This window comes from Zootoca vivipara, chromosome 9 (assembly GCF_965207765.1).
Source record: "Zootoca vivipara chromosome 9, rZooViv2.hap1.1, whole genome shotgun sequence".
NCBI lineage: Eukaryota > Metazoa > Chordata > Lepidosauria > Squamata > Lacertidae > Zootoca > Zootoca vivipara.
The window spans coordinates 31,283,831-31,860,546 of NC_142592.1; the positions used below are offsets into that span (position 1 = coordinate 31,283,831).

At 41.5% G+C, this 576,716-nt stretch overlaps 3 protein-coding genes and 2 long non-coding RNA genes across 14 annotated transcripts; 2 read left to right on the forward strand and 3 right to left on the reverse strand.

Moving 5' to 3' along the window:
• Window positions 1-6,530: 6,530 nt before the first annotated feature.
• Window positions 6,531-346,332, forward strand: SYT1 (synaptotagmin 1). Of its 2 annotated transcripts, none has more exons than XM_035127518.3 (10): window positions 6,531-7,400; window positions 135,639-135,694; window positions 224,718-224,909; window positions 249,856-250,040; window positions 260,861-260,983; window positions 264,323-264,490; window positions 271,446-271,613; window positions 295,576-295,693; window positions 342,161-342,294; window positions 343,102-346,332. In XM_035127518.3, the coding sequence occupies exons 3-10, from the start codon at window positions 224,735-224,737 to the stop codon at window positions 343,306-343,308; spliced, it is 1,278 nt and encodes a 425-aa protein (XP_034983409.1). In that variant the 5' UTR covers window positions 6,531-7,400; window positions 135,639-135,694; window positions 224,718-224,734; the 3' UTR covers window positions 343,309-346,332. The 2 variants fall into 2 exon arrangements, with proteins under 2 accessions (XP_034983409.1, XP_034983413.1); XM_035127522.3 differs by having other exon boundaries at window positions 6,793-7,400; window positions 260,870-260,983.
• An 8,392-nt stretch (window positions 346,333-354,724) lies between these two features.
• On the reverse strand, window positions 354,725-372,683 carry LOC148684586 (uncharacterized). 2 transcript variants are annotated; one of them, XR_015951786.1, is made up of 4 exons: window positions 372,537-372,683; window positions 368,754-368,870; window positions 358,437-358,509; window positions 354,725-356,033 (listed from the first exon to the last, which is right to left on the reverse strand). It is a non-coding gene; the product is annotated as an uncharacterized LOC148684586 (long non-coding RNA). The 2 variants fall into 2 exon arrangements; XR_015951785.1 differs by having other exon boundaries at window positions 355,879-356,033; window positions 372,475-372,605.
• Window positions 372,684-386,003: 13,320 nt separating this feature from the next.
• Window positions 386,004-449,993, reverse strand: PAWR (pro-apoptotic WT1 regulator). The gene is given in 7 exon segments (XM_088677018.1): window positions 386,004-387,408; window positions 392,867-392,971; window positions 394,603-394,750; window positions 403,053-403,087; window positions 410,407-410,535; window positions 449,279-449,689; window positions 449,691-449,993. Coding segments are annotated over 7 exon segments (1,029 nt in total). The 5' UTR covers window positions 449,805-449,993; the 3' UTR covers window positions 386,004-387,321.
• A 259-nt stretch (window positions 449,994-450,252) lies between these two features.
• LOC148684587 (uncharacterized) lies at window positions 450,253-454,180 on the forward strand. The gene is made up of 2 exons (XR_015951784.1): window positions 450,253-451,069; window positions 453,604-454,180. It is a non-coding gene; the product is annotated as an uncharacterized LOC148684587 (long non-coding RNA).
• A 15,674-nt stretch (window positions 454,181-469,854) lies between these two features.
• On the reverse strand, window positions 469,855-570,648 carry PPP1R12A (protein phosphatase 1 regulatory subunit 12A). 8 transcript variants are annotated; one of them, XM_088677014.1, is made up of 25 exons: window positions 570,295-570,648; window positions 541,044-541,174; window positions 527,867-527,985; window positions 516,150-516,309; window positions 513,827-513,971; window positions 510,209-510,283; window positions 508,473-508,561; window positions 507,788-507,945; window positions 505,269-505,387; window positions 499,992-500,204; window positions 498,872-499,089; window positions 497,882-498,049; window positions 497,296-497,469; window positions 491,949-492,039; window positions 490,796-490,993; window positions 490,073-490,223; window positions 488,901-489,019; window positions 487,867-487,932; window positions 486,528-486,544; window positions 484,127-484,253; window positions 482,999-483,103; window positions 479,925-479,972; window positions 479,425-479,437; window positions 478,694-478,744; window positions 469,855-472,003 (listed from the first exon to the last, which is right to left on the reverse strand). In XM_088677014.1, exons 1-24 carry the CDS (start codon window positions 570,529-570,531, stop codon window positions 478,713-478,715), a joined length of 2,973 nt encoding a protein of 990 aa, XP_088533140.1. In that variant the 5' UTR covers window positions 570,532-570,648; the 3' UTR covers window positions 469,855-472,003; window positions 478,694-478,712. The 8 variants fall into 8 exon arrangements, with proteins under 8 accessions (XP_088533140.1, XP_034984435.1, XP_088533139.1 ...); XM_035128544.3 differs by having other exon boundaries at window positions 479,407-479,437; XM_088677013.1 differs by lacking the exon at window positions 479,425-479,437 and having other exon boundaries at window positions 497,882-498,046.
• Between the last annotated feature and the right edge of the window lie 6,068 nt (window positions 570,649-576,716).

A 576,716-nucleotide genomic window follows, 5' to 3' on the forward strand; every position in this document is an offset into this window, starting at 1 on the left:
AGAGTCTACTGTGTCAGCTCTGCAATGTTGTGTAGGAAATTATTTGTAAAAAGAACATGCCCGGAGGGCCTTTTTTTTTTCAAGAAGAGAAAATGCTTTTAAAGTAATCCTAGATCTGAAGAGTTCCCAGAATGCAACAGGATTCAGACAGACATGAAAGCATACTCTGTATTACGTGATGATGATGTGAATGCCTGTTGTGTGAAGTTGGTTCAGTTATGTAGCCTGCTCCTTAGACAGCTGATCGACCACTAGGTTAAGAAGGCTGGGTACATATCTTTAAAGCAGATCTCTGGGTTGATAGGCCAACTGAGCAGGTTCAAACAGGGTCAATGTGAAAGCACTTAGATAGGAATGGGATAACTTACCTTGCCCACATTGTCTGATCTCCGCCAGAAGATAAAAATCTGATTTGAAGAAGTTAAATCATACAAAAAGGACACACATAGTTAAGATCTGTGTAGTGGAAAATTTCAATAGAATAAAAGTCCCTAGCCCTGAAAGATCTTGCAGTAAATGGAGGAAGAACTAACGACAATTTCTTCAGAGAAGGGATAGTTCCCATACATATTTGTAGCAGGAGTGGGAAGCCTCACCCCTGGGGTTCAAGTTTTGCCCTCCAGGCCTCTCTAGTCAGTCCATGGATGTCTATCTGGCCCATCCATTCACCACGCTACTCACTGCCCCAGCTCTGCAATCTTCTTGAGTGGTTCTGCCTGGCTGTAATGTATCATTGAACTGCACCTCTTGCTTGCCTAGATGAAGAATAAAGGAATGAGCTTGAGAGAGAAACCTCTGGCCTTTACATGGCTGGATTGTACCCTATTGTACAGAGATCGTACCCACTGTCTATCCACTTTTTGCCTCTGATCCTGCCCACCACTGCATCATGGCCCCCAGATATTGTCCATGATGGAATGGGGCCCTTGGACTGGGGAAAAAAATGTTTCTCCACTCATTTTATAGCTACAGTGTAACTCATGGAGTTCTTCCTATTGACAGCACTTGTAAATGGTCCATGGGATTATCTATGATCTTATTCAGTGACAGGCCCATTGTGGGAAGCATACGGCTCTCCAGAATGTGAACTGCAGATCCTATCATTTGTTTTCCATTGATGGGCCTGGCTATCATTGTGGACGTTCTGGTTTTCTTGAGGTTTTTTGCCTTGCTCGGTGGCCACCCAATGGACCCATCATGTTCTAAGATAACTTGTTTCCTTTGTTTTCTTTTTCTTCTTTCCTGGAACCAGTCTGCATGTTAAACTAAACTAGAAAACCTGTCCTAAATGATGCCCAGTTACCGTACTGTGGATCTAGAGACTCTAAGGCCTTGATAAGACATTGCCCTTCTGAGTGTTCTCCTTTACAGAAAGGCAAACATAGAGTACTGTCCTTGTAATTGTGCTTCTGACTGCCTCTCAAAATGAAGGTTTTCTGGTAATTGTAATAGCAATAGCTGACATCTATGCATTAATATTTATGCAGGGTTATATTAATTTGCCTTTTAAAACAGACTCGGAGTACCAACGTGGAGATTCTAAAAGACAAGCAGAAGACACATTTTTATCCTTCACAAATAGGAATTTGTGACTGTGTCCCATTCTTAATTATGAATATTCATTGCCTGTTCTTTATCACAAACACCCTTACTGAAGTGGCCTATCTGATCAGTTACCTGTCAAGTAGAATTTATTCATTTTGTTGCTTGATGGATTGAAAATTCAGAGATTCCCAGAATGTGTTTCTGTAGGGCCGGGTTCAACCACCCCATTCTGCTAGCCGAAACCAATGTAAGGACTCCCACTAGCTCCATGGGGCTATCCTCCCACTCTCCCCACCCCTGCACTCCATGCCTGCCTTTAGATCTACTTTGTAGGTTTGGGAGACCTCCCAGAACAGTGCATGCCAAAGGAGAGGAGAGATCATTTTGCAGTGTAAGCAGAAATGCTGCACTGAATTCCACCTTATGTATTTTATCATCCTATGTATCCAAAGGAAGAAAGGATGAACTTGATACCCAAGCAAATCCTGGTCTCAGGACCAATACTTTGTGTTAAGGCAGGCATCCCCAAACTGCGGCCCTCCAGATGTTTTGGCCTACAACTCCCACGATCCCTAGCTAACAGGACCAGTGGTCAGGGATGATGGGAATTGTAGTCCAAAACATCTGGAGGGCCGAAGTTTGGGGATGCCTGTGTTAAGGCAAACACAGGCTCATACCTTCACCATTATTACAGTATTTACATGTAATTTGCATTCTGGAAAGGGGATAACAGATGTATTATCCCAGACTGTTATCTTTGTGATGGGGCTCCATTACAAAGCTGAATAGTGCTTTTCACCAGCCCTAGACATCTGCACATTGAGCATGGCTTCCTTTCTTTATCTATCTCATTTCAGGAGCAGTTAGTGGAGATGGTCACTTTACTATTGGCCAGCATGAATCTGAGCTGGTGGTAGAATGCAATGTGTGCAATGCCTATGTTGTCTGAATGACATATTCACTGAAATCATAATACCCTCAAGGGATCCTATTTGGCATAATACAAACCTCACTTTTTATATAAGGCTTGAATAAGAGCTGTATCTTTCATTTCCTGTTCTTTATACTTGTACAGTACTATTACAGTTTAGGAGAGTTTATTACCTATGAACTTTGTCCTATGGATAGCACAGTCTTTAAATAAAAAGAGCTAAACAGCCTGGGCTTTTTGCACCCCTGTTTGATAGCTTTTAAACTATGTCCTATCATGTCCTCAGAAAAATTAAAGCCTCATTTGCTAAGCCAAGAATCGTAACATAGGAGCCTGCAGCAATGTTTAAACATGCACTGGAAGGAGCACAGATCAGATCGGCGCTAGGAAGTAGACAAATAACTATCCTTCCTGAGGTTATCACTTTAACATGGTATTTGTTTTTGGTATTCATCCCCCAGAGTTTTATTGCATACTTATTTGGCAAAAAAAGATCTCTTTGAAGATAGTCCTGAGGAAAACAAAATAGCTTGCAAGTTTTCATTAACACAGGGTAGAGGTGGGGGTGATGCTGCATTTTAATTCCATCAGTAAATATCATTTTGTCTAAACTCCAGGAAAACACACACATATATTATCTTTCCTGCATTTTTTGCTTCCTGAGCTGAAAGCTGATTGCACTGCTGTTATGAAATAAGCAGGCCTCTCAGCTTTCAAACACACAAACCTTGAAATAAAGTTAAACACAGAAATGAGAAAGAGGCCTGGAATTGGGGTAGGAAGCAAAAGATCGGAATGTGTTCAGTGCCAGAGGCAGATTTCTTCCTGAGGCAAATAGCAGCTTCAGGGTGAATGGGAAGTAATTTTCATTGAGACCACAATACAGACTGAAAGAGTTAAACTTCTCCCTATGCATTGCTGCCCTGATCCTAATCAGCCTGCTCCCGGAGTTGGGGTGGGGTAGGGAAATGGGACTTAGAAACCTTTGCTCCTTCACCATCTGTAGAGATAGTGTAATGTTAGACAGTTGTTTCAGGGTGTTGGACTAGATGGTCCTTGTGGACCCTTTCAATTCTACAATTCCATGATTCTATATGATTCAAAAGAGGTGGTCCATTTTAATGGAGAGTCGGCAGTGACTGCCCAGCACCTCACCCCCTTCTTCATTTGCAGCCAATGAGAGCATATGAACAGCTGTATATAATTGCCAACTGGGGAACACACTGCTCAAGGCACTGGGCTGTATTTATGTGAACTTTTAATGTCCCACTGCTCAAACCCACCAGGATTTGCAGAGCAAGTCAGAGAAATAAATTAAAAATCAATAAAGCCAATAAAAGTATAAGAACAATGCAATCTGGCAATGAAGAAGAGGGGCAAAATGCCAACATAAGATAAACTAAAAAGGGGGAATTCCCGAGCTGAGGGACCAGAAGTGTGGACAAAACAGAAAAGCACACACCTCAACTTTGATGGCAGGAGAACCAAGATAATATCTGAATATATGAGCAAGTTTGTGTAAAGAAGGCAGTTCATAAGGTAATTTGGTCCCAAGCCATTTAGGGTTTTAAACATTAAAATTAGTAGCCAGTGTAGCTCTTTTAGGAAACTGACAAGATATGCTCCCCAATGCTTCAGCCAGTTAGCGACATAGATGCTATTTGCACCAGTTGTAGTTTTTGCATAGCCTTCAAGGTCAGCCATTCACAGAGCACTTTTCAGTAGTCCTGTCTAGATGAGATTTGGACATGGATAGCTGTGACCAGATCAGTTTTCCAGGCCTAGCTACAGCTAACATATCAACCTAAGCTGGTGAACAAAGTCAGATGCAGAATGTTCAGGACCCTGGACAGAGCCAGACAACTTGTTCCATCAAAGGCTCAGTCTGAACTGGTGCTTCTGTAGCAAGCAGGCTCAAGGGAATGTTAATTCCCTGGGGACAATAATGCCTGTGTTGTGATCTGGCTCAAGGACTACACTTGGGCTCTGGGGGTCTTGCCATGAACACAGTGCGATGGGTTGCTGGTGTTGTTTTCTGTTGTGCTTCTGTGAGCTCATAGCATCACAAGTACAGCACATTATGTCAGTGCAAAGCTGGCATTGGTAATAGACACTGTAGCAAAATCAAAAGTATGATTTTTATAACATAAAGTCAGAAAAATGAAGAACAATGAACACAGCTGATGCAAATGGACAGACTGTGTTTTACAAGTCTGCTGGCAGTTATCAAAGAAAGCTCCATGGGAATCAAGGTAAAGGCACTCTGAACCTTTCTAATCATCAATATACATCCATTGTGAAAAATAAACCGTACTTTCAATGCTTTCCTCTGAGAAATTAATCCATGTTCCACTTTTGCAACTATGCTGAAATATTGAATACTTGCTTCAATATAAGCACTTCTGAAAACTATGCCACAGGTCTTCTCGAAACTCCTGTTAAGAAACAGCACCAAGGATCCTGATTGCCATTATGATATTACTCAAGGCAGGGTATAATATACTGAGAAACACCACCAGGTTAAGAAAGTATATACTGGTATGTCTGTCTGCATTACTTCCTAAAAATAGGTGCATGCAATTAATTAATTTAGGTATACTGTATTGGTTTTTTGAGTTCTGTGATCCTAGAAAAAGTGTAATTCAAACTGATCCTAGAAAAGTGTAATTCAAAGTGAGTTTTCAGCACTTACTCAGTGGACAGCATCCTTTTTACATGCAGTGTGGTGCATAGACCACTATGGCACGGCTTGGAGAACTCTTCAGTCAGAAATAAAGCATGTTCAAAATTAGCTATTTTTATAGTGTTCTCTAGAAGGGGCAGGTGGGGTTAGATGAGCAAAGGGATGAGCATCCACTCAGAGGCTCCTGTCACACACAAGTTTGCCTCTAGGTCTAAAGTTTGGTATTTGCAGCTAGGAAGGGTTGGAAAAATTAACCCAGAAAGTCCCTGGAGGTTGCTGTTGATACAGTACATGGACCATGCATTTGATTTATAGGACAGCTCCTTATCACTGTTGGTAGATGGAAGGTTTTCCACAAAGGCTATCAAACAGTTCAAATTTCTACTGCCACTATACACCTCAGTCCACATGTTGCAAATTCTCATTGAAATGGGATGGACATAGTACACAGGAGGTTGGTGGCCTCCAAAATATAACTCATGTGTCTGGCATGTAACATTTGACTAGTCACAGCTTTTAGAAAGTAGAACACTAGAAATTCTAATTTTAGATTATAACTTTGTGGCAGAACTTAAGTAGGAGAGTGTGTGCATTCACACATGCAGCCCCAGATGATACTGTTCTGGATGCTGATAGATTAGTAGCAGCTACCCAAATGACAGTTTTGACTATGATGCCCCATGGCAAAAGCATAGCATAACATATTACAGTAAATGTTTTAGTTTATGTAGTCATTTTTACTAGTTACAGTTGCCTATTTCCTCAGAGATTCAGGGTAGCTCCGGTTCATAGCTTAATTGGATACTGTACTTGTAACCCACTAAAAAGAAAAAAGAACTGTGCTTAACAGAATGTGTTGTGCTACAGAGCTATTATCTGACCAATTCATAATGAACACAAGTTGTAAAGACCTCTGAAAACTATGCTTTCTACTTTACTTCAACCCTTAATGCTATAAAGTCCATACAATTGAGATCGAGATTAGTTTTACTATGGCTAGAGAAAGAATGTGGGAGAAAGATAATGCGAGAGCGAGAGAGGGTGTTTTCCCCCTTAGCTCAGGCAAATCCCTGTAGCATTGCAAAGGAAAAAGATGGCTTTTAATAAATGAATGAATGAATGATCAGCTTCAGTAGCCTCAGCGTACAGGAAAAGAGGTAGCCCCTTACTTGTTTGGGGGTGAGGAGGTTTTGCTTTCAATTTGATGACTGCTTGTGAGAGTCTCTCCCTCCAGCTTCCCCTCCCCTCCGCAGCTCCTGCATCTCCCTTTCGATGCCTCTCTTTTGTTGGTCTGAAAATGCCATACTGTAAATTGCCTGAGATTTAGGGGGGCGGGGAGTGGGAGATAGAGAGGAGGGCGGAGGGGGACGTAGGGAGAGATAGAGCGAGAGCGAGCGAGAATGAGAATCATGTCACCCGGGCGACTGCCTTTCCATTGCAGAGCTTCAGCTTAAGGTGGAAAGAGAGAGAGGTGCTGGGACACAAACACCCAGTCTCTCTCTCTCTCTCACACCCTTTGACAATTCCAAAGACCAGTTTGGTGTCCTTGGTTGTCATTCGCAGGGAACTCCCTCCCCATCCCCCACCCCCAATCTCCCCGCTGGAAGAGAGCGCTGGGCGGCTGGGCGGAGGCAGAGGGAGGCGAGAGCAGAGAGATGGAAAGGCGAACGTAGCCATGGGATGGGCGCAGCTGCCGCCTAAGCAAAGCCCCACCTATGAATCCGGCCGGCGGATTGGCCGCGCGGCGCGCAAGCCCCGCCTCCCGGCCAATGGGGCCGCAGCGGCTGGGCGATGATGCTCTTGCCTCGCTGTGGAGGGATTCCTGGAGAAGCTGCAGAGCCCGTGATGCTCCGGCCTCGGCTCGGCCCGGCCCCCCTCCCCGCCCGGCGCCTCTCCTCCCCCTCCTCCTAGCCAGCCTGCCTGCCTGCCCGCAGCAGCTGAAACTTAACCCCCAACGCAAAGCCCAGCTCGCTGAGAGCCGGAGAGGGGAGGGAGGGGGGGACACTACGCGGACCTGCTCCTGCTCCTGCCGCCGGTGTGCGTGCGTGCGCGCGCGGTGTGTGTGGGAGGTGGCTGGCGTCCCCGCACACTTTTGAGTGCCATTATTATTTTGGCGGGGCTTTGTTATTGAAGTCTGCCATCCCGGGAGAGGCGCAGCGCGCGAGGGAGAGAGAGAGAGAGAAAGAAAGAAAGAAAGAAAGGCTCTGAAGGACAGAGCGCGCCCGCTTCGCCGGTTGCCAGGTAAGGCAGCGAGCGTGAAGCGGCACTGCTTGCTGCTGCTGCTTGGAGGGGCTTCGCAGCGGCGGCGGCTCCCTCCCGTCTCATGGCTCGGCCGGGGTCTCTCGGAGTGTGAGTGTGTGTGTGAGTGTGTCGTGTCTGTGGAGAGAGAAGGAAGCTCGGAGCCAGGCTGAGGAGGAGCACCCGGGTGGCCTCTCTCTGGGGCGGGGGGGGCAGCACATGTTTCTCCCTCCGACCCTGGGAAAGCAGTTTGGCCAGTGGCTGCTGACTTGGGGGAAGCAAGGGTGGTGATAACGGTGGGGTGAAGCTGGGCTGGGTGGATGCCTGACAATCTCCACCCACTCTGCTCCGAAAAGCCCTCCACCCACCTACTGTTTCTCTTCTGGAGGAAAAGTCAGCTGGTGGGTGACATGGGGTGAAATGGGAAGAGGGGGAGGGGTGGGGCGGGGGCCGGGGGGGGGAATGAATCCTGCCTGCAACCCAGTGACGGAAACAGGCTGAAAGCTGTGTCCAAAGCAACGAAACTGCTTATAAGGCAGGAAGCAGATCTTCAAAGCTCCTGTGGACGGGTTGAAGGGGAATCAGCTTCTGAAAGGATCTGTTTGCTACTTGTTTTCCTTTTCCCCGAGGGAACAACCACAACAACAAAGGGGGTGTTTGAGGGGGGGAAAGTTAATTGCAGTTTATTTTTAAAGTGTCGACCCCTCTGATTTCACATCTCTTCTCCTAACCATTGATTATTTGATAAAGAAAGAGTTTCTGCATCAACAATTTCCAACACCAGGTACTAAACCAACCAACCCTCAACCCCCAATATGTTTGATTAGCAGCTTAAGATTTCAGTTGCATCCTTACTGATGCACAGCATTGTAAGCTTTGATAGAGAAATAGGTGTTATTCACCGGCAGTATTCCCTAAAGGACGGGCAAGGTTTTGGTTGTGATGGTTGTGGTAATGGCACATGACTAAAGTGATGCTTTTGAAAATACTGATGGTCATGGATCTCTGATCTACCATTCCTTGTAAGATTTTAAAAATTGTATTTACATTAAGCATGCCCCCTTTATTTCTCCTTCATAGTTTTCATAGTCTTTTTGCTTCATCTTGAGGCAATTTATAATGGCCTATTGATAATATATCCATATATGGTGTTAGTGGTGTGGTTAAAAACAAAATGCATGTATGCTTACTTGCATGTTAACAAAAAGTTAAAGAAGTAAAAACAAAAGTTATGGAATTCGTTGTTATTTTCTCCCTTAATAATACAGTGTCTCTTGATGTTTTCTTATAAAGACATCAAGCTGCTTACTGGAGTATAGTACGTAAATTAAGCAAACTCATTGGAATGAGGCTTCATAGCATTCTGTAATCTTCAACATTCTGTAATTCAATCATTGCTGATACAAGCTGCCTTTTACCATTATTCATCAGACCCAGCTGAGTGATTTCTGTCAGATGGGAAGTGGTAGGAAGAAGTCTCTAGGTAAATGTAACTGGAAAGCTTTCCAAGTAGAGTTCTAAATGAGCAGAGAACAAAAATACACAGCCACAATCTGTAGACGGTATCAGGATTCTAATAAATCTTTCCTTCCAATTGTCATGGGAGATGTCAAGTTTTGTTTTCTTAATGTTGATTTGTGACTGGAGGAGATAAACGGACCTCTGTGCTTCTGACCTTGTGAATTTCAGTAGAAAATGCCATATTTCAGCAGCTGTTTCCATGTTTTTTCAAACACTGGGTTTTCTTCAGAGGTCAGCCAGTACATAGTCATTTTTGATACTTAGGTGTTTTAACCCCATAGCATGACCCTTATTTGTGCAACCACATTTTGAGCCGATGAAAAGCTGTCCTAGTTTTGTCCAGATTCTCTGTGTCTTCTTGACTATTGTTAATGGCAAGAGTTATTTTTAATTCTAAATCGGATATAACAAACAGATTATAAGGACAGACGTTCGGTTGAGTCAACGGAAAGCCTCATAGGGTTAATCTTAAATCCTACGTTTTAAACCACAGCAGCTGAAACTTGATGTTTTAAAGAGATATCATCTAGCTGTGCTGGCAATGAATTATATCTGCTAAATATGTGTATGTTTGACATCCATTCATTATGCTGGAATGGAGACAGAAAGCAAAACCTTCAGGAGACTCCAGATTGCTAAGAAATACAGTGTCTCAAATGAATAAGTACACCTGATCTATTCCAGAGGGATAGCCATGCTCATCTATTGTGGCAAAAACAACGAAAAGTCTTGTGGCACCGTGAAGGCTGGAATATTTAAGGTGCTGCAAGACTTTTTCTTATTTACATCTGACCTAGTTTTATGTCTAGGGAGACATTTAGGAGTTGTTGATGTTTTAGTCTGGGGAAAGAAGTGTCTGCCTAGGGTGAGATCTAGATTAAGGTAGTATATTACTTTGTCTGGTACCTTGGAATGTATGAAACATACATGACTTGAGAATTGAGAAGTAGAGTGGGGAGTCACCCACAGTACTCATCCGCACTGGTGTATTTCCACTGAATTGTCAATGAGTCTACTCCATTGTAAGAAGTCTCTGAACCGAATTTGTTTCTAGTAAAAACCATAACAGGAGGCAGATACTGTGAATAGAGCAAATTTTGCTATAGAGCTACTGGACATAGGATAATGGCATGCTGTTGGAAATTGTGAGTCTGTTGCAGTTGCAATAGCATGAAATGCTTCTCTGTAGCCATTTCATTCCAACCTAATCTTCCTACACATTAAAAGAGCGCTTAAGTGAGCTTTGTTAATAAATGGTGACAACCTGCTAGCTCTGTTTTAAGGGATTTTATGCTAGAATTGGGAGTTTGATTCCACAGTTCAAAGCCTGACTCTTCTCTCCCCCTACTCACTAAATGAATACAAAATATGTCATGCTTAACTCATCTGACAGTTGTTCATATCAAATATATAACAAGAATTATGGGATAAAGCAGTATTGTATGTTGATGGTTCATACGACTGCTGAAATTCCAAATATAAGTACCTTGCTTGGAGTTTGTAGCAAAGGTTGTTGGAGAGATACAGAGGTAGAAGGGGACTACTTGATGGAGAGCTGAGAAAAATATATACATATTTGTCCAGTTACTAGAATAATACTAATAACCAAATCAAGGTTAATGGTAATTGATGGATTTATACAGTTAGTTTATTACAAATATTGTGCAGGATTTAAATACATGTTTTACAAGTTACCCTTCTCAAAGCCCCAATATGATTGATGTGGCTTTAGATGGAAATTGAAACATTTGTTCATGTTGTAGCCTTTTTTGTTGTTGTTTATACAATGATAAATGAGAATTAAAAATCAGCAAACTCAATTTTATTATTTGAGACATATAGTATTCTGAGACTTGAAGTGTTAAAATACTTGACAAGCAAGTGTACAATTACTCCCAACAGGTATTATAAAAGTTGAGTTCTATGTCTTGCTGAATATTGGTGGTGACTACGGTATATATTTTTTTCCAGCCAAGGCACTATGTCTAGTATTCTAATGGTGACTCCCCCCACTCTGATAATACTATATATATTTCTCAGAGTTGTAGACTCTGTGACCTTAGAGTACAATTCTAGAAGTAAAAATATATATGAATAAAGCTGCAATTCTCTACCTACTTACTGAAATGTAAGCCCCCATTAACTTAATAGGACTTACTTCTGAGTAGGCATGCATAGGAATGGCGGTAATTTGCATTTTGTTGATCCTCTAAAAGATTTGTTTGTTTATTATTCTGTATCCAGAACAGCTTAATTTCTTAGAAATATGTACACGAAAAGCTTTTGAAATAATGCGTGGACATGTATGTACCCATGGTATTTATAAAGAATGCTTCACCTTAAATTGTTTAAGTGACTAAATACAGTATTATGTAAGCAAATATTTTGAGGATTTTTATGTACAAACGTAATCTGAACTGCTGAAGATAAGTCTTATTTTCATGTTATGCGTCAGTCAGTTGGAGGGGATTTTTTAAAAAAATCAAATAATATTGTTTCTTGTACAGAAGCATAGCACTTGCCAAAAAATATGGAGTCTGCATGATTTTTTAAAGGGCACCTTCAACGATTATTTTGATGCAAAGCTACCAGATAGACACAGTACTAATATGCAGTCCATCTAAATTTTATCTTCCTATTGCCTTGTATTTGAAGAGCGGTCATTGTGTGAAAAAGTTATCACTCAAACAAAATGTAATCTTTTGCAGAGTTCATAGCAGAAGTGGGAGATTTACAAATGCACAGATTTTATGGGCATTTCAGTTTGAAACGGCTTTGCGTGTGTGTTTTCCCTTTGTAACATACCATACAATGATAAAAGCATTTCAGCTTTCCATCCCAGTTTTCATTGGAGGTAGTCCCATTGACCATGGTGAGCTTACTCTAGAAAAAACTGCTTTAAGGATTGCGACCCAAACCCCTCAGACAATATCAGTTTTAAGTAGATTGGTTTAAAATTGCCCTGGGATTTTAGCATTCCTTATCTGTCATTTTTTGTTTTTGTTTGGTTTTCACCAGTTCCTTTAAGTGACATCCATGGGGAATTACTTATTTTCTCTTCTAGAGGGAGCTCTACCTCTCACTTCTTGAATGTGTAGATACTTGAGAAACCTGTAGTCCACTTCTCCTTCAGCCACAGTTGCCAGTGAGAGAAAAATGCTTAAGTAATAAAGCAGCACACAGTACAATTATTTAACTGGCTAATTACTGAATAGCTGATACTTTAGGATCCCCAATGCTTCGCAAACACACATGCACTGATATCCTTTTGCCAATGTCAAACTAGGGAACATATTTAATATCAAGGCAAATGTAGTATTATGATTGCTATTATTAAAATCTTTATAAAGTTCAGTTAAAAGCTTTTTCATATCTGTAGTACAGAATGAGAGTATATATAGTGTTATTTGCAAATGTATACAGACCTTATGCCTTTTGGAAACATCTTAGTTTTTTATATTATATCACTCACCTTTACGTTTTGCCTTTCCTGGTACAGACACTGCAGTAGGTGTTAGTCACATGTCAAGCAGTCAGCAATATAACTGATAAAACATAATAATAAAGCCCCATTTTTGAACAGCTGCATCCTTTCTATTAAATGCTAACCCAGCTAACCATGCAATGCAACCCCATCTACTCTGAAGTAAGTCTCATTGAATCCAATGGGACTTGCTTCCAAGTAGGTGGGTCTAGGATTGCAGCCAACAAAAGTTCTTACTGTGCTTCCTGCTCTGTACTCAGGATTTGGAAGCATCCAAAGGATTATGGGGGCAGCACCCAGAATGCCTATTCACGTATTTTAGATTTCCTCACTAGGTACAATGAATACATTGTTAAGTGGGTATTCTCAGCTGGTCATAAAGAATTCAGTGGGACATGGGACAAGATGTACACAGTTTGTTTGTGTGCTTGTGAAACATATGTAATTGTCTTTTTCATCTGCTGTAAAACTCCAGTAAAAAAATCCTGATGTCATGAGGCCATACATTTGGACAAGCAGCAGTAAAGTATACACACATTAGACAGTGAGAAGTATAGTTAAATGGGGATACGCAACTGACTTGTGTGACTGAGTGACTCAGACAAATATGGTTGGAAAATAACTTTGGTGCAGGCTTGATGTTGTCTATCCAACAGCTTTCTTGTGTAATGAGAATAAATTACCACCTGAAAACCTCAAAATAGAGAAAGACAGTGGGGTTGAAATTTAATTCTTTCAGTGAAAAATTTTCTTAACTGCTTTCCATGGAATAATTATCCTACCTGCTTTTTAAAAAAAATAGGTTGGATGCTTCCTTTGTTATCCCACCTAATAAAAAAGCAGATAGGATAGGTCTCTGCAGCTACAGTAGGTGCTGTGATTCTCCAGCAGTTTGACTTCATGCCCAGAGGTGCACTCCATTATCTCTCGAGACAAAAGGATGCCCACAACGTCCTTTGTTGCCTATCTTTTCCTCATAGATGATAGCAACTTCATCTACATTGACAACAATTGTGTTTGCCCCTTATACAAAGATTAGTTATGTTATTTCTCTATAGGAGAGCAAGACTGGTGAACAGTTCCAAAGGACGAGACTATTTTTTGTTGTTGCTGCTGCTACTGAGGACCTCCTGAAATATAAATGTTCCCCAATCTCCCACTGCTGTCATGGAGGTATAAGATCTAGGAAGCTCTGTATTTTGTTTTATACTGTAAGCTATATAATTGCTGGTGTTTGCTGCCAGCTGATACAGTTGAGCAAGGTCTCTGGACCCATAGGATAGTCATGAAGCTGTAATGTCTGTCAACTTTGCCCTTTGATGTGAAGGCTCCTAGCCATGATTGCTGCGTTCTACCTTCACTATTAGAGGCAGTGTTCTTCTCAATACTAGTTGCTGGGAATCGCAGGTGGGCAGAGTGCTGTTGCACTCCTGTCCTGCTTGCCGGCTTCCTGCAAGAATCCTGTTGGCCTCTGTTAGAACAGAATGTTGCATTAGAAGGGCCATTGACCTGATCCAGCAGGCTCGTCTTATGTTAATATGTTTGCTACTTCACCTCTTCTGTAAGTAACTATAACAAACTCACAAACCTAGCACAAACATTGCCTGGCCAGATAGAAAGTTAGAACTCATCATTGTGATGTAGGGGTTCTTGGTTTTATACAGATTGCAGGTTTTGAGGTGTACCTCTTAGACTTAGGGGGTTGAAGCTAATGGTAGGCTTTGCATTAGCAAGGAGGTGCTTATGCTAATGTGACAAATAGCACCTAGTGTTTGCTGATTCCCCTCTGCTGCATGCAGTCGTTTACACCCTAATCCACACTCTTCCAGAGGATCTCCCAACTAGAGCCATTTTAAGGGGTTCCAGGGGGCTGCAGTGAGTAGGGTTTTTTTTTAAAAAAAGCAAAACTCAGGTGCCTTGAGTTGCACAAGTAGACATGCTGTTTGTTGGTGCAAAACCCTGGTGGATACAAACCAGGAACTTTAGCCACGCTCGCAATATATATTCCAAGTTTCTGAAATTGTTGGCTGATGTTAATGTTTAATGGGTTAAGTGCTCCAGAGTGCAGTCCTGCTTATGCTGAAGGGGAATGTGTGCATTTGTGTGAGTAGGTGAGCGGGGTCAGGTGGCACTCCAGGGAGCAGGGAGTGGATGATCATCCCCTGCACCTTTTTTTTTTTTAATTTTCAAAGCTGGTAAATAATAGTACTGGGCTGAAAATACCATTATTTCATTCAAACTTGTAAAGCATTTAGTGGAAAGAACAAAATCATAAGAGGGGGAAACGGAGGTCAAAGACCTCTTTGGAGGTCAAATAAATCTTCATGGTAAACTGCTTAGGGCTTTCAGCAGCCTTGTATTGCATCTTGGTTCACTTTTTTAAATGGTTTACAAAGTGAAATTAGAATGCTATTTTCTGTACTGATGTGTATATACAAGTCTTTCCTTTTTTATAGTTTCCTGATTAAGTGCTGAAATAAAAGTATTCCAAGAAAGCCACATAGATGAGGGGAAAAGGCTTTAAGGGACCTAATCCATCTGGCTTGATTGTGATTTTCCAGACTTCTAATTTGTTTTTACTAAATGTACTGAAAATAAGACCCCCCAAGTTGGCCTTGCTTGTTTAAAATAGCTGCAGAAATAAATGTATAGCATTTGATATTAATCATTGCTTATAAATATTGACAAACATATTATTCAGCTTAGAAGAAAAGGCATTGGCTTCTTTGTAAAAATGTTTCGTGACTATTGGAGTTAAGTGCCGAGCATGTTAGCTTAACGCAAAAGTGCTATTAAAAGCTGTAACCTTAAAAAAGGATGCTGCTCACCCAGATGACACCAGCTGGTTTGTAGAGGAACAAACTGTTCATTAAGAGGGATCTGTCCAATTCCTGAAGTCGTGGCTGCGGTGCTTGGAAGGGTTCAGCCCTGCCACCAAAATGTCTTTCTCCTTTTTTGTCCAGCTGTTTGGTCTTTCTCCTGCTAAATTTCTGAATAAAATATATTAATAACCCCATACAAAACTGAACACTAATTCTTGGCATAATGTTGCTCTGCAGTCAAGGACCTATTGTAATTCTCATTTTTAATGTGAACATCCGATTCTGAGGGATTGATAATAAATCCAGTTTAATTTGCATTAGGCTGAATCTTTGTTCTAAGCAGGGCTTTTTGTGGTTGTTTGCTAGCAAAGCAGCCATTCTAATTTTTGGAGGCATAAAATATTTTTTTTTCAGATTTCACAAACAAATGGACAGATTTACACTGATGGATCTCTATAACTCATCATTTCCTTTTTTCTTAGGGTGTTCCTCCCAACATACTTGGGTTGGCTGTTACTGATGTCTCATGTGTGTCCTTCTCTGAAGTTCAATTCAGCCTTTTAAAAGCATTCCAATATAAAGACAGGAAATCCATTACCATTACACATTTTCAAGGGTGAAGAGAAACAAGAAGCTAGGTATATTTGCCTGTTGTATGCTGCCTACATATTTAACAGCCTGCATCAAATTGCCGCCTTCCAGATATTTTGAGTTGGGCCTGATGGAAGTTGTAGTCTGAAACATCTGTAGGGCACCAGGTTGATGAAGGCTGATGTACAAAATAATTGCTTCAGCTTGGGGGTCTATTTTTAACATTCTTGCTAAGAGTGTTAAAGTGGCATTTCCTCCCTTTTGAAGATTTGATGCCTAAAAATGTTTTTAATGTCTAGGTTTGACGTTAGGAGGCTAATGTAGGTTTTAAAATGCTTCAGGTGCATGCTTATTTAGGAGAATAAAAGTGTGAGAATTTGCTCATTCTCACATAGTTTTTAAGATTCTCACTGAATTTAAGATTGGAAAAACAGAAAACCAAGACGGAGAGCTCCATTGATCCTTGCATAGCTGTGATGACGAACAAAATTCAGGTTAAATAGGCAATGATATTCCAGAGCCTTGCTACTTTACACGAAACAGGCCGAGTCCTGGAGCTTCACACATGGAAAACTCTAGTCTTTTCTAAACACCAATATCTCCTTTCACGTGAGATATCCCATTGATTTAACAAGCAGTGCTCATCAACTTAACTTTAAGCCTTTACTTTAAATGCTTTGCGGTACTTGGAATTTGCTCATTCTCACATGGTTCCTGGCAGAAGTGTACTGTCACATGAAACATCCAGAAAAAATGAATTCACGTTTTTCTCCATCTAATGGGCACACACTCAGTGATAGAGATGTGCCTAATGCAGAACAGATATTTTGGCTGTGTCATCGCTATTTAATATTAGAGATTTATTTGAAATCTCTGTTTTTACTATTTTACAACATGCCTACTGTCCACAACAAAATGGACAGTGAGGATACTCAGAAACAGATTGCCCTGTTTGAGAGAGTCGAAATGCCATCTTCCTGGCAGCAGGATTGCTGCCACTCAGCAGGAGAGAAGGGGAGAAGTGCAAGGTTGTGGAGAGGCTGGCACAGACCAGAGCTTATCTTGATCTTCCACAGGTATGCCTGCACCACACCAACCTCGCTGAAACCTCATCCATCTCCTTTTTCTTCCTGGCAAATGGCAAAAAACCTTGCTGCCAGGAAGCTAGCATTGCAGCTCCGCCCCATTGGATGAGTTGTTTTGGAGGGTATTCAACTATCTTTCTGGGTGTGCTTCCTGTCTCAGCTGCTGCTCTTAGTGGAAGTCAAAAGAGGCACTATTGAATGGTGTATATAGTAATCTTGCTCTCAGATGTCCCAAATGGAACTCTGTGCTTAATTTCTTAGCATGACTGGTCTCAGAGGAAACTATTTTAGCCTGGATGTGCAGTTTCAATCTCTGCCATCTCCAGTTAAAATGATCAGGTGATACAAAAGACCTCTCTGCCTAGTACCCCAAAGAGCCACTGCCAATCAGAGTAGGCAGGACTGGGCAAGACAGATGGACAGCTTGGTGTGGTATAAAGCAGCTTCCTATTTTCCCTGTATTCCTCAACCAGGCTGTTGCTTATGTTTCTCACAATTCTGCATTGTAAGAAATGGGTCCTTCCCCGGCACCTGCAGGGTTCTATCACACCCTCCCTCCCCCTGCTAAAATTAGTCTTGGGTTGCAATTTTGGTGAGTGGACTATTTCCTTTTCAGCTGTGCGCCCACTTCACAATTATGCTTCAGCAACCTTTTATGGGTCACAGTGGAAACCAGTTGTGGGTTATGTGCAGTTATGGCATGTGCATGGTGGCCATGACAGTTTCTCCAGTTTTCCAATAGGCCCATGGGTATCAAAAGGTTAGTGACCCCAGTATACTGATTAATATGTTACCTGCATTGACTCATATATACAAGTGGCATCTCAAGGGAATGGTCCACTTGTTTAACTCAGTGATTGCACTCACAGAAGATTGCATCAGTTTTCAGTGTACCTGGTTATGGAAGTATCCTCTTTGATCTTGATGTGCCATTTCCCTGAGATCCTATGGGATGGAGGGAGGTCTAAAAGTAGACCAAAAATACTGCTCCAATTATTAAACCACTTGTGTGTAAGCAGATATTTGCTTGTATCTGCTGGCTTAGGTGTTAGTGTCTCTCTGCAAGCCCTGCAACAATTGGAATGTGGTGTTAGATAAAGGTAAAGGTAAAGGGACCCTTGACCATTAGGTCCAGACGTGACTGACTCTGGGGTTGCGGTGCTCATCTCACGTTATTGGCTGAGGGAGCCGGCATACAGCTTCCAGGTCATGTGGCCAGCATGACAAAGCCGCTTCTGGCGAACCAGAGCAGCACACGGAAACACTGTTTACCTTCCTGCTGTAGTGGTACCTATTTATCTACTTGCACTTTGATGTGCTTTAGAACTGCTACATTGGCAGGAGCTGAGACCGAGCAGCGGGAGCTCACCCTGTTGAGGGGATTCAAACCGCCGACCTTCTGATCAGCAAGCCCTAGGGTCTGTGGTTTAACCCGCTAAGTCCAATACCAGAGCTGGAGAACCAGTGGCTGTCCAAATCTTGTTGGACCACAATTCCCATCATCCTCGATCATTGGCCATGCTGGCTGTTGATGTTGTGAGTTGGTGTTTGACACTGTTTGGTTCTCTAGCTCTGCCTAACTCTCTCTCTCTTTGTACTTTTAAAACACAGCTCTGAAAGTGATCCCTGGAGTCAATGCATTTAAATATATTTGACCTGTAACGATTGCTCTAAATCTTAGCATACCTTTAACTGAATTTCAATAAATAGTGAAGAAAGGTTTACAAATCAAGTTTTACATTGTCAATCATCTAGACAGGGCAGGCTTAAATGCCTTGACCAGGTATTATTTTTCTTTATGTTCCTTCTCTTGTCATGGTTTTAAGGACTTGGCAAGTGATTGAGAAGGTTAGCCTTAAAAACATATTTCAAAATGCTTGGCATATATTATAATACTCACAAGAGGACCAGTTTCAGCACCAAAACACACGGGGGTTGAAAACATGGTGCTTCAGCTGTCTCAGAGCTTCCCATTAAAATGGCCAATCTATTCAAGAATTTGATCCTTTCTGGAGGCCTGTTCATTAAGACAGTTTACAGTTATCACTAGGCTTTCTTGGCTTCAAAATTGTGCTAGTAACTTTTCCACATTTGTGGAAGCACGACTGGTTCTTAGGGGTGAGCAGCATGTGGTCTACAGCTTGTGAATGGCACCAGCTAGACAAAACACAAAGATGGCTTGCCTTTTCTGTTGCTCCTTGTCCAGCCAACACATTAGCCCCTGCTAAGACTGTTAAGGCCATCATGTGGTGGCAGCATTGGCAAAAGCTGAAGGGAAGACGCAAAAGATGAAGTGAGTCAGCAAGCAGGGAGGAAAGTAAAGATGCAGGGCAGGGTGGGGAAACTCAACTTCTGGAGATGCCACAGAACAATCAAGCACTTTCAAAATGTTTTGCAGATGAGTGGAGGAAGTGTGACCTGGACAGGCATGGTTCATGGTCATGCCCCATCTCCTCAGTCCACACCTCTCATGGACTCTACTTCACACCCTGTGTGTCCTGCCTCACTGTAATGTTACCTGGATTTTGATAATGCCACTAGCATACATCCCTTGGACAGTATCCCAGAAGAGTATGTGGCCTTCGAACTCAAAAATGTTTCCCACACCTTTCATAGACAAACTCCCAAATTGGTAGAAAATGCCAGAGATACCAAAAGGCATTTGAGTTTGATCGATAGTAGGCAATGTGACTTGGGGGGGGGAGGGTAGAAAACTGGAACTGTGGTCTGTTTTTGGAAGCAAGTTTGCGTCTCAGGTCACCTGGAGAAAGGGTCCAAATTAATGAGAGAACTTTTACCAAACAGTTATACCTGTATATTTGTGTCAGTCCTATGGATATGAGTTAGCATCAGATCCTGTCCTTTGGTTTCTTCCAGTCATATAGGAAATGATGTGATCCAGAACGGATCCTGCCACAAAACGAGGTATGACTGTACACTTGGATAGACCCTTTATTAATGAAATACTGTCATGATCATTTGAAATCCAATTATGTAAAGGACCCATTATATCTGTTTCCCACTAGAAGTACCTCCATTATCTGTTTCATAAGCCAGAACAATTCAGTTTTGTAAGTCAGTTTCCAATTCTTTTATCCATCACCAGGGTTCCAGGATTATCATCATACGAATGAGGGCAGTAGGTGATAGATGAAAGAAAACAACAACTCCTCAGTATAAGTCCAGCATACTAGTGTATACTTTGTACAGATGCTTCTTACTTGCTTCATAGCCATTGCAGAGAGGCCCTAATCAGACTGAATGTTATTAACCTGCCATCTCTGTTTGCCTGTGAGCAGCTCCTTCCATTTTGAGTCTCGACAATTTGCAAAATGATGCATGCTTAGGGACTGTTAGTCATGATTCCTACCCTAGGCAGCAATTCAGACTGACTTTAATGACGAGGGGCCTGTCAAATCGAAGGGATCAGCAACAAAGGTCACAGAAGAGCTCGACCCAGGGCACTTCCAGATGTGAATGATTTAGCAGTAGCCGGTCACTTCTCTTTGATACTTCTGCAATCCAAATAACATTCCAAGAGCATAGTCAAATTATCAATATCCCTTTTCCTAACCCCAGATGGTGTGTATGGAACAATTTTAATTGGGAACTTATTATGAGGGTTGATTACTCTCCTCACTGTCTTCCCAGACATGATTGTTCCCCTGCTGCATTTGGGGTGGGGGGGAGAGGAGGAAAATGGATAGAAGGGCAATGCGAATTAGAAACAGAAGGGTTAAAGTAGTGTAGAACTGATTCCCAGAGAAGAGCTATGAACCGCAGTGAAGGAAATTGCTACAGCACAATCTATACAGGCCATTATTAACCTGAAGAGGCCAGAACAGCTCCATGATGGGCTGTCCACAGCTGGAGAAAATGGTGAAGCTGTTCCACTGTGTAAAAAACAACAACAATAACTTGGGTTTTCTGGGCTCTGGAGAAGGGGGCAAGGAAGCTGAAAAGTAATGGGACATTTTGATCACTACATCATGCATCCATTACTGTTGCTTGAAACTCAAGTGGCTTTGGTGGCAAAAAGTGCCTTCCATCAACTTTGGCTAGTGGCCCAGCCATGATAGCTCAGTTGGTAGAGCATGAGACTGTTAATATCAGGGTCATGGGTTCAAGCCACACTTTGGGCAAAACATTGCAGGGATTTGGGTTGGAATTCTCATGCTAGAATTCTATGAAGATAGTGATAGCCTAACATATGTTCTCTGTGCTGTGGTTAGATTACTGCATTGTGTTTTACTTCAACCAGGTTGCTCACTGGGGCAAGATGGTCTGAGCACAAGACACCAATGACTGCATTGCCTACTAGCTAGCTTCCAGACCCAATTCAGAGTGCTGATTTTGACTGATAAAGCCTAAGGCTCAGGATCCCAATAGCCCAAGGCCTGCCTCTCCTAATGTGAAACAGACCCTGCACCAGGCAAAATATACTTACCCTCCCAGGTTATTGGATCTTTGTTTCCTCCTTATTTTTTAGTGGAGTGGGGTTGAATTGGATCTTCTTTTGAGATATATTACATGTGTGTTTTAAGATCTTTTTAAACGCTTGGTTTTATAGTTGTTTTAATGTTCATTTTTGTAAGTTGCTACGAGTTTCAATTTTCTGAAAAAGCAAATAATGATGATGATGATGATGTTATAAATGAAAACAGCTGTTCCACAATGTGGAAGCACCCCAGAAACTAGACCTGAGCCAATGCTTATCCACCAAGATACCTCTGAACATGTTTCCCCAATCCCTCATCCTGTGGTCCCCAGGAAACTCACATATCTTCTCACTTGGGGCCCCACTGCAAGAGCACAAGTGTTAGACAATCAACAAGGAGTTCTTCAACTCTAACATAAGTTTCCAGACTTTCTTGTGAATTCCTGCTCGAGATTAGAGGTAGGAAAGAATTGATCACTCTATTCCTAATGTGTGTGTGTGGTCAAGTCTTTCTAATCCTGTTTCTACATTAATCTTTAGAAATGAATCCATATGAAAATTAATATTAAAACATATGTGCTTAAATATGCTCTTTTCATGTATATTAATATGTTTCCTGAGCCAATAACTATATTGCAAAATTCATATAAGTGCTAAGTCTGAAGGATGATTACATTTCAATCTTCATTAATTTGTTCTGTAGTTGGTATGTACATAGCTGCCAAGTTTTCCCTTTTCTCGCGAGGAAGCCTATTCAGCATAATGGAAAATCCCTTAAAAAAAGGGATAACTTGGCAGCTATGGGTATGTAGTTGTTAGCCATGATGGCTAAGTGAAACCTCTGTGTTCAGAAGAAGAATGCTGCTGAATGCCAGTTGTTGAAAAGGACCTCAAGGTCACCTAGTGCATCCCTCTGTAGGAACCTAACTACTGCAACATCCCCAGGTATCCAGCTGCTGGGGCTTCTCACTAGGTCACTGCTAGAGACAAGATGATGAGTTATAAATGGCTTAATATTTTAAAAAGACCTATAAGCAATGTACAACAGAAAAGCAGTAAACAATATCATAAACAAAAATACTACACAAAAACCTCTAAAACAGCAATATAAAAACATTTAAAGACAAATAAAACAAGAAATACATGCAGACAAATACATGCAGACAAAAAAACAGGGTCTGATCTTATGCATCCTGGTATGTCTTCATAAGGCATCTTAAGCAAAGGATGTTTGCTGTTTCAATTGTGGCAGAGAGAACAGCATCCCATGGTAGAGGGGAAATAGTGGAAACGGCCCATTTTTGGAACTGAATTTGGATGGAACTCTAGGCACATCAAGGAGGGTTATTCTCACCCCAACGTTCCTTTCCCTCCATATATTCTTATTTCTAGTTTCATCTCACCCTTTCCTCCAAACCATCGGGGCAATTACAGTGGGGCTCATCACATTTTATTCTCACAACAATGTGTTGTGGCAGATTATGCTGTGAAATAGTAGTGCTCAAAGCCACTTAAGGGCAAAGTGGGGCTTTCAAAGCCAATGGCAAACCCAGCATTATTAATGCAACTCACTAACTCTCATGTCAGCAATCTGAGTGCCTGTCGGACACTGTGGTTTATTTACTCAGTCCACAGCTGACTGCTGGTATCTTTTCAGGGTCTTAGTGATGGAAGGTTCTAGCTAGTTTAAAATAAATCACATTATTCAGAGCTGAGCGTTTATGTGCAGATTTGCCTTATTATAGAGAAAATGACGTGTCTGTTCAAGAAATCCCTGCAGAGCTGTCAAAAATGAGCAAACCAGATCCCTGAATTGGGTTTTTGAATGGTAATTAAATTTTTTACTATGAGCTTGTTAGAAAGTCAAAAAGTTGGAGCTGATTCAACTTAAAATGTAGGCCCTTAAAAAACAACAACATCTTATCGTATCTTAAAAATATCCTGCAATTGAGCATAATGACTATGAGCATAAATTATCACAAATTTGTTCTAAATAGGCCTAGGGTAAAAACTCTGTAAACTGCTTCTGTCTTGTATGAAGCCAGATGCTCATTGACAAATACAGTGGTGTTTCGCAAGATGAATTTAATTCGTCCCACGAGTTGCTTTGTATAGCGAAAAATTCGTTTTGCCAAGCGGCTCCCATAGGAACGCATTGAAGTGCGGTTTCCCATTGGGTGCATCGCAAGACGAATAAAAAAAAAATTGTCTTGCGAGGCACCCTATGGGACGGAAATAATCGTCATGGGAAGCGCGCCATAGGAAACTTCATCTTGCAAGTCTCCATTGAAATCGCAAAACTCATTCGTCTTGCGAAAAATTCGTCTTGTGAGGCATTCATCTAGCGAGGTACCACTGTACGGGGTAACTAGATGGTTTGTTTTAAGTTGGCCCATAGACCTATGGGGGAAAACTGGGAATTTTCACTTACAGTGCAATATTATGCATGACTGCTCCCAGATAAGTGGGAATGAGCTCGCGGCTTTAACTGGATGACCACTTTTCTCGCAGGCACAATGTCGTTGAATACTATAGACCTCAAGTCAGAGGTCCTATAGGTCACAATTCTTTCTTCTCATAGCTCTCAGGATCTGAGGGCATTTCAAGCCAGGATAAAGACACAGCTCCCAGAGCTGATCCAGGCGAACCAATCCCTTTTATGGACAGAACTTAAACACTAATAGACAGTCATGGTTTTGGTAATGCATGACCCCATCACACTCGTGGCATCTCAGTTCTTTAAATGGCAACAGACTGTGATGTTAAAGCCCGAGGGTGTGAAAGTACATTTAAATGTAGCACTGGGGTGGGGTGGTAGATGCAAAGGAAAAAGAGTTTGACTATAAAAATATAAAGCAGGGAAGCTTGCTGTGGGGAAAATAAGGCACCAAGTGTATTGGAGGCTTATCTTCTTAAACTTGGTACTGATAGTTTTGTCATAGGATTTTATTTCGCACCAGGCCTATAGTGAAGTGTTAAATTAGAACAGTCTGTGAGGAACATTTCAATGTAGCTTGTGAAATACCATCATACGAAAATGGTCATCTGCCTCTAAATTTTCTCACTCATTTCCCGCATCCTTCAAATAAATGCAATGTCTTGGTAGTTAAGCATATGAAAAGAAGTTAAGGTATATATATAAAACTGGGGAGTCTGTCAGGCTGTCACCACAATTCTCATTATTCCAGTGTCTTTCATTGACTCAGTCTCTCATATTTGCTGTGGGTCTTCTGGTGTGATTATTTTACAAGAGATCTGTTGAGCTTTGATTCATGGACAAAAAAAGATGACTTCATAAATATTTATTTACTTAGCAGAATCCTGCCACCAGCAACCAGATTCAGGGGGAAATGTAGCTCAGATTATGTCTGTGAACAGCTTTGAACATTCACAAGTGATGTATAAATGTTGCAGTTGTGGTCTGCAGGCGTTTCCCAACTTATTCAGGAGTTACATTCCTGGATACTGTACATATATGTGAAATCATGTATAGTGGGGAACACCGACTAAAAAGCCTACAAACTCCCCCAAATCCCATACTGCATACTGCTTTAAGGATTATTCAGACAAGATGAAGTATTAGTCTTAAAAATACATTAATAGCAGGAAAGGTTTTCATGAGGGGTGGGGCATATTTCATTCGACCCCTCCTGAAACCTACCATAGTCCAGGCTGGCATGTCTCCTGAATAGGAGCCTTCTTGCCATGGGCTGGAGAAATATACAAATGTGGGTCACCATTTGTATATGACTATCACCTTTTAAATTGGCTTTGGGGAGGTACACTCCTAAATGCTTATCTGATAGTGCAATTCAATGCATATCTATGCAGAAGTAAACCTGGGTGGGTGTTCAATGAGACTTTCCCCCAGGTACATGTCTATAGACCTACAGTTCAAGTAAACACTACATGAGTAACTAACTAAAAACTTTTTGCAATCTGCCGAAAGCTGCTATATATCTGTTCAGCTAGCATGAATACAGTGTATTGTTTCTTAAGTTTTTCCTGAAATTCTAAAGTATAGAATTTGACCTGGTTAAAACTCCCTGGTGATTTCACTGCTGGTCCTGATCATTATTTTTGTGGCCAAGTGGGATTTCTGCATTTTTCTCCCAGGTTTTTGCATGACCCTAGAGAGCTTTGCCACCTTCCTCAGGTGCATAGCAAACTTTACATGCTTAAAATGAGCTGTTTTTGTTACAAACATCTCCTGTAAGTGGTTCAGTCCTTCTCTCTGTGATGATCTCCTCAGTTACCTACAAAGGCGGAGCTAGCTGCTCCGGCACCCAGAGCGGTGCACATGCCGTGCACCTGGGGGCGGGGCCATGAGGGGGGTGAGCGTCCCAGGGGGTGCCACCCACAGTGAGCTTCCCAGGGGGGCACTGCAGTGAGTGTTCCAGGGGGCGAGATGCCCATGGCGAGCTGCTTCCTGGGGGGAGGGGGGAGGGAGCCACACCGCTTTGCCAGCAGCCTTCCTCCCTTCCCTCTTCCTTTTGACAGCTTGGGGGAGGCTTTCCCCCTCCCAGGAAGCACCCCAGGAGTGGGGGGCAACGGCGTGCCTCCCCCAAGCTGTCAAAACAAAGGGGGAAGGGGGGAAGGCTGCCAGGAAGGTGGCACAGCTCCACCCTTTCCCCTGATGGCTCGGGGTAGGCTTGGGAGTTGCGGGTGGGCGCGGGAATGTCACCCCCCTCAGTGGTGATACCTGGGGCACACCACCTCCACCGCACCCCCTTCCTCCACCCCTTGTTACCTAGATTATATATGTGTGTGAAGGTGAGGTTTAGCATGTGATGGATTCTTCCAAGCACAGAAATAAGACTAGGTGACCTTCAGATTACTTTCAGTCCGCTTTCCTTCTATTGCCATAGGCCAGGCATCCCCAAACTGCGGCCCTCCAGATGTTTTGGCCTACAACTCCCATGATCCCTAGCTAACAGGACCAGTGGTCGGGGAAGATGGGAATTGTAGTCCAAAACATCTGGAGGGCCGAAGTTTGGGGATGCCTGCCATAGGCTGTAAATATGTGGGATCATTTTGTAATATTATCAACCCCTGAAAAATTAAAACTTCCCTAGATTTGGATAGACCATATGTTGCATTATTTTGTTCCTGCAGTTATTCATGCTGTATAGGATCATGCCTGTATAGGCATGAAGGCAAACCAACACTGTTTTGCAATGTGGCTCCCTTAAGGTAGTCAGTTAGAAGGAGGAGAAAGCTTTATGAGTGTGAAGGTGAGATAAACAGTATATTCTTAGCAATGCTTAAGACAAGGGCAATAATGAGATAAGCACCTATCATTTTACATTTAATCAGGGAGCCCACATTTCTAATTTTTCCTTTTCATCCTTTGCTCTTTCAAGAACAAGATGTTTCTTTCCAGATGGCTCCTGTGTATGCAAGGACGGAGATGCACAGCCCAATCTGTTCAGCTGCAGGCTCCCTCCTGAAAGGCATCTTTAGGTGCTGGAGATGCTAGCCTTTTCACTGTGGTTCAATAGCCCATCCCTTAGCAAATCTGTTCATTATGGTGCTTTTATTTCCAGCTAAAAAGGCTTTGGAGTAGCTTCCGTTCATAGTCGGCGATAATACTGTTCCAAGGGTCAGCCAATAAGAAGTGCACAAATGCAGAAAAGCCTGGCGCTTTCCTATAGAGGGTGACTTTATTACCATTTGCAAACATGCTCATGCCAGCGTATGATTGTGACTGCAAGCTTTCCTTGAAATTGTGGCCAATTTTTTTTCTTACTCTGTTGTGTCTGCAAATCCTTTTACATTCCCATCAATGTAGCATCCCAACTGAGACAGCATAGGGAATGATTTTAAATGAGATTGACTCCTGGTGTTTGAGCTCAACAAAAAAAGTGTCACACATGTTGTCGCAAAGATACTAATTTGTGGCTGGAAACAAAATACACATCTTTGTTTCAGGTGTTTCAGAAGGACTCTAGATACAGTGGAACCTCAGTTTATGAACACCTCAGATTAATCCATTTTCCATTACTTTCAATGGGAAAGTTCGCTTCAGTCTATGAACGCTTCAGTTTATGAACAGACTTCTGGAACCAATTGTGTTCATAAACCAAGGTACCACTGTATATGGACACTTCCTGATATAATTTTGAAACCACCCTGTGCTACCTAGTTTCCAAGCTCCATTCATAAACACCCTAAAGATCAGATCGCCCTGCCCTTTGAGATGCTCTCACCTGTATCTCCCACCAGTTGGGAAACTTAAGTTCTCTTGAAAGGCACCTGATGGCTCATTGGTCTCTCTTGTTCTTTCTTTCCTCCTTTCCCTCTCTCATGAGCAAAAGGTACGAGGTAGAACATTGGTTTATTTCTGCTTTATTCATTCTTGGCTTTGTGGTACCTGGCCAGTTTAATAGTTTTCCATTTGCTTGATGGCTCGGGGAAGGGAGTTTGAAACAAGTATGAATGCAATAAGATATGATTGCCAATAAATAGCTGTGTCATATTCAATAGGCTGAAAGGTTAAAAGATGTCATGTTTAATAATCAGAACATAGCTGCCATTAATATAGTAGACAATATGATTATATATGACACTGTTGACCCTTCATGTTTATTATGCTGTTTCAGGGGGTTAATTCAGAGGGTAGCTACTTGCTTCTTAAAGTATGTGGTTTTTCCTCTCATTGTTGATACTAAAGTCCCTTGATGGTCACAAATGATTCCCTATTCCCTATGATTTGAAGGTTCCTTTCCTGCATAGTAATCCATATGAGGGCACAGATTCCCTGCTTAAGTCAGTAGCTGGAAGACTGAATTTTGGAAATGTGAAACAGGCAGTATGCACTTAACATTTTATCTTTTAAAAATATCCTCTGTTGTACAGGTTGTGATGCTTAAAACCCTCAATTCAGAATATTTCTGAACAGTCCTTGGACATATGTCCTTGTTCCTACAATCACACACTCCAGTTCCCTCTACCCTTTAGATTGATCTGACATTCAAATCAGACAAACTGTGGTTTGCTCAAACCAGGAAGTGAGGGAGGGGAATTAAGGGTGCATGGGAGGAGAAGGGATGGAGAACACAAGGGGATAACCAAATGGTCATTCATGATAGTCAAGCCATAGCCTGGCCATTACATCTGAACCAGATTAAGCTACTATTTTCTGTGAAATGGCTGCCTCTCTAACAGATTAAAGCTTATTTTTTAGTTGGTTTCTTAATAGTGTTTTATAGATTGTAATCATTTAATGATGATTTGCTAATTATATGATTTATGCTGTACTTGTGATTTTACGTTATTGTTATTTATTGTTGGTAAGTGACTTTGGGATTCCTTGCATGGAAAGCAGAATAGAAACACAATAAATGACATCACATCAAGCTGGATTCATGTTGTTGGGAGGCCCTGCCTCTTTTAAAATAAAATCCTTTATAATGAAAACAAAAGTAAACTTTTTACCTATATAAGACTCCCTTAAATCTTGAGTGATCTATTTATTATTTTCTATACTCTTCCCTGAAGTTTGTCTACAGCATGACTTCGTTTTTGAATCAAGGATTTAGTATGTCAGCCATGTAGCAGGAGTTGTAAAAAATAATAGCTGTAAATGTATTGGTTCAGATGGTTATCACATCAGATAACTACAGCAGAAACAAGAGGTCCCATGTGGAAAATATTGCCATTACTCATGTAATCTTGGCCTCTCAAAGAGCAATGCTGGTCATGGTCCTAGTGTTTGGCATAAAAGGGCCCAGATCATTCAACATTTCACGATTGCATTGTCTGTTCCCCTTAATGGTTTGTGTTTATAAGAAAATAGAGAGGATTAAATAAATTGTTGTAAAAAGATACAAAAGGAACTAACCATCAAATTAGAGTCTTCCTTTCGCTTTAGCCAAAACTAACATCTGTATGGTTTTTTGTTTTGTTTTTTTGTATTTCTGATTCTACTTCGGCAAAAGAAAGAGCAGCATATAATTCCATTCACTTAGTATTGAAGTTGGTAGTCTTAGATCATTGTCCTAAATCAGGGTGCCTGCTATGTGCTGCAGGGACTAATTGTTTTTCAGGGATGGAATTACAATATCTTTGTAGTTTTGACAACTGGTTACCCCAAAAACAATATCCACATGAACTTTGCTAGTCATAATTTTATACAGTGATACCTTGGGTTACAAACGCTTCAGGTTACAAACTCTGCTAACCCAAAAATAGGACCTCAGGTTAAGAACTTTGCTTCAGGATGAGAACAGAAATCGTGCTCCAGCGGCGCGGCGGCAGCAGGAGGCCTCATTAGCTAAAGAGGTGCTTCAGGTTAAGAACAGTTTCAAGTTAAGAACGGACCTCCGGAACGAATTAAGTTCTTAACCAGAGGTACCACTGTACAGGTAACTTACAGATTTATGCTTTTTAAGCAAATTCTTGCAGCTTTATGCATTTTGTCAAATAAATAATAATAATAATAAAAAATAATATATCAAATATTGTTAAAATTGTTGGGGGGGGGAGAGCAGGAAAGCAGGCAAAAATGGCCAGCAATCCCAGCAGCCTTCATGAGAATGTTTGAGTGCAGAAGAGGTGCTTGGAGAGGGTGATCCGAGGAGGCCAGAGAGACTTGTGGAAGGGTTTGGAGAGAGAACAGAAGGGTTTGGAGTGTGGAGGAGGTGATTGGCAGAGCTTCAGACTACAGAATGGTCCCCAAACGCAAAGCATCATCACCATCAGTTGCTGAGAAACCAAAGGAGCAGTGGTAGTTTGAATATCCAAATGACAGGGAAGGCTGCAACTGCAGACAAAGAGTCTTCGAAAATGTACCCTGTGCAACTAAAGCAATTGCTGGATGACAAAGCTTATCTTTCAGAGGAAGTCTTCGATGCAGATGAGATGAAGCTTTTCTGGGAGAAAGTGCTTGAGTGGACTTACGTGGCCAAAGCTGAAAAGCATGCCCCTGGCTTTAAAGATGCAAAGGACTGAGTAACTCTGCTGCTCTGTGGCAATGCAGCTGGACATTTAATAAAGCCAGGGTCAGTGTCCAGGTCAGATAAACCATGTGCCCCAAAAGGCAAGAACAAGAATCTGCTTTCTGTGTTTTGTCCATCCAGCAAAAAAGACCAGAGTGACTTCTTCATCATTTCTGGACTGGTTCCACAACTGGACTGGTTCATTCTAGAGATGAGGAGAAACACCTGCAGTTTAAAGTGATACTGCATGTGGACAGTGCTTCTGAGCATCACAAGGGACTTCGCACATAGCAAAACAGAGGTTCCTCCCTGCCCCTCATGACTTACTTCAGCCTCTGGATCAAGTTGTGATGTGTTGCTTCAGGGCTGCTTACACAAAGGTCGTCTTCTGGATGATCAACACAATGCTGATTCAGAAGTCCTTCAACATTGCCTATGTCAATCAGGCAGTGGATGCAATCAAGCCTGAAACAGTGAATGCATGCTGGTGGCACTTGTGGAAGGAATGCATGCACAATTTCTAGGGATTTCCAAGCATTGCCACTGAGGTGGAGGACATTGTGCAGATAGCCAGGCGAATGGGTGGTGATAGCTTTATTGATCTCATCCAGGAAGAAGTGGAAGAGCTAATTGAAGGCCAACAAGTATTGACTGGAGGAACGGGTCAGATCAAGTACAGAATGTGAGGCTGAAGATGAGGATAAGGATGGTGAGCATGATCCAGAAGCTGGAACCTGCAGAAATTTTCTCAATTCATCCAAGTAATAAATCATGCAAATGATCTGATTGCAATTTGGAACACAGCCTCAAGATAATCTATGGTATTACGGACATTTTGACACTGTACAAGGAAATGTTTGACGAGCTCAGGAGGCAACATCAGCAGCTGTTACTATATTCCTCACAAAGGAACCAGCAGCACCAGATGTGCCCATGCAACCCACCTCTGGAACCTGGACCACAGCCAAACACCTCTGGCTACTGATCAACTCTCCTGGTCCTCATATCATCTGAAGCATCATCCAGAGAGGGCAAGAAGGAGGAAGACTTAAGAGTTGCATTTCTCCCTCACTTGTAAGTACAGCAATTTTAAAATCTGCTTTAAAATGGTTCATAGGGATCATTCTGGCTGTATACTTATATACTGTTTGCTTATATACATTATGACCAGGAGTGTACCTTGCATGTAAGATGCTCATTACCTGTATTCTGCAGTCCTATTGCCCACCTTGTTTTTGTGTTTGCTAAACTAATACAGCACCAAACAACATATTCATATTAAGGGAAGAAGACAGGTGAAATTTGCCAGCCCTACCAGCTTGCTTAACTATATTTTTGGCCTTCAGAAAGTGCAGTGTACTATCCCACTACAGGTGCTTCTGACCGGTAGGATTTGGCCCTGTCCTGCTCTGACCATTATGGTGCCATTGGGAACCCCTCTTGCTAATAATGTACTTACACTATTGGATAAAATTAGTAGGTTTTAAAGTATATGTCCAACCAGGTTTTGCTACTGTTCTTAATTGTATTGGATAAGGTGCTTCCTTTGCTGTTTAGAGTTTTAATTCTACATATGACCCAATTTGTCTATGTATATTGGATTTCTGACTCTCCCAAAGCAACAAATACAATCAAAAGTCCATGTAGTACAAAGTGCTCATTAATAAACTTTCCTGAGGATCTTTCAATACTGATCCAAATGTCTACCTGAGAAGTTATTTAGAAAGGCAAGGCAAGAGAATTAGCTCCGTTTTCTTTTACTCTTCAGCAAAATTCAGGCTGAAATCTGGACTAAAGCTACCGTATATGAAATATGCATAGTATTTGCATACTAATTGGCTATTTTGTCACTAAATACATCTGTACAAAGATTGCAGCCCCCCTCCCCACCCAGATGAGCAGTATATATCTTTAGATATATTTGGATGTCTAAGCAAGTTGTGTAGTCATTCCAATGACTTCCACAATCAATTGGTAACTACCGTAGCAGTAATTAGATTTTGAGTGGGGAGAAAAAGCCTATATAATGCCTCCTATGCATAGCTGCCAAGTTTTCGCTTTTCTCGCGAGGAAGCCTATTCAGCATAAGGGAAAATCCCTGTAAAAAAGGGATAACTTGGCAGCTATGCTCCTATGCATATAATATTCTTTGAGGGTAGGGGATGGCAAACTATATTTGGACAACTATAGTCCAAAGTCTATGGTGAGAAACCTCCAGCCCATGACCTGTAGGGTCACTTTGGTGAAGCCACACCCACCTTCCCTATACCCAACATGGGGCATGTAAAGCTGCAGCTGGGCTGAAAGGGCATTTGTAGAATTGCTGATCAGTTGATCAGTTGCTGTGTTACCTGCAAAGTTTTATGCAATGCCCCTTCCAGAGCACTTTGTAATCCCTGAACATCAGATCTATACTTATGGCAAAACGTGGGAAAGAACAGAGAAGGAAATAATGGCAATCTTAATAGATGATAAACTAGTAGGGCAATTAAGTGTTGCATGATTTCAAATGCTAGAAGGGGAAGAGGGGAATTTGCAGACAGTATAGCTCAGGCCAGATCTCCTTCCCTGACTTGTTGCATAGCTATCACTAATGTATCCAAAAAAAAGGTCAATACCTGCCTTTCTGTGTGTGCTAATGTTGCATCCATGATAGAAGACCAAGTGAAGACCATTGTGGGGCTGCCAGCAGAATCGCAGTTCTCTTTCCTGCTTGACAATGCCTCTAATTTTTAATATTTTCCTGCTGTCTGCTTCCACCCTCCCTTTAGAGGCTGTTGTCACTCTATCTGACATACCAATACATGTCTCCTACTCCTAGAAAGGAATTATCTCCTGGCCAAAGGACCACCCCCTTTCCCCTATCATACTACAGTTTTAGCAACAAGTATTTATTGCAAGGAATTCTTCGGCTCAGCACATTATTGAAACGTTTTTAAAGGTTAACTGTTGAGCAAGTGGTTCCAATTATTTCCTTAATACCAGAGAATAAACTGTGTTCTTGAAATTTGATGCTTTCTATATTTCTTGCCCAGTTACAGATTCAGTCATATTATATTGAAACGCACTACCTGCTTATATTCTAAGAGGAAGAATACTATGTAAAGATCATGGCCATAATTGATGAATGCCTGCTTCTTCATTAAGTTCCCATCCTGTTCTAAATTCCTGCACCTTCCATTACATGGAAACATTATATTATTTGGGGGAAAAATACAATAATGTATTGGCATTTTTAATTGGAGAGTGAGGGGTGCACACTTGACACTGTAGCCAGAGTAAATTAAAAGTGTTTTATCTGGACATATAACAGCAGCAAGGCCAAATAAGCATGAATACAGCAAGAGCAAAATGTAGGCATAAAAATATAGTTATCAATTATTTTAATAATGACTATTAAATAATCTAGCTACACTTGAATAAGTGCAAAAATGTCTTCACTGAGTGTCTTTGTACAACCTTAATTGAAATTTCAGATTAATTTGTTTATAAAGATGTGCAAATTTTGACCACACATGGCCCATTCTCATCACTAAACACAATGGCAAAGCATTTATTAGCACACCTGTTCTCCACATATATGCAGTGGAACCTTTACTCATGACCACAATCTGTTCCGGAGGCCCATCCTTATGGCGAAACGGGTCGCTGGTAGAACACTTTGTGTGCAGACACAATCGGCGGCAGCCCGCTTCTGCACAGGCGCATTTGGTGGCAGTCTGCTTCTGTGCATGTGCAGATGGCAGCAACCACTTTTGCATATGTGCAGATGGCGGCAGCCACTTCTGTGTGTGCGCGAATCACTGTGTTTACTTCTGGGTTTGCCACTGTTGCAACTTGGAACGGGCCTAAGTAGAGCGGGATGTAAACAGAAGTTCTACTGTACTCTGAATTGGCCTGTGCTCAATGAGACTTCCTTCAGTGATAACTGTGCAGTTATCTTCAACTCTCAGAAATAGTACTTTCTGAATCACCTGTCTTTTTTAAAAAAAATAGAATTAAGAATTTGGTGTTAGCCTGTTATCCTTGTGTTAGCCAATTGTCCCCAAAGTCAGGGTAGATATTCTTGGGTGTCTTTATTGGGATCCTCATGGCATTATATTGTGTAATTCTTTCCATTTTCTATAATACTACTTTGAATATACATTCTGTTAGGATCTGAAATCTGGAAATGCCAAAATGTATGGGCAATAAACACAAAAAGGACTCTTTAAATCTTTTAGCTTTACCAGAATTCAGAATGCTTTAATCAAGCTCTCTGCAATTCACTGAGTTTCATCCAGTGGATTCCAGACAATGTAGAAGGGATATAAACACTATTCACAATACAAATACTATAATATCCTTCATAGTAATCTACAGGCCACGAGGCACCAAAAATATAGAAACTAGAAGCATACTGAGGCAACATACTTCTTTCAAATGTCGGAGCAAATGCCAACCTGACACTGAAAAGATTGTAGCATTGATGGTGTCTCTTTTTTTGGGGGGGGGGGTAGCATTCTGCAATTAGGAAGCCACTGCAGAAAAGGTCCTATCTTCGTTGCATACAGAAAGGCCTCAGCACAACCTGGGGAAGTTTAGGGATGAGCTCTAGCACAACCTGGGGAAATACAGATCAATTTTAGGCTTTTATTTATGTAGTTTTTGTGGTTTTGTAACCAGGCTGAACACTCTTCCTGTTGGAAGAGTTACTGCAAGCTTGAAGTTAGTGGGAAATCCAGCTGTATCAAACTGCTGATACATCTGTCCATTGATTTCATTGCAGTGTGCTCTGAATATGGCTAGTGTTAGATTTCAACCTAAGTTCTTACAATGTAACAAAAGAAGTTGGCTGGCTCAGGACAGGAAATCAATTTTACCTCCTCGTTCAGTGAAAGTTTGCTGAGTACTGCTTTGAGGTCAGTCACTTACGGTAACCACTTCTTCAGTGTCTAAACGTTACAGCTGGAAACACTTCTATATAGTGTGTTGATTAAAACGTAAATCGCAGGCAAATATGTAGCTTAGCCCAAGAATATAGTGAGAGGAACAGCTTGATCAACAGTAAAGGTGGTGAGTCTGTTTTCTTTTACATGAAAGAACAGGTCCTTGGTGGTCACAGAACAACAGTCACAATAATAGTACAATCATTTGCCATTCAAGGCAACAGAAGAGCTCACCAGCGCACATTTGCAGCGCTTTTATTTAGACTGACTAAACAGCTGTTGCTTTAGTTTTTCTGACCTATCTGAAGTGCTGACAGCAAGCATTGCTTTATGCACTATTTGATAGGTAGGTTACAAACATTAATCATAAAGAATGGGTCACGCATTTCTTCCAGAATATTTGACATCCAATGCTTTGCTTGCAAGTATTATTCTTCTCCATTATAACCGCACAGTATTAGCTAACAGACATGTGAAGAGGAAATGCACCACTCTAGAACACTTTTCACCCACATCTTCAGTGTTGATTGCACAGGCTGCCAAATACACTTTTAGTAGGCTATCTATCTAGTAGGTTCTATCAAACTAGGATGCCTCTTCTCACCTTAGAAACCCCCCTCTTCACTGGCTGCTGCAGCATCATTGCAAGAAAGAGCTTTTACCTTCTTGCAATGGTGCTGTTTTTCCACCCTGTTGCAGTGCTGGGCTAGGACAGAGCTGTCTTTCCTCCTAGCCCAGCACTGCAATAGGAAGAAAAACGTAGTACAGTACAAAGAAACATTTCCCCAGTCATCTGTTTATTGGTGGTGGTGGTGGGATTGGCAACCAGTGTTAGTTACTGATATATGAAAGCTAGTAGCTAAATGACATAGAATCATAGAATCACAGAGTTGGAAGAGACCACAAGGGCCATCCAGTCCAACCCCCTACCAAGCAGGAAACACCATCTTAAACCGAAGTTAAGGCCGCTGCAATGGAGTGTCTAGGTGTGCTTTTTTATAAGAAGAATGCAAAGCTGAAAATGAATGAACTGCAGCTAAAATCTTATATTCCTTTTTCACATGGTCTAGTCCTCACCTGAAGACTGCAAAAAACAAAGCCATACTTCCCTTGCCTGCCCCCCTAATATTCTTATGAGAGTCCCTTCTCCAGTCTTCAGAGAGTGGCTGGAAGTGGAGAGGCAGAAAAAAAAATCTTCCTTTTCTTCCAGCAGTGGCAGTTTTAATCCGAAGTCTTAGGCGCAGTACTGCACCCAGAACTCAGAAACTGCTTGCATTAATGAAATTCCCTGTTGCAAAATGCACCTAGAACAATGAGTTTCAAATGCTGGAGGCATCTCTCTCTCTCTCTCTCTCTCTCTCTCTCTCTCTCTCTCTCTCTCTCTCTCTCTCTCTGTGTGTGTGTGTGTGTTTCTCCCCATCCTACCTCAATCTGGATTTAAGGATCTTGCTTGTATTTTGATTTGACTTCTTTGTACTCAGTAACCAAACATAAACAGACACATTTTAAGGCCATAAATATGTCAGAGCTGTTTTCCTGGTTTCTTGATATATAATTTAATTTGAGCACAGAATTATTACTTCAGATTTATTTTAAAATATCCTTTGGTGGTTTTTAACAGCACTTTTAAGTTTTTGCTCTCTTGTGACCTGATTTTTTTTTATAAAAAAAATAGCCCAATGTTCCACTAAGTAATTGATAAAAATTAATAAAAAGTGCTTGCTTATCTTAAACTCCATAGCAGGTAAGAGGCAAAGAGGAATGAAGTTAATTAATGGAACAATAGGACTCTCATACAACCAGAGAATTCTATTGAAACAAGCTTCTACCTTTGGTGGTTCCTGTCTTTGTGACTGAGTTTATGAAAACAGATTCCCAGTTTCTACAAAAGCATTTTTAAAAGAAAGCAAGAATAATTCTAAAATGCTGTTTTTGAAGTGTTAATCATTCCTTTTGATATAAGAATAACCACCACAGTTTTTACAAACAACACAGAGAAATAGAAATTAAGTCAACATAACTGAGCCAAATTCAAAGTTGACTGCACATGAAAGGGTGCGTCACAGTCACACTGCAGTAATTTGCATTCAAATCAAGGACCAAATTATCATTTGCCATTGACAGCAGAGGAGAATAATCTATGTTCCTGATCTATACTACAAATAACAACAACATACAAGATGGCTGGATCCGGCTATCTAATCCATGATACTGTTCACACAGATCATGCTGCCAGGTAGTTTTCAGTGAGCCGAACGTGGACATCACTTTGAAAAATTTCAGGCATTTTCCTGGGATTTATTTTTTAAAATCTCAACATAGTTCCTTGTTCTTTCAAAGGAATCCTATCTGAGCAGAGGGCCTTTAAAATAAGCCAATCACTTTAAAAGTTAGAATTAGTAGAACAAGCAAGTGACCTTTTGGAATATTAGAAGGTTAGTTGAAAAATGGTATTTAAATCCTGTTTTATCTCTGTGAAGCTTAAAGAAAGGCACACAATTACAACTTGTGGGGTTAACATTTTCATCAAGGAAAATCAGAGCAATGCAAAGGACAGTGTAGAGAGGGGTGAACTTTTGAGTGCTGATCTTGTAAAATTAACCCCGTGTCGAGTATAGAATTCTTGGAACTGAAACTGAGATGCCTTTATATATAAGACACACTTTACATTATCTCAGAATCGAGGTAATTTTTTTACTTTAGAAACACTTAAAAAAACAAAACCTTGTTCTGCTTGTAGACTCTAAACGATTTGCCTTAATGCTTACTTTATTGAAGCTATTTCCATTGTCCTTAATAGAGCTACTTTTGCGTTTTAAATCTGGATGTCTAGTTGTCCAGTTACTAATGTTCTGAAGTAATTACTTCAAGCAAAATACATAGCACTGTCAGGAGAGTAATTCTGACTTCGGAATTCCTGGTCACGACTGGAATTTATCTCGCAGCTGGATTTTGACTCAGTTGGCAAATTTATGAGCGTCTCACAGTGGGTAAAACAAAGTTACAATGCCACTTTGCTCTTCGGGCTCTCTGGGTTTCCATTAGTCTGACGTGCTATCTTGTTAATTCAGCCCTGCTAATCTAATGGAAGCATAATAAGCAGAAGTAATAGGAAGTACAGTAGAGAGTGCTGCAACTTCATTAGAAAGGAAATATGACAGAACACATTTGCAAATGGATTTTAATCCAAAAGCAGGAGAAGCATCTGTCTAAGGCTTCAATCTTATGCGCACAGACATTGGATTAAAACCACAGCAGGACATCCTTCTTAATAGAAACGTATAAGATTGTGTGCCTTGGCAGATAATCCTCCCGCTATGTGCCAGATCACAGCAACATGCCATGAAAGAGGGCTTGGAAACTTCAGGTCTGGGGTCCAAGTGCTGAACTTTCTTTAGGCTAGAGCAGGCATGTCAAACCTGCGACCCTCCAGATGTTTTGGCCTACAACTCCCAAGATCCCTAGCTAGCAGGACCAGTGGTTGGGGAAGATGGGAATTGTAGTCCAAAACATCTGGAGGGCCGCAGGTTTGACATGCCTGGGCTAGAGCCTCCTCGTCAGCTATACCTTCTCTCCTCAGGCCAAACACTGCACTGGCATGAATATAGTCCTGTGGGATTGTGAGCAGGGATTGGGTGGGGATAATCAACACCTTAGTTTTTGGGGAGGCAGGTTCCAGTTAGATCACTACGTCAGCATCCTATGAGCTATTCAGCATGAAATTAGAATGTGTTAGTCTTCTCACTTAACTTCTCATGTGTGGAGAGGTCTTCTCACTTATCTAAAATGTTTCCTTCTCCTTTTGTGCTGATTGGAGCCAATTAGAACCAAAGGAGATCAGTAAACATTGGGAGAAGGGTGTAAGGGAGGGACAGGAGGCTGCATGTACGCTAATTGAGTTCATTGCTCTTCGTTTCTCAAGGCAACTCCATACAAAGAGACTGAGAGCTATTTTTTTTTTAATTGTAGAATCCTGGAAGGTTGCATAACCTCGAAGATGGTGTGTCTGTGAGGTCTTGGTGCGATGAAGGGACTCTGCCTTTCTGAATTTGCTTACTGGTCTTTGCAACCTCCTTGAATGTTTTTTCCTAGCTGAAATGTGTTATTGATCTATGGTAATGCCTTTTATTTGCTTGCTTGCATGGAGGATAGAGAAAGGATGTCTCTGTAAACATTGCCTACTGTACACTTTTGCCACTGGTTTGTGGACCCCATAACATTTCCCATAAGGGTATGTGGCCCTCATTCTGAAAAAGCTCTCCAAACTCTGCAATAAAAGGAGAGCAAATGTTCCCCAAGTTAAAAACAACAACAACCACCACCTGTAAATCCAACTTCCTCCGCCGATTCAAAAGCTTCCTGTTTCATCTGCCTGGCGAATCTTCTGACCAGGCTTTCTGAAGACCTATTTCTGAAAGGTGTCTGCAGGGCAGTCCTCTGTTTGAAGGAGTCCTCTACTTGAAAGGCTTGCAGTTTCCACCTAAAGAATAACAGGAAGGGAAAGTTGGTTGCTGTTGAATTTTGTGCAAAAGTTGGTTGCTGTTGAATTTTGTGATGTCATCTGGTGGTGCAGCTTTGGAGGTGGCAGGTTGAGATCTGCCTTTCTATTGGAGGCTGCTGGAGTTTCCAGAGCTTCTGGTGGTGACGTGTAATTTGGGCGCCACTTTTGTGTGTGTTTAGTCATTATTTTAGGTGTGAAAGGTGTGTTTTTTTGGAAAAATTTTAATGCCAGTTCCCTCCCTGATGGGCATGGAACATTGTGGCCAGATTTGTTACATTACGGTTCAGCAGTTACGGAGAAAGGCTGTGACTTCCGCACGTGCAATGCCTACATATAGATAGATAGATAGATAGATAGCCTACCATTCATGTTGAAAATCCTTCTGAGTGGCATAAAATACAAGATAAAGAACACTTAAAAAAACCTACAGGTGTTTGTTTGTTTTTTGAAAAAAAAAACCCTTTCAATAAGTTACCTGGATCCTTTCCACTGGGCAGTTGGTGGCAGAGTGGCCCTGTGGTTAGGAGGAGATAGTCCTGCTTGAAGAGGCTCTGAGGTGATATCACCTGCTTCCCTGTCTCCTTTCCTACTTCCTGGTTTAATCAGATGTGTGTGGAGAACCATTTCTGTTGAACCATTGAAATGGCCTTTAAATATCCAGCTAGCCTGATGGCTAACAGGAAAGGGAGGAAGCCTACATCTATCCCAATGAATAAGTGAAAGCATTATCTTAATTTAGAGTCAGTTTCTTCAGATCCCAAAGCTAATCCTTCTTTTCTTCAGCAATTGTTGAGCTATATAAAAAATGTGAAATATAAAACTATCTAAGGGGGGGGGAGTCTCACAGGGTACTGCTTTAGATAAGCTTACTCACATATGCACTGAAAACCTTTCTGTATATTCCTGGGGCATGTATAAACCCATGGAAACGATACTTGCTATTATCACACTTTGTTGAGTGGTTTTGGAAATGAATGTATGAATAAGAATGAGAAACTCAGTTTAAAGAACAGATAGCTAAACCATTCATCTTTAAAGAGAGGGTTTCATTTTTAAGGGCAAGTAAACAGAATTGCCCCCTTCGTTGCCATTTATACAGCTCTTCTGAGTGTTGAAAGTATCTACATATAACTTTTTTGGTAATCAGTACAACAGTATTGTAAAGTAGGTCAACATTGTATTTTTCATTATTGCAGTTAGGTAGGGTGGTTTGTGGCAAGGTTTAGAGATAGTGGCGTGGCTTGAGGACATCTTGTGACTGAGCTCATCACAGAAGCGAGACTAGAATTCTGCCCTGACTGATCTAGCCTCTCTTCTGCCATGGGAATAGTAGAACTTACTCCACCATATTCAGAACCCCACTTCTGAATGGACCATAGCTGTCAAGTTCTCCCTTTTTTTAAGGGAAATTCCCTTATGCTGAATAGGCTTCCTCGCAAGAAAAGGGAAAACTTGACAGCTATGGAATGGACTTGCATAAGATTGCACCGTAAGAGCCCGTGGTATTTAAACATTCAAATACAAGCAGAAGACAATTGGCCAGGGTAGACATAAAATAAATACTGTACTGTGTTTCTCCAAAAATAAGACACCGTCTTATATTTATTTTTCCTCAAAAAACCACACTATGGCTTATTTTTGGGGGAGGTCTTAATTTTTTCCGTCCTCCTGCTGCGGCCAGCATTCCTGCTGCGCCTATCACTATGTCTTATTTTCAGGGTATGGCTTATATGTTGGATTTTTTGAATAGTCAAGTTACTTTAGAGCCGGTCTAATGTAAATACTGTTTGTTTAAGAGAAACAGGTGCAGGTGATTTCTGTTAATTGCCCACAGGTGTGGGCTCTGCTTCTTGTATATAAGGCTCTGCCAGAAAGCTTTCTGTATCTCTTAGTTAGATCTTTCAGTTGGATTCATCTCTAAGTAGATCACTCTCTCAGTTGTTCTCAGTTTAAGAGATTCTTTAGTTGAATCTTAGTATGAGAGTTGCTTAGTTATAATGCTAGTTTGCTGTTAATTCTTGGGTAGTTTTGTGGGAGTTTTGTGGGAGGTTTGGAAAGTGGGTAGATAACATTGCTAAGAGAGAAAGCATTTATCTTTAGTTTAAAGTCTCTTTAGATTCAGTTTGTTTTTCAGTTAAAGAAACCCAACCGTTTGTATTTTCATCTGCATACTTTTACAAGTGTGCAGCTAGTAAGGGGTTTCATATAAGGGAAATAATACCCTACGTTCTTGGTGGTGTTTTCTTAGCCAGGTCAACTTCTGACTGCGTATACTCTGCGTGAAGCGTACTTTAAAGGGCCGCTGTAAAACTGGGATATATGATTTAGGTTAAGCAGGTTTCAATATCCAGTTTTCTCCAATATTATTCTTATCATATATATCAGGCATGTCAAACATGCGGCCCTCCAGATGTTTTGGCCTACAACTCCCATGATCCCTAGCTAGCAGGACCAGTGGTTGGGGAAGATGGGAATTGTAGTCCAAAACATCTGGAGGGCCGCATGTTTGACATGCCTGATTTTATATATATATATATATATATATATATATATATATATATATATATATATAATTCTCCAATATTATATTCCTTGAATACCGTGTTTCTCATATTATAAGACATGTCTTATATTTATTTTTTCCTCAAAAAAACACACTATGGCTTATTTTCAAGGGATGTCTTATTTTTTTCCTCCTCCTCCTGCCGCGGCCGGCATTGCTGCTGCGCCTATCACTATGTCTTATTTTCGGGGTATGGCTTATATTCCTTGAATGCTTAAAAATCCTGCTATGGCTTATTTTATGGGTATGTCTTAAAATATGAGAAACAGGGTACTTAAAAATTCTGCCACGGCTTATTTTATGGCTACGTCTTATTTTTGGAGAAACCGGGGTAGCTACAAGCAACCGGTTTTAATGATAATAGAATCATAGTGTTGGAAGGTACCCTGAGGATCATCCGGTCCAACACCTTGCAATGCAGGAATATGGTCAGTGAAGGCCCGTGAAATTAAACTGTATTTTCAGCAAGTGCTGAAATGACATCGGTGTTGAAGGAATTAAGGATTCTTAAGCCCACTGAAATCACTAGCCTTAAATACACCTAACAATATTCCATTTTAAGGCTACTTCAGTTCTGTAAATGCCATAAAGTTTAAAACGGCTCTGGGGAATCGTCTCCCCTATGAACTAAGGCAAACTTCAACAATTCTGAATATTAACAGAATATTCCTAGTAGCTGCTGGGCAGGTGCAGGAAATGACTTCACTGGTGTAGTGCAGATAATAGCCTGATCCTAGGAAGCAAAACCAGCCAGGAACTTGTCAGGATCTGCTACCCACCATGCAGCCAGTGTTATACCAGTTTTAAAATTCTAATCCATGGGGAAGCCAGGAAAATAGTTCTAACCTAAGTCCAGCTATTATTGAGGCTAAAACCATATTAAAACCTACTTAGTAGCAAGTGGGACTTTTCAGTAGATGTGCATATGATGACATTATGAAACTAGCATTATTATATGGAATAGTTACAGCTAGGTAGCCGTGTTGGTCTGCCATAGTCAAAACAAAATAAAAAAATTCCTTCCAGTAGCACCTTAGAGACCAACTAAGTTTGTTATTGGTATGAGCTTTCGTGTGCATGCACACTTCTTCAGATACACTGAAGAAGTGTGCGTGCACAAGAAAGCTAATACCAATAACAAACTTAGTTGGTCTCTAATGTGCTACTGGAAGGAATTATTATATGGAATAATTGCCTTGCTGAGGGGGGAAAAATCAATAAGGGTGTTGCAAGATGAACCGTGTCTCCTCCTCCTAAGTGTGAACAAATATGTTGATTGGTGATCCAGTAGACATTGTATACTAGCATTCTTAAAAAAAACCAAATTTGAAATCCTTTATTAAAGGCTCTTTATGAGCCATAAAATAAGATGACTTCTATAGTACAGTAATTTGTTAATGAACAGGGTACAAAGTGGAGGAATAAATGCATAGTTCTCACAATGGAGGGAAGTAAACCATGGTGTCTTCCAAGGATCTGTCTAGGTACCAGTGGTACTGAAATTATTCATAAACAAATGCAATTAGGCATCAACAGTGGCTGTCCCCAAACCATTCAAGATGATTAAAATCAAATAGACTGCAAAGTGCTCCAGAAGGATATCTCTGAAATGCATCAACATGGAATAAAATGGCAAATGAAATTTAATGTAAGTGATGTACAAGGGTGCAAACAACCCCAATTTCACATATATTTTGATGGGATCAAAGTGCATATGACTCCCCAGGAAAGAGATATTGAGCATGATGGATAGTTTAATGAAAACTTCAACTCTCAGTGCAGTGGCCGTTGGGGTGTGTGTTTGTTTGTGTGTGTGTGTGTAGGAAGAGGAAGCTACCATATGTTGAGTCATTTCACTCAAATTAGATTGGTTCATCTAATTCAGGGGTCCCCAGACTTACCGCGCGGCGGGCCGGTGCCCGCCGCGCCGACCGCGCGGTGGGCCGGAGGGTAGGGGAGTGCGCGCGCAGCGGGCCGGAGGGCGGGGGAGTGCGCGCCCGTGCGCATGCGCACACGCACACGGGCGGTAAAAAAAATCACCGAAAATCGCTTGTGCGCATGCGTATGGGCCTCCCCCGACCCGGAAGTGCACCAGAAATGACCTCTTCCGGGTCGGGAGAGGCCCGTACGCATGCGCACAAGCGATTTTTGGCGATTTTTTAGATTGGCGCTGCGCCGCGCGCCGTGAGAGCGGGCGGCGGCAGCGGGCGGCGGGGGTCGTCGCGGGCCGGATTGGAAGGCCGATTGGGCCGCATCCGGCCCGGGGGCCGTAGTTTGGGGACCCCTGATCTAATTCAGCATTGACTGGCAGGATTTAAGACAGGACTTGTCTGCCTCTATGATTCTCCTGTGGGCTATATTCCCTGTTTGTGGGCTTTATGGAAGCATCTTGTTGGTCATTTTGAAATGTTGCATTTGATGGACCTTTGCAGTGATCAAACAGGGCTGTTCCTATGTCCTGCTCAGTAGAAACATGTGGACAAAGAATTAGCAGGTTAATTCAAAACAATATGTAAAATAACATCATGCCTCCCACTCCTCACTCCCCTCTTTCAATGGTCCCATGACTTCTCTTTTTTTTCTCTTGAGCCTCCTTGCTCTTCACCTACCCTTCCCCTGAGTTTCCTTTTCTTAATCTGTTACATATCCAACACCATTCTTTTTGCCACCTTACTTGTTGTCTCCCTGCCCTAAAGCTTCTCTATCTTTCAAGATTTCTTTTCAGTCCTGAGCCTGTCCTGCAAAGCTACTTCTGTCCCTAGGGGCCTATAGGAGGCTTAGATTAAGCCCAGCTTTTTTCATTTCCACACAGTGAAAAAAAAATTCCAACAGCTTTGTTCCCTAAGCATTTGGAATGTTTACGGGCATACCCTGATATTACAACAGATTAACTGGTTGGTTATTGAATGCTTTGCTGTCCTAAGTGCAATACAGTACAGTATAGATTTTATTGGGGCAAATTTGTACCAAGTTCTGCAGTGTTCAGGGGGAGAACATAAACTACGATATGACAACCCACTGTATGCTTTTATTGTATGGCACAGTTTTACAGCAGTGAATTTCTGGAGAATATATATATATATTACAAGGGATTAAGAAGTCATCTTAAAGCTGAGGTCCTGAATTCCAAGTTAAACAGTTGGGACACACATTTATAACTTTGGTCTTGGAGCTGTCCTGTTGCCTGCTATGTCTGAGGACACTTACTTACATCCTGATATTGATATCTCGCTTCCGTTAGCCTCAAGGCCTGCTTTGACAGCTTCAAAACATTAGCATGCAGTGCTAATCTGACCACCCTCCTAAACGTGTGCATGGAAGTGGAGCTAAAGTAGATGATATACAAAGTGACTATCTGCCTTTTCCTTTTACAAGGTGAACCTTGAGGTTAAGTAGGCTTTTCAGTGTCCGTGGGCAGCTAAGCCATAAAGGAGGATTAGAACTTCAGTGTGTACTGCTTGACTAAGTATGATTAACGGATGGTAGATGTTTGTGCATACTGACTTCCAACACTAAAACAGCAATTTATGGCTAGCTCGATAAGTAAGGCATATTTACATGAGGCTTGCATGAAAAATTCACAGAACACTAATAAAATAGCTTTGACTACCTTGCAAAATTCACCCACCAAACATCGAGAAAGATGGCTGATTCCTAATCCACAGGAAAGAAAACCAACTTCATATCTGACTGGGACAACCAATGGACACTACTTGGTGCTTTTATAGTTATCATTGGGGTTTAAAATGTGGTGGGACCACTGCAAGAATATCCTCCCCTGCATCGTACTAATCAGTAAATTGGTAGAAGTTTGGGATTTTCCTGGGGTAGCACTGAGTAGCACTTAAGATAAAAATAACAATGGGCTTCATTTAGACCACGTGATAAATTGTCAAAAAGTACTGTTTTATATTTTCGTCTTGCATGAAGAGATAAAAGGTACAACACACATTTTAATGAAAGCTCACACTGCTGTGGGAATTGGGACTCCCTTGTTTGTGAAGCCTGAATGAAATAAGGAACAGCCAAGAAAATCTGCAGCCCCAAAAGACAAAAAACTAGTGGGGTAGCCGATGAAGAGTCAGATTTAACATTAGCTTTGCATTACAGAAAGAGTTGTGCTACAGGGACATTCTTAATATTTAAAATAGTTTTTCTTTTGCAGTATAAAGAGTCAGTTTGTTAAGCTGTTCAATGAAATCATCTAGACTTTTTCTACTTCTTAGCAGGTGTTAATACTACATTTTTAAAAAATTGTTATAAAATGGTTATACTGCTTAATGCAAAAAAACAAACTCTACATAAGTTACATCAGTTCTGAGACATCATAATTTGTTACCAGTTTGTTTCTGAGCACTGATTAAAAGTGCTGGGTTTGACCTTTAAACTCTACATGGCTTATGCCATGTCTTAGCAAATGCCTTTGCTCACCCCAGGTGTGAAATGTATCAATAGGAGCCATTTCCATTGCCACATTTCTAGGAGCTGAAATTTTCTCTTCCCCTTTTTTGGTTTGTGGCTCTAGAACAGGCATCCCCAAACTGCAGCCCTCCAGATGTTTTGGCCTACAACTCCCATGATCCCTAGCTAACAGGACCAGTGGTCAGAGAAGATGGGAATTGTAGTCCAAAACATCTGGAGGGCCGAAGTTTGGGGATGCCTGCTCTAGAATCTAGAATATTCATTTAAGTGTATTGTTTGCCTTACTTTGAACTGTATTTCGAACATGTTTTATAATGTGCATATACATATATATATATATATATATATATATATATATATATATATATATGGACCCAGGTGGCACTGTGGTTAAACCACTGAGCCTAGGGCTTGCTGATCAGAAGGTCGGTGGTTCGAATCCCTGTGACGGGGTGAGCTCCTGTTGCTCGGTCCCAGCTCCTGCCAACCTAGCAGTTCGAAAGCACGTCAAAATGCAAGTAGATAAATAGGAACCGCTACAGCGGGAAGGTAAACAGCGTTTCCATGTGCTGCTCTGGTTTGCCAGAAGCGGCTTTGTCATGCTGGCCACATGACCTGGAAGCTATACGCCGGCTCCCTCGGCCAATAATGCGAGATGAGCGCGCAACCCCAGAGTCGGTCACGACTGGACCTAATTTGGCATGGTTGCTGATGCATATTTCTGAATCAAACTGGAGAGATTCAAATGAAATAGTCTTGCTATGTTAAGATTGCAATCTTACTCACAGTTACATGGCAGTAAGCCCAATTAAACAAAGTGGAACTTGTTTCTGTAAATATGCACAGCTAAGGAAGCTCTTGCAGAAAAATCCATGTGAACAAGCCGCTTGGACCACATATTTTCACATGAATTTGCCCATGGGAATGGCTTTCTTTCAGCGCCTCCTTCTTACAGCATCAGAGGTTTGTGAATTTGATTTTAATTGGAGTATGTTCTACTGTGTAGAAATGCATATCTGGGAACAAAAGATAATGATGCGAGTTTTTCACTGTCATATTAATTTCAGCAGAACATGGATGCTCTCAGCCTTAATTTAGAACTGCAATGTAAATGTATACTGAATTCTTTATTCCTTCTTTCTATACTCTTCTATTCTCTTCTAAATACACAAACATTTTGATTCCAAACTCATGTTTACAAACACAATAAATAAATAACAAAATCAGGAAAGTTTAGGGTCGCTTTTAGTTCCTGTATAGGATCATTAACCTCCAGAAAGATGGTTAGCAATAGAAGAGGCAACAACTGTAGAAATAAACAATGTTAAAACCTTAAATTTGCACACACACAAAACAACCCACAACCCAGCATGACATTAATATTTTTGGATTGTTATCTATCACCTTGATGAAGCAATGAAGGCATCCCAAAGCTAATTCAGAAGTAATAACACTTTTGACATACACTCCCTACTGTGATACCCAAAATGTATTATGAGATATAAGCATCTTTTCTAATCTTCATGCCAAAGGCTGGTTTTCTCTCTGAAAGCATAATAAAATACCAGAATAATTAAAATCTACAGTACAAAAGATTAAGCAACACAGGATTCTAGATTAGTTCCACTTGTTCCAGTTTCAACATCAATAACCCCAAGTAATATCTAACTCTTATAAAGATGAAATATACCCTCTGAAAATCATAACAGAGTTATCCAACCAGAGAAAACATCCAACCAGAGATAATTCTGGTTGCCATTTTTGCTCTGTGTATTAGAATGCTAATGAATAAGTTTATAAGGGCATATGAAGACAAGTATGGTTGAGCTGAGGAATATTCTTCAAAGTATATACATTTTTTCTCAACACATTTCAGCATGCAGAGTGCTGCACATTAGGAATGCATCTTCCCTTTCCAGCCACAAAAGTTGTTGCCCTTTTTTTGGGGGGGGGGGGGTTGAATTTCTAAGTTGTTTAGGGCAAAGAGTGATACTCAAACACACACTTCCTTTTTTTGCCAGTTTCCCAAAAATTCCCCCTGAACGCTAATTTCACTGTTGAAATCCCAGCCATGTCCGGGAAATTCCGGACATATGGCAGCCCTATTTATTGGCATAATATGGTACAATTCAGTATTCAGTTATCTGGGAGTATGTCCCATTGAGTTTAACAGGACTTCCTTCTGAGTAGACATGTAAAGGGTTGCATGGGTAAGCTATTAATTTGTCTTTAGATAAATATTAATGGCTGGAATACTGCTTGTCAGACTTGCAGAAAAATATTGAAATAATAATGGCCACATGCTTGCATATAAATGTATGCATGGAAAGAGAAGTTGCTGAATTACAACTTATTACCAAACTTGAAACCATGGAGAGACTCAGAGACCTGGTCTGAATAGAGACATTGGATTCTTATCTCATTATACATGATAAAGCTATTTTTGTCATCTCATCCCTTGCTTTTTCCTGTAAGACCAATTGCAGTCGTTAACAGTCGTCAACTAGTTTACCACACCTATCAGCCAATCACCCATTCCCACCACCCTTCTGAGTAATACCCCTCCCCACCCTCTCACTATATATAAAGGTCTGGTGACTTCTGTTTCAGTGTATCTGAAGAAGTGTGCATGCACACGAAAGCTCATGCCAAGAACAAACTTAGTTGGTCTCTAAGGACAATGTGTGTGTGTGTGTGTGTGTGTGTGTGTGTGTGTGTGTGTGTGTGTTATATAGCACTTCCATTACAAATTGCACTCTGTTATATAGGCGTGCATAGGAGTCCTATCACAGAGTGGATGAGCATCTTCAGGAATTACAATTCCTTTATACAGTGATATGTCTTGCTTAATGGTAACCAGGTAGCCTTTGGAATGGCACTTTATGTTTTGGGTACTGCCACAAATCTGTAAAAGGGGACAGTTACCAGCACTGTAGCATTTCAACCTTTGGGCTCAGCTTGTGCCACGAATGTTGATTGTTGTGCAACAGCCCTTCTGTCTGATTTTACACAGTTATTGGCTGCTATAGCATGTGCGGTAGTAATGGTAATCAGGTGGCCATGTGTCCTATTTGACAGAGTGCAGACCTTATTTGAAGAGCTGCCTGGGTCAAGTTTAAAAATGATGGACCATAATGTCTGTATGTAGACCAGGGTTTCCCAAACCTGGGTCTCTGTTTTTGGACTACAGTCCCCATCATCCCTGACCACTGGTCCTGCTAGCTAGGGGTGATGGGAGTTGTAGTCCAAACACAACTAGAGACCCAGATTTGGGAAACACTGGTGTTGACCACTGACTCCTTCCTTCCTTCCTTCCTTCCTTCCTTCCTTCCTTCCTTCCTTCCTTCCTTTCTTCCTTCCCCTCCCTTTCTCATTTAAGAGAACACACAAACATTGGTTCTTTGTGAACGCTTGTCTAAGCTGCCTGATCTTTTGTTAAGTTTTGCTGGAAAAAACAGCTTAGCTATTATTGACACACTGTTCATTGCCATAGACAGAAAGAAAAGCAGGAACACCATGTTAGTGCCTTAGTCTGCCCCTAATTGGATAAAACATGAAGAAAAACCCAGCATTTGATATCATTGTTTCATAAGATGTTTGCACATTCTCCAACCATCAATCTATTCAACTAGCAATAGAAGAAGGACAGCTATAGGAAATATGGCTGTATTTATTTACGCCATTCTAATTCACATATACAGTATAGGTTTAGGTTATGCTGATTCATATCAGCATATTAGAGTAATGCATGAATTTTTTCCCCTTCACTGAATTTAATCTATTAATAAATATCTATATCTTCTGCTATGCTGTTATTATCTATATCCTGTGCTTTGAAAGTTGAAACCTTTCCATCCTTATGAAAGGAAATGGGGTCAAGCAGGGGAGTGGGGCAGGCATTTTCAAGCTGGGTATATATTTTGCATATTTATTATACTCTGTTTATGATAACAGCATGCTTATTTTATTGTTTCCACAATATCACCACAAATAAAGCTCTGTGCTAAGTGTTGAGTTCCCCGAGCAGGAAATCATTTAGAGGCTCAAGCACATGAAATAAATGTTGTTATTTGTCAAGCTTTTAGGAAGCAATTTAAAAGCAATATGAAACATTTAGGAGCTGAGAGGGTTGATAAATAATACATATCAAAAAAGGGGTGGCAAAAGGTAGAGAACAGAATGTTGAGATTTCTTAAATTACAGATGGAGCTAGATCTTTAGGAGAAATTAGGAGGCATTGGTGATAATATTTTCATCTTAATATCCAAGCCAGATCTGCAATCTTAGAATCAATGCCTCTCTTCGAGACTGTCAGTGGTTGGCTGAATTATTCTGATGTTGTGAAGTGATCGTCATAGATAACTCTTCAGTGTGTGGGTGGTTGTTGCAGTTTTTTAAAAAAATGAATGTGTCCTTAATGATAGAATGAAAGGTCATTTTCCATTACCAGGAAACTAAAAGTTGACATAGAGCCCAGAGACAGGCAGAGTTGTGGACTGATGGCTGGTTAGAAAATGGAGATAAGCAAATGAAGGATCAGAAGCTGTTGAAAAATAGAGTGTCTAAGAGGCAGCAATGCCGTAAAAGCAGTTAGTTCTGCCTCACAACACATACACCCAAAAAAGATAACAAAATATATTGCCAAAGTAAATGGTCACAGATTTGCATAAAATTGCCCTGTGCTGCCTTATGTGGCTAGATTTAGGAAATAATCAATATAATTTAAATAGCAATATAATACTTAAATAGCAATATATTACCATGGGGTCATGTGTTCATTGTGCAAGTGGTAAGTGTCAATGGACAATGTGACAGTCCCTGCTCTTTCTTCTTCTGGCTGATTATCTTTAAACAACCTGTCAGATAGAGGATGCCTTCAATAGAGGACTGTCCCCTGACAGCCCTTCAAATATAGGGCTGTCCACTAAAGTACGACACATGGCCACTCTACAGTGCTGGGGCCAATGACAAGATGGCTGAAGGAAAGAAGACAGAATATGCAGTGGAGTGTGAGGAAGAGACATAAGGGAAGGGTTCTTGTGAAGAAGCATCAGGGGCTGTTAACACCCTAAGTAGCCTGTGGCAAACATAGAGGTTGTGTCATAGAATCATAGAATTGTAGAGTTGGAAGGGATCCTGAGAGTTATATAGTCCAACTCTCTGCAATGCAGGAATCTCAACTAAAGTATGCAAGGCAGATGACCATCCAACCTATGCTTAAAAACTCCAGTGAAGGAGAGTCCACCACCTTCCGAGGGAGTCCATTTCACTGTCAAATGGTAGCTCTTACCACCAGAAAGTTCTTCCAGATCATGATCTCCTGTCTTGTAAATTGAAGCCGCTGGTTTCAGTCCTACCCCCTGGAAAACAGGCTTGCTCCATCTGTCAGGGAATTTGTAAATGGAACCTCATCCTACAATCTTATACTGTACAGTGGTACCTCGGGTTACAGACACTTCAGGTTACAAACTCCGCTAACCCAGAAATAGTACCTTGGGTTAAGAACTTTGCTTCAAGATGAGAACAGAAATTGTGCGTCGGCCATGCAGCAGCAGCGGGAGACCCCATTAGCTAAAGTGGTACCTCAGGTTAGGATCGGTTTCAGGTTAAGAACGGACCTCCAGAATGAATTAAGTTCTAAACCTGAGGTACCACTGTATATCATATACTTGGGGGTCATTTTTATTGGTCTCAGTGGGGCTTAGTTCTAACAAAGCAAGCATAGAGTTGCACTCTAGAGCTGCAGGCTTGTGTACACTTAGACCAGGGGTGTCAAACTCAAATTCATCGGGGGGCCGCATCAGCAGTTTGCTCACCCTCAAAGGGCCGGTTGTATCTGTAGGACTATGTGTCCACTCTTTATTATTATAAATTATTGTCACTGCATTCAATTATTACTGTTTTTTGTAATAATGTAAGTAATAACTAGCTCTGAAAGCAAAAACATAGTCAGAATAATGGCAAGTAGGTATTCAAATGTACAATTATTGTACAATTTATTGAAAAATGATTTTTGGTAACAGAGTAATTTTTTAAAAAAACATACAAATATTGCCAAACACTGTTTATTACACATATGGCAAACACAAGGCATTAACTTTTTTTTAAACTTTTCTGACTAGATTTTACTCGCTTGCGGGGTTCTTCTCTCCTCTTTTATAATGGGCTAATTCTTGTTTTGTTTTTGGAACCGAGAGGAAATGCCTCTTAGACATTAGCTCCCTCCCTTCTTGGGTTAGAATGGAAAAGGTGGGGGAGGACTGCAGCTGACAAATATTATCCCTCCTTGCCATAGATCGGAGAGTGTATAGATGTGAGATCTTGAGGCCGGCTGCAAAGCGGCTGCTCCCCGTTGTCTCCTAGCTCTCTCGCTCTCCCCCTCAGAGGCTCCCGGCTTGTCCTCCTCCCCTCCCTCCCTCCTTCTCTCCCTCCCTCCCTCCTCTCTCTCCCTCCCTCCCTCCCGCCTTCTTTCCATCCATCCCCGCTTGTTCTCCTCCCCTTTCCCTCTCTTTAAAATTGATTTCAAGGCGCTGCCAGCCCGATAGCAGCTGTTGAGCTCTCCAGAGGGAAAGTGAGCGATCGCTTCCCTGTCAATAGCCTCCCCACTTCTCAAACAGAAAACAATCCTCCGTGAGCTGAAACTGCCAGACCAGCCATCCCTCTCTGGTGCCAGCAGAGATCTCTTTCCCCGTCCCCAGCTCCTCAAGCCCCTTCCTTTGCATCAGCCTGCAACTCCAGCCTTGCCGCCTAACCGGACTTCTCTCGAAAGCAGCGGAAGAAAGGCAGCGGGTGAATGAGCTGATGGTACCCAGCAGCCCAAGGGTTAATCTGCCCGGGTGGGCTCCGGCTGCTTCTGAGAGCCTCCCTCCCTCCCTCCCTGCGTCTCCAGCAGCCACTAACCTTGTTCAATGGCTCAGGAAACGACCCACTCTTGCCGCCGCCATTCATTTCAGGGGGCTTTGCAGGGCGAACTCCCATGGAAATGAATGGCACTTGCGCAGTAGGGTCGATCTCTCTCTCTCTCTCTCTCTGTTCAGCTGGGGGGGGCCAACAGGAACCCCCGGCACTCACGCGGCGGCGGTCTCAGTGGCTTAGGAGCCCTTTGGGCAGCGCGAACACGCTGGCTGCCCTCAGGAGCTCCGTGGCGCGCGCCGTGATGCCTCGCCGGAAGCCCAGCAAAGAGAAATTCTCCCGCTGCAGCTGGACTCCGCCCCCCTGAGCCCTATTGGCTGGCAGAGGGTATGATGCGGCGGCGGGGAGGGGCTGGTGCAGGGGGCCAACTACGCCCCCCTGCAGACGCGGGAGTCGGCCCCAGGCAGCACAGTGCGGCGGCGGCGGTGGCAGTGGCGGCAGCGGGCGGCGGGCGGGCTGCTCAGCGCCCCCTGCATTCTGGCGCTCTAGGCCACATGACGAGGTCTCGCGGGCCGCATGGCGAGGTCTCGCGGGCCGCATTTGGCCCGCGGGCCTTGGGTCTGACACCCGTGACTTAGACTGTGAGCTAACCCCCTTGGACAGCATAGGATATTGCTGCAGGTTTTGTTGTTTATTTGTCTCCATTTATATACACTGTACGGTCTCAAAACCCAATGGGTCCCCTTTTCAAGCTCCCCCCCCCCAAAAAAATGTTTTTTTTATTTTTAAAAACAGTTCAACGGGAAGAGGGAAAGACCTGATTTTGGAGTGTGTCTGTGTGAGCATGACCAGAATGCAAAAGTAGTTTTGAAATAAAATGAGGAGCCAAGACAAGGCGAGGAAACAATAACCTTGGAGATTAAGATCAGAAAATTGAACACAACTTTGAATTGACCGACTGCAAACGTATTAAGGTGCCAACAAACCTCAAATATAAAAAAGAAGGAAATGAAGAAAGAAATAGAAATGAAGGAAAACTCGCCTTGCTGTAATATTTTTGGTGCCAAAATCTCCATATATCATTTCTTCATGCTGATTGTAAAGGTAAACAATTAAAAGGAATATAAATTCATTAGCGCTGAAGATTTTGGTTGTTCCCAATTGTCAGTGAAAAATTATTGCTGCCCAGAATATTTAAATGAATCTGGAAATGAAGACTAAACTTTGTAAGGAGGCTGAACACTTCAGCAGTTGAATGTGAGGGTGAGAGATTTAATATAGCTTAAGCTTTTCCTCTCCAAGCATTTTTTAACAAAGCTCAAACAGGCTTCATTAAGCAGTTTTCCCATGTATTTTTCTCTGTGGATGAAAAAGTCATTGGGGAGGGAGGAATTTTGAGAAGGAAAGAAAGAAGCGTCCAAGGGAAACAGGTTAAGCAGCTTCTAACCCTCTCCATCCACCATTCATAAGTCCAAATATGGAGAACCCTTCACCCACCAGCTGCTGCTGAACTATAACTCTCCTCAGTCCATGCAAGGATGAACATCTAGCTTGGCCCTGAAATATGTCAAACATTGTGTACTGAGCTCTCAACAAGCTCGCACGCCAATAACAGTCTCTTCTGCAGAGCTATTTAAATGTTGTACAGCCACGATAATAACAAAAAAGATCGTAGCAGCAGAACAGATAGCTAAACTGCTCTGTGTTGAAAAATGCTGTGTTGTCTGCCAACCAGATTTGCTTCCTGCTCTTTAAACCTGCTGCGTTCTCCATGATTCCCTTTATTCTTTGCTGTGAAATTTCTTGTCAGGTGAAGGCTTAACACGTCTTACTCATTTCTGCTCAAAAGCAGCTGGTGTGGCAAAGGGATGCTTCTGAATTCTGCTTCTGGAAAATGATGGGAGTGGGGAAACACACCCTTTTAAAAAAAGCAAGCCATTTGTAAGCACCACTAAGTAAACGTGTAATTAGTTTTTATTGTCTAGGTATCTTCATCTAACTAAATGAATCCATTCCTTACACGCGACACTTTCTTGGATGGCGAAGCGTAAATAATGCCGTCAGCAAGCTAACTGGTCTCCTGGGAGATTCCAAGCCTTTGGGTGAGGTTCGTTTATTCTATCCTATTGTTTTTCTGCATCTAAATTAGATGAAGGAGGCCAGACTCATCTTTATAACAGCAGAAGAGAGAAAATGAAATCATGGAAACTTTGTTACTCTACTGCTCTTATGTGTCAGGAGAGGAGAAGCTTCTCCTGAAAGTAAGAACTGAATGTATAGCTTCTTCACCTTTTATATCCTGCTTCACACTTTGACCCACCAGGCTGAATACAGACCACTGGTCAAGTACTGTAACTGGCAGAGTGCCTCATGATTTCCCTGTGTTTTTTTCCCCCAGCACTGGGTAGGCAGTAAAACTAAAGTGATGCTAGTGCCTTCCAGATCATTTGGACTACAACTCCCATCATTCCTACCTAACATGAACATGCTGGCTGAGGCTGGTGGGATTTGTAGTCCCCAACATCTGAAAGACTAAAGACTGAACCAAAGGTTTATTAAGCATCAGGTGGGCTTGGCCATATATTGCTGATGGCTTGTATCTGGATTGGGTGGTAACAGATTTTGCAAATTGGTGTGCCACAGGGTTGTTGTTCAACATCTTGATAAATGATTTGGATGAAGGAATTGGGATGCTCATCAAATGACACCAAACTGGGAGGGGTAGCTAAAGCTGCAGAAGACAGAATCGGAATTGATGATGACCCAAACTAACAAAATGAATTTCAGTAGGGACAAATGCTATTCTAGGCTGCATCAACAGAAGTATAGCGTCCCACTCAAGGGAAATAATAGTAACACCTGGAGTACTGTGTCCAGGTCTGGGCGTCACCTTTTAAGAAAATGGAAGCTGTTACGGAAGTTGTGGCCTTTTCCACCCAGCTCATTGTGTGTCTCCCATATCTGGTCTTGGCTAGGGCACACAGGTCACTTAGCCTTAGCCTTCCCTACTGTGGTAAAATATAGTTCTATGGTCGCAGTTATTTCTACATTTTCATCTATATATCTAAATTATCACATGCAACTGTTATGTGTATATGGCAATGCATTAAGTGGCTTTCCTTCCTACTGATTCCTGCTTTACCCAGATCTTCCAAATTATCCTCCCCTGCCACACCGTCCCTCGGCTCTGATTATTACTGAGATGGGATGCCACTCGTATGATATGCCATTATTCTGGTTTCCACCTACTTCTGCCTGTTACCAAGGAGAGAAGATGGTTAATATATTCCAAACATCTTCATGGTTATTAAAATGAGCCTGTCAGCACCTCTTTAAAAGCGATTATGTTACTTTGATTTTCCTCAGTTCTTAAAATAATGCAATTCTTGAACACAGCTTAAAGCATTTATTGCAAAATCTTTAAATAGACTAAATACTGACAAGAACATTTATTTCCCACTAAATACAGTCTCTTGTGATTTACAATTTAGGCATGATATGTGTTATTCAAAAACAGTCTCTCTGATTGCCATGCACTATGACATTGGAATAACCTTCAATTATTAATTGTGACATTTCAGGCCAACATAAAATATCAATATACTATATATAGTAGCAATGTGCAGGCTATGTGAGCTTGGCTAAAATAAGCCGTGCTGGTGAAATAAGTCCATTTCATTCCTTTCGCAACATCTAGTGACAGATATATTGTACAATCTACTAAGAGATACTGTGTCTGAAGGCCACTGTTTCTTTTGGTGTAATGGCTTGCTATGGTGTCTGGATTCTGTCTTCAGTGTAATCATGCAAAAATCTTTGGAGAGCATAAAATTAACCTGTGTCAATTCTGTGTTGTTAAAGTTGAACCCTGGCTATTTCTAGAGCAGTTTTTATTACAATCCTGGTAGAAGAACCTGCAAGAGTAATAAAAAAACTGAAATAACATACTTTTAACTGTATAAAGTTTTCTCAGAAATTTCAAAATCACTGTTAATAAAGGAGCAGAATACATTCGACAACTATTTGCAAGGCTCAATCATAATTCTGGTAGGCTCTGAATTTACTTATTAGAGGTTTTTGTTTGTTTTTTGAGAGATTGCTTTTTTAGAAAAATTGTGGAACCTTAATGGCAGGGTGCTTGTTCCCCTAGGCTTTTAAAAATATTTTAACATTTACACACATGCCCAGTTTGCTATTGACTAATTATTAGGACAGCAATATTAATTAATTATAGTGGATAATGTTGACTAGTGCAGCTTCATTGACATAATGGCAATGTACTGTGAAATGCTGGGCTATGAGATTTTTATGAGGACAGTGCTGCGGTTTTCTGCAAGTATCTTCTCTAGTGCTGTTGTTTATGTGAGTAAGCTGCTGGTGACATGGCCTAGTAATTGAACAGGTTAGCTACAGAAAACAGCATCAGCTAGCTCCAAGTTCTTGTTGTTAATTGCCTGCCTTTCCAACCTAATGTCCCAGATTAGGTTACTACAATTAAAGCACAGTGTTCAAAACAGTTTAAAAGAATTCACAATCACAGAAATAAGGTGGGTTCTAAAAATATCCATCTCAAGTGTCAAACACAAGGTATAGAAGTGTGATTTCTGCATTCGCCAAAAGCTGTATGAAGAAGATGCCAGAGTTCATGTGAGGGCAGGCATCCCCAAACTTCGGCCCTCCAGATGTTTTGGACTACAGTTCCCATCTTCCCCAACCACTGGTCTTGTCAGCTAGGGATCATGGGAGTTGTAGGCCAAAACATCTGGAGGGCCGCAGTTTGGGGATGCCTGACTTAGGGGCTGCTACAGAGAATGCCCTTTCCTTGGCCACCCTACCCCGAGTTTCTGAGGGCAGTGGGAAAAGCAATAGGGCTACTGTGCAACATTCTGAAGTAAATAGTTCACCAGAAAGATGATTAAAAGGGAGATTCCTTAATCTCAGTAGTGGCACTTTTTAACATCAGTGATAGGGACTTGGTTGGCAAAAACAAAGCCCAAGGAAAATAGCAGAGCAGCTGATTACTGAAATAATGGTATCACAGGCTATGACATATAGCCATATCAAAGAAGCTGACCCATCAGCACCAACTGGCAAATGGAATAGGGGATGCCCTAAACTTCTATGCTGTGTCATATATTAGCCAGCATGTTGAAGTTTTTGCCCGTCTGCTAATCCAAGTTGCTTTTGCATCGGCTGGTTGCAAAGGCATTTTTACTGGATGTCTGAGGTTTACCATAGATCTAGACAAGGAGGTGGTCTTCTAAGTATCTTGAACTCAAGCCATTTGGGGAATGGGAACTGCTTTATTTTATTTCTGGAAACAAAGCAATTAACATAAGGCTATTAAGTCCAGAGTTTACCTAGGCAACAAGAGCTGCAAGAGCAGCGGGAGAGCTTGCATGCCATATGTTTTGCTACCTGCCTAGTCACCTGCAGAGAGCTAAAGAGGCAGCAGCAGCTCCAAGCCTAGACTTGATGTACCTTGATGTACGTCCCATTTTTAAAAACTTTGTAAATTCTGGCTGTAATACTGACATGTGGTATTTTTATGTGGACTTCTATTCTCAGAAGTATACTTAAGGAATGCAGCACTTTGACTAATAGAGCCAAAATGCCACACCTGAGACACACTGCCTCCTTCTATCATTTCTGCATTTCATTTTGGAATGAGGTAGAGTCCTTGTTTTATTCTGGGGAAACTAGGTACTTCATGTAGGAGGAAGCTAAGTCTAGCAATCAGAAGAAGCCCAAACTGTGTGCCACCTTGAAATGTCTAAAGTATTTAGAAAACAGCTATGCACAATTTAGTACTGAAATATTAATAACCTAAGTAATACTTCAACCTATTCTTCTATGGGGTTTAACAAAAACCTTTAGTTATAAATACCTTATGAGTTACTTGCAACTTCTATTATATTACTAGCATATAAAACTGTAAAATAGTTTCATAGCAACATGTAAGAACTGTTTTTATTACTAACATTAATATATTTTGTTCTCACTGCACATGATAATAACCCACCTATGAAAATCATGTTACAGATTAGAACCTAAAAAGAATCAAGACTCAAGACTGCTCTCAAAAATTAAAACAGCTACAGATACAAAACAGACATAGCTAAAAGTATATGAAAGGCTATGGTTTAAAAACAATTAAACTATATATGGAATTAACCATAGTGATACCGTATATCTGTTAAAATGTAGATAGAAAAAACCAAAACAAAACCAGACAGCACTATCAAGAGCCCTTTCCCTAAAAGCACTCAATTCCCCAAAACCTGGTGGAATAAAACAGTCTTCACTGCCAGTGGAAGGACAAAAAGGAGGGAGCTGGTCTAGCCTCTGTATGAAGGGAGTTCCAAAGTCTGGGAGCGGCCACCAAGAAGGCTGTCTCCCGCATTCCCACCTAATGTGCCTGCGGTGGCAAGCTTGTGTACTAGGGCACCCCGAGTGCGACCAGAATTTGGCACCTTCTCCCAACCTTTGCACTGCCTTCCCAAAGGTGGGTAAGGAGGCACCTAGCTTTGGGAAGGAGGCATGGGGGTCCTGAAGCCTTCCCATCTCCTCTCCAAACCTGGGAAAGTGCCAACTAAGCTTTGTGATGGTGGTAGGAGGAATCTAGGACCATGTCGGAGCCCTCATGCCTCCTTCCAAAAGCCCAGCTTACGCCTCAGCTCATCACCCAGGGCATGTGGACTGCTCACAGAGCCCTAAATCCTGTGTGAGCATGTGAGTGTGATGGGATGGAGAGAAGGGTCTCCTCTGAAGATCTCTGAGCCCCAGCAGGTTTGTATGGAAGAATAGTCCCCCAGATAGTCATATAGGTCATAACCAGCACCTTGAATTTGAATAGTCATATAGGTCATAACCAGCACTTTGAATTGTGCTTGAAAGTAGCCTGGTAGCCAGTGGAGTTGTAATAAGGGAGTCATGTGCTCACTGTAACCAGCCCTATGTGTCATGTGAATCTTACATCAAAGTAATAGCGTATATGATCAATCACACACAAGATTCCCTTTACTACAGTTGGCCCAATCCAGCTCCTTTGCACTAGGACACACCTCTTCTACATCTTGCTCAATACATAGCATACTTTTAATTTACCTAATCATATCTGTTTTGACTATTTGATATACAGTTCTAGAGATAGGTGTAAAAGTACAGTATCATTAAAGAGCTGAACGCCTAGCATATCCAAATGCCTCTCAAACCTCAGGGGATTTCTAGAATCTCAATAAAATTCCAGAACCTATACACTACTGTGCCTGAGTGGTTCAGCACAGTTTATTTCATGTAATACAAAATGAAGCATTGTCAGTACAGAGCACATTGGTTAAATAGCAATGCCATTTTGTGGTTTCAAAGGCACATCTAAGTACAGAATTTGTCAATTCGTGACTTCCAGATTATTGAATTCATAATGGGCCTGATTATTCAAAAGGTGAAACAGGGACACAGAAGGACCAGTATTTTCTAAAACATGAATTTTACACACACACACACACACACACACACACACACACACAGACACACACACCACTTTGGCAGAAGAGTTATGCACATGGAACAGCAGCTAATACATGGATGTGTATAGCAGTGTCAGTTTATAAACATGTTTCATGGTCTGAAATGCATACTTGCACAATTCCTGACCCTTAGATCCACAGAAGTCATTTATTAGGCCATCCATTATGGGAATAACATATTAGCATGATTGTTTCCCCTGTGACTCCTTCCTTGCCAGCTGACTTCTAAGTCTCTTCAATAGGGCAATGACAAATATGGATACTGTCAGCTGCTGGCTGGCTGCACTGCATCTGTGTTCAGCTCAGAAACTGTGTGTATGTAGATAGAGGGGAATGAGAAGACTCCTTAAAAAGCTTCACCATTAAAAGACTAACAGTGGTTGTGGTCTGAACTTTCTTATGTTCTGACATATCTACGTATTAGCATATGCACTCTTTCATCTTCCCATCGTCGCCTTCCTTGGATAGTCTGTGTATGATGATAATGCCCATGAAATGACAGGCCAAAAGACACCAATTTGAGAAAGCTGCTGCTTGATTTTTCATAATAAAACCCCCATGAACACTGCATATTTCAACACATTCTGCTGCCAACTTTATCTGTCTTGTGTTTTTCTTTCGCTTTTCTCTGGGGAAAGCTCCTCTATGGAGCAATTTTCCGTCTGCTTTAGAAGCCAAAGGCTTGCTAATAAACATTGTTGTCCTCAACATTACTGCTAGAAATAACAACAGCAGTGATACAAAAGCCCTGCAGTTTGTTAGACGGCAAAAGCCTGAGACATTAGTTACCTATTATCACAGCTCTCGTGAGTACAAAAAAGTCCCATCAGGGTCCAGAAACTGAGGCAGATTCCTATGGTTTTTGTCTGTGTTCAGTAAGCAGCACTTACTACATCAACAGCAAATGTTTATTTGTTACGTTTGTATCCCATGTCTGTCCAAGAAGCCCAGAGCTTCACAAGGAACCAGAGAGGTTGGTGATGCTGAGAGCACTCACTAGACTTCATTGGGGGGATTAGGGCTCAGTTGACCCCACATCTGACTCAATGCTGTACCGCTATCACACACTGACTGGCTGTCGTCTGTTGTGGGGTCTTGCCAAAAGAGAGATCAGGTTGATCAATGGTCAAGAGAAAAGGGGCTAGAATATTTACATGTTTCAGCATTCAAACATCTTAAGAACAGACTCTTCTGTTCTTCTGTGTAAATTCATCAATTGTAACTGTCTTGTTCTTGCTAGAATGACCAACACAAAGCTGCAGGATGTTCTCATCTATTTAATAGAAAAGGAAGCTGCCAATTTTACAATTAGCATCTACACCCACATGAGGAACTAGATGTCTGTTATGATCAGCCAACTGGTGAAACTTTTCTCCCCCCAGAGAAAATAGCAGCAAGTCGACTTCACTGCATAGCTTTCCACAATAGATGACTAGTTTCACCCATGAATGCAGCTATCTTATGGCGAGATATGTAGCCTCCATGCTTGATTCGACCATCCAGAAGGGATGTCTGGGCCCTATACCACAAATAATCACAACGTAGCAGATGTATGCAACACAAGGCAGCTGTTTCCCAGCTTGTTTAAAACCATACCTTGTGTTTGTTTTTAAGCACTCTTTTTACAAATTTGAATAAGTTGAAATTATGCAGCGATAAACATATGTGTCCTTAACATAGTTGTGGGAGATTTTCTCAAGGAGCTGCCTAAATACGTGTCTAAAATTAGTATTTAAATAATCACGAATGTTCTTTAAATGTTTTAAACTTTTACAATGTTTAATAAAACTTTTATTTCACTCAACTGTTCTTGGGATGTACTAACTTGAAACGTTTCTATGGTCACCCAAGGATTATTGCTTGACCCACTTTTGCTTCATAGTAGAAGAGGCTGAGATTGATTGCCTGCAGCACCCAGTCTTGATCCTATTTATGGAAGGTTTATAAGCTTCTGGAGAGGTTGCCAGGTTCTGTTCCAGGGGGAAGAGAGTGTTGCACAGAGAGAGACAAAGTTAAAAGGTTTTTGTTTGAGCATAGCTTTTAAAATGCCGCCATATCAGGATGTGAAAAGGAATATTTGTGTTTGGGTTGAAGCAAGGGCAGATTTGGACAGTGCTCCATAGGGTCCAGCTGCCAGCTGAGAATGTGATGAGTTGTTCTCAAAAGGGTTGATGACACAAATAATCATGGTGGCAAGGTGCCATGATATACTGGTTTAAAATAGAGCTAGTGTACAGGTGGTTTCATAGGTTTACAATTGCATGTACATATTAGGCTCCAATACTTTGGCCACCTCATGAGAAGAGAAGACTCCCTGGAAAAGACCCTGATGTTGGGAAAGATTGAGGGCCCACAAGGAGAAGGGGATGGCAGAGGAAGAGATGTTTGGACAGTGTTCTCGAAGCTACCAACCTGAGTTTGACCAAACTGGCGGGAGGCAGTGGAAGACAGGAGTGCCTGGCGTGCTCTGGTCCATGGGGTCATGAAGAGTCAGACACGACTAAACGACTAAACAACAACAACAAAATGTAGTTTCCCTACTCATTCTGAAGCATTCAGGGCAACAGCAAGAGAGATGGCTTTTTCAGCAGTGCCCCCCCCATTTGTGGAACACTTTCCCCAAAAAGGATCACCTGGCACCTACCTAAGTACCATTTTGGCGTCAAGACCTTTATTTTCTTCCAGACCTTTTAATGATTTTAGATAATCTCTTGCTAGTTTAATACTTTTAACGTTATTTACTTTTGTTTTCTGCTTGTCTCACTGTGTTTGTTTTTTCTGCTCACAGGGGTGGAGTTTTAAGTAAGGTTTTCTTTTTAATTTATTTGGTCTGCTGGCTATTGGGCTTCTTTCATTTATTAATAGTTGTTTTGATTGTTTCTGGTGTTATTTACCAGTCTTGCTGTATGTTCCCTGGAGACTTTGGCATATGTTTATGAATGCGTTTGAAAAAATGACAATATTTTCTCCTCCCCCATATTTTTAATTGTGGTCTATGGTCTGGAGACTATTGGTTTTGAACTGATTGATTGGAAAATATTTGTTAAATATTTATAAGTTAAATATTTGTAAGTGGCTTATGTGAAAGGGAAAGAAGAAATCAAGAAAAGAATAGAAGACAATCTGATAATTCCTTTATCTTTTAGCATCATGTAAGAGATTAGTTTCAGCAGATGCAGCTTCTCTTATCCCTTCATGGAAAGTGCACCTGTTGAAATTAATACTGGTGCAGAATAAAAAAAAGATACAGAAGTTTTATCCTCCCTTGCATCTGGTCAGTGAACATTGTACCAAAATAAAGTGTGATGTGGGCAGAGTGTCTGTGGGAAATCAAGGAGCAGGAAACTGAAGTTGATAAGTAGCAAGTTATTTTTCTGTAGTCTGGAAGAGTAAAGGCTCAGAATGCAGAAATTTAACAAGAAAAGAGGATGAATAGAACATTAATAGGCTTTAGAGGAGGGAGCCTATCAAGGCATAAGAGCCAATTCCTAGCGGCTGAGGTCCTTTCAGCCCAATCAAATATTTGAAGGAGCTGGTCCCTTAAAGTTGATGGGCATTGCCATTCAAATGGTGTGCATGCACTGCGTGTTGTGATTGATTATGTGGAGTGGGACTTACCTGTCCCCTCCCCCAATATTTTATTCAAGTTGACACACACACACCGTATCATGGAATCTATAGCAAATAGATCCTTTGGATATGGGATCTCTGGATATGGATTTGAGGACATTCTGCAACTGAGACATAAAAGTAGGAGTCCCTCCCTGGGCCAAAGAGGAAAAGTAACCTAATATTTTTGAAAATGAAATGGTAAGGATTAATCAGGCTTCAGTATCCGCTCCTGCTTATTGACTGAGTCAGGAGAAAACTAAGGATTGTCTTAAAATTGGGACAAATACATTTTTGAAACTACTGCAATTCTGAATTACTGCTGTCAAGCTTTAGTTAGCTAAAGCAAAGAAGGGTGTGACATGTAAAGACTGTTAAGAACATAATGCAAGAACTCCTGATAGCAATTAACTTAAAATACATTTCAAACTCAACAGCTATCGCTGTAGTTTACCTGCACCACACATAGAGGAATGTGCATGGAGAGCTCTGTCTCCTTGACTCACGATGTGTGCTGGCAATAGCACTGACCCAGTTTGTGATTGGCTGAGCCCGAAAGGGACCACCTCCACCACACGTAGGGCTTCCAACACAGGAACAAGTACTCTGAGCTCTAATCCCAGCATTGAAAACTCTGGCTGATTATGTGAGTGTCACCTCTCGCAAACATGTCATCATGGGGGAGCCTCTGCTAGTACCTTTGCATATTTGGAACAATGCCTGAAAAGTACTAGATTGTTCCTGACAATTAAGGTTTGCAAAATGAAACCAATACTCCAAAAAAGCAATATAGTTTGAGATTGAGATTGAGTCGTTTTTTGAAAGCAGCATTACATCAACTGGCCTTCACAGGTGAAACGTTTGTATGTAGGAACTACGGTAATAATTATCACTATTAAATCATCCAATGTAACTCAGTATAGAATGAGGTAGTGAATATGCCCTGAAGGCTTGATCAGCCCAGCTTAGTTGTATGATGACTGTGATTATATAAGACAAAGGCAGGAAGAGATTAACATCAGTGACATCTGACCGCTTCATATTAAGTGCTTTTAATTACACTGTTCTCACCAAAGTAATTGCTCTATAAATAGATACTTAAGTACAGGTTTGTTACATGCAGCTAACCATACAGCAATTTTCTTAGTTGGTTAACATATAAAAGATATGTCAGTACAATTATGTACCTGGTAAATCTCTCCCAAAAGGTGATAAATCTAGGTACTTCTGGTGTAACAAGTTGGCTGAACATAAATTAACTACAGTTGTCAGGTACTGTAAGTTTCTTAAAATACACCTGGCTTCATTCTTATAACGGGCTTTTGCTAAATAGAAACTTCAAGTGTGTTTTTCTTGGTCGTGGCCAATGTGTGTTTTTTAATGAAATGCCTTTCTGAAATTATTCTGAATGTATGCTTTTAGTTCTTTGTTTTTGTTTATGAATCACCTATTTAAATTGATGTTGATAATCCTGTGCAACACATAGGGTTGTTTGTAATCCTGTACACATTCAAGTGGAAGTAAGTTCCACTCAACTCAGTAGAGTTTAGTTCTCAGTAAAAATTACATTGGAGAGAGTAGATATGTTTAGGATTGCATTGTAAAGGATCTATAGGCGATTTCCACTACTCTCTCCAGTGCAAGGCCTCTTCTTGCACTAGCAGATGAGTGTGTTTTCAAGTTGCTGAACAGAGGAATCCAAACAACAGTTGCACTAGTGGAATCTCATTGTCCAAGAGATTGTGCAGTTTGTTGTGCAACAGAATTACCAGCAATCTCCTTACGTGCTCTGTTGTGCAACAGCATTCTACTGGCACAAAATATTTTGCCGGCAGAGTAGCTGTGCTGCTAAATAACTTTAACTTAGTGCTATGCTGGATACAACCCTGTGTTATTATAGAAAATTAGACATTGCTTTTGAGTGGTCCTGAATTCTCTTTCTACTGTTGATGTGCTAAAAAAATATTCACTATGCATAATTTAGCTCTCAACTTGTTTAGCAGTCAAATGTGGCACGAAATGTTGCATTTTCTTTCATACAAAGCATCAGCATTCAATATGTGTGCTTACTTTGGATGTTAGCATAAAACCATTGAATAGTTAAAAACTACTGCATAAATTAAAGCTGGATAGGGGGAGCATCCGTAACAATACTCCTGGACCTTTAAACAGCTTTTAATTTTGCTAATTATGCTACTGTGGTTTGCTTCTGAAGCATCTTGCCTAAATGGGATCAGGGAACACTGTGATATGACAATGACAATTCCAACGGCCTTTCTATAGGGTAGCACGGGGTTTGATACTTCCTCCATCTTTTTTTTGTTTTCATTGTGATATGAAAACAAGGAACACATTTTCATTGTGCACACCCCATACTCAGGTGTGTGTGTGTGTGTGTGTGTGTGTGTGTTGCTTAACACACCTAATTCATGTCAGAAACTTTTTTTTAAGGGCCCTCCCAAAATTTGGGCTTGGATGACATCACTGTGATGATATCACCCAGCTCTTTCTGTCATTTCTACTATTTGATCCTGCCAGGGATGGAGGTTAGTGTCTGGGGATGGAGTGGATGAAGATAAATAAATGGAAGGTTAATCTAGACAAAATGGAGGTACTATAATTTGAGGAAATGTAGTAGAAGGGCTGGAGCTCAGTGGTAGAGCATTTACCTTGCAGTATTCAGCATCTCCAGGTAGAAGCAAACTCTGAAAACAATTTTATTTCAATGGGCTTTTTTTTTAAAAAAAATGTGGCTTTTAGTGCTTCTTTAAACTGATGGAAGCTTTTAAATCATTCCTGTTTTACAGCAGTGCTTTGATTTATTATTGCATTTTAAAGCCTTGAGAGCCATGCTATGTTTTGATATAGAAGAGGGGGGGGCTAATGATTATATAAATAAATGAAAGAATATTTCCTTGATAGAATTGTCTATTAAAGGTAAAGGGACCCCTGACCATTAGGTCCAGTCATGACCGACTCTGGGGTTGCGCGCTCATCTTGCATTATTGGCCGAGGGAGCCGGCGTATAGCTTCCAGGTCATGTAGCCAGCATGACAAAGCCGCTTCTGGCAAACCAGAGCAGCACATGGAAACGTCATTTACCTTCCCGCTGTAGCAGTTCCTATTTATCTACTTGCATTTTGATGTGCTTTCGAACTGCTAGGTTGGCAGGAGCTGGGACCGAGCAACGGGAACTCACCCCATCACAGGGATTCGAACCGCCGACCTTCTGATCAGCAAGCCCTAGGCTCAGTGGTTTAACCACAGCGCCACCTGGGTCCCAGAATTGTCTATTAGCATTCCATCACATTTTAGAAAACAGTGTTTCTGTGCTGGAAACCACGGGGTGGGGTCCTGCTTGTGGGTTTCCTACAGGCATCTGGTTGGCCACTGTGAGAACAGGATGCTGGACATAGATGGGCCTGATCCAGCAGGTTCTTCTTATGTTCCTATGATACTGCTGATGAAATGGTTTCGGCCTGATGGTTTGTTGGGCTGGAATGAGCCATGCCTATGTGATATATTTGCCCCTCCTGATGGACCCATATATAATGAAATCTTCACCAGACTGAACTGTCTGAACGTCTCACCAGAAATAGGAGGACAATTAAAGGCACAATGAAAAGAGATACCTTCCAAGGAATGTGGACCTCTTTAATTATGACCAAAATCAAGAAAGACCTTGTAATAACAACTGCTCAATCTTCTCAGTGGAGGGGTTATGGTAAATAATACATTTGAACATTGAATGAATAAACTTGTGTCTAAAGTCAATGGATAGAACAAGCACCAGTAGCTGCACTGCTGGATAAATGTTTAATGGTTCTTGTATTTGTATTTTTTAAAACTAAACAAAACAGCCCAATAAAAATTGTTTTTAAAAAAGGATCTTCATTTCTTAAGCTACAGTTTTGTGAGAGATGCAGATGGGGAGATTTTGTTTTAAGGGTTCTCTCCAAAACTGGATTTGGGAGCCCATAAAGCATACTTTCCCAGTTTATTTGACATGGAAGATCATATTTTAAAAATTAAAATAGCTTGACTGAGCAGTTTCTTTTCAGGCTAATAAACAATGGTTTGTTGAACTAGAATCATTGCATCTTAACTGGACCAAAGAGAGTTTTATCTGAGATAATCTTCTAGTTCTAGATTCTAGATAATGAATTTTGCAACCAATATTGCCTGCTTTATAGAAAGCTACATTGGCAAAGAAAAAACACTTTATATGCGTTTTTAAGCATTCTAACACTGTAACATTAGATGGTGCTGTGGAGTTCTATGTTTGCTAACCCGATTTCTCATACAAAGTTTGCAATGTGTTTAACTGAAACGCTTCTTTGATGTATCTAGATCCCACTTAAGATGTTATTAGTGTTTCTGGACTAAAATCAAAGGATTGGTTTTAATCTTTAAGGATGTAATCCTTCACATTACCCTGGCAATAAGGCAATACATAAGATTGCACTGTAAAGGTCTGGATGGCTTGGGACCACATCATCTGAAGGGCTAGCAACATGTGTATTAGCTTGCCTGGGCACTGAGATCTACTTCAGAGGCCTTGCCCATAGGTACATTTGGTACCTATGGTACATTTGCTTGAGAGGCATAAAAGACAGGGCCTTTCATGTGGTGGCCCCCTAGATTGTGAAACAGAGGGGTGTGTGGCTTCCATGCTGCAAACATTTAAGTGGGTTTTTTAAAAACCCTTTCAGACAATGTCTTCTTTAAATAAGGCCTTGCCCTTTTAGAGAACTGTGTTAGAATAAATAGATTTTTATTTCAGTTGAATTTCTGTTGTGAACTGTTCTAGGATCTTTGGATGAAGCATGGTACGCAAACAACAACAACAACAACAACAACAACAACAACATGTTACTGAACTAAAACTCCCCTCAGCTAGGGGTGATCAAAGTTGTAGTTCAACAACATCTGGAGGGCCAAAGGTTCCTCACACCTTCCCTACAAATGTGCCCTACAGTTGGCAATGATTAAATTGGGAAATGTAAATGTGAATTAAAAGCTGCATTTAGTTACAGCCTATGATCATGCAGGCTGAGACATACACCTGTAATAGAACTGCCTGCTGCCTATGTATGAACTGATTTTACCACACAGCTATCCCACTCACATGTACCATTATTGAGTGTGATTCATTCCCATTTCTGTTCTGTAAGACCCAACCCTTTTTCTGTCCCTTTTACCTGTCCCATCCCCCACCCGCTTTGATAAGTACACTGGATCAGAGCCTAGATTCAAAGAAAGAGAATAATCTACTCTTCCTTAAAATACTGGAAAATCCTTTTATTTATATTATGCTTAGGAATAATATACAGAAAGCAATCTTTGCTTTAGAAACTTCTTTTATGAACAAAAAAACCCACTCTGACTGGAAAAGATAATATAAATATGATGGTATGTAAGTTTAAAATGATTAGAGAGATGAATAATTTATACCAGTGAGTGTAGCAAAATTGGGAAAACTGGCTCGATTCTGATTTACCAGCTACCCTTAGTTAACTCTTGGAACAGAATTTGCAAAAGGAGGCTTTATATATATTTCTGGAACATCGAGAGAACAGCTGCTCTCTTTGTGTGCTTCCATAACATGGTCTAACAATTGACAGATTTGAAACTCAGACAAATATCCTGATAAACATAAAACAGAGAGGTGACATCATTATTCATGAACAGAGAATATATTTTGGCTTTGATCCCTAAGAATGCACCCTTGCTTTAAAATTAGTGTAGGGCTGGAATACATAAAGATACATTTAAAAATAAACATAATATTTAAATTTGTCTGTGAATAGGGATGGTAGAAAAATCCAATTCCGCTTGCATTTAAATTCACACCTTTTGAACACACAGCCATCCTTCAAAATCTCCAAATTTTGCAGTGCACTTTTCCAGTCAAGTAATGAGCACAAAATGCATAGTTAAAGTTCACATAAATTGAATATTATTAGTGAAAGTAAAAAAACAAAATCTGTTATTGTATACTAGAGAAAATTGTTTATGAAAATGTTGCAAGACTGCATACAAGGTTAGGTTTATTAGCACAAAAATGCTAACAAAGATGAAAAGACAAATTGTTCTGGAAATGCTAAGAACTGATTTTATTTTTTATATTTAAAAAGGAACTTGAAGGACCAAACTGACAGATGTGATCATCCCTATCTACCCTGTTTCTCCGAAAATAAGATGTAGCCATAAAATAAGCCGTAACAGGATTTTTAAGCATTCAAGGAATATAAGCCATACCCCGAAAATAAGACAGAGTAATAGGCACAGCAGCAATGCCGGCTGCGGCAGGAGGAGGAGGAGGAAAAAAAATAAGACATCCCCTGAAAATAAGCCATAGGGTGTTTTTTTGAGGAAAAATAAATATAATACAGTGTCTTATTTTCGGAGAAAATTTTGAGCCGCAAAATTTGGGTGCCTTCAGGTTTCCTTAAAAGGACTTGGGCCCCACAAGCCTTGACAAGACATGTCCACATTAAATCCATTTGTCATTACATCCCCACCCCCCCCCACCCCTGCATACTGAAAGCAGGAAAAATTCCTATATGAATAAGACTTAAGGTAGGGTCAGCATTCAGAATAAAATCTTCAGCACTTCTGCGGTCTTACTCCCTGCAGTGTTGTAATTCCATAAATGTCAATGTAAAATTTTAATAGTTAAAAAATATTTCATTGTTCTGTTGCGTGTAAAATTATACTCCAATCCTAGTTGTGTAAATGTTGTACGCCATTATTATTAGGTGCATAAGAACTTCCGAAGGTATACAGTTTTATTAGGAGGCAAGTACGTACATCCATGGAGTTTTCTTGGCAGGGATACTGGAGTGGCTTGCCAGTTCCTTCTCCAGGTGGATCACGTTTAGTCAAAACTCTCCACTATGACCTGTCCATCTTGGGTGGCCCTGCATGGCATAGCTCATAACTTCTCTGAGTTATTCAAGCCCCTTCGCCACGACAAGGCATTGATCCATGAAGGGGATCAATGCCTTTTCTTGAAGGGGACAGATCATGAAGCTGAGGCTCCAATACTTTGGCCACCTCATGAGAAGAGAAGAATCCTTGGAAAAGACCCTGATGTTGGGAAAGATTGAGGGAACTAGGAGAAGGGGACGACAGAGGACGAGATGGTTGGACAGTGTTCTTGAAGCCACCAACATGAGTTTGACCAAACTGCGGGAGGCAGTGCAAGACAGGAGTGCCTGGCGTGCTACGGTCCATGGGGTCATGAAGAGTCGGACATGACTAAACGACTAAACAACAACACCTACATCCATTGTCACCCCCATTGTAAAACATCCAAGTAACTCCCCCCTCCCCAGAAATTTCTGCTCACCTACTATGTTTCCACTTTTCTCCCCTGAACCTTGCTAGTGTTTCTCTTCTGAGAATAGCAATGCCTCCCTGCATTTAGCAACTCAGGCGTGGGGAAATATTCCGTTTGTTGCTAAACTACAGCTCTATCAGACACAGCAAACATGGTGGATGGCCTGGATGATGGGATTTGCAATTTAGCAACATCTGGAGGGGCAAAGGTCCCCCACACCTGGCATAACTTTTCCAAGTGCTGAAATAGTTGAAATTAATATGTCTTCTACTAGCTACTTCCTTGGAGACAGAAATTAGTTTAAGCTGACTAGTGTTCAGTCAGCTTCAGGTTACTATCCTGTACCCCAGATGTGGAGAACCTGTGACCCTTCAGGTGTTGTTGGACAGTATTCCATCAGCCCCAGCCAACATGATCAATGGTAAAGGATAATGGGACATCTGGAGGGTCTCAGGTTTCCTATCCCTGCTGTACCCAAATTCCTAGGAATAAACTAAGTGAACTCAATGGGAATAACTTATGAATAAACACAAAGTGTAGGATCACACTGTGTATCTGATCTCAGCGTGAATTAGAGGAAGGAGCATCTGAGGCTTCCACTGAAATTATGGAAACAGAACATGTGACTTTTTATTTTTTAAGAATAATGTCCATACTGTGAATCCAGAAATTAAGATCTGAAAGTTTCTTCTCTTTTTTATTCTTATTATTCTGTGTGGGAAACGAGCATTCTGTGCAACTGTTTTACACTGATAGAACAATTCACTTTGCATGAACATCAGGGACTAAGTACTAATCATGCCAATAGTCAGTAAACCATGTCTAAAAGTCTGCTTGTTCCTCTGGGCTTAATATGGATAAAGAAGTGTTGAAAAGAGAAATTGGGAAATGTGGCTTTTCTGATAAGAAAACCAACCATGAAGTTTGAATTAGTGGCAGTGTACTGGATTTCTTTCCTGGGTGTTTCATTATATTATTGAGACTCTGTCATGGTTTAACTTTCAGCAGAGCACCTTTCCATTTCAGCTGGGGAAGGAAATACATGAGCCCTCCCCCCTCAGCTCTTCCCCACTTAAAACCAATAGAACCAAAGTATCGAATAAAAGGAATGTGTGGAGAGTTTGTCACATTATTATTTTACTCAGAGACTATTCTTCTTAGGTGTGATTTACATGTTTCCTGAGTAAACAAACCTTCAGACCAAGAGGACAGATTGCCCCAGAGGCATAAATCTTTTCTCTCCAGGAAGTGCAACCATGTACAATCACATTAGTGAAACAGCTGCTCTCTTTGTGTGTCTCACTCGATAGGTTGTTGTTACGGATTCTAACGAGAGTAAAACCAATTAGCTGATTAGAAATAAGAGAGAACATATGAGTAGCACTGGAAAAATGCATATTTCTGCAGCCAATGTGCTAAAGAAGTGTTGATGCAAAGATTTCTAAGGGAAATGGCTCTACAGCCTGTTATTGTTACCAACGTTAATTGCCCAACAGTAACATTTCAACAGTTGGTACCTTGGTCTTCGGTTGAAATACACTTAGAAAAATGGGAAAACAGAACATTTATCAGAGCTAACATTCAAAGGGTAAGCAAAGCAAGGTAAGCACTAAATCCAAACAGTTTGCTAGTTTTAGAGTAGTATAGGGTGGGGATTTTTCAAAGAGGATCTCATCTAAATGTTAATTTAGTGCTGAGTTGTCAAAGCAGATTTTCAAATAAATATCCATATATATTAGTTTAATATTTGCTGGATCAAAGCCATGCATCACACTTGCAAGCCAAATGTTCAAAGTGATTAGTGATCTGAATTATATAGGCATTTTCTTCATTATTTTTGTGCAGCAAACCTAGCATTAAAAGTTACCCAAAAAAATGGTTTATAGAGCTTTCCCCATATTTACAGTAAGCATTCAGTAGCCTTCCAATCAGATGCTCAATTATGTTAATTGAGCTGTCCAAGATAAAGGTGTGAAAAGACTAGACATGGGATATTGGAAATATGGTGAAAACTGCTACAAGAGGCCGCCCCCCCCGCCCCCCGCCCCCAAGAATGGGGAGGTAATGGCAATTCACACAATTCCCTGTGGAACTGGCACATGTCTAAAGTCCATTAGGCTTTATTGGTTCTCTGCATAATATGGAGTCATCCTGCACAACCTAGATACTGCTCAGGTTAGAATTGTAAATAAAAATACTTAACATGTACAGCCTTTTCTAGTGTTTCACATGTTTGGTCTGCTTGTAGTCCTTACAACAACCCTGCAAAGTAAGTCAATATTCCTGCATGTTGCAGATGGGGGAGACTGATGGTGGCAGAAAGTGGATCGTCTAATAATACCTAATGAGCTCACATAAATTCAGTTTGGTGGTTTTGCAATAATTTTAAGAAAGAGGAGCAAGATCAGGGAAAAATAGAAATAAATGGAAGATAAAATGGATGCCGTTACTTTACTGTCGTGCAGTAAGGGGAAGCCAAGAGGATTTTTGCTTTGAATTACGAGAAGGCTGAGTTCATAGCACCATGGCCAGATTAATTCTGACTACCTTATGAATCACTGGCAGAACCTGGCAAACCCACAAACACCTGGAAACAGTGCTTGCTGTCTCCCTCTGCTCAAGGGACCCATGTTATCTCCCAATATTTTGGTGAGGCCAAAATAACACCTCTTTCCTGTAGTCTCTTCTTATATGGGGTTTTCCTGAAGCAGAAAAATCTCCTTTAGAAAGACACTGCTTGGTGCTTTCCCAAAGTTGGTAAAAGAAGAAGAAGCAAACCTGGCTTAGAGGTGTGGGAACAGAGGAAGGCGGAGACAAGATTTTGTGGAAGCTTAGAGGAGGCAAGCAAGAAACCAGACACCATAGTCAGCAGCAAGGGCACAGTATCTTGGAACAGAAGGACATGGGTCAGCATCCACCAAAGCTAAACCGGAGTTGCAGTCCTGTTGCCAAAGACTAGCAACATAGTCTTTCCAACTGTGCAATCCCCATAGATATTATCCATAGATATTAAGAAAGAAAACCTGGTAATATACCAGAGTCAGGCAGGGGCCAGGACCATCCTGATGCTAGGAATAATTAGTTTGGGATTAGAAAATGTGCCTTTGCTGGACTGCTATGTCCTGCCTGGAGCCATTCAATCAAAGAGCACCCAGAGACCATGAGAAGGAATTAGCAGACTGCCTGGGGACTTTAGATTTTTCTGTGAAGGCACAAATAATGGTTACAGGTAGGTAGCCGTGTTGGTCTGGATCGAAGTAAAATAAAAAAATTCCTTCAGTAGCACCTTAAAGACCAACTAAGTTTTTATTTTGGTATGAGCTTTCGTGTGCATGCACACTTCTTCAGATACAGTGAAATGGAAGTTTCCAGGCACTTATGTAGAGAAGGGGTGGGTAGGGGTGGGGATGGGGAGGGGGGATCACTCAGAAGGGTGGTGGAAATGGGTGATTGACTGACTGATAGCTGTTGATGACCGCAAACGACTGCAAATGGTTTTGCATGAAAAAGCAAGGGTTGAGATGGCTGAAGATCGCTTATCATGTATAATGAGATAAGAACCCGATATCTCTGTTCAAACCAGGTCCCTCCATGGTTTTGAGCTTGGTGATAAGTTGCAATTCAGCAACTTCTCTTTCCAGTCTATTTCTGAAATTCTTTTGTAGTAAGACAGCTACTTTGAGATCTTGTATAGAATGTCCTGGGAGATTGAAGTGTTCTCCTACTGGTTTTTCTGTCTTCTGGTTCCTGATGTCAGATTTATGTCCATTTATCCTTTGGCGTAGGGTTTGGCCTGTTTGTCCAATATAGAGAGCTGAAGGGCACTGTTGACATTTGATGGCATACACAATGTTAGAGGATGAGCAATTAAATAGTCCTGAGATGGTATGTTGGATGTTGTTGGGGCCAGTAATGGTGTTGTCTGGGTGTATGTGGCAGCAAAGTTGGCATCTGGGTTTATTTGGCCACGAGTTTCAGAAGCCAAATATGGGTTGCCCTGCCCATGCAGTTGCAGCAGGGTTTAACAACAACAACAACAACAACACTTCAAATGTTACAGTACAGATGCATTTTCCTACCTGGAAACTTATTTCCAATTTTTGGGGGGTGGGCTGGGGTAATGTAACATATGAAGTAGCCCTAGGAACAATGTCCCAAACTGACAGGAGCAACATATGCTAAACCTGGGCATTGGTCCAGAAAGGTTGGATGCAGTGATTGCTCACTCACTGACTACTTTTGGCTGAATACATTTATTGTTGGTACATACTCTTCTTTCCAGTTGTGTGATCTGTACTCCAGAGACCATGCTTGTTCAGAGAAAGAGAGAGAATGCTGTTGCTGTTTACTTTTTTTTTTTAAGTAAGGCACATAGCGGAGGGACGTGGGTGGTGCTGTGGGTTAAACCACAGAGCCTAGGGCTTGCCGATCAGAAGGTCGGCAGTTTGAATCCCCACGACGGGATGAGCTCCCGTTGCTTGGTCCCTGCTCCTGCCAACCTAGCAGTACGAAAGCATGTCAAAGTGCAAGTAGATAAATAGGTACCACTCTGGTGGGGAGGTAAATGGCATTTCCGTATGCTGCTCTGGTTCGCCAGAAGCGGCTTAGTCATGCTGGCCACATGACCCGGAAGCTGTACGCTGGCTCCCTTGGCCTATAGAGCAATATGAGTGCTTAAACTCCAGAGTTGTCTGCAACTGGACCTAATGGTCAGGGGTCCCTTTACCTTTACTTTTAAGGCACATAGCTGTCTATGCAGGGGGTGGGGGGTGGGGGTGGGTGGGAGGAAAACCTAGTGGGGAGTTATGGGAAGATTAAGGGAAACTGCAGGTGCCTAGTCCTCCTGCAGCACAATACAGCTGAGATGGAGCCAAGGAAGTTGGCCATTCCTGCCCAGTTCCAAGGTGATCAAAACAAATTCCCATTTTGCCACTGAACATCACTTCAGTGTCTTGTGTGATAATAAGACAATTAGTCCTATAAGTTAAATTCTCTGTTCAATACGATTACGTTGTAGAAATGGTGTGAATTTGGTCTTCTGTGCAAAATATTCAGATGGGGAAAAGCTGCGGCTGAGGGCAGGGACAAAGCACAATGCTACATAGTTGTACAATGGTACCTCATGTTGGGAACGGGATCCGTTCCAGCGGCCCATTCACAACATGAAAGGCCACAACATGAAGCGCCACATTTGCACACACGCATGATGCAATGTGGCGCTTTCGCGCATGCGCAAAGCGTGATTTAGCGCTTCTGCGTATGCACGCAGGTTACAGACGCACCGAACCTGGAAGTAACCCGTTCTGGGACTTCCGGGTTCAGCGTGTCCGTAACCTGAAAAGACGCAATGTGAAGCGGACGTATCATGAGGTATGACTTAGTAGGAGACCGTATGCTCACTGCCCTCTCAACAGCTGCTTACCAGGAAGGAGAGTGGGAGGGAATGGGGAAGTTGGTGCAGTGCAAATGAACACCAGATTGGTGCGTTTGCATCATGCCAGCCTCCGTGCCTCAGGCTGTCCTTCTGTATAAGCAGCAACATCATGTGCTACTGCATGCCTGGCAAGCACAAAGTCCCATGTTCAGCCCATGACAGCATCAGGCAGGTTTGGGAAATGCACTCATCTGTCAATGTAGACAACACTGAGGTAGACGGACTCATGTTCACTTCTGACTCAGTATCAGGCAGCTTCCCATGTTCCTAGCCAATAAGAGCATATAAGGGAGAGCAAATCTTATCCTGCCTGGGTGAGAGCAGGGAGTACAGTAATATGGGATGCTCGGTTTCCATACACTGGTGTGATAGAAGAAAATGATCAAAAGATGGGACTGAACTTCTGAAGACAAGCTAGCCAAAGAGCATCTGTAAACTGGTGCTTGAATTGAAAATGGAAGCCTACAATTAAATTGAAGTGGATCTGATTTTTGCCAGAATCGGCTCCCCTACAGCTACCAAGCTCTGCTTTTCAGAGGGGATAACAATGCAGAGCTACAAAAGGATCTGCTACCGTGTTTCCCCTATTTTAAGACGTAGTCATTTTATAAGACGTAGCAGGATTTTTACACTTTTGCGGAATTAAGCCATACCCCGAAAATAAGCCATACCCCGAGCCACCTGGAACTGGTTGCTGCTGTTGCTGCTGCTGAAGCGCCGTGCAGCTCTCTATCCGTCCTCGCCCTCAACTGCTAATTTCTCCCTCACACACGGGCAGGGGGGGGGAGAAGCAGGAGGAGGCACAAGCACCGCGCGCTCGGCCCTCTTTCGGCGTCGCCAGGCGAGCCGCGCTGGGAGCCTCCCCACTCTTCCCAGAACTTTTTTACACTCGAGCGCCCGGACGGGGAAACCCCTCGGTGTCGGGAGCCCTGCTGGCCCCTTCCGCGCTGCCGGAATGTTGTGGGGCCGCATGGCCCGAAGCAGAGCAGCGGCGGGTGACAAGCGGCGGCAGGAGCCGCGCCGCCGAAACGTGGGGCCGCATGGCCCAAGGCAGAGCGGCGGCGGGTGACAGGCGGCGGCAGGAGCCGCGCCGCCGAAACGTTCTGGGGCCGCATGGCCCAAGGCAGAGCTGCGGCGGGAGGCCCGCGGCCCCTTCCGCGCCACCGGGGCGACAGGTGGCGGCGGGAGCGCTGCTGGCCCCTTCTGCGCCACCGGACCGCACGGCGAGGAGGCCTGCCGCCCCAGCGCCCGGAACCGGCGGCTGCGGAGCAGAGCGCGCCGCAGCGCCGAGCCCTCAGAGCGCCCAGCAGCGCTGGGCGGAGCGCCGAGCCAGCGGCCTGGCCTCTTCCTGCCTGCCACCCCACCGCCCGGAACCAGCAAGGAAGAGGGGAAAGGGGCACCTGGGAAGGAGTCGGGAGGGCCCTTGCTGCATGAGCCATGGGCACGCGGCTCCTTCCAAGCACAGTGAACGCCGCGCCTAGCTTTGAGCAAGAGGCATGAAATGGACGCAGCGACGAGGGTGATGGCTGCGCGGGCGGTGGCCGCGTCACGTCTCCTGGTGGCCGTGGGGGCTCTCGGTGCTGCCTTGCCCGGGCCCCGCATTCCCCGGAGGCCTTCCGCCTCGCCAAGCTCGGCCGGCCTCATGCGGTGGGTGGAAGGCGCGCGGGTGGCCTGTCTAAGGCCGGGCGGGATCCCTCAGCCCTGCTCATCTTTATGCATTTACGGTATTTCGCGAAACACCCCCCTCCCAAATAAAGCAGCAGGAACCTTGGAGCGGTTGAGGGGGGGGATGGGAGAAAGATTTTTAAAAACCAAGACAAAGGCATCACCTCTTCCTGGCCTGGCCAGGGAGGCCTGCCGCCCCACTGCCCGGAACCATAGGTACCATAAAAATATAATAAAAACAAGACATCCCCTGAAAATAAGACACCGTGTGTTTTTTTGAGGGAAAAAAGTTATAAGACGGTGTCTTAAAAAAGGGGAAACACGGTAGTATATCCGTGTGCAGCCTCTCATTATGCAGACATGATTAGAAGCTGCAGTAAGCATTCACTTTCGGTGACTGACAGTGACAACTCAGAATTAAACAAAATAATGGAGAGTAATTAAAAATGACTTAATTATTTCTTGGAAGACGGCTGTTAATTTCAAGATGAAATAATATTGTTGGCACTAACTGCATATTGATTAGAAGAGAAGAGAGCAAAACAACTGTAGCTAGGAATTAAGTGTTATAGTAGTGCAAAGAATAGATTGTTAATCCCCTTGCAATGCCTTCATGCAGAAGGAATTTTAATGTAGTCTCCCTTTGAATTCTGTATTGTTTCTGGTCTTCCCCTGCTCTCCCAAATTATATGGCCAAAATAAGAAGAGAATAATCTATTGTGCTATGCAAGCTAATACCTTGAAAGTTATAAATGTGATAGGTTGAATACAAGAGACCAAAGTTTGCAAAAGAACAAAATACTAAAATTGAATTTAGGGTGAACAGAAACTAGCATAAAATTATGGGATTGTTGTTGTTGTTTAGTCGTTTAGTCGTGTCTGACTCTTTATGACCCCATGGACCAGAGCACGCCAGGCACTCCTGTCTTCCACTGCCTCCCGCAGTTTGGTCAAACTCATGTTGGTGGCTTCGAGAACACTGCCAAACCATCTCATCCTCTGTCGTCCCCTTCTCCTTGTGCCCTCAATCTTGCCCAACATCAGGGTCTTTTCCAGGGTGTCTTCTCTTCTCATGAGGTGCCAAAGTATTGGAGCCTCAGCTTCAGGATCTGTCCTTGCAGTGAGCACTCAGAATGGATTTCGCTCAGAATGGATAGGTTTGATCTTCTTGCAGTCCATGGGACTCTCAAGAGTCTCCTCCAGCACCATAATTCAAAAGCATCAATTCTTCGGTGGATCCTTCATGGATCACTGCCTTGTCATGGCAAAGGGGCTTGAATAACTCAGAGAAGCTATGAGCATCCCTTGGAGCATCCCTTCTCCCTTTGAATGTAAAAGCAAATAAATTCAGACTAGCTGAGAAGAAAGGAATGTGACATCTTTGTTCAGTTAGAGGAAAACTGAGGTTGATGCCTCTTTGATACAGTGGTGAGACCCAGAGTCTTGGGCCCTTTATCTAGTAGCAAATATGTTTGCTGACATGGAAGGGCACACCTTGAAAAAGAGCGCTATCAAACTACACCATTTTGTAAGCAATGATGGTTCAGAATAGGGCAGGTCATGTCTGGTTTCCAAACAGCCTGGAAACCAGAAAGTGCTTTTTAGCGGAGATGGAGATTCCCCCCCCCCCCCACACACTGAGACAGGAAGACAAAGCATAACATTGCATGTGGAAGACGTGAAGCCATTTAGAAGCTTGATGAATCTGAATTAGATGCATCTTTAACAGTAGCTGGGATTAAAGGCTCGGCAATAACATAAGAGAGATAATTGGAATCTCACAATGCACAGTACTTCACTTTGGCATCAATTTCATAATATAATAAAACTTATCATTTTGGAAGCTTGTCTGGTTTTTAGAAAAAGGCTCTGAACAATTCAATCTGTCCTGGTACATCAGACATGGTGTGCAGGTGGCTTAAAAACAAAGCATTTAATCAAGCAAATTTTTTCCTTAAACTACCTGATGATTCATCATCAAGTTCTTTCTCCATGTCCGTTGTGCCTTTCTGAGCTATTATTTATAGAATATTTAACGAGCCTGGACTCCATGTGCTGCTGCTGTGAATGCTATTGTACTGTAAATTACTGTTTCCTATTCGTTTCTGATTCAGTATAGATTGCAATGACTCATCCTTCTATTTTGATTGATGCTCTTTAGCGGCTGCACTAAAAGTCACGTTTTGTCACCAGTAATGCCTTGGTATTATTGGAATAAGACTCCTTTCCTTGAGGGTGGGGGAAAACCCTATATAGTTAGGCAATTTAAGAATAATTTTCTTTTTTCCTCCCTCCCCTTTACTTTTTTTTCTCTCAACAGAAGACCGGCATGCCAAATTGTTTGCAAATTACGTGTCTGCAAATATCACCTTTTGCTCATATTAATTTTGCATGACTCACAACTTTGCAAAGTATTTTGGCTTTAGACATTTGACACTTGCTGTTCTATATTTTTTAGAAAGTCTGCTAAACTTCAGGTAAATTTCTGTGCTGCCCACTCCTGGCTAGGAGTCCAGGTTGGTCAAGGTTCACTCAGCTTGAATGAGAGGGGTTTTGAACTGAAGCAAATCCTAAAGGTGTCAGCAAAAATGAAAGGGAGAAGGACCTAAAAAGGAGCATTTGGCTTTAGGATAGAAGTGCATTGGTAATGGTGCTGGAAAAAGAGAATTGTGGGGGGATTACCTCGAAATCACAGAAGAAGCCTGCTGAAACAGACGAAGCACCTATCTAATCCAGCATCCTGTTTTCCACAGGGGTCAACCAGTTGTCTTTGGTTGTCCTCAAGGAGGACATGAGAGCAAGGGGACTCTCACACAGCTGTTTGCTGTCAACTAGTGTTCAGAGATATCCTCCCTCTGATCCTGGAGACAGCATGTAGATATGTTGACTGCTGTGTTAGATTTATTACCCACCTTTCATCAGAAGAGGTAGGGACCATTATGGGAGAGATGTGTTTTATTGCAGCTAGGGCAGATGAAGCTCACTGTCAATCAAATGTTTGTCGGTTATGGTGGAGCGCAGGTGGAACAAATTGTCTGCCACCTCAAGAGCATGGTCACCAAAGCTGATGTGTGGAGTGCTGGCAACATCTTGACCCAAGATGTTTGTCTCCATCAGGCTGGTGGTGAGGCAGCCTTGGGCAAAATGGTTGAAGAGTCTCTGTTTTTGCATCTGCAAACCGTTTTCAATCTAGAGTTTGGGCACCTGAGTTCAAATCTCTGTGGCATAGACTCACTGTGAGTGGGAATCACAGTACTAGCCCTGTTGGCCATTTGTGACATCTACTGCAATAATTATTATCAACCAAGATATGGCCTCTGAAGTACTTACTGGTGGTATGGATATAATTAACATAATTTCTGTGTTTGTTGGAAAGTTTTCATTTGTGAACGTTGTTCTGCAATTTCTGTTTCCCATTCAGTGCTGCACATGCCACCCTCAGCGTGGGTGGAGGTGAGATGCACTTTTACATGGCTAATTATACACTTCACCTTAACTACACACTTTAAAAGATGTCACAGCCTAATTGCGGATCAGTGTCTTTATTTTGTCAAGGTCTGTACATGGAAAGTTTTGGAAATAAGTAGGTACAATCTTGGCAGCCTGTTGTAGGAAGCAAAGGTGTAAGCCCTTGATCTCAAACAATAAGGGAAGATTCCATCTGCCAGACCCCAACTGGAAAAAATGAAATAACAGAATATAGATGTTATCCATTTCTAAATACCAGTTATGCCTTTATTTGTGTTCTGTGAGCTGTTCCTTTTCTCCTTCAACCACACACACACACACACACCACATTGTCATCAATGTTATTAATGGCTCCTTAGTTGATATAAAGAGGGTTTTTTTCTGGTACCACATCCCCATATTTGCACAACGGTACTCCATAGTCTTCTGCTACATACTGGGTGATATTAAACGTTAGCCATACTCAGAAGGAACCCATTTGAAGCAAGGGTTCTACTCATTTGAGTATTGCCCATTTGTTCTCTTCACAGTGTATACTGTATTTTGATTGCTTCTGAAAAGCCATAATCCTATGCACACTTGCCAGGGAGTAAGTATCATTGAACTGAGTGGAACTTACTTATGAGTAGACATGCAGCAGTCTGCTAGCTGCACAAGGGAACTTCTTTGCTTCCTCTTAGCTGCCAAGTCTTGGTGACCCTTGGAAAAGGCTTTGGATGTGGTGCAGGGAATGCAGCTTGAGAAGGGACTTCACAGAAAAATGCTCCATGGGGTGGCCTTTGAATTTAACTCAATGCATTTGGTGGTCATTTCTTTCTCCTTTAAAAGACCCTGTGTGAAGCAGGGTTTGGGAACCTGTGGCCCTCTAGTTACTGCTGGACTCCAACTCCCAGCCAACATGGCCAGTGGTCAGGAAGGATGGGAACTGTAGTCCAGCAAAATCTGGAGGGCCACAGGTTTCCCACTCCTACCAAAAGTTAATTGGAAAGCAGCATACCTGCAAGCAACACAATTGTATTACTGTATTATAATAAAAGAGAAAGTCTCATATCCAAGCATTTGTGTGTTAGAAGATTTGACCGTGCCTAGCAAGGCATAAATACTGGTGATGTCACTTTATTTCTCTCCCCCTCCACCTCTTTCTTAGTGTGAATAGATTCCAGAAGAGCTAATTAAATTCTTAATCTGATCCTGGGCTGTGAGAAATCTCTGCTTGGATGCACATGATTAAGTTCGCCGTCTCTGCAATTTCTCTCTCTCCCTCTCCCTCTCCCTCTCCCTCTCCCTCTCCCTCTCTCTCTCTCTCTCTCTCTCTCTCTCTCTCTCTCTCTCTCTCTCTCTCTCTCTCTCTCTCTCTCTCTCTGATTGTGTGATTTCAAGTTTCCCATTACTGGAGGATTTTTAAATTGTTGACTAAATCCTTGTCAGAAGGAACAGCCACTTGAAAGTAGAGACTGGCAAAAGGTACTCAAAAACAAAACAAGGTGAGGGATGTTTATGTGTGTTCAGTGCAGGTCCAGCTGATGATTCGGAGAAAAAAAATCCTCCAGCTTCTAGCTAATTAGCTGTTGATTTAAACTCTTTCTGGCACAGGGCACTGTGTTTTGCTCAGTGTAGGATCTCAGTAACTGGCAGTATCAACCAGAGCTTAGAGGGGGGAGGGGGGAGAAGCTATTATCATCTGTTGGAAAAAAAATACTTAACATATATGTTATTTTTGTGGTGCATCTCCTCCGAAAGTAGGGCATCTGCAAAAGGCATTAGCTGTGGCTCTGGCATTTTAGTTTGTCAGCTGGTCACTTTCATATTTTCTAATTGTGTTCTTCCACCAATGAGGAGGCAGGAAGCATGAGAACTTGCCCTTTAAAATGGCAGCTTGTTAGTTTGTCTGTGTTTTGATCTCTTCTGATGAGAGTGCAAGGTTTTGTTTCTAACAGAACTACAGGGCTCACACCAACAGATTGATCAGGTTTTTAAAATGTTTCTCAGAAGCTGAAGGTCACAGTTGCTGTGTTCATATTTGTGTTCTAGCAGCCAGCAAATGAGTTGACCTGGGGGGAAAGTGTTGCTGAAAAAGGGCAGGGGACATGCTTAGCAGTGATAGGATCTGCTGTGATATCAAAAATAGCATGAAATTGATATGCGTTCTGTATATTGGCCTGCATATTTTTATGGACTCCAGCATCACTGGCGTAGGAAGCCGCTCAGGCACCCAGAGCGGCAAACATGACGTGCACCTGGGGGCGTCGCATCGTTATGTAGCATGCATGTGCAGTATCACTACGTACGACGCATGTGTCGCTATGTACAATGTATGCGTCACTACGTACGGCGCATGCGTCGTTACATAGCAATGCTGTGCATGCGTGCTACATAGCAGGGTGCTGGCAACGCCGTTCGCACTGCTTCTGAAAGGATGGAGCTGGGAGCAGCCCGCCCCTCCTCTCCCCCCCCTTGCTACGCCCCTGTCCAGCATGTGTGTGTTGAGATAAAGTCTATGGAACATCTAAGCAAGAAGGTCTGTAGTGTGTTCCAGCTTGGCAATAAAATGTGTGTGTGTGTTGTTGGTTTTTTCTTGGGCAAGATCCAATTAGTGTGTTTGTGAAATTCGGATACACACACACACAGAGAGAGAGAATTGTGTGCCACTTTACAATAAGGCTTGAAAAATAAGATTGCAATCCTGTACACATTGACTTGCAGGTGTGTACTTCTGAGAAGACTTGTTTAGCCCTGTTTTGTAAATGTTGAGTGATTGTTAATATTGCTGCTGTTATCCTAGAATTTACTAGTTGCTTATTGTAAAGAGTAATGCAAGAGGGAAATGAAATGCAGAAGTTCCTTTGACCTCCATGTATGAATAAGGTGTTGCAGAGGTGAATTGTTACCACAGATGTTTACAATTCCTCCTCCCAACAGTGGGTATGAGTGCATGTGAAATGATGGAGAGACTTAGGGCTGTACAATATTAACCCTGTGAAAGTCGAGGAAACTGAGGTTTAATTTTTTGCTTACATCAACAATACTGTAAAGCATAATAATACCTCTGTCTAATTTTTCCTTACTACTACTAGTTGTAATAATAATGAATCCTTCGCCAGGAGGTCCCAGGGCATGTCGCAATAATTGAAAATTCAGTATTAAAAACAGTTTAAACAATCACATTCACAGGAATAGGGTGGGTCCTAAAAACACACATATCAGGTGTCAAAGGCCAGGATAAAGAAGTATGTCTTCCATATTTGTGCATATATATATATATATATATATATATATATATATATATATATGATAGGGAACTGAAGATGTTGAGAAATGCTGTTTTGTGCTGGTGTAAAATCATAGCAATATTTAGTTTGCAATGCTTAGATCATTATACTGGGGAAGTTATTATCATTTATAAACATAAAAGTAGCTGCTAAAAAAATTAAAAGCTTTGCCTGTATATCAGATAAGGCATCAGATGTTGTCTCCATTAACATTCTACAAGATCATTTGCAAAAGTATAGCCACAGAAAATGTGCTTTACAGCACATCACATTCCTGTCGTAACAAAACATTTATGTTCTGAAGACCTGGTCTATTTGAGCTGTGATCTTAGTTGAATGCTGTATTGAATGTCAGAAATCCAGGGAAGCGAAAAGGAAAGCACAATAGTGAAATGAAGCAGATTTTGCATGAATATTAGTAGTCATCAAAATGTAGAATGCAGCGTGTGTTCTGTGATTTTCATTCAGAATGGCAGCCAGCTTCACAGTGATAAACCAAGATAATGTGATAATCTGGACATGTACCCACCTGGGAACTTAAGCCAAAGTTGCTGGGGGGCGGGGGACATACTGCACAGTTTTGAATGGTTTACTCTCATCCATGTGATGTAGGCTGCAATTTAACACGTGTATCTGGGGATAAGTCCCACCAAACCCAGTTGGACCTCTGAGTAGACAAGCACAGGGGCGTAGAAAGGGGGGCAGAGGAGCAGGCCGCCCCGGGTGCCACTCTGGGAGGGGTGACAAGATGGCATCTGCCTCCCCCCAACTGTAGAGCAGTCGAGGGTGCGCACAGTCTGTAGGGGCATCGCTCACTTGGTGGCCGTATGGGCTGCCTCTCACACAGCGACCGCAAGGGCTGCTGCTCGAGCAGCAGCCTGTACAGTTGCTGTGCTAGCAGCAGCCCGTATGGCCGCCATGCGCGAGCAGCAGCCTGTATGGACTGTGCATGTGTGGTATCCCATACAGTCACCGCACATGCGCAGTCCGTACGGGCTGCTGCACATGCGCAGTCCGTATGGACTGCATCACCCTGGGTGCCGGAGAGGATTCCTCCGCCACTGACTGTTAAGTGCTTAATTTTAACTGGATTGTGCACAAGTATATTTTGAATTCCATCTGTTGATGCAATATGATGTGTGTCCACTTAAAGGAATGATATGATGCTCTTGACCTCTTGAGAGCCTTGAGACAGAAGGCTTGTTCAGTGGAGATACATTTTCTGAACTGAAATACATCTGCTGCTGTGGTTCCTACACAATTTCAGGTTGTATTTTGGCAGTTCATGGTATAAAAAGAGACTCTGTATCAGCCTCCTCTGGGAAGGAGCAGGTAGAACTCTAGGCAGTTCTGCTGTAGATAGTCAAAAGGTTTAGTCTGTCAATTGTTTAAAAATAACAACAACAAAAAATCCTCCCCTCACCCAACGCACTGAATGCTGAACTGAAAAGAGGAATTTTAAAAATAGCTTGGGAAGAAAGCCAAGAGAAGATTTCTGTTTGAAAGGACTGTGAGTTCAGTTCCAGTAATGAGAACAAATTTCTGAGGTGGACATTATGAGCTCAGAGATACCCAATTCCCATATATTAAGTGTATGTTCATCTTGTTGAGTCACTGTTTTATAGTCTGCTCTGGTTGGTAGACCTGGGATTTTCTTCTACAAAACAAAATAGATCTTGTAAGTGCCTGGCCCTGAACTAAACTATATTTTAAAAGCAGCTCCTTACATAATTTGAATTTATAGTAAAACTGATAAATGATGACCTGAGTCTCAGCCCTGTGTCCAGCATTCCTTGAAGGTGGGAAAGCCACCATCAGGCTAAGAGGCCTATCATTTGCAGCTATACCCTGAAATAAGCCCTACTGTGGTTTTCTTCTAAGGAACGTTTACTCCCAAGCAAGTGTGGAGAGCATTGGAGCTTGTAAGTCTTTGGGAAGGGTCATAGCTCAGTGGCAGAACACTTGCCTTACATGCAGAAGGTCCTAGGTTGAATCCCTGGTATCTCCAAATAGGGCTGCGGGAGACTCCCTTCCTGGAACCCTGGAGAGCTGCTGCTACTGGTAGTCAGTATAGACAATACTTAGCTAGATGGATCAATGATCTGACTCAGTGAGATAGGAACAGCTTTCTGTGTTCCCAAGAGAAAAATCTCAAATTTGATTCGATTCTACCAGGGCAGGAGGGAGAATTACAGACAGAATGAATGTGTGCTGTGCTTCATTCTGGGGCCTGTATTCTAGGTTTATTGGGACATCTGCTGCTTGTGATATAGACAATGATGTTTTAGAGCAGGCATGTCAAACCTGCGGCCCTCCAGATGTTTTGGCCTACAACTCCCATGATCCCTAGCTAGCAGGACGTGGTTGGGGAAGATGGGAATTGTAGTCCAAAACATCTGGAGGGCCGCAGGTTTGACATGCCTGTTTTAGAGTCACAGATGTGTGTTATGTATGCAAAGAAGTAAGCAGAGGGAAGAACAGAATGTGGTCCAATCTACACATTACATGGAGTTCAATTTCATTTTCATCTGCACATTATTAAAAAAAAAACCAGCCAGGCCAGCATGGGGCTAGGAGTGGAGAAAGGGTGGGAAGAGAGAGGCTGCTTAACCCCTTAACCTCTGTACATAAGCATAGTTTTGCTAGATCAGGCCAATGGCCCATCTAGTCCCTTATCCTGTTCTCACAGTGACTGAACAGAAAGCTGTAGGAACACAGCAAATTAGGCATGAGCGCAACATTTTTACCCATTGTAGGAAAGACGATGAGACCCTGACTCTTCTCCTCTGTGGGTGAAAAGGAAGTTCAGGGAGGATTATTTTGACCTGGAAAAATGTCTGGGGAAGCAAGTGAAAAGTAGCCAATCTCTAACCATCTTTCATAACCATCTAAAGCAGGTTTTATTTCTATTTTTTTTAATGGAGAAAAATAACACATAACTCCATCTAATGCATAGTTTGAGTCTGAGAGTGGCATTGTTATTTCATACACCACTCTTAAAAACAAACCAACATGTAAAGCCCTTTGTCCCCTAAAATAAATCATTATGGTGTTTTTTTTTGCAAGATGTTAGTGTTTTGTTTTGTTTTTATAGGGTAAAATTAGAACATCTAGCTGGTTTGCCTGCATTTGGTCTCATTAGCTACATTTTGCACAGATTTCAATCTTCTTTTATTTCATTACCCAGAATTATGTGTCGTTATAAGTAAGGTAAGTTCATTCTGTATCCCAAGGGACTTGTATACACGTGTTTCAGATCTGCAAAAGCTTGTAAAAACACAGGTCACATTTCACAATAACATGTATCAGTTTTGTAAAATTGATCTTACTGACAGTAAGATTTGCTCTAATCCAACCAGGGAGAACCAGAAATTGGAGCAGGATTTCACATATGGTTCCTCTCAGCTTCCAGCAATGAGAGCATGTTATTATTTACTGGATTGTCTTCACAGGATTGTAACAAAGGCATGGCACACATATGTATTTTCAAGGACCGCCTTGTTCTCCATACAGTGCTTCAGGGGCCAGGAGTGTGTTTTGCCACATGAAATGATCCCCTTCACAATTCACCAGTTCTCTTACAAAGGCTATATCAGCTATTAAGAACTTCACTCATGGAATACATGTATTCACATATAGCTGGGCTATTCCATGCAAAACTGAACGAAATTAAAGTGCAATATTTGTTGCTTCAGCTACACTCAGTGGGCCAACCACACAGTATGTCAGGGTGTGTTTATTGTGCACTTTGCCTGTTCTGACTCCCACCTGAAGACTCTCAGCTTGATTATTACCAGAGGTTCTATTCCAAAAACCACCACAATGCCCAAACATAGATCACGCAACAAGATGTGCAAGTCAGCAGCTCTAGCAGAGCCCTAAGGTTCATTGGCTAGGCATAAGCTAAGTCATTGTCCCAACGCGTCACACACACTTTGAACTCCCAGTCATTCACACAGTTGGTGTCTTGAGCCTTGGGCAATTTTGCAAGTGGGATGGCTCTACTCTTGTTGGTACAGCCATAGATATATCCTTGAAGGTGGAGGCACAGGTGCTCAGTATCTGATCCAGCCACTGGGCTGGATCCAATTCTACAGACTTTGTTGAATTCCTCCTCCCCTTCTGACTAGCCTTGCCAAGACACCTCCCCTGGGGTGATATATGTTTGTACATATTGTGTGAGAAAGAGGAGGGGGAGAAGGAGATATGAACTGATCAATGAATGAAGGGAAAGCTGGTTTGTTGGGAGGTGTCATTGGGATGTGTGTGAGAGAGAATGTGTGAATGTAGAGGGGGTGAAGAGGGAGGGAGGGAAGAGTGTCTCCACTCACTTTGGCTCTGATCACAAATAAACATTTTCTTGATACAAGCCTGGATCAGTTCCCTCAGACAGAAGGCATTTCTGAGGTTTCCTTCCAATCGTATTCTTCTACATCAATGGAAAACCTGAAAATTGGCCTCCAGTCTCCAGAGACCATCTAGTATAGTGCAAGGAGCTGGTTTCAATGAAATGGAGAAGCCTCATGCATGCAAATATTTGCTGCTAAAGCAGTAGTGGCAGCGTGTTGTGGTGCTGCACAGATGCCCTCCTGATACTACTGTCTCGGGTTTTTATGTGGACAGGGCTGGGCAGTGAGGGCAGAATCCCACAATTGCACCAACACAACAACCACTTTAGGTACCTGCACATCTCTCTCATCATCACCACCCCACCCAGGAAAGTAGCAAGGGCTCCATTGTTGGGAGGGCAGCTCTGTGGCTCTATGCCACTACATGAGCAGCTGCTGCTTGAAAGAGCTTTTTAGATTTAGCTGACTTAAATGAAAGGTAGCAATACAACATCAATAGAAGATAACCATTCAAGTTAACTGCCTACAATGACTCCCATTAGCTGACTAAGATGTGGCCCAAAGTAAAGATTTGCTCAGTGAATTAGCATGTGAATTGCAATTCCATTTTTTTTAAAAAAAAAACTTTTACACTACTGATGTTTCTTTTCTTCAGAGAGACTTTATCTTAAACACCTCTGGGGCTCTTGGATCCCTGTGGTTTGGAATCAGAGAAGACTCCGTATCAATCAAAGCATGGTAGTAAAATGACAGCTTCATGTTATTTTGGTGATACCCTTTCTCTCCAGTGAGCAGAATGATGAATGCATGATCAAGCAATTAAATGCATTTAATCTATTGACTGGAATGTGGCAGATAAGGTCTGTCTCTTGTATTAAGGCAGGTTGGGCAGTTCACTATATACTTGGGTCAGTCAAAAAGGCATACAAATAAAATGGACATCATTTATGGATCACTTTTATGGCACTAACAAAACAGGTTTAGCAAGCTGGAAATAAATGTCCATGTTGGACCACTGGGGCAGTTTCTCCATCTAGTTCAATATTGGCCACTTCAACTTCAACTGGTGGTCTTTTTCCATGGTCTCAGGCACAGAACTGTCACCAGACCTGGAAACTGAGACCCTATACTTACAAATGCCAAGGATAGAATCTTGACCTGTGCATGCAAAACTTGCGCTGTACCACAGAGCAGCAGTGCCTCTTGCCAGGGGCACCACTAGGGCCAGAGCCCCACCGCCACCAGCAGCAATACCATAATGGCCAACAGTCTCACTTAGCAGTTAGCTGTTAGGGAACTTCCTAATGCAGCCAATGGTTTTAGAATTTTTGAATCAATGGAGACATTTGTTGTTGTTCCTGTTGTTTCTCTATGAGGAATTGAAGACTATTTAGACACCACTGCTTCCTCACCCTCACCGCCACCTCCTTTCACTTCTATCAGCATGCACTTGATCACTCTCAATGTTTTCATGGTTCATTTCCCATAGATGAACTTCAGCCTTCTTGCATCGTGAACAAAAAAATGCTGTGGCATCTGACTTTGTGTTTTGACATGGTAGTGCACATGTTGCTTGAAAGCAAATATAACTTTCTTTGGTTTCATTTGCATTCTATATTTCATTTTTATACACAAGATTAACCCCCCCACACACACACACACCATAAACAGAAGGGCTATGCTGTACCTAAAGTAGCAAAGCATATCACTATATATTTGGGCTCTCTTATGTGGTGCCTGCAGCACTGTCACTCGCTCAGAAACCCCTCTTGGCACCTATCTTTTTTAAAAAAAAAATGAGGGATTTGTGCTTTTGTTTTGGTTGGAGGGCTTGTATGGTTTTTTGTGGGGAGGTTGCTTTTTTATCTAGTTTTTATGGGGGGGGGACATGTGACTGTTAGCCTGCTTTGGGGTATAATTTCTGAGTGTCACCAGTTTTTCTTCTGTGAAATAAGTTTTGTGGTTCCCAGAACAGTTGCTTAGATTTCTGCATGTACCTCCTGTGATAAACGCAGAAGCAAGACATCATTGTGGTTGTACATGTGAATGTCTACATTCAAGAATCGTGTTTTTGGTTGCCTTTTTGTCTCATAATGAATGGTTCTTTTAATGATTGTAACTAAAGATTTATTCTATTTTTTTAACCTGCCTTGCTGATATCCAAACAGCATATAGTGCAAGTATCATATTTTAAAATATCAAAAGATATAATTTAATAATCAAAATTTGTGTTGGCTAATCAAATTGTTTTAAAAGTACTTATTGTTAGTTGTAGACAACAGCATTCATGTGTGAGCAGTGCATAAACCCAAAAGATATAGTTCATATACTGGAGTGTTTCCATTCAGTTCCACACAAAGTTCATGGGCTGAGCTGGGTCAGACATTCAGAATACTTTGTGTCTGCATTCATGTAAAGAGCAAAACATGTCACATTAAATTGTGTCCTCCCTAAAAGAGGGCACATGTTGCAGTGAGACCTGGAGACTGACCTCCTGGTTGTGGGTGGGTATATTGGATAGCCACAACACCCGATTGGTAGGGCCCTTGTTCTGGGTTTAATCTGGCCAATGGGGTGCAGTATAAATGGATCGAGGGACCTATATATACTTTTGCATGTGACCCAGAGCTTCCTCTTTCGGCTCGTGCATCAGAACACCCACCCAACTCTCCCTACTTTTAGGGCATTTTGCGATTGACCTTGCTATTGCTTCGTGTGTCGTCTGTCGTTGGGACAGGGGCACGGCAGGAATTTTCCCTACTCAGCTGATTGGCATTTGGGTTTCGCCTGCCACATAGCAAATCGTCACATCTTGTAAGGTTGCGGATAGGCACTGATTCAGGTGATAGGGATGGGAGAACGGTCTTGCCATCCCTATGTGAAGGGTATTCCATTAAAGGAATCCAGGGACTCAACTTGGTTTGGTCAACCCCCGGAAGGGTTTTTTGCCCATGCCTGAGTCCAGGGGAGTATCTGGGGAGTGAACAGAGTCTGTTCCCGGGCTTTTCACCTACCTCAGGTGTTCACCCTTGGCTGACCTATGATGGAGCTCTGGGTCAGTGCTACCTGCAAGGGTGCAGAGAGCTAGTTGAACCAGAGCCTCTGCAACCACTCACTTTTCTGTAATCAATAAAGTTGTGGCCTATATTCTGCCAAAAAGCAAAACTAAAATTTTAGTCAAATGTGTGTTTATTTAGGGGTGGGGTCTCTGGGTCTGGACACGCAAATCACAGTTAAAAGCAAACTGTGAACTGGCAGCGTGTTAGTGCAAACTGGTGAAAAGTTCCTGCTCTACTTCTCCCCTGCTCCTGCTGCTGTTGTACCACTGGAAAACAAGCTATAATATGACTTGTTCGGATTGCGGAACCCAAGACTCTTCTTTGGGTTGGGGGGCGGAACCACAAGTCTGGGCATTATGAAGAGTCAGATTCCTAGCTTGTTGGTGCAACAACAGCAGACAAGGAGTGCAGCAGCATTTCAGAAGATTTCACTGCACTATTCACATCAAACCATAGTTTGTTTTAGTTTGTGGTTTATTATGAACCAAGCCAATGTGCTGTCTGGGGCATTCATTGAGATAGCTTTCTGGTGGCATTTTCTGAGACTGTGGCAACATGTTTTTCAGCTATTTTGGTCTCAGTAATCACTCTGGCAATGCTGGGTGTCCTTGGGTGATATTCTGCCTTTGCCATTTGAATGAGTTCATGGGAGCAATCAGGGAACATCTCGTGGATAATGTTTTTGCACTCCTCGAGCATTCTAGATCCTATAAAGAGCAATACAGGAGCTGGGCTGTGCACCAATACACCACTTCTCCTGATATCCGTGCTTACAGAACAAATGTCTGTAGGAGAGTGCCTTCAAGTGTGCAGTCATATTTACAAAGGCTTTTTCATGAACTGGAACCAGTTGTGCATTTGGATACCAGGCAAGGGGTTTCTTAGCGTATGTGACATTAGAGGCTACTTCCATTGCTTTGCTCTTCATGGGAGCCAGAATGCCTGAATAGGGCTTTTGGGTATCTGAAATTGCCTTAAAGAACTTCTGCCTTGTTAGACAATGCATCTCTTCCAGAATTGTTCAATTGCCGTCAGTGAGAATACTGTGGATTTGGGGTACGAGGGGTAAAGCTTGCTCAAGTTAGTTGTAATAGAATTATGAACTGTGTCTTTTAATTCAGGTTCTTACATCTTTAAATATTCAGAAACAGTAAGTGAATTCCACAATGCTGACATTTTATAGTATTAATAATGATTATATTAATTCAAGTTAATTATGTCCAGACACTCAGAATCATGTATAACTAATTGAATCTTATTTTCCCTAGAGTGTTTCAAGTGGTTACAGACAACTAGTGATTAGATGTTCAAAAAAATTAGAAGTTGCAGTGTATTTGGGTAGGTAATGGCAGCACAGATTTCCATGCTGCAAGTCGAATCCTGAGATCCATATGCCTAATTCTCAACTGAATAGGCACTAGTGATTACCGTAGTTATTTCTGGAATGTAAAGGTTGTCTGTCTGCCTGGTTCCTATATGTATTAAGCATTTTAATCTGAGGTGGGTTTTTTCCAAATATAAATTTATGACCAGATTAACAGTGAGTTTAGTTATCCGCCTGCAACATTTGTGTCAAATTCTTTTTGATCTTTATGCTCCTTTTGTCAGTCACCCCTAGTGTAAGGCACCTTCCTACACTCATATATATATATATATATATGCTCTTTATTCATCAACCAAATATAAGGGCGTTGTGAGAACACTTAGAACAACTCCTAAAAATAAGGCACTAGACATCCAGCAATTCCTATCATCATTTCATTGTTGTATTCTTTAAGCCAGGCATCCCAAAACTTCGGCCCTCCAGATGTTTTGGACTACAATTCCCATCATCCCTGACCACTGGTCCTGCTAACTAGGGATCATGGGAGTTGTAGGCCAAAACATCTGGAGGGCCGCAGTTTGAGGATGCCTGCTTTAAGCATTTAAGTATTTGGATGCATCCCAGAAAAATGCACTTTGACTAAATCCCATTGAAAGCAAAGTAGAACTTGGTTGCCACTAATAAGCCGCAAGAGACTTGCCGTACTCATCGTAATTAACTTCTGCTGGGTTCACAAATCAATGCAACCCTGGAGTCTCTCCAGGCCAAAGTTGATGTGGTGTAGTACCCAATGCAATTAGCTCCTTCAGAGGGGGAACTTTCACCAGGACCACAGCAGGAGCAGAAAGGATCAAAAGCCCCCTCTTAGCCTGCTGTGGTTGCAGGAATTCTCAGCCTTTAAATGCAAATGCATACTTTAACATGACATCTCTTTTTGCCCTCATTATTGGCTGGAGTGGTAGTGGAAGCCCAGTGAATGGACCTCTTAAATTTCAGGTTTTATATGCCAATGATCCCCCTTGAATTCATAATATTATTTACAAGTAAGTGCATTTGCAAAACTGAGATGTACATGTCCATAGCTATGTACTATCAGTTTAAGTTTTGAATAAAGAATATCCTTAAGGCCGGAGTCCAACTCTGCTGCTGCAATTATAGAGAGAACTCACTCAAGTCATTAGCACGCAGTAAAATAATTAACGGGAGGGTGGAGAGAGAGATCTACACTACCAAGTCAGACCTTCGCATATTCTTACTTTTCTATCCTTGTTTCAGCACAAAATTCTGTAGTCCTTTTCTAAGTGTTTTGAGAAAAGGTGGTTTTTTCTTTTCTTTTATCACTTACTCAATATCCCCACCCACTGAAAACAAACGTTGATTGCCAAAGGTGTGTGATCATGGAGATAATGAGCATTAATTTGCATTCCTCTTTTGCACTCATCTGTGTTCCTTTTAGCTTCTTCTGGGACATATTTTATGAACGTGACAGGGAGTTAAATAAGTCACCTGTGTTTCAGCCTGGTCTTGCCGATAAGTCTTCTTCATTTATATACAAACTGGCAAATGTTTTGGGATCTGAACACGAAGTCCCCTTATGAACGACAGCGTGAAGTGCTGCACACACACCTAATTGTGTTTCAAATCCTCAGGCAAAGTGCTACTAAGCAGATTATTCACACGTACCCTTAAGCTATAAGAAGATGAAGTGGAAAGCGGAAATGTACGGGTGCATAAGTATTTCAGTTTGTTGGCACCATGACAGATAGATGTACAGAAAGACTTGCTGAATTTGATGTGATACTGCCCAGATTAGGGTGACGTACACCCTAAACTCTGAGCGGTGAGAGACTTCAAGGGTGCCAGCTCATATTTCAGGTCACTGGAATGAAGGTAACTAGAAACTGTTTCTCTGTGATACGTGGTTTTATTTATACTTACATGCAAGCTGGTATTGAGACGGAAGGGCTCACAGCATCAACACTCATTACAGATCCTGCGTCCCCAATAGGTTTCATAGGGGACCTGCAAAGTCGTAGGTTTTGACTTTGCACAAAGAGCAAGTCTGTGTCTTCTGTGTCTTCCCACCTCCAGGTGAGATTAGCCCCTAGCTAAGTTCTACCCCCTAGGATGGTTAGAAGGGAAGGGCCTGCTCCTTCCTTCTGGAAGCATCACAAGCTATTTCTTTTTATGGCAACACACTTGTACTTGACGAACCCTTTAGATATGAAAAGAGATACTTAGCAGGCTTGGCTAGGGCCATTAATTTAGGCTGGTTTGATCACTTCAGCTGTTCCATCTGCTCCAGAATTCCAACTAAAGCCATAGGCTTGGGGGGGGGACCCCAGTATGGCATCCAAACCACCACAATCCATTATATGGCAGTATATAAGTTGCAGATGTTGATAAGTTTGTACATGTTTTTCCGTGATTGTGCTTCTTTAATATCCTGGATAAAAATCAAGTGTGAAGAAAGGCAAAGGGAGCAGAGAATCCAAATGTTTTATGATTGATCCAGCACAGGGATAACTTTTCCACTGATGGCTCATTCAGTTACTCACTGGTTTCTCCCTTGAACATGGCTTTTGAGAACAGCTGGTTTGTCCCTACTGGATTCTCAAGGTGCATCTGCAAAGAGGTTTTTATGAGAGTCAAGTGCAGGGCAACCTTACCATGGAGTGACTTGAAACAGTGCTTTCAAGTGACAGATTTCAATGTGGTGCTATTTTCTTACCTCTGGCTTCCTTAAAAGTTTAACCAGCGAATGTTACTGCATTGACAGAAGGCATCTTATCCACAGAATGGGGAGGGAAGCAATATTTTGGCAATTCCTTCCCACCACTGCCCCCCCCCAAAAACTTCTCTGAAGTGCCAACCATCTTTCTGGAGCAATTTGGAGAAAGGGTGAATGTGGCTACATGGGGGTGGAGATATATCAGAAATTGTCTCCATCCCTATTCTGCTGATGGTTGACTTCCATCAGCAATGTGACACCCAGTGGATTTCAGTCTTGGAAAGGGAGTGCTAAGTCTAGACCAGCAGACTAAATCTGTGATATAGTTGCACTATTGGTCCTGCATCCATTTGTGGTGGAAATGGGAGCAAGTGTACACCAGCATTGGGCTGTTTGTCTGCATTACATTATCTGCAGGTTCATGCAGACAAACAGCCCAACATTCTTTGCGTGCATTTCACCTGGATTTACTAGGATCATTTCCCACATATCTTTTGTTTAGCTCTGAAGCATGAGAATGTCCCATAATCTGTATCACTGTGCAAATTTCTACCCATATGTATCCAATGTGTTGAATTTCTTACAATACTAAGAATGCCAAATCTATTCGTGGCAATAATTGTACTGGCACAGAATCTGTTTGGTTCCTGTGAGATTCTTAAAGGAAACTATTCCATGAACGGCCTTAAGTTGTGTGGTTTTTTTTTTGGGGGGGTGACCAGCCCTTTAGCCTTAACCTCAGCCTGCTTCACCTCATTTCAGAGATCCAACAGATAAGGTACAAGACCGAAGTAGCTCTGCAGAATATTTCTGTTCCACAGAGGATTTCACCTTGATCTGAATAGACTGATGAAAAGCTAGTGCAACAGTTCAGCTCCTTTTTCTGACTTTAAAGATATCATTTGGGGTGAATGTAGTCTATGATGACAAACACTGCAGCTCATTAAAATGTGGTCTCCAACTGTTCTTCTGTCTAGCAATTTTATAAAGTACTAATGAGAATTAGATTTACATTCCCCCCTTATTCTTAGATTCTCCACTTACACTGGAATCAAAAACATTCAGGCCAATAGAACTTTATCACAAGAAAGTGTTATAGCAGGGGTGACTACTGGCTAACCTGTTGGCCATATTCAGTCTTGGCCAACGCTTTAGGGGCCATATGCCTAAAGCAGATATGAGCAAACCTGGGTGCAGCTGATCCATTCATACACGACAGAGGGAGAGAGTTCTGCCATCTTGCAGTCCAATACACTCTTACCAACGGGACTTCCTTCTGAATAGACACGTCTAGAGTTGCACCCTTGGTAGCCCACAGACCTGTCTTCTTTGAATAAAAATGCTGCAATGTGCAGAGGTTGATAATGATGAATACAAAACCTTCAAACACTGTAATTATGACAATGACCACAGCAATCATTCATGACTAGGTGCAAAATGTCAAAACTGGGAAGAATTGTATCTCATGTTGTATCCTTAAATAATGTGACATTACATCTTGGTGTGTTTTTTAAAGTGCAAATGCTTATCTGTTTGAGACACATCACATCCCTACAAGAGGTCTAAAAGTTGTAGTATTTTCCCCGATTAAATTATCTAGCACTTTCCAGATGCAGTCTGTCTGCTATTGACATGGGAAATTTCATTTTGTTGCAATATCTTTCGTGTGTGTCTCCTTGATATTGATAACAGTTGCTTGTGTTGGTGCTTATCTCCTTTTTAATTCTGAAAATGTAATAAAGAAAGGAAACACAAGTAGCAGCTAGATGCTGTGGTTAGGCAGACAGCTTTCAAAGCCTTGCTTCAAAATCAAGCTAATACTGAGGGGGGATAGTGGTATGCTTCTTGTAGCTTAAGTTTTTCTTTTATTATTTTCATACTCTGCTATCTCGAGGCAACACAGTTCACAAGGCACTGTTTCAGCATGCCGACAAAACAAACCATGGTCCAAACAATAAGGAAATGAAAGAGGTTCCCATGGGATTCCCTGTTACATTTCCGAGCAAGTTTTTGGAATGTATGGTTAATTATCACATTTGTCTACACTGTGATTCCTTCATGCACATTTACGTTTGGATTCATTTCCTAAACAAAACATCCATCGTTAATCATACAGTTCAGTGGGGCTAATCAGAATGGTTGCTTAGTCACACTGAAATCATTGGGCATGGAAGGGCAGGATGCTTTGCAATTGTTCTATAACAAAATTACACACAGGTGGCAAGTTGGTGCACGGACCTCTTTTAATAGGTGTGAATTTTATTTTATTTTTGCATTTCTTTAGAAAATGGAAGCAGTCAAGATTTGAGCAAGGGCAGCCCACTCCATTACATTAAATATATATCCCCCCCTTGGAGCCTCCTCTTCCTTTTCATTTTGGCCACACTCTGAGCAAATGCTGCTGAGCAAAGTAGTTGCAAGGCAAGAGGAAAACTGTGTTCTGTATGAGCAGTGGCTTTGAGTTGACTTCTTTGGCATTCTGGTGTGTGTGTGGGCTATGAAAATGACTTTTTTATTGCTTTGTTCTATGACTGGACAGCAGGTGGGACAATCAAGCACATCTGGTATGTTGGCTTTGTAAGGAGAGGGTTGTTTTTTTAGTTCGCTGTTATCTCCCTGCAAATAAAAAGGCGAGCAGGTGCAGGCAGGATGGAACATTTCCTTCCTTTAGCATAATTTGAACTATTTCAACTGAGAAGAAGAAGGCTGTAATGAATGGAATCCCTTTCTGTGTTAAACAGACTGGACGTTGTATCATCAAACACCCCAGGTACAAAGTTATAAGTCTCAACATACGAGCCCTTTTTTCATATGACACAGTAAACCAAACTTGGATTTCACAAGACTGCACAGGCTTGCAGCTGCTTTGCTTCTCCCTGGTACGTTTTGCTGCCATGCCAGACTAAGCGGTTTAGTGTGCTGTGTGAAGCAGCTCACAGCTCAGGCCAATGAGAAGAGGGACATTTTAGAAATGTTTTAGAAACAGTTGGACAATTTGCAGAAACAAGTCAACATCAGTTGAATATACTTTTATTGCCATTTGGCTGCTCTAGCCCATGGGTGGTCAGTTTTTACTCAGAGTAGACCCATTAAAAATACTAAACCTGACTAAGTTAGGTCAATTAATTTCCGTGGGTCTACACTGAGTAAAACTTACTTCATTACCACTCTGTGTATCTATCTTCTCTCCTAGGGATAGAAAAGAACTCCCTTTTAAATGAATTTACATATGGAATTTGACAGTTTTTAGGTAAGGGAGCTTAGCTTTTTGCTTTTCTTTTAGCGTTATATCAAGTGACTGCTTATGTCTAAGCCAGATGTGCATTGTAGGGTTTTGTATTTTGTTTTGTTTTAAGAAACCAACTAATTATACACAAAATTATATACCAAACATTTACATATAATATGTATAAAAAAGTCAAGCCCTATCCTGTACTATATTTCTACAGTATCATTTAAAAAATATATTAATGCATACATATTTTAACAGTTATATGCATTATCATATCTTTCAGTTTATGTGCTGGTTACTTTTGGAACCTTGGAGTAAATATGCATAAAACATTGTACATTTGCATATGACATGAGATAATTGGTCATATTTTTAACAGAATGGGAAAGGGGGAACCTCACTGTTCATTAGGATTAAAGAATGAAACAGATTTTTTTTGGGGGGGAGGGGGGAATCTGTGTGAATAGCCTTGACACGGAAATATTCAGAAAATTCCATCCCTACATATCATATATGGCTGCTTTCTACATTTCATTACTAAACAATAAGATCTCATCTTTCACTTTGACCCAGAGAATCCGCTTCAAAACATTTTTGCCTCTTGGTAAAGGTTAAGCGGGTGGCGCTGTGGGTTAAACCACAGAGCCTAGGGCTTGCCGATCAGAAGATCGGTGGTTCGAATCCCCACGATGGGGTGAGCTCCCGTTGCTCAGTCCCAGCTCCTGCCAACCTAGCAGTTCGAAAGCACGTCAAAGTGCAAGTAGATAAATAGGTACCACTCTGGCAGGAAGGTAAACAGCATTTCCGTGCGCTGCTCTGCTTCGCCAGGAGCGGCTTTGTCATGCTGGCCACATGACCTGGAAGCTGTATGCCCCATAAATAACCCAGAGATGCATTTTAAATAAAAGGACACATTCTACTCATCAGGGCCAGCTCTACATAGACCCCCGGTGGCGCAGTGCACCATGGGGGGGGCTGGTAAGCTGGGCGCCAGCCTGGCAAGGTGGGCGCCGCGCAGCGAAGCCGCACGGAAACCAATTGCGCCCTGCGAGGGCGGGGCGGGCGGCGGAGTGATCTCCGCCCCTCAGCATCAGGGCACGCGATCTGCTCAAGACGGCCCTGCTACTCATGTAAAAACATGCCAAACCATCCGCAGGCCGGATTGAGAAGGTGAATGGGTTGCATGCGGCCCCCGGGCCTTAGGTTGCCTACGCTTGCTCTAAAGCTAGTTGAGAAAGGGGATTATTTGAAGTTGACTTCCTCTGTTTTCAACTTAATTTCCCCCACTTGTTGGCATGTTGCCATTGAGAAAGCCAAATTGCATACAGTTGGTGAGGCATTCATCGCTCCCTACCTCCATAGTGTACAAATTGCAAGAGGAAGGAAGAGGAATGCCAGACCCAAAACGCTCCGGCCTCATAAGCTCCACTTGCTGTTAGCATTTTTAAGCAGAATGGCAGGCCTAAATCATTCAGAATCGAATGGTGTCACCTTTAAATGGTTAATTCTCACAAAAGATAATGCAACTTATTAATGGTGATTGACAGTTTAATTAGGGCTTCCCACCCCCCTTATGTCATTTATCATTTGTGTGCTCATCTGAGCAATTGATGTTCAGTCGACAGAATAATCCTTAAAAGGTTGGTGTCAGGAGTTGAGAAGGCATGAGAGTATAATGCTGCGCTCCATCTTTTGCCATCCGTACAGCTGACATTTTACCTTTCCAGCTTTTAATAACCACGGCTTCTTTCGTTCCACACCACTGGGTTTACCTGCATCCAGATACTAGCTGTGTTTCCCCTTATATTCATTTTTAACAAGTGTCCACTCAAGCAGGACAATGGAGATGTAAATCAATTACATGGCTATGACCAACAACCCCTCAATGGCAGTTAAGTGGCGAGTGCTGGATTTAACAAGCTTTGCTTGAAGACCTGATATTATATGGCATAACAACACTGCAGTGTCCAGCCAGTTTTGTGGACTGGGCATAGCTTTAGAATGAGCAATACTATCTCTCGGCTGGCATTGCTGCATTAACAAGGCATTAAAATGGGGCTTTTTTAGAGGGATAAGAGATCATAGAGTGGTTTTTTGAATCTTTTGATCATTTTTGAGATGGCATTAAAATAAGAACATAAGATGAGCCTGCTGGATCAGGCCAGTGGCCCATCTAGTCCAGCATCCTGTTTTCACAGTGGCTAACAAAATTCCTTTGGGAAACCAGTAAGCAGGATCCGAGTACAGGAGCACTCTTTCTTCCTGCTGTTCCCAGCAGCTAGTTTTCAGAAGCATTTAAATAAGCGAAACTCCCAATACCTCCATGTTGAATGTTAGATGTGCAGTAAGTATCATTGCCATTATAAACTGGTGATATCCCAAACCAATGAAAAAAGAACCCATTTACTCAACTCCAGCCTGGTTCGGCATTCCCAACGCAGTTGTAATTGCATGGCAGTGATGAGTAGGTCTGTAGCTGCTGGCACTGCCCCCAGATCTTTCTCCCCTGCCATCCACATACTGGAGGGTGTGTGTGCCTCAAAAGGGATGGCCACTGTTCATGCACAGGTTCTTCCCTTTATTTGGAACTCTGAGCATGGACATCCAGACCACCTAATGTGGTGCTTTCCAGATGTTGGGAATCACATTGTCCATCAATCCCAGCCAGCGTAGCCAATGGTCAAGAGTGATGGCAGTTGTAATCCAGCAACATCTGGGAGAACATGATCTTTCCTACTCCTAGACTTTCATATGAAGAGTCAACTTTGCAGATGTTCTCCCATGTGTGTAAGTGGTGAGCAGACAAATATGGTGGGAATGTGACAGTAGGCAGCACATCTAGTAGGCACAGTTCCACACTCTCGCCCACCACATTCTGCTACAGCTATGTTCAGAAGAATGTCCAAATAGGGCTTGTCACCATGGTCTACATCCCCACAGGTGCTATAATAACTGATTCCTAACAGGCTCTCTCTGCATAAGGTAAACTTACATTTGCCATGGTCCAAGTTCTGCATCCTTGCATCAGTGTAAAGTCAGTGGCCTTTAGAAAACCAACAACAACTGGACTTCAACTCCTGTCAGCCCCGGACATCAGAATAAGTGATCAGGGATGATGGTGGGGCACAAGTTCCCCATTGCTGATTTATGATGTTAGAAGTTAGCAAATAGAGTATAGGAGATAACCAAGTTTACAGATGAAGCATCATTACCCAGGCAGTCTCTACACTTGACGACCAGGCAGCAAAATGGCAGACAGGAGTCTGTCAATGTTAAAGTAATGCACACTGGAAGAACCACAGAAATAATAAAATTTCATATTCTAAATTGGCTGTGACTGCTGGGGGGGGAGAGAAAGAGTGTTTCTAGTAGGAGGCACACTGCAAATGTCAGCTCTGAGCTGCATCAGTGAAAAGACAAATTCAGTGCTAGGAATTATTAGACAGGAGACTGAAAGCAAACAGCAAGTGTCACCATGCCATCATATAAATCTGTGGTGTACCTACGTTTGGATTGCTGCTTGCATTTACTCTGCTCTTTCTCTCAAAACAGGATGCTGTAGAGCTGGAGAAATCACAGCAGTCCTCCCTGCAAAAAAAAAAAAAAGACTAAAGAGCAAAGCTAAATCTTTCTCTCCATTTTTAAATGTTATTTACTTATTAACCACCTGGATATTTACAAAAATCCCAAAGTGTGGGATCCCAAAGTAGTTTAATACACAAGCACCAAAGAGTGACAATTCCACACTTTCAAAGTGGCCAGTAATGCTTAGGTGAACAAAGAAAAAGTCTTCAGCATATGGTGGAAATATAACATTTTTGGTACATGCCTTATTGCTATGAGGAGTGTGCTAGAACTCTAAAAGCCCTAATCTGGTTAACAGAACGGCTGATTTCAGAAGCATGTGGCAACACTTGGAGGGCCTCTTTGGATGATCTCAGTGACCGGGCTGGTCCGTAAGAGAGAAGGAAGTCTCCCAAGGAACTTCTGCATGAAATGCACTTTAACTCATCTTCTGGACACACTTTCCATGTTTTGTTTCATGGGGCAGGTTGCAGAGAAAATGCATATCCAGTCAGTCTGCACGTGCTACAGGCATCAAAATTTTGCTGTCATGAAAATCTGAAATAACTAGTTCATCAAGGAGCGATGGACCATATCTGCCTCCAGCTTTCTAAGTGCAAGAAGATTTTTATATAGGAGTATTTGTACCCTACTAGCTCAACAGTTAGGGATTGTACCCAAGGATTTTTATGGCTCTAGAGAGGAACATGATCACACTTTATAAAAGTATGAACAGCATTTAGAGAGAGAAAATGAGACAAATTGATTTCTTTCGGAACATTGGGTCATCCAGTCAAATTGTTTGGCAGTACATTTGGAGCAATGAAAAGAAAGTGTTAAGTAGTTGGCACAGGATGCACCAGTGGACAATCTTGTATGGTTTTTAAAAGGGGGCGTGTTGAACTTTCAATAAAAGTTCACTCTTCTTTTTAACCAGCCACACACAATTTCATGCCCCCTCTCTCCCTCACTCCGTTTTCTGCCTCCTCCTTTAGAGTTAGCATTCCCTAGTCCCTGATTATGTGCAGTTCTTGTTGTGTTGTTTCCCACTTAGGGTTTGGATTTTTCCCTGTTGAAGGGTGGGTTGTTGCTTTTTTTGTACTTTTGCAAATCTCTTGGTTCCGCTGAAGTCTGCTGATCCCTCTCTCTTGTTTATTGGATAAGCTGTTTGGACTACATATAAAACAGCAGCCACGGCTGTAACATTTGCTTATTTGGGTTGAATTGGCTCAATCTGAAAGCGCTGTTGTTGTTGTTGTTGTTTGTTTGTTTGTTTGTTCTTGCACATATCTCAAGATTACCCCAAGTCTGCTGATACTTCTACAGCACTCAGGAGACTTAAATCAGTCGTTGATGTTAAGGGTATGCACAGACCATGAGATCCATTTATAGCTGTATATTTGAATTTTTAAGAATTCCATTTTCTTTCTATTCTGTGACCTCTCTGCTCCAATCTGTAATTCAGCTTCTGCACCACTCTGTACAGTATAAACAAGCTCAAGGTTTCCTCACTCAATATAACAGGGAATCTTAAAAAGTTTATAACTTTTTGCCAAAGTGGATGAAATTTAGAGGAAGACGAGCCTTCCCTCTCTAGAGAATTAATTTTGCAAAATTATTTTTGCCAAGGCATATTTTATTTTAAAAACAAAATAAAAGTCTAAAGCTTTTATATTTTCTGTCAGAATTTTACTCAATTTGCAGGCATGGTCACCTCACCCCCTCGGCCATTTCAGAATGATACCTGTAGTGGTTCTCCCACAAGGGCAGACTTAATCATTTTGGAGTAGCTACAGTAGGGATCATACAGGGAAGGGGTGGAAAAGGGAGCATGGAGAAGTTTCTCTATTGACTTGCATAGGGAAAGGAGGTGGTAGACCTTTGACTCAACGGTTGTTGGGAGAAGGGCCTCTGTCCTTCCATAGATTTTGTGGGATACAATGGCAATCTCTCCATTGACTTGCATTGGGGAAAACATAGATCCACCTAAACACACACACACACACACACACACACACACACACACACACACACACCAATTTTAAGCCCTCCCCCAAAACATTGTGAATGGAGTGCCTTGTGAAAACAATTCACTGTGATTTAAAACTAGACCTGTCCATCAAAATGAAATACCCTCCCACCTCCTTCCAACTTTCCTCTTGATCCCTGGCTGATTTCCTAGTTGGTTTGGTTTTGGCAAAACATTTTATAAAAAGCCAAAGGCTCAGGGCCACTTAGAAGCTTTGGGAATTAGTGGTCCACATTGAGACTCCTTGTTAATGGTGCAATCCTACTTAGAAACATGGGAACATTCCCTGAATGTTTGCCTTGTAACTTGTCCTGATGCAGACCTCTAGCTGGCAGATGATAGATAGATGATAGATGATGAAAGAAAGAAAGAAAGAAAGAAAGAAAGAAAGAAAGAAAGAAAGAAAGATGATATAGATAGATGATAGATAGAGATGGTATAGGTATAGATTGCACATATTCTACTTACTCATTAGTGCAATGCCTATGGAGGACAGACTTATCAACAACTTAATTGTCATGGTTTAAATTGGGTAGGCAACCTAAGGCCCGTGGGCTGGATGCGGCCCAATCATATTCTCAATCCTGCCCATGGACGGTCCAGGAATCAGCATGTTTTTACATGAGTAGAACGTATGCTTTTATTTAAAATGCATCTCTGGGTTATTTGTGGGGCATAGGAGTTCATTCATTTCCCCCCCAAAATATAGTCCGGCCCACCACATGGTCTGAGGGACAGTGGACCGGCCCACAGCTGAAAAAGGTTGCTGACCCCTGGTTTAAATACATTCTCAATGTTCAGAGGCAGGAAATCTCTGGATATATATGCTGGAGACAAATAACATAGGATGGCTTTAAATGACCATGCTGTGTTTGTGAGCTTCCCAGAGACATATGGCTGGTCACTGTTGGAAACAAAATGCTAGTTTGGATCTGATCCACCAAGGTAGTTATTGTGATCTTAAGCAGGTTTTTGGTTTTGTTTCGTTTTTTAAAGCTAGATGAATGACAGACAAAAGCGAAATGATTGGAAACCATGACCCTGAAATTTGCTTTCCCAAAGGCATACTGTACAAAATTGCAGCAAGTAGTGCTCTGGAAGTAAGCCATTGATTTAAGTAGGGCTACTCATATATGCCACTCAGCATTAGGAAGGAAGGTCCATTTAAAGAAGAAGGAGTAATTCTTACCAGCAAATAATAAACTCAGTGGGGGAAATAAATCTATGACTCGTTAACGTTACAACACAAAGTGTTCATTAACTTCAGCAAGAGGTGATTCTGAGGGAAAGTGTTACTCTCTTCCAACGTGTTAAATAAGCAATCACACTAGGCAGGTGGTGGGCAGAGATCTATGTGTTTCCATTAGTCAACAGGTAATTTCCTGGTGGGAAATAAGATATGTTTTCCCCACCCACCCCAGATAGTCAGATACACAATTTGTTATGCTAGATTTATAACTGTAGTGAGTTATTTGGTATGCTGGGACCAGTTATCAGACTTATATAGCAACAAAATTGTGCCTGCTCATAATTATATAATGACTATTGCTCCCAGACTAGCTTTAAATTGGTCTGGCCATTTTATTGTGTTGTTGTTGTCCTCATATAGCAGTTTTACATGCTCACCCTTATGCTAAGCAATGTGTGACAGCTGTGGTTGCTGCTCTAGCCAAGGTATGAACTATTTTAAGTTACTGAAAGTGTGTGTGTGTGTGTGTAAAAATGTTGGAGGGTATGGAGTTATGTGTTCCTCAAGCCAAGGAGATAAATAACTATACAACATTTAGAAGACATCTCAAGGCAGCCCTGTATAGGGAAGTTTTTTTAAAAAATGTTTAATTTTTTATTATGTATGTTGGACGCTGCTCAGAGTGGATGGGGCAAGCCAGTCAGCTGGGTGGGGTAATAATAATAATAATAATAATAATAATAATAATAATAATAATAATAATAATAGAAGAAGAAGAACAGGACGTTCCTATTTTCATCAGGGGAATGTTGCCATGTGTGCGCTCAGTATGACAGTTGGTTCCTAAGAATAATAAAGCAAGACATTTTTATTTCAAAGATGAAAGATTAAGCATGCCAAATCTAATCCTCTCAGAAGACAGATGTTCAAGTTATTCAGAATTTCATGGTTTTTGTTTTTATTTTTATCAGCTCCAGCTCCCCACCTCTAGTCTGGAATTGTTTTGTTTCTCACCATCTATTTCAAAAACAATGCAGCTATGCTGCAGATGATAATGCGTGGCCCTGAACTCCTGCCACTAGCTTATTCAGTTTAAATTGGATATGTCTAGATGTGCATCACAGCTCACTTAAACCACATACTCAATTTCATATTCACACTGTTTTGCAGCTAAATTGATCACAGCCTCCAATGTGAGGTTTTATGTACAATGTTCCCATTTCCGGGATAAAGACAAGGAGTAAAGATTAATGCTAAAGGAGACTTGGAAGCTAAATACATGACACAAAGTATGTTTGTGTCATGTTTTTGTACTATCCAGAATTAATTAGGACAACATTCTTTTAATCAGTCTATGGCACAAAGTCCTGTTTCTATTTTGTGCCTTAAGTGTGTGTGCCCCCCCCGTGTTTTTTTTAAAAAAAACCCATCATCATTTGCACTGAGGATTTCTTAAATTGTTTCCAGCAGTACATTTTAAACATGCATGTTCCTACATTTAATCCTAATCCATTGCTTTTAACTATTTTTAATTGTTGTAACCTACTCAGGGACCTGCTGGTGAGGGTGAGTAATAATAACAGTAGTAGTAGTAGTTATAGTAATAGTGCTGCATTTAGGGAATGTCCTGAAGTGGCCAATATGGCTTTAACTGTGTTGTTTCATTTGGATCTTATGGTCTAGTTCCATGGCATTGCAAATGACAGTGTGTGCTGCTTCCGCATGAATTCAATCTGGTCCCTTAGGAATGAGGTGGAGCTACATTTTTGCCTGCCCCAGCGTGGTCCTCTTTTGAGTATTTTTGTATAAGCATACCTGTTCCCCTTTCCTCAATGGGGGTGCATTTGGAATTTGATCCTTAGGATACTATTCTGACATTATTGTAGCATCTTGGATGCTACTTCAGCAAGGCTGCTTCCTCTAGTAATGATTTTGATGAGTGCCCACCTGGTTGAATCAAATGATGTGAGTACTTTGCATGCTAACACCACCGCTTCCATAGTGCAGAGTTCCTGAAGCTCTTACATGTTGCCACACATAGTATCCATCCTTCATGTCCTTTTTACCTCCCCCACCACAAGCATCTTGGCAGTATTTTCCTGACACCTCTGTCTTTATTACTATATGACAACTATTATTATGAGTGATGTTCTGCTAGTCTTTCAGAACACACTTCCTTTAAAATGTACTGCCAGAGTTAAAAGTATGCTTATTTTACTTACTTTTTGGTAAATACTTAGCACTGTGGATGTTTTCGCTGGAAAATATTTTAAGCATCCTTGATCAAAGAGCAAGGTACAAATTAAATATATAAAGTTAATGAAGTTTAAGTTGTTTAAGTACTATAATATGAGATCAAAAGATTTATTGGTCTGCCCATGTATCTAATTTAATTATTTGTTCTTAAGTTTATAGTCCATTGCTCCAAAGTTCAAAGTGGTGCAATTATTAAAACTAATGATAATGATGATAATAATAATATAAATAAATAAATAAATAATTTATACCCCACCAAATCTGGCTGGGTTTCCCCAGCCACTCTGCGTGGCTCCCAATAGAATATTAAAAACAAAACAAAAAACATCAAACATTAAGGGCTGCACCCAGTACAGGAAGCTATTGTCATGGGGTGGATTATTGGAAAGCATCTGGTCAAGGAACTGCTGATGGATGAGTTAGAGAAAAGGTAGACAAGGAGCTTCATTCAAGAGTTTATGCATGGAGGGTTGAACCTAGGGTTGCCAGACTCAATAGAGGACAGGACTTCTGTGCCTTTAATTGCCCTGCTCTCTTTTGAGTCTGGAAACCTTAAAGAGAAACCAGCAGACCCTTTGTTTAATTTCCAAGCAAAGGGTCTGCTGGTTTCTCTTTAAGGTTTCCAGACTCAAAAGAGAGCAGAGCAATTAAAAGCACAGAAATCCTGTCCTCTATTGCGTCTGGCAACCCTAGTTGAACCTTTGACTCCTTTTTTAAAAAAAGGGGGGGGGAAGACCCAGGTATTCTCTCAATCTGGCACTGATCAGATTTGAATGGTGTCAATAGAATTGATTTCAGTGGAATGAATTTCCAAATTACAGTGCTTAGAATTGGCATATTAGTCATATGTGTTCTAATGAGATATGAAGTGAGATGTTGATGTCAGCAAAAGGTACAGACAGCATGGTGTAGCCAGGAGTAATATGTGAACAGCTGGAAGAAGCTGGCGAAGAGAGCAGTACATATCATAGTCAATAACTGGGAACAAGAAAAGTCAGAACTGGGAAATGTTTACACTAAATATTGATAGCTGCTTTCCTTGCAAAAATCTGCATTCCTCTAAAAATGGATGGGGTGTGAGGAGGATTTGAAGTGAGAATTCAAAGTGGAAACCAGATGTCACAATGGTACCTGAGAGATTTTTGCAAGACAGGAGAAAGTGCACCATAGGGAGAAAGGAATGGAAATTCCAGCAAATGTTGAGAAGGCAAATCAATCTGAAATTGGATTCCCTGAACCTGGTGCGATATAGACTATTTGGCCTGTGGTATGCTATCATTACTTTCAAGTCATAAATTGGCAGCCATCATTCTGAGTACAGACAACAAGTGCAAGAGAAATGTTTCTAAGCCATCAACTCTTGAGCAGCAGGTTTCTCTTAAAATGTTCAGCAACACAGAGTCTTGGCAGTCTTCAAATTCAATGCAGACTGGGTTCCTTGCTATGTATGCCTGAGTTTCTAATGAACATGCTTGAATGAGTAGACCTCTTGACTCCCATTAATGCTGCACATCACACATTTATGATGACGATAAGCACTGATTCACCTGCCATATCTAGCTGCTACTTAAACATAACATCCTGCTTATCAGCAAGCCCAATAATATTATTGCTGAATGCTAAGTACATGTCAATCCACTTCTTAACTTTCTAGCTCACAGCTGCTCCAATTACACAACATGATAGCTTGCAGGTGGGGGTGGGGAAAATCCCTCTTTCTATTTTCCAAAACTCTGACTGATACTCTGTAATGCAAAAGTTGGGGAGAAAACACCACTTCGGGATTGGCTGCCGAATCAGTGCCTGCAGAGGTGCCAGAAAAAGGGGTGCAGCAGGAGGAATTGGAGACATGTGAGAACATGCAGGAAAAGCTGTGTGTGTGTGTGTGTGTGTGTGTGTGCAGGCACCAGAAGAGCAACTGGTTCCTGCTTAATGAGGTGAGATTTTGCTCCTTGGGCACCCCAAGATGGCCTTGCAGAGTAGGGACCACTTCCTATACTGGGTGCAGCCCTTAAGCAGGCTCCATCAGCAAGGGTCCCATGAGTTTTGGGGGGAGAGAGAGCCACTGAAAGGGTTATCTGCCTTTGTTTGGGCCCATGAAGCATTCAAGAGATGTTGGGAGTAAGCAGAGAGGGGAATTCCTAGTTCCCAGTTTGGGTGGGCTGGACCAGCTGGTCCTAAGAAAAGTACTTCCAGATGAAGACTTGCGGCAGGATTTTTGTAGTTTGAGGCAGGGGTGAAGTGGATTGGCCCAGGAGCAGCAATAGGAAGAAAGACGAAGAGGGAAGCAATACCCTCTTGTGGTGATGATGTTGTAAACCCCTCCATTGTAGGCTCAGGTTGTATATATGAATAAATAAAGTAAAGTGCATCTAGAACCCCTGAAATAGTGCACCACTTGGAGATTGGGGTGGCATGCAACAGTTTCTTATTACCCAGTTACAGAAATCATGTTTCCAGTTAAGCTTGGTTCCAGAAGACTTTCACATGCCACCATGTGTGTGTAGGGGGAGGGATATTTTTTTATAAGGCAGGGCTTTGCCCCTTATGGGTTCCCCCCTTTTTTCTACTTCTACCCTCAGTTATCACGAGGCATGCTCCCTCTTGCTTTTCAGTAGTCTTGTTGTGGTTGCATAGCTACCACAACCCACATCTGACTTCATTATCAGTATATACGACACAGGTTTTCAATCTGCATTATTAACTTTCAGAAGTTAATAACAATTGCTTTAATAATTGGTGTGGACGACAACTTTACCAATAGTTTCCTAGGTGTTGTCCTAGTCAAGGTTGCCCTTCAGTTAGTAGATTGTCTTGTGGACCAGAGGGAAATCAGTTGCCGTTCAGTACTGTGAATCTCGTTTGTGCACCAGAGTTTTTCTTTCACTTTTTCTAGCACAAAAACCCTAAACTACTTTTTAAGCTCAGATTGTGGTCATTATACAACTGTAGTAAAGTACCATTTTTTTCTGTCTATAAGACGTGCCCATGTATATTTGGGGGGGGGGCTCAGATTTAATAAAATGGGGGGAGATGTATCTGTGTATAAGACACCCTCTAGGTTTTGACATTATTTTTAAGGGAGGAAACCTAGTGTTATACATGGAAAAATATGGTATATTGTTCCTGAACCCAAATGAGGTAACAGATGGATGCAACCCACAGATAGGGGAAATCACAAGAGGGGGGAATCAAATACATATTAATTTATAAGCAATGGATTCAGCAAATTACCTGTTTACCACCCAACAAATACATTATCTTGCTATAACAGTGAGTTGTCTGCAAGTTATGCTATCAATCTTTATATTCACTGACTGTAAATATAAAAACAGATGCAATGAACTCTGAATTATTTGATCGAGTCCAACGGATCCTGCAGTGTCTCTTACCATTACCAGTGTGAGTCATGGAAAATGAACCAGTTGTGGTTCCATTTCTCCAGTGTCGTATGAATGGCGGCATTTTTGACCTTTTGTCACTTGCTTTGGGTGAGACACTTCATCAAACACTAAGCTGAAATTGAGATAAATTAAGTCATCTGCTCTTCCTCTCTCTGGTAACTTGGTTACTCCATCAAATAATGTAAATGCTTTGGGACTATAGACAGTCTTTAATTACTTGATGTTTGTTCTCTGTGTGATTGTCTTCAGCTGCATGGAAAAAAGCTTAAAATTGACTTTATTTTATGCAATAATCAAAGTGGAATATTGTGTTCAATTTCTAGGATATTTCCATAATGGGGAAAAATAAGACCTGTGGTTTTTTCAGAATTCTTTCTTCCTTGTGACAGTTATCTAAGGTCACCTAGCACACTGTTGGCACAGTGTAAGTGCATGATAATAGCAGTCATGTTTAAAATGTTTCCTTAAACACAATTTTGGCCTTTTGTAGAACTGTTCCTATTTAAACAGCTGCTGTATTTTCAGCTGTGTTCCTTTTGTACAGGGTATAATTGCAGGGATGTTTTCAGTACAAGGCCTGACATAGGAGATGAACTTTGAAAGTAAACAGAAATCCAGTTTGCAAAGCTAAAATAATCAATTTAAATTTTTAACTGGCAGCAGCAGCAACCTGGGCTTATGGTAGAGTCATATATTTTATGTTTCCTTTTCTTTAAGAATAAATATATATATATACATTTCATTTATTTTATACAAAAATAAATCTTAACCTCCTAGATACACTATATTTTTTCTTGACGCTTGCACCAGGATCCTAACGATGTTTACTCAGATGTAATTATTTCCAGGTTTCATGCAACATTCTCCCTGGTACCTGTGCACAGCCTTGGGCTGAACACCTCTGAACGCTCAGTAGAAGTAAGTCTCATGGCAGACAGTGAGATTATTTATTTATTTATTGTGGGTTTTTTTATCCTGATTTTATTCGTTTTATCTGGACAGCTTATTATAAAATTTCCTTTTTTAAAAAAAAAACCCCACTCCAATTTATTTTCAAAAATTAATTTTCATTTACCAAAATCAATTTAATTAAGGACAAAACTACATAGCTCATTTTTGCATTAAGCATCTCTGAGGCTAACAGAGAGTGGAAAAGTCTCTCTGGGGTGTGATTACCACCACCACCCCCACCTACCAGGACGAGGTCATAAAGCCTAACCTATCTCACGATCTTGTGAGAATAAAACAGAGGAGGAGGAGGATCATGTCTCCCATCCTGAACTGTTTGACTCAAAGGTGGGATTAAAGGGCCTAAATAGATAAATACGGCTTTGAAGTTCAAAACCAGCACCTTGGATGTGGGCTTGGAGCTAACAGGGAACCAGTGCAGTTGACAAGCAATTGTTCAAATGTACTCTGACCTTACCAATGCAGTGAGCAAATTTACTGCTATAGTCAGGGCCAGATTAAAGATTGGGCTAATAAGGCTATAGTTCTAGGCACTCAGAGTCCCAGTGATGGCCTGAGGACAACTCAGATGACAGAACAGCTGTTGACTTGAGAGGAAGCCCTCAACACCTCTTCTACATTGCCCTGACATGGCAGTGTGATTCTCCCATTGTTGTCAAAGTCTGAGGATGATTCCCCTAAAGCTACTCGTACTCCACAGCCACACCAGAGGATGCAGTGGTAGAATCAGCTATGGACCATTTAAATTTGGCATACAGCTCTCTTAAGGAAGTGAAGCCACCAGAAACGGAAGGCCATGGCAGCCTCTTTAAGTCTTCAAATGCCTCTGCTCATTGGTAGGGACAACATTTTCCTCATTTGGCAGGAGGAAATTCTGTAGGAACTGTTCAGGGTCTGGTTTGGAATGTCAGAGGCTCTGGCAATCAACCTGCCTTAGAAGAACACAATACATATTTTTTCATCTGAGGGATGAAAAAATCTAGTTTCCTAGCTATAGTTTCACAGCTAGGTGACCATTAGCCATTCCCAGATATTCCTGTAAAGATGGGAGGAAATTTGTGCATACAGTATGGCCATCTTCTGTCCCTTGCAGATTACATATTTCATGCCTTTTCATGCCAAAGCCCAGGGCAAAATTTTTTTTTGAAAAAATGTAAAGATTTTCACTTTGACTTGAATACAGTTATTAAATAAATACTTTATGATATATTTCTATATGTGTGCAATATGTGACACATACTATTTACTCCCTTACTTTCTTTTATCCTTGGTTCCCCCATTTATTTTACCTGAGTCTAGCTATAGTATGCAGTGGTTCATGCTTCAAAGGGATTTAGAAACTAGTTTCTTATTAATGCATCACAGCAGTCAATGACTTGAGGTTACAAAGACAGCAGACCCTCTATGTTGTTTCGTGATGTTGCTGAAGTTTGTAATTTACAGTTCAAAACAAGACACTCAGGAACACTTGCGGTCAATCCAAGGCAACATTGCATCTCTTCCTTAGCTCAGCTGGTAATCTGAGCCACAGAAGCTCACCCTCCTTCCCCAAGTCACTCATTTTTTCCACTTCCCAAAAGCCATTTATTCCTCCCATCCTCTCTCCTTGCCTGGCTATGGCTGCAGCAACAAAAATGGTGAAGTTTCTCCCTTCCCTTGTACATGAATTATTGGTTCCTGCTGCTGGAGCAGGAACACCAGTGATCTTAGGAAATGCCTCTTAGGAAATATGAGGAGAGGGGAGAATTGTGATAAGAAGTTTGAATGGCTGTGGACGTGGAAGATGGGGACTTATGGAATGGGTGATATTAATGGGATGAAGCTGCACAGTCTTCTGCCTACTTCCATGAAAGTGTTTAGCACTTCTTCCCCTATGCCCTTTATTATATTTCTTAGTAGTCACTCCACCCACATTTTTGTTTAGCAAAGGTTGAAACAGTGTGCTTTGCCAAATTAATGTGAATTTGCTAAACCTATGTTGGATGCTCCTGCAATATGCAAATATAAGGGCACAGGCAGTTGCCAAACATATCCAACTGCAAAATTCATGTTTGCAATGATAGGTGAAAACCCAGCTTTGCTAATACCGGTATGAAAGTCAACATTTATATTTTATAGGATCTTTGCTCTAAATGTAATGCTTAAATCAACACCTCCTTATTGCAGCCTTTATTGATATAACTTTATGATGGAAATAAATAAATCCTTTTCTGAAAATAAACATTGGAATAAAAGAAAACTATTTCTTTAGAAAAGGGTTTTGATCCACAACCCTTTATTAAATAGGTTTTAAAGAAAGTTAAGCCTTACTTGCAAGGGATTTGGAAGAGACAATTGAGCGAATAAAAATCCTTTATGCCCCAGTAGGGTACAATAAGAAGCCCTGAGAATGAGGGAGGAGTCCACACTGGGGTGTCTTTTCATATCAGTATTGTCTAAGACATTTTGCTGCCTGTAGGAAGGATAAGATGATGATGTTTTCCCCAACCCTGTTCCATATTCAGAAGCCCAATTTAACTGACTGTTGAATCTTACTTCAGCTCTGGTGGTGGGATAGCAGAGGGCAGTAAGCTAGCTTAGGGGGTGCAGAGCAAGCTGCATGACACACACACACACACAGCTGTTTCTCTCAGAGGCAACTGCTTCTCTCTACCTAATAGTAGAACCTGCCTTTTCTCCTGGAAGCTGAGATGAAGCTAACATAGACAGGAGCCACAAGCATGGGCTCCCAGGTGTCTCATGTTATCCTGGCAGAGAGGCATGTTGCAGCAGCATTCAACTTGACAGCATGAAGAAACACTGAATGGGTTGAATCAGTGGGCGCAACATGTAGAGCATTAATTTGGTGGAGCTCCTACTGTTCCTACTGGACGTGGGTTGCAAACGTGCCTCCTGCACAGATCACGTTAGCAACCCGAGCATCCACTGTAATTATAATTAATAAAATTATAAACTAACCTGTGACGTGCACCTTAAAGAGGAAAATTTATTGTGGAATGTGATTTCAGGGTCTACAGCAGGCTTCCTCAACCTCGACCCTCCAGATGTTTTCAGATTACAATTCCCATCATCCCTGACCACTGGTCCTGCTAGCTAGGGATCATGGGAGTTGTAGGCCAAAAACATCTGGAGGACCGAGGTTGAGAAAGCCTGGTCTACAGCCTACTTTGTCAGATTCATGAAACGTTCTGTAAGGTGGTAGCGATAGATGGGTACAATTGAAGAAAATAATTTGCAACTCCTTGTAAGCAATGGTGATGGTGATGATGACAATGATGATAAATTTGCTCCATTAGTTGGATGGCACATAAACAGAATAGCAAGATGATAGATCCCTGAAGAAGCTTAGCATCTAAAACTGAACACAGAGGTGTCAGTGGGGAGTAAATTTGAAGAATGCATTTTGTTTGGTTGAATATAGACATAGTTTTAGTAGGGTATGAGGAATTCTGCCAAATTCTTCATGGAAAATGCTGGTTTTCAGTCCTGCTATACAGAAACTTGACCTCCAATTTCTCAAAAGATTTCCTCCCCTGTGAATGAGGCTTCTATTTTTTTTTCTCTCCTTCATTTTCTGTGAGTTTTCAGATTTCTTCAGAATTTTGGTGGATTTCAGCTTGCTTTATTATTGCGAGGTGGCTATGGATGGTGTTTTTTTTTCCTTTAAACATTTCTCAAGCACCATAAGATCTGTTCATTCACTGATTTTGTTTCCATCTAGTTCAGTATTGTCTACACTGACTGCCAGTACCTTTCCAGGGTATCAGGCAGGGGCCTCAACCAGTTTTATCTGAAGACAACAGGGATTGAACCCTTCTGCATGCAAACAGATGCTATACCACTGAGCTACAGTACTTCCCCAAGTTCAGGACTGAATTTCTGCTGGATCAAAGAGTAGACAGGAGGCCAGTATATGTATTTAAGAAAAAGCACAGTAAACATTAGAAGTGTGCAATCTTATTTGAGTGTGGAGACCAATTCCCACTTTTGCCACAGCATGTCCCTAGACCTTATTGACCACAAATGCATCTGAAAATCAGCAAAAGGTTTCTACAATAGCCTCCCACATTTAGGGATCTGTGCCCTACATAGCTATTTTTCTTGCTCAACAGTCTCCTATCCTGGTTCACCTTTAACCTGCTTTTGCCTTTGTTCTACATTTGTCACAACTTCTTTTCCCAAACACCTTCCAAATTCTGCAAAAGCACAAGTATTACATAGCCCATGAGGCATTCACAAGGAACTTGTATATGCATATGCGTAATAGACATATTTACATACATAATTTTGGCTCTGTTGAGTTATTTTGTATGTAGACATGGAGCTTTTTTTAAAAAAATAATAATTGTCTCAGAGCTTGAGTTCCCTTGGCATATGGAGTTGGGATTTCTTTGGCAGGCTGTATGAATAGCCCTGCATGGAATACTGCTGGGTGGATAATACATTGTCTCCTTGCTGTGCAATTGATGGGAAAAGTTGCCTCTTGTGGGACTAGTCAACAACAGACAGTTACATTATTATTTTAAGATTATTTGTTTGTATTCTAATGATGCACAGACTGTGCACAGTTTGGGGGCTAGGCAGCCAATATAGAAATACAGAATGAGGAAGGCTGCTTATTTAAATTGGCTCTGTTCCAATTCCTATCGTCTGTATTGAGACATTTAAATTATTTTGCTAGTGTAGCATTATATAGTGGTGGTTTTCTATACCTTCTATACCTTTATTCTTACAAGTATTACTGTTATTTCTGATATATCCAGATAAGACTGAGGTTCTGTTTATTGGTTGACCCAAGGCAACATGCAAACGTTGCCTCCATGGATGGGAGGCAGGGGTGTCTGTACCAGTCCCGCCCCCATTGTCCCTGTGTGCATCTACCTCCTGTGGCCCCAACTTTCCTCATGTTGAGTGGTGAAGGTCTCCATGGGGTTTTTACTCATGTTTGCTTGAACACTAGTACAATGCCTTGTGTGATCAGGCACTTTATAGTGCAGAGGCTTCTACTTGCATTTTCCTGAATACAATATCTTGTTCAATGGGGAGCCTGTTTTATGAAGGTCCCATAATGTGTAGATGATTCTGCTTGCTTGGAATCAGGTAAAAGCCTCCTGCAAACCTTAACATCAAATAATTGAGGCAATGCACATAGGGATGTATGCCTGTGGAGACAAATGTTCCCACATTTAAACATTGCATGTTCTGGCAAAGACCTCCTGAGAACTCAACTCAGCAGCTTTGGAATGGTGTTAAATCCAGCTCTCTATATGTATGTTGAAATGTATTCCATAGCATAATGTATTTTTAAGCAAGTTCAGTCACCAGCTACAGCTCTTCTCAAAAGAACCTAATCTGTCCACAATTATTCATGCCCATCCAGATTAGTTTACAGTAGGAGTACCATTGGCTATGTTGACTAAGGCTACTTGGAGCTTGAATCCAACAACATCTGCATTGGCTACCCTTGTACAGGTGACTCCTCAATTTGCACATGTTCAATGCACATGCAACTGTGCATACCATTTTGCACACCAGAAGAGGGCGGGATGGGTTGGGGCAGGGTGGTAGTGAGGTGAGCTTACACATGCTTTGTTGACCTGGAACATAACCCCTCCATAACTGTGGGGTGAGGGGTTGCCTGTAATGCACTTTAGAAGACTGTCCAGAAATGGCAGCTGGTTCAAAACACAGCTGCAAAATGGTTAACTGGAACAAGGGAGAGGGAACTTTTATTGTCAACACTTAAATTACTTCACTGCCTACCAGTTTGTTCCCAGGCATGATAGAGTTGCACTGGCTTTTTACCTTAAAAGCTTTAATTACGTGAAAAACTACCCCCTCTCTGTTAGAGGCCTAGGCCAACTTCAGAGGTGGTTGACTACCAGGGATGGAGTATTCTCAGTGGAGCTGAAAAGTTGGGTGCAGCAGAACTGCATTCAGCTGGTGGAATTCTGCTTTGATTGTTTTTACGTGTCAGCTAAAAACAGTTCCCCCTGCCTGTTTGATAAACGTAATTTAATTAGATGTCTCTGTTCTTCCTGGTATTTATGTACCACCCAAAGGGATTATATATCTAATCCGTATCAACCTCTCCATGGTTTAAAACTGTTATCTGTGTAGCTTTCCCACTAGATACTGCATAGACATCTACAAGGAAGAGGTCAATTTTGGCTCTAGTGCCTCAGAGGTGCAGTACCATCCCCCAAAAGATTCATCTGGTGTGAACATCGTTATCCTGTAGGAACCAGACAAAAAAAAATTGTATTCACATAGACATTTTAAATTCCACCAGTGGCCTATATTGCTGCTTGCTCTTTTATTCTGTTGTTTTATTGTATTTTTTGCACTGTGTTTGACTTTTATGGTTTAGTTGTGACCCATCCTAGAACTGGGAAATGAAAGACGATTTGTGAACAAATAAAGAAATACCTGCTGTTAAAAGCCTTGCTTTGGAATTAAATGTAATTTATTTTATTTGGTTCCTTGTTTTTGTTTTAGAAACTGAAAACTCTTGATTAATTGCTCTTCTATTGTGGGTGTGTTACTGATTTTGTGCATTCTTTGTGTTTGCTCTTTTGGCAACTGAGCTGTGAACACCTTTGGAACTGCAACTGAAATATGAGGATCAGTGTTCAAAATAAATACTTCAAGCATTCCTATATTTCCAATGTTCAGGCTGTGTGTGTCATTGCTCACATAGCCAAAACAGCACGCCAGAGAGGGATCAGCAGGCTGGCTCTGGGGAACTCCAAAGCTCACATAAATACTATCACTCTTTAGCAGGTAAAACTTAAGCGGGTGCAGGGGTGAGTCCCCAAACAGTGCAGTGAAGACTTGAGTGTGCTCTGGGGCCACAGAATGCTGACTGGGGTCAAAACTGGAGACAATGGGAATACAATGGGGAGGCTGGAATTCTGAACAGCGAGCACTTCATGCCACAACACTTTGTTGCAGCTCCCACTTGTAACATGGGAATAACAATATGAACTGGCATAGAGCAGCAAAGCAATTGCTGCATCAGAAGCCCAGCTGTCTCTGTTTAGCTGGTGGTGGGCTCTGCCCTCCCTTTGATTTTGTTTTTGCTTTGCTAGTTCTTTTGAGTGTTACATATTTTTCCTTTAGAGCTTCTCTGGGAGTCTCTATATTAAGCTGTATAAGCTAATGTGAAACTGACAGAGAGACCGATTTTAATGCAGCAATATATGGCATGAATCTGGGCCACGAAACATAGCTGCAGTAGCCACTGACTTGCATTTTGAAGGAGAGAAGCCTAACTTGGCAAGCAGGACAAAATGTCCCAAATGTGGCACTGTCTGAGTTTGCAGACTATCTATATACAATGTTGCTGAGAAATTGAGATTTTTTTGGGGGGGGGGATGTCTGTATGTCTGCATACTCCAAGGCTGATAGGAGAAATTCATTAAAATGGTTGTGTTTTGTAGTTGAAGATATTTACTGCAGCAATATAAATGTCAAACATGACAGTCAACTTCAGAAAGTGCCCTTGGTGATTTATTGATGCACAATTTTAAATTTCCTTTTTACAGAAATTAAAATGAAGGGCTTCCACTCTTCAGTCCACCCTTATCAGATGCTTTCCCCTTTTGCAAGATGCTGAATTGTAATTTTTAGGTACACTCGTTCTACCTAACACGCATCTGAAGAGCATTTAAAAGGTACTGGGGAAAGCAACAACTGCTCAGTGAAGTCCCAGACAGAAATAAGCACTCATAATCCATGTGGCTTTGCCTCTCACACTACTTTTGATGGTTAAAAATGGGACATATTTAATTATTTAGAAGTGTTCCTAACCTGCCTTTCATCACAAAGCCAACCCCAGAAAAAGATAAGTTTTTAAAAAATAAGTTAGACAACATCAGTAGCAATCATAAAACAGGGGCTGCTAAAATATCAAACAAATCAAGCAAAACATTGAACAAATATCGTCAGAGATCTACAACCTCTCCTAGACAATGACAGTTATCTGTCTCAAGCTTTGGCAGGAAGACCTTTCATTGCCTACAGCCACCCAATCTTAAACAACTCCTCACAATAATACCACCACCAGACTAAACATGGACACTGGTACCAGAGCCTGCAATAAACCCAGATGCCAACTTTGCTGCCACATACACCCAGACAACTCCATCACTGGCCCCAACAACATCAAACATACCATCTCAGGACTATTTAATTGCTCATCTTCTAACATTGTGTATACCATCAAATGCCAACAGTGCCCTTCAGCTCTCTCTATTGGACAAACAGGCCAAACCCTACGCCAAAGGATAAATGGACATAAATCTGACATCAGGAATCACAAGACAGAGAAACCAGTAGGAGAACACTTCAGTCTCCCAGGGCATTCTATACAAGATCTCAAAGCAGCTGTTTTATTACAGAAAAAAAATCAGAAACAGACTGGAAAGAGAAGTTGCTGAATTGCAACTCATTACCAAGCTTAAAACCATGGAGAGACCTGGTATGAACAGAGACATAGGATTCTTATCTCATTATACATGATCAAGCTTTCTTTAGCACCTCAGCCCTTGCTTTTTCCTGCAAGACCAATTGCAGTCATTAACAGTCGTTAACAGTAATCAACAGGTTTACCACTCCTATCAGCCCATCACCCCCCCCACCCTCTGACTATACATAAGGGTCTGGTGACTTATGTTTCAGTGTATCTGAAGAAGTGTGCATGCACACGAAAGCTCATACCTATGACAAACTTAGTTGGTCTCCAAGGTGCTACTGGAAGGATTTTTTATTTTAATTGAACAAATACAAAACATTAATACAGCGTAAATCAGCAGAGCAGCTGGCTCAGAGGTCACCAACCTTTTGGGAGTCTGGGGGGTCGTTTGCAAACTGGACCTGCTGTCATGGCTACCCCATCCTCGCTGCAACCTGTTCTGTTGGCTTCAACAGAACGCTAGAGGGTGCCATTGTGGGTGTCAGAGGTGGAGACCAGGGAAGCCCTCTGGAGACCAGATCGCTCTCTTATGGCAGAACATGTTCCTTCAAGTATTTAGGTCCCAATTTGTATAAGACTTTATATGTCAATAGCTAGGAATGGCTAGGAATGTCAGAATATGATCAGGAAGAACAAGTTTCAAATCCCCAGTCAACCATGAAGCTTGTTGGGTTATCTTGGACCAGTTAGTCCCTCAACCTAACCCAGGCATCCCCAAACTGCGGCCCTCCAGATGTTTTGGCCTACAACTCCCATGATCCCTAGCTGACAGGACCAGTGATCAGAGATGATGGGAATTGTAGGGCCAAACATTGGGGGTGCCTGACCTAACCCATCTCACAACTTTATTACAGGATACTGTGTAAATGAGGAGAATCAGGTACACCTAATTGAGCTCAATGAAGGAAAGGTGGGGTATCAACATAACAAATAATATTTAGCACATTTAATTTGGCTCTTCAGCCAATCAGCACACTGTGCTCTTCTTTCAAAATCTATATTATTTTATCTTAATACTTTGAGCCACTCAGCAACCCAGTCACTACATTTTGTCCTAGCTGCAGCTAAGAAGCCCCACAAAGAACACTGAAGTTAGTTAGCAAGATGAGAAGTTACCAGGGCATGTGTCACTGTGGCATAGCTGTGAAGCAGCCAGAGATGGCAGAAAGCACTGTTAGACACTGAAGATACCCTCCAGTGAGTGCACTGACAACATATATGCTCTTTCAAGGGCAGTGCAACTCTGTCTAGAACATGCCATGTGCCTGAGAACCACCAAGGCCTAAGGCACCTGTCTTGTTGGAACCTCCCCAGCCTAAATGGCATTGCATCAAGCCATTGTTATCCCAGATTTCCCAATGCATTTAGGGGAGTTCAAATCACACCAGTGTAAGCTGGCCAGATGAAATTAGAGAGCTTGTGTACCTTTAATAGTTGGGTAGAAAGTTGGGCAGAATAGTTCAGCTGAAAAGTCTGAAACTATTAAAGATGCAAACGCCCTGCCCTCTTTTTCGCTTGACCACCATAGCTGCCAAGTTTTCCCTTTTCTCGCGAGGAAGCCTATTCAGCATAAGGGAAAATAAAATCCCTGTAAAAAAGGGATAACTTGGCAGCTATGTTGACCACCCTACACACATGTACATGTACAACCAGTCAGGAAGTCCCAACACTCCAAGGATAGAGTACCAGTGTTTGGGGCTGTAAATGCTAAGCTTGAATTCAGCAGAATAGTGACACCAAGGGAACAGAGGAGGGAAAAGAGAATGTAGCTGCTGGATGCAAAGATGAGGGAAGAAGACATTGTATAAGGAAGCAATGTGAGTATATGTCTACTCGGAAGTAAGCGGCATTGAATTAAATGGGACTTACTTCCACAGAAGTGTACATACAATTCAAGGGGAAGAAACAAGGATAAATAGGCTGATTCAGTGTGCTGATTTTTAAGATCTGCAAGACTTTGAACATGTGGAGTGAATATTATACACGTGCCTGCCTGCCTGCCTGCCTACCTGCCTGTTTGTTTGTTTGTTTGTTTGTGTGCATGCTGGTGTTTGCCCATAGCAATTCTGTGTGTTTGCAAAATGGAGAGAAGAGTCACGGGCCAGTTGAAAAGCTATTACCTGGAATTGACAAATGCATGGAGCTGGGCTTGTAAAACCTTATTTTTGTCCAGTAAAAAGATTAATGAGACGTTTGAGAAACTGATTCTCTGTGCTGAGGTAGAGTGTATTCCAGCCTCTAGATAATACAGAAATCAGTTATATTTGCTAAATTTCTCTTTCCTGCTTTTCTCAGTTATGGATAGCGCGGATTGCTGTTGTTTTATAGCTTTGGTTAATGTGTTTGCAAATTGCAATGAAGGCATCTGAGAAAATTACTCCATACATCAGTGGAGACAGAAGAAATGGGTTTCTAGTCTGCTTGTGTGTGTCACTTGGGTACAAATCAGTAGTTCTTATAAGGTGAATAAAATTAGGTATAAATAAGTATGCTTTAAAGATCCTAATACTGTAAGTAAATAAATAAATAAATAATCCCAGTATGCACAGAAAGGTTAAACAATGTTTCAGTTAAACACACCCATAATGATTCAGAAATGCTTTTGAATAGATTTGATTCATTAGTGGAACCATACAATCAAAATATTTGCCATATGTATATTAATGGGGGGGCTTTGTATGAATTTTGTTAAATTTGGGACATGCCTGCATAGAATCTGGCACTGAAGTTGCTAATTGCTAATTAGCATTTAAGAAGCACTCCTGTTAGATGCCCTCTGGTAATGCCTAGTCAATGCTGAGGATTTTATAGTAAACACAACTTAAGAATGTCTCCTTTTTCCAATTTTAGGAAGCCTTTATTGTTAGCTGTGTTGAAATTTCTGCATGTTGGTCTTATGATATGACAAGAGTCTCCACTCAACTTCTCATATTTTTGGAATTATATGAAGCATATAACATGCCTCTCTAACTGTAACCCCTTAGGTAATAAAACTAAGACCTGGCTCTTTAAGAAGGCTCTTTGGGAAGGTGGAACACAGTGATTCTTAGTTCTGGAATTTGCGCTCAGCACCAAAAACAATCTCATAACATGCAAAGCTCTCTGCATGAGGCCACATGGCCTAACACTCTGGAACCAATTGAGAATCCACCATGCCATGGAATAATTTACCTTTGGAGCGTGTATATTCTGATTTAAAGGTGTTTTGACACAGCCCCATAGATAGTACCTGTAAACTAATTTTGATGGTTGTGTTTTGCTGTAAGCCGCTTAGCTTCTTTCCTTTGATTCTCAATAGCTTTCTTTTGAATTATTTTTATTTTTATTTTTCATTTCATTTCTATACTGCTTTGTATTTTCAAGAAAAGAATCTCAGAGCAGTTTACAACCTACATTAAAACATCAAATAAAGCAATAAAAAAAATACATTGCTGGAGAAAGTCAGATACAAAAGCATGACATTCAAAGTAACATGATTAGCAGGATAAGCACAGAACATCTCTGTTGCTGTTGCTGCCAATGCTGCCTATGGTGGTTCATGGTGGTGGCAGCTGTGGAAGTTGAGGCTCGATGACCTGGGTCTGCAATAAGAGACATTCAAGATGATGAAGCTAGAGGGATACTCGATATTAAAGGAGCCAGCGTTGTCCTTAGTGGAATATAACAGGGCTATGAAAACAATTCAGCCACATGATTACATTGGTGAGGGACTACCTATTACAGAGTTTCATGGGTGAATTGTTGGCCTACATTAATGCTTTGTTGTTGAAAAGTATTTAAGATCAGACTTTTGTCAGCAGGAGAGATTAGCGGAATTTCAAAAGCCATTGTACTTGCTGTGGCTTCTTCCAGATAAAACAACTAGATATTGAGCTTTTTCACACTCTCCAAATTAGTATACTCTGGCCAAATTAGTATAGTTTAAATGTAAGACAGACTTATATAGACATTCGGTATACATTTGACCATATCGAATGTGCAAAAGTTCAGTATATAGAATGGACCAGTCAGGAAAACCAGAAGTGAGAAATGGTGTGAATGGATGAGGGATGAAAGCATGGGTGTCTAAATAATTATGATTTCAATTCTGTAATTTATTTCAACTCAGATGGTTTAACATATAGTAACACACCATTATATTTTAGAAGGGTAAAAGGGGGGAGTCACTTAATATTTTATTGTTGCATGTTATGAAAACAGTAAAAGGAGAGCAGCCAGCTTTATTTATAGCCATTCCTGTCAGAATTTTGGATTAATTTATGTCTGTAAAATACACAGTGACATTTAAGTGATGTTGACATTAATTTGTTTTATGGGGATCAAAATGAAGTTATGTCAGGTCTTGTGTTAACTGTTGCTCATTAATAGTTTTTATAAAAGTTAATACCTTGAATTGCCAGCTTTACAATGTTGTAAAAACATTTCCCCCATAATCTAACCAACACAAAGTATCAGGTTTTGCATTGGGTACATTTCATGAAGGCTCACTAGCAACTGTAATCTTCCTGCAGATTCCTTTAGTTTACTGAAGGTTATTTTAACCAAGTGTGTTTTGAAACTCTTATTACAGTATATGTGTAAGATAATAAATCAAATAAATGCTAATAATATCATTATAAATGTCTTTCAAATATCCTTTTCAACCACTTTGTCACAAAACTGGAACACCCTGTTACCATTGTCTTACCCTGATACCACTGATTATTTTCTTAATTGTTGACATACCCCAAATCCCCAGAAACCAAACATCTTGAAGGAAAAGATAATTATCCCATTAAGAATTAATACACAATTTAGTTGCCATTAAAGTGCTATTTTGGCACATATTGGGTGGGGATGTCTATAGAGGGGAGGCTCCTCTTTGACCATGATCAGGGTTCCCAGACCTGCAGGCGAGGGGCAGGGGCAGAGCCTCAACACACAACACAAGGGGGAACAGGGCAGGGCAGCAGAGGCAGGCAAGCACCCCTCCTTGCAATTACAGTCACATGAAGGCAGGGCATTCCCAAACATGGTTTAGCAAAATACATGTTCCAAATCTGAATGTTCATTCCAACCCTTTACATTACCAACTAATAGCACAATGGGTCCAATAGAATGAATTAACTTAACGTTTTTCAAGTGTGGACTTCCAGATTTTTGGTCATATCTTTCTTGGCATATTTTTTTATCATTGTTGAAATTAGTTTTTGAGTATATCCCCTTTCTGCTCTCTCTTGATTGAGAGCCAGTGTGGTGTAGTAGTTAAGAGCGGTAGACTCGTAATCTGGGGGACCGGGTTCGCATCTCCGCTCCTCCACATGCAGCTGCTGGGTGACCTTGGGCTAGTCACACTTCTCTGAAGTCTCTCAGCCCCATTCACCTCACAGAGTGTTTGTTGTGGGGAAGGAAGGGAAAGGAGAATGTTAGCCGCTTTGATACTCCTTCGGGTAGTGATAAAGTAGGATATCAAATCCAAACTACTACTCTTCTTCTTCTTCTTCTTCTTCTTCTTCTTCTTCTTCTTCTTCTTCTTCTTCTTCTTCTTCTTCTTCTTCTTCTTCTGTATGTCTGTGTGTTTCATTTTCTCCTGTTGCCTGAAGAGTGCCATAAAGACACTGTCTCCTTGCGTAACATGGATTAAACTGCCTCACCAGTAATTCACTCAGTCATCTAACCTTCCTTTAAAAACCATAACATCTGGATACTAGGAAGTATATAGAATTGGAGCTATAGTTTTGAATGTCAGGATAAAAGGAGGCTTTGGCTATCTGTTTGTGGGCCGAATATAAAAAGGTATTTGTGCAAATGTAGAGTCCTCTCTTGATTTCTACTTCAAAGGGTGGTTTGCAATGCCTTGGTCTACTTATTGTCTATGCAGTGCATTTGCTTTCAGCTGAAGTGCTGTAAGAGAGAATGATTTTGTGGGTAAATAAAAGTGTCACAGTGAAGTAATTAACAGTTTTCTCTCCTGAAAAGAGAGTCTTGTGATGCCCACTGATTCCTGTGATTGTTTATTGATCAAGGAGTTATGATACTGAGCCAAGCGTTGTCATGGTTCAGTTATCAGAGTAGTACGTTGTCAAATGATGTGCTCTTTTGACATGGGATCAAACTGAGAATGAAACAGAAATTGTAGAGGGCTGTAAATCCATCAACCTGAGCCAAGGGGAGCTAGAAGCCTCCCAGAATTCTCGTCCTTGACAATGTTATGTGTGTTCTGTCTGCAAAATAAGGTAGCTAACATTTAAATCTCTGAAATAAGGGCGAAAAGAAATAGAATAACATGCTATCATCTTCTGTTGCTAAAACAATGTTAACATCTAACTTGGTGGCAACTGTGTCCTAAGTAGAAAGAAGGGATTTGCTCCCAGTTGAAGTGGTGGATTCACATATTTCAGAAATAGTGCAGAGGCTCATAGGAACAGCAGAAGCTGCCTTATACCGGTATTAAGTCAGACCATTGATCCATCTAGGTCAGTATTATCTACACTGACTGGCAGCAGCTCTCCAGGTTTTCAGAAAGGAATCTCTCCCAGATGTCAGGAATTGAACCTGGGATCTTTTGCATACAAAGCATATTCCATGGTCCTTCATACAGTTGATACATCATAGATGAAGCAAAGAGAAGAGAATAAGAAGGATCGTCCACTGTTGTTTAAATATTTTATTTATTAACAATATTTACAGGCTTAGCCACCTCAGCCATTTAGACTAGATTCAGAACCTTGAGGCTAGGTTTAGATATTGTGGGAAGCTCTTTCCATTTTGGTTCCCCTGTCCCCTTTTTAAATATACTAATTTCTTCTTGGGATTTTGTCATTCTGTTTTCAGTCCTTGAGCATTTTGGTTTTCTCAGAAGCAATGGTCTTAATAATCAAAACAATTCTCTCAGCACCTGATCTGAAGTGGACGGAAACAATGTTGTCCTGCTTTCTACTCACTTTTGCTTTTGCATTAAGAAGTAGACAGTGTCAAGTATCTAGCTTAGTATTGTTCACACTAAGTAAGTAGCAGCGGCTCTTAAGATTTTTCAGAAAGGGGTAGTTCTCAGCTCTACCTGCAGATGCCAGAAATTGGGACCTTTTGCAAGGAAAGCACGAGTCCTCTAAGTCAGGCATCCCCAAACTTCAGCCCTCCAGATGTTTTGGACAACAGTTCCCATCTTCCCCAACCACTGGTCCTGTTAGCTAGGGATCATGGGAGTTGTAGGCCAAAACATCTGGAGGGCCGCAGTTTGGGGGTGGCTGCTCTAAGTTGTTCCTGCATTTTCTCTCTCTGCCTTGCATCCTTTGTGGCACCGTACTACAAAATACTGTGTATCAGTATTTTACTTCCCTTCTGTATGCTGCTGACCACTACTGGTATTGTGGCTAATGTTGTCATCAAAGCCCAAGACGAAAGCTATTTAGACCCCTCAGGTGCTTTTAAATTTTAGTTTCTTGTCATGTTAACAGCAAATTCCTGAGTTCAGGGAGCGGTGACCTGAATGGTGGCATTTTGACTGTAATCTCTGCTTGCTGACTGCTGCTCCAAGAATAAAAATTTAAACCGCAAGATTTAATGAAATCCCTCCAGATTAAGTGCTCAGTGTGCTGAGGAAATTGTGTTATCAACCTTCCCTCTGTAGTAGTAAGCATAAGGCTTGGTTTCTCAGTAGGAGAGTGTCCAAGAGAGACAACTCCAAGTCCATCAATAATTTACATTTTTGTTACTTACCAGCCCAGTATTTGGGATTTTGTTGTTGCCATAGCAATCCATCTGGGCCCGGGCAGTGTTTTAAGTGGTGGTGTATAGGGATTCACAGTGTGTGCTTTAAACTCCTGTGTGCCAAAGTAATCCACAGATCTGTGCTACAATTGATTTGAGATGCTGTTAAAATAATTGCTCACGGCACTTTACATCTATGACAGATTTGAATATAGTTAAGGGTGTTAAAGTTACAGAGCAGCCAAGGTTTTATTTTTATTTTTTTAGTTGATGATATAACTTTGCTAACAAATCAATATTTAGTATGAAAGAATGTGTTGCTGGGAAAAACAAACAGATGATGGTGTATTGATTTAAGATACACATCACAATCCTATGCACTCTTAACTCAGAAGTCCCACTTTGCTTAATGGACTTGCTCCTAGGTATATATGTGTGCATAGGATTGCAACTTCAAACTACTTTGGATTTGATATAAATCATAAATTTGTATTAAAACCAGTAATTTGGCTCTGCTACAACATGTGTTATATATCATATGTCACGATTCACATTTATATAATATAATTATGATATGTTGTAATGCAGGGGTGGTGAGCCCACAGGCTGAATCAGGCCTGGCAAGTCATTGGAAGTGGCCCACCAGCCCCCATGCAAATGTGCCCTTTTCTCTTGCACATTCCTGTTTTCTGAGTACCATCAACCTCCCTGCAGAGGCGGCACACAAGAAAAAGAGCTGCATTTGCAAGGTCAGGAAAAGCCAACTTTGCGAAGCATCTTCCATCTGGTTAAGGTGCTCGGCTGAGAGGTCAAGCCCAGCCCAGTTTTTCTTTGAAGTGTTGAGGCAGTTGTTTGCTTCCCCCATTTCAGTAAGCATGAGGTTTGGTTGGTTTCTTAGCAAGAGAATATCCAAAAGAGACCACCTCAGCCAATCAGTAATTTGCACTTTTGATTCCTGGTATTTGGAATTTTGTTGCCATAGCAACACATTTGCTGCCTCTGCTCTTCAGACAGAAAGCTCTAATGGTAATAGCCATTGAGTCTTACCCTCCATTACAGTGATGGGGGCAGGAATATTGCCTCTGCTCTTGAAAGACTGTATTGAGTCTCTTCCAGTTCTTGGGATCCTGTATCTGTGGGAGTAGAATGTATAAGAACAAGCTTGTTGAACCAGTTCCTCTATTAAGGTAATGACTTTGGGCTAGCTGGCTAAGCACCATAATTAGCATCACCAAAGAAGTTGCTCTATGCCACAAGACAAATGGGTGGGCCTTTCTCTCTTCCCCTAGCTGCTGTGTAGGAGAACAGTAGCCAGAGTTGTGTATGTGTGTTGTTTTAGCTCTGTGCTGGTCTGTGCTGGACTTTGAGGCTCCTTTTGCAACCAAATGGGGAAGCAAAATTTCTTGGGGTCTTAATGCTCTGAGCCCGTGTCCCTCATATTATGCTCAGGTTGTATATACAGTGGTACCTCTAGTTATGAACTTAATTTGTTCTGGAGGTCCATTCTTAACCTGAAACTGTTCTTAACTAGAGGTGTGCTTTTGCTAATGGGGCCTCTTGCTGCCACGGCGGCGCCGGCACACGATTTCTGTTCTCATCCTGGGGCAAAGTTCTCAACTTGAGGTAACTCTTCCAGGTTAGCGGAGTTTGTAACCTGTAGCGTTTGTAACCTGAGGCGGTTGTAATTAGAGGTTCTACTGTATGTGTAAATAAAACTATATATTCCTTCATTCCAAGGAAACCGAACCCAGGATAAGCACTGGAAACCCTGGAGTCTCTCACTGATTGGAGACTGGGGTGGCATTTAACAGTATTCTCTGAAGAGCGTAGACAATGATTTCCCACTTGCATTGGGCTGGGCTGGGAGGAGAGGAACTTCTTCCCCCAGCCCAGTACAACGATGGGGATGAAATCACTATCTCTGCCCTTCAGAGACAAAACTTTCTGCACCAAATGGGTGTTGAGTATGTGCGCAAGTCTCTGCATGATGGTCTGCATAAGTGTGTGTGCACATGTTGTTATGAAGGTGAGTGTGCATTATGAGGTGGCAGCATAGCTGCCAAGTTATCCCTTTTTTTAAGGGATTTTCCCTTATGCTGAATAGGTTTCCTCACAAGAAAAGGGAAAACTTGGCAGCTATGGGTGGCAGTGCCTGTTTTGGCAGTGCCCCCTGTCACCTGACCATGCCTACCACTGGCAAGCAACCTTTGGAGGCTTGTCCTCTCCCTCCCTCCCTCCCTCCCTCCCTCCCTCCCTCCCTCCCTCCCTCCCTGAGAAAGGTTATGTGGAACATATCACCCTCAGCCCATGTTGAGTGTTGGAGTTTGGAAGGATCTGATCCTCCAACTTCTTAAAATATGCACCTGGTGTTGTATTAGACTTCTGCATGAAGGGAGAAGAACTGTAGGTAGGGTAGCCCCTCTTTGTAATCAAGACAAGAACTTGGATGTTCTCCAATGAGTGTGGATAGATGCAAAGGGAATTTTGTCTCTGTGTTGTTGTTGGGTGTCTTGTTACATAAAGCTTCCTGATTTATGTAAAATTCCATGTTATTTGTCTTCTGTTATTCCAGTTGCAACAGATCTGATAGTGTATTAGATCCACCACCTTGTCTTTCTAGTTCAGCTGTTGTTTGGTTCTTTGAGCAGTGTTTGTCTATGTCAGGGACACTCTTCAAGCATCTCCCAAATCAAATCTCTGTGAATTCCCTCCCCTCGCCCCACTGATTCCTCCAAGTAAATTAAATAGAAGATGCACATTATTTACATGATTGCTTCAGGGTCTCAAGGGAATCTTTTCCAGATACCATTTATAAAAAAAAATGTACAGAATATGCTCTGAAGTAATATTGCAAAATGCAATCGGGCATAGCTAAAATCATTTTATTCTATTGGTTTTGCTAATGGATTTTGATTTTTAAAAATAATAATAACTGTTTCCTCTGAAACAATATTGAAATGAAAACCAGATCTTGCAGGACTAGTTGACAGATGCTGTAACAGCAGCTGAGGAAATGCAGTCGTCATTACAAGAGCACGTTCCCCATGCTCGAACCCACGGGATCCGTAGCCATGGATGAGTGAGTTAATGTTCCAGCACATGATATAAAATATTCTTTGTTTAAGAGTAAGACATATAACGCAAATGGGTTTTTATTCTATAAAATGATGTTGCATCTTCCTTAGCCGAATCATTTCTCATTTTTCTTGTTTGATTTCCTCATATATGTAAAATTCTAGAAGTAACTGGTAGGAAGTATATAAGCAGATTTATGCCACTGTGCTTCCATTTATGTGCATTCATTTTCAGCATTCCTATTCCACACTGTTGTTGCTAATATCTAATCAAAAAGGTTTCTCCATTTTATACAGAGAAAACATTCCCCTTCCTAGCCTTTCCCACATCTCTCCTTCTGCCTTACCCTCTGTTGTAATAATCACAATGTCAGTTCTTTAAAAAATGAATAAGAAAAAAAAATCAACAGGGGCTCTTATTTGCTCCCACCATATCAGTAAATATCCCCCCAGTCTTTGAACAAACTCCCTGAGACATGTCCATGTTTCATTGGGTGCCAGGATTGGACACACACACACACACACCCCTTTCATTATGAACAGTGGAGAAGTGCAAAGTTTCTCTCTGTGAGTGAGCACAATGGTGGCTAATGTAGGTTTCCCTTATTTTCCTTGAGGACAGCGGGAGAGGGAACATGCAAGGACCATTTTGTGGTTTTGCCCCTTCACTTTTAGATGTGACAGCCATTTTGTGACCTGCGCTTTTTCAAAATTTCAGATGTGGCCATTGATTTTAAAATGTTGATGACTCCTGCCGCAGAGAACTTGAAAGGCAGGTTATAGATTGGTAAATAATCAATAATAGGTCTTCTATAAAATTAGCTAATGACTTGGATCTAGACATTGTTCCTGCTGGCAGGAGCATCCTCTGAGAGGGGTTGTACTGATTTCCCTTCTCTCTCTGCATTACCTCCCACACAGTGTCCTAAAACTGTGCAAGAGATTGTACTGGGCGGAGGGTGGGAGGGAGATCAGCAAAATTCACTCCACACCCACTCACACTCCTAGCAAGATCAAAAGCCTACTGTGGAAGGAAGTAGCTTTTCCATATGTGGAAGACAAAATCTGAATCCAACTCAATTAGCGGTGGTTTATTTATTTATCTATCTATCTATCTTACAAACATCTGTGTTATTTTTGTGGCAACACATTTTCAGTCACGTATAATATTAACGAGTGCAATTCACAGCGCTTTGTCACACTGTAAAATTCTCTCCTGCGAGGTGTGGTGATGGCTGTCCACTTTGGATGGCTTTACAGCAGGATTAGACAAATTCGTGGAGGGTAAGTCTTATCTGTAGCTAGCAGCCATACAGTAATTGCTAATGTTCTACTTTCACTGTCATAGGCAGTATGCCTCTGAATGCCAAGAGGGGAATCACAAGGGGGGAGAATGCTGTTACACTCTGGTCCTGTTGAGGGTTTCCCATAGGCATCTGGTTGGCCACTGTGAGAACAGGTCGCTAGGCTATATGGGTTCTTGTGATCTCATGTTCTTAAAATGTATCAGCGAGAAACTCTGTTGTATCATTCCTACTTCCATGTCCTGTAGGGAATATCTCCCTCATACATGGAGGAGTATATACCCTGTTGCATGTTGATCTGCCATCCAAACTCACTAAGTTTTGTCTTAGCATTTTTTTTTTTGCTTCTTTCCAACTATAGTCTTACACCCAGTTTTCACAAGCAGCATTGACATGGGAAATTTAGCAGCTATCTTCACATACTGTGATATTGAGAACAATGAGCAGTTCTCATAGTGCAATGATTTGTGATATTAACACATGGGGGACAGTACTGTTTTTTAAAAAATCACATACTCCACAAAACCTATAAAAACAGCTCCAGGCTTTGTGGTAATTTCATAGTCTAAAAGTGGGATTGACCTAGGACTATAAGTGCTTAACCTCCAGAGCCCATTTGAAGCATCAAAGGGAAATAGAGATAAATAACATCAGGATTGGCAGCCAGTATGTAGCATCGGGATTGGCCAGGCCTTGTATTAAAAGTAGGGGCCTAGGGAGGTACCCTTGCCTAGTCAACAGGATTCTCAGTCCTTCAGGTTCTATCTTCTTACAACTTCCAGGTCAACCTGCTTCTCACTCAACTGCCTGACACTGAGTTAGACCATTGTTACATCTATACCACTATTGTCTACACTGACTGGCAGCAGTTTTGAAGGGTTATAGATGGGGGGAGGGTGTCCAGCCGTACCTGGAGATGCTTGGGGATTGAATCTGGGGTTTTCTGCATGCAAAGAACATGCTCTGCATGTCACAGCCTTTCCCACTCTAGACCAATTCTCCCCTAGGAGGGTTAATGTCACGGCTGTACCATGTCAAAGATAGTAGATCTAATATAGCTATATTCCAGAATACTCTGATCTTATTTTTAAAACACATTGTCATGGTATCCTTTTCCCCCTTTATAGAAACGTGGACTTCTGACAGAAAAGGAGAGGAGGCATCAGAATCCACATTGTAAACAGTAAGTTTGTTCTCAGTGCCTTCTGAAACTGAATATTATACGACATTTGCTTCTTTTCCTTGACCACTCTGTTCTTTCTTTTACCAATATAAGAAATTAGTCTGGTAAGCAATTTCTGCCCTCTCTTAAAACTCAATTTCATTTCACTGGAGTGGACATTTTATTCATTTATCCCATAATCCTCTTAGATAAAAAACCAAGATAATCCATGCAATGTATCTGTGCTGCACCACATAGGGACATATCATTAGTGTTTTCTCAACTAGAATGATTTGGTGCAATAATATTGGTTAGGAAGCCACAAAATAAAAGAAATAGCAAATCATATGTCTGATTTCTGCAGGTGCCTTTACGTAATTTTAATTCATTGCATGACAGTGTATTCCTGGCAAGCAGAGCAGAAATTGGAAAATCCTACAATTGCTTTGATGTTTAGCTGGTGCTTGCCATTGTATACCTGAAGGAGCATCTCCACCCGCATCGTTCAGCCCAGACACTGAGATCCAGCTCTGAGGTTACAGGGAACCAGGTAGAGGGCCTTCTCAGTAGTCGTACCCCCCCTATGGAAAGCCCTCCAATCAGGTGTCAAGGAAATAAACAATGATCTGACTTTTATAGGACATCTGAAGGCAACCCTATATAAGGAAGTTTTGAATGTTTAATGTTTTACTGTGTTTGATGTTTGAATTGGGAAGCTGCCCAGAGTGCCTGGGGCAACCCAGCCGGATGCATATAAATAATGTATTATTATTATTATTATTATTATTATTATTATTATTATTATTATTATTATTATTATTATCCATGGTGCCTGTGAGCCAGAAAGGTGCATGTTGATGGTGCTGGGGAGCACTGTATTTCACACTGCAACAAGGGCAAGAGATTCAGGTCTCAATTCTCAATACAGCCATACCTTGGTTGTCGAATGCCTTGGTACTCAGACGTTTTGGCTCCCAAACGCTGCAAACCCGAAAGTAAGTGTTCCAGTTTGCGAACGTTTTTCGGAAGCCGGACATCTGATGCAGCTTCTGATTGAGTGCGGGAATCTCCTGGAGCTAATTGGAAGCTGTGTCTTGGTTTTCAAACTGTTTCGGGAGTCAGATGGACCCCCAGAACGGATAAAGTATGAGTGCACATAAAGTATGGGAAAGGAGACTTGCCATAGGCTTCTAAGTCATCGCATGGATCAGGTATAGGGAACCTCAAGCCCAAGGCCACTCTCCTCCTTTGCCTTGCTTCATATACCACTTGAGAGTTTTTGCTTGGCTGGAATATGTCTTTGAACTCCAACAATGTCTCTTACTCTCCTGGATGGAAGATAGAGAGGGCTGTGTGTAGAAAGCAGACCGCTGTACAAAGGTATGGTTTACGTTAAATGCCCCCCCCTTTTTTACTCTGACCCTATTCACACACAAGTGTATTTCTATCGGAAGCTTGCCCAGAAGGAATACAGCCCATTGGCTGAAAGAGGTGCCCAACCCCTGATATGGATGAACATTTGGGATTCAAAGTGATCTGAAAATGTGTAGATGATAATATTGCCTCAGGTTCATGGTTTTTAGCCTAAGACCTCATACAGTTTTCAGCAAATTCCCGCTGCTGTATTGTGGAAACAGTGTGTTTGTGAAATGGGCAGATGGTAGCATACCTGTGTTTGAATCTTTCTCTCTGTTTTATACACGTAATCAAAATCCCCCCCCCCCCAATTTTGGCTTCCTTTAGCAGCTGGCATGAGCACCCTGAACTCATATCAAAACCATTCAAATGGAATCTGAATGTATTTATGTACATGAAGAAGAAATTAATCAACCTTTGTTGGAGCTCCAATGAATACAACCACCATTCCTCCTTTAGGCAGAATATAATGATGAGAAACCTTTTCATAGCATCCATCAGTTAATTTATCAGTCATGGCATTATGATTATAGAATACAAATGTTCTAACCATGAATATATAATTACAGAAATGGAACTGTGCAGTGTCCATTTAACACATGTAATACATAATTTATTTTAGTTCACCGTTTGGACTCAATTCTTGGAAACGTAATGTAAACAGAATTACCATTTTCTAATTTTTAAACAATAACTTTATGACAGAGTTTGGGAATACTCAACTAGCAGCAGTCAGTTTGCTTTAGCGGACAGGTAAATTGCAACACAGCTGGTTTGTCTATCAGCCACCTTTCTCCAATTAATATAAATGTTGAGCCCTCTTGAACAAAGGTAGCCTACTCAAAGGAGTACGTCTTTCCTAAAATGTATGACATGGATAGAACTTGTTCCTGCATAGGGCTGCCATAGTCTGGAAATTTCCCAGATATAGCTGGGATTCACCAGTTGGAAACAGCGTCCGGGTGCAAATCTCTGAAATCTCAACAACTTTTGTGTCCAGATTTTCACTTTTTGAAATATGGCAACCCTATTCCTGCAGAACATGGTATCATTTTCAATTACTGTTTTAATTCATGAAGTTCTATAGAATGCATAGCAAATATACCCCTCCCTCCCCCCCAAAAAACCCTACTCTGCAACTTCCAGTTTGAGCATTTTGATCCCACCTGTTTTCTTTTGAAAGCAAAGGATGGAAGAGAATTATTAACTTGGAGTGTGAGTTGAAAACATTGGGTTTTGCCACATGGAGAAATGTTGTAGGCTATGCTCACCCCTGTTAATCCATATCAGCATGGATGTTGGGACTGAAAAAGAACTGTTGTGCAGAAGCACCAAGGCAGCTGGTATCTCTCTCTCTCTCTCTCCTTGCAGAATTGCTGCCTTCCCTTCTGGCATAGCACAATGGAGTGAAATCAACCATGGGGGAAGAGAATGTCTGGAGGGTTTAGGGTAGAGCAATGCATTAGGAAGAGCTATGGCTCTGCTCCACTGACTTTGCTCGTCTTCAGATGAAGCCCTCAGCATGTTGTCTCTGATGTTTCATTAACTGAATTAGGGATGTACAAGCAACAAAGCAACAAACCTATCCATAAGTGGGAGATAGATTTTAGCAAAGTGGAAGTGACAACAGCCAGTTGCATTGTGAGGGGCAGAAGTGCCACCCTTTTGCTCTTAAGCAACTGTAGCCCTCGTTTTATTTGCAGTCATCACTTCCATGTACTGTACACACATTCACAGCCTCAGATATGCCCCCACTGTGTTGTTTGATATTGCAAACTGCCTTGAAATTGGAAAAATGGGATATACATATTCAAATAAATGAATATGAGGACAATTATCTCCTTTTGCACATGTCTATTGATTATAACAACAGCAAGCAAGCATATTAAAATTGATGGGGTAGCCATAATGACTAAGGCAGGTGTTAGCTCTTTACCTCCAATGTCATCATAAGAAGACAAACTGATGGACTTCTATTTTATTCTCATTACTATTATTATTATTATTTAAAATTCAGAAGCTTTTTGTGGGTTTGGCTTTGATATTTTCAAAGATCATAACCCTGTGGCTGTGGAGGAGGCGAAACTATTGCAATATCCCTTGCTGAAGAGGTGTCTGTTCATCGTCCTCACACAGTTAACTGTTATCAAATTTCACCTGCCATGACACTTATTTTGGATTATCATACAATTGACAGCTATGATGGTTTCTAATGGCTGTCTAGTTAACGACAGTTTCCTCCATCATTCATGTATTATAAAGATAAATTTGTGTAATTTGACAAATCGGGTTATTGTTCAGATTAACAATTGGCTCATGAGGATGATGCTGGAACAATGGACTAGGTCTCATTTCAGCCAGCCGAAATAAATCTCATCCCAGCCCATTGAAAATAACAGTAATATGAGCAGTTTCACACCATTACTTCCAGAGAAATTGAATTCATTTTTTTCAACCTTGCAGATTCATAAAATTAGAGTAGATCTTTTATTCTTAATTTTCTTTGGAAAGCTGTATGCTAATATTTTAGGTTCTAGTGCATGCGTGCAATGAGATGGAAACGTCTGAACACATTTTGAGTCCATTTCTATTTAAAATGCCGTTGCAAAGCTTTGAAAAAAGCAAGTTAGTTGACTTATGAAGATTCTGTTCTAGTAAAAGAGGAAAAATTGCTTAAAACTTAAAACTAGAATGAATTCAGTCCTTATCGTACAAAAACCTTGAAACGGTTTATTTTTCATGGAGCCCAAATTCATTTTACATATTTTTTTATGTAATCATGAAGTTTTTCTTAACTGGTAGGCTGTATTTCTCACAAATCTACTGATATAACCAAGCCCCTTTTTTTGGGGGGGGGTTCTTTTGGATATTTGAGGTTTGCTTGAGAAGAACTCTTGATCTGTGTGGTCTGGGGACTAGGGCTGAATGCTCCTTGTACCTTTGGAAAAAAGCATGTGGCAAAGTTAGCTTTGAAACTGGTCTTCTGAGTACATTGTTATACTAATGGCAGGAAAGAAATTTAACACAAGGTCTCCTAGGACATGTTGTTTTAGATTGCCACTTAACTGGGCAGATTATTTTGGAAGCAAGCATATTGTGAAAGTCTTCTATTTCCCAGAAGATCATCCACAACGACCTTGCTCTCATGGAAATTTTGAGGCTGATTTTTAATTTAGGTATCAGGGATCTTAAGATATAACCACACAGGAATTTATCCAGCACAGTATTACTAACATGAATACATACTAAGTTGTGTGTGGTTCCAGTTATTGTGCATTATTGTGTTTCACTGTGTTTCTTTGACACTACAACCAGGGTAGCAGTGCTTTTTTCAGACAGAAAACCTAAGCATGGATTTTACATTCTGCAATTCCCTGACATGTACTAGTTATTCAACCTAATTTTGCAAAATGGTCCTGTCTGCAGACTTCCCTGGGGACTTCAGTTGCCATCTATCATCTTAGCACCTTGATTGATTACTCACCATTATTTAATTTATCTTCAGATTCTTCTTTGCTTTCCCCTTAGTTAACAACAAACACAGTGCACCCCCAGTGTCCCAGAAGTTGGATAATCCTTTGCTGAATGGTTGGTAATACTTTGTCTCAAGTAATAATTTTGTGTGTGAAGGCTATGGCCCTGATCCAACAATGGATGTTCAGCATACGGAATAAGGTTTCTACAAATGATTCATTCTCATCTGTTCTTGCTAAAGGCTGTTGCAGCAGCACAGCACGGCTTGTATCTTGAGGCAGTACAGACTGTTTCCCAATTCATGCAAGTAGTAGGACATCAGTTTTTCTGCTTGTGCCAAGCACTCGAAGTGGCTTAAGAGCAAAATAAAATATGAGGCATGCTTATCTCTTGGCTGCTATATCAGGAGGAAACTGATGCATTCTCCTTAGCCAGCTACAAGTCAAGCCGTAACCTGTGGCCCTTCAGATATTACTGGCCTCTGGCCATCATCATCCTGAATTGCTGGTCATACTGCCTGGAGCTAATTAGGAGTTGCAGTCCAACAATATGAACCCAGAAGGCCAAAGGTTACCCACCCCATGCTCTAAGCAATGGCCTGAAGAGTAACTTATTAAAAGCAAGTGAAAGTTTTCTGGGAACTTTGTCAAACTTTTTCGAGGTGCTGTTTCACAGGGGGTGGGAATCAAAGGAAGTTGTCGTTTTAGGATGAGTCTTGTCTGTTTCCAGTTCACTTTTCACATGCTTAAAAAAAACAACACCACCCAATAATTCTTTCCATTTCCAAATTAACCTGTGAGTTTGTAGAAATTATTTCATGTGTAAATGCATTCATGTGTAAATAAATATTTAAATGTGAGTTTTCTCTCAATAGGAACATTTAATGCAAAGTTTGAAACAGTTGAACTGACCAGAACTTCATCACAACATTTGAAAAAGTGCAACATCTTGCTGACTGCCAAGTCCCCAATCCTTTACAGAAAACCAATGGCATATTTAAAGACTTAAATTGGAGCTGGCCTTTGTGCCAATGAGCTGTTCTCTATTCCACTTTGCTACCACTCACAATAAATCCCCACGCACATTCATTTGACATTACACTGGTGGCTGTTGGGGAGACAGGCAAACTGATGAGATGGCAACTATTAACTATTGCTGCTAATACATAAACAGTAGTGCCTCTATGACATGTTTTGCCAACCTGCCAAAAAACACTGGCACATTTAAATTACACTGTAAATGCTGTAACTCCACATTTTGCCCTCACCCCCCCCCCCGGGTCGCCTTAGTGCTGGCAGTGCAATTGCAAATATTAGAGAACTGAACTTTGTCTAAATTATCTGGCTATAGCACACATTACCACAGATCTGTTTGAAGAGTTTCTGTGTGCAGCTGATTAGACACTCTAATGAGAGTGCCATAAAAGCCCGTGTATTGTGTTTCTTTCTTTTCTTCTGGAACATTATGTCTTCAGTTGTCAAACAGCTATAACAAACTAAAGCTTAAATGTTCAACTGAAAGAAGCAGTAGCAAATGACTCATTTTTTAGTATTTGGAAAAGGAAGTAGAATACATTTCTTAAGACTTAACACTCTGGATCCAGAAACACTCGTGGGAAGCAGCACATCACACATCCACCATCTTGTTTCAGTAGGCCTTTGGATCATCAATGCTTCTCTAATATATATATTTTTAATTCTCATGTTCTTGTTTAAGGGCTTAATCTATTGAGGTTTTATGTTTTAGATTTTGAAGTGTGTGTGTGTAAATCATTGTAAGCAGCTTTGAGACCTAGCTGATGAAAAGCAGGATACACATTTTTAAAATAAATAAACAAAAAGACCCAGCCCGATGGGTGGGGTATTATTATTATTGTTATTGTTATTGTTATTTTCTCCCTCTCTCATAATACTAGAACTGGGGGGGGGGGGTCATACATGGAAGCTGAACACTGAAAGATTTAGGACAGGCAAAAGGAACTACTTCTTCATGCATAGTTAAATTATGGAATTCACTTCTACTAGATGTTGTGATGCATACCACCTTGAATGACTTTAAAGTTAGCCATACCCTTCATGAATCTGTCTATCAGTGGCCTACAGCTCCCATCAGTCAGCATGGTCAATGGCCAAGAATGACAATTGTTGTTAAAATCAATGTTAAAATGGTTCAGTCAAACCACCCTCTCCCAAAATTATCTTATATTTTCAAGACAATCACCTAAACAGTTCTGTGCTGTGTTACATGAGAGTAAGCCCCAATGAAAATAAGTGGGTCACCCTGGGCTCCTTCAGGATAAATGGTAGGATAAAAAAAGGAAATATCATAACATAAATCTTATATCTTGTCAGCCATTAGCTACTACCTTGCCCCATAATCTGGCATGCATTTTCATGCACATGTATTTTCAGGGCATGCATGCATACATACTAGTTAAACATGTGCTTGCCTGCAATTCTCATTTTCCTATCCAGTAGTGTTTGCTTGTGTTCTAAAATGAAATAAAAAGACTTGCTTGAGATAGCTCATGGGTACTAATGCTTTTGCAGTGCTTTTCTTGCTTGATTCAGTTACTGATCACTATGAAAAGTTCAGATGCATTTAAACAGCCTCAGGGTGGTTGACCATTAGCATTTCACGATGAACCCTGTATTAAACAGTTAACAGCATGCCTGCCTGAAAAAAGCAGCCACTTTGATATGCTGAACAAAGACCTTCACTCTTTCCATCTGGTCCAATGACGCTGAGAAGTTATCAGGCAAGGATAAAAATCTTTTGGTGTTCAAAGTCTCTGTGTTTTCTCTAGCCTGGCTTTTTAGCAGCAAGAGAAAAAGCAGGATATATTAGTGAGTTGCCATGGTCCAGAGAGGAATGGAGAGTGGTTTCATTCCATCAACTGCAGCTTCAGGCAAATGACTCACCTTGCATGCAATAAAATGTACTATAAACATGAGTGTACGGGAGTATATAAACATCTCCCTTTGCCCAGACAGTCACTACATTGAGCTAATACATTGCTTGCAAGTAAATGACAGTCTGAATTACAAATTTGCATTAGTTACTTGGTGTATCATTCCAGAGTATCGTGAGTGAGCATGGATACATGCCACACTCTGCTCAGTAAGCAGTCATAATCAGGAACTCATTTTGTGGCAATGCCTCTGTGCAAGATTCCTCCTGACCCCATTGGATTTCCCCCCAGTTATGTATATATAAGACATAACTTTTTGGGTAAGAGTGGAATCTTTTATTATCATTGCCAAAGTTAACGAAACATATGACCATGCACCTTTACAAATTTGCTTTGAATGTTTTATGTGGAATAGTAAAATCTATGAGAGCAGTGTTGGAGCAAACAGTACTTTTTGCAAATCAGAGTAACTTAATAAAAATAATAGTCTAGTAACTTGTAGACCTCTAGATGTCATTGGATCCCAATAACCATCAGCCTCAGCCAGCATGGCCAATGGTCAGGAATGATGGGTGTTGTAATCCAACAACATCTGGAGATCTGTTAGCCACCTATGCCCTAGCATGTACCCTGCACCTCTTTTCAAGTGTGGATTCTTTAAAACACACACACACCCCACTGAATTTGGGGGATCTGAAATTTGCTTGCAAGCCTAGACTTGCCATTATGCAGAGTGTGGCAGCTACCTCAGGGCTCAGTTGCTAGAGGGCTGGGGAATAGTGGTGAGGATGTACACCTCCAAGCCACTGGTGGGGGACTTTTCAGCCTACAGGCCTACATAGGCTCACCAGACAAATTTGGGCAATCACACCCTCCCTCCTGGGGCTGAGGTGAGCCTAACATTAGGTATAGGAAATATCAAGTTGCAGCTTGAAGCTTGAAGCCACAGCAGCTGCAAAGGAGGAATAATTGGGAGCACGTTCTTAAGTGTTGCCCTGCACAGTGAAAGAAAAAATGTTTCAAATTCTAAACCTGCCATGTTTGGGCTTCAAAAGAAAGCTATGCACCCCCTTCCTTCCTTCCTTCCTTCCTTCCTTCCTTCCTTCCTTCCTTCCTTCTTTCTTTGCTTCCCTGGCATGAATTCAAGCTAGGACTCTTCTTTTGTAGTGTCGGCTTGAACTTTCAAAACTTAATCTTGTATGCTATCAAGTGGGTGGGTGGCCCTCAGCCTCTGTCAAAGTGGTATGTGGATATGACCCTTTGGCTCAATCCAGTTTCACACTTCTGGCTAAGCTAACCTGCTACCGGTACCCTCAAATGCAGTGGAGATTGTTTCATTGCTAGTGTTGAATTGAGATTCAGTTGCATGCCCAATCAGCTTTTGTTTGTGGAATGGAGTCACCACCACGCCCTTTTCCTGAGACCAAGCCTGTTTGCTTTACATACAGGCTTACATTTTAAGAAACTAAGTAATGGTGATTTGATAATGTGCAGAACTCCTCTAACTTCTTATCAGTAAAGAGGTCTATTGGGACTTCCTTTTCACAGACTATTTACTCTGTCGCTTTCCCATTTTTCCAAAATAAATTGCAGTACTTTGTGTGTTATCCAACAGAAATGGCCCAGAAGTTTCAACATTACCCTTTCCCTGCCACATTGCATGTCTCATTATTAACTGAATTCATTACATAACTTTCCCTACTACATTACATTTACCTTTATTACTAACTTTTTTATTCCATTATCATTCCTGTATAATATGTTGAACAGAGCCCACCTATAACAAACAAACAAACAAACAAAAACCAAAGGGTGCCCCTTAAAGTGCTGAATGTATGAATAGTCCTACAAAATCTACAACCCAAAGTGTGCCACCTCATCTTGACTAATGGTAGGCTTTGGTCCTATAACTGGCTGATGCAAAAAGCTAACTGTGCAATTTTACCTGCATTTGGGGCTTGTTATGTCCCATCCTGTTGATGCAAAGCCATTTACCTTTCATCAGGAACCCTGATGAACGCAGCCATTGCTTCCATGACTAATTTTCAGGGACTCTGCATTCTCTTGTATAATTCCATACCAGAAAACACTACTACTTGGATAGCTTTGACTTTTGTTGTTTGTTTGCTTGCTTGCTTGTTAAGCTTGTCACCAATCAGATCTTAAAGTGACTTCACTGCAGATCATATACAGTAAATACATTTTTAAATAGAAAGGAAAAGAAAAATCATATAAACATTAGCATTGCGTACAGGATATACCTGTATAGCAGTAGCAGCAACAACAACACTGGCAGCACAGTAAAACAAAACAAAAAACCACAAAAACTATGCTCCCATCCATGAAGCAGCAGAGTGGAATTAAAAAATCAAACACCGACACGCGCACCCCACTCCCTAGCCCAGAAATCCCTAACTTGAACCCAGTTTTGTTTTAATTCCTCACTGTACCCAGAAGTCCAGCTTCAAGGCCAGCTACTGCAAATCAGTGGTGGTGGTAGAATGAGTCCTGCTCCAGGAATGGTCCGGCCGTCTCTTGCAAAGACAACAGCAGCAAATTCAAATCAAGAAGAGGTGGCAAAAGGTTTACCTGCTCTGCAGATTTTTCCAGTTGCTGCTGCTCTCCTGCCAAGGAGTCCAGAAAACAGCCATGCCTACCTGGGAATTTATCTTTGCTACCTAGAGATCTGATATCAAGGCCAGCGGCTGTAACTAAATCAATGCACATGTGACTTCCTCCAGGGATGGTCTGCTTGCTTTTTCTCTCTTGCAGAGCTAGCAAAAACTCTACCTGCACCACAGTTGTTCTGGCCACTGTTCTCCTCCTGCTTCTGCTGGGAGTCTAAAATAAGACTGGACAATTTCACAGAGGAAAAAGCTTTCATTGTTTACAAAGCAAAATGACTTTGTTATGTCTCCACGGCTAGAGGCAGTATGCTTCTAAATAGGGTACCAGTTGCTGGGAATTGCAGATGGACAAAGTGCTGTTGCACTCATGTCCTTTTCCCAAAGGCATCTGGTTGGTTACTGTGAGAACAGGATGCTGGACTAGATGGGCCACTGGCCTGATCCAGAAGGGCTGCCCTTATGTTTAGCAAGGGCGATAAATATAAGACAACCTTTGCAATTGTTGAAAAATTCATTCTACTACCTCTCCCTAAAGGATTTTGGGAGGCTTCATACATGACAGAATAAGCTTAAACTTCATTTCCTATGTTCTGTTGTTATGTATCCTTATATATAATTATCCCTATTTCAGGTTATTTTTTAAAATGTAACTGAGCTAGTGATAATTAACCAACATAATAAGAGAGGTTTTTGGTTTTTTTAAATGATGATGCATTACAAGGACAGCTCTCCTAGGAACAGACAGAAGCAGTAGGCCAAACCTGGAGAAATACAATTTCTATTTTAATGCAGATGTCATTAGTGGCAGGGATGGCAAAAGAAGAGGACTATGCAGGATGCAACCTTCCATCAAAAGGGCTATAAAACAGAACATGCTTTGAAGTTTTCCATTAGGCATCAACAATTGTGACTTGGTTTTTCTAGGCTAATTGAATCTCTTTTCTTAGCTGAGAAAGTCTCTTTCTCTGTGTGTTGTATGTGTTAAAGAGATGGTTAGCAGATTGAGCCACAATACAATGCTTCCAAATTAGGAGCTTATAGTTTTCCAACAAGCAGTGTGTTCTGTGTGTCCATGTGTTTCCATGTTTTGTACACAGAGTGTTCTCCGGTTTGTAGATGAGAAAGAAGTATCCACTGTACAGCACAAATTCTCTGTGTTCACTAAAGATGAAAAAAGATGAAAGAAACTTTATTTTATTTTTATTTTTTCTGTAAAGAAATAAACAAGTTCTAGATGGCAGGAAGTCTTGGGTCCTTTCTACCAATTATCAACCATCATAATGCAGACTTTTGACTCCTCAAGAGACTGGCACCTCTATGGCCAGGACTCAAGACCAGTTCAGCTATTCCTCATTGCTTGTGCATCATACAAGGTACCTGTTGTCCACAGTGCTCGATATGCATATGCTGTGTGGATTTATGGTGCACAGATCTTAAACATTAAACACTGTTACACCCTGAAGCATGAGCACATAATAAAGCATCAGCTTTCAGTGGGTTTTTCTGTGGCCTGTCTGCGTAGTGAACAAAGGCTAACCTGAGAGTTCTGCCTCCATTTCTGTAGCTACTCCAGGCAAGTGGCCATTTGTGTGTGAGAGTCTGTATTCCACTCTATGCAGCAATGCCATGCAAAAGCAGTTACATGAAATCACCCTCCATGTGGTGTCCATTCCATGTCAAGTGGCCCTTATTATTATTCTTCAGAGGCATCTGTTGTCTTCTACTGCCTCCCGCAGTTTGGTCAGACTCATGTTGGTAGCTTCGAAAACACTGTCCAACCCTCTCATCCTCTGTCGTCCCCTTCTCCTAGTGCCCTCAATCTTTCCCAACATCAGGGTCTTTTCCAGGGAGTCTTCTCTTCTCATGAGGTGGCCAAAGTATTGGAGCCTCAGCTTCAGAATCTGTCCTTCCAGTGAGCAATCCTTAAGAATCATTTACATTCATCTTAACATTCACCCTTACAAAAGGGCTTCCCTAGAAACTTGCCCTGTTGCATCTGAACTTGTTTCCAGTTTTGTAATGATGTTGTAAGGTAAGTATCAAATAGCACTCTTTATCCCATTTGAGCCTTCCTTGAGATAATCCCAGTTATGCAGTTTGTGAATTAAACATAAAGTCCCGGTATATAGCAACCTCACAAACAAGATTTGCATAATGAACTTCTTCAGAAGTTCTGAAGATGTGCTGTGTACATCTGCTAGGCAAATATTTGCATACAGTATATAGTTCTCACAGTAGGTGAGGGATTTACACATGTGGTAGCACAGTTTCCTGGGCAGAGAATATGGATAAATTCTGCATTTCTTTTCCATATGAAATATTAATTCAAAGTCTAGGCCACTGTGGTGTACACTAAACAAGTGTGGAGTGAATCTAAATAAGCAGAGTACTTTTGCTAATTAATGCAGCATGTAAGTATCCAACAATCAGTTTACTGTTTTTCCAAATGTTGTTCCAATATAGCAAAATAAAACAGCACAGATCCAGCAATGTATGGACCCCAGATGTTGGCTTGCAACGCCCATCATCTCTGATCATTGACCATGTTGACTGGGGCTGATGGGAGCTAGAATACAACATCATCTGAAAAGCCACATGTTTCCCATTACCTGGGAAACTACCTTGGATACAGTAAAAAGGAAAGTCTAACCCAATTACATGTCCTTCCAGCAGCAGCTTAAAGACCAACACGCACATGAAATGCACACGAACACGAAAGACCAACACGCAACACGCATGCACACGAAAGCTCATACCAAAATAAAAACTTAGTTGGTCTTTAAGGTGCTGCTAGAAGGAATTTTTTCCCCGACTACCTCAGACCAACACGGCTACCTACCTGTAACCAATTACATGTGTTACAATAAACTTTATTCTCTGATTATATACACTTTTGCTACATTGCAGATGACAAATTTCTTCCGCTTTAGCAAAAAACAAAACAAAAAAAACCAATCTGAACAAATCCTCAGTGTCTGCTCAATCCACAATCAGTCCTTTATGTACTTACATGTTTATCCCTAGCATCAGTATAGGTACTACAGCCAAGTACACAATAGCAAACCATCTCAAGTGCCACAAATGCATTGCCATTGTTCAGCTCGGAATTTAAATACATTTAAAGAGCATAATTTAGAACCTTATTATTAGTAGTGTTAGTGTTAGTGTTGGTGTAAGTGTTAGTGTTAGTATTAAAAGACTTTTCCTACCAGGAAATTGGAAAGGTAGTTGGTTTTGATAAACCATCAACATGGTGAAATTATTAAGGATGACTCCTTATTCAGAACACATTCTAATGTTGTGCAGCAGCTACAGTAAGCCATACTAAATAAGATGGGAATAGTGTACATTGCAAACCAGAGAGAAGTTGGCCCATCAATGTGCTTTAGAATAGGGATAGGGAATCTGTTGGGCTGCAGCACCCATCAACCCTCACCACTGGTCATGCTGGCTGGGACAGATGGGAACTGGAGTTCATAAACATCTACAGGGCTGGGGCTTCCCCTTCCCCTATTTAGAAAAAGATGCTTCTACACTCGTGGCTGTTACTTCTTCCTTCAGTCCAAGTAGCATCTGTTTTTGCAACACCAACATTCTCAGGGATCTCCATGCAAAGAAACATTGCAGGCATTTTTGTTTAAACACAGATTTCCTTGAACCATCTGCACTCTCTGTTGTTGAGCTAACATTTCTTAGAAAATAATCCTGAGGAGGCAAAAATAAGGTTGCCATGGAAACTATTGTAATGCAATGCAGCCTTAACACCAAACTATAGCATTAATTGGGCGTTAATTAGGGAGAGTGAGGAGATTGTTCAGGAGAGAAGTGTCCTTTTGCCAAGTGTCAAATTAATTTATGCCAAAAAAAGGAAGATGAGCTAATGTAAGCATGGGAGGGTTAAAATATTTCCAAAGGACTGCTGGCTTGGATCATGGTCAGGTTAATACTATTCCCTCAGTGCAATGCTGATTGAAGTTTCTCTGGCTTCAATTTACATCTGTGTGCATGCAAGCAAAAACACTCACAAACACAAACCCTTGTTTGTCAAGATGTTAAAGACTCTTCCATGTCCCTGATTTTCTTAACATAAACAAGCCAAGTACATACATCCTCCAGCAGCCTGTAGATGAAATAAGGGAGTTTTGTGAATAAGCAGGCTATTTATCATTTATTCAAAGTTTCCTAATTAAAAAACCAATTCTCTTTGCAACATACACAATAGTATAAGCAGTAAAATTACAACATGCTGCACAACTCAATCAAAAACAACAAATCAGTACAACCAGCCAAGCACTAAAATCCAGTAAAAAAATCCAACATCATAAAATAAGTAGAGGCCAGCTGGATCAGGCCAATGGCCCATCTAATCCAGCACCCTGTTCTCACAGTGGCCAAGCAGATCCCTACAGGAAGGCCTCATGCAGAACCCAAGGACAGCAGCACTTTCCTTTCACTTTCATTGCAACTGGTATAATAATATCAGTGATGCTAAAGGACATTTGAGAAAGGACCAGAACAAGACCAGTACAATTCAGATCCAAATGTACAGCACTACAATCAGAAAGCAAGTCCAAAAACTGCTGGCAAACAGATAGGCATCCCTGTGTTAATTGGAGAACTACCAGTGACCATTCCAGTGCTGCTGCCCTTAGTACTTTTGATACCGGTATTTGCACAAAGGAGGTTTTCCAGGAGCTGGACTCTTTCTCATCTACACCGCATCTTTTTTTTACATGCCTATGAAAAGTATAGGACCCTTCACTCTCCTTTGCATCTGGGAGACCTTGAATTCTGAGCAGTGACTTTTCTCAATATGACAGGAATAACAACCTTAAAAGGCTGCCCAGGAGGACTCCCCTGTCGTGAGTGCCTGCAGGTCCTGTCCCTGCCTCTCACCACCTGGCCTAGGGCGGGGCCTGGCAGGCCTCAAATAGGTCTGCTGCTTCCACTGCTGCTGCTGCCCAGGAGGACTCCCTGTCGTGAGTGCCTGCAGGTCCTGGCCCTGCCTCTCACCACCTGGCCTAGGGCGGGGCCTGGCAGGCCTCAAATAGGTCTGCTGCTTCCACTGCTGCTGCTGCCCAGGAGGACTCCCCTGTCGTGAGTGCCTGCAGGTCCTGTCCCTGCCTCTCACCACCTGGCCTAGGGCGGGGCCTGGCAGGCCTCAAATAGGTCTGCTGCTTCCACTGCTGCTGCTGCCCAGGAGGACTCCCCTGTCGTGAGTGCCTGCAGGTCCTGGCCCTGCCTCTCACCACCTGGCCTAGGGCGGGGCCTGGCAGGCCTCAAATAGGTCTGCTGCTTCCACTGCTGCTGCTGCCCAGGAGGACTCCCCTGTCGTGAGTGCCTGCAGGTCCTGTCCCTGCCTCTCACCACCTGGCCTAGGGCGGGGCCTGGCAGGCCTCAAATAGGTCTGCTGCTTCCACTGCTGCTGCTGCCCAGGAGGACTCCCCTGTCGTGAGTGCCTGCAGGTCCTGTCCCTGCCTCTCACCACCTGGCCTAGGGCGGGGCCTGGCAGGCCTCAAATAGGTCTGCTGCTTCCACTGCTGCTGCTGCCCAGGAGGACTCCCCTGTCGTGAGTGCCTGCAGGTCCTGGCCCTGCCTCTCACCACCTGGCCTAGGGCGGGGCCTGGCAGGCCTCAAATAGGTCTGCTGCTTCCACTGCTGCTGCTGCCCAGGAGGACTCCCCTGTCGTGAGTGCCTGCAGGTCCTGTCCCTGCCTCTCACCACCTGGCCTAGGGCGGGGCCTGGCAGGCCTCAAATAGGTCTGCTGCTTCCACTGCTGCTGCTGCCCAGGAGGACTCCCCTGTCGTGAGTGCCTGCAGGTCCTGGCCCTGCCTCTCACCACCTGGCCTAGGGCGGGGCCTGGCGGCCCTGCTGGGGACTGTTGCCCCCAGCGCTGTTGCTGTCCAGGAGGACTCTGAACTGTGCAGAGTTCTTTTAAAAATGTTTTAAATTCTCCTTTTATCATTTTAAACACATTATGTTGGGGGGTTGGTTATTTACTTGGGTCTGGGAATTTTTTAAATTTTGTTATTTCTGTGATTTTTGTTTCTTGGTTAGTATTGTCTTATTGTGTTTTTTGTGTGGTGGGTGCTGCCCAGGACTCTCTCCTGCTGTGAGTGCCCACAGGCCCTGTCCCTGCCTCCTTCCACCTGGTCTAGGGCGGGGCCTGGAGGGCCTCATAAGGACTGCCGCCGCTGCTCTGCTGCTGGTGCTGCCCAGGGGAACTTAAAACAGCACAGAGTTCTTTTTAAAATGCTTTTTAAAGAATTTTTATGTTTTTATTTTCTTGGGATGGTAGGTGGGAGGGTATTTTCTTTGGGGTGGTAGGTGGGAGGGATTTTTAGTTGGGTGTGGGAATATGTTAAATATTGGTGTATTGTAATTTTTATTGGTTTTGGTTTTATTGTTTTATTGTGTTTTTTGTGTTTTTCTTTTGTTCCGTTCTTGCTGTTTTTTACAGAGGTTTTATTTTGTTTTTAAGGGGAGGGGTCAGGGCTGCCCGGGAGGGGGTCCCAGCAAGCAAAATGGCTGGGGCAGATTCCACAGGGGGGGATGCACTGGGACAACCGATCTCAGTGGTCACGGGTAGGAGGAGGAGTTACGCTAAGACCAGACCATGTCATTACCGAGGAGGCAGACTTAGTCGTTGTCTGAAGACTATCCCTGCCTCCGGGTCTGGTCTTGACCGGACGGATATTGGAATCAGCAAGGGATACCCACATGACCTGAAGGTGCTGCTGTGCAATGCCAGGTCGATGATGAATAAGACCACTGCCATTCACGACCTGATTGTGGATGGAGGATTTGACCTGGCATGTGTGACAGAGACCTGGTTGGATGAAGCCGATGGGCCCATTCTTGGCGCTGCTTGTCCAACAGGTTTCTCTTATGCACAGCAACCCAGGCCATCTGGGCGGGGAGGGGGGGTTGCAGTGATTTTTAGGAAGTCATTAGTTTGCACCAGGCGTCCTATTGGTAAGATGGAGTTTTCTGAGTGCATGTTCTGGAAGTTGGGCAATAGGGGCAGTACAGGATTCCTTTTGGTGTACCGACCTCCCCGCTGCACCAAGGATTCCCTGCCCGAGCTGCTTCAGGTCGTGTCGGATGTGCTCCTGGAGACACCTAGCTTGGTTGTCTTAGGGGATTTTAACATCCATGCCGACACGACCTTACAAGGAGCTGCTCGGGACTTCGTGGAAAGCATGGCCACCATGGGGCTGTCCCTGAATAAGTCTGGCCCAACTCATAGCCGTGGACATGCCTTGGACTTGGTGTTTACCTCTATGGATGTTGGTGATCTGACATTAAGTAAAAGTGAAACAAAAGAAGTGCCATGGTCAGATCACTTTCTGGTGCAACTGGACTTCTCCGCAACCCTTCCCCTCTGCAGGGAGGTGGGACCAATTCGGATGGTCCGCCCCCGCTACTTAATGGATCCAATTGGCTTCCAGAGAGTGGTAGGGGATGCTTTATCCCATGTCGATGGCCTTTCAGCTGATTCCCTGGTGGCCCGCTGGAATGCGGAGTTAACCAGCGCTATTGACTGTCTGGCTCCGAAGCGCCCTCTCAGATTGCATGGAGCCCGGACAGCCCCGTGGTTTTCCCCGGCGCTGAGGGTGATGAAACAGTCATTGAGACGGCTAGAGCGCCGGTGGCGGAAAACTCATTTTGAATCAGACCGGACACGGGCTAGAGCTCAACTTCGAGCCTACCAAGTGGCAATGGCGACGGCGAAGAGGACCTTCTTCACCGTCTCCATCGCATCTGCAGAAAACAGCAGCAGGAGACTCTTCCAGGTGGTTCGCAATTTAGCGGAACCACCTGCTCCATCCGGGCCCAGTATGGGCCACATGATCTCCTGCAATGATTTTGCAAAGTTTTTTGCAGATAAAGTCGCTCAGATTCGGGAAGAGGTAGACTCCACCGTGGGAGCAGGGCCGGGGCGGGGGAGTGCTAGAGTCCTGTCTAGTCAAGCTTTGTGGGATCAATTTCAATCTGTTACCTCCGAGGATGTGGACAGGCTGCTTGGACGAGTGAAACCAACCACCTGTCTCCTTGATCCTTGCCCATCCTGGCTTATAAAAGCTAGCCGGGAAGGGCTGGGCGATGGGCTTCGCGGGTTGGTAAATGCTTCTCTCCATGAGGGAGCCTTCCCAGACCCGCTGAAAGAGGCGGTTATTAAACCGCTTCTTAAAAAACCATCTTTAGATCCGGCCAATATGGCCAACTATCGCCCAGTCTCAAATCTTCCATTCTTGGGCAAGGTGATTGAGCGAGTGGTTGCTGAACAACTCCAGGCACGCCTGGAAGAAGCGGACCATTTGGATCCCTTCCAGTCAGGATTCAGGCCTCATCATGGGACTGAAACTGCCTTGGTCGCACTGGTCGATGATCTCCGGCGGGCTAGGGACAAAGGTAAGAGCTGTTTCCTTGTTCTGCTGGATCTCTCAGCGGCTTTTGACACCATCGACCATAACATCCTTCTGGACCGTCTAGAGGGCTTGGGAGCTGGGGGCACTGTTATGCAGTGGTTCCGCTCCTTCCTCCTGGGCCGTGTTCAGAAAGTGGTGGTGGGGGATGAGTGTTCAGACCCCTGGGCTCTCACTTGTGGGGTGCCTCAGGGTTCTGTCCTCTCCCCCATGCTTTTTAACATCTATATGCAGCCGCTGGGAGAGATCATCAGGGGGTTTGGGCTGGGTGTCCATCAGTATGCTGATGATACCCAGCTCTACCTCTCTTTTAAATCAGAACCAGTGAAGGCGGTGAAGGTCCTGTGTGAGTGCTTGGAGGCGGTTGGAGGATGGATGGCGGCTAACAGATTGAGATTGAACCCTGACAAGACAGAAGTATTGTTTGTGGGGGACAGGAGGCGGGCGGGTGTGGAGGACTCCCTGGTCCTGAATGGGGTAACTGTGCCCCTGAAAGACCAGGTGCGCAGCCTGGGAGTCATTTTAGACTCACAGCTGTCCATGGAGGCACAGGTCAACTCTGTGTCCAGGGCAGCTGTTTATCAGCTCCACCTGGTACGCAGGCTGAGTCCCTACCTGCCCACTGACTGTCTCTCCAGAGTGGTGCATGCTCTAGTTATCTCCCGCTTGGACTACTGCAATGCGCTCTACGTGGGGCTACCTTTGAAGGTGACCCGGAAACTACAACTAATCCAGAATGCGGCAGCTAGACTGGTGACTGGGAGCGGCCGCCGAGACCACATAACACCGGTCCTGAAAGACCTACATTGGCTCCCAGTACGTTTCCGAGCACAATTCAAAGTGTTGGTGTTGACCTTTAAAGCCCTAAACGGCCTCGGTCCGGTATACCTGAAGGAGCGTCTCCACCCCCATCGTTCTGCCCGGACACTGAGGTCCAGCTCCGAGGGCCTTCTGGCGGTTCCCTCACTACGAGAAGCCAAGTTACAGGGAACCAGGCAGAGGGCCTTTTCGGTAGTGGCTCCCACCCTGTGGAATGCCCTCCCACTAGAGGTCAAAGAGAACAACAATTACCAGACCTTTAGAAGGCATCTCAAGGCAGCCCTGTTTAGGGAAGCTTTTAATGTTTGATGGATCTCTGTATTTTAATGTTTGATGGATTTCTGTATTTTAGAATTTCTGTTTTGTTGGAAGCCGCCCAGAGTGGCTGGGGGAACCCGGCCAGATGGGCGGGGTATAAATAATAAATTATTATTATTATTATTATTATTATTATTATTATTATTATAAAATGCTAGTTCTAACAATTATCTATCTATCTATCTGTCTGTCTATCTACAGGGGTCAGCACACTTTTTCAGCAGGGGGGTGGTCCACTGTCCCTCAGATCATGTGGGGGGCCGGACTATATTTTGGGGGGGAAATATGAATTAATTCCTATGCCCCACAAATAACCCAGAGATGCATTTTAAATAAAAGGACACATTCTATTCATGTAAAAACTTGCTGATTCCCGGACGGTCCACGGGCTGGATTTAGAAGGCGATTGGGCTGGATCCGGCCCCCCAGGCCTTAGTTTGCCTACTCATGAAGTATTCTATCATCTACTTGATTTTCTGTGTACGCTGCAGTTAATGTCAAAAAGAAACTATCACTAGCATAAAATGATCTGAGCCTTCGAATGATGCATTTTACTGATTTTATAATAATATTAAGCATCTGGTGCCATCTTTCAAAATCAGAAAATAATAGTAATTAATATTAAATTGCCATGAGCAATTTGACAGGAAATAGCTCAGCAGCTTTAATGCAAATAGTTTTTAATTATCAGCTATTAGACCATGGAGGCTAAATACAGTATAGCACAGCAGTGAAGTCTATAAAGTTAGCAAGGGCTTGGAGTTTGGGCTTGAAGAATATTTCTTCCCTAAGCCCCACAAAGACAAACAGTCCTGGAAACTAGATCAATAACAGAATGTTTCTGCAGAAGATTTTTCTATAGACATGTTCCAAAGGTGTTGGCCTACCATTACTGAGGAACATGGCTTTAGGGAGAACTGTGTGGCAGCTGCCAGGTTCAATTAAGATTCTTTTGTTGCTGAGGGTGAGAGAATTGCAAAAGAAGAAAACTGGGTACATCTAGTGATCACATAACACATGCTTTAGTTATTTCCCCTGGAACCTGATGTCACAGGGTGGGATATGTACAATTTAATCTGTTGTTAAAGCACAAATATATCACTTCGCTGAGAGTGGCTGTTCCTGGGTGTCAGTGCTTTCTTCCTCCTTTTCTTGTAACCAGGAAATGGGCCTCTCAGAAAAGGAAAAATCTAAGATAGGTGGTCCCACTAAACTGGGTGAAGCGAGCAATGAACTAAAATGTAGATCCAGAGCATTGGGAGGGAGAACAATCATATGAGGAGCCCGAGGTTGATAGGGATGGACAAATATGGCCATTTGTTGAAATAAAAGGTCAGCAGCATTTTATTGTTAATTTCACCAAATAAATATATTTTTGTATGCAGTATGTATGACTAATATATACACATTTTTGCAAGCAATTCTGCCAAATAAAATGCATTTTTAATGTTATTTTCACTTATATATGCATTTTTAATTGATACTTTACCCTAGTATATATGCATTTTTTTGTACTTAATACTTGGCTGGAGAACAACATTGTAAAATTTGGCATATGAATTTTCAAGGATGACTGTTTCGGTTTTGCAAATATAGCAGGGTTGCCTTTAAATACAATCTGAATCAAATTAATCCCCTACCCCCTCATCATCGATGGAGCATGTGTGTGTAGGGTGACCCCAAAGGCTTTACCAAAAAGCAAAGGAAACACTAATTTTCAAATATGCTTATTTATATATACAGGTGTAAGTTTAGAAATAATTACTATAATTTAAATGGCTATTCAAGACATGATGCTATGGTGTGACCACAAATTGTTGGTGAGCAGCTTCAAGGATTTTGCTTGTTCTCCCTTATTATTGTTCTTTGGCTTTAGGCTGAGCTTACACTCAGGAACTCTTTAAAGAGAACACACCTTCAAATAAAGGACTGTTCTTTGACTTCTCTCAGAAAAGGACTGTCCTCTGTATATTATTATTATTATTATTATTATTATTATTATTATTATTATTATTATTATTACAATTATTATTATTTCTATACTTCCCGAGGATCACAGAGCAGTTTACAATTTAAAAAACCACAAAAATACACAACATAGTAACAAACAAAAACAGTACCCCCCTCCCAAATTGGACACAGGGCCAACCTAGAAGTGTAGAATTCATGCACTGTGCAGATATTTGTACTTCTGGCAAGTTATTTGCACAGTTCCCTCCTCCCTGGTATATTTTTAAAATGTATACCACTGCTTGTTTTCAAAGCTCAGGGTGCCTTATAACCTGAAACACAAAACAACAATAAAATGCATAACAATCCCCTTTAAAATTTACAAATATTGACCTCAGAGCCATGTCCCCCTCCAGAAATCAAAATCTTGAAACAGCCAATGTAACTAATACAGCCAATGAGACTGATGGAGCTCTACAGATTGGAACAGCCCCAAAGAGATGTATTTTCATTTCTCCGTCCCTTTAAAATGTTGTATGTGGCAACAGCTCCCCATCAAAAAGTTATTGGAAGTTCCTGGGGCAGTAAAGAAGATCATGTAGTGTGATGGCTCAATAGTCACAGCAAGCTATTGCTGCTGCTCCTCAGTTCAAAGGCTGAAATATTGATAGAGAATCATCTTCTGCATGATGAGTCAAGTATTTTACGAACCTTGCTAGAGGAGACAGAACCTCTTTCAGCTTTAAGCAAACTCTGCGTTTTAAGAATCCCATTCTTTCTCCTAGAGAATTTCGTGTTTGAAAATGCATTTCCCAGTCTTTTTTCTCCCTACCTGCCTTGGAAAAGATAATTATCTCCACACACCCTCAAATCACAAAAGAAATTATCAGAGAACCGTCTGCTCAGTTTTCAACATCATAAGGTAGTTATGCTCAGTCTGTTCTAGGCGGAATAGGGACTGCCCTAAAAGCCGCTGGAGGAAGAGCAGAAATAACCTTTTAGCTGAGCAGAAAAGACAGTGTTGCTTTTGTTTTGCATCACAGTTGAATGCAAGGATCATGTAGCTTTGCTGTTCTGGCAACTCTGAGCACTTGGTTTGCAGTCCTCCTCTTTCATCATACAGATATGTTCATTAGGAAGCCATTGCCGTTGCTGCTTTCTAAAGAGGAAGATGCTGACAGGGTAGCTACTTATAAACTATTTGTGTGTTGCTTTGCCTGGAATTTAGACAAGCTGGTCAGTGAAGCAGAGAAAGCGCAGCCAATGTTGTCAAATATTATCGGTGCAATGTGCCTTTATGCGTGCCTGGCTGAGCAGCATCAAATGGCATTTGACATGGTTCTTCTTCCCCAAGGCCATAGCTTGCTGTGTTCAGCAGCCTCTAATTTAAATCAGGCATATAGAGACATAGAAGGCAGCCCTGCTTATAAATCCTCAGGCTGCTTTGCATGAATTTCTAATACTGTCTACCATCACCACCACTAATCTCGTTTTCTCTGTCATTTTTTAATCAGGACATCGTCCCCCAAAATAGTAACATGATTCATGCTACCGAGCAGGGATTAATACACACAACAGTCATAAAGAAGGTTTCAAGGAAAAGTAGTAAACAGGCAGGCAGCATGGCAGATTTTGGCAGCTGTTAGGAATGGCTTTTGGGTTGTCCATCTTTAGCTCTGTTACTTTTTAGCTCAATGCTCTTTGGGTCTGTAAACATTTTATTTTAAAAAAACAACAAAGTGTGAATCAGTTTTTATTTGCTGTAGTTATGAGATAACATGGTGGTTCCTCTTTGTCTCTCTGGTGTCACTGCAAATAGAAATCAAGTGGATTATGTAATAGGCTCGCCTGTGAGGCAGCTAAGACAGAGAGGAATGCTGAAAGCACACTTTTGGATTGTTGTTTTTACTGAGGTTGTAGTTTGGATGGCAAGCTGAAGAACTGGCTATGCCTGAGTAAGAATCTAGTCTTAGTGAGATTTGTGGCATTTTTGTTCCTCTCAAGCAGAGCTCATCAACCTGTAGCTCACCAGATGTTTCTAAACTACTGCTCCCATCAGCACCGGCCATTAAGGGATGATGAGAGTTGTAGTCCAATAGCATATGGCATGCCACAAGTTCATCACCTCTACTCTACAGTCTGTGCTTTATATATTCTATTACTTTTACATTTGCATTCTATCTTACTCCAGGGAGCTCCAGGGAGCATATATGGTTCTCCTCCTCACCACTTTATCATCACAACAGCCCTGTGAGGTAGGCTATGGTGAGAGACATTGGCTGTTTCCACACTTCCATTTTTCTTGTGCTCTCCCTCCACTGGTATGAGTAGCCACAATCCATATCTATTCTGTATCTATCCTGCCATTCCTTATGAAATACTGCACTTTGATGCAGTTTGCCCTGACCCAGCTTCGATCTAAATTAAGAAAAAAAGAGTGACCTAGTTGCATTTTAAGCCAGTAATGTGTATGAAGCTAATGTGTGGACCCAGGGTTACCAAGTAAGTTTCATGGTGGGGACTTTATCCTGGTTCTTCCAGATTCTAGTCCAAGGCTCTAATCACTACACCACATGGCATGCTTCAGTTTTAAATGAGAACTTTAATATACTAATGAATGCTTCTGACAATTGGAAATTCTCATCGTCTCTGGTTTTAGAACTTCTATCAGCCTTTTCCAAACCAGCTGCTTCCACATATTTGGACTATAACTCACATTAGCCAAGCTAGCACAATTGTGTTCACTGAGGCTGGTGGCCTTGATTGTAGTCCAAAACAACTGGAGGGAACCAAGTTGCTGGAGGCTGTTTCACACCATTCTATCACTGTAGGTTTCTGGTCACATAATGGAATCATAGAATTGTAGAGTTGGAAGGGACCCTGAGGATCATCTCGCCCAAGCCCCTGCAGTGCAGGAATAGGCAGGGGTCGAACCTGCAATCTAGGTGTTATCAGCACTACACTCTAACCAGCTGAATAATAGTGAACTTTTCCCTTTCTCCTTCCTGGTGAGCAGTAGAGCATCTCCTTTGCATGCAGAAATTCCTATGTTCAATCCTGGGCATCTCCAGGTAGGGCTGGGAATGTCCCTTTTGTGAAACCCCGGTGAGCTAAAGGTGAGTCAATGTACACAATACTGGGCTAGACAGACCAGTATAAATGGCAGCCTCCTGTGTTCTTGTGATGTCTTATTTTTCTGCACCCCAATTCATTCAAGCCTGAGATTACAAACTCTTTCCAGTCCATACTCTGGCATTTGTGTTCCATTGATTGCCACCTGCAGGGACTGTGCCAGTAATGACTGTGCAACATCTTTGGGGTGAAAATGATATCTCTGTTTAGTTTCATGTGGGAAGACTTCCTATAGGGAAGGACAAAAATGGACAAAAGCTAGATGCAACTTTGCTTTAGACTTGCCTTTTCAGCAAGGTTTCATTCATTGTACCTCCTGCCTGCTGCTAGCTGCGGATATATTTTTAGGCACAGTATCATTTTCTTGTTTGAACAGAAATACTGCTTTCCTTATCATTGTCAAGTTATCCTATTAAAATCATTTGAACGGCCTGAGCACAGTGCTACCAAAGCTCATATGTTTTTGCCGTATCTTGATGAGGCAAAGCATTAATTCTGAAATGAAATAATCATAAAAAAGAAATCTGCCACCAGTTTTATTTTATTTTTTAGAAATCATGTTGAATGCTTTTATGGTATGTAGGGAAACAATGATTAAAACCTATGAGTCTTCAAGGAGCAGGATTAGTTCAATAGGTTAAAAATAATAACAGGGAGCTAAAAATGCACGTTGGTTAAAATCAGAGTTATATAACTCAACAACAACAACAATTTATTACCAATAGCAAGCTCAGTAGATCCTTATTTAGCCAAAACAATACCACACACACACAAGGTTTGCAAAAGTACAAATGATCATGAAGATTGAAAAATAACTGAATGATGACTAAACATGTCCTGTGGTTATGAGCTGCTGGATGTCTGTTGGAAGGGAAATGGTGATGGTGGAATAGACTGGACAATTGTGGAAGGCAGTATGCTTGGCTGATAGAAACCCTAAACAGGGGCGCATCAAATAGTTTGGTTGGCATCCATCTGTTTTGGGAGATAATGGAGGAGTACGTCTTTGGGGGTAAAGTCAAATTATAGGAAGGTTACAGTGCCTAATTTGGCTGTAGAGACTGACATGTTTTGATGCACATGGGACAGATGAAAGTGTCTGGTTCTGCTGCTACAGATGCACCATGGAGTTTCTTCTTTCTGTGCCCCTCCCAATGGTCATTCCTCCTCTGGACACTGCAATGCATGCATGTCCTGCCTGTCTATCTCCAAGCACTGTGGTCATCTGCAAGGGATTCCCACATGTGGGATTGATGTTGCCAGCCTTCATGTCACATTTGTCGACATTTTTATAACACAGAGTTGGTCTGCCAACAGGCTGCGTACCTGAAGCCAGCTCCCTGTAGAGCACGTCCTTGTAGAGCCTGCTGTCTTCCATTCTGCAGACATTCAGGCTGATGGTAAGGCCGAACTCCCTGCAGGCTTGAGGGGGAAAAGTTGATGAGTCTCTGTAGAGCTTCCTCAGAGTGCGCTGTCAATGCTGTGTCTTCTGCAAATAACATCTCTCAGATAAAGACCCAGCACCATTTTGTCTTGGAGTGGAGACATAAAGGTTGAGCAGAACTTATGAAGCTAACATGGGCATCCTATCTTGTTGAGCAGTGTGAAGAGTCCTTTTCTTCTGTTGATCCAAAGGCTTTCTTCATGCCTTCATACATTTTGTGAGTGTTGCTGGTTTCAGCAGCAAGTTGAATGCTCTGATACAGCTTTAGCCAGTAGTCATTGGCACATTATCTGGCAATCCACTGGGCATCACTCCTTGCCTTTCTCAGTGTAGCAAGTGTCTTTTTACAGGGCGCATGCTTGTGGTTCACAAGAGCCTTGAGCAATAAAAGGCCCCATTTCCTTTATACCATCCTCAAACCAGTCAGGGATCTGTTGCTTTCTTTTGCCTAAGGAGGACATAGCTGTGTTGTAGATAGCCTCTTTGCTGTGTTTTCCCCCTTCCTTCAATGCTTTCACTAAGGCAGTTCAGTAGAGCTTGTTCGACAGAATCAGAGAAGCATTCACAAAGTTCAGGTATGATTGTTCTGGCAGTGTGATCCGAGGCCACACTTTCTGCTTTGTTCTATGGGCCTTCTTTGGCTGGAGATGGATCTTGCTCACCACCAGGGAGTATCTGTGTCGCAGCCAGCACTGTGGTAGCTCCGTGTGACACAAACACAGTTCAGTGCTAATCATCTGGTGACAATCAAGTCCAGCTGGTTCCAAGTCTCTAGGAAACTTGGTGTTTTGTGATACAAGCACAACTCAAATAGCCTTTCTCCATTCTCATTCATACTGCTAATACCAAAGTGTGGTTGTCCCATGTGTGGCGATTATTCCCAACTCAGGCATTGAAATCTCCTAGCAGGAATAGGTGTTTGCAGTCTAGGACTATCCTGACAGCCTGGTATTGTTCCTCGCAGAACTGGTCCTTAGTTTGTCAGAGCATATACTGCAGTGGGAGCGTAGATGCTCACAATGTTCACTGGACCAGAGGTAGTTGAGAGGTGGAAGGAAAGCACCAATGTAGGCAACCTGTAGTGTTTGTACCTTACACCAATCAAGTTGAGCTGATAACTTGTAGCTGCTCCCTTCTGCTTTGTTATTTTTGCATTTGCAGCACTGAAGTGACCTCTCCAGGGCACAAGCCTGGGCAGTGTGACTGGAGGTCCTGGGCTGCCCAGATGACAAGGAACACACCACACTACAACATTCTATTGCAGGCCCTACATATCTCACAAAATGAATATTTCTCAAAGTCTTCTCTACAAGCATAGGAATCAACAAAGTTGTTCTAATTTTTAACTAAATATGGAGAGGATTCATGTATGAACATGGTTTCACAGCCTTAAAGAGAATGTTTAATACTTTGGACTAAAAAATAAAGGAAGATTCTGTTTCATAATCTCTCTATTCCATGCAACACAGAGACAACATGTATTAACATTTGGACAGAGAGCATCTCCTGGATTGAAATTGTACATTTTTAGAAAATGTGGAAAGTTGGAGACCTAGTTTCTAAGCGTTCACTGAGATGTAGATTTAAGACTCAATTTTCTAGTATTTTTTAATAAGTCCCTTTTTCCTGCAAAAGATGCTTGACACAATCTGGAAAACAGGCAAGCAAAACAAACGTGATCAAACTACGCTTTGTTGCAAGCCATTGCCACCTGAACTGAGTAAACAAAATCATATAAAATGAAAAATCAATTTCTAGATTTTCTTCCTTTACTTTTATAACTATTAAGTTGTCAGTGGAAACAATGTTAAGTGAGAAGGTTTCAAAGTGTAATATATTTTTAAATTAAAGACTTCCTTCTTTCATAGTACAGCTGTGGCCAGCCTCTGAGTATTTGTTCTAAATATACGTTAGTAATATGTCCTCAGATCTCACATCTGAACTTTCTTCCATGATTTTGGAGTCAAGAAGTGTGTTATTTTGGTCCTTGCCAGCCTCCCACAAGCTGGTAGTTCCTTTCCTCTCCACAAGTGTGCCATGTGGATCCTTGCCAGTCTCTCCCAAACCAGCCATCCTCATCCTATGATGCACGTGCCCTACCACTGGTCCATGGTACTCTCCCAAAAAACATGTGTGGTGTCCTAATTGCATGAAAGAGTGATCTTTCACCTCGTGAAACCCACATGATTGCAACTCGCTCTTGGCATTACCTGAAAATTGAGGCGCCCAGTATCTCTGTTCTCTTCACTGCATCAGTGAAGTGATCCTAAGCAAGATAGCTACTTGTCAGCAGCTGCACCATCTGTGATCTGTTGATATATTGAGTTCCTTTTGGGAGTAATAGGCATCTTCTGAGACAGATCTGATTTAAGAAGAACATGACTTTCATGGTCCTAGGGTTGTTGCCTCGCTGCGTGTTGTTTCAGAAACTGTAAGAAGCACACTAAATTGGTTGTTTGAAGAGCAACCTGAATTAGCCCACCATATGAGTATTGATTTTTGCCCTTTGGAGCTTTACCATAGTTACGGTATAAATCAGGGAATAGCTGCTGGAAGTACAACCCACTGTGAATATTCTACATTAAGAGCCACAACTCGATGATAAGGAAGTAGATCATGTCAGTAGAGCATCACTGACATATCAGCCCTGCTCTTAGGGACAGTCACACAGGAACATGGGAATGAAAGGGACAATATGAAAATCCCATTGGTCGCATTTTGATAGTTTGAGGCTTATGTTATGTATAGAGATGACTTCATTATCACTGTGTTTTGGCTTGCTATAATCATATAACTATATTGGCTGATATTGATACTTTTTTTAAACAAATCTAACTCTTCCTGGTTCTTTTGAAGAACCTGGAAATGGTAGAAAAAATAAAACAAAAAGGGTAAGTTTGTGTTTCCATTATCAAATGTTTGCTAGTCTTTCTTTGCCTGGGGTGATCCCATGTTACATTCAACAAGTGTACAATTTTGTTTTCCTGTGTGCACAGATAGTTGAGCTGTACACCTGTACATTTATTTACATGCAGCATCAAGTGAGTGTACAGTGCACAATAGCCGAGCTGTAAAAACCCACAAGTGCACACTCTTTCACACAAATGCTGGTATATGTGTAGAGACAGATTGTACATGAGTTCAGTGTAGTCTGCAGGTAAAGGTAAAGGACCCCTGAATGGTTATGTCCAGTCAAAGGTGACTATGGGGTTTTGGCACTCATCTCACTTCAGGCTGAGGGAGCCAGCGTTTGTCCACAGACAGCTTTCCAGGTCATGTGGCCAGCATACGTAAACCGCTTCTGGCACAATGAAACACAGTGACAGAAGCCGGAACACATGGAAACACCGTTTACCTTACCACCGCTGCGCTAACTAGTTATCTACTTGCACTGGTGTGCTTTCAAACTGCTAGGTTGGCAGGAGCTGGGACAGAGCAACGGGAGCTCACCCTGTCGCAGGGATTCGAACCGCTGACCTTCTGATTGGCAAGCCCAAGAGGCTCAATGGTGGAAACATGCCTACGGATACTATATAGGTCTTTGCCAAAATGGAGTTCCATACAGTCACTATCCTTCCTGCCCTGCTTTCACAATCCTGATCTCATTGTGTCACAATTAAAAGGCAGTAGTTCGGCTAACAAGCATCTGCAAAGTGTGTGGTTCTTGGTGACTAAAACCCCTAATCCTTTGAACAGTTTTCAGATGAATAAAGCCTCAACACTATGCACAGTCTCCTGGGAGTAAGCCCCACTGAACTCTTTGGATTTAACTTCTGTGTAACCATAATTAGGATTGCACTGCACAGCAAGTAAACCAAGGTTCAAGCTTCATAAAAGAAATTATTCCCTTTCAAGTACACATCACAACTGCTGTTTAAAAATTTTGCCACTCCCAGACTGCTGCCTCCATTACCTCAAAGAATGATAAAGTGCAATAAGAGTTATTTTCTGGTGGTTATTATTTATCTGAAATAGAGTTTTTAAAGAAATGAAATGTGCAGTACACTTGGTTGTATCCTCATTGAAGTACGGTGGTCATGATGAGTTCATTAATCTCACTGGTTTTCATCCAACTATTGCTTCATTGGAAAGAAGTCATTGTTTGTAGGCATTCCTCAGAGAGAGGGGGGGAGTTAAGACTGCTAGGTATGGTTTGATGCAACCATATTTTAAAAATAATATAGACTGTAAAATAAACCTTCATTCACCTGCATTTTGTGGGCAGGAGCTTTTATATGTGTGGCGACATTTCTATGACAAGATTTTTCTGGGTGTCACCTGTCACCCTTCTTCCATTTTGTTTCGATCAGACCAGAGAAAAGAATGCAGTTTGCCTTTTCCCAGCAATTGTTCCTGAAGCGATGCTTGTGAAAGTTTTATATTTGAAACATATATTTTCCCCAGCACTGCTCTTACAGAAAGCAGCTTGATTAAAAATAAAAAATAAAAATAGAAATTCCCCTTGCAGGTACAGGAGGTGGGAAAGGAAAAAGGGAAGAAAGAAACCAACAGACTTTCATGTGATTGACTGCTCTTTGTCTGGTGTGTGTGTGTGTGTGTGTGTGTGTGTGTGTGTGTACCCATGTATTTCAAAAATGTGTGTGGTTGGTTTTTTTAAAAAAACAAATACCTGCATGCCCACAAGAGATCTCAAGTTTCCTAGCTTGCAGCAACATCCACTTTATTTATTTATTTATTTATTTATTTATTTATTTATTTATTTAGTGCTCTGTTGTGCAAACCTTATGAGTAAATATGAGAAGGAGCAGGCTGTGAATGTCATAGGAGTATAATAGTATGCTGTTATATAAATTCAGTGGGGTGCAGGTGGCGCTGTGGTCTAAACCACAGAGCCTAGAGCTTGCTGATCAGAAGGTCGGTGGTTCGAATCCCCGCAATGGGGTGAGCTTCCGCTGCTCAGTCCCTGCTCCTGCCAACCTAGCAGTTCGAAAGCACGTCAAGTGCAAGTAAATAAATAGGTACTGCTCCGGCGGGAAGGTAAACGGTGTTTCCGTGCGCTGCTCTGGTTTGCCAAAAGCGGCTTTTTCATGCTGGCCACATGACCCAGAAGCTGCCTGCGGACAAACACTGGCTCCCTCAGCCAGTAAAGTGAGATGAGCCCCGCAACCCCAGAGTCGTCTGCGACTGGACCTAACGGTCAGGGGTCCCTTTACCTTTACCTTTATATAAATGCAGTAGTAACTACAGAGCAAAAATAATTTTCCAGAACTCATATCATCCTTTTTTTCTAATCAGTATCTTAAAGATTTATAGCTTCAGATTATGAGCTTTGATTTTGAGTTTAAAATAATGGAAAATTTGTATTAACTGAGGGATGCTAGGGGTTTTTTTTTGGGGGGGGGGGTGTTTTCAAACACTCACCAGAGAGAAAAAGATAGAGGAACTGAGCACAAGAGAGTACCAAGAGGAAGTGGAGACTGTAGCAGTTCACCATACTACAGGAGGGATCTTCTTTGAGGAATTCCTGTTTTGACCAAATGCATTGACTTGTGTTCTACATGAAGACCAACTTTGCTTGTTGAGTAATCTAGACAAACATGGCAGTAGTGGCTCCCTTTGAATCTTGGATTTAAGACATTTGCAAACACATAGAATGACTGTAGATGTTCTTTCAAAACACTTTAGTAATTTTAGTAATCATTTCAGATGATAAAGCAGTGCAGCCGTCCTCAACCTGGTGCCCTACCACTGTTTCGGACCACAGCTCCCATCAGCCTTGGCCATCAGCTAGCTAACTGCTGCTGATGGGACTTGTTGTCCAAAACATCTGAAGGGCACCAAGTTGTCAGAAGCTGAAATAGTGCAAGTTTCCCCTCCGTCCCAAAATCCCCCTCTTTTTTTGCACTGGAAATTATTTACAGTATTTCAAAATTACTCAGGGGGAAAAAAAACCTCTAACAGTTTATTTTCAATGCCTTCAGATTTACACATTTGAAAGATATATAAATGTTTGTTTCCACGTGGACTTTACAAAGCTATTAACTTGGTCCACCATGTTCCGCTTGCACTTCATTGATTTATCATGAAATGTATTCCATTGTGCACAAGGGGGAGGATTTGATCGTAAGAATTATGTATTTTAAATGTAGAGACAAGAATTATGGTGACATAAAACTGAAAGGAAAGGTAGTGTCAATAGCCAGCTCTGAAGGTACTTTGCTTGAGTAGCTGGGGACATTTCTCTTTAGTAGAGTTCACACCAGGGACAAAGGGATGATGAGGGAGAAAGGCCAGACGATGCAGCTGGGAAGAAGCGCAGGACAAATTGTGCTCGCTGCCAGTCGATGAAAGCAGCATGTCCCCTTGAGCTTTGGGCCAGAGTCTTTGTAATGAGAAACTAGTCTGGATTAAGGAGACTCGGGTGTGTTCTGTCTGGGTAGGAACTGAAGAAACAGCTAATATATGCTGATGAGGTATTTTCTCTTGTGCCTTGTTTAATCTGTTCTGGACTCCACTATATGTACAATGAAGGCTGAGTCAGTCATATATTGCAGTAGGTGGAAACTGCTTGTTTTATGGCCTTTGAACAGGGTGGGTTTTTTTTATAATGTGTATTATACATTATGAATAAATAGGAGTAAACTCAAAGGATAAATATTTAACTGTGTGTCTATCTTATTTGATAGAGAAGACAACAGAATTATAACCTTAGCTACATGGTTGTTGTCCCTGGTGGATTCATGCAGAGGAAGGCTTTCGTTAGGCTTAATTTCACATATGGCATTTTTTAGGTAGTTGCTGGGACCTGTCACTGCATTGTCACCTGCATTGGCTCTTATGCTGTGTTCCATGGCTTGGAGCCATCATTTTGTACTGAAGCAATGGTATATTGGGGCCCAGGCACTGTGGGAAATGAAAATGGCGGTCAACTCTGATTCAGAGTGCAGTTGCTGCCCACCTAAGGTAGGAGGGGACCCATAAGGGATTATTTTTGCCCTGGACCCCTTCAAACTTGAAAGTCGGATCTGACTTATGGTTCTTGAATAAGGAGGAGCTGCAAGACTTGGGAGACATTGAGCAGGGGGCTCACTTCTGAGTCATGTACAGTTTATTTGGCATGAACCCACACTACAAATTGAGAGAGCAATTTTGATCCAAGACACTTAGGTAAGCTTTTGTACAACTGCAATATTTAAGTGTCCACTGTTTCATTGCAAAGGAACGGGCTAGTAAGAGAATCTGAATAAGCAGAGGCATATTCTCCCAGCAGAGGGTGATTGTGACAGCAGGTAATAGTGAACCAAAGTAAGACACTTTCCAGTTTAAATAGGTGCCAAGTATTTATTCCATTGCAATGCCTAACTGCCCACCACATCTTTGCAAGGGTGAATAGGGAGAAAAGCAGAACAACTGACTCACCCAGTGACTCCCTAGCAGCTTTGTCAGGTCCAATGGACACCAGCTACCACTGCCTATATCCCATGGCAGCTCCCCCCCCCCCAATTATAAATGCTTGGAAAAAATATTATCTTCTACTCCTATGTAGATTTAGCTATTACTTAAATTGTTGAGTGGGTAGAATTGTCTTCCATCCCATGCATAAATAAAGAAATAAATAAATAAAGGCAGTTCATCCTTTTCAGTAACACACACTTCAAAAAAACTACTCTGTTCTTTTGTATGAAATATTATTTCCTCCCTCTGTTTTTTATGTTCTTGACTCATTCCTAATGTGATTTTTTTTGCTCATCTTTCCTTTGTTCTTTTAAGAATAACAAAATGTACATTTGGACAATCTAAGAGGCCACTGGAGACTCGGTTTTTTTTACATTATTGATTGTGTTACAAAATGGCCTAAGAAATAGATTCATGAGGGTTCCCCTCCTCCCTTAAAAGAGGTGGACTAGACATAAAAGTCTTCTTGTTGATGAGTTTTCCCCAGCTGTTCAAAATGACTATTAGGACTAGGTTCTGCTTGACTCAGTGGGATTAAATTAGATTTGCTTGGATTTACCAGAGAACTGCCCTTGGTAGCTGGAGTCAGCTTCTAAGGCAGAAGGTGGTGGTGGGAATAGAATAGGTACCACAGTGCAATTTTTCATACTTATTACAGGTGACATATCTAAGCTGACAGAGTGCAGGCACAGGAAGGGCATATAAATTAGACAAATAAAATAGTTTCTTTAGACTCATTCTGAAGAATAAGAAGAAGCACAGATGGATAGAAAGGAACTGAATGAATAACTTCATCATGTCTTCTTGGATATATTTTAGTGGCGAGAGATATTTTAAGGAAAGGTAATGTTGGCCCTTTTTTTAGGCTAGGAATCAAAATACAAGGATGACATTTTAAGAAAAGCCTGTACTGATATGACCTACTTCAGAATACTGTGCACATATTATCATGTCCTCTCATTATGGGAACCATTTAAAATTCTGGGTCATTAATAAAAATCTCAAGGACAAAGGGTTTTGTAAAGAGAACAAATTTCATTGTGGCATAGACTTTATTCAAAGGCTACAAATATCCTTAAAATAGTCATCTTTAAAGTCATACAAAATAGTAGGTGAAAGCAAAGTTTTCCTAGCACTGTACTTGAAATCTATGTGCCAGAGGATAGCTTCCAGCATTTTAACACAAGAGTGGTGCTATTTTTGGACAGTATTGATTACAAGAAGTGAAGTCCAATGGCAAAGCTGTGAAGGGATTAATGCAGGAATTAACCATTGCTACAGTATTCTTCTGTTATATGTTTTGAAATAGTTTAGTTGTTTAGTCTAGTTCATCCTCTTTTCTGCTGAACAAAACAGTAATGTAGAAGAGAGGTTATTTTTAAAATTATATATATATAGTATACTTTAGATCAGGGGTTCTCAAACTTCCTACTCCCTGGGCCCACTTAAGATGGCAGCAAATTACTGCGGCCCACCTGTCATAAAATGGTAGTGCAGGGTCAGAGGCAGTGACAAAATGGTGGCAAATGGAGGCAGAGTTTGGCAAAATCAGCTGGCAATTAATGACATCATTTTACTAAATTCTTTTCCACAGCATTTCCCCAGTGGCAAGGAGTTCCTGAACTCAGCTCTTCTCAAGATATTGTTACTTAGCCTTCCCATTTTAGGCAGAATGTGCTGATCCAGAGGTTCTTAGTGAAGGCCTTTCTTCTGTGTTTTTACCTTCACGCCTTCACTTGCCTTCACTTGTTTTTAGCCAGCACTTGTAATTTCTTCTGCTAATAATAATGATGATGATGATGATGATGATGATAATAATAATAATAATAATAATACCCTGCCCATCTGCCCATCTGGCTGGGTTTCCCCAGCCACTCTGGACGGTTTCCAACAAAATATTAAAAATACAATAAAACATTAAACATTAAAAACTTCCCTAAACACGGCTGCCTTCACATGTCTTCCAAAAGTCAGGTAGTCTCTTTTTACACTCCACTTGTATCTTATCCCCCAGCCCCTCAACTTCCACTTTTGATCATCCTTCCTCCCTGGTTCCTTTAAATTCACTTTTTTGTCCTATAACAGCTTGCTTCTTTTACCACCCTTTACCATTTGTTTTTTGTTTGTTTGTAATAATAATAATAAATTAACATTTTAGCTCACTTTTTCATTTTCTTGAACACCTCAGCAGTGGGGGGGGGGGGGTGTTGTTCCCTCCTGCACCCAAAGCTCTCTGTTTTCCAGCCACCAAAGGGTTCCTGGCATGGGCATTGGTCCAATCAAAAGACTTTGGCATGGCTAAGAAGTGGGGCAAGAAAGTGAGCAGACAGTTTGATTCATGTTATAAAATGACAATATCAACTAATCATACAAAAAATGGGTATAACATCTATGAAATCTGTTATGTAAAGTTTACATAACAGTAAGCCAGTGTGGTGTACTGGTTAAGAGCGGTAGACTCATAATCTGGGGAACCAGGTTCGCATCTCAGCTCCTCCACATGCAGCTGCTGGGTGACCTTGAGCTAGTCACACTTCTTTGAAGTCACTCAGCCCCACTCACCTCACAGGGTGTTTGTTGTGGGGAAGGAAGGGAAAGGAGATTGTTAGCCGCTTTGAGACTCCTTCGGGTAGTGATAAAGCGGGATATCAAATCCAAACTCTTCTAACTGGTGCATAGACATTTTGTTTGCCCAGTTTCTAAGGATCTGTTTCACTCTTTGTTTTTCTTCACTGAGAGTTGAAAACCTGTCATTCCTGTAAACAACTAGATGTTATTAAAGTATGACTGAGTTATAAGGGTTTTTATCTCCCCGAAGGCCTGAAACACTGCAAAGATGATATGTGCTTAGATATTGAAAATTCTGCAATGTGCTATATTGGGATTTATCTCTGTAGCATATTTACAAGCTAGTTTCCATTTTATCTGTTCATTTTCAAACTGTTTATAATATAGGTGACATTTCAAAATTTGAATGTTACCTAGTAAAAATATACATATATATAACATTCAAAATGTGTATAGATGAGATAGAATAACAGTAGTGTAGCCTATATAGAGTGTAGCCTTTTATAAAGAGATTGTTATTATGCAGGGTGTAATCAAATATAAACATATGTATATATCAACAAAAAGTGCTTTTATATATCAATTCATCTACATGCATCCCTCATATAGTGACTCATAATGCAACATTAGCAGATGGTATATATATATATATATATATATATATATATATATATATATATATATGCAATTGCTTAATTATGAAAAAAGGGGGGGAATTCAGTGAGGGAAGAGTTCAGTTCATTGTCCACTTTGCACTACAGTGCTACCCAAACTCACACCTTCAACTCCAAAGTATCTCATCTGCTTTTTTTAAAATATAAAATGTGGAGCTTTTTAAGGTCCAATTTATTTCAATAGGCAACTTAAACATTCATTTGTATATTTCCCATTGAAACCAGTGGGACTTGCAAGTGCTTACAGTAACTTGTACGGTACTTGGAATCATGCTTGTATTGATGTTGGCAATTAGATTTTGCCACAGAGGAGTTGTCTTCTACTGGGAGTTCCCTTGAGGACTTTTTATGTACAGTGCTACCTCGGGTTACGAACACGATCTGTTCCGGGACACAGTTCGTAACCCAAAATGGTCGTAACCCGAAGCACCATTTTTCGCATGCGCAAAGCGCGATTTTCACGATTTTTGCACTTTGTGCATGCGCAAACTGCACGCGCTGCTTCTGCACATGCGCAGAACGCACACGCGGCGAAAATACTTCCGTGTTTGCAGAGTTCGTAACCCGAGGTGTTCGTAACCCGAGGTACGACTGTATTCTCTGTGCATTGAATCTATGAGTGGAGAAGTGGGGAGTGGGGTTGCGCTGCTGTCCCCTCCCTGATGTTTTGAATAGCAGTGGCCACACTCCATAGATATCCACAACAGGTACTCATCAGTTGGCTTTCCCTGTGCTGGTGTCCAGACTAATACAGCCATGTCCAGGGATGAAATACAGACATGTCCAGAGATGAAATACAGACATGAACACACCAAAATATATATTTATTTATTTTTACATTCCTCCAGGGAGCTCAATAGTGGCATTTTAGCATGTTCAAGCTCTGTGAATTCAGATTAAGCCTGGATGGAATGTGATTTGTCCCAACCACCTAGTGAGCTTTTAACTGGACTGGAGCTTTTTAACTAGCTGGACATATGAAGCTGCCTTTCCTGCATCTGACGCTCTAGCTCAGGCATCCCCAAACTTCGGCCCTCCAGATGTTTTGGACTACAATTCCCATCTTCCCCGACCACTGGTCCTGTTAGCTAGGGATCATGGGAGTTGTAGGCCAAAACATCTGGAGGGCCGAAGTTTGGGGGTGCCTGCTCTAGCTCATGGGTAGACAAACTAAGGCCCGCATCCGGCCCCATAGCCTTCTAAATCTGGCCTGCCGACGGTCAGGGGAATCAGCGTGTTTTTACATGAGTAGAATGTGTGCTTTTGTTTAAAATGCATTTCTGGGTTATTTGTGGGGCATAGGAATTCATTCATTCCCCCCCCCCAAAAAAAATATAGTCCAGCCCCCCACAAGGTCTGAGGGACAGTGGACCGGTCCCCTGCTGAAAACGATTGCAGACACCTGCTCTAGCTGCTGCATGACATTACCTCTTGATGTCCCCTGATACAGTCTGAACTGCAGGGAAAGAGTGCTGAACTGCGCTCAGCGACCATTTCTCATTGCTGCTTGTGGGTTTTTTTGCCAAGCAGCTTGCCAGTTTTGGGGGTGTCTGTTGACTATATGAAGTTTAGGAATATAGTGTCAATTTTTCCTCTCTCCTAATGTGTACTTCGGGACGCGGGTGTCGCTGTGGTCCAAACCACAGAGCCTAGCCCTTGCCAATCAGAAGGTCGGCGGTTCGAATCCCCGCGACGGAGTGAGCTCCTGTTGCTTGGTCCCTGCTCCTGCCAACCTACCAGTTTGAAAGCATGTCAAATGCAAGTAGATAAATAGGTACCGCTCTGGCAGGAAGGTAAACGCCATTTCCATGCACTGCTCTGGTTCGCCAGAATCGGCTTAGTCACGCTGGCCACATGACCCGGAAGCTGTACGCCGGCTCCCTCGGCCAATAAAGTGAGATGAGCGCCGCAACCCCAGAGTCGTCCGCGACTGGACCTAACGGTCAGGGGTCCCTTTACCCTTTAATGTGTACTCCAGCAATTAGAATTATCCAGTTGCAATTTACTCCCATATACCACCATGATTGTAATCAAGCAGTAATTTTTAGCTTGCAGTTTTCCTTCCATTCTAAAAGCTGCAACGTTTTTTAAAAGGAAAGATTAGGGAGTTGATTTGCACTCAGCTGCTCCCAGTTTTGTCGAAATGGACATATGTACTGTATTTTTCCATGTATATATTTTCCTCAAATTTTTTATGTTTGAAATTGGGGTTGGTCTTATACACAGAATGTGGCAATTAAATATATAAATAAATACCTGACACCATCCATATTCTGACACCATCCATATTCTTTTCCCCCCAGCCTCCCCTCACTATTGGCCTCTGCTAAAAGTGCATCCTTATCACTCAGCAGGGAAGGGTTACCTGCCTTTTGCAGAGAAGCTTCATTTGTTCTAGGTGTGGAACCAACCAGTTCAAAGGAACCAACCAGAGTTCAAAGGGTGTTTTTTTTTTTTGCCATTTCACCATCACTTCTGTGAACAAAGCTATGTTCAGATAAAGGAGTGCATTGAAAAATGAGTTCATTGATTTCATACTTCTATCCCCTTGAGACCAATTCATGCTTGCATTTATAACAAAGGGTATTGTGGCACCATTACAGATTTATTCTGGTATAGAACTTTTGGGAACTGAAGTCCAGTTCTTCAGATGCAGATGTGTACACACACAGAAAGAGGGGTGGCACACACACACACATATGCATGGAAATTGAGAGGAAAACATGTCAACAGTGGGACCAAATGACCACAAAATACCAGACATTTATTATATTCTATGTAAAGCCTTAAAGGTGTACAAGATAAGCAAAAGTGACCGTTCATAACAGCAGCAATTAGGATAACATAATAATCCTAGTTTTGCTGTGTTAATCGACACCTGCAGTGGAAGAGGAAACTATTGTCTTGATCCAAACCTAAAATGAATAGAAACAAACTTCTTTTTCAATAATTTCATTCATGAGTCCTCCTTTGAAGTTTCTTTGCTAAAGAATGGCAACCTTCAGATCAGCAGTAAAGTGTCCTGGGAGTCAGAAAAGTTCTCCCACTGTTTTCCGGCTGCTTGCAGTTATGTAACTTGACATTTCATCACTCAATGACTTATATGTTTGGATTTATTGTCTACTGTCACCCATGGGCCCAAGGCAAATTACACTGCAATGTAAAAGGTGATCCCCGTCCCTGAACAGTTCACAGTCTTTACTATGAGAGAACCAGGGACAAGATAAAGTATATTCAAAAATTACACATGAAAACAAAGAACGCTCAACTTCCTCATTCAGTTATCCTCTACCAGTCTTCCTTATTACATTCCAAATTGAGTTTTCCCTTTCTCAACTTGATGACTTGCAGATAAACATGTGACTTGCCTCTGCTGTAAAGTACATTTAAGATTATGTGAATACATTCAGTACATGGAGTTAGATCTGAGAATGCGTGTACAAGGCACTGTTTAATTCTGCAATCATTGAGTGATGTGTGATTCCACATTAAGCCTAGTTGTATGAGGTACTTCAGCATGATACCTCTCAGTATGTATCATAACAATTATATATACAAATTAAGAAAGAGCAAGAGTAATCATCTGCATTATCAATATAATTAGTCATAAATATTCACCCAGGTAGGTGTTGCTGATGCACCTCAGTAGCCATGGTGATACCAAAAGGCTTTAAAAAATAAATCTGCACACAAAATAAACATATCAAAGGATGAACATTATTTTTTGCAGCAGAGCAGGGACCTGACCTGACAGCCTGTGGGCCAAGATGAAAACATGCTTGACAAGTTAAATAATGCATATGCATATTGCTGACTGGAAGTTTCTGATTCTTGGTGTATTTTTTCTAGAGGTCTTTACTGGGTTACGAAAATAAACCCTACTGGCCAATTAGATGGGTAATTGCACAAAACCAAAACACTCATTTTATATTCAGAACCAGCTACAAAGTGAGCTGTTGCTGTTACTGTTTTAAGTAAATATGTTCATTTAATTAATTTCACTGTCAGGCTAACTGTCATAAACTGCCATAAACATGGGAGAGAGAACAGCAGAACTGTCTTGGCAAGTCATTGTTTGCCAAACAGAGTTCACCAGCAATGAAAGAAGGAACCAGCAAAAAGAGATAAGGGGTTGTTGTTGAAAATTAATCAGCACATTAGTGTGCATTTCTCTCCTACAGATTTTAGCAAAGCAATTTCTCCAATATAATGCATTTGTGTGTGGTACTTTCATGAATAAATGCATTTTTGTACCTGTTAGTTGGCTGGAGAACTGCTTTGCAAAATTTGGAGAAGAAAGAATGTTGAAGGACTACAGTGTTTCAGTTTGCATGGTTTTAGAAAGTGTGGATTAGGTAGGTTTGCCATTAAATGCAAACAGAATTGAATTTTGCTCCCATCCAGAGCTCTGAACCATTTGAACAGGGCCGTCTCGAGCAGGTCGGGCGCCCTGGCGTTGAGGCGCGGAGATCGCTCCGGCGCCCCCGCCCTCGCAAGCGCACAGCACGGCTTCCGCGCAGCTTCGTCGCGCAGCGCCCCCCCCTGCCGCCCCGGCGCCCTGCCGCCCCGCGCCACCGGGAGTGCACCTAGAGCCGGCCCTGCATTTGAAACTATAAAAAGTCCAACCAGAGTAAAAGTGTCCCCTCCTATCCTAGCTAATTGTGGTTTTTTTGTCCCTATTGCTGTATCTGCAGATATACGGACAAAGTACCTTTCAGAAACAGACACAGTGCATGCTTGAGCAACCTCCACACTATGTTAAGAAAAGCCTGTAAGGGTTGCTAACCTAGTGCCCGTGGCCATCATGATACCCTTAATGGGCACCAGGTTGGCAATCCCTGTGTTAAAGAGACAGAAGTATTGGGGGGGGGGGGAGAGAGAGAGCAAAATTTCCTTTATGCTTCTCCAGTAGCAGCTTAGAGACCAACTACCATATGTTTATTCTGGGTATAAGCTTTCGTGTGCATGTACACTTCTTCAGATACACTAAACAGAAGTCACCAGACCCTTATATATAGTGGGAGGGTGGGGTGGGGTTTTTCTCAGAGGGGTAGTAGGAGATGGGTGATTGACTCAATGGTGATTGGCTCAATGGGTATGGTAAACCTGTTGACGACTGTACCATTGAGTCAATCACCCATCTCCTACTACCCTTCTGAGGAAAAACCCACCCCACCCTATATAAGGGTCTGATGACTGTTGGAGATTCATTCCCCATGTTTGCATTCATGGGATTGTTGTCTATCACATGACAGTATATGTTAACATTCCACAGAGTGGGAAGTAACGAAGACAGGATGTTTGCGTTTCTGTGTTTCCTGAAGTGGGACTATTGTCCTTTGTTCATTCTCTTTGCTGTCTGATGCCAGAGAGAGAGGGGGGGAACCATGTTGCAGTGTTCTGTGTGTGTTTATATGTAAATAAACATAGATTAGCCAAATGCTATGCTACTGAGTTCTGTTATGCAATTGCGCAAACTCTTCAGATCCGTAAGTGTGCTGATGTCAGTTGGCATCAGTCGCTGTGATGTCTGGGCTGGAGAAAGCTTTTAAAGCTCCTGAACGATCTACCAGGAGGGAGAGAACATGCCAGCCAGGCATGTGTCTCTATCAGGGTTCTACTTGAGAGTAAGAGATCCTAACAGTGACTTCTGTTTCAGTGTATCTGAAGAAGTGTGCATGCACATGGAAGCTTATACCCAAAACAAACTTAGTTGGTCTCTAAGGTGCTACTGGACATTTATTTATTTATTTATTTATTTATTTATTTTTATTTGACTGCGTCAGAACAACACGGCTACCTACCTGAATCCTTTTTTGCTTGTTCATGCATACTGAACCAATACCTTTAAAAACAGCACCTTTCAGCAAATTGCATCTTTCAATCTCCCCAGTATTCCTGTTTAAGTGTTTTGATTTCAAGCTTCTCATATAATGAAAGGCAGAGTGCCATATTTTTGAGCTAGCCTCCCATTGCGTCCTCATCCTCTTTCCCTGCCTTCTAAGTTCACAGTTGTACTGCATAGGTCTAAACTCTGCCTTGAATGGCTTTTCCCCCCAGTAAACCATGGCACAATAAAGCAGAACATAATCCAGCCTTTAAGGACATCTCTTTTATTCAAGCTCCTTTCAAGCTTTTGCAGAAGCCATCAATATTCCATGCATCTTCTGCTTTGCCTAATGTGCTATATAAAAAGAAAAGGAAATCATGTATCCACCTCCATCGCTGCTGGAGCGCAGGTTATATACAGTTTTATTTCAGCTATAAAAAAAAATTAGAAATGGCAAGTCATGACCTTTTCTGAGTGTTTGTCTCTTGTGGTGATATTTGTTTTTGTTTCTCTCACAGGCCTGTGAGTCAAAAAAACGAAAGTCAGCCCAGCTGTCCTTTTTTCCTTTTATCATTTGTCCCTTTGAAAGTGCCTACAATTTGGCAGCAGTTTCCTTTCTAACATATTTTCAGTGAATGGAATGTCAATGCTTACCAGCTCTGTGGAGAAGCCATTGGAAGTGATAAATGTTCAGAGCCTATCCTTTGGCATCGTCTTTAAACAGTTCACAATGTGCGCTGTTGCACAAAAGTCCGTAAGCAGAGCACTAGGGTAGACGTGCACATTTCTTGTTCTTATTCCAGTTTTCATTGCTCCCAGTTTGGCACAACTGCCAAGAGTTATCTTTCCTGCCAGAAAGGGCTAGGAGGATCATCGTGGTAGCACTCAAAACCCTTATTTCAGATGCCAGAGCAATGGACAGTGCTAGTGTGCGATAGAATAGCTTAGAATGAGCTGTGAATCAGGAGGTGTCTGGTTCAAATCTTGCCTCTGCCATCGGTTTCCAGCTACGTCACAAGTCAATGGCGGTTGTTCCTCGCAGCCCTCTAGGGGTGAGGAAAGCAAGGATTTATGAGGCATAAATCCTAACGATGCTCTTTGGTGGGGGCTGGGGAGTTCACTGCATCCTGCAGTGCCACACAATCCCATTTCTGCCTACTTACTGTGTTTGCCATCTTGAAAGGCAGAGTAGGAGCGACCTGGGAATGTGCCCCAGCCATGGACGAGCCTCTGTTACCAGCATGATTTGTGGATGGTTCCTCCTTAATATGGACAATTGGCTTTAATCAGGAGGCGCTCCTGGACCAATATATGTGAATGGACTGCAATCCATCAGCTGCCGAAAGGACTGGACTTGGCTCTCTGAAGGTATTAGAATGTTTTTCTGAAGCTTGAGAACCCTTAGAACAGCCGGGAAAGGAAGAGGAGGACAAGATTTTGCTATCCTCCCCCCCCCAGGGCCGGCTCTAGGTAGCCCCCCGGTGGTGCGGTGCGCCAGGGTGCCGGGCCAGTAGGCCGGGCGCCAGGCGGCGAAGCCGCGCGGAAACCATGCTGCGCCCTGCGAGGGCGGGGGCGCCCGAGCGATCTCCGCCCCTCAGTGCCAGGGCGGCCGACCTGCTCGAGACTGCCCTGCCCCCCCCTCAATTGAGGCTGAATGGATTTTATCTACGGCCATTTCTGGATGGGTGTATTGTTGGAGGAATGCAGTAGGAAAGAAAAAGAATGATCTGTAGCTGAACAGAGGCTGAATTTGAGAAAAGATGTGAATTGTGGGTGCTCTTCTGTGAAGCTACAGCCCTTCCTGTAGCCAATAATATATATTTGCATTCAGTCCATGTAAGAGTAATCCTATGGAGGGGAAAGAGAGAATCTGTGATGGAGCTCAGTCCACTTCCTGTGCTGTCTACTCACTGTAATCAAGGTGGCAACTTTTATATTTTTTCCTTCTTCCATCAAACTTCTAAAAACCTTTCCCTACAACAATTCTTAAACAAACTTAGTTGGTCTCTAAGGTGCTACTGGAAAGGGGGGGATTATTTTGTTTCAACAATTCCAGGGTAAGGGCAATTCTTGGCTCTGGGGGTGGGTGTTGAGGGGGCTTTGTATCCTGAAACTAGCAGTACACCCTCATAACCTTCCACCAATATACCAGCAAAGTCTGAGAAACACGAAGAGAAGCTTTAGCTTCTAAACAGTGGTCCCAAAAATAGGGTGGTTATTTATGCAGTGCCAAAAAAGAGGACAAAGATTTGCCTCACATTCGCGTATGCTAATTTATATGTATAGATGCAAATTTAGATATAGTTGCTGTAATTTAAATAGAAACACAGTACATCTCACTGTAGGGAGGCAGGCTATGACCTGTGGGCCTGCCCAGATGGCTGTTGGTGGCCAACTTCAAGGCCCCTACTCTCCTTTCTTACAGCTCTTTCTCTTCAAATCAGACTTGAACCAAACAACCCTTCAGATGTGTCCTACAAAACTGGACGCATGCCCATCCTACCCACAACAATATATTCAGAGATTCTCACCAACAGATTCAGCGATCCCCCACAGCCAGGGTCCTCCTACTCCACAGGAAGTGGGGTTAGGATTGTAGCCTAAATATATTCTGAGAAATAAACTACCTTTTCAAAAGTTGATGGGATATTTTTTTTCTCTTGATATATATTTTGAAGCAACAAAAAAACATAGAAGACGTTGATGGCATTCTTTTTTCTATCTGCTTTTGCGTTGTGTACACAAAGTTCTTTTGGAATGTCAGGTAAGGTATCAGTGTTTTCATAGTTTGGGCCTTTCTCAAAACTAGGTGAAAACTTATGTTTTAAGGCCAATGGTGGTCCTGAAAACACAGGACAAGATCAGTGTACTAATGAGAAACTATTCAGGAGAGGCTTACCTTTCTTTTTAACCCCTGTATTGTAAATAAGAAAGTGCTTATTGATTACACAAAACATCACATTAATGGGCCAAGTAAATTAAAATTATTTCTTTATTTTTAAACAACCTCAGTCACTTTTTCATCAAAATAAGTAAGAACGAACTGAATAACCATCTTATCTCTATTGTACAAGTCAGCAGCAATAGAAGTAATAAGCATTATTAGTATGGATGAACATTTGCCTCTGTGGTGCATACTCTTGTAATCTCGTGTTTAATCTGCTGTAGCACACTTTGAAGATGGTCTATGGATAGAAGAATACTGCTGTTAGAATATTGACTGACACATCTGCACATTATCATAAAATACCTGTTTTGCATGACCTGCATTGACTGCCAGGCCTGATTTAAGTCCTGCACATTCTGGGACCCAGTTGTCGTTCAGAGCACTTCCTCCTATATTAACCACCCTAGATCTTACAGTCCAGGGCTCTTTTTATCCTCCTGCTGGTGGGCTTGGCCTGCAGTGTGGTGACTCTTGAGAGGGGTTCACTGTTGTGCCTCCCAATTGGGCAATTTTTCCTCTTGGAAACTCAGGTGGTGAAAACTTTGGGTTTCTGTCACCAAGTGACTACACATCTTCCATGTTGGAAACCATTGTAAGATCACAGTATATGATGAAGGGTTGTTGTTGTTTTAAAAAACAACCACATGGTAAATAAATATGAATATTTCTCTTTTGGAAGGGTGGGAAGTTGTCATTGGTGTCTACTGGACATCTCCTGCAACGCAAATACTAGCATCAGAGGAGGGGTTTTTCAGAACTACGCCTGCTCTGATCCAGTTAATTTTCAGCCCTATCCTAAGCCGATGTATTTAATTTAACATTAAAAACCCACCTTTCTGTAATGCTTAGCATTACATCTAGCCTTACCCATAGACTTCACCGTCTTGCTTATGGTGAAATGAATGAGACAAACGCCATTTAATTTTGGCACTTCAGCTGTATTTTTTTTTATTTATTAAGCAGATGGTAACTTGTGCCTGATGCTGATTAGGTCTGCTCACATTCATATGGTTGCAGTCAATTACCTGTTACGGTGGAACATTATTATCCATCCCCTACATTCACAGAAAACTGAACTACTGTACCCAGGAATGGTTATTTTCCCCACTGAGGTGTTCATGGCTGTTCATGCTGCACTTCCTCATAAACAGATAGTGATCTATTTATTTTTTGAGTGTACATTCTCTACACATGTCTTCAAAGCCTTGTGAGCAGTAGCAGCTGATCTGTACCTAGCAATGAAGTCCAGGATAGGAAAAGAACAAGGCAGAAATAAACATGATGCCCAAACTGATAATTTGCTAAAGAGATAGTTGTTAAGAAACTGATTACCCAAAACGTTTAATGAATATTAGATTTCATTGTTCACTGGCACTCGAATTTTATAGAAACTCTCATACAGTGCATTGGGACTAGCTATGCATTGTTCTCTCCATGTTCTGGCATAACAGCACTCAGTCATCTATTATTGAATCATTATGAAAGTGCAATAAACTGTTGTAGAAGTTGTATGTGAATGCAAAGTGGTTCTTCCTAGAGCATCATGAGGGATAGAAAATGTGTTCAGGATAGGTGACAGTCAGTTCATCAGTAAGACGGCTTATTTATTTTAGACCATTTCTATACCACTTATTACATAAAATATCTCTGATTTAGCAGAAAACTGGTGTACAGTGGTACCTCGGTTTAGGGACACAATTAGTTCTGGAAGTCTGTACTTAACCTGAAGCGTACTTTCCCATTGAAAGTAATGGAAAGTGGATTAATCCATTCCAGACGGTCCACGGAGTACTTAAACTGAAGCGTACTTATTACTTACCTGAAGCGAACTTTCCCATCAAAAGTAATGGAAAGTGGATTAATCCATTCCGGGACAGTCCGCGGAGTACTTAAACTGAAGTGTACTTATTACTTACCTGAAGCGAACTTTCCCATCGAAAGTAATGGAAAGTGGATTAATCCATTCCAGACGGGTCCGCGGAGTACTCAACCTGAAGCGTACTTAACCCGAAGTATGAGTGTAATTGGTTCTGGAAGTCCGTACTTAACCAGAAGCGTACTTACCCTGAAGTGAACTTTCCCATTGAAAGTAATGGAAAGTGGATTAATCCATTCCAGACGGGTCCGCGGAGTACTTAAACTGAAAGTACTCAAACCGAAGCGTACTTAAACTGAGGTATAACTGTACTATGACTTGTCATTTCTTTAATGCTTTGTGGACGGGTATTGCTAAGACTTATTTTTCAATCTGTGATAATTGGAATAAGAGTGACCTACGCAGAGTTAAGACTATGTGAACAAGGTTTAAAGGAAAGACTTGAAGCTGTTTTATATGATTGCAACAAATAACGGTACATGGTCCAGATGTGGTACCTCTGTGATTCAGATGTGTGTGATTGCATCCACACAGAAGATTTTCCTGCTAACTATAGTTTTAAACAGCAAGAGGAAAGGAATGGTAGATGATAAGCTGTATTCTAACCCACCTTCCCTTTTTCTATCTACCTGAAACTTCACTAGTTATTAAAAGCCCAAACCTGCTAGCACTCATACTGCTTGTCTAATAAGTATTAAGGCATTGTCAGTATCATAGAACTGGGAATGAGCAACGCTTCACTGTTCACATGAAAGGCTGCAAATCCTATGTGTATTTACTGGGAAGTAAGTCCCACTAAACGGAATGGGATTTTCTTCCAAGTGGACATAATGAAGATTAAATTGTAAGGCACAAATGTATATTAGTATAAACAGTATAATAGAGTAATAGCGAGTTCCAACAAGAAAAGCAGTCAGCCATTGACTTGGAATTTTCTGCTAAGGTTAATCTGAGGTGCAAGAGGACCTGGATTTCCTAACAACAGCTTGAGATCCAAAATTAGCATATGGCTTTTTTAAGGAATGTCCTTGACTGTACACGAATAGCTGTCTTGTAAGAGACGTGAGAAGCATTGCTAAAATAATGTTAAAATGGAAATCTGTTTGGAGTCACTATGACCTGGTTTGGCTATGCCTACTTTTATAACTCAGGGAAACTCTTAAAAATGATCCATTGTGGTTTTAGAACCAAAGGTTCCTCCTTCCCTCCAATAATGAAGGAAGCCTTCCTCCATTAGGGAAAGCATATTCTGTTGAAGGAAGGCAACCTTTGCATCCAACTCAAATTGGAGTGAAGAGCCAGTGCTGGGTTGTCACTCATTAAGGAAATTAGTCGTGGTGCACTTCCATAAGAGTTCCAAGGAGCATGTATCACTTGCTTCTTAAATATTCCTGGTCAGTTCCAGCATAAGCTAAAATGTCTCATTGTTATGAAGCTACCAATTATGAAACTCCCTCAACGCACACAGAAAAGGGGAGAGTAATGTTTCTGTTTCCTCTTAAATATTCTGGGTGGTATTAAACTAACTTTAGGGTAAATCCACTGAAATCATAACTTATCCATGTTCATTGATTTAAATAGGTCTACACTGAGTAAAAATTAGTCTGATTCCACCCCTTAACTGCAATTCAGAATCAAATCTCATTTATTTCAATAAGATTCACTTCTAGGTGAGAGTGCAACATTAGCAGATAAGGACTAATGTTGTGCAACTGATTTGTCTGAATCCTGAACCGAAATTGGACTAATTATTTGCGCTGAATCCAGATCAAATTGAGCCAGCTACTATTGCTACATGGTAGGTCAGGTGCACCCAAATTGATTTGTGCCAATCTGGAACTAACATCAGTCCCTCTAAAGCCAGACAGACTGTCTCCAAAATGTTTCGATTATTGATTACAACACCATATAAGGAGAATGTCAGGGAAGGGAGAGAGGGAAGGAGGGGAGCTGGACTTTGCTCATTGAAAGTTCCAACTTCTGGTCCAGGGCTAGAAGTCCATCCTGCAGTCCAATCATAGTGCTTGTGGGGCAGGATGGTGAAGTCTTATAATAAAGCAAGTTTTACTTTTTTATAAATTTTGTTCCTGGAGTTTGGTGGCATTTGTACAGCTTGTGTTTTGCTTTCTTCACAGTGTCCTACCCATACCCAACCTTATACTTGTTTGTTTCTGATTCTTTCCCAGTCAATCCCAGTTTCATCCTTATACAAAAAAAGACTGTGTTTTAGTGTTAATTACTTAAGCAGGGTCGCTTTCTTTAATCCCTCCACCCCACTTCGGCCCTAGTGCTTTTGGTTATGATTGCATTTTATATAAAGCTCTGTTCTGTTTTCTATGTCTGTCTGTATTAGTACTTTGCCCTTCATAGTCCAGTTTTTCTTTACATCCACTGCACATTCAGCAGCACACATATAGTATATTACATACATCAATGCAGGGTGTGTGTATGAAAAAGCAAGTGTGTGGCTAACACAACCCCACCCCTTGGGATAAGGGCTAATTTTTATGACAGTGTTTCTCAAACTTGGGTGTTAGCTGTTGTTGGACTACAACTCCCATTATTCCTGACCACTGGTTCTGCTAGCTAGGTCTACTCTTATAAACAGACACATAATTATTATTATTTTTTAAAATCTCATTGAGCATTAAATACCTTCTGCACGCGGGTAAGGAAACAACCTTGATCCAGCAGAGAGAAGCAAAATGACTTTAAATTAATGCCATTTGCCAAGGAACACTGTGTCATTACTGGAGAGATGAATGGAACAAAACATTTCTCCATTTGGCATAAGGCTTAGCAGTGACATAAATTATGATCAATCAAAAGTTAGGCAGCCTTAGTAAAATCTGGGAGGGCTTGAAACCTACATTACAACTGACTACTATTTGTTATCATCCATTTAACACACAATAGTGTAAGATTTTAGCCTTATTTTCAACGTTAGGTGCACAGTTCATATTAAATATGAACTCATTACAGATATTCCCACACACACACACTTTGTTCATCATTTCTTCATGCTATAAAATATACAGTATTTTGATGCTTTCCTCTATTATCAACTACTGAACAGTGGGAGCAGTATTATTTGAGTAAGGAAACTGGGTAAAATAAACATGGTGGCAAATGCTGAAAGCATCTTGAAGGATGGATTCAATCAGCCAGTTTTTATTGCTACACTGTGGTGACTTTCTGGTTTAGGGTTTTTCGTGTTTTTTGTTTGTTTGTTTGTTTTTGTTTTTGCAAATGCCTTGTGTCTGGGATCCAAGTGAAACTGGGGTTATAAGGTGTCTCCAACACCCTGGAGAGCCTGTATGGTGTGGTGCTTACAGTGTTGAACTAGGACAGGCATCCCCAAACTGCGGCCCTCCAGATGTTTTGGCCTACAACTCCCATGATCCCTAGCTAACAGGACCAGTGGTCGGGAAAGATGGGAATTGTAGTCCAAAACATCTAGAGGGCCGAAGTTTGGGGATGCCTGAACTAGGACCTGGGAGATCAGGGTTCAAATCTCTAGCTTACTGGGTAACCTAGGTCACTCACTCTCAGCCTACCTCACAGGACTGTTGTGAGGATAAAATTACCTTGAACTCCTTGGAGGAAAGGTGAGATATAAATAAACAATGATAATAGATGTTTGTTTTTGTTTGTTTGTTTGTTAAAAGCATTTATCTACTGTGTTCAGCAGATTTCAAGTAGTTCCCACACTCACAATCCTTTACTGTAGTTCAAAGGAGGCAAAATAGCTGAGGACTCAATTCCAGCTCTTTGAAGGCCCAATGGTTAAGCCCATATGTATCTTTCTCCTACTGAAATGAATGGGAATTCAGAGTGCTTAGATTGTGCATGTTTGGCTGCCAGCTCCATTCCAATCCAGAAGTACCAGTACGTTCCAGTGTGTTCCATTGAGCTTACTCTCAGGTAGATACATATAGAATTGCAGTCTTGGTTGTGGCTAACTTTATCAGGTTGAGGCTTTAGCTAGTGGGGGAAGATCCACTGTTGCTGGCAGGGCAGTCTCGAGCAGGTTGGGGGCCATGGCGCTGAGGCGCGGAGATCGCTCCGGCGCCCCCGCCCTTGCAGCGCGCAGCACGGCTTCCGCGCGGCTTCGCTGCGCAGCGCCCTGCCTATCGGCCCGGCACCCTGGCGCCCCGCACCGCCGGGACTCTACCTAGAGCTGGCCCTGGTGGCTGGCCAAATTTCTTTAGTGTCCAGCAGGTATTAAATTTCAAGAACCCTCAGTCTGCATATCTACCTTTATGTGATAGTGGTGTTGTTTACCTTTAACTGACAGAAAAGTGTGTGTGTGTGTATAAATAATTGTGTGCAGATAAAAAAAACCCAGTAATGTCAGTTTGCATACTCTAGCAACAGCAATATGAAACAAACAATAAGAATTTCTTTCTTTTGCAATTGTCATGCTCAAGTCAATCTAAATGAAGAAAGAAACCGTACAGGGATCAAAGCCATTCTCTCTCCAGCACCCCATGGTGAAATGAGATAAAAATGAACAGCAACTGTCATATATATTTATATATATTGGAACTACAGGTTCCAGTGCTACATCTGAAATACGGAGCTATGTAAACTTCCTATAGATTTAATTACCCGACATAATTGCAACACAGACTATGTAGCAAGAATTAATGACAATTGCCGAAGCAAATGAAACTGCAAGTATCAAGAAGGCAAAAAGTTTTCCAATAAATTGTTCATTTTGGCCTGCAGTACTGTGTGGGCAAAATTGGACTGCAATCATTGCAATCTTTAAAAAATGAAAACATTGGGAGAGAAAGAAAATTGCAGAAAAGTGGCATGGAAATTACAGCCTTCAGAGTGTTTTTGAAAAACCTTCTATGAGGCATCACAGTGAGTAGGCAGCAAATACTTCTCAATTTCCTCTTTAAAGTACGTGTGAGAACATGGAAACCACAAGACAAATAAAATTTTAAGTGCACATTATAGAAGCCTATCTCTGTGCTGACCTTTGCTAGCTTTTAAGAACAGTACATCATTGCCTACAATATGAAATGGTTTGGGTACAGAAGGGACATCATCTCTTTCATTGTATTATTGACCTACATACAAACTATATTCTACTTAATTGCTTTGGTGTTTGCACCAGCTTCCCATATAACCATCTGAGGGGGAAATGTTGTAAATGTCATAAATAAAATTGTTATAAAAAAAGGAAAAAAACACTATGTAAAATCACATATAAAAGCTTTGTGCTCTACAGCGCCTTCTGGTGTTGCATGTTTATAACACATTCAAAATGCTGTTTTTTGACTAATGTAGCTGAGTCCTGAGTTTTGCCCTAGAATAGAGGTTCTGCAGACCACCAGTGGTCTAACAACAACAACAACAACAACAACAACAACATCAACTTTTATTTATATTCCACCCTCCCCGGCCAAAGTTGGGCTCAGGGCAGCTAACATCAGATATATAACATTGGTATAAAATCAAACAATAATTAAATTACCTCCTAAAAACAGGTCAAAATCAAATTAAGTCTAATTAAATGGCTTTCCGCGGGGTTAGGGTTGGGAACAGTAAGTGAGCTTCATTCAGGTGGTCCCCAGCTTGTGTATTTGTAGTGGAAGGTGAGAAACAGCACATCCATTGCATTAAGTATTCATATTGATTTTTAATGGTATTTTTATTCTGTTGTTGTGCTTTATTGCACTGCGATTCAAATTCTGTGGAATTCGATTTGTATTCTAAAATATGATATATAAGAAATAAAAGAAGCAATTAAAATCACATTGTACAACATTCTAGCACAACACGGCACAATTGCTACAACAGAAAGATAAAACCTTTAAGTGTTACTTCAAGACCCTCAACAGTTTGGAAGTGGTCCATGGGGGCGGGGGGTGGAACCACTGACCCAGAGAGCCTTAAGATGCTCAGGTTGTACAGTAGTATACCAGGAGCAACCTCACAACAATATCAACAGCAGGAAATGGCATGCAGAGAATTAGTAGCCATTGTCAGAGCAATAGAACTTCCCTGCGTTGTCAAAACCATAGCATTTTCCAGATATCGCTCAACTGACTTGCATTTGGGGTTACGTCAATAGTGTTTTTGAAATTGTATTTCTAAATGTCATTGTCTATTTTATAAATCTGTAACATGCATTGTTTCTTTGAGACAAGACAAGGAGAGAGAGAGAGAAAAAAAAATTCTAAATGAATAGCAGGGAGTTCTGGAGTGAACCTGTGTCCTTGCCCCACCCTGAGCCTGCCATCAATCTGGCAATCTGGCAATCAAAATCCTCCAGCCAACCATACTTAAGTGTGTAGCTTCAGAGTGGTCTAACTGGTGGCCATATTTACCGTATTTTGTGCAAGTGTATAAAGCAAAAGACGTTCCCATTCCTCCCCACCCCGCTCAAAAACTATGGGCAACTCCTGACTTTGGTCATCATCGTATCTCAAATGAATGATAACAAGCTTTGGAATAATCAGCAGTTGCATTAATCTGAACCAGATAGGGAACATTGTTACTTTGTGATATTCCATAATTACTGTACTCTGCAACAAGTCCTGCTCTGTATTCACTAAAATTAGATTAAACTCTGAGCTTCTAAAACAGTAATGATCATGAGCTTGTTCAATTATTATTAAAGTACCCATAATTCTGTTACAATGTATTAATGTATAGAGATATTATTCAGTGTTCTTTTATTAAGTCAGTGATTAATGCATTCGCGGTGCAAGGGGCTAGGTAACCCATTTGCTAAATTCTGAATGATTAAATTTCAGGTAATTGTCCAAATTAGTTTCTATACATGGAAAAGAAAGAAGATTCTATATCCTATATCCTGTTTTCAAGGAGAACAATAGTTATTGCAAAAGCTGAATAAGCATGTTGTTTTATATTCAGTAAACAACAACTGGAATATTCTGAGAGAGTTATTTAAATCAGATTTAGGCTGCCTGAAGCAAAATCTCTGCTTATTCAAAATCTCTGTTTGTTTTCTTATTTAATTTGACTTGGTGGGATACTGTTTTCATTAACATTTTCTGTTTGACCTTTTGAATTAGAGAACATTTCACACAAACAAAAAAAGTACACTCCATGAAAAACCCACAAAAGTTGCTACCGTATATAAAAATGGCCAATTTTACCATACGCCCATAGAAGTCACCATCCAATCGTGTATTTTTAATATAAAAAACCACACCTAATTTTGATTAAATATATCATAACAAATAATTTAGGTTTCTTCCAAAGGCTCCATCATGACAAATTAAACCCCAAAAGCCCATGATTCATATGAATTGTCTCTTCCAAAAGTTTAACCAATTATAAATAATTATTAATTTAAAATTAGCTAAAAGAATTACTTCAACCACTATGTAGTCATCAGTTTTTGCTGATAAATATAATTTTGTTTCCTTATCACTTCTAGTACTTCTTTCCTATTACTTTTATACTGAAATATATTCTTCCAACACTGAATATATTTATGCCAACATTTCCAAGTCTTCTCTCACTAGTACTCTACCTTCTCTCACAGTTTCTTGTAATATTATATGTAGTGCAATAATACTGTATGCCAGACACCTTTTTCACATCTCTTTGGGATGGAGTTTGCGGTTTCTTCCAGTATCTAGCTATCAAATAATCTGGGCATCTGTTGCCTATAATTATTTTTCAATAATTATTTAGCATTATCACATTTAATCTTCCTAATAAAATAGCTGTAAGATCCATAATCTTTCTCTCTCTCTCTCTTTGCAATTCCACCAAATTTGTCTAAAATCTGAATGTGGATTTGTCTAAAATCCACAATATCAATAAAACAGGCCCTGCTGAGTCCAGGAGTGGTGCTTGTCCTTTCATTAGCAATGGAAACAGCATAGTAAGCGAAAGACATACCCTCCAACATTTTTCAATGAAAATAATGATAATTTTACTATTTACACCCCACACACCTTGCTCGGTTGCCCCAGCCACTCTGGGAAGTTTCCAACATATATAAAAACATAATAAAACATTTTTTAAAAAACTTCCCTATACAGTCGTACCCCGACTCCCGAAAGCCTTGGGAGTCAAACATTCCAGCTCCCAAATGATTGAAAACCAGAAGTATGTGTTCCAGTTTTCAAACTTTTTTTGGAAGCCAAACGTCCGGCGCGGCTTCCACTATTGTTTCCAGCACGCCTACAGAAACCAATCAGAAGCCACACCTTGGTTTCCGAATGTTTCAGAAGTCAAACAGACTCCTGGAATGGATTCTTTCACGTGATGCAAATGAGTGGGGCAGTGATCTATGGGCTGTGGCTTTAAATGTTTAATCAGAAGCAAGTCCCACTGTGTACTAGAGGTTTATTATATTTGGTCACCATCAAAGTGCTATAGTCAAGCACAGCACCACATCTCCACCCAAGGTACTGCAGGGAATTTGGGTGGTGCTGTGAACCAATTGTTTCTCTCATTTTCTTCCCTCCCTGTTGCTCCAGCTCTCCATTTATCTCCTTTCACCTATCCTGGTTCCCCCCTCTAGTTCTGTACCAAATCTCTTCTCTCTTCTTCTATCCCTTTCTTTCTTTGCTTCCCATACCCTTGTCCACAGCAGGCTGTTGTGGAAGGGACAAAGTGCTCTGCTTCTGCTCCAGTAAGGAGTTCTGCTTCTGTGCTGGGTGGGGTGGAAGAGAAGCCCTGGCCTCTGTGAGCAGCATGCAAGCCAAGTAGATTGCTGGAATAGGAAGGAAGAGGAACAAACCAATCTGGCCCAATATATTTCTCTGCTGAATTGTTAGAAAGAGGCTCAGAAATACACCAGGCATGGAAATGCACTAGGCTGGTGGCTCACAGCTGGGCGACAGGCTTGGGGAAGAGAGGATGTGCCACAGGCCAGATCTGTGGTCCCCACCCCTTAGCCTCTTGACATGGAAGACTGTAAAATCTAGTAAGGGACAGAGTAGCTGAAAAGCATATCACTTCCTTCCTGCATTTAAAACCAGGATAGTGCTAGTCAACTGTTCCTGAACTCCTACATACTGTATATTCCTGCATATAAGACTACTTTTTAATCCAGGAAAATCTTCTCAAAAGTTGGGTTCCATGTTATATTTATCTGAGTTGGCAGAGTAATTGATATGTGATCACAGCCTACTGTGGCCATAAGCATCTGACCCAGGGTACCCATGGCAGAATTGGGATGCGGGTGGTGCTGTGGTCTAAACCCCTGAGACTAGGGCTTGCTGATCAGAAGGTTGGCAGTTTGAATCCCCACGATGGAGTGAGCTCCCGTTGTTTGGTCCCAGTTCCTGCCAACCTAGCAATTTGAAAGCACATCAAAGTGCAAGTAGATAAATAGGTACCGCTCCGGCGGGAAGGTAAACAGCATTTCCGTGTGCTGCTCTGGTTTGCCAGAAGTGGCTTAGTCATGCTGGCCACATGACCCAGAAGCTGTCTGAGGACAAACGCTGGCTCCCTCAGCCAGTAAAGCGAGATGAGCCCCACAACCCCGGAAGCTGTACACCGGCTCCCTTGGCCAATAAAGCAAGACGAGCACCGCAACCCCAGAGTCATTCGCAACTGGACCTAATGGTCAGGGATCCCTTTACCTTTACCCATGGTGAAATGGTGTGGAGGCAGAAGTCATTGTCTCTCTTTTCTCTATAGGTTTTGTAGCCCACTCATTCATTTTTCGCTTTCCCATCACCATAGTTGCAATGCAAACCAAGGCTTCCCATTTCAGTAACTTAGCTCTGCCAGACAATATGGGCAAGCTACCAATAGCTTTCTATTCAAGCTACTCCATAAAATATGGAAGGGTTTCAAAAGATAGTTCATAAAGGGATATATCTCTCATTTAAACTTACTTTCACTACTCCCTCAGGAAGTCATTTTCATATAAATGAAATTTGTAAATAGAGATGTCATAAAGCAAGCCAGTGATTTCCACAGTGGGTTTCATTATAATGAATGCTCCCAAAGGCCACCAATATGCAGAGGAGCTGGCACTGCCCCACTCCTTTACTGCCCCTCAAAATAGCTAATAATGGAGCCTGCATTCTTTCTTTTTTATATAAACACTAGATTATATTACAGTAATAGGAATCATTACATCTGGCTCCTCATTTTATTTTACTCTTCTCCAGTTTTCTCCTTGCTCTTTAGGACAAAGCTCCAGAGCTTTGCAAAGCACTTTTCAATGAAATTGCAAATTGATTGGTTCGTCTTGAATGAGGGAATGATTCTAGATTTTTTTCTTTTTCTTCTCTTAAAATTTCCATACTGTCTCCTGTTACCAACACATCCTTTCAGTGCAGAGGAATGAGGCATATAAATGATGCATATGCCCAAATTAAAACTAAATTGTAACACCCGTATCCACCTTTCCTTTCTTTCCAGCTAACCCACATAGCCTAAGCAGTGCACAGGGTTGTTATGTGGATAAAAATCAGGGTGGTGCCGGGGAATATGGACATTTCTCTGAGCAACCTGGAAGAAGTGAAGGATAAAATTCTGATAAATCACTATTACAAAACAGAGCAGGTTAAACCATGCTCAGAGCAGCACAGTTTTCCACCCTTTTCATCATGGATAGAATATTTATGGCCTTCCAAGTATTGTTGGACTCCAGCATGGCCAACGGTTTGTGATGATGAGAGCTGCAGTTCGTCAGCTTATGGAGCGCCAGAAACTATCAGTGGCTTACATGCATGCTCAGGGATGAAGTGTGGATTCTAATCTGCATTGGTGGTTTTGAATATGGACTCCTGAGTGGTTTCATTTCATTTTATAACATTGAACATAAGGTTGTGAGCTTGAGGACTGGACACACCTCTTTCATGCAGAACACCCCCCCCCCCACTTCTATACTGATTCTCTCACATCCAACCACATGGTTATTTTCCCCCTTCTCTGCCCCTTCTCTGCTTCTGTTTTCGATCATGAAATGCACAGAACTGATAATGTCTGCTTGCTGCTATTTGGTTAGTTGCTTATTTATATGGATGTGCCACAATCCAGTACAGGGAAAACGCCCTAAGTTCATTACCGCTCTGTATGCAATTATATAGAACTTTCCAAAAACAAAATATAAAAAGAAAACATTTATATTCCACCAAGCGTTGGTTTCTTGTGCAATACAGGATGTCTCAGAGGCAGAGTTCCGTCCAAATATTCCTTCGTTCAATAAAGAGAAAAGAATCTCTACTAGTATACTTGTTGCTAAAGGATAATCCACAGACCATATTCACCATCATTCATGCTTGGGGTGTTGAAATGCTGCTCCAGTGGGTTTGGGTTATAGCAGACATAAGTTCTGAGATCCTCTATCCAAATTAATTAGAAATTATGCAGTGCAGGAATGAGAAATCTGTGCCCTTCCAGATGATTTGGACACCAACCCTAGGAAGTGTACATGCATCTTCCTTCTCTCCCCTGTCCATCCATACTCCTCCTCTACTCTTCCCATTTCTGCTTACTTTTGTTCTGCCATTGCACTGGCCACAGTAGTCTCTCACGCCCCCCCACCCCCAACCTTCCGCCTCCTTCTCCCTGTCTTTCACTGAGAAAAGGCCATGGGTGTCCTTCCTCAGAGCAGGGTACCACTGCTCCTTTGCTATGGTGGCAAAAGAGCAAGTCTGAGTGGAAGAATAAGGCGAGGAGAAGCCTTCAAATAAAATTAATGTGTTGATTATTACAACGAAAACTGATTAAGCATGTTAAATTGTTTTTGTGTATAAGTTTATGGGACAGAATTCATGGACCTTTGAATTGTGATTCATAGGAAAGCTTTGGCAACAAAAGAGTTTTGGGAGAGGTAGGCCAGTTGTTGATGCGACTTGCTGATGAGAAGTGGGGGACGTAAGTTTCCTATGATTTTACTTCCACTTCCTTTTTTCCTCTTGGTCACATCAAAGAAGAGCATCATTTTCTTTCTCATCCAAATCTGGTTGAACAGGCTAGTAGCATTTCAGTGTGTATCTTATGTGAATTCTGCCATTTGTCATCTCTTGCTGCATGAATAACAAAAGCTATTAAACTCTGCAACAATGTCACCCATAAATTACTACCTGAAATCTAAATGGATCTCATTTATCCATTTTAAATACATAGCATTTTTACAGGATTTATATATATATATAGCTTTCTAACTTGGTCTCACCTTAAATGTGAAAGGGGGAAAATCACGACACATAAACATTGAAACAAGATTGTTATATTAAGCTGTATCACATTACTCTAAATTTGCTGCTGTCAAAACACACTCAGCAAATTGGAATGGTAATGAAATCCTGTAACTTATAAATTATTTTGTCAAAGCACTGAAATGCTACTTTATTGGGAGAGTACAAACTCCCAAGGTCAGGCAAGTGGGAAGAGATAACATATTATCTGAGGCACCACATGAACTGCAAAGAGATGACATATTAGCTTTCCATTTCTTTTATTTAAGTAAGCCAATACTTTTTATGAAGTTCCATGAGACTTCTCTTAAAAATAGAGAATATATGATACCATGCATGATTCTGAAGGTGTGAACCCCTCACTCCTTTATAAATATTATTGAGGGGTATTTCACTCTTTTAGCTCTCCCATCTATGACTTCTTACTTATTTTTCTTCATCCTTTATTAACACTGGCACCATGTAGTCCAATACCATTATTATGCTTAAGCATAGTACAAAAAAGTGAAAACTCTTTCTTGTTCGAAACAATGTAGATAGCAGCAAGTGACTTGATGGTACCTGCAGCTCTGCGGCTTCTAGCATAAATACACAATGGTTTACATAACCCTTATATTTTGCTCAGTATAACAACCTTTGAACATTATTCTCATAATAAAAAATAAGAAAAGAATGCATGCAGACCTATATAATGCTAAATTTGAAGGTTTTGGACTCTGTGATCTAATTGTTCACTCCCCCGCCCCATTGTTTATGCTTTAAGTGAAATAAAATTGAGGAATTTCTAATACAGTATTATTAGATACCATACTAGTCACTGGTAACTGATACGAGCCATCAGTGAAAAATGCATCCCAATTCAGAGGACAAACTTAATGCTTCTTATTTGCAAAGACCCAACACATAATTGCAATTTTTCTATATTCACAGAGCTTTGAATTTACAAATATTTGTGGATGGATGTGATGTTGCTGCTGGCATAGGGCCATATATTGAAATTTTGTACATGAATAATTAATCTCTTACCTTATACATTCATGCATAATCATTCATAATTATGTCAGTAAATAAAAACAGATTTGTTTATTTATTGGAACGTCTAGTGGACATTCTTAATCTAAGTACCATAAACGTATTAGTGCTTGAAAGTAAAGTTTTTAAAGAAATTACTGCACATAACATCACATTATATCACATTATATCATATCTAGAAAACGTTTATCTAACTTCTTTGAAAGCATTCAAACCATACTTCCTGTTTAGCCATTAGAAATGGGTTCCCTTGCCTTAATTTTATGATTCACAATATGGTATTTGTCCACTCAGCTTTATTTTGATTAACATGTAGGCTGCTTGTACCAGGTCAGCCTCTTGTCCATCTAGCTCAGTATTTTCTTATTGGCAGCAGTTCTCCAGGATCTCATTTAGAGGTTTTACAAATCACCTGCTAACAGATCCTTTTTTAACTAGACATGCCAGGATTAAACCTGAGACTTGGAAACCTGCATTCCAAGCATATGTTCATGCAATGGGAGGATTTCAGCATCGTGTTCTTCTGATTATGCCGTCTGCTTACCAGACAGAACTGTCTTCCTCTCCTCCACCACGTGCTGTTCTGAGGGCTCTCTTGTTCTCCAGAGTGGATTTGGGAGAGGAGTAGATTTGGCAAGGGAGGGCTAGTGGTGGCTCTTGCATTGACTTCTGCTAACACACTGGGTTGGTTGCATGTGTGCCTTGGGTTTGCCCTTGACCACATGCTCACATGACCAACATAATGTGTTGCCCTGACTTTTGACTGCATCAACTGTGGATCGTGCTACGAACAGTTCATACTTTTGTGTGAGATGAGCTTTCCTCCTCTTTCTACTTTTTTCTACTTTCTGAAGTCCTCAACCAAGCATAATCTGTTCTCGTGGCTGCGTCTAAGCCTATTGCTCTGTGCCTAAAAATTGCTTGTTTGAGCGCTAATCCCACACTGGCATTAGAAGAGAACTAGAAGAAGGCGTTTCAGATTCCAACCTTTCTAATGAAACAACAATAACAACAAGGAGGGATAGAGGCAGAGGAACTGCTCTGGTCACACGCTCTCATTTAATTTTTCATATGTTGGGTGTCTGTAATGTTCAACCTGTGCTCCTAGAAGGATGCTGCCTCTGGCTTTACTTCTTGAAGGTTATCACTCCCTGGAAGCTTGATATTTATTCTTCAACAGATGCAGTATACATGTTCTGCTGAAAGTTCAAAGATGTTGAAAAATCAAATAATGTTTATGCAGCATGCTAAACTGCTCATGGGTTGCAATCCTATACATGCTTCCCAGGAAATAATTTCCACTGAACTCAGAGGGAATTACTCCTGTGTAGACATGAATAGGATTGTGTCAGTGCAGTTTTTCAACTTTTGAGTGTAAGAAGTGCAATCCCATAATATTACTTTAGTGTAAAAATTGTGTTCTAGATGTTTATAAATAGCCATGGGGGTTTTATTTATTTTTAAGAATTTGTAGCATATAATCAAAGCCTACAGGTTGTCCTCTTTAGATATTATGCAATGACCCCAGTTCTCTTGTATCATTTGCAGTGGAAGGTTACATGAGCAAGACATTGTTCCAGGCTTATACAAACAACGCTAAGCATTACCGAAATGTCAAATTCAAATAAATATTTGTTGTTTTAATCTGGGCAATAGAAGCCAAAGCTGCTGCCAGCAGAGCAAATTTTGCTTCCTCGTCTGTTTCTTTCACTAATGCCAGAGGAAGAGCAAAGCAGGATTGATCAGGGGGCACCAGCACACTGCCTGATCCCAATAAACCATAAAACCTCACTTATTCTGAGGTACAGAGTTACAAGCACAGCCACTGAAACTGGTTCCGTGCTCCTCAAAATCGGTAAATCTGAGATCACTATAAATGGCTGTGTTTTTTAAGAAGAAAAATGGTCTCTTATTGTTTTGTTCCAGCAAATTTGATATGCATTAAGAAGCAGGCTTGTTAACTAAGCCCCTTTAACAAACTGGTATTTTAAAGAAGAACAACCACCCACCCTGGGGCCAATGACATGGTGCAGCTTGCTGTTTTGACATTGTATGTGTGCATTGCCAGTGGTGAAATTGATCCCCTGATTTTATGACAGAGGATTGATTCCGAGCGTGCCAGTGCTAACATCAGCTCAAGCATGAAGACCCAAACATGGCATTTCTGGTGACGTTATGGGTATTATCTAGTTGTGCTAGTGACACTCATGCAGTTGCATGAAAAAGAACAACTGTGAGAAAAGTAACTCCTTGCTGGGAGAAGGTTCAGATTTTACCAGTGTTACATTTTAAAAAGCTCTATTTTCAGAGCAGACAACATGGATCCACCACAAGAAATGAGTAACAATTGCACATTTATTGTGCTCAACAAGATTGTCATAATGGCCCTGAAAGTGACCATCTTGCATGAATCCCAGCCTCCCACCAAGGTACATGTTACCATATGTGTTCTCTGATTCTGCCATATGCTCTTGAGCTCTGAAAGGAAACACAGTGACAGAGATGAGAATCCGTGCCTTGTGTTAGAACATTCTTCTATTGCCAAATTAACGAAATCAGTAGGAGAATTTGTTGCTGGAAAGCAAGCATTTAAAAGCTTTTCAGGTGTTTTCTTAGAGAGAACCACCCAACCAGCGATGGAGTATCTTTAACTTGAATTGAATTGCAAAGTCTGCTTTGGCAGTGACATTGTGGCATATGATGCACCTCTTGCCTAAGGTAACAGTAATGCCAAGCTGATAGACAGATGTCAGAAGGGGGCCATTGGGGCAGCCCTGCCAAGAGCAGCTCATTAATTAGCTATTTGAGTTGTAAGGAAATACAAAATGAGTGTGACAAATTGAGCCAGGTGCAGGGGAAGTTATTATTTATTGCTTCTATTTTTAAATTAACAGCTGTGTTTGGTGGTGTGGAGCAGCTGAAGGAGTCCAGAGCGATACCTTTTCTATAACTACTGTTAGAAGTGCCTTAGTGTGACACTGAACTTAATTGCTCTTTTCCAAAGGTAACCGGCGTGTGTAAGAACTCCTTGACTTTAATAGGATTTATGGCCGCTTAGCACATGGCACCGGTTGATTGCTGGAGCCATCTGGTCAAGTTCACTAAATTTATTCCATGCTCTTTGGCACGACGTCCCGTGCTTACTCCTGCTCTTTGTTTGCCACACCCCATAAACCAAACTTTATAGGGCCATAACCTGATTTAGGTCCTGTCCTATGATTATGTGGCACTTTTAATTAAGTCTCTACACTGGTCTCCAATGCAACCCCAGGCTTCTCACCCTTACCTCTAAATATTACCCCCTCTAAATATTTCCCCCCTTTATTTTCTTCCCCTGTTCTTACCTCTGTGCCTTTCACCATGCTGCTCTTAAGGCCTGGAACATGGGCATGGTTGCAGCTAAACAAATCTGTTTCTCTCACTTCCGGCAACCACAGGTTCACGTTTTCTGTGCTTTCTACTACGTGATAACTACCGGTCACTTGTTTACCTGCTTGTTCCCCTCCCTACCTTTTATCCAGTGATTCTCTATCACTCTTCCTTTGCCCTATCCATCTGTGCTGTACCCAGGGGGAAAGGCACATCCAAAGAGGAGTGTCCTATATCTTCTATGGGCCTATACCTGACAGAGGGATCACAGAAGGAACTGGTCTGCTGAAAGGATGGCTTTCTTTCAGGTCTGCTGCTTCACAGGCCAGCTTCCACCATGCCCCAAGTTGCTCAAGAATATGTACCATCTTTCTGTAGGCCTCCTCTCTTAGGCTGCCTGGTTTTTGTGCTGTTGGCCTTGGCAGGCTTATGTTCAGAACTCCTGTGTCTTTCTATGGAGGACAGGGGCTGTGTTGACCTAGAACACAGCTGTTATTTTAGAAGTGAAGCACAGTAGAATATCAAGGAAAGAGAATAATGTTTGGGTGCATATGTGCACTAAATACAGGACAGATATAATTTATTTTTATTTAATTTAAATCATTTCTGTAATGCTTCAGATTTCCAAAGGAATTGCTATGTAAATTTACAACTTCTCCTAAATAATTAAATAGAATATTACAAAATATCAAAATAAAACATTAGAAACGAGAATCAAATGCAGGTGCAGTAATGATCCACACTGAAACAGCATCCTTAACAGGAAAACAAAATATTATACTGCACATTAAAAAATCATTACAAATAAAAACCAGATAGAAAAACACAATAAATTTCCATATGCAAAAAATTAGCAAGTAAACAAATTAAATAAAACAGAAATTGCACCTACAGTTTATTATGTGCGTGTGTGCGCCCATGCACACACCTCAACTCCTGGTAGTAATAAATATAATATACAACCAACTCATTCACTCACCTTCATCTAGATCAGGGGTTGTCAACCTGTTTCCTACCACCCACTAGTGGGCGTTTCAGGATTCTAGGTGGGTGATAGGGGGTTCTATGGCACAAGCTGAATCCTCCTTCCATCGAGCACTGGTGGGCGGTAAGGAATTTTTACCATCAATAAAGATGCCTTAGTGGGTGGTAGGTATAAAAAGGTTGACTACCCCTGGGATGCGGGTGATGCTGTGGGTTAAACCACAGAGCCTGGGGCTTGTCGATCGGAAGGTCGGCAGTTCGAATCCCCAGGACGGGGTGAGCTCCCATTGCTCAGTCCCAGCTCCTGCCAACCTAGCAGTTTGAAAGCATGCAGTGCAAGTAGATAAATAGGTACCACTCTGGCTGGAAGGTCAATGGCGTTTCCATGTGCTGCTCTGGTTCACCAGAAGCGGCTTAGTCATGCTGGCCACATGACCCGGAAGCTGTACGCTGGCTCCCTCGGCCAAGTGAGATGAGCGTTGCAACCCCAGAGTTGTCTGCACCTGGATCTAATGGTCAGGGTCCCTTTACCTTTACCCCTGATCCAGGGTAATACAGTATCACACAAACAGCAACATAACCATTCTTTTCTTTTCTCCTACCCAGGGAGGGCCTTACCTTATTCTATCTTTCTAAGATGGAGTGCTTTTTATTAAGCAACTTTGGAACACTCAACAATATTACAAACCTCCAGGCATCACACACAACCACACAATTCCAGTGACTACTCAAGAATACATCTCTCAGAAACTGGGATCAAGAGCCATTATTGAACTTTTAGGAACATAGGAAGCTCCCTTACACCAAGTCAGAGCACTAGACCATCTGGCTCGGTACTATGTGACTGGCAGCAGTGTTCCAGAATGACATTTTTTGGATGTAGGTAGGGAATCTTGCATGTTCTAGGAACATGATAAGTGGTGTATAGTGTGCAAGAAAAACTGTGGAGAGGCAGGGAGACCCAAACTTCATATATAGTCTCTACTTTTCGTGGCATTGTATTTTCTGTTGCAAGACTGTGGAACCAAATGTGGTCCTCCATTTGTTGGATTTCTACTCCCATCTTTCCTGACTACTGGCCATGCTAGCTGGGGCTGGACTCATTAACACCTGGAAGGCTGCAGGTTCTATTGGCTAGGACCATTAGAAAAATACAAAACAGAGTTTGGTTGGTGAAATATACTCGGAGTCGAGAGTGAATTTCATGCTCTTTATTCAGCTCATATTCATCAAGGAGAAGAAGAGAAGACGAATGGCTCTTTTCCCAAAACCATCTGCTTATATACATTATTTACACAATGGGCCTTGCGTGATTGGCTACTTCAGGGCTACACCTGTGGGCCAATTATATTGTGGATTGACTTCTGCCTGCAGCCTGATTGGCTGCTCCTACAGGCCAATCAGGTAGCAGATTCACTTCTGCCAGCCGCCTGATTGGCTGCTCCCGCAGGCCAATCACGTTGCGGATTCACTTCCACCTGGAGTTGGATTGGGTAGCTCCTGCTGATTCTGAATCCTATTGTTCTAGGATTCAGCTCAGTACATAACACCCCTCCCCTCTAAGTTCCAGTCCTGCCCGGGAAGTTGCATTCGTAGTCCCCAAGGTCTGCTGGCCGCCTCCGTGTGCGTTGTGGCCTGGGGTGTTCCTTGGTCAGGGGTTCTGGTTCTGGCTCGTGTTCCGAGGCTGCTGGCTGTGCCGGGGCTGTCTGGTCTGGCGCCACTGAACCACTAGGTTGTGACTCTGGTTCCGGTGTCCTTCCAGCCTCGGGGCGCCCCTCTGTGCCTACTGCTTCTGCTTCCCCTGCCCACCCCTCTCGCTCTACAGGCCTCACTGCCCTGCTGTCCCCTTGGGACCCCTCTGTCCCGCTCTCCTCCCGGGTTCCTCCTGGGAATCGTCGCCGTAGCTGGTCGCAGTGGCGGCGCCAACATTGCCCCCCTTCCGTTAGTACCTCATACGACACGGGACCGGTCACCTTGGTGACTGTGGCGGGTACCCATGCTGGGCCTGCCCCAAAATTCTTTGCATACACTGGGTCCTGGGCCACAAATGTCCGGGGGTTCCTGCCTTTCCCCACCACTACCTCATCCTGAGCTCTGTCGGGGTGAAGTCGGTCCAGTCTAGTTGCAAGGCGCCGGCCCATGAGTAGTTCAGCTGGGCTCCGGCCCGTCGTTGTGCTTGGGGTGCTGTGCTGTGCTAGAAGAAATGCGGCAAGGCGGTATTCCCAGTCCCCTTGTGTTATGCGGCGGAGGCTGTCCTTGGTGGTCCGCACCATGCGCTCCGCTTGGCCATTGGTGGCAGGGTGGAATGGTGCGCAACTTCTTGTGCCTGAATGGGTCGGTCGGGAAGCAGCTCCAGGGTCATAACCTCTTGCGCAGGCGCTGGGTCGGGGCCTGTTTCTGGTAGTGGTAGCCTGCTGAGTGCGTCTGCGTGGCCCATCGCCTTCCCAGGGCGGTGGATTAGTGCATACTGGTAGCCGGCAAGGAAAATTGACCACCTGAGGACACGTGGAGACAACACTTGGGGGGTCTGCTTCTCGGGGGCAAACAGGCCAAGCAACGGCTTGTGGTCAGTCACTATGGTAAAGGGCCGCCCGTACAAGAAATCATGGAATTTTTTTACGCCCTTCACGATTGCCAGACCCTCCTTGTCAATCTGTGAGTAGTTTCGTTCGGCTGCAGCAAGCGTCTGGGAGAAGTATGCCACCGGCACCTCTCTTCCATCCGGGAGTTGGTGTCCCAGGACAGCGCCGATGCCATAGGGAGAGGCGTCGCATGCCAGCACCACTGGCAGCCTCTCGTCGAAGTGTGCCAAGACCGAGTTCGAGACGAGCAAGTCCTTGACTGCCTGGAATGCGGCCCTTTGTCGCTGGCCCCACACCCAAGGGGCCCTTTTATCTAGGAGTCTGTGTAGGGGCTCCGCTACCGCTGCCTTATGGGGAAGGAAGGCATGGTAAAAGTTCAATAGTCCCAAGAATGACTGAAGTTCGGGCTTGCTCTTGGGCGCTGGGGCCTCAAAAATGGCCCGTACCTTGTCACCGGTTGGATGGACCCCTTCTGCGTCCACCTTAAATCCCAGAAAGTCCACCTGCGGCACTCCCAGTAAACACTTTTCCCGCTTCACCTTGAGGCCCGCCGTCTGGAAACGGTGCAGGACGGAGCGGAGGCGATCCTCAAATTCCTCTGGTGTGGGCCCGGCGATCAGTACATCATCGAAGAAGGGGGTGACGCCAGGAATCCCTTTAAGGAGAGAGTCCATTAGATTCTGGAATATACCTGGTGCCACGCTAACGCCAAATTGCAGCCGCTTTACTCTGAATGCCCCTCTGTGCGTCACAATCGTCTGAGCCTCTGCTGTGGCTTCGTCCACAGGCAACTGTTGATACGCTTGGGCCAAGTCCAGTTTGCCAAAGATTTTTGACCCAGCCAGGGTGGCGAGGACATGGCTGACCACTGGCACTGGGTATGCATGGGCCGTGAGAGCCTTGTTTATGGTGCATTTGTAGTCTGCACAGATGCGGACCGAACCGTTAGGCTTGACGGGTGTGACAATTGGAGTTTCCCAGGGGGCGTTGGGCACCGGCTCCAGCACTCCTTGCTCCACGAGCCGGTCCAATTCCTCGTCTATGCGGGGTTTCAGGGCGAACGGGACCCGGCGGGCCTTGTGCCTGATGGGTCGTACAGCGGGGTCTAGCTGTAGGGCAATGGGGGGTCCTGTATATCGTCCCAATGCCCCATCGAAAACCCCTGGAAACTCTTTGCATATGGCGTCCACGTCCACTTGTAAGCTAGTGCGGTTCACCCCGGTAACGGCTAGCCCCAGAGGTCCAAACCATGCCAGTCCCAGTAAGCTAACGTAGGGGCCCTTAACTACCAGCAAGTCCAATTGTTGCTTTCGCCCTCGATATTGCACCCTGAAGGTCCCCACCCCCATTGTAGGGACCTTACGTTTCTGGAAGTCCCGGAGGGTGAATGGGGCCGGCCTTAGTTTGGGACCCCCATTAGGGCACAGTTCCCTTAATGTTCGGGCCGAGATTATGGATAGAGTTGAACCCGTGTCCAGCTCCATGCGGCATGGGGCTCCCTCTATCTGTACCTCTATATAAATTTTCTCTGTGCTGGGATGGGGTAACTGGAATACCTGGTAGTCCGTGATCTCCGTCGAGTTGCCTTGGTGCATGGTGCCGTGTGACCTGGGGCTCCTGGGTCGGTCATCTGATGCTTGTCGGCGGGTGAGTCGAGCCCGACACACCCGGGCGATGTGTCCCAATTTTCTGCACTGCCTGCACTCTGCGTTGCGGAAACGACAGGTCCTCCTCTCGTGGTTCTCCCCGCAGCTTGCACAGTTCCCTCCTTCTCGTCGAGGCTGCTGTGGTGTGTGTGCTGCTTGAGTGCGCCGCTGTACTCGGTGTACTTCCTCCCTGTCAGATTCGGATTCGTCGGTGAGGTCTTCGTGGTAGACCCTCGGTTGGGATGGCGGGGCCGGTCGTGCCTCTTGCGTTGACCTCTCGGCGGCTTCGGTTGCCAGGGCTTCCTCCAGAGCAATCTGGAACGTGAGGTCTTTTTTGGCGTAGAGGCGTCGTTGCAACATCTCGTCCCTCAGGCCACCGACGAGGCGGTCACGAAGCATGTTCTCCAACTCTGAGAAGTTGCATAACCGGGCGGCTTGGCGGAGGGAGGTCACAAACCCAGTTATGGTTTCCCCCGGGGCTTGCCGCTTTCCGTAGAAGGCATTTCGGCAAGCTACCACCGAGGGCTGTGGTGAAAAGTGCTCCTTCAGCCGTTCCATTATTGTTTTGTAAGAGACGGTAGCGACATCTCTAGGTGCAAGGAGAGCCCGGGCGATTTCAAACGTCTCCTCTCCACAGACGCTGAAGAATGTCGCCCTCTTCATGGCATCGTTGGTGACTTCTTTCGCTTGCAGGAGGAAGTTGAAACGGGCGGCGTACCCTTCCCAGTCTCCTGATGCTGGTTTGAATGGCAAGAAGCTGCTGTCGGTTGCCATTCTGGGTTCCTTGGGTCCTGGAGCTGAAGCCTGGATGCACGGTGCGATGCAGTGGTGCAGCAGGTGGCGGTGCTGCGGTGCAGTGCGTGGTGGCGGTCAGCTCAGCAGGATCCCACCTTCGTCGCCAGTGAAATATACTCGGAGTCGAGAGTGAATTTCATGCTCTTTATTCAGCTCATATTCATCAAGGAGAAGAAGAGAAGACGAATGGCTCTTTTCCCAAAACCATCTGCTTATATACATTATTTACACAATGGGCCTTGCGTGATTGGCTACTTCAGGGCTACACCTGTGGGCCAATTATATTGTGGATTGACTTCTGCCTGCAGCCTGATTGGCTGCTCCTACAGGCCAATCAGGTAGCAGATTCACTTCTGCCAGCCGCCTGATTGGCTGCTCCCGCAGGCCAATCACGTTGCGGATTCACTTCCACCTGGAGTTGGATTGGGTAGCTCCTGCTGATTCTGAATCCTATTGTTCTAGGATTCAGCTCAGTACATAACAGTTGGCAACAGGGTCTTCATTCATGCATGAAGGATGAATTGGGAGTAAACCATCGCTGTATGTATAGTTCTACTTTCTCTGTACTGTTTCCTAACTCAAGCTGTATCTGTAGGCACCATTTTTGGAGTACTTAACTGTGATCACACAAGTGTGAACGAAATGTTAAATGAGGTGTCAAATTAAACTGCAGAGCATGTAAAAGTACTAGAAAAATAAGCTCTTCTCCCTAGGTTGCAAAAGATGGCAAGGAAACTTTCAAACAAGGTATCAATCATGGGAGGACATATAAAGCCCATATTCAACAAAATGTTGAATCACCCAGTATACATATAGGTAAAGGTACCCCTGACCATTAGGTCCAATCATGGACGACTCTGGGGTTGCGGTGCTCATCTCACTCTATAGGCCGAGGGAGTCGGCGTTTGTCCGTAGTTTTTCCAGGTCATGTGGCCAGCATGACTAAGCCGCTTCTGGCGAACCAGAGCAGTGCACGGAAATTCCGTTTACCTTCCCACTGGAGTAGTACCTATTTATCTACTTGCACTTTGACATGCTTTCGAACTGCTAGGTTGGCAGGAGCTGGGACCAAGCAACAGGAGCTCACTCAGGCAGGGAGTTTCACTACCTGGGCACCAAAGCCAAGAAGGCCCTTTCCCTTATTCAACCATCCTTCGGGGGGGGGGGGGATATGCAAAGGTTCCTCTCCTTTTGACTTCAGTGGGTGACCTATATTGTATGGCAGGAGATGGTCATAATAGGCATCCTGGTCTAAAGCTACTTAGGGCTTTAGAACTAAACACTTTGGATTGTTTCCAGGGTGGATTAGCAGTCATCATGTTCCATATCAAAGAAGAGTCACATGCTTCCAACAAAGGCTTTGGTCAAGAGTCTTACTAGTGCATTTTGTGTCTGTTTATGCTCTTTTAAGGCAGGGATTACAGGGATGCAAGATTACAGGGATGCAATCTTGATTTAACTAAGACATATGTCAGGTCCAGAAAGTACTGCAACAGCCTAAGCTGGGCAATGACACTCCTGGCTATAGTTATCATCTGGGGATCCCAGAGCAAGGCTGCATCCAGGAGAATCCCCAGGCTATAAACTAGATTTCTTTTTTCTGCAAGGGGAGTACTACCCTGTCCAAAATGAGCTAAACCCTTATCATTGGATCAGCAGTCCTACTAACCAAGATTGCACCTGTCTTTTCTGGGTTGCACCTCTGTTTGTTAGCCCACATCTAGTTCGTTATCCAACCCAGATAAAGTTGAGAACCTCCATGTCCAGATGAGATGGAAGGGATATAGCTGTGTATCATCTGCAAACTGCAACAGGAATTCCAAATCTACAAATATATGGTATGTGTGGTAAACAGGTTGGGAGCGGAGTTGGGAAATGAGACACGTGAACCTGAAATTCACTCTTGGTCTCACTACACGGCGGTTCAGATTGGGTGGAGTATATGATGCTGAACAGGCTGTAGGAATAGTTCTCAAAAAGCACATTTCTATCATAGACAGTTTTGAGCCATTATGTAATCAGTTGTCATCCAGGTACATTTTCAACTTATTTGTCCAAATGTATTTGAATGCCCTGTAGAGTGGATGTAATATATACTCATGCACCGGATGATTTTAAGAGTACTTTACCTGGCACAGTCTGGATAGTTTGATCATTCTGTGACTTTTTGATTTATATACTAATATTACAATTAAGTTTGAAATGGTCAAAATGGACCATTTCACACACACGCCCAAAAAAATCATTTTTGGAGTCAGACATGTGGCCTTTCTGGTCTTTTTGTATGGATCTGCAATGCCATCCGGTGGCTGGTCTGGTTAGTGTGAGATTTATGCATTCATTTTCTATATGTTCTATTGTTCCCATTGTTGTTTAATAGTAAAGAACAGGAATATATTGGTATTTCATCTACTTTACCTTTCGCAGCCAGGTTATTTCTTCTGGTAGTAAAGCTTTCTGTTTACAGAAGGCAGAGAGCAGTAATTATTGAGATGATCCCATAGCAGCAATTTATACAGCATGCGGAATGCTCTCGAAAGCTACCCTTGGTTTCATCTAGTGGTTTTTAAACAAATATGATAGAAAATATGCAGAACATGAAAGCAAGGGAATTCTGCTTGCTGACTTCAGATGAACTGGCATGCTAGCACTAGCAAAGCAAAAATGCAATATTAAAGAAGAGCAGCTAGCTGTGAAAGTTGAAAATTATGCAGGTAGCCTTCATTAAAGCAATTGTACCATAAATAAAACATGTATGAGAATAACTTTGATTGCTTCATAGACCACTTGGGCACTTAAATAACCAGTGGACTGTTCATTGTGAATTAGGCTGTGTCTTGCCAATTCAGGTAATGATTAGAGCTGAATGGAGATGGAGCAACAGTTGTGGGCCCAGAGTAGTTCCTGGAGACCAAAGAGCAAAAGGGCTTTTCCAGACTCTGAACCAGTCAGGAGAGAGGAAGGAAGGTTGAAAGGACTGAGCTCATCAAATTATTTTGAACATGCAACATTTCACAAATGACATTCTTGCAGCAGTCCTATTTTTGTACTGAGGTTGTACAGTAGTACCTTGGGTTACAAATGCTTCAGGTTACAAACGTTTCAGGTTACAGACTCTGCTAACTCAGAAATAATACCTCAGGTTAAGAACTTTGCTTCAGGATGAGAATAGAAATCGTGCTCCGGTGGTGCGGCGGCAGTGGGAGGCCCCATTAGCTAAAGTGGTACCTTAGGTTAAGAACAGTTTCAGGTTAAGAATGGACCTCCGGAACAAATTAAGTTCTTAACCAGAGGTACCACTGTACTGCCTGGAACTGCACCATGACATATTGCTAAAGGACTACTTTATCTGCTCTAAACATGCACTCTGCAACGTTTTGTTGTCCACTGATTTAAAAGCTAAGCAGCACTTGTTCATCTGGATAGATATATTACAAAAACGTTATTATCCGACAGTATTCAGTACCCTGGCCATTATATAATTCCTCCTCTTTCCTTTCCTCTTGGCTTCTTATTTTCCCTTATTATCTGTTGACAGTAGTAATATAGCTCATTGCGCTATTCAGGTGCTATTGTCAGAACCGATGTAAGGAGGAGTGGGGCTGTGCACGCTAGCTATGTTTATATGCACAATGGCTTCACCCCTCTCTGATGGGAGATTCTTCAAGCACTCAGCTGATTGCACACAGAATTCTCCACAATAGCAGGGACCCTGCACTATTATGGAAAGAATTTGAAGCACATTCAGGCAAACATAGGAACAGTCAGTGATGGAGCCAGAAAATGAGGTCTCCTCCTTTCACAGTCTAAGAATTTAAGTTGCTGAAGAGGGGAATTCCAGGTCCTTGTGAATAACCTTAATAGGATAAAATAAAATAAAAAACTTTCTTCCAGTAGCACCTTAGAGGCCAACTAAGTTTGTCATTGGTATGAGCTTTCGTGTGTATGCACACTTCTTCAGATACTGTAACAAACCGTACCTGTAACTTAATAGGATAGAAGAAGCATGATGCCCGACCATTTTAGTACACTGTTATGGACTGCCCTGGGATCTTCAGATGAAGTGCAGTATACAAATTCAATTAATAATAATAAAATGGCAAGAAGAAGAAGAAGAAGAAGAAGAAGAAGAAGAAGAAGAAGAAGAAGAAGAAGAAGAAGAAGAAGAAGAAGAAGAAGAAGGAAGGAAGGAAGGAAGGGTATCCTTTCTAATATCTACTAATGTAAGTTTGACAACTGAATCTGCTAGGTGCATTAAAGAAATCCCAATGAATAATTAAAGTAATTGAATGCTACCCTCTCATCCACATCACCATACCCCTTAGGTACATGATATTGCAGTTTCACATCGTCCAGAGGAAATGTGGTGAGAACTATAAAGGAGTGGGAAGCAAACCTGTGTGCTGCAGCTATTCTATGTTATATAATGAAGCCATTATCCCAATTCCATACAGTGAATTTGCCTCCTTGCTATTGAGAACATCAGGCCACACTGACGGATTGCATAGCTTGCCATTCCCATTATTCTCACTTGGTTTGTCTGAAAATTAAGAAGTGTAAAATTAGTCTCTTCTTTGAATGCGAGATTGTGGACAGAGTGATAATTATCTCGCCAAAAATCTAGAAATAAGCACATTTAATTAGCTCTTTCCGTTTGATAGCCTTTATCTTTCTGATGCACCTTTAAATAAAGGTAATTATTTAAATATCTGGAGTCTATTAAAAGATGCATTAGCATTGGCATTTCAAAGTGTGAAAAAGCCTTGCAGCAACAACTAAACTAGAATATATAAAATATGTTTATCCATCCATCTATCTAACTATCAAGTCATTCATTCCCATATAGTGACTTTTGCATGGTCCAATTACTTATCATTGCTGTCTGGCTTGTAGTGCAAAAACAAATCCACTCAAGCAATAAGAGAAACTGGGAAAGAGTCCAAGAGGCGAGGCTGCAAATAATTTAAAAAGTAAATGCAATGTTCACCAGAAAAAGATAATACAGTACTTATCTGAGGGCACTGGGAGCAAACTTTTAGCACAATCATTCTACCATTCCGCTTATGTTGTAAGTTCTCCCAACATCTTCAGGTAATGGAAAGTTTGAAAACATTTCCTTGGTTGATTTCCTTCAGATGAGACCAGCGTCACCTCTAATGTTTTGATGGGCTGTTTTCCCCCCCAGTGAGAAAGAGGGGGGAAACAGGATAGGGTGTAATAAAGATAAGAAAATCCATTCTCATCCAGTGCAAGCTAAACCCGTGGACAGACTCTTCCTTCAAGAAACACAGCTGGAGCTCCACACATTCAATTGGGGGCATCAGTAAAGTGAAGTGGCAGGCTCTGCCCCCCCCCCCATCTTAAAAGCACTTTGACACACGTCTGCAATGTGCCAGTGTAAGATAGGGGTGAAGCTTGCTGCCATGAGGTTGTTCCTGCCCAATATATGCTTATTACTGAATGTGCAGAGCTCAGTCACACCTCTAAAAGGGGATTTAAAGATAGCATGCGTATGCCATGTACAGCTTGCTAAGGCTCATCTGAAGGAATATACGTTCACCCAAATAATCTTGCTCAAGCATCGCTATTACGCCTAACAGCAGAAATATGAAATTATTACTACTGCTGCTGATGGTACTGCATGCATAACGCCAGCTTGATATATCTGCCATGTACTATAGGTATTTTGTTATCTTTATTAAACAATATGTCTATGTTTAAAACCTTGTTATGATGCAGATTTGCAGCTTTCCACAAAAAGACAGCTTGTCACAAATATAGAAGTAATTATTTAATTAGATAAATCACCTCCCTACTCACTCGTTCTTCCTTTCTTTAACAGCATCTCAGCAAAGATATTTCATTTCATACAGCCCCAAAATGCTACCATGGAAAGCTGAAATAGATTTCTGGTCCTCAAACCATATTTACAGCAAACTGAGTCTCATACTTGACACACCAGCTTCACTTGGGATATACTATAATTCACCAAAATAAACTTGGTTTAAATTCTCAAAGGGAGTGCTTTAATCCTGTCTGTGTATTTTCAAAGAAACTGGAACTGGTGTAAGGAATGAGTGGGGGAAGCCCTCATACTGTTCAACATTAATCTGCACTGCAATATTCCTTCAAAGGGATGTGTTTATTCCTCCCAGTTCTGTGCTTCGGTCCTTGCGTAAAGCAATAGTTTTCACTAACGTTTCATTTCCAAAAAAGAAAAGTACTCTCCCGGGTTTACCTAGAATTTATTTAACCCTAGACAAGTTATGTGTGTGCAGGACAGAGAGTTGGCCAATTGCAATGGAAATCCATGCCCACATACATCCTTCTCAAGGCTGGCCCAAGATGTTTTGCTGCCTGAGGCAGATGACAAGATGGAGGCTACTCCCCATTCTGTATACTGTATAGAAGACAACTGGAGTGGTAGCTGAACCTTCTTTCAACACTAGTGATGGAATATCTGAGGCAGCACCTCATTTTGCCTAATGGTAAAACCAGGCCTGACTCCTCTCTTTATTACTTTATATCTTGAAATTGAGCCCTGGCTCAGGTAAATTTCCTATGCTTTCTGGTAATGGACTAAATTAGAGGTAAGGTAAAGGACCCCTGGATGGTTAAGTCCAGTCAAAGGTGACTATGAGGTACGGCCTCATCTCGCTTCAGGCTGAGAGAGCTGGCATTTGTCCACAGGCAGCTTCCCGGGTGATGTGGCCAGCATGACTAAACTGCTACTGGCGCAACGGAACACCATGACAGAAGCCAAAGCGCATGGAAACACCATTTACCTTCCCACCACAGCAGTACCTAGTTATCTACTTGCACTGGTGTGCTTTCAAACTGCTAGGTTGGCAGGAGCTGGGACAGAGCAATGGGAGCTCACCCCATTGCATGGATTCGAACCGCTGACCTTTTGGCTGGCAAGCCCAAGAGGCTCAGTGGTTTAGACCACAGCACCACCCACATCTTCCAAGTGAACTAAATTAGAAGACAACTAGGAATGGGTCAGCCTCATACCCACACACTCTCCTCTCATCCTCCTTTGCACTCAAAAATAAAATAAAATAAAAGGATTAAACCCCAATTTAGTCAAAACATACATGTGAAGGTGAGAGGAAGAGGAGTGTGTGTTTGAAACTGAGGCTCACTGCAGCCTAGTCCTGAACATCTGAACGATAGTTCAAGATAATCCTTTTAACTGGGTTAAAGGTAAAGGTAAAGAGACCCCTGACCATTAGGTCCTGTTGTGTCCGACTCTGAGGTTGCAGCGCTCATCTCGTGTTATTGGCCGAGGGAGCCGGCGTACAGCTTCCAGGTCATGTGGCCAGCATGACGAGGCCACTTCTGGCGAACCAGAGCAACACACGGAAACGCCGTTTACCTTCCTGCTGTAGCGGTACCTATTTATCTACTTGCACTTTGACATGCTTTCGAACTGCTAGGTTGGCAGGATTTAACTGGGTTAGAATGGCTCTAAATCCTGGTTAGCAATTTCCCCCTTTGCACTACAGTGCTTACATTTTGAGAACAGAGTAGTAGTAGCAAGTAATAATGCAAGCAGAGTGAAAAGGATGAAAGTGAACTAAATGTAGATCATCCCTATATCTTTAACGGTTGTGTAGAAGGAGCTCTTCTTTAAAAATGGAACAGAAGGAGAATGGTAGACAATCCTCCCACCAAGTGTGGCAGTGTTTCAGTTGGCATGCCCCCAGGGGATTTATATGCACTTACATCAAGCTATGGGGCATGAAGCTCAGTGCATACCATCTCGGTTTGCTGCCATTGCTTTTTTCAGTTTTAAGGGGAGGGGGCATATGCTTCACTGCTCTTAGACCTTTTCATCTCCAAAGTACTGCAATAGTCCCGGCACTGGTGGGATGCCATGCTCCACCACCACAAGTTATTACAGTCAATTGGCAGGCAGTGCTTTGGGTAAGCAACCCCTTCATGTTTTGTTCCCTACGAATCTGCTGATTATGGACTCATGGGACCTGTGTGCAGGATAAACAAGTAATTAATCAGGCAATCTCCAGGCTTTAATCGGGGTCCCCAAGCCACAAGTGATAGCTGGAGTTGCTTTGTGTGGGAGGCAGAGAAGTTGAATTTGCTGAGACTAAAGATCACTGGGAAAAGCAAAGTTACATTATGCTTGTTTTCCTAAACGTTTCAACACATTACACAAATGTTACAGGCAGGCATGGAGTAGGGTCCTACACACACACACACACACACACACACACACACACACACACACACACACTTATGCTTCTGCTGAGTGCACAGTAGCTGACTGTATTCTCTCTCTCTCTCTCTCTCTCTCTCTCTCTCTCTCTCTCTCTCTCTCTCTCTCTTTCTGGTGTACTTTGGCAGTAAATTTCTTTTACAGCTGTGATTATGATTTGCATTTTGAGAGCACTGGCTTAGGAATGAGAGATGTTTAATAGGCCTGGCAGTTATTGATGTAAATACTTGAAAAGGTGATGAAGATTCCAGTGTCTTCTGCTTGTGAAGCAAATACATTTTAAATAAAACAGTGTCACCATCGTGTAACAAAGTGAGTAGTATTACAAGTATTCGCTTTTATAAAATACATACTACACAGGGCATCAATAGTATGTTAACTTTTTTCTTATTTGGATATTATCTGGATTTGTTTTCTGTATTATTTTTGCAACCATTCAGAGAACTTGATCGCAATGGGATGCATTAAAATGCTGTAAATAAATAAAAAAATAGGTTAATTGTGCAATTGCCCATATTATTTCCTTACAAAATGCAGGCTAACTCTTTTCTGCCACGTTGGGAGTTGGCCAACTTTCCAAGACCACCTTCTGGTAGTGAGTGTGGCAAAAGTCAGCATGGTGACCAATGAACACTCATGCACCATGCATATTGACCACATGCAGACAGCACACACTAACACCACTTTTCCCTCTCCCTCCCTCCCTCTCACTCACGCAGAGAGAGAGAGAGAGAGAGAGAGAGAGAGAGAGAGAGAGAGAGAGAGAGAGAGAGAGATGTATCCAGCATTCAAAACTCTCATTGTTCTAGGTCAGGGGTGTCAAACTCAAATTCATCGGGGGCCGCATCAGCAGTTTGGTCACCCTCAAAGGGCCGGTTGTATCTGTAGGACTATGTGTCCACTCTTTATTATCATAAATTATTGTCACTGCATTCAATTATTACTGTTTTTTGTAAAAATGTAAGTAATAACTAACATAGTCAGAATAATGGCAAGTAGATATTCAAATGTACAATTATTGTACAATTTATTGAAAAATGATTTTTGGTAACTGCACTGGGTGGTGGAGGCTCGCTAGGGTTTCATGCAGGAGCTTTGCAGAGCTACTGGTACCTGGAGATGCTGGGGTCCTTCTGCATGCAGGACAGATGTTCTGCCAGTGAGCCACCACCCTTCAACAAAGGGACTGGCTGAGGTTGACTCACTGGAGCTGTTCTCCTGGTTCCAGGGTTTAAGGGCCAGAAGTATAAAGCAGCATCCTATGTTTCTGAGGAGAGGGAGAGGGAGGGGAGGGAGGGAGGGAGGAAGAAAAGAGGGAGTGGGAGGGAGAGAGGAAGGAAGGAAAGAGGGGAGAGAAAGAAGAGTAGGAAATAAGGAAGGGAATAAAGAAGGAAAGAAAAAGAAAGAGGGAGAGAAGACAGAGATAAAGAAGGAAGGAAGGAGAGGGAAAGAAAGAATAAGAATGAGGGAGAGGAAGAAAGATGGGAAGGAAGGAAGGAAGGAAGAAAAGAGGGAGCAGGAGGGAGAGAGGAAGGAAAGAGGGGAGAGAAAGAAGAGTAGGAAAGAAGGAAGGGAATAAAGAAGGAAAGTAAAGAAAGAGGGAGAGAAGACAGAGATGAAGGAAGGAAGGAGAGGGAAAGAAAGAATAAGAACGAGAGAGAGGAAGAAAGAAAGGGAAGGGGGGGGTCGTCGCCTTGATTCAGCGCCAGAAAAGAGTGTGAAGGGACCCAGGGGCAAAAAGCATTTCCCGTGCAGTGTGAGGCAGCAGGTGTCCGTTTTAGGAGATGTGTGTAAAGCCTCAGAGTTGCACGTTCATGAGGCTGAGCCGCTGCTGAGCTCACGTTCATGAGGCTGAGCCGCGGCAGGAGAAGAAGGAGGTGAGGCAAGAGGAGGAGAAGGCGGCGGCTTGCCGGGTCGGTGCCCGGCAGCGCCGTACGGAGAGTCCCGAGCCTCTGGGACGCAGCAGTGCTCTGTAGCACTTTGAATCCTCCTCCTCCACGCGGCGCTGCTGGGTGCTTTGTCTGTGCTTCAGCAGCAGCAGCAGCAGCCGTTTCCAGGCGCCGAGCCGTGGCAGGAGGAGGAGGATTCAAAGTGCTACAGAGCACTGCTGCGTCGCAGAGGCTCGGGACTCTCTGTGCGGCGCTGCTGGGCGCTGACCTGGCAAGCTGCCTCCTCCTTCTCCTGCTGTGGCTCGGGGTGCTCCATGCAGCGCTGCTCCAGCCGCCTTTCTACCCCCCCAGGCCCCAGCTGTTTGTCGGCGCTTTGTCGGCGCGGCGCTTCAGCAGCAAGGTCCCGCTGCTGGGTCCCGCTGGCTGGGGCGCTCGGCGGGCCACATGACGAGGTCTGGCGGGCCGGATTTGGCCCCCGGGCCTTGTGTTTGACACCCGTGTTCTAGGTGCATTTTGCAACAGGGAATTTCATTAATGCAAGCAGTTTCTGAGTTCTAACTGCCACTGCTGGAAGAAATGGAAGATTTTTTTTTCTCTGCCTCATGAGAATATTAGGGGGGCGGGCAGGGAAAGTATGGCTTTGGGTTTTTTGTTTTTTTGTTTGGCTTTTTTGCAGTATTCAGATGAGGACTTGACCATGTGAAAAAGGGATATAAAATTTTAGCTGCAGTTCATTCATTTTCAGCTTTGCATTCTTGTTATTGAAAAGCACACCTAGACACCAAGGGCGTACCCACCATGCGGCAAGTTAGGGCAGCTGCCCTACTCTAGAAGCAGGGCTGGTGGGCAGAGGCGGAGCACAGCCCGGCGGAGCGCGAGTTCGCCATTCCCGCCGCACCGCGCCGCACCCTCCCTCCAGCTCCCCGGCGCGCCCTCAGGCAAGGCCAAGCGCGGCGGGGAACCAGGGAGCGCGGCGCGGTGGGCGGGAACGCCGAACTCGCGCTCCGCTGGGCTGGGCTCCGCCTCCGCCCACCAGCCCTGCTGCTAGGGAGGGGCACAGCCCGGCGGAGCGCGAGTTCGCCATTCCCGCCCGCCGCGCTGCGCCCTCCCTCCAGCTCCCCGTCGCGCCCTCTGGCAAGGCCAAGCGCGGCGGGGAACCAGAGAGCGCGGCGCGGCGGGCAGGAACGCTGAACTCGCGCTCCGCTGGGCTGGGCTCCGCCTCCGCCCACCAGCCCTGCTTCTAGGGAGGGGCACAGCCCGGCGGAGCGCGAGTTCGCTGTTCCCGCCCACTTTGTGGCCCCTCCCCTTTTGTGCCTTGGCCCCTCCCCTTGCCCCCCCTAGTTTTGATCCTGGGTACGCCCATGCTAGACACTCCATTGCGGCACCCATAACTTAATTTAGCTCTTAGCTTTCATATCTCCGTTTCTAACACTGGTTGCCAATCCCACCACCACCACCAATAAACAGATGTTTCCTTGTACTGTACTACATTTTTTTCTTCCTATTGCAGTGCTGGGCTAGGAGGAAAGACAGCTCTGTTCTAGCCCAGCACTGCAACGGGGTGGAAAAACAGCACCATTGTAAAAAGGTAAAAGCTCTTTCTTGCAATGGTGCTGCAGCAGCCAATGAAGAGAGGAGTTTCCAAGTTTGATAGAGTGTCTTTGGCAGCCTGTGCAATCAAGCTTCCAAATTGCACGTGGAACCTACATACATAGAGTTGTGCCCTCCCCCCCCCCCAAAAAAGTGTGGACAATGAGGTCTGGGGCCAGCAAGAAATACAGTGATGAGAGTGGGGCCAACATGGACAGCCCCCCTTTGCCTTTCATGATTGCTGATCATGTGAGAGGCAGTGGGTGATTGGGAGTAGAATAACTGTAATGTGTAAAATACATACGAAGAAGTGGAGGTGGTGGGAAGCATTCTTCATATTGCATTTTTCAAATGCTTTTTACTAATCCTGTGGTTGCTCAGCCAAGTGTTTTGGGGAAAAAATAAGGATTTTTTTCATTCAGAAGGGACAATGTAAACTGTAATGCAGATGTAACAAAGCAAGCATATTCCCCTTTCTCCATCAAATTTCATTGGAATTGCTGCTTATAAACTTAACTACTGAACAATCAATATTTGTGGCTTTGGGGAACTTTTATAGGATTTATTAAATATATTGATTTGACAGTAGTCAGCCATATGATAATAAATTGATATTTATTCAGCATGCGCAATGAGGATTTTATTGATGTAAACTGCCTTGTGATTTGTAGAATTGTGCTGAAATTATTTCAGAACAGCAAGAAATCTCTATGGATGGTATTAGAATTTAATGCCTAAAAGCATTTGTATGTTAATTTGCATGAGGGTTTTTTCATCTTCTGTACAGTATGAGAGAAATCTCTTGTTGAAAATAAATATCAGGGGAGCACAAATACAGATTTAATCTTCAGTAAACAATATGTAAGCGTGAATGATGACAAGAGTCATTATGTGGGAGGAATTTGCTTATTCATAACTATGGCGAACAGAAAGGGTCCTTAGTCATTTTACTGCAGTATTTGTATGTCATAAAAGGTAAAGGGACCCCTGACCATTAGGTCCAGTTGTGACCGACTCTGGGGTTGCGGTGCTCATCTCGCGTTATTGGCCAAGGGAGCCAGCGTACAGCTTCCGGGTCATGTGGCCAGCATGACAAAGCTGCTTCTGGCGAACCAGAGCAGCACACGGAAACACCGTTTACCTTTATCTACTTGCACTTTGACGTGCTTTCGGACTGCTAGGTTGGCAGGAGCTGGGACCGAGCAACGGGAGCTCACCCTGTTGTGGGGATTCGAACCGCCGACCTTCTGATCGGCAAGCCCTAGGCTCAGTGGTTTAACCCACAGCACCACCCGCGTCCCATTTTGTATGTCATACTGAAGCATAAAGTTTAAATCTTGTTCATTCACATACTTTTGCAGGTTATGATCATATCAGAATTTTTTTATACATTACCACAAAGTTATTAGTTAGATCTACTTTCCCTGAATGTCACATCTTACTTTTTAGCACATAAGAGAGTAGGTTAGAGATGGTAAGTTATGACCAGTGCTTTTCTTCTTGAAAAAGAAGGTTGCTGGTACTGTGTACCCTTGAGTACCCCCAGAAAACAACAACATGGGTTATGACCCCAACAGCAATGTTAGTTTTAGATCACATTGACATACCCCTCCACTGTCTGACAATGATTGTTGCTCGAGATGCAACAACTATTTTGGCTTTGCCTTCAAATTATGGTACAGTGGTACCTCGGGTTACAAACGCTTCAGGTTACAAACTCCGCTAACCCAGAAATAGTACTGGTACCTCAGGTTTAGAACTTTGCTTCAGGATGAGAACAGAAATCGTGTTGTGGCAGCGCGGCGGCAGCAGGAGGCCCCATTAGCTAAAGTGGTGCTTCAGGTTAAGAACAGTTTCAGGTTAACGGACCTCTGGAACGAATTAAGTTCTTAACCAGAGGTACCACTGTATTTTTTCCCCATGAGGATTTCCCTGGATTTAGTAAGGTTATACCGGTAAACCTTTTAACCATCCCATTGTAGGCTAGACACTTGCTGTTTGCCCTCTCCAAAAACATGGATTTGTATCACTGAGTCTAAGGAAGCTCCAGCTATGGAATGTCAAACATGTTGGGTCTAACAATAAAAGAAAAGCTGCATAACAGATGCAAACTCCCAGATGATTATGAATTAGAAGTGACATAGATTGTGCTTCATTTATGCATGTGACTGCACTTACTTTTTATTTAAATCTACACCCCATTCAGGTTGCTCAGGGATGGGGAACCCTTTTCACTTTGTGAGTCACATTCCCTTCTGGGCAACCTCATGAGGGCCACATGGGAGTAATGGGTGAGGCCAGGGGCCAAAGTGGACAGAGCATTAAATATAGTTTTTACCTTTGTATAGCAGGCTAGGTTTTTGGGGTTTTTTTTGCACAGTCACATTCACCTTTCTGTCTTCTATGCTGGCATGCAAGAAGCATTGCCAGAGTTCAAGGACATACTCAAGGAGGGCTGGTGTGGGATGTAGCCTGGGGAAAGTAATGAGTTCCAGGTAAAGCGGTTGATTTGGCCCCCAAGCCTGAGATTTCCCATTCCTATTTTAGGAGACAGGAGGAGGTAATTAGGCAGGAATGCAGAACAAGGAAGCAGCAGCCTAGTTGCAATAGAAACTTGAGTTTTGAGAACAAGGAGAAGGAAGGGGGAGTTCAAGGGAGAAGACACAGACTGACAGCTTAAGCTCGGACTCAGAGGGAAGGCCACCGGAAATAGCCCATCCCATGACGCTTAGGCACGCAAGAATTAAGGAAAGGAAGCGAAAGTGGGGCTTTAAATGTGGGAAGAGGAAGGGGCGGAACTCAGACTTGGCAACAGCTAATTTGGAAGCAGACGCTGAGTGACTGCGCTCCGTAGTGATTTGTGTGTTTTGAGCAATAAACCTGAGTTAATTACTGCCGGAGTTGTCTCGCTTCTGTGGGAGAGACCCAACCATTACATTTTATCTTCATAACAACTACAGGTTGACTGAATTAAGTGATTGGCTAAAGATCAACCAGCGACCTACATGGGGACTTGATGGTGAATGCTGAGTACCCTAAAAGCCAGCGGCAGAGCAAGCCAATCGGGCACCTGGGGTGGTGCATGTGCCCTGCGCCCAGGGGCGGGGCCAGCCAGGGCAGGATGCTCCGCAGAGCCTCTGAGGAGTCAGCCTGCCTCCTCCCACTCAGCCGCCCTACAGCTGGGGGGGGGGGGAAGCAGCCGGCAGACCATTTGGGGCAGCGCAGAGCCTGTGGGTGCCCAATCCACTGCATCACTCCCAGGAGTGATGAGTGACTCAGGCACGCTGCAGGCCCCGCAGTGAGTGCTGCCCATCATTTTGTCACCCTCCTCAGTGGTGACATCCAGGGCAGCCCGTCCCCACCGCACCCCCTTCCTCCGCCCCACTAATAGCTCAGGTGTTCTGTGCCATCTCTGTGACGGTGCTTGTTTAGGTACTGCTGTAAATCTTAGCTCACTGCACTGTTCTTCTTTTACTTTAGCTTGCTGTCTATTAAATGTCTTTGGCATACACCAGTTAGAAGCTTTATAGCAGATCTCAGCGCATTTGTGCATGCCTCATTAAATGTAGTGACCTCTAACTGCACTGTGAGTCCACCGAGGATAGTTCCTGGAGATCTGAAGACTCTACTTGTTTCACTGTTTTCCCTTTCTTTAAAACAAAAAGAAAGGAGAGAGAGAGAGAGATGTAGCACTTTACATTGGCACTCCCAATACAATTTCCAAATGTGATGCCAAAATTGGAAGCAAATAAATTACAACATTTGACTTAATTTTTAATTAACTGAAAGTCATCACTGCAAATTATGTCTTCCATTACAAGCCAGAATTCTCAACTGCCAGACCTGAAATAATTAAGCAATATATTATAATTAAGAAATGTAATTTTAATTTAATTATGATATATCATACAACTGTTTCTGATTTAGTTGACATTCATTGAGAAACTGCTATAATATCCAATAACACTCCAATATGCAGCTGGCTTTTCATATTTTGTTTCAGAGTATCTGACAGTCTCCAGAACCCAGAGAGGTGCTGTTTCTCTGTTTGGAAACAGCCAGCTTGCAGTGAAAATATTTGTCACCTAGGTTGCAACCCCCATGCACACTCGCTTTAGGAGAAAATCCCATTGAAATTGTGATAACTTCCTTCCAAATAAACATTTCTATTCATTCATTCATTCATTCATTAAATTTGCATACCACCCTTTATCCAAAGATTACAGGGCAGTTCACAACGTAAAAATACAATGCCATGAAGGTGTGAGGAAAGCTTCCCTGGAGAAACCATTTCACAAATGGGAAGCCATTGCAGAAAAGGCCTGTTCTTGTGTTTCCATCCTCTGGGCCTCTTGTGGAGGAGGCACACAAAGAAGGGCCTCAAGTGGGTTCAGGTTGCAGGGTCTAGGTTGATTCATATGAGAAGAGGCAGTCCTTGAGGTATTACGATCCTGAGCCATTCAAGTCCATTACCAAGGCAAGACAACGGCCCAGCACATCCACTGCCACACCTGCAGATGTAAAGGAAAAGTACAGCTGTGTGTCATCAGCATATTGCTGATATCGTACTCCAAAACTCTGGATGTCCCCACTCAGGATTTCCATGTAAGATGTTAAATATCATGGAGGTTAAAATCAAAACCTGGGGAACCCCACACCGAATTCCAATTAGCCAACATGGTCAAAGATGATGGGAGTTGCTGTAGTTCAGCAGCAACTGGAGGCCCATGGGATCCCACCCCCGACCTTGCTATTGCCCTGTGATGCTTTTGTAGTACGTATTTGGTTCATTCACTTGCACACACAAAACATAAGCAGAGGCGAACAGCATGCACAGACCTGGCAGGCAGCAATTCTGCCTCTCTGTCTCCCTGCCTCTGCTGCAAAAACTGCTGCTTTAGTCCCTTCACACATGCACACCTTCCGTCTCTCTTTTGCTTGGGAGTATCAGATGTGCTTCTGTCTCCAAACTCTGGTGGCTTTCCAATCCCAAACATTCCAAAGAGATCTCTGTATCAAGAACATAACTTTAAACAATTAGCTCCCATAAGGAGACATCGGTTGCATATTCCCCATACATTTAAAGCATGTAAAGCAACCCCCCAAAGAGTCTAGGGAACAGGAGAAATTGTAGCTCTGTGAGGGGCAAACTAGTTTTTAGGATTCTTTGGAAGAAACCATGTGTTTCAAGTGTATGGTTTGTACATTAGCACTGGCATTCCTGGGCAGTTAGAAGGGGAAGAGGGAATGGGAAATACCATTGAGGAAAGTGCCTTCTACTCATTTAACTGTTGGATTCTATCCATATTGCTTAACCCTCTCTATTCCCTGCCTCCTGCAAAAAGTAAATCCAGATGGTACATATAGCACAGTGATTTGATGTGGTGGGTAAGGTACCAACATACAAATCAATGGCTTGGATCCTGTTTCGGTCACTCATTTGCTACATAAGCTTTTCAACCCGCCCCCCAGTGCAAATGTTGAGCCAATTATCTCCCTTTTTGGAATTACTGATATCTCACTTTGAGATGCAAGCATATGCATAGTCATTACTGTTGGAAGAATAAAGAGTTATAATTTGATTCAGTTACCCATTTGAACACTTCCAATGGCATCCAAGGGAATGCATGGGTAAGTTAGATGACATAGAATTTTCTTGTAAGTTGTGTTTTTATTTATTTATTTATACATACATACATACATACATACATACATACATACATACATACATACATACATACATACAGCTGGATGTGTCTTGAATCTCTTGGTTTGATGTGTCTTTCATTTTATTCATCTGGGAGGAAGGTATTGGGTTGGGTTTCTTTTTTTATTGTTTTAGATAATTTCCCAGTGGGAAGCTACAGGCTTAGTTCTTTCTGGAAGAGTGCAAACAATAGTATACACAGAGCAATAATGAGTGATTGTTATCGCTCCAATCCCTTTTCTCTCTGGTTTTCTGAAATTAAAAAAAGAGAATTATTATTCAAATGACTCTTATTTAGGACATGGCATATCATCAGAACAGCCTGTTCAGAACTAAAGCAAACATTTGAGCCAACCCTCAGGCGCTATTCGGATTGTTCTAATCAAAGCTCCATGAAAGTGCTTTGCTTTATGCTATAGCTCAAGTGAAGGGATCACAAAATGCCTGTGAAAAAAGCATTAAGTTGAAAGTATGTTAATGTAGGAGTATATTTATTTAAACACTGTGGGTGTTCCAGTCTGGAACTACCTACTGATGCGGTGGTTTCATCAATATACCAAAGAGAAAAGTAAATAATTCAACAGAACATTGTCTGAGGCAAATGTCAGGAGAAGGAAAATTGCTTTCAATAAATATGGCTCAAGAGTAAAACAGAGCCGATTTTCCAAATAATGTACAGTTTAGCTTACGTAAGGCACACCAGTGGTTGCAGAGTTTGGGAAAGCTCGAAGGTGTTTTAATTATACTGTTGCAATTACTTCCCATTTTAGCAACTAGCAGTGCTCTGAAACTTTCCGTACCAAGAGACAGATACAAATAATTATGCAAATGCAGTCAACTGTTTGTATATATGGAACTGCTGTCGGTTAGTTTACTTATACTTTCAAAAGGAAAGGGCAGAATCCAAAGTTTAAACAACAGATGCCTAGCCATATTGAGATATCCAACAGAAATAACTGTTTGTGGCTCAGAAGCATTGAAAAGGAGTCGAGACATAAGAAAAAGCATCAGCTATTACCTTCTGGAAAAGTCTATTTCCCTGTGGCCTAATAAATATTGTATGAACCAACATGAAGCAATATGGTAATGATGTGATATTTATCCAGGGAGCAGGTGCACCAATTGCAGTTACTGCTCTCTAGTTTGTGGTTGAGCAACAACAGCATTTTAACCTTTTTGAACATTCCCCTCCCTTCCTCTGTTTTGTTTTCAATCTTAGTTTCCCTGGGGACTGAAATGGCAAAAGAAAGTCAACCTCAGGCCCTGGCGGCGCTACCAGGCACCACTGTCGCTTCTGCGCTAGCAAGTAATGTCACAGAACCTGCGGCTCCTGGAGGGAAGGGGGGGCCGAAAGAAGATGCATTCTCGAAGTTGAAGGAGAAATTTATGAATGAATTGAACAAAATACCATGTAAGTAAAAACCAAAGCTGGGTAGAAAATGCCATCATAATTGCTACTGTTGACACTCACAAACTGCTCAAGAAACACACATAATGGTCCTTCATTGAATCAGAGTGAAGCTTAAAGAATGCTATTTATTAATTAGCTGTCTTCTACTGCAAAAAAAGGCACATGCATGCATTGATTTCTTTAAAGATCTATATTTGCCTTTTGTTTAAGACTCTCGAGATAAATTGCAGGAAGTGGCACTGATAGTATGGATGGGATCAAATTCTGCTTGTTCGTTAATCCAACTGACTATTGCTATGTATACACTGTGCCTTTAAGTCTTCCCCTCAAAGAATTATGGGCACTGTAGTTTCATACTGGTTGGTGGGAATTGGAAACTCTGTGAGATGTAAAACCATAATTCTTTCAGGGAAATGATACAGTGCATTTTGTATATGTATTAAAGGTATAGCACATACACAGCCTAAAGCTCCAATCCTAGGCATGCTTGCTAGGGAGTAAGTCCCTATAACACAAGGGACTTACTTGTGAATAGGATTGCAACAAGAAGTAAAATAAAGTAGAAGAAAGGAACAAATTTAGAAACTGGTACAGACACAACACATAGGCATGTGTAAGGGATGGAACCAGGCTCTCATCATGATCACGTGACATGACAAGGTTCCAGTCACATGTCTTGGTAAGTTAATGGTGTACAGACTACTCCCACCTCGTTCTTCTATACTAGTGAGCAGGTGGAACGAGCCAAAATCCTTGAGTTAGTGTTATGTCTGAATTGGGAATTATGTTTTATTTTGCTCCAAACAAATCTGCAGCTCAGGCTTTTCTTGGCTTCTGAATGAAGCAAACATCAGGCTCCTATTTCAGTATAACAACAAGCCAACAATAGCTGATGGATGCTCCTGCTCTTCTAACACAAAGGAGAAAAGCGGGAGCAATCTGCTCATCCGCAGGAAGGCATTAACCATGGATACATGTGGTGAACACAGCCAGTTAGTGCTCACCAGCAGTAGAGTGGTATGAAAATGGCTGCTTAGCCAGTCATGGGGTGGGTAGCTGTTGCAGCCTGTCATGGCAGGCTCCTATCCCCAGGAAGCAACACTGGGGATAGGCAGGCACCAGTTGTGGAATCCCTTGGCTGGCTGCTTGGATTGGCAGGCTTTCGTACTATCCATCCATTTGAATTCTGGCCAGTCAAGCAGGTTTCACTCTGGTTTACTCCCAGCCTATAAAGGCTGGTTACGCCTCACTGTAAGGGACTGCAGTCTGCAATTTAGTGTTTATATTTGCAAGGGATTGCTGCTTGTAATATGTTCTTTCTCACCTTCAAGGTTAGGGATGCAGCAGGCTATTAATGAATGAATAGAAAAAGTGTTGGTGACTCATTACCATCACTATTTAGCCTCTCCTGCAACAGTCAAGCTTGCCTGTTTTTACCCAAAAAAAGTGGGATAGAAATATTAAACTAAACTAGAAAAAAGTTCTCTTTTTTTAAACCTGAGGCCAAGTAAAGGTTTCACAAAGTAGTGACAAAATGGAAGTGGCTTCAGAACTTGAAAGGATGTGAAAATTTCAGGAAAAATATCCTTTAGTAGCCTTGATTGATTGGTTTTCTTCAAGTCGCCTGTGTGTTAATAACTCAGCTGCCACATTATTATTCTAAAGGAAATGGAAAGAAAGCTTCTTATGGATCACCACACTTCAGGTATTATCTGCAACCAAATCCAGTAACAAATAAGTCAAATACCTGTAGTTAATTCTGGCAGGTTCAAAAGGATGTTAGAATATCCGCTATGGATGCTGAAGAATTGAGCCCCCCACCCCACCCGCCATTTCACAGTATTTCAGTCAATAAAAATCAGGAAGCAGGTATGATGTTTTTAGGCTGAAATATGCCTTACCCCTTTAGTAGCAAAAAGGGATTTTAAAGGCCACAGTTTGTATCTCATTGCTATCAAATTTATATAGTATGGATTTTAGTTTGGACCCTCCCTGCCCAAAAAAACCCAAAGTCATTAATTGCAATAAATTAGCACAACAGAAAACTTAGCCATGTAGGTTCAGACTATAGCCACTTATTTGCCCATAATGGTATTACAGTTTTCTCTCCAGTTTTGTCAGTGGAGTGTTCAGGCATTTGTTGCTGACAGTTTAAATGTTCAGGGTGGCTTGTCACGTTGCTCTTTATACTGTGGATAAAATAACCTGCAAAATTTAAGCATGGGGACATGGGTGTACCTAGCATGGGGCGGGGGGCAGCTGCCCCCCCAGAAGCAAAAAAAATTAAATCGTCCTGCTTCACGGTGGCTGCAGCTGAGCTGGAGACACGTCGGGGTCCCGCAAGAAGAGCCTGAAGGAGCTCAGCAAGGCGCAGCGGCCCGCTAGCCTTCTGGCTGCCCGGGGCAGCAAATCAGAAGGCACCCCGCCAGAGGGATGGGGCGTCCGTCACACGCATAAAGGCTAGTGGGAGGTCACTGGGAGGAAGGGACCCACGCGAAGGGAAAGGAGGAGCAATGGAGACAGGGAAGAGGCTTCCTCCTCCTCTCCATTTCTCCCTCCCCTCCTCGAGCTCCAGCGTGAGGGCAGCGTGGGAGCCGCGTCCCTAACCAGCCCAGCCTAACCCCGGCGGCGCTGCCACCACCACTTACTGCTCCTGCCGGCTGCGGCCCACCGGCGTGCCCAACCCCGCTGGCCCCGACTCCGAGGGCTGCACATGGGCCGCTCCTGGCGGCTGCAACAATAGTCCCCAGCGATGCAGCGCCTCAGCAGCTCCTGGGTCGGCGCGCCCTCCGAGCGCGCAGCAGACGCCACCACCGCTTCTCTTTGGGCTGCAGCGGCAGCAGGAGCCATGGAAAGGGGAGGGGGCTTCGCAGCAGGAGGTGGAGAAGGCGGAGGGGCTCTAAGCCGCAGAGCCAGGCCTTGCCCCTGGGGAGGGATGGAGGGAAAGGAGGGCGGACCTCAGCTCGCGCCCCTGCCGGGTCTGTGGGAAGCAGAGGCAACTTGAGTGCACAGCTGCTCGGCTGCTCGGCTAGCCCTCCCTCTCTCCCTCCCTCCCCCTCCTACTCAGGCGGGGCAGCCGTCGGTGGAGGTGGCAAGGGGGCGCCGTGTTGCCCCCCACAAAGTGGAGCCCGGGCCCTCCCGCCCCCATATTGTGATGCCCCTGGCCGCACATGTGCGCTCTCCCCCGGGGCAGCGCCCAGGATGAAACTTCTTCCCAGAGTCAGTTTCACATGGGCTCCGTAGCCCCGCCCACATTCCTACTTTGTGGCCCCTCCCCCCGTGCCTTGGCCCTGCCCCTGAACGACCATGGCTTGCCCCCCCCCCAGTTTTGATCCTGGGTACGCCCCTGCATGGGGATGCTATAAAGCAGGTTTCCTCAAACTCGGCCCTCCAGATGTTTTTGGCCTACAAGTCCCATGATCCCTAGCTAGCAGGACCAGTGGTCAGGGATTGAGGAAGCCTGCTATAAAGCTACTGAAGAAGAATGGTGCAGCGTTTGTTGTTGTTTTTTAGTTATGCCAATGCATGCACTCTGGTTGTGAGTTTCTGATTAGTGTCTAACTGTGCCCATGCAAGTTTCCTCAACTTTGATTGGCCACAAAAAATAGTTGTACTCGAATACTTCTTCCCCCTGCCACACAGGACATTTTCAAGCAGTTTTGCAGCAACAAGTGCCATTCCCTGGCTTTTCTTAAATAGGAAGGCCCTGTAATTAATGTTTTCTATCTAAATCAGAAAGGAAGATGGTCCAATAGTATATAAAATATAACTATATCATTTTAGGAGAACAACATCCTTAAGTCTGGAATGTATAAAGAGTTACTAATGAGGAATAGTATGGAGAAGAGAGCAGGGGATAGGTAAAAAAGGTAAAGGTAAAGGACCCCTGGACGGTTAAATCCAGTCAAAGGCAACTCTGGGGTTGCGGCACTCATCTCGCTTTCAGGCCGAGGGGGCCGGTGTTTGCCCACAGACAGCTTTCCAGATCATGTGGCCAGCATAACTAAACCACTTCTGGCACAACGAAACACTGTGACGGAAACCAGAGATCCAATAGTACATAAAATATAACTATATCATATTAGGAGAACAACATCCTTAAGTCTGGAACGTATAAAGAGTTACTAATGAGGAATAGTATGGAGAAGAGAGCAGGGGGTAAGGAGATGTAGAAGTTAAAGATCCAAAAAGGTCTTTGGTTTTTCTTTTAAAAGTGGTGGTAGCCAATTGATGCCTTTGCACTCATGGAACAGCTTTTGTTGCAGCAGACACCGCCACTCATGGAAGTGGAGGAGAGGCATTTTTGCCCCAAACACTGTCCCACTAACAATGTTTACAAAAAGATAAATTTGCCAGTCTTAGCTGCTTTTGTATATAGAATAGAAAAGAGTGCAATTGTGTCTTTGCAGCAGGCAATTATTATTATTATTATTATTATTATTATTATTATTATTATTTACTAATTTATCTGCCCTTCACCCAGGGCAGGTTACAACATTAAAACAGCCCTGAGAAAGATAGTTTTTTTTAAACGGAGGGAGGTAATGGAGAGTCCTTAACCATTAGCCAAACTGCTCACCTTTGAAAAGTCTTGGGAACATTCTAGCTGACACTAAAAACTAGACAAGAATGACACCTAATTCTACTGCTATCATCTACGAAGCCCTACCTTGGGCAGCCAGAGATCTAAACACTGCAATAGATGGCACCTGAAACTAGAGGAATAAGATGATGAATAGGAAAATGAAATAATGTATATATCACATTGCAATTGTCAACACTCTGTACGTACTTTATCTCACTAATTATTATCTACCTGTTTTGAAGCATTTCTGAGGTAGTAATATGCTTATTAAAATCAAATGCCTATCCTGGCAAATAGGTGGTGAATGCCTACTTTTGTGACAGGATTTTAATAAGGGTCTCCTGACACCCCCAAGACCTCCTCTAGCACCTCACTGTGATTATTGCTGGAAAACTATTAAAGTGACTGTGCCGATGTTTTGCTGCATTATGAACATGTCAAGTTATGCCAGTTCCTATTAAATTGCGCAGAGAATTAAATTTGCAGCTGGAAAACTGTGACAGTGTACTTCATTGGTTTATTTTTGAGGCTGGAGTTGGGATTTTGAACTTTAAAATATTGGGATTTTATATTAGAACTAGGCAGTGAAGCTCTGATCCTGCAAGTGCTGGGTTTGTGTAATTCACATTGTTATCTACACATGTCCTGAAGGCACAGAGCCCCAATGGGTGCTTAATATGTGATTTATGTAAAATAACTTCTTATTCTTTCCTTCTGTGAATGGCATTCAGTTAAGAGCTTTTAGAAAAACTCATGTACATAATGCATTATGGAACATTTCTTTTTAAGTATTTTGAAATAAAAAATGTGCTTGTTCTATAGTTGCAGTGTGCAATAAATTGAACTTAGGAAGTATTTATGGGCTATTCTTATGCAGTGATATCCAGTAATTGGACTAATACATTCAGTTTGAAAGCGGGGCAGAAATACCCTACTTTTTAACAAGAAAGTTATTTGTAAGGGTGTTCTGCATTCTGTATTCTCTCATGTGGAAGTACAATGCCTAGCATACTAAATTAATGCTAAATAGTAGTAGTGTTATCTTAGACAGGGGCAGCAGCCTAGCAAAACTTTGCGTGCCGAGGTACCAAGACTTCCCACCAAAATTAAGTTTTGGTTTTTGGCATGAATTTTGACCACAGCTTTATTTAAATGCAACTGAATGTGAGTGATTGCTTAGGCATTGGTTCCCATGCCATCTGTCCCCCGCCTGGGACAGATCTGACTCCCCTAGTGTACTGGGGAAGTCAGGATAGGTAAGCACCCTCTGAGAGAGGCTGGGGCAGGGCACCACGCCCTATGACCTCTCCCCCAGGTGCTCCCCGAGGCTCATGCGCGGTTCTAGCCCCTAGTGGGGATACGGACAAATATGTGGAGCCCCAGGATTCCTTTAACGGAATACCCCTAAAGGCAGCAGCAATTTTGAGGGGCAGGCACAGCCAAATCCTTACCCCTCCACCATCCAATTTGAACCAATGCCTAACTGCCAACCTTACAAGTTGTGACAGTTTGCTATGTAGTAGGCAAAAACCACCTGGCACCAGCCAATCAGCCAGATGGCAAAATTCCTACTAGGCCCCTGCAGCAATATGGATGACCCCATGACAGGCACAGCATTAAAATACATATTCTACTGAGAGGACCCACAAGAGTGTGGGACCCACATAACTAATCAAATTGCAAATAAAACACATTTCTAATAGCAATTAACAAAGTACATAACACACCTTTAGTCACTGATGTAGGAGTAAACCCCACTGCACTCAAGAGAACTTACTTATGGTAACCTTGTATAGCATATAATAACAGTCTACTGGATTGGGTGAAAGGCCCGTCTAGCATGGCATCTTATTCTCACAGTGGCCAACCCAGTGCCTATGGGGTTGCACTGTAATGCTTACATTAAAATAGAAACCTTACTGCAGCAAGGGTAAAATATGTTACACATTAAATCTGGCAACAAGCCCATTTAAATAAAGGTATGTTCAATTTATCGTTAAGGAGACACAAAGCTGGCTAATTTAAACTGGGAGAAAGCTCTGGAATCATTACCACAGAAAAGGACCTGCCTTTCGTGCTCATTGGCCAAATCTCCTGCGATGGCATCAAGAGCATGGCCTCTGAAATTGATCTTAATTCCCATGCAGGTCTAATGTGACCTGGTCCAAAGCCATTGGGGAATTCAAAGACTGGAATCATCAACTGAGTCCAGAAGTTAATAGTAAGCCAACTGGTTTGACATAACACCCCTGATAATTGACTTTGCTGGCTGGGGCTGTTGGTAACTGGAGTTCAACTACACCTGGATGTTTGCAACCCCAAGTTTTCTATAAAAAGAGGTGCCAGAACTCACCATGAATGCCTCCCTTGTTCTCTTATAATGGCAATGAGAGATGCTGGAACTGAGTGAGTTCCGGCTTGGGGGGGGGGAGCCCTAACATAACATAATCGTTTACTGCTTAGAATTACACTTCCTTCTTTTTTTCTTTTTGTGTTTCTGTTTACCTTACTCTGATCAAGCTTTCAAAAATCCATTTGTCAATTTAACCCCCCCCCCCAAAAAAAAACTCAGTTCAGAAACCTGCTCTTTATTTCAAATATGACACGGGTGCCGTTTTGGCTTGAAGCAAGTGCAAAGGAAAAAGAGGTCAGGAAAACATAAGACAGCATGAGGTTTACTATTCATAACTTCCAGTCTGGCATATCCTTTTCAGATTACATGTCTGCGATGGTAATCAGTTGGCATGGAACCATTTATTCCAGAATGCCAATTTCTAAACTGTCTTGTCTTGTGAAACATTTGTTGATAGATAGGGCTTTAAGTCCCCAAGATTGGGTTGGGTTTCCTAGTTCACAGAAAATTGGGTTTAGAAGAAAGATTAGCAGATGAAAGGAAAATGTCTGAAGAACTTTTAATTCAAGCATAGCATTTGGAATTATAAAGAAGAAGAAAACTCGCCAGAGAGAGAAGTCAAAAGTGATTTGACTGATAGCAATTGAGAGCCAGCCATTCAAATAATTCTGCTGTGATTCTGTGTATGTAACCATTTAGCAACATCACCTTCCAGCATATAAAATGCACCCCAAGGAGGAAGAAAAGGACAAACTAGGAAAAATTGAAAGTCTTTTTTATTACTATACTAGTGGATTTCAGCCCGTTCAATAACAGGCGCTAGAATCCTGGGGTTCGGAGAAGCGCTTCTCCGAAGCCTGGGACCTGTCCTTGTTGTCGGCAGCAGGGGGGCAGGAATGGAGGAGGAGAAAGCGCTGCTTTCTCCTCCTCCGTTCCTCTCCCGCAGCCACCGACAGCAAGGAGACATCCCAGGGTTCGGAGAAGCGCTTGCGCAGCGCTTCTCCGAACCCTGGGACCTGTCCTTGCTGTCGGCGGCAGGGGGACAGGAACGGAGGAGGAGAAAGCGCTGCTTTCTCCTCCTTCCTTCCTCTCCTCCAGCCGCCGACAGGAAGGACGGGGGACACAAATGCCTACCTCGCCGCCGCTGCTTCGCGGCCTCCCGCCGCTCCTCTTATGGGCCAGGGAGGGTTGTGAGGAGGAGGCCTCCGCCGGCCTCCACCCTCGCTTCCCTGACGTGCCCTGCAGTGAGGCGGTGTCTGTCCGGGAGCGGCGGTTGGAGGAGGCAGAGGGGGGAGAGAGAGAGAGAGCGTGCAGTCTCTGCTGTCCAATCCCTGTGTCCCTGGGGCCCATGCGCAGTGACCCAGGGACACACGGGAAAACTTGGACGCAGGGACACAGGGACTTTATTATATAGGATTAATGTGTGAATTTGAAATTTATATTATGCTGTCCTAATAATTACAACTGAGCTTCATCTCCTCATATGACTTCTCTGTATTCCTTCTTTAAGATTGTCCCCCACATTATAAGATTTGCAGGGCATGGAAATGTATACAGTATTACACCACACCTTCCTATAGTATAGATCATTTGAATAAGCAACTCCCCATAGGAAGGAATGATTGGGATATTATTAAGATAAAGACTGCAATCCAGAAGGGATATACATCATCTGCATGAACTTGAATGTTTATAAATGCTGTATTGTCATAAAATGTACAAATCCCTCAGTGTCCATACCACAAAGAGGAATGACTAGTCATTAGAGGTCTGGAGAAAACATTTCGCCACCTTATGGATCTAGTGCAGTCGGAGCTGGCAGGGCTACAGTAGTGAATTGTTCCTTTCTATATTTGTTCCCACAGTGACGCAACTACTTTAGAAAGTTAGCCGCACTGAGTTCTGAGGGATTTTCTCCCATGAAGGTGTGCATAGGATTGGAGACTAAATAAAACAGCTGTCACCACCTCACCTCCTGCTTACCTGAAAGGGATTTTCTTTTGCCTGTCCTGCATATGCATTTTAATTTAATTTTAAAGCTGGGCTATATGTAGGCCTGCAGGCATCAAATCAGTGGTCCGTTTTCACTTTTGTAACAAGTGGGAGCCCCCATTTCTCCTACAGTATATAGCCAATAACAGCTCACACCTACAACCAAATTTGGAACAACTCTAGTCAATGTACTCCAGTTCTTCTCCCCTTTTTGCCACGGCAGACTGAGGAATTTGCCTCCGGAAGGTGATGGTATGAAAGCAGTTCCAATCCTGCTTATGATCTGTGGCCTCTTTACTCCACAGTGCAAACTAACATGTTAGCACATATGAAGAGTCAAGCTGGATCAGACCAAAGGCCTGTCTGTTCCAATATTCTGTTTCCACAGTGACCAGCAAGACACCTGTGGGAAGCCCTCAGTCAGAAAAAGCCCTCTTCCACTCATGTTCCCAACAACTAGTACTGCATTCATATTGCCTCTGATACCTGGAGTTAACGTATAGCCATCTTGCCATTAAAGAGCTGCCATCTTTTTAAAGTAAGAAAGAAAGAAAAACAGATAAGAACAGTAGAAGAACCCTGCTATATCAGACTAAAGAATTATCTATTCCAATATCCTCTTCTCACAATGACCAGCCACATGCCTGTGGGGAGCCAACGATCAGGGCATGAGTGCATAGCATTCTCTCTGACAGCCAGCCATCCTATGGGGACAGTAACATAGGATAGTTGCATTTGCCGTTCTAATAGAACCAGGGAGGTTTTCATGGTGAGTTCTGGCACCTCTTCTTTCAGAAAAATAGCATTGTGCATATCTGTCTCTATAATATATCAGCACATGTTTCCTCCTTTCCATTTTTGTAGTGGTACAGCCAAATTTCATCCTAACAGGCCCCATGCCTCATTAATGACAACATCTTTTACATTGCGTTTTGGTATCAAAGAGACAGAAAGTTGTTACATTCAATATTTCCCCCCTGTGACTTAATTATTTCCATTTGAAACAGCAGGAAGAATTTAGGTAGGAAGGATGCAATTGCTTTGTCTGGAACTTGGCCAGATCCCTAACCAAGAGCAATCAAGCTCCCACTAAAGCAATTCACTGTCTTTCCATTTACTTAAATGGCACTTGGGCATTGCTGGAGAAAAGGTTCTGTGGCATCTTTAATGACCGCATGCTCTTCAGGACATTGGTTTTATGTCTCACGCAGAGGGCAATATTCCCTGATGGCCATTGCTACATTTGTAAGCCCCCCCACCTTCTAACCCATCACAGCTCTGTTAAATGAGCAGTTTGTTAGTGTAATGGAACAACTGTTTCTCTCACGCTATGCAGGCACTCTTTCGACTCATTGCTCGGATTGTTTTGGGGTTATTTTATGCCTGAGGTTCTTCTGGTTTAGGCATGCCTTCCAACATTACCCAGATTTTAAAAAATAAAATAAAAAAATACATTTCCGGGCATGAGTATCTAATAAGGCCCAGGAGAAGCAGGTCCTGGGGTGCAGCCTTTAGCAATCCTTGAATGATACTGAACTAAAAGTATTATATTGAACTTCGTTAGCAAATATCCAATGGCTGGGAATGGACAGGGCTGTCTTAAGCGGGTCAGGCGCCCTGGCGCCGTGGTGCGCGGGTCGCTCCGGCGCTCCCGCCCCGCCCCGTTTCTTCCCGCGGCTGGTGGGCAGGCACAGCGTGCAGCATGGTTTCCACGCGCCTTCGCCGTGCAGCGCCCCTCTGCCGACCTGGCGCCCCGCGCCACCCAGCCTACCCCTAGAGCTGGCCCTAAGAATGGATGAGAGGGGCAAAGCCTCGATGCAAACTTTGGGGAGGAAATATTGTCCTTTTCTGGTGGCCTGGTTTACTGGGGAAACTGGTGGTGGGGAACACCTTCTTTCTTCCCTACAGATGGTTCTGCTGCCACTGCAAATAGCAGCGAAAATCGTATTGCATCATTTCAGGGACACTGTGGATGGGAAATGCCCCCTGAGCACCATTCTAGCACACCACATGCTCCTGGAACAGTGCCACATTGTGTCATGATGTCATTTCAAAAGGAATGTTGTGGAGTAATATGGTACCCACAGTGTCAACGGTAGGAGCTACAATGCTGCTTGCAGTGAAGAAGTGTGCATACACACGAAAGCTCATACCATGACAAACTTGGTTGGTCTCTAAGGTGCTAATGGAAGGAATTTTTTAAAATTTTGTTTCCACTCTGTTGCTGTCACTTTTCCCAGTAAGCCCCCTAGTCCAGTTACTGAAAAAAGTGAAAGCAACCTTCATCTGCATTAACAAGAGGCATACTGCTCTGATCATGAGAAGTAATGAGTCCTGTTCAGGAATCCAAAGAACACAATGAGGAAAAAAGTGTTTAAGAGGACAAAGGTCTTGTGTGCATGCTGCCAGCATCTGAATTTCTGTTTGGGTCCATGTGATGGACCTGCCCTCAACATTCCCGTTCCACCCCTGACTTTCCCAAATTACATGGGAAGGGTCTGAAGGGGGCATGTATGCTGAATAAGCTTAAAAGCCACCCCACAATTGGGAACTTGGCATTATCCAGGCTCCTGGTTGTAGGGAGTATTCTAAGCACTCTCAAGCCCCCTCAATGCAGGAAGGGTCAGAGGTGCAGCAGGTGGCGCTAGGAATGTTGGGAGGCAGTTCCAACATGTACACCCCAATGCCCCCCCCCCACACTTTATGTCTTCACCTAGGTAAAGGGTAAAGGGACCCCTGACCATTAGGTCCAGTTGTGACCGACTCTGGGGTTGCGCGCTCATCTCGCATTATTGGCCGAGGGAGCCGGCGTATAGCTTCCAGGTCATGTGGCCAGCATGACAAAGCCGCTTCTGGCAAACCAGAGCAGCACATGGAAACGCCGTTTACCTTCCCGCTGTAGCGGTTCCTATTTATCTACTTACATTTTGACGTGCTTTCGAACTGCTAGGTTGGCAGGAGCTGGGACCAAGCAACAGGAGCTCACCCCGTCACAGGGATTCGAACCGCTGACCTTCTGATCAGCAAGCCCTAGGCTCAGTGGTTTAACCACAGCGCCACCTGGGACACCTAAACAAGGCTAATGTTCTGTTCTATGCTGTGCTGGTCAGCCTGCATCTGGAGTATTGGTTTGTGTTTTAGCTACCTCATTTTAAGCAGGTGGTTGGTGATACTGCTGCTGTTGCAACCCAGCTTGGGACAGGTTGTGTCATGGGCCCATCCCAGCAGCTGAAGATCAGTGGTCCAGTCTAATATGTTCAGGGTTTGTTTGTTTTTAGTCTGTCTTCGCTGGATTCCCCTCCTAAATTCTTTATCATCTTTGATAAAGAATTTTATTCATGTATTTATTTAGATTTATATACCACCCTTCATCAGAACCCTTCACAGAATTTCCAGCTAATCAACATGAATATTTCCAACTCATCAAGATAGTTTTTGAAATGTAGCTGCCATTACCGATGAGCAGAGCAGTGCTTTAAGTTTGGAAAGTTCACCACGATGCTCTTGTTGACACAAAACCTAAAATAGCATTAGCTTTTAAAGCCACATCACATTATTGACTCAGGTTTCTTATCTAGTATAATAATAATAATAATAATAATAATAATAATAATAATAATAATAAATTTTTATTTATACCCCGCCCTCCCCAGTCAAAAACCGGGCTCAGGGCGGCTGACACCAACAGAACCACAATAAAACATAAAAACAATTAATTAAAATACAGGTTAAAATACAGTATTAAAATTTAAAGTGCAGCCTCATTTCAAGTAGGCCATAAGTGGCTGACACCAACAGAACCACAATAAAACATAAAAACAATTAGTTAAAATACAGATTAAAATACAGTATTAAAATTTGAAATGCAGCCTCATTTCAAGTAGGCCATAGATCCAAGCCATGAGGGAGAAAAACACAGGGGTCAGGCTGAGTCTAACCCAAAGGCCAGGCGGAACAGCTCTGTCTTGCAGGCCCTGCGGAAAGATGACAAATCCCGCAGGGCCCTGGTCTCCTGGGAAAGAGCGTTCCACCAGGTTGGGGCCAGTACTGAAAAGGCCCTGGCTCTAGTAGAGGCCAATCTAGCCATCTTATGACTCGGGATCTCCAGAATATTATTGTTTGTGGACCTTAAGGTCCTCCGCGGGGCATACCAGGAGAGGCGGTCCCGTAGGTACGAGGGTCCCAAGTCGCATAGGGCTTTAAAGGTCAAAACCAGCACCTTAAACCTGATCCTGTACTCCACCGGGAGCCAGTGCAGCTGGTAAAGCACTGGATGATAAAGCACTAGTATAACATCTTAATCTTTTCCCAGAAGCGCTATTGCTCAACTAGTTTTTTTCTCCATCTTCTGCTGGAGCATTTGTTTTTGTTTTTACTGAGTAAACTTCACTTCATTAGTCCTCCTTGAATTTCATTAACCCCATTTGAAGAGTTTGCAGCTTTGTCAGAATCCATCTGTGTAAAACTTCCCTTCTTTTCTCCACCCACCAGGCAAATTCACTCTAAGACCACAAAAGAAGGTGAGAAAAGAACCTGATTCTTGGCCTCAAGGTTCACAGTCCAGTTCTACAGTCCTGGACACATGAAGGCACACTCTGATAGTATTCCTCCTATTTCACTAGGGTCTATACCAGGCATCCCCAAACTTCGGCCCTCCAGATGTTTTGGACTACAATTCCCATCTTCCCCAACCACTGGTCCTGTTAGCTAGGGATCATGGGAGTTGTAGGTCAAAACATCTGGAGGGCCGAAGTTTGGGGATGCCTGGTCTATACAATGAGCCTTGCCTAGCAGCTCATTCTGAAACCAGGTGTTGAAGACTTAAGTAGTGACTTCTCTTATGAGTATTTTTGAATCCAGCAGCAGAAATGAAAGTAAATTTGACAATCCTATGATCAACAGTTGTAAAATTTAAATTAAATTAAAATTTAAAAGAATTAAATAGCTGATAAGTCTGGTAGGCATAAGCATAATTACTCTTGGAACAAAAAACCCAGGACATTAGTTTATCTGGCAAACACACTGACATTAACTAAAGAAGCAGCTGCACAGTTTCTTATGCACTAATAGAAACTTTGTTAGAGATAATCAACAATTCTTTGAAACCTGTAGAATCAACAGTAATGAGCAATTAATTCTGAATCACTTCAGAACCCAGAATGTTGACCACAGGAGAAATAGAGACTGAGCAAGAGGAAAATGGAGTTTATGAAGCATGAAGAAATAAAAATGAGACAAACATAACTTTCAAGAGAAAGTGAGCAGAAGGGGGAAATAGCAATCAATAAAATCTGAAGCTAGCAGAAACTGTCTTGGAAAATAAATGTCCTTCCAGAAACGTAGATAAGTGCTAATTTATTTAAGAAGAATACTTATTATTCAGAGCCATTTGCCTCCTGCTTTAAAATAAAGGCAGCTGTGTTATGAAACAATAACAAGATCCAAACTTTGCACATATCTATTGACATCCAGGAGGGGATCTATTGAAGTACTGGTGTGGCATCAGTACAAAATTGTTTTTGTTTTTCACCAGTGACATTTCCACATGATCATGTGTTGCCATTTACTTATTTTTTTATTTTTTAAAAAAGGTCTTCAGTGTAGTCATAAATAATTTGTCTTTCCAGGATCTTTATTGCGCTGAGATTTGTACATGAACAGAAGACATGAGCCAAACCATTAACACATGCACACTATGCTAACATATTCATCTGTGATGTCACCATTATGTCCTTAATGCTGATGCTATTTTCTGTTTCTGTCATTATGATGGGACAAATACTTGACAGTACTTAAAAAAAAGCTTTCAGTAGGCATGGTAAAGCAGTAAATAGCTTAATAACTATACAACCTTTTATGGTGCTCCCATACCTCTTAATTTTTGAGTGAAAACATTTTAAGGCAATGAGGAACTGCTGGTGAGATTTTGAAGCTCCTTGGATAGTTTTAATTTATGGGTAGTTTGAATAGTTAATTGGGGCTTTTCTTTTTTAAAAAAAATGATGTCAAATGTTCAGCTCCAAAACAATCCTTAATCTAATGTCCTTTGTGTCATATACAAACAATACAGTTTTGCTTGATCTTGACCACAAGTAATTTTAATTAATTCAATCCTATTACAGTAAAGCACATGGGTATTGCCATATCTGTAGAACTTTTAATTACCCAGATTACTTCACACAGTTTCTCTCTCATTTAACCTCACAATGAACTTCCATATTCCATTTAATATTTATGCCCCACTTTTCTAAAAAAAAAACCAATATTCAAAGCCGCTTACAAAACAAAAATACAATAGATAACAATATAAAATACTGAATGTATTACAAAATACAAATGCAACATAAGGTATAAAATTTACATCAAAACTAAAAAGTCTAGTACATGGGTAGGTAACCTAAGGCCCGTGGGCCGTATGCGGCCCAATCGCCTTCTTAATCCAGCCCGCGGACAGTCTGGGAATCAGCATGTTTTTACATGAGTAGAATGTGTGTTTTTATTTAAAATGCATCTCTGGGTTATTTGTGGGGCATAGGAATTTGTTCTTTTTTTTCTTCAAAATAAAGTCCAGCCCACCCCATGATCTGAGGGATGGTGGACTGGCCCACAACTGAAAAGGTTGCTGACCCCTGGTCTAGTAATTTTCATCTTGGTTCCGCCCCCCCCCCCGGTCTCTTTTAAAAGAACATTTATCACTTCAAAAGGCCTCGTGTGGTGCTGTTCACAGATATGTCTTTATTTCTGTCTTGGAACGTATAGGTCTCTTTTCCACCCAAAGATTCCCAAAGTACCTTATATAGATCTCTGCTAAATGACTGCATTTTTTTTAATGAATCAGCAAATTCATGCATCTGTACGCAGCTCAGTGTGGACAAAGAGCTCTGGATCTGGTTGTTAGTGAGTTTTAGTATTGGTTCATGTCCCTGCTCAGCTATGAAGTTGACCCAAGGATCTACTTGGACAAATTTCTCTATTAGCCTAGCCTGCTTCACAGGATTCCTGTGAAAATAAATTGATTTCTTAGTACATTGAAGAACACTATAAAAGTCAACAATGGTAGATAGAAGAGGCATTTTATATGTTTAAAATGTCCCCCCCCCCAGTTTATCACTTCATAAGTGATCTGTATACAATGTAAAATTAATCCATATTGGGATTATTAAAGTTCAGGCTTTACGTACTCAACTGTTTTATCTATCTTTTTAATTTAACCAATAACTAGCACAGATTTAACAAACTAGTGAAATTCAACTATGAATCTTTTGGGAGATCACTGGAAAAGGAGGAAGGCTTGCAAACCAATATTAATTCTTCACAGCTTTTTTTTTAAAGTGCATCGACTGCTGTCTGATGTTTTTTTGCTCAAAGCAAGATCCAGGGTTGCTTTGTAATGCTGTGGGAAAAATAAGGTCTTTGCAGAAATAGCAATATGATAATCTGACAGGACTCAAGAGATAGATGGTGTCTAGTGTTCTCTCTCCCCTGAACATTTGTGTTGTTGTTTTCAATAGATATTAAGCAGTTGCCAATATCTCATTTTGTCAAATACATGTTAAATCCACATACTTGTGGATTTGGGGGATCTTAAATGCTAATTATTTTATTACACCTTTCCAAGGTTTAAGTTAGCATATAAATATAATAAAAATCAGTAAAATACAGCAACACTGCCCACAAAGAAGCAAGCAATTACATTCAAATGCGAGCAAAGGGAGGTGCTGGCTTGTTTTTGTTTGGTTTTTTTGTAGTTTTCTACAAACATTTGGCTACCTCTTCATTAGAATGTGCTGCTTCAATGTAGTTTTGGGCAAAAGTATCCCCTGAATGCAGTTATATGGCCTTAGCAGCTAATCCATAGAGATCACCAATATGAAACAGATGGTGCTGAAGGAAAGCACTGGAAATGGACCTTGTCAGATTTTGTTGCTGTGATAGACTGTCCCAGAGTGCAGAAGCAAACATTATGTTCCTATCCTTCAATACTAAATGAGTCTGGACAAGAAACTATTTCCTCTTATGAACAAAATCTGACAGATTCAGCTACTGGTAATGCTGAAATTATCTCTTGAATCCACCGGTACTCACTTGCTGAAATACGGAAGTAGGAAACAGTGTCTACTTGTGTTGGTGAAAAGTTAAATGGTATGTTCTCTAAGAGCTATTTAACACAAATTGTGCTTTAGCACTGACTGTCAAGTGACCCTATATATCTGTGATGGGCTGTTTAGGCAGAACTGTGGGTTTTTATTTTTATTTTTAAATCCCTTCGAAAAGTCAATAAACATTCTCTCTCTTCCTTTCTCTTTCTCTCTTCCTGCCATTAGTAACATTAGTAAACATACCTATATTTCCATGCATCATAAATCAAAACAAAGTACAATGTAATTCTCAAAACTTTACGTTTCCATGACAGTATTTCATCCATGAGAGTATTTCATCCATGAATAAGCATAATTGATATTCTTGTATCCCACTATCCAACATTCAGCTGAAGTTCCAAATGCCTTGTTAGCGAATAGAAGATATGATTAAGATTATAATCATGCTAAGTTGTATTGCAGAAAAACAATAAATACTATTGTATCTACCCTTACAATAATTAATTTAAAAAACATTTTGTACAATTTTGATATTTTTTCCTTGTCTGCTAGAAAAACAAGTTCCAAAGATTCTTTCTTCCAAAATCTCTGATGTCGTGTCTGTTTCACTTGTGTACAAAATGGCGACAAAATATTTCCATGTTCATGTTAGATAAATCTAAATGTTTTACAGTGGCATCAGTGTGTAGTGCCCCAGATAATTCATAAATTCTTAGCCATCTTTCAAAGTAGTCAGAGGTGTAATTAGTATTGCATTTCCACTGACTTAGTTTGACCCATTGTTTGACCCATTGTTTGCAGTTTGTTTCTATATGTGGCTAAGAGAGTGGATTATTATAAATTAATTTTATTCCAGCTACTGAGCCATTTGAGATTGTGCACATTGGTTGGAGAATGTACAAGGTTCAGGTAATATATGCACATTTCTCAAGGCCTGATGGAGGGTATTTATATTGATCTGGACAGATTCTGTGCATTTGTGATGAAGCCTGATGAACATGCACAGTGACCCGTTGTAATGCAGATTAACCACTAACCTTACCTTACATTACCCCAAAGGGTGTGTGTGTGTGTGTGTGTGTGTGTGCGTCTCCAGTTTCAACCAGTCCTGAACTCCTCTTGACAAAGAGATACAGTTACATTTCAAATAATTTCAGGAAGGACAAGCAAATATCTTTTGGATGTACTAGATATTGTTATAGTTTGTGGGATAGCAAAAATCATAGATGTGCAATAATAATAGAAACAGGTGCCACTTTCTGCTTTGAAATATAGAATGGGAACACAAAAGTGCATTTTTTAGCAGTCATGATCAGGTTCAGCAGTCATGATCACAGTTCATTGCCAGTTGTCTGGTGACAATCAGGTCCAGCTGGTGCCAGTTGCCTAACCTTGGATGTCCCCAGGGCACTTGCTGTTTTGCCTTGGTAGAGAAGAACGTGTTGGTGATCCAGGGGCTGTGATGTGAGCACAAATCAAGCAGCCTTTATCTGTTCTCGTTCATGCTGCCAACACGAAAGTGACCTATGCTGTTGCCCCATGCATGATCACCCCAACTCTGTCATTGAAATCTCCCAGCAGGAATAGGTGTTCACAGACTGGGACCGTCCTGAAATCCTGGTCTAGTTCTGCGTAGAACTGATCCTTGGTCTGTATATCAGAGCATCTATTGGGAATGTAGGCACTCAGTTTGTTAACCAGATGAGAGGTAGAGGGAAAGCAAGCGCTCTGAGCCTTCGGCTATTGCAGTCAGAAGAGAGTTCCTCACTGAGAAGCCTACACTATGAATATGTGGTTCTTCTGGATGCCCTTCTTGCTAGAAAAATGTGTAGTTCTTATCTTGGAGGCTGCCATTCAAAATGAGTCTAGTCTCCTGTAAAGCAGCAATGAAAATGTTGACCGTTTTCAGCTCATGGTCTATGATGGCCACCATCCAGGAGTCATTGACCTGACACAGTGGGCAAGCCAAGACACATGGTCCTGATGTTCCAGTCTCCTAGGGTTTGCTTCTCCTTTTGTTGTTCAGTCCACTTGTCAAGTGATACTCTGGGCTCCAAGCACCCATTGCAGCAGATGGACAGTGGCAGGTCAACACTTGATTGACTGGACACTGCCCAGCTTAAGGTGGTTGGTAGCTGACCAGTGAGACATTATGATCTCTTCCAAAAACAACACTTAGCGCTCATACTTTATGCCTATCAGGTTGAGCTTATCACTCATAATTGTTGTCTTCTGCATGGTTTTTGCTGCATTAACAGCACCGAAGTGATGTCTGCAGGGCACAAGCCAGAGCAATGTTTGTGGACGTTCTGGGCTGCCCACACGACACAACTCCGCTCTCTGGCTCACTAATGTGGTCCAAATAAAAAGAAAGCAATGCATTTGGCACCAGCTGGGCTGCTGGAATTGTTGGAAGCAGCCATACAAGAAATCATCTGACCATCTTAGGGACTCCACTCCAAATTAGTGTAGGGTTTACTCCTTAGCCTTTTCTTCTCCTGAAGATGTTTTGCAAGGCAATGGAGTTTTAGGATCAGAGTTTTCCTTCCATCAGATCATGTCAGTGTTCTCTTTTCTTGTGGTAAGACAAGCAGAATTTAATGGATTATTTGCGGGGGGAAAGCACTCAATTCGCTTTGTACAAATAAAATCAATTTTATGTGACACCAAAGAAATGCAGGAAGAAAGAGGGAACAGCTTCACATCCTATCTCATTGATATTTATTACTTTTCTGCTAGCATTATGTATTTTGCATTTTTCTAAAAACTAAATAAAAGAAAAAAAGCAGCAAGCAGTTGTTAGTCTATGAAAATTGGTTGTTGTGCTCTAAGGGTGATGCAACTTTGGATTTGATTAGATTCTATTAATGAGATCAAATGATGCTTTTGGTCTCGAGAAGCTAATGCAAACGAAATCTATTTATCACCTTGGCAGTGGTCCTGCAAGGAAGTTAATGACCATTACTGTGCTACTACCAAGCCAATCAGAAATCATGCTTTTTGTGCAGAAAAGCTGAAGCGAGCAATCAATCATTATCATCATCATCATCATCATAATACTGTTAAATGGGAGTCTAGAAAGGAAAGGAAAGCAACTTGGCCATTAACTTCAAATGCACCCTGGAAATGGGTTTCTTTGTGTGCAGAGCGCCCCTGGTATCATGGTTGCAGCCTAAGAGATCTTTCCAGCATGAAATAGCTAAAAACACCAGGCAAGGGAGACATCCACACTTAGGTGCTTTATTGTGTGTATAGGACAGGGATAGATAGACAGATAGATTAGATAGTTATAGAGATATAATTTATTTCCCAAAAGAATAATAGAACACATTTCTTACATCAGACGTCTAGCTTTTGTACAGACCAGGACTCATCTAATAGAATTTTCCCCTTGTCTCAGTTGTGTAGGTAAGTATTTCATAGCTTCCATTTTCGATCCAGAGACATACTCAAATCAAAACCTCACTTATAACTCATTCTTTGCTGTAAAGCTTACAAAAGCACTCAACAATAGCAAGGCAATTTAGGAAGTTGCATTGTTCAGCACCAGGCATCAAAGTCTTTTGTCATTCTTCTGCTTTGTCAACCTGGTGACCTTCATTCTTCATAGTGATCTAGATTGCAGGATGAGTGAAACCGTACTGGATATAGCTTTTTTTGTTGTTCTTACAAATAATATGCATCGAATTACTTGTTATGATTTTAACTTTGTATTATTTATTTGATATATTTGCATCCCACCATTCCATCAAATTCTAATTCTCAAAGTGCAATCCCAATCCTCTTTTCATACTGTTTCCTAGAAGAGGTTAAGGTGTCTATATGAAGCCATTTGATGTACCGGTAGTTACAGGTAGGTAGCCGTGTTGGTCTGCCATAGTCGAAACAAAATAAAAAAAATCCTTCCAGTAGCACCTTAGAGACCAACTAAGTTTGTTATTGGTATGAGCTTTCGTGTGCATGCACACTTCTTCAGATACCCTTGGGAGTAGTCATTTAAACATTCGGGGTGCGGTCACATGTGATAATAATGTTAAACAAGCAGTTCTTGGAAATTTTATTTTTAAAAGGAACTGCTTCTAGTTCAAGATCATCCAAAAAAGAACTAGTTCCAGTTCCAGTTTGTCTGTTTAGAGAACTACCTAGTTCCATTCAAGTTCATCCAGTTCATGTTTAACAGTTCATTAAAAGTTAATAAAAAGTTCATCCTTGATAAACAAAAAACAGCAATCCACATGGTACAAGCTACTGCGCTGAAGTATACAGTCCAATAGTACATCATGAGCCACAGAAAGACAGAATGAAACCAGATGAAGCTTTCACCATCTTTGTATTTCCATAATAGAAAATGTTTTCTTTGTTTCATTTGTGCCAACCACACAGCTGTTCAGGGCACAATGTGCCATTCACTTTGCTCCTGTGCCTGTATTTCTCAGTGCAAAGTGCTCCTTTTGGAAGGTACCGAATATTATTAGCAGGGAAGATACAGGAAATATCTCACATTCCTTCTTTCTGATTGTGTGATTAAGTGACTAAGCATCCTTCATGACACCAGCACCTCCATATCTGCCTAATAAGCCTAAGAACATTATCTCCTTTACTTTCTCGCTTTCTTGATAGAAGTTGGCTTAATAAGACTCCAGGTCTCCTATGGAGTGTGCCATGATGAAACATGAAGATGAACTACAGTCATTCAGAGTTTTACCTCAAAGTGAACTTAATTCACCCAACAATTTTGGGACCCGCTTTCAGGTGTAGTTCAGAGATTATTATTATTTTTTACTAGTTCAATGCTTTGCTAGTGGTACACGTAGAGATGAATTGGCACACATCTGGCTCCTAAGTGATTTGATGCAACATCAACAGTTTCTCTCTCAGGAAAGAAAAGGCATGACAAAAATCAGTGTAGCTTTTCAACAATTTGGCTAGTCAAATATGATTACTGGAATCCAATTTGGGCAAACATGGCTTTTGGCTTTTAATAATGAGGTCAGCAGGTATGGTTTGTAGTCCTTTAATGTATTCTGGGCTGCTGTGCATTTGTGCTGAAGTTAGTTCATCTGCTGGCGTTTGGAGCTTAGATTTAATTCAGAGCTGATATTGCTGTGTAATGTGGAACAAATCATGTAGGCAGTAGCAATTGCAGCTGGCTAAGCCCACACGATTGGTACATTTTTATGTCAGACAGCTTTCTGCCTAAGAAAGATATGCTGTCGTAAGTTTCATAGCATTAATCTCTTGCCAAGCAACTTCCAATTTCTCTTATTTGTATAAGACATTCTTATGGAATTATGCATGCATTTCTCAACACCAGGGAAGAGATTTCAAATGCATATAACACCCACATGCTTATGGGGAATTAAATTCATTGATCGTGGCAGGACTTACTTTTAAATCAGCACGAATGGAGTAACTTTATGGTCTAGTTCTGTACATATTTTTCCAATTATGTCAATGCATCTTCTGTCTGCATGACGCAGCAACTTACGGCATATCACAAAAGTTGTATGTGAAAGCATACTGTGGGCAACTGTGTTCACCTCTGGTTATCACAGTTCAAGAAGCATGTGGACAAATAAGTGGAAAGAAAGAATTCAACGAATTCTGATAAAAGAACTGAAAGGCAATCCTCCGTGATGAGAAAATCAATTAGGTATAATTGGTGTATAGTTTAAAACATTTTTGGTTGAATCCAGAGCAAGGTAGTCACACTTAGCAGAACAATCCTATGTATGTCACTTACCAAGAAGAGGGAGGGAGGGTTGAGGCTCAAGGCCGTCCTTCTTTTGGTATATGGCAGTGACCTGCAGTGGTGGGAAGCTGGGAGAGCAACAGAGCCCCACCTGTTCAATAGGACTTTGTTGAGTTCAATAGGATTTATTCACAGGTAAGCTTCAATTTCCACTGAGATGATTTCAGTGCTAGTCTTACTCAGAGTAGAGCCATCAAGTTAATGGACATAGAATCATAGAATTGTAGAGTTAGAAGGGAACCTAGTCGAACCCCCTGCAATGCAGCTGTCCCTAACGGGGATTGAACCTACGACCTAGGCGTTATCAGCACCACTCTCTCACAAACTGAGCTATCAAGGCTAGCATAAGTACATGACTAATTTAGGATTAATGTGTCTCCTCTGAGTAGGACTTAGTTGAATACAACTCACTGTGACTAACTTCAATCCTCACAGGCATTAAAGAAACCCACCCCTGCCACTGCTGTTGTTTTCAGGATACAATGAGACTGGCATATTTGGTGGAGTTTAGTAGCAATGGTGGGAAACATTAGCTGGGAAACATTAGGTTTAAGAAAAAATAAATTGGTAAGCCTTCGTTGTCATATGGACTCTTCCAGACTGTGAAAAAATCTCTGAAAAATATATCAACACACCTGACAGCCACAATTTGTATCTACACCAATTTATCCTCCCCCATTTCCTGTGTAGTATTACTGGAACAGCCATCTTGAATTCCCCAAAGATAGGAAAATGGAAGATGGACAGATGATAGGAGGATGGATTCACCAAGAAACAAATGAATGAAAATAAATATACTACATCAAGAACTAGATTTAATCTGATGCAAGGCTGAGCCCCAGAACTTCTTTTCAATTCTAGGATTCAGCCTTAGGCTGTCTGAAGGAAAGACACAGCCAAAGTCCACAATCTTATAGGTATGATGTTTGAACAGGCCTGAATCCCAGGACCTCTTGTGTTAGAAATTAGTGTGAGTGACTGTGCCATCTATTTCCTTTGATACAGCTTCTTGTTATCATTCATTCAGTCCATCTTCATTACTTTAAGCGGTTAATTGTCATTCGTTTTCACTATCTGCTCCATTTTCTTTTTGTAATTCACTGGCACCACCTGTCAGGCTCTATTCACCCTTCCGTTTTGTGAAACATAATCGTAGAGACTTCTGTGTAAGTTGCTTGGCGGAATATATCGCAGATCTGATGGGCTTGGGTACATCTCTGGAAGCCAACACAACTGCTTTTCTTAAATCCTCTTTTACAAGATTTTAATGAAATTTTAATCGCCATATAGAAAAGGTTATTATAGTGATCACACCAAAGTTTAGTTATATAATTGACTTTTTCATCACAGGTTTTGATTCTGATCCTTGCTGAAATCAAATGAATTTTTTTCATCACGGTTGCTGTGTTGTTTTGCATTATAGCAGTGGCTGCCCAGATATCCATTTTGAATGGATAAACTGAATGCTTAGGATTTTCTGATTTATTGAAGTAGACTTGTGCACGTGCGCAAGCACATGTATGTGTTTAGCATTGAAACATGAAGAGTATCGGGAAGATATGAATGCTAACAACATAGATCTTTTTGAATGGGGTAATCATTGCCCTTGGCTAGTGTTCACTGACGACTTTGACCTGCATCTGAGTCACGGTCAAGAAAAGGCAGCAGCAAGTGGAGAAATGTTGCTCATTATATCTGGCTGTGTTGAACACATGCACTTGTTTTCTGAAGCTCTGAATGAGACAAGTACACAGCCAGCTCCTGCTGACTCGAAGCTAGCTTGATTTACCAGGTCATAATGCAAGGTGGGTTAAAGGGGTGATTTTAAAGGCAGAAATGAATAATTCCCTCAACACAACAAGCATAGTTAGAAGCCCAGGAGACTTGGCAAACTATAGAAAGGCAATTGTTTATCCACAGCAGTCTCCTACTGCTTTGTGTAGATAATTCATATTTGTGGTATATAAATTTTATTTGCATGAGGTGAAATATAAAAGAGAAGCATACAAAATCTGGAGTTCTTTTGTTCAGGAGATGCAATTGTTTTTTATATATATTTTCTAAAGGCAGACTCTATTTGCTTTACAGTACTCCTTTTCTCTTAATCTTTTGACTAACAGTGTGAAACTTTGTTCTGTGTCTTTGTGTGTGTTTTCTCTTCACAGTGCCACCTTGGGCCTTAATAGCCATAGCCATAGTTGCAATCCTATTAGTCCTTACCTGCTGTTTCTGTCTGTGTAAGAAATGCTTGTTCAAAAAGAAAAACAAGAAGAAGGGCAAGGAAAAGGGAGGAAAGAATGCAATTAACATGAAAGATGTGAAAGATTTAGGCAAGAACTTGAAAGATCAGGTAAAGTATATATCTTGTTCTTGAGCAATGTTTCAATTAAAACCTGAGTTTTAATTGTTTGAATATTAGACCATCAGTGGCCTGACAGCAGTATTGAGTACTGGAAAATGATTAGCCCAGCCCTTGCTAACCTGGGGTCCCCCAGATGCCTTGGAGCATCAGCCCTAAAAGGAGTTCACTCCAGAACATCCGGGGGGGACACTAGGTTGCTAAAGCCCGGGTTAGCATAATTCTTGTATCAAATAACAAGGAAATACTTTGAAGAATGTTCCACTGGTTTTAATGGAACATATTCTCTAGCAAATTCACATTAGCATGTAGCATTTGTTGGAGTTTGAGGTCTTCAGGATACAACGATAGCTGTCAAGTTCTCCCTTTTTTAAGGGAAATTCCCTTATGCTGAATAGGCTTCCTCACGAGAAAAGGGAAAACTTGACAGCTATGGATACAACCCAGAATCTTTTTTTCCCAGTGCTATAGCACAGCTCCTGAATATCTAAAATAGAATATTAATGAATGTGCAGTGGTATTCCTAATTAAACAATATTATTTTCCTACAGCCCAATCAAATGCATGTTGACTCAGAAGTAAGAGCCATTGAATTAAGTGGGGCTTAGTGCCTAGTAAACATGCATTAGGATTACATTGATAGTTCTTGGCACTCTTTGCTGACTCTTAATGTCCACCTAATAGTAAAGAGACAACTCTTGTATGGCCACAGTTATCCACGAAAACACTTTGGTACAATGAATGAGCTATTAATCTTTAGCAAGGGAATTCTCGCCATCTTCATGAAATTACAATTCACAGGAATCTTTGGGGGGAAACCACTGCAATTTTCCCCCAAAAGAAAATATAAGGTGGGTTTGTATGTTTTCCAAATGCTACAGGTTTACTAAGTGTATATTATGTGTCTGTTAAAAGGAAAGAATCTTAACATGTGAAGCAACACTTACATTGCAGAATCTGTTTCAGGAGCGATGTTGATAACCTAGAATTTTAATCTTTCCTGCCATGCCTTTATCGGGACTCCCCTTTTCTTATGCAGAATCAGTTGTTCCTATTCCATATAATAAAATAATAATAATAATAATAATAATAATAATAATAATTTATTATTTATACCCCACCCATCTGGCCGGGTTCCCCCTGCCACTCTGGGCGGCTTCCAACAAAATATTAAAATACAGAAATCCATCAAACATTAAAAGCTTCCCCAAACAGGGCTGCCTTGAGATGCCTTCTAAAGGTCTGGTAGTTGATGCCTCGCAAGACGAAATTAATTCGTTCCGCAAGTCGTTTCGTATTGCGAAAATTTTCATCTTGCGAAGTGCTGTTAACCATAGGAAAACCAGAACAAACCAGAACAAAAAAAAAATTTGCAAAAAATTCATCTTGTGAAGCACAGCCATAGAAAAATTTGTCTTGCGAGTCACCAAAAAAATCGCGAACCCCTTTCATCTTGCGAGTTTTTTGTTGCGCGAGGCATTCGTCTTGCGAGGTACCACTGCATATAATGACAGGGCGGATCTTCCAGATCACAGGGAGTGGTTTCTTCTCTCTTTTTTGATGCACTGAATTCTCTGAACTGGAATTCAGTTGGTAAAAATTACTACTCACTCAAATTAGGATTACGTACATTATCTGATGCAAAAGGAAGAAGATATGTGTCATAGCTTGCCTCCAATATTGATATTTATTATAAACAGATATCAAAGTGTTTTTGGGTAAAGGAACTGCCCATAAACAAGACTGTATAGCAGGCATCCCCAAACTTCGGCCCTCCAGATGTTTTGGACTACAATTCCCATCTTCCCCAACAACTGGCCCTGTTAGCTAGGGATCATGGGAATTGTAGGCCAACACATCTGGAGGGCCGTAGTTTGGGGATGCCTGCTGTATAGGATACGGATAAGTTTCACTCATGGTGGTCTCTGAAGTGGCTGGTTCGTGATTCTGCTTCTTAGAGAGGAAATATTATTCACAGCATATGCAGTGAGAAGATTCACTGGAGTGGGGGTGGGGAAATGTAGACAATTCCATCCAAACCTTCTGTAGGTTGTCCTCCCCTTAATATTTGGGCTAGGACACTGAAGTAATGAAAATTCCTGTTGTGAAGTGGCTTGGGTCTGTTCAAATCATTCTCTACAAAATATAACCTCTTCCACAAAGTTAGCAAAAGGTTGTTCTGAGGGAGAGTTATGGTGGTGGGATAATGAAAGAATAGGGCTGGGGCTGGGGCAGAGGAAGGGGAAGAATGCAATAGAAATTAAAGAAAGGAGGGTGCCTCCTTGTCTACCCCGATATAGTACCGTATAATGCAGTAATGCACTGTTTGTTTTCCAAGCCCCAGTGGTAATAGCCATCAGTGTGAAGCAGAAGGATTTTTATTTTTATTTTAGTGTGAAGCAGAGTTTGGGAAAACTTAGATTGTGTTATACTAGACATTACCTAGAAAAGGAGGGAAAGTTACATTGGATGGATGGTGGCAATTCTATCACTCTTCTAGTTCCTCCCTGACCCTTGCTGGCTAGATTGTGTTGCCACCATCCATTATCTCACAGAATAACTGCAAAACTACCTTGGCATGGCATGGAATAAGTTAAAATTCTAGAATAACTTTAATCAGTGAGTTTCATTCCAAAAGCATGATTTAGCAGAAATTTTAATTTCACTTCAGCAAATGATTTTCTCATTTACATGCTAATTGTGATTTGCTCCTTCTTAATTGCTGAATTTACTATGACAGTTGTGATCAAACCTTTCCACTTGAAGATAGAAATAACTTGAAACTGCTCTACTATAAGATCCGTAGAAAAGTCCCTTTATGCATTGATAATTATACTAATGGTAACAATCTGTCATTTCTTTGTAGGATAAATTGTATGTACATTTTATCTTTTTGTGTGAAATTTGTTCTGTATTATTATGTAATATTTTCCTTGTGATTCTATTATATATTAAGTGTTCTTCATTATATTTGTTCTGGCCTGGATAAATGACCAAAAAAGTGAGAATAGCACTGTTAAAACTTTCAAATATATGAGTATGTTTTAGTATATTCATACAGAATTTGGTAGAAGCCTCTTCCACTGAAGCCAGAAGTCTAAAGTCTGTTGCTAATGCAAGAAATAGGGATTATCCACACTTACATTTCCTCCACACTTCCCACAGTCCATGCTTTAAAACTCTGTGTCCAAATGCTCTTCCCCTTCCCCCCTTGTCTTAAAGTTTAAAAAGAGCAAATGGTAAAACCCCAAATTGCTGTTTCTTGTGCTTCAGTTTCAAAAAAGTGGGTTTTCATGGGGGAAGCTCTGGGGCAAAAGAAAGAGCACTTGGACACGGAACATTAAAGTATGGACCTGTTCCTAGAAAGAGCAGGGCAAAAGGTAAGTGTGGATCCTTAGAGGCAGAAGCAAACTGCTTTCAGTTATTTTACACAATGGGTGCTATCAGTAATTTAAAAGAGAGCTTTAAAAATTGGTATGTAAAGTTGCTGAAGCAGCCTTCAACAACCTGGTACCTTCCAGATGTTTTGGACAACTCCCATGGCTGGGACTGATGGAAGTTCTAGTCCAAAACATCCACCAAGATGGCAAAGGCTGAGATATAGTGTTTAGAAGATATAATTATAGAATTCCCATAAATTCCAGATATGCTCCCCATCACACAATTACCATCATGTGGGGGAGAGGCATGGTTCCTGCTTTTACTTTAACAGAAGCTACAGTTCCATGTTACACAGTTAAATAAGTAGCCTATAATATGAATTGAACTTGGGCTAAAATTACTTAATGCAATGAAATCTGTAGCCATGGTTCAACCCCAGGTAGTAAAGCAAACAGCAGTTTCCTGTGTTTCATAGTATTGCAGAACTCTCACTGGTTTGTTCCAAAATGCAAGCAGGCATTTTCATTTTCTCCGGCATGTGAGGGAGAAAGAGAAGGGAGGTGGGGTACACAAGCTCATTGTTGCTCTTCTAAACTAAAGTTTTCGATTCTAAACCATAATTCTGAACCAGGCTTTATAGTGTTATGCCTGCAGGCATGTAAATTAATAACAACATGTTTTAGAAGTCCCGCATCTCCCAAGGCAAGGTCTCATTAATAAACTCCATGGGCTATATGTTTTCTACCATGTTCCACCAACACATACAGTATCCCACAAAGCTAATAGTGCACATTTGGGTTGATACTAGAAACCTTAACAGTTCAAATTGCGGCAGGGTAAACCCTAAATGTAAGATATTTCAAATATTAGGTGTATTTGTTTCACTTTTCATACAGAATTTAGTTACATTCGCAAAGCTCGAATGCCTCCTGGAACACCAGAAAAGCCCATTTTAAAGTAACTAAACGAAAGCGGCTGGGAGTCAAGGAAAGAGAGGCAGATTCCCGGCCATGCTCGCTTAAATCAGCGAGCCATGCCCCCTTGGAACGTCCGTGTTGGACGCGCCAAGGAAGCGCCACATCTGGGAGCCAGCCAATTGGGCTGGGGGGAATGGCAACCATTTCCCCAGCACGTGAATGCCTCGGGGTGCCCACAACCCCCCCTCCTTCTACGGCGGAAGGGGCTTTACTAAATGTAACTTTTATGCTTTTGTGCACTTACCGTAGAGGGAGCTATTACACTTGCAGCATACACTGGTTCTGCCAGAGAATAACCAACAGCCAGCCATTTAATCCTGCTGAATTTAGCGCTGATTTTGTTGGGAAACAGCGGAGTAGTTTTTTCAGCTCTTTCCAACTTCATGGACGTGTCAACACTTGCTCAGCACTTCTTATTGGGCAAGAGACAATTAGTCTCATTATCCAAATTCCAGATCACTAGAATCATTATTCACAAATTGTTTTCCCCTTTTGTCCATATGCATAAGCTCTCATTGAAATACTATACATGTTTAATTAGAAGTAAGTCCCATTTAATTCACTGGAGCTTAATCTCAGGTAAGTGGATGTAGAATTGCAGCTCTAGCCTGCTTCTGTGATGTATCCTAAGTGGCCAAGTTTAAGTTGATGGTATACACAGATTTATTAACATATATAATTACATGCTCTTCATTTTATGTATATATTCAGAGTAGTAACCTTCATTATCCAAAGCCATAACCTTCATTATCCAAAGGTTCGCATTTGCATCAAGAACACTGTACCAAAAAATAATAATAATGCAATTTTCTAGCCTGGAAGCTCATAATTAAAATAAGAGGGGCTGCAAGGCCCATGTGAGCAAACAGATGGATCTGGATAGCTACTTAGTTTGATTGTTGATAGACCTTCAACTTTTTTCATAATCCTCTCTGGCCAAGGAACCACCATTACGTCCTGACCTCTCTCGCTGCGACATGCTGAGGTGTTCACGTCTTACCTGACAGTCCAGGAGAGAGCTCAGTGCAGACCAGCATTTGCACTCTGCAGCAAGAGTAGGCTTCTCAGGACGCAGAGCAGCCTGCAAAATGTCAAACCGCATTGTGCTCTATGTGCCATTTTAGGTCTCACATGAGCATGTGAACATGCTGTATTGTTTTAATATTCAATTGGGAGCCACCCAGAGTGGCTGGGGAGACTCAGCCAGATGGGCGGGGTATAAATAATAAATAAATTATTATTACTATTATTATTACTATTATTATTATTATATGGGGGTGTGGCAGCAGAACAACAGACAGCACAAGCAGTTACTGCAGCTCCAAGAACTGCTATGACAATGACCTTATTCAAAAGGACCCATTTAATAATCTCCTTCCTCCCCAATTTTCTGCAATGACCACAAACACCTAGTCCTTATAGTTAGAGACATCCATTATCCTGAATTCATATTTTACCTTTTCTTACTCTTCTTCACTAATCCATGTTATCTGATCTAGTCAGGACTGGCCTAAGACATTTTCCTTTTTGTGGCAGAGCAGCAAATATCTGTACCTACCCTCCACCCCACTGCCCACCTGTCAAGGGGTGCATAGTACCCAAGGTTGGTCAACACATTTTGGCAGCTGAGGTAGAAAATCCCACAAGCGCCTCCCAATATCTATGACAGTCATAGCTGCCAAGTTCTCCTCCTTTTTAAGGGAAATCCCCTTATGCTGAATAGGTTTGCTCGCAAGAAAAGGGAAAACTTGGCAGCTATGATGACAGTGAAAAACACAGTAACTACACACTAAATAACCAATAGCTTGCTGCCCCTTTGTGACACTCAAAATCAGCTGCCTGAGACAGCAGCCTTGCTCTACTAATTGGTAGGACCGGCCCTTATTGAATAGCTTTGCCCTCTTTTCCCTTTCCTGCCTTCACTTGTTCTCATTCCACTTCCTTTTACTAGCTCAGCCTTTCCTTCTCTTCCCAGGAACCAAGTTCATCTCCGCTAAATTTATTCTGCCAGGAAATCATTCCTATTCTTATAGGTCAGAAGTAGCCAGCAAGGTGCCTTCCAGATCCTGTTGGACTGCAACTCCCATCATCCTTGATGTATAGTCATGCTAGTAGGGACTGATGGGCCTTGTAGTCCAAAAACTGTTAGAGAGAACCATGTTGGATGTTCCTGCTATAGATTCCCCTTTACAGCATATGGAGCCAATTAATCTTCCAGCTATTCACAGACCCCTGACGGCTCACCATTATCCTGTCTGCATTACCTCTCTAACCAAGAGCATATCACTTGCGTTTTACAGAATGTCTTGCACATTGTTAATGTTAAAGAAATCATGCTAATTTTAAAGAAATAAATACATGTATTGGACAAGTTTGGTTTTTTTTTTTTAAAAAAAGAGATGAACACAGGCAGAAAGTGCTCTTACCTTGTAACAATAGTTGCAGTTGTAGTCTCAGTTCAAGAGCTAGGGTCCTTGACAACTGTCTTAATTAAAATCAGCGAGGCTTCTTCGTAAATGTATTTAGGATCAAAATGTAAGCTTTTGTACTTCCAAGGATTCTGGTGTAAGTGGTTTGTGGTCTGCAAACACCGTAATCCTATATATGTTTATTCAGGAGCAAGTCCCTCTTTGTCCAATAGGGATCACTCCTATTTATGTGCATAGGATTATAGCCTGAGGATGCAGTTCTGTACATTTTTACTTGGAAGTAAGTCCCTGTGTGTTTTGAAGGGTTTACTCCTGGGTAAGAATGCGTAGGACTGTAACCTAAAACTTTATGTGCATAGAAAATATTATCAGTATCTAGCGGAATAACTGCTTAAGTAAAGGGTCGATGATCATAGTTCAGTCACAGCACAATCCTAAGCATGTTTACTCAGAAGTAAGTCCTGTTGAATTCAATGGAACTTACTCCCAGGTAAATTGTGCATAGGATTGCAGTCTGAATTATGTAAAGGTGTTGAACAGCAAATGTACAATCTATGTAAATGGTCATTTCTCCAGGGTTTGACTAATGTTTTTGTGTGTGGATGTTTTAATTTTTATTTCTTCCTTCTATGTCCTCCTTATCTATGTTGTGTCTCATGACTGTTCTGGATTGTCACTTGCGGTAGGTTTATTTTGCTCTTTGGACACACCTAGTCTAAAGCTCTGATATATTTAGTCTCCTGACAGCTCTGCCTCCTCAGCTGAGATTTATACATAGCTTTGACACACATCAAGAGGCTGAACCAAATTGATTTCTTTCTTTTGGAGGATTATATTTCAAACCCCACCCTCAATTTTCTATATATACTAAGCCTGAAGGTATTAGAAAGCTCAAGTTTTGATATGCACAGAAAATAATGTACATATCTTTCTTTCATTTTTGCATAAAATCAGAGTTACCAAAACTGCTCAACATAAGAAAAAAAATTGTTTCCTATTGGCTTTAAAAAGATCACAATCTTATTCAATTACAGTGTGCTTCATATCTTGTGCTGTTGGTTTTTTTATCGCATTTGCTTTATTAGACAGCATTTCTCTGCCTTTTTAACTAGAAGTAAGCCTCACTGAACTCATTGTGGTTTACCTCTGAGTAAGCATTAGTAGGATTGCATGGGCAGTTCCTCTGCAACCCCGAACTGCATTAAACTGACTTCTGGAAATATGTTGGTGCATCTGGGAAAATATTTGGTCCATTATTTCTTGAAGCATCTTCCTATCACAACTTTCACTGCTGCAATTTATCAGTCTGCAGCAATCCTCCTGTGTCTCCTTATAATTTTCTGCTGCTATTTCCTCCACCCCATGTAAGAAGAGTGGGAAGGGGTGAACATTCAACCCAAGAAACACTCTAATAAGTTCTGATTTAATGACTCTGAATTTAATGTATTGGTACAGCAAAATCCTTGCTGAAGCTCAGCCTTTGGGAAAGGAGTCGACTTAATTATATCAGTGATGAACAGTGACACTGAAAAATTATCAAAAATTTAGTCCCATTTCTTGAAGAATAATTGCAGCAATGGTCTCGATCTTTTATTAGGTCACAAAGTGTTAGAGGAGAGGGAGATGTAATATCTCAGCCATTAAAATTACATCAGGCCGAAATGTTCTCACTTGCTAGATACTTTGATTTTACAGAAAATATGTCTCTTGATTAGATCAGGACATTGGGACTTGGCACCGTTTATGCCACTGTGATAGTATGTTGCTGAGTTTTCTTCCTGGTGCTTTTCACTTGCCAGGGAGGAAAATATTTGCCAGCTGCACTGCTACTTACAAGGATATGGCTGCAAACTTCTAGCATAACTGTTATAACATCAGCTGAAGCTACTGTCCAATCCTTCTGCTTGATGCAGGAAGGCTACAATCAATATGCAACACAGTACTTGGAGTCAAGCTATGTTGGCATGTTCATTTATTACTTTCTTCCAGACATGGTTTTACCTGTGCCACGGAGAGGGATCTTGTGACTCTCTAAATGTTATTGGACTTCAACTCCCATCATCCCTCACCAGTGCTTTTTTTCTTTAAAAAATGTTTAGAGGGACTCTCCTTTTGACTCAAGAAAATCACCATTTTAGAGTTGAAATAAGGAAAAATAAGTTGCAGATTAATTTGACCTCCAGTCACTTTCTAGGAGGCAGAGGGGTGAGGCAGCATCCAGGTTGGCACAGTGCAAATGCAACTAGGGGAATAACATAATGTGTTTGCACCACACTGACCTCGCTGCCACATCACCCCTCCCTCTTTACGTGATGTTAGGCAGCAGCAACAAGACAACCAACCAGACGTTGGATGAGTCAAATGAATACAGCCACCCCAGCATGCTGCATGCTTCTGCCAACATGAATTAATCTACCTTTTTCCTTGGTATAATTCATTTAGCAAGTGCGGGATATCTGATCTTTGGCCTTAGAATAATTATATATATGAAAGCAAACTGAGTTGGGCTCTTATTTATTTATATGGGAATGGGATAGTTTATATCCCATCTCTCCAAACTTTGGGATATATGCTCTACCTTTCCAAAGTTTTAATCTCATTTTCTAATAGGAAAAGGTAAGGGCATAATTTTGTGATTGGATTGAATTCTCAAATTGCAGTTACAAGATGGTGCTAATTCATTGCTGCTGTGCACTGTGCTGTAAGTAATTTCCATGGTGGCACAGCAGACAAGTGCATTTGTTTAATATGATCATGCAACTGATGGTTCAGTTCCTACCCAAAGAAAACACTTAACTTGTTTTGAATGAAACGTTACATGCTGAGATGCTCACTCCAACTAAAGTTAGCCATGACTAAGGCAGGCTGACATCCTATAATGACTTATATGAGGGTAACTCCCATCAAAGTTAAATGGAGGAGAGTGTGCTGCAATTCATTTTACTTTTGTCAAAGGTGGTCCTGCATCACAGTCCTAACTATGTCTACTCAGAGGTAAGTTCATCTAATTGATAGGGTTTCCCAGATAAGCATTGTACAATTGCCAACTGAATTGATTAGGGCTTTATGATGCAAACCTGTGCACACTCGCCTCAGAATAAAACACATTGAACTCAGTGAGGCTTGCTCCTCAGTAGGCACACATAGGATGCTCTTCTGGAATTGTATATGATGCAAACTTGGGCTTTCTAATATCAAACAAATTAATGCTTTCAGTTTGTTATTTTCTCTGTTGGTAAACACTGCTGCTACCTTTTAAAACAACTGTGTTGGCTGTGTTGGCTGTTTTGGCCAACAAATTTGTCCATAATTGTGTTAACATCAATGTACGGTATATTTAAATCAAGTTGGTTCAGCCTGGCTTTAAACTGAGAACAGTTGAAAAGAAAAAGAGAACGAAAAGGGTCTTCTTTTCTGTGACCGTGCATTTGCTAATGGCATAGTGATATCTTTGCTTCCATAAGCATCATGAGCAGAGAGAAAAAATTGAAATGTTTGTGCATCTCATTTTATGAAGAAGTCACATAGCAACATTTAAAATAGCAGTAATTCTACAGAAGCACTTTGCTTTACTGCAAATAATTCACAGCATGCACAACTGTTTTAAATTGAATGACTGTGCAACCTTGCCTCTTTAATAGCATGTTTATCCACACTTGCCTCTGGACAAAGCAATTTGATTCAATAAAAGATTTTGCAAAAAAATAAAAATGAAACAACACATTGACATTCTCTTTGTGTTTCAGGCTTTGAAACAATTGTTGCTTGCAATACCCTCAAAAGACACTTTCCTCCCCCTTTTTCCATTGCTTCCTTGCTGCTTGCTGACGATGATATTTCTCTTGTGCAACGAAAGTAGTCTGAATATATATATGTCAACAGCATATATGACTTCGTGCCATCCTGCTTGCTTTTAATGGCTTTCGCTATAAGGGTTGAGTGCAACTGCCTGCTTTTCAGGGCTTCGCTTGGAAAGTACAGTAGCCATATTAATTACTACTGTTGTTGCCCCTGTTTTTTGCAGGCCTTAAAGGATGACGATGCTGAAACAGGGCTGACAGATGGAGAAGAAAAAGAAGAAGCAAAAGAGGAGGAAAAATTAGGGAAAATTCAGTATTCCTTGGATTACGACTTTCAGAACAATCAGGTTTGAAATAAGTGTGATCAGAGTGTGTTGTGTGAGTCGGGGGGGGGAGAGTAATGCATTTCTCCCACAGGTGCACCCCAGATCTATTTCCCGGGGGGAGGGGCAAACTCTGTTCTACACCAAAGTCTCTTCTACTCAAAGGCAAACACAATTGGATAAGAATATATCTATATCTTTACACATACACATGTTCTCATTTTACTCATAATTTTAAATGGTGTTGTGGAAATGCTGCTGCAGGCATTTACTTTCCACAGGCATTCTAAACCCCTGTTCCCCTCACAGACCCACAATTTCCATCCACGGGATTCTGTGTGGGGAGCCATGACTGTTAAAGTGGTGTCCTTGTGCTTTAAATGCACGGTGGGGATCTGACCTAAGAGAAAGAATTGCCTACTGTAGGGAGATAACTACTCTTATTTTCTGTTTGTCCCTGCTATGAGTGTGTCACATCAACATACTAACTCAGTAAATTCATGATGGGAGTTCCCCTTTGACACTTTTGGCACCTAAGGAAGACATACAGTGTAAAGCCAGCACCGATCCCTGGTGTGTCTTCAATCTTTCTGCCTCAACAGTAAAACTTTATTTAATATTCTACGTACCTTTTCAAGTAACTCCCACATCGTTCATTGTCCTTCAAAGAGCAGCATAAAAGAAATCACCAGTCAAAGAATAAAGAGGTACACACAAACACACACAGAGACTTGAAAGAGCAAACACACATACAAAAGTATCCTGTGTTTTAGATCTCTAGTGGACCACTCTGCAGCACTAAGAGCTCTTGAAATCAGTGTGGAACTTTTAAATCTTCAAAGAATAGTGGATGTTAAGCAGGCGAGGGACTAGAGAAGCTGAAATCTTTTGTAAGAAATAGATAAAACCTTCCTCAGAAGATGAACAAAAGTTGTCCTGGATTTTATTAAAAAGAATGCTATTTTGACTCTAGAACATTGGCTTGGTGATTCCCCCCCCCCAAAAAAGATTAATTTTTTGCCAGTAGATCTTTGGTAGCGCTCCAAGTATAACTAAGGTGCTCACTAGCATTTATTTACGGTTTCATAATTTCTTCTGCTGCCATTGTTCAGAAATTATATTCCCCTGTTGGGCTCTTAACAATTTTCATGGGATGGATGAGAAAAAGCAAGAACACAAAGATCCATGGCCAGGAAATCCAATTACTACTCATTGTTGGGAAATTGGAACAAGATCACCAAAATACTCCCTGGAGCATCATGACTCCATTCTAGAGAGAATTATTTTCTTTTTTAAAAAATTGAATTACATTCCCTTTTGGCTAGCTCAATGTCGCAGGCAGGCAAACTGATCTTGTGGCTCCTGGGTGGCTAATGTGGTATAATATATTCCTGATACTAGACTCAACCAGCAAACACAAAACACAATCAACATAGAAACAAAAGCCTGACACTGACAGGCAAGCCCATATTCCTCTGGTGTGACTCTCAGGGCCATAGCTCAGTGGAAGAGCAGTTTCTTCATATGCAGAAAGGCTGGTGTTAAGTCCCCAGCATCTCCTAGTAAGCCTGACAGAGGCCCCTGCCCAAAACTCTGGAGTGTCACTGCCAATTAAAACTATAGACAGTACATAGCCAGATGGACCAATAGTCTTGACTCAGTATGAGGCAGCTTCCTGTGTACCTGTGTTCAAACCAGTTGCTCATTTACATTGCACTTGCAGTACCCATGCAGGTAAGCCTTCAGTCAGCCTGCGGTACTTACTGAGTGATCCCATGAAGTCACTTTATATCCCATTTATAAATGGAACACAACTGGGCAGGCAAAAAAGAGACCATACTGTACTGCAATGTGCTCTACGTGGGGCTACCTTTGAAGGTGACCCAGAAACTACAACTAATCCAGAATGCGGCAGCTAGACTGGTGACTGGGAGCGGCCGCCGAGACCACATAACACCGGTCTTGAAAGATCTACATTGTCTCCCAGTACATTTCCGAGCACAGTTCAAAGTGTTGGTGCTGACCTAAATGGCCTCGGTCCAGTATACATGAAGGAGCATCTCCACCCCCATCGTTCTGCCCGGACACTGAGGTCCAGTACCGAGGGCCTCCTGGCAGTTCCCTCGTTGCGAGAAGCCAAGTTGCGGGGAACCAGGCAGAGGGCCTTCTCGGTGGTGGCGCCCGCCCTGTGGAACGCCCTCCCATCAGATGTCAAAGAGAAAAACAGCTACCAGATTTTTAGAAGACATCTGAAGGCAGCCCTGTTTAGGGAGGCTTTTAATGTTTAATAGATTATTTTATTTCATTTTTCTGTTGTAAGCCGACCAGAGTGGCTGGGAAAATCTAGCCAGATGGGCAGGGTATAAATAATAAATTATTATTATTATTATTATTATTATTATTATTATTATTATTATTATTTTGCCTTCCTTTGTGGAGAGCACCAGAATTGAGTGGAGAAAAGGACAGCAGCCAACTACTATAGCTACATAGTCCAGGGTTCTGGGAAGGGTCGCAGCTCACTGGTGGAGCACCCCAGGTTCAATCTATGGCATCTCCAGATAGGTCTAAGTATGCCTGAAATCCCGGGGAGCTGCTGATAGGCAGTGTAGAAAATACTGACCTGGATGGACCAGTAGTCTAACTTAATATAAGGCAGATCCATGTTCCTGTGCCAGAGAGTTTTAATCCCACAGATGCATGAAACAAGAACCATCTTTTGCCATCCAGGAGCCCACATGTTTCATGCTGAACCATGGTTTGGTTTTAGCGTTAACTTATATAGCGGGTGAGTGTAAGATACATAGTTAATCATCTGGTAAAGAATCCTTCCCTTTTACGTATATAAATTTAACTCTTAGTAATTATGTATTGTAAGATTATTTAACAATACATTTTAAATTGCAGAGTCCTTTAAAAAAAAAGGCCCCAGTAAAATAACCTGTTAGGGAGCTATTTGATAGTGGCATTGCCAAATAAAATGTAAAAATCCATATATAGCTCTAATCAGCAGCAGTTTAAATGCCTCTTGTCTGCTTAAAAACAGCTTCTTGAAGTCTGAGGCTGCTGTAATTGGGGTTTGGATGTTGTTGTTTTTTAAAGAATCATGCACCTTTTTTCAAATCTGCATTTCTTAGAATGCTTTGTGCTTTTTAAAAGGAGAACTCTGTGTGTGTGTGTGTGTGTGTGTGTGTGTGTGTGTCTGCGGGCGCAGCATGTAACTGTGTGCAACCATATTGTTGTGTACATGTATTTATAGAGAGAGACATCAGGAGAAAAGGCACTTGCAAGCTCTTTGGTAAATGCTTGCTGAATATTCTGCTCTGCTGATTCTTTCTCACTTGCTTCTCCCTCTGCTTTCAGCTTTTGGTTGGGATTATTCAGGCTGCAGAACTGCCTGCTTTAGATATGGGTGGTACATCTGATCCCTACGTGAAGGTTTTCCTGCTTCCTGATAAGAAGAAGAAATATGAAACAAAAGTTCACAGGAAAACTCTTAACCCTGTCTTCAATGAGTCATTTACATTCAAGGTATTCTTTTGATAATTACATGGCACCCTTTCCTTTGTTTGCTATGTATACTAAAGGTTAATCTCTTTCCCAGTCACAGAATTGCTTATGTCCTGGTTAATTGGTGACCCACGGCAACAATGGCCTTTTCTCTTTTGGAGCCATTCCAGTGATTGCCCTGCAGTGAAAAATGTAAAGGACAAAGGATTATTACCAGGAGAATAATTCAACTGTAGCCTCAGAGCTCTGCTGTTTTGCATCTTTTCATGAATCTGACCTTGAGTCTGGCTGAAACTCCCTGTGAGGAAGGGAACTTTAGCATGGACTCTTTAGATTTCCTGGAAAGCTGCCTTTGCTAAAGAGCCAAAGCCCATTCCAGAGGGTGGGAGGTATCTGCCATGAATGAGATGGGATGAAATGCTGCTGCAGACCACCATTGATGAGCAAAATGAAAAGCTGTGTGGCTTATCCACTTGGAAACAGTGCTAGGACACCAGTGCTAAGAGGCCTCTATTTTTCACTATCTATGATCTAGCAAAAATTAGTTGGTCACCTAATAATGACAATTCCTGATTGTATATTTTAGATTTTTTTTCTTATGAACCAACAACATCCTCCTTTAAAATAATATATCATGAAGTGCTGGTGGAAAGCACAACCTCCCACACTGTATTGGAGGATCTGGCAACCTTCTGGGATTTATAGGGGGCTGTGGAGGGAAGAGAAAAATTGCTTTTAAACTCTTGTGCCCGCAAGGTCCCCCACCAGTTTGGAGACACTGCTAATTTTTTCCACTCTCATAGGAGCACATTTTCCCTATTGCTTTACTATTACTAATAACAGTACTTGGCAGTGTTCAAAACACTCCACAGGCACTACCCTAAAGCCTAAAGCAGGCATCCCCAAACTGCGGCCCTCCAGATGTTTTGGCCTACAACTCCCATGATCCCTAGCTAACTGGACCAGTAGTCAGGGATGATGGGAATTGTAGTCCAAAACATCTGGAGGGCCAAAGTTTGGGGATGCCTTGCCTAAAGTTATTCAGTGAGTTCATGGTACAGATGAGAGACAAAGAAAGGGCTTCCTCATTCTCTCAGCCTCCACACAGATCACTCTCTTAAGTTTCTACCCTAATCTTTGCAGAAAATGGGTAGCCCTCTGTGCCTTTGAAGCTTTAAATTGGACATTTTCTAGACAGGCTGATAGCTGAGACTTTGACACAACTGGGGGAAGAAGTCAAGAAACATGCATGTCTAAACTGTCGAGACCATATAACACGGGTCCTGAAAGACCTACATTGGCTCCCAGTACGTTTTCAAGCGCAAATCAAAGTGTTGGTGCTGGCCTTTAAAGCGCTAAACAGCATTGGCCCAGTATACGTGAAGGAGCATCTCCACCGCCATCGTTCAGTCCGGACACTGAGGTCCAGCTTCGAAGGCCTTCTGGCACTTCCAATTCCCTCACTGCGAGAAGTGAAGTTATAGGGAACAAGACAGAGGGCCCTCTCGGTAGTAGCGCCTGCCCTGTGGAACTCCCTCCCACTAGATGTCAAGGAAATAAACAACTATCTGATTTTTAGAAGACATCTGAAGACAGCCCTGTTTAGGGAAGTTTTATTCTATTTTTAATGTTCTGTTGAAAGCCACCCAGAGTGGCTGGGGAAAACCCACCCAGATGGGCGGGGCAGAAATAATAAATTCTTATTCTTATTCATGTTTCAGTAGGATCAGAGAACAATTATATGCATGTTTATTCATAAATTGGTCCTGCTGTGTTCAGTGGGGCTTACTTCCTAGTGAAGTTGTTTGGGATTGCAGAACAAAACGAAAAGAAGAACAGAATGAAAAATTGAGTATGGAACACATCCAGTTTCTTTGAGTGGGGGAGGGACACTGTAACGGAAGCTTGGCTCTCTCTTTCCTCTGATCCTTTCACCTAAAGGAATTATCTTGTCATTATGGCATGTTCATTCAAACACCTAAACATGAGTGGAGATGGAGAGAGGAAGTCAGACACATATTAGAATGCTGTGCAATGCTGTCCAAAAAATTCAGAACCAAACTCAGAACCAAGTTTCCAGCAATATAACAACAGCAAAGCTGAACATCCTTTGAAGGGTTTTCATCTTAAATGTCCACTGCACTTCAATCGCTATAGGCCTTTCCCTTGGTATACTTAGTCTTATAATGACAGCTCCAGTTTGAAAGCAGGGACAATAAGAGATTGAGGCTATGTAATCACTCAACAAGAAAGACATCCCTAGAGGCCTCTGACACTACTGCAGACATAAGCCGTTTTCTCTTGAAGATGTTCATAAAAACAATCCATTTTTTCCCATTTGTGTGGGGAGGGAGAAGAAACTCTTTTTACTGAGTTTTTCCTTTGAGTTTATTTAAAATGAAGCAAAACCGTTACTTTTAAGATTCAGGTGCCCAAAGCAAAAGGCAGGGGTTAACATCTCCAATGGCCTGTGCACACATTATGCTCAGCCCAAACCAAAAGAGGCTACCAGAGATGAGCCTGTGACCAATTTGCTCCTGTCTAGTCATTCTATTGCAGTGCTAAGCCAAGGCATAGTTTGGTTTAGCATCTTGTCAAAAACCTGGACTCATGGTTTAGCTCTCCTGGACAAGCCACAAGCCATATATCATGAGACAAACCATAGTTGCAGGCCATAGTTAGTTTGGGGGAAGCTAATCTGTGAGCCTGGGTTCTATGCCTTAGCATAGTGCAATGCAGCAGCAGAGTGATCCAGGAGAAGCAGAGCAGCTGTGATCTCCTTTCCAGGAGTCCGCATGCTCACACATTCATATTGAGCCATGGTTTGGTCTAGTGTTATGGGCAAACCAAAGTGTTATGGCCTAAGAGAAGAGATAAAATAAACTGAATCAGTCAAGGCACGTACTGATCGCCACACAATTTTCACAGTTCACCAAACAATGCAGTATTCTTACAGTAGCTCCATTTTACTGAATAAAGATCTCAATGGATTAAATCCATTTATATTTTGGGTGCTCATACAGGAACTCATACAGGAGTCTGTGCTTTGTCCAGCCATGGACATACAGAGACCATTCCCACATATACAAGATATTAAGACTGCAATCCTCTATAGACCGTGCCATGTTGTGAAAATCCAGACACAAAAGTTGTTGAGCAAAGTTGCTGAGCTTTTTTGGCAAAATTGCAAACACAAAAAAAGAGTATTTTTAAAGGCAAAAAATGACACTGCTGACATGGGTTGCATATGGGTTGCCATATGTCCAGATTTTCCCAAACATTTTTTAGCAATTTCTGCCCAGACACTGCTTCCGACTGCAATATTCCAGCTATTTCCAGAGAATTCCGGCCATATGGCAACACTGCTTAATGATACATACTTAGGATTGCACTGTAAGCAACCCCTAGTCTTACTGATGTTCTGTGGAGCTTTGGATCATGCCCACCCATCTTGAACATTCATATTTCGTTAACCCAGGAATGTCCATTAATATTTATCACGTTCCATGTCATGGCTAATTTGTTCAGGGGTGGAGCACCATAAAACGTATCTTGTTGTCATCTTCTAGCAAGCAATTATGACAATTGTCACTGTGTGCATAATAGAAGCACAAATTCTGTGCCAGATCTCTTTAGTCTTCTGCATTAGCTATTACAGAAGTAGCCATGTAGTATTTGGGCCACTCATACATTTCTCCTGAGTCACAAATAGGAATTCCTTTTTGCTCTTATCTCCTTAAAGCATTTAAAAAAATAAAAAGTGATTCATCAGCTTCTCAGATGATAGAGCTGCTTTTAATTAATACATTTATGATCATACATATTAAAAGCTGGAGTACTAAAAGGAATTTCACCCCTGGGTTTATATCTTGACTTAGAGTGCCAGGAGAATGTGCTTCTTTTTGAACCATCAGCATCTGAAAAGTGAAGTGCAATTCAGAATAAAGTGTTCAGCCAGGAGGGAACCTTCAAACACTTCTGTGATGCCTCTGGAGGCCGAAGCTTTCTATATCTGCAGCCTGTGTGATTTCTGGCCTGCTGTCATAGGTCATCAAAGTAAAAAATCAACCCCAAGAGTTCTGTGCCTATGTTAATCACATGCATTGTGTCGAACGCACAGAAGGGCTTCATGAGCACCCACCTGAGTCCCTGGATAAAAAAAGGCAGGTGGCAGTACAGGTGAAACTCACCCACATCAATGCTGTAGTCATAATTGATGGTCATTGCAATAATATTGCAGGACTCCCATTTGGCCATATGGTTGATAATTAGATTGGCTTTACTGAGCAACCCTATACATAATTTAAAAAATCCTTCCAGTAGCACCTTAGAGACCAACTAAGTTTGTCATAGATATGAGCTTTCGTGTATGAAGAAGCGTGCATGCACATGAAAGGTCATACTTATGACAAACTTAGTTGGTCTCTAAGGTGCTACTGGAAGGATTTTTTTAATTTTGTTTTGACTACATCAGACCAGCACGGCTACCCACCTGTAACCAACCCTATACATGTCTACTAAGAAGTAAGCCCTACTGAGTTCTGCAGGTCTTATTTCCAGGATTGCAGCATAAATTGTAATATTGTGAACAAATACAATATGGTGGCTGGCAGTGGTAAAAGCAAAAATTATTTGTGTTAGCAGATCTGCAAAATTATTATCATGCAAGTGGGACCTGTAACAGACAGTTGAAGTGCGGAGTGCTTCTGTTTAGGTCCCACCCACTGCATTCAAACCCCACATCAAAAACTGTCTGTGTTCTGGTTGAGTTCTCACCAGACTGTTTTGGGGGTTGTTTAGTTAAGTTTCTTCCTAATACTCTGGCACTTCTGCGTACTTTGAGGTTCTTCTGAGCATGTCTATATCTCACACTTGTGAGTGTATGGTGCCAGCTTGGTTACAGAAATAGTGGCCCTTGCAGCCTGAACTTCTGAAATACACAGAATAATGTACTTCCTGCTAGATCAGGCCAATTACCATCTAGCCCAGCATCCTGTTCTCACAGTGGCCAACCAGGTGCCTGTGGAAAGCCTGCAAGCTGGACATGATCACAACAGCATTCTGTGGTTCCCAGCAACTGGTATCCAGGTGCATAATACCTCTGACATTTGAGGCAGAATACTGCCTTCACGCCTAGTAGCCATTGTCCTTCCTAATTTGTCCAGTTCTAATTTGTCCAGTCCTCTTTTAAAGCTATCCAAGTTGCTTTATACAGCACCTTGGCAGTAAATCCATAAAAAGGTAAAAGTTTATACAGCACAAAGAGTCTTCAGGGAGGCTAATTTAATGTTTTGTTCAGATACTCTTAAAAGAAAATGTAACAACAATGACCCCAAAAGTCACCAGTGAAGTGTGAAGCTTTTCCCACCTCTTTATAATCAAGCATATGGCTTAAAAATAGGGATAAATTAGGACAGCTGTGCATCCCACTTTAGAAGGAACACTTCTCTGTTGGAGGGCTCTTTTATCTAAGTCCAGTTTAAAGATAAAGAAGCATGAGAAGGGGGAATAAGCAGGGGGCCCAGTTAGTACCGGGACAGCAGACTGAGCAGGCATGCAGATCATATAGCCTTCTCCACTACGTTGAGAAGTATTGCATTTCTATTTAATTTATAGTAATTATTTTTGAATATGAATCTATACATATAAATTAGCATAGACAAATTGTATGCAGATATTTATCTTCTTTTGACCTCTTTTTTGGTGATGCATTCAATGGCCCCTTCAGATCAGCATATTAATATAAATGGATTGTGCTAGAGTCGTTGTATAATGTCAGGATACAAGTTAATGTGTGCAGCACTCCCCCTCCCCAACCTTTTGCCTTAATGGATGTGTCTTTTAACCTGAAGATTTCTTCACAACTTTTCAGGAACTAGCACAATGAGAGGAGGGCCAATGAAACACAGGTTCTTTTGAAAAGACATGACAGCTAGACAGTTTTGCAAAGGACCAAGGCAGATTGAAATGCTCAGCCATTTCACTTCGCTTTAATTCCCCTCCCCTTTTAAGAAACTTGAGTAACAGTGTGAGAGAGATTTACAGATACATATGGAAGCATTCCTATATGGAAATATTAATGATAATGATTTTATTAAGAACGGTCAGGTCTCCACCCAAGATCCAACATTTTTTGCTCGGTTTTTCCAGCCAACTAAAGAAGTGATACTTCAGCTGCATCACTTCCCATGAATATGAAAAAAAAACCATGACTAATGATCCTCTTCCTAACCTAAAGCATCTGCCCATAACACATCAGAACAGGTGGGAAATTAGCCAGAACCTGGCCTTCTGCTGCCAACATTTATAGCAATATATCATGCTGTAGGATGAGCTTCAATATCCATTTGATGAAAAGCAGAATCCTGATATGGGGGGCTGTAAAAGAATAAAGCCTCTTTCAGGTTGCTTCCCTATGACCACTTACTTGGGATTAAGCCCTATTGAGCTCAGTGGGACTTGCCTCTCAGTTGGCAAGGAGAGGATTGTGCTGGAAGAAAACTGCCTAGTCTCTAATTTCTCTGTGTCAGACATCGAAAGCCAGTGCTTTTCCATCAGTCTGTAGGCTGCTGTTTTTTGGAAAGTGACAGCATGATTTATTGAGAGAAGCATTCTGCAGTATCGAAAACTCATGTATCTGTGGGGCAAATAATTGGTCTTTAGTTTCACGTTGGAGACGTAACTTTAAGAACTCAGGGCAAATGCTGCAGAGTGATGAGAGAGCTACCACATTGTGCTGTAGAATGCTCTAGTCTGCTATTACAAACCAGTGCATCAGATGACTCTCTGAGAAATTGTGTGTCATATTTCCCCCCCTAGTTCAATATAAAGGGAATGACAGCTGATAAAACAAAGGAATGGATTTGCATTGCAGTGAAAGCATATTTACTGCATAGGCTACAGAACCTGGTATTTTCTCATTCTCTTATTTTGTTTCTGTTTTATTTTTTTGTAAAAAATAAAATAAAAAATACAGGTGCCGTATTCTGAACTGGGAGGAAAAACATTAGTGATGGCGGTATATGACTTTGACCGCTTCTCCAAACATGATATCATTGGGGAGTACAAGGTGGCCATGAACACTGTGGATTTTGGTCATGTGACTGAGGAGTGGCGGGATTTGCAAAGTGCTGAAAAAGAAGAGGTAAGAAAAGCATATCTATTGTTGGCATTTGTTAAACCTCAAAAGAGTAGTATGCATAATCTGTTTTGACTCCTGTTAATCTGAGGGAATAAAGTACCGTAGCTCATAAACACTTAGAAAATATTCTGCCAGAATAAATTAAAACAGGCATCCCCAAACTGCGGCCCTCCAGATGTTTTGGCCTAGAACTCCCATGATCCCTAGCTAACAGAACCAGTGGTCAGTGAAGATGGGAATTGTAGTCCAAAACATCTGGAGGGCCGAAGTTTGGGGATGCCTGAATTAAAACAACAACAATTTTGAGATCTGTTCAGTATCCTTGTTTTATTTATCACCTCACTGCATACTTCTTGCACCTTTGTAACACTAAAACCACACTGTCCTCCACCCTCAGTAACCAAATAATAATGAGGGATAGGGGTAGGTGAGAGAAGAAAGACAGAAGCTTTTTGGAGGATGTTTGGGTAAAAGAAAAGTTTACCGTAGGTCAGAGATGTTCAGGTTTGAGGGAGATTCTGCCATTTTGATTTTTGGAGGATGTTAATTCTGAACACTGATTTGATGTGTCACTACACACTTGTAGGCAGAATCACAAAACCTGAGTGGGGTTGGGGTTGGGTGGCGATGTTTCTATTTTACTTAATATATGTGGGGGTTTGTGTCAGCGTTGCTTGTGCATGTTCTCTGCTGTTCAGTTGTGTTCCTTTGGTGGTGAGAGAGGTTGGGGTTGGCCTAGGGTGTGGCTGTTCATTTGTGGTTGGCTGTGGTGATCTTTGTCTTCATGTGTGAGTGGGGTGGGTGGGTGTTTTGGATCAGGTTAGCCATATTGATTTGCATGCTGTTGGTGGATTTTTGTCATTGTCTTGTTGGGTTGTGTATGTGATAAAGGGGAGCCATACTGGGGTGAAGGCATCTTCTTCTATTTGTCCCCTTGTCAGTTTCAGTTTATTGGTTAATTTTTCTAGTAAGGCTGTTTCCCATACTATTTGGTACCATTGGTCCATGCTTACTCCCGACAGGTCTCTCCAGTGTCTGGTTATGATGTTTCGGGCTGCTGAGAGTAGGTGGGTTATGAGTTCTTTGTGGTGTAAGTGGGCATTGTTGTCTTGGAAGATGTTTAGTAGGGCCAATTCTGGGGTGATTTCTAATACTTGCTTGGTTTAGGGGTTCATAGTTAATGGGGCTTTTGCCTCTCTCTCCAGCCCTCTAGCAACCAAAAAAAGGGCTTGTGCTTTCTCAGGTGGCTGCCAGATGACTGTTGAGTATTAATCCTGCTATGTTGGCCTAGGTTTCGAAGGAAGGATAGACAAAAATCAGCTATTTAATTAGCATTCTATCTGATTCATTTGTGTGAAGAAAATGTTAACCCATGTATTCCCATGCATTTTCCTGATTATTATTTTTTATATTCTTGCAAAAGTCTGATGGAGCAGAGTGGGGGAGAGAAACAGGTTTGTTGTGCAAGAGCACCAAAATTAACTTTAATTGCTCAACTTGAATTTGTGAGTATGTGAGTATGTGATTGAATGCCACCTCAAAATTAGAGAAAGGCTGGAAGCTCCCTCGCATGGAGATTTGTTTGCATCAGAAAATAAAAAGCAGGCATTTCTCCTGCTGGTTCTTATCTCGTCCATTCCTCCCTGCACATAGATGTAACCCTTTCTCTCTCCCAAGCCCTGCATGCTTGCCAGAGGACTTGGAAAAGAGGCAAAGTTTTGTCACTCCTACAGCTGTTTGGAGAAGATTTTCTTAAAAGAAAGCAGCAGAGAGACTCCTGCTTTTTCTTACCTTCTCCATACCACAATACAAACAAGAGAAACCCCTGTTCTCTTCTGAAAACCTTCTGAAAATGCTAGAGGGATGGGGGCTTAGAGAGAAGGGCTGGGTTAAGGACAGCCTGCAGCTTTACGGCAGAGGCCGGATTTGAACCAAGTACTTCCTGACTAGGAGCTCTGCTGCTTAGCTACTATGCTACACGTGGAGCTTCAGCTGAAATCCTTTATGCAGTTACATGGGCTTAAGTTCCGTTTGAACTTAATGAGTTGTGCTTCTGAGCAGACCTGTGTAGGATTGCACTGACAGAAAGCTAATGCTGCAGTATACGTGGTTATTCCTCTTTGTCAAAACCTCTGTTCATTTGACATAATAAAAGCACAGAGCTCTTCATGGTTCCGATTGTTGTGCTGGTCCCGGTCGTGTTCTCTGGTATAGTGTCTTCCCGTGCCAATGAACACCTGTGCATTAAAGTGTAAGTCACATACACTGTAGACTTATGAGTCATAGCTTCATTCCAGCAATGATAAGAACAGGGGAGGGTTTCCACTGCAAATAATAATACTGTAATAATAATCCTGACTGCAGTCAGTGCAGAAGTATAGCTCGGCATCCTCTGCTATGTTTGGAAATCTTTCTTGTTTCAGAAAATGATGTGCCTGTTGGATGATGGAATTCATGCAATAAATGTTTTCCATGATAAATGAAGTAAGCCTTCAATGTTGTTGTTGTTTTTGTTTCTTAGCATCTTTCTGATTATGTGCTTGACGCACTCAAGTGAGCAACCAATAAATGTGGGGAATTGCCATTGTTTAGTGATTAACTGGAAAGTTAGATGAGGTTTGTTTTTCTTTATGCCTGATGAATTCTTTTCTTGAAAGCAAGTGTGCTAGGTTAGAATAATTTAGCATTACTTTTAAAAGAAAACTTTGATTTCGTCTTGCAGTTTAGCAAACCTCTTATCTTATGCAATATTTTGTGATCTTCAGGACTGATGTAAACCTTGACCTGTTGCTGCTATTTTGAGATTATTTCAGTCTGCACACTTCACCTCCAATAATTCAGAGCCTGCAGCAGACCCTATCTCATGCTGAATATGTTCTGCTGGAAACTTCATGCTTGGGGCTCCTTGTGCATCTTTCATAGAATTACAGAGTTGGAAGGGACCCTAAGCATCATCTAGTCCAAACCCCTGTGCAGCAATCTCAACTAGAGAGCATCCATAACAGATGACCATCCAACCTCCGCTTACAAGCCTCCATGGAAGGAGAATCCATCACCTTCCAAGGGAGTCCATTCCACTGTCAAACAGCTCTTACCATCAGAAAGTTCTTCCTGATGTTTATGTGGAATCTCCTTCCTTAGGTGGAATCCATTGATTGAAACAAGCTTGCTCCATATTCCATATGACAATTGAAGATGGCTTTCTTATCTCCTCTCAGCGTCCTCTTTACCAGGCTAAACATACCCAATTCATTCAACCATTCCTCATAAGGCTTGGTTTCAACTTGGTCGCCCTCCTCTGCACATGTTCCAGCTTGTCAATATCCTTCTTAAACTGTGGTGCCCAGGAATGGTCACAGTACTCCATTTGTGGTCTGGCCAAGGCAGAACAGAGCTACAGTGGTACCTCTACTTACAAATTTAATGCATTCCGAATGCACATTCGTAATTCTAAAAAAAATTGTAAGTCGAATCCCATAGGAATGCATTGGGAGAAAAAATTCGTAACCCTATCTAAAAATTTGTAAGTAGAAAAAATCCTATCTAAACTGCATCCAAGATGGCAGACGGAGCTCCGTTCGTAAGTAGAAACATTCGTAAGTAGAGTTATTCGTAACTAGAGGTACCACTGTATTACTTCCCTTGATCTGGACACCATTGTTCTGTTCATACAGCCTAGAACAGCATTAGCTTTTTATTTATTTCTTGCTGTTACATCACACTGTTGACCAGGGCCGTCTTAAGCATACCTGGCGCCCTGGTGCGATCCCTCTGGTGCCCCCCTTTCCCAGAGTTGACCCCCCCCCTGGCGGTGGCGGCGGGAGCTGCGTGGGGCTCGGTGGTGATGTCTTCATCGCCTTGCGCTGCCGCCGCGGCACCGCTGGCCGAGCTGCTGGGTGAGGCGCTAGGGCGCCCGACGGCTCGGTGGTGCCCGTGGCCTCGCTCGTGGGGCTCTACTGCGGCGCCGGCAGCAGCGCAGCCAGAGCCACTGCCGCGGCAGGAGCCAGAGCTGGAGCTGAGCCGGGCGCGCTGCTGGCTGCTAGCCTGGCCGCCTTCTACACATGCTTCCAGCCGGCCCGAGGCAAAGCTGGAGCCGGAGCGGCACCGGAGCAGCGGCAGCGGCAGCAGCGCCTGGAGATCAGCGCTGGCAAGAAGCCATATGGGCCATGCCGACAAGCGCCGGAAGGTGGGCTCTGCAGACGGAACAGGGTCCTAGTGCCCCTGCTCCGCTTGCTTTGCTCCCTGCTCTCCCGTGAGCGGCGCGGCTGGCAGAGGGAAAAGGGAGGCCGCCGCGCAGCTCCCCACTTGCTGGGGCGCCCCTCAGCGCCCCCTGATCGCCCAGGCGCCATGGTGCACTGCGCCACCGGGGGTCTACCTAGAGCCGGCACTGCTGTTGACGCATGTTAAGCTTGTGGTCTACTAGATCCTTTTCACATGCAGTACAGGCAATCCAGGTGCCCCCTCCATCTTATATTTGTGCAGCTGGTTATTTCTGCCTAAATGTAGAACCTTACATTTGTCCCTATTGAAATTCATTTTGTTAGTTTTGGCCCAGTTCTCTAATCTGTTAAGGCCGTATTGAATCCTGTTTCTGTCTTCTGTGTGATTCCATTCCAGTTTGGTGTCATTTGCATCCCATCAATACCTTCATCCAAGTCATTTATAAAGATGCTGAATGACAGTGGGCCCAGAACCATTAGTGAGCACTCTTTGGGTTTGGTCAGTCAGCTAGCCAGAAATCCACCTAATACCGGTAGTTACCTCATCCTGCCCACATTTTACCAGCTTCTCCACAATAATATCATAGGACACACTGCAATGTTATCAGTTAAACAGTCTAGACAAATATTTGTTGCTATGAATTCCACCTTAGGCCAAGTTATTGTAATATAGATGTTTCTCCTATGAGTCTGTGGCTTAGAAATCTTATTTATTTCAGTTACAGGTAGGTAGCCGTGTTGGTCTGAGTCGAAGCAAAATAAAAAAATTCCTTCAGTAGCACCTTAAAGACCAACTAAGTTTATATTTTGGTATGAGCTTTCGTGTGCATGCACACTTCTTCAGATACTGAAGAAGTGTGCATGCACACGAAAGCTCATACCAAAATATAAACTTAGTTGGTCTTTAAGGTGCTACTGAAGGAATTTTTTTATTTATTTCAGCTATGGAAGTTCTGCTGCGATTTTCCCAGTCTGTGCTGAAATGTCTTTGGTTCATGGCTCGCATAGGTAGATGGCAAGTCTTTATTGTAACGCTTCAATATCCTAAGGATACCAAGTAAAACACAGCAAAAATGGAAACAGGGTTTAATTAGGCCAGATGTGCATTGATGGGCACGTGCTTGTCTTGTTAGTGCTCATGGTACCACAACCTGTCCCACTAATTCCAGAAAAAAGCATGATTAAAATAGACTTAAAACCCTAAGCAACTGGATCCCATCCAAAACGGTACAAGTGTAATTATGTTTAATTACTGCCAAGACATTTTTTTTAAAAAACAGACTTATCTTTATTTTAATTGCAGAATGTAACGTTTGTCACAGAAAGCCAAATTTGCAGACAGTCTGTTCAGTAATAATAATACAAATTGTTATGACAAGTTTTCACTTATTTTTTTTTTTAAAAAAAAAACTTTTCGCTGATAGAGAATCATAAGAAAGCTGGCAATTAATGATGGGGAAATTAATCCTTGAAATAGTTTGGTTGTGACCCCTGAGGGTAGAAGCATATTTTAGCTTCCATTAATGATGGTCATGACCACTTGCTTAATCACCTAAACTGACCTTGGTCCATCTTCTCTCTTAAGTCTTTATCTTAACTGCTCTTTACACAGAATTCTGTTGTTGTACATAATAACGCAGAGTTTTAATGAGCGGCTATGGAACAGGAAGAAGCATCTGACAAGCTGTTGCCCTCTTCATTGCACTAACTAAAAATTCAGTCTGTTTCTCAGCCCTCTCTCCTTAAAAGGGTCAGGGATAAAATCAAAGGATGGGGTTTTAATGAGACATAAGAGGCTTCCTTCTGTATCTCGTGACCCAAGCAAATTTAAAAACCAGCTTCATGACTTTTCCCCATTTCCCTACAGAACAGCCGATTAGTAAGTCAATGTTGGTGAAGCACTTTAGAAGATAAGAAGTGCTGTGTAAAGTATTTGTTAGGCTTTGCAAGAGCTTGAAAGAACGTCTCCAGTCTGTAGGATGGCTGGTGAAAATTGTATAGGAGAGGTCACATGAGCTGTAAGTCATGACAACATCGTTCTAACCTTCCTCCATTCAGCCTTGTTAATGTTATACATAATTGCTGTGTGTGTCGCATAGCTTCAGGGAGAGTCAGACTCCCTGAAGCTAGGCAAAGAATTGATGAAAATGGAGCAGGAGAAAGACAGCAGTTCACTAGTGGAGGGCAGATTAAGCAGCAGGCTGGAAAAAGCTTGAATGAGGGAGCTGTGGGAAAGGGACCAAGAAAAAAACAAATTAGGAGAGAACACTGTGATCCAGTCTTATTTAACTTTTTATTTTTCTTATTTATGTATGGGCAGATGATAACCCACCCCAAGAACTTCAGGCGAGGTAATGAAAACTATTTGTTCTGTAGGTAAAGCATCAAACCACAGGAAGGCTACCCCACTTTTGCAAACTAAAGCAATACTCTGGATTGTGGAACTTTGTGTTTGCCTTTTGCATTTCCTACACTAGCACTTGTGCGGTAGTTGGAGCATTCTTTGGCAGTGCCAAAGAATGCTCCAACTACCGCACAATTGCGCTCATTTCACACGCTAGCAAGGTTATGCTTAAAATTCTATAAGGCAGGCTTAGGCAGTATGTGGACCGAGAACTCCCAGAAGTGCAAGCTGGATTTCGAAAGGGCAGAGGAACCAGAGACCAAATAGCAAACATGCGCTGGATTCTGGAGAAAGCTAGAGAGTTCCAGGAAAACGTCTACTTCTGCTTCATCGACTATGCAAAAGCCTTTGACTGTGTCGACCACAGCAAACTATGGCAAGTTCTTAAAGAAATGGGAGTGCCTGATCACCTCATCTGTCTCCTGAGAAATCTCTATGTGGGACAAGAAGCTACAGTTAGAACTGGATATGGAACAACTGATTGGTTCAAAATTGGGAAAGGAGTACGACAAGGTTGTATATTGTCTCCCTGCTTATTTAACTTATATGCAGAATTCATCATGCGAAAGGCTGGACTAGATGAAACCCAAGCCGGAATTAAGATTGCCGGAAGAAATATCAACAACCTCAGATATGCAGATGACACAACCTTGATGGCAGAAAGCGAGGAGGAATTAAAGAACCTTTTAATGAGGGTGAAAGAGGAGAGCGCAAAATATGGTCTGAAGCTCAACATCAAAAAAACCAAGATCATGGCCACTGGTCCCATCACCTCCTGGCAAATAGAAGGGGAAGAAATGGAGGCAGTGAGAGATTTTACTTTCTTGGGCTCCTTGATCACTGCAGATGGTGACAGCAGTCACGAAATTAAAAGACGCCTGCTTCTTGGGAGAAAAGCGATGACAAACCTAGACAGCATCTTAAAAAGCAGAGACATCACCTTGCCGACAAAGGTCCGTATAGTTAAAGCTATGGTTTTCCCAGTAGTGATGTATGGAAGTGAGAGCTGGACCATAAAGAAGGCTGATCGCCAAAGAATTGATGCTTTTGAATTATGGTGCTGGAGGAGACTCTTGAGAGTCCCATGGACTGCAAGAAGATCAAACCTATCCATTCTTAAGGAAATCAGCCCTGAGTGCTCCCTGGAAGGACAGATCGTGAAGCTGAGGCTCCAATACTTTGGCCACCTCATGAGAAGAGAGGAATCTTTGGAAAAGACCCTGATGTTGGGAAAGATTGAGGGCACTAGGAGAAGGGGACGACAGAGGAAAAGATGGTTGGACAGTGTTCTCGAAGCTACGAACATGAGTTTGACCAAACTGCGGGAGGCAGTGGAAGACAGGAGTGCCTGGTGTGCTATGGTCCATGGGGTCATGAAGAGTCGGACACGACTAAACGACTAAACAACACACTAGCACTTGCTTTCACAGCAGGTGTGATAAACCTGTGACTCTCCAGATATTCTTCAACTACAGCTCCCATCATCCTTGGCTATCAATCATGCTTGTTGGGGTGGATGGGGATTTTAGTTCAGCAACATCTGAAGAGCCACAGGTTCTGAAGAGCCACAGGGACACCAAGGGTCATCTAGTCCAACACCCTAAAATGCAAGAATATCAACTAAAGCATCCATGACAGATGGCTATCCAGCCTCTGCTTGAAAGCCTCCAAGTAGAAGGAGAGTCCACCATCGTCCAAGGAAAGACCATTCCACTATTGAACAGCTCTTGCCAGCAGAAACCAAGCCTGTGTTTTAGCGAGTGAAGAGTTAAATCCAACTTTGAACTGTGTGATTACTGACTGATATGTTCTTCTGATATGCTGATGACACAACCTTGATGGCAGAAAGTGAGGAGGAATTAAAGAACCTTTTAATGAGGGTGAAAGAGGAGAGTGCAAAATATGGTCTGAAGCTTAACATAAAAAAAAAAACACTAAGATCATGGCCACTGGTCCCATCACCTCCTGGCAAATAGAAGGGGAAGAAATGGAGGCAGTGAAATGGAGAAGAAATGGAAATGGTTCCATGATCACTGCAGATGGTGACAGCAGTCCCGAAATTCTTGGGAGAAAAGCAATGACAAACCTAGACAGCATCTTAAAAAAGCAGAGACATCACCTTGCCTACAAAGGTCCGTATAGTTAAAGCTATGGCTTTCCCAGTAGTGATGTATGGAAGTGAGAGCTGGAACATAAAGAAGGCTGATCGCCGAAGAATTGATGCTTTTGAATTATGGTGCTGGAGGAGACTCTTGAGAGTCCCATGGACTGCGAGAAGATCAAACCTATCCATTCTGAAGGAAATCAGCCCTGAGTGCTCACTGGAAGGACAGATCGTGAAGCTGAGGCTCCAATACTTTGGCCACCTATGAGAAGAGAAGACTCCCTGGAAAAGACCCTGATGTTGAGAAAGATTGAGGGCACAAGGAGAAGGGGATGACAGAGGATGAGATGATTGGACAGTGGTCTTTTTTAAAAAAAATAATTTTTATTGGATTTTATCAAGAAATACAGAAAAAGAAAAAAGAATACATAACCAATTTGTCCATTCTTATTCCCCCAAATTCTTCACATTTCAAGAACAATTAAGAATAAAAAAGACTGAAAAAGAAAAAACAACAGTAAAAAGAAAAATAGAAATATAATGACACCATTCTAAAGCTTCTAAACTAATCCTTTCTGACTTCCCCATTTCCCCTTCTTGAGTTCTAGTTATTAAAATAATTCTCGCAGTTCCCAGATCTAACATCACATTCTTTTTTCTAAATTTTGACTTCTTCATTGTTTTTAACCATTCTTTTTATACTTTAACTTCTTTGTTGCTGACATCCTCTCTCTCTTGCTATTATCCAACTACTAATCTCTATCCCTTACCCAAAAATGTTTAAACTTAACGTCCAATTTTTTAACCCATTTATTCCCACCCTCACAACAAGTTCCCACCCCCCTTTCCCTGAAGTCAGTGTCTCCAGATGCATCAGCCAGATCCTTAATACAATCCTTAATACATTCCGAGGTCAGACCATGTTATATCAAACAATACCAAATAATCCAAAACTCCCTCAACCCACCCCTAGTCTGTCCCAATCCAACTTTTGCCGAACTCTTGCCCTCCTCTTCAGTAGTCCCATCACTTTATGTCTTTGCTCATTGTTATCCTTTTTCTGCACCCCACCTGTTTGCTTCTTCCCCTCTCTCACCGGGGTATTGGTTTTTCTATTCTCTTTTTTGGGGTGCTTTTGTACTCCCCCCCTACCCTGTTTCACCTCTCTCACCAGTGAAACAGTGTTTTCTCCTAGTTTTCCTCCCTGTTCCACCCCTCCCACCGGTGGAACAGTATTATTCTCACAAATTAAGTCCATTGGTTCAGCATATCGTCCTTCAATGTTGCCTTTCTCCTCTTCTGGGTTTTTTACATGAGACACACCAACACAGTCCTGCTCCTCCGATCTTTTTTCTTCTCCCTTCTCTTGCTTTTTAATTTCAATTAGTTCCTCTGTTTCAAAGTCTGGAACAAATACTTCCACAGTCTCATCTCTCAAGAGACATACATCAAGTTTGGAGATGCTCACTTCCTTTGTCAGTTCCACAATTGTTGTCAATATTAAATCTCATTGTGTGTCTTCCTCTCTGTTCTCCAGAACCTTCTCTCCCAGTCCTCTGCCGGAGTCCTCCTCCATATTTGTTGCAGACAGGCAGTGGAATTGTTATTTTTATCCAATATTGAAGAAAATTCAAAGTTCTAGTCCCACTTGGTCAGAATCTCTCATTTCACTTCTTTTTTTCCACAAAGTCAGTACTGAGCAGCCTTAAAGCAAAACAAATCCTCTTTATCTGTTTACAGCTCTCAGTCTCTCACACTCAGCCAGACACATTCCATTGCATTGTGACGTCACTCAGCAGACTGACTGATCCTTCCTTTGACCCAACTCCAGGTTCACAGGGCTTTTTTCTCATGATAAATCTCAGTCTTTTGCAGAGATGAATTCACAGCTTACTTTTCCCTTTACTCTGCATCAGGAAAAAGTTCTTTTGCAGTATTTCTAAGTTTTCCAAGCTTACCGCGTTATTTAACACTCAGTGGGGGGGGGGCTGATTTCCTTTTTTCTCCACCTCCCAATGCCGAATTCTTATTCCAAATTAATTAATTTCGACTTATTCGTCCAAATCATGACTTTTTTCCAGGAAGAATCCACCGCTTACGGGCAGAAGGCTCGGAGCTTCGCTTCACGGAGGTAACGATGGTGCCCAAAATGGCTCCCGCGACTGCCACTCCGCTGGCTCTCTGCGCCCTCTCGCTCCGAGCGGTAGACCGGAAGTCGATTGGACAGTGTTCTTGAAGCTACCAACATGAGTCTGACCAAACTGTGGGAGGCAGTAGAAGACAGGAGTGCCTGGCATGCTCTGGTCCATGGGGTCACGAAGAGTCAGACACGACTAAATGACTAAACAACAATAAATGTTCTTCTGACACTCATACACCCCTTTGTATTCTCCACCGTGACAAGGAATAAACATTAGCAGAGTTCAAGAACTCATTCTTGCCTATCAAAAACACTTGGGCCAACAAAGGGTTGGGTCTTGGGGGAGAATTTCATGAGCCAGGTAGAGTGGCTGGGAAAGCCACATTTGACTTTTACCATCACAAAGTTCCTCATTATTATTATTTTATTATACTTAAGTGCTGTACAAAAATTAAACAATCACACAGGCCCTCGATTTGTTGCAAACTTTTTTATTTTGAAGTGAATGATCCAGCAAGAAATTTAGTCTTCTGGGCCTTGTGCAGGAGAATTTCTCCCTGGATGATGCCAAAAAGCAATGAAGGGGGAAATATGCATTTCTGAAAAGGTTATAGACAAATAGTTGGGAGGAGCAGCCTGAGAAAAAAGAAAGCTTAGTCATTTTCTTTGCATTCCTCCTGCCAGTTTTTAAATGCCAATTTAGACCATGTCAGATTACCATAGTAACCACTTAGCCTCTTTTCAGATCTTGTTGTATTTTCACTTTAGTTTAACTACTTGCTGAACTGACATTTAAAGCACTTTGTATCGTAGCTATGATAGACAGAACGTATTTATTAAACAAAAAGAAATGAACGTCTTGCACAAAGCACAGTAATGAAAAGGGTAGCAATTGGATTCCCATTGTAAATTGCTTTAACAGCCTTAGACAAGCTGTATGGTGCTAAGGAAATACTTAATAGTGAATACCCCTCAGTGAATTGAGAATGTGCACTTTATAATGAGAAGACAGTTTTTCAGTCATAATTTATCCAAGATGGTTGAGTAATAAAAAAGACACATTGCTTCATAAGAACCTATGAAAGGCTTTGCCAGATCAAATCAAAGTATATCCAGGGTTCTGTTTCCAACATGGGTAGGCAGATGGCTTTGGAAGCTCATAAGAAGAATCTGAAATCAATGGACTATCCTAAGGTTTTCTCCTCTGGTATGTTTAGAGGTTTATATTTAGAAGTTTCTTATATAACCTTTATTAGGTACTCCACCATTAATTGGTCCATTAGCTAAGTTAGTAGTTATTGCCACCCATTGAAGATGTGAGTTTCTCCTTCCAGTCAGCTTTATTTGGGTGATCCCAAGTTTCAATATTATGAGGAAGGCTTGAAAATCTTTATGTACTTTCACTGCATTTTTACAACCTCCTTGCAAATTTTCCCTAAGTTAAACCATTTTTTTTGGTCAATGATGCCCAAATGTTTTAACCTCCAATTTGTAGACTACTTGAAACAATGTATGATTAGTCTGGTAATGAGAATAAAATATTTAGCAGCCCGCTATGAAGACCCTGTGTGTATGTGTGCATGTGTATGTATGAGACAGAACATGCATGTGTACATGCACACATATGCTCATATATACACATCTTTGGAGAGAGAGGGTGCACATATCTGTATCGATTAAGTTCTGGGAAAAGAATGGATGTGTATGGGTAAATATTCAAGTGGAGAGAGACTGTGTATGGGTGAAGATCATGGAAAAGAAAATGTGTGTATGTGTTTTTTTTAGTAGATAGCATGGAAATATGGAGGCATGTATGTGTGACTCTGGCTGACAATTTGAGGAAGGAAGGAGCTACAGTATGTGAGAGTTGGCTCTGTCACACTATGCCCCTTGGTGTGAATGAAATTTAGTAGAACATGGTGGTATCTCAACCAAAAGGCCACGGTTCAATAGCACAACAGGAAATGCAATATGAAAGGAATGTTAGAAACCAAGACAGAAGCGCCAGCATTATAACAGGAAAAGTTAATGGAACAACTCCCACATCTGAATGCTCCCTTCCTGTTGCAAACTGCTTTGGGTGTCTGGGGCTTTGGAAACCCCATTGAACATCCGATCTTAACACTTGCAAAGTCCAATGCACAGGGCTTTGCGCAGGACTCTGCAGCCACTGCTGATCAGCTGGTGCACTTTGAAACCCCCTTTCAGCCCAGCCACACCTTCACCTACCTCTGCAGGTGGGTTTTGGTTGACTGAAAGAGTCTCGCAGGCCAAATGGGAAGGCTGGAGGTTCACCACCCCACCTTTAAAAAAAGAGATTTGTGGTCTAGAAGTGCTTTCAAAGTGACTAATAAGTCAGATGGGAGTTGAAGGATAAAAAGGTTGAGGAGGGTGCAGGAGGAGAAAGAGACAAGGAGGGAAATTGGGAAGAAGGGAAGTAGAGAGATGAGAGCAGAGAGCAGGGATTCCAGTCTCACAGCATCAATGCAGCTTATTAATATTGCTGTGCCACTTCAGTGTACGTCTTGTATATGTAACATTATTATTCTAATTTCCTATTGTGCCAATTATTTCCTGGTGTGGAGCTTTCCTTTTGTCTCATCTGAAGATGTTACAGGATGAACATCTGGTTGTGCAAATGAATGGCACATCTGCCTTCCTTTCCTCCACTCAAACGCCTTAAAGCAGAATAATTTATGTGGCTCCTCTAAAGGCGTATGCGTTACTGCCTCATGTATCTGGGTACACCTCATGCATCTTCCCATGGTAGGAAGATAAGGAAGTCCTCGGGGTGTTGCAGTGACAGTGGGAGAAAAAATGATGGATGCCCATAGGACTGTTTCTGCTTCTGTTCCAAAACTGCTCCAAAGTTCTGATTACTAAATGAATTAGTTTCCCGTTTGTGGTAGCTATTCCTGCAAACCATTCGGGACAGGGTATATTAATTATCTATTTAAAATTATTTATATCCTCTTCCTCTTCCCCAAAGGGTATCAGAGCAGTACAGAAGAACACTATGAAATATTAATGGAAGAAACGAAACCGTAAAATTCTCAGCAGCCCAAGTAGCTAGGAGGGCATAAAAAGCATGGTTACTCGGAAAGTTTTTAACTGCCCTCCTAGGGAGAAGCAGGGAAGGAATTTAGTTATTTATTTACTGGTAGCAAGATTTGTAGGCCACTTTTTTATAGGAAAAAAGGCAGTTTAGAGAAAAGCCCACAAAATATTCATTTTAAAATAGTTTTTAAAAATAAAAACATATTTTAGAACAGTAGACATAATATGGTAAAATACAGGCAAAATCAGCATTTTTAAAAACAAGGATACAGAATGGAATTCCAGGTCTTGGTAGGATTGCCTAAACAAAAATTGTTTTAACCGGCATCAAAAACAGTGCAAGAATCAGCAGGGAAGCCCTGCTGCAGGAATCGGGAACCCATGGCCCTTCATATGTTGCTGGAATGCAACTCCCATCATCCCTGACAATTGGCCTTGCCTGCTGGAGCTGATGGGATTTGGAGTCCCAACCTATCCCTACCCTGCTGTATGTGTAGCTTATATCCTACACCAGCCTTCCTCAACCTTGTGTCATCCAGATGTTGTTGGACAGCAGCTCCCATCATCCCCAGCCAATATGGCCAGTGGTCAGGAATGATGTGGGTTGTAGTCACCAGGACAGCCGCTGGGGGAGGTTGTCACACAGTGCTCTTCATCACTGATGCATTATGTCAGGATGCCTAATTCCAGCATTACTGAATTCTAGCAGCTTGCTTCTGTTTTTCAGTTCTAGTATATATGCATTCCTCACTTTCCTAACAACACAGGAAACTGGACCATACTCATTCATGCATGTGTGTTTGAGCACCAACCGGCCAGAAATGTGTTCGTTGACAGCACACTCTGTATCCTTACAGAGAATGTTAGCAATTAAATTAGTTCATTTAACATTCTCAGGTTGTTCACTATTCTCTCTATGCAATAGATCAGGGGGGGATAGCTCAGGGCCACATTCCTTTGTAGGCAACTTTTTGGGGGGGGGAATCATGCCAGTATTGGTGGAGCCAGAGGCAAAAGTTGGGCAGAGCAATGGATGTGACTCTTACCTTTGTACAGTAGGCTACATTCCAACCAGGCAAAAGCCCATGCCGGGAAGTCAACGAAACACATTATCAAGGCACTTGAGAAGGGTATGTGGCAAGGCCAGTGAAGACTGTAGCCTGGGGAGGGGGGAGCAGTGGCCCAGGGAGTTTTCTAAGGGTTGGACAGAAAGGCCTTGAGGGGTCTGCATTTGGCCTCCAGGCCTCAGGTACCCTATCTCTGCAACAGACCAACTTTGCCAAACCAAATCCTGCAGACAATCATCTACTGGGTGAAAGAATGAATGTAATTTAGCCAAGGGGTTCAGAAGAAGGATCCCTTTTCTTACTTTTCTCTGTAATGTGGCATTATATAGATTAGTAGCCATGTTGGAAGGAAACCTTTACTCTACTGGTTCAGCTACAAAAGATTTATTACCTTGAGCCTGTGATTTTAGCCTGTGCATTATCAGATCTGCAGTGTGTAGTTTTCAATCTGTGGCAACAATCACTTTCAGATTCCGAGACAATCTCTTGATAATGTGAAATGCATTAACTGAACTTTAAATGCGTACATGGCTCTACTATTGGAAGGTTTTTAAAGATCAAGCAAGGGCAAGCTATTATTGCTTGCCTTGGCCCGATACAATAGGATGAAGATTATCTTTAGACCAGCTACAATAGCTACATAATTGTGCCATAATTATGGGAAGGCTTTGGTGTTTGACTTTTTATAATGCCTAGTAATCCAAAAAGAACATCCTGTGAATGTATTCCATTTGCTCTCGGTGTTGCACTTAAAAAACTGTTCTCGCAGAGAGAAGAGCCTTGCAACGTGTTATAGTTAATAAGTTTTCCCTGCTGTCAAAAGTAATAATATTAATGTGCCATTCTGAGTTAAATTAATTGCGCTTTGCACAGTGGCTTGCATAAACGTGAATGACATGTAGAAATGTGATCGGGCAGGGTCTTGGAAGAAGCCAAGTGCTAGAATGGAATAAGATGCAATCATTAAAGCATAGTGAATGACTGGATATAAGAATGCATCTATTTGGTAGAGGATGTGCGGGGGAGATTTAAAAAAACACTATCCCGTCATTATTTTGCAGTGCGAGCTCAAGTTCCTTATTCGCTTATTATTATTATTATTTACTTATTTAGAAATAAGATTTTTGTTACTTAGGAGATAAATATATTTAGCTCCTAATTTAAGCCATAGGCAATCTAATTTCCAAATCTTGGCCTCCTGTTTGGAAGTGAAAGTGCACCTTCATTCACAAAAGGTGCTTGAGATGGAAACTTAAGTACCTTTCACCTTAGTTTCTGCAAGAGGCAGCTGATTGTAATCACTTTGAAACTGTTGGCCGTGAAGTGGCATGTTCAGTCCGTAATGATGGCATTTATCCCCCCATTAATCTTTTTTTGTTTTTCTCTTTGACGGAAGCTCTTTCTAGAAATGGTTAAAATATCGTTATAAATACTAGAAGGACAAGGCTAGTAAAGGATGACTCACACAGAATATTATGGTCAGAATGATCAATCTGCTCTCTGTAGGAGGTTAATTGGCACAATTCATGTGAATACAGTCAGCTGCCTCAGTTGCCTGGTCCCTCACGGTCTGACTGATGTTTGAGCAACTCTGGAGCATGGTGCTCCATAGTTGTCTTGATGACACTGACACAAATGTGATGAGGAATGACCAGCTTATCATGGAAAGGAATAGATATTTCCTTGAAAAAGTGATAGCCACGGTTATAAAATTGGTCATGATCAGTTGACCGCATTCCTGTTAAGATTCAGTAGAGGGACACATGCATAAACGACCACTGGATTATATAATTATTTTTAAGATTCTCCCCCACCCCCCACCCCGCATATGTATAGGATACATACATGATATGGTATTTTGCTTTAGAAACATGAATAGTGATAATGATCTTCAATTACCCTAGCTACCCTACAGTTGCTGGAGTAATCCACAAGTCTTTGTGCCAGGACCGTAATTAATGAGCCAAGTAGTCTTAATTCCTTTACAGAGGCATTAATGGATCTGTATCATCATTATGCCCTTATGTTACATTCCAGAAGTAAATAAACTTCTTTAATTGTCATAGAAAGAATAATTTTCTTGCCTTCTTTCTCTGAGTCCTACTAAATTTGTAACCATGGCATTTTAGAAATTTGCCGACTATGTACTGCTCCATCATCTATGGATGGCACATTTAAAGGTTTAAATAGAGTCAGGATTCTATTTTTGTTTCCATAATTTAATTAGCAGCTATTTCCACATCTATTTTCCCGACATATCTCCCCCAATAACCAAGATGTATTACTGACATGATCCGTAGGGAATGGGTATCCTAAATTATCTTTGTTGGTTGTCTCCAGAACTTAGGCATTATCTTAACATCTTCATCAGTGCCTGAAACCCGCCCTTGACTATCCAAATTTCCAAAAATGATCAGATTTAATAGCAGGTCTTTATTGGACCAAAATTCCATCTGTTCATCTGTTTATAATTACTTTCTTTCCAGTTGGTAGAAATAGAATGTTCAGGTCCATTTTTGTAAAACATTGGCTGTTGTTTTATGGTCTATAACCAAAGAAAGAAAGAAAGAAAGAAAGAAAGAAAGAAAGAAAGAAAGAAAGAAAGAAAGAAAGGTTCCTTTCTCTAACAGAGTGCAACTCCAGAAAAACTGAGTTAAGATAAAACACTCAATTGTAGGTTATACAAACATTTCTTTTTTAAAAAAAATCCATACATACTATAAATATTAAGAATGCAACTCCTATTTTCTGCTTATGTTCCAAATTCCAGTTAAAAGTGAGTGTTTCTTAAGTGAATCAACCAGATATGTTTCAGCACAAAGTCATTAGTGGCCAAACACTGTGTGTGAGTGAGTGAGTGAGTGAGAGAGAGAGAGAGAGAGATCTTTTAAAAAACATGTTATAAACCTTGTCATTTTATCATTGGTTTCAGTATAAAAGCTTTGTAACTGGAGTATGTATAAAACATGTTCAAATGCAAGATATTTAATTCCTGCACACAGTGCTTTTTTTCTTAAAAATGTTTAAGGATACTCTCATTTTGACTCAAGAAAATCACCATTTTATAGTTCAAATTGGGAAAAAGAAATACAGTAAATGGACAAAAGTACAAAGATTCACAAAAGGATAATTATTTTCAAAAACCATTAAGAAGCCAAGCCATAGAGTAGCAAAACTGCCTGCCTCCTATATTCTGCCTACTATACAACAAACTTTAGCAGCAACCATAGCAGCTGCTTTTTCCATTATTACCAATTACAGTAGTTCGATTTTCTGCTTGTTAGACCAGACAGATGCTGTCTATAATACAAAATATAAAAAACTCCTTTGGGTCATTTTCAGACCTGTTAGTAGTATGAATCTAGGTAAGGACAGTGCAATTCTGTACATGCCTACTCAGAAGTAAGTGTCATTGTTTTCAGTGGCACTTACTCCCAGATAGAAATGCATACATCTGTGAATCTCAGTCTCTTTATTTAAGTTTGTTTTGCCCCCTTTCCACATCCATTTGCAATTATTATCACTTTCAAAATTCCACATAGCCATAACCATTTTCATACACGTCTCCATTTTGTCTGTATTTTGCTTTTTGCAAGCAGTTGTACGTTATTTTCACATAACGGTTCAGAAAATCCATATTAGGTGTTTTCACATTAAAATGTGGACTGAATGGCATTCTCTCCCCCCCCCCATCCTTACACTCAGGTAAGTATGCAAAGGTTAAATCCCAAGGGAGGGCTTCCTTTAGACTCTTCAAAAATAAATATAGTTTGTGATCTTTCTTCATAGGTAACTTACTATTTAGGGTTATGCTCCTCTCATTCAACCATAACAGAAGTCGTTGTTTTTTAACAACAACACTATTTAACAGAGCAATCCAAAGCATGTGGGTGAGGGACAATCGCCAGCAGGGTGAAAGGTGTGACTGTATGAGTGGGTGTTTCTCCATTTTTTCCTCTTTGGGGGGGGGGGACATTTCTGCTTCCCCCTCCCCCAGGTACAAGGGCATGCTACAAAGAAAATGGGCAGGCCTTGGTTCTTTGGGATCCAAAACCTTCCTCAGTCCTTATTTTGTGCTTGCCTCTGTGGACAGAACTCCTCCACTTCCGATAGACCTCTCTCACTCTCCACCAATCAAGAGGGACTTCACACACAAAAAATCCCCTCCTAGGGACCGAAGGAATGCACTCTCCTTCATCATCATAGTCACCTTTTGTTTTGTTTTATCAAAACATATAGAACAGGGGTGGCCAACTTCCAAGAGACTGCGATCTACTCACAGGATTAAAAACTGGCAGTGATCTACCCCCATTTTATTGGGGTTCAGGTCCAAGTTGTTGAGCTTTTTTACTTTATTTCGGGTCAAAGAGAAACAGCAACTCAACGAAGGATCGCTGGGGGAAGAACAGCCTCGGTTTGTAAACTCCATCTTCCGTTCTCCAACAATGGAGGGCGGGGTGGGGTGAGGGGGCAGGGCCAGAAGAAGGCCAGCGATCGACCACGATCAACCAAAACTTCACAGGGATCGACCAGTAGATCACTATCGACCTGTTGGACATCCCTGATATAGAATATTCTACATTTCCTAGAGATGGTTGAATACTGCATTATATCAATCTCTTTTCATTAAACTTTGCTCAATACATCACTAGGATGTACATCACTAGGAAGTGAGGTTTTATTATTATTATTATTTCAAGTTAAGCCACTTGGAGCCTTTTTCACTTTTTTTGAGCAGGACAGTTTCTGGCTCAGTGATGCTTTAAATTATCCTTTATTGTAAAGCAGGAAATGGTGCTTATGCTGTCGATTAAAGCTTTGAACTCATTTTGGTTCTGTTCAGTGGCGGCAGCTCTTTGCGTAAGGAAATTATCAAGCTGCTTGAGCAGAAGGAGCCTTCTGATTGGCAGTTGAATGCTCGAAGAGAAGAGGTTAACCTCTACGAACCTCACAGTTGGATGGCTCTAATGCTAGCCGAAAGTTTCCATCCAATGATCAGAGCAATGGCTGAAATTAATTTATACATTAAAAAGTTGAAAGCTAAACGTAATGACAATAAAGCACCTCTGTGAGATAATCACCTCAGCAGAGGCACTCCACTGTACCTCTTAGCCTGGCAGGGATTTGCAATTATCTTACAAAACTACACCTCTAGCTAGGGGTTTCCCTTTCATTTTAAGTACAGCATGTCACACTCTAGCACTCAGAACTAGAAGATATAACGCATCCCAAAGGAACATCTTTGAAATTCTGGATGTATTTGTGGAAGACGTAGGACAGGTTTCTACTACCGGTAATATCTGCTTATCTATCAATGGATGGATGGATCAATAGATGATAGATATTGTGTACTTCAGTATGTGTGGGCTTTGCCTTTGACTTGAAAAGGGTTGCAAGCTGTGGTCCGCAGATAGCTTACTGGTGCTTTATAGTGTGAACCATGGGCGTACCCAGGATCAAAACTAGGGGGGGGCAAGGGGAGGGGCCAAGGCACGGAAGGGGGGGGCCACAAAGTGGGCGGGAACAGCGAACTCGCGCTCCGCCGGGCTGTGCCCCTCCCTAGCAGCAGGGCTGGTGGGCGGAGGCGGAGCCCAGCCCAGCGGAGCGCGAGTTCAGCGTTCCTGCCCGCCGCGCCGCGCTCTCTGGTTCCCCGCCGCGCTTGGCCTTGCCAGAGGGCGCGACGGGGAGCTGGAGGGAGGGTGCGGCGCGGTGCGGCGGGAATGGCGAACTCGCGCTCCGCCGGGCTGTGCTCCGCCTCTGCCCACCAGCCCTGCTTCTAGAGTAGGGCAGCTGCCCTAACTTGCCGCATGGTGGGTACGCCCTTGGTGTGAACTCAGACCTTCTTTGAAGCTAGCTGATAAAATACAGTAGAATTGAGTGAAACGTACTTTGAGTGCTCCAGATACTGGGTTGGAATTGTGCCCTAAAGGACGCTGTATGCAAGACAGTAAAGTGGTTGCCCAGATGACGGATATTAGAATGCCATAACTAAGGAAAGCAGAGAGAATTAATATGGGAGTGTGGGGTGTTGTAGTTACACTAAAAGATATGCATTATCATTATGACTGCCAAAAGGTTGCCCATTTCAGCTGATAATCTTAACCTGGTTACCGTGAACCAAGGTTGACTTAATAACCAAATCCTGCTTCATAGCAAAGTCTGGCTAGTATTATTAATTGTGATTGAGATAAAGATCAGGGTTGAAGTAAAACTAAGGTATCACCTTCTGGCAGTTTTCTCACTGTGAGAAGTGAAGCTATAGGGAACTAGGCAGAGGGCCTTCTCAGTAGTGGCACCCACCCTGTGAAACACCCTCCCATTAAATGTCAAGGAGGTAAGTAACCTTCAGAAGACACATGATGGCAGCCCTGTATCAGGAATTTTTTGAAACGTGACATTTTATTATGTTTTTATATGTGTTGAAAGCTACCCAGAGTGGCTGGGGCAACCCAATCAGATGGTTGGGGTACAAAAAATATTATTATTATTATTATTATTATTATTATTATTATTATTATTAAGTGTGTGGCAAAAATGGCATGGCAGAATGAAGGTGCTATGTGAGGGTGCATATGTGCTTCAGCAACCAGCTGGTAAACCCTTAACTATGGTTAAGAAATTAGGGGTATTTATGTTTACACAGGCTCCAGCTATCCTTGATTTTGATAGTCTTCCCTGCAAATGGAAGGCTCTCTTCAAAGTTTATTATCATATCCCTCAAAATAACTGTGGAATTCAACTGAACACCATAAGGAGAGCTGCCTGTCAAATAAGATCTGGGAAGCCTGAAATGCCTAATTAGAGTGTTTAGCGAAACCTGATTCTCCGGTTAGCATTGTGCATAGATCTTAGAAGACAGCCAGCCTAATATTCTTAATGATCATTACTGAACAGCATGTGTTCCTCTGCTTACATTCTCCTTGTATCTTCAAGCTTGGCTATATTCATCTTTGCATTTAATACAAAGCTTCTGTAATTTGTAGCTCAACCTTTCTCTGTGCTACGGAGCTGCACTATTTTTAGGAAGGCCTTTAGCAGTGCAGCACCACTGATTGTAGCTATAGGGTCTTCTGTGAAACGTTGAGTTCTGAATAAAACTAAGCACCTCCAACCATTGATGACATCTTGTAGATACCATTGTGTCTCTTCCAGAAACACTTCCGCTGTCTGCTTAATATACGAAAGGCAAAATGCCTCTTTGCAATTAGTCTGTTTTATCACAATGCATTATGAGAATGAGCACAGTCCGCTGTTTTTCTGACAGCAAAACTAATAGTGCACGGATAGCTCTCACACCCCACAACTAATCCAGTATCTGTGCTGACAGGCTTTCCAATAATTTTCAGCAGCAAACTGTAAGCTAACATTACAGGCACAATTTGGGAAGGTACAAATTTGAAATTCACCGTACATCTCCTGCCATTTTGAAAGCTAACATCTGTCCTTTTCTGCAAGAAATTGCCATGGAATTAGTACCGTACATGTGCATGCTGTAATGTTGACCAGGTTGGTTGCCATCAAACCTTTGGCTCCTAGCTGCCTTTACCAGCTGAGGAGGTAACTTTTCATCTGCAGTAAAATCCAGTCTAAAATTCAGCAATAGAAGCAACACCTGGCTTCAGTTAGTGTTCCTAGAAAAGGACCAAACTTGTGGACCAGTCCCAAAGGGGAGACACCAAAAGGAATTGTCTCTTTTGGGTCAGTCCAACAGTGAAGGAACCACCCTTATTTGTTATTGTATTTTCCTCCCTGTGATGTCTGTTAGATTTTTACATATTTTTATGTTAATTATTAAGTTTCTATACCACCCTTCACCAAGAGATCGCAGGGCAGTTCACATACCATATTTTTCACTCCATAAGACACACTTTTTCCCTCCTAAAAAGGAAGGGGAAATGTCTGTGCATCTTATGGAGCAAAGGCACTGGACTGCAGCAGGATCCCTCGAGCCAAGGGATGCCTCTGCTGCTGGAGCCATGGCTCCCAGCAGCAGCGGAGGGGCAAGCAGCCCAAAATCGGGCTGCTCCTCCCTCTGCTGCTGCCAGCAGCTATGGGGCGGGAGAGGGGAAAGCAGCCTGAAAGCGAGCTGCTCCTCCCTCCGCCGCCGCTGCTGCCGACAGCGGCATTGATTCAGAATATTTTTTCCTGTTTTCCTCCTCTAAAAACTAAGTGCGTCATGGAGCGAGCGAAAAATACTGTGATAAAATACAAGATCAAACACAAGTAAATAATTAAACCCAAACATGCTGAGAAGTATGTTTCAGGACCACCCTGTTCCTGTGTCTGTAGGGTGTTTAGCTGCTTCTAATGCTTAATTTTAAATTGTAGTAACCTGGGATCTGCTGGTGAAGGGTAGGGAAGAATAAGACTGTTTGCAACTCTGAAGGAGCCTATCTGATTAAAATGATTGAAAAGTGGGTGAAGAAAAACATAATAATGTCAAGCACTAATCTATGGCTTTCAGTATGGCTTTTTTTTTTACCATGATATTATTGAGCTAATTGAAAAACGAAGCAAATGGTCTGAACAAATAATTAGCACGCCTGTGTGCCATCACAATTTATGGGATCCAGTCTTAGGTTAAAGAATTCAATCTCCTTGATTAATAGGACCGAATGTCCTCAGCATTGTGTCCATTGAGTTAAAAGATACCTGTGAAAGGCCTGGTGTCAAATTTTGTCACAAAACTTTGTTACCAGAGCCAATTCATATGTTATAGTCTAGGGGGTCGAGGTTGCTTGCATATGTGAGTCATTCCATTTTTTCCATAAGCAAGCAAAAGGTCATGTGTAAAAATGGCTCCTTGCTATTTCTTAGCAAGTAAAATTTTGGTCTTCCTTTCTCTGGCTGTTAAATAGCTTGGCAAGAAGTAGTTGAAACCGAATATTAAAAGCTGTGGTTTGAAACAATGTTCCTGGCGTAAACTTTTTAAAAGGGTATATAAATGACAGTTCTCTTTGCTCCTTCTTGCAGCAAGAGAAGCTAGGTGACATCTGCTTCTCTCTACGCTATGTGCCTACTGCTGGCAAGCTGACTGTTGTCATCTTAGAAGCAAAGAATCTGAAGAAGATGGACGTGGGCGGTTTATCAGGTAAGCTGATGGCAGGAAGCATACCACAGCGGCTGTGCTAGCATTGCTGTCCAGTAACAGTTTCTCACCATTAAAAAATGAAGATGGTTGCTCATATGCAGGCATTACACTTACATTGAGGTGCCTTCCGGGTGACACACTTGTTGAGCATTCATCCTGATTTGTTTGTGGGGAGGTCATATGACGCTGCATCAAGCCCAGTCTCTTTTGAAGCAGGTTTGCTGCACAACAGCATCAGGTCCCCTAAACTTGACGACTTGATTTCCCAGTATGCGAATGAATCTTTCCCAGTATGCGAATGGTGACAGTCTGGAAGTGGCCTCAGTAAAACCAGGAGCTGCATCCATGCCGTGGTTTTGAATATTGGTGGCTATGCAGGTCACCTGTCTGCCTTTATTACCTATTCCCTCACCTATCCCTATCACAACTTTTAATGACTTGTTGTCAGTAATGATAAACAATGCAAAGAAATTCTTAAGAGTCATTGCTGCGATAAACCCAGAGTTGTAGAAATGAAAAAAAAGCACAGCTATCTTTTCTTATGCTGAACGAGTACATAGCTTTTTTCAGACAACATAATATTGTCCAGGCAGAAGCTGAATCTCTGGAAGATCCAGAATCTAAAGTGAGAATCGTTTCTCCATGTTTCAGGCACTGTGTACTTAACAGGTACACTTGACATTTGCTTCATGTGCGGAAATATAACACGGGAAGCTTAACTCACATAGAATTAACATGGTATGGGGTGGTTGTGTGGCAGAGATGTATATATGCCCAGAAATCACTTGCAAATTTCATAGCTGGGCATATTATTCATCTATCTATATCTCTATCTATCTATCTATCTATCTCTATCTCTTTTTATATATAGGGAGAACTAGCATTGAATAGTGCTAGTGTATTTGAGACATTCAGTGTTTCTGTGGCTTGTTGTGGAGCTTCAGGTTCTCTTTGTACTAATGTGGGAGTATATATACATATGGAGAAAGCAATTTTTAGATGCATTTTTGGTGAGATTCTGGAAATGCGAGTAGCTCCAGGTCTATTGGACTCCTTTCCTGTGGTCTCCAATTAAACTGCCCTGTGTGCTACCAATTAAACCCTCCTTGCCTCCTCCTTTAATCAAGTCCTGTGTTATCCCAAAGTGATCTAGCAGAAAGTGACCGAGGTATAATTGGGAAGGGGGAAATTCCTTCCATTAGTTGCTGAAGCAGAAGCACAGGCCATACATGTGTAATTCTCCAGGTAAGTGCCTAAGGATGCTTTCAGATATGACACAGGATCGGGGGGATAGTGGAAGCATGGGAGTTTGTCTCTCTTTTTCATGCTTCAGAAGTGGGAACGTGCACATCCTCTGCTTTTTAAAAGAAACATATAACAACAACAACAACAACAACAACAACAACAACAACAACAACAACAACAACAACAACAACAACATTTATACCCCACTCATCTGGCTGGGCTTCCCGAGCCACTCTGGGTGGCTTTCATAAAAAATATTAAAATACAGTAATCCATCAAACATTAAAAGCTTCCCTAAACAGGGCTGCCTTCAGATGCCTTCTAAAAGTCTGATAGTTGTTGTTTTCTTTGACATCTGGTGGGAGTGCATTCCACAGGGTGGGTGCCACTACCAAGAAGGCCCTCTGCCTGGTTCCCTGTAACTTGGCTTCTCGCAGTGAGGGAACCACCAGAAGGCCCTCAGCACTGGACCTCAGTGTCCGGGTAGAACAATATGTCATTGTATGGCAGATGCACGAGTTACCAGTTTGGATATTAGAACAAAAGGACTCACTTCATATCTACCGCCTTCCCTAGTAGTACCCCTGAGTTGCTTTTCAAAGCCATCCTTACCCCCAGCTGCACATCAGTATCTTTTTAGAGATCACAAACTTTTTCTGAAAAAGTCCAATTCGGAGGTCATCTGAGTAGATACACATGAGGCAACTGCAATCTCTGAAATATTCATGGATATTGCTTGGTGGGTGGAAGTAAGAATGGCAGAATTTGTCATCAGCCCAATAATTCTTCTCCCACTGCTATTTTTCCCCCTTTCCTCTTGAAACCAAAATTGCTTTTCAATTTTCCAGCAGAAAACATTGTACATCAGTGTGGAGGTGGGGGATTCAGTTTCCCACACAATTGGCAACACTTACTGTCACCAGAGGAGCCCATTATTGAGTGGGGGGAATGCAAAGTGCTGTTTATGCATGTAGAGGAGGTGGAATGTTTTAAAAAATTCCTCATTAAAAGGAAAAACAATGGAAAAATATGAGACTGTGAAAGTATGGTTGGAAACGGAGCTGCCTTATCAAATAACCATAATTCACTGGAATATCGATGAACAGCGGTGGTGGATGACACTTGCTCTGAAAAGTGTGGTCAAAATTAAAAGGGTTCAGGAACTCAGAATAGACCAACTTTCATAAAATAATACTACATAGACTTTACTAAAACAGAACTCTATAAGAGTGAGAAACTCGGCTGCGGAGAGCAGGAGGAGAGCGAGCAGCAGCTTCCCTGCCCCTATCATACCCTGAACTGTGGCGTGTGGGAGGGCACCCCACCCACGGCAACACGGGCATATGCTCCGCTGCTATGTTCAACTCCTATTTCCAAGTACTGGAAGATACTTGGATGAGCCCAGCAGATAAGTACACAATACCCACCGTAAGCATTCTGACTACATCTCCATAGAAAACCCTTCCTGATTGCAAAGAGATCTCTTTATTCATTGTTGCATCTTTATATGCTGAATGTAAAGTAGGGTTGGACCTGAAATACCCTCTGTTCTGAAAACATAGGCAGATGTAATGAGCTTCACTTGAGCACATGCTGTAGCTAATCTCAAGTTTTCATTCCTTCTTAGAACAGAGTCTGATTAATACAACATTTTGAGTTGTTAACGTTTTAGCCGGGATTTCTTGAAGTTGTTGACTGGTCAGTATTGGGAGCCTGTCTTTCCCCATATTGCCCAAGGTACCCCATTCATCTGCAAAATTAGTGGAATCAACATTTGTAAAATATTTTAAAATGGGCAATAAACAACTGACAGCAATTGATTAAAAAAATCTCTGGGTGAGAATCATATGATAGCAGTTTTTTATGACACACATTTTGCAAATATGATTATATTCATGACTTGTTTATCGTACAAAACCAAAGTTCATGGTGGGTTGGTTTGCCACACAAACATCCTGTAGTTCACAAAAATAGACAATATTGCTAGGGAATTTGAACAGCCTGTGCTTACTGGGTTTGATGGAAGCTGCAGTTCTAAACATCTGGAGGGTGCCAGCTTGGGGAGGGCTGCATTACAACACAATCAGTCTACGTTGGATAGTCCTTGTTCATCTAAGTTGTTGCTACAACAACTAAGAAGCCACAGGGAATAATACCATCTCTGTATTTTTGATGACTTGGCCAAAAGGCTGTTTAAAATACTACAAGCCCAGTTCTACTGAACTTACTGATTTCTTCTTATTACTTGAAGGTTATATTTTCCGTAAACTTCCAAGTCTAGATATTCTTGCAGTTTAGGTGTCATTGTTGGAAAAACTGCAGCTATTCTTTTTCTTTCTTCTTAATAACTAACTAAACTCAAATTATAGGCATTTAATATTATATAGCACTCACCTGGTGTTGACAACAGACCAGTCATTGTGCTCATTAGAGTCTTTGCAACAGATCCAGATTGACCCATTTTAGCATAAAATGCTCAGATCTTACATCTTACGTTTAATTATTACATCAGGCAGAAACCCAAATAGACCTGCCGTGAAAGGAAAAACCAATCAACCTTAGCTTCTTGAGTGATGAAAACAGCTATTTACTAGTGCCAGTGAAATTACCTCTACAAGCAAAAGTGTCCCTTTGGAAATAAATAATTTTAATTATTACCTGTTTAATCTTTAATTAACCTAAACATCTGGACCCAGTTAGCTAATGTAATCCAACAGTCAATGTGCATTATGTCTGATATGAAAGATGAAGTGAGTTTGCTAGAGCAGCCAGCTACAGACAGAGTAGGAACTAGCAAACATTTGTTCAAAATATTCATGTGTAACTAAATACCGGTATGTGCGAAGATTCCATAGGCCCATAGGAATTTCATAGGATCTCAAATCATGGCCTCTAGGAAACAGGCATCATTTATGTCCTCCCTGTGTCACATGATGATAGCTGGTCAGAGATAGGAACAGCCATTTCTTCAACCCAGTCAAAAGCTACATTGTGGAAATTGGAAACTTCATCCTGTTGTAGATCTTCTCAAATTACAACTTCATTATAGTCCAGATCTATCTGTCATCCTTCCTGATCCTTTGAGGACTTGCTCTGACTTTCCCAGAGACCTGCCCTACTCTTCTCATGCCTTGAAGAGTGACTATGTAGATTGTCTGTCTAATCTTCAGATTTACGTCCCAGATTCTGCTTTCCTGACTTTTCTGTGTGCTGCATATCATTCAAGGCAAGAAAGTGAAGGACAGAACCAAAACAAATAGAGAAGTGGGGCCTCCAACAGATTCCAAGAGGACTTAATCTTCCTATCATTTCTTCTATTAATTTTGTCAGGGGAAAGTGATCAAATTTTTGCGCCCTTTCTTATCCGCACAGCAAAGAAAGCTCTCCTGAGTGATCAAATTTTGTTGCATTTGAAATGAAACTACAGTTTTCTGCAATTAGAAATCTATTTTAAACACACTATTCACATTCAAAAAAGGCTGGCAGAAGAAGGCAAAAAAAAATTGTTTATAGAGGAAGAACTTTTAAAAAGATGTGAATGCTCATGAATTATGCAAGACCTTCTATTTTAATAACTTCATTAAAACAAAACAAAAAATCCTAAAAAGACAGCCATCGTGAATTTAATATAATAGGAGAAATATACTGCAAGTGGTCTGACCTTGCCAACAACCTTGCTGGAAGAAAATCCCAATAAGCATTATGAGCAAAGCTAGAGTTTCATTAAGGAATTATATGAGTAATAAGCAAACAGCATCACACTGGTGGCTACATATTCAACTGTACTATTTAAAAAAAAAAATGCAGCGCTAGTAGCTTTACCAAACAATTTCTAATTGCTTTCCTGCAATGTATCCACAATCAGATGTACTGTATTAAGAGTGGTCCTAGAGAGAAGGCAACTTCCATGCCCAATGATAGACTTGTACACTACTCAAACAGATGTGCTGAACACACTGCCCTCTACCATCAGCCAGGGGACCAAGGACCACTGAGAGGCTGCTCCTCCAGTTTCCAAGGGAGAAGAACATCATGGCAAGGGCAGTACCAGTTCTTGTGGTGGGGTGGAGCCTTTCTCCCAATGCTGGCATTACTGCCGCTTTCCTGGCCAGGGATAGGACGGGACAGTGATGAGGTATGGGCACATAGACACACTGGCTGAATTGGTTTCAGAGGTGTCTTCATGCAGCCTCAAACTTCCAACTGTTCTGCCTAGAATTCACGTTGCCCCTGTTTTAAAACAGCTCCATTGATTGCTACAGTGGTACCTCGGTTTATGAACACAATTGGTTCCGGAAATCTGTTCATAAACTGAAGCGTTCATAAACTGAAGCAAACTTTCCCATTGAAAGTAATGGAAAGTGGATTAATCCATTTCAGACGGGTCCGCGGAGTACTCTACCTGAAGCGTACTTAACCCGAAGCATGGGTGTAATTGGTTCCGGAAGTCTGTTCATAAACTGAAGCGAACTTTCCCATTGAAAGTAATGGCAAGTGAATTAATTCGTTCCAGACGGGTCCGCGGTGTTCGTAAACCGAAAATTCGTAAACCGAGGTGTTCATAAACCGAAGTTCCACTGTAGTTCATTTTCAGATCCAATTCAAGATGCTCACATTAATATTTACAGCCCAAAACAACTTAGGCCCCAAATATTTGAAAGACCATCTCCTTCCCTTCAGACACTTCTCAGGTGTTAAGATGGACAGAGGTGACACTCTTGGTAGTTCTACTGTGCTCTAGGTTTGAGGGTTGGCAAGACTTCAAGAGGCCATTCTTTGGAGTAGCCCACAAGTTGCAGAATTCCCTCTCCAAAGGTGGGGGGGGCAATCTGACACCATCATTATGTAGTTTTTGTTGTATGACAAAGAATTTGTCCTGTTTGTAGAAAGCATGGCTCCAAGCGGTTTTCTAGGCATGGGTTCAAGATACTTCCTGTTTACCCTACCAATTTCCCCAGGAAAACCCACTCTGCGGAAAACCTGATTGGCATTTGCTCCAATTCAGCAGTAAAGATTGCGGGCTCATCCAGTTTCCCAGTGGAAAGCAGAAGGACAAACATACAGTCTGGATGAGCCTGACGATGCACCTCTTTATCCTGGCCTTCGACACAGACACACCCATTTGGACACTCTCATTGTGATTTGTCTGTTTAGAATTGTAGTAACCTACCCTAGGGCTCATGGTGAAGGGTCAGTATACCAAATAGTATGCCCTGGTGCCTCTGTGCTGCAGAGTATAGGGCTGAGCTTCCGATCATTCCCCTCTAGGTCAATTCTGAAATCATAGTGATACAGAGGAATCTCTCTCGGCCTTGGTTCCTTGTATCTGTAAGATGCAAATAATAATTAGCTATTTTACAAGAATAAGAATATGGGTTGTACTCTTCACTCTGGATGATTAATAATAATAATAAATTGCCATCACGACAGGAGCAGCAGTGAAACAAATTTCTAAATACTACAGGCTCCCAATTACGGCAGCCAGCATTTGCTGCACTTGGGGCAATCTGTCAGAGTAGCACGTAGGGTCATCAGCAGGATTAATTTATTTTTAATAATACAGGAAGCTGCTGCACTTCAGATACCCACAGAAAAATTCTTGTTTTGGAAACATGATTCTGTGTGGGGGGGAAATAACACATATAAACTGAAATACAGATGCGCGCCACCAAAGACTGATAGAGCTGCTTTGAAAGTTTAGGTCAGGTCAAGGCTTAAGTTGTGGCAGAAACTAGGACAAAACAGATAGATGTTTAAGACTTTCAAGGCGCATGCTTTTTATTTTATTTTATTTTCATAGCATTGCAAGTGTTTTATAAACTCAGGTGTTCCTACAAACCTCTGGGGAAACCTGCATTACTTTTTTATGAAATTAATAAAAAAAAGTACGGATAAGAAGCTCTGGTGTCTAGTGCATTACTGTCATTTGAAAAACCTATTGGATCAATGGAAGGCTGTTTCATTTCTGTGGTGAGTTTTTCCCTGCAATAAGGCATGGAAAGCATTGCTTTTTTCTGGAAGGGAGAAAAGGATGCAGCTGCCCCAGTCAAATGCAAATTTAGGCTCAGCCATTCTTACCTTAGGGACGCGGGGGGCGTTGTGGGTTAAACCACAGAGCCTAGGGCTTGCCGATCAGAAGGTTGCCGGTCCCTGCTCCTGCCAACCTTGCAGTTTGAAAGCATGTCAAAGTGCAAGTAGATCAATAGGTACCTCTCCGGCGGGAAGGTAGATGGTGTTTCCGTGCGCTGCTCTTGTTCACCAGAAGCGGCTTTGTCATGCTGGCCACATGACCTGGAAGCTGTGTGCCAGCTCCCTCGGCCAATAACGCAAGATGAGCGCCGCAACCCCAGAGTCGGTCACGACTGGACCTAATGGTCAGGGGTCCCTTTACCCTTTTAGCATTACCTTAAGAGGTGAGCAATCCTCCATCACTAATTGTCCAGACACTTCACAAAAACAACTGCACAAAAATGTCTTATTTTAATGGCAGGATGTGTTCCCACCCTCCAGTCAGTAGTGAATGGGGAGAAAGCATTGTTTTGATGCATTGCCTTTCTAATAATGTTGCCTTTTGAAGAGAAAGAAAGAGGTATTTCTCCTTCTTTGTGTTTATTATGATGTCTTTCTTCTAAGCTGTGATGAATATGCTGTTCAAGGTTCCCTGCAGGAATTCCTTTCATTCTGCAGAGCCGCCCGGTGATTTACAAAGAGCTACATCTCCCACACTCCTCAAATCAAAATATTTATGGTCAAAGCTTTCCGATGATATCCTGCTATATTTAATATGATTTGCTAAAGCCATATTAGAAGGTTATATAACTTGTATCAGGCAAAGCTTGAAATCAAGCACAGTCTGCATGCAGAGTCTGCCTGGTGTGCAAGCAAGCAGGAACCTATCTACTTTGTTGGACCCAAACAATCACAATGTTGCCCAACCCGGCTGGAGGATTCAGGCTATACATTTTCAGATTTTTGCTTCCATCCAGTGCCAATAACAAAACTGACCTTGAGTCTCCTGGTTTCATAAAGTCAGATTTTTTTATTTTTATTCCCACTAACTTTTATTCATTTATTAAATTTGTATACCACCCCTCATTCAAAAATGTCAGGGCAGTTCACATAGGCCTGCCATACATCTGGGGAAACCAACTGCTAAAGCCTCAATACGGAGACACAATATGCAGACACAGTAGATTTAGCTTTCAGAAATCTGAACCCGGGTCTCCAAAGTCCAATGCTCTTTGCACTACACCAAACTGCTTTTTCTTTCTTTTTATTTTGCATTTATAGTTCAGAAATTGCCCTCCATCTCTCAGGTCGGGTATTTTTGTCATGGCAAATCCCTAATATAATTAATAATGATCTGCCCAGGTTTCACAGCAGCCTGATACAAAATTCGTTAAGAGACCTGAGGTTTAAAACACCTGAACTTGCTGTCAAACCTCTCTTCGTGGAATCTGCTGGATTAAGCAGAAGCACAGAACTAAATATAGAGTAATTACATTTTAAAGGATTTGCCATCTTTTCCTGGCATAAAAATTGCTAATCCTCCCGTTTTCCTCTCATACGTTATCACTCCAGTCCCTTGCATGCCAACTCAGAAGGCCTACTGAGTTCAATGAGACTTGGCCCCATATATGTGTGTATAGGTAAGTACTAGACAGGAAACATAACATAGTGCTATCCTATATGCAAAGGGAGGGGAAACTTAGGCCCAGTCTCCACTTGTGGCTCTCCAAGGATTTCTGTCTGGCCCTTGGGACTCTCCCCAGGTCAGGCCTCTTACTGGCTGTGCTTCACAGCATCCTGGAGTATTTTTGCCTGGCTGTAACATGTCCACGAACTCTAATAATCCATATTGAGGGACTTGTGTAGAAATGTGATCATCTGTGGGATCATCGCTGGTTGTCACCCCGAATTGGTGAGGCTCACCTGGTGTCAAGAAGAAACAGAGCCTTCAGTGTCACCAGTCAAGTCCTGTGGAATGCTTTTCCAACAGAGATCAGCCAGCACCTTCTGTATTGACGTTTGCTGAAAATGTTTGTATGCTGCCAGGTTTATGCAGACAATTAAGAAAATAATTCTTTTTTTAAATGCTTAGCTACTTATCTGGGTTTTTCATTTTGATGGAGTTATATATATAAAATCGTTTACACCACTTTTGATGTTTTTAAATATACAAATATACAGTATACAAATATATTATTTATAAATAAAGCTGGCCTACTGTATTGCATCTACCATTGCTCTACCCACTTTTTCCCTCTGGCCCTGCCCACCCCTCGAATGTGATCCAGAAAGGGATGCATCCCTCAAACTGAAAAGAGTATACAGTGGTGCCTCGCTTAACGAATGCCCTGCTTAACGAAATTTCCGCTTAACGAAAGGATTTTTCGAGTGGAGGTTGCCTCGCTAGACTAATTCATTTTATGAAAAATTTGTCTAGTGAATCACGGTTTCCTATAGGAATGCATTGAAATTCAATTAATGCATTCCTATGGGCAAAAAAAATTTCAAAAACAATTCAATGCATTCCTATGGGATTCGCTAGATGAATTTTTCGTTATAAGAAAAGACCCGTGGAATGAATTAAATTCATCTAGTGAGGCACCACTGTATAGGATAGCAGCCTTTGTTCCTTGTCTCCCAGTTGTCTAGCACTCACCTGAATTGAAATGATCTAATGATGCATGCAGGTATTCTTATCTGCTCATCATGCCAAAAAATGCAAAAGGGCTGATAGGGCAAGACGTGGGAGAGCTGTCTATTGGTTCTAATGAATCTGTGTTCCTTTCCCTGGTGATGTAAGCCATGAACAGATTTTATAAAACAGTGGCAGGTTGTGTTTTGCTTCAGACTAAATGACACCTGTGCATACCTGTCTTGTTTCTGTTTGCATAAGGATGTGCTTACAGAGAGGCAAACCAACCACAAACAGTGTGTGCACACATACACACACTTAGCTATCTTTTAGGGGGAGAAAGTCGGGCATTCTTTGAGGTAAATTTAAATCTGCTTTGGCATCTGTCCAGGCCTGCATAATATCAGGCAGGGGACATCCTGTCTGAGAGAACAGATTGTTAGTTCAATTATACTTCTGAAATTGAGTTAAATATCCATGAAATCTGCTTCTAAATGTGAAAAGCCCAAGGGAATTGTTTTGTTTTAAATTGTAGCAATCAGGCATTCCAAATAGGATGTCACTGTGTGCATTGTACGCTTGTTGAAGTTGTTTATTTCCAGGAGTACTATGCAACAAGGCAAAGGTGAGCCAATCTAAGCTAGGAGAAGCCTGTGTGCAGTGCTGCCATCTAAAGGCATTGTGTGGCTTTTGCATACATTGCCACTGAAACGAGAGAGAGAGAGAGAGAGAGAGAGAGAGAGAGAGAGAGAGAGAGAGAGAGAGAGAGAGAGAGAGAGAGAGAGAGTATTTAGCATCTATCTAGTAAAGGGGTTGCTAATGTTTTTAGGCCCATGGGCATATTTTGTTTCTTGAGCAACTACTGTAGGCCCCATCTTCTCTGGCCACCTCTCTCTTTCTCCCCTAAAGCACACACACACACACACACACACAGAGAGAGAGAGAGAGAGAGAGAGAGAGAGAGTACATGTGCACACCCTTTGCTTTCCCAAGGGATATGTGTACATATCAGATCCAGCAGAATTAATTTGACCCTTGAGAAGCACATAGAGCTATAAAGGAAGATCTTGCTCCCTCAGTTCTTTATATCTTTCAAGGGAGATAAAGAGAACTGCTCTCACCACTTCATGACCCAAAAGGGCTGTGGGTGGGGGTGCTCAGAGGCTTCATAGATGCTTACCCCGCTTTTCCAAGTAAGCGAGGAGACATTCCAGGACACTTGCCCAGGTTTGGTTTCGTTGGGACAAAGCTGCTGGAGACTTCTCTTTAATGAAGATGTCTTCTCAACAATACTGTTGTTCGTAAAACAGAAACCAGACCTGAACTTTTGCCTCCAAGACCACCAAATCAGATTCCAGTCTTGAGTAGTTGAGGATAGAGGAACACAAAGCAGGCTTCCTGCACAGTAGAAGCTGGGCCATTAGGGCAAATGGAGAACTGCCCCGCCAACCTCAGCCTGCCCTCAGCCAGCCTCCACCTTCCTGCCTTCTTCCTTGCAAAGTGACTCTTCTCCCCTGAAAAGAGCACGCCAGTCTTCTGGCATATCTTAGCCAGACTCATTTGTAGTTCTAAAACTACTTTATTTACAGTCTTTTATACAGAGAAGCCATCAGTACGTCTGTGCTCTCTGAACACACCAGTCACCACTGTTCCGGCAACCAACAGAGAGTAGCTTAAGAAGAGTCCTTATGGATCAAGCTAAATGCCCATCTAGTACAGCATCCTGTTTTTGCTGAGTGCAGTGGCACTCTCCCAGTTGCTACTGCTTGCTCAGCCTAGCCAGGCCACCATAGTCAGAATCTGGAAGTACCATTTGACTCAATGTGGCTAAAGATTCTTCATTGCTGGACTCCCTGCAGTTTCCTTTTGACCATAGCTGGATGGTGGTCCGCAGACTGACTCTTCACATGCCATGCCTCAGTTTAATGGTTCAACACCCATTCTGTCTTGATACCAAATTCTCGCAGTTGCCTTTTCCTTTGCATAAAAGTTCTGATTTGAGCAGATTATCAAAACAGTTGACAGCATCATGAAATTATCTTCACTGATTTTATTGTATCTTCACTGATTTTATACATAGATTCAGTAAATATATATATATTCATAAATTCAGTGTTACTGAAATTTAAAATAATCTTTCCTTTCCTCACCTGAAAAGAATGCATTTCCCTTTGAGGTTATGAATTACGGTACACTTTTTAAAATAAGATATCTGCATCTTGATTTATGCAGCCTGCTCTGCAGGGTCCTCTCTTTTTTTATCTTTAATCATCTTTTGGCTAGCTGATTTCCTATTACTTGAAGTGGCACGTATTTTAATTGTAGTCATTACTGCAAACTAAGCGGACGGTTCTCAGTGAGATTGCATCACTAGGGAAAGTAAAATGCTAAGAACAAAAGTAATTTACAATGGTCTCCTTCCACAGTTGGACCCTTTTGTGCTGCTGAAGCATTTCTTTTTGCAGTTAGCTGGAATTAAATGAGTGCTGCTGTACTGCATTTAATATAAACACTGTTTTGGCCTCCAGTTCCCACCAACATGTACAAGATAATATTTACTAGGAAGTCCCATTCAACAAAAGATCCTCTGTAACTTTGAGGAAAAGCTTTCTTCTTACAGCTGCTGCACACTCTTTGCTTCTTGTTTAGCAACTTTTGTGGATGGATCATAAATTGCCCTCTCTTTAACCTGCTCCCTGTGCAATGTGGTCTTTAACTATTGATTCCTTATCTTATTTTTATTTTATGTTTTGCTTTTCTTTTTTATATATATAGAGAAGGAGCCAGTCATTAAACCAGTAATTAAAGCCCACCTAAGGAAGAGACGCGGGTGGCGCTGTGGGTTAAACCACAGAGCCTAGGGCTTGCCGATCAGACGGTCGGCAGTTCGAATCCCCGCGACAGGGTGAGCTCCCGTTGCTCGGTCCCAGCTCCTGCCAACCTAGCAGTTCGAAAGCACGTCAAAGTGCAAGTAGATAAATAGGTACCGCTACAGCGGGAAGGTAAACTGTGTTTCCGTGCGCTGTTCTGGTTCGCCAGAAGCGGCTTAGTCATGCTGGCCACATGACCCAGAAGCTGTCTGCGGACAAACGCCGGCTCCCTCGGCCAATAGAGCGAGATGAGCGCACAACCCCAGAGTCAGTCACGACTAGACCTAATGGTCAGGGGTCCCGTTACCCTTTACCTTTAAGGAAGAGAAGTTAATTAAGGGGCAATTTATAATTTAGCCACAATAGACATCAGTTCTTATTTGAAAACAGCTGGCAGTAATGTTGTATATGCTCTCAGTACTTCATTCATTTTTTAAAAAAAGTTATATCCCGAGGCAATGTGCAACATAAGATCAAATATACTGTATTAAAATAAAATAGGTATTAAGATGCACTTTGCTACACCATAATTATCACTATCACAACATACATCCTTCTTATATTAATGTGAGTGACATTTCAAATTATTTCTAGAGGACCCAAATATGTATCAACAACATAGGTACTGAAAGCAATGATGATGTGATCTAATCATACTTCTCCAAACTTGAAGTGCTGTCTAGTCAAGCTTTCTTTATTTTCCATAGCCTAGTGGCACTCCTAATGTTTCATTTCTTTTAAACCTAAGATGCATCAGGATTATTTTAATGTATGTTTTCAATTTATTATTTTTGCCAACATACCTGATGGTAGTACAGTGAGCACACGACTTACGTGCAATTAACTTGTGTACATTCAGCTTTATGCAGTTGGCAAACCATTTTTAATTTTTTTTAAAAGCGGGTAGAAAAGGAGTGGGCATCTGAGGGAAAAGACTTTGGCAATTTCACCGGCCATTGTACCCAATGTATTTTGACTATACAGGTATGTGATTTTGGCTTTAGGCATGATCCTCAGAATATAAGCCCCACATAAATCAAGGGTTTCCCATAGCATGAAAATATCACAGGCACTTTTCCATTGCAGCTTTGTATAGGATTGGAGGAAAGTATTGTGTCTGGTATGTTAATGAAAAGAAGTGTTTCTTTAAGTGTGATAGTGAATGTTGTAAAGCCTTGTTATGTAAACAAGGGGAAGGACTCTATTTGAACTTGAATGAGGGTTTTGTTTGCCTGATCAATTGTTTTAGTTTTTCCTTAGTTATAAGGAATGCAACAGTGTACTACTTTTTCTTCACTCTTGCTCACCAGATAATGAAAACATGCCATTAATCTGAAAGGAAAGGAGTTTTAAGCATGAAAAGGGAAGAGCGACTTATAATTAACCTTTCAAATACAATGCCAAGGGCTAATATTCCATTAAATAATGTAACAGTCATTAGCATATGATGCCTCCAATTTAAAAAAAAACTCACAGTACAATTCTGCATGGACAAGATCAAACCCATATACGTTAAAAAAAAGCAGACAGCATTTTTAGAATCATAGAATCATAAGCATTCCTGACATATGACTGTCAAGCCTCTGCTTAAAGACCTCCAAAGAAGGAGACTCCACCACACTCCTTGGCAGCAATTTCCACTGTCGAACAGTTCTTACTGCCAGGAAGTTCTTCCTACTTTTTAGGTGGAATCTTCTTTCTTGTAGTTTGAATCCATTGCCCCGTGTCCACTTCTCTGGAGCAGCAGAAAACAACCTTTCTCCCTCCTCTAGATGACATCCTTTTATATATTTGAACATGGCTATCATATCACCCCTTAACCTTCTCTTCTCCAGGCTAAACATACCCAGCTCCCTAAGCCGTTCCTCATAAGGCATTGTTTCCAGGCCTTTGACCATTTTGGTTGCCCTCCTCTGGACATGTTCCAGCTTGTCAGTATCCTTCTTGAACTGTGGTGCCCAGAACTGGACACAGTACTCCAGGTGAGGTCTGACCAGAGCAGAATACAGTGGTACTATTACTTCCCTTGATCTAGATGCTATACTCCTATTGATGCAGCCCAGAATTGCATTGGCTTTTTAAGCTGCTGCATCACACTGTTGACTCATGTCAAGTTTGTGGTCTACCAATACTCCTAGATCCTTTTCATATGTACTGCTCTCAAGCCAGGTGTCACCCATCCTGCATTTGTGCCTTTCATTTCTTTTTGCCCAAGTGTAGTACTTTACATTTCTCCCTGTTAAGATTCATCTTGTTGCTTTGGCCCAGTTGTCTAATCTGTTAAGGTCATTTTGAAGTGTGATCCTGTCCTCTGAGGTATTAGCCACCCCTCCCAATTTGGTGTCATCTGCAAACTTGATCAGGATGTCCTCAAGCCCATCATCCAAGTCATTGATAAAGATGTTGAATAAGACTGGGCCCAAGACAGAATCCTGTGGCACCCAGGGCCATCTCGAGCAGGTCGGGTGCCCTGGCGCTGTGGCACGGAGATCACTCCGGCACCCCTGCCCTGGTGGGTGGGCGCTGTGTGCAGCATGGCTTCCGTGCGGCTCTGCCACGCAGCGCCCCCTGCCAGCCCCAGAGCCCTGGCGCTCCGCGCCACCAGGACTACCCCTAGAGCCGGGCCTGGTGGCACCCCACTAGTCACTTCTCTCCAGGATGAAGAGGAGCCATTGATGAGCACCCTTTGGGTTCAGTCAGTCAGCCAGTTACAAATCCACTGAATGGTAGCATTGTCTAGCCCACATTTTATCAGCTTCTTTACAAGAATATCATGGGGCACCTTGTCAAAAGCCTTGCTGAAATCAAGATAGGCTACATCCACAGCGTTCCCTTCATCTACCAGGCTTGTAATTCTGTCAAAAAAATGAGATCAGATTAATACCATAAAGCTCTCACACTACTCCAGCAAGTGTCTCAACTGATCTACCTAAGTGTTTTAAGGATGTTTTGAACAATCTATATGAGCAGATATAGAGGACACAGGGGGAGGTCGCTGAAGATGGGATATTACCAGCTTGCTGCAGATCTGGAGAAGTTGAGTAATAACTGGATGCAGTCCAGAAACTGCTTTTGGTTGTAACAAAGGCAAAATGATCTTTTCCATCCCACAATAGGAGAAATACCAAGGTCATTTAACATTACTTACATTGCTGCCAATTGCAGAAATGAGTTCCCTAAGAATCAGGCACGGCACCTTGTGTTACATTCTTAAGGATTAAAAAAATATATCTGTAGTCTTAGTTTCTCTGCTTCAGGGCATGAAATCTATTTCATAGCATAGCACTCTGAAATGCATTTTGCGCCTCTCCCTAAATGTGTGCTCTGTCCTTCCCTGAAGCATTTGTCAAAGTTCATCGCTGAAGGCGGAATAGTCCTCTTAAATGGTCTGCATGAATACATCCACCATGTACTGTCGAGTAATATCCTTACACTTTCAATCATACCAACTCCAGTGTTAGCCCACTGAAGTAAAAGGGGGTACTCTTGAGTGATCAGTTTAAAAATGGTTTAAGAATGCTGAGATACGGGCATTCTTTTGAATTACCTGGAAAATGTGTTCATAAACTTTTTGGCACCTCTGTAGCTGAGACTGTTTCAGGTTGCTATTGAATCGGATGGTTCTTATCAGATACCGTAGTCCTCATGGTGAAAGGTTTGTGTCTGTTACTGTGTGGAAGACTGCACAAAAATCCGGTCCCCTTCAAAAACAGCCTCATTTTCATGTGAGAAGCCCCTTTATAGTTCCCTGTATATCCAGGCACTGTGCGGTGTAAATTCGTGAAGGATTTGAATAGGGAATTCTGATATAGTGATGTCTGCCCCAGATGAGACCTGAGATAATTGCTTGTTCCTGTAGGGTAAATGGTTTGGACGTTCATGGACATAATGCATACACCTTGGCTGAAATATGTAGTCTGCAGTTCAAGGGTTAGGAAGGATGGTTAAGCTTAAAATCACTTGGAAGCCGCTGATTTTTAAGTTGCCATGGTAAAGGAGCCTTATGCTTTTGAATTATGGTGCTGGAGGAGACTCTTGAGAGTCCCGTGGACTGCAAGAAGATCAAACCTATCCATTCTTAAGGAAATCAGCCCTGAGTGCTCCCTGGAAGGACAGATCGTGAAGCTGAGGCTCCAATACTTTGGCCACCTCATGAGAAGAGAAGAATCCTTGGAAAAGACCCTGATGTTGGGAAAGATTGAGGGCACTAGGAGAAGGGGACGACAGAGGACGAGATGGTTGGACAGTGTTCTCGAAGCTACGAACATGAGTTTGACCAAACTGCGGGAGGCAGTGCAAGACAGGAGTGCCTGGCGTGCTATGGTCCATGGGGTCACGAAGAGTCGGACACGACTAAACGACTAAACAACAACAACAATAATGATTTCTGAGCTTCTTCTCCAAGGGCTTAGTAATCGGTATCAATCTGTTATCAAGCTCTCCACCAATGGTTAGAAAAATGCAGCTTTATGGAAATGACAGCAGTGGAAGCCTATTAATCTGTTGATGAAAAGGAAAAGGCTTGAAAAATTTTCAGAAGTTATTTTTCTTTATTTTTATTCTCTACCCAACCCCAATCTTGCTCAATAGATTTAGCTGCTTATTCTTTCTTTCAGTATGGATTCAATTTAAAAAGTATTGCTTCCTCCTAGCATATAGGAAGGTAATACAGTGGTGCCTCGCTTAACGAATGCCGTGCTTAACGAAATTTCCGTTTAACGAAAGGTTTTTTCTAGCGGAGGTTGCCTCGCTAGATGAATTCGTTTTATGAAAAATTCATCTAGCGAATCGCGGTTTCCCACAGGAATGCATTGAAATTCAATTAATGCGTTCCTATGGGCAAAAAAAATTCCAAAAAAAAATCAATGCATTCCTATGGGATTCGCTAGACGAATTTTTTGTTATAAGACCCGTGGAATGAATTAAATTCGTCTAGCGAGGCACCACTGTATAAGGATGAAGCCAACTATGAATTTTGGATAATTTTGGATAATGTGCAGGAGATGCTTTGAAGATTAAGGAATATCACAATATAAATACTAAGTGATGTTTGTTTGCTATTTTCATTCTTCCAAAATAAGAGGTCTGAACAGGCACCTACATTTTTGAATTATTTTTAGCATTCTGTGGAGCCTGGAAGCAGTGTTTATATACAAATTTTAAAATGTTAAAATGATGGCTCTAATTTAAATAGAAATGTAAAACTTTTCACCTTGGTCAGATAATTCAAGGCTCTGTCAAGGCTTCATGAAAGCCTTGCTTCTCCCCTGGTTGCAGCAAGAGCAGAGAAAACAAGGTAGAGTCTTTTCCCCCCCAATGAGTTTTATTTATTCAATCCTAATAGCGAGAGACAAAAGAATGCAACAAGCCTCAACAATGGTGTTGCTCCAAACTGGGCGTCTTCTCCCTCCTTCCCAACAACATCATCTTCCCTTATAGTGGCTACTTGTGGTGAAGTGTTTTTGAGTCCTTTGTTGCTGTACTCTTAATGAACACCGCGTTCTAGAAGAAGGGGGATCAGAAATACTTTCCAGTGACAATGTGTCATCTGGCTGCCCTGCCGCAGTCCCCCCCCACCTTCTTCTAACACTTCCCCACTTCTCTCTCTCTCTCTCTCTCTCTCTCTCTCTCTCTCTCTCTCTCTCTCTCTCTCTCTCAGCTGTGACTTTCTTCAAACCCCTCAAAGCCCTGCTGTAAGACAAGGCTCCCTTGATTTGCAGCGTCAGGAAAAGTGGGGGATATCTCCACCATTCCTCCTCCCTCTCGCCCTCTAGAGTCTGAACCCTGGCAGATAAATTGTTACCTAGTTGCCTGTGTGCCGCCTCCATCTGCTGTCCAGCTACTGACTGTTGATAGGCATCCTGGGCTGAAATGTGCCAGAGAACATACCATCAGCATCTTTATGGCTTGCAAGCTGCAGCTCTTTTTTAAATAACTGTGTTCACCCAGTGGGGGTTATTAATGAAATTTTATGTGATGCTGACCAGCAACTTCTATGTACTGCAGAAATATTTGGCTTTTGTGGGGCTATCTACTTGTTTTGCTGTGGTTTCCATTGTCAACTTAGGCTTTCATGAGTTAGGGTTGCCATATTTCAAAAAAAGTGAAAATCTGGACACAGAATTTGTTGAGCTTTTCTTGGCAAATTTGTTCAGCTTTTTTGACAAAATTGCAAAATAAAAAATGAAGTTTTGCCAACAACATGGGTTGCCTTACGTCTGGTTTTGTACAGACATTTTTAGCGATTTCTTCCTGGACACTGCTTCCGACTGCAGTATTCCAGCCATGTCCAGGACGTATGGCAACCCTACATTAGTGGAATTGTCAGATCAGCTTTACACGTTAGCAAAAGAGTTTCTTACACATTTATTAGTTTGTCAGAGCCACCTAGTTGAACTTGTTGTAGCAAAGTTCAACCCAAGAATGTTGGTTTTAGCTCTGATCTTTGCATTGCAGCTCAGGCAACTTTCCCCCTTGGATCCAAATGGTGGTTGCATCTCACAAGATAATGGGGTCTGACAGCACTTTCCAGACAATCTTAATTTAATGGTGTGCTGTAAACTATGTGAAGTGCCATGGAAATGTACAAATATGTTTAAAAATAAGTAGATTGATCAAATCAATCTCCAGCCCATATTCTTTCAAAGTGGTGTGTGGCCTTTCAGCTGCTTAGCTTTCATTAAAGTTAATGGGCAGTGTACAAAAGAAAAATAAACACTCTTCAGCTAGAAAACCCCCAGGGCTGGCCCCAGTCTTGAAAGCTCCTTGGTAGGACAAATGCTATTCATTTTATTATCTATTCAGGCATTCAAAGCAGAGAAAACTAACATCTCCTGTGAATTACAGCTTTAACTAGTTTTATTGAAATGCATAGCCCTTTATTGGAAGGGGGGAGAAATTTTGCCCCAAAGTGCTTGGCATATATATATGGCACTGCAGGGGGGGGGGTCAGCAAAAACAGCTAGAAAGGTAGGGAAAGTCCTCTGAGGAGGGTGAAGAAGTATCAACTTCTTCTTCGTTGTTGAAATCGTTAAAAAGTTTCATTTCTAAAGAGCTGAAGGATTCAGATGATAGGATTAATCAAAACACTGAAAATAAAGGGGGGTTGTAAGAAAAATGGGAAGAAACTGGAATACTTCTTGTGAATCTGCAGGATTTTTTGTGACCCCTCCCCCACTTCCCCCTCAGCCTTATCCCATTCAAGAAGATCTCCTGATCCCCAGGAGGAGCTTTTGAGCAGGTTTGGTGCAAGGATGAGAGTGAGAATGTCACCTTTCTCCCATCCCCTTTTTTCATAACTTCTCTGGATCCAAGCCAATAGTTTTGAATGGAGTTCATCCAGATATTTACTGTATCTCAAAGAAGGGATGTTGAGCTCTTAACAGAGAAGCTTAGGTCATTCCATATACAATATATACGGTAACTGGTTTGTACCTTTCAGACTGAACAACTTCTTTAAATACAAATGGTTCATTGTTAAGATGGTACAGGTGGCATAACAGCTAGCTAAGGCTTCAGGAGAATTACAGTATTCTCCAAATGAGCAAAACCTTAATTTATTTGTTAAAATCATATTGATTCAATTTGTTTTGAAGCCAGATTTGAACTATCCTCTGTCAAGCCTAAGGTTTGAAGTCACCAAATAAAAGAAAGAGGCGTTGAAAATCCTTGAAACAAAAACAAGCAGATGTTTATTTTCTGCATGAGACTCATGTCAAGAAAGGGAATGGAAAGTATATTGAGCAATTAAAACTTGGGAGAGTTTTTGACTCAAATAACATACGGTATTTACAGTACTGTGCTAGATAGTCACCGGAATTGTTAGGGCAGGAGGTGTTATGTAAATGCTACAGTTTGAGAACAAGCATAGACATTTATTGTCATTTGTCATCCACAAATCTGCATCTTGGAAGAACAACTTCCAGCCTTGCAGGCCTTTTCCCAGAGAGGGCAGGACCCTGACTGACTTCAGCTACAAAAGCTGAAGCTGCTAAACACACTCTTGGGCTGGGATGTTATTTAGCAGGGTTTGTTTGGGGGAAGGTTGTTGCTGTTAATGCTATTAATTTTTGTATCTTTATTTTAGATCTTATGATATTTGTAGAATTGTTTAATTTGGTTGTGTAATTTTTGATGTTTTATTTATTGATTATGGCTATGCTTTTTTGTTTGTAATTATGTATTTTTTCATGTTGTAAGCCGCCTTGATCATGATTCTCTATGGAAAGGCGGCATACAAATACATTCATGGATGAATGGGTGTTATATAGAAAAGGAGGAATTATTTCTGATAGAGATTTCAACAGGTTTTAAAAATTTGTCCTTGGTTAAATCCACAAGAATATTTGCCAGCATATTTCCTAAGGGTTTTAGAGAGAAAAATCAGTTAATTGAGGTATGGAGATTCCTTTATCTTAAAGACAGAGTTTCTACATTATTCACAGTGTTCTAACATTGATCTTTTTTAAAGCACCACTTTATATCATATCAGAAGCTGTTAATGTGCAAATTTATTCAAGGCTGATCATGTGACAATATCTCTTATCTGTAGATTTTGAATACCCAATGGAGGTGGGGGTATAACCATAATTATGAATACTGTATAATAACAAACTTAATCATAGCATGTCATAATCTGTATCAGTGAACTAGTTTACTCTCTGAATGCCATTGGTATTTATCTTTTAGTTCACTACAGGATTCACTGCTTATTCTGTGATCCTCAAATCAGTATTTTTCTGCCTAACCAGTGGATAAAAATCCCTTGAAATATGAACTGAAACAATATTTCCAAGGAGACTCCACTGCAGTATACGTGCAGAGCATTCTGAACTTATCAAAATGCCATGAATGTTCTTACCATGTTGGGTGCATTATCTGTGAGTTGTTAAAGGGTTTCCAGATTGCTTAGTAATTTGGGACCCCATAATCCTTGTGGCTTGCCCCTTGGCACCTTTTCAGCATTACTAAATGTAATTCTAAAATCGATAACTTCAGATCCGTGAGAAGCAAAAACCTCTTTTTTGTGGGGGAGGGGATTAAATGGTACAGAAAATACATCACTTATATACTAGAGATCAGAACGGATTGTCATATTCATGCTTTCTCACCATGAAATCTGTCAAAGGAGTTTTAAGTGCAAATTCACTAGCGTTTTTTTTCTGAGGGAAAACATTGTGGAAAGTAGCTGAATACATCCCAACCCTATTACTTTTGGAAACATTCTACACCGTATATTTGTTAGTTATTAAAGTGATAATAGAGAAGGCAAGGGGATAGGCAAAATCTGAAAATGACACACAATTACTACGTGAGACGGCTGTAAGGATTCCATTTGATGAGTCTCCGGAAAATAAATTCTTAGGAGGTGATAATAAAACATGTTGTTGTTTTTTAATACTGGTGTGGCAGAAACATTATGCCAGCATCATTCACAGATGCATCAACAAAAAACATTTCAGATTGGAGTGTGTGATTGCTTGGACACTTCACCTTTGCAACTCCCTATGTATGGAAACTCCCTACAGGAGAAGAGCATGGGATGGTGATCTCACTTTCCCCCGTAGCTCCCAGCACCATTTCCCATACAGAAGTTCCCCATAACCTCTGGTACAGCTTTCCATGGGACACTTGCTGCTGCAAGGCAAAGAAGTAATCAGCGAAAGTTTCTCCCACCTTCCTCTGGCATGAGTGGTATCCCACTGATGAGATGGATGAGTTTGGATGCATATCATATGCTCATGATTCATCAGTGAACTTGTGGCCTACACATTCATGGACTGAAATGGTCACAGTCCTGACCATTTATTGCAGGGAAGGTAGAAATGATTCCCACATACACAATGATTTCATAAGGTCTGCTGAATTATTCGTGAAGTGTATCCCTTGAAAAATATTGTATTTTATACTGCTGTCTGGTAAAAATGAAAGCTCTGCCTGTGATGGCTCTTTTGCACATTCAGGTCATGCTCTCCATTGGAGGTATAGCTATCATGACCTGCAAGTACCATGGAATTCAATGGACCTTAGTTCTGAGTAGACCTATTATGATTATGATTGTGATTATTACTGCAACCTTGTGATTATTACTGCAACCACGTTCTAGCCAACTGCTTGGGATTGAACTGGGGACCTTCTGCCTCTATCAAAGACCTACAGTCCTTTCTCGAGTCAGGATTTTAAGGAATATCCAATAAATAATAGGTTTTTTTCCTGCGATTTGTTGCTTCTCGTTATTCCTTTTTTGATGTGATGGTTTTGTTGATAAAGTAGAGCACCTAACACTATAAAAAGGATTCTCTCTCTTCTCTCTCTCTCTCTCTCTCTCTCTCTCTCTCTCACACACACACACACACACATATATAACATTCACTGGAATTATATTTATTATTCTACAGATGCCAGACTAGAGCTGTCCCACAAGGAAGAAGATGACCCATACTCCATTTCTTCCTTCTGTTCTATCACACATATTGGGAAAATGCAAGGTTATTAAATTAAAACACATGTTAGAACCATGAAAGGGCTGCCGTTTTTTCATCCCTCTGAAATGAATAGAACTACACAGTCTTCACAATATGTCAGTTTTAAAGTTTAATAAACTGTGCACAAAGTGAATGAAAGCTGGATGAAATGACATTTCTATTCTACTACATATCTAATTATTTTTAATAAGCTTTGCCAAGAAGAAATTATAAGTGGCTTTTGCCCATAGACAGGGTCCCAGGGATGGCACATTGGCCTGTGAAATATATAGGTATATATATTCTTGTCAAAACAGAGTTTTCTTGCTTCTTTCATTAAGATGAATTTACAACTGTATAGTTCGACTTTACCTGCAAGAGAATTCATTTCACTATTCCTATTTCACAGAATCATAGAATGATAGAGTTGGAAGAGACCACAAGGGCCATCCAGTCCAACCCCCTGCCAAGCAGGAAACACCATCAAAGCATTCCTGACATATGGCTGTCAAGCCTCTGCTTAAAGACCTCCAAAGAAGGAGACTCCACCACAGTCCTTGGCAGCAAATTCCACTGCCGAACAGCTCTTACTGTCAGGAAGTTCTTCCTAATGTTTAGGTGGAATTTTCTTTCTTGCAGTTTGAATCCGTTGCTCCGTGTCCGCTTCTCTGGAGCAGCAGAAAACAACCTTTCTCCCTCCTCTATATGACATCCTTTTATATATTTGAACATGGTTATCATATCACCCCTTAACCTTCTCTTCTCCAGGCTAAACATACCCAGCTCCCTAAGCCGTTCCTCATAAGGCATCGTTTCCAGGCCTTTGACCATTTTGGTTGCCCTCTTCTGGACACGTTCCAGCTTATCAGTATCCTTCTTGAACTGTGGTGCCCAGAACTGGACACAGTACTCCAGGTGAGGTCTGACCAGAGCAGAATACAGTGGTACTATTACTTCCCTTGATCTAGATGCTATACTCCTATTGATGCAGCCCAGAATTGCATTGGCTTTTTTAGCTGCTGCATCACACTGCTGACTCATGTCAAGTTTGTGGTCTACCAAGACTCCTAGATCCTTTTCACATGTACTGCTCTCAAGCCAGGTGTCTCCCATCCTGTATTTGTGCCTTTCATTTTTTTTGCCCAAGTGTAGTACTTTACATTTCTCCTTGTTAAAATTCATCTTGTTTGCTTTGGCCCAGTTGTCTAATCTGTTAAGGTCATTCTGAAGTGTGATCCTGTCCTCTGGGGTGTTAGCCACCCCTCCCAATTTGGTGTCATCTGCAAACTTGCTCAGGATGCCCTCAAGCCCATCATCCAAGTCATTGATAAAGATGTTGAATACTGGGCCCAAGACAGAACCCTGTGGCACCCCACTAGTCACTACTCTCCAGGATGAGGAGGAGCCATTGATGAGCACCCTTTGGGTTCGGTCAGTAAGCCAGTTACAAATCCACTGAATGGTAGCATTGTCTAGCCCACATTTTACCAGCTTCTTTACAAGAATATCATGGGGCACCTTGTCAAAGGCCTTGCTGAAATCAAGATAGGCTACATCCACAGCGTTCCCTTCATCTACCAGGCTTGTAATTCTGTCAAAAAATGAGATCAGATTAGTCTGACATGACTTATTTTTCAGGAACCCATGCTGACTTTTAGTGATCACAGAGTTTCTTTCTAGGTGCTCACAGACTGTTTGCTTAATGATCTGCTCTAGAATCTTTCCTGGTATTGATGTCAGGCTGACTGGGCGGTAATTGTTTGGGTCCTCTCTTTTCCCCTTTTTGAAAATAGGGACAACATTTGCCCTCCTCCAGTCTGCTGGAACTTCGCCTGTTCTCCAGGAATTTTCAAAGATTATTGCCAGTGGTTCTGAAATCACCTCTGCCAGTTCTTTTAATACTCTTGGATGTAGTTCATCTGGCCCTGGAGACTTGAATACATCTAAACTAGCCAAGTATTCTTGTACTACCTCCTTACTTATTCTGGGCTGTGTTTCCCCTGCTGAATCATCTGCTCCATATTCTTCAGGTCGGGCGTTGTTTTCTTTCTTGGAGAAGACTGAGGCAAAGAAGGCATTGAGGAGTTCTGCCCTTTCTCTGTCCCCTGTTTGCATTTCACCATCTTCTCCTCTGAGTGACCCCACTGTTTCCTTGTTTTTCCTTTTGCTACGGACATACCCATAAAAGCACTTTTTGTTGCTTTTAACCTCTCTGGCGAGCCTGAGTTCATTCTGTGCTTTAGCTTTTCTGACTTTGTCTCTACACGTGCTGGCTATATGTTTGAATTCCTCTCTGGAGATTTCCCCCTTTTCCATTTTTTGTACATATCCCTTTTAAATCTTAACTCAGTCAAAAGTTCTTTAGATAGCCAGCCTGGCTTCTTTAGGCACCTTCCATGTTTCCGTCTCATTGGTATTGCCTGAAGTTGTGCTTTTAATATCTCCCTTTTAACAAACTCCCAACCATCATGAACTCCCTTCCCTTTTAGTATTACTGTCCATGGGATTTCACCCAGCGTTTCCCTAAGTTTTCTGAAGTCGGCTTTCTTAAAGTCTAGAATTTGGACCTTAGTATGCTTGGTTGCTCCTTTCCGCTGGATAATAAACTCCAGAAGAGCATGGTCACTCCCACCTAATGATCCTGCCACTTCTACCCCACTAACAAAGTCATTACTCCATATGTCATTACCTCATGGAGAGAGTCATTGTTGCAACAAAGTGATATGTGAAAAATAACATGAAAGCATCACCAATATGCAGGTCACAGATGCTGTCTTGCTGTTAGGATACATATATTCAGAGCAGCTTTTAAAACAGTTTTCAGCAAAAATCTATGCACAAATAATAGAGCCTATATTGCATCTAACTCCACACTGTCAGTCTCATTAATGGGAAGAGCCTGCATTGTTATTTTCAGTGAAGAATGATGCCAGGAAAACTGACAAGAATTTCTTGATGGAATGCTGGAGTTGTGTCAAGGGCACCTTTTTGTTAGGTGATAAGAAAAATTACTTCTGCGGTAGAATTATGTTGCAAAGAATACCCAGAGAACTCCTGCTGGTCTTGCAAGGCATGTTTGAAGCTAATCAACAAGTTTTATTGACATTAAGATATCCATAGAAATAGGTTGCAGCGCCTTGCCAATTACATAGACCTACTCTTCCAGGGCCTGAAATCTTGTTTTGATCTATATCATCAAACCACCTGCGGCAGACTGCAAAGGGGTGTAGAATAGGTGTAGAATATTCTACACTGCTGAGGACAGACCCCTATTTGGAAGGGCTGTCCTCCCAACTGCTGTCCTTCCAAGATAAAGAGCCTTAAGCTGAAAGAACAGGCGGTTTGAGGTTGACCATTAATGGTCATCACATGGGCAGCAAAAGGCACAGGCACACAGGTCACCTTGTCACAGTCTTCCCCATACTAGAGAGAGAGTGCAGTATTGCATTTCTATTTAAATTATAGCAATTGTTGCCCCCGCCATCTCCTTCTCTCTCTCTCTCTCTCTCTCTCTCTCTCCCTCTCCCTCTCCCTCTCCCTCTCCCTCTCCCTCTGTGTGTGTGTGTGGGGGGGGGAAACCGTCAGCCTTGATTTGTCTCATGGCTCCTTCTAGCTCCCCACATATTCATAACAAGCACCTGCAGTGGGGAGGCTGTTGTACCTTGTGTAGGCTCCCCATGCAATCTGGAACAATCTAGAATCAAGTTTTTGTATTGGTGGGGCATAAACTGATGGCATGGCAGTTGTACATTCTACATAGCTGCCAAGTCTCCTGTATTCCCCAGGAAACCCCCGTTTTTCCAGCTGTTCCCAGATGAAAAAACGGATTTTTTTGTTTTTTCCCGGTTTATTCTGGCGCGGCAGCCATTATGGAACTGGGCGGAGCATGCTCAGAAGCGACTTTTGATGCTACTCTGCTCTGTTCCAAAATGGCCACCGCGCCAGAAGTCGCGCTGCAGCCATTTTGGAACTGGGCAGAGCAGCATCAAAAGTTGCTTCTGAGCATGCTCCACCCAGTTCCAAAATGGCGGCAGCACTACTTCCGGTCTGCTACTTCCGGTCCAGTCCCTTATTTCTCAGGCAGGGACTTGGCAAGTATGCATTGTAGTGTCACACTTGCTTTCAGTGTGGTAAGATCACTGTGATGAGCTTTAACCTGCCATTTTTCTTTAGGAACATGAATGGATGAATGGATGGATGGATGGATGGATGAACTCCATGCATAAATCTTGTTTTTACTACATCCTGGAGATCAATAGAAAGCTAAAATAAAATAAATAAAATAAAATAAAAATCCTCCAGGATTGTTGTAAGGCTGCCTTCAGAATAAATGTTCACCATCAATTTTGAAAAAATAATAATCATATTTTGATAACTTTACCGTGCCAAAAATGAATGTAAGAATCAGGGCCATAACAAAAACTAAGCAACAATAATTAAAAATAAAACACAGCACAGAGTTTTAATAAAAAAATAAACTGAACTCGGCAGTTAAATAGTAAAAATTCACCACATTGCTGGGGATTTTGTTGGGACTGAAAAGCTCATTTAAATGACAATAAAGAAAGGGGCCTTGGGAGAAAATTCCAGATGCGTAGAACCACCACTGAAAAGGCCATGTCTCTAGTGCTCATCATTCTTCCTAGAAAACACTAAATGCCACTGAGTTCTATGGTTGCATTAGCAAATGGCTGAAAATACAGAATTCCGGGCAGCAGGCCTTTCTTTTCTTGTATTATAACTTCTTCCAATGTGAGCAGAAGAGATTGTCTTGACATCTTGTCATACTTCACTGTCTGGAACTGGATAAAAATGTCTGACTTCAAGCAGCATTCAGTGGTGATGCAGTCAAAGCATTCTGAAGCAAAAGGAAATGTATGCATTGCTTTTAGATCAGTTCCAGGGTCAAGAATGCAAGTGCATAATTCAATTTTAGGGATTTACAAATCTTTTATTTCTCCTAATCTCTCCTTTTAAGTCTTTTTTTAAGTTCAGTTCTCCCTATTTCCACATTTCTTCGAATTTTTTAAATTTAAAACGTCATAAAAATGTTTAGGCATTTTACCTAATATATGCCTTTTGTTCATAATTCTCACAACTGCTTAATTGCGATAAGATCTACCATGAAGTGTTGCTGTGCTCACTAGGCCACGTGACCTAGTGTCCGCTGTCTGCGGACAAACGCCGGCTCCCTCGGCCTATAGAGCGAGATGAGTGCCGCAACCCAAGGGTCGTCAGCGACTGGACCTAACGGTCAGGGATATCTTTACCTTTACCTTATCATGCACTACAAAATCTACGTGAACACAGGTTTGGGCAGCTTTAATTTTCTGCAGTCAGGAAACCATAATAAGGGTGGATAATTCAGAAGGAGAAAAATAGCTGAAGTGATATATTGCTAAGCAACAGAAATGCCTCTGCCTTCTAAAGAGGAGTGGTGTCTGATATTGCTATAGAACTCCCTGGCCAGTTCTTTGTCGGGTGAAACAAATTCCTGGTTTGGCAGACAATGATGTTGTGCATCTTTCCCCTAAACAGATATCATAATGGGTTTATGTTTTCTGTTTCACTGGAAGACTGGGAGGTTGCATCCTACAATAGCATCCTAAAAAACATTAAAGGTAAAGGACACCTGACAGTTAAGTCCAGTCACGAACAACTCTGGGGTTGCAGCGCTCATCTCGCTTTACTGGCCGAGGGAGCTGACGTTTGTCCGCAGACAACTTCTGGGTCATGCGGCCAGCATGACTAAGCCGCTTCTGGCGAAACCAGAGCATGGAAATGCAGTTTACCTTCCCGCTGGAGTGGTACCTATTTATCTACTTGCACTTTGACGTGCTTTCGAACTGCTAGGTTGGCAGGAGCTGGGACCAAACAATGGGACCTCACCCCGTCGCGGGGATTCGAACCACCGACTTTCTGATCGGCAAGCCCTAGGCTCTGTGGTTTAGACCACAGCTCCACCTGCGTCCCATAGTGCATGATACTAGGCTTATAACAGCGCTCCTTTTGCAAGAAATGCGCTGATGGCACAGTCAGTATTCTGTGTTTGAGGCCAGTAAGGTATGGCAGTCAGTTTTTTTCTTGCTTCGGACAAAAAACATTTATTAGAAACCATCCACCAACATTTTTGAAAGCAAAGAGCCTCTCTCACTCCAAATCCCTAAAGGCCAAATTGGTGATTTAGGAGCCACTGCAATTTAGCACCACCCTGCATTGCTGAGATGGTCTGAAGCACATGAAAAAAGCTTGCTTGGTCTCTCATAGCATTATTGCCCCTGCCCAGATTTGGTTATTTCTACCATGGGAAAGAACCACAGTACCATCTCCTCCCATGTGGCCACAGATCCAGGAGGCATGGGAAGGGGCTGCTCTGTAATTCCAGTGTAACAAAGTTGGGTTAATTGACCCAAATGCCTTTTATTTCCAATTCTGGTACTTCACTTATGGCTATTAGCAACTAGAAGAGGTTTCCTCTCTCCTCCTTGTCTGCCAAGTCAAAAACTAGAGGCAACTCTGGCAGACTGTAAATAGACCGTACAGTCGGTGGGAGTTGCACACACCCTGTTGAACAAGGTTTTTGTGATCTACAGAGCTGTTTGGCACCTTCACATTGGATGTCATGTTTGCAGATAGCCCTTTTTTGTGTAAAACCCAATATGCATAGGGTAGCAATATGATTATTAACAACCCCGTCTCCCAACCCCTTTAAACAAAAAAGCCCTAGGAAATAATCATGCATTCGGGGCATTTAGACATTAGATTTTATGCTGGTGGTATATTCCATTTCTAAGGAAATCCTGTAGACAGTGTTAATAATAGGAAAGAAACCATTTTCTCCAGTAAGGAATTGAAGTAAAAGAATATTTAATTCCTTCTGCATTCTATGGCTCATAGCCTGCAATAATATGCCAGATTAGATTAGATAGATAGATAGATAGATAGATAGATAGATAGATGATAGATAGATGATAGATAGATGATAGATAGATAGATGATAGATAGATGATAGATAGATAGATAGATAGATAGATAGATAGATGATAGTCAATCCTAGGGTTGCTTAATATTGTTACTTGCACCTGCATCCCTTTATATAAGTACATAATTCTGTTGCCTTTTTAAAGGAATATAAGTACATAGTTCCTTTAAAAGGGCAACAGAACCACTGAACCAGTGCTCAATTCCCAGTGAACTATGGTTTCAGCCAACTCCAAGGCTGCACCCTGTCCTGACTGACTCCAACTAAAACCCTCCACCTCCTACTTTCTAAATTCAAATTGCAAAGCTGGATCCAACTGTATTTCTGCCCCACTTGCCTTTCCAAGGTGTTGCCTTTCCAAGGGTTTGTCGGTATTTTATTTCATTGATGGAAAGAGATGCCCAGCTACCCAGGAACATTACAGTTAAAGTCCCAGGCCAATCATCAGTTGCCCGTTCCCAGTAATCAAGGCAGCCCAAACTCATAAGACGACATTGGAGCCTATCCCTCTTCTTTACCAGTGTGCTCTGCTAGCCCAGTTCCCCTCTGAGGACAACAGACCCCTGTGTCAGTGGGATGGAACGTTAATGTCTACAATTTGAGCAAAAGATCTATACATTTTAATCATCCTCCCCTTTTCCTTCCTTCCATACTTCCTTACAGCAGTGACACAATGAGATAAATAGCTTGCAGCATCTCATTTATTGGAGATGCTGTGAAGTGCATCCACATTTATGTGCTGATGTTCAATATTATCTGATACAGCTCATATCCAAGGGCAAGTATCATTTCAAAATATGTAGCTTAAATTATATTTTTATGAAGTATAAGGCTGCTTTCCTATGGAAAAAAGTTACAGAGCTTAACAGTTCCCTCCCTAAAAAATAAATACGGTCAATCACTTTTTATTTCAAAGACAACATTGTTAAGTCTAGGAGCACTGCAGACACCAGCTTATGTGGACTAATAGGGCAATTCTTTGTATGCCTACTCAGGAGTAAAAGCGGAATCCTAATCATATGTACTCTGAAATAAGTCCTGTTGAATTCAGTGGGACTGGGTGTGTACACACCAGTGCTATTATTCTAGAAAAAGAGGTGCCAGAACTCAACATGAGCACCTGTTCTCTTAAAATGGCAATGACACCCACCCGAGAGATGCTGGAACTGAGTTCCAGCAGGTTGTGGCTGAAAAAAAGCCCTGGTACACACCATATATTTAAAGCACATTTCTCCCTCCCCCAAAGAATGCTGGGAACTGTAGTTCATGCCTCAGAGAGTTACAATGCCCAGCACCCTTAACAATTTATGGTCCACAGGAATTTTTGAGGAGCAGTGCTTTAAATGGGCTTTAATGTGTTACTTAAGGTGAAGGGTGAAGCCTCAACCCCATTAAGTTCTATTGAATGTACTCCCATGTCTGCAGTCTTATGCACACTTACCTTGGAGTAAGTCCCATGGAACTCAGTGGAACTTATTTCTGCACAGGCTTGTAAGTGTTGAAATTGATAATTTACATTGAAAAAGTGAAATGCAAGATACAGGATTCATCTGAGTGACTTCAAAACCTGCAGATTTCAAACAAACAGTTTGAGAGGAAAGGTTAAAGAAGAATTTCTAAAAAAATGGGACAGGTACAAGAAATATGTTAGAAAATATACTGAGAACAAAATTTCTATGATAGCGTTTGAGTAAAAAAGGGAAAAAATCTGTTTGGATTTGCAGAAATCAGTTTCCTTAAGAAATAGGAGTGTCAAACGATATGTAAAAACAGAGATAGCATGGATTGAATATACACTCTGCGACAAAAAGAGGAGAGTATGCTGATGGAGATAACAGGAAGTCCAAAGATAAAATTTACTTTCTTTTCTTTTCTTTTCTTTTCTTTTTTTCCTCCTTTCCCTTTTTTTCTCTGGGAAAGGAGGATTAGAAATACGATACGAAACATTGTAACAAACAAACATAAATGTATATGTGTATGTATATGTATGTATATGTATATGTATATGTATACAAGCATGAAGAACAATGTTCAGGTTTGGTGATGGGAAAAAATAAATAAATATCATTCAAAAAAAAAACCTGCAGATTTCTAACAGCACAAATCAGCTTCTTCAGTTACACGATTAATAGTAGTTGTGGCGGTTGTAATTTCACTGAAATGCTCGCTTCAAAAAAAATGATTATTATTCATTCACAAGGCATACAACAACAACAAAAAGAGAGATTCTTTGTATTTAACGAAAGTCCAAGCACAGCTAAATATCCAGGCCACAATCCATCACTGATCTAGGAATGATTACGGTCATTGGTTCTTCTGTGGTAACTCTTTGCTGGATTGTGGCTCTAGTTTTAAGTGATTAAATTGAATTTGAAAATCTCGTGCTTCAAGATGGTTTGTTGGGCTTTTTTAAAAACCACCGTTATTTGGTTCTCTCAGTAACTGTGTTATTTATTTGACTGGAAGGCGAGCACATTCCCACTTTGTTATATCCACTCAGCTGTGGGCTACTGATGTACATTTTCATTCCTAATATGGTAGCAGGAGAGGGTTTTGTCTGAGTTCCAGAGCACTGTTTCCAACTTATGGAATGCCATGAAAAAAGAAAAGGAAACAGTTCAGCAGTGACAAAGATGTGGACTTTTGCACTAATAAAGAGCTGGAAAAGGATAACATGAACTTAGAAACTTCACCTTTGTTATTTTTACATTCACCACTTCATCTTCAACTTTCCATCAAGGCATGAAATGTTTCCAGTTGTGTTAAACAGACATCCTGGAACATTTCAAAATTAACTTGTCTAGAAATGTAAGTTCCTTTTTTTATTTTTGCCATGGCACAAAGGAGAAATGCAAAATTATAAACTCCCCCCTCCCCCCCCCACATTTGTCCGTGATCCACTTTCTGTGCATCAATTATATTGTTGTTGCTTTGTCTTGGTGGAAATTCGAGGGTGGATGGAAGAAAACTGAATTATAATTTTACTTCACCAGTCTTCTTCAGGGTCACTTTAGAGTAGCGTCGGTTGACTCAAAACAGAAACTCATTTGATGTAGCCAATCTAAGGAAGAGACTCCTGAGAAAGATGTAAAGATTCCCTGGCTTGTGATGACTTCACAACCCAGGAAGAGTTATTTATTCTATTTATTTAATGATAAATAAATAAAGTCCATCATGACTTTAGGTCTTGTCTCTTAAATATGAGTTATTAGGCTGGGTCCTCCAACAATAGGCAGAGACTTTGGCCTGCCATGTAGCCTGAATAAACATCAAGGAGACTTCATCCCTCTGCAAAATTTGATGAAAACAAAACCCTTCTTTCTGGGCTGAATGCTCTCCTTTCAACAATAAGTCAGTTCCTTCTAAGAACTGACTTGGTCCCCAGATGCTGTTGGACTATGACTTCCATATCAAGGCAGACTATTGGTCCAGCTAGCTCAAAATTGTCAACGCCAACTGACAATGTCTAGAATCTCTTTCAGAACTACCTGGAGAGACTGGGAATTGAAAGCCACTGCCCTTCCCTGCCTATAGCCATACCCACTGAAACACCCAAGCTGCTGTGTATATGGTTACAGAAGCCACAACTTATGTAGTGTTCTGATTTCTAAAATGTATTATCAGAGTTACCAAACATTGTTTTCCTCTAACATAACACCCTAAATGTAGCAGTTGTCAAGCTACAAGAATGGGGGTCCAAAGCTCATTGTATACTTCACAATTAGAGGAATGCACATTGCTGCTTAAAGGGAGAAGCTCTTATGTCCAGGGTCTCAAATGACTCAGCTTCACCACCATTACATTAAATTAAGGATAATTTTAAACCAAATGAGAGGATGATATTTCACTGTTTTGACTTAAGGGCTCCAGGTACTTCTGAGCACTGTAGTTAAATTCCTTTCTTTTTGGCTGTAGAGTGGTAGAAAGAAATTTATAGAAGAGGTTTCTTAGTAGAGCAAATACTACTTTCACATATTAAAAGTATTTAACAAAAACATCCTTTTGTCTATGGTAAGAAGGGGCTTTTTCTCCTTTGTTGTGTGTAATTGTGACATTTTGATTACCAGCAAAATGGACTGAAAATTTTCCTTCCATTTCCACCCCTGACAAACCCTATTATCAGTCAGAAAACAGGGGAAATTATTGCAGTCTATGGCTGAACAACCCTGCGCTCCTGAAATGAAAAAAATGAGGCACATTTTGCAGCTTGCCCAATATCCTCTCTTGCTTGGGGGGTGGGCACTAGGTGAAAATTTGGGTGGGGGCATGAAATATTGTGAAGTATTGTGACATCATTTGCAATATCCCTCAAATACACCAAATGACTTTGTTACAAATCCCTATGCAAATATAGGTGCATCTTACAGATTTAGGATTGCCTTAAATTTGCTGAAATTCCCCCAGTCCTCCCCATGTGAACCGATGGCATTTCAAAGGTGGTTGGGCTCCATGCATGCTTTATGAGCTGTTTGCTTTGTCGTATCAGATGGCTCCTAGATTAGACTATGTCAAGATCTTGTCTCAACTGAACAGCAGACAGGAGTATGCTGAACTCTCCAAATTTAATCAAGGTAGTCAGTGAACCACGAGCTCTGCCTGCTCACCCACTTTTGCACCGAATTGGATATCTGCTGTTTAAATTGTAGCAGGTATCTGAGCTGAAAACTATCATGTACCTTCATGTTTCTGATGCCTTATGTTACGTTTCAACGCCTCCTCAGTGAAAGTGATGTACAGCAAGTAGCAAAACTGTTACGTGCCAATCCGGGATCCATTTGTGTCACTGAATGCCTGGAAGAATTTGAGACATCCTAAGATTCACGAAGGCACATTATCACACACAATTTCTGCCTTTTCCCCCTTGCCATCCATATAAGACAATGTATGATTTGCGATGCAATCCTGTATGTGTCTCCTCAAAAGGGAAGTCACATTGTGTTCAGTGGAGTTTACTTCCAGGTATGTTGGTATAGCAAGGGTGGGAAAACTGTGGCCTCACATCTCCCATTATTCCTGACCATTGCTCATACTATCTGGGACTGGTGGGAATTGGTGCCCCAAAACCAGAACCAGATTAAGACCTTTAGAGGCCCTAAGCACTTAAAAGATTTTAATGCCCCCAATATATATCTTAATTCAAAATATAAACACGTGAGCCTTGGTGGACCAAGTGGCAGTTTACCAGTTACCAGATTCTAATTTTGTTGTATTCCCAAGATTAATGTATATCATTAATCTTGATTATTACTACATTGTTGGTGTTATTTTGCTATTATTGTGTGTATAGTATGCATTTTTTTATTTATTTTTTTGGTTTATCGTGGGAGCCTTTTTTATCAGCTGCACTATATGGTCCATGGTAAATCTGGCAGTGGAAGATTTCTGTGGTGCCCCTCTTCCCTTGATGCCCTAAGCATGTGCTTATTTTGCTTAATGACTAATCAGCTCTGCCTCAAACATCTGGAGGGCTACAGGCTCTCCACCCTGTGGCATAGGATTGCAGCCTAAGCCACTGACAATGGAATCCTATGCATGTTCACCTGTCCAGTGGAGTTCAATGGGGCTTATGCCCAGGCAGCACATTTACAATTGCACTTTGTGTGCTTTCCTTTGATCTTGCCCTGAATGCTCACCTATAGATAATCACTCTGCATCCATTCCGTGTAGGAGGCAGGAAACTTGTCTTGCACTTGCCTGTGAATTACTAAGCAGACCAGAGTGCTGAGGCATAATGGATTTTTCATCTTCCTAGCAAATGTCAAGAGCTGTGTGTATCTTTTTGAGGTCATCAATAAGCCTGTCCTGTTCACAGAATTGCATAGCTTTTCGCAGCCTCCTGCTTTCCAGACAGAACAATGAGTTGCTTCATATATAGATGCTGAGTTAGGAAGCTGTAAGGGCATTAGCAGTATGCTTGAGTAATTGAAGTTAGCTGTTTTGCACAACTGCATTGCCTTTCCCATTGTGATGTCTTTTGGCTTACTGGTTAGAACAGAGCTTTCCAAACTTTTTAGGTTGGTGACACACTTTTTAGACATGCATCATTTCACGACACAGTAATTCAGTTTTACTAGCAAACCAGAGGTTAAACTAACCCCTTTCCAGCCCTGGAAGGGGTGCCGGGAGCATTTGTGCAACACACCTACACACTGCAGCCAACTACACACTAACATGTCACGACACACAGTTTGGAAATCTCTGGGTTAGAAACTTATTTAATTGGCTTTGGAAGGGGAAGGGGGAGAGAGAAGCACAACTTTAAGGAAAACAATAGCCCTGACCTCACTTAATGCAAATGTTGTGCATATGTCTGAGATCGAAAAGGAGATGCACGTCTTTCTGAATAATCTGTTATACTGCTCTTAACCTAAAATACAGCATTGCTTGCTGAGAAATTCATAACTGAGCTGGATGACACTCTGAATTTCTTCAGTCACAGATGCTTCAGGAAGAAATACTATGCCTGTATTTTATATTCTTTCTACAGAAAAGTGTCTTTGATTTGATACTTTTCACCACATTGTCAGACATCAAAGAGCTGCATGTTTACCGAAGCTTAAAAACCTTGTCAATAAAACGGTAACCTTGTCAATACAAGAATGGCTATGGAAATTTGAACAATATTACAGATGGTTTGTCCTTTGTGGTTGGAATCTGTGTCATTTCAAAATTACATGCATGGAATGTTTAATTCCTTGTCTGCGTTTTGAATATTTATATTGTATATAATTCTCAAAGCCCACCAGTTCCTGTCTCAGCAGAGTACGATTGGGTAAAAATATCACCTCTTATTGTTTGCAACAATTTCCAGAGGGGCACCTGTGTTAGCCTATTGCAGAAAATAAACAAAATACTTTCGTGGCACCTTAAAGGTAAAGATAAAGGGACCCCTGACTATTAGGTCCAGTCGTGAATGACTCTAAGGTTGCGGCGCTCATCTCGCTTTACTGGCCGAGGGAGCCAGTGTACAGCTTCCGGGTCTTGTGGCCAGCATGACTAAGCCGCTTCTGGCAAACCAGAGCAGCGCACGGAAACGCCGTTTACCTTCCTGCTGGAGTGGTACCTATTTATCTACTTGTACTTTGCCGTGCTTTCGAACTGCACGTGCATACACACATACCCACCAACTGAGGATCATATGTAATGGCCTTTAAGGTGCCACAAGACTCTTTCTTGTTTTTGTCTGGAGCAAGTCATAGGAATGCTTGTTTGTACTAAATGAATCATGTCCCTTACTCCTTAAGAATGACCTTTTCCCAGGCAGCCAGATATTCCACCGAGAGTGGCCAGAGCACCGACATGTTCACAGGACCAGAGATTCTGTGCTAGCAACCAAAACTAGGTTGCAGCTTTGAATTGTAAGCAATAAATGAACCTTGTTCAGGTGTTAGCACAGATCCTTGGATGGGTACTAAGGCTATGTATCCATTGCATTTGAAACTCATTCATTCTCTTCTCCCATCCACCACTGGGCTCATTGCTAGCCATAGGCATCCTTGCGCAGATTCAGCATGCTACCACCAATGCAAGCGAGTGGGTGCATGGATGAGAGAGAGAAGAGCAAGTGCCCATATGGGAGTGCTCTCTTTATGCTCAAACAACATCTGAGTGCAAAGTGAGTGCAGAGTCAATGTGCTAAAAGATTGTGTCCTCACCATTTGGGTGTTATTTAGCTGCCGGTGAAATGAGTGGTAAGTTGAAGACTGGGCCATTGGATAAACCTCCAGTCTTGTACTGACACTAATATTTATGTGGTGATTTCAATTACATGTTTTCAAATTCAGTTCAAATTAAAATTCAGACAGTGTTGAAACTTCAAGACACATGTGAACACCAGTATTAATATATTGGTGTATATATCATATATTAACATATTTGTGTTCACTTTTGCGTTCCACTTCAACACTGCCTGAATTCTCATTTGAACTGAATTTGAAAATGCCAAGATTCCTTTAGCTTGAAATCTATCTGACTATACAGTGGTACCTTGGTTCTTGAACGTAATCCGTTCCAGAAGTCCGTTCAACTTCTGAAATGTTCGAAAACCAAGGTGAGGCTTCCAATTGGCACAGGCGCCCCTGAAACAACAGCCGACAGCTGCATCGGACGTTCGGCTTCCAAAAAACATTCGAAGCACCGGAACACTTAACTTCCTGGTTTTTGGCTTCTGGGAGCCAAAATGTTCGAGTACCAAGGCATTCAAGAACCAAGGTTCCACTGCATATATTTGTGTACAATGTTCCACACCATTTTCAAGTGTCACTAGGCCCCAGGAGAATATTTTGGGGTGGGGGAACTGCAGAGGGATTGGCAAGTCATGAAAACTCTGTTCAATGAACATGATCTCTGTTCCATCCACAGAAGCAAAGTTAGGACCCAAGTCATTTATTTAGGACATATAATATTTTGTATGGCTGTTTGAAACATTATTAATCCACTGTACCTTTATTAGTATCCTGCAATAAAAGTGCTTTTAAAAATCCACATTTAGTTTAATCTACACAACAGAGTTTGGAAAGTGAAATGTTTCTCGCCCACTCCTGCCTTTTCTTCCTTTTCTGTCTACTTTCAAGGCGTGACTGACAAGCAGCCATGTCAATTTTGAACACTGGGGCCTGTTTCCTGGTTGATGAGTGGAGACAGGTTTATTGCTTTACACTGCAGAATTTTATTATAACCACATTTTCATAGCAATTGGGCTGCTTTCCTTTTGTACTTGAAGTGTTGTCTCTGGATTAAAGCATGAAGGTTTCTCAGTTGCTTATGGCTTTATTCCAATCTATTTCACTTAAAAATTATTTTGCTAAGTGTAGGTAGTTTATGGTGGGCTGGCAAGATTCTCGGGAGACCAATCTTTTATTTTTGTGATGCATTTGATGGAAAGGGGAGAAATAAGAGGAGATTGCCTGCTGCTTTCCTTTTAAACAACTTCACCCATTTGAACTGCCATACTTGCATTGTTCTGCTTGTGTAATGAAATATTATAAGTGGTGAAATCCTGTGGATAGAACTATTAGAATAAGCCTTAGGCCATTATGAACCATTCTGTTTTGTCAGTCTGCGGTTAACAATCCCTGACTGAAATTCTCCCAAAGGGAAGATCATTGACTCTTTGTCAATTTTATAACAATGTTTTTCCTGACACTGTTCCAGTTTCGCAATCCAGGTGTGTTAGCTCTTCTGGATGGAATGTCGTGTGTGCAAAAGGATGCTGAGTGGGAGGCAGGGAAAGTACATCTATCTTCCAGAGATGTGCCCTTGTAAGTTAGGCAGACAAATTTTCCTCAGGTACAGAGTACACTATATGGAGTTTTAAACAAATGCAGGGGCAGACCTCGTATGGTTTGCTATGCATTACAAGCCTTGGTGGACAGAAAGCATAAAAAACCTGTACTTGTGCTTCCAGTGTAACATCTGAAATGGTGCTGCTCCTTCACAGAGTTAGTGTAAATGTCTTATATGTATGTGTGGTAAGTTTATGCATCTCACCACAGAAGAAATGTGCTTGGTGTCTGCATCAGACATTATACAGGAAGCACAAAGAAATATGCTTGGCCTTCTACTCCCCCAACTTTCCCAGCGAATTACCTAATGGCATGCTTTCCCCTCATCGTCTTAATACATCCCATAATGTCTGAAGCGGCTCTCCAAATAGGAAATGAATCAGGGCTTTGCAGGCAACATCCAGTTTAGTAGCCAGCCCACCCTGCTTATGGAAGGGAGAATATACCCCATTCCATAGTTTTGCTTTTTTGTCATAGCTTTAGTCTATGTGTGTGTGATTAGGCCTATAAATATATTTCTAGATAGAAAGTATTTACAGACCCTCCACGTGTCCCTATTTTCCAGGAATGTCCCTGATTTAGAGAAGCTGTCCCAGGTGATCCTGGAATGTCCCTATTTTCATTGGAGAAACTTCGGAGTTATCCGACCCCTGAGCCATCTGAAGGCAATACTATATAAGGAAGGGTTTTTAAAAAATGTTTATTGTTTTATTATGTTTTATATGCTTTGGAAGCTGCCCAGAGTGGTTGGGGCAACCCAGTAAGATGTATGGGTTATAAATAGTAAAATTACCATTATGGAATGGGACGTCCTTATTTTCACTGGAGAAATGTTGGAGGATGTGTACTGTATTTATCCCTAAGACACCATCAGCCATTACAGGTGCAACATTTTGCCATCTGCATGTTCATTTTGTCACAGAAAGCAAAGCATACAATGCTGTGATTTAGTACAAGCAGACAATAACAAGCAGACAATAACACTTACGCAATCTGGAAGCACTCTGGCTCCTGCACAGTTTCTCTGAAAAGTTGCCTTCCATTGCTGCTGTGCTTCCCCAGAGAGTTCAGTCCCCCTCTGCCCCCAGTTTTCCTTCCCATTCTGAGGGTTTCCTTGTGCAAACGAATATTGATTCAGACAACCCACGCATGTGATCGCTATAAACTCATTAGAGGTTATTTCCGAGGCCTTAATTATCCCTTCCCACACATGAAAACACACAAGAGAAAAAACGTTAAAGGCAAATTATCCGTGCCTTGAAAGCCATGAACAGCGCACTGAGTCATCCTCTCACAGGAGAGAGGTTTGCTAGCCCTGAAGTAAGTCTGTTTTGAAATCCATGGGAGAAAGAAATGAAGAAGGAAAACACACTCTCAGACAGATCTGAAAGCAACATCCTACAACATTTCGCCCTGTGGGGAGCCATGATGCCAGCAATTCCCACAACCACATCTCTGTCCAATGTCTGGCTTCCTGCAGAAAAGAGAAAGCATGACAGATGCTGTTGGTATCAAACAGTTAGTGGAAATGTCCTAACACAACACATAATGGCTCTGCTGTACAGTGGACACGATCATTTGCCAACTGTCTGTTACCCAGAAAGCCCTGGCTGGCTTTATAGTCCTTTGAGGAGCAATGGTAGACAATTCTGTGCCATTTTCCTCCACTGGAATGATTGAGGGAAAGTCTGTTCACCTTTTATAGTTTTCCGACATAGGGGGAGGCATGCTGTTCCCCACCCCACCCCTGCACGTCACAGCTGGCCACACCATCTGTGCTGTGGACAGCTCCAGCCAATCTGTGGCTAGAGTGGGTGTGGCCGAGGGCCATTCAATTTTGGCACAGCCGGCTGGCTCCCTCTTCCTTGCCTCTTGCTTTTCTCAAAATATATGCTCTGATTCAGTGACCCCTTTGTTGTCTCACTATTGAAATTTGAGGCCCTCAGAATGGGAATCTGATTCTTGCCCCCATTATGTTTATCTATGAACTTAATGAACTTATCTATGTTTATCTGACCCAGAGAAGATTCCGGGAAGGAAGCGTTGTGCTTTCGGAGTAGAACTTTATGGCCATTTCAGATTTGTATTATGAAACGGGATGCTTAAGAACTTTTGTGCCATCACTAATAAGTATGCCTAGGCTTGTGCTGCAATCACTAATCAGGCATTAGAACAAGGCAGTGCTAAGAGGCAGTCCTGAGCTGCGTTGCCCAAAGCAAACAAGTTAATGTTGACGTGGAAAGTTCATTAAAAGGTGAAGACCAACCCGCCCACTTCCAAATCACAAGATAATGATCTAGAGCTGACTGTGGCCATGCCCACAGTCTTTAATGAGCATTATCCTGTTTTGTTGGTGTGGAGATTAGACAATGCTACATCAAGCATTATCCCACACTTACCAATGCATTTCCCTATTGCTTTGCTTGGGCAAAAAACAACCCCAATCTTTTGGGGAACTGCTGGGCCAGTCACTGTCTCTCAGCCTAACCTACCTCACAGGTAGGTTGTTGTGAGGATAAAGGATAAAGGAGGATAAAAGAGAACTACTGTATGTCTGCCACCTTGAGTTCATTGGAGGAAAGGCAGGATATAAATGTAATAAATAAGAAATAAAATAATGATAATATACGTAGTTCCAAATCAGCTTTAATTCGGGCAGACTCAGTTTGCCAGGATGTGGTGCTAGAGGAGACTCTTGAGAGTCCCATGGACTGCAAGAAGATCAAACCTATCCATTCTCAAGGAAATCAGCCCTGAGTGCTCACTGGAAGGACAGATCCTGAAGCTGAGGCTCCAATACTTTGGCCACCTCATGAGAAGAGAAGACTCCCTGGAAAAGACCCTGATGTTGGGAAAGATTGAGGGCACTAGGAGAAGGGGACGACAGAGGACGAGATGGTTGGACAGTGTTCTCGAAGCTATGAACATGAGTTTGACCAAACTACGGGAGGCAGTGGAAGGCAGGAGTGCCTGGCATGCTCTGGTCCATGGGGTCACGAAGAGTCAGACACGACTAAACGACTAAACAACAACAACAACAATTGAATTTCACCCCTAAATGTGACAGCCTGGAAGCGCTATATACCTTGACTATAGATACCTCAGTTCATGGGACTTGCAGGCATTTATTAAAGGTTATCTTTATATTTGTGTTCAGGAAATATTCAGATGTAGTAATCTTGTCCCACCCTAGCCAAATTTTTCCATTCCAGGCATTCAATCCAAGTAGAAATTCATGAATACTAAATTTTGCTATTTCTGGAAAGGCTTCATTAAGTACTGGCAACCTACAACTTAGGTTTCACCTTAAAACCCACTGTCAATCAGGGGCACCATAGTTCCAGCTTTTGTTAAAGGAATATTTCATTTTCATTGTGCTGCACTCCACAGATTCTATCTTGTCCCTGTATATTTGATGCTGCTGATACAGGTGACTCATTTAACCATGGTGTATTGTCTAGGATAAACCTGGTTTGTCTCTTGAATGTCATATGTACAATTTTTCCTTTATTATCTATGAGATTAAATATTCCTTCTCAAGGCTCTAGCTGTGGGTATTGGAGCTGTCTTTAGAAGACGTGCAACAGTGTTTCTAAGATCAAAATCACTGTATTTACTGGCAATTTGACATTACCTCAACTTTCATTTCATATGAGACTTGAATCTTTTGTTTGCCTCTAAATAATGGCTGGTATCTTTGCCTCTAAACTTTGACAAAACAAAGCATGTCAGCTCCAGTACCCTGCTGCTTTTAAAAGCTTCTTTATTAGCCTCACTTGAGATGTTCTTGTAAAATCAGTAATGCACAATATAAATTGTACATTTTTCAACTTTTGAATTTTCGTGCACTGAATATTAATCAGGGTAACTGAAAAATCAACTTAGCCCTTTCCATAGAAGGACAGTGCCAACCCCCACCTCCACCCCACCAGTCTGACTACACACTGTCCTCTCAGCAGGGCTTTATTGCAGTCTTGCATCATCATAAAGCAGTCTTCTTACATCCAAGAATCAGCATACACAGGTGGGATTACATACAGGGGAGAAGCCAATGGGGGGGGGGAGTCAACCATACCTCTTTATACTAGCTGGCTAAAGACCAATTCGCCAACGCTCCATGTCTCATGATGCTGACTCATCACATGATACTGAGTCAGCATTTCCACTTAACACGGAGTGTTAACTGCTTGATACCCACAGTACTCCAACAGTTGTTTCCTCCTCCTCCTCCTCTTCTCCACCTCCACCTCTTGAATGTCATGAGGTTTAATAAATTAAAACTAAAACTACTCGTGATATACACTACTGACAGTGGCGCTTTAGAGAAATGGAACAGTGTAGGTTTTTTTGTCTTCACAGCTTTAAGCTGAACACATTTAAACATGCCGTACATTTTTAAACCAGTCATTCAAAGCTGTGGTGCTCAGGTCATAGTGTGGGTGGGGGAATCTGTGTTGAGAAAAGACCAAGCAAGGTTTTACATCTTCACAGTCTACCTTCTAATAATAGCCTGATTCATTTATTCTCAGGTATATAAGCAGCTGAGACTAGAAAGCTTTTAGCTGACTTCTCTTCCCCTGTTTCCTTTCCCTTATAAAATTGTTCTGTCATGAGTTGTCATTGCCATCCGTCTGTCGCAGGAGACCAATGGAGGAGTGCACCTTTATGGGTTGAGTCAAACTGTTGGAAGGTTCCAACACCTGCCATGGCTGTAGAGACCAATATGGGAGGGACGTCTTTTGTTGCGGCTGAGGCAGATGAAGGCAACCGCTTGTATGTCATTTCTTTTAAGGAAATGCAACACAAACCAAGAGTGCTGGGCAGCCATCAGGTCTATAGAGCAAAGCCCTGTGGATTGTGGCTTAATTCTCACCCCGTGGCTTAATATTTCAGGGACCCCTGACCATTAGGTCCAGTTGTGACCGACTCTGGGGTTGCGGCGCTCATCTCGTGTTATTGGCCGAGGGAGCCGGCGTACAGCTTCCAGGTCATGTGGCCAACATGACAAAGCCGCTTCTGGGGAACCAGAGCAGCACACAGAAACGCTGTTTACCTTCCCGCTGTAAAGGGCCCCTGACCATTAGGTCCAGTCGTGACTGACTCTGGGGTTGCGCACTCATCTCGCATTATTGGCCGAGGGAGCCGGCGTATAGCTTCCAGGTCATGTACCTTCCCACTGTAGTGGTACCTATTTTTCTACTTGCACTTTGACGTGCTTTCGAACTGCTAGGTTGGCTGGAGCTGGGACCGAGCAATGGGAGCTCACCCTGTGGCAGGGATTTGAACCGCCGACCCTCTGATCAGCAAGCCCTAGGCTCAGTGGTTTAACCCACAGCACCACCTGTGTCCCAATATTTCAGGGTACATCTACAAAATAACACAAACACTTTTCCAGTTCAGAGCAAAACTGGATGTTCGGGAAGAAGCCACTGAAAATGATGGTATGATGGGGTAGGAGTCAACTGCACACTGACAGTGAACTGGTAGTGCCAGCCCACATTTGTTGGAGGAACAGTATACTGTAGACCCAGAGCCCTCTAAAGGGCATGACCCAGAGACGGCCATGCACATCATTGCCTGGCTGCCTAGAGCCATAGAAGACTCCTGGCTGCAATAAGGCATAAAGGAGTGTTCAGTGGAACCCAGGGTCCATTTTAGAAGCTGAGGGGGCCAGGGGTGTTGGAGAATCTGAGATGCCTCCTCTCTTCTTCCTGCACCTTGTGTCAATGTCATTTCTTCCCCACACCAGTATTCAACTATTTCTTACTTACAGAGTTGCCCTGTTAAGTTTTGGGTTCAGTTATATATGAAAAAGTACAGAATTAGCAAGGCTAGGCACATACAGAAATCCCTCCAGGAAATGTAGCCAAATCTATTAATTTCAATAGGCCTAATGTACACTCACAGATCTCTACCATGCGAGGAGAGACCAATCAGGGTGTAGAGTCCTTTTCACATGCTGATCGGCTGTGGAAGCAAGGCTAGCTAGCCCATTCAGTGGTGCGCTCCCCACAAACATGATTTTAATGCATGAAAGGAGAGGCATCCAAACCCCTCTATAATCAGAATGTAGTAAAAGTGGAATTGACTTGCTGAATCAGATGAAGGTGGCTTTAGTACAACACTTTGTCTGTCCAACCACAGCTCAACATACGTAATTGTAAATGATGGGAGCTTGTCAGCCCCTTGCAGCTTGCAGCTTGTCTTGGTTAATGAGACTACCACCACCCAGGAGCATGGAAGTGCCATTTGTAGCCATTATAAGTATCCTGGTTAATGTCTGTCCACTTGAATCTCTCTTTTCCTTTTGGAAAGCCATTTAAACCAGGAACCATCACCACCTCTTGCAGTGAACGATGCAATTCTATTTAACTACTTTGTTTTCCTGTGGTACAAGAGAATAAAGATGGGGGGGGGGCAATGTGTTCATCTGAATGTGTTGTCTGGCTTTCTCAATGGACTTTTCAATGGACTCAATGGAGTCCATCTCTAATAGGAACAGGTGAGACAAGAGTAACCCTCACTGCTTCTGAACTTACTCTTTTCTGAAGCCTTGCAAGTTTGTAAGGCAGCAGTCACTAATAGGGGAAAGTCAGTTATCCACATATCTAGGAAAGAAATTTTGCCCTTGTAGAGTTCCTGTCAAGCAGTGACACCTCAGCAGCCTACCTACAGACAAATATTTCCAGGCAGAGGCAAATTAACACAAGGAGCTTCTCTGACTGTTTGCACAATACTGTACTGACTTTGCAGGATGCTCATCTTTTGGAAAAGTTGCATTATTGGAACATTTACCTGACAATTTTGCCTGATTTTTTTAATCTTCTATAAATATGGATTTGCTTGAGAAACATTTGTGAGTCTCCTGCCTCTTTTTTCCCTCCTTCCTCTTTTGACTCAATGATTATCCCCATTAGAGAACACAATATATTAACCAGGGCACCATTTCCTAACCGCCTTGGTTTTTCTTGTCATTGCTCAGATCCCTATGTGAAAATTCATCTGATGCAGAATGGAAAGCGGCTGAAGAAGAAGAAGACAACAATTAAAAAGAACACTCTGAATCCCTATTACAATGAGTCTTTCAGCTTTGAAGTACCATTTGAGCAAATCCAGGTAATGTCAGACATCAGTTTCTTCCTCGCCTTGAAACTCCATCCCTCGGCCCTCATACATATTTAACAGGAACCTTGCTAATTATCAAGTGTGCATGCCTTCATTAGCACCTACGCATGAATCCTGCACGGCATGAAATGAGTGTGACTGCTTCAAGAGGGGGATGATAAAATATACAGTACTTAGGAAGTGTCAATTCTTCAGCAAAAAAATAGGTAGCGGGCATTTTATAATATTCAGTAGCAGTGAATTCAGAACTGAATAAATAGTGATGGGGAAATAGATTTATTGATTGTTAGGAGTCTCTTGGAAGAGATGATTCACAGGGAACCAAACACACTCATTTGTAGCACAGTTAGGGCCATGGGAAGTGCTGTCATTGGTAGACTTCATGAAAGTAAATTTGGCATAATGATTAAATTTGAAATATGAGGGCATACAGCAGAACTTAAAATTGTGTTTATCCTTACCAAGCGACCAAAGTGACCAAACACTTGCAATTAAATCAGGATCTAGAGGGCAGGAAGTTCACCACAGCATTTAAAAACCTTTATGTGGTATGTGGTATTTAACAATAACAGTAACAATAGCAATAATTACTTGAAGCGCCTTATGAACAAAAGAGCAGTCACATCAATTGGCCCTAGGCTTTTAAAAAGTTTGGTTGTAAATAAGGCGCGTAACTCTCCATCTTCTGCCACCCACCTTTTCCATCTTTCTTGTAACAAGGTGACAAGGTCTACCCATTTTTTTGCAGTCCAGTTTGCCTTCCTCATTCCTGACTTTCTCTTTCTCATCCTGTTTTAGAAAGTGCAAGTTGTTGTAACTGTTTTGGACTATGACAAGATTGGCAAGAACGATGCCATTGGCAAAGTCTTTGTGGGCTACAATAGCACCGGGGCGGAGCTGCGACATTGGTCAGACATGTTGGCCAACCCAAGGCGACCCATTGCACAGTGGCACACCTTACAGCCAGAGGAAGAGGTAGACGCCATGCTTGCAGTCAAGAAGTAAGAAGACAAAAAGGAAACGAGAAAAGAAGCCTTTCTGCATTTGCCCATATAGTGCTCTTTAGCCAGTATCTGTAAATACCTCAGTAATATGGGTCCTTTTATTTCCAGCCATGCATCCCTAACACAGATCAGTGGTACTTCAAATCTTGTTTTTAATTTGCACAACTTTAAATGTAGAAAGCCCTATACGGCCCTCCCATCTCACCACTGCCCTCAGATCGACTCTTCTTTTAAGCAATATGTGTAGATAGAGCATGACGGAAATTATTTATTGTATCACAGTTGTACATACCAGTATGCTAAAAAAAAAAAAGATTAATAATTTATTTCTAGTCCGTTTATTTGTATGTTGTAAGCGTTTCCTAATCTGTGTATATCTAGATGTTTTTAATAAGATGTTCTATTTTAAATTATGTAAATTGACTGAGATATAGGAGAGCTGATAATATATTATAGGGTAACTAACTATCGTATCGTCTGCATTCCAGCAAAAATTCCAACTTGTTAAGGCACTAGTAGTGTTACACTGACATCTTAAAGGACAACTTAAATCTGAGCTTTCAACCGAATCGTTCAAATATCGATGTACGCTCACATGACACTCCTTGGAGGGGTTAATTCCCATTGGTGGTCTTTTCTCGTGGGCAACTTAGCATGATCTGAGCAGCTCCAAAGCTGACCTCAAGGAAGCGTAGCCAGAAGCTGATATATCGTTTTTTTCCTGTGTAAATATATATATAAAAACAAACTGAAATCATGGCTTTACACTTAGAAATTGAAGGTACAATTCCTTTGAGGGTGGGAGCATTAATTTTAGCATATAGGAACATATAAATTGGGGGAGGATAAATCACAAGGGGGGAGGATGCAATAGTAACAAACCCCTACAACTGACCATGGTAAAACACATACCTAAAACCCAATCGCTCTCCGTTTATCACCTTTATACAAAATTTGCATACTGTGAATCCCATTTGTGATCTCACATTCTCTAATCCTAATGAGTTTGCACATTAGACTTTGTAACAAAATATTTTATTATACTAAGCCAGATGAGAAGGAATGCAGAATATTTTTTAAAACAAAACAAAAAAAAATCACCACCGTGTGTGTTTATTATACAAAAGTAGTTTCATGGTGACGAGACAGTATTGTAAAATCCCATCAAAAGAGGACAAAAAGAAACAATTAGCCATATTTCTGAATGCACTTCAAAGCAAGCCAAAAGATTAACAGCTAGTGACCTTTTATATACTATTTATACTTAATAAGTTTTAATTTGTCCTTTAAAAAAAGTGAAACAAAACAAAGAACAAGTTCTAGCAAACTGAAGCAACCTCTTATGTACACTAGTTGCTCGTTTCAGGAGGAGTTTATAAATGTTTTCAATGTTACTATGTAGTAAATGGCACTATTATGAAGCTATTAGTCATTCCATTTAAGCGTCTTAAAAGACAGCTCTGTGTATCACTGTGACTGCCGTGTGTGCTTAGAAACTGTAGTTTTTCTCAGTGGATAGCAATCAATTTATTCCGTAGTGATATTGTAAAAAATACTGCCATTCCCTTCTACTGCACTGCCGAAGGAATGTATAGCACAAGCAGTTCTCCTACCTATGGACCAATCCAGAACTGAAGAGCTATGCATAGGACAAGGGCATCAAAATAGAGCAGATGGACCACACAGCATTTTGTCGACACTGTGCAATATTCCGCATCTCTTCCCCCCCCCCAACCCCCTCAGTTTGATGGTAAGTCCTACAGATAAAGACAGTTGTCATCTCAGATGATCCCATCTCATCATGTTGTGGGCATTACTATTTTTTTTAGCTCAGGTCTCTTCAATGGAGACGCCTTCCATTTAGTTACTTTCTTACTTGCATACTTATTTAAGAGACTGTGAATATAACGTGTTGAAGTACTTGTTCTATTTTTAGTTATCATCCCGGCACCAAAAACACAAGGAGGTAGCAAAAGAAAAAGGGGGGGAAATAGCACCCTTTTGTGGAATAAGTGGGATTTCCCTAGAAATAGGTGGGTAATCCAGTTAAATAATAATAAATTTTTTTAAAAAAAAACAGCAACAGATTTTTGAATGATAACAACCCCTTTCTCAGAGCTGTGGGTCTGCACCTCACCCAATAAGCAGAGAGGTTTTTTTTTTTAATTCCCAAGCCACAAATTGAATTTGTGGCAATGTGATCTGCTTTCTGCATAGCTTCCCGACAGATGAGAGTGGCAACATCTATCACTCTGGAGGTCTTTCTATTTTCTATAAGAAACGGGGGGGAAAGACATAGTTGAGTCAGATAAGCTAAGATGTATATATAGGAAAAAAATCTTACAGGAATACTTTTATAACCTTACATTTTTAAAAGGACCAAATCCCACCAAAGAGAAGAGCTCAACAGGCTTTGCAGCCTATGAGGAAAGAGTTTCAGCTCGACTGTAACTTCCTTTAGTTGTTCATTGTAGCAGGGACGACAAAAACAAAAAAACGCATCTTGAAATTTACAGGCTCAAGCTGCCAGAACTGATTCATTGTGTTAAGGTATTCTTAATGCATTTTCTTCCAGCACTGCCAGACTGAATGTCACCACAGAATTGGTTGCTAATGTACTATAGTTCTCAGCAGAGAGCAGACCTGCTATTTGACCAAGATGACATTTTCATCCTCAAAAGAAGCCACATGTACCTTTCTGACAAAGCTGTGTAAAAGTATTAGAATCTGATGCTGTAGAAAGATCCTAGTTGCCTTTGTGTATATTTACTGCCTGCTTGAGTGTTTCTATGTGTGGATTTTTCTCTGTATCTTGTAGAAACGTTTGGGGTGTTCTATCCTGCCATATGGCTCGTAGCCTGCGAGCTGACAAGTTTAGCTGTATTTTACATTCAGTTTTGATGAGGTGGTTTATATTTTGTTTCACTTTTGTGTAGTGGATCCCACGGTAGAGTTTTTCCAGGTGTTGTTAAAATAAAACATACATACTACACAGATATTCAATAAAAATGTTTTATTTCCTGTTGATGCCTTGAGTATTTTGATTTTCTTCCTCGGCTTAGTAACTAATCAGACAGGAATCTGTCAATTCTGATCCACCCATTTCAGACGCCATCACCTCAGGCCAGCAGGTCCACTGCATCCTTGAGGCCTGAGGTGTGCATACACACAGTTGCAATGCAGCTGCAAGTGGGTGTCTAAAAGTTGGAGAATATCCCATGTGTGCAATTGGAATACACATCTGCACCATGATCAAAACAGGTGCATACTATTTGACCAAGAAGAAGATTTATGTATTCGAAGCTGGAGGGAAAACTGCGTGTGCAAAATCAGGCAGGTCCAGTCTGGTCCAACACCTTGCATGTCCAGCTATATACTTGGTGATAGGGTTGATCTTCTGTTTTGAGGAAAATAAAGGTTATACTTCATCCCTATCCCCTCTTTATTGCCCAGCAAACAGCTGGCATATTGGCAAGTATCTTACTGGGACAAAACGCTTGAGCTGTTGATGCACATGCAGTAGGACTTTGACCAGAGTATATTTTCCTGACATTCCTGGCATTAATAATTCCCTGTCACAAAGTGGCTGAAATTGGGTCATTAGACAGTTCATGTTAGCAGAGCGTATTCCCAGGAGTTTCAGCTCTCATCCTTTTGAAGGTAGTTATCTGATCATGAAAGCATTTCTATGCTACATTCCTGGTTTTCAGGGATACACAGGCAAAACATTTTAAGTATTTTAATCCATGACATTTAGTAGCACAAACAACAGAAGGCTTTGCTTTAACACAGAAGCAAAAAAGAAGAGTATGTCTGCTATGAAAAAGTCAAAATGGTAGCTTAAAAAAAACAACCAACTGTTGGCAAATATATCAACATCCTAAATATTACATTTGTGTTCCTATTTTTGGAACTAAACAAATTGCCATATTACATATCAAGGTCAATTCATTCATTCAGCTGCATACCAAAGGTCTGCAGACACAACGATTTGTTGATTTTAATGGTAGGTTCGATTTCCCACGTCTCCAATTTTACTTTTAACTCAATTTTGCAAACAAAGCCAGCCTAAGATATTGAGTTTTAATGCAATGATATTATGTTAAGATGTTTGGGAATAATGAAAAAGGGAACTAAGGGTTCTTTCCAACTTTAATGCTACTCAGTCGACTCATTGAAATTAATGGACATTATTAACTTAGCCCCATTAATTTCGGTAACTCTGAGTTAGATTCTCAGTTGCCTACAATCCTAACATGCCAATTAAATCACTGAGTCTGCATACACACCATACATTTAAAGCACATGGTTTCCCTCAAAGAATTCTGGGAACCAGTAGCATAGCTGGAGTGGTGCAAGCTATGTCCCAACACCAGGCACAAGCCACAAGTAGTGTTTTCTTTTGGGAACAGCTTTTTTGTTTTGTTCAATGTCCTTGCTGCAAAGAGACGAAGCAAGCGAGAAACAGTGGACAATAGGTAGGCAGTACCAACATGTAGGCACTGCCGCACAAAAAGATCGAGAGAGGGGGTTGCTTTCCCGAGTCCTCCCTCCAAGCCACTAATCAATCACACGCAGGCACCAAACGAGTTACCAGGCTTTATTGGCTTCTTCTCTGGCACCAGCTACAGAACATCAAACAGCAAGTCTAAAACACGGCACATTCTCTTCCTCCCCCGGCAGGTTAACTTGAATATTTATAGGGGCTGGGGAATGCTGGCAACCAGCCAGCGCCATCCCATGCTCCCACTTTGGGGACCAATTGTTAACAGCTGCCTGAAGGGCCCCACCCAGCCATACTTGCTCACAGGATCACTGCTTCATGACAGCTACAAGTTTGTTTGGGGTGTGTTGTTACAATCATATATGCCAAATAAGGCCCTGAGTCCAATGAAATAAAAAACATATATATTAACAGGAATTGATGGTTCCATAGATTTGACATGTGTGGCAGGAAACTTGAAGATCAAACTCTTAACGAAGGCAGCAAAGAGATTAAATTCTAGGGTTGACAAATTAAAAATTAACAAACACCTGGGTCTCAGTGACATGCACCATAACCCGTACTAGATTTAAAAAAAATTGTTTTGTTTTGTAATACAAATATGCAATTTGTCAACATAATCAGACTCCTTACCAGCAGGTTGGAAGGTAGCAAACATAACATCATTTGTAAAAGGATCCAGAAGGGAGCCAGGAAATTTTAGATCCATTAGTATAACATCTGTCCCATGTAATTGGGAAAAGGATTATTAAAGTTAGACTCATTAAACATATAGCAGAGCTAAGCAGGGATTAGCATTGCTTCTGTAAAAGGAAGTCCTGCTTCACCAACTTCCTGCAGTTATTTGAGAGCTGCAACAAGCATGTAGATCATTTTCCATTATATTATTGGGCTTCCAAAAAGGTATTGACAAATTCTCTATGGAAGAGTAAGCAGTCACATTTCACATTGGTTGATGTAAGCTGACATGGGCGTACCCAGGATCAAAGCTAGGGGGGGCACACCAGACACGCCCCCAGCCATGCCCCCCAGTCACCCGATTGGCTAGCTGGTAATGATGTGGCCAGAATCCCCCCAGGAGGCATGGTAAACATCCACACACCCCAGAGAAAAGGGGCCCGTTTACAAGGCAGCACACGGAGCCACCCGCGCTTGCACTCCTGCCTCGCCCGCTCCTTTAATGGCAGCAGTAACTAAAACGAGGCAGCAGCTGCCTCCGTTGAAGGAAACCTGGACCTAGACCTGGGCTAACTTCAGCCCACACTCTTTCAAGTCACAGCGAGCACAGCACAGAAAGTGCTGTCCCACAATGCTCCACGGCACTTCATTTGCATGTATGCTGCTGCCGTTTTGCTTCAGCCAAGCAGGCTGAGGCGGAGCACAGCAGGCAGCGCCCCTGCCTGTCCTCTCCAGCTGCCTTGCTTCTGGGGGGGGCAGCTGCCCCCCGCCCCATGCTGGGTACGCCCATGTAAGCTGATCTATGTTCTGCCTGGCCTGGTGTTATTTAATTTGTTCATAAATAAATAACCTGGAGTCAGTAGTGAGCAATGAGGCGGCCACGTTTGTGGGTGTCACAGGAATCTTCAGGATGATGAACAACAAGTAAAAAGAAATTGATTCACAGCAATCACACAATAAACTTGTTTTCACATAAGAATATATGAGGCTTTGTTCCTCCTCCAGTTCTTTTGCTCCTGCCCTGCTATGAGCCAAACCACGCAACCCTGGTTTGTGATCCGCCTCCTCCAGACAAATCACAAGTTGTAAACCAAAGACAAACAAAGGCTAGAATCAACATCTGACTCAGAAGCCCGGCATTCCCCAATGGACTGGCAGCAGTGACAGAGTACGAGTCATCCTTTTTTATTGTGCACACTTTATGATTTGTGCAGATGATGGTATCCGGGCCATACTTGATCTTCTTCCACTACTGTTTGCACCTGCAAAACATTTAGGGTGGACGTATTGCTTCGTTTTCAATCAGTGCTTCCTGCTGAAATCCTGTAACTTTTTATACCACAAATGTTCTGATTTATTTTATGTCTCACTTTTGTTGCAGTATAGCACAAGAGTGTCCCTCCAGGCAGCAAAAGCATGGTAACATTTGGAAAGCATCACGGAACAATCAATAAGTTGAAATGATCTTGTGTGGCAGGTCCAATATAAATCTACCACTAATGCCCTATTATTGTGGCAATTGCATGTAGCAGAATACACTTGCAAAAAACCCAACAGCCTGATGGGACCCTCGAGCTCTCCCTAGATGGTTGCAGAATCGAGTATATTTTGAAAACTGCTGCAAAGTGTGAATATTTCTTTAAAATCATGGCCTGGTGATATTCGAAATAAGCTCCCTTGCTATGGATAATCATTTAGATTTTGCAGCTGTCATAAGCAAAACATGCTTAAAATAACTGCTGTTACACTAAGCAGAGAAAGTAGCGAAAAATTACCCATTTCATTCAGCTCATTTAACCCCTCATCAACTAGCAAAGGGAATGTTCTCCTCAAACTGACAACTTCAGTTAGCAAGATAAAGTTACTGCGTGTCTCCGTTGCTTTTCACATCAAGATTGCTAATCGATTATAATGCATGTAAAATCGAAAAGCCATTGTATTTCCTGATATCTGCTGTTTTGCGTATCTATATTTGCATAAGCATTTTCATTTTCGTCAGATCAGATTCCTAACTTTTAAAAAAGGAAACATAAAGAGTCATCTTATTATGGAGTGTTATTTGTAATGTTCTGCTTGAGCATGGTAATGATTAAAAAAGCAAGCTCATAAGTCACTACCTTGCTGAAGCAAGTTTGTGCCTAGGTCTAAGACCCATGTGCTCTGACTTGGGTTCCATAATGGAAGAAACGTGAGATGAAAACAGTGGTGGCCGGTGTCCATTGGGACTGGTCGGGCAGAAGGCAGAGATGGAGCCAGGATCGGCCCAGTGACAGACAGAACCCCCCATTGACTTGCAACTAAGATGGCAGACAAGTGGGGGCTGGAGGTTTGTGATGTAAATGTTCTACTGTAGAAATAAATAACTCCATCTGTCCCACATCTGTTCCGAGATGGTGTCATTTTCTTGTGGACATAAGAGGAAAGGAGATGGATGCCAGCTCTGTGCTTTGCTGTCTGCATGGGTGGCCTCATGCAGGCCAGCCAATCAGAGGTAGGATAAGGCTGGATATTTAGGATTGGTAGGCCCACCTTCCACAAAATGCACCCCATAAGTGGAACTGCTGTGTGTCTTAATTGGGCCTTGCTTGTCCTTTAGTTGAACATCCACTTCATTGTAGGATGGGTGCAAGACAGTAAAGTTAACTAACACAGTGTAGTCTTTACAAATCATTGTAAAGCTTTGATATAATCATGACCTTAGCTTTCCCAATCAATCCATGTCTTCCTTCAGAGAGTTCCAGGGAAGTGAAAAGTTGCACATCAGACCAACTATAAGGCCTTTTAAAAAAACAACGGTGGTGGTTGATGTGCTTGTGTCCTCAGGCCACTAAAAGAACTATACAGTTAGGTTCTTCTTGAAAGATAGGCGAGCAATCAAAAAAAAGCAGCAGAACAAACTCTCAGAAAATGTTTAGAGTAGTTTGGATGAAAAAGAAATATCAGGGTTTGTTGCAAAAACACCACCACCACAAACTGCTGTTCACTTTAGAGACAGACTGTAAGGCGTAGGGATTATAGAGAACCCTCCCCCCTCATCAGAAGCAGCCCGTCTCCCAGCAGTCATAAGAGCGAGGGGTCTGAAGGGGGGAGTCAGGAAACAGAGAGGGAGTGCCAGGGCTCTGGCAACATCAAAGAGCCCCTGCTCCATAGTCAGGAAGAGAGGGAGGTGGAAAAAGTGGACAGGAATAGGTCAGACAGAAGACCTCCCCCCCCCGACGCCGGAATTGAGGAGGAGGAGGAGGAAAGGGAGGCGCTTCTCAGTTCTGAGGCTTTTATGCTGGTCCCGAACGCGGAGGGGGGTAGTGCAGGAATCTGACTCGAGCGGGTAGACATGAAATAAGCAATCCGTTACACTGTAAATAATGTGCACCAATAAAAACGTCTGAAAGACAAGCATGTGGAAGGTCGTTACTCAAGAGTAGTCACAACACACCCTGACACAGGCGATATTCTATCTGATGAGCATCAGTTAATATTATAAATGAAAGAATATCAGTTAATAAACGAAATGAAAAAGCCAAGAGGGGGAGAGAGATCAATTTCTTGAGAGACATTATTTAGGCTTCTGTGGATTCAGCTTTTGGGCCTCAATTAAAATTGTGACTCATGGGTAAGGAGTTATATGAATTCTGCTGCTTACTCATGCTGACTGAAGATCTGAAATCTGATGTCTGTACCTAGAATGTCATAAAGCAGGACTGATGAAATGTTCCTCCTCTTTCAGCTGCAAAAACAGAACCTTTGCCTTATTCAGGCTATATTGTCACGTTAATCTTTTTCTCACACAGACATTTTTGTCTGGAGCTCCTCTTAGTGGAAAGGAAGAGAATCCAAGAATATATAAAGGTGTGCTTACCTGTAGACTAATACAGTATATGGAATATCTGTGCATTGAAAATGTGACATAGGCATTACTTTCACAGGGTATGGAGGTGGATCTCAAAGTGCCTATAAAACCACATGTTTCCTAGGAAGCATAAAGAACTAAAAGTAGTATCTAAATTTCTCCTGATATTTAACATGCCAGGTGGCACAGTTTGATCCAAGCAGTTTTGAGTTTATATCTCTTTCCCTTTAGTGAAAGCACCAATAAACTATTTTCTATCCTTCTAAATAAGGAAAGATGCTGTCACAGAACCTGATAAAAGTGACAAATCACACTTGCCAAGACTAATGGGAAAACATTATCTTCTTCATAAACACCCTATCTGGGATTTACATAATAGGAACTAAATTTATTTTCCATTGTTGGCAACATTTTAACAGCTAAATATGGATCCGGGAAAGTGGAAATGTAATTTTTACCAACTACAAAAGATATGCAGTAGAGAAAATACCAGTAACATTAACAAGCGTCTCCTACAAAAGACAGATGCTTTGAATTGACCAATTTGCTTGAAAGCCCTTTTAAAACAAGAAACGTGTGTGTTAGCTAACGAGTGCAGTTTCCATATGGGAGAGTTCTAGAGGAAACCCAATCACTGCTCTTTGATTGTAAGGTACAAGCGGGACAGAAATTGACTTGCAACACCATTAGAGGGTTGACTATGGGACATGGGTGGCGCTGTGGGTTAAACCACAGAGCCTAGGGTTTGCCGATCAGAAGGTTGGTGGTTTGAATCCCCATGGCGGGGTGAGCCCCCGTTGCTCGGTCCCTGCTCCTGCCAACCTAGCAGTTCGAAAGCACGTCAAAGTGCAAGTAGATACTGGTAAATAGGTACCACTCCGGCAGGAAGGTAAACGGCATTTTCGTGCGCTGCACCGCTGCGCCAGAAGCGGCTTAGTCATGCTGGACACATGACCCGGAAGCGGTACGCCTGCTCCCTTGGCCAGTAAAGCGAGATGAGCTCCGCAACCCCAAAGTCCTCCGTGACTGGACCTAACGTTCAGGGGTCCCTTTACCTTTACTACTAGAGGATATCACACTTTTTGTGTGGGCACATCTCACTAACTTCAATCCATACCAACGGACTGGGCATGGCATAGCGGCTGTGGGCACGAAAGGTCCAAGTCACCTGACCAGCCTTTTGAAGCCCAGCACACATTCATTATAACTTTTGTTGTGGGCACCATTTTATTGCCTTATTTATTTACTTTTAATTTATCGGTTAATGGCATACAAAAAGTCATTGATAAATAAAATAAAATAGAGCTAAAATATTTTCCACCTCTATACTTCTAGTGTTATAGTGTTAACTCGCCATAATGCTATATAATGTTAATTTAAAACATAATGACTTAAGGGTAATAACAATAACTTTCTGTTTACTGTCACAAACTGCATTACTAAAATGGTGACTATTCGGAAAGTCTTTTCATCATTTATTTTTAAATGTCATTATTGTGCCAATGTTGTAGTGCTATAAATGCAAAGATACTCATATATAGGATAAGATCTAGATCAATCTATGAATATTTGTTGTAAGATTAATATACCTTCTTTCTTTTTTCTTTTTTATGTATACTGTACTTATGTTTGCTTGTTTTTTATGTATTCTGTTTTCTTTTTGCTAAAAAAAAAGATTTAAAAAAGATACTCATTTCTTTTAAATTGCTTTTTTAAAAAAACAACCAATGCTTCCTGCTGTGGTTATTGGTGTTAACAAATCATTTTGTGTAAATTAACATTATAGCAATGTAACATTATGGTGTTACAGTATTATAACACCTTTCCACTGAAAACAAGTGATAGTTAGGAAAGCATTTTGACACTAATTAAAAGATTTTCTGAGAGAGTCAATGGGGTGAAAAAATGTTGTCCACTGCAAAGATTACTGTGAATATGCACTGAGCTGTGATAAGTTCTCCTACCTGACATGTCATGGCCTAGGTCAAAATGCCACCTTTTTCAAAGACTGGAAGAGTGGTCCTAAATGCAGAAACCACTGTGGAGATCCGCAAACAATATAAGCCATCCACTTGTCAAAGCATAGCTTGTTATGCATAGCTACATAAGAAATCTCTGGAGAGCCCTACTGATTCAGAGCCAAGACCAATCCAGTCTAGCGCTCTGTTCCTCACAATGGTCAACATTGGCAAGCCCACAGAAAAAGACAGGAAGGCCCTCTTTTATGGTGGTCCCTTGATAGCCTTATGCTCCTTATCTACACATCCTCTACACTGCAATACCAATGCAAGGGGCAGTATCTCTGAACAGTGTGAGATTCCAGAGATTCCTGGTTCTTACACAGGGTTCGTGTTTCCTTTTGGGAATGAAGTACAGCAGAGATTATGGTGTCTCTTTGGGATATATGGTTTATTTACACACATATATACAACCTGAGCCCATAATGGAGGGACTCACAGCATGAACAGCTCAGAAGGATCTTGTTCCTACCCTAGCCACAGCCTTGGATTCCAGCAGACCTCAAACATCACATTCTGCCTCTCTGGCTTTCCAGCTTGCTGCTTTATTTCTAGCTTCTAGCCAGGGGCGTAGCGAGGCGCCGCGACACCTGGGGCGGCAAATTGCCATGCACCCGGGTGCATGGCTCAAGTGGGCTTTTTACCTGGAGTTTGTAGCTGTAGGGGTGCAGCTTTGGAGGCGCGGGGGGGCAGCGATACCCCGCTACGTAACACGCATGTGCAGCGGGACTTTTTACCAAGAGGCTGGAGGCTCGGCTAGTGAGTCGTGGGGATGGGGGCACCAAGTGACACCCTCCCCCAGAGTGGAACCCGGGGCGATCCGCCCCCCGCCCGCCCCATTGCGATGCCCCTGCTTCTAGCTCACATAGCAGCTCAACTCTCAACTTTAACCTTTTGAGGGAGTTGTCATATAGCACAAGCCCTTTTAATAGCCCATCACCATCTGGCTTAATTAACTTTAAACACTTCCTGGATCTAGGGATTATCAGTGTCTGGCACACATCTTAGTACCCCAAGCCTTGATTAAATTCTAACACTTACTGGATCCAGAGATTAGAGAGGCCCGGCACCCACAAACTCATAATGCACTCCTCATAACACACATTTCGACTACTTCCAGAATCATGTAAATGGGCTGAGAAAAAAGACACAGTTGTAGCCATTCTCAATAGAGCTCTCTATATATGTCCTCCCTCCATATGTGGGTGTGAATTTAAATGCATGGAACTATAACATGAGAGAACAGCTCTCAGTGATTTCATCTTCCATCGACTAGCCCTATGGATGACAAAGGCTGCGTTTCTTTGCATACTTACCTTGGAGTAAGCTCAACTGAATATGGTGGGTAAGGTTTGTGCTGACGTTATGATTACAAATTTCACATTTCATTTGAATGAAAATTCAAGAGATAAGGGGGAAGGGGAGGGAGGTGAAAGAGAGAAACTAAGTTATGATGTAATGCAGCACTGGGGGTGTCAACCTGGCGCTTAGACCTAAGCTCTGAAGCTTGCACTCTCTGGAGCAAAGGAAAGCTTTATAGCAATGAAGCGTGAAGTCCACAGTGATTTTTACAATGCATTTGAGGATAGCACCGAAGCCCACTGGACTCAGCAGCAGCCCAAGGGGAAAGCATAGGAGTGCTGGATACCACAGAGTTTCATTCAGCTGAGGATAATCTTCTGAAAAGCATAATAATAAAGAACTGTTAATGAGCAGGAAGCTTTATAAAGATATGCTCAGATGCTCATAGTCTCAAAGGAGCAGCAGCAATCTTGAGACTCCAGGTGAAAGAAAGAGAGAAAATATGAGGTTTCTGCCTTTCTTTGGTCTGGTTGGGACCAAGTGTCATTGGACTCCTTCACCAGAATCATTTAGCAACCGACAGCCTACCCTGCAGTTGACCCCTTGGATTGACCTTTCCCTTTCATAAGAAGAAACTGGAACCCCTGCATAAAATATCATTTTATAGAGTACTTCACAGGCAATCAGAGGAAATTTTCTTAATGTTGCTCACAAATACAACAATGCAGACAATTTGCATCCTGGAACTAATTTACTTAAGTTTGATATGACATAGTTTTAATCAGCGGCATAGACATAAAGACACATTCATACATCACACTAAACCATGGTTTCGTGCTACGAGGTCATGCAGGAATGAGCCACAGCAGGCTTTGGGCTTGTGTGCTTCTCTCATACACTTCCTCTGCTCTTCCTGCACAGCTGGGAGATATACAGAAGGCTGTGTTTCTGCTTTTGGTTAACCATCCAGACTGACAAACTGTGGTTAGCATTACCTCTGGTTAACTTAAAACAAGTCAACTTCAAACCATGGTTTTGAAAGCTCGCTTGTTTAAATTAAATTAATCTGTATTTCTGGTCCAAATGACATGGCGCGTGGTGGTTAATCAAAAGCAAAGATTCTGAATTCTTCTGGTGTCTGAACATGCTTGTTATGCTAGCCGTATTATGAGAAAGGGGGCTTCAGATGTAATGGGAAAACATGGTATCTCCCCATGAGAACCAACTGAGGTTTAGACACCCAGACATCCTTTTCATTGCACATTCTTGGTTATTGGTGCTCTTGGGGCAGTTACACACAATACTATTTCAATATTGTTTGTGCCTCCAAAGGCTTTGGGGCAGCCACACTGCTTTGCTTCAAATCAGTGCATAACCTCTTGCTGAAATCATTTTATACCATAGGCAACCTGGTTTATTCTTGTCCTGCTTTTTGATGTGCTACATCCCCTCCAGAAAGCAGAAATGTGGTAACACTGGGGAATAAATCCACAACTAATATAGAATTATTGTGTCAAGAACATGCTGCAGATTACATTTTCGATCAAACATCAGTCTTAGGAGGGGACCTTAGTTCTTGGCTTTTCGAACTAACTGGAGTTTCCCTCACATGGCAAAATAGGGAGTGAACCACCTTTTCTGCTACATATGGAAAGGCGGCACAAACAACAGAGACCTTAATTTGATGGCACATGTTTCCCCTCCAGAACAAGGGCTGTCTTTTCTGTGGATTAACAGAATAATGTCAACTCACCCTTTTCTACTTCATTGCTTTGCATGCCAAAAGGAATTAGAGGGTCAACTGACTGGGCAGCAAATGTCACTATCCTTGACTAAGCTTATTCTTCTCATTTCATAATGTATAATCTAGTTGTCAATTTTCATTTTCTTTTTAAAGACTTTCCTTTGCCAATTTCCACCAGTCCAATATAAATCAGTGGGTTTAAATTTTTATTTCTGACACCATGTTGTGGAAGACTTAGAGGGAGCACTTGTCAGGAAGCAAGAAAATAATTTTCTGGTCTTGCTGCAACAAGAATGCTTTAGCGCTACATGAAAATACAAAGAATGATGTTTCACATTCATGGGCTCATGTTCTCATACATGATCAGAAGGATTTCATCAGTGTGTGTCTGAGTTTCTGCTAATTTCATCTCACCATTGACAACCAGGGCACACTCTGGCTTTCCAGAACCTCGCAACCTCTTAGCTCAAGTGGGCCCTAGGGGTGGAAAGTCTGAGCCCGCCCCCCCCCCCACAAAAATAACTTACTGTGTTGTACAAATCAGGCCATTGTGGGGAAAACAGAGGTTGTGGCTTGTGACAAACTCTGGTCAGTTTCACAACAAACCAACATCAGACCACAGGTAGTACAGCTCGTTTGTTTAATTAGCCAGCCTTTGTGATAAATCACAATCCAGGTTCACTTCTACAATGACAAGCCATGATCAGAGTGAAGGATATAGCTTGGAGCTGTTGCGCCAATCCGTTCCGCACGGTTGTCAGGGAGCCCTAACTAGTTCTAACAGGCCCAGGTTTCAAATTCTTCCCAGGTGTCCACAGAAGCTCATTAATCCAGGTAGGGGAATTTCCCAGGATGGATCATTTAAGCCGAAACAAAATATCCCTCATTTTACAGTAGAGCATAACCGCAGGGCATCAGACCATGTAAAACAGTATGAGTCTCTGAATGACTGGAATGCTGAGTGGAATGAAGACATGGGAATAAGGAGCACTTCATGCAAGCAAAACAGGGAGGGTCCTTCAAATTAAAAACATACCTTTCCACCCACGATGCATGGACCACTGCTTCAGGTTAAAGGAATGAAGGAGGCTCACTCACAAAAGCAGGTGCTGGGAGAGAGAAGGAGACCATTCTAAGCTTTACTTAAGGAAATGAACTTTATGAGATTCCAAAGCCTGTGTCATGGACAGCTTATCTGTCACCAGTGAGAGGCTGGGAGCTGAAAATAAGCTCCAGGGAGCTAATTTAAAAGCTATGCAGAACTGGACAGATTTAGCACATTTTTCTTCCTGACCTAATTTTTTAAAAAAGAAAAAAGATTCCTCCCCCTCCCCCTCCCCCATCCAAGTTCTTAGTCATTATTTTAAAAGAAAAACTAACAGGAATCTCAGCACTTGCTTGAGAAAGTCCATTTCCTGACTTAGCTCTTTTTTTCTTTTTCTTTTTGGTTTTTTTCTGTTCTGGCTGTTGCAGTTCCTGAAATCATACTGTTATTATGGCTATTAGGATGTTTAAACTGTTGCTGTTTCTTGGTTTTTTTATATTTTGGCAACCAATTTGAGATGTACAAATGAAAAAAAATCAAAAATAAATAAGGAAACTTTCTCACATTTTTTGTACATAGATTCGGTAACAAAGGTATTGTATTATTGTTATCATTTCATGAAAATGTCCTTTTTGCAGATAGGATGTTTCATAAACATTGGCTAACTTTTGCCCTTTAATAAAGGTACTCCCAGTTTAGTGGTTTTCAAAAGCTACATGATTGTCTATAGCTGTACACAGTGGTTGCATTCTCAAACTATGTTGCTGGGTCCTGAGGAAGAGAATGCAGCTCCTTTGCTCCTTCGAGGGCATTTTATATTAGTATGGGATGGCAGCTTAGCAGAGGTTTGGCTTCACATGTCGTTCAGACCCAGGTTCCTAGTTAAAGCCTCTACTCCCTATCCCTGATCTGCAGAGCCAAGGTTTGTCATACGGTTATAAGGTAAAGGTAAAGGGACCCCTGACCATTAGGTCCAGTCGTGACCGACTCTGGGGTTGTGGCGCTCATCTCGCGTTATTGACTGAGGGAGCCGGTGTACAGCTTCCAGGTCATGTGGCCATGACGAACCAGAGCAGCACACGGAAATGCCGTTTACCTTCCCGCTGTAGTGGTACCTATTTATCTTCTTGCACTTTGACGTGCTTTCGAACTGCTAGGTTGGCAGGAGCTGGGACCGAGCAACGGGAGCTCACCCCGTCGTGGGGATTTGAACCACCGACCTTCTGATCAGCAAGCCCTAGGCTGTGTGCTTTAACCCGCAGCGCCATGTGCGTCCCAATAGTCATATGGTTATAGTAGGACATGGTTAAAGAGCAGATACTTTAACCATAATAGCAGTTAGGCCAGCATGCTAAGCCAAACTTTAGCTTGGCTCACACACTGCACTGACCTAAAAACTCTGGGGAGGAGCAAAGTGGGTGCAAGTTTCTCTTCAAGATACTGCAGCTCAGCAGGAGGTGCAGACCAGATCAGCATTGGTTTTATCCAGTCTGCTAAGTGCATATGCAGCATTCTCAGGCCAGGCTGGCTCTCAGCATAAGCCACGCCATTTGTTTGTTGTTTATTCTTATTTATTATTATATCAATATCCAGTGCTTTTTTCCTGGAAAAAGAGGTGCCGGTACTCACCATGACACTGTTAAGTAAGCGCCACACTTTTTAACAACAACAAAAAGAGGAGTCGGTACTGCGTGCTGCCGAGTACCCCTGGGGGGAAGCACTGTCTATAGCTCACTTTCTTCTGAGAAGTTCACGGTGATGGCCTGAGAAACAGCCTGCTGAACCAGAGCAAGAGCTGGTGTGGTGTAGTGGTTAAGAGTATCGGACTAGGACCAGGGAGACCAGGGTTCAAATCCCCACTCAGCTATAAAGCTTGCCAAGTCAATCACAGTCTCTCAGGGAGGATAAAATGGGGATGGAGGAGAACCATGCATGGCACCTTGAAGAAAAGGTGGGGTATAAATATAATACAGTCATAAAAAATATAAAATAACAATAAGTAAATAACAAAATATGTGGATGCTGTGTGGTGGTGCCCTTGGATCTGATTCTAATATCAAATAACATTATTTTTCAGCCAACCCTCTACTGCTACTACTATTAATTATAATTATTATTAATTTCTAATAAGTAAGGCTTGTTCCTCTGCATGGTATGACAATGCACAGAAGGAAGCCTCTCTTAGTTCAATGAGACAGATCTCTAGGGAAGTGCATATACAATCGCTGCCTGAAAATAATTTATAGGGCTGGATTTTTCATTGCAGTGGGACATATTTGTCACAAGATGGCAGAAAAAGACTATGAATGTAACACCTCTATTTTACACACATTGAAAAGATACCGCGGCATACTCACAGGAGCATGCAAGATAACTGCACATTTTTCAGAGGTTATTTTTAAACTTGGTCAGGCTTACGGGTCAGTACACTAAAGAGACGAAAAAAGAAAAGAAAAATCAGAAGGGCGGGAATTCATGAAATGGTTTTTTTAAAGCGTAAGAGCCAGAGTATTTCTCAGGCTAGAAGGTTGTCTAAGTACAATGTTTTGGATACGTTTCAAGTTGCACGGCATTCACTGGACAAAACCCAGCATAGACAGCAGCATGAATAAGGTGATTGAAACCAATGGGCTTGGGCACATCTAATTCTGCAATGGATTCTGGCAAGTCCTGGCAAGTCCCTATATCTCTCAGCCTCTAGTCCCTATGAAACAAACAAACAAAAGCAGCCTGACTCACAAGGTTCTGAGGAGGTCAAATAAAATGAAAACGGTTACTGTTCCTGGCATATTAAAATCATAGCAAAGTGGGTTGTGTTGCTCATATTCTCACTCCAGTCCTATTTATCTTAATAGTTTATACTTCCAAGTAAGGATGCCTTTGTACTTAAGCTTCATTGTGTGCAACACAACCGATCCAGATCCTTGGTAGACAACATAATATCATTGAACATTCTACGCCCGTGGCGAAATCCAAAGAGCAGCACAGGTATTTTAATCTGTTTGGAACCCCCTGCTTGCCAAGAGCATCTGCAAAAGAGGTTCCCCCCCCTGCTTTCATTTAAGCTCTTTAATACTAAAACGGGAGTGAAGCACAGAAAGAAATTGCTTGGGGTGTAAGCACCTCATAGGTTTCCTTCAGTCGCGGAAAGACTACACTTCCCATGCTGGCCCTGTGATTAATTCAAGCAGCTCGGAGATCAGCAGAGGTCCAATATTCACCCGGCAGGGACCACAGAGTTCAGGTGTGCAGTGGATGCACATCTGAATTATGACCTCTATACTCAAAAACATTTTACCAGAACGATTTGCTACGAAAGATGGAATGCACAGAAAACAATGGGCTTCAATATTCATTCAGTGCATTCCATTGCATTTAAGGAAACAGAATTAAATCTACAACACTGTCTAGATTTGCCAGCTGTGGTCCACAGACCACCAATGGTCCATAAGCTTCATCCAAATGGTCCACATTTTATCTGATAAAGTTAATCAGAGGCTAGAAGTAGCCAAGTTAATATTGATAAAATTGCTATTAATGGTGGCAGTATGTTGAGACCAACATAGAACAAATTCCCCCATCATTTCATGTTCTTTTCTTAAGCCTGGAAAAGAGAGGATTAGCACTGAAGTTAACTTTGGGAAGTTAGAGACGACTGCAATTAAGCAGTATTTAAATTTAACTGAATTTGCTGTTTCTTCAGAAAGACTTCTTTTTCTGCCTTCAAGTGAAAATTGTATTTTCTAGCAGCTATTTCTATTAGCAAGAGCTCTCTATTACACAAAAACCAGGACTTTTAAAGTTGTCGTGTTTCTTTGTTTTCAGAGGAAGTTCCAAGCAATTTTTATTTTTAGTGGCATTATAACATAAAGGTGCAGAAACGATGAGCATCCAGTCCCCGATAGCAGAGCTCATCCATCTCCTGCCTTTGCCAGGAAGCATGCCCTATGGAAACATGTCTTAGCACATTGCAGCAAATGCCAAGAAGCCCATTGTTACCATGCAAACAGGATGGCTGGAGCAAGTTGGAAGTCAGAGCCCTTCTACGCCTGTGATTTGACAGTGAGACACGGAACGCAAGGCTGAAATTGGCAAAGGATGTTGTTGAGGGTCTCACAGGAATACAGAATGCTGGGACAAAACACTCACTTGAAGAGCCAAAGACTTTTTCCAGATTCCGAGAGAGAGAGAGAGAGAGAGAGAGAGAGAGAGAGAGAGAGAGAGAGAGAGAGAGAGAGAGAGAGAGAGAGAGACTTTGGCTGCCAAAACTTGGGAGGGGGAAACACAGAGAGAGACAAAAGAGAGCAGAGGGAAATAAAGGTGTTTGGGATTTTATAAATAAGGCGAGCTTCATAGAACCAAATACTAAGTTTTGCAACTCAGTGTAGAAATGAAGAAATGTTCATAATGTTTAGCTTGCTGTAGACTTTTCAACATTCTTACCAGGCTGAATTGAGTAATCTTTACTATTCAGCCCCTACTGCCTCTAGGTTTCAACTTTACTTGGATAGTTCAGATTCTCTGGGGGAGTGGAAATGTTCTCAGGTCGAGTTCTGGTCATTTCTCATGCCTTTCAAATTCTCAGGCCACATTAATCTGTTCATTGCTTATCATCGTACACTCTGGCACTATTGTCCAAGCCTCCCAGAAGCTGATTACCATTACACTAGGATTTCCCACCCCCTCCCTAGTTATTTTGTTTCACATCAACCCCAGCCAAATCAGGATTAACTAAACCCAATTTGATTCTAATCCAAACCACACACCCTATCCGTTCCCTGCCAAATCAGCTTTGAACTGCTGAGATCCATGAACAGCACCAATCTAGCGACCTGCATCCCTGGAATGTATAAATAGGGATCATACAATAACACTGCAAGTCAGGGGAAATGTTGAAAGAAAAAAGACAGTAAACAGATTTGCCCAAAGACACTATTCTATCCAAACTATTGCTTCATGTCTAATTTAAAAGGATAAGAGTTTACACTCAGAAAAGCAGGGGGGGGCACACATTCACTGAGCAGCCTTTCTCCAGTGTGCAGCTGACATTTAAAATGGCACAATTTCAAAGCTAGACTTTATTAGTGTTGCAGAGAATTGGGATCTTCAACAACAAAAAGCTGGGCATGTGCCACATGCTTTGATCTGGTTTTTGATAAGGTTCTTAAACTGGTCAGTCACTCTAACCCACAATTAGTTCAGTTTAATAGACTCTTAATCTCAGTTTAATGTCCCAGTTTTCCTTAGGTTGTCCCTATTTTCACTGGAGAAATGTTGGATTTATCCAACTCCCAAACTGTCTGAAGGTAATCCTGTATAGCAGGCACGTCCAAAGTCCAGCCCAGGGGCCTAATCCGGTCCCCTGGTCGGTTTCACCCGGCCCCCGTGGCAGTTTATTTCCTGGGATAAAACCCTAAAAGAAGGTCAACAGCTTCAATCCTAAAAAAAAAGGTCAACAAGTTTGGTCGGCCCTCTCGCATATTCACTTCATCAAATCTGGCCCTCTTTGAAAAAAATTTGGACACCCCTGATGTTTAATGTTTTATTATGTTTTTATATACAATGGAAGCTGCCTAGAGTGGCTAGGGCAACCCAGTAAGATGTGTGGGGTATATATAGTAATGGGACATCCCTATATTCATTGGATAATTGTTGGAGGGTATGAAGGCATGAAGGAAGGTCCCCCTCCTGTAAGGGGTAAGAGCCAGAGGAAGTGTTGAAGGAAATTAGAAAACAATTAACAGTGAGTCTTCTTCATCCACTGGGAACAGATAGGAAGAAGAGAAGAAAGCTATTATCAGAGGAGGAAGTGAATCTACAAAGGAGCTGAGAAGAAGGATGAAAGTAGCTTTGGAGGTATAAGGTATATATTAAGTATGAAAGAAGAAGAAATTACAGGAGATAAGTAAAATACTTTGAGAAGTATATGGGGAGGGGAATATGAAATAAAAAGACTTCTCCACTTAGGGCCTCTGGATCAGCAAATAATTCTGCCTAAAATGGAACATCTGAGTTACAATACCTCCAGAGCCAATGGCTATACTTAGCTTTAAGGAAGCTGAACTATGGACCTCTTTGCCACATGGAAAATAACTGTGGCAAAGAATTAAAGGAATTTCCAAAGTGGGGTTAGAAGGCAATAGAAAATGCTGTCCTCAGTTACCAACTGATTTTGTCAGTGTGATTATGCCAATGTGAAGTAGGCTGCTTCCAGGCTGCTGTTATTTTGGGGGGAGAAATTCAATCGCATACTGGGAAATTTAAGTTTCACAATTTATTTTCATTGTTATTCTATGTATAAGATTTCTTCTCTACCTAAACCATAAGGTCCCAGGGCAGATTGTTGTTAAATGTAAGTGCTAAATTTACAGTACTTCAATCACATTTGATATTAAAACACATTGGTTGTAGTATTGCTTTGTTAGGTTAAGTTATATTTTTATGAAAGTTGAATGCAGTTTTCATGGTTAAAAGTACACTTTCAATTATCCCCCACCAGGGAAAATTTCTTTAAGAAACTACTTGAGCAGAAGCGCTTCTAAAGTTAAACATTGGGAAGTTTGTAGCATTTCATAAACTCAGTTATGAGTCACAATTAATTATGCTAAAACCCAAATAGGTTTTTCAAACTACATAGGTCTATTTTTAAATAGTTTTTTGTATGTGAAAAGATCATAAATTCCTATTTGTTGATGCCATGTTATACCAGTGCCCTTTTAAATATACTTCTACCTTCAAAGTGTGGATCTTCACTGTACAGTAGTGTGATAAAAGGGCTGTTTCAGACACGGCTCTCTTCCTTTCCCACTCTGATCCCCAAGGCAATAAAAATACAACAGCAATTTATTAAATAACATTAAATAACATTATTTTCATGACACTCAAAATTAGCTGCTTGAGACGGTCACCTCACTCTGACTAATGGTAGGGGTGGAGCTGCGGGTTCAGAAGCCTAATAAAGTATAACTACAAAGGGAGGAAGAGAAATAGGGAGGGTACCATTATTAACACTGCATTCAGTATAGTGTGTTCTGTGATTCATGAATGAAAGAGTAAAGGTGAACCCATTCATCTCCCATTGATTTCAATGTAGCTTCTTCCCAAGTAAGTGTACTTGGAATTGAGGCCACTATTAACTTATTGGTTCTTAACTATAACATACCACCCAAAATTTCTCTGAGGAAATTAGGGATGTCCTGTTTCATAACAAGAACAACTACTACTACTACTACTACTTTATTATTTATACCATACCCATCTGACTGGGTTGCCCCAGCCACTCTGGGTGGCTTCCAACATATATAAAAACATTATAAAATATTAAACATTTTAAAAAAACTTCCCTATTACAGGGCTGCCTTCAGATGTATTCTAAAGGTTGCATAGTTACTTATCTCCTTGGCTTAAGGGGTCACATAACTCCATACCCTCCAACATTTCTCCAATGAAAATAGGGACGTCCTAAAGAAAAGCAGGACATTCCGGGATCTAATCAGAAACCAGGATAGCCTGGTAAATCTGGGACTGTCCCTGGAAAATAGGGACACTTGGACGGTTGGCTTTAAGTCAGCACGAAGGGGTGGGGGGCACTGTGGAAGGTAAACAGGATGTTACAATCAGATGGGGAAAACGGCACATTGTCACTTAGCCTCATAATCTAAAGGAATCAAAGCAAATGGACAAGTGCCGTGTAAAACGATCTGCAGAGCAAGGTGCTGAGTGTTGTGCAAACTTCTGTCTCTGGACCACAGATAGATACAAGGCGGCCTTATGTGTTGGGTACTTTACCTGATAGCACACACACACAAAAAAAATGCTCTTATCAAAATGAGCCGGCTAGAATGTCAGTTAAAAGAAAAAGCTCTCTCACTAGGTGCTGAATACAATAGACAGCACTATATGTAATGGGCAACATTTTCCGTGGACTGCAGGTCACCAATACACAGCCTCTCATTGATTGGGAATCTTGGCACATTTCCCATCTAAATACACCAATTGTCCGAAATTAGAGGGCGGTAAAAGTTTCCGCAAGGTACAGAATTTCAAATTGGCCAAATAAAATTCAAAAACACAGCTTGTTTTTATAACTCTATACTGTACTATGAAGAAAACTGCATATGATGCAAATAATCCATGCCGAGCTGTACATTAATCTCTTTAATCCTGGTTTTTTTAAATAAATAAAAAATCTTATCTTTGCCAAATCTACAGCAGGGGCAGCTTTCAGTTCATCAGGATTAAAGGCATATTTTGACATAATCACATTTCGTTTCTTGGCCCAGCTGGTTTTAATACCTTTAGATATTTGGTCTAGGTAACATTTCTTTGGCAATCGTTTACTGCCTATTTTCTGCAATTTCAGCTAGTATGATACCAGAGCTCTCTGCAGTCAACTTTAACAATGGTTCCGATCTCAGCTCTCAACAGTGCTGTCACAGCGGGAACAGGGTCTTGTAGGAGAGCTTTCTCTGACCCCGAACAGTCTCTATATTTCATCACTGGAGAGCCATCTTCCCTTCCATCTACTTTTAAAGATCAGATACATAAGGCTGCCTCTTTTCAACTATGCAAAAGCTTTCATTCTTTTGCATTCTTAAAGCCCTGTTGTTCCCAAACAACCTTTCCAGGTACATTACTTATGAAATGCAAATACCTGAAATATTTGAAGATTTTACCCTGTTCAGCAGGAGTCTTATTAATCATCAGCCAATGAACTCTGGGTCAGGGTAAACTGGGGGAGGTGGAGAAAGCAAGGGTGCAGCAAAGACAAATTATCTGTGGAGCAGGGACCTAAACCATGGATGCTGCAGAATATCTTAATATACTGTGGCCAAAAACTGAATGGCTCCATATGGATGGTGAATGGGATTGTGGGACAGATTTGAGGGAGCACCTGCTATCCCTGGCTATCTCTAGGAATCATCAATGCTCTGAGCTATCTAGCAGATACAATGACCTTGGTTTTAGCATAGATCAGAGACCAAGTGTTCCTTTTGATAGCTTGAGCAATGTTCATAGATATTCCTCTTCTCCAACTATTTACCTGTTCTATGAATTTGAGGGGTAGACTCCAGGGTTGTTGTTCTCAAACAACGGATTATTTCGGCAACAGCTTTAGAGTGATATACCTGTGCAAGGTTAACAAAATAATTTGTACAACGCTAAAATGTTATGCGGACCTTTGCTCCTATAATACTGAATAGTTGTGAGGTTAACTTCTGTAACTTTTGTTAAACAGAGGGATCCCTATGAATTGGTTTACACCAAATCTCCAGCCAAATCTTAGGTCTTTTTATGTAAAACAAATATCCATTATGAATTATGATGATTTCATTTTCAATCATCACCTTACACCATAAGAGTCCCAAGGTGAATTACATCAATACAAAAACACCCCCTCCAAAACGTACAAAATACATATAATTAAATGCAAACCGACAAGTAGCCTAAACCCCAATTGAAATGGGTCCAGAAATTAGTCTTCTCCATTAGTCTGGCTTGGGTTGGTGGTCACCCACTCAAGGAACTTGCCCGGGAACATTTGCTACTGATCTAAAATTATTAAGACCTTTGGTTCCAAGGATGACTTTTTCATTTTGATGCTGCAACACATTTGAACTATTCATAGTATTCTGTAGGACAATGTACATGGGTCTGATGCCATCCTTGCCCCCCCCCTCTCTTTCCCTCTCTCTCATACACACACGAAGTCATTCACCTCCCATCCAGCATACACTGTGCGATGTGCAGCTATCTAATGGTGAGTGTTGCTCTAACAGCTCTGACTTTTGATGCCAGAGTGCCTGGCGTGCTCTGGTCCATGGGGTCACGACTAAACAACAACAACAACTGACATAAAGGTTGCAAAAGAGGAAAATTTCATGCCCTTTTAATAAATGTGTAGCAGAGGGGGATTTCAGCAGGCATAGCTTACAAGATCTACTAAGTTTCCTCTTCTCTACTAGTTTTAATGGTTCGGAATTGTGTCTACATATGTTGAAAATCCCCTTCTATACCAAGAAAAGGTGCCTTATCCCTGGGCGCCTTACATGAGGAACATTGATCATAGTGGACTGGCGCTGGAACACAGATGCCCAGTCCTTTGAACTGATACATATGAGCAGGCAGTAATAATCTTCTAAAGAATGAATTTCTGAGTCCAGAGTAGAAACCATACCATAGAGCTGTAACTTCTATTATGCTCAGCTTTGAGTCTCTGTGGTCTGTGGGCAGACTTTGAAACTGGTTGCACCTCTCTTATCTGTTTTTCATTTCATCACTGATTCCTATACACCGGGAGTGACTAACCTGTGGCTCTCAAAACGTTGCAAGTCCCATAATCTCTGACGATCAACTTTCCTGGCTGGGGCTGATTGGAGTTGGAGTCCAACAACATCTGGAGAATCACAGCTCTCCATCCCTCAGCTAGGAACAAAACAACAAAAAGAAGTGGGGGGGAACAGTCTCACTTGTGAAATTTAATAATTGCAGTACCACTGAAGAGAGAGAAAGAAGTGTGAGATACCACTTAAAGTGGCTGCCAGTGTTCCTTCTCCTCCTAATCAAATCCAGCCCTTGAATGTTATTGTCTCAGCAAGTCAATAAACGGGGGGAACTTGCAGCTCTGTTTCTGTTTTATCTGAAAATGTCTGAAGCTAAAAAGAAATGTGCTAGAAGATTTGTCGCAGCTCCTAACAAAGGCTATTTACACCTCAAGGTGTGGTCACACAGATCTGATTTTTCCATGTATGTTTTTTCTCACTTTCATCCACACATGAGTACTTTAAATTTAAACCTAAATTGATGCTTCCCACCCACACCCGACGCCCCTTTTGGGCATGCACACAGGTATTGCACAAACCGTTGCTGTTTTTATTTAAATGTTTCATGGAGTAGGATAATAGCAAATTATCACCAAAGCCCAAGGTTTCAAGCATACTTTGCAGAGGACAAAATGGCAATCGACCAGATTTGCGTAAAAGAGCAGCTTTAAAAATAAATATATATCTGTGTGTCACTCTTGGCTCTGCCACATAAATAGTCAACAGCCAAAGAGCACCTTGCCAGGGCAGGTAGAGGCATGGGGCACCTTTGACTTCCAGGACCCCTGCCCAAGACAAAAAGCTGCTGTGTGACTCAGAGAAGAACATAAACAGCACGTCTATCTCACACAAGCACAAACAGTCAAGAAAGGTCTGGGAGAGCAAATTCGGGGGAAGAGGTTTGGAGACAGCATTTTTCATTTTCTTTCCCACCTCCTGTACCTGCTAGGGCCAATTTCATTTTTATTTCTAACAAAGCTGTTTTGTGCAGAAGAAGTGCTGAACAAAACAGCAGGTATTGGATTTGTTTTTGTTTTTAAATTTGCTTTAAATGTTCTTTCAGCAGCAATTAGTGGAAGCAGGCATGCTGCATCCTTTCCTTTTGGCTGATAGGAACAAAATGGCTACATTATCCTCAAAAGAAGAACAAACAGAAGTAGAGGGTGATAGATGGCACCCAGCAAAATGTGTGTGTGTGTGTGTGTGTGTGTGTGTGTGTGTGTGTGTAATCTGCCTGCACAATGTGCTTCGGTGCATTCACACACTAGCAACATACAGTTTTATGTTGTATTTATAACTTACTGTATTAGCCACAGTTCAGGAAAAACCAAAAATGTGGGCTGTGACTTAGATGAGAATGCTGGTCAGATCACAACATACTTTTTTAAAAAAATATTTTTTATTTGATTTTTATAAGTGTATAATTATAACAATACAACCATTCACATCCACATTTACAGATTCCTCCAAATCTCTGGACTCCATGGGCCCTATTATTAAACCTTTTCTACTGCATCTTTTACAATAATCTATATTTTGCATGTTCAGACCTAGAGACCTCCCCCCTAAATAAATTCACCCTTGACTCAAATTTTAGTTTTGGTTTTTGGCAGAATTTAGGCCACAACTTTATTGATTACAGAAAGTGAGTGGTTGCATAGGCTCTGGTTTGACTAGCTCCCTGCACCCTTGCAGGCAGCACTGACCCAGGGCATCTGCATAGGTCAGCCAAGGGTGAACACCTGGATACGTGAAAAGCCAAGAACAGACTATGTCTGCCACCCAGATGTCCCCCTGAACTCAGGCATGGGCACAACCCCCTCTCAGGGGTTGACCAAACCATTTGAGTCCCTGGATTCCTTTAACGGAATACCCTTCACATAGGGATAGCGAGAGCGTTTCCCCATCCCTATCACCTGAACCAGTGCCTATCCGCAACCTTACAAGTTGTGACGATTTGCTACATGGCAGGTGAAGCCCAAATGGCAACAGCCAATCAGCTGAGTGGGGAAAATTCCTGCCATGCCCCTGCCCCAACGACAGACGACACACGACGGCATAGCAAGGTCATGTGCAACAAGCCCTAAAAGTAGGGAGAGGTGGGCGGGTGTTCCGAATGCACACACCAAAAGAGGAAGCTCTGGGTCACGTGCATGGGTATATATAGGTCCCTCAATCCATTGGCCAGATTGAACCCAACATCAAGGGACCTACCAATCAGGTGTTGCGGCTGACCAATCTTACCCACCCACAACACAGGAGGTCGGTCTCTAGGTCTCACCGCAACACATGCCCTCTTTTAGGGAGGACACGATTTATACAACATCATTGTATCCATAGTACTTGCTATATTACAAGTGTTGTTGCACTCCTAATGTTTTCATTTGTTGACAGTGGTCTCCAAGATAAATTATAATCCCCCCCCATTCTTTATTAGAGTTTTGGTCTTCTTGGTTCCTGAGCTTTCTGGTCAGTTTTGTCATTTCAGCATAATCCAACAGTTTGATTTGCCATTCTTCTCTGGTAGGGACTTTATCTTCTTTCCATCTCTGGGCTAAGATCACAACATACATTTAAAGCACATCCAACACACACTTAAAACACATGTTTTCCCACAAATAATCCTAGGAATTGTTGCTTTCCCCTCACGGAGCTACAGAGCTAAAATTCCCAGCACCCTTAAGAAAGATTGGGGCAGGGGGAGTCATGTGCTTTAAATGTATGGTGCGGATTGGCCTGGTGTCATGTGGGCAAAGTGGAAAACATGCACCCCTGAAATGCATTAAAGTAGGGGAAAGTCAATTATTATATAGAGGATACGAACATGTATAGAATAAGTAGACCAGGCATGTCAAACCTGCGGCCCTCCAGATGTTTTGGACTACAATTCCCATCTTCCCCAACCACTGGTCCTGCTAGCTAGGGATCATGGGAGTTGTAGGCCAAAACATCTGGAGGGCCGCAGGTTTGACATGCCTGAAGTAGACCATGTAGGTAATAGTAAAGAAAAAGAAGACATTTATCCAGGGGCGGAGGAAAGGGTGCAGTCTGCCCTGGGTGTCCCCACTGAGGGGGGTGATAAAATGCTGGGTGGCACTCACCGCAGGGCCTGCAGCGTGCACAAGCCACCGCATCTCTCCTGGGAGAGACACGGTGGCTTGGGCATGCGCAGGCCCCACTCTGCCCCAACGGTCCACCTGCTGCCTCCTCCCCAGGTGTAGGGTGGCTGAGTGGGAGGAGGCAGGCAGACTCCAGAGGACCTGCGGTGTGCCCTGCCCCTATAGGAGGCTCGCCCCACCTCCGCCCCACTCCTATGGGCAGCTCGCCCCACCCCTGGACACACCGCCCCAGGCGCCCGAGCAGTTTCCTCTGCCACTGCGTTTATCTGTAAATTTTAAATTGCATTTTTTTTATTTTAAAAAGAGATTATTAACACACCCAAAATCTATACAGATGACCTGTATTTCAGTGAAAAGCCAATTACTCTGTTCACACAGTCATGCCGCAGTTGCGCCATTAAAATTAGTATTAATTCCTGCCAGGAGTACTTGACTGTCAGCGAGAGAAATTCCATAGCCAAAGACACACTGAAGCAGGAACCATGCAAACTTTCCCTTTCCCCTGAAGGGTTTTCTTCTCCTGTCAAGACCTGAAAAACCCCAAGAAGGAAAAATGCTTTTTTTTTTAAACGCTTTTGAAACTTGTACCTTTTTGCTTGCTGTGTTCTGTGAGTTAGAGGCCTCTGCCTGCCCCGGCTCCACCCTCCTACCTTGCTATCTCTGCAGAGCTTCACAGTTCCCTGCTCAGCCGCACACCCACCGTCTCCCGCAGATGCATTTCAAGCAAGGAATGGAAGGAATGCAAGCACAAAATCCCAACCTGGAGGAAGCACAGCACATCCAGCGTTCTGTTCCCTGCCCAGGAAGTGTTGCTGCGCTTGGATTTTTACTTAAATTTTCCTCCTGTGGAAATAAATGGTTCAGACTTCTTTGTATTCCTCTGCATCAATAGTATACACAGTTAGGCAATTTTGTCCAATACACACATTTTTTTTTTTTTTTGCAAATGAGTTTGCCCTACTGTAATGAGTTTTGTTGTTATTTTCAATTATGCATATTTGTATTTATTGGTTATCATATGCATTTTTATAAAGCATAATTTACCCAGGAATATATGTATTGTTTTATACATTACTTGGCAGGAGAACGACATTGCAAGATTCGGCGTTGTGCAGATTTTGAAAGATGGCTGTGTTTCGCTTCCCATATTGTTTCGGATAGTGTGAATTAGATGAAGTTCACGGCTGAATTTGTTAAGTGCACGTTGAAATGCAAAGCGAACCAAATTTCTCCCCCGCCCTTAATTACAACCCTGCCGCAAGCTAAGAAGGGAACTACTGAATTTGCCCGTCCTCCTTATGACTTGCTTACACCTGAGGCTGCTTCCCTCAGGAAGCCTCTTCAAGGGAGTGGCTTCTTCTCCAGCCAGCACCTGCCCCACCCAGACTAGGAGTCTAGCTCTCTTTCTGCTTCATCAGACAGGCACCACTTATCCCAAGATTAATCCTGCTTCTGGCCCATTCATTTGCCACCTTCACCCTCCTCCCTTTTGTACACTCTGCTCTCGATTAGAGTGTTCACCGCCTGCTATGGACACACCTTGGAATTCCCCAAAACAAAGAGGGATTGTCTAGATCAGAGCTGCAATAAACCATCTTAAAAAGCAATCACAGAAGGACTGCACTAACCATTTCCCTTGACACCCTGACATTTAATTTGATTCCAAAGGCTCTTGCCAATTTGCAGCTTAACAGTTCTAAGCCTTATATGCTTTCTATCTCTGTTATTAAGGAAAACCTCACAAGGTTGTTTAATCTCCACACCTCTTTGTCACTCTCTGCGATGGCAGTGCAAAGGAATTTGAGTACCAACAAACCACTTTTAGAGAGGTCTTTTTATTTTAACAAATAACACAGGCATATATTTGCTTAATCCATTGTGCATAACATTTCCAGGATAATAAAGTGGGAGCTAATAACAACAGCTGAGTCAATAATATTACTTTATTGAAGACATCTGTATCCTGCGTTTCCACAATAGTTCAAGCAAAAACCAACAACAACCAAGGAAACTTGATGTTCAGTAGGTTCCATTAGCGGTGTTGAAGATTGATGATAACTGGGGTGTGTTCGTGTGTGCACATGTGCGCCCACTTCCAGACTGTCACTATCTTGCAGGTATGATCTCAATTGTACACCAGCCAAATTATGTTGCACAGTGAAAGTGGATATCCTCCATGCAAATTTTGTGCAATAACTAACATTTGGTTATGTATATACCCTAGACAGGAGAGAGCAGGCCACAGAGGGAGTATTTTGACAACAACTGTTACATGATGTATTTTAAGTGTTCAACTCCACACGCTTGTTAAGTATTTTAGTTAAGTCTGAGAGGAGCAATTAGCATGGAGCTTTAGATATAGAATAAGACACAGAGGGAGGAAAAAAGGAAATGAGGCAAGTATGACTGAGATGTTTTTCACATATATTTTGAATTCCTAGTAAATCATCTGTCTCTTGTTACTCAGAAAGAAAACTTCGAACAATGTTTACACACACACACACACACACACACACAGAGAGAGAGAGAGAGAGAGAGAGAGAGAGAGAGAGAGAGAGAGAGAGAGAGAGAGAGAGAGAGGTAATACTGTATACAAGAAGCTTCCTTTTAAACATGCTTTATAGTTTCAGTTTCAGAATATTTTGCATGCATTTGTCACGAAGCCAAACTAAAAATATTGAGTAGAGAAACATATCTTTTGTCATAAATTTAAGAGACAAATCTTCATCCCAGGTTTTGTTGTCTTGTTTAATGCATTTTTGAGTTAATAAAAAGTGTGCTCTATGTGAGACAAGAAGCTACAGTTAGAACTGGATATGGAATAACTGATTGGTCCAAAATTGGGAAAGGAGTACAACAAGGCTGTATATCGTCTCCCTGCTTATTTAACTTATATGCATAATTCATCATGCGAAAGGCTGGACTGGATGAATCCCAAGCCAGAATTAAGATTGCCGGAAGAAATATCAACAACCTCAGATATGCAGATGACACAACCTTGATGGCAGAAAGTGAGGAGGAATTAAAGAACCTTTTAATGAGGGTGAAAGAGGAGAGCGCAAAATATGGTCTGAAGCTCAACATCAAAAAACTAAGATCATGACCACTGGTCCCATCATCTCCTGGCAAATAGAAGGGGAAGAAATGGAGTCAGTGAGAGATTTTACTTTCTTGGGTTCCATGATCACTGCAGATGATGACAGCAGTCACGAAATTAAAAGACGCCTGCTTCTTGGGAGAAAAGCAATGACAAACCTAGACAGCATCTTAAAAAGCAGAGACATCACCTTGCCGACAAAGGTCCGAATAGTTAAAGCTATGGTTTTCCCAGTAGTGATGTATGGAAGTGAGAGCTGGACCATAAAGAAGGCTGATCGCCAAAGTATTGATGCTTTTGAATTATGGTGCTGGAGGAGAATCTTGAGAGTCCAATGGACTGCAAGAAGATCAAACCTATCCGTTCTGAAGGAAATCAGCCCTGAGTGCTCACTAGAAGGACAGATCCTGAAGCTGAGGCTCCAATATTGTGGCCACCTCATGAGAAGAGAAGACTCCCTGGAAAAGACCCTGATGTTGGGAAAGATTGAGGGCACTAGGAGAAGGGGACGATAGAGGATGAGATGGTTGGACAGTGTTCTTGAAGCTACGAACATGAGTCTGACCAAACTGCGGGAGGCAGTGGAAGACAGGAGTGCCTGGTGTGCTCTGGTCCATGGGGTGACGAAGAGTCGGACATGACTAAACAACTAAACAACAACATTTACATTTTACAAAATTGTTGCTGAAATCTTGCAGAATAATATTAATATGAAAAGATGAGTTATAATTACTGTTATTATTATTTTATTAAATTCTTTCAAACATATAACAACATACATATACATAATAAAATATAGTTACTATAGTTAAAGGCTGGTTAATTTGTTAAACAGCCTTTTGTCTAGTTCATCCTGACTTTTGGGCCAACTACCTTTTTGTTACCGTGTTTCTCATATTATAAGACATGTCTTATATTTATTTTTTCCTCAAAAAAACACACTATGGCTTATTTTCAAGGGATGTCTTATTTTTTTCCTCCTCCTCCTGCCGCGTCCGGCATTGCTGCTGCGCCTATCACTATGTCTTATTTTCGGGGTATGGCTTATATTCCTTGAATGCTTAAAAATCCTGCCATGGCTTATTTTATGGGTATGTCTTAAAATATGAGAAACAGGGTAATTCAAGCATTTGCTATATGAGAGCATATGGGAGGCAGACATACACATGCAAGTCCTGTCTCCAACATTCCTGGGTGGGCAAACTTGGTTGAAAGTGCTTAGAAACCTCCCCATGATCAGGAACCTACATTTCCTGGGATGTTAGAGGCTGGGCTTTCTTAGCAGACCTTGCACCTTGGGTGAATTAGATTGGAATAATCACTTACAGTTTCTGGAGTTCAAAAGCTTTTTTCTTGTAGGTACTAATTACAGGATGAGTAGAGATGAGAGAGAGAAAATAACAGGCATTCCACCATGTTGGCGCAGCTTTTAGGGGTGGAGTTAACTTAGGCAAGGCTAATACTGTATCAAACAAGTGGTGGTTAGATTGCTAGACAAACAGTGCCACCTGTAGGTTTTAAATAACATTAGCTTAAACTTAAGAAACTTAAGAATCATAGAATCATAGAATCATAGAGTTGGAAGAGACCACAAGGGCCATCCAGTCCAACCCCCTGCCAAGAGAAGTAATTGTATTTACTGTACAATCCTCCAACAGGCTTGTCAGTGTTTTAAGCCCTCATATGTTCAGGTGAATGTGTTTGCTAATTAATTATTATCAAGAATGGAGCTTTGCTTATCTATATCTGCAGCTGCAACATCTTTCTGTCTCTTGGAAGCTTAGAGAATGGCCCGATTCACATGTAACACTAAGTCACTGTTTATTTAAAAAGCCATGGTTTATTTGAGCACCTGAACCAGACCCAGTGGTTTAATCGTAAGGAACCACACTCATGAACCAGTTTGTTGTTGGTTTATACATTTTGGCTTAACTATGTTAACTATGGCTTAGTGTTGCATGTGAGCCTAATAAATGGCTTTGATAAGGATAGAGTTCAGTGGAAGAAAGAGCTGGTTAGTTAGTAAAAATGTTTTCCATCCTTTTTATGATGTGAAATGATTGTGATTGAGTAGAAATATTTTTGGAGTTCTTAGAAATAATGTATCTCTCCCCCCGCCCGCCCCCCAAAACCCTAGAAGTCAAAGGAAGAAAACTGAAAGAAACTAGTATATGACCTAAGTGCAACAGTCTTGTTTATGGAAAGTTATTCTGGAAAATGCTGACCTGGAAAGAAAATTAACATTATTTACGTGTTATAAATTGAACTTTGCACTATTGTTAAGATCAGTGACCCTTTTAAGATTTGCAAGATCATGTGAAATACTGATATAAATATGGTGGACAGTGCTGCGAGATTTCAGGAAGCGACCAACTGTTCTTCTATCTTGAGTTCTCCTTTGGGACAGCTAGAAAGATCACCTGGGTAAGAATTTTTATATAAAATCATGTTCCTTGGGCATCCTTAGAACATTTTTTGAAGTGTGTTTTTGCTTATCACCCCTAAACTTTTCATACTTGTATGCATCTGTGCTGTGCTCTCATATCATATAACTTGTAAAAATTCTGTTTGATTTTTTGAGAAGTAAATAGGTTTTTTTAAAAAAACAAAACCTTCTTCAGTTAGGCTTAATCTGAGCAGACATAGAGCTTGCATATTGAATAACAATCTGTGGTTTTTCTTTGGTCAAATGTGGTCAGCTTCCTTTGTGCCTTACTATGGAAAACCTGTGGCCCTTAAAATGCTGTTGGACTCCAGCTCCCATCAGCCACAGCCAGCATGTGATAATAGGAGCTATAGTCTGTGATAATAGGAGCTATAGTCCCACAATATAATAATAATAATTTATTATTTATACCCCGCCCATCTGGCTGGGTTTCCCCAGCACTCTATCTGGAGAGCAACAGGTTCCCTATCCCTGCCCTGTGTTATATGCCATAAATCACAGCAAATGTATTGAAAAAGAGAGAGGGGGGGGAGAGAGAGAGAGGGAGGGAGGGAGAGGGAGAGAACACATTCATATAGTTATTGTTTCAGCACTGACATCTCAAACACGAGGAGCTTCAGGCTGCAATTCTAAACCTCCCTCTCTGGGAGTAAGCCCCATTGAACTCAACAGGTTTCACTTCTGAGGAGAAATGCACAAAATTACGCTGTTACGGTAGATACTGAAGCATGGCTAAATATTCTGGAATGAAACAACGTTTAACTTTTCTGTCAACAACTCCAAACTAGGGCAGTTTATGAACTGATTTATTGTAAATAAATATAAACTAGGGTTTTAAAATTAGTATTTTATTTCCCCTCTAGTTTAGAAGTATGTTTTGCTCTGGCCTCTGGAGAGCAGTGTATGGCTGTGAGCCATTTTGTGGAAAGGGGAGAAAGAAATATTTTTGGTGCCAATGTTTAGGAAAATGTAGCATGAGCCTCACAGAACACAGAAAAAAGGAACAGGACAAAATATTTGGGGGGGGGTTGGAGGGGGAGGGGTACTCCACAGTATCAAGATGTTATATTATCTGAAGGAAAGTAATTAAAAACAACAACAACAGTGTTAGAGAAAGGAAGTGGCTGTTTGCCAATGTTTGGAGCATTTGCTTCAGTCTGTTTGGTTTCCTTTAACAGCCACGGGGTTCCTGCAGTGTGTTGGTTTGAAAGTCTGATCACAGCCTTAAGGATAAGATAGCATTGGATATTCAAGAATGAAAATCTGAAAGACAACATTTGGCTTTTAGCTAGAATTATCTTCCTCCAACTTACAGTACATATCATAAACATTTTCAACCAATAGCCAGATTAAGTTTTGTTGTTGTTTTTAAAGCACTTCCATAAGGGCTCGAAATGATCCACATGCAGTTACCTTCACAGCAATTCTATAGAGTAGGCTTGGTTGGTATCTACAGCACAAAGAGCCAGCATTGCAGTACCGTAGTAAGAGATACTGTCCCTAGAAAACAAACCGTGGCACATAAAATGGAAATTCTGGAAGACAAAACAGATGTGATGTTAGGAGAAGTGTGATAAGAGCTCCCTTCTTTCAAAAGTTGAATAGCAACTGTATAGCACTGCATGGACCATGGGCAGATTTATAATGGTGCAATTGCACTTGGGTCCATGATACATGCAAGAGGCTGCAGGCTCTGAGCTTTCTTTCTTTCTTTCTTTCTTTCTTTCTTTCTTTCTTTCTTTCTTTCTTTCTTTCTTTCTTTCTTTCTTTCGTTCTGCCTCTAGTTCTAACTAGAAGGAAAGTTATAAAGCAAAATGTGCAGGCACACGTCTAAACAATTTTTGTGAAATAAGCCAGGCTGGCTGCTCCCACTTTTCATTTTTTTTAGCCAATGAGGTGCACTTTTCTTCCCTGTTCTGTTTTATTTTCCAGCCCTTGGAATCTTCATAGCTCTAAAGCCCTCCTAGATTCCCCTTCTTCCAAAAAACCAAGATACACCTTTCCTCTGGTGGTTTTGTCTGAACTCCCAAGTTTAGCTGACACCAGTGGAAGACAGAGGTTTAAGTCAACCCCTATCAGCTAGGTGCCGACTTCAGACTCCATGGAAAACCTCTGCAACCAACCAATCCTCAAAGACACTTGTAAAAACTACACAGGACTTTTGGCAACTGTCAGGTCTTCAAAACACCCCATTACTAGACACCACTGTGATTTCAGGTAATGGGCAGGTGGACAGCCCCACCTGTCTGTCAAATTTGGGGAAGGGGAGATAAATACCGGGTCCACCAGCCAAATCCAATTCTTTCACCTCTGTTGTAGTCAATACTGAGCTGGACTAACAAGTGTACATCACTATAAAGCTGCTTCTTATAAATAGTTCTATCCAATATTAATGGGAACCTTCCTCAATATGATGGGACTCCCATTAGCCTCAGTTGGCAGGGATGAAAGGAGTTGTAGTCCACAACTTCTGGAGGGCCCCAGTTAGGGAAGGTGAATTAATGATAAACCTAGGAATTAGGATTTCCTGGCTCCACTTATGGTAGAAATGCAACATTTCTCTCCCACTAACATGGGGAATGAAGACAACTGCTGCTCCTGATAGTCAAAGGAATGCACTCTGTCTGCAGTGCAATTTGGCAAGGCGTGTAGGTTTTCAAGCTCATAATGTTACATTTCAAGCAAACAGAAATGGTTTTATTCTTCTAGAGTTTATTATTAAAAAATTCCTTCTGGAGATAGAAGCAACATAGCTGTTTCCTTAAGCTAACAAAAACAATGGGGTTGACTTTGTTCTCATCCATTGTTTGACTTTGTTTTTGTCACACAGCCACATCATACATGAAATGCTAACTGGGATAAGAAACTATGCTGGCCAGGCTGGTGTCGTGACCTAAACAACATCTCTACATTTGAGTCACTCTTAGAATTACTCATTTGCAGGGCAGTCCTCCCTGTCCTTCAGCTATTCTACTTGCTATTTTGTGACATGAATCAGTTTGGTGGTGTTAGACTGCGATCTCCACTGCCTGTATTCTCTACCTTAATTAGTTAGTTTAGAATAAGAAACCTTTCTAGCTAAGTTATGTCTTTCCAATAATAAAACTTATTGTTTTCTTACTTCATAAACCCGGGGGGGGGCGCAGATTTTGGTAATATGGCGCCTGAGTCAGGACAAAATTTTGTGTCCCCACTAAATATTTATTATTTTTACAATAATTCTTTATGTTTGAAATGAATCTGTAGGATACTGCCTCTGCCCTACCTCCAAGCTGCTTGAATATGCTGAGTAGTAGACACTTAATTGGCAGCTGCAATTGAAAAGTGCATTATTGTTGCAAAGAGCCTTCAGGCAAAAGCAGAGATTAGCATTCTTCTTACAGAAAAAAACCATAATCATTCAACAGACTTTTGGCCTGCAGAATCTGCCCAAATTAGAGATAATAATGGGCTGTGTCAAACAGCCAATAGTCAATGTCTTTTTCAAATGCAGTCTTGTGCAATAGATGGAAATTCCCTTATTTTGGAACAAAAGGATTTTGTTTAGTATATACCGGTAGAAGGTCTTGGAATGTAAAGCAAGAAAAGAGTCAGTCAACATTGTCTTATGGTGTGGCTAAATGATAAACCTTTGGCACAGAGGTCTATCATGTGGCAAGTATGAGAGCTGCTATATAAATTTTAGGGAGTTTGGAAACAGAAGCTGGTAATAAGCAGCACCCCCTACTACATCAATAGGGTACGAATTAAACACATTGCCATAGAAAGATTTTACATAGAACAAATGGAATGCCTGGTGAGAGTTTATTTTCTTATAGATCTATCAAGCAGATTGGGTCATGTGTACAATGGTGACTAAATAACAGAATGATAGATTAATATGAAGGTTGTATTGGCACATTATTTATACAGTGCATGTATTTGTATGAATTCACAGATTGTTGGTCAAGTTGCACTCTCCCAATGCCATTTATACAATCCCCAGGATTGCATCCAAAATGCCTTTGCTTCAGTTGTCTGCAAGAGGAAATGCAACTTTTTACAAGGCACCACAATAGAATAAACCAGTTTACCAATGTTTACACTGCCCAAAGTAGGAATTAAGATTTTTGCATGGGGTTGCACTGTGGCCCAACCCCAGTAAGCAAGGGGGTTGGAGGTGGTGGCACCCTCCTGTTTCATGAAACATGATAGGCCTCTCCTGTGTGAATAATCTGTTCATTACCAACCACAGATCTAAGAACACAGGCAGCCATTTTAGCGCATATGTTCCTGGGATAGGCATGTATAGAGTTGCACTGACATTCCCTGCAGGATTGTGCTATGCCTCTGGAAAACTAGGATGAGGGAGGTTGTACCTATAATAGAATACTTAACACACATACTCCATTTTAACAAAAGCAAAACATTCTTATCGAGCCTTTGCATTTGACTAAACTGGCATTCACAATTTAACTCTGCCACAAGGAATCTAGGAGGAAACATTTGGACTAGCAAATTGTAGAATAATGGCTCTTAGCTCTGTAAATATTTATGCCCTTAGAAACTAGTTACTCTGTTTGACAGTTTGCAATGGTTTACCATGGCAAAGTGGTTATATCTAAACTACAAACCATTTACTGTATCTGAAAGAATCTTGTCATTTAATAAGACTCGAGATTCTTTTCTAACACACGTTTTGTTCTTTAACGAACTTGGGCTGTCACTTCTGCCCATTAGTACAGCTATCAGTCAGAAGACTACCACCTTTTATCAGGACAAACCAGACTTCAGTGTTTTCTATTCAGAGTCCAGATTGTTTCAAGGGGAAAAGGAAAGAGGCGAACTGGGAAAAGAATGGTTTTCTTCCTGAGGTGTAAGGGGATGTCCTAGGCTAGGACAGGGCTGTGACAACAGTGGCCGTCCAGATGTTATTGGATGACCCATCAGCAACAGCCAGCACAGCCAATTGTCAGGGACAATGGAAACTGGAAAGCCACAGGTTTCCTAATGGTGCCTTAACAAAACAGGGTATGTGACCTTGGGATCTTTCTAGACCACAGCCAGGCTATAGCCTTCTATTTACAGCCCTTGGATCTAGGGGAATTATAATACTGTACCTGATAGTAGCAGTATGTTCCTACCTCAATGTGGCTCTATCTAAAACTCCCTTAGGCCCATCAACAGTAGAATAGGGAGAATGTTCTCCCCAGTTCAGAGGCATGTGTTGTTCACACAAGTTATCCCTGACGTTGGAGACGAGGCATGTTGTACAACCCACTTTTGTCCAGGAATCACTTGGTGTGTGAATTGTCCTGAGAGTTAAACCATGGAGTTCAGCATGAAGCAGCAGAAATTGGTGAGGGTGGGGTAGAAAGAGAGGGGAGAGAACACAAAGCTAGAGCAAAATAGACTAAAAATAGAGACCCCTTTGCCTCTAGTTTTTTTTATCAGGAGGGATTCACAAATGTGGTGGTGGGAGAACAGAAAAATAGGGAAGAAATTGCATCCTGTTTCATGGTTAAATATAGCACTTCAGATCTGAGTTAATGAAAATGCTAAGTGATGGTTCAGTGACTTTTTTTAAAAAAGCACAACAACAACCCTTAATAAATTTTATAACTGGGCTTCACCTAAAGATCATTTTTAGGTATTTCAGAGAGGGACGCGGGTGGCACTGTGGGTTAAACCACAGAGCCTAGGGCTTGCTGATCAGAAGGTCGACGGTTCGAATCCCTGCAACGGGGTGAGCTCCCGTTGCTCGGTCCCAGCTCCTGCCAAGCTAGCAGTTTGAAAGCACGTCAAAGTGCAAGTAGATAAATAGGTATCGCTACAGCGGGAAGGTAAACGGCGTTTCCGTGTGCTGCTCTGGTTCACCAGAAGCAGCTTTGTCATGCTGGCCACATGACCTGGAAGCTGTATGCCGGCTCCCTCAGCCAATAGAGCGAGATGAGAGCCGCAACCCCAGAGTCGTCCGTGACTGGACCTAACTTGCAGCTTACCCTTTACCTATTGCAGAGAGTACTACTAACAAACAACATTCAAAATTAGAACAGGATATTAGCAACAGACCAATTGACAACTGTTTCAATTGAAGTAAGAAATCCTTGCATTGTTCTACATATGTTGCTATGTGGTGTGGTGGTACATCAGCTGCACATTTAATTATGGTGAGCAATTACTGCATACACAATTGGTTTGCATATGATATGTATACAACAATAAAGGTGGCTGGGATTACAGATGTGGACATTTTAAAGAGAAGTTTGGTAGTCATTTGCGTAATTCAGCAATGTATTTATTCAGTTTCTTTTTGATTCTGCAAGCTTTACTATGCATAACATGCTTCTGCTGGAAAGTCCTACCCCTCTCACTATCACATCCATGGAAACATTAGTAACATCTCAGGCACAAGGCCAACAGTTTTGACATTAGAAAAGGGTCCTGGAGGGAATTGAGAATGGGCACATATTCCATTACTTCATCTCTTTGTGTGCTCTCTTTCACAAACATTGAATTCTGATCTCATTGAAGGGATTCTGGAAATCTTCAGCCTTGCAGCTAACTGGAAGTGAAATACTGTCCTATACGGCTGAAGCCAACATAGGTCATGCTACAGATTGAGAATGGAAGTGTTGCTATCTGCTGGATGATAACACATCACGTTTAGATGCCAAAAGTGAATGAACCTTACCCATTTCTGTCCCCTGACCAATACCTCTGAAAGTTATAAAAATGAGAAGTTCTATAAGAATACAGATAATCTGATAGCACAGACTAAAATAGTTGTGTGTGTTTCAGTTTGAAGGTAACAAACTCTATACTCTTTCCCTTATACTTACGGCAGCATGCTTTTGTCTCACTATGATATAAAGCATGCTAAAGGTATCTTGAAGCAGTTACAATAAAATAATCCAAGGCTTCATATATGGATGCTTATCTAATGAAACTGTCAATGAGTCACAGCATACCAGGTTGTCCAAAATTAAAGCAGATAAGACAACACTGCTTGCCTGTAATTCCTCTCCATCTTGCAACTCAAAACATTTAGAACTGTCAGCTATATATTATATATATATATTGGAGCAGAAGGTGGAGAGGAGAGGAAGTCAGGTATATTGTTCTTTTTGCGAACCAACAATCTGTTGGAGAAGTTAACAATTTTGCTTCAAGAACTGACCGCCCTGATTTTTGAAACAAAGGACGATCCCCTAAGGATATGGCTTGAAACCCTAGACATCTTGAGGCTCCTTTCTATAGCATATGTGCACTCAGGGCTTGGTCCTCCAGTCCAGGCTGAAGAGTGAGAATGTATAAGCTGTTGAATAACACCACTCATTTATGCAGATCTACACAGGACATTTTCATGGCTTGTTTTAATGGTTTGTGCTTTGAGCAATGAGCAACACTGTTTTAACTGAAGTCAACATGCCAACAACTGCTAAATTCATAGGGCAACCCTGTATGTGCCTATTCAGAAGTGGGTGCAATGCGACTTACTCCCAGGTAAATGGGATTACAGTTGCAGCCTCAACAACCATCCCAGAGAACCAAATGCAACCCCATTATTCCATACAAATGTTATTTTACATTAAATATATGCATGTAATTAAGTTTACATGCCTCGTTTTCTAACATAGTTTCCTCAAACTTTTGTAAGCGAGGCATGGGGCTTTTGTTTTGGATTAAAATTCAAGGCATGGTTCACTCTTGCACTCCCTGATGTGTATTTCATCACCTCTCAAATGGAAAGGCACTGTTAGGGTAGCCCAGGCACCCCCAAACTTCGGCCCTCCAGATGTTTTGGACTTCAATTCCCATCATCCCTGACCACTGGTCCTGTTAGCTAGGGATCATGGGAGTTGTAGGCCAAAACATCTGGAGGGCTGCAGTTTGGGGATGCCTGGGGTAGCCTAACAGAGATTGCCTCAAGAGGCATGCCCACTTTTTTGTTTGCTTACCCCATCCGTCACATTTCAGGGATAGGACATTGTTTCTTGGTAACAGTGGTTTCTGAGACATTCCCCACACCGAGAAGCACAGTCTGTATCTCAAAATCCTGATGCATTCCTACTACCCACAACTTGGGATAATGCACAGGGGATAATGAGGATTACCTGCTATAAGGAGTGCAGAGTAGCAGTTAGAATAGTTGAAGCATCCAATATGTAGCTTAATATTTCAATATGCTCCCTTTGCCTCTCTCAATGGCAAATCATTTGAGAACCACTGCACTACTAACATGCCATGGAAACCTCTTCCCAAAGCCTTGTGGCATATTAGTGCAAACTGACATTATAGAGACTGCAGCACCACAGGAACACCAGTTCCACCAGTAGCATACACTGCTAAGCAGTACTTGCAATGCCTTTCTTCATATAGAGCACAGAGCTCCACTTCACATCAGAAAAGGCTTTGGGTTTGGGAGAGGCTTTACTCTGGACTATTCTCAAGGCCAGATTGTTCTCAGGACTAACAGCAATTATATTTAAACCAAAAGTGAACGAGGCACTCCCAAGATAAGATCTGGCACCAGTGGTTTATAAGTGATATTTCATTGTTCGTAACATAAAATATTGATGCAGACAACGGATGTTAGTGTGTAACAGAACATGTAACATACTTTATTTTAACAAATATTAGTGTTATTCCAGATGTTTTTCTATAATACTTTTAGAGGGCCCAAAAATCATGAACTTCCCTTTTGTACTATATTAACAAATTTTTATCACAGCTTCAAAAATCATTATGAATCACAGATAATCCTGACAATCCATTTAATACCAATGCTCATAAAACTTACAAAATGATCTACTATCCTTATTATATTTTGCATGATAGAAATAATTGATGTAAACCATAGCATACCACTCTCATAGAGGTGAGATTCAGCTGTAGCAGTTTCAATCCAATAAACTGTGGCTTATTGGACTGAGAACAAACGTTGTCCTGCACTCTCCCACATTCCTTTCCCTCATGCACTGTGATGCAATGCTTGGGGGGGGGGGGGTGTTATTAAACCAGTTTCCCACTGAATCTCTGACTCCAAACCAGGATATGAAACGAAGACTCATTGTTCTCAGTTCAATACTATGGTTTAATGGACCATGAAAATTGTATCTGAACCAGGCCATAGAGTTTGTTAACTGGAAAGAGTGGATTTCCCCTTGTATAAAAGAACAATTTTTCCTGTGGACACACAAGCATTGTGATTAACCTATAATACACGACACAGACATTTTCCTAAAGACTACTAGTGTTGATAATGATTGGTGATTGCTGATTTATAAAACATTTTTTTCTGTCACAAAGCAGCTATACAGGGGATGGGAGATACTATATACCATTGTCAGTATTTCAGATATAGTACAACATAAAATCACAAAATACAGGATTCTTTGTAGAATAAGTAACACAGCTGTAAAATGTTTCACATCAGTACTGTAGTAAGGCACCCACACTTTACAAGTAGCAATATATATATAGTATCTGTGTAAACAAAGTTTACTCTAATCTCCAATTACTTCTACTCATTTAGGGTGGCAAAGACAAAAAAGTGATGTTTGTATAGACCAAAATTCAATCTTGGCAATCAAATGTTCTTAAAAGCTGGATAATACACATTCAAAATAAAGACATACAGAACAATCAAGAGCATGACGTTTGAGATGTCTGTGTTTGAATTAATTAACTTGGGAAATGCAAGGGAGTGAGTGTAGAAGTACTCACAAAATTTGAATCTATTTCATTGAAGGAAGAGTATTATGCAAAACATTCATTCTACTCCCCTCAATAATAATAAATAGAAAGACAGTTGTTCTGACACATTGCAGCAAATACATATTGTAGCCTTGATCTTGAAACATTCAATCAGTAGTTTTCATATTTCATTCCTCGTTGAGTCTTTCAACTTCTACCTTGTCAGCTGTCCAACAACTTTTAAGAGTGTCTTATTTTCCTGCTTTAATTGCTCGTTTTCATCTTCTATATCATCTAGGTCCTTTGAGAAGGAAGCATAGCAAGGTGTACAGTTATTAATTCATCAAGTCATTTTCTTAATGGCCTGGATTATAGCACATTACTATACAATATAAGAGCAAAATGGCAGACAACAAAAGCTGATTGCTAAACACAAACAAAGCAGATTTAAGATACAGTATATGGGCATTAACAGCTTTTAAATTTACATTTAGTAAAGTAAATATTCCATTACCACATAAATGTATTTTTCTACAAGCATGCACAATGTAATCTGAAATGCAGAAGTAAATCAAAATTTGCCAGATTAGTAAAATGTTTTGTGTTATATACACTGGAAAAATTTAAGCTCTTTGAATTAAGAGAATGCATAAATGGATGGTTGTTCTTGAAATGTGTGACCAATGTTACATACTGAACTACTGTTTCGTAATGGAAAAATCTTCACATATTAAAAATGGTTAGCATGCTGCTTCTGTTACTTTTATGCCTGAAACCATGACAAATTTCAAAGCAAACCAGATGGGACCTCAGTCATGTGATGCCAGTGTCTGTTCCAAATTGGGACTCCCGCTGCAGTACGAATCAGGGCCCCCATACCTGCTGTTCACCTTCAGACTACAACCTGATGCAGACACACCAGAGGCCCCGACTGATGTGGGTTTCCAGTAAAGGCTTAACGCCCTCCTACATATTGCTCTAGTTAACCCATGCCTGCACAATTGCAAAGCATCTATTTCCCTCCTCACAATGTCCACTTATGCCCCGTTTTTTCTCATTAAAGATTGGGTTTATTACAGATCAAGTAATGTTTAAGACGTATTTTTTTCTGTGCCATGCAATGTCCTAGATTCCCTGCACATGACCAAACACCATGGGTGAAATCCAATGTACTATTAGTGCAAGAAGTTTGAAACCTGACATGAAGGCAGTGGTGCACAACATCTTTTATGAGATTGAGGCACAATTTGAATTTGGCTAAGAGCAAGATTCCTGCTAATTGGAATGGCTCTCTTAATGGTTATCACTCCATGGGTGAACAAGCACCTCAACAAGCACCTCAACGAGATTACCACCAGCAGCATTGCGGAATGGTGCATACTCTCTCTTCGAGGTTTTTGCATCTGGGGTAACTGGACACCAGCAGCAAATGGTTATGCGTACAATGCTGTTGTGTTATTGAGTCCAAACTTTTAGACATGGGAAATTTTTTCTGTGCCAGAATAGTTATAACTATATTTTAACTACTGTACATTATTACCAGTAGTCCAAACATTCTTTCCAAATTAGCTGCTGGGCCCAAGGATGGAAACTTAAAAAAGCTTCTCGAGCATTTTGCCAAGTACCATATATATGAAATGGTGGGAAAACAGATAAAGGGTAAAAGAAGAGGGAATTACTGTGTAAGCCAGGAAGGGTGGGGGATCCTTCAGGCACTGGAGAGGAGATGGAATAAAAGCCTAGAAAATCTTGTGTTCTTTGCCAGCAATACAAAGGAGATTTCTGCATTAAGAGAGATCTGCTCTAACTGTTACTTATGCACTACTGTAACTAATTTTCCAGGAGACACCTTATTGTCTGAAACCTGCCCCACGTAAATCCTTGCCCCTACGTTTGCATTTTAGGAATGGCCTGCTAAAATTGTGTTAATGAGAGTTGCTAGAATTGCCATTGTTCAGGGTTCTGCCCCCTCCCAAAGATGATCTTCTGCCATCTGGCAAAGACATATTTATTTATACAGTCCTTCAGGTTATATACTAACAAATAAATATGCTGTAATTGGTTTTAACTGGTTGTTTTTAATTGATGTTTTTCCTATCTAAGTTTTACCCTGTATTTTATTGGTTTATTGTATTCTAGCAGCTTTGAATTTTTTTAAAAAATGTTTTTAACTCTTTTGAATTGCTCTCATTTCAATGTTTGTAGTGCTGGGCTTCTTTAAGAGGAAGGGCATAAGAAAAATCTAATAAGTAATAAGAACAAATATGTAGAAACGTAATCTGAGTGGGTGTGGGGAGGTGGTTGAATCTTGCCTCTAATGCACATGCACATAACCACACAGGAACATGGTGTATGAAGGCTACCATTCCACATGCTGGTGAAGCTTATTAGGCCATGAGTATGGAACAAACTCATAGCCTAATTGAAGTGTTCTTCTCTCCGTGCAATTATCATGCCACACGGTGGCCCTGCCCATACTGTTGTATCCCCTACCCGCTCCCAAGCTGTGGGTGTGTCTGCAGGGAAGAAGCCTGCCAAATGTATGCTTACTGTACAATCTGGATTCCAGCTCAGAACAGGTGGTGCCCATTCAACAGGCTTCACCTTTGCAGAGATGCCCCAAAATGTGGCGGTGAATTGGCAGGTGCCCTATAGGCAAGGACAGGAGACACAGCTCTCTCCCCCCGGTGATGTTAATTGTGTGTGTGTGTGTGTGTGTGTGTGTGTGATTTTTACCCCACCCATCTGGCTGGGTTCTTTAAAGAACAAATTTAAAACAAGCACCTCAACAAGACTGTGAAAGAGTGAATGGGCACATCAGATAAAATAGTGGGTTTGGTATGAGAGGGATGTGGGTGGTGCTGTGGGTTAAACCACTGTGCTGCTTGGGCTTGCCAATCAAAATGCCGGTGGTTCAAATCCCCGTGATGGGGTGAGCTCCCGTTGTTTGGTCCCAGCTCCTGCCAACCTAGCAGTTCAAAAGCACGTCAAAGTGCAAGTAGATAAATAGGTACCACTCCGGCGGGAAGGTAAACGGTGTTTCCATGGGGTGCTCTGGTTTCGCCAGAAGCGGCTTAGTCATGCTGGCCACATGACCCGGAAAAGCTGTCTGCGGACAAACGTTGGCTACCTCGGCCAATAAAGCGACTTGAGCGCCGCAACCTCAGAGTCGTTTGCGACTGGACTTAATTGTCGGGGGTCCCTTTACCTTTACATTGGTATGAGAATATGGTTGTTATAAGCATGTTCCTTTTTTCTCCTGTATGTTGGAACATACGGAACTCTGGGCATTCAGCTGGAGAGTTCTTAGAAGTGTTCACATCATTTTTGTAAACTGCTTTGAAGCTTCTTTTTTACACTCAAGTGGCATATAAAAATTAATAAATAAATAAAGTAAAATAACTCTACCCACCACAGCTGATGAGGCAAGCTCCTTTTCAGCTTAAAAAAAGTTGCATGCCCCATCAACTGTAGCAATACCCTAAAAAACATCAGCTGTGCACATTCCTCCCTTCCATCCATACAATGGGCATCTGGATGACTTCCAGTATCTCAAGAGAGGAAAAGGTGGGGAGAAGTGAGATTTAAAGGTTAGTGGCCAATAAGAAATGAGCAAAAGCTAACTGAAAGCAAGTAAAGAATGACGTGGAATCAATTTTCAAAAACAAAGCAGTCATGTCAGGACAGCACTTTGAGGTCAGCAGCTAACTGCATCTGAGGTCGGGAACATGTGGCCTTCCAGATGTTGTTAGGCTCCAATTCCCATCAGCCCCAGCCAAAATACCCAGTAGTCAAGGATGAAGAGGGATGGAGCCCAACTACAATTGGAGGGCCACATGTTTTTCATTCCTGGGTTAAAGCATCCACTATGGTTTTTTTTATAAAAAAACAACAACAACACCCATTTCAGAAGTCATGTATTAGGAAGAAAAGGAAAGCAACTAGCTTTTCATTACAGTAGACTCAGGTTTGCTTTTGTCTTGGCTAACTTGTATCAAGAGAACTGGAGCAGGGCTTTTAAGCCATCTTGTCAAATCCTGATGCAGGAAATCCGTAATCAAACACATAATATCCAGACAGGTGGCACAGATACAGCGCACAAGAAGCTCACGTAAGGACATAATAGTGTCTGTGTGTATAAAATACTTTCTCTCACACACACATACATACGCTTGCTTTGTGGAATGTTTATGCAGCAGAAATAACATTCCAAACATGACTTAAAGAATGAGCTACTTGGACATGCTCCAACCACAACAACTGTCTGCAACTTAAATACTCAAGACAAGTCAAAAGGAAGGAGTCAGTCATACATGGAATTTATTTCCTATTTAATTAAGATTCCTTTTCAAAACTACATACCTAATTTAAGAATTAAATGTTTATTATTCAAGGAAACAAGAGCACCATATACATTCCAGAGTCAAATGACAAAGTGTCCGTCAACTAGTGCAATGGTTCTCAACCAATTAGGATGGGGTAGCTTATCTTTTTTGGCCCAAGGGCTACACTGAGGGTTGGCCACTCCTGCAAGGGCTGCCTGCCAGTGTGCAGGTGTACATGTCTTGCAAGTGAACACACACTTGAAAATCCATGGAGCATATACACACACATAGCAGGGAAGCAGGAACAGCCAGCACACACACACACACTCCTGCCCCCTACCATCTCTTTCTACTGCAGAGCTGTCCTGGGGAATAAAATCATGGTGCTGCTCAGCTCAGTGCTGGCTTCCTTTGGCTCAAACTGGAGATCTCAGTTTGCACACCTAGTACTGGCGCTTTTTTTTTTTTTGAAGAGAGGCAAATTTCTTGAGAAAAGGAACTTTGGTTTCTGTTGAGAATGTTCTTGAGAGATTGCCTCTTTTTACAATATAGTAAGCCTGCAACTTACACACATTTAAGTTGTGTGCATTAAGCTTTATGCACTTGGCTAAACAAACAAACAAACAAACAAAATTTTAAAAGGGATGGAAGAGGGGCAGGTGTCAGGAAAAAAGACTTTGGGCAATGTCACCCACCACTGTACTCAATGTGTTTTGACACTGTGCAATTTTGCTTTAGGTGCAATCCGCAGAAAGTACACCCTGGTAAGTTGCAAGCTTACTGCACATCAGCAAGAAGCCCTTCACCTGACACCAGCAGGAAGTTCACCTGAATGCAGAAGCATAAACCATCAATAGGAACAAGCAGTCCCAGAGACAAAAAATGAGAGCTACATAATGATGTACACCTGAGCTCAGGAGGAAGGACAGGATAAAAATGTAAAAATAAACAAATAACCAGAAATTGGTATTACTTACAGGAGTGAGTCCCAGACTGGAAGATGTGTGCATTGTCCCCAAAATTCTGGGGAATTTCTCATACAGTGGTACCTTGGTTTCAGAACAGCTTAGTTTAGGAACAACTTGAATTAAGAACGCTGCAAACCCGGAAGTAGGTGTTTTGGTTTGTGAACTTTGCCTTGGAAGCAGAACATGTTCTGCTTCCTGTTGAGTGTGTTCCATTTGTAAATTGAGTCCCCTCCTGCTATGGGAAAGCACGCCTTGGTTTGGGAAAGAACGCTTTGGTTTAAGAATGGACTCCTGGAATGGATTAAGTTAGTAAACCAAGATACCACTGTATTCCACAGCAAGCAAGCACTATGGGAAAGCACGCCTTGCTATGGGAAAGAACGCTTTGGTTTAAGAATGGACTCCTGGAATGGATTAAGTTAGTAAACCAAGATACCACTGTATTCCACAGCAATCAAGCACTTACCCTGTTTAATAAATCAATTTCCTCCTTCAGTTTCCCAATTAACTCCTCTTTGTCTTGTGTTATCCTCACAAGCCTGATGTTTTCTTGTCTCTCCTTTGCTAGCTCCTTCAAAAAATAAAATAGATAATATTTATTTTAAAAACAATGCAAAGAGTAGACATACAAAGTAAATGTAATCAAGTTTAAGATTCAATGGGATTTAGGAGTTCAGCTCTAGACCCAAAATATGCTGCATGTAATAACACACCAATATAGACATATCACAGGCTTTTCTTCTATTATCCAGAGAAAAGAGCTTGCAATAGAGTGGGCTGATTTAAATCAAGGTGATGAAAATAATTAATTTAAATCAAGTTTCTAACTTTCCATTTCATTACTTCCTGCAAAAGCATGCAATTGGTTGCCATAAGCATTAACCCACAGCTGTTTGTAGCCTCATAAGGCCTTTATATTATATGTGGAATATAATTAATAACTGCTGGTCACATATTTTGCACTATGGAATTTATATTTGTTTACAGGAGAAATTGTGAAATAAAGGATTTCTCTTTTATTTGACTCTTTCTATGGATACTAATTGAGATAACACATTAAAAAATATTTCAACAATGTATAGCATGCTTTTCCAACAAAAGATGTACACAAATTAATTAGAATTCAATTTTCGAAAATGGATAAAGTCAGACATTACATTTTAAACAGTACAAAGTATGAATGAGCGCAGGGGCAGTTAACAATACCCAGTACATGGCCATATCATAATGGCTTCCACCTCTCCCCGTATGAACCAACATGGATCCTACTGTTGCAAGCTCCTATGACCATCAACTGAGGCCCTTCTTCATGTGCCCCCTCCACAAGAGGTCCAGAGGGTGGCAACCCAAGAACGGACCTTTTCTGTGGCAGTTTCCCACTTGCGGCTGTTATCTCTATAACCAGGTATTTGGCCTTTAACTATTTGTGGCCTTTTAGAAGTGGGTGAGATGTTTTCAATGTCCACCCCCCACCCCCGGTATTAATGTATCTATGTGGGAGGGGGGTATTTCGTTTGTTTGCATTGACCAAGATAAAAAGCAACTAACAAATTTAATAACAAAAACAACAAAAATAACATCTCATGTCATATTTTATGCCTCTTCTAAAAAAATAAATAACCCCCCCCCCCGATTCATTGTTTTCCATAGAAAATTATGCAGTATGTGTGTTTGAGACAGAGGATCATAGTCAATATTCTGAATTTCATTTTTTGAAAAAAGGGTCATTTGATTTTTATCCATTTTGTTTTCAAAAATACTTTATTGGGAAAGGATATACATGTTCTTTAAAATTTGAGACAAATAGTCAGTTCACTAAGCTCAACAATACTGGTGTCAGATGCACTAAGTATCATGTGAACTAGCCAGTTTTATTCATACATAATATATGCCTTTATAATAATCAGGTTTGATTCTTGCAATGTGTGATACATAAAGGTGCCTGGAAAGACTGTTTAGAAAATCCAACTGGCCTAGATTCAAAGTGCTAATTCTGAAGGAAATTATCTGCTTCGATATGAACCTACACAATTGTTAAGATCTTAGTTGGACGTCAATATCTAGGTGTTTCTACTTTCTGAAGTAGCTTCTAGTCGGTGGCAACCGCAGCAAGGTCTATGCAGTGTTGGTGACTTGGTTTACAGAACTCCCTGCCCACGCCCACTGACTGATTACCGGTACACATTACTGGTACACATTTACCTTTTCGAGATCTTCAACCTTCTTTTCCAAAGAATTATTTGGTAAAATATTTCCAGAAGAATTTGCATCCCTGCTATATCTGTTATATCCTGTTCTGTCTGCTGCTCGTGAATATCTACTAGAAACATCATCTAGTGTGTTTGTTGTGCTGTGAAAAAACAACAAGAACTTGTAAACATATTTGGTCCATGACCGCAATAAATTATTGAAAGATTTGCCTATAGCCCTGTTTCTCCAGTAGTGTTTAATATCTACAACAAACTATAAAAACATAATTTTTTATTTCTGTAGAGAGCTTGTTATTGCTGCGAACCACATATAAAACTGCACATGTATCAGAAATGTCTTACAGCTTTAATCCTATATATGTGAACTACTCAGAAATACCACTGAATTTCATGGGGCTATTTCTCGGGTATGTGTGAACAAGACTGCAATCTTGCTCTGCTTATTTGTTAAGCCTATCCTAAATAAAAAAGCAGAAATGTAGAAGATGCCTTAGACCAAGTCAGACTGCTTGTCCATCAAGTTCAGAACTGTCTGCTCTGACTTTAAGCAACTTTCCAGGGTCTGAGGCAGAGGCTTTCTCACCCATTACCTGCCGCTAGATTCTTTTTAACTAGACATATCAGAAATTGAACCTTCCACATGGAAAACATGTCCTATTATGCTGAACTTCGGTCCCTCTTATCAAGTTCTGAGGGTTCTCCTGGCCTTCCCAAATGGATTTGGGGAGGGCATGTGGGGTGAATCCCATTGTGCTAGTGGGACTTGTTTTTAGCAGTTTAGTTAAATCCAGCCATAAAAATAAACTTTATAAGATTATAATATTGTTTCAATCATTCTTTTGTCTAACATTTATCAATAAAACAGTCCTGTATAAAATAGAACTGTATAATGGAAGATCAACTTTCTCAGAGTTTACTCCTACTACCAGAGTTTACTCCTACTTACTCTTTAGTAAGATGTTAGTTGTGCCATTGTACCAAAATCCTGTAAACTCCACACAACTTAGGCTTCTCTTGATCACTAAAATGAGTAGAAATGTCTTTCTGTTTTTGCAGACATTTTCTACCATACTTTGAAACTTGCCTACCTAAGATTCACCTCTCATGACAGTCACCAGACACAGGCTACTTTCAAGTGTCTCCAAATGGCAGCTACGCTGTATGGCAAGACCCTAATGTGCAACAGCCCACTGAGCAGATGCATGCTCATAACATGGTTCATAATCACTAATTGCATTTTAAATTGAATATCAGAGCAACAAATTACAGAGCAATTTTTTGGGTACTACATGAGTGTACAATTTGTTCCTATATCTTCCCTCTTTTACTGTTGCCAGGTCTTAGCTTGTTAAAGCCAAAAATGGAAATGGGTGAAGCACAGAAAACTGTGTTTCTGCCAGTGCCTATCATTCCATTGAGTTTGTGTAAATTGACACAAAGCACCTTTCAGACCAATGGCATAGCAGCTCTCATTAACATCACTGTGCAGAAGCCACACTCTCTCTCTTTCATTCAAACTCACAGATGCACAGACAAACTTAGGGGTTGGACAGAACAAATGTTTCTCCGCATTTAGCTATAAATACAAACATTTTACAAAGTATGGCTGACCTACAAAGGAGGACCCACCTTATTCCTGCATTCCTTTGCTTTTAATCTCTGAACTTTAAATTGTTTAAACCTTGCCCTGGACCTGCTGGTGAAGGGCAGGTAATAAAAGAAAGAAAAAGACAGATTTTTAAAATATAAAAAGTAGGCCTATTTTATATTCTCAAACGGATCATTGGAAAAGGAAGAATCACATAAGTAGTGCGATACTATAAAATTGATTTGGGCAATGATCTTATTGGATCAGTAATTTCGATAGGGTTTTTTTAAAGGGGGATGGAGTATAAAAGCCATGAAATATATTTAATTTATGCCACATTTGTAGTACACTTTGGTCTCTTAAAGCTCAAGTAGGGAATGTTGTTCTCTAAGATATGTTCTCCCCTATCTTGTTCAGCTATGACTTCCTTCATCCTTGGCCATTAACTAAACTGGCTATGGGTGATAGAAGCTGTAGTCGAACAACATCTGAGGACTTATGCTTGAAGATTGCTCCCCTAAGATGATGTTTCCCTTACTCCTGATAGCTGGAGCATACTATTTTTTCTGAAGCACTGGATCCGTGATTTCTACCATTTGACTATTACTGAAATTGGTTGGTCTTTTTACTTAGACTTCTTTGAAAAACTAACATGCGTGTGTGACTACATGCATGCATTATATGTTTCTATTGGGGGTAGGGGTAAAACATTACCTAGGAAAGAAGCAACCCGTTTATATTTCGATTAGGTGGGTTGTTATTAAAGCTTAGGGGGCATCTGTAAGTGAAGAAATGCTGACCATCAAGAGCTTTTATCACTGACCAGGATGAACAGTAGAGTGGCTTAACTGGGAGCTACAGACCAACACTGGTGTCTGCCATTTTCTCTCCTACAGTAGAAAATGCTTGCATTCCTAAAACTCAATAGGATCAGGGCTAGGCTACATAAATTTCAGTATTCCCAAATTGTAGTCAGTGCAAATTAATCTGAACATTCACTAAAGCTGGAGCTGCAATTGTGCATGTCACGTTCCTCAGGTTCTAAAATTCAGAATTGTCTTTTCAGGAAGCACTTTTCCACCAGCTATTTTGAAGGTGGATGTCTGCTAGGCTACAGATGACCATTCCTGCTTCCCTCTGCCCACCATCACTGGGTAGCAAATCACCAGGTAGTTGGTGCACCATTGAACAACATGTCCAGTTAAAAGATCAATGCTGGACTTCCCAGGACTTTTAAACAAGATCTGGTAGACTGCACAAGTAATCAGAGTGGGGGAACCCAGTCAGATGGACGGGGTATAAATAATAAAATTATTATTAATAACCAAACACACACCATGTGTTTTTGCAGGTGGGGTGGGGAGTCCTACATGACCTTCAGGTATGTGAGTAGGGTGCTTGGAAATTTTTTTTACCTGAAATCACATGTGCGTATTAAACAGAAAACTATTTTACACTGAAAGGAAAGCTAGGGACAATTACTTAACTTGGCACAATAAACTCGGTTTCATGGATGTAACAATCCATGGAGTGCAGTATAAAAGATTCTTTCAAGGCATGATGACACAATTGTAAGGAATTTTGTAGTTTAATTCTATTACCATATTTGGCACTGCTTGATCTAGCGTGACTTTAAAAAAAAAATCTATCAAAAACAGGATGTGCATGTTGCAACACAAACATAATGTTTGTAATTTTAACCCCCTAAAACTTGTGTCATTCATACTGTGGAAAAGAATCCAAGAACTGTTACACAGTATGTACTTCACACAGCCGAAGTATTCAAACACACAGTGTATCTTGCTCTTTCTCCTTGTATACCCTCCAACATTCCTCAGAAAATAGGGACATTCTATTCACCATTAGTACATTGTCCCTAGAACGGGTGGTAAGTTGATTAAAGTGGGAGGGGGGAGAGTATTTTAAAGGGATCTTTCCGTTTTTGATTGTTTAAGGAAAGAATCGCTGCCTATGTGTGCAACACACACACACACACACACACACACACACACACACACACACACACACACAGCAAACCACAAAGGTAAACTCTGGTTGACTCCCCCTATAAAATTTCTTTATTTGGTCAAGAAAAAGCAAACATGATCAACTTTCACACACACAAAATGGACAAGGCAAAGCTCAAGAGGTCCTGACATTAGATAAAAACCTGACAGCATTTCAACAAGAAAGGAAAAAAGTGCAATACTTTTGTTAATTATTGAACGGAACACTTCAGTTGTATGTACGCTACTGCTAGCCTAGTAGGACAGTTAGGAGCAGGGGTCCCCAAACTAAGGCCCGGGGGACAGATGCGGCCTAATTGCCTTCTCAATCTGGCCAGCGGATGGGCCGGGAATCAGCATGTTTTTACATGAGTAGAATGGTCCTTTTATTTAAAATGCATCTCTGGGTTATTTGTGGGGCCTGCCTGGTGTTTTTACATGAGTAGAATGTGTCCTTTTATTTAAAATGCATCTCTTGGTTATTTGTGGGGCATAGGAATTTGTTCATATTTTTTTCCAAAATATAGTCCAGCCCCCCACAGTGGACCGGCCCCCTGCTGAAAAAGTTTGCTGACCCCTGGTTAGGAGTATATAGACAAAATAAATAGTAAATTCAATACAAACTTGCAAAGCTGAAAACTAGGATTGGTAACTTGATACTACTACTGCTACTGCTAGTGCTGCTACTACTACTAATAATAATAATCAATATTTGCGCATTCTCAATACACAGGCTACATCTCCCCCAATAACATGGGTAGGCTTGCTGCCTGCATCAAGACCCAGGGCCCTGCATTTATTAAGGGGTTACAGGTAGGTAGCTGTTGACTGACGTCGAAACAAAATAAAAAAAATCCTTCCAGTAGCACCTTAGAGACCAACTAAGTTTGTCATTGGTATGAGATTTCGTGTGCATGCACATGAAAGCTCATACCAATGGCGAACTTAGTTGGTCTCTAAAGTGCGACTGGAAGGAATTTATTATTATTATTATTATTATTATTATTAATTATTATTATTATTATTATTATTATTATTATTAAGGGGTATGAGGCAACCAACTGGCTGGCCGTTCACATTATTCCCGTTGCTAATAATAGAAAGACCACTATCTTATGAGATATTCTGGGATTTTTATTGCTTTCTATTGAAAGCAAGGACAAGACTGGATCCGCTGTTAGTGATTGATATATGATTTGAAAGATAATGACAAAAACCTTTATACAAAAGCTATATAAAACTTCAAGAGTTGGAAATGTAGATAATATGTAGTCAATAGAACAATCCAGAGATCCCTTAAATCAATTATGGATTTTTTTAAATGTATATTTCCAATTTCTGATTACAACATAAACAAGGGTAATCCATTTACTAGCTATAAATTTACCAACTGATTAGTATCAGGCTGGGGTTCATCTGCACTAGTGGCCTGGTTAGATACCTGCATACAGATAAGCTTTTTGTAGGAGCATTCCATGAGTTGAGTTTCTGTCATGGGATCTCAGAATTCAAGCCATCATGTCTATGAGAAAGGATTCACTAGAGGAAAGGCTAGCATGCTATGGCTGGCAGCCAGGAAGCAGGCTGCAGGTTCAATGTGATCAGCCAGGGCTTCTTGCAGGAGGTCTGTAGCAGTTTAATTTGTATTTAGAGACAAGCTGTTCAGACTGTGGGACCAGGCCAGAGTATAGGTCTGCATGGAATTTTATTGGCAGGTCAGATAACCTGATCCTACTAAGTAAAGGGCTGCAATACACTCAGCAGGACATCAATGCAGGACAAGTGAAGTCAGCAGTTCTTTTTTACCTGCAATCTGTCCTGGACATACAGGAATGAAAGTGTATTGCAGACAAAATTCCAGTTTTAGTCACTGGGAGGCAGAAAGGACACTTATGGTTTTGGCTAACCATATTTAGCTAATATTTTAGTTTTGGAAAAAATTATTTAGTTTTTCTGCCCACACACTTGTTTTGTGGACTCGAATAATGATTTTTCTGTTTGGAATTGGTATCATTAAAATTCAAGGATATATAGTTATTTAAATAAGAATGAAATTACTGGATTTATTCCTAGAAAAAGGTTAACAAGCAGAGAAAGAACATGCATACCAAGAAATTCTAATCTGATTTACTGTAAATTGAGCCAGCCAATCCTGTCTGATCCATGGTAAATCCTTCAGTTATTTTAAACCCTGATAGGTAATTTCTCCTTTGGCCTTTCCTATGGACGTATGCTCAAATAATTCTATTTTCACATACAGCCAAGATCTCAGGGATGAGATATAATGATGGTATACTTTATGCGGGACATTCATTGCCTGCCATTTTGACTGTGGAAATCGGTCAGTTGCCTTGAGATCAAGGCCAGTCTATGACACCCCAACTTATGTCATCTACCACCTCTCAAGAATTTACCGTAATTCTTGACCAAGAGGAATTCCAAGAACTGCAGGATACCTAAGGTAAAGGTAAAGGGACCCCTGACCATTAGGTCCAGTCGTGACCGACTCTGGGGTTGCGCGCTCATCTCGCATTATTGGCCGAGGGAGCCGGCGTATAGCTTCCTGGTCATGTGGAGTGGGCAATTACCAGCAACCATGGTGGAAGTTCAGACTGTTTTCCCCCTACCCCCTCTTGATCTAAGTGTGTAGGATTAAACAGCAGTTTGACACACAAGGGAAAAGTCTTTGGGTTGTCCAAAGCTATACAGTCAAACATCAGCATTCAAATTAAAAAGCTTTACTGAGACCTGGTATGGAGATATAAGGGTTTGTGGGTAGGCAGATTGGTAGCATAAAGAAGCAGTTTGCGCTGGATGCAAGCTAAGCTAAACAATCTTAAAGTGGAGTCTCACAAGTGAGGAGTAAGAACCACCCATCACATTGGGTAATTACAAATGTTCACAAGGATTTATTCCACTTCTTAAACCTAAAGAGGGAGGCTAAGGGTGCTGATGTGCGAAGCGAATCCTCCAATCAGGTCTGGACATATGGATATACAGCCAGAGTTTTGGCACTCGGGACATGACTGTCCAACACATACATGCAGAGAAAAGGTTTGATTAGTACCTTTCATTCAACCAAGAAGATGGAAATGAAAGATGAGAACTGGAAGAGATTTCTAATCAGCTCCTGGGAGACAGAACCATCAAGGAGGAACCTATATACACGGAGGGTGCTTGGTGACAGGTAAACTGCTATGTGATGGGGAAACTAGGCCATTGTGCACGTACTATGATTTTTAAAAATGTTATTAATACCGGTAGTAGTAGTAATACAGGGTGATTCATAATGAAGTATACAGTTTCCATTTACTATCACCCTGTATTATGAACATACTTTTAACAAACATACTTTTTGTAAACCACTTTACCAATCAAGTGGTGTATAAATTTTAAGAAATAAAAAATAAAAGAAAAGGAGAAACAAATGTACATTCTTATATATTGATGATATATGACCACTCCAAAAATTAATGCTAAAGCCAAAGTACAATGTAGAGGTACTTTAACTAGGGGGAAGGATTATATTATAAATACTATCTGCAAGGGCTAACCCCCAAACCAGACTGTGACACATAAAATTATACTTTTCTTTTTCTTTTACAGACACAGCATTTTATTCAGTGATTTTCTCTGCACTGGTTTTCATTTTTTTTTTAAAAAAAGCACCAGAATGCGGGAGGGGGAGGAGTACAGAGGTACTGGGAGTTGTGTTTAATCCCTTCTACCCTGGATCTGTTAACAAAACTAAATTGCCCCCTGAAGCTGCCAAGGAAATAAGTGACAACTTTTCTGACATGGGTGGGGTGGGGATGTGAGGAAGACTTTAGACCAAGAACAGGGCTGATGGAGAAATGAGCTTAAAAATATGCCCTCCCCCCAGCACTACTGCTTCAATATAATTCCCACATTCCCTGTGGATGCTGTTAAGTGAAAACAACACCAGAAGAAGATGGATGGCCCACACAATATATAATTTGGTCCTTAAGCTCTCTCGATGCTGAAAGAGAAAATGAAGTGTTACATAACCACAACATCTGCAACTTTCTGTAACAAATGTAACTGACAAGATGTACGAAGAGTCACGCTGCAGAAGTCTGTTGCTACGACAGATAAAAACCAACTCCTCTGGCAACTGATGAAAAGCCTGCTATCTGTCAAGTTATTTTAAAAAGCAGATTGTGAAACAACTGTAACAATAAATGTTGCCTGTTACATTCTCTTTTTAAGCCTAGTTGACACATCTAGCAGATTTCTTGAGGCACATTTTAGTCTTTGGGGGAAGATAATGTTCACAATATAGACCCATACACATTTTCATACTGCTCAACCATCCCAAATTGATCAGGATATCCCCGAAATACACAAGCCACCCTGTCTTCTGATTGGATCCGGAATGTCCCATTTTTTTGTTCTGGAGCTCTGCTGTGAGTCAGCTGCCTCACACCAGACCAAAAGATGCTGGTTTTTTCGTCACCTAGCTCCCAGAAGAGTTCAATGTTGATTAGCAGGATGTTGGAGAGTATGCATTTTTCCTACCCCATCTTTCAACTCTTAGCTAATTCCCTGGTTCTCCACTAAGTTCAGAAGCAGCAAGGTATTTAAGTGTGGGCATTTTCTTTTGTAATATTGAATTTATTCAATGTTTGCTAAATTGCTTATTTTTTCTCCTGTTTGGGTTTATTGATATGTTTTGTAAGTAGACTTCTCTCCTCTGCCCAAATGCTTTGTATTTTGGTAAGTGAGTGGTCAATGTAAGCTGTTTTGGGCACAGCTCACTGTGGTAAGGTGACATATAAACACAATCAATCAATATTTGACTTTAAAATATACTGGTAAGTCCCTTACCTTTTGTATCTGTTTGAAATTGTCCTAGAGGTGTCCTATGAAAACAAAAACAAACCAATTATAGTCAAATTTAATATACAAAATGGATGATTTAAAGCATTACTTGCTCATAATAATGGGCAAATCAAATAAAAATACAGGACAGTCAAACCCATTGCATGCAAATGTGGCCTGTGACAGATGATAAAACACCATCACATATAAATTCAAGAGATAGCTATGCCTTCACCTTGAGCTTAGCTTTGGCTTTAACCAAATTGAAACTGTGTCTCAGAACAGAAGCTTCCAAGTGGTTCCTTAATAAGAAATGGCATCTGGATTTTAAAAGTGTCTCACTTCATACTTGCAACATTCTCCCAAACATCCTTTACTCGTGGGGTCTTTTTGACTAGTTATAACAAAGTTGGTATATCTTTTATAATTTATATCTCACCTTTCTTTTGAACTGAAAAAGGAAGGTTATGAACACTACAAACATGCGGGGGTGGGAGTGAGAATAAATGCATAAAAGGTAAAAGAACAAAATTATAGTTAAACACTAAAAAAGCACTTTAAAAAGATCTGTAAGCAGCTTGTGGCAGTAGGGGAGGATATTCTAGTAGCAACCTTCACAGAACTAGCATGTTCACCACCAGAGAAAAGGAGAGCACACAGAATTAGGGACTAAAAAAAGGACATTGTGGTAAAGGCTAGAATTAATGTATAATTCTCATTGTAATGGCAGAATGCATTTCAGCCAACTCAAACTTAAACAACAGGGCCATGACTGTGGCCCAAATAATAACAATAACAATAACAATAATAATATATGTATACCCCGCCCATCTGGCTGGGTTTCCCCAGCCACTCTGGGCGGCTTCCAACAGAATACTGTATTAAAATACAATAATCTATTAAACATTAAAAGCTTTCCTAAACTAAACTAAACCAGAAGGCTAAACTAGGCTAAACCCTAAACTAAATAGAAGGCTTAGGTCTGTCCTCATTTCACAAATTGCAAAACCATTTTTGAGGGGAGGAGGGAAGACATGTATTCAATAACACAGACCACAATGCCCACCCAATTTAAGTCCCACTAACTCCACAATACGAGATCATGCAGTGCACCCAATTGTTAACCACTACAGTATAGCTAAGATACAATGTAAGATTTCTGTTGGTTAATCACACAGGCACTTCATGCTTGCAACATTCTCCCAAACATCCTTTACTCATGGGGTCTTTTTGACTAGTTATAACAAAAAAAAAAGCCTACACATAAAAATCATGGGAAACCTTCCCCTCTTTTGTAATTTGCTGCAGCTAGTTTGGAAGGAACTTTTGGCAATTAGCATGCCACTACAAAGCTCTAGGGAAACTAGTGTCAAGAAGGCTTTCAGTGCTGTTTACTAACAGGAACTCATGCTAATACATCAAACCTCTGTATTCCCACACAATTAAATAGTCACTAGAGGCTTAGAGATATGACATAGTTATACATATTGCCTTTCACATTGCTGGAATAAATAGTATTTCTCTTGAATGTTTTATTACTGGCAACATACAACAGCTCATTCTTTTGTTTGCTCACTCACTCGTATTTTAAATGAAGATTTCAGATAAAATTTAATCTTTTTATTATTATTTCAACAGAATTCTGAAGGTGGAGCAATGGGACTAAACTGAAAGGACAGATTGAATTTTGGAACATTTTCCTTTTGAGAAGGTTATTATTCTATAAATTTCTATCCTACTCTTCCTCCCAAAGAAACCCAGGGTTGTAAACACCAAAATAGTCAAACAGTAAAAACAAAAACAGAAACCAATTTAACACACTTATAAACAATTACAAGCCCCTGAAAGCATTTAGAAACAGTCAGAAATCATTCAAGTATAGCAGAAACATTGGGCAGGATTCACCTAATGAATCCCGTCAGTGCAAGCCCTATGCACTTGCTTTCACCTCCCTTTCCTTCCCCCACACCTGCAGGTGCCCCTTGAAATGGACTTGGGGGAGAGAACCTACAGAACAGGACATTGGGGAGGAGAGGCAGGGTCATCTTGTCTGACAAACTGCAGTCAGTATCTTTCAGCCATCAAATATATGGGTAAACGGGAACTTTTTCAAGCTTTTTGTCCTGAAACGTTCGTGCTTAGGGAGACAGACACACCTCACCAGGGAGGGCATCCCACAAACAGGGAACTACAACTGAGAATGCCCTATCAAGAGTCACCCTGCACCATCAGTCACTATAGGAAATACTGAGCTAGATGGACCATAGCAAAAACACAAGAACAGAGGGGAAGTCCTGTTTCACAAGGCCAATAGTCAATCTAGCCCAGGCATAGGCAAACTTGGCCCTTCAGCTGTTTGGGGACTACAGCTCCCATGATCCCTAGCTAACAGGACCAGCGGTCAGGGATGATGGGAATTGTAGTCCCAAAATATCTGGAGGGCTGAGTTTGCCTATACCTGATCTGGTCCAATATTCTATTCACAGTGGCCAACCAGATGTCTAGGAGACACCAGGAAGCAGGACGTCTCCTTACTTGTGATTCCCAACAACTGGTACTCAGAGGCATTCTGCCTCTGACAATTCTTGCTCTGTTCTCTGAGCAAGAAAACCTTTAAATTGCTCAAGAAGTATTTCCTTGTAAGCTCATTAAAGATTCTTGCAGCAGTCTTACCCAAACTTTAACAATTGTCCAGAAGGGATTAGTGCTGAAAAGATGAAGTCATTTTAATCTACAGGCCAAATGACAACTTTGAAATGAAAATTACTTATTGCTGGAAGCAAGATCAAAATTAGGCTGATGACAATGGAGGTGCTCCAGGATCTGGTTGTCATACTTTATCAAAAGAAAAATACTAGTTTATTGCCTCAGCTGTTCAGGGACAACATTCTTCTCAAAATCTTTCAAGATGTGTGTTTGTGTGTGCAAAACTGGAATTACCATATAGGCCTGAATATAAGCCGCACCATTTAAATTCAAGTGGGGGAAAGGGGAAAAAAAAGACAATACCCAAATCTAAGCCAGTCCCTTAAAATTCCACAGACACTCACACCCGTAAATGGCAAATATAGAAGAAAATCCTACGGGTACCATTCCCCTGTGTTCCCGGGCAGCCTTTCCCCCTTACCTCTTCTTTCCACTGGCTCAGGGGAGGCTTGGGAATGGGGCGGGCAGGCTGCCATTGCCCCACGCTCCCAGGCAGCACTCTGGGAGGGAGCCACGCCACTTTGCTGGCAGCCTCCCACTCCTCCATTCTGACGGCTCAGGGGAGGCTTGGGAGCAGCTGGCGGGCTGGGCACTGTTGCCCCATTCTCCTGGGCTGCTTTGGGGGGGGCACACTGCTTTGCCAGTGGCATAAGGTTGTGAATATAAGCTGCACTTCCAACTTTTCATGGTCGGAATTTGGGGGAAAAGTGCTGCTTATATTCGGGCCAATACGGCACTTTTAAAAAATTACCTAATATAGAAAAAAGGAAGTAGAGAAGAATAAACTGGCAGAACCTATAATTCAGTCGTATTGCATTTTACCATCTGGAAAGACTGGTTTTAACCTATAAAAGCCCTAAGCAGTTTGAAACCCAGTTGCTTGAAGAATCGCCTCCTCCCATAGGTACTCACCCAGACTTTGCTATCAACCTCAAGGGCACTTAGGGTCTTTTCAGTGGTGGGGCCGCAGCTCATGAATGCTCTCACCAGAGAAGCCCACCCAGCACCCACTTTATTGGTTTTTGCGACACTGGTGACCCCCCCCCCCCTTAAACTTTAAGTACTCCGCGGACCGTCTGGAACAGATTAATCCACTTTCTATTACTTTCAATGGGAAGGTTCGCTTCGGTTTATGAACGCTTCAGTTTATGAACAGACTTCTGGAACCAATTGTGTTCATAAACCGAGGTACCACTGTATTTCTGAAAGCCTTGTCGTGCTATAGCCAAGGGCAATAATAAGCAATGTATTATTGCTGATTATGTATTTCCTTCTCCTAGGTGGGTTCCCTTCCCAAGATGACGAACGGTATCTGCCCCTCTCTTCCCTCTACAGCACACACAGAAACTGCCTTCTTGACTGCTGGACCCACTCTTTGTCTCAGCCCCTCAATCTGCTGGAGCCTTTCTTTGCATGCAGGAGAAGCCCCTAACTCACCAAGGGTTTGAGACCCATCAGCTACCCTCACCTGGTTTAGCAAGGCAGTCAAAGCCGTCTCCAGGCTGTGACAGCTGTTGTATGTTGACAGTTTCTAGGAGCCACAAGTGAGAGCAGAATGGGGAGGGGGGGACCAAAGATGGACAAACTACCCCAGAAGGAGCATGGCATGTCCTCCATGAGAGATGCTACCCCTTCCCTAACACCCTATACACCCCTGAACTAAAATTCCCATAAAGAACCAAGGATATAACCAGAGGATATTCTAGTTCTGCTCCTTGAATATTCAGTGGCTACGAGTGACTTCGACTAGCCTTTGATATGTCATCTTGAACACCCTGGTAGCAGACTGCACTATTACAACACACACATTGTGTTGGTCTGCATTCATAATTTTACAAAATGTAGCAGCATACTTAACTAGCAGGTGAAGGAAGCACATTGCATCCGTGCTAAAAGAATGGCACTGACTCCCAGCTTGTCTATGGAAGTTTTTAATGTGTGACATTTTAATGTATTTTAAATCTTTGTTGGAAGCTGCCCAGTGGCTGGGGAAACCCAGCCAGACGAGTGGGGTACAAACAAAACAAACAAACAAACAAGCAAAAACAATAATTGTCTGTGAACACAACTGGAAGTGGTGGATCAAGTTCTAAGCAGCTTGGGTTGGAATACCTTTGGGGAAACTTTCCTCTTTGCATAAAGACTAGCAGAGGAGGCCTGGTTTTGTGTCCCTCCTTTTTCTTCAATAAAGTTGAAAGGATGAAGCCTGGGGTCATTACCCTGGTAGTTCCAATGTCATGTAACACACTCTCCAGAGAAATATGCCAAGCCAGGTCCATTTTATATTTATAAAAAAAAGATTAAAATTTTGGGAACATGGCTTGATGTTTATTATTAATTATCTACCAAACATAGAAGGGCGGGGATGGAAAAAAGAGATATTTTGGTGCTGCTTTTAGTCTGTTTCATTTATTGTATAGTTGGTTAGCTCTGTTGGATTTTTCCTGTTTCATCACTGTAGCTCTGTTTGTTTGTTTGTTTTCTTTACTTTACTTGTTGTAAGTTACCCAGAGGGCTCTATGGAGCCATGCAGCAGAGCACAAATAGGAATAAAGAGACTGCAAGGGTGTGTTTCACAAAAAACGCTGCCACCTCTTCAACCATTTGTCTACAGCCTATTCTAAAATTGACAGCAGACTTAAAAGTGGTAGGTCTCTAACCTGCCTGCTGCTTTCCATATCTTGAAGAAGATGGCATATAGAATCTTTTGCAAACTCCAAATACATAAAATTCATCCCAAAGATAGACATTTATGTTAAGGATTCATTGTGGATAGGAGGGAGTCAAAATTCCACCATACCAGGGTTTTGTTGTTTTAAGCCCTTAATTTATAGCCTGTTTTTTAAAAACCATTTTCAGGCTGAAATGTTATTCGTTCCAGTGTTCAAACTGACTCCCTGGATATGCTTCACAACTTGTATCTTATGTTGAACATCCCACAAGGGCTTTCCCAGATTAAAAGTGCTCAAATAAAGGAGGTGTCTACGTCCAGAATCTACTACAGCAACTATGATGGTGACAGAAATGCACTGTTAGAGCAAACTGTAAACACACAAACATCACAGCTGCCCCCCTTCTGTGTTTCAATGTGGTGCCACTGGCTGGCAGAGCTACCACCCACAGGAAATGATTTAGGAATGCAGTTAGCACAACCATACGCCTGTTTTTAAAATGCCATTATGCTAATGTCAACAAGAGAGCCCCAAATGGAAAATGTATGACATCTGAAAGTCTAATCAATTCTTTTTTCAAAAAGGACTAAAAAATTGAAAGAATTGCAAGAGTAAAACACAATGTAATTTCAAGTATCCAAATGAAAATGTTTTATGGTATGTATTTTGAAAGGCTGGGGCAAATTAACTATTTTAAAAATGCAGAACTATTCTGCATATTGTTTAATAAACTAAATCTACTTTTGTGTGGATAAATGAACGGAAAAATCGGATGGAAAATTTCCTGACTCTTCCTTTTCCTTGCAGCTATCGATAGCCACTGAAAAGCCTCTGGATGGTTGAGGGGTCCTCCTAAACAATATGTGATGTGGTGCCAAGAGTGGGGGAACTGACCAAAATCAGGTGAGCCTCCACCTAATTTCAGGCCATTCTCCACAGCAGCCTATCCAACATTGTTCATTGTGCAGCAGAGTCACATGTGACTGCAGAGGACAGCACATTTTCAATCCATAAATGTCACTGGAATCCTAGAATTGTAGAGTTGGAAAGTACCTCAAGGGTCATCTAGTCCAACCCCTTGCAATGCAGGAATCTCAACTAAAGCATCCATGACCAAGAAACAATTTGTTAACTAGGATGCCGAAAGAAGTGTGAGATCAATTATGTTTTAAAGAAACATTTTCTTATGTTCCTTGTGTTGAAAGACACACAACTTCCTTTTGTTGAAAGAAAGACCATATCATTGCATATTACAGCAGACACCCTAGAGCAGGCATCCCCAAAATGTGACCCTCCAGATGTTTTGGCCTACAACTCCCACGATCCCTAGCTAACAGGACCAGTGGTCGGGGAAAATGGGAATTGTAGTCCAAAACATCTGGAGGGCCGAAGTTTAGGGATGCCTGCCCTAGAGCCTAAAGAAACAAAACAACACTTAACTTTCAGCCCCGCCTTTTAAAATTTGCCCTTGCCAATTAACATTAGGACTGATGTATTGAATACTTGCCAATTAAAACTTCCAATTGTAATAATACATATCCTAATTGGTCTGACAGTCAAAAAATGTAATGGTGAGAATGCCTATCATATAGTCAAGGGTTTTCTAACCTTTGGGGGCCTGTTGTGGGCACCACAAACCCACACTGAAACTAAGCACACACCACAGCCTATACTACTGGCTGCATTCAAGCCTAATTTCAGTGGGGGGTGGCAGAGCAGACCTTGTGGGTACCAGGGAAGCCCCCTGTGGGCAGATCTACATTGCTGACGCTCGGTATAGATGTTTAGTCAGAAGAACCAGTGTGTGTTCACAATAAGCATTAAACTGAACATTAAAAGAAAGTTAGGTACTGGAAGTTACTTATTTCACAAAGCTGAGGTACCAAGTTTGGCAAACACATTTACCCACCTCTTACAGAGGCAGAAGTAGTGGTGTGCTGAATCTCTTGAAGTTCAAAGAAAACAGTGTTGAAACTCCTCACCTGCAATATGTATGAGGCACTTGGGTCTGCAGTGGCTGATTCATTCTGCGCTGTGTTCTGTTGTGTGATTGCATCTTCCCTTTTACGCTCCTTTTGTCCTGCTTCATCATCATCATATTCGTCCAAGCTCTACAAACAAAAGACATTAATGGTTATGGTTTGGTGGCTGTGGTTGTTGCTGCTGCATGACCATTCAAAGTAGTACATACAAGGCATGAATTTGTGGGTCAAGACCAAAGGCTACTAGCCTCAATGGTTATGCTCTGCTTCCACAGCTGGAGGAAGTGATGTTTCTAAATACCAGTTGCTGGAAGCTACAGGAGGGTTGAGTGCTCTTGTGCTTAAATCCTGCTTATGGGTTTCCCACAGGCATCTGGTTGGCCACTGTGAGAACAGGATGCTGGACCAGATAGGCCATTGGCCAGCAGGCTCTTCTTATGTTCTTCTTTGTTAAGTTAAATCAGAGAGGAATAGGAAACCTTTGACCCTCTCCGGATGTTGTTGGACTCCAAGTCCTATTTCCTCCAGTCAACCATGGCAAATGGTCTGGGGTGATGGGAGCTGCAGTTCAACAACATATGGAAGACCACAAGGTACCCACTTAAGGTACCCACTTAAGTGTAAGATGCAGTGGGCTATATTACATCTGGCTAGACAGAATAATTAATGATACTCTATGTGAGGCAGCTTCATATGTTCATCATAGGATACAAGTTACAAAACAAAAAGCAATTGTTCAAGTGAGGAGGCCATAGAACTTTGCTATTAGAACTCTCACATTTTTCATCAGCGTTTCTTTTAAGTCTGCAAGTATAAAATGAAGCAAAACAGATGGAAAATTCAAGAGGGACAGCTGAAAGCTCAGATAGATAATTTAGACTTCATACTGAAAATTTGGCAGGGTTGTGAAGATTTGTGTAAAGAAATGATAGTGGCTTGTGGTCCAAATCTAGCCTTCAAATGGCTGGAGACGAACCTTCCCTCTGGTAAACAAAACTTCTCATGATGTGCTTCAAGATGAGAACACCACTAGTGCTACTTAAGACGAACAAGTAATTTGCAAAGAAAAGGCAAAGTAAATTATTATTGGGCAAATTCTATAATTGTCAGGAGGTTGGGGGGAAAGAAAGAGAAGAATCATTTGGTAAGGCAAGCTCCTTCCTCACTGTGAAAAAGTTACTGCCAGACACGATCAGACAACAGTATCCACATATTTGAGTCACTTGCAGGACTGATTCATAATAGTACACTTTCGTAAGTAGAGATAAACAATAGGATTATTTTAATCCTTATTATCTCTCTCACACACAGTGGGTTGTGTCCATCAAAGTCATCCCATTAGGACAAGGACTTGCACAATGTGACTTCCTCTCCAACTCCTCTCACTATGCCCCTCCCAAATCTATTTTGGGTTCCCCCCCAACCCTCTACAGCAGAGTCATAGCTGCCAAGTTATCCCTTTTTTACAGGGATTTTCCCTTATGCTGAATAGGCTTCCTTGCGAGAAAAGGGAAAACTTGGCAGCTATGAGCAGAGTTGATGGGCTACGTGGGGAGAGGAGAGGTAGAGAAACTCCCTTTGCACACATGCAAGTCTTTGGGCTAATGGAACAAGTTCACTGGATACAAAAGCATGTCTGCTTTCCCCAGCAGCTATAGGAAAAGAGGTGAATGGGGAAAGCAATCCCAACAGAGCTATAGAAACCTCAACACAGGAGCGGAGAAATAATTTCCCTGCTGATTGCCTCACAATCTGCCTGTAAACAACTCTTCCTCCCACAACATAAGGAATGAGGCACAATTGGAAGGAAGTGTGGGTTGGCAAAGGAGCAACTTTGTTCCCTCCCCCAGATAAATGGAGAGAAGAGAATGACTGGCAGGGAGCAGAAAGAGTGCAGGCACCAAGGCATTTTTGAAGATACGAAAAGCAAAACTGAAACACCCTTCTCCACTCTCATTCCCTTTCAACTGCACCCTTCCACATTCACTCCACTTGCTCACAGTCTAGCACAGGGGTCGGCAAGGTTTACCTTGCCTGGGCTGGTTCACTCCAGTGGAGATCCCTCCATGGGCAGTATTGCATGCACCCGCTCACACGCGCACCCATGATTTCTGGCATCTGCACAGACATGATTTGCGGCATCTGTGCATGCACAGACACAATTTCCGGCACAGTGGAAGCGAGTCCCCACACCGTGCTGGTTTAGCGCAGCGGGCGGGGATTCGCTGAGTGGGTGGCTTGGTTTGGGGGTGGCTCATGGGCTGGTTAAATGACCCCCATGGCCTCAAAACAGTATATAAACTCAAGTGAGATGAAGAGAGGTTTTTCTTTTTAAATAAGCATCTGGATTCTGTAGATTTTATGGCTTTAAATAAAATGGGATGAGAGAAAGGAAAATCAACGGGTATGCTGAATAACCTTCTTTAAAACAAATAATAGTTCTTTTATTTATTAAAATATTTCTATACCACCATATCATAAAATATCAGAGTGGTGTACGATGCTAAAACACAAAACACCATTATGTTTCAGGTGACTTATCTGCGATATTGCACTGCTGTTTGTAGAGCTCTGGTGTTGGTGCTAATCATACAGAGTTGCAAAATTTCAGAGTACTGTAGTTTAAGAAAGTGAAAGGTATAACATATGCATGTTTTCCAAATTTTCCAAAACTAGCTCAAGGTAACTTGAAAGAAAAACATATAACCCTTGGATTGCAGCAAACCTATTATTTTCTCTAGGTATTGTCTGGATTTCTGTGCTGTCACAGAAGCTTGATGAACAAAGAGACTTTCCAGAATTAGGAATGCAGTTCAAAATTTAGAAATAGTATCCTGGTCTTTAAAAGCCAGATTTCTTCACAAGAACCACTAACCACACATTAGACTTCTTAAGTAAGCAAAGATTAATACAAGGAATGTATGTTAATGCACTGGGAAAATGAAAACATTGAGACTAGACCTCAAAACTGATTATTAACACAGCATTTTAAATAATCACAGAATAAACTCCCCGAAAAGCTTCACAGGCAAGAAGTGTTCAGATTGTGAAGCCATCTGAAGATAAAGCTACGTTGGCAGAAAAAAGAAGGCAAAAGTCTGAGAAATGCAAGAGGTCTATGATTTAGAGTCACACTGAACAAACTTGGCCTTCAGAGGAATCAATGTGTTTTTTAAAAAATAAGCACACAGGAGTCAGGGGAAGAAGAAATATTGATAAAGGCAGAGCAGCAGCCATACCAAATTGTGCTAAACTGTAGAACACACCTTCTTTTGGCAAAGAAACTCACTTATATGAACTTGCTGGTTACCACTCACCTTACCACCACCTGAGTGTGTCGGAGAATGTGAATGTAGGAAAAGGAAGTTAGTTTGTAAAATAAGTTATTTTTTAAAAGACATCTCAAAAAATCTCGAGACCATCCATGGTAAACAGAAGCAGTTTGAGCAGACTATATGAGCAGACTACACCTTTGTGGCTGCTTCTGCCCCAACCCAAATGTTTCCAGTTACCTTTGTCCACACAATTCTTCATGATAGTGTTTTTAAATAACACACAAGCAGTCAGGTGCCTTCAATGAAGAAGACTGTTTGCTAAACCACATCTCACAATTACAGAATGATTAACAAGCTGCCTGCATTGGTATGAGTTCTCATGTTCTAGCCTGTGATAACAAAGCTGTTCTAAGATAAAGGGCCATCCCCACAGATTCTACAGGGCAATAATTGTTCCTTGTACACCAACACCAAGGTCACAAAAATGACAATGACACTTAAATCTGTTTCTGAGAACTGATGACATTCTGTCACCGGTGACTTCAGCTATCAAGCATCCCTGGAACCTAGAGACCTTAAAAGGATGGGTTGGTGGGAAACACCATGCCACACACGTTGCTCCCCAAGGCTATAATCACTGAAGAGAACCATCATGGAGACGGCATCCTAAAGTGGCTACTGGAAAACTAAGAAGTGCCATGCATGTTAGACCCTCTGAGCCACTTTGATATTGAGAAACCTCTAGGAGAGCTGTTCTGTTGCTTGGTGAGAGGCAGAAAATGAAGCAGTCAAGATAATTATGCTCAGTCAGCCCTGTGCACATTCTAGCATAGATGCTTTGTTCAGAAGAGCTGTGGCCCATTATTATTAGCACCAGTAACCCATCTTACAAAATAGACTTCATGAAAGCCCCTGCATTCCATTTCAGAGGTTTTGAGTCACATGGGCACAATGCAGAAGTAATGAGGAACCATGGTTTCCCCCCTGTCATGCCCCTGGTGCCAAGCTCTTTTTCATCAGGGGATGAGGTTGGAGATTCAGAGTGGGAGAGGGAATTGCTCTCAGTGCCAGCCCCAGAAGCACCTCACCAACTTCTTCCAGAAGAGCCCATGGTGCCAGTATCCATCCAGCATGACAATGTTATGTGGCCCTCCTGTGACAATTCCAACTCTGAAGCTCTAGTACAAACACAGTCTCCTCTACTCTGTCACAGTCAATAAATGATACACCAAGCTGGGGTCGTTTAAATACCGTATTTTTCGCTCCATAGGATGCACCTGACCATAGGACGCACCTAGTTTTTTAGAGGAGGAAAAGTAGAATTTTTTTTGCTTCCTTGAATTGTCCTAGGCATAGCAGACAACACCTAGAGGCCTAGGTGCCTTTGCCCCCCTTTAAATATTTGAGGAAACTTCTTTTGCAAAGGGGGAAAGCTCCATTTTTTTGAAGGATCAGCTTAAAGTTGTACAGCTTTTTTTTGCAAATGGGAAAAGCCCCGTGGGGGGGGGGGTCAGCTCACAGTTGTGCATCTTTTTGCAAAGGGGGAAAGCTTGTTTTTATGGGGTTCAACTCACAGTTCCGCAGCTTCTCTAGGAAAGGAAAGGGACACATTTCTACAGTTTCCAGACAGATAATCTAATCAGCCAGTCACATGTTGCTGGGGAAACAAGCAGCCTTCCTCTGCAGACAACAATTGAAGCCTGGGCGGGGCAGGGAAGGGAGCTAGCTCCCTTATCTCCCTCCCCAATCTCTTGCAATCAGCTGCTGAGCAGGTCCTTTCAACACACTCTTTCCCTCTTGTTCACCTTTATCTCTTTCTATATAAAAAAAGAAGCAGCACGATCTGCCTTTCACCACTGGGCAAGTCGGCTCCAGGGACCACGCATTCGCTCCATAAGATACACAGAGATTTCCTCTTACTTTTTAGGAGGAAAAAAGTTCGTCTTATGGAGCGAAAAATAAGGTGAGAGGCTTCTCTCAGTAAAGGTGGAGGTAGCTACTGAGTCATGTAAAGTTCATTTGGAGGATGACTGCTGCTGAAGCAATATCTGAGTTTTGTTCTCATGAACTCCTGAGCCCTGCATGGAGCTGTCCAGGGTAATCTTGGTTTGTCTCTGCTGAAGTCAGCACTCACTACAGAACAGCTTCAAGCTTGTGAGCGCCCCCCCCCCTTTCTCACGTCTGTGAGGAGCAGCTTTTGATTCTATCCCAACCAGTTTCCTACGATTTCCTGAACTTTTGGGAACTGTTTTGTTAAACTATGGTTGGAGACAATTCCACAGTATTCAGCATAGCTTAAGCCAATGGTAACTAACATTGTGTTCTCCAAATGTTGTTGAACTCCAGCTCCCATCAGCCCCACCCAACATAGCCAATGCCCAGGGATGAGAGAAGTTGTAGTTCAAGGAAATCTGGAGGGATGTTGATCTTCTGTACTACATGAAATAAGAGGTAGAAGGGGGAAATGTGGCAGCACAAGGCTGGCCACACCTTGCTCTCATACTGGACAACTAATTATGGCTGAACTAATCAATGGAATTTCAGGATTTTAACATCTTTAAATGTTTCAGAGTATCCAAGATTTAAGGGGTAAATTACAATCACTTAAAAAAAATTCATTGTTTTCTCAGCTTCTATACATTGCTTCTCTATCAACAAGGTATGCTTGTGTTTACTATGTGTGTGGAGATACATATATATTTATATACACACAAGCATGCATGTGTGTGTGAGAGAGAGTGTGTGTATGTGTGTGCACACACACACTGCTCGAATAATCTTCCTGTGATTTTGTATTTTTAAAAAACTGCTGAATTCAATAGCCTATTAACAATTATAAATATATTGACTCTGATACAACCATTTATTTAAAAGGATACTTACACAGTTACACATCTGAGCTTAATATAGAGAATTGATTAACTTCCTTAGCAATAAACACTTGAGATTGCAGTAATTATACTTCCTTCTAAACCTCAAGTTGTGGAAACAAGAGCAGAAACAACAAAAAAGCAGATGCCTAAATCAAGAATGATGAAAACACATGGCTCAAAGAACACAAATCTCAACCAGACTTTGAAACCATATATTGCCAGTGCCATTCAAAATTGACTACACCTATCCCTTGGGATAAACTGAAGGTAAAAATACAAGAGCAGAATGTCTTTTATTAATAAAAATATATTCCAATCTATTATACAACCCATTTTGAATTTCAGTATCTGCTCAGGGGATAGAAGGTGCTTCTTTTAAAAAAAAATCCACCCACTTATATTAGCATTTGCAGTTTTTGAGCCTGATCCACCTGATGCTTAATACAGGGACCTGTTTGATTCTTTGCTTAACAAAACCCTTCTCTGATGAATTTTAGTCCTCTGAACTTCCTTCAGTAGATTTTTTCATGCCTGAGCAGTTTCATCAGTATAGTCTTTTGGGGACCTTTCTATTCCATCTTATTAAATGCTTTGCCACCGAGTTATAAATGAACAAGCTGAACAATGGCTATGCAACGTGACTTGGGAGAGAAAGATGTTCAAAAACTTTGCAACCTTTCAAGTGATAATTAGCCACTTTCCCAATGCAAGCATTCCTCGCATTACTTACATTCCTTCACAGCTGTTTTACTTCCGACATACCAACACAGCCTTGCAATAAATGGCTGTCTGCGCATTTCCTTACTTAGCTCTCTCCCCTTTTCACCACTTTTCCACTGCTCAGTTCCCCCCCCCATTCCATCTTCACCTAAAAAGCCCACTCCCACCATCTGGAAGGAAATGAAGTAGTGAACTGCACTGCACTTTTTCCTGGGCAGAGAGAGCACCATGGTACTCACACAGGCTTCCCTATTACCTTAAATGTGATCAATACTTATTGTCAAACACTTCAGAAAGTGGTAAGAATGGGAGAGGAGAATCTGCCATCACTCAAAGGCAACCTCAACCCTGAGTCTCCATGCTGCCACCGAAAAACAAAATGCATCAGAATTTGTAAAATTAGTTAGTATGTTAGATATTCTTGGGAAATTTGACAATAGCCTTTGACTCATGCTTCAAGCAGTACACAGAACACACATTTAAAATTGGGGGTGGGGAGATGTCTCATTTTAGTGGAGGAATGGGGAATATAACAGGCTAGAAAATGTTTGGCCTACAGGGAATCTTACATGTTTAGATCAATATTTATTTCATTCCTTCCTTCTTTCTAACCTTGTACAGACATGGCACACTTTTTTAATGAATAAGAGTTTTATTGCATTATTTGTATTTGTGAGTACTGCTTGAAAATGGAACACTTAAGAAACTTTCACCTATTTGATTTTCTGGTGCAATGATGCAAGAACAATTATGTTTGATCTAAATCCAAAACAAAAGTGCTATTAGGAATGATTGTAAAATAAAGAGTGGGAGAGCTGTGGTTTTCCCCCCAAGAGCAGGTTAAAACATGTCTTTTTACAGCTTGCAAGATGGCATCTATTGTACATTTAAACAACTAAGCAAAACCAACTCATTGGTCACATTCAAAAGTAATATCCTCCATCCAACAAACTATCATTTACTGGTGTGGGAATTTCAAGGGGTTAACCTATTTCTAGACAAAGCAGGATGACTTCAACTGCTGAGTCTGATTTAACATGAAGACTATTTTGTTTTTAAAGCATTTGCAGCACCCACATATCTGCAAAAATGTGGTTTATGCAAAAAGCTTTTAGAACCATCACAACAGCAGCACTGCAGTAACTAAATTCCACAGAGGTGGAAGTCAGATGCTACTGTTCACAGTATTAAAATGTGTAGTTAATTTTTCCAACTGCATGGTAAAGCCTGTAATAATGTCCCTTAGACAACAGACAGCTGAATGAGCATCTGAGGGTGAAAAGGAATGTTTTCATAGGCGCAGTTAGTAAATACCAATGGTTGTAGCAGACATTCTTCCTTAAATGGAAGCTAACACTGATTTAGCTGAAGTGCTTTTTGCTGCAATAGATGTGACTGCCTAGCTACTAACCTTTGCAACACCTTCAGCTAGAGGACACAAAAGCTGAACACTTCAGCACAAACAATTGCTTTTAAATTCATTTCTTGTTATATACTTTAGAGCTCTCAAAATCTCCTATGTACGATTTCTATAGAAAGCAACTGAAAAGTAAGAACAATTTTAGTTTTTACAAATTCACCTCAAACCGGGCTCATACTTTTATCAGCTGAGATTAGGAGTGTTATAATATTTCTTAGGGAGGTGTGAACATTTAAATATGGTAAGCCCAGTATAAAGAGTTTTCTTATCCCTTACCTCCCTCTCCTCAATGTCAAATTATATTTTAAAATTAGAGATAATTCTGGAATATTCATATTTCCAAACCAGTCTGTACAAATGTAGAAATAATAATTTAGAAATAGTTCTAAGTGGCATGTTGATATTAAGTGATTTAGAAATTTTATAGATCTTTTAAATTCATTTTTTATTTTGGTAAAAGCAGTAAATTAAAACAAACTTTTCTGATAGCCTGGAAAATGATCTTAAGATATGTGGGGCAATTGCACTGCCTTCTCTCTTTTTTGACTGTAGCTTTCATAAATAGTAGACTGCAATTCATAGGGACATTAAGTGAACAGCATTGGCATATGAACTTGCATGTTCTTGATTTAGGCTATGTTCTGATATAATGCTAAACATGGATTAGTACACAGATACTTAACATATCACCTTCTGGTTATTTCAGACTATAACACCCTTTATCTCTGACTGCCAGGCATACTGGCTAGGCATAGCTGCCAAGTTCTCCCTTTTATTAAGGGAAATTCCCTTATGCTGAATAGGCTTCCTCGCAAAAAAAGGGAAAACTTGGCAGCTATGTGGCTAGGGCTGGTGGGTGGTGCAGTCCAAAACATCTGGAAAGTACCATATTAGTTACCTCTGCTTTAAAAGGTTGAGAGAGTAACACACAGGTTCATAGGCTCTTTCCCTCCCCTCCAGTGTGGCCATGAGGAGGACATCAGAAGCTTCAGTTTCCATTTTAAATTGGGCAGAGTTTAGCTTGTCATCCAAACCCTAAACTGTGGAGAACCTTAATTTGTTGTTGTTTAGTCGTTTAGTCGTGTCCGACTCTTCGTGACCCCATGGACCAGAGCATGCCAGGCACTCCTGTCTTGCACTGCCTCCCAAACTCATGTCCGTAGCTTCGAGAACACTGTCCAACCATCTCGTCCTCTGCCGTCCCCTTCTCCTAGTGCCCTCCATCTTTCCCAACATCAAGGTCTTTTCCAGGGAGTCTTCTCTTCTCATGAGGTGGCCAAAGTATTGGAGCCTCAGCTTCACGATCTGTCCTTCCAGTGAGCACTCAGGGCTGATTTCCTTAAGAATGGATGGGTTTGATCTTCTTGCAGTCCATGGGACTCTCAAGAGTCTCCTCCAGCACCATAATTCAAAAGCATCAATTCTTTGGCGATCAGCCTTCTTTATGGTCCAGCTCTCACTTCCATACATCACTACTGGGAAAACCATAGCTTTAACTATACGGACCTTTGTAGGCAAGGTGATGTCTCTGCTTTTTAAGATGCTGTCTAGGTTTGTCATTGCTTTTCTCCCAAGAAGCAGGCGTCTTTTAATTTCGTGACTGCTGTCACCATCTGCAGTGATGTCTGGCTCAAGGTCAGCAACCACACTATCTGGGGTGTACGAGACCTCCATATCTTTCTGGTATAATTCCTCTGTGTATTCTTGCCACCTCTTCTTGATGTCTTCTGCTTCTGTTAGGTCCTTACCATTTTTGTCCTTTATTATGGTAATCTTTGTACGAAATGTTCCTTTCATATCTCCAATTTTCTTGAACAGATCTCTGGTTTTCCCCATTCTATTGTTTTCCTCTATTTCTTTGCATTGCTCATTTAAGAAGACCCTCTTGTCTCTCCTTGCTATTTCTTGGAAATCTGCATTCAGTTTCCTGTATCTTTTCCTATCTCCCTTGCATTTTGCTTGCCTCCTCTCCTCCGCTATTTGTAAGGCCTCGTTGGACAGCCATTTTTCTTTCTTGCATTTCCTTTTCCTTGGGATGATTTTCGTTGCTGCCTCCTGTATAATGTTACGAGCCTCCATCCATAGTTCTTCAGGCATTCTGCCCACTCAGAGAAGCTATGAGCTATGCCATGCAGGGCCACCCAAGATGGACAGGTCATAGTGGAGAGTTTTGACTAAATGTGATCCACCTGGAGAAGGAACTGGCAAGCCACTCCAGTACCCCTGCCAAGAAAACTCCATGGACAAAGACAACAGGAACCTTAATTATGGCTAGTTAAAAACAAGTCAGTTTCATAAGCTCTGGACTGATCCATGCTATACATTTAAAACACATCAAATGCACATTAAACACATGTAATTTGCCCCAAATAATCCTGTTAAGTGTGATATCCCCCCCCGCACAGAACTACAATTCCCAGCACCTTTAATAAACCACAGCTCCCAGAATTCTTTGGGGTAGGTTATGAGCTTTAAATGAGAATTGAATGTGTTTTAAATGCATGGTGTGGATCTGCCCTATGATTTGAAGATGAATCACTATTTGGAAGTGTTTAGACGTGCGGGAGAAGGATGGGGGTGGTGAGCCTGTAGACAGTTAACAACATCTGGCTTATTACTCCTTCAATGATTTTTCCCCAGTAGTTCCATTCAACACTAGAATTATAAGTAAAACTGATACCCTTTCAAGACTGCACACATCCTTCTATTGTAAGGTTTTCATTTACTGAACTAAGCTTGATAGGGTGAACAAATCGTTGTGTGGACCAATTTAATGGTGGAAATAAACTGTATCACTGCTATGTCCCTCCTCCATTTTTGCAAAAACTGAATCTGCTATAATAATGTTTTCATTTTGAAGTTCCAAGAGAGGAAACCGAACATTACCTGGCAGCTAACTACTAGACTGGATGAGCAGAGGTTCAACTTGCTAAAATCCAGGCATCAATACTATAGAAGGCATTCGGAACAAGTGAGTATTTATTCATTCTTCCCCTGCTGCCCCGCCTCCAACCTTTTCTTCTTGTAGTGAAGCAGTTGTTTACAAGGACAATGTTCTCCCAGCAAGAGTTAATGATTGGTACAATAAGAAAAGCATGGCTTTATTCTCAACATTCCACTAAAGAAGCTTCTTCTAAAATTGGGAGGGAGGAGAAAAATGCCCAGTGACCCAGAAATCTAGTCATGCTACAAGCCACTAACAAAAGGATAAAAGAATAGAAAGGGTGGTAATAGATGTCGTGTCTTGCAACGTAGCCCTGTCCCCTATTATATCCACAGTGCATTCAGTTTTGTTATCATTATGCTCACTGTTTGTGATCACTACCTTTATGATCATTGCCTTTGCTGCCTGAAATCCTGAGTGTCTGAATACTTATTGACATATATGTTAAGGAATTCTTAACACTACTTAAAAAACCACAGGTTTCTGAAAATTAAAATTACCCTGAAGGAATAAAGAAGAATGGGTCAACTAAAGCTTATAGAAGTAAACATTAAGTGAAAAATAGTGTTGTTGTTGTTTAAAATATCACTATAATGTTACACATCATGCACGTATACAGTACTACAGTAGTTCTTTGCTAGTTTAATACAATTTTTTCATGATACATTCATTTAATTTTCTACAATTAAGGTGTGAAAAGCTGTTAAAATATTTCTTGATTTCCAAAAATTGGTTGAAATAATAAACTGAAGATGGCATCCAATGCACTTGTTCCATTAGTGCTAAATTCTTGTGCTAATGATACTACATTGGATTGAATCTGTGTTAGTTTATGCAGGCAACGGACTTGCAGTTCTAGATACCACTAAATAGAATATACCGTTCCCCCTATTTTAAGACTTAGTCATAAAATAAGCCATAGCAGGATTTTTAAGCATCCAATGAATATAAGCCATACCCCGAAAATAAGACATACTGATAGGCGTAGCAGCAATGCCGGCCGTGGCAGGAGGAGAAAAAAAATAAGACATCCCCTGAAAATAAGCCATAGTGTTGTTGTTTTTGAGGAAACACAGTACTTTCCAACCCAGGCTCCAAAAGCACAACAGACTTCTCAATTATAATTTGCAGCAGCAGCCTATACCTACTCACTTGGGAGTAAATGTATTTTAACCTTTGTTGGAAGCCCCCCAGAGTGGTGGGGGAGGCCCAGCCAGATGGGTGGGGTACAAATAAATAATAATAATAATAATAATAATAATAATAATAATTGAATTCAATGAGTGATACTCAATGCTGTGTGAGCAGATGCAAGCTCACAATTAATCTTTCCATCACATGAAGACCTCAATTCTCTTTTTCCTCCCCATCTTTGGGTGGTTCTGGGACTTGCAGGGTGAGGAGGCAAGAGAGATTCCTTGTCTGAAAATCATCTTCCACTAACACAGTGCTGGATATCAGCCAGTGGGATTACTTCTGAGTAGAGATGTAGAGGATTGCACTCTGACTTTCAAAATATCTAATGTTATTTGTCTAGCATTCCCATCACTGTATGGCAGCCATTAATTAAGTTCCAGTGCTGAAAAAGTGGTTAATGTAATGGGTTATGTAGAATTAAGTCAGCCTTCCTTCAAGTCCTGCATCCCCATTTTACATACCGTATTTACTCAAATCTAGCGCTTACCTTTTTTGGCCAAATTACGTTGTGAAAATTAAGGTGCACATTAGATTTGAAGGCACATTTACATTTGCCAGCAAATACTTCTTTTGGTTTCAAGGTTCTGAAAATTGAGGTGTGCATTAGATTTGATGGTGCATTAGACTTGAGTGAATAAGGTAACTTATTTTAAAAGAATATACACACATACACAAAATTAATGATTTACATTACATACACTGATGTTCAAAGTGAAAGAACAGCAAAATTCACAACCTATTAAAATAAAAACAACAGCCTCCAAAATCACTATAGCTAAAGAAGACCACTGAAATTGAGCAAGATTGAATCCTCCGCTCACCAGCTTGGTGCAGGTAGGATGCAATCCTGCTGGCTGCAGTAAACTGTTTAACCAGCATGTTGTACACAGGGAACACACTGTGGAAGAAAGCCCCAAAAGGATTTTTTTAAAAGTGTCCCAGGGCAGGAAGAGGACACCTAACCCAGGACCATCATTTCCTTCCCCCCTCACCCTCCCAATAATAGAAGTTTTCAAAAGCCATAATTAAACATTATTATTTGGGGCAAGATTCTGGTTGAGTCTTCCCCAAGTTGGGTTGGGGAAAAGCATGCATAGATCTAGAAATTAACACATTACATTTATCCATTTATGAACCTCAGTTTTGGTTTCTTAGGATTCTCATGAGCAATACTGGGTAATATCCACTTAGTTTTGGAGCAGTCAAGTACAACATTCCTTGTTTGCCTAGAGTGGACAGAGACAGGGGGATGTTGATCCAGCCAGTTGAACTTCCTGTTACACCTGGTCTGGAACATCTTCCCCCTGCATGTGACCAGTAGATGGGCATGACCCTTGCAGACCTCACAAAAGGTCCAGTCACGCAGCCAACTTTCTCTTTTGATGCCATTTCTTCTCTTGGACTGCACTGCTGGCTCCCAGCCAGCAGCACATAGGCCCATCCTCAAAAAGGATGTAAGCCACACTCTATCTGTAACTACAAGCTAAAGCCTGCCTTCAGGGATCATACTGTGAACTCAATGCAAGTAAACTTTTCATTACTTTTAAGGAAGACTCTTGTGTCTTTATTATTTTAGGAGGGAATCAAAGGGGTCTTACCAGGAATACACTCCAATCTGGGGATGCCAGATTGGATTGCTTAACTAAAGTGATTCAAACAAATCTGCAACTACCGGTAGCCTCTTGCTGTGTATAACGGGGAATAAGCTCTGCTATATATATGTGTGACTCATTAGCATGAGTTAGGAAGGATAATATTTAATCAATATATCCTCTCCTACTATCCACAACATTCCCCCAGTTTTCTTATATAAAGGGTACATAAAATTTCTGAAGGACCATTGAATGGTTTTCTCAGCATCCAAATTCACCTGTGTACCTAGTTTTCCTCCTCCAGTTTGTTTCTTGGTTGGACTTTCCTAACATTCTATTTTCCCCATACCGTACACTGCAACTTCTTCCTCCTTCCTGTTCTCTACATTTTTGTTATAAACACGTAAAACAGCACCAACTTCTTTCTAGCTAACATAACCTTCCATTTTACTTTTGGGTTGGTTTTCAGCATACAGAAGAACTGTCAAAAGTCACATGGTACACCAGCAATTCAAGGAATTTGAGAAGGTATTTTGGTGCTGGGGTGAGGCTTCTGAAGGAAATTTTCATTTAGCAAACAAAAGTTTAAAAATAAACTGGTATCTCGTTTACCTCTGACAGCAGCTGGTGAACAGCTGTTGCCACAAAACAATTGGATCAAAAACACTCACTATCCAAACTGCATGAAAACTCTTGAATCAGGAAACAGATTCCTTCTGCCTTCCAGTTGGACACCTAGCTGAATTATGCAATATTTTTTAATCTTTGCTTCCTAGAGAAGACTATCACCACTTTTCACTCCATTTAATCTTGCACAAGAGTCTACAAGATTCCCCTACAAAACAGAGATCAATTTAAAATATAAATGTAGGGGAGGTGTTCAACGGGCAGTGGTTGTTGCTCCCTGTATTAATAATCTTTGCCGCTGGCAAAGCCAAAAAAAAACCCCTACAATTTTGGTGTTCTTGAAGGAGGATTACACCTTAATATTCCGTTTCCGTTTCCCAGAAATGGAGACAAAAGACTTGGATACACTTGAGTTTATAGCTCCTGCACAGAGAATTGAAGTGTAGAATTATGCTGTACAAAAGAAAAAAGGTAAGGTTTCTTAATTAGGCTTAGTTCATAAATTCCACTAGCGGAGAAAGCACACTTAGGCTACATTCTGCAACATATTTACTTCAAAGTAAGCTCCACTAAACAAAGTATGATTTACTTCTGAGCAAGTACATATAGGATTGTGCTTCACAAGCAAGAAATTGGATAGTATCAAAGATTCCCAGAATTCATGTACACTACAATAGCCTTATTATTTAAATATCTGCACTGTAAATTAAATGCAGCAAGTGGGCCAAGAGGATCACCTGGTTAAGAGGTTTCTGGTGTGGATCTGTTCAGTAAGCTGAACAGGAGACCCCTTGGGGCCTCATGTAAGAGCAGGATATAGTATATCTGAAAAGTATATTCCCAAAATAGAAATGCTTTCCCCACCTACATTTCTTCCCAAAATTCTCTGGCCAACAGGCCTCTTGAAACAGATTAACCTTTAGCATGTGGTTAAATATTTAGTAGCATTCTTCCTTTGCCAAGTTATTTCCGCTTTTCTTACTGGGAATTTACTGGAAAGCCCCTTAGCACCTATGTGTCAGATTTGCTCAGAGGAGTTTCAGTTGATTCTGCCCGAGGATTCAGAAAAGTCACAGCATGGGTTGAGACGTAACTTGCACTCTAGAGCTTTGCCCATGCCTGCTGGTGAAGGCTTGTTAGCATAGTAATTATCACATTTTTCTCATAAGGACAGATTCTAGCCATCTTGGAGCAGTTATCCCATTGAATTCCTTATGACTGAATATTGTATTTAATGTTGCCCATGAAAGACCTGAAAGTGGTCAAATGGGGGCATGCTCTTGGATTTCCTGCTTGCGGCTGCAGCATGACTGTCTTTTATCAGTGCTGATTGATTCACTGGCAGCCCCTGTTGCTAGGAGAGACTTTTCCAGTGTCACCCATGGTTTGGTGATCTCATATTTACATACATGTTATCGCCTGCTTTGGGGCTTATTTGTTTCCTGTCCCAGTTCAAAGTGCTTGTCCTTACCAGTAAACCACTATATAGTTTTGGTCCCAATTATCTCTGGTTAGCAGAAATCAGGGGGAGGGCCTTTTCTATGGTGGCACCCACCTTACAGAACCAACTCCTCTCTGAGTGCCAACACTGATTTTTTTTCAGTGCTTACTAAAATGGTTTCTCATGTATATTTTACTTATTTGACAATTTTACTATTTCATTATCATTATTTAATGAATGCCTGTACACAACCAAGATTTTTTTAATGGAACGGTGGTAGTGAGGGTGAAATTCCACTAAATGTGTCCCTTTCAAATAATAGCCATTTAAGAGCAGGCTTGCTCCTTTAAACTTGATTGAAGGTAACCTGATAATAAGCTGTGACGAGGTTGGCACTTTAATTTACAGCCAGCAGCACTCGAGGATTCCTTATCCATGCCTAGTGCAACTTGCCATAACAACATTCAGGTTATCAATACAGGCAATTGTAGCTCTCCTGCACATCAGCTGCCGAAAGCCTCATTCTCCTCACATTTTCAATGAATGGTTTGACACCACTGCCCTCATTAAATCTGCGGCTGCAAATTCCTGAGATTCATGTCTTCGTTATCTGCTTATGTAACATGAAGAGGGCTAGCATTTGACTTTTTCCTCATCTGTACCTGGGATGGGCAGCGGTGCATGAAATGCTGGCAGTCAGAATATTAAACAATAGTATTCTCTCCAACTGTTTCCTGACAGAAAGCCTTACACTGTATACCTGTACTTAAAAATGAACCCATTCTCTAAGTGGCAGTCCTTTTGTAGCCAAAACAGGCACTATCTGCACACAAGAGGGAGGTATCAATAAGTCTGGGGAGCTCAAGGTCTGCACAAATAAAATAAAAAATACTAAAAGTGCAGCCCAATGAGAACTGAGCATGCTCAGTGACCATGGAATGTTTGCAAGGGGTGGAATGTGGAGTGGAAGCACATGGAAGCTTGTTCATGAACTAAGAACTGCAGAGTTTTGTTGCACCCCATTCAATGCATAAAATGAACTTAATAGTAAGACACAGTCTGCTAAAAAGTTGCCACATTTGGATGTACTAAAATGTAACTTAGCATAACATGAACCAGTTTTGGGGCTCATATGTTGCCTGCTTCCTTTATTCTGGCACAGCTGTGAAGGAAACTAGAAGCTATAGTGGTGAATCTTGCCGATGGTTTATTGAAACAAGCTAGCTTCATAAAGCACTGATTAAAGTTGTTTCAGTAAACTGGTTAATGCTATTCACAGGTTGCCTGGGTTTAGCTATATTGTACATGCTAAACTGTGGTCCGTTAAAAACAGAAATGAAAGCTTCTGATTGCCTTCTCACAGCCATGACAGAAGGTGAAAGGGAATGGGACAGCTGGTGAGCATAACACTTGCCCATATAACATTAAAACATAATTTGGCATTACAGCCCAATGCAGCTGGAATTAAACATTAGAATGAGGCACCCGCAAGACATTGTTGGACTCCCATAAGCCTCAAACAGCAAAACCAATAGCAAGGGATGACGGGAGTTGTAGTCCAACAACACTTTGGCTACCCCTGTTCTATTTTACAACACTGAATAAAAAAAGTCTTAACAACGGGGCTGCAAGATTTATATTTACAGGATCCACACTTGAAAGATTTATATTCCAATTTCAGATTACATTTCAGATTACCACCAGTTTTAGCAATGTTATTTAGGTTTGCATTAAAAAAGCCACCTGACAAATGTAAAAAGCTCCTAAACATATCAACTGGCTATTGCAATTTGTTCAAAATGTGAAAGACAAAAGGATTGCATAAGACGTCTTCTTCAAATGAAGTCTAAATTCACAACTGAGGAAGTATGTGATATAAGAAATAATTGTTGATGTCTTTAAAACAACCCATTAACAATTTTAGGCTGCATCCACATATCTTTTGTTCAACACATAAGGTTAGATGGATCAAGACTTAGGTTAGGATAGACACAGTGAAATCAATCAAAGTCCCGTTGATTCCAGTGTCTACTCAGTCTTCAAGCCTTAGTTCTAAATTTAGAAAAGAAATAATTCAATATCCAAAAAGATGTTATGTGTGCAACAACTGTGTTACAATTGCACATGAATTGTTTTCTTGCTGGACGGCTCACCTTTGTAATAAGATTTATTATACATCAAGTCTCTTGTATTTCAATGGGAGCTGAATATAATATGTCATTACCTTAAATGACCTTATTAGGATAATTTGGCCTTTTAGTCTTTCTTCATTATGTGCACAAAGGATTTGCCAGGATTGTGCACTGCCAGATTTTTGAACAAGAAGGGGAATGGCATTTGAAGAGACAAGGCATGCACACAAAAGGTTCAGTGGTTTCACAGGCTTTGTTCTCTGGCTAACTATAGTTCCTTTGTGATTTGTACTTGTAATTTTCCTCAGTATAACCAGGGTAAGACTAAACATGCAATTTTGAGAAATGGTTTTTAAGTACAGGCTATAGCTAATGGAAATGTTTTATTTTGTCTAACATTTGTATAGCAGATCTCTAATATTCTTCTTAACTACAACAGTCTTATTCTCTCTCTCTCTCTCTTTTAAACCCCCTCTCCCCCTCCAACAATTGTGAAATGCTACCTGATCCTTTGCAGTTACTTTATTCCTATAATGATCGGATATTTGTTAACATATATCAGGCACTGGACAAATCCCAGTTGGGTTGACAGGCAAAGTAGCTAGAGGTAATAGTTATAAACCAAAAAATCAAATCCTGGAAGTATGAATTTGGATAATCCAAACACAATTCCACTCATGAAATTCTATGAGAAAGCAAATCAACACAGGATAACAGTAAATTACCAAACTAAGGAGGTTGCCCAGTTAAACTGTCATGGATATGCAGTTGGTTTAAAACCTGAAGCAAAAGCTTCCAAACTCCTCCACCTGGTTGTGAAAGAGGGGGGAGGATATGAGTGCTGCACTCAGGTAGGTTCATCCACACAGCAGGAATTCATGGTTTCCCATTACAGTCGTACCTTGGATCCCCAACACTTTGGTACTCGGATGTTTGGCTCCTGAATGCTGCAAATCCAGAAGTGAATGTTCTGGTTTGTGAACGTTCTTTGGAACCCGAACGTCCGACAGGGCTTCCACGGCTTCCTGCAGCCAATCAGAAGCCGCGGTTTGGAAGTCAAACGGACTTCCAGAACAGATTCCATTCGACTTCCAAGGTACAAATGTACATACAAACCTAGACTAAGTTAAGGTTACCAGACGTCCCCGTTTCCCAGGATTTATAAGTCAGTCCCCTGACAAAATCCATCTATTTAGTAGGAAGTTGAAAAGTGTCCCCGGATTCATTAGAAAAAATCTAGAAACCTTAGTCTAAGTTGCCAGGGGAGTGGAAAGATGAGCTATTTGGATCATCCCCCAAAAATGAACCCTGGTCACTGGTAGCCTTCCCACCCACTTCTGATTTAAGGGTCTTTTAAAATACACCCAGGCAGCCAGCAGTTGCCTTTTAAAAAGCTACATTTTCAAACTGCCAAATTCTTTGCAGATTCCAAGGCTTAAGGTAGCTCAGTATACGCATGAGAGATACAGTCTTGGGGTTTTCTCCTTGGTTGAAGGAATAAATAAATAAAATCAGTGGAAGTAACCAAGTCCCCCTGCTTGTCCAGGCAGTTTGTTTCACTATAGAATACTTCAATATAAACATAAACCCAAGTATAAACATAGATTATAAATATTTGCCTGAACTTTGAGTCAACCGAGGACATGATTCAAAGATTGTGTTTTCAGTAAAACATAGGTCTGGAATATGGTCACAGTTAACACAAGAGTTTACAAGATACACCGTTTTACATCAACTACTGTGCACCCCTCACTTTTGTTTTGTCTCTTTTCTAGATCTTTATTACTGGTTTATTTCAGCATGACAGTTCACTGTTGCCTGCTTTGTTTCAAATGCATTCATTTGGGAAACCTTTTTAAGTAAATGCAGATATAGCTGGATTTTTTCAAAAAACAACACACACAATTTCAGAGAACACAACGTCTCTCTGCATTATCTCTTATTTTTAAAGCAGTTAGAGACCACTTCCCTGGAAGCAAATGTGATAGGGTTGTAGACAGAGCCTGACAAAGAATGTGAAAGATCTGGTGTCTGTCTGTGTGTGTGTGTGTGTGTGTGAGAGAGAGAGAGAGAGAGAGAGAGAGAGAGAGAGAGAGAGGGGGAGAGACTTGCATGGCAAGGCCCCGAGCCCACCCACCCCCATTTCTTGGATAATAAAACACACTGACACCAATATTTTCACTTAATAGGATAATTAAGGCCACAACTTTATTGGTTACAGATGTGAGAGGTATTGGCTCGGGCACTGGAACTGAACCAACTATATCTGACTCCTGCCCGCCATGCAGGTAGTCTCATAAGGGTCAACCACCAGTAGGGGGAGCCCTGTTGATGTACATCAACTGCAAGCTCCCCCAGGGTCCCCGATAGGGTCGTGGCATGGCCCTAGCCCATACTCAGGGTTTGGACAGGGTCCACACACCCAGATCCCTTTAATGGAATACCTTTAAAGAGGAGGGGCAGGAACCTTTCATGCTCAGAGTGTTTTGGGATTATTATTATTATTATTTTTAAAAATGGGTTTGGTCTATTTTTAATCCAAATGTATCAGTAATTGCACAGCCTGAAATGGGGTGGGAATGTTAATGTTGTGCTTCACAACAAAGTAATGCATAGGGCTGTTTAAAGCCACCCCCACCCCAAGGTAAGACCATTAATGCAAGATAAACAACATTCAGGTAACATCCCTCCAGTATTTGAAACTTGATAAAGGCATCCTGAGCAGAATGCAGTTTTCCAGAAAAATGTGAAAGCATGATTTGACAAGGAAAGCTAAATTTAAACAAAACTAAATTCCACATGCAGCTTAACTGAGCATATTTGGGTCAGTGTTTCTACAATTAATACAAGACCTAGCTTGGGGGTCAGTTTCTGTGATTGCTCATACTGTGTGGCCAATGAAGCTGGTACCATCTAGCCACTGGAGGGGTGCACAGAGGCATAGCTGCCAAGTTTTCCCTTTTCTCGCGAGGAAGCCTATTCAGCATAAGGGAAAATCCCTTTAAAAAAGGGATAACTTGGCAGCTATGCACAGAGGTGGCCATGTGATGCAGATAACACACACAGTGTGAGTAGAAAATGCTGAGTTTCTAGCACACAGGTTTGGTCCTCAGCCTAGACATTTTAGCCTAGAAGCAGATAACTAAAGTTTAAAAAGAGGCACAGTGACCAAACTCAATCTGGTTCCAATAAACTAAAAATATCCAAACAATTACAACACAATACCATGTAAAAAGGAGCACTTGCTTGAGAATCATTTTGGTATGGCATGTTATTTGAGCCAGAAGCTGAAACGAAAGCCGAATCTTTATCAGGTAAGAGAACCCTTTCTGCTCAAAACCTCTAACCTACCGAACATTTGCATTAGTGCAATGCCACGTCTCAGACAATGTTGCAACCACAGTAAAACTGATGAGAGGAAACTGATGCTGTCCAAGTTGTGCATTCTTTGTTCTTTCTTTTTTTAAAAAAGGTCAGTAAGCATTTTTCCACATCAACAGCCATGAAGAGGGGAGAAAGGTGCTGTATCAGCAGCTTGCAAAAGGGTATGAATAATTTTAATGATTATTCTGTTATTTAACAGATTTAACAGTTTGTGTGATAGCTATACCTACATAGCCTGTTTCTCCAGGATTCTTGGCAGGCAGATGGGGCTCCCTAAAGAAGTTGTAAGCAGCTAAAGAGATTCAAGAAGTTCCCAGTTATACTTCTGCCATTCCATTTTGATAAGGTGGAATGCCCATCATCACAATGAACCTGGATTCTATTTTATACTGGACATCAGCAGAACATCTCATAGGTATTTCAGAATGGCCTTTTCTTTTTTTAAGGTGTTAACTTTAACCCCAAGATGTTAACTTATTTCATTGTCTTAACCTAGATGTCAGTAACAGCCCATTCAGATTATAGCACCCCACTACGAGGAAGGAACAATGTATGAATTACCCAAGAGGCCTGTAAGGAAAGGAAATGTTTTAGTAAGACCAGTCTGGTTGATGGCCCAATGCAAGAAAAATGTGCAATGTGGTACTAAAGGACCTCCGGGTATAGGGCGGTATATAAATTCAATAAATGAAGAAGAATCACTAGCCTGAAACGTGTTGTGCAAGTGTAAGAATTGTTGAGTAAAACTCACAAGTCAGAGAGGTCAGTCATGTGTTACAAGATAGTTTCATGCATTTCAGCAGATTTACATTCTTCTCATCAGGAACTACTGCATTCTATTGCACTCGGCATGCATGCACCCTACTTGTACTGAAGTTGGTTTTAACAGATTACAGTATAATTGACCTTAAAACCCCGGTTTGGGAAATCCCTTACTGCCTGGAGTCAAACAGGTTGTGTATCCACAGCAGTGGCCAGAGGAGGAATAGCCACTGGGAGGAGAGCAGAGAGAAGAAACACTGCATATGCAGCAACACAACAGGACTCCTTCATCCTCCCACAGCTGCAATAAAGCATGTGTCTCTCATATCGGTAACCCCAGCCACAGCTGGTGCTGTAACTTCAGCTGCTTGACTTCAACCCCAAAGGTGCACTCCTTGTCTCCTGAGACAGAGAGATGCCGACAACAAAAACAATCAGGGCACCGACTCCTGATCACTTCTCATTCCCTAGAATGAAAGCTTTAAAGACATTATGCCAATACTTCTCCTCCTGTCATATCAATGAGCTTCTTTCAGTCCCCCAATGGGCAGAGAACTCCCATCTACATGTTCCCACATTTGTTTACCTCTTGCAGGGGGCCAAATGACAGACACACCCAGACCTTACAATATGTTCATCACCAGCAAAAAATGTCTTAAAACAAGAGATCCTCAGTCTTCTAATTTTTATCTGGTGCAGCAGCCAGCTTTAAAACTGAGATTTCTTGAATTATTTTTCATATTGATGGAATAAAAATACATTTTGTAAGAAACAGAATTAACAGTAAAATGCTAAGAAATAGTCACACCCTGAATGGTTTAAGCCAAAATATGTAAAGGATCATCTCCTTCCCTATAGACCCTCTTGAATGTTAGGATCAGCAGAGGGAACCCCCTTGGTAGTTCCACCACCCTTATAAATATGGGGGTGGGTCACCTGGGAGAGGGCATTCTATGCAGTAGCCCCAAAGGAGTGCTCTAGCACCTTCATTATGTAGCTTTTGACAGATGCTGAAGATGCACCTCTTTACCCTGGTCTTTGACATTTGACATGAATCCTCTTGAATGTACTGTAATGTTTTTCAATTCTTTGCAATGATGTATTTTTAAACTGTTATAGCCCACCCTGGGACCTCATGGTGAAGGGTAAAAATTAGATGCTGCTGCTGCTGCTATCATTCATGCAGTGCAATTCACTTAAATATTCTGGCCTGGGGGGAGAGGGTATAGCTGGTCAGGGAGTATGGCCTGAAACAGGTTCTGAGGGGCAAATAAAAAGACCCAGAGGGTCATATTTGGTTCTCTGTTCCCCTCCCTGCTTCAGTAGCTAGAAATCCCAGAGTGCGTAGTGTCCCCAGAATTTCCTCTTTCAACCTGAAATAAGTGAAGCCTATGATGCCTGCTCTACTTTTCACTTAAATATTTTCTGTTTGATACAATGCTGTTTGTTCAATTAAGTCCTCAATGCAGGAAAGAGGAGACAGTCCTCCACAAAGTTGAACATGCAGGCTCCAAAAACGTCATTACACTGTGCGTGTGTAAAAAGTCATCATACAAAGTAATTTGGCCTTAGCATTCTTTACAAGTGACTCTGCAGGGAGAACATGCTTTTGTTTAAATAAACAGCCCCTACTGTAATAACTTCTAAGTATCCTTTAAAGCACTTTTTTTGTTTCATCTTTGAAAGAAAAACATATCTAAAGGGAAGTGCCACTTCACTGCTACACTCTGACTTTCAAGTTTACTTTAAAATGTAAGTTTTAGAACATTGCTATTTAAATAAGCAGCATTTAGATGAAAAGCAACAGTCAACTTTGGTGATAAGCTCTTTGGCTTGAGTAGAAAAACTCTCCTTCCAACCACTTACCTATGTTTCCTTCTTTTCTCTTTTTTGCTTTAGAAGGAACATCCATTGCTTCATTAAGAGGAGAGGGGAAGGAGTCCATTACATTATTTTTATATCTTTCATTTATTTTGTGTTGTTTTATCTGAGATAGGAAGGCAAGAACCAGAAGCTTGTAACCAAATAAAGCAAGGAGTAGACATCTCTGCAACACAAGGACAACAGGGTATTTTATAGTATTTTACAATATGATCCTATGACAGAGCCCCTAATATTATTAAGATGGTCTCTTCTCTAGTCTTCAGAGAGTAACTGGAAGTGGGGTGGCAGAAAAAGGTCCTCCTTTCCTTCCACTCTGCAGTTTTAATCTGAAATTTTAGGTGCAGTACTGCGCCCAGAGCTCAGAAACTGCTTACGCGAATTAAATTCCCTGTTGCAACACTGAGAGCCATGTACATCACACCTTGAACTTCTTGGAAGAAAGGTTGAAGAAAATTACAATAATACATGTTTACTCAAAAACAAGTCCTGTCAATTCTAATGGGATTTATTCCTTAATAAGTGTGCATAGGATTGCAAGATATAATCTGTTGTATAGTGGGAAAGATGGGCGACAGACACAGCTCCTTTAAGCAACAGCTCTTTATTCCAGCAGTTGGCCGGCTCCAAGTCTCTCTGAACAACAGCGTGGCTGCCTGCCTTATACTGTACAGTGGAACCCCGGTTTACAAACACCTCAGTTTACGAATTTTCGGTTTACGAACGCCGCGGACCAATCTGGAACGGATTAATTCACTTTCCATTACTTTCAATGGGAAAGTTCGCTTCAGTTTATGAACAGACTTCCGGAACCAATTACACCCATGCTTCGGGTTAAGTACGCTTCAGGATGAGTACTCCGCGGACCCGTCTGGAATGGATTAATCCACTTTCCATTACTTTAAATGGGAAAGTTCGCTTCAGTTTATGAACAGACTTCCGGAACCAATTGTGTTCATAAACCAAGGTACCACTGTATAATGTTAACTAACTTGTAACAGTAACGAATTCCAACTAACTACCCAATTCATAACAGCAACTCTCAATCCTTCATTTGCATAATGGTGGCCCAGAGTGATAACTGCAGCCAATCTTAATACATAACATAATCTAATCTTGGGAGATGGAATTTCTCATGTGGTAACACTTTGCTGCAATTATTTTCACTTCACACCCAAGTAAATTCCGGAGTTGTTCTACTTTCCTATCAACTTTTATTAAAATGTTTTTTCACCCCACTTTCCCATCCATGTGGGCCTTAAAAGGTGCTGACAATAAATTGGTCATTAAAAGGTTGGCGCTACTTAAATTATAGGCAGATGGTAACACAAAAAATAAAAGGTAGGTGTGTTGGCCAAAATTCCAATATCCATATTAAGTCTATAACTTTATTAGGATCACTAGAATATATCACAGAGCAACACACGTGCTACAGCTAGTTAAATTTTCATTCATTCAAAAAATGGAATAGGCCCTAGATTTAGAATTCAGAAGGAGGCATATCAGTCACAGCTAACCATGATTTTCTGGCTTCTCAGTCCTAAAAACACATTGAAAGGCCCCATTTTAATAAAAATTATTTACAAAGCAAGTTGGCTTAGGACTAAGGACCATACCCAGGGTTATTTGCAATTAAACGGATTTCCATTTAGAAAGCTTAATAGGCTATTTGTGGCCAGATCCACCATTAATATGTTGCTGTAAGATAGTGATCTGATTTGCAGCACAAATTCCAACATCAAACTAACCTAATAATAGTAATAATGTTAAGCTAGTTATTTGTGCCAGGAATAGTCTTTGTTGTGCAAAGAGCTCTCTATTATTTGTCTTCTCATCAAGATCTAGTAAATTAACGTTACAGCTCAAGTGTCAGTGGATTTTCAATATTCTTTAAGTGTGGTCATCTCTGGATAAACACTTAGCTCATTTTATTTACCATACTTTTTTCTTACTCTGAGGCTGAGTCATAGAGAAAGGGGTGGCATGAATGCTAAATAGCTATTTGCACTTGCTACAGAAGCTGGACTGCATAGAAAATAGCTTTTGAAAGGAGTTTGAATACTATCTATCTCCTCTTAGAATTACAGTGGTGCCTTGCTAGATGAATTTAATTCGTCCCGCAAGTCGCTTCGTATAGCGAAAAATTTGTTTTGCGAAGCAGCTCCCATAGGAACGCATTTAAGTGCAGTTTCCCATAGGATGTCTCGCAAGACGGGGGGGGGATAGTCTTGCGAGGCACCCTATGGGACGAAAAACGATCGTCTTGCGAAGCGCACCATAGGAAACTTCGTCTTGCGGGTCTCCATTGAAACCGCAAAATGTTTTCATCTTGTGAGGCATTCGTCTACTTGGTAAGTAAAAAAGCACTTTTACTAATGCTTATCCAATTTTGTATCACCTTCACTGCTTCTCAGTTGGCTTCCAGACCCAATTCAAAATAAAGACCAAAACAGTCTAGAGACAGAATATGTTATGTACCACTTCTACACACATGATCAGGGGCATGGCAAGGGGGGGGCAGTCCGTCCCAGGTGCCACCCTAGGGGGGGGTGACACTCGGTGCGTCCCTCCCCTCCACCCGCAAATGCACAGTCCGTACGAGATTGCGGCAAGGCTCTGTCTCTGGTTTCTGGCGAGGCTCTGTCTGTCGCCAGAGCCTCACCATGACGCGGTTGTGCCCACGCTGGGGAAAGGGGCGGGGCGGTCCCTTGGCTTCCGCTCAGCTCATCCTGGGGCAGAAGGGAAGCGGGAGGCTCCCAGCCCCCTTCCCCCCTCTCCTTCCCAGAGCGGCAGCAGTGCCTCGATGAGGAGGTGGAGGAGGACTCACACACCCCAGTCTCCCCTGCATGAAGCTAGGACCCCCCTTCTCAGCCACACACCCCAGTCTTCCCTGCAAGAAGCTAGGACCCCCCCCCCTCAGCCACACACCCCAGTCTCCCCTGCATGAAGCTAGGACCCCCCTCTCAGCCACACACCCCAGTCTCCCCTGCATGAAGCTAGGACCCCCCAATGACAACCAGTCTATTTGCTTTTGCAGAAAAATATTCACAACTTTTATTTTTTATTTTTTAAGCCCTTTCAGTCTCCCATCTCAAGGCTAAGTACAGCAAACTATACATTCCTACCCCTCTCCCCAAGGCTGGATTATTTACTTCTGTGTGCTTGTGTATCTGTTTCTCCCTTGTATCTATTAGGGACTATTCTCTCGCCTTTCCTTTGAAATCTATGCTGATTACTTCTGCCGTTTTAATTTTAGAGAAAGTGTTTAATTTAAAAAGGATCTGTACTATAGAATAACAGTGGTAACAATACATTGAAGACAAGTGTATATTTTAGGGAGGGTGGTCCCAGAGCCCTAGCGCAACCATCCCGAAGAGGATAAAATGGGCAGACTTTGATACTCTTTTGTCCTCCCCTCCCCCAATGTATTTCTCTCTATCTGAGCTGGCTCCCTACCTGTTACGTTACATGCAGGGAAACCCATGCAGGGTTCCTCTCTGTGTAAAGTCTTCAAGCTGTTCCTGCACACGCCTGACAAATCTGCCCCCTTGTCAAAATTTATCTTTTCCCCACCTCCAATCTCCATTGTTGTGTGTCCTGGCTGAGGGGAAAAACAGAAGATGGATGGCCATCGGTCAGGGATGGCCTAGTTGAGATTCCTGCATTGCCCCAGGGGTTTGGCTAGATGACCCTCAGGGGTCCCCTTCAAACTCTACAATTCTCTGGTGCAGGCTTGTGCAGAGTTTTAGGTACAAGTTGGATGCAAGGGGTGCATAGGATTGCAGCCCATCTTATGCACCGTCGGCTCGGGAATAAGTTCTACTGATCATGATGAGACTAGATTGCTGATGTGCAGTCCTGTTTTTTTAAATAAATGTTTTCCTTTTCAGATAATACAGAGCATGGTGAAATCACAATAAATAAAATCTCCCCTTCAGTAGTTTCAAGCACTACTACATTTCCACATAATATCTGTACTGCATTGTTTACTGTGACAGCACCTGCACTTTGGAACTCCCCACCTATTGCAACAAAGCACATGCCTTTGCTAGACTCTTTTCGGACACCTGCTAAAAGCATTCTTCTTTAGGTAAGCGTACCATTTCCGTACGTGGGTGGTGCTGTGGGTTAAACCACTGAGCCTAGGGTTTGCTGATCAGAAGGTTGGCGGTTTGCATCCCTGCGACAGGGTGAGCTCCCATTGCTCGGTCCCACCTCCTGCCAACCTAGCAGTTCGAAAGCATGTCAAAGTGCAAGTACAGTAGATAAATAGGTACCGCTCTGGCGGGAAGGTAAACGGCGTTTCCGTGTGCTGCTCTGGTTCGCCAGAAGCAGCTTTGTCATGCTGGCCACATGACCTGGAAGCTTGGCCAATAATGCGAGATGAGTGCCGCAACCCCAGAGTTGGTCACGACTGGACCTAATGGTCAGGGGTCCCTTTACCTTAACCGTGCGCTGCTCTGGTTCGCCAGAAGCAGCTTAGTCATGCTGGCCACATGTCCTGGAAGGTGTACGCCGGCTCCCTCGGCCAATAATGCAAGATGAGCACGGCAACCCCAGAGTTGGTCACAACTGGACCTAAAGGTCAGGGGTTCCTTTACCTTTACCTAGATGCTTAGGAAGTTGAAGTAATTTTAATATTAATATTTTAGCTTTTGTATGTTTTAAAGTAGGATTGTTAATTTTTCTTGATTTTACTACTGTGAGTTTTTTTGTTTTTTGTTTTGGTAAACCACTTTGCAGGTTTTTTAAAACAAATTTTATTATACAGTATACTGTAAATAAACAATAAATATAAATAAATAAAATAACACAAGCCAAAACACAATGCATCCTGTTTAAGTATCTGTCCATAGTTGCCTACTTGTTATCAGAGGCCCAGAATCCACATTCCTTTGTAAGAAAATATGAAATAACGTAAAACCATTTTTGCAGGCAAAAAATAATAATCAATTGGGGGGGGCAAGATATTTTCCATCCCAGGTACCACCTGACCTTCCTACGCCTCTGCACATGATCATATTCACTCAGCAGAGACCTTTGAATGACCTGCTCTGTAGTCTCTGACCAGTGGATCTACAGTGGGTGCCTACAAGAAACTATGGAGGGTATAAATTCTGTTTTAAGGTTATATTGTGGCTTTTTTAGGTATGTTGACTAGTTTAATAGTTGGGGCTCTGCTCTCTATTCTGTGAATCATTCAGTACTCATAAAAAATCCTAGCATAAGTTAATATTTCTTGTTTTCCTTATTGCAAAGCTGCATTTTGCAAAAGGCAAAATAGTGTGCTATAAAAAGTTCCACGGATTAGCCATTTTAATGCAATTTTAAGTATACGTGTTCATAGGGTTAAAGTGAAAAGTTCCAAATCTTGGAAACTGACCATTGCTGCTTCACCAAAATAGTTGCCAGAAAAAAGAAAAAAGGAAGGATTTCACTTTAAGAAGTTCTATAATCTCTTTGAAAGAAACTAATAATTTAGGATTATTGTTGCAGTCACACCTGAGGGAGTGGTATAAGCAGCTCAAAAGCTAAATTGGCCTACTGTATTTGCAAGCAGCCATTAACCTAGTTATTTTAAAATGAGACAGTTTTGTAGTTCATCCAGTTTCAGCACAAGATCCCACAATCATGCAAAAGTATTAGGGGAATTCCTCCAGGAATTACTGCCACAAGTTTATAAACTATATAAGAGTTACACTACAATCCCTCATCCAGCTTCCTAAAAGTAAGTGCCAATGAACTCAATAAGGACTTTTGAAAAATTATGCATGGGATTGCACCTTTAGTCAAGCAACAGCACTAATAAAGAAGAAAGGAGGGTGGAACAGACTCAAGTAAAATATTCATTTTTATTCTATTCCTTCATTAAGCACCTCCAACATAATCCATATGGATTTCTAAATGACTCCACTAAAACTACTCTCCACTGTTAAAATATTTTCTGTGATAAAACACATTAATGCCTTCTCATTTGGAAGCTGAAGTGGGTTGTTTTTAAGAGAACCCCAAAGTACTTAATAGAAATAGAAACTAAAAATGAATCAACAAATTGTCCAAATGTAAGTAATATGGAAAATACATACAGAAATAAAGTAAATATTCAGAAATAAAATGCATGCATCTCATTGCATGTGAAGGCTTGAAGCCACAACTATACAGTATAGGAATTGCAGGATATACTGTTCAAGTCTTCCCACAGCCATGTTGACCTAGGTAGCCTTCATAACTAGCACAGCAATCAATCTATTATAATGGAAATCATATACTGTAGTACTTTGTACAAATAAATAGTACTTAGTGTAAATATAATCACCAAGTGCAATTATCACCTTCCTAAAGTGCAACGGGACCCAGGTGGCGCTGTGGTTAAACCACTGAGCCTAGGGCTTGCCGATCAGAAGGTCGGCGGTTCGAATCCCTGTGACGGGGTGAGCTCCCGTTGCTTGGTCCCAGCTCCTGCCAACCTAGCAGTTCGAAAGCACGTCAAAATGCAAGTAGATAAATAGGAACCGCTACATCGGGAAGGTAAACACCGTTTCCATGTGTTGCTCTGGTTTGCCAGAAGCGGCTTTGTCATGCTGGCCACATGACCTGGAAGCTATACGCCGGCTCCCTCGGCCAATAGTGCGAGATGAGCACGCAACCCCAGAGTCGGTCACGACTGGACCTAATGGTCAGGGGTCCCTTTACCTTTAAAGTGCAATTACCATCTATGAATGATGCTGGCCTGGGCAAGTTAGAATAAATTGCTTTTAAAAAACACTGGACAATCTGGGTCTGTCAATAGGTATGCTATCTAAATGAAACTTCCATGTACTACATAAATGTACCTCTGTGTGCTGGGGACAAAAGATAGGAAAGCTATTGCATTTTTACCTCACTTGTTGGAAATAGCTGATAAAGTTCATCAGTTACAAGGAAGATGGCAGGTCAAACCAGGAGTTATATGTGCAAAGAAGCAATCATGGCTGTTCCCACATTTTTGAAAGTATTAATTTAGTAATTGGTTCTGCCTCCCAACACTAATTGAAACACATAGATTAAGAGGCAATGCACTATCTGGGTAATTTGTTTATTATTTGCCGAATCACTTTATATTAGAAATATCAAAGCAATGTACGAAAAAGAAAAAGAAACTCCTTAAAAATAACTAGCAATAAAAACAAAGGACTTTTGAATTTTTTTCTACTCAACATCACTTGCATACAGGAATTGTTCATGTGGCTTCCAACACACTTACTTCAGCATTTAGTTCAGTTTTAGAATTTGAGCTAATTTAACATATAATAATTAAGAAACCACAATTATAGACACACCTGTTGATAACAATAAGTTAAACAACCAAGAACCCTTGTACTTCCTTTTTCCATTCCTCTACTTGTTGAGTCATCATGTTGTCCCATGTCTAAAATTAGGATGCACCACTTCCAAAATGCTGTAATCTGACTTGAAATCTAATACAACGTATATAACATTATGTGTTTAGAAATGGCATCCCAAAGGCAATTACAATTTCTAATCTTTTAATGGCAGATTAACAGATTAATCTGGGCTTGCAATACGATAAAATTTTACCTTGCAAAAAACTCAGCTGAACCATGTTTGACAGTGAAACATTCTGCCTCACAAGGATGTACGGCAGGCATCCCCAAACTTCGGCCCTCCAGATGTTTTGGACTACAATTCCCATCTTCCCTGACCACTGGTCCTGTTAGCTAGGGATCATGGGAGTTGTAGGCCAAAACATCTGGAGGGCCGCAGTTTGGGGATGCCTGATGTAGGGCCTAATTTGTTAGAGGTTTTAAAGCAAAGGTGGCCTACCATCCAATTAGGGGTGCTGTAGTATATTTCCCACATTAGCAGGTGGTTTGATGGTTCCCTTTCAACTTTGTAGTTGCAGCCAACTACTCAGAGCAGAAACACTTTCAATTGACTAATTTAAGATTAGTGAGTTCAGTGGCTCTGCTCCAAGTATAACTTAAATAAGATGCCTCTATCATACCACTTCTGATTAAACACTGAAATAAATCTGAATCTAAGTAAACAGGCATAGGATGGTACGGTAAGCCTAGGCTTTGATTTGAATCTTTGAAAAGCTGGACTGAACTCTACTCACTGCAAGCTGAGTTCAGTTCTGCAGTTAATACAGGAAACTTTGAATTTATAAGAATACTTAAAATTGCTCATGAAAATATGTATGGCCACGAACTAGTCCAGAATTCATTACCATGATAGATACAAGCAAGGGATATATTGTGGGGAAAGGGTTATATGGATTGGGGTTACAAACTTCATGTAGAATTATGAGCAACACAAAATGCATGTGCTTGTATACCACAAAGCTTAAAATCTACCACAAAGTATACTTGGTATCTGACACCAAATTTTGAATACAAGTTCCAACACGCTCTACCAAGCCACTCTTGTTCTAACTTTGTTGTGAATACTCAAGCAGTAATCTTATCATGTTTAATCGCAAGATTCATTTTCAAATAAACAGTAGCAAGCTTGGGAGGGTTGGGCATGAATCCCTGCTCAGTTGTTAAATTCAATGGCGAACTAGCTTCAGGTAAGTCACTTGCTACATTTGTAGATCATGCTAAACCATGGTTTAACATGATACACATAAACCACAATCCAGGGATTGGATTAAAAAAACAAGCTGACTTGAAAAGGAACGGAAAGTAAATGCTTCCGAAATAAGTTCAGGCTGAGACTTGCTCAGGCTAATTTACCTTTATTAGTGAGAATATACCGTTTCTCTAAAAAATAAGACGTAGCCATAAAATAAGCCATAGCAGGATTTTTAAGTATTCAAGGAATATAAGCCATACCCTGAAAATAAGACATAGTGATAGGCGCAGCAGCAATGCTGGCCGTGGCAGGAGGAGGAGGAGGAGGAAAAAAATAAGACATCCCCTGAAAATAAGCCATAGTGTGGTTTTTTGAGGGAAAATATAATACAGTGTCTTATTTTCGGAGAAACACGGTATAATGCTGATCTCAGTTCTTCGGGGAAAGTGTTCAATACAATTCCAACTATGTAGAAAGATCACTTGTGGGGAACCTTTGGCCCTCCAGATGTTGCTGAATTACAACTCCCATAAGCCCCAGTAAGCATGGCCAATGGTTTGAGATGATGGCTGCTATAGTTTAGCAGTATCTGGAGGGCCAGTTTCTGCATACCTGAGTTCACACATGAACTCAGTTGACACAGGTTTGTAATTTATACTGATTCCAAATTGAAACTGTTATTTCATCTACACATGAAATAGTTCAGCCTGCTCATCAGCCCTTATCTATTAATAACTTTGTCCATCACTTTGTCCATCATTCAGACCACAAATCCTCAAATCCCTGCATAGTCTTCTCACAAACTTCTACACCCATGACAAATTCTGTATCTTTAAGTTCAAGTACCTCCTCAGTCCACCTGTCCCAACATATTTTATTTATAACTTTTTATTTTGACCTCATCATAGCCTGCTCTCATTAAAGGTCAATTTCGCACTTTTGCTCCACAATGTGCAACTCCTAGAATACACAATACTTTAAACTATAAATGCTTAAGAGCAACTTTTAAAACTGCTAGGAAAAAAAATCATCATCATTGAAGACAGAATGGTGAGATAGCGAGCACAACTGATTTCTTCTTTATAAACAGCACTAAGATATGCTGAAAAGGGAAGAATAGTTCCACGGAAAGGCTGGAAAAACCTGTTCAGTGAAGGAAAGAGAAAGTTTTGCCAGTATCACTGAGTTCAACTGAATGGTGTTTTGGAGGTAAGGAGTGTGGGTGGGGAGTACAGCTGTCTTCTAGTTGCCATGCTGGTGCCTTTGTAACAGAAGAAGCATAAATATAAAGCCCCAGCTGATGTTCCATAGAGTACATATAAAAGAGAGGAAAAACTGAGATCGGGGAGCTTGTAAATTACTCAGCATATTTTAAAGAGGAAGCACAAATAATTGTCCTCAGCCTCCCTGTGTCCTCTAAATGCCTAAAGATTCAAAGTAAAATCACAAAAATATCAGGCCTTAAAAAGTCAGAACCTCTGAATACTCTGATATTGAATCTCTGGGCTGCAGTAGATATCAGAAGAAATTATCTTGACCTAGAAATGGCTACTGAAGATGCCAGATGGTAGTCCATCATAAGGCAGGACACTTGCATCTAGGTGAATGGTTGTCTCTCACAGCTCCTGGATCCTGGTGGCAGATGCAAGAAAAAATGAAGCAATAAATGTGTTCGTGTTCCTCTGAATCTTCAGGTGTTCTGACTTTTAAAAGCCTAATATTTTTGTTCCAGAAGCAGCTGGAACATCTGAAGGTGTCCTTGGGAATGGGACAGTAATGTACACAACTTTGTACACAACTTTGCCCACTGCCATACTCTAATAACATTTTTTCATGTTATTGTATTTTAAATGTCTTGCAAGCTGCCTTATACTGTAAGAAAAGCATCTTACACCAAATATATAAAAAATATATCAATTTTCACTTACAGAGGGTTTATTTTCCTTTGCACTATATATATATATATATATATATATATATATATATATATATATGTAAAAAGGGCATGTGTGTGTGTGTCCACTTTTCACTGAAACCGCTTGACCGATTGCGCTCAAATTTTGACACATCACATGTGAATGTCCGAAGGACCTTAGAAGGACCGAAGGACCTAAGACAGATGTCACACCTGCACCATGTAAAACCCCCAAAACGTCGTCTTCCAAAACACACAACTCAGCCAAAAGTGCATGCTGGGAAAAGAACCAGGTTGCCATCCAGCACCCTCTAGTGGCGGCTACACTGGTACTACACCTATAGAACCTTCCCTCCAAACAGCACCTCAGCTGCCGTTTACATACTAGGCCAAAGCCTTTACAGACTAGGCCGAATGGAGGTACTGACTCGCCTGGGTGGGGGTTGGGGGAGGAGGGGATGGGATAGGTCAGTACATGGTGGGGCCAGTCACAGGGATGACCCGGGGGTAGGGGGAAGAGGGGGCGTGATACCTCATGGGACGGGACAGGTTGGGGAGAATCACAGGGAAAACCTGGGGTGGGGGGAGGACGGGGCGGGATACGTCATGGATTGACACAGGGTGGTGGCAGTCACAGGGATTAGCCACGGCAATGCGTGGCAGGGCCAGCTAGTGTTCTTATAAAAAGGTAAAGGACCCCTGACAGTTAAGTCTAGTCGTGAATGACTCTGGGGTTGCAGCACTCATCTCGCTTTACTGGCCAAGGGAGCCGACAAAAGTGTTTTAGAAGCACATTTCAAGAGAAGATAAACAGTGCATATTCACTGAGGGTTTACACAAGCAATGTTTGCACTGTTATTTTTAAGTAGCAAGTTTCTACACCTGCTGCCTTCCCAGCAAGCAAAGTTTGTTCCCATGAGTTTTTCCTTTGCCCTTCAAGTGGCAAGCATACTGCTGCACCAGGCAATTCAAGTCTGTTACCTGTGGATTTAATCAAGATTACACTTAACGCATTGTGTGTTGATCAGTTTAAGAATGCCAGGATGTTTGTGTTAGCCCAATGGAACGTTATTAACTAATCGCTACAACTATTTTGCTTTCCAGTGGTCATCACTGTTTGTTCTTTTTTCCATTTCTTTTGCATAAAGAAAGTCTATGACTAACTCCAGTTTAAAGAATCGGGTCAGTTAATGTGGAGAAGTGTTGTCTGTCAGAGAAGACTATAAAGGCTAGAAACTTCTTGTGCTCCTCAGTTGGGCAGGATCCTGACATTACAGAACTGTAGCTGCAAAATAATGATGAAGTAAAAGGAAGAAAAAGAGTGATTTCTGGTGATGAAAGGTGTGCATGCAGTTTACAAACCCAAGAAAATAAAATGGTCAAGGTAGCTACATTTATTGTTTCCTTTTGGGATCTGGAGAAGAAACTTGTGAAGACATGTACTAGATTTTCCCCTAAATCTTCTTCCTCTTAACTTGAAAACACTGAAGATATTATTATCATGCTTTTGCATTCCTTTAAGAGCAGTTTTAAATTAATGCCAGATTTTTATACTAGTAGAAACCCACAGAAGACAGCTACCGGTACATTGGCTAACAAAAATATATTTTTATCCTTTCTTCAAACCACTGCATTTTTCCAGTGAAAGAAATTGCTTTGGATTCAGAACTACATTACATTTTCACCTGAACAGATACCTCAATTTCCTTTCTTTGCTGTTTTGGCTCTGATAAGAATTTTTTTAAAAAAATTTATAGGAAGTGTCTCTGACACACAAGGGGGAACTGTAAAAGGGCAGAAAAATTCAGTGTCCATGAATCTTTATGTCCTGCCTTGAAAGTGTTGCTTGATAACTATTTCAATATCAAAGGAATTTTTTTTAAAAAAAATCCATACTACACGTCTTAATTAGCTTCCCAATGGCAAAAGGTCTATGTTATCAACTATTATTTTTGTGTGTGTGAATGGCCATTGTTAATGTAACTATCACCATCTGTTCCTTTCCTTTCCTTCTGACAGCATGTTTGCTATCTCTTCCCCCCCCCAAAAAAAGAAAATGGGATTATATTCCTGCAGTTCAGAAGTACTTAATACACAGGATGAAGTAGATACCATAACAAGAGTGTTAGTCTTTAAGGTTCCACAAGAACCCTGCCTGTTTTTACTTGAGTGTAAATTGTAGAGTAATACTATTTTGATTGCATAAATGCTCTCTTAGACCTCTCTTGTTGCAGGCAAACCATACAGAAAAAGGAAACCCATATGTTATTGCAGCATCTCAGCATCTCCTGGTAGGTCTGGCAAAGATTCCGATGGAACCCCTGGACAAATGGCTACCTGTCAGTGTAGATAAAACTGAACCAGGATGGACTGTTGTTCAGACTTGGTACCAAAGCAGCTTCCTATGTTCCTAAGCTTACCCAAAGTAAGCCCCTTCATTTCTCTGGAACTTACCTCTGCAGGACAGGATAGAAAAATCAGTTTCTGTCAGGAGCTACAGTCGCTTTACTTACCAATACCAAAACACGCAGCAGAGTGGGTACCACATATTACTATTTAAAACCCTTATAAGCATATTATTCCAGTAGATTAGTGGTGGGAAACTTGTGGCTTTCAATATACTGTATGACTCCAGCTCCCATCAGCCCCAGTGAGCATGACCAATGATCTGAGGTTTAGCCCTACTCTGGTTGCGGCACTCATCTCGCTTTACTGGCCGAGGGAGCCGACATTTGTCCGCAGACAAGCGACTAAGCAGCTTCTGGCGAACCAGAGCAGCGCATGGAAACGCCGTTTACCTTCCTGCTGGAGCGGTACCTATTTATCTGCTTGCACTTTGACATGCTTTCGAACTGCTAGGTGGGCAGGAGCTGGGACCGAGCAACGGGAGCTCACCCCATCGCAGGGATTCAAACCACCAACCTTCCAATCGGCAATCCCTAGGCTCAGTGATTGATCATATGTGTGTATACACACACACACACACACACACACGTGTATATGTGTGTGTGTGTGTGTGTGTGTATGTATATGTATATCTGATTATCGTCTTTCAAGGCAACTACTCTATTCTGAACTTAAAAATGGAAAGCATAATGCTGGTTGTCAACAAAAGATGTTTGAAGACTGTTTCAAGGCAAATTTTTAAAAATGTAGTATAAACACCAACAATTGGGAAACACTTGCCTGTGAGTGCTCCAACTGGAGAACAGCCTTTACCAAAGGTGTTATGGGCTCTGAAGACACTCAAACTCAGGACGCAAGCGAGAAACGTGCTAAGAGGAAGGCGCGCTTGGCAAATCCACACCGTGATCAACTCCTGTCCGGAAACCTATGCCCCCACTGTGGAAGGACATGTGGATCCAGGTTTGGCCTCCACAATCACTTACGGACTCACTGTTAAAACCATGTTTATGGAAGACAATCTTACTCGGCTACAAGTGATCGCCAAAGAAGAATATATGTATATACACACACATATGTATATTTTTTTACCCTTTTATACATAGACACACACACACAAATGTGTGTGTCATAAGAACTCTTCCATGGTCATGACCTCCATTCACATCAAAATGAAGATTTAGCCTCTCTCTCTCTCTCTCTCTCTCTCTCTCTCTCTCTCTCTCTCTCTCTCTCTCTCTCTCTCTCTCTCTCTCTCTCTCTCTCTCTCTCTCTCTCTCTCTCTCTCTCTTCTCTTGGGTAGAAACACACAGAAACCACCGGAAGGGCTTCTGCTGCTCCTACACATTTAAATCCACCCAGATCCCATTTGCATAGCTTAGGCTGCCATCTCTGAAGCAGCACAACTCTTGTCTAACCTTCTTCGGAACAGGGCACTTTGCGGGTTTGGCAACCTGAAGTAGTCCCATCCCCCTCCCGGCAGCAGCAGCAAGCAGCTTGTAGGTAAACAGCCTCCTCCTTTTGACCTGTCGAACCAACCCTGGCGAGCTCCTCGGAGGGAGCGGGGAGGAGGAGGAGCCACCGTCGCCCAGGAAGGCCGCCCGGCTCTTCATCAGGTGCAGCAGCACCGGGAGCCGTTGGGCTGTCCGTTGGGCTGCTGTTTCAAAAGAGCCAGTCACGCGCGCCCGCCCGCCCCCCCCCCCCAGTTCGGCGCGCGGCGCCCTCTCACCTCAGCGGAGGGGATGTTCACCACACCTGTCGAGCGCCTCTTCTCCCTCAGCTTCCTCTTCTCGATCTGCCCTTTCCCTTTCCGGGCGCTGGGGCCGGACGAGCCCTTGGCCTTGGCTGCCACCTTCTCCTCCTCGGGGGAGCCCGGCGCCACGACGCCTTTGGGCCCCGGCGGCGGCGGCGGCGGCTCCGCCACTTCTGCTCGGGCTCCGGCCGCCGGGGTGCTCGGCGGGGGCTCCTTGGGCGCGCTCCTGCCCACAGGGACGCAGTTCGTGCCGGCGCTGCTGCCGTTGTTGTTGACCTCGGCGGTGGCGGCGCTAGCAGCAGCAGCAGTAGTAGTAGTAGTAGTAGCGTTGGCGGCGGCCCCGGGGGCTTTGCAGTCCCCAGCGGCCGCCGCCAGCCCCCCGGCCGCCGCTGTTGTAGTTCGGCGCCTGCTTCGCCGCCATCTTCTCCCGCTTGGCTTTCCACTCCTCCAGGAAGTCTGTGGTGGTGCTGACGCCGCTGGCCCGGTAGCCCCCGGTGGCCATGTTCCCGGCGAGGGGTGCGAGAGAAAGTTGCGGGAAACTTCGCACCCTCTTTAAGTTCGCTCCCGGGCTCGGACAAGCTTCCAGAAGCCGGTGGGCTGGCCAGCCGGGCGGCTGAGGAAAGGAGGCGCCGGCGGGGGGGTGAGCAGGATACACCACGCGCGCACAAACACACACACACACCCTCGCAGCCTGCGGGAGACACAAGCGGGAGCGAGTGAGGCGGCATCCTCGGCTGCACTCTGTAGACCCCCCCTTTTTTTTTAGTGAGTGCCCCTCCCGTCACACACCCCACCGCCACCCCGCCGGGAGTTTACTTTCTGCTATTCTCTCTCTCTCTCTCTCTCTCTCTCTCTCTCTCTCTCTCTCTCTCTCTCTCTCTCTCTCTCTCTCTCTCTCTCTCTCTCTCTCTCTCTCTCTCTCTCTCTCCCCCCCCCCCCCACGTTTATCCGCCACTCGGGAATCTTATCAGCTTTTAACGTTCCATCCAGCTTCCTGGACAGATGCATCTAGGGATTCCTGCGGTTAACCTCTCCCCGCCTCCCCCGTAAGCTTGCCGATATTGTCAGATATCACTCTCTCACACCCTATTTACTGGTGCAGAGTTGCCAGAGTTAGCAGATCTACTGCTTTCCCATCCCGATTGCAAAAGTACCAAAAAAAAACAAAACAAAAACAGGCAAAATATAATCTAGTTTCTTTCCTCCACTTCCCCGGCGCGCGCAAGTCTCTTGCCTTTTATGAGCAGCAAGTTCTCCTCTCTCTCTCCCCGACCCCACCGCTCAGTCTGCACGGCTCGTCCGCCTGCTTTTGCTTTAACTCCGAGCAGAGTTTCTATACTGACCCGCGAGGAGTTCAATCAGGTGGTTGATGCTTCTTTCCAGGAAGGAGCCGGAGATCGCCGCTTCTCCCTGTGAGTGGTGCGGTTGGTGCGCCGAACTCTCGAGCGAGTCCCGGAAGGCTCCGGCGGCGCGCTGCCGAAGCTCCCCGACTTTCTCCCACAGGGCGGACGGTGGCCGGCCGAAAGGAGCCGAAGCGCGAGCGGAAACTGCCGAGGTGGCCCTGACAATGGGTGAAGGGGCGTGGAGGATCCTCCCTCGCCCTGGGTGCCTGTGCGAAGGAGCTCATCCGAGTTCCCCGCTGTAAGCTGATCGCGCCACCAGCTCCTGTTCCTGCTCGCCGCGCCGGCGTTGCCTCCCTCGCCCAGGTGACAGCAAGCTCACCAATACCTGATCCCCTGTAGGAGAACATAATTCCTTTCGCTCGAAGTAAGCACAGACAAAAAGGCCATTCCAGTGGGAATGTACATAAGGCTTCCAAAAACATGGCTCTCGCCAGCAGAGCGGTTGATGCACCACTGTGGCTGCCAGGTTTAAATAATAAGTTATGCAGGTGCAATGTGTCTTCTAAGGAACTGGCAGGGTCTGCCTCATCCTACTGCTCCAATTCTAACTTTTATTAAGCTAATCATCAGCAGTGTGACAGATGACACACTCAAAAAGCCTGGCCTTTTAATACCTATGAAACAATGCATTAAAATTGGCAGAAGTTTGCCAGGACAAAACTTAAATGCTACCTGACTTCCAATCAATCACAGTTTGGGTATCTCAGTCAGTTGAGCATTAGACTCTTAATCTCAGGGTCATGGGTTTGAGCCCCACATTGGGCAAAATATTATTGCATTGCAGGGATTTGGACTAGGTGACCCTCACACTCCCTTCCAACTCTAAGTTACCTGACTCCCAAACAGTATTAGACAGTATTAGACACAAGTACTTCTATTAGGGACGCGGGTGGCGCTGTGGGTTAAACCACAGAGCCTAGGGCTTGCCGATCAGAAGGTCAGCAGTTCGAATCCCCGCGACGGGGTGAGCTCCTGTTGCTCGGTCCCAGCTCCTGCCAACCTAGCAGTTCGAAAGCATGTCAAAGTGCAAGTAGATGAATAGGTACCACTCCAAGCGGGAAGGTAAATGGCGTTTCTGTGTGCTGCTCTGGTTCGCCAGCATGTGTGCTGGCCACATGACCTGGAAGCTATAGGCTGGCTCCCTCGACCAATAATGTGAGAGGAGCGCCGCAACCCCAGAGTCTGTCACGACTGGACCTAATGGTCAGGGGTTCCTTTACCTTTACCTTTACTTCTATTAGGGGTGGGATGCCAGAGTTTTGCATATCCTTTATGTTTACTAATAGCAATGATTTCACTGTGGCGCCTTATGTAGCCAAAATGCTACCAGCCATGCACAAAAGGGAGGTACCAGTAACAGCAGGCTTAGGAGAATTTCTGTCCTTTTGCAGAAGCACAAAAAAGTTTCACGAACAACGACTCTGGGTGTGGCATGTGGAAAGAACCCAGTGAATAATGAGCAGCCACAAAACGCTGGCTGACTTTTGGAAGGAAGGGAATAGAACTGTATATCCTGGATGAGAGCATGACTTAACAGGCAGACTCGACACAGCATGCCCCACTTGTACATCTTAATTGATAATAGAGATAGGTTGAATAGAGCCAGGTGGTAGAATTTTGTGGTGTGGCAATTATTGTTCTGAACTAGGACTGGGAAATCCAGGTTCAAATCCTTACTCAGCCATGGAGCTTGTTGGGTGATTTTGGGCCAGTTGCATCTCTCAGCCTAACCTACTGCACAGGGGTTGCGAGAATGAAAGGGGCAATGAGAACCATGTACCCCACCTTGAGCTCATTGAAGGAAAGATGGGATCATGGGTGTAACCAGGTTTTTCTTTGGGGGGGGGGTTGAACGGAGGTGATTGTCAGCTAGTTAAGTATTTCTATTGTTTTACTTGATGGGGGGGGCAGGTGCCTCCCTTGACTATGGGATATAAAAGTAATGGACTCTGCAGAATTGATTTCCTCAGCACTGAGAAGCAGCATCTGAATATCAGAAAGTAAAGCTGTAGTAGATTCATGAATGAGGGAATATTAATTGGCTTGAGCTTGTGAGTTATGAGCATACTTAGTGAACAGTAGCTTTTGCTGAATAAGTTGTGTGCCCTCCTACTCTTCCTCCACTATCACAAACATATGTTTATGTTAAGGAATTGTGTGGAAACTTGAATAGATTAAAGCAGTCCATTGGTTAATAGGCAGATGATTAATCAACTATACAATTGTTATTGTAAAATAAGCTGACAGAGCTAAGTGACAATTCTCATTTATGTGCAAGTAACATAATTAGCATGATGCGTTCATTAAAAAAAATGTAGTCATTGATAGTGGCCTGTTCCAGGTGCAAGAGCTCCGATGCCGCAGAGAGATTCAGGTTTCTTATACATTTCAGCTGAAGGAATTTACCTGTGTGCACATTCCTTTGCGTGCGTGCATCAGTGCTCCCTGTTGAAATTAATTCTAGATCAGACAGCTGCCTCATTGTAGCCGCTATATGAAGTAGCAATCCAGGTGATGAAGGAGCCTTGCGTCATTTTAATAGAAGGGACAAATGTACTGTAACATAACCATAGGGTATCATGTTAGGATAATCTAAAGTTATTAATGTGAAAATGTACCATCAGGCTAGCTGAAAAGAAAGAATGTGATTCCCCTCATGGGGTTTTCTCAGGCTCCCTAGAGCTTTTATTTACATAGGCCCCCTCCGTTGGAAATATAAGTAACCATGCACTAGTGTCATTATTCAACACAGATTCATGATTACACTAGTGGGTTTTCCTGGCTGTGAAGTGAGCATTATTTTTCAGAAGGTTTCTTTTAGTGAGTTGTGTTTAAGATAGTAATAGTATTGGAACAATCATATGTGTTTTCAATGTGATCCTTTAATGTGAATTATAGTGAGCTGGAGGAGACTCTTGAGAGTCCCATGGACTGCAAGAAGATCAGACCTATCCATTCTTAAGGAAATCAGCTCTGAGTGCTCACTGGAAGGACAGATCCTGAAGCTGAGGCTCCAATACTTTGGCCACCTCATGAGAAGAGAAGAGACCCTGGAAAAGACCCTGATGCTTGGAAAGATTGAGGGCACAAGGAGAAGGGGACAACAGAGGACAAGATGGTTGGACAGTGTTCTTGAAGCTACCAACATGAGTCTGACCAAACTGCGGGAGGCAGTGGAAGACAGGAGTGCCTGGCGTGCTCTGGTCCATGGGGTCACGAAGAGTCGGACATGACTAAATGACTAAACAACAACAAAAATCTAGACATTATGTTAATTGTATCTGTTTTTAAAGTTTTATTAATTTTATCTTTGGGTTTTTAATGATGGTTTTATGTATATTTGATTTGAAATGGTCGGTGGGTTTTAGTTATGCTTAATTTGTAATTTTATTTGTACACTACTTGAATAATTTTGTTGTGATCAAGTGGCTGATAAATTTTCTAAATAAATAAAGTAAGTAAGTAAGTACTGTAAGTAAGTAAGTAAGTAAGTAAGTAAGTAAGTAAGTAAGTAAGTTCTGGACTGGCTAGTTACATAGTTCCACTGCTGAGAATAGGGTGGATTGATTTAAATTAGTAAGGGGGAGGATCTATTGTATAAATCTTACATTTCCTAAGCATATCATGCATGATAATTGGTTGCTGTAGCAGGTAATTTGCTTGCCACTGAATAGAGTTTTTATACAACCTAAGTATAATTCAAAAGCTTTGGACATACCGTATAATCCACAATACTTTTTACACTATAGAACTACATGCTTTGTTTGGTTCTTTGTAATAATTAAATGTCCAGAACTTTCTAAAAATAGACACAGGGGCAAAAAAAAGTTTGAGAACAGGTTGAAAAGTTAGGGCATAACACAGTCAAAGTGAGTGTAGTAAGACTCAGGGCCGTCTTAAGCATGTCGGGCGCCGTGGTGCAGAGATTGCTCCAGCGCCCCCGCCCCATTTCTTGCCGCGGCTGGTGGGTGGGCACCCCCCTGGCAGCCCGGCGCCCTGGCGCACCGCGCCACCCAGCTTTCCCCTAGAACTGGCCCTGGTAAGACTAAAAGATGTGCTCAAATGACTGACTCTGGCTGATTAGTAATAAATATTCAGAGTTTACTACAATATCACCTATGATATGTCTATGTGTAATTTTAAATCCTTTACCTCTGTCAATATTTTCTCATAGATAGATAGATAGATGATAGATGGATAGATAGTAAGTATATGCCAGCCTTTAACTCAAGCATTTGAAAGATGTACATTTACTCAGTTTTAAGAGGGTTAAGTATAGGTTTTTTAATGTAGGTCAGATTTCACTTTAACAATACAATCCTATGCATGTCTACTCAGAAATAAGTCTCATTGCCTTCAGTGGAACTTACTCTGAGGTAACTTGGTATAGGATTTCAGCCTAAAACATTTTTTAAGGCTATCTGTTCGAATCCCTGTTACGGGGTGAGCTCCCGTTGCTCGGTTCCAGTTCCTGCCAACCTAGCAGTTCGAAAGCACGTCAAAGTGCAAGTAGATAAATAGGTACCACTCCAAGCGGGAAGGTAAACGGTGGTTCCGTGCGCTGCTCTGGTTTGCCAGAAGCGGCTTTGTCATGCTGGCCACATGACCTGGAAGCTGTACGCCGGCTCCCTCAGCCAATAACGTGAGATGAGTGCCGCAACCCCAGAGTCAGTCACAACTGGACCTAATGGTCAGGGGTCCCTTTACTAACTGATTTTTATGACATTTTAAAAATCACATATCTTAATGTAAAATCTTCTAGTGGTTCTTTCCTCTCTTTCGAACTAAAAGAATGCAACAGTCTCAGTAAAAATTTCAAAAGTAAGATATGTTTAAGAGGGCAATCCTGTGCACACTCACTTTCTTATCAGTAAACAGGAACAGTGATCTTCTACTGCTTTTGAACGAATAGCTCCATATGTTGTTGTAAGTAGGTATTTCCCAACCCTTGAAAAGTTATATTTTAAATTCCAAAAATCCTCAGTGACCCCTATAGTCTGTTATTGATTAACTCAAGTTATGCTGTGGTGAGGTTGGTTTTAGTGCCCAGTGCAAAAATGCTGACATGAGATGTTTGCATCTTAATAGCGGTAGCACTTACTGGGAGCTTTTGGGGATAAAGTCCTAAATAAATGTAAGTATCATTTTGCATGTTTTCTTCACCCACATCTTGGAACATAATAGCACTGGATTTTTTCATCAGCCCTTCTTAGTTATTTTTCTCTCTGAACATTTAAGCAGAAATAGTTTTTTTAAAAAAACAAACAAACAAAAAACACTAGGAACACTTGTGTTGCCATTACTTATGGGCACTTCACAGATGACAGGTTAACTATAAAGAGGGATACTTTGTGCAGGAAGAAGAAGAAGAAAAACCATGTCTGAAATCTGCTTTCTTAGTCCCAAAGGCATATGTTTGGTTGTAATGTTTCACAGTATAGTTAGGGCATAATAAACATATATAGAATATGGACAGTGCTCTTTCCATACTTGAAAGGTTGCTACATCTAAGTTGAGATACACTGATTTATATTATTCAGCATAGCAGACTGTATGATTTGTAGGATTAGTGCAGGTGGCACTGTTCATACAGGGCACACTGCACAAACTCTGCAGCGTTCTACCTCATTAGTTCAGCTTCAGCTTCCCATACATGTGGTTCACTGCTGACCTAGCAGCACGGAAAGCCCCTCATTTATAACTCCTCTTGGGAAAGTAATTTGTCTTTCCACAGTTTAGAAAGAGACTGTGGCTGCAACCATTTGCATGCTCACCTGCAAGGAAGCCACACTGAACAAAGTGGACTTAGTTCAAAGTAAGCAATTGTGGGCAAATAGCTTGAAAGGGTCGTGCAATCTTGCTGAGATATCACAAACATAGTGTAAGTGCGTGTAGCAGAATGGGATGTAGAGTGATCAGGATATTGCCATTTATAACACCATGTCCCTCCCCTTGCCTGCAGAAGCAAATTAAAGTATTCAATATTTCTATTTCTTTATATTTCACCTTCTTCCCTGATAGGGACTCAAGGCCACTTACAGATAAAATAGGAACAATAAAAAAAAACATGGGGGGGGGGAACCCATCATCAAAAGCCAATTGAATGTAAGAGAATTAAAATAATGTTTCTCTTTGTGTGTATAAACATACAGATCATTACAATAAAAACATCACGACACCAGCCCTTTCCTTAGAAACAGTCAGTTCCCAAAAAGCCTGTTGGAACAGGAAAATTGTCACCTGCTGGCAGAAGGACAGCAAAGTTTGCATTGTGCTGCTAGAAGTACCATAATCTCAATATAGGTCACTTTTGGAAAAGGAAATATAAGCATAGCTGCCAGGTTTTCCCTTTTCTCGCGAGGAAGCCTATTCAGCATAAGGGAAAATCCCTTTAAAAAAGGGATAACTTGGCAGCTATGAATATAAGATAACTTCCAATTTAGCATACAAAAACCATTACTCATGAATTTTGCAATGCATTTGTACAGCCAAATGTGTTCAAGAATGAGGGTAAAGTGTGTGTAAATATATTGGTGAAAATAACATACAAAATGCATTATATTAGGGGAAAATGCTGTGCAAAAATACAAGGAGACGTTTGCACTAAAATGCTAAAGATACTTCATGAGGACATTCTTACCTAAATTGCAAACTGATGTGCAGATGTCAAAAACTGAACTTAAGGGTGGGGGAAATGTCTAAACCAGAGAAACTGAAATTGACATATTTATACATCCCTAGGAGAAAGCAAGTGTGCTGTTAAGCCCACTGGTTAAAATTGCTCTGTACTATTTAAGCAAGTAAATATCTTGTTTTGAGACAGAGGTGTGTTGGGACTTAAGTACATACCCTTAGCTATATGTCTCAACACCTTGCACATGCGCTGCATCAGGAAGATTGCGGGCAACATATGGCAGGCAGTCTCTCAAAGAAAGATGTGCTCTCACAAGCCCACATTCCCAGCATGTTCACATTCCTGTCTCAGTGACGTACGTCTACGCTGGCTTGGTCATGTCCACAGAATGGAAAGTGACAGGATCCTCAAGGAGGACATGCTCTGCTGGGAGCTGGTGTCAGGCACCAGGCCCATTGGCAGACCAACTCTGAATTACAAAGATGTCTGCAAACATGACATGAAGGCTGGCAACATCTCCCCACCATGTGGGAATCCCTTGCAGACAACCGAAGTGCCTACAGACAATCATAAAGGCAAATCATGCAAAGTCAAAGACCCCCTGGAACAGGCCCCCCCACAAAGTGGAGAGCTGCTTATCAGGGTCTGGAAACGTCATGGGAGGTATTCCCCTGTGACCCTGGCCAGTGAGGTGGTGACTTCCTTACAGGCCTCTGGGATGCTTCCAGAGCCCTCTTGCTAACTTCCTAGAGGCTGGTAAGGAAAGTGCCACCATGCTTTGAGAAGGTGGCACAAGGACTGTGGGGTGCTTCCAGAGCCCTTGTCTTACCTGCTCAATGCCTGATACATGAGGAAAAGCCACTGGGTGGGTTTCCTCCCGCTCTCCGTTTGTTTATTTATTCATCCCACTGACCCATGCAAAGCTGAAATCATGTAAGTAAAAGTAGCCTAAGTTGCAGGTTTACTGTGTTTCCCTTTCTTTCCTATAGAGTTTATATCCACTGGTCCTCTCCATTCCATTGGATTTCTGTTACGGTCACTATATCAATTCTGTCCTCCAAGACAAAGCACTCCAGTTTGTCCCCCTTGGCTTGGAGGCTTCTAAAATTAGTATATAAACGTTTATGCACTGTGTCTCTCTTTGAGTGTCTTTAGCCAGCCATGCTTTGGTCTCTCTGAGTTGCTATCCTGTGCCTGTGCACCCCAAATGCCTTATTTACCATTTTTTAAAAAAGATTATGGGGGCTTTCTCTGGCTTTCCACATTCTATCTAGCAATCTAAATTTTGCTTCCAGGACCTCTCGACTACATTTTTTGCTTGTCATTGGTGCCAACATTCACCTCTGACCCCTCCCCAGCATTATCTACCAGACTATCTAGATCAGGGGTTGTCAACCTGGTCCCTACCACCCACTAGTGGCCGTTTCAGGATTCTAGGTGGGCGGTAGGGGGTTCTATGGCACAAGCTGAATCCTCCTTCCATCGAGCACTGGGCGGCAGTAAGGAAATTTTACCATCAAGAAAGATGCATTAGTGGGCGGTAGGTATAAAAAGGTTGACTACTCCTGATCTAGATACTTGCACATGCTTCTTTAGGGGGGGGGGTATCCTTGGAATGAGGGGATTGCTACTTATCCATGGGTCCCTTATAAGGGATCATATCTCTCTTCCTCAGAGATTCATATTTCTAATCTGGCACAAATAATAATTTTGTTTTGAGTTATGGAAGACATGCACTTTAATTTCCTTTTATCAGGTTGCTTGTCCATATTGCTGAATGCCCAATTCTATTCCAGCAATTCCATTGGAATTGAACAGCTGTATAATTTAATGTTCTTGTTAAAAGACAGTGCCTTGAAGAGGAATTCATTTTCATCTCTACCAGGCATGCGAGACATTATTTATCTGTGTTCTAACTTGTTTAATTGGCTCAATCTTAAACACAGCATTCCAGCTGTTGCCACCTTACAGCTTCAAAGGGGAACATACCCAAGATATTAATATCCAATCTAGCAGTTACTGTCTTATTGTCTGTTTCAATCTGAATCATGTTTTTACTAGTTACTAGAAACCCAGCCTTCCTTCTCTTCCCACCCCCATCCCTCCCAATTAACCGCTCTGAATGTTTTCATACTTCACTTTTGTATTCATATTGATCAGGTTGCTGAGACCCTGTTTTGTATTATGCTCCTAACAGTTCATTTGATCTTGGCTATCAGTTAAAGCTCTATTAACTATCATTCAGACATTGTAATGCTCACTAGAATAATACCTAGCACCCCTAAGCAAGAACTGGCTAAAAAATGAAACCAGTTTCGGTCAAACCTCTAAAAACAGAATTTTAGCAACTTGATGGGTCTGTGCAAAAAACTTCAGAAATACCCTATTATATTCAATGCATCAGTCTCATAGAAAGCTTCTCCAGGCTTGGAAGGTGATCACTTGCTGCATAGCCTTTTCTTTCAGCTTTTTTATTTTTGAAAAGGTCCTCATAGCAATTCTAATCAGGCAGGGAACTAGGTTTTGTTGACTCTAGCCCACACAATGAACTAATCATTTGTAGCAAAGTGGGAAGTGCAATACTTGTGTACCTGGAGTTTATAAAAATACCGTACTGCATGGGAAACAGTAAAGTGATTGCATGGCTGCAGTCCCACTTAGTACACTTCTACCTGTTTTTTCCCCCTCCTGAAAACTTTGCCTTGGTGTGGCCAGGTAATTCCATTGCAGAAGCAGAGCTATACTGCAGCACAAGCACACTTCTTTTAGAGATGAATAGACACTCCAAAATTACAGTGCCATTCTTTAATACAGTCTTGGATTCTGCTATGAGACTTGGCTAATTATTGCTTTGCCAAGGAATTTTTCCAATTAAGTTTGGGAATGTTTCTTCAAAGGATGCAACTGACCTCCGCTTTGCATGCAAAAGTCCCAGGTTCAATTCCTAGCATCTTCAGGGTTGGGAAAGACCCATCTGAAGCCTTGGAGAGTGATTATTACTTGGTGTAAACAATACTGACCTCGCCTCGATGGACCAACTTTGTAGGCCACTTCCTTTTTTCCCACTTTGGCAGAAGCGCATCTACATCTTTTAGGCAGCGGCAAATTCTTCTTTGCTCCTACAAATGCCTTTAGATGAAACCAGTGCTTTTTCTGGGAGGACACAGGGGTACACATAAACATTTTGTGAATCTAAGTTAGGCCTCATTGAGGGGCCAGTATTTCAATATGAGTAGGAAAATGAGAGTACCCCTTAAATTTTTTTTAGAAAAAAAGCCTGGATGAAATAAAACTAAAGACAGTCCCTTCATTTTTATATAGTTTGGAGCCTTTGAAATTAAAAGGACATTGGTTTTAGTAATGGAGCGTACAATGAAGTAGTGGCTCCATTAGGGAACCTGGAATGTGAGCAATGTTGTCAAAAGAAAGAAGAAAAGAGAAACGATAGTAAGTGAAGATACTCAGTTACAGTGACTGGTGCACTACTTTCTTTACATTAAAGCAATGGAAGGAACATGACCACCACTCTGATAGAAGGGAGGTATCTTGGTTACACCCAATGGCTGGCACAAGCACTCAAGATTCTTTCAATGATTCAGCATGGAAGAGAAACCACAACATTGCTGTTGTAACCAGAACTGTTCCATTATAACCATATACTGTAGAAAGCTGGATCATACTAGTTGCATTGCATAGGGGTAGGTAGGTGCATCTCCTTTCCTTCAGGGGCTCCTTTATCAGATGGAGAAAACAACACGACACATGAACAGCTCAGCCAAGCATAAAAATCAATATGCTGCACAACAACCTGACAACAATTTGGAGCTTGAGAAAATTTTGATATGTAGGTTACCCAAGGTAGACTGAACTGCTACAAAGCTTATCCTTTTTTTTTTTTTACTATTTGCATTTATAGACTGCTTACTGTCCAAATATCCCAAAGCGTTACTATTTTCCTCCTACCTTTGTGCATCTGTCTCTCTCTGCTTGCTTTTGTCATCAGCTAGTCCAACCCATGGTCCATTACGGGAAATCTCAAAAACATGGCACATTAAACAAAAAACAAAAAAACACCAGCTGTCTTTTTGGTAAAGGAACGTCTTGAGAGACCAATATTCTGGTATTACAAGTCTCTGCAATGATGAAGAGAGTAACTGCTGCTAATATACGGTATCTATCGTTTACGAAGCAAGTCCATACCTCTGTACTCCCTGTGTAGTGCAGTCTCCAAAACAGCTTAGTGTTGATGCAGGATTGTGCTGAAATAAACCCTGGTAGTTGAAATGGGGCTCTGAGATATGTGAACATGAGGATATGAAACAACAGTATTAAACTTTTAACAGCAAAAAAAGTTATGACATTTCTAAGCCTGCTTCATCAAATGTATGACAGCAGGCATATAAACTTAGGCTGAAATATTGCAGCATATAGCAAGTAACTTTCCAGTGAGACTTTATAAAAATATTTCCAGAAGAGGACCATCAAGGAGTGGGATAGTGGCACTATATTGATTCTGTGTCTTATGCTTGCTAGAGGGTATATTATGCAGTATTTCATTGCAACTACAGTGGTACCTCGGGTTACAGACGCTTCAGGTTACAGACGCTTCAGGTTACAAACTCCGCTAACCCAGAAATAGATCTCGGGTTAAGAACTTTACCTCAGGATGAGAACAGAAATCACGCAGCGGCAGCGGGAGGCCCCATTAGCTAAAGTGGTGCTTCAGGTTAAGAACCGTTTCAGATTAAGAATGGACCTCCAGAACGAATTAAGTTCTTAACCCGAGGTACCACTGTACTTTGAAAGCTCAATAACCTGTAAATGATACATTAAATTCAATACATTCAACCTGGAGAGCTATATTAATTAAAAGCTGTTATTGAGATAAACTATGCAAATACAGTGTAAGGTTTTGCTTAGAAAAGGTCCTTGCTTGCGAAACTGTGACTTGGAAAGGCTCATGGGTGCCACCTACTGTCTGAATTTAAAATTACTTCCCAAATCTTACAGGAATTAAATACGTGTCCCAGCGAGAATGCCTCGCTGTAACATGACTATTTCAGCCCTGCTACAATTTGAAGCCAAATAAGCACTTTTACTTCAAAACAAAACAAAACCCTACCAGCAGCAGTTAAGATTTCATCCACTGTTAAAAACAGACAGGAGCAGGATGTATGTTGTTGTTGTTGTTGTTTAGTCGTTTAGTCGTGTCCGACTCTTCGTGACCCCATGGACCATAGCACGCCAGGCACTCCTGTCTTGCACTGCCTCCCGCAGTTTGGTCAAACTCATGTTCGTAGCTTCGAGAACACTGTCCAACCATCTTGTCCTCTGTCGTCCCCTTCTCCTAGTGCCCTCAATCTTTCCCAACATCAGGGTCTTTTCCAAGGATTCTTCTCTTCTCATGAGGTGGCCAAAGTATTGGAGCCTCAGCTTCACGATCTGTCCTTCCAGGGAGCACTCAGGGCTGATTTCCTTAAGAATGGATAGGTTTGATCTTCTAGCAGTCCATGGGACTCTCAAGAGTCTCCTCCAGCACCATAATTCAAAAGCATCAATTCTTCGACGATCAGCCTTCTTTATGGTCCAGCTCTCACTTCCATACATCACTACTGGGAAAACCATAGCTTTAACTATACGGACCTTTGTCGGCAAAGTGATGTCTCTGCTTTTTAAGATGCTGTCTAGGTTTGTCATTGCTTTTCTCCCAAGAAGCAGGCGTCTTTTAATTTCGTGACTGCTGTCACCATCTGCAGTGATCAAGGAGCCCAAGAAAGTAAAATCTCTCACTGCCTCCATTTCTTCCCCTTCTATTTGCCAGGAGGTGATGGGACCAGTGGCCATGATCTTGGTTTTTTTGATGTTGAGCTTCAGACCATATCTTGCGCTCTCCTCTTTCACCCTCATTAAAAGGTTCTTTAATTCCTCCTCGCTTTCTGCCATCAAGGTTGTGTCATCTGCATATCTGAGGTTGTTGATATTTCTTCCGGCAATCTTAATTCCGGCTTGGGATTCATCTAGTCCAGCCTTTCGCATGATGAATTCTGCATATAAGTTAAATAAGCAGGGAGACAATATACAACCTTGTCGTACTCCTTTCCCAATTTTGAACCAATCAGTTGTTCCATATCCAGTTCTAACTGTAGCTTCTTGTCCCACATAGAGATTTCTCAGGAGACAGATGAGGTGATCAGGCACTCCCATTTCTTTAAGAACTTGCCATAGTTTGCTGTGGTCGACACAGTCAAAGGCTTTTGCATAGTCAATGAAGCAGAAGTAGACGTTTTTCTGGAACTCTCTAGCTTTCTCCATAATCCAGCGCATGTTTGCTATTTGGTCTCTGGTTCCTCTGCCCTTTCGAAATCCAGCTTGCACTTCTGGGAGTTCTCGGTCCACATACTGCCTAAGCCTGCCTTGTAGAATTTTAAGCATAACCTTGCTAGCGTGTGAAATGAGCGCAATTGTGCGGTAGTTGGAGCATTCTTTGGCACTGCCCTTCTTTGGAATTGGGATGTAGACTGATCTTCTCCAATCCTCTGGCCATTGCTGAGTTTTCCAAACTTGCTGGCATATTGGGTGTAGCACCTTAACAGCATCATCTTTTAAAATTTTAAATAGTTCAGCTGGAATATCATCACTTCCACTGGCCTTGTTATTAGCAATGCTTTCTAAGGCCCATTTGACTTCACTCTCCAGGATGTCTGGCTCAAGGTCAGCAACCACACTACCTGGGGTGTACGAGACCTCCATATCTTTCTGGTATAATTCCTCTGTGTATTCTTGCCGAGCAGGATGTATACCAGAAGGCAAACATAATGTCAAGTTTCTCAGACTCCTTCACAGCATACACAACATATTAATCCAGGGAGATTTAATAGGAAACAGCTCGGTTTCAAAACCACACAACATTCCTGCAGTGACCACAGCAGTGCTGACTTAGAAACGCATTTTTTTTAAAAAATGTAACTGGCAAGCTGGAACAGAAAAGGTACTCCATACCATGTGACTAGGCAAGACATCCCATCTACAATAAATTTTAGAAAGTTGTGTGTTCTCTATAGCTCAGTTGGTTAGAGCGTAGTGCTGATGATGTCAAGCTTGCAAGTTGGATCCCCTTATGGGAAAGCTGCATATTCCTTCATTACAGGGGATTGGATCATTTGGTCTACGATTCTACGAATTTTTAAGTCAGGTATGCAAAACTACAAGCTCCTGCTTCAGTTTAAGCCTAAAACCGAGAATAATCCAAGAAAACATTAATCACATACCGGTACTGGTCTTGCCCAACTAGGACCATTTATTAAAATTCAATTTCTGTGTAAGTTTATGGAGGTCCAGTGCCAAGGGCCTTCTGGCGGTTCCCTCGCTGCGAGAAGCCAAGTTACAGGGAACCAGGCAGAGGGCCTTCGCGGGTGCCCCGTGGAACGCCCTCCCACCAGATGTCAAAAAGAAAAATAACTACCAGACTTTTAGAGGACATCTGAAGGCAGCCCTGTTTAGGGAAGCTTTTAATCTTTAAGAAATTAGTGTATTCTAATATTTCTGTTGGAAGCCGCCCAGAGTGGCTGGGGAAACCCAGCCAGATGGGCGGGGTATAAATAATAAATTATTATTATTATTATTATTATTATTATTATTATTATTATTATTATTATTATTCAGACATTTTGTGGTAGAAGATGGAGATAAAATTCTATGCCATGTGGCTAACTCAGTCCATAGTGGCTCTAGTCCATGGGTAGGCAAACTAAGGCCCGGGGGCAGGATCCGGCCTAATCACCTTCTAAATCCAGCACATGGATGGTCCAGGAATCTGTGTTTTTACAAGTAGAATGTGCGCTTTTATTTAAAATGCATCTCTGGATTATTTGTGAGGCATAGGAATCCGTTCATCCCCCCCCCAAATAGTCCGGCCCCCCCACAAGATCTGAGGGACAGTGGACCTGCTGGAAATGTTTCCTGACCCCTCCCTGCCTAGTCCAATAGAGTGAACATCATTTGTCACCACCATCAGACTATGACATAAGTGAGAAGTATTTCTTTACCACTCACTTCTCAGAGTGTCACTAGTTGTAGTGCCAGGGGGAGTTTAAATGGCCTCCTGGTTAATGGTTTGGAGATTCCTTGTGCTCTTAACTAGTCCCTGTAGCAAGCTCTTCACTATTAATATGCTGAGAGTACAACTGAAGATTTAAAAGAAGTGGGATAGTTTGCTGCAGCATCTGGGTTACTAAATGCAACATATCTGATTTGAAGAAACCACATTTGATTGGATATACAGGTAAAACTCGGAAAATTAGAATATCGTCAAAAAGTGCATTTATTTCAGTAACGCAACTTAAAAGGTGAAACCAATATATGAGATAGATGCATGACATGCAAAGCAAGATATGTCAAGCCTTTATTTGTTGTAATTGTAATTATTTGTCGTTAGGCGGGTCAATTATAAATGGAATGTAATTAATGAAATGTAATAGCGATGTTTATTTTTGTATTATTGTAACTATTTGTTATATTACTGTGGAATTTCCAAAAGAAAGCATTTGTAAAAATTAAAAGGAAAATAAAAATAATAAGTTTCATTATTGAAATAAATGCACTTTTCGATGATATTCTAATTTTCCAAGTTTCACCTGTATACTATTTATATTACATAGTGACACCAAAATGCACTGTTGAATTCCCTTCTGCTTATGGACCAGCATAGCTGCCTTTGAAAACCATAAAAAGCAAAGGCACTGTGGATTAAAAATAAATAAATCACGCAATAAAATTTGTGTTCTGGTTTCAACATATTTACATGCCTCACATTTTAAGTACAAATGAGCTTGCCCTCCCAAGGCAAAATGAACTTCGCATTAGCCTTGTTTATGAGCCGTTTATGCAGCAATATAATATAGAATGGATAGTAGTTAACTATTATAACCCTCAAGTCTTTTGGGGAGATGAGCACCAATTTACGAGAGCTGCAAAGCTAAACTGTTCTCCCTTTCAACCCATCCAACAGGTGACCACACAAAGGTAATAAGAGTCATATACACTTTTTATATCTAATCAGCACTAGCTTAAAATGCAGGGATGTCATAATTGGGATCAGCTGGTTCAGTGATTGCAGCAGCAGCCCCCCCCCCCCCGGCCTTCCATTCATCGACAAACCTGGATTCCTTTAAAATTGTGTGCCTGACACTATACATTAATAAACGTTGCTTATGGCATTATCCTAATGCTCTATTTTCCCCTCAACTTCTCAAGACTGATAACCTACACATATGCACCCCTCTTCACAGAAAAGGTTAAAGGAAAGAAAGTCACAAAATGACTTTTGCTCACTACTGTACAATAAGCAATGCTATTTAAGAGAAAAATTAGTTGGTTAGTTAAAGACCAAGTTTTTCTTACAGTTAAAAATAATAATTTTTTAAACAGCAAAATGTAAAGTTTCACTTAAGAGTGATAAGAACGGTCTTTCCTTCTTTCTGTAGTTCTAGTGTGGTGCTTTTAGAAGCACTATTTGTTTATTGGATATCACTCAAAGGTTGCTAGACTGGTTTTAAATCATGGAACATTCATGCCTATTAACTGTTTTTCTCTACATAAGGCAAGAGCTTCCCTCCACAGAAAAGTTTATGACCTTATGTTCTGAGCATCACATTTATCAGCAGGCATACTGCCCAGCATAACATTCCCACATCACACAGCAGTGTGAGACTTCTTGTCCACTTCCACTCCACTGGAACACTGTAATCACTTTAGAAATAATAATAATAATAATAATAAACCTAACATCTCTTTCCTCTGTGGGGAATTATGGTTCAATTTGCTTAGAAAATGAGCAGTTACTCTGCTCTGGAATGCATTGCTGTGCATAATGCACAGGTGCGATCCAGCTGGTTTAATTTCTTTGGAAAATGCAGGTAAGATTCCCCACCGTGAGATTTTCAGTCTTAACGTACACAGTGAAACTAGATTGTGTGCTCTGTTTTATTCTGAAAATGTCAGTTTTTGCTCTATCACCCACATTCTGCAACTGGAATAAATTGTGGAAATTTGTGTGACTGGGGAAAGTCAACGAATGGGTCCCTTCCAACTCTATAATTCTACAATTCTTTGAAGTGGGTGACACAAGGGTGAAGCAGCAGCAGGATATGGACAATGGGACCACAGACAAGAGCAAACTGAATGCAACTCACTCCAAAGTAAATCCGCATAGGAATTGGTTACAGGGCTGGTCACTTGTTATGTTCCCAAGAGGCGTATCAAACACTTATTCAGTCTAAGAGCTTAGAATGTTACTTCCTTTTTAAATGTGAAAGGGCAAATAAACATTCAGATGTAGTTTAAAATATGCTCCAGGAGAGAGTAGACACTTTTATGCCCAAATTCCAAACCTAGAAGTCATCAAAACAGGAAAATGGCACTTTAGGGGACTTAATTTCATTCTGATAAGATCCCCTCAGTACAACCAACACACATCCATAACTATAAGCAGTTCTGTGGCTATCAAGCTGAGTTGCCATATTTTGAAGAGCAAAAAAGAGGACGCATTTGCCGACTTCTACTTTTAACTATGGATCGCTATGATGACTCTAATTTTACATATCTATTAAAAAAGAGGGGATGTGTCCTGGAAAAAGAGGACAAATGGCAACCCTAAAAAGGTACCACCACCCCAAAGTTTTGTTTGAGAATGTCAGACGTGTATTACAGATGGGAGCCATAGCTGCCAAGTTATCCCTTTTTTACAGGGATTTTCCCTTATGCTGAATAGGCTTCCTCGCGAGAAAAGTGAAAACTTGGCAGCTATGATGGGAGCACACAGTACTTATGTAAGGAGCAGTTTACAACTCTTTACACTGCTTCCAGAGTTGGTGGGTATGTTGCATGTTAATGGTGGGTATAAGTATAAATAAAAGCACACTGGATTAACTAATCCAGAATCAAGACTGCGCTATTTCAATATTCACCATAGGTTTGTCAGATTAGAACTCCCAATAGTGGGAAGTCTACTCAGAAGTAGAAGTAGCCTGGCGTGCTATGGTCCATGGGGTCACGAAGAGTCGGACACGACTAAACGACTAAACAACAACTCAGAAGTAACCCCTGCTGAATTTGATGTACACCAAGGGTTGTACCCTGCAAGGCCCACTTGAGAGGGCTTTAGGCAGGATTTGCTTAAAGGGGTTTTCCATTCCAAACTCCAAATGCCTCTCAAAGTATTTTTACCCATCTCCTGAAATTTCTTCTTCCATTCTCCTTTCACATTCAACTTGTACCTTCCCTGCTCTGACTCCCAGCAAAAGTACCTTACCAGCTTTTTTCCATCCCTCTTTACTGGTCCTTTTACATTCACTTATTCCGATGACTGCTTTCCTCGCTTACCTTTCTCTTTTTCTCTGTTTATTGATAACAACAAACAATATTAGTCTTATCTTATTTCTTTCAACTCTTCCTGGTCCTTTCCCCTCAGAGAAAGGAGACCTGCCTATCTATCTTCTGTCCTTTTTGCTTTTCCATGTCCTTTGTGACTTGCGCGTGCACACACACACAGCAGAAACCCACAAGGGTGGGGTGGGGCTGTGAAGAGGGGCTTCTTTTCTCCAGGTTGTACAAGCAGGAATTTTTAAAACCCAATAAAATATTCAGTTATTCTAAAACTATATAGGAAAACTAACATTTAAAAGCCAAGAAAAATAAGGAGGAAACAAACAGGAAGAAAGGAAGCTTATATGGTATTGACATTATCTCAGGAAGTGTTGCTGGTGCATAAAACAAGGACATGGGCAACATTCAGTTTCTAGGTTCCCCATAGGCAAAGACAGATTATGAAACACAATTCTTCCTTCAACCCATTTTGCCTCAAATCCTGTTTAGATCTTGCCATTATTTTGATGTGCAGCCAAATCCATGTAGTTAACATCTCAGCTATGTTCATTACTGCTTGAACTCCATAACAGTAAATGCACTCCATCGTGGGATAAACTGACTGCATGTTCTGCAATTAGCTTCCTCAAACAAACAAGTGACATTTCTCTGATGATTTAGCACTTCTTTCATAGTCCAGTATCCAAACATCACAAGCTTATTTCCAGCAGGAAACTAAATAAAAATCTGAACTTAACATTAAAATGTGCTGGGATGGAGGAGCAGTTGCTAGTGTAGCTAAAGGAATTTGTATCAAGCCTCTGGTATGTTCAGCTACAAAATATTCTAGTGAGTTAAGCAACATTCTAAGATCATACATTCTTACCATGGCACAACACATAAAAAACTGGTTTCCATGTAGTTTCTCCATGCAGACAGGTTTATGTAAAATATATAAACATTTTTCAATTTTGTTACAGATTGCATAAATATGGCATTTTTACTTTTGCATTTACAGCTGTGCAAACACAATTTGATTACAATCTCTGAAAAGTATTTTGCATCCCAGTGAAGCAATAAAAAATGCCCACAAAGAATTTAAATACCAAATTCACGTTTAAAATGTTTTCTCAGTAAAATCCACACATTTAAAATAGTTTTATTCATTTTATTTGTATATGTCAAAATACATTTTTTTTTGCAAAATAGTGGGTTTTGCAAGTAGTTTCATGCAGATGCAAGGTCTGCTCAATACTACCAATAAAATCAACGTAACACAGTAGCCATTCAGTTTGTAAATAATAAATAACCTATATATAAAACACTAAAATATTAGATACACATTTAATCATTCACAGGCATCCAGAACTTGACCAAATATAATCCACAGTATGCCTAACAATTCAACAACACTATGCAGCGTGTTGCAGCCATTCAGATGGATATTTTCTCTGCTTGCTTTGTATTAGCTTAAGACCATGAAATATGTCCACCTTCAAACTTATGACTCATACAGACCTACTGTAACAAGATATCCCAGAACTATCCTTGTACCTTTAAAATCAAGAATCCTGAGCTTGGTAGTAAGAGCAAAACCTTACATCTTCAAAAAACCTCCCTCCCCCCCCTCCCCAAATCACCCAACCCTATGAAGGGGACTCATGTCCTCCTTGCCCCAAACAGTTGTTCTCTTTTGACCACCCCAAAATGAAGTGAGTCCCATCCCCAAGAAGTAGGAAGTAGAACACAATGACCTTTTAAAATGAAGGGGTACAAATTCACATTTAATATAGTATACAATATAATCAATAATACAATAGCTACTACAAGCTTTACAATATACAATTTATTTTAATGGCTGAGCTGTTCAGTGGTTTTTAGGCAATAGTCTGTAGGCCAGAAGATGGTTATATTTAGTAGGTTTTAGTGAAAATATAAAAGCTGTTTGTTTTCTAACAAAAGCTATCTTCACTGGAGTACGTTTTAAAAGGCCACTGAAATGTATAAAATGGTCTGAACGTGGTGGTATCAACTTAGATGCCTCTTCAGATGGCATTAGCAGTGCACGTAAATGAATAGGTTAGGGCTTTCAAATGACTTAAATATTACTTTGGCTAGCACAACAGTTTCAGACAGCACTCAAACACAGATATGTGAAATGTAGTGAAGAAGTTATACTTAAGTTTTATTATGGGTGATCACTCAAATAAAAAATGGAAGGGGATAAAATATTGTTTTTAGTTTCAATTTTTTGTAAAGACTGACTCCATACAAAGTAGAATTTCTAAATTTAAACCAAATGGACTTTGTTAAACACTACTGTGGAGCAGCCTATTTTGTTTTAACACACAATTGCAATAGGGAAATATATTCAAGCATGTCAAGTGGTGGTCTGAAAACTCCAAACAATATACATTAATATATACAGCATCACTTAGTACCTGCTAAAATGAATGTGATGGTTACAGGATCTAACAACTTGCACTACAAACCTTTTTCTTTTCTTTTAAAAAGTGACCAATAAAGGCAGAAGACAGGAGTTTTAAAATAACCAATCTACTTGCAACTGACTTTTAAAGCATCTTTTATAGGAAATAATGCATATTGCACAACAGTGAAAGCAAAGGTTCCACAAAACCTCTCTGTTTTGGGGTGGCTGGCTGGACAATACAGGCTTAGTTAGCTACATGTTGCATTTTTAAAGGGGTGTGTAAATGTAAAGCTGTGAAAATACTGTACAACAAAAAAAAATCTGGTATATGAATAATTAGAAGGAAACACACACAAATCCAAACTTAAGATGTAAGAGAGAAAAACTGCAGGATAGAAAACAACAACAACCAGGAACCGTGACACAACAAAATAAAAGTAACTGTCTGTGGTAGCAGAAAGCTTTTTTGATGCATGTGTTTATGTACAACTAAGGCTTACTGGTTAAATATCTGAGGCTTATCTGGCCTTGAACACTTTCCTTATATGCAGTAGCTGTAAACAAGATTTCTCAGTCATTATGTCTTCTCAGCAGCTGCTTTAACACATGAAACAATGATCTTGGTTTAAAAAACACACACACCCAGGTAAGAGGGCATTTGGCAGAATATCTGAAAATGACAGTCTCCAAGAAATCTTCTCAGACTTCCAGTGACTTCCATGCTATGGTCCACTGGAGATACTAATTATGTGCAATCCCATGATTTGCAGCTGGAGTAAACAATTTTATTTGGAAAGCTTGCTGATAACTCTGATCAAGGCCCCATTTTCATCTTTTAGCCTCTGGTTATCGGCCTTCAGGTCTGGTAGCATCTATCAGAGAAAAACAGAGGGTAAAGTGTGCAACGCATGACAAATAACAATATACTAAATACAAAGTCTCTTCAAAGACAAATAGTCCTCCTTTCCTGCAAATGCCAAATGGTTTGTTTATTTAATACCATTTATAAACCAATTGATATTAAAATATTGCTAAGCAGGCTGGTGACATGAATATGTAGCTAATGGTTTAGAACTCAAGGTCCATCCGCAGCAGCAACTTACTGTTTTATAATCACAGAGAAGTGAAATATAAAACAAACCATTTGTGCGTTTGTTTTTGTTTTTTTAAAGAAGATAAGGCAAGTAAGATAAGGCAAGTTATAAGATATGCCTATATGTGGCATTTGTGCAAACCAGGCAATGTTACTGAAATAAATAGGTATCAAATGCTCACTTAACTGACAATCTGCTGAGCCTCAACATGCCTTTTATTTCTATTCCCATTATATACTTACTGCTTTGTTCCAAGTGATATGATAATGCTCTTGCCACACTTGCTACAAGTTTATGAAGTTTCAATATGCATCTAGCCAGCAGATAAATTATCATCTAAGTTTTAAAAAAGTCATCCTTACAGAACATTTTACTGCTACTCCACTCAGGAGCTGAAAAACTTGTCTTCTAAATTTCCCCCTAGAAACCAGAAAAAATAGGTTCAACAACATCTTCCTGTGGAACCCACTATATTACTTTGAAAAATACTGGTATGCTGGATTTAAAATAGGGCAAGAGGCACTTGGAACAGCACAATACTATTTCTGCTCTTACTAAACTCTTGAAGGTAAGAGAAAGCTTCAATATCAAGTCCAATTCCTAATGAGGTAGGTACAATTGTAAGAGTGAAGAATAAAGAGAGTATGGAGAAAGAATACAAGAGCTTAAATACTATTTTCTTCTTTTTTGCACCATAGTTCCCCCAATATTTTTTTACAGAACTAGAAAGGGCACAAGGTGGGGAGCGGATGGATGAGAATGACTGGCACTGATGTGATGCCACAAGATTAACTGTTAAGTCCAGGGCACGAACAAGCACCTGACCAGAAAAAACACACACACCCAAAGATGGAAAATTGCCTTTGCTTAACCAAGCACTTTCGACATGTGCCCTCAGAAATTGGAAGCCTGACAACCAGATCCACCATCTCTAACAAGAGACACTGTGTGGCTAATGGTCAGGGATGATGGGGGCCAAAGGCAGGCAATACTGGCACTCAGGTTCACCAGCAGCATTGTTATCCTGAAGAAATCAAACATGGTCCAAGACATTGATGCCAATGGCTGCAATCCTAACCCTCACTTATCTGGGAGCAAACCCCACTGAATTAAATAGGACTTACATCCAGGTTGGTTTACTGTTATATACTTTATGTGGGGCTACCCTTGGAAACAGCCTTGAAGCTTCAATTGGCTAAGGATGCTGAGGGCAGACATTTGTTTGGGCCTGACAGGACAGACCACATCAGGTCAGTTTTCTCAATTTCATTGGCTTACAGGAAAAATTGACAGTGATCACTGTGACATTTAAAACCTGAATAGCCTAGCCTGGGCAATGCCAGCTCAGGAATTGTCTCCTCACATGAATTCTGCAGTCCTTATTGCATTTCTATTGGCAAATAAACAAGAAAGGGGGTGTTTTCAGCTGTGGTACCCTGACTATGGAACAATTTCCCAAAAGAAATTGAACTGGCTCCACCTTAACCTGCTATTAAATGGGTTCAATTTGGATGTTGAATGATTTTCAGGATGCTTTTTAAAGCTTATTATTATTCTTAGGGTGGTTCTGGATTTTGTTGTGCTTCATTTCTTATTTGTAAATGCCTTAAGTTTGAGATTTTTTTGTATTGAAAGGAGGATATAAATGGCAAAATAAATAAAGGGAAAAGAGTTTTTGCGAGTCGCTCAAATAAGCAAGGTTACGCCATGCATAATATCAAAATACTTTGTATTAAAATGCTTTGTATTATTTTTTTTGCAAAGCACCAAATGCCAAGAGTTAATAAACATATTCTTTGAGAAATCAAAACTGCATTTAAAATAAATTATTATACATGTGTGATCTCTTTGGATTGGGTCGTGATACGTATATGAACATATTCTAGAATGCATGAGGTATCTCTAATATGGTACATTCACTATAGTCATTTTGACACCTGCTTAAAGTATTGTTCTTTAGGCAAGCCTATTCAGACATATAGAAATTACATGTGTTTTATTTCTTTTTAGCTACTGTTGATTGCAAAGGTAAATTTTCAGTTTCACAGTAATGAGACTTAACTTTCAGCTATAAAAGCTCATGCCTCCTCTGTGGCATTGGCATGGCACATGTTAATCACTTAGGGGGAAATCTAGGCTCATATAAAAAAATTATTCTGCTGTATTTATGAGCTGCCTCAAACAGTTAATGCAAAATATTGCAACTGATCATTTCTTCTGTATTTTATTTTTTATTATTATTATTATTATTATTATTATTATTATTATTATTATTATTACAGTGGTACCTCTACTTACGAATAACTTTACTTACGAATGTTTCTACTTACGAATAGAGCTTCGTCCGCCATCTTGGATGCGGTTTAGATAGGATTTTTTCTACTTACGAATTTTTAGATAGGGTTGCTTCTACTTACGATTTTTTTCTCCCAATGCATTCCTATGGGATTCGACTTACAAATTTTTTCGACTTACAAATGTTCATTCGGAACGCATTAAATTCATAAGTAGAGGTACCACTATATTATTATTATTATTATTATTATTATTATTATTATTATATCATCTGACACATTGCTTTCCAACCACTCACTAGAATTTGGTACTGATGGTTTTATCCAATTAAGTTTTACTCAGAGCAAACCTATTAAAACTAATGGACCAAAATTAGTCATGCTCATCAACTTCAGTGGGTCTACTCTGATGGACCCCGAGTATACAACAATGTTAATATATATATAAAGTTTAATATGACAATTTGGAAAAGATCAACACAACCCTGTGACATTTTCCACTTTAAGTAGTATGCTGATACCAGAGATTTCCAATTGGCACAGAAGGGTCTTGTGCTTTTCAGTAAATTTATATTCAGGTGTAGTACTTAGCTTCCAGTGAAGTGTCAATTCAACTATTCAGATTAGGGTTTAGTTTTTCAGCTCCTCAATATTCTTATACATATCCAAGGAATGGAGCATCTCTGAACTGTGGTAGGTAGTGAGGCCCACAGATTAACATCAAAGTAATCTGCCAACACGAATGCATTCACCATATACATATGCCATGCTAAACCACAGCACAACGTGATAAATGAATGTATCACAATAAGCCTCAGGCTCAAGCACTCCATCCCTACCCTCTCCTCCTCCCGTGTGACTGGGAGGAAGTGTTTGGAAGCTTTTTTTTCCACTACAGTTTGCCATGCCATATGCCCTGATAAACTGTGGTTAATAGCAACTACAGCTAGTTTCAAACAAGCCAGCTTCAAACCATAGTTTCTAAAGCTGGTTTATCTAACACTCGCCATAGTTAGGATTGATCAGTTCTTGGTCCAGACAACATGGAAAGCTGTGGCTATTCAAAAGAAGAAGTAAAAGTTTCTGAACTCCTTTGCAACTAAACAACATCAACAGATCTGTTAGTAATAGGGTAAAATTGGAATACTGGAAACTGTGTATTTAAGCTGAACTTATAGTCAAGCAATAAGCCAGTCTTCAGACACACAAGCATTAATAGTGAGAGATGCAGGCCATAACACTCACTGAAAGTCAACACCTGCCCAGCTACAGAAAAAAGAAAAGGGGAAATTACAAGTCCACAGAATGTCGATGCCTGCAGGCACCTGACAGCTTGGTAACCACTCTGGTCAAGGCCCTATTCTCAGTCAGCAGTCGCTCATTTAAATGTCTCAAAGTCTGAACATGCTTTACTTGAAATGTATTCTGCAGGAATCAAAGAAACAGCAGCCAATGAGAGAAATGCAATTGTGGCATGTTGAAAAGGTATCACAGGTGAAGACAACTATAAGAAAAAAGAAAGAGATGTAAAGATAATCCTTTCTTTAGCAGCAGATTGTTCTGTGTGAAACTAAGAAACTAACTATATATAGGGAATCAGTGACTGTGGAAAGGCTGGTGCCAAATGTGTTGCTCTGCTTTCTTGTAGACCACATCAGTGGGCTAAGAGTGGGGGGTTGTCGTCTGGGAAGCCCAGGACCTCCATACACACTGCCCAGGCTTGTGCCTGGAGAAGTCACTTTGGTGCAGCAAAAATAACGCAGGAGGCGCTGTGATTTGACTTCACCCCTGGAGGTGCTGCTGGTAGCCTTTCAAGCGTTAAACAATCTGGGCCCAAATCCCTGTGTCCCTATATGACTACAGTGGAACCTCTGTCTCAAGCGCCTCAAAAGCCAAATGTTTCCATTTTCGATTGCCAAAAACCCGGAAGTAATTGCTTCCATTTTCAAACGGGCCTCGGAAGTCGAACGGCTTCCGTTGCGTGTTTTCCAATTTTCTCAATGGATTTTGCCGACTGCTCATTGCGCCTCAGTTTTCGAATATTTTGGAAGTCGAACGGTCTTCCGGAATGGATTATGTTCGAAAACCAAGATTCCACTGTATGAAGACTCTCAGACAACTGAGGATTTTTTTAAAAAAGGCAGGAAAGAAGAGACAGCTCACAGAATCCTTTTTGAAATTATACCTATATTGGTATCTGGACATCTATATGCTGAACCGTAGTTTTCGCTCCATAGGATGCACCTGACCATAGGACACACCTCATTTTTAGAGGCGGAAAACAAGAAAAAAAATATTTTTCTGGTTTTCCTCCTCTAAAAGGCTGGGAGGAGGGGTGGAAGGGGCTCCCGTCCATCCCTCCCAAGCAGACCTTGAGGACAGCCTCAAGAAGGGAGGGAGGAAGGGAGGGAGGGAAGGAAGGGGTGTGAGAGAGAGAAAGACAAGGAAGGAAGGGATGGAAGAGAGAGAGAAGGAAGGAAGGAAGGAAGGAAGGAAGGAAGGAAGGAAGGAAGGAAGGAAGGAAGGAAGGAAGGAAGGAAGGAAGGAAGGAAGGAAGGAAGGGGTGAGAGTGTGAAAGAAAGAGGGAGAAAGAAGGAAGGAAAGAAGGAAGGACAGATGGAAGGAGAGAGAGAGAGAGAGAGAGAGAGAGAGAGAGAGAGAGAGAGAGATGCTGTCCGCGGCATGGCAAAGGGTCTGCCCTTTCCTCCCTCCCCCCTGCGATCACGGAGGAGGAGGAGGTGAGCGGAATAGCCCGATTTGGGGTTATCCTGCTTCCCCCTCGCCCCTGCCGATCGCGGCAGAGGCGGGGGGAGGCGGAGGATATGCTGCTGGTTGCTCCCCACCAACCCCATTCGCGAAAGCAGGTTTGTTTTCGCAAATGGGGTTGGCGGGGAAGAACGAGCAGCATCCCTCTGCTGCCACCGGCTCTGGCAGGGGCAGGCTTGGTAGCCACGGGAAACCGGCTCTGGGGCCACCTCCTTGACATCGGGTGGGGCTCTCCTCCCCTCGCTGTCAAAGAGGCGGCCGGAGAGCCCATTTCCCGCTATGCGCGGCTCTCGCCGTCACTCCATAGGACGCACAGAGATTTTCCCTTTCGTTTTAGGAGGGAAAAAGTGCTTCCTGTGGAGCGAAAAATACGGTAATTGCTGATGGGTGCCATTTCAAGGCTGCTGAAACGACGCAGAAACTCACAACTATCTGTCTTCTCAGTCTGGTTCTTCCCTGTCCAGGAGTGAGGAGGGAAGGAGAGCCTATCTGCCTTGTTAAACTGAGGCTTTCTTTTTTATTAAGCCAATTAGCGTCTTTCCAATGGGGTGTAAGAAGAAAGCCATATTGTGCCTCAGGAATCAATCTTGCCCATCTCTAATTTGCATGTGTGTATGTGTGTGTGGGTGTGGGGTGTGTGGGTGTGTGAGAGAGAGAGAGACAGAGAGAGAGAGAGAGAGACAGGCAGACAGACACACACACACACACACACACACACACACACAGAGAGAGAGAGAGAGAGAGAGAGAGAGAGAGAGAGAGAGAGAGAGAGAGAGAGAGAGAGAGAGCGCTTATTTCTTCATTGGGTCCCTGTGAATTAAAGGTTGGATAAGAGAGAGAGAAAAATCAAGTGATAGGTTAAGAAATTTTTGTGACCTTAACTCCGACTGTAGCCTAAAGGAAATACTACCCTTGGTGTGAAGACTGCCTGATAGCAGAGGAACCTGTATTTTCATTTTCACAATTGAGTTAAATCAAAAGTACTTCATTATTGAATTATAAAAATGTTTCGCCTATACTTTAAACACACCACACACACACACACACACACACACACACACACTTGGGAAAAGTATAGCCATATTCAACTGATATAGGCTTTTGCTTTTTAATAGAACCATATGTCTCAATAGCACCTGGACCAACTCAGACAATCTCAGGTAAAAGTCCTCTGTTACTGTAAACAAAACTGTATGGCACAATATTCTATCCTTTACAAAAGCTGCATTCTATTAGACAGCTTTGGCACGAGCTGTGATTACATGGCTGACCATGTAGTAAAAAGGCATAGAAAATGTTATTCTGTAATTTGATGCACTCCTAATCAATACATAAAAATAAGAATGTGCACACTGTAGCCTATAAACAATGCTACTGCCCTAAATGAAAATAGTTGAAGAACACTTACTTTGAGTTCCTCTTCCATTTCAGATATCCGCCTTTCTAGAGCTCTTCTTTCCTACAGAAAACCATTTGCATTAATAACACAATTTGGATATATATTTTAAGCATCATCTCTGTAGAGCAATCTCAGATTTTCAAGATTAAACAACCATAAGCACAGTGAGGAGAAGAAACTTGCGAGGCCAGTGATGTGTAAAAAAAAAAACTTCGAATTTAAAATCAAGACAACAGAACTAATTTTGTCAAATTCTGCTAGTTAAATACATTCTTTATATAAAGCTGATCAGGCAATAGTTTTTGTAACATCAGTTGGGTATTACACCTTTAACTGTATTTTGTGGTAGTTTAGCATACAAGAAATGCAGAAAAGACACCAACTGCCTTAAGGAAAAGGAGGCACAAAGCATTACGTTCCATAGACAGGCAAATGTTAGTTTGCATTCTGTACTACACCCAAGTAATACTAATTGTGTGTGTGTCCTAGTGCATATTCTGTCATCATTCAATGGACAACAGGTCTTAAAGCTAAAGTATTGCTTTGTGTTAAGACAATGCAGTGAGTCTCATTAAAAAGCAGCTGCTGTACCCAGTATCTGACATTCAAATATTTTCAAAGTGTGAAAGACAAAAGCAAATTGCTACAAAGTATACATTCAACAGTGTTATGCAAAACAAGCAGCATCAGCTGAGGTGTGTAAAACTTTGGTTAGATCATACCGCTGCGAGGATACTGACTCTTGTCGGTCACCTTTCAGATACAAACCATTTGAATTTAGTTTAATCATAGTTAAGTGAGTTCCTAAACATATTTTACCCAGTTTTAGCAATTAATTTCAAGAGTTTAGTACAGTCATAATTCATTTTGGTCACTGTCGTTCATTTAACCCTCTGTGATAAGAACCAAGTTTCGTTTTTAAAAAACTTGTTTACTTGTAGCAGTGCTCAGTTAAGTAACAGTGAGTTAACAGATTTAAGCCATTTCCACCAATCGTATGTTTTTTAAAAGTTGCCAGACCAAATCTAGCGTGGAATTTTAAATTTAATTATTTGATTATTATTGCTCTTATATAAATACATAAAGTGCATCCCTTGTGTACACACAGTCTGTCCAGAAATCTAATTGCTTAACTAAATTGTTGCAGTTTGTTCTTTTTTGCATACTGCTTCCCAATTCAAATTGTTTTATAAGACTATTATATAAACCTAGAGGACCAAAAGCCCAGGAAAAAACTTACCCTTTTTTCCATTTCTAGCAGAGACCTATCAGCAAATCTTTCCTGCCTCTGAAATAGATAAGTGATCACATGCAATGTCACTCACAAGAAAAATAAAGGTGGTAAATGGACGTGGGAGAGAAGCAATTTAGAAAAGCATTGTTGCATTACCAGTGGTGGGTAGGATCCAGACTAAATTAGACAGTGAAAACAACAGAACCAACTCATTTCTAAGGGAATTAACGTCTGCTATGTCTGAATCCAAACCAATATTTATTCATTTTTTTCCTGTAACATGAACTACAAAGAGTGCCTGAAATTCATGGGCACTCTCAGATTCATAGGTTTGCTGAGTATAATCTCAACAGGAAACCATAAATACTTTTGGGGGAGAAATAGAAGATACAGAAAACAATGAGGTAGGCGCCAGAAACATAGTTAATGGTATTGAACATCACAAGCCATCCTTTAATAAATGGCTACTGATTATCTATAGATTTCTTGCAAGGGAGATCAATTAAGTACAGATACAAGGCCAGAGTTACATTTACTAATAATTTCAAAGAACACAATAACACAGCATGGGGCCCATCTAGCTAATCAGATCAGATCTCCAATGTGTCTGGAATGTCATAGTGAACATGAACGAATACACTAAAGAGTCTTTATAAGGATATGTGCACATTCAAGCCTACCTCTGCCTGTTTTAGTAGTCATTAATCAGGTGGCCACTTAACATTTCCCATCCTGCTTCTAAACTTCTTCTCAGGAAGTTTCTGCCATCATATATCAATTTCGAATAATAGAAGTTGCTGCTCAAGGACAAACACACTGCTCCTTTTGAAGGTATAAGCTTAAAATCAGTCTCTATCAGCAGCAACTTCCTTACACTCCATGAACTCACCACCTTACTTTTTACCCATATAAGTTAATGATTATTGTTCACTTCTATGGAGCAGTAATACTAGGGATAAAACTTGACACCTAACATTAGCTCTCCATTGAGAAGGGCCAGATGGCTTGCAGGGGGAAGACTTCCAACTCAACTCTACAATATTAAGAACACTGTCTTCCCATCATAATCACATAAATTTTGAAGTTGTTTATACAGCAATTAAAGCAGAAACGTTCAAGGGTTAAAGACTATGCCTTGTTTGGACATAATGATTAACTATGGTACAGTGCTGAATGAGCCTGCTATGCCTCCACCTCCAGTTTTCACTTCCGGTTTTCAGTAACCACAGTTTATCATCAAATCGAAACCTGGGCAAACAGCGGTTAGCATCAACCACAAGTCTATTGAAACAAGCCAACTTCAGACCGTGGCATAGCTGCCAAGTTTTCACTTTTCTCGCAAGGAAGCCTATTCAGCATAAGGGAAAATCCCTGTAAAAAAGGGATAACTTGGCAGCTATGGACCATGGTTATTAAGAAAATATCAAATTTCCCCAAACCATTCCTAACAGGTACCCGAGTGATCATTCTAAAAAGTAAAGTGACAGATTTCAGTGTCAAGACAGTGAATGAGTTAATTTTACTCCAGATATAATAGTCCTACATTGCCCCCTTTTCTTCACATGGTAACATGTACTACTTCCTACTCCACCAGCTCCACAGATAAATTTAAGTAACCAGATCCTATGCAAGTTCCATGAAGAAGCAAGTTCCACAGTGTTCAATAGAGCTTTATCCAAAGGGTGTGTTAAGAAAGTAAGAGACAGAGAGAAGGGAAGAAATTACGGTACTCTGGATCAGAGGTTGAATAATATGTTTTTTCAGGTCTTTCTTTCAGGTTCTCCCTGTTTTAAAGTAGGCCACATTTGCTGAAGAACAGCAGCCTCTCTTGTATCTATTTTGCCTTCATTATCTTTTGCTATCTACAAAAAGAGCTGAGAGCCATAGTGAGGCCCGTTTACTCTGCTGCCCAAAGCTGGGATCCCAACTTGGGATTCTCTTCAGCACTTTGAGAACCCATGGAATTGGGGTTGTAAAGAAGGATGAATTAATTACTCCCCAGCCCCTCTGTCTCACTCTCTTTACAATCCTAGGTCCTGCATTCACCAGAGGCAGAAGGACGTACAAATCAGTTTGGGCTCACTCACTACTAGTGTCATGCCATTAGTGGGCTCTTAGCAACCCAAAACCATGGAGAGAAAGGCAGCAGCAATGATGAAAGGGAAGGAGAAAGTCAGGGCTGGCCTGCCTAGGCTTCAGGTGGCAGGCTGGGGACAGGTGGGAGGAGCAGCAGATTCACACTCCAAGGAGTGTGCCGCTCACCTCCTCCTCCATCAATATAAAGTACGGTAATTTACAACTTTGCCCTATGTAAGTTGTGTATGAAATACCATTCTGGACACTTAACTTTTAAAATGTATAAAAATACTGCACTTCACATTTCATTTTTCTAGTTTGCCACCTCACTGCAAGTTATTTCCTGAACTCCACCTAAGAGACTCAGATTCCATACACTTCCAAGAGCGCTGATGAAGCCCAATAGAAACCTTCTAATATGTGAAATGTTCATTATTGATTTATATTTCTAATAGAACTTTTATGCCAGGTTTATAGCAAACAGAATTAAAGCATGACGTTTAAAAGGAACTATTAAAAAAGTGTGTTTCCATATCTTTGGGAAATGCAAAGGTGATCCTTAGTGAGACACATTTTACTGAACCTACCCATGATTTTTCTGTGGTGGCGCCTCATTTATGGAATTCCCTCCCTAGACATTGGACTATTGGCCAGCCTTCAAAATGGCTTTGGAGACCCATCTGTTCTGTTTGGCTTTTAACAATGATGGTTTTATTACGGTTGCTGCTAGATTTCAGAGTATAGAGTTAAGACTGCTTGTTACTAGATTTCCTGATAAAATAATTTTCAGGCCAGCAAAAATTTGAAGGGTTCTCTAATTTGTACTTACTGCTCTGCCTGTTATTTTGGCATTTTATTGTTTGTAATCTGTTTTAAACTGTATCAGAGAAATTTGTTATTTTATTTGTTATATGTTTGTAAGCTGCCTAGAGAGGATATCATATAAGGCAGCCTGAAGATCCTTTGAAGAAATAAAATTAAATCGAGAGTTTAGAAATACAAACCTGAGTTGCCTTTTCCAACTGTAGTTTGAGATCCGTCAGTTCCATGTTGGTATCATGCAACTGTGCTTTCAATTTTTCATTTTCAGCTACAATCTGTTCATAAAGCTAAAAAATATGCAATACTTTTATAAATCATGCACTCCTTCAAACTTCTATCATAACTGCATTTATAAAGTGATAACTGTAGAGACATAAAATTTAACTCCTAGGATTAGAAGGGCAGTAGGCAAGGAGCCACTGTTTAGATTTCTGGATTCTGTGTATGGCTGGGCAATATAGGTTTTCAACATTGTGATATATCACCAGCTAAACACTGAGATATTCCAATATATCATGTCTGAAATAAAGATTTAGCCTAACTTCCATCCTCTATGCTCTGGTAACCTCTAGGTTCAATTACTGCAATGTTTTATACACAATGCTGCCTCTGAAGATAGTTCAAGAACTTCAGCTGGTGCAGAATTCAGCGGCCAGGTTGCTCACTAGCGCAAGACGGCTTGAGCATATTACACTGATCCTGCACTGATTGCCAATCAGTTTTCAGGCCCAATTCAAAGTGCTGGTTTTGACTTATAAAGCCTTAAGCGGTTCAGGACCACAATATCTCAAAGACAGCCTCTTCCCATAGGCACCAAGCTGGACCCTGCAATGACCAACTTTCTCCATACACCACAGTCACCTCTCTTCATTCAGGCAAGGAAGAGACATTATACTGGTTCAAGGACACATTCCAGTTAGGCAAAAGCACTAGAGGAGGGCGAAGGGCTGGTGAGGGGAGCATCCTAGGGAAGGGGTGTAGCCTGGGGAGAGTCCAATGGGTGACGAAGGGAGGCCTTGTGGCTCACATTCAGCCCTGGCCCTGAGGTTCCCCATCCCTGTTCTAAATGAGAAAGCAGGTGGGGTAAAGTGGCCATGCATTTGAAGTAGCTTTACAAATAGCACCTTAACAATGGCATCAATCAAAATTTACCTCAAAACCAATACCGTAGAGCTTGAAATTGCACCTTATAGTCCCCAGAGTGTATGTATGCATATGATGTCAAACAGAATTAAGAGAACCATACAGAATGACTTCACAAACTTGTAATGAAGTCATCTTGTTAACACATAAGTCAGGGGGTCAGATACCTTTTTAAAATCTGTTGTATCTTCTTTTTCTAGCTTGCTGGAATATGATTTCCGATCTTCCAAGTAACTGTATCCAGTCCGTCCTAGTACTGAATCGTAACGATCTCCTGATGATCCTGTGTCATATCTTCCAAAAAAGAATAAAAGTTCAATCTCTCACAGCTCAGTTCAGAATTTCAACAAACTATGGTCTGAGCTAGCTCTAATTTAGAAACTAAGTCACAGTGGCTTCATTTGCACATCAGAACTGTCTGTAGTTAATTGTTTAGCATGATCGTGCAGGTGGCTCCTCCCCTAGCGCGAGAGACAAATCACAATCCCTGGTGTATTGTAATGTCTGAGCTTGGGATCATGATTTGTTTTACTCCAAACAAATCACAATGTGAAGCCAATGTTTCTTCTTAGCTTACCAAGGTGGGGATTGGGGCAACGAAACAAGCCTGATCCCTCGTTCAGATATAATGCTACATCAGAGATCATGGTTTGCTGTTCCTGCTGGCACTATGAAAGGAGTAAAGCCGCAGTGATTTCCATGTTCATGGGAAACTATTAATGATGGTTTACTGTGACATGCAAAACTGGGCCCTACATGAAAACACAATTTATACAATTTTTCCTTAGTTGTCTCCTCCAAGGGTTCCAAGATGCAATTACAAACCACTTCAACTTGTTGTACTTCTGGCAACACAACCACAGATATACTGCCTTGTTGCCATTAGTCAGTAATGCTAAAAAGGGCAGCACAACTGAGAACATTCTTCTTTTTATTTGCTCTCAGTTGTGCAGCACAATGCTTTCTCAGCCAGCTTTCTGCCAAGGAGCATTCCCCTCTTCCTGATGTCTTTCACCTCTCTGTAATTAAGAAGTGTTTTTTTTTCAGGTGCAGGGGACACTCCAAGCTGAGCAAAGAACTAGGGGGTGGGACGTTTTTCTTCCTGGCTTTGTCCACTCAAAACCACTGCCCACACTCCAAAGCAACGTTCCCACCAATGTTGCAGGTTCCATATCCCTTGGAATGAAATAGTATTTTGGGAGGGAGAATGAATGTTGACTAGATAAATGTCCAAAAAGAAAGAAGTCCCTCTAAGGCAGTGGTGGCCAAACTTGGGCCTCCAACTGTTTTTGGACTACAACTCCCATTATTCCTAGCTAACAGGACCAGTGGCCAGGGATAATGGGAATTGTAGTCCCAAAACAGCTGGAGGGCCAAGTTTGGCCACCACTGCTCTAAGGGCACCCATAGCTACTCTCCATGAAAAAAGGGAAAGCATCATTTCATTATTGGTAGTGCTCCCCCATCCCTGGCACCACTTTCCATTTTACCACATCTCCTGGCTGCTATTTTCATGACCTACATTACAACTTCCCTCAATTTCAGCCACTAGTGATAACTGCTACCTTTGCTTTTCATAACTCTTTGCTTTTCATAAGTTTTAAAACACCAGTCTTTGGGGAGAAATGGGAGACCATAGGTTTAGGCTAAAAGCCTAAAAGTTATTCATTTGATTCAGTTTCTTTTATAGAAGTTGTTCGATAAATAAAAATCATGTAATCCAAGTGCCTGCCTTTATTTTGAATGGGAACTGGTTTAACACCTAGGGGCAGAAAGATCAATAGAGAAATAATGGCTTTCGGGTAGACATCAGCAAGACTTAAGACAAGAGAGTTGGTGCTCTATTTTTGTCTTTCTCATATTCTTAATTTCTGTTTTGTGGCATGATGCCCTCAGAGGGTGGAACACCAACAATTGACCTTGTCAATTGGGAAATTTATTAACCTCATGGTTTCAACATTCTCAAACTATGATTTGTCAAATTTGAACATTGTGACGAACGATAGTTGAGCTCTGAAAATGATGGTATGACATGACATCTGAATTAAGTCACTGACATATTAATATTATAACTCAACTAAAGATACAGTGTGAATTCAAATAATGTGTATGCCACCTTCCACTTCTCTCCATTTTGTACAAATGCAAATGTGAACTAGGGTATATTATCAGGGAACACTTTCCACTTGGGGACTTCCCAAAAGCTGAATCTTACAGATAAATCGTTAAAATCCCCTCAATTTAGGTGTGGCAAAGCATACAACCTTAATCATGTTTGGCTCTACTGGAACATTTTATACTCCTCAAGGTGTCATGGTGCTGCCATGCTGACGGTCAACATGCCAGCATAATAGCAACTCTGTGGGCATGTTGAAACTGGATGTAATCTTCTACAGTTTTTGTATTTATGGAGAACTGAGCTGTGGGCAACTTCTTGCATCACATCATTTGCAAAGTGCCTTTTTCCATAAAAGCATGCTTAATCTCTCATTTCATTAGCAACATTAAACAATTAAGAATGTTATACCTCACATCATAAGGAGAGCTAAATGTGAAGAGTACACATACCTTGAAATGCTTTCACCCTGAAGGAGAAAGAGGGGAAAATATTTTAAAAGACTGTTTAACAAGCAAATTATTCACAGCTTACTAGACAATTAATGAGCATTTAAGTAAGCTCAGCAACTAAAATAAAATGGACCATAAAATATACTGTATGGAACCACCAGCTTACAGGTCCACTCAGGTCAGCTAGGGGTTCTAAGTTGCCCTGGGAGGCCATTTCCCCCAAACCACAGCTGCCCCATCCCTGATGCCATATGTGACATCAGGTATATGGCAGGTAAAGGCGTGTCTGCTATGACTTTGAAGTCCATTTCCAAGCCGTGTGTATTGAAACTTATCTGCAAAACAGTCTTCAAAGGAAAGTTCTTTTCAAGTTGTCACCCAATGTCATAACAACATCAGGTGATTGACAGGTGGGCAGTCCCACCCACGTGTTAGATTGAGGGGAAGGAAGGATCTGGCCCCCTTGTGCTATGCAGTTATCTATCCCTGCTGTATGGAATCATAGGTGAGAATCCAAATAGCTAACTTAAATACACCAAGGGATTGGGCATGCCCAAAGGCATTTTGGACTTCTTTCTTTGAAGAACAGACCTTCCAAGCCGAAGAGCATTTCAAAGACTTCTATGATTTCAAAAGTAATTCTTAGGGAACTGCTGTTTGAGTGATACAAGCCCAAAGTCTCCATAGCCACATGAAAGTAACTGCATGTTTGGATCCTAGCAACAATTTGCAGAATCTTCACAAGATCACTAATATTAGAAATATACACCCCATGTTATGACTAAGTTCTAAAGAGTTAATGATTCTGCCTCCCTGTTCTTTCAGTATCCTATGTATTCCAACTGCTCTCTCATTTTATGTGGACAAGTTACTGTGGTAATTTTGAGTCAACTTTACACCATTCTTTTGTTTGAATGTATTTTGTAGGGCCCACTTAGAGCTCATTCAAGTGACATGTTCACATGAAACAGATAATGTTGGCATTATCACAGCAAAATGTATGCAACCTCAGTTAATGCACTATTACTGAATTTAAACAATACAGGATGCAATACCTGTAGGAGTGTAGCTTTTGTAAAATATGGCACTCAAATGAGAATCAGAATAAAAGAGAACAGGGGAAAAGATACATGGAACAGCGCTGCACTATGAAAACAACTTTGTGCACTATGAAAGATAATCAACAGGTTACGCTTCTAAGAAGGCCAAATAAAATTATCACAATCTCTGAACTTAATGTTTTAACCCCAGAAGACACAATTTTTGTCACAGAACCTTGAATAAAACCATAGCATGAGATTATGTCTTTTATGCAAGGAAAACAAAACAGAACAATTACCTGTGTTTCTTTTTTATTTGTTCCCTCTTCTGAATCAGATGGGTGTTCTTGTTCATTTTCATCACTCTGAGGGAGGAAACCCATTTAAAATTAGCATATATTTACATTCTGCATCTGGACAGAACAACTTAGAAGGATGGCTTCCTGCAAACAACATTTTCAGCTTTCAAACAGCTTCAAACAAGCAGATAGTTTGCCAATAAACTTCTATCCTAGTTGCTCACCACCACTTACACATTTATACTGGAATATAATCTATGTTTGCACTCTTCTAAAACAAAATTTCAACTATTTTTGTCCAATTCTTCAATTATGGGAGAACCTACTGTAATCATAATGAACTTAATTTTTTTTAGTAAAACAATAGACACTCTTTCCCTATAAACAGCGGATAAACAGAATCTGTATTTTCAGATTGTATTGGGGCTATTGGGTTGTTTTTATTTTTATTAGGTATTTTGTGGTTCTATATCTTGATTTTATTTTGTGAACCACACTGAGACCCCCGGGCATAGGCAGTATATAAATTCTAATAATGATAATAATAATGATGATGATGATGATGATATACAAACAGCAATTTATAGGTGGCAAGTCCATATTAATGTTTAAGCAGTTAACTTACATACAAGAACTTTTACTTAACTACTTTACAGCATCTCATTGAAGCATCTCATTGTTTCTGATTTATAGTCACACACATCATCATCAAAGCCGTAATTAGCTAAAATGCATGCTTATCCAATGTATTATGAATTATGTATGTGTTACAGTTAATGTCACACATTTTCCATATTACAGGGGGGTATATCAATGTTTGCATTGAGTAGACCCACAGAAATTAATGGCCATGACTAACTTGGGTCCATTATTTTCGAGTAGAACTTAGTTGGATACTGATTTTACTTTAAGGCAATGACTAGTAACTGAATTCATTAATTGTCCAAAAAAGCTGTGATAACAGTGATAAAGAAGTTTGTTGTCTCACTAATAAAATAATTCATGTATATGTAATTTTATAGGTTTTTACTTACATCCTGAGTCCAAAAAGAAACTCCTGTAGATCTTCGTTTTTCTCTTGGCCGTCGCCTTTCCCTTATTGATTTTGTCTGTGATTTATCTTCTTCTTTTTCTTCTTCTTTCTTCCCTGTTTCTATTTAAATAGCAATGCATTGAGGTTGTAATGAAGTCCAGTAAATATACTAATTTGCAACACATTACATTTCTGTTGTCATTCCTGAAGCAAAACATTCAGGATCCAAGTTTATGAAAATCCTAAAATGCTTTTGAGAATATGGTAAATGTTGTTCACTTTTAATGTGCCATTATTCTCTTTATACATTGTTCCATCAGTTCTAACTATAAAATTTCAATGTAGTATTATATGGACTTTAACCTTAAGAATCAAAGCCTAACACATATGTATATATTATGACATCTACAAACACATATTCATCAAAGCAACCAGAGCACACTTATTCAGGTAAGTATTTGTTTAGCCAGAAGCATCAAGAATTCAGCGTGCAACAGACTCTTTCAGAGAGAGATTTGCGTTCAAATTAGCTAGATTTGCTTTTCTTTGTATGGTAATGCATTTAATGAAATCCAGCAATTTTCAGACCATGGTAAGGTGCCACTTCTATAAACTAATATTTAAAGTAACGTGTCAGAAAGATCAAAGTTTAACCTTTCAAACTGATTGTTCAACTCCAAAATGCTTTTATTAACTTATACAAGAATTATTAAGCAGGGCTGCACAAGCATATAACATTCCTTTGCTATCATGCACTTTATCCAAGTGTTTACCCTTGAATTAACATAAGAAATCACAAACATCCAGGTACTTGTTTATTTCACTGCTCCAGTCTTCAGGGCTGAAAAATGAATCTATATTAAGGTAACACAATACTCAGCCTCACTCTAAACTTTTTCTTTTATATAAAAAAGTTGTTCCTATAACAACTCAACATTAAAATTTAGAGCCCATGGAATTATGGGAACTGATGAGTAAGTTTAAATTTGCTCTACAGAAAGCAATTTAAAAGTATAATTACTGAGGAATTGCTGAAATACTGATTTCAGGTGGTGATTCTGCAGGAGGATTCCCAATTGCTCATCTAAGGTATACCAAACTTTCTTGAAGGGGGCAGTGGTTTATTTGATAACACCAACACACACAAAACGAAAAAAATAAGAGAAGCCTTACCTCTCTCATTTTCCTTTGCTCCACTTCTGGAGTAAGCAGAAGTTATACCTATAAGGCTGTTTGGTCTGTTTAGTTGGCTTGAAGAACTAGATGTGGCAACTGAAGAAGTTGATGAAGTAGTTGTAGATGTAGTTCTATAGCGATGATATGGCTAGTCAACAGGGAGAAGTCCATATCAGTTTTGAAATATTAGGAAGCATAGAAATGCAGATTAAATCATTTTAATCAAGTAAGCTGCCTCCTACAATTTCAGAATGGCCGCCTACCCTGCTCCGCGTGAGTGGCAGTTGCGACCCCTTTCAAGCTGCCCTTCATTCCCAGGGATGTTGGGAGTCACATCCCCAACAGCCAGCCATTGTAAATTCCCTGACCAGCTGCATTGCAGGGTACGATAGCCCACCAAGTCTAAAGTTTAAATCAGGCTTCCTCAAACTTGGCCCTCCAGATGTTTTTGGCCAACAACTCCCATGATCACTAGTTAGCAGGACCAGTGGTCAGGGGTGATGGGAATTGTGGTCTTAAAACATCTGGAGGGCAGAGTTTGAGGAAGCCTGGTTTAAATTGCCCAATCATGGGGAGCCCACGGGGCAGAGCCTGGTTGGTGGAGCTGAGTGCAGAAGTTCCCACTCTAATCCATTAACTGGGGATAAAAGCCAACTGTGCCTAGTGTTCGAAGCACAGTTGGCCGATTCACGCCTGTACAACAACAGAAACATGAAATACCTCCTCTAGGGTCCGTGTGTATCTTTGTCTATAATCATCATCTTTCGATTCAGATTCTTTCTTTTCTTCCTGTTTTTCTTTGTCCTGTTTTTCTTTTTCCTCCTTTTCTTTTTCTTCGTTTTCTTGCTCTCTGGTTCGTGTACCACGACTTCTGCCAATAGTTTTTTCGGCTTCTTGAAGATCAGTCAGCGTTACCCCCTTTAGAAGAATTGCGCCCCCCAAAAAGGATAACATGTCAAATCTCCAGTATCTAATTTGACATGTAGACATTCAAACAATAACTTATTAAAGGTAAATGGTATTTTGTGAAACAACAACAACACACACACACACAAAAACCCTGAGGTTACACCCCATTTCCTAATCTCATAGTTCATTCTTTCTTGTTTGTTTCGTCCTCATTTTTCATAGCATCTACATCAGGCATCCCCAAACTTCAGCCCTCCAGATGTTTTGGACTACAATTCCCATCTTCTGGTCCTGTTAGCTAGGGATCATGGGAGTTGTAGGCCAAAACATCTGGAGGGCCGCAGTTTGGGGGTGCCTGATCTAAAAGCTCTTCCCTTGTATTTTTAATGTTGTTTCAAAACAGCTGGGAGGGACAGTATTTTATGGGATAAAAATAAATAGATGCTTAAAAAAACTTTTCCCCTGATGGCATGCTTTGGGGAAAATATATTTTCCTAGCCCAGAACGAATTGGTAGGCTACTGCCATGTGATGTGTGCATGTGGATATGTAGCTTGAAGTCAGAATGCAAATATTTAACTTGCTTTTCTGAAGAGGAGCTGTATTTCTCTGTTGCACTAAAAAATAAATAAATGATAATACTTGCCTCTGGGAAAGTTGTGTGAGGGTCCTGGAAAACACCTAGAGCCCAGTGAGGCAGAGGGAAAGGCCTGCTCCAGACAGGAAGGCATGCAGGGGCGGGGAGTTCTGGGGGTTTCTAGCTTCACATGATTTTGGGTTTACACGTGAAACCCTGGAATCAAACCCTCACATAAGCTGCAAGTTGCCTGTATATTATTACATACTTCCATTTTCACATTTTCATTCACTCTCTCTTCCTCTATGAACAGAAACCAATTCATAGGTATTGTACCGTCAGTGTATTGGACTAACACATATCCCCTAAACATATAAGATTCCTGTACCTGAGTGGATCTTCTGGACTGCCTTGCTTGCCTTGATCTAGCTTTTCTTTGGGATTCAGATTCTTCATCCCGAACTGGAGTGAGGTATGACCTGGAGTTAAAATATTTGCTAGCTAGTAATCATTGTAAAAAGTAATTGCATTTTTTGACAATAATTTGATAGAAAAAGGAGCAAACGAAGCCTCTCAGCTAAGTCACAAATAAATTAGGAAACTGAAGGTTTCAAACAATAACATGGTTCTTTTGTGGCAACAAGATCACTGCTTGCGTTTTGGTGTAATTCTGCACTGAGCAGATACAAAATTCATATTCTGTTAATACAATTACATTAGAACAGGGGTCCCCAATCTAAGGCCCGGGGGCCGGAGGCGGCCCAATCGCCTTCTAAATCCAACCCGCAGACAGTCTGGGAATCAGCATGTTTTTACATGAGTAGAATGTGTCCTTTTATTGAAAATGCATCTCTGGGTTATTTGTGGGGCATAGGAATTGCTTCAAGTTTTTCCCAAAATATAGTCCGGCCCCCCACAAGGTCTGAGAGACAGTGGACCGGCCCCCTGCTGAAAAAGTTTGCTGACCCCTGCATTAGAATATCAAAACAAAAAATAAAAAATTCCTTCCAGTAGCACCTTAGAGACCAACTAAGTTTGTCATAGGTATGAGCTTTCGTGTGCATGCACACTTCTTCAGATACACTGAAACAGAAGTCACCAGACCCTTATGTATAGTCAGAAGGTGGGGAGGGGTATTACTCAGAAGGGTGGTGGGAATGAGTGATTGGCTGATAGGAGTGGTAAACCTGTTGACGACTTCAGTGTATCTGAAGAAGTGTGCATGCACAGGAAAGCTCATACCTATGACAAACTTAGTTGGTCTCTAAGGTGCTACTGGAAGGATTTTTTTTGTTTGTTTCGACTATGTCAGGCCAACACGGCTACCTATCTGTAATTAGAATATCAAGTTAGCACTTTAACCTAAGGATCAGCAACAGAAATAACCAGGATCAAACTGAGCCTTCTGAGAGGTATTACCTGCCACTTTCCTAATACATATGCAACAGTGTTTTTAATGAGTTCATGGCAAATGGCTATGAGATGTAGGTGTGGGAGGGCAAAAGCCCTGACTGGGAATCTTTATTATTCCCTCCAAATGGTACTCCAAGTAAACTAGTTGCTGATGAACTATACTAGCAAATGTTTTTATTTACAACCAACTTGAAGTGTTGCTGCTTTGCAAAACTGGTTTTAAAAACATCATTTCATACTATTAGATCTCTCAACACTCAATCACGCAAGGATTCTATGGCAATGGCCTAGTTTAGATGCAATGGGATACCATGATTCCCAATTACAAAAATGTGTTGCAACAAACTTGCTCCTCATCTCTCCTTTAACCAAAAGAAACAACTGGACACTTCCTTCGGGTTTTTGAATAAACCATAGCTATGTTCAAACTCAGGAGACTGGTTCATTCTACATGTACTTACTTAACAAACCAGAACCCAATTGTGATTATAGGTCAGGACTTGTTGAATCCAACCTGCTGGAACAGACTACCCTTTCTTGAGTTTAAATTTAATGGGGGGGGGGAACCTGTCAGGTCACTAAGCTAAATAGTAAAAAGAGACCTCATTATTTATAAAAGTAAACATTTCTCGAATTACCCCAAATACCACCTTCAAATTAATTTCTAGCATAAGGAGAACACATCTTGATAGACATTAACAAAGTATTCAGCTCATCCAGAAAGTTTGTGGTATGTACATTTCTGAACATTTTGCTGTGCCACTTCCTTTCATTTATTTTCTGCCCTGCTTCAGATGAGATATCTTAAAGATACCAGAAACCCAAGTGTCATAAGTGTTAAGCATACTGCACTAACATACATTAAAAATGCATTAAGCCTTACAGTTAGCTATTATGTTTATGCCTCATAACCTATGCCTCAGCTAAGACGGTTTAAAGTATGACCATTTAAAGAAAGTGGGGGAAATATGAACAGCAAACAAACACTCCACAACATATTCTTAGTAGTAGGCAATTCGGTCATCCTAGGTTATTCTAAGCAGCCAACAAACTCACATAACCAAACACTGAACTCTCCATGAATAAATTGCAACTACCTTGGGGCCATGTAATAACTACCAAGATGTACAGTCATGGGGAAAAGAAAGTGCACCCTCCTTGAATTCTGTGGTTTTACATATTGGGACGTAATAGCAATCATTTGTTCCTTACCAGGTCTTAAAATTAGGTAAATACAACCTCAGGTGAACAAAAATTCACGACATAAGATGGAGAAATCATGTGTAGAAAAACTAAGTACACCCTTACTGCTGCCATAGCAATTAAGAGGCTAAGTAGCAGATGGGCTGCTAATCAAACACCCTTGCTTATTTGATCATCAGCAAGTGTGCCCACCTCTATAAAAGCTGGGGTTTGGGCAGTTTGCTGGTCTGGAGCATTCAGGTGTATTTTAACACAATGCCAAGGAGGAAAGATGACACCATGCTCTTAGAGAAGCAAGCGCTGCTGCCCATGAAACTGTGAAGGGTTCTAAGGCCATCTCCAACCAATGTTAAGTCCATCATTCTACAGTGAAAAAGGTTTTCAAAAGTGGAAAACATTCAATAGAGTTTCCAAACATCTCAGGAGTGGACGTCCCAGCAAATTCACCCAAAGGTCAGACAGTGCAATGCTCAGAGAAATTGCAAAACCCCCAAGAGTTACATCTCAGGCTCTACAGGCCTCAGTTTGCATGTTAAATGTTAAAAGTTCATGACAATACAATTAGAAAACGACTGAACAAGCATGGTTTGTTTGGAATGGTTTCCAGGAGAAAGCCTCGTCTCTCTAAAAAGAACATGAAAGCATGGCCTTGGTTTGCAAAGTTGCACCTGAACAAACCACTAGACTTCTGGAACAATGTCTTTTGGACAGATGAGACCAAAGTGGAGATGTTTGGCCCTAATGCACAGTGCCACGTTTAGCAAAAACCAAACACAGCATATCAGCACAAGCAACTCATACCGTCAAGCATGATGGGTGATGATTTGGGCCACAGGACCTGGGAACCTTGCAGTCATTGAATCAACCATGAACTCCTCTGTATACCAAAGTATTCTACAGTCAAATGTGTGGCCATCTGCCCAATAGCTGAAGCTTGGCTGAAATTGGGTCATGGAACAGGACAAGGATCCCAAGCACACTAGCAAATCTACAACAGAATGCCTGAAAAAGAACAGGACCAAGGTGTTGCAATGACCCAGTGACAATCCAGACCTCAGCCTAATTGAAATTCTGTGTAGGACCTTAAGAGAGCTGTGCATAAACAAATGCCATCAAACCTCAATGAACTAAAGCAAAGTTGTAAAGAAGAATGGGCCAAAAATCCGCCACAACAATTTGACAGACAGATAAAGTCCTACAGAAAACAACACATGATATATTGCACTGTGTCATGATTTATTTAACAGAAATGAAGCCGAAATGGAAAAGCCATGTGGGGAAAACTAAGTACACCTTACAATTCAATAGCTTGTAGAACCACCGTGGTTAGGAGCAATATCATGTGTTGTTGTTCATCTGAGGTTGTATTTACCTAATTTCAAGACCTGCTAAGGAACAGATGATTGTTATTACATCTTCATATGTAAAACCACAGAATTCAAAAAGGAGGTAGGCACCTTCTGGACAACACAATTTAAAAATCAAGGTAATTTAGACCATCAATAGAAATCTAAATGTGTTATTTCATCCTGTGCAACACACATGCAAAACCTTGACACACTGGTGAGAGTGAAGAAACAAACTGAATGCCTGAATTTTGAACTTCCTTGCTTTTTCAGCTCCTCTCAGGCTTTTTAACTACAGTATAGTATTGTTAAAATAAATTAAAAAAACACTTATAATAAAATTTAGTCATTACATACACCTTGCATTTAATCCTACATATATTATGCAACACTTTTAATGAATAAAGTTGCCTGGTTCACCAACTTTATTCCTATATTTCCAGACACGATCCTTCTTCAAAGCATACAATGTGCATTATGGCAATACTTAATTGTCTTCTACATTGATCTTTGAAAGAAACTAAGAATGCAGTCTCAGAACATTCAAGTTTATGTGCATTTATGCCAGAACAAACTAAGAACATTGCCACACCTTAAAAACATAATAGGTTACGGGCATGGGCTTTCAGAATTAACAACCTACATCTTCAGATGAATGAAACAGGAAGATAAGCTGGTTTGTGTATATATACTTTGAAAATGCCTAGGTTAAGTCTAAATTCTGGTGTTGCTTCTTCTCCCCACCAAAATACCTTCTTCTCTACCTCCCTAGAATATTTTGTGAGGTCAGTGGACAGGCAGGTTTGTTTGTTTGGCAAGATCAAATGGTCCCTAATATGAAACTTTGCAGTGCTTTGACCATTCCTCAAAATAGAATACTTGGCTCTCTGTATCGAAGGCCACTTCTTAAAGAGATATTGTGTGCTACTTTCTATATCTACAGTACCTGATAAATCTACTGGCATGTCTTTACAGATATTACAGCAGCCTTTTTATTTTTTTAAAAAAAGCTTTTTCTTATTTCTGAGAGGGGAAATGCACAGCAAGTTCAAACCATGGCATTTTCCTTAACACACAAAGTCACTTGGGAAGAAAGATGACAAAAAGGATTTGGGGCCCAAACGACACATTTCCACAGGAAAAACAAGAAAACATAAAAACAGCAACGTAGAAGAAAAGGTGCTCTCAAACACTGACATGTACAACTTGTTGCATTTATGTTTATCAAGGTTTAAATACATATGGTGTATCTATATTGACCAGAATCTTATATGTTTGGAAACAGTTCTTCCCATCTAAAAAGCTGATAAATTCTTCTCACAATTCATGAAACTGAAAAACTTTTCCCAGTTCTCTACAGATAAAGAACTGCTGTGAATGTGGAGACACTGAACATGCATACAACTCTCCACCTTATTTTTTTTTTAAAAAAAGTGTCATAGAACCATGGGAACTAGTGAACACAGAAGATCTAAAATGGCTTCCCATTTTTTATTTTATTCCTTGTTTTATTCTATATTTGATATTTTGTTGGAAGCCACCCAGAGTGGCTGGGGAAGCCCAGCCAGATGGGCGGGGTATAAATAATAAACTGATGATGACGATGGAAGCTGAGGATTGTCTACATGTTTCCCATCACATATATTACATGTGGGCAAAATATCAACCTATTTACAATTGTATTAATGTATCTTTTGTGAGTAGGCATTTGTTCACCTCACATTAATGAATCACAGCACAAGTGAAGCATCATTCTCAGAACTTTTTACACACCTGCGTCTCTCCCTGACCTCTGAAGTTGAGGACACAGTGCCAGAAGTAGTTGTAGTCAAGGCTGTGGTAGTCGCAGTATTTACAACTGATGGTGCAACAGGAACGGTCACTGCCGTAGGAACATTGTCTTTGTCTCTCTCAGTACTATCCTCAGCCCATAAACGATTTGAGGTACTATAGCATCATAGCAACAACACAAAAAGAGAAAAGGAAACAGCTAAACAATGAAAGCACTTTACTAAAACAGTGTGATACAAAGGGATGGATTTTTTCTTTTTTTAAAAAAACATACAAATTTGAGACTGGTTTTGCTACGGAAGTATCTACATAGCTCCTGGGGAGCTTTACTAAAAGTAAAGCTTTGACTATATTTTCACCCCATTCCTATATATAATTTTTTACCCGTTCACAGACATGCATAGCTATTGCTTTATAATGCAAGCTTCATTTTGAGCCAGATTGCATACTGACCACAGGTAACAGCAAAAATGAAAAAAATCCAGAGCCCAGTACCTTCTACACAAAAATGCATGCACATACATAAAGCACACAGTGGACATAACACAAACGACATTGATGGTCCCACCTGCTTTGTATGCCTGCTGTTGCTGAACCCGTTGTAACCTTTGTAGCAGTGCTTGTGCTGGAAAGCAGGCTTTTCTGAAGACCAGCGGGGGAGGTAACTGTTGATACTGACGTAATACTTGGAATACTAGAACTAATCAAGTCATCTTGTCTTCTACCAAAGGAACTACTGGAAAAGTAATTGAATTTACAAAAATAAGCATTGTGTATTTATTAAGTTGTAAATCACCACCCATTCTTCTACCAGTTTGATGAGCCCTCGATTTCCATCTACTGAATAGCTCCAGATATTTGTAAAAAAGATAAGCATAATTACAAAAACTCTAATTTCCCTACAAAGACTACAAAGATTGTAAACCCAATTTTAACATCATACCAATAAATCTGCTTGCAATCTTATAGCACACTTAATAACACTGTGTTGTTGCTATTACAGGCCATCACTTACATACAGAAAATCATTGCGGATTAAAAGTATCATCAACTAAAATATATGAGCCAAACTGTGTCTTAGACATCACTTACACCGAGCATGACCATCACTGAAGGGCAAGGATACTGCTGCAGTTGCCTCATGAACAGTTTAGCATTAAGAGGCAACAAGGAAGCTGTTATAAGAACTGAAAGTGCAGCTTTTCTGGAAGCAAATAACTGAAGAAGCTGTGACTAGCAGTCTTTATTCATTTGGGATTGGAAAGCACCAGAACCATCTTTTGCCAAACACTGATTTCCTCATTCAGCTGATGGCTTTGTAGTGTTTATCCAATGAAGGTATAATAATAAAACAGCTCTTACCAGTTTCAGGTAAATAACTAATGTATAATACACAAAACTACACCTAACCTTCTTTTAAGGACATGGATATTGCTGTCCTTTATAGTACTATTTGAAATGCAGACAGTATAAAATTTATTATCTACCACCATGCAGTTCTTTAAAAACACCTGGAATTCCTTATACTTTTAACATCTACAAAACATACACTATTTACCTTCTTTGATAGGTTGTGTTTAGTGGTGAAGATCCTTCATTTGAGATATTTTTCTTTGCATCTTCTTCCCATTTTCTTCTTGTGTAAGAACCACTACCACGTATTAAACTGGCTGACGTATCCCTGTTTTCTTTCTCTTCAATGTCAGATGTACTGGCCAGTCGTCTTGGAATTGTAGGAGCAACATATGCAAGCCTAGTTCCTTTTGTATCTTTATCCTGCAAGAGACATTTTTTTTACAAAGTTTACAAGTTTGACTTAGATTACGATTTTTGAAAGGTTAACTGCATGTGTAGCAAACATGACCCCAATTTTAATTACATACATACATACATATATATATGTATATACACAACTTGCTCCCATCAGTTTATGGGCCAAATAGTGAAATAATGTTAAAACAGGCACACTGTTTCTGGAGTTTCTAGTTCATGTGTAAAAATAAGCATCTATCAATAAAAATTCTAAAAGGAGGCTGCCCCTTATGCTTTGCATATTTTACTGTAAACAATGTCAAATAGAAACTGGCATTTGAGGAAACAAATAATTAGTTGTCAAACCTGAACTAAATTACAGAGCCTAACAGACATGACTGGTAATTGTACAGAATTATGCTTCCTACACAAGTTGTCTGGAAAGTCTGGCATTCCCATCACTGAACTACACTGAAAGTGATCTACTACAAAGAAAGAAAGTAGTTAAACCTTGTACACAGAGCAACTACACATTAGGAAGCATCTCCTATTTGAAGGATGGAAAAAATGCCACACCATTCTTGAAAGCACATCCTTTCCCCTGGAAACTTTGCCCAAGGAACTAGATGAAAAATGCAGAAAGACATACAAAGATCACTGAACCCGTCTTTGATGAACGGAAATCTTTCATGGTACACCACATACCAACTACTAGTGCCTCTTAAGACTTCACCAGAAACTAGGCACATAAGTTCATGATTTGTCTTCACAGCTTTAAGGAGTAGAAACTTTATTCCATGATATGTGGAAGTCAGAATTTGGTAAGGAATTCATCATCTTCAGACACTGGTCTTTCTTTTTTAAAAAATAAAAAAACCATCACCATCCATAATTTAATTATGTCGTGTGTTCTGGAAAAATGTTACCTTGTCTTTGTTGTCTAATGAAGAGGACAATCTAGGGCTTGAAGCTGATCGCATAACTCCTGTCGAATCCTTTTCTTTCTGAGTTTCTTTGCTAGCTGTAATCTCTGCCAGTGCCCCATAACTGCCAGTCTTTCGAAGACCTAGTCTCCATGAAGCAGGAGACTCATCTTTCCTCTCTTCTTCTTTGGGAGAAACCTTAGTTGAAGTTGGGAACTGTAAAACACAGGGTTGCTTTTCTGTAAGTCTTGTTCTTCCAAGTGTCCTCTGTGCAGTCAAACATTTGGAAGTGTACATACACAGGCCACAAAATGAGTAATTCCACAACTTTGACAGGAATGGAGTATGTCTGTGCCCTTCTCGCTGACATATTTGCCCTTGTGAGCATGAACCACGGGGCTAATGTATTTCTCCTCAGTTCACATGAGATCACCACTGGTGGCAAACCAATAATTTTTAAGACAAGTTGAGTTTCTATGCTAGAGAAGGAGGGTAGGATGTGCAACTGCACAGAGCACACTTGGAGAACAGGGATTACAGGCAAGCAACCCTGTTATCTCCTTCGTGATCTTTGTGAAGTCCCACATTTGACAAGCAAGTAAGCAACATTGTCTAGTACACATTTATCCACCATGGACTCTAGATTCAGGGAAAGCAGTAGTGGACTTGGCATTGCTTCACTCCCTTCTTATTGAATTCCAACACTGCCCCAGATGCAAAGTCGCTTTTGGTGTGTTTAGGTATTGGGGAAGAATGCTAGCCATTCATCCAACAGCTCTCTTTTTACTTAGCTTTATACTCTTAACACAATGGTTGTCCATTGTAAAACATGGTTCAGAGCAACATGAACTTTGATTTTGCACAGCTGCTACAGAAATCCACCCTGAACCTTGCTGCTTACCACTGTGTTCTGTTCAGCAATCACTAATATTCCTTTGGAGAAATGTACTCTGACCCAAAACCTAAGTTCCAGTAAGCCTCCTTCATGAATCCTTGATTAAATCTGCTAGTGCCCGGGTTGTGGGTGGCCTTCCTCAAAATAGAGGCAAGGGGAAGGAATTATCTTTACTACAAGGTATAAAGGTAAAGGTAAAGGGACCCCTGACCATTGAGTCCAGTCGTGACCGACTCTGGGGTTGCGCGCTCATCTCGCATTATTGGCCGAGGGAGCCAGCGTATAACTTCCAGGTCATGTGGCCAGCATGACAAAGCTGCTTCTGGCAAACCAGAGCAGCACACGGAAACGCAGTTTACCTTCCCGCTGTAGCAGTTCCTATTTATCTACTTGCACTTTGACGTGCTTTCAAACTGCTAGGTTGGCAGGAGCTGGGACCAAGCAACGGGAGCTCACCCCGTCACAGGGATTCGAACCGCCGACCTTCTGATCAGCAGGCCCTAGGCTCAGTGATTTAACCACAGCGCCACCTGGGTCCCTACAAGGTATACACTTCTTAAAACCTGCCCTATCACCAAAAGTCATCTAATTTAAACTGTTAAATAAGATAGCAGGGGAAAGGGGGTACTGGGAGAAAGATAAATAGAACCTGCCAAGTCATCCAAGATAACACAATGCAGAGCTTGCTAGCTGCAATATTTTGTGGCAGTTAAAGACATTCACCCAACCTTGGATCATGTAGATGAGGGCAAACATGGCTGCCAAGGTAATAGGTACAAGCAAATGACTTCTGTCAAAGCCTAAGAATTTCTACATGGTGGTCTATGTTTGCTCACAGCAGAAAGTGGGACTATACAGAGATCACAGAAGAAAGACACATTCTCAACCTCAGTATTTTTAATTCCAGAATTCCATGCTTCATGGTATATTTCAAAATAAAACTCCCTATGGATGTATACTGTATGTATGTGGAAAAGGAAGCAAGACCTCACACAATTTCCTGAGCAAGTTAATAAATTCCAAACACTTGGTAAATCAACTTTTCAAAGGTTAGCTTTGTAAACATTACACTATAAACTACTAATTAACAATAAGATGCAAAAGAGACACACCATTTAAAATCATGCAGCTACAGTGCCAATATTTGAATTAACACTTGTTATTTTGCAACCTGGAGGGGGAAACCACACACAGAGCCCTCACCAGAGACTTTTCACCTTTACTGGGAACAAGAATAATGCCAGTTTTACGTAAGCCCTGCCTCCATGATGCAGGATCTACAGAGTCCACCACAGGCATGATAGCAGGAAGAAAGTCATACTAAAGCCAATTGGGACAAGACATATAAAAGAGATATAAAGATTGAACGAAAAAATATGTTGGCTTTTAATTTAAAGGTCTACATGTTTTAATGCCTACTTTTTATGGAACTGCAGTAAAAGCAGTCAGCTTTTTTCAGCACATATTCACAGAATTATAGCCATGCAGTGGTAACTCGGGTTACAGATACTTAAGGTTACAAACTCCACTAACTCAGAAATAATACCTCGGGTTAAGAACTTTGCTTCAGGATGAGAACAGAAATTGCGTGGTGGCGGAAGCGGGAGGCCCTATTAGCTAAAGTGGTACCTCAGGTTAAGAACAGTTTCAGGTTAAGAACGGACCTCCAGAACAAATTAAGTTCTTAACCCGAGATACCACTGTATATGAGCAGAAGTGTACAAAAGTCAGAAGAGGTCCTATCTTTGAACAGGGAAACAGGAAATTCAAGAGGGAAATAGCTCTAGCCCTGTTTATTTTTTCTCTTGTGAAAGAAAGCAGCATGGAGATTGGAAAGGAAGAGCTGGGTAAAAGGATATGCACTGGAATGGAGAAGCAGAAGGAAAATGAAGAAAGGAAATAGATTGAAAGATAGGCAGTATGTTTCTTTTGCACCCATACTTTAGGCACCAGAACTCTATCTATGGTTGTAATTTAAAAAAACAACATGAAAATTAGTACTTGTGCTTGAATGGGCGGGCACACCTCTGTTCCATGACTACGTACTTTCGTTGTTACTCCTTTACATGGTTACTTTAAGATAGGGTGAGAGCAGAATCAGCTGTGCAGTGCATGAGTAACCTCACAACTGTGTATACATTTTGTTACAGGCTTTCATTCTCAAAAAATCTCAGCCAGACACAGATTAGGGGACCGAGGAGAGGGAAACTGTAGTATGAGGAGAAGGTTGAAAGACCCATTTTATAAGTGGGCTTTCCCTCAGACAGGACTGGCTACAATTCCATAGTTGAAATAAAAACCTATTTTTTCACATTTAAAATGAAAATACAGGAAAATCTATCAAATTAGGTTTATGAGCATCTTGGCTTCTGTCAGAATACTACTCGTTATATTGAATTGTGCTAGCATTCTTCTAATCATGTATATGGTGGTGATTCATTCTTCCCCACTTTAACCTCCTCAAGAGAGTTGGTATTTCAGATCAACTTGTAACTGCCTGTTACAGCCTCACAAGTCACTCATGCTATGCCTCCTCTTCCCCACCAGCTCTACACGGCTGTCACTGTTTCAGAATTGGTATTTCACAACAATATTGCAAACAGTTGTTACAGCACCAACACTCATCCATATCATGACACCTCATCCCACCAGCTCCACGCTGCTGCTGCCACCACCTTCTCACACAATCAATGTGGGATTCTCCTAGATATTTGTCCAATCAAGAAAAAACAGCAGGGAAAGAAACATACAGCCTCCTCTGTGTTATAAAGGTGGCTGCATGTGCAAAGCTGCAGTCTTTCTTTAATGAAAGCAACAGGGTGAGTAGTAAATTACAAGGCTCTTTTTGGAAGATATACCTTCAGGGGTTTTTGATATTGCTATTTTATCATCTATGCACACTTTTATCTATTGTGTGAATTTGTTCCTTGAAACACTGCCTTATTCCTTACATACCTGGCAGGTATGGGTCTCCTGCAAGACCAAATATCTCAGAAACCCACTCAACAGTAACTCAGAGCAGGGTTTTAAGTGTGGCTGTCCTTGTTCTGTGGAACAGCATTCTTGTCGAGATACGACAGGCGCTCACTATCTGTACTTTCTGGAAACAATCAGATGTTTTTGTTCCAACAAGCCTTCTCAGCTGGATGAACAGGTCTCTGCCACGGGTATCTATTTGGCGTTCTCCCCCCCCCCTTTTAATTCCTTTTTGATACTGTTTAAAATTGTTTTAGCTGCTTTATATTGTATTCTCTACAGCACCTTAAGACATATATGGAAGGTGAATAATAAATTAATAAGAATGAATTTTAAAAATGACGTCTCAAATTCTTATTTGCAATTTACCCGAAAATATCAATTTGAGGCTTTGGGGGGCATTAACTCGTATCTAGTAATTGATCTGAAGGTGCATCTTAGGAGGAAAGCATTGCAGGTCATAAAAAGAGAACTCAAAATTACAGGTGTGTTAAAAAAAATACTCGGGCAACAAGTATTAAAACTAGATCTTTCTCTTGGGATAACACAACAAAAACAGGTATTTACTGACTGTTCCTCAAATGAAGCAAACTAAGAATTTTTGCAGAATTGACATCATCTCTATGTGTTCTAATACAGAAAGCTAACAAAGTAATTAAAAGTGACCAACTATGTTTATTCTACATGAAGTTTGCCCTCTACATTTTAAACAACCTTCCTGACTAAGCTAAAAGGATGAAAACCATATTCATTTGAACACACACCAACTTCATGAATGGCTATATGTAGACTACAGTAAACTAAGGCAGTAAGGCCCCAATCTCAAGTGAAAAGAGGTGTACAAGGGGGAAAAGATGTTTTAGTAAGCCCAATGCATTTTTTAAAAAAACCACCTCTTCCTCAGGGAACTCTTGAACATCAAATCTGAGCCTGGTATCTGCAGGTACAACTTGCTCCCGTTTTGAATGAACATGCCATGGATTGTATCCAATAGGCCCCCTCTTTGATTGGAGGCTTCCACACAAAGAGAATGAAGCAATTTTGTTGATTCCCATCACCTTCTATGCTGTTCCTACCCAACCATCTGAAGCCAATTTGGGAAAAAGATGGAGGGGGAATTGGAAGTGGCAAAAATGGCCTCCTCTCCCATCCGCTGAGGAAAGCTTCCGCTGGTCAAAACACCATTGGATACAAACCTATAATCTTATTTGGCATAATATCTGAAACCTTGAGAGCCAGCGTCAGTCAGTGTAGGCAATAGTGAGCTAGTTGGGTCAATGATCTGACTCGATGTAAGGCAGCTTCCTATGCAACAGTTGATCAATCAAGGCATTTTAATAGTGCGAAGAGTTCATGATATCATGTGTACACTTTTCTCTTAACTAAACAACTGAAACAAACTGTTTTACCTTCTTCATGGGGGATGTAGGTGTCACTTGACCAGTAGTAACTGATGGTGTTGTCACAGCTATAGGAGCAGCTTGCACATTGGTGGTATTTGAATTATTTGTTGTAGGTTTGTTCTTGTCTGTAAATAAATCATTTAGAGGATAAAGTAATTCACAATCCATTTAAAGATAATACTTTTTACATTACAGAGGCACAATAAAGTTTACAGGCACCGGAGTGGGGTGGGGTGGGGTAGACAGGTATGTTCTTTTTCTTTCAGGTGTTCCCATTGGTTATTTTGCTGCTTGGTGAGTCTGAAAAACTGAAGGGAGCGTGGCTGTCTCTCACAATTGTTTGCTCCTGCCAGCAATCATGTGACGAGGAACAGCCCACACCACTGGCCCTGGTATCACACAAAGTAAATAAGGGGTTTGGTCCACTATGGAATAAGTGTCCCAGTCATAGCTGCAAGTCTCCTGTTTTTCGTTGGAAACCCCTGGATTTTAATCCGTTTCCTGCTGTTCTCCCAAATGGAAAAAAATCCCGGATTTCCTACCTGCCAGAGGCTGCATTTTGGGTGCTGGTGCCGCCCGATTTCCGGTGCCCAGACATGGGTAGCACGGCACCGGAAGTCGCTTCTACGTATGTCCGGTATGTGTAGAAGCGACTTCCGGTGCCGCTCTGCCCATGCCTGGGCATAGAAGAGCACTGAGAAGCATGGACTTGAAACAAAAAAAAAACCAGCTATATTATTTTTTAAAATGTTTCTAGTCATTATGGCTACAGACAAAATTGTAATGCTATGATAACATTAGAGAATAATAAAATCACAAGAAATATGCAAGAACTGAGAACCATGATTGCCCATCATCTCTGAACCTGGATTCAATTTCATTAGCACCACTTAAGGCAGTACTCTCTCTCTCTCTCTCTCTATATATATATATATATACTATATATACTGCAATAAATTAAGGGGACAATACCGTCTGACACCTTGTGCACATCCTCACAAGCCTAACATTGCATGCAGTAGAAGCAGGACTACCAGGGCAGGTGAATGTTGACCATTTAGGAGCCTTCCCCCTTCTGTTTTATTAAAAATATTTTCACCACATCTTTCCATTAAAAAGCAATACACACTTGGCACATGGAAGGGAATGGATGTGGAGAGGGGCTGGAACTTCCCCAGTGTCTGTTTAAAAATACAGAGCTGTGTTTAAATAACTGTACTTTAATAACACAGTTTCCCAAGAAATACAGTGATGTGTTTGCTTTTTAGTATTTCTCCACTTGAACAAGGGAAATTTAAGTCCTTTTAACATTCCAATGTTTATTTCTCAAATCACTCAAAGCTCCTTTCATTTAAATATTAAATTTAAATTCACACTACACAAAATATACACCAGAGCAGGCTCTAATCCACCTAGAATATTCCAGGTTCCAAAGAATTTTATTGTGAATCCACCTTTAAATGAGTAAGAGGGAAAGGGGAAGGTACGAATTTGGAACACAGAGTTTCAGCTCCAGGGAAAAGCCTAAGTTCTCTAGCATGCCAAATAAAGTATGATGAAAGCCTTGTTGATATTTAAAAACCTCTAAGTTTACATAAATTAATTCTTGTGTCACAGTCATATTTTCCTGGCACAAGACTGCATAGTAGCAACAAAGAAAACACAGTAATGAGAGTCATATAACTCAAGAAATGCTGACATGATGAGTCTGAAACTTTTAAGCTGTTAGTGGAAGACATGCAGATACTATATATTAAATTGTGCTCCTCCAGCTTATAGCTGCTATTTAAGTGAGATAAATAGATCCCTTTTGATTCATTATTTTAAACTTAACCTTAAAATGTGTTAAAAACCATGAGGAAAAGGTAAGGAACAGGGCGTTTCTAGATATCTGCATGGCTGAAATTGCATTGTCATAGTGCTAGTTAGCTCTCTGATGCAGAATCTGACAGTTTTTCACAGCTAATTAGCACATTCTTGACATCTTCCAGATATAGATTTATTATATATGAATTCAAATAGATGCACCATGTGTGAGTTTGCTCTGTACAGTTTCTAGTTACTGTATTACCACATTCAGGTTTCTGGACAATCAAGTGACATAAATATAGTTAATTTTGTTTAAAATGACATATCTCATGGTTTGCACATCAATGAATTTTATACTTGTCCCTTAATGACCTCCAAACTTGAGGAAGTACAGTCATACCTCTGGTTGTGTCTGCTTCAGCTTGTGTATTTTCAGGTTAAGTACACGGCGGACCTGGAAGTGTTTACTTCTGCATTCTGCGCGCTTCACGCATGCACAGAAGCGTTCTGTGCGCTTCGCGCGTGTGCAGAAGCACTCTATCTGCACTTCGCACATACTCAAAAGCGCCGCTCTGAATACATACTTTTCGGGGTGAGAACGGCACCCTGCAATGGATCAGGTACATATCCAGAGGTACCACTGTAATCCAATGGTGAATTAAACTAAACTGAATGTAAAAGCAATTGTAAAGTAAAATTGTTGTTCTATGTAATACCTGTTTCTGCTTCAGATTCGGAGTCTTCTTCCTCATCTTCCTCACTAGAGCAACTGGACTCATCTTTCTTTCCTTCTTCCTCTTCATCAGCTTTTTCTTGCTCTAGAGACTCAATGTTTGATGCATTCTTATCTTGCTCAATGATCAAAGTCTCTTTACTGGAACAACATTGTTTTGAAGCATGAAATATTTATTGAATTATTGGCTTCAGAAAAAAAGAAAAGATACCAGGGTGGGCTGTGACAGGAGCACAGATATGGGCTCAGTGTTATTATGACAACTCCACTCCTTCCTATGTTTATTTAGTAAAGGTCACTTGCCTCTTACATGAGGGTTCATGTGTATGTGCAAAAATGAATAAAGACAAGAATCCCCATGACACACACCCTGGTAAGCACTTGTCCAGCTTTGGGAAGGAGGCAGGAGGGCTCTAGGACCCTGCTAGAGCCCTTGCACTGCCTTCCCAAAGCCAAGTAAGCCTGTGATCACAGTTTTGGACGGTGGGTGGGTGGGGTGATGAATCAATGAAGGGAGGGTTTCCTCTGCTCTATTTATTTCCCCACCCACCTACGCAAAGCTTTGATCAGTAAAATCAGTGTAAGATCATTTACCTATACCTTCCAAGTAAACATGTAAACGTCTTCAACATCCCCCCTACACAGTTTATTTTAACTAATCTACTTACTTTTTAAATGGTTTTTGAGATTGATTATTGTCCATGTTTGCTGTAGATTCAATAAGGGGTGATTTCTTCTCCTTTTTTTCACTATGAAGCTTTAAGAGATATGAAAAGATTCAATTAGACTTCTACAAGTGCAGATGCAAACACAAAAACATTTCAAGTCACCTGAAGTAGTATAACATTTAAAAAGCATTTACAAGATTAAGATATCAGGACAGATGTTAAGTGACAAATATTAAAATAAAAAAATTCCTTCAGTAGCACCTTAAAGACCAACTAAGTTTTTATTTTGGTATGAGCTTTCGTGTGCATGCACACTTCTTCAGATACAGACAAATATTAAATAGCTATATAATAAACCCTTTTAACATTTCAACATTGCTAACACTTTTTTAAGGACAATTAATAATAACAGCTGTATTTGCACATCACACTAAACTATAGCTGCAATTAAGCTTTGTCTCCCCCCTCCACATAACACATGGCTGGGGAAGATGACTTTGGAAGCTGTTACTTTCAGTTTCTTTCCTGGCCATTTGCCATGTTTCCCGCACTCTGTACTCAGATTAATTCTAATTATTGTTAGTTTAAACAAGCCAGGCTAAGAAATGAAAATGGCTTTCTTGAAAATGACTGAAGTAAATGTTAAAACACAATTTGTTACAACAGATGACATAATTAAAAAATGGATAATTAAAGCCCAAAGTAGAAGCTGCCTAAATTCTCCTCTCAGTAACTTGGGGTGGTGGTGGTGGGAGAACTCTTTAAGCTATGACTCATGTGATATACAAATGTGGCCAATGTGTTTCAGTCTTTGAACATTTCTGAATTAAAGCATCAGAAGCAAAATCTGTAATATCAAAGTAACTACGTCACTTGATACAGTGTAAGGCTAGGTATACTGCACAAATTTCCTTTTCAGTAAGATTTCTCATTTACTGTGTTTTCTTCATCATCAAAAATTAAATTAGCACAAGGACACAGAAATTGACTGTGTCCAGGTTTACAAAGGAACATCCTCAGTTCATCCACACTTCTGATAAATATGGACTCAACCACTGAACATATGCCAACATTTTTTTTATAAAAAAATTACCACCACCAGGAAGTTCAGAGCTACTCATCTGCACTTCCATGAATGGGAGCACACGCAGGAGCAAAATTATGTCACAGTCACTGCTGCTTCCCATTTCAACTTTTAAGTCCCCAAGAGGGGAACAGTTATTGCTAGGCATGCAGAACCATCACTTAACCTTCTTATTCGGAGGGAATTTTATAGCTGTTCATTTTATTAACAGCTCATTAACAGCTCCAGTAGTGCTTCCCTTCTGATGTAAAGTACTGTAATTGTAGGATTTTGGTATGAGAATCCTCACGCTCGGAGTTCTGGTTACTACCTAACTCTCTGCATAGTGTGGGAGAGGGATAATGGGAAAGAACATCAGTGCACTATTCGTGTTTTAAAAAAAATACCAAGCACCTATTCCATAAAGTGAAACATACATAAAATAAAGATTATGGCCTTTGGCTAAAACAAGACACTTATGAACTGAACATAAAATAAAGAATAGGCTTAGTGGTAGAGCCCAATGCTTTGCATGCAGATAATCCCAAATTCAATCTTGGTATCTTCCATTAAATACCCTCAGCTTAAGACTCTGGTAGTCAGAGTAGACAATACCAGGCTAGAGAAACCAATGATCTGGTTAGTTTGTTCTCACAGTACTGAAGGAGCTCACCATATTTTGTTTCTTTTGAAGTTCTTCTAAATATCCTAAAATGTCTTCATCTGCTACATCAAATGCTGTCTGACCCTGAAGGAGAAATAAGCAACAAAATTAAATTATGGTACCATTAACTTGTCGTACAGGGAGGGAGTATGCCATAATGCTAAGCCCAACACAAAGAATGGGCATGAAGTGTGAGCTTTGGGGGCATGAAGGGAGAAGAGTTTAATGTGAAGACTGACTTATTATTTAGTTACAGGTAGGTAGCCGTGTTGGTCTGACGTAGTCGAAACAAAATTAAAAAATTCCTTCCAGCAGCACCATGTAGTGCAGGCATGTCAAACTTACGGCCCTCCAGATGTTTTGGCCTACAACTCCCATGATCCCTAGCTAGCAGGACCAGTGGTTGGGGAAGATGGGAATTGTAGTCCAAAACATCTGGAGGGCCGCAAGTTTGACATGCCTGATGTAGTGTATCTGAAGAAGTGTGCATGCACACAAAAGCTCATACCAATGACAAACTTAGTTGGTCTCTAAGGTGCTGCTGGAAGGAATTTTTTTATTTTGTTTTTATCATTTAGACAATCAATCTAAAGTAGACCATCGCACTACATAGTGATTCCCTTCTACAGTTACTAAATAATGGGAATCATAGGGACTGTTTCAATCAAAGGGCCACAAATACAATCAGTTTCAAGGTGATCATTCTATCAGCATGTGTCAGAATTGTTCCTTTTGTGGTTGTCCTGCAAATGATTGTGAATTGGACAATAGTTTCCAAGTCACAGGAAGTAACAGTTCCACATTAGTCCAGTATAAAGTGGACTGTCACTCCTGGTGATTTGGAAACTATAATTTCTATTTAAATTCCTGTAGACATTCAGGAAGTTAAAGAAGGGGAAATGATTTACTTAAAACACTTTGTTCACTGAGTTATAAAGAATTCTGCAAATGAGTAAAGGAATAAGCCAAACATGTTAAGAGTTTTCTTGGCTAAATGCACAATTCATACTGGAGAGTCTTCAGAATGTCAACTTTTTATTTTTCTTTAGTAATATGCTATGATTTGAACTGCTCCATTTTCTATGTTTGGCATTTATATTTAATACTAGTCTCATTCAGCCCGTTAAGAAAACAGGCGCTAGAGGTGCGACGGGGCCGCGGCCTTCCCTCACTTCCTGCGCTCGGCCGCGGGGCGCGCCAGGAACACAATTAAACAAAGCGCTCTCCTGTCGTGTCCCGCGGCCGAGCGCAGAGAGGGAGGGAAGGCCGCGGCCCCGCCGCTCCTCCCACAGGCCAGGTAGGGTTGTCAGGAGGAGGCGGCGGTCAAGTCCCTGTGTCCGTGGGGCACATGCGCATTAGCGCGGACACAGGGACTCAAGGACTGGATGCAGAGACACAGGGACTTTATTATATAGGATTATGAGGAAGGGAAGATGCTGCTTAAACGATTCACTACACAGATGCATTAATGGCTAAGTTCTCAATCTTTTATTAGTATAGCTTTCGGCTGTCATGTCTATAGTCAGCTACTGCTTGTTTCTCTTATGTGTGAGAGCCTTAAGAGAAAAGGTTACAGTGAGTAATTCTGAATTTAGATATACCTTTGAGACAGAGATCTTAAATAGAAAGTCCTACATTGGAAATAATCCTCACTGAGATAACTAGAGTGGAATACACTTTCTTTGCCTATCCCATATTTATTTAACCTTCTTGGGAAGAAAGTAATTCTTCTCATTTCCCCTTTATACATCACATTATACTCTAGTACAGTAAAACTTATTAGGAAGTCTGCCAAATTTGCACACAACTTTCTTATACCACATCTCTAGCAATGTTCTGTTGTAGCTTGTCACTCATCTTGCAACTCAATGCCTTACTTCATGCATACTGCTTATGGTTGAGTGGTTTTATCCAATGGTGGCACTGCCTCTGCAGAAAGACTTCCAGATACACAAGGACAAGACAAGCGATTTTTGCCAATTCCTCAGCTGATTCCCCCAAAAGCTGTTCTTGAAGATTTGCAACCCTTTTATAATAGAAGGGACATGCCAAGGATTGCAATAGCTAGGGGAATTGGTAAAATATTGGTGTCCCGAGGGGTGAGGGCAGTTTTATGATATAGCTCACAAATCGTGAGTTCAAAGGAAAATAATTAGAGTTGCAACTATTTAGCAAACCTTAGTAGCTTCTTTGAGTCTCAGCCTTTAGAGGTGTAAAACACTTCCATTAACAAAATCTACTAGTTGAATAATGTCGACTGCTCATAGACAGATAAATCTCCTCAAAACTTAAATGCCACCCTATCACTCCACTGAATATGACAGCACTGTGATAAGAGTGTCTAAGCTTATTGCAAACTTTGTAATCAAGTGTAATGCTTTTCAAAATAAATCTTCATAAAAAGTTTAAGATACAGCTCTTCTCTGTAAATTTGGCTGGAGTAGCAGTTCAGAAATACTTCTTTCCAAATAGGCCCATAGGGTGGGAAAACAAGATATGAGATTTGGCAAGGGGCTGGGGAAGCTTCAACAAAAGGGAGAAGAAACCAGATGGTGTTTATAAGAATGAAAACAAGACATGCCACCAGAATTTATTCAAAAATCTAGCTCCACTTGAAACCTTCAGCCAACAGATCTTTTACTTTAGCCATTCAGTCCTTATATTCTTCCCTGCGCAATCTCCTAACATTTGTTTTAACACATTTTAACATAAAATCATTGGGGAAAGATGTGTACTTTTGTATTTTAAAATGTGTACTCAAGATACAAAAAGGACTTTCTGGAATTATGCAGTTGTTTCCTGAACAGTATGCTCCTCTTAATGAAGTAAAAATGTGTGTGTTTAGTAACTGTACTTAAATGAACTGATTTCTTGCATTTTATTAAGGATTAAAAATTGGTTGCATTCACCCAGGCCTGCCCCTCCAAGCAGAATATATCAGATCAGGATTTTTATTTATAAGCTAACTTAGATATGGAAATCATCCAGCCATGATAAAGAATGACTTCAGCCATACTGTATTCTCACACCGATACACAATACAGTCAGCAATTATGTAAGGACATTAACAGCTGCATCACACAAAGCCCTATACAGTTTGGGTCACAAGTGTGTCTCCCAATGTCTCCCATCCTCAGCTTTAAGATCTGTGGAGGGGTGACTGAGAACTGTTTTTTTACATCATGGGTTTAACAGTAAATGCAATGATTCTAATACCTAATAATTCAAATTGTGTACGAACTGCTTTATAATTGTAGCTAAACCATGATTTAAACAAGTACTTCAAACAATAGCAAACTAATAAAGTGGCTTATTTCATAATTCTTTATAAAGTATTTTTAAATGATCACATGGCAGCTCAGATGCACATCTGAACTGCCAATGGTCACATTAAGGTAATCCCTTGGTGAAATTCAAATATATTTTATATGACAACTAAAAATAGTTCAAATTTCAAAGCAGCATTTTATTTTTAGACCGCTAGGATCATTACAAATTAGTTTCACTTGTTTCTAAGATGTACAGCAAAGTGTCTAAGTAGCAATAGCTAATATATAATAAATAACCTAATTTTAATCAATAGATCAATAACAACACATTTTGACAAAGATTATGCAAAAGTCCTACCACTTTGTTGACAGTCTCCATATCACACAAGTTTTCCACTAATATTCGACATGCTTCTTCTTTACCCCAATGAGCAGCCGCATGAAGTGGTGTCCAGCCATCATAATCTTTAATATTTACATCATAGCCAGCCTGTATTAAAAGTCTAAATAAATTTGATAAATCAAATTAAAAACAGCAAAACAACTGAAATAAAGTGCTATAACATTTAAAAAACTGAAGAATTTGCTGGCATTTTCAGAGCACTGAACCATGTGAAGGGTTTAATGAGCATAGAAATTGCATTACTGTGGTACATTGGTTCCCGAACAGCTTTTTTGTTGAACAAATAGGCTCCCAAACACCGCAAACCCAGAGGTAAGTGTTCCACTTTCGAACTTTTTTTGGAAGCTGAACATGAGTGCAGGAAGTTCCTGCAGCCAATTGGACGCCGCACCTTGGTTTTTGAACGGTTTTGGGAGTCAAACAGACTCCCAGAATGGATTAAGTTTGAAAACTAAGGTACCACTATATTTTCTCACATGGACCACCATTATTTGTTTACTCTACTGCAGGCATGTCAAACATGCGGCCCTCCAGATGTTTTGGACTACAATTCCTATCTTCCCCAACCACTGGTCCTGCTAGCTAGGGATCATGGGAGTTGTAGGCCAAAACATCTGGAGGGCCGCATGTTTGACATGCCTGCTCTACTGAATATTACAAAAACTTAAGAATATACTATATTTTTATTTTCAGATTTTAAACTAGCAATAAACATACAGTGGTACTTACGAATACAGTGGTAGCTCGGTTTATGAACACAATTGGTTCTGGAAGTCTGTTCATAAACTGAAGCGTTCATAAACTGAAGCGAACTTTCCCATTGAAAGTAATGGAAAGTGGATTAATCTGTTCCAGACAGTCCACGGAGTACTTAAACTGAAGTGTTCATAAACTGAAGCGAACTTTCCCATTGAAAGTGTGAGGGACAGGAGCTACCGGGAGGTCCCTCCCCTCTTAAGTACCAGTTCGTCGCCCAGCGCGAGCAGAAGCGGGGAGGGGGATATCTCCAGCGGGGATTCCGGAAATGGAGGACGATGCTCAGGTAGAGTACCAGAGCCACTGCCCCGGGCTGGAAGGGAAGAGGGAAGCAGGGGAGGAGGCCGATCCCGCCGACACCGGAATTACGCAGGAGACGCCGGGGGCGGAGATTCAGTATTCCCAGGCTTCTTTGCTGGAAAAAGACGTGTGAACCTCCATTCGGAGGTTCTGACCCAGACTGACAACATGTACATAGTACTGTCTCTGCACTGTAAATAGCTTGCACTGAATAAAATGATGAAAAGGCAACGCAGTGAGAAGTCGTTACTCTAGAGTAGTCACTACTGCATCCGTGACAGAAAGTAATGGAAAGTAGATTAATCCGTTCCAGACTGGTCCGCAGAGTACTCAACCTGAAGCGTACTTAACCCGAAGCATGGGTGTAATTGGTTCTGGAAGTCTGTTCATAAACTGAAGCGTTCATAAACTGAAGCAAACTTTCCCATTGAAAGTAATGGAAAGTGAATTAATCCGTTCCAGATGGGTCCGCGATGTTTGTAAACCGAAAATTCATAAACCGAGGTGTTCATAAACAGAGGTTCCACTGTAACTCTACTTACGAATGTTTCTACTTACGAATGGAGCTCTGTCCGCCATCTTGGATGTGGTTTAAATTGGATTTTTTCTACTTACTAATTTTTAGATAGGGTTGCTTCGACTAACGAATTTTTTCTCCCAATGCATTCCTATGGGATTCGACTTACAATTTTTTTTACTTACGAATGTACGTTTGGATCGCATTAAATTCGTAAGTAGAGGTACCACTGTATAGGGTTCACTGCACAAGCAGACACCTACTGACAAAGCAGGAATTCTTCCTCCTGCCCCCCTGCCATCTCTCCCATCTGCTACATATTTTGGGGGTGCACAGAACAGAGAAAAGGAAGGGGAACTCCTATTGTTCTAAAGGAAGTCTGCTTCACTGCCAGGCAGCCATGCTTGAATATCATCCATGGAAGGGTAGCAGAAGTTGTGGGCATCGATGGAAAAGCAGGACACACAACAAACATCCATTTGAGCTTAAGTCTAGCTTTCAGTAGACTACACTCACAGTGAGAAACTTTCAGAACATACACTAATATATGCTAAATATTTCTATATTGACTAAAAAGGTTGTATTCACAAAGACTTTAAAAAGTCACAATTTTAACATGTAAACCAAAGAGTTTACATGTGGAATAGTCTAAACAACAGAAATTTGTAACTACAAAGTGTGAATCTGCATTATAAATTAACTTACTTTAATACTTCTGTATACCCTTTAGCAGCAGCTACATGGAGTGCTGTGCCACCAGATTTTGCATGCCGAACATCATTTATATGACCACTGTTAAGCCACTGTCTTGCATCTCTAAGCATTATTCGTTCTTCTTCTTTGCGAGCTGCCTCTATATCAACCCCTGAATGGAAAGAAATATTTTCATTTCAAAATATGTACATAAATTCTTATTCAAATGACATAAACATTGACACAAGATATCACAGGAGCCTCACCCAGCATTATGGAAGCTGACTGCAATAATCTGCCGCCTCTGCTCCACTTTGGAGGGAAAGAGAAATGAGGAAGGGCAATGGTACTCCTTCACACACTGAACCATTTCAATACTGTATTACTTTTCATAAAACACAGAATAGATAATGCCTTGGCAGAGTCATGGGCTCAAAGTTCAGTGTGGAACAGGACCAGTAGCCATGCATCAGCATACATTGTAATATAGCAGAAAGCTAGCACGGATCTACAACAGGTACTCAAGTTGAGCCACCCAATGATTTCCCAGCACCACCTGAGAGGAAAGTAAAGGCAATGCCAGTCTGTGCGATACACTGCTGAAGGTGGCACCCCCAAGAAGAGTCAGGGCATCTTGTGAGCAAAAGAAGACCTAGATTGGTTGGATCCTGTTCAGCAAACTGGCTAAGCCAAGACATCCAGCATAAAAGCAAGGCAAAACAGCAGGTCAGAGAGACAATCAAAGGTCATAAAAGGTAGTCTAGATGAGTATGGTATTGGCAGGAGAAACAGGTAAAAAAACTTGTGTGGGTTAGGACCCAGGAATTCCTTATTTCCATACTCTTCATTTCCAGAAGATACAGCTATCGTCTTCAGTGTTCTCTAGTTTCCATGGCTAGGCAGCAACTCTGAATGCACAGCCTGTGAAACTAAATCATAATATAACAGTTCTGGTGACCTACTTTAGGGGGTCTCCCCCACCCCTGGAATGGGAATTAGTTCCTTCACCTACAGGAAAACCTCCCATTCCAGCTCAGGTGAAATGGGAGGGTGAAATGTATTATACATTCATTCACAATTAAAATTATCTAATGCTCAACCCTTCCATGTAGTGAAAAAAAGGCATGGCCATGCCAGTTTAAACAGGCAAAAGACATATGACACAAAGGAATACAAAGGAAAAGTGGGACTGTCTTTTCCCACATGAGCTAAACTGGGGTTTGCATTGGTCATCCAGGGCCTTTTTCCATTTGCCCCCTTTTCATTGGTGCCCCCCCCCACATTCTGCAGGGAGGCACACCTGCAAATATCATTATCTATTTTTAGGTGTCAGGAAAAAACATTTATTTAAACCCAGGCTTTCAGTCCTTAATTTGGAGTATTGTGTGCATTTCTGTCCTCTTTATTATCTAGCTTTGTCATGTACGTAGCTTTTGGTTTTATATATAGTTTTAATGTTTGTATTATTTTGTAAGTTGCTTCAGGTCACTTTTTATTTTAAAAAAGCATATAATAAATGGAATACAATTATTACTGTTACTCTTATTTTCAAGCCACATCCTCCAATCAATTTATGCATATAAATTGGCGTAAGTTAATAAGTAACTCCAAAAATTCATATATCCATTATGCATTGAGAATCTCATATTTATTTATTTTAATATTTAGCATAGTTTAAGAATACAAGTTTAAGGCACAAAGTACATTCTAAGAATGGTCCACAGATGGCAATATTGCATCTCTAGCTCAGTGTTCAGTTTATTCCTTAAAAATGTTATTTGATCTCTCAGGTACACTACAAAATCATTTTACATAAAGGTTGGTTGGGGGGGAGACTAATTAGCTACCTTTACTAGTTAATCAGCTGAATTTTTTTAGCTTAATTCTAAAATATATTGCTCAGCAAGCATTTTAAAACATTTCAAAATTTAATTCTCAGCATTTGTTAGCTTGCCAACAAGTATTGCTGTGTCACAAGCTATGGGCACTTACCAACCTTGCATAATCAATCTTTACACTTAAAGATGGAAAGAAGAAAGCAGTTTAGATACTGACCAGTGGCAACTGAGTAAGTCAACTATGCTAGGCTATTTCTACAAGTAAAATTCAGGACACAGAAGTTGCTGAGCTTTGGGGGGGGGGGAATTGTTGAGCTTTCTTTAGGCAGTCAACCTCAAAATCCTGGACATTTTGCCTATTTTCCTAAATTCCCCCGGATGCTATTTTCAGCAGTTAAATCCCAGACATGTCCAGGAAATTCCGGACATATGGCAAACCTAAGCTATGCAGTCACTCCTTTAAAAATCCTCTGCAGACCCAGAGGACTGTAATAACTATTACCCAGTCATATCACTTTGGGTGCAAGATGCTCAAGCAAGAGGCGGTTGTCTAATGTTTATCTCCCTTGCTTGAAACATATTATCTAGATCCATTTAAATCCTGTTTCAGGTCTGGATTTGGCACTGAGAGCCTTAAATTCCCCTGATGCATGACCTCTGTCAAGAGACGCAAATGGGGCTTTGATCATTCTCTTCGATCTTTTGGCAGCTTTTGATACCATCAACCAAGGATTCCTTCTGGACAGGATTTGTAAAGTCTATTTGTAAAGTCAATTCCAGAAGCCAACATTATAGAACTTCTGCTCAACCTCACCATTGCTGCCACCACCGCATGCTTTTAGACATCCATATAAAGTGACTGGGTGACTTCATCCAAAGATTCCAGCACACAGGTGATATTCAAAGATGTCGCCATTAACACTCTGTCCCATATCAAAACAGTCTGTATGCAAGTGCACATGCACACACACACAAAATGATGCAGAGTTGCTGTACTCGCTACTGTTTTGGTCAGACTCTTGTTACTCAGATAGCTTCATTACCAGCCAACTACTAGTGACCACATCCAGTGCTTGGAATGAACTAGCGCTAAAATCTCTTAACTACACCTAAAAGTAATCATTGGGTGAATTGTGTTCATTTTGAGGTAGAACCTGGACACTCAGCTTTGATATTCATATATATATAGAGAGAGAGAGAGCGCGCAAATGTGGAGGCAAGGCTCCAAGGCTTATTAGGCAGATGCTGCTGTTGCCAATGACAATTACTCAGTTAAATCACTGTTGCTAAGCAATCAGAAGAAAGGAATGTGAAGCATTTCCTGTATCTTTCTGACTGAAGAGATTTACTCTCTTCCAATGGGAGCAGCTTGCAGCAAAAAGCACAGGTACAGAAGCAAGCAAATGATGCCTTGTGCATGGCTGTGTTGCTGACACAAATGAAACAAGTTAAGCCTCTTCTACAACTGAAATACAATTACATGCAAAGCTTTACCTGTGGCTATTCTGGCACACATACTATTGCTTGTGTGTGGTCATTTTAAAAAAAACAAAACAAAACAACTTTTGGACCCTACACTCCAACACAGCTTCTAACATTCTGAATGTATACTCATATGTATATTGCCCAAAGAGGATTTTTTAAAACTTGGTTTTCAGGCTATGTGGATATATACATATTGCCTTTTCATTCTGCTTCATGAATATAACCAAGATGGCTGTTGCCTACAAAAGTTCATTCCAACGACCTAAGTCATGCTCAAGGTACCACAGCATTCTTGATCTTTTAACATGTTTCATGGGCAACCATAGCTACAGTAAAACCTTTCATCTGGCTATCTTGAGGTCCAAACAACACTAACACAATCCTGTCTCTAAAGACCCCATTGAGGTCCTCCATTGCTTAGTATTAATAACATTTGTAAGTTTAAATGCATCCCACAAGTCTACCAATTCTATTTTATATCTATGATCATCTGTTGTCTTTGTCCATGGAGTTTTCTTGGCAGGGATACTGGAGTAGCTTGCCAGTTCCTTCTCCAGGTGGATCACGTTTAGTCAAAACTCTCCACTATGACCTGTCCATCTTGAGTGGCCCTGCATGGCATAGCTCATAGCTTCTCTCAGTTGTTCAAGCCCCTTCGCCACGACAAGGCAGTGATCCATGTAGTGATGTATGGAAGTGAGAGCTGGACCATAAAGAAGGTTGATCGCCAAAGAATTGATGCTTTTGAATTATGGTGCTGGAGGACTCTTGAAAGTCCCATGGACTGCAAGAAGATCAAACCTATCCATTCTTAAGGAAATCAGCCCTGAGTGCTCACTGGAAAGACAGATCCTGAAGCTGAGGCTCCAATACTTTGGCCACCTCATGAGAAGAGAAGACTCCCTGGAAAAGATTTGGATTTAGGGCACAAGGAGAAGGGGACGACAGAGGATGAGATGGTTGGACAGTGTTTTCGAAGCTACGAACATGAGTCTGAACAAACTGCGGGAGGCAGTGGAAGACAGGAGTGCCTGCCGTGCTCTGATCCATGGGGTCATGTAGAGTCGGACATGACTAAATGACTAAACAACAACAACAACAGCATCTATGATCATATAAATGCTGACATTTCCTTTAAAAGGTCCCTGTCTTTGCATTTCAGAGATCTTATTTTTATTTAATTTATTTTATTATATGGTTATCTGCAGAAATGGCATAATAAGTGACCAGTCTCACAGAAGGGGCCGCTGTGTTACCATGCCTTGAGGTGACCTGTAGTTTTGCTATTCAGTGCCTAGACCATGGGTAGGCAACCTAAGGCCTGTGGGTCGGATGCGGCCCAATCGCCTTCTCAATCCGGCCTGTGGATGGTCTGGGAACCAGCATGTTTTTACATGAGTAGAATGTGTCATTTTATTTAAAATGCATCTCTGGGTTATTTGTGGGGCTTAGGAATTCGTTCATTTCCCGCCCCCAAAATATAGTCCAGCCCACCACATGGTCTGAGGGACGGTGGACTAGCCCAAGACTGAAAAAGGTTGCTGACCCCTGGCCTAGACCACTGCATTCTGTTCTACCAGGCCTATTCTGTCCTACCAGGCCTACCAGGGAATCAATACTACATACCCACACACAGTGGTCTATTGATATTTGTTTTAATTTTCTTTTTGCTTTTAACTTGTTTTTAACTTTTTATTATTTTATTGTTTGGCTGTACATTTCTGATAAATAAATAAAAATAAGTCCTTCTTTCTTTGGCGATCATTCGTAGCTATGTAAGATTGTCCTCCATGAACATGGTCTTATCGGTGTGACTGTGACTGTGGAGGCCAATTCTGGATCCACACGCCCTTCCACAGTGGGAACATAGGTTTTCAGGCGGGAGCTGATCATGGTGAGGATTTGCCAAATGTGTCTTCCTCTTAGCTCATTTCTCCCTTTCATCCAGAGTTCATGTTTCTTCAAAGCCCATGATGCCTTTGGTAAAGGCTACTCCCCAATTGGAGTGCTCGCAGTATAGTATAGACCGACATAGCTGCTGTTTTTCAAGGTCGGATCAGAACTATTGCTATACTATTTATATTTAGATACATATTCAATGCTCTTATAGAAAACGGGACCCACTAGGAGCCCTTTTCTATCTTTCTACTTTTACATAGATGTTTAGTTTTAGTGAACTTGATATTTGTAGATAGTCTGCAGAAAAACCCATCCACAGTGAATCAAAATGTATCACTTAAAACAGATGCACATATTAAGGCAGGTCACTGGGAGAAGGGATTTGGCAGTTATTTTCCCAAGAACAATCAGCAATTATTTAATGTGTAAGATGCTTTTAATAGCTTCAACAGTAAATGCTGTATGTGCTATTGTTAATGCCACGTGAGTGTACAGAGGTACCTCGGTTTTCGAGCGCCTCAGAAGCCAAACATTTCAGAAGCCAAACACCCAAAACCTGGAAGTAAATGCTTCCATTTCCGAACGCACTTCGGAAGTCGAACGGCTTCTGCTGCATGTTTTTCGACTTTCTCCATTGAACTTGCAGCCAGCCCTTTGTGCCTCAGTTTTCGAACGTTTCAGAAGTCAAACGGTCTTCCAGAAGATTACGTTTGAGAACCGAGGTACCACTGCACACTGTTACTTAAATTCCCTGGATTTAACATAGGGCCTTACAACTTGAAGCACAGCCCAGAAGTCATCAACAAAAGTGCAGGGACATCCATTTATTGACTGATATCTCTGTTTAAGCACACTTGCTGACCAGCAGCATTATAAAAGCAAAATGTGTATAAACACAAACATCTGAACCAGCTATAGAAATCTAAAGGTGCACCTCACTTCCCAACCCTGTCTTTATTAGAGAAGACTTCATTTTGCCTCCCTTGGTGGTCCAGCCAGAATTCTTAAACCTGCTCTTCTAGAAGCTATCTGCTCAATTATCTACTGTGTTTCCATGAAAATAAGACACTGTCTTATATTTATTTTTCCTCAAGACGACACACTATGGCAGACTTCCCCAAACTATGGCCCGGGGACTAGATGCGGCCACAAGGCTCATTTATGTGGCCCCCGGCAACCCCTACCACTCACTGCCGCCGCCCACTCTTACCAGTGTGGCCTGGCGTGGCTGCCCACTTCCTGGTCGCTAAAGTGTCAGAAACAGCTTGTGCACATGTGCAAGCGTCAATTCCAGCGCACTTCCGGGCCGGAGGAGGCCCATGCACATGCACACAAGCTATTTCCGTTTTTCTGGCGACCGTGCGCATGCATATGGACGCGTGCTCCTGTGTGTTCCGGCCCGCAGCACAATCGGCACTAGCGGCACTGGCCCGCAGCGAAATAAGTTTGGGGACCCCTGCACTATGGCTTATTTTCAGGGGATGTCTTATTTTTTTATTACGCGTCCAGCGTCGCCTCTTCTTTGGCACCCTCCAGAACTGCGCCTATCACTATGTCTTATTTTCGGGGTATGGCTTATACAGTATTGCACAAATGCTTAGAAATCCTGCTATGGCTTATGTTATGGGTATGTCTTATTTTCGGGGAAACAGTGTATGTGTCTTCTCAACACAGACCTGAATGATTTATCAGAACATGTCAAGTCAATTCCCCCACTTTCAAATCAGAAGGACTTCTTTCTACTCATAATAATTATTCAGAAGCTACCAACAGCTAGATTACCTAATATTTGATCACCTTATTCCACTGACAAAAATGATTAAATATATACGTTTGACTCCTAGGATAAGCTAAAACAAATAAGTTTATGCCAGGAAAGCTTACTGTCTCTTCACCTCTGCAGCCAACTGCACCTCCCCACAAAAGCCTCTCCAGAGAGCAGAGGGGTGCTGAACCATTTGGGATAGGGTGGGAAATTTTAATTCCATTAGCTTTGTTAAGTCAACTCATCTTAGAATTCAAGTCACAAGATTCACTCTCACATTAAGATTTTATACAACCATAGCCAAAATATTGTATAGGCAAGGGGCTGATAACATTATGATGCCTCCTATTTTTAAAAATCAACTATAATTAATTAATTCTGTTCTCTTAAAGATCTGAATTGTCTTCATCCTTAAAGCAGTCACTAAGACTACAAATTAGGTAAGGTAAAGGTAAAAGACTCATGGACAGTTAAGTCCAGTCACATTTGACTATGGGGTGAGCCAGAGCTCATGGAAACACCATTTACCTTCCCGTCACAGCAGTACCTATTTATCTACTTGTGCTCATATGCTTTTGAACTGCTAGGTTGTCAGGAGAAAGTGCCAACCTTACGATCAGCAAGCTCAAGAAGTTTGGTGGTTTAGACCAGAGCGCTACCTTTACTAGACATTAGATAGGACATGGGATCTTACACAAGACATGCAATCTTACATTACTATAGTTCTGTATCTAGCCTAGAATAAATGGCTAAACAACAACAACAAAGCAAATATTTAATAAGTATGTTTGCTTCAGACATTAATTTTAGAAAGCTTGCAGAAAGCTTTAAACTAGCATGGGCATAAAATAAATATTTTCTTTTACTTTTATCAAACATGAAAGACAAAAGCCCTCTGAATAGTCCTTTCATGATATATTTTACACAACGAAGGATTCTGATTTAGAACAGCAGTAGGCAATTTGAAACACTATGCATGACCTTCCCCCCAATGCATTAACCACTGAAAAACATTGTCTGCATTTTCTTGCAGTGGAGCCACACTTGCATGTTAATCAGCAAATGTTTTGACTATTTTATCAGCCTAGTTGAAAATGTATTCTGATAATCTCCTTGCATTTCAGCATTACAGTACTCAAATATGCCTTGCTGGAGTCTGAAGATGTTCTTTCAATTATTGCTGACTAGCTAAATGTCAATCAGTTTTGCATAGCTGCCAAGTTATCCCTTTTTTAAAGGGATTTTCCCTTATGCTGAATAGGCTTCCTCGTGAGAAAAGGGAAAACTTGGCAGCTATTGTTTTGATAAGATGGGAAGGGTTGAGAAGTTCCAGTTCTTTTTGCAAGTCCACAGCTCGACTAAATATCCTACCCTGCTCCCACCCAGCCACCCATTCACTGAAGTCACTGCTTCAGTTGAAACAAGAGGCTGAGCTAAAATTGCCTTCCCAAAGGTGTCCAAACCCTAATTCTCCCCAAGTAAAACACTGCATCTAAGAACAGTTCTCTTATTAGCCTGACAAACTTACAGAAAGTTTCCCATCTAGGGACTTCCGGTCTAGCCGCCATTGAAAGCTGGCGGGGAATTTTTGGGCTCCGAAATTCCCGGCGCCCCAGAGGGGGGGGTTGAGCCGTTCGAGCGAAGCGGCCACCCTTAGAACCCCCAAATTTGGCTTTTTGGGGACCTGGATACCCAGCGGAGCTCCTTCAAGCCCCGTTCGCCGCCCGACAACCTCCTTTTTTCGAGGGGGTGACATGCGCAGGCAGAGCGGGACGGAGCCTTGGGTAAATTCGCTATCTCTGAGGCGTTAAGCTCCGAGCCGGCAACAACGGGCGCTAGATACCTCCAAAGCAACGATCTGGACTTGTAAGTAAGGAAATTTTCTAATTTGGAAGAAATTCGGACTCAGGAGGGGAATTCAAAAGAAAACAGAGGTCGTTCCCCCCCCACCAAGAAACCAATCTGCAATTGCCGAGCCTGCAGCCATAGTGCTGGAACGGGACTTTGGACTTTGCAAAAAATTTATTAAAACACCTCCCTGGTGGTAGCGGAGCCAAGGGGAGGTGAGTGGACTTTTTAATTTGGATCGCCGCAAAATTTGAGTCTAAAAAAAAAGAACGAGCTCTCCGGCAGCGGGGTGGCAGGAACCTGGCTGCACTGGCCAGCTAGCAAGGATTTTCTCTTGGCCACAACAGCCCATGCGCCATATTGTAATTGGAGAAGACAAAGGACTGAGTTAGTCAAAATAATCGGACATGATGTGTGAGAAAATGATGCAAAGCGTGTGGGAAAAAGTCCATGAGGTGATGATGGGAGTAAAAGAATATACAAGAGTTACAAAGTTATGCATTGCAACATTAAACCGATCCCTTTCTGATGACATGGTGACACAGTCTGAAACAATTGAAAGTAACAACACAAATCTTTCGGGAGAAGAAGTACAAGAGGAGCTCCAGACACCGATCGAAGTGCAGTCGGTGGGAGAGACTGCACGGGACGGAGGCTGCAACAAAAGAGCTACATTGTATAGAGATGCCCAGGAACTGTTTCTCTCAGTGAGAGGGGGAGAGCAAGTTCTGGGAAACAGGCAAGCTGTGTCAAAGGCTAAAGAAATGGCCTGGATTCGAACCTCCCTAGTGAGAGGGGGGGGCAAGAACCAGGCGAAGAATATGTCAATTGGGACATCAAAGAAAAAGGGAATTTGGACTGGGGCTGGCAGAGGGGCCGGGGGAAAGAAGAAGATGGGCTGGAGTGGGTGAGAGACGGAGTGGGATGAGAGGTTATTGTATTTTAAGGACTGATTAAATGGTTTGGAAATGGACTGAACAAAGGAGTTGGTTGGGATATCCAGGGGATTGCCATCTGGTGGAGGAGAGGGGATTTTTTTAGGTTCTAATTATGAATTGAAGTGAAAGAATTTTAGATCATATAAGTTAGAATATTTTTAGCAAAATTAAGAGGCTAAAGGGGAAAAATTAGAGGATTAGTAATCAGAGTAAGAAGGAATTTTTTATGTGCTATATGGAATTTTGATGTTTGGTATGATATTAGATTTTTAGAATTGTTTAATAGGAAAATTGCCAATTAGGGGTTACAATTAGGCTCGGGACGGGGGGAGCGGGGAAGTCAAAGTTACGAAACTGTTATGAATATTAGATTGGTTTTTTCTTTTTTCTATTTTTTCTGTTTTTCTTTGTTTTTTTGCTCTTTTTTCTTTTTCTTTTTTTATTTTTACTGTATGTTTTTGCTGATGTTTGCTTGTATGATACTATGATTTAAGATGGAGAAATGAATGGAAATCTTAAAGTTTAAAATGCTAATAAAAATAATTTGAAAAAAAAAGAAAAAAGAAAGTTTCCCATCTAGATACAAAGCACACTAGAACATACGACTTAAAATTTGACAATAAAGAAGTAGAAAGATATGAATAATCAGATTTTTACAAACAAAAACAAAACAAAAAAACACTTAGGCTGTAAAGCCCAACTGAATGAATTTGGATTTTAGGGGAAATGTTTGCAGGACTGTTCTATTATTAGAGTCCTATACAAAACCTTTCCTTTCCCACTTCTTATGGTAGATAAATGGCCCAACATCTTGGTTTCTCTACCAGGAAACTAAATTTAGGCCTGGGCTATCTCTGTACTCTACCACTTTCACAGCCTTACCTGGAAAAGGCACAAGATGAATGTGGAACATTCCACATTCAAAGCATGCTCTCCTCCACCTTGCTGGGGTCTCCTCTTTCAATTCCTCTTTCAGCTCATTAAGAAGCTGCATTTTTAATAATGCAGCAGAAATTTCATGAAATGAAATTTTTAGATTTCTTCAGCAATCTTACTCAGTTATAACTTTGGACACAAAGAAAGGCCCTAGGATCACATATCCATAATGTAATTGTAATCACTTTAGGCGGGGAAAAACATAGCCGACAAGCATAGTGCCATATTTATAATCTGGGAAGAATGTGTATAAAAGGTGTTGCTCAGACAAGAATTCAGTTCAGGAATCTCTTCGATGTCCATAATGAAGATTTATACTACTTCTGTTTAAGATTGTAGCAGCAACGGAGATACAGTTCATTCTACTTCCACTTTGATACTTGCATCTTAAAATGCACAGATAATGCTATTTCTTCACTAACACTGATATTCTTAAATATTCTCTCATTCACCTATAGTTTCCACTGAATCCTATTGTGGTGCTTGATCATACAGATTCACAGATATGAACATCAGCAATTGAGGCACACAGTGTTTTATTAGTCTGGCAGGACATTTTTTTCACCCAAGCATCCACATATGGCAAACTGCAAAACTGAGATAAACATAACATAAACTGGCTTCAGTCTGGTCACTAACAAAACAACTGAAAGGCTAATCATATGCAAAAATCTTTTAAAAGACAATGGATGTTTCTATCATGCTCATTTTGGAAACACATTTTTGTTAGATTCAGTTATTTTTCAGATGTAAACTCAAACCTAATCAGCACACTTAAATAAATGGCAAGCCCTATAAAAATACATTGTCAACACATATTTTATTGAATTTTCCAGAAACATAATTCTTCCTATTTCTACAGTGTATTTTCTTACATAACCAGGGGCTCTTAATTTTGTATTCAGAATTAATTATAGTTATGTGGCATTTTTTAATTGCATATGGTCAATCTTATGCAACATTTTGGTTTTAATACAGTTTCTTTTTATGCTTTTTTATGCAGTAAACCTTTGAAATTACCTTGCCGGTTCACTTCATTTTGAAGCAACTCTTCCATTGCCTCTTCTTCAGCAATATCTAATGGAGTGTCCCCTTCACTATTTACAGCTCCTACATGTGCTCCATGACTAATTAAATATCTGAAACAGAAGAAATAGCTTGCTGTTAATATGAAAGCACACCTTTTGATACAAGTATTAAATACATTTCAGTGAACAAGCTACATAAATATAAACCAAAGCCTCACACACTAAGTCTCTGATAGCACCACCTTCCTTACATTTTTGAAAAATAATTTTCAAATTACTTTTCCTAATGTGCTGTCAATCATACAAGTTCTTAATATTTTCTTTATAAAACAACAGCTCTCCAAGTGCTTAGTTTCTAACAATAAGCTCCACATCAATTTTTGAAGTATTTCAACTGGATATACTACAGTGGTACCTCGGTTTAAGAACAGTCCGGTTTAAGAAGGATTTGGTTTACAAACTGTGCAAAACCAGAAACAGTGTCTTGGTTTGAGAACTTTACCTAAGAACAGAATCCGAACAGTGGAAGGGCACTGGCGGCTGGAGGTCTCATTAGGGAAAGTGTGCCTCGGTTTAAGAATGGTTTCGGTTTAAGAACGGATTTCCAGAACGAATTAAGTTCGTAAACTGAGGTACCACTGTACTTGAGTTGAATTTTCTGTTGCTGCCCCGTAATATGGAATGCCCTTAATTCTGCTATACATGAAGCAGCAACCACCAGTTGTTTCAGCTATCTTGTAAAGACTTATTTGTTTAGGCTTCCTCCAACCCAAAAGAACAGAACCTGTTTTATGTATTTGAATCTCCTTCCCATTTGTTTTTATAAGCTTTTATGCTGCTGCTTTACTGGTTTTAAGATGCATTTTATATATTAAGAGAATTTCAAAAGATTAAGTGATTTACCTCTTGCTGCCAGAAAGCCTTTTAACAGGACATGCCAGGAATTGAATCTGGTACCCTCTGCATGCAAATCAAGTGCTACATACCCTTCCCAACAATAAAAACTTAGACCAAGATCAAGTGCTGTGAAGAGATATGGCATCACAGTGTAATGTAAAAATGTTTTCTTGGGCCCGATAGAAGAAAAGATATGTGATCATGTGATGGATAACAAACTAGACACTGAGGGGGGTGGGGTAAAGAGAGAAATAAAAAAAGCCGTGTCAGCAGTAGAAAATTGCCTTCAAAGCAGAGACAACTAGTTTGGAACACAGCTCTTCACAGCAAAAGCAGCTCTCCAGTAATTAGCCAGTTATTTGATGAAGTTGTATGCAGTTTTGTTTGCTCAGTTTCATGGCATTAGAATTACTTACACTGCTAATGCCAACTTCAGAACTAAGTAGAGAACAACCTACAATAAATTATTTCTGTGATGCTGCAAAACTGAGTAAACTGAACACGTATATAAGTATAAGCAGAATGAAGGTGAACAAGTGAGCAATGGCACTGTCCCAAAAATTCCAAATGGCAGCTATATCCTCCCTTTCTAAATGAAAGAAACAAAGATGCAATTACTGAGACACATACGGGGGGCTGACATGACCCCCTCCTCACATGTTGACAAATGTGGGATCAACACATACAGTGGACGCTCGGGTTGCGAATGTGATCCGTGAGGGAGGCACGTTTGCAACCTGCAGCACCACATCTGCGTGCCGGGGGGTCATGATTCGGCGCTTCTGCACATGCGCAAAGCACAATTTAGTGCTTCTGCACATGCGCGAGTGCTGAAACCCGGACGTAACCCATTCCGGTACTTCTGGGTTCGGCGCGGTGCACAACCCGAAAACACACAACCTTGAAGCATTTGTAACCCGAGGTAAGACTGTATTCACGCATCAATTTTATTTTCTTTAGTTCAGGCATCCCCAAACTTCGGCCCTCCAGATGTTTTGGACTACAACTCCCATCTTCCCCGACCACTGGTCCTGTTAGCTAGGGATCATGGGAGTTGTAGGCCAAAACATCTGGAGGGCCACAGTTTGGGGATGCCTGCTTTAGTTTTTTCAAGGATATACAAATGTATACAGACTGACAAACACACTAGTGTCTGGGGAAATAATAGTTTTTCACTGGAAAGATGGGGGTTGTGGTACAGTAAATAGTCAAACCATCTATTACAACACAAACTCATCCAGAGAGGAAAATAAATGAATCTGTAGCCTGCTTCAAGATCCTCTCTCTAAAGAGTATTAAGAAGGACCTTTAACCTCTGATCATAGCACTAAGCACCAAAGCACTGAGCTTGGAGATGAATCCCCCTGTTTGCTCGTTCAAGAACATTGGCTTTTAAACTTTGAACAGATCCTTGAGTGTTGGAGTGGGAAGAACTTGAATGGTGATGGAGGGGGTGGAAGGGAGGACTGACTGATGGCATGTCTGGTTAGTATATGTTATGGTTACTAAATGTGTGTGGCAGGTACATATGTGCTTATATGTCACACCAATCAATCAATCTTTACTGCAGTCAAAGACCAGACAGCAAACACTAGCCACACCCACCATGGGAGACCAGCACTGTGGCCCTGAGGGCGGGGGCAGGGGGTTAGTCAACCCTGCCTTAGATGTCATTGCTTAAAGATCAGATAAGCACCATTTTAAGAAGTTAACCTTAAGGAATTCTACATTTCAAGGAATCTTCCCTCTCCAGGAGCAAGCCATCTATATGACATGGAGCTTCTCAAAGTTCCTTGAAACATCAGCATAACAGAAGTATGTAGACTAAAACAACTATTAGGCAAAACATTCCCCCTGTAATGTCATCTCAGGGCCTTTCTGACTGTAAGAGCTATGGTTTTTATTTTTATTTCGCTGAATATACTAAATTAAACTTTGAATATATTAAAACAGTAAGTACTCAGTTTGGTATATTAAAATTAAATCTAACAATAAAAGATCTGCCCTAATATTGTTTTTGCCATTGGCATCCATTCATTGTTAGTAATGAACTTAAGAAATTGAAAAATTTCATTGGAGAAAACAATTACTAGAAGGAATCAACTTGATTCCCATTCCATGCATATAAAAGAAAATAGCAACTTTTGTAAAATCTTCCTGGAGGTAATCCATAGTCACTGCAGGCATCTAGGTTATTTAAATGTCTGTCATTATAGTAACCTGTGGTGTATCCACATTTAGAATACTATTTAAAGTTGAGGCTATTCTGTTTCCAGAATAGTATCAGAACTGGAAGTGCTACAAAAATTATTTACTATCTTTAAACTGAGACTTCTTCATCTATATAAAGTTACCTAAATTGATAAATTATAAACATTGTGGAGACTAAAGTCCTCATGAAAATCTAAAAAAAATCCACTGTGATATGAATAAAAGGTTTCTGTTATGACTAATCCTAAAAGTCTTCACAGATTATCATAACTGATTTCATCTTGTTTCTTTCAGCATCTCTTCTGTCAGCTTCATGTTAAGATGGGAGGTCATGAAATACATCAAGAGCCTGAGACAGCATTTAATAAGTTTAGACAAGGGGAAGCCTACCAGATGCTATGGACTGCAATTCCCATCAGTCCCAGTCAGCACAGTCAATGCTAAGGAACACTGGGAATTTTAGTCCAAAACGTCTAGAGAACAGCACATTGGCTCACCCTGGTTCAGACATATAAATGGAATATAAAGTCTATCAGAAGCTTGTTATAAAAAAACATTTAAAACTTCCCTAAACAGATGTCTTCCAAAAGTCAGATAGTTGTTTATTTCCTTAACATCTGAAGGGAGGGCACCACTACCAAGGAGGCCCTCTGCCTTCCAAAGCATTAGGCTTGTATTAAGTTAGCTGTGGGTTAAACTACTGAGCCTAGGCCTTGCCGATCAAAAGGTCGGTGATTCGAATCCCCGCGACGGGGTGAGCTCCGGTTGCTTGGTCCCTGCTCCTGCCCACCTAGCAGTTCAAAAGCACGTCAAAGTGCAAGTAGATAAATCGGTACCACTCCGGCGGGAAGGTAAACACCGTTTCCATGTGCTGCTCTGGTTCACCAGAAGTGGCTTTGTCATGCTGGCCACATGACCTGGAAGCTGTACGCCGGCTCTCTCGGCCAGTAACGCGAGATGAGTGCCGCAACCCCAGAGTCGGTCACGACTGGACCTAATGGTCAGGGGTCCCTTTACCTTTAGTATACTAGACTAGTTGGATCTTTTCATCTGATCCAACATGACAATTGTGTTCATACACTAACATCTACCCCACAAGAAAGAAAACAAACACTTTGTCATGAACACAGAACTTGCCAGGAATTTATTTATTTATACAAGTATTTTTATACCACCCTGTCACAAAATATCAGGATAGTGTACAACAATATAAAAACAAATAATTAAAGCAGTAAAGGATCAATCATTAAAATGACCTGTTATTCAAAAAAACAAGTCATGGATTATATTTTTAGAAAAAACACATGCATCACAAAAGCAGGACACCCTAACCCAGGGGTCCTCAAACTTTTTGAACAGGGGGCCAGTTTACTGTCCATCAGACACTGTTGGGGGCCGGACCATAGCTGTCAAGTTCTCCCTTATTTTTAAGGGAAATTCCCTTATGCTGAGTAGGCTTCCTTGCTTGACAGCTATGGGCCGGGCTACAGTTTGAAAAAAATATGAATGAATATTTAACTCACTCACTTGAAGGTTTGTGGCCTTCCCATTCCCCAGCGTTATGGCAAAAACTATAGCTGGCCAAAAGCATATCCCATCTTTAGCTGGCACTGAATCCTCGAGATGCCCATCTCTCCGTGGAGCCTTCCTGCAGAGGAGGAAGTCCTCCCCCGCCTTGGGTTGTTCTCCCATAGAGGTTGCCTCCCCCACCCCCATTCCTCTGAGAACATGCCCGCCTTTTCTACCCCGAAGGGAAGGGAAGGAGTCAGCAGCAGGTTCTGCAACTGGTGGGCGGGCTGGAGCCAAAACCTTGGTGGGCCGGATTCAGCCCATGGCTCTTAGTTTGAGGACCCCTGCCCTAAACTTAACAATCTAGGAGAAATAACAGGGTCATACTCCACCTGTCTCTCTCTGCACATGTCATCCATCAGGATAACCAAGGCAAATTTGATGCCAAAAGCAGGACAGACTAAATTAATCTAAAAACAGTTTATGTACTATTGTGTGTTTTCTAAGGGATCCAGGGATTAGCAAAATCTGGGCAATTACAGCCTGAGCCTATGTATGCTTTAGTCAGAAGTAGTGATGTAAGGTGAGAATATTCTCCAGAGAATATTCTTGAGAATATTCTCTGCTAGAAAATTCTCCGGAGAATATTCTCCACAAAGTGTAAATTCTAATGTAAGAACCAGTTTTACAACCCACATTTTAAAAATCTAGTAAATAATAAATCAATCTGTGATATGTGTAAGTAATGAATAATGATTTTTTTGATCCAGTTACATTACTGGGCATTGTGTCACCATTGGCAGTTCTGAAATGTGAGGTACAGAAAACATTTTTTGTTTTGTTTTTAAAAATGTTATTCATTTAATTTGATGAATGTTTGAATTCATATGTTTTTCAACTATATGTAATAGCTTTTTTCCTATTTGGTGTGACCTTATTCTTAGCAATTCTATACCCTTGGCCATACAGTGTGATTTATTTATTTTTTTGCAGAAAGTAGCTTTAATGCTTTATACACTTAAAGTACCTAGGCCTATACAATTATGTGTAACGGCATGTGAGGTGGCCTTGATTTAAACAGTTGACATTTCTACATTTTTATTTAGTGCTAGTAACTGGTTTTTGCAGTGCCATTTACCACAGATTGACATCGTGGAGACGAAGATGATGACTTATCCTCTTAAGATGTTTGAGGAGTCAATATAAATTTGTATAACCATTTGAGACTTGTTACTTAAAGCCTACTTTTTTAAAAAATAAATTTATTTCTTGTTACAATTTATCAGTTATAATTTAAATATGTTGTGTGTTGCCTTACTTGTCTAAGCAGATAGTAATTTGCATTTCTGATGTTATGTAACTTGTCACTGCTGATTATTTTGTGTTTTATTTTCTGGAAAAAATAGCATTTATTTTAAACTTTATATTAATTTTATTAGTGCTGCCTGAAAATACTGTACCACGTAGATATGCTTATTAAAGTACATACTCATGTAGTGGACCTGAGTCTTTTTTATATTCCTTTTACTTAAAAGCTGCATTCCATACATACAAAACATAATTAGAATTCAAAGTTGATGGTAAATATATGGTTAGTGACAGGCTTAGCGATTAACGTGAGTCATTCACGTTGAATTTTCAATTTCAAGTTTGGGGCAAAAAATCAAAGAATGTGCATTCACTGCATTGCCCCATTGAGTATCTGTACAGTTTTTGGTTACCATCTGAACAAGTTTACCCATGAATAAACATGGATATTAACTAATTATATTATTTTCAATGCATTAAAATGAATATTCTATTTTAAATGAAAGTTCTTTAATATTCTCATTAATCGAGAATATTCTCAAGAATATTCTCCAAAAGATTATTCTCAAGAATTTAACATCACTAGTCAGAAGTCCCATTTTGTTCAGTAGGACATATGCCTAAGATTGCTGGCTTCGTTGCATGCACAGAGAGCCTAAAATGCCTCGCTTGTATGCTGATAAAGTTCAGCAGATGGTTCTCTTAAAAGCAGTTTAAATCATTGTTACATTGGTGTGCACTAAGTAGGAGCAGCGACCAATTGTTACAGCAACTGTTAAATTTAACACAGGCTTTAAAATAAGGGAGAGAGAAAAATGGAATAGGGAATGCTAGAAGTAGAAGTGATATCTTTATGTATAGAAATTCATTCTTTTCAAAGAAAAGCATACTGTACAAAGCTAAACTATCATAATCTTTGGCAATCACTTGTAGCCGAGTAAGATTGTCTTCCATAAACAGTCTTAAGAACCACAGTGATTACCTAATATGAAATGAGCAAAACAACAACCAGAAAATGCAATCTTATGAATACCTTGAGTGATCCAGTATTCTATAGTGTCATCCTAGTCAAAAAATATTCAGTGTGGGAGGCATCTCAAAGTATGTTCTTTGACGTTATGCTCATTTCAACCTATTCAACATCTGAGACACAAGCAAATTAATCCATCGATAGTATCCATTTTTTATTGGCCTTATGCAGCCACTGAATTAAAAAGCAAAGTACAGGAAAAGGAAGTGACTATTAAAACAATGAATGATGGCCAGACTGGCATCAACAGTGGCTGCCAATCCCTAGACTTTTGTTTCCCAGCCAATACTTAATCATGAAGTATCTCAAATAGTCTGCCCCATCAGGTCACTAGTATCAGGAGCACCAGAAACTGAGGCCCAGGATATCTGTTCAGCACATATCCATTACAAGCTGTTTTTCAACATTAGAAAAAGTATGGTTTCTCAATTCATATGTATGCAAAGCGAATCATGCAATAAATAACATCTGTTTCAAGAAAGTCATGCCTCCTTTCATGAGCTGAATACCATATTGGAACTAGAACTATGAAGGAAAGCACAAACAGAACATGACACTAGGCTAGTTACTTTCTTAATTTTACCTACAGGAGAAAAACATCCCGTAAAAGATAGAACAAGACCAAAGTAAGTACAGTGGTACCTCTGGTTACAAACTTAATTTGTTCTGGAGGTCCGTTCTTAAGCTGAAACCGTTCTTATCCTGAGGTGCACTTTCGCTAATGGGGCTTCCCGCTGCTCACGCACCTCTGGCGCACAATTTTCGTTCGCATCCTGGGGCAAAGTTCACAACCATGAACAGCTACCTCCGGGTTAGCGGAGCGTGTAACCTGAAGCATTCGTAACCAGAGGTACCACTGTAGTTATACTATACCAAAGTAAGTGGAAACCTGTCTGAAGTTGAGGATTTCTGCTCCATTCCCCACTAAATAAACTACAAATCTAACTGGTTTGCACGTCATCTAAGCAGAACAGCAAACTGAGCTTTTCTCTCTGAGCTGTCTTCATTGAGTCAAACTGCTACTCCAACAGTACGGACTGCATTTCCAAGATCAGGGTAAGAGGCAGACATGCAGAAGTTAGTTTAAAACAAAAACAAAAACCCTCCTTTAGGAAAAAAACAGGTCTTTTCCTGCAATCTTTCTGTCAAGGGCTTCTAAAGCAACAGGAATAAAACAATACAAAAAGGAAACCTCAACATAATTTGAAAAGGTGAAAACAGGATGGTTCCAGTAGATGCGAAGATCACTAATTTCCTTCCAAAGAACAAGTGTCCCCAAATAATTACATCTTCCAGATAAGAATTAGGTTTCAAAGTCCACATTCCTCTCTCCAACCTTTCAAAAAGAAAACAATAAGTTTCCTGCAGTGGGACTAGAGATTCCTAGAATTGCCCTTCTTACCTTAAGAACCTAGATGGTCATTCTCCGAGTTACCTCTAGAACTGCTCCAAAAGGAGCACAACACCAGAATTTAAGGAAAGTAAAGTATGCAGCACTGAACAAAATGGTCTCTTCCCATGGACTTACAAATAAAGTTTCTAACAGTCAACTGTGCTATCTAGTCATACCGTACTAAATGTCAACATTATAAACTTCCAAAGCAGTTTCAATGTGAGTGAAATTATGTATTACTCAGAGTTTATGAAGGTCAATTAACACATTAAATTGTTTATTTTAACTTTAACAGTGCAATGCTATGCATGTTTACTTATATGAGAAAGAGAACACATGGTTTGCATGGAGAGGATCCTACAGAGAAGATATGGCATCTCTGATTGAAAAAATCAGGTAACAGGTGATAGAATCTCTGCCTAAGAGTCAAAGTAGTGCTAGATGAATAAATGCAGACTGATTTAGTAGCCTCCTACACTTGACTTTAGTAAGTGGGTTAAATAAATCTGTGGTTAAACAGCCTTTGCGTTTTTTCCTTGCTAATTTTAACCCACCCACTCACCCCCCGGCAAACATATTTATTAAAAGTTGCTGTTGGCATCCATCTGTCTTGGGAGACAATGGAAGAGGGCGCCATTGGGGGTAAAGTCAAACCATTAGAGAGTTACAGCACCAACTGTGGCTGTAGAGACCAATACGGGAGAGCCATGTTTTATTGAAGCTGGGGCAGATGAAGGCATCCAGTTGTGCTGCTGCAGATGCATGATGTTTATTCTCTCTGTGCTCCTCCCAGCAGTCATTCCTCCTCTGGTCGCTGCTATGGATGCATGACCTGACTGCCTGTCTCCAGACACTATGGTCATCAGCAAGGAATTGCCACACAATAAGGCTAATGTTCTCAGCCTTCATGTCATGTTTGCAGACATCTTTATAATGCAGAGTTGGTCTGTCAACAGACCTGGTGCCTAAAGTCAGCTCCTTGAAAGCATAATCAAGAATCAATTTCAGGTTTGTAGCTTGCAGGAGCCATAAAGCAACTCTCTCCCTCCACCTGACACCATTATCCAAACATATACTGATTCAAAACAAAGAAGCAAATGTAAAGAATCGCAGGAGGAGGAGGAAGGAGGAAGTCAATAGATTAGAAATAAGGGGTATAACCAACAACAACAACAAAGAAGCAAATATTGTTCTTCTGGCCACACTGCACAACCTCAGGTACTTTCTTCCCAGGTAGCTTTGCACTCGTCTTAAGCAAAAAAGCAGCTTTAGTCTTGGTGAAAGGCAGATCTATGCCCACATGATCCAAACAAAGCTTTGAGAGCCAGTGACGATAGGAAGCAGGTGCAGACTGACCACACCTCTTTGAGGTAACAATAACTATTATCATTTTAATTACAAACCCAGCGGAAGGAGAAAATAGTCCTAAGCAGGTTTTGTCTATCTGAGCCAGAGAAATAGTGTGACCAACTATTCAGTTTGGCAGAACTCGATAATACAAAGGATATGAAACATCAGTTGTGATTAAACTATCAATTAGGAGTTCTTGCCTTGAGTCTCATGTGTCTTACAAGTTGTCAACTTTTTACAAATAGTCAAGCCAAGTCCAGCAAGTCACAAAAATAATCATAATCAAATCAGCTGTTCACTTCTATCACAATGCAGATCAAACTTTCTGGTACCTAGGGAGCACTGTTCAAAATCCCCCAGGCACTAGGCACATTTTGGGACTGATGTGAGTCAACCTGCAACCAAGGGAAGATATATTGCCATCAGGTTTGGAGACTGACATCTCCGCCATCTGGCTGGCGTGCAACAACGTTTTCTGCTGCTGTGCATGCCCCCACATTCCCCAGTATCAAAAGATATTGTTGAGCACCAGCCAGCTTGTTGATTTGTAGTGATCTCTTGTCGCTGTCTTTTTCTGGTTTGTTTCATTTGATGCTTTATTGTGTTGTATACTGCTCTGAGATTTTTCCTTTAACATATAAAGCAGTAGAAAAATGAAACTAATAATAACAGTAATGGTGATGATGGTGACGATATAAATTTCATATAAATGGCAACCCAGGTTTAAGGTGCCATTTGGTGACAAACTTATGTATCTGAGCGAATCATAGGCATTTTATAGCACAGTGATATCTTAGCTATATCATGCTGTATACCAGATAGCAGTCCTGATTGTCCAATCTAATCATGAGTGAAGCATATCTCTTACAACACCAAGGTCTTAAAACAGCTCCAGATTGCATAACCAACAGTCAGGGATGATGTGAGCAACATCTTGAGGGCCACAGATTCTCCATCCCTGTCTTAAAAGAAAACTAACTAATTTATTATTTTTAGAAACATGAAGAAGAAAAAATTATTAACTAAATTCAACCAAGAATGAAGCTAGACCACACAGCATAGATCAGATGGGCAGGTTCACAAAAACTTTTGTCAAGCACTGAGAAAATGTGGACACTCTAGCAATACATGATGTTTTTAACAGTTCTGGGAATGCTGTGAGAAAACCACACAAGAGTCACCCTACCCCAAAAATGTATGGATGAGTATGGACCCTGTGTCTTAATCCTCAACCAAGCCAGGAAAACTTCCTGCTTACAACTCCTAACATAGGCATTCAACCGTAAGTAAATTATTTGTTTGAGATCTGGACTGCAAGTTTGAAGGTACTCCAAGGGTCATCTTGTCCAACCCCCTGCAATGCATCAAAATAAAGCCCCATGTAGACAGTGACTTAGTTTTAAGGTTACTAATGCCTGAATCACAGTGGCCAACCCAATAATGGCCGCACTTGTCTGATCAGATAAAAGTTTATAGAAGGAGCTCCCAGCTGTAGAGACCAATTGGGCCCCAAGTGATAAAGATGGACTCAGGCGCATCTCCAGGCTGTGAACCTGTTCCATGAGAAAGAGCTCAACCTCTTCCAGAATAGACATTTTGCCACAGGATTCAAACTCATTATACTGGTCTTCATTCAGCCCACTAACTGCAGCTAGGCCCTGGTCCAAGGCTTCTACAGCCTCACCCTATTTAGATGCAAAAGAAATCAAGTTCAATTGTGATCAGCATACTGAAGGCATCCTGCTTCTAAACTCCTAATGTCTGCTTTCAATCATTTCAGAGAGATCCTAAAAAGCTTTGGTATCATTTAGATCCCAAAAAAACTTTGGGGATAAAATGTGCCCCTGTGGGACACCATAACAAAAACACCATGGGGCCAATGAACATTTTCTCAGGGTAACTCGCTGAACTTAACACTGCAGAATAAGAACTAGACCTCCAATGCCAATCTCACAAAGTTGGTCCAGGAGGATACTATGGACAATGGCATCAAAAGCCACAGAGGAATGGGGGTGGGGGAGTCCCTGTGCTGTGCCCACAACAAAGGATTAAGGCCACTAAGATTGATTCATTCCTATCACCAGGAAAGAACCCAGATCAATAAAATGAGAAACCTCCAGGGATGTCTGCAGCTGCTGAGTCCCTACTTTCTGCAGCACACTCCCTAAAAAGCATAAACTACATTGTGAACCTCTCAGTCACATCCTCTTTACTAGTTTTTGTTTGGCAAGCAATTATTTCTTTCATCTTCAACAAGACTGTTTAGGAGGGTGTGCTCTGGATGAAATGCCTATTACCTTCACACTTGAAAAGTGGAACATTTATGTACAACTGCTCTGCAAACATAAAAATGTATTTTTATGATGCAGAGAGAGAGACTCAAAAGTAGTAATATGTTTGTATTTCCTAATTATAATTTTTATTGATATATAATAAGTTATTAATAGATTATATATGTACACATACAGACACATCTGTATGTGTAATACATAAAGGAGGGGTGTGAATGTGTGTGTGTACTGATGTACAGCATAAGTACTGGAATTACACACATTTATTCTACTATTACATGCAAGGTGTCTTTAAATCTTAGCAACGCCATGGGCAAATAACTATTGAAACTTCAGTCCCACACATCAGAGGAAGAACAAATGAGATACGAAAACCATATACAATAAACCTACTCATGTACCCCTTAAAAAGTAGTTTCAGCTGCCACATGAAAAAATTACTGAAACTTACAGCTGCTAAAAGGCCATTCTAGTTTATATGTTAGCTCAAACAGAATTCTGACACATACTGCAGAGTCAGAAAGAATACAGCTAGTACTGCTTCCTTTTAAGGACAAACAGGATCCTACGTTACTATATGCAATGCAAGAGGTGTCAATGTATAGCCTGGACAGGTTTAGGCTTCTCAAGCTCAGAGTTCTTCCTCATAAGGGCACCCAATACATCAAATTGAAAGGTTAAAGATTGTGGAGAGCTATCCTTAAAAGCTACAGCCATCCTATTTGTAAACTTCCCAGAAAATTCTATCAACATCCCAAGATAAGAAAGACAAACTTTAGCTAAATACAGTGCTTGTTCTTTAACCCTAGATATAATTAAGTATCAACAAAAGGTCTGGTGCTCCAGTGTTGACTATTTCACAGTGAAAAAACACAGGCCTCAAATAAAGTATCAAGCGCTCATTTCTAGAATATATGTTCAGATATATCTTTGTTACAAAATGATTAACAAATGTAAGACTGCCGCAAATTTCAAATTCACCGTTCAACATAATTTTATTATGAGGAGTGAGGGAACTGCATTTTTCTTCTTGTCATAAAGAACCCAGTTCTCATCTCATAAAATATGGAATACATTGCTCAAAGTATCCTGTCGTTAAACAGCTTCTTAGCAATGGTTGCATCATAAGTCTACCAAACATCAAGGTAAGTTATGTTAAATATAGGGGAAAAGTCCTTACTCTGCTATATCAAGATATCCACAGGAAGCAGCCGCATGTAGAGGTATCCAGCCTTCATTATCAGGTTGATTAATATTGGCTCCATTTTCCACCAGAAATTTCACCATATCTACATTATCATCTATGCAAGCCTATAAACAGAAGAAAAAAGTGTTAAGGTTGTTTTACCAATTGGCCAAATGTCATTCTATGACAATAGATCTAACCGCAAACAGCCCATTCCGCAACCAAACAGGCAGCAATGTCATTATCCCACATAAAGCACATGTTCACATGATTCATGCTACATGAATTAGCCCATTGTTTTCTTTTATTTATTCTGCATAGGAATCTCTATTGCCATTTCGAGTTCACTATAGCCACCTGCAACATGTTCCTTCCATTCATGACAAAATGTTCTTATACGTGGTTGTTTGGTATATTTCTTCTCTGCCAGCTCACACCAGCCTTAGAAGGATAGAAGAGAATGCAGAGAGCATGTCTCCACTTTGTGATATATACAGAACTGTGAGGTTGTATGTCTTATCTGCCATAAGCTACCCTAATACTCTTCACTTTTTGACAGTGTGAAGAACAAAACAGACCCTGCAGAGTTTCTAAAAGAAAGATGTAGAAGAGAAAACACACATCACAAGATATAGCAAACAGCAAATTATGTCAGTTTCCTTAGGATGCAATTCAGTTTTGAGCTTATACAGTACTGTAAAACCATGCATGCTTGGGTACCTAGATACCCTGAGCAACCTCTATGGGAATTAAGATTTTTATTATATGTATAACTAAAATACAGTTTCAATTGCCTTAGTCACACATGTAAATCACAGTTTGTCTCAAATAACGGCTTAGTTGTGACTATGCCCCCCTGCCATGTGGGACCCCACATGGGTTGCTCCTCAACTCAGCACAGTACCCACACAGCTCTATTATGGCCTTTTGTGCCATCCAAATCCAGGGGGGTGTTCTCAGACAAACCATAAGCAATAAACCAGAAGTAAACCAAGAACAAACCTTGGCTTATTTATGGCTTACCACTCAGCCACAAACTGGGTTCAGAAAACATGGCAAGCCATACTACGACATGTTCGAGCCATGTGGGTGCCATGTGCAAGGGGGAAAGCCACACAGGGACCTCCAACAGTAACACGGAGCTATACAACATTAAACTATCAAAATCCAATGCCTTCACTCAAGGCACGTAATCCAACCACAACAATGTCACGTTTCTGTCCGTTTGGGTGTCTGAAGGTTTGCTTTTGTAGAAAGCAAAAACTATGTCCAACAATTCTATGTCAGAACTGTTACTTTCTAATCCTAAACATCTTCAGGACTCCAATGAAACCCCTGAGCAAAAGGCCATGACCTCATCAGAATACAGCCTACAGCCTGCAAATCGTTAAGGTTAACAGAAACATCATCAAATGCCTTTTCCTTCTCCACTTGACTAGCTACTCATTTACAGCATGGCTCACTCAGTGCAAGTATTCCATTATAGACTGAGAACTATAAACCATTCAGAAAGGTAAAGGTAATCTCATGGGCACCATCAACACATGTACACATGAAAACACTAAAAAAAATCACTGTCTTAAAACACACTCAGTGTAACCCTACACATGTCTACCCAAAAGGCCCAAGAGAATTTATGCAGCAGCAGAAACCTGTGCTGCTTGGTGTTTACAGTCATTTTTCATTCATGTGCACTTCACTGACAATTTCAACATGGTTCAAACTAGCCAGCCCAACATTACTGCAATTTTGCTCAAAGGCTCATAGAAACTGAAAACATGGGGCACTATTTTACCAAAAATGAGGCTATAATCTATGTTCTTTATGAAGGGGTCATCATATGCATCCATATAGAGCGCTTGGGTGAAAACCACTGCATTGTGACTACAGACTAAAACTGGATTGGTATATGCACTGAACATTCTGAAGGGAAAGAGAAATAAAAACTACCAGATGCCTGGAAAATCAGTTATGCTATGGGCATGGGTAAAAGTGTAACTAACCCATTAACCAGAGGCCTTGCAAAGTGCAACATCTGGTGATACAGGGTGAGATGGTCCTGACCTACCAACCAGAGGCCTTGGAAAAAGTGAGATTATGGTGCAACCTCATGTTATGGACGTGATACTAGGGACGTGGGGCCTGCTATGGGTGTGTTGGTGGTTTCTTGCGATATAGCAGGTTAATAACTGGGTATAGAAAGCAAATCAATGATTTCAAGAAATATATCAGTTAATGTCTGAATGTAAGATTATGGAGAGGAGTGTTGACTAGATAATCTCGTATATTAACAATAATGCACTATACAGCTGCTCCTGCTCCAATATTGTTACTCCCAAGTAAAAAAGTATGCATTGAGTTATCCCATTATACAGTGGTACCTCGCAAGACGAAATCCAATTTGTTCCACGAGTCGTTTCGTTTTGCGATAATTTTATCTTGCAAAGCGCGGTTTCCCATAGGAATGCACTGAAATTTAATTCATGCGTTCCTATGGGGGGAAAAGAAGCGCAAAAAAGGCGCTCACCCACTCACCCACCACGGCCGGAGGTCTTCAAGGCTCTGGGGAGGGGGAAGCAGGAGGAGGGCCAGGGGTCTCCTCCCACCGCGGCCTCCGCTTCTTCAGGCGCCGCCGCTGTTCCTGCCAAGGGCCGCCTGGCGAGCCCCGCTGCTGCTACTGCCGGACCCCGCCAGCCCGCTGGGGAGGAGCCGTGGAGGCCGCCATGGCCACCAAGGAGGGCAAGGCCGGAGCCACGGAGGCCGCCATGAGCACCGCGCCGCCGCAGGAGGCAGAAGCAGCGGCCATGGACATCACTGGCGGAGTCCTAAAGGTGAGCAGCGGCGGCGGCTTCCCGTCGCGAGGCTGCTTCGTCTTGCGAAGCACGGCCATAGACGGCTTCGTTTTGCGAGTCGTCCAAAAAATCGCAATACACTTTCATTTTGCAATTTTTCCGTTGTGCAAGGCGTTCGTCTTGTGGGGTACCACTGTATTTTCTCCTGCAGCCTCCTCTCAAGCTCCAAAAGTGAGCTGACAAGGCTAGAATTCCTAGTGTCTGGAATACAGGCCATTTTTGAAAGAGAATATGGGAGGTAGTGATGAAACAGTGAGTTAGTGCTAATTGGGCATGATGGTAGCAGCTATCTTATTGTAAAAGAAGCTGGTGCAAGTGTGACTTCCTGTGGAAAAAAGGGTGCAACACAGCAAGTTAAAGAAAAGAAGACGCTGCATTTCAGAAAAGACGCAGAGGGATATAACTGCTGTCTTAGTTACTAATGGGCAACAGGTACCCTTGCTTGTGCATCCCTGGGCAGAGGTAGTGAGGGTAAGGTAAAAGCAGCAGGAAGCAACTGATTGTTACCAAAATAGCTTGCCTCCAAGTTTCTTGCCATTGGGAGCAACTCACACAGCAAGCTCAGGTGCCTTCTAGGAACTGTGGAAGTGGAGATGAATGACTGGTAGCAACAGCAAAGGCACTGTTCCAGTTATCAGGATGCAACTCTTCATAAAATTGTGCCTGTATTGGTGAGACACTGGTGACTACAAAGTGAAGACAAAATAAGAGTGCAGAGAACAAAAATGATAGCTTTTCTGCATTGTTTCTCAAATGATCCCACCAAGGAAGGCACAATCTACTGGACATGATGATGTCATCACACTATATAGTCTGATTTATCTATTTGCTGGTGTCATTAAAGGTAAATAAAAGTCAAGGTAATCCTACCTATACTAATCATATAGGTGTCACAATCACAAACTGCCAGCTATTGTGAAGTCTGTATTTTGCCGTCCTTTTGCTACAATACAGCCCAAAAGTTGTCTCAATTCTGATGAAGTTTTGCACAAAACATTTTTTTCTAATCAATCCTTTTTAAGGTTCTTTGTTCCTATTTTCCCTTAAACAATCAAGACAATTCTAAAAGAAATTTTTATCTTTCTTTCTCTCCCCCCGCTTTTTCTATGCTACCAACCACCACCAGGCAGCTGTCACCCTAAAGTATTAAGCAATCTATGAGGTGATTTAGAATTATGAAGTCCAGATGGTCATAAAACAATTGCAAGAAAAACACCCTCTTTCTCAGTTCAAATTCTGGAAAGTTGTTCTGTACTTATTGAAACAAACTAATGCCCTGAAATTTCACTACTACTTTCACTACAATGATGATCCATATAATTCTACATATTTAACTTTTTCTCCCCTGAATCTCTTAATGAAACCAGCAAACAATGGCATATGCCACTGTCTTGTCCAAAATTGGTTTGCCCATGAAATAGTCAACTCTGAGTAGTCAACACTAGACCAGGGTTTCCCAAACTTGGGTCTCCAGTTGTTTTTGGGCTACAATTCCCATAATCCCTGACCACTGGTCCTGTTAGCTAGGGATGAGAGCTGTAGTCCAAAAACAGCTGGGGATCCAAGTTTAGGAAACCCTGCACTAGACTAAAGAGAGATGAACACACTCCACAGTCACGGCCTAGGGCATTGTATTCTAAGGTTCTCATAGCAGGATCACAGTTTTTCTGAATCTGAACTGGAAACAAATTTCACTTCTATATCTTATAAGATTTAATTTTAAAGTGTGCAATAGTCAATAATGTTTCTGTCTCCAAAACAGTACATTCCCACCCTCCATGATTCAATATGATATACCTATTTCAGGATATGTCATTCAGCTACAAGAAACAGGACCATTCAATCACACCTCAAGTAAGAACATGGTCAATTACCAAGCACAGCAAAGGCTGAATAGAAGCAAGCAAAGCTAAAACAGAATCAAGCACGATCACTAGCAACTTATTTTGTGGATGGGTACTTCAGATTCACATAAAACATTTGAGTAATGGGCTTATCAATCACCAATTTAGACCAGTAGTTGTGTGTCCCAGCACACAACTAAAAATTACCGGCAAATGAACAGAGCTTCCATATCACTAGTACCTCCTTGGGGACGAGGATAGGCTATTCTGAATGCAGGCAACTCCACTAAGAAATCAGAGGGCTTCCCTGTGTGGGTATGTTTTGTTACTTGTCATTAAATATCAACTAAAAGAGAAAAAAAGAAAGAAATCAGGCTTTAGGAAGGCTGCAGGAGGCAACCAAAGGTGAACCATCATCAAAAGCTCATCAAAGTCTCCAGGTTGACTCCTCGACACACTACATAACACATATGTATTTGCACACCAAGTTGTAGGTTGTATTTTTATTCTTTCTCTTTCCATCTCTCCTAAAACCTTTCCCCAAGGTTTAGGTTAAAGAGCACGTTTTTCTATACAGCAGTAGAAGGAACAAATTTGTGCAGAATGGGAAACAAAAGTGAGGCACATCAGTTGCTCCCTCCTGAAACCTCCCCTAATAGCTCAGATAGGATACTTAACCTTCTAGCATGTATTCCTTCTGATCTTTCCCCCCACTTCCAAAACTGTAACCTGTTAGCAGCTCAAGCAAGCCAATTCCCCCTCTTCCCCTTTTTCTTTAACTGACACCCCCCCTAGAGGCCACTGTGATACTCAGTCTGTGTTGAGCTGTTTGATTTTAAAGAATCATAGAATTGTAGAGTTGGAAGGAACCACAAGGATCATCAAGTCCAGCATTCTGCAATGCAGGAATCTTTTGCCCAATGTGGGGCTCAAAACCACAACCCTGAGATTGAGAGTCTCATGCTGTATGGTCTGACTTTGATTTCTGCATGCCTAGAAAGTCCTCCAAGTATGCAAAAATCACTACCTGCTCTGTCAGTTGCCGCTTTTTATGCAGACAGGCACAGAACCACCAAGATCAGTATTATAAATAATTAGAAGTCCTCACGCAAAGTGATGCTAGTTTTCAGATCTCTACATGAAGCAGCTATAGACCTTGTTATGAACCTTTACTAAAGTAATATTTCTGCTCTCTAAATATATCCAGCTTTCAAATACTACCAAAATTAATCTTTGTAAAAGCCTACATTTAAATTGTTAGAGTGTTAGCTACTGTACTACCGCAGGAGGCCAATGAAAGGGTACTAGATAGTTAAAGACAATTGGAATTTTTTTCCTTTGGATGGGTGCCTTCAGTTCACTGCAGAACAAAGTTAGCTGACCATATAAGGCTCTGGGATTCCCATGCAAAAGGCTCAACTATATTAACTATATGTATGCTAAAATCAAACAAGCTTCTAAAATGAGCCTGAAGTGCCTATGTATTAGCAGATCAAGAATATGGCTCTTTCAAAGATAGCAACAGCAAATGTGTCCACTTTAAATAGTACTTGTGCTGGAAAATTTTAGAGTCTTCAGTTAGTTAGGGAACAGTAGTAGATAACTTGTGTTCAAAACAACAGGAGAGGTCTGCTTCCAATGATAGCTCTAAAGCTCTATCATGTCTCCTACTTCACTTTTACTAGATACTCTAGTTTGATTAGATGAATATCTCTCGCTCACTCTGTGTGTGTGTGTGTGTGTGTGTGTGTGTGCGCGCGCGCGCTCCCCAGCAAGGCATAACACCTTCAGTACAGGAGCTTGTACACAGCACACAGTTAGTAGCCATTGAAAGCCTTAACCTCTGTTAAGTTGGTCTAACCCAGGGGTGAGCAACCTAAGGCCCATGGGCCACAAGTGGCCCACGGGGGGTCGTTTAACCAGCCCACGAGCTGCCCCTGAACAGAGAGGCCTGCTTGGCGAGTCCCTGCAGGCTGTGCTAAACTGGCGCGGCGCGGGGACTCGCTTCCGCGGCGCCAGAAATCACATCTGCACAGACGCCGGAAATCGTGGGTGCGATCTGGCCCATGGAGGGATCTCCGCTGGAGTGAACCGGCCTGGGCGAGGTAAACCTTGCTGACCCCTGGTCTAACCCCCTTTTAAAGCTAACCAATTGGTGGCCATTTTGTGGGAGTGCATTCCATAATTTAACTATGTACTGTGGACTTCCTTTTATCTGCCTGGAATCATCCAACAGACTGCTTCATTGGATAGTCTCCAGTTTTATGAGAATGAGAACCCACTCCATCTCCACACCATGCATACTTTTATGCACCTACTATATACCTTACTTGTCTTTCCTCTAAACTTAAAAGTTCGCAAATTGGCAAACTTTTCTCATAGGAGTATTGTTCAAGCTCCATGATCATTTGGGTTGCCTTTTTTGTGAACCTTTTGCGGCTCTACACTAACCCTTTTTTGAGGTGTGATGACTGGAACTGTACACAGTATTCCATGTATTGTTACACCAAAGATTTGTGTATCATTATATCGATAGATTTGTTTTCAACACCTTTCCTATTGAACCCTAACACATAATTTGTCTTTATCAAAGTTGCTGCACACTGGGGCAAGATATCCATCAAACCATATATGTACCAGGCAGCAAATCCTGAGGGGCAGAAAGAGGCTAGAAAGGCATGACTTGTGGTTTGCCCTGAAACATTGAAGCTAGCTTGCTGCCCTATGAGGCTGCATAAGGCAACCTACCTTGGGTGGCATGCTTCACAGTGGGTGGGAGATCCAGACTGGGATTTGGGGGAGCCGACAACTTAGCTGAAAGCCAAAGATGGGGAGAGCAGCAACACTGCCTTGCAGAATGCCCCCTTTTCACCAAGACTCCCAGTGAAAAGGGGATGGTCCCATGGAGTGACTGTGTTGGGCCCCCTACCACCACCACCGGGTGTGGGCCTAGATCAGGGGGTACATCTTGCCTCAGGCACCAAAGGGTGTTGGGTCAACCCTGCTATATACCATGAACCCAAGGTAATTTTTCCAGACAACCACTGCTGGTTCAAACCATGCAAATACATACATGAAGCTATAATTTTTATTCCCTATATGCATCATTTTGCTTTTTTTCCTAGAAGAAATACTTAACCACAATACAAACATGTATTTCAAATTTCTTGAAACACAGTTTCAAGCAGATGGATTGATATAGATTGATAGATATGTACCACTGATCTGCCTATTGTATGATTATGCATTAAGCCATGGTAAACCCTAACTCATTGGATAATAAGCCATACATCCTACAATCGATGTAATTCTGTTATATTACCAGAAACTTGTCTTGTTTCCTTAATATCTTAAAGAAATTGTCAACTTAGCCATAACTACAAACTCCAATATTTTATCCTTCCACTATTTGATTTTGGGTGTTAATGGTGAATTCCAGTATTTCACACAGAGAATTCTAGCTACCACAAGCATATAAAAGTTCATTATGTTATTGCCTGACCAATTGTTCCACATAATGTAATGGAAAGAATACTGGATGAAATTTGCAATACAATTTTTTTAAAAAAAATCACTGAATTCCATTTGCCATTGCGCTAGTATGGAGACATACATCTGAAGCTCCTTACAATCCCTTCTTGTTTTATTATTATTAATTCGATTTCTTATTCACCCTTCACCACAATGCCCCAGGGTGGATTACAGCAATGCATTATTAAAATCAGCAGCACATTTCTCCAATACACAGAACAGCTTTTGACTATACAGCACACAGTGACACACAGTAGATGTAGATGTGTCCATTATACCATGAAATAGAAGTATTTCTGTTAAGTACAATGGGTTTGATACTACATTGACACTCAGTTTACAGAAGGACCCTTTGATCAGCACAATTCTCCTTCCACAACAAAGCAATAATACAGGGCTCAACTCATTTTAAAGTGCCTATGTGAATATAATAATAAATAATAATAATTTATTATTTATACCCTGCCCATCTGGCTGGGTTTCCCCAGCCACTCTAGACGGCTTCAAACCGAATATAAAAACAGTACAGCATCAAACATTAAAAACTTCCCTAAACAGGGCCGCCTTTGGTTGTCTTCTAAATGTAAAATAGTTGTTTATTGCCTTGACATCTGCTGGGAGGGCGTTCCACAAGGCGGGTGCCACTACTGAGAAGGACCTCTGTCCTGTTCCCTGTAACCTCACTTCTCGCAATGAGGGAACCGCCAGAAGGCCCTCGGTGCTGGATCTCAGTGGCTGAATGGTGGGGGTGGAGACGCTCCTTCAGGTATACAGGACCAAGCCCGTTTAGGGCTTTACAGGTCAGTACCAACACTTTGAATTGTGCTCGGAAACGTACTGGGAGCCAATGTAGATCTCTCAGGACCGGTGTTATGTGGTCCCGACAGCCACTCCCAGTCACTAGTCTAGCTGCCACATTCTGGATTAATTGCAGTTTCCGGGTCACCTTCAAAGGAAGCCCCACGTAGAGTGCATTGTAGTAGTCCAAATGGGAGACAACCAGAGCATGCACCACTCTGGCGAGACAGTCTGTGGGCAGGTAGGGTCTCAGCCTGTGTTCCAGATGGAGCTGGTAGACAGCCGCCCTGGACACAGAATTAACCTGTGCTTCCATGGACAGCTGTGTCATTCAGCACCAGGGAGTCCTCCACACCTGCCCTCCTCCTGTCCCCCAAAAACAGTACTTCTGTCTTGTCAGGATTCAACCTCAATCCATTAGCCGCCATCCATCCTCCAATCCGCCTCCAGGTACTCACACAGGACCTTCACTGCCTTCACTGGTTCTGATTTAAAAGAGAGGTAGAGCTGGGTGTCATCTGCATACTGATGAACACCCAGCCCAAACCCCCTGATGATCTCTCCCAGCGGCTTCATATAGATATTAAAAAGCATGGGGGAGAGGACAGAACCCTGAGGCACCCCACAAGTGAGAGCCCAGGGGTCTGAACATTCATCCCCCAACACCACTTTCTGAACATGGCCCAGGAGGAAGGAGCGGAACCTCATTGCGAGAGGGAACAGTGCCCCCAGCTCCCAGCCCCTCTAGACGGTCCAGAAGGATGTTATGGTCGATGTTATGGTCGATGGTGTCAAAGGCCACTGAGAGATCCAGCAGAACTAGGAAACAGCTCTCACCTTTGTCCCTAGTTCGCCGGAGATCATTGACCAGCGCGACCAAGGCAGTTTCAGTCCCATGGTGAGGCCTGAATCCCGACTGGAAGGGATCCAAATGGTCCGCTTCTTCCAGGCGTGCTTGGAGTTGTTCAGCAACCACCCACTCAACCACCTTGCTGAAGAATGGTAGATTTGAGACTGGGCGATAGTTGGCCATATTGGCTGCATCTAAGATGGTTTTTTAAGAAGCGTTTTAATGACCGCCTTTTTCAGTGGGTTTGAGAAGGCTCCCTCGTAGAGGGAAGCATTCACCACCCCACGGAGCCCATCGCCCAGCCCTTCCCGGCTTGCTTTTATTAGTCAGGATGGCAAGGATCAAGGAGACAGGTAGTTGGTTTCACTCGTCCAAGCAGCCTGTCCACATCCTCGGAGGTAACAGATTTGAATTGATCCCATATAACATGACTAGACAGGGCTCTAGCACTCTCCCGCCCTGGCCCTGCTCCCATGGTGGAGTCTACCTCCTTCCGAATCTGAGCGACTTTATCTGAAAAAAAACTTTGCAAAAGCATTGCAGGAGATCTTGGGGTTCCTACCAGGCTCCGATGATGAAGGTGGTTCTGATATATTGTGAACCACCTGAAAAAGTCTCCTGCTGCTGTTTTCTGCAGATGCAATAGAAACGGCAAAGAAGGTCCTCTTCACCGTCGCCATTGCCACTTGGTAGGCTCGATGTTGAGCTCTAACCCATGTCTGGTCTGATTCAGAATGAGTTTTCCACCACTGGCGCTCTAGCCGTCTCAGCGATTGTTTCATCACCCTCAGCTCCGGGGAAAACCACGGGGCTGTCCGGGCTCCATGCAATCAGAGAGGGTGCTTCGGAGCCAGACAGCCAATAGCCCTGGTTAACTCCACATTCCAGCGGGCCACCAGGGAATCAGCTGAAAGGCCATCAACATGGAATAAAACAACCCCTACCACTCTCTGGAAGCCAATTGGATCCATTAAGTGGCGGGAGCGGACCATCTGAATGATGGTCAGATAGTGATGGGCAGATGGTGAACAGATAGACTTTGGAATGGAACAACAAATTGCTGTTCTCATTCCACACAGAAGTCATTATCAAAATAGACAGACTCAAGGTAACTGTGCCTACCATCCTCACTAACAAGAAAACAAAAAAGCAAAGAAAATCTAGTTGTTGGGAAAGAGACAATTTAACTGTGGACTAATAAAAAAAAAACATGGGAGTGTAATCTTTAAAATAAGCTTTGGGCTTCCACGGTGATATAGCAACACCTCCATAAGACGGTCTTCTACAAAATGGCATTGCATATCATCAAGCATTTTACCCCCATACCAATAGCCAACATATGAAGAAAGGAATTAGGAAATGGGATATGTGCACCTCAAATAAGATTTGGGTAAATCATACACCCACACACCCATTTAGAACTTAGAGGAGACCCCCCCCTCCTTTTAAGCTTCTGCTCCCCACGGATCCTCTTAGTTCTGGGGTGATTATAGTCACAGAAATGACTATAAAAATTCCCTGTAGAAATATTATCATGTTTTTGAGGTTCAGCAAGTTACAAGCTTTCTAAAGGAACTTAATTATATGGTAGGCAATAATCAGTAACGCCAAAACAGAGAAGTGCATAAACATGTGGGGAATTAAGAATCTCGAAAAGCAGGACATAACAACTGGTTCCAAAGATTTGTAGAACCCCTACCATAAGAATTACTTCTCAGAACCAATGCTGCTGTGGTTAGAGCAATGATGAGGAAGCTAAGGCCCCCAAGCCTTTTATGCAGCCCTCTAGGTGCAGCAGTCTCACTCTTGCTCTCTTAGCCATCCCTCTGAAAAATTGATTCTTTTGCACAAAGGGGGAGGGGGGAGGTGTGGCTTTTAGGTAAGCCCAAGGCCAAAAAGAGCCTTGCAATGACCAACAGAGTAGAAGAAACTAGGAGAGGAAAGGAGAGTAGGACGGAAATACAAAAGTAGAGTGTGCTGAAAAGGAGAAGCATTTGACCATGATCACTTCCTATCTGCATTAATATGGAAGGGGGAAAAGAAAAAGGCCCCAAACAAAGAGATACAGACGGGGTAACAGAAAGATAGAGATGACATGGAGGGGGGAGGGGGCACTGTGGATTTCAGCAGAGAAAGAAAAAGAGAAAAGAAAACTCATTCATCACCAATTCGTGCCCTAGCCACTGCTAGCCTGCAACCCCCAAAAGATGCTCCTCAAGGGAATGCAATCCTCAACTGGAAAAAAGGCTCACAAACCCCTAGGCTAAAGCAATGGGCTTTGATATAGAAACTTAGTTCAAATTCTCAGTCAGCACATGCTACCAGCACTCAGAAAAACTCATTATGACACTAAAATGCCACTGAGAAGAAGACTGGAAGGAATACAAAATATAATGAAGAAAATTATGTGCTCATAGTATCAAATTAGAAGACTATTAGTTTCATCATGTGTCAAGTTTAGAATTATTTCTATCATTCAGACGCCTTTTTACTGTATGACCACCTGCTAATGAACATTCTCTGTCTGCAGCAATAACTTAAGAGCTCTTTTCAATTGGATCTATTTTCATTACTAGTTTGTCAGAAACAGGAAACAATTTGAAACTACTCTTCATAGTTATAAACAAGTACATAAAGCAGGGTAGGTTTGAAGCCCATCTATTTACAAGCTAAGAGTTGCTGTTCTGATTGAGCATAAAAAACAATGCTTATTTGCAACTTGGACTGAGTGTCAATTAATGGTTGTAAGCAATGAAATAGACTCCCACCCTACATTTCAATGAAGAATATGTTTACCACCAGTCTCCAAGGTTGCACTTGAAATTTATGATACAGGAGAGTGATGCCTTAGCATCCAAAGATATTTTGAACAGGGGGGAAATGACAACTGATGAATACACAATCTCTCAAGCAGAAACAGCCTATGTGGTTGATAGAATTATAAGAACACTTGTTTACCCTAACCAAAACAAACATATTTGGGTATTCAAGGGTAATGATACAGCTTTGAAATAAAACTTTACCTAGGCGATTATGTTACTTCCCATGACAGAACATACTACTTTAAATTGCCCTCAACTATACCATGGCCAAATTAGTCTTTAGGACCTTAAAATAGGCATACATTGTTTACGCTGGCATTTGTGCAGAGGCTCCTGAACTTTTAAAGAGAGTCTTAAAACAAAATATTCAGGGGGGAAAGTAGAGAATATCAATTCAGACAAATTAAGCTGTTCTTATAGTCCAATATAGGGATTGTCAATCCAGTGACCATTCATGCAATCCAGTGCCCATTTCTTTTCATTGTCGGGGGGATTTTTTGTTTGTTTGAGAAATGGAAGGTGTTTCTGTCATACATGTAGGGTCTTTTCTAAATGGGGGATTAGACAGCACAGGCATGAGAGAGACAGAGGGATACACTTGGGCAAAGAGAAGAGACATATGTGTGGCTGTATAGTGTGTGAGATAGATGATACTTGTGTTTGTGGCCTGCATGCATGCTGCGAGAGAAAGTGTGGACACCTTGTACATTTTACATGGTACTGGGAAATGCTCCCTGTTATAAGACAGCAAATGATACATTGTGGTGCAAGGGAGGAGCCCAAAGTGCTCAAGGAACCAGTGTTATCGGAGGCACAAGTGTCTGCAGTGACCAAAAGTCTTTTTCCAGTTTCAGCTGGTGCACCAAATAAGAGCTACTAGACAGGGATGTCCGGGCCACAATTATCCATGTGCTGGCAATCTCAAAGCTGGACTACTGTCATGTGATCTATGTGGAGCCCACTATGTTAATGTAATTTACCTGCTGATAGAGCAGCACTAGGAATTAATTTGTTGCTAGGTCAAGTTTACAATTCTATTGATGAATTAAAGCCATGAACAACTTGCAACCTAGTTACCCAAGGGAACACCTATGTCCATACAGACTAGCCCAGCTACTAAAATCTCAGGAGGGACTTTGTCAGATGTCCCACAACTAGAGCAGTCCAGGGGGAGGGCATTTTCTGTGTTAGCACTCAGTTTATGGAACTATGTCCTCTTGAAAATAAGGCTGGAGTCTACATTGTAGATTACTGGTGCCCCCTGAAGACGCATGCATTCATCTAAGCCTTTAGGAGTTACTGAGGCTTTGAGAACTGTTCTACCTACTGAACGTATGGTTGTATTTTAAATTTTATTTACTGAAATGTGTATTTACTGGCTTTAAATTTTGTCTATTAGATTGCCTTTTAAGGTTGTAAACAGTCTTTATAGAAGGCAGCCTACACGTTTTTAAAATGTCCAGTACAATTAAATATCTCAACAAAAAATGGCAAGTTGCATTTAATATTCAAAATTAAGAGCATGCCTCTTATCTGAGAACAATGGTTACTCTATAAAGACAGTAAGTCTTAATTTTGTGTTCAAAAATTAGAAAAATCACATGGCTAAAACATATCAAGATAGCAAGCCAATCATTAGCAACTACTCCATTTCTACTTCACAAGACGGGAGAGTTCTCTCATTCAGAACTCATTATTGTTTTGCTTCCTTTTTAAGGAATGCCAAAAATGTTAACATGCTTTTTATTTGGATTTGCTTTTTATGGCCAAAATGAAGCCAAGTTAAAGGGATAAAGTTTGATCAGATCTTATCTTGGTTTTATTTTGAGTTAACAATCCCAAGCTTACTTATGGAAGATATTTGGAGTACTTATGCATATGGTGGGGTTCTTTTTAACAAGTTAAAAGAAACAAATTACAGTGCAAATGCTGTGTCACACTGCTTTCCAAATTTAAACACAAGTAGATCCAGTCTTAAACATTTACTATGTGATAAATGGCAGGGATTCAATGTCCCATTTGTATGACAAAACCATTTCTACAAGAACACTACAGCATTACTGATTTTCACATAATACAGCAACTCAACTTGTATAAGATTTTGAAGACAAGGAGCTATGGTCTAACAATCTCTTTCCCACATTAGGTCCTCCCCAACCGAACCCTAAAGAGCAATTTAAAACCCCAGCACATTTGGATCCCACACAATACTTGCAAACTTAACTCCATGGGTTTTGCTTGTTTCAAATAGATAACATTATTTGTTTCTGCTCTATGTGGTTGCAAATGACATTATTAACCAACAATATTTCATAAACTCTGAACAAGGCTTCTGTAATTCTGGTCGTCACTGACAGAAGAGGCAACTTAGTTCTGATCTATTTAGGGACATTCATACACTTAAGAAAAAGGAGAACAGGAACAGAAGTTGGTATCATACACCACAAAAATTAGGCAATTATTTCCGGTTACATTTTAACTGCTAACTGAATCACTGTACTGGTTGGTCAACTATCTGCAAAGAACAAAACAAAAACAAAAATGGAGCAACCTTGTTGGCTAGGCAGCACCAATAGTTCAAATGTTAAGGTTTAGCATTTACAGATATACTTGATGCAGCTGAAAAGTAAACAGCCAAGCAGACAGAAGTCGCCTAGCACATGGAAAAAATTATTGTATTTGTTAAAAATGCAAATACCCATTTCAAAATGTATCAAGACTATATTGCATTAAATGCTATTTTTCCCTCAAACTTTAAATAGCCCAACTCCAAGCTTCTGGCTAGACAATCTAAAAGGGGAACTACATACAAGTGTGCTGATGGAAGCGTCTTTTACTCAAGAACATCTTACCATTTAACATGATTTGAACTCAGACCTCTTGAAGCAGTTAATAATATAATCTTCATTCAAACATAGTTCAGAGTTTATGAAACGTAAGATAAAAGATATAAATACAATACTTTTCAAACCTGATTTTAATGAAAGAGTATGCACACTTCCTTAAAAAATGACCAGAGCAATTCTGTATGCATCAACTCCCAACTTTTCCAGTTAAAATATAGTTTGGGATATACTCGCCGTATAAGAAATATGACCCGGCATATAAGACGACCCCCGACTTTTGAGAAGATTTTCCTGGGTTAAAAATTAGTCTTATACGCAGGAATATACAGTATCTTATATTCAAAGGAGAGGTTATTTGTTGTAACTTGCATGCTAAGATGACAGTGTTCTGTTGTAAAATGAAAGATTCTAAGAGTTTGACTCAACTGTTTGATTTATATTTTCAGATGAATCTGGGCAGTCACAGAATTCTGAAAATATTAAAACAATTATAATTATTTATTATTTAGTCTAAATAGCAATATGAACATATGTGTTCACTATCAATTCCCACTGCAACACACCAGATGAATTTCCAGATAGAATGTACCTGTACTAGACACACCAATAACTGCCCCCCCCAAAAGGCACCAATTCCTTCGAGGAGTAATGTTATTTCAAAATTGTGTTTAAAGTTGTCAGTTGATCAGGTGTGAAGAACCTTTGGCCCTCTAGATGTTGCTTGACGCCAACTCACATCAGTTCCAGCAAGCATGGCCAATGATTATGAGAGTTGTAGTTCAGCAACATCTAACACCTAAAGCTCCCCACAGCTGGTGTAAATCTACTGATAGCAGTGTTGCAGCCAGCAGCAGTAGTCAAAACAGGGTGCTCAATGGGAGTTATGTGGGCAGCTTTCAATCCACTGGAATTAAGCCCCCTCATTCCTCCAATATATCCATGGATCAGTCTCAAACCAGTTTGAAGCTGGGACATGTTTTCCCCTCCACTGACTAAAACCAATGGGTCAGAAGGGACTCTAGATGTGGTTGGGGAATTTTTTCAATCTTTAAATATAAAATTTATCCGTTAAACAATTCCTATATCCACACTCCCATACCTCCGACATACCCAGAGTGGTGTACCATTCAACAAACATACAGAACACGAGATTTTGTTTCCTCTAGTTTGAGAGATTTGGGGTGCAATTCCTGGAGAAACACTAGTTCATTTTTTGAAAATCTCACCTTCGTGCCTAGACACTAAGTCCTTCCACTCTTATAACAAAATGCCATTCAATATATGCATCATCTAGTCATCCTGAGACACTAACACCCTGATCTGTTCCATTCCCCCAGCCCAAGGAACAAAAACTCTTCAAAACCACTAACAAACAAAACATCAGGAACCCCTCCCTTCCACACCAGAAAAGGTCTCAGGTCAGGAAATCCATGCGAATGGACATAGGTACTTTTGCTGTGGCAAACTGTAAAAGGCAGTAATACCTCATTACTACTCCCCACACCCAGCAAGCAAAAAGTTTTGTTAGCTGACCTTGTGACCCACTTATTTATGTTGAAGTATCTGTCTTATCTATCTTAACTGAAAATAGCCAAAATCATTGTGCTAATTATTCTTTCTGAACACCAGAATTTGTGTTCTCTGCATCTTGGTGTTGCCTCATAACTTCTTTTGCTATCCTTAGATGAACTTTCCTGCACGTGACTGTTTGATCCTTGCATACTGGGACTTTGAGGAAACATGACTTTTTAGCGTAGAAGTCTGTGAGTCAGCGATTTGGGTTCTCATTCATCCCCACTGTCTTCTTCATCCATCCATCCAACTCACCTGAGTTTCAGATGAGCAACAGCACTTATTCTTCATTCACCCTCCTTATGGGTCATTATGGTATATGAAATGGGTCAATCTGGTATACAGAATGCTATCATAAATGATGAGCTTGAATGGATCTCATGATTCCTACCTTTCTGAGTTACTTTGCATACTATGTGAAGTGTCTTCTTGCTGGAGCATGTCACTGCTTGAATCATGGTACACACACACAGCAAAAAAAAAAAAAAAAAACGCCTGCAACTTTACATCATCTACTATTCTCATGTCTGCTTTGAGGAAGTAGCAAGCAAATTGAGCAATTATGTTCCAAATCCTCTCCCCTGGCACCAGCTTCAGCTACGGTCTTCTCTACATCTTGGGTAGTTAAATTTAAGCTGGAGTTCAAAAAAGGTATGGTGTTTAGTCTGAATTTTCTAATGAATCTTGGACCCTATCACACAGGGTGGATTTGATTTAAATCAAACTGATTTAAATCACGATTTAAATCACGATTTAAATCACTAGTCAGTAAGGCTTGATTTAAATCATAGTTTTCTACATAAAGACTAATTCATAGAATCATAGAATCATAGAGTTGGAAGAGATCACAAGGGCCATCCAGTCCAACCCCCTGCCAAGCAGGAAACACCATCAAAGCATTCTTGACATATGCCTGTCAAGCCTCTGCTTAAAGACCTCCAAAGAAGGAGACTCCACCAATTCTTGCTGGTATAACTTTAATATGCAAGTAGATGAAGATTTTTAGAATAACAACTTTTCATATTAGTTTTTTATCCCCAGTTTAATAGGTTAATCATTCATATTTGGACAACTTTACTGTTGTACTTAGGAAGGAGAAAAATAATCATTACCTTAATAATAACAATTTAAATAGATTTATTCAACTGAAACAATAACATTACAGCATATGTTATTTGCTTAAACAAACATCCATGCTTGTTAACTAATTTGGCTAAACAAAAACAAAATATATATATTTTAAGAAATTTAGACTGTCAGCCCAGCCTACACATGAAAAACTTAAATACTGTCCACTCCAAACAATCAGAAAAATATTGTTTCTGTTCTATTCACTGAACTTCTTGAAACTTAGCACTGAAGGGGTTGTTTCTGTATTCATAGGTTTGTAGAACAATAGGATTAAGGTCTTTTCTCTCAACTCTGTTCATGTTATAACATTTTTGCTGTGAAGAAGAGGCATGTGATCTCTGTTGAGTCAAATTCAGTTTTGAGAACTGCTAAAGTAAACCAAGCATCTGTGATATCATCTTGTAGGCAGAGAAACTGCCCAATAATCTTACAAAAACCTCTGGAAGAGCATGACATTGTGAATGGATTAATGGAATTTATTTACCCAAAAAATTAAACATATACAACCTTATTCTACATAATTAAAAAACTAATCTTTATTTCATGATGGAATAACCTTTGGATGGTAATATATTTTCCTCAAAAAGCATTTTATTTTTAAAAAATCAATTTAAATCAAAAAAATCGATTTAAATCAAAAAAATCCGATTTAAATCAAAAAAATCCGATTTTTTTGATTTTTTTTTAAAAAATCATTGATTTTTATCCACCCTGCTATCACATGAATATATTGGCAGCAGTAATCTTCCAGCCAGAGTCAAAAGTTATATTGCAACTGCAAAAAGGGTCTTAATGGCCACCTCATGTTTAGGCCCAGATTCATTGGCTGTGGTTATAAATGTTAGCTAGCATACATTCCTGCTATTTGCTATTTTGGGACTGTGGACCACCCCACAGCAGATTTTTGTAAAATTGGAAAAGGATCCTGATCATTATTTCTAACTCTTCCTTAATGAGATCATGCTTTAGATCCCATTGTAGGCCTACTTTTTTATGTCCAAGTCCTAGGCCCAGCATGCCATATGGACTTTGAAACATATTTCCAAGTCTCTTTTTGTACTCTGGGAAACCTGACTCATGCTCGGGTGCTCCATTTGAGGGAGGTTTTCCTTTGCATGGATGCAAATTTTCTAGTGTTTTATGAAGGGTTTTAGTCAGTGTTAGAAACAGAGATAGAAAAGCTAGGAGCTAAATGGCACCTTATTCCGAGGTTATAGACACAACAACATAATATCTAGGCACTCTTTTTTATAAGAATACAAAGCTGAAAATGAATGAACTGCAGTTAAAATATTATGTTAATTTTCCACATAGTCTAGTCCTTTCCCTTACCCCCCCTAATATTCTTAAGTGAGTCTCTTCTCCAGTATTCAGACAGTAGTTGGAAGTGGGAAGGCAGAAAAAAGTCCATGAAAAAAAGCTAATGAAATTCTCTGTCGCAAAATGCACCTAGAACAATGGGAGTTTCGAACACTGGTTTTAGGTTAGCTCAGTCTTGTCCAGATGATGTCACTCCTCGGGATGTATGGTTTACTCCACCTCAGACTGAAGGAGAGGGAGAGAGACACACTCTAAACAAATTTAGGATTGTTCTGTTAGTATTTCAAATCTTTGTTACTGTAGCTAAGTCATTACAGCAACAGAAGTAGTCACATGACGTTATAATTTTTATGTAAGTAAATTGCAAACAGTTCACAGTTCTAAGATATATAGACGGTAATATTTACAGAAAAGAAACCATAGTTAGTAAACTTATATTGAAGGTTTTTTAATGAAAAAGTATAAGCTTGTGCCTTGCTACTCTTTTCTTTCATGTTCTTGTACAGGCTGATGTTGCAAGCTATTTGAATCCTACTACAGTGGTACCTCGACCTACGAAGTCGATCCATTCCGCAGTGCTCTTCGTAAGTCGAGGTTTTCAGATGTCAAAGCACCCGTTCTGCGCATGCGCGAAGCACAATTTTGTGTTTCTGCGCAGGCGCAGAACGCACACGCGCAGCGAAAAAACTTCCGGGGTTGTTGACTTCGTAAGTCGAAACCTTCGGTAGTCAAAGCATTCGTATGTCGAGGTACCACTGTACCTGCTATTTGTTCGGAACATACTAAAATGCCTTTTTCTACTGATCAAGATGTAGCAATCAGGTTTCCATTTAACAGTTACAGAACCCTTTTGAAAGCCTAATTCAAGTTTATTCTATTAAGTCTCACAGAAGTACAACACTACCAGCATTTTCACCAATGCATACCTAATCTATGTATCACAAGGCAGTGAATCTGGCAAACTACTTCCCCAGAAGCAATATTATATGCCCCGGCCCCCAGGTGAGCAACTCTAACTGCAAGGCTGTAATTACAATAACCTACAAGCATTAATACAGCCAACAACTGATTGGGTAAACATATACAACTTCTCTTAAGTTTCTTTGTACCTGTAAATGTATTTAGGTGCAATCCCACAATAATTTTCTGAGAAACTATGTCCCATTGAACTTACTAGGGCTTACTTATGAGTAGACATGTATAAGACTGCACTGTCAGATCACTGTATACTGGTGGCTGCACTGTAAATGCTCATTCTGTGGGACAGAGTACATCATAGACTTAAACATCACACTAGTGGCAAAATAAACCAGCAGCAATGAACCTCTATCAATGCATTTTGTTCTACTGAAAAATGGCAGTTTATCTAGTCTATGCCTTATCTTCCTTCTTTCATATAGGGTGACATTGAACTTTTTGGCATATACAATACTTCCTAAATTCTCAGACTTTAAGAAACTATATTTGCTGGCAATGCTCAGAATAACTATATTTATATGATCAAGTTATTGTGAAATAAGCACATTCTTAATATTCATGGATAACATTTTGTTATAAATATGAACCAGTCATATTGCTTTATTGTTCTAACAATACACTAACAGACTATAAGAAGGTGACAGCTGAGGAAAGCCTCCATTCTATGCCACATTTTCCACTGACTGTCATTTCAGGAATGTATCCAGCAATACATGAGAATGTGGAATGTCTCCGCCCACCAGATAGCATCAGACCTTGCATTGCTTACTAGGAGCCCTACTGTTTTGCAGCTCTACTGGAGTTTGCCTTTTTATAGTTAAACAAGATTTTTAAAACTCAGATAAACAGAGCTATGCTAATAAGGATTTCATGCATTTGCATGGAATGATGTGGCAGTTTATGTACACAATGCAAATGAAGTTGTGACCCTTTAAGTTAGTGCTATCTGCCTGTAACTCTGCATTTCCTAATACAGTATCCTTCCAGTTTCATATGTTGAACTATGTACTCAATAAACGTACTCAAACAGGCAAACTAAATTGTCTCTAAACAGTAATAAAGCAGGAATGAATCCATAACACTTAACAGTCTACCTTCAATGAAAAATAGTCATTTTCATTCAAAAGATGCTAACTTCTTGATTCTCTGGTGTACTTTTCTCTTATTACTATAACGAGTTCTGAATAACAAATTTTGTATAGATTTAGTCCGCAATACTAAACAAAAGTGATGAAAACTTTGCCTATAAACTTTCCCTAACCAAAGGACAGAGGTAAAGAGATTTATTTTATTTTTTTGTAAACCACATCTGAAACAATTTAGGGCCAGTTTACATGCATGTAGAGAAGAATGTGTCCCTTATAACCATACAAGCTGTCTATTACAATGACATGCAAGCAGCAGATTATCTTGTGTATGTGCAAAAAGATACGTGCAGTCTTCACACTAGTATATACAGCTATACTGTTTTTCCTTATCAAGGGCATAGGCCAGGCATCGGCAACCTTCTCTGCCGTTGGGCCGGAGGATTCCCACGGACTATCCGCAGCTGTGCAGAAGCGATTTCCGGTGCTGACTGCCCATTTCCAAAATGTCCACAGCGCCAGAAATCACTTCTGTGGCTGCGTAGACGCGATTTCCGGCACTGCTCAGTGAGTCCCCGTGCCACGCTGCATTGGTTTACCGCAGCGCGTGGGGGACTTGCCAAGTGGGCAGCTCATGGGCCGGAGGTTGCTGATGCCTGGCGTAGGCCAAGTGGAGTGTTAGAAACTAATCACCCAATGACACCTTAAACCTAGGTCAGGCATCCCCAAACTGCGGCCCTCCAGATGTTTTGGCCTACAACTCCCATGATCCCTAGCTAACAGGACCAGTGGTCAGGGATGATGGGAATTGTAGTCCAAAACATCTGGAGGGCCGAAGTTTGGGGATGCCTGACCTAGGTTGTGGATGCCACAACAGTATGTCTATGCACCATTTCTTCCCCAATGGAATTTATTGTTGTTATGTCATTTCTATACAGTGGTACCTCGGTTTGCGACCGCAATCTGTTCCGTGGAGACGGTCGCTCGCCAAGCAGTCACTCCCCGAAGGCACGCTTCTGCGCATGCATGAAGCGCCGATAGGGCACTTATGCGCACGCACTGTGCAGATCGCGTCTGCGCATCCGACACTGCGGAACCCGGATGTAAACACTTCCGGGTCCGCAGCGGTCGCTCGCCAAAGCGGTCGCAAAGAGAGGTAGGTGTAAACCGAGGTTTGACTGTACCTCTTTGTATTTTAAAGAAAAAATCTCAAAGTGGTTAACAACACATTAAACCATCAAACAAAATACAGAATAAAACAAATTCAAGCTTCAAGAAAAATATTTCAGATCCTTCTCTAAGTGTCATTTTGCTTTCTCCATATTTACCTACTTAATTTAGATACCTGTCCCATAGCAGAAGTACTCTAGGAAGCCAGTGTTGTGTAATGGTTAGAGCAGAGCCGAAGCTATGGGGGGGGGCAACTGTCTATGTAAGCAAATGTGTATGGGTGGGTGTGCCAAACTGGGTCTTTGACTAGTTTCGGCCCTGGGTTAATGTGGCAGACAAGGAGCTGGGTCATCAGAGTTCAAATACCCACTCAGTCATGAATCTCACTGGGTGACCTTGGGCCAGTCACAGCCTCTTAACCTACCTCACAGGGTCATTGTAGGGATTAACTGAGAAGGGAGGTGAACCATGTACTCCTTGGACAAAAAGGTGGGATATAAATACAATAAACAGGGGTCAGCAAACTTTCAGCAGGGGGACGGTCCACTGCCCCTCAAACATTGTGGGGGGCCAGACTATTTGGGGGGGGATGAATGAATTCCTATGCCCCACAAATAACCCAGAGATGCATTTTAAAGCATACCTTCTACTCATGTAAAAACACGCTGATTCCCGGACCGTCCGCGGGCCAGCTTTAGAAGGCAACTGGGCCAGATCCGTCCCCCAGGCCTTAGTTTGCCTAAATAAATAAGCAATTCTGCTTACCTGCTTAAGAAAGACTGAAGGGCCAGCCAGATGGAGATGTCAGTCACCAACCTGGCAGCCAGAGATCTCCACATGGTCACAACTGGACCTGCACCAAAACATGCCTGTCATTTGGCTAATTTCTAACATGTGATTATCCCCAAGTTGTCTTTTTACATGCATCTGGTCGACACAGCAGACTTACATGGTACCTAAGCTTATGGTGATATATATACCCGGCTTCGGGCCGGTGCCTACAGCTCCGATCGCACAGCGGGCCAGAGGGCGGGGGAGCGCGCATGAGCATGCGCCCATACGTGTGCACACGCTATTTCCGGCGCATTTCTGGGTCGGAGGAGCGCCGGAAATAGCTTGTGCGCATGCGCACGGGCCTCCTATGACCCGGAAGTGCACTGGAAGTTACGCTTGCGCATGCGCGCAAGCTATTTCTGGCACACAACCGACCCAGAAGTGGGCAGCCGCGCCGCACCACTAAGAGCGGTAGGCATGGGCCGTCGCAGGCCGGATAAAAGAGGCCTTTGGGCCGTATCCAGCCCGCTGACCGTAGTCTGGGGACCCATATATATCACATATATTCATTCTTCCCATAGGACAGGCTGCATTTCATGAAATATTACTGGTTGGTTACTCTAGCTACCTTTCTATGATACACTATTAATAATTTCTTCCTAGCATCTCAATTTCTGTATGTTTTACACCAAGGGTATCACAATGAACAAGTTCATTCTCTTGAACCAATACAGCAACAACTAACTACTAAAGCAACAGAACAAGAACTCAATGTTTGTGCTATTGGCATAAAATCTTGCAAACACACTAGTATACTCTGTAGCTTATCTATACAACCTTAGCCGAGTTATGTGCCCTGTTGTTAAAAGCTTCTTAGGCTTGATACTTAATAACATTTAGCACCAAGAGTTACTATCACAAGTTGATTTACTTGTGCAACAAATAAAAGATCTGCTGAAACCCTAGCAAGAGAGCATACATAGATAGTTATGTCCATTGCTTCAAATTATACCATCCAAAAGCAAAATCATTTAGCTTACTTGATAATGAACTCTGGTCAACTGAATAACACATTAGTATCACCGCACTATGAAATAACTTCTCTTTCAAAATCCTAAAGAAAAATAGGGGGGGAATCAATATACAACTCTATCACTCAGTTTTAGTTATTGTATTGTTTTAATTTCTATACTATCTTCCTAACACTACCTGCTCAAGTCAACTCACAATAAAACCAAGTTAAAATATGGTAACTGATAAACCACTAGTTTTTGCTGAACTATTTGAAAATAATGACAACTGAACGTTTTAGAAAAGTAAAACTGACAAGGGCTCAGTCTACCACTGTTAACATACTCAATGCCCCAAACAGAGCTCAATTCACTGGTTTTAGTGGAAGACATTTAAGTCAATGCTCACTTCTCCTATTGAAAACAATGGGATCTAAGACATTTAGTTTCACAGGAACATACCCAAAGTTTCAGCCGAACACCTCAAGACACTTTTCCAAGTCCATCCTGAATCTGCTTAAGGTTTTATTGACTTACTGTTAAACTAAGCCTTGTAATTTGTCATCTTGCTAATTAAAACCCTCTACATTATTATTTTTAATTTACTTCTCGATTGTGAAGTACTAAACAGGAATTAGTGCAAACGGAACTGGTCATTATCCTGTCAATGAACATACTAGTCACATGATTTTACAAAACACCTTTGTGTGTTGCTTGCAGCATGTGTGAAGAGGGTAGTTCAAAGAAGAAAAATATCCATTGGGATTCTCTCAAGCTGTGTTAGAACAAAGCTAGCATGCCTATCTTACCATGCTGATCCATGCTTTTATAGCTTCTAACCTAGTCTAATGCAGTACACTTTAAATGGGGCAGCGTCAAAGAGGACTTGGAAGCTTCATCTGATGCAAAAGTGGCTGTTTGCTTTCTAACAGGTGTTGCAAGGCACACCCACAAACAACTTGTGCTGTGCAAAAGCTGCCTTTGTGCTTCTGGTGCAATTCAAGGTGCTCATTTTAAGATGTAATGTCACACCATGGGACACACATAGCTAAGGGACCAGCCCTGCTCTATATGCATTATCTATACCAAATAAATTTAGTGTTAGCAAGGGGAGGGCCTTTTCTGCTGAAGTCCCATTGTTCTGGAATGCTTTGTCCATTCAGGGAAAGAAATGATCTTCTCAGTGTTTGGTTGATTGTTTTTGGCATGTTCAGTGATTATTTTATTTTTTGTTCCAACTCATTGGCTAGCATTTCTAATTTAAATGTACTTTTATTTTTGTAACCTGCATTGAACTATTTGGAAATGCAATGTTGTACCTAACTAAAGTAATGTGCACAAAGGCACAGCCAGAAGCAGATGTGTTACTCTAGCCAACAACACATTTTAGCATGCATCAAAACAACTTTTAAATAGAAAATTAAGTTCAAACGCCATAAATGCAGTTCATATGAATATATATTTTGAATCTATATGAAGATGAGCTTTAGAAGACAACGGGTTTTGGAGGTCATTAATATTTATTTACCTACAAAAAGAGACATCAAGTAAAATGTACCTTTTTTACAAAGGAAGATACAAGTTTTGGAAAGAGATGAAGTTGTATTCTAGTTCATCTCAGAAAGAGTGCTACTGCTCTGTGCCAGTTATGTTTGATTTGACATCCAAAGACCAGTAAGTATATGGAAACATGGCTTCTGCAGAATAATTTCCTATCTAGGAAATCACCAAAATTCAAAAATATTAATAACTGCTATCAAGTGACAACAATATTGAACCATCTTTCACTTTTGCATCAGAGGAGAATACACTGAACTTCTTACTTTCTGCACAAATATACAAAACCTATTCATCTCTTTAAACCAAAATCATGTTACCACTACAGAAGACTAAAGAATAAACAAAGTAGTGATCCAAAATAGTCTTTCCTCATTAAACCAGCGTGACTGGCCCTTACTTAAAAACACTAAATCACATAGTTGCATTTAAAGGTAAATAGCTGTTATTGCAACTCTACAAGTCTATGATTCTATGCACCATATCATGTTGCTGAGCATGTGCATTCAGAACTCAATCTTGACAAATGATGTATATGCACCAACAAAAACTGACCCAGCCACCATATATATTTTGCCCAGCAATGGCAGCAGCAAAGTTTCAGTTTCCATTAACAGTACAGAAGGTCCTAACAGCAGCTGAGTGACATTTCCTTAGTATGAATAAGTTTTAAGTTGAAGAGCATATTACTGGCTCTATGTAGTAGATGAAATTCCAGGTTTAAAAACTTATTTGGGGGATACAGTTTGACAGATGCACTATATCTTGGAAAGTTAACAATATTTTCAGTCACATTATATCATGCACAAAGTTACTGAACTCTGGTTTTCCGTGGCTTACATGCTGACTCAGAAGTAAGTTCCACTGTGTTTAATGGGGCTTGCAGCGAGATAAGCAGGCTCAATGATTCCTGTGTGGGATTCTTATGGCCCACTACACCTAAAAAAATATACAGCCAGTAGAGACAGTAGCAATTCCTTCCCCACACCAAGTTCTTTATTCCTTGCCAGTCCCAATATGGAACTTCTTCAGAGATTTCCTCACCACATACACAGCCTATGGCCTACGTTTTATGCATACTTTGAAAATTCCACTAGGATTTGCTCCCAAACATATGCAGTCAAGAGCAACGTACACCACTTAAGCATTGATTTTTCTTTTCAACCACCTACATGTTCACAAAGCCTCCAAGATGCCTACTGATATTATAGCCTAACCAATTTTATGATATTAAGTTAATTGACATTAGTCTAAGGGGACAGAAGTGGAAGTTTAACACGGACAAAGCCCACATTGTTAAATTATGCTACCAAGAATGTGCAGAAGTTGCTAGCCAATGAGGTACCATTACCTATAATCTTGTGGTGATCAGTACTTCATTAGCACTGCAGTATCAACTTTTTAGTATTGTGACAAGTAGTTCTATGAAGTTTGGATTTTCTAGTACTTGTAAATAGATTATAACCCAATAAAATGCAGCCTTGTCAATAAAGCCATTTCTTCAGGATGAAGAATCACAGTGAAGTAAAGTCTTTAGAGTCTTGTCGTTTTTCATCCTAACAGGTTTTAGTTACTCTTTGGTTTCTTCTCTCTGTAATTTATTCTGTAAATAGTGCATATATGAATTCTCTGAACCATTGCAACCTGTCAACAGAAGAATGGCAGGTTTTATTCAGGAGACACAACTGATTATAGACCTTGCACAATAAAAAAAGCAAGATATGCACAGCATGCACGCCATCCTCAGCTCTCTTGAAGCAACACAACAGAGCTTTCCTCCTATTCATTTCATCATCATAAATTTTTAATACATACTAAATTGAAATCTGTATTTCAGAGATTAGTAAAAGACTCCACACACTTAACCAGCCAATATACTGCAAAGATAATTTCTACCTGATTCAACAGGAGAGTCCAATTACCATATTTCTATGATGCTACCAAGCCAACTGGAGTTGAAAACCAAAATCAAACTGTCAAAGTGATTATACTTGCTTTTCTGTTATTCACCGACCCCAATGTTGTTATTGCTTTTGGCCTGCTAAGAGAACCTTAATGTATTCAAGCAAACCCACATTATCTCTGGATTGCCACAGTCTTTCCTTATTTGGCTAACATTATGAGATTCCAATCAGACTCCTATAAAACTTTAACATGCACAAAGCATCCATTTTGAGAAAACCTCACAAGTGGTATTCCTTCCATTTTCACTAAAACGTTAAGTTTGAAGGAGTTGGCCAAACAAAAACAAGGTAAAACGCAATAACTACCACAACGACTGGGGGGGGGGCAAAAACACGCATACCAAACACGAATTCGAGTTTGCGTTTCACAGCGCAGAACAAGTACCGTTCAAGACCTGTAACACAAGTTTTGTTTTGTTTTGAGAGAGCGAGCATACAAACTATTTAGGACTATTCGGGAGGAGAGGGAGCTTGAGCAGCGAATCTAATCTTTTGGAAGGGAGACGACAGCGTTCACAATGGGGGCAGGAAAGGGACAGGCAGCCACTTCCATCACTGCCAGAGGTTGCAAACCTTTTATCGAAGGTAAGGAAGGGTCCTTATTTCTCTCAGTTCCTGGCCATATACTGGGGACGAATGGGGGAGCCCTCGAGCCTCCCTCCCGGTAGTCAGCGTCCCCTTCCCCCCTCAGAGGAGTCTCCCCACCCCACGTCGCACCTCAAACCCTGCCAAGTGCAAGAGAGGAAGGAAGAGGAGCCTCGCAATTGTCAGTGCCTGCCGGGAGCGGGTGAGGGGAGGCAAGCAGGCAAAAAAGCAAGGCCCGGCTCCCCGGCCTAACCCGCCCAAGCAAACAGGGAAATAGCCTCCTCCTCAGCAAAACACAACATTCCTACGGCACAAACAAGGATGCGCGCAGCCGGCCTGGCTTCTCTCTAACGGCCGGGAGGCGGGAGAGAAGGGGGGGTCCTTCCCAACGTCTTCCTCGTTGCGCTGAGGGAAGACGGATGTTTGTTCGCATTTTCCACCCCCACCCCACACACAAGCACCTCAGGCGGCTGCCTCCGCTACCCAACTCCCCGGGTAGCGGAGGGCTCCTTCCCAGCTAGGCCCCAGCCCCTGGGGCGGGGGGCAGAACACAGACCTGGTGCAGCGCGGTGAGCCCGTCCACATTGGCGTAGTTGATGTCGGCGCCTCGCTCCAGCAGCCGGAGCACTTCGTCGGTGTCTCCGCTCGAGCAGGCGGCCAAGAAGACGGCGCCGTCGTCGAACTTCACCTTGGTCTTCTTGCGCTTCACCACCGGCGGCTCCTGGTCGGTCTCGGAGCCGATCCAGCGCTTCAGCTGCTCGTTCCGCTTCTGCTTGGCGTCCGCCATCTTCATGCCCTGCTCGGCTCTGGTTCCCTTCTTCCCCCGCTCCCTATCGCCTAGCTAGCTATCACTCGACCGACCGCCCTGCCTTGCCTCGCCTGCCTCCCTCAGCGGCGGCGCTCCGCACCCAGGGGGAGGAGGGGGAGGCGGGGAAGCCCAAGCGCCGCCTGGTTCCCACACAGCACCGCGCGGCCGAACGCTTCCTCGCTCGCTGGCTGGCTGGCGCGCGCGCTCCCTCGGCCCCGCCCACAAGCGCCCCAAAGCGCCGCCCGAGAGGATCCCCCCGCGTGCCTGTTCTGCCTTGCCTTGCCTGCCTAACTAGTTAAGCGCTGGGCGGGGCGGGGGCGGAAAGAGAGGGGGAGAGGAGCGCCCGGCTTCTTCCGCGTAACATCTCGCGAGAGCGCTCGACGAGAAGCGGGCGGCGAATGAAGTTCGCTCTTGAGGGAGCTCCGGGCGGTGATTGGAGGGAAGAGGCCGGCGCTGATACGAGCGTGCCGCGGGAAGCGGGCGGAGGGGCTGCAGTAAGGGCAGCAGCTGCGACGAGGGTGTGATGTGCACGGAGCTTGCATCTCCGTCTTGCAAGGCTTACGCGAGAGCAAGTCCCCATTGAAGTTGATGGGATTTAGTTGCTTCCCGAGCAAAGGCTGCAATGGCGAGCCTGTGCGCGCCCTTGCGGGGAAGCGAGTTCCATTGACTTCAGCAGGGTTTTACCCCTGAAGGAAGCGCGTGCGCTTTAAATTGTTGCAAAGTCCCCGGAGTGAGGAGTTACAGAGGCAGAAAGTGCCGGGCTTGTGGGCGATGTTGGCAGCGGAGCCGGTACTACGAGCCTGCCTCTGCCGGGCTGTCTCGGCAAGCGCTGCTTTTGCATCCATTCTTGTACTGTATTATACATGCGCGACAAATTCCCGAGGAGCAGCAGCAGTCCTCAGCAAAGAAACAAAAAAAAAACGGGGTAGAGTGGGGAATAAATCTGTTACACAGTATTTCGGTCTTTAAGGTGCCCCCGAAATGGATGGATTGTTTTTTGTTTTTATTCGAGCTTTCGAACAGCGTACATGATGAACACAGTAGTCAACAATTCACAAAGAGGTTGCATCCATGTAAACAAGCCCTGTGTGCAGAAGGTTGGGCTGCAGTCTTCCCTGCAGTTAAACCTGGGCGTGCCCTGCCCTGACCACAACATGTAGCCATAGCTAAGATTAATACTCTTGAGGTATGCAGACTGACACTGTAGATGTCATTTAGAAGTCTCACTGTGTTTAATAAAGTTACAGGTAGGTAGCTGCATAGCCGAAACAAAATAAAAAATAAAATAAATCCTTCTAGTAGCACCTTAGAGGCCAACTAAGTTTGTCATTGGTATGAGCTTTCGTGTGCATGCAAGAAGGTATCTGAAGAAGTATGCATGCACACGAAAGCTCATAGCAATGACAAACTTAGTTGGTCTCTAAGGTGCTACTGGAATGAATTTTTGTGTTTAATAAAGCTTAAGGTAAAGGGACCCCTGACCATTAGGTCTAGTCGCGGACGACTTGGGGGGTTGCGACGCTCATCTTGCTCTATACGCCAAGGGAGCCAGCGTTTGTCCGCAGGCAGCTTCCGGGCCATGTGGCCAGCATGACTAAGCCGCTTCTGGCGAAGCAAAGCAGCGCACGGAAACACTGATTACCTTCCCGCCAGAGCGGTACCTGTTTATCTACTTTAACTTTGACGTGCTTTTGAACTGAGACCGAACAACAGGAGCTCACCCCGTCGTGGGGATTCGAACCGCCAACCTTCAATGAGGCTTACTCCGGTATTACTCCAACTTTAAAACCTGAGATTATATATACTGTACCTTCTTCTGAAAGGTACCAAGGTTCAAAACTGCCTGCAGACAGCAGCAAAGGGGTAAAAGCTTGTGTGTTTATGCAGTGATCTCATACGTACTTTTGAATGGGGTTTTACCATAAGGCTACTACAGTCCTTTCAGCACTTATGTGAGATTAGGGTTTCAACTATTAACTATTCAATAGGATTGACTGAATGCATTAATAACTTTTTGATTAAGATTCTCTTTATTTCTTTGTAGTTGTTTTATACCCCAAGTCAAAAAAAATACTACCAGAGCTGCTTACAGAGACTTGGTGAAAAGACAGTCAATTTTGTTCTGCCTTTTGGTTACTCTGATTAATCAGGCAGATTTCCATTATGTTTAATTGTATGCAAACTTATACTGATTTAATCAATCAACTGAAACTTACATGACTAAGCAACTAAGATATGGTAACTGAGTGGCACCTAAAACTCATTTGAATATCAAATTGTTGTTATTTTGTAAGAACAGGGTTGGTCTTAGCAGATGGCAGATTGATGGTTTAGTGGCAGAATGACTGTTTGCTACATTAGGGCCAGATGCAGTGCTTGGCCAATATAGAACATCCTGTTTATGAAAGCAGGTGTGCTGTGGTGGTTAAAGGCAGGGTTGTGGAAACACAGGTTTGAGTCCTGTTGGAAGTCTCAGCACAATTCAGCTTGCACTGTAGGCTTATGTACCTGCATGAGAAAGGATAGAGAGGAGCTTCCAAGTATCCTAGATTATACTTGTGCTAACCTAATTGATCTTGCTTCAGGTTAGACTGATACTCTTCTGTTCCTGATCTAACCTCATTTCCTCCTCCATGTCGTTCTTATGAAAGCAGGCATACTTGGAACACTGTTCTGCTGAGATTAAAGAACAAGCATGGCTCTTCCCATCTCCACCTTAGATAGGGATATTACATGGCAAAAGTATTCCCTGTAAACACCACCACCACCGCCGCCATAGCTCTCTTATTTTGCAAACCCAGTGTCTCAATGTGATTATATCTAGGGTAAGGTGTCCAGCAGAGGTTTCGTATTAAAATTAATTTCTGCTGAATGTTTCAATTCTAAATGCCATCAAGCTCCTGCTCACTAATGAAGTTCAATTTGACCTTAAGCAAGGCATTATCTCTTAATCAAACCACACAGAGTGGTTCCGCCCTTCATGGATGGTCATATCCTGAAAGTGATGCTTGGAGAGTTCGCTTCGTCCCCATGGAGCCTTCAAGGTAGAGTTCCTCAGGGTTCGATCTTTATCACCCATGCTGTTTAACATCTACATGAAAAAGCTGAGTGGGGTCATCCAGGGCTTTGGAGTATGTTGGCAGCAATGTGCTCTTGGCACACACATCAATTTCTCCTTTTCATCTGCAGTTGTGGCAGTGAATGTGCTGGACTTGCATCAGCAATGGACTGGAAGAGAACCAACAAATGGAAGCTCAGTTCAGATGAGACAGAAGGCAATGTTAGTGGTTGGTTCCCTAGACCAGATGGATGGGAGGTTGCCTGCTCTTGATGGAGTTACACTCCATCTGAACCATGGGTGTAGACAGGGGGGGGCAGGAGGGGGCAGCTGCCCCCCCCTAGAAGCAAAAAATTATTGTATTTTACAGACCATAACCAATACTTTGCCCCTCCAAAAACTGAAGTGGAAAGGGCTTTGCTTTAGCAAGAGCAGCTCTCCACTTGCTGGGGGCGGGAACACAGCTGTAACAAAAACACATCAAATAAATAAAGCAAAGTGGCTACCAGTACTTAAGCAGTTAAGACAATGGAGCAGAATATCCCTTCAGGCAAGGTCCACCCTATTCACCCTATTGTTATTCAGTGGGAGTTGTTAATGGGCATTCAGGGATCGCATTAACAGTTCTATTGGCGATTTAATGAGGGTGCAGAGGATTCAATTTGACTAAGGTGGCCCTGCAAGGCTAAAAGGAAGTGAATAAGAAGGGGGGGGCTGTAGCTTTGATAGACACAGTGATGTTTATAAAAAGCATTGATGTTCCAGTCTGCCCCTCCTCCTGCATCTGTATACTGTAAATCAGGGGTGGCCACCTCCCAAGAGACTCTGATCTACTCACAGAGTTAAAAACTGGGAGTGATCTACCCCCTTTTGGGGGGTTCAGGTCAAAGCTGTTGAGTTTTTTTAAGGAAGGGAAGCCCTGTTTTGGGGGGTTTAGGTCAAACTTGTTGAGCTTCTTTTAGGAAGGAGGGAGGCCCATTTTTGTTTAGGGCTTCAGGTCATAGTTCAGCTTTTTTTAGGGAGGAGGAAAAATTTGGGTGAGCTTTTTTTAGGGGTGCCAGTGATCTAGCAGTGATCTACCACAGACATCCAGTGATCTACTGGTAGATCACAATCTACCTGTTGGACGTGCCTGCTGTAAATCAAGCAGAGAGAAAGCTGCTTACAAGGCTCCTGTACAGGTGTACCGGTATCTTCCTCTTGCTGCAGAGTTCTAGCATCACAGCGTCACCCAGAGGCACCCACAAATGTGAGTTATCCCTCTCTCTATTTCTTCCTTCCTGTCCTCCCTCTTCCATCCTCAATAAAATACTGGGGGGGGGGGGCAGATAAGCCCCACATAGAAAGCCCATCAACATGGGGGGGGGAGGACTCTTTAAAATACAGTATTTACCAGTAATTTCTTTTGGGGGGGGCACCTAGGCCTCTAGGAGTTGGCTGCTATGCCTAGGACAATTCAAGAAAGCAGAATCATGCATATGCTATGGTAATATATCAATAGAATCATGGAATTGTAGTCGGAAGGGACCACAAGGGTCATCTAGTCCAACCCCCTGCAATGCAGGAATTTTTCCCCAATGTGGGGCTTGAACCCACAACATAGTTGAAATATTATGCTGATATGCAGCAACGCCTCGGAGCCATCGAGACTGCGGCCCTGTCTTGCCTCGCCCTCGCCTGCCCTGCCACCCCCTCTCCCCTGCCCGACCCTCCCATCCTCTTGCTGCAGAGTTCCAGCTTCACAGCATCACCCAGAGGCACCCACAAATATGAGGTATCCCTCTCTCTATTATTCCTTCCTTCCCTCCCTCTTCCATCCTTAATAAAATACTGGGGGGGCAGATAAGCCCCACATAGAAAGCCCATCAAAATGGGGGGGGGGGTGTGACACTTTCAAATACGGTATTTACCAGTAATTGGGGGGGGGGGTGAGGCACCTAGGCCTCTAGGATTTGGCTGCTATGCCTAGGAGTAGGACAATTCAAGAAAGCAGAATGATGCATATGCTATGGTAATATATCAATGGAATCATAGAATTGTAGTTGGAAGGGACCACAAGGGTCATCTAGTCCAACCCCCTGCAATGCAGGATTTTCCCCCCAAGGTGGGGCTTGAACCCACAACATGGTTGAAATATTATGCTGATATGCAGCAACGCCTCGGAGCTGTCGTGACTGCGGCCATGCCTTCCCTCGCCCTCACCCGCTCTGCCACCCCCTCTCGCCTGCCCGACCCTCCCGTCCTCTTGCTGCAGAGTTCCAGCATCACAGCGTCACCCAGAGGCACCCACAAATATGAGTTATCCCTCTCTCTATTTCTTCCTTCCTTCCCTCCCTCTTCCATTCTTAATAAAATATGGGGGGGCAGATAAGCCCCACATAGAAAGCCCATCAACATGGGGGGGGGATGACTCTTTCACATACGGCAGGCATGTCAAACCTGCGGCCCTCCAGATGTTTTGGACTACAATTCCCATCTTCCCCAACCACTGGTCCTGCTAGCTAGGGATCATGGGAGTTGTAGGCCAAAACATCTGGAGGGCCGCAGGTTTGACATTCCTGACATACGGTATTTACTAGTAATTGGGGGGGGAGGCACCTAGGCCTCTAGGAGTTGGCTGCTATGCCTAGGAGTAGGACAATTCAAGAAAGCAGAATGATGCATATGCTATGGCAATATATCAATAGAATCATAGAATTGTAGTCGGAAGGGACCACAAGGGTCATCTAGTCCAACCCCCTGCAATGCAGGAATTTTTTCCTAAGGTGGGGCTTGAACCCACAACATGGTTGAAATATTATGCTGATATGCAGCAACGCCTCAGAGCCGTCGTGACTGCGGCCGTGCCTTGCCTTGCCCTCGCCCACCCTGTCACCCCCTCTTGCCTGCCCGACCCTCCCGTCCTCTCCAGCCAAGCAGGGTAGCCGCCGCCGTTGCCAGCCCCAGAAGCACAAGGTGGCCGCTGCCGCCGCTGCCGCCACCACGATGTCGCCAGGCCAGCTGGCCCTGTAGCCCCACCCACGTTCCCACTTTGTGGCCCCGCCCCTGAATGATCATGGCTTGCCCCCCCCTAGTTTTGATCCTGGCTACGCCCTTGATCTGAACAAGCAGG

Bases quoted from the DNA above. Each gene is read 5' to 3' on its own strand.
- SYT1 (XM_035127518.3), top strand. From the start codon at position 224,735: ATGGCAAAAGAAAGTCAACCTCAGGCCCTGGCGGCGCTACCAGGCACC. The intron at 264,491-271,445 runs GTATTCTTTTGA...TAAAAAATACAG, and splicing joins ATGAGTCATTTACATTCAAG to GTGCCGTATTCTGAACTGGG. The intron at 295,694-342,160 runs GTAAGCTGATGG...GTCATTGCTCAG, and splicing joins GGACGTGGGCGGTTTATCAG to ATCCCTATGTGAAAATTCAT.
- PPP1R12A (XM_035128543.3), bottom strand. From the start codon at position 570,531: ATGAAGATGGCGGACGCCAAGCAGAAGCGGAACGAGCAGCTGAAGCGC. The intron at 507,946-508,472 runs GTAAGTAGATTA...ATGTTGTTCCAG, and splicing joins TCTCAAAAACCATTTAAAAA to TAAAGAGACTTTGATCATTG. The intron at 472,004-478,693 runs GTAAGTGTTCTT...TTTCTCTGATAG, and splicing joins AAATGGAAGAGGAACTCAAA to ATGCTACCAGACCTGAAGGC.